The sequence below is a fragment of the Diabrotica virgifera genome, chromosome 3, assembly GCF_917563875.1.
Source record: "Diabrotica virgifera virgifera chromosome 3, PGI_DIABVI_V3a".
NCBI classification, from domain to species: Eukaryota; Metazoa; Arthropoda; class Insecta; order Coleoptera; family Chrysomelidae; genus Diabrotica; species Diabrotica virgifera.
In genome coordinates this window covers 200,105,654-200,622,073 of record NC_065445.1, presented here as the reverse complement: position 1 = coordinate 200,622,073, position 516,420 = coordinate 200,105,654, and the positions used below count along the sequence as shown (strand labels likewise).

At 33.5% G+C, this 516,420-nt stretch overlaps 3 protein-coding genes and 7 non-coding genes across 11 annotated transcripts; 5 read left to right on the top strand and 5 right to left on the bottom strand.

Annotated features, from left to right (window-relative positions):
• Nucleotides 1-49,170: 49,170 nt before the first annotated feature.
• LOC114336085 (uncharacterized) lies at nucleotides 49,171-361,176 on the top strand. Of its 2 annotated transcripts, none has more exons than XM_050647154.1 (7): nucleotides 49,171-49,521; nucleotides 189,356-190,322; nucleotides 346,138-346,321; nucleotides 351,582-351,782; nucleotides 357,483-358,031; nucleotides 358,444-358,861; nucleotides 360,786-361,176. In XM_050647154.1, exons 2-7 carry the CDS (start codon nucleotides 189,369-189,371, stop codon nucleotides 361,126-361,128), a joined length of 2,649 nt encoding a protein of 882 aa, XP_050503111.1. In that variant the 5' UTR covers nucleotides 49,171-49,521; nucleotides 189,356-189,368; the 3' UTR covers nucleotides 361,129-361,176. The 2 variants fall into 2 exon arrangements, with proteins under 2 accessions (XP_050503111.1, XP_050503110.1); XM_050647153.1 differs by lacking the exon at nucleotides 49,171-49,521 and adding an exon at nucleotides 157,537-157,589.
• On the top strand, nucleotides 286,250-286,321 carry Trnat-ugu (transfer RNA threonine (anticodon UGU)). The gene has a single exon. It is a non-coding gene; the product is annotated as a tRNA-Thr (tRNA).
• On the bottom strand, nucleotides 286,535-286,606 carry Trnat-ugu (transfer RNA threonine (anticodon UGU)). The gene has a single exon. It is a non-coding gene; the product is annotated as a tRNA-Thr (tRNA).
• On the bottom strand, nucleotides 287,058-287,129 carry Trnat-ugu (transfer RNA threonine (anticodon UGU)). The gene has a single exon. It is a non-coding gene; the product is annotated as a tRNA-Thr (tRNA).
• Nucleotides 288,727-288,798, top strand: Trnat-ugu (transfer RNA threonine (anticodon UGU)). The gene has a single exon. It is a non-coding gene; the product is annotated as a tRNA-Thr (tRNA).
• Nucleotides 290,160-290,231, bottom strand: Trnat-ugu (transfer RNA threonine (anticodon UGU)). Its single transcript has one exon. It is a non-coding gene; the product is annotated as a tRNA-Thr (tRNA).
• On the bottom strand, nucleotides 291,002-291,073 carry Trnat-ugu (transfer RNA threonine (anticodon UGU)). The gene has a single exon. It is a non-coding gene; the product is annotated as a tRNA-Thr (tRNA).
• Nucleotides 306,515-306,586, bottom strand: Trnat-ugu (transfer RNA threonine (anticodon UGU)). The gene has a single exon. It is a non-coding gene; the product is annotated as a tRNA-Thr (tRNA).
• Nucleotides 361,177-379,096: 17,920 nt separating the features above from the next.
• On the top strand, nucleotides 379,097-434,367 carry LOC126882293 (odorant receptor 49b-like). The gene is made up of 7 exons (XM_050647156.1): nucleotides 379,097-379,498; nucleotides 393,715-394,141; nucleotides 401,484-401,859; nucleotides 401,919-402,018; nucleotides 418,032-418,136; nucleotides 420,213-420,368; nucleotides 434,222-434,367. Exons 1-7 carry the CDS (start codon nucleotides 379,484-379,486, stop codon nucleotides 434,279-434,281), a joined length of 1,239 nt encoding a protein of 412 aa, XP_050503113.1. The 5' UTR covers nucleotides 379,097-379,483; the 3' UTR covers nucleotides 434,282-434,367.
• A 3,595-nt stretch (nucleotides 434,368-437,962) lies between these two features.
• LOC126882297 (uncharacterized protein F58A4.6) lies at nucleotides 437,963-443,640 on the top strand. Its single transcript, XM_050647161.1, has 2 exons — nucleotides 437,963-438,428; nucleotides 443,341-443,640. The coding sequence occupies exons 1-2, from the start codon at nucleotides 438,065-438,067 to the stop codon at nucleotides 443,634-443,636; spliced, it is 660 nt and encodes a 219-aa protein (XP_050503118.1). The 5' UTR covers nucleotides 437,963-438,064; the 3' UTR covers nucleotides 443,637-443,640.
• Nucleotides 443,641-516,420: the final 72,780 nt, after the last annotated feature.

Here is a 516,420-nt window from a genome sequence, read left to right as displayed (position 1 = left end):
CACTGTCTGTTTGAATTGGTGTAGCTGGAGAAGTAGCGGATGTAGGTGTAGTGGACGGAATAGAAAGGCTCAGATATATTGTATGATTGAGTGCCTGTTTGAGTAGCTGATGAAGCAGTCTGCATCTGTGTAGCGAATGAAGTGAATGTTACAGGTTTTATGTCTGAACACTCTGCTCTGTAGAGAATAGTATTTATGTCAAATTTAGAGTTGATTTTCACCGATTTGCTGTTAAGGTTCCGCGTACTGCTTTTCTTTGTTGGCTTGAGTTATAGGCGTACGTGCATTGCATTAGTTTTAACTACAGTTTCTGTATCTATTTTCACTTCTATTTCAGTCTATTCATCGTGTTTTTTATTTGTTTTTTAAATCAATAAATGTAGCTCATCCCATAGCAATCCCATAATACTCGTTACTTACGAAATAGCTCAATTAAATGAGTAGTCAGTTCTTTCGACAATTTCATCGCGTAAATAACCCTACGTGAACAGAGCAAAGAAAAATCTAGCACAATCACTCCAGAATGAACAAGGCGATATGACTCCAACGGTTGCTGCTCGCGTAGGTACTATGCCAGAGAAATGTTTCAATAACATGTTTTTAGGTGTAGATCAGTCGCGGTGCGGTTTTATAACTTTCTTTGATATTTACCGACATCTGTTGGATAACATAAAACATGCTATATAATCAGAAAAATGTTATACAACACTGTGTTTTAAAACTTGTTTATTTAAAATTTTGTAACAAGTTACAAAACTTTGTTATTTAACATGTTTTGTTACATAGTCTGGACCCGGCTTAACGGTAACTTCTTATAGGTAATACACTACAATTTCTGAATATTTTTTCTGAAATCTATCGAATGGTACCAAACACGACCCCACGGGGGTGGGGGGGGGGGTTACTTTAAAATCTTAAATAGGAACTCCTTTTTTTTTATTTCAGATTTGGATTCTTTGCGTAAAAATAAGCAACTTTTATTCGAAACGTTTTTTCTAATTACGGATAGGTGGCGCTATAATCGGAGAAAACGGGTGTTGGAAATGGAAAATTAAATTAAAATATGGAAAGTCCCCACTAAAATGGAAAATTTTACTTAACTTTTTTGGTTTTAGAACCTAATAATCACAACCCAAAAGGTCCCCAAAGCGCTCGAGTGACTGCACATTTAGCATACTTTGCTCCCCTACTATATATGTATTATAAATAATATGCGAAGTAATTATTAACCCAAACAACCATAATTCAACTTTTATTTACTAATAAAGAACTGGACGAAAGTGTCACATCAGCTTTTATGAAACACAGGAATATTTACATAAAAAGGTAAGTGATCTGCTTGAAATCGATATTCCCAAAATCATCTAAAAATTGTTTATACTTGAGTACTTTGAGACTCTTGTATGAAATGTGAATACCGAAATACGATTAGGAATCTCCATTATGTAATTTTTAAATAATACATAATTCTTAGGAAATGAAAGGTATTATACAAATGTGTTAAAAAATACTACCTACTGAAATTTTTTGATGGCAATAAATGATGAATTGGTTTATCGAATTTATTTTTAAGGTGATACAGTAGCGATCAACAGGTAGCCAAAACGCGTTCCAAGATTGAGGCTGTAATTTTGAATATTTTTTCGAGATATTTGGCACACGTATTTGTAATATAATAAAGAATGGCGGTACAGAGCCCAATTTGAAAAATATATTAATATGTGGAAATTACTCTGTAAATAAATACAATATTAAAAAAACGTGTCTGTACCGCCATTAAGAAGAACAAAAAAATACACTTTCTTCAAATAAACTTTTTTATCAGATGCCTAGATTTTGTGTCATTTTGGAACTACTAATGAAATAAAAAATTTTAGTAGTTCCAAAATGACACAAAATCTAGGCATCGGATAAAAAAGTTTATTTGAAGAAAATGTATTTTTTGTTCTTCTTAGTGGCGGTACAGGCTCGTTTTTTTAATATTGTATTTAATTACAGAGTAATTTCCACATATTAATATATTTTTTAAATTGGGCTCTGAACCGCCATTCTTTATTATATTACGAATACGTGTGCCACATATCTCGAAAAAATATTCAAAATTACAGCCGCAATCTTGGAACGCGTTTTCGCTACCTGTTGATCGCTACTGTTTCCTCTTAAGTAAAATATGTCATTTGGATATTTTTTTAAACTCGATAGATCCTAGGGACATGTCGGTAGATCGGTAGGATCATCACTTTTGGGAGTTTTGGGAATATCCCAATTGACAACGCAATATACACCGACGCCGTCTACAACGAGCGACGAATCAGAGATGCCAGATTGGGGTACTTTCGCCCATTTTTAGGGTAATTTGAAAGCACATGGGAAAATTTTTATAGGTTGAATTGGTTGGGGAATTTTTCGGGAGGAAAATTGAGCAAACTGAATTGCAATATAAATGTATTGTTATGATCTGCTTTTTATTAATTATATATTAATTATTATTTATCTGATTAATTATTTAATTGTCGCAAATCATACATAAAAATGAATAAAAAATCTCAGGGTGCCTTTTTATACTATAAAAAAAATCTAAATTATCTCACGTTATACTTATCTTCTCTCGTGGGTTCAGTATCTCTTAGTTGATCCTAATCGGGATAAAATAGGGAAAAGAAATAAAGCAAAATATTAAAATAAACATAAGAATTGTCTTTTATTTGTCAAAATCAATACTCTAAACTCTATCAAATCTAAAACCTGTGGACACAGATGTCTGAATGAAATCTTTACCACTTAAATTTATTATAGTTAAAAAAAAAAAACAATTTATCGGTTTGTTCCCGATGACTTTGGTAAAACAAACTAAACAAAACAAATTTATGTATTCGCAAGATTAGCTATACTTCCTATTTACTTTTAGAAATATTGGAATTTTAATTCATATGCCTTTTACTCAAAATTTTAGTTTCCGAACATAAAAATATCTTTCACATAAGTTGACTGACCTTTTGCTTCACTCACTCTGATGTCTTCTCGTGACCCAAAACAGCTCTCCCTCGTTGACTATGTTAAAGGCTACTCATCAAAGCCCTCTCCGTTCTCCAGCTTCAAAACTATCAGCATACCAGCACCAATTCTCCAACAAGCCGGGCCTCTTTTGACACGTACTCGATTCAAACAAAACTCCAAAAATTCTCTGCTCTCCTTCTCACAATAATACAGAATCAAAGAGGTATTTCGTCTCAATTTGATCTGTCTCTCGTTCCACTTTTCAACACTATTCTCCACTATCAAACAGCCACTGGTATCTGCTAACTATCTATCCACTAAAACGTCGAACCGGTCCTCAGCGATGCCAAAAACATAATGACTTCCCCTTCAAACTCTCTTAATCATTCAAACTACTTTTCCCCTTCCACGTTGCCAAGAATCTGAAACATCGACTTTTCCATTCGACAAACAAAACAGTCACCCTCAAAACCATTCCGACCATCCTAATTACCTTCTGAGAACTATACAACATTTACTCGTGTTGAAACAAAGATACTAAAATTCCAAACTTTCTCCTAAAACCACTTTTCTAGAAATTGATAATTACCTCTACCCTAAACAATCTTTTTCCATTTTAAATCAAAATACATCGTTATTTTCACTTTAATTATTCACAAAAGTCTTTAATGGTTCATCGGAAAGCTCATTAAAAAAAGAAATCCACTTACATCCAAACTAAATTCTAATAACTATTTACAGATCAATATACAGGGTGTATCAAATTTATGTGCCCGCGTTATTAAAAAAAAAATTAATTTAATTTTTATTTTGCCTTTGATTGATAAAATTGAAAACACAATATTATGTAACACATAACATTATATTAACATTATAACCTATCGAGTATTTGCTTCTGATTAAAAAAACCGAAAAATGGTTTTTGGAACAACCGCCAGTTATAACCGCCAGGTTAAACCGTAAGTAAAAAACCGGTATAACCGAAAACCGGTTTTTTGTTCAACAACCGCCATCCCTACCTTGGTTGTTACAAATACAGTTCGCTGGAATAAGTTTTACCCCCCTTATTAACTTATTTATTTTTAGCACATAAGAAGAACGCTCGGATAGGTCGATTTTTAAAATAATCATAGTATATTATAGCGTAAATGTTTCGAACTTTACGCTATCCCTCTTCTTCAGGTGACAGGCACAACTTTGATTTTTTTAAATAGGAAAGTAAGTACATCATGTGACACCTCATTTAAAGGCTTTTTTCTACAACCGTGTTAAAAATGCAATTTTTAGAACTCCATACGTGCGTTAAAAATTCTACTTTAAGGCAGGGCCGGTTTTAGGGTTCTGAGCGCCCCTGGCAAAATAAAATTTGGCGCCCCTTCATATAAGAATATACAAATTTACTGCAAATATAAAAAAAATAGGAAAAAATCAAAATTTTACCATAAAGAACTATGTAAAAATATATTTATTTAAAAAATAGTAGGATAGTTATTACTTACAACTTATCCAACATAGGGCATAGCATAGCGAGCACATTTTAAGTTCCAGCGACGAAGAAGCGAGGTAAAAGATAAATGCACATTATCAACAACCAGTAAAAAATGTGTATAAATAACTATTTAGATGGAAAATAAGCCACAATTAAATTGAAAAAAATAATTTTATTATCGTTTCGACGCCCAAATCGGGTGTCGTTGTCAAAATACTACTAAATTAAACAAAAATGTTGTTGCTTAGTAAAAAATTCGTCTAATAATTTATTTAATCTGACTCATTTATATCATTTAGTGTGTATAAATCTTCTACAAGACCAAAAAACATGTTGATTGTGCGCAAGATATAGCTGCATCCCCAATAACTAAATTGAGGGAGTGGCATCCACTTAGCATAAAATAACATGCGGATATTCTTTGCAAACGCGAGCTTGTACATCTTTATTTTTTCTCTTCCTTTTAGAGCCGTTGTGATATCCTTGGCCTTACAATCATCTATGCAAATTCAAATAAAATCATTCTTTATTTTTTTTTATTATCTCATGAGCTTTTTATTATCTCTATGACTCGATACCTATAGAACCAAGCTATGGTTTTAGGTATCGAGTTACTAGGACAAACAATATGCTGCATACTAAAATTAAACCCGGTACTGTGGGATAAGAACATCAGTATAAAAACAAAAAGAAGAATATAATATAACACCATGACAAAAAGTATTCTGAATAATGGGTGTGAAAATTGAATAAAAAATACGAAAACCAAATGCAAAATAAGAGCAACAGAGATCGAATACCTAAGTAGAAGCTGTAGAAGGGATAGAATAAATAACATAGAGATTAAGAAAATAATGGTAATGAATTCAAGGGATAATAGACAACATAGAACAAAAGAGATTAACCTGGTACGGACATGGCAGAAGAGCAGACCAAAATCGTTGATAAACAGAATAACAGATTGGAGCCCGATAGGAAGAAGGAAGAGAGACAGACCCCAAAAATCTTTTAGAGATAAAATGGACGAAGCAATATTAGAAAAGAAACCTGCAGGACTGGAAAAACAGAAAGAACTGAAAATAACGGTCAAGTGAAATAATACAGGAAAAACTATGGAAATCCAGGGTGGTCAAGAAAAAACAGGATGTTTCTAAATAAATGCAACAAACTTTAAAGGGTAATTCTATATGAAAAAATAATGACAGTTTGCTCTATAAGCGTATGTCAGCAAATACTTCGTTTCCGAGATATGGGGTGTTGACATTTTTCTTACAAACTGACGATTTCTTTATTGTTCTAAAACCGGTTCAGATATGCAAATGAAATTTGATGTGTTTTAAGAGGTAATTATTGCGCATTTTTTGACATAAAATTAATAATTTTATATCTACTGTTGAAATGGTGTGAATTTTTTTAAAGAAAAACATAGTACGCCACTGAGATATTTCAAATAACAAATCATTTTGGAATTACTCGTTCAATTTATGATATATACAAAAATCTATCATTCCTTTTTTTCATACGTCGTTCGTGCCGTTTTTATGCAAAAAGTGAAACATCTTAACGCGTACAAAGTATTCGAAATAAATTTCTATATATTCATATTATGAAAAAGAACTTGTCAATTCTAATTCATATAGATATACCTGGTTTGTTTTTTTTTATTTCAAATTACACACCCACGGACACACGACAATGTTGATAAAGCAAAGTTTACAGAACAGGAAGACAAAACTATCTAACCATTGAGGCTATAATGACAAGTAGCAGTATAATAATATCACTGACTATTCATAAATTTGTTGATACTTCGTAAATCTGATCTTCGTGTATTTTAAGTATGTATGTATAACATTGTAATACCATAAAAGTGATAGGTATTACCTGACAAAAATGACCTTTAAAAGCCATAACAGTTTTTAGGTTGCATTATTTTTATTAGAGAATTTTTGTGAGCTAGAAATAGTTTTCTTATTGTTACAATTATTTAATATTAATTGTCTTAGGAGTAATCTTAGCCCAAAGATAATCTATAAAGTCCAAAAAAATAGTGAATGTAAAAAATATTATATTTTTTTTTGTTTAGCTAATGCCTCGACAACTAATGGCCATTGGCATGGTAGGTACGGTAATTTTGAACAGTTAGGTACCTACCTAGTGTCATGTGTAAGTAGTGTGGGTGTTGAGTAAGTGGCTTGTTACTTTGCAATGTCGACGTCATTGTCTTTGCAAAGAGACGCTAATTGTATCCGAACGTCTGCGGTCCCTCCGGTGAGAACCGATCCGGAGGACAGAAACTATATTCATTTATTAATTTATAATAAATGAAAAATTTCCGACCCTGGTGAGATTCGAACCCACAACCTTTCGGATTTTTTCGATCCAAAGGCAGGCGCTCTTACCACTGAGCCACGGAGGGGGGTAAATATTATATTTATATATCAGCGTCTCTCAAAATTTGGCGCCCCCAAATTCTGGCGCCCCGGGCGGTCGCCCGGCTCGCCCGCCCCTTTATCCGGCGCTGCTTTAAGGCACTAGTGCTTTAAAATTTTTATGGCACTGCAATTCGTATTGATCGTATAGGCAATTTTGATGTAATGTCAAAAAAATATAAAAATGGAATGTCAGTCAAGTTCAAGTAAAAGTTTTTGTAGATATTGTCCTGTAATTACGTTTGTAGAAAAAATATTGCTTGATATGCGTGTTAAAAAGTGCATTTTTAAGGCACTCATGTGAATTGCAGAACTCGCTGTCGCTCATTCTGCAAACTTTCACATGCGTGCCTTAAACGTGTACTTTTAACACTTATATCATAAATAACTATTGAAATACTGATTACAAAAATTTATAGTATTTTAAGCCTTTCTGAGAGCATATGCGCAAAAATTTCGCTCGAATTATTTTTAAATGCGTTCATTTTTTTCGAATACTGAAAAAACCTTAAGTATTTTTAAAAAATTTAAACGCAGAAAGAAATATTACTGTATTATCCATGGTCGAAAGTCCTTGAGAACTTCTATAATATTTATTTTAATAAGTCACAGGGGTGAAAAAAAATAGTCTGATTTTTAATTTTAAATATATATTACAAAAGAAACTTTTTGTTCATTATAAGGGACTTTCTGCCCTCGGGAATAATGTAGTCTTCTATTTTGCGTTTAAATATTTTAAAAATACCTATTAGTTATCTCAGGATTCGAAAAAAATAAATGCGTTTAAAAAGAACTCGACCGAAATTTTGCGCCTACGCTCTCAAAAAGGATTAAAGTATTAAACATTTTTGTACTGTTTAAATTTATGCGACGATTGACGATCCACTGTTTTAAAGATTGGTTGAACAGATGTTGCCAGTTGTATGGTCCTCACTATGTGTATCGTAAGTTATTCAACAGGGCATAGAATATACATGGTTAGAAAATATACGCCAAAGTCAGCGCCTCTATGCGGAAAATCTCTGAACTAAAAATTGATGTGGACCATACAAAGTGAGGTCCCACTTTTTTTTGTAAAAAAACAGTGTTTGCTATCAGTACATGTCTACGAAAAAGTCTTACATTGATTGACTAAGTGAGGTCCGTATACTGGACCTCACTTTGTACAGGACCTCACTTCAACCGCAGTTTCTTTTGATATGTGGCTCACTTCATACGCTGGGAGTAAATATATATATATATATATATATATATATATATATATATATATATATATATATATATATATATATATATATATATATGAAAGGAAACGGCAATTGCATTTTATTTCACTTCGACCACCACCGATATTCTACACGACGTGTTTCGAGCTCATGTCAAGCTCTCGTCAGGAACATCTAGGTGGATGGTCGAGGTGTAAGAAAATGCTTTTGGCCTTTCTGGTAATAATAAAATAACCAGACTTCAGTACACTTGGTACGACATCTATATTAATTAAACGAAAAGATTTCTCTGGTATACAGAAGAAATCTTTTCCGTAGCGGACGCGAAAATGTAAATTTCAAAGTCTTCATAAAAGACGATGAACGACAAAAGACACCTCTTTGTGTCACAGATTTGTCTACAAAGCCACGTTATTCGCTACACATTCGTCAATAACGGAGAAGAACCGTGATATGAAAGGAAACGGCAATTGCATTTTATTTCACTTCGACCACCACCGATATTCTACACGACGTGTTTCGAGCTCATGTCAAGCTCTCGTCAGGAACATCTAGGTGGATGGTCGAGGTGTAAGAAAATGCTTTTGGCCTTTCTGGTAATAATAAAATAACCAGACTTCAGTACACTTGGTACGACATCTATATTAATTAAACGAAAAGATTTCTCTGGTATACAGAAGAAATCTTTTCCGTAGCGGACGCGAAAATGTAAATTTCAAAGTCTTCATAAAAGACGATGAACGACAAAAGACACCTCTTTGTGTCACAGATTTGTCTACAAAGCCACGTTATTCGCTACACATTCGTCAATAACGGAGAAGAACCGTGATATGAAAGGAAACGGCAATTGCATTTTATTTCACTTCGACCACCACCGATATTCTACACGACGTGTTTCGAGCTCATGTCAAGCTCTCGTCAGGAACATCTAGGTGGATGGTCGAGGTGTAAGAAAATGCTTTTGGCCTTTCTGGTAATAATAAAATAACCAGACTTCAGTACACTTGGTACGACATCTATATTAATTAAACGAAAAGATTTCTCTGGTATACAGAAGAAATCTTTTCCGTAGCGGACGCGAAAATGTAAATTTCAAAGTCTTCATAAAAGACGATGAACGACAAAAGACACCTCTTTGTGTCACAGATTTGTCTACAAAGCCACGTTATTCGCTACACATTCGTCAATAACGGAGAAGAACCGTGATATGAAAGGAAACGGCAATTGCATTTTATTTCACTTCGACCACCACCGATATTCTACACGACGTGTTTCGAGCTCATGTCAAGCTCTCGTCAGGAACATCTAGGTGGATGGTCGAGGTGTAAGAAAATGCTTTTGGCCTTTCTGGTAATAATAAAATAACCAGACTTCAGTACACTTGGTACGACATCTATATTAATTAAACGAAAAGATTTCTCTGGTATACAGAAGAAATCTTTTCCGTAGCGGACGCGAAAATGTAAATTTCAAAGTCTTCATAAAAGACGATGAACGACAAAAGACACCTCTTTGTGTCACAGATTTGTCTACAAAGCCACGTTATTCGCTACACATTCGTCAATAACGGAGAAGAACCGTGATATGAAAGGAAACGGCAATTGCATTTTATTTCACTTCGACCACCACCGATATTCTACACGACGTGTTTCGAGCTCATGTCAAGCTCTCGTCAGGAACATCTAGGTGGATGGTCGAGGTGTAAGAAAATGCTTTTGGCCTTTCTGGTAATAATAAAATAACCAGACTTCAGTACACTTGGTACGACATCTATATTAATTAAACGAAAAGATTTCTCTGGTATACAGAAGAAATCTTTTCCGTAGCGGACGCGAAAATGTAAATTTCAAAGTCTTCATAAAAGACGATGAACGACAAAAGACACCTCTTTGTGTCACAGATTTGTCTACAAAGCCACGTTATTCGCTACACATTCGTCAATAACGGAGAAGAACCGTGATATGAAAGGAAACGGCAATTGCATTTTATTTCACTTCGACCACCACCGATATTCTACACGACGTGTTTCGAGCTCATGTCAAGCTCTCGTCAGGAACATCTAGGTGGATGGTCGAGGTGTAAGAAAATGCTTTTGGCCTTTCTGGTAATAATAAAATACACGTCGAAACACGTCGTGTAGAATATCGGTGGTGGTCGAAGTGAAATAAAATGCAATTGCCGTTTCCTTTCATATCACGGTTCTTCTCCGTTATTGACGAATGTGTAGCGAATAACGTGGCTTTGTAGACAAATCTGTGACACAAAGAGGTGTCTTTTGTCGTTCATCGTCTTTTATGAAGACTTTGAAATTTACATTTTCGCGTCCGCTACGGAAAAGATTTCTTCTGTATACCAGAGAAATCTTTTCGTTTAATTAATATAGATGTCGTACCAAGTGTACTGAAGTCTGGTTATTTTATTATTACCAGAAAGGCCAAAAGCATTTTCTTACACCTCGACCATCCACCTAGATGTTCCTGACGAGAGCTTGACATGAGCTCGAAACACGTCGTGTAGAATATCGGTGGTGGTCGAAGTGAAATAAAATGCAATTGCCGTTTCCTTTCATATCACGGTTCTTCTCCGTTATTGACGAATGTGTAGCGAATAACGTGGCTTTGTAGACAAATCTGTGACACAAAGAGGTGTCTTTTGTCGTTCATCGTCTTTTATGAAGACTTTGAAATTTACATTTTCGCGTCCGCTACGGAAAAGATTTCTTCTGTATACCAGAGAAATCTTTTCGTTTAATTAATATAGATGTCGTACCAAGTGTACTGAAGTCTGGTTATTTTATTATTACCAGAAAGGCCAAAAGCATTTTCTTACACCTCGACCATCCACCTAGATGTTCCTGACGAGAGCTTGACATGAGTTCGAAACACGTCGTGTAGAATATCGGTGGTGGTCGAAGTGAAATAAAATGCAATTGCCGTTTCCTTTCATATCACGGTTCTTCTCCGTTATTGACGAATGTGTAGCGAATAACGTGGCTTTGTAGACAAATCTGTGACACAAAGAGGTGTCTTTTGTCGTTCATCGTCTTTTATGAAGACTTTGAAATTTACATTTTCGCGTCCGCTACGGAAAAGATTTCTTCTGTATACCAGAGAAATCTTTTCGTTTAATTAATATAGATGTCGTACCAAGTGTACTGAAGTCTGGTTATTTTATTATTACCAGAAAGGCCAAAAGCATTTTCTTACACCTCGACCATCCACCTAGATGTTTCTGACGAGAGCTTGACATGAGCTCGAAACACGTCGTGTAGAATATCGGTGGTGGTCGAAGTGAAATAAAATGCAATTGCCGTTTCCTTTCATATCACGGTTCTTCTCCGTTATTGACGAATGTGTAGCGAATAACGTGGCTTTGTAGACAAATCTGTGACACAAAGAGGTGTCTTTTGTCGTTCATCGTCTTTTATCAAGACTTTGAAATTTACATTTTCGCGTCCGCTACGGAAAAGATTTCTTCTGTATACCAGAGAAATCTTTTCGTTTAATTAATATATATATATATATATATATATATTGTTATATTTCTATTTGATATGAAAATTAAATTTTGATAATTATAAACAGAATTCAATTTAATATAAAATATTTTCAATTTTCTCAACCACGGGCATATAAATTTAGAACAACCTGTATACAACAAATTGTTATATGTAATTTTAAGAAGTGATTAGAAGAAGCTTACGAAACTCGGGATAATGCGCCGAGAATAAACAAAGTGAATGGCGCGTACCATTATCGTTGTTCGCGGAAGGTTCGATCATTAGCCTATGCTAAATAAGACTCAGTTGAAATAGATAATAGGTCATTATCGTTGTTCGCGGAAGGTTCGATCATTAGCCTATGCTAAATAAGACTCAGTTGAAGTAGATAATAGGTCATTAAATTTTGTAAATAGTAGAAAGTAATTTTAGAATGGGAATTAACTATTTTTTTTTGAAATCCATTAAGCATATTTAGAAAGATTAAAAATTGGTTTTGAGGAATACTGCGAATGAGAGTTGGTGGTGGAAGGTTGATTTGTGAATCTGGAAGGGATATTTAGAAAGTAGGGGAATGAATGAAAAATAGAGAGCAGAATGTTTTGAGCTGTCGAGAAGTGAAGTCCAGTAGTAGACGGTAGTGTACGGAGAGTGAGAAAGCCGGTGTAGTTCCGTGAGTGTGGAGATCTATCGTGGAACGAGAGGTAGGCCAGGTTGAGAGTAAAGAACCTCCTTGAGCCAAGAGTGTCCCGGTAGCTGATTGCAGTTTCGAAAAAGGTAGAACACAGCATCACGACAGAAGCAGGAACGAGAGCTATACGAGCTAATCTTCAAAGGAGAACATTACTGAAAGCCAGGACGAGGTTTTGATCGCAGCCAAGGATAGCAGGAAACGGGTCTTGTGTGAAGACATTCTCAGTTCACCAGAAAAAGGTCAGTCTCATTTGTTTGGACATGAATGTATGGGTTTTTCGTATTAAATACCACATTATAAATTGAAGAACATAATCAATAATATCAGAAAAGCTTCATCAAACTTAAATAGAATTGTTGCTAATAAATCCTAATAGTTAAATGTTAATAAAAACTTTCAATTGGAAACCAAAAGGAAATAAGATTCCCATTTGTAAATGTTATGTTTAAGAATAATAAGCTCTAGCACATATTAAGCAGTGATTGCCATTTAAATAAAATAAACAATATTTTGATTATAATTGTAACCCATATGTGTGTATTATTTTACTCTTTTCTTTCCTATCCCGATTAGGAACCATTGAGAAATACTGAGAAGCCACGTAAGTAAGTAATTCATTTTATAATTCGCCCTGAGATTGAAAACATATTGATATGTGATCTGGTTAATTAATTAAATTATTATTAATGCATTGATTAAATTAAATGACAAATAAGAATATTATCTCATATCAATAATCAAGATCACATCAACTGTCGTCCAACGTGGAAAGCATTGAAAAGTATTTCTAGTGGCAAATTTGAAGGATAGAAAGAGTAAAGCCGGTATTTGAAAATTTATATGCCTGTGGTAAAAAGTGAGATAATTACATTTGATAACATAAAATTTTAGATCTCTTTAGGTACAAATTTTACATAACTGATTTAATATTTTATTTTTACGATATTTACATTTGATATATTTATTGACAATTTATAATATTTGGGTGAGAAAAAGTCGTCTTGGTAACATACTAGTAAAATTTCATATTTGGCGGGGACAGTACTTCTTGAAAACAAATGTCTGTGACAAGAAGCCAAAGCAAAGACAATAAAAAACAAAAAGAACATTCAAATCAAGAGGATAATTCAGACCAAGAAGATATTTTAGACACAACAATCATGGAAACAGGAAAAAAAGAATTGTCAGAATTAGAAAAGATATTACAACTTATGCAACTCCAGTCACAAAAAATGGATGAAGCAAAACGAACAATGGATAAAAATCAGGAAGAAACATCAAAGAAAATGGATGAATCAAATCAAAAAATGGATGAAACATCAAAGAAAATGGATAAAGTGGATCAAAAAATGGATGAAACACAACAAAAAATGGATGAAACACAACAAAAACTGGATGACAATCAAAGAGAAACAAAACAAGCAATGGATGAAGCATCAAAGAAAATGGATAAAGTGGATCAAAAAATGGATGAAACACAACAAAAAATGAAACAAGCAATAGAAGAGAACAACAAGAAAATGGAGGAACGCATAGGAAAGTATGAAAAGGAAGTAAAAGGATGTTTGACAATAATCAAGAACGATATGGGACAACAAGAGACAGAGATTAAAGAAATCAAAAGCAAAATAAAGAAAATAACGAACTGCCAGAAAAAGGAAACAGAAAGTTTGGAAAACAAGTTGCAAAACGCTATTCAAGCAGACATAGAAGAAGTGGAAAGAAAGATTGCGGAAATCAATACTCAACAAAATGTCGGAGAAAGAAGAGAAATGGTTATACATAGCACAGATGACGTGAAGATAAGGTTTGGCGGGGACGTAAGAAGATTACACCCAGTGCCGTTCATAAATAGCCTGAAAAAGAAAATACAACACATCGGAAATTTCGAAACAGCAAAAGAAACTATCAGAAACCATCTCAAATATGAAGCAAGCCTATGGTTCGATAGTAAAGAAGAAGAATTCGGCAATTGGCAACAATTTGAACAAAAATTTTTGAATTATTTCTGGGGAAAAGTCCAACAATTGGAAATTAACAAGGAATTGCAAAATGGGAAATACAATGATAGGATGGGTGTATCAGAAAGGACATATGCTTTGCAAATTTACAATAATGCAAAACATTTACAATATAATTACTCATCGGAACAATTAGTCGAACTGATTGCAAGACATTTTGAGGAAACGCTGGAAGACCATATCACATTGCAAAATTACAAAGACATAGATAGTTTGTGCCAATTCCTACAAATAAGAGAATCGCGTCTAAGAGAAAGAAAATCAAGAAGGTCGCGAGAAGATTACAGGCCCCGAGAAACACAAGATTACAGAGATAGAAATCAAAATAGGAGGGACTATACAAGACGAGATTTTAATCCCAGAAGGGAAAACGAAAATAGAGACAACGGAAGAGGAAATTATGAACAAAGAAATAGGCAATGGAATAAGGACAGAAATCGAGAATACCAGAATAGAAACACCACACGCTCAAATCAAGAAAACAGAAATAATGGTAGACAAAATGAACAGGGATATCGAGAAAACCGAAACAGATCCGACAGACCAAGAGAAAATAGAAGAGAAGTAAATAATACCCAGACAGATGAATATGACGGAGAGAGACATTATGACGAAAATATAAACAACGATGAGCAACCGGCGTCTTTTCACGACGGCGCTCACTAAAAACCAAAAATCAAACAGGAATCTTTTGTCACCCCAAGGAGTTTATTAAATTGGCAGGAAACAACGAAAAGAAAAATGGAGTTAATTTAAAATTTGTGGATGGATTTATCAACGAGAAACCAATTAAAATTATGATAGACACTGGATCTGAAATAACATTGGTCAATAGAAAACTAATAGAAGAAGTTAACTTAACAAATTTAATTTACAAAATACCTAGGGTAAATTTAGTGGGCGCAAACAAACGGACATTGGCAACTATAAATGAAGGCATACGAGTAATGGTACGACTGGGTAAGAATACGTATGCACTACAATGTGTAATAATGCCAAACATGTCACATGACATGATAGTAGGAGTTGACGAATTGGCAGAAAAACATGTAGTGATAGATTTTAAAAATAATACGATGAAACTAACAGAAGAAAAAGAAAAAGAACAGGACAAGGAACATGAGAAACAAAATACGGACGAATCAGGTAAAGAACAAACAGTGGAAATGAATTTGGCAGCGAAGCAAGGACAAAGAAAAAAAAGGAGAAAAGGTCAGAAAAAGATAAAAGAAAATGAAACCTGTGGCTCCTCAAAAGAAGAGTTGAGCCCAGAAGAAGAAAATTTGAGAGTATCAGAAACAAAGGAAACCTGGGATTCCTCAAAAGAAGAGACGAGCTCAGGAGAAGAAGAAATAAAGCTAAAAAATGAAAGTGAAAAGAATATGATTGAAACAGTGGTATTTGAAGAGGAGGTATATGCAAACGAGGATGCAGAATGCACGGTAAACATGTGTGAAGAATCTGAGAAAAAAGACAGAAAATTGATATGTGGAGAAGGGAAAGAAAAAGAATTGCGGTTGATGTTAAGAAACTACGAAAATTTGATCAATGAGGAAAACAGAGTGGCTAAAAAGTACGAACATTCATTTGAGGTGAAAAACTTGGGAAATTTTCGATCAAAGACTTACCCGATTCCATACAAGTATCGACAAGAGGTGAAAGAAGAAATAAATAAAATGTTGGAAGATCAAATCATCGAAAGATGTGATTCACCGTATGTTAACCCGATTGTGATAGTAAAGAAAAGCAATGGAGAATTGAGATTATGTTTAGATGCCAGGAATATCAACCAGCACACTGTATCACAATATGAATCACCTCTAAACATCGAGGCCATTTTTGGAAGAATCACCGGGTCACACATATTTTCTAAAATTGACTTAAAACACAGTTTTTGGTTGATACCGTTAGCTGAAAAGTGTAGAAACTACACCGCTTTTTCTATTGATGGTATTGTCTACCGGTTTAAGGTAGTGCCATTTGGATTGCAGAGTGCTTGTGCTGCCCTCGTCCGAGCTCTACATACCATTTTGAATCGCCATGAAGATTTCATAGTTCATTATATCGATGATTTATTAATTTTTTCACAAGATACTCAGAGTCATCTGGAACACATAGAAATAATTCTGAAAGAATTGGACACAGCGGGATTGAAATTAAACATTGAAAAATGTAAATTTTTTCAAAAAGAAGTCATTTATTTGGGTTTTCAATTGGATACCAAAACAGTAAGATTAGCCGAAGACAGAGTCAAGCTCATAGATGAATACCCAAGACCAACGAATTTGAAAACATTGAGAGGTTTTCTTGGCACGATAAATTATTCTAAAAAGCTGATTCCCGATTTGAGCCAAAAGGAAATCCCTCTGATAAAATTGCTTAAAAAAGGAATAAAATGGAATTGGAAAGAAGAACAGGAGGAAGCTTTCGAAACATTAAAACGAGAATTCGCAAAAGGAACGAAAATATACCACCCCATTTACAATTTACCTTTTATACTCCGAACTGATGCGTCCATACAAAAATTTGCAGGAGTTCTGTCTCAAATACAAAACGACCAAGAAGTACCGATATGTTTTATATCTCGAGTGACTAAAACACATGAGAGAAAATATAGTGTTACAGAATTGGAGTTTGCCAGTGTACTATATTGCGTAAACAAATTGAGGTTTTACTTATTGGGAGCAAAATTCACAATCGAAACAGACCATGCAGCTTTAGTACATATCATGAAGAATAGATTAGTAAATAATAGAATACATAGAGGCATTCTATTATTACAGGAGTATGATTTTGAGTTCCGATATATAAAAGGGAAAGACAACATAATAGCCGACGCTCTAACACGGGATGAGGACACCGGAAAAAAGGAAACAATTACTCTACAGGTGGGACTAAATAGATTAATACAAGAAGAAGGGATATATTCGTTAAATGAGATAAGGACAAACCAGGAAGACCTAGAGGAAAGACAAAAAAGAAGAGCGGAAGTAGAAAATAACATATATTTCAAGAGAATAGACGGAAAGGAACTATATTTAGTGACACAGACATTGGCCGAAAAGATAATAAAGAAATTACATGAGGACAATGGGCATATCGGTAGCAGAAAAGTTTAGCTCGTTTTTAGGGAAAATTACATCAGCCGACAGGATTACCGCATTGCAAAGGAAATTACCCAGAAGTGCGATGTATGTCAAAAATATAAGAGTCGGAATTTCAAAAACGAAAATGTTGCCAAAAATATTGAAGCCCGAAACAAACTAGACATTGTAGCAATAGATATGTTAAGCGATCTAATTATGACCACTAAAAGGAACAAACATATTCTGGTAATGGTGGATGTGTTTTCAAAATACGTAAAATTATATAGTTGCCGCACCACAAAGGGGGAAAAAATATTAAGAAAAATCGACAATTTTATAGCCATAGTAGGAACACCAAAAAAGATTCTACTGGACAATGCAACGTATTTCCGAAATGCTCGTTTCAAGGGACAACTTCGAGAACGAGGAATAGAGACAAATTTTGTCAGCATCAGGCATCCACAGAGTAATCCTTCGGAACGATTCATACAGGAAGTGACGAAATTTCTTCGCATTGCAACAGATGGTCAACATCGCCACTGGGACAGGAAAATGGCGGAAATAGAAAGGTATCTAAATACAATTCCGAGCACAGTAACAAAAGAGACCCCAGAATACATCATGAAGGGTGTACTGCCGATAAGGCCATGGGAAGACCAAGAGCCAAAAGAATATCAACAGGTGATTGAAACCGTACAGAGAAGATTACGGCGAAGCAACGAAAAATATATCCAAAGACAGGAACAAAATAGAAAAAGAAGACCAGTGACTTTCCAAAAGGGTGAAAAAGTACTCGTGAGGGCATTACGAGTATCAAATCTTCCTGGGGGCATTTGCGCAAAGTTGATGCCTGTTTTCGAAGGCCCGTACATCGTGAATAATGAAAATGGGATAAATAGTTATGAGTTGAGGCACAGGAACTCGGAAAAGATCCGAGGAATTTATAATATTCACGATGTATACAAATATCACGAATAAAAGACAGAATTACATGAAGTAGATAGTAAGTTAGGGTATAAGACGTAGATTAAAGTAAGGAAATATACAGGGAGTTGGTTTTGCCTCGAGAAAATTTATTTAAAAATGCAGATAAATTTTATCGAATACAAGGCGGGGATTTGTTATATTTCTATTTGATATGAAAATTAAATTTTGATAATTATAAACAGAATTCAATTTAATATAAAATATTTTCAATTTTCTCAACCACGGGCATATAAATTTAGAACAACCTGTATACAACAAATTGTTATATGTAATTTTAAGAAGTGATTAGAAGAAGCTTACGAAACTCGGGACAATGCGCCGAGAATAAACAAAGTGAATGGCGCGTACCATTATCGTTGTTCGCGGAAGGTTCGATCATTAGCCTATGCTAAATAAGACTCAGTTGAAATAGATAATAGGTCATTATCGTTGTTCGCGGAAGGTTCGATCATTAGCCTATGCTAAATAAGACTCAGTTGAAATAGATAATAGGTCATTATCGTTGTTCGCGGAAGGTTCGATCATTAGCCTATGCTAAATAAGACTCAGTTGAAGTAGATAATAGGTCATTAAATTTTGTAAATAGTAGAAAGTAATTTTAGAATGGGAATTAACTATTTTTTTTTTGAAATCCATTAAGCATATTTAGAAAGATTAAAAATTGGTTTTGAGGAATACTGCGAATGAGAGTTGGTGGTGGAAGGTTGATTTGTGAATCTGGAAGGGATATTTAGAAAGTAGGGGATTGAATGAAAAATAGAGAGCAGAATGTTTTGAGCTGTCGAGAAGTGAAGTCCAGTAGTAGACGGTAGTGTACGGAGAGTGAGAAAGCCGGTGTAGTTCCGTGAGTGTGGAGATCTATCGTGGAACGAGAGGTAGGCCAGGTTGAGAGTAAAGAACCTCCTTGAGCCAAGAGTGTCCCGGTAGCTGATTGCAGTTTCGAAAAAGGTAGAACACAGCATCACGACAGAAGCAGGAACGAGAGCTATACGAGCTAATCTTCAAAGGAGAACATTACTGAAAGCCAGGACGAATAGTGACGAAAGCCGTTATTGACGAATGTGTAGCGAATAACGTGGCTTTGTAGACAAATCTGTGACACAAAGAGGTGTCTTTTGTCGTTCATCGTCTTTTATCAAGACTTTGAAATTTACATTTTCGCGTCCGCTACGGAAAAGATTTCTTCTGTATACCAGAGAAATCTTTTCGTTTAATTAATATATATATATATATATATATATATATATATATATATATATATATATATATATATATATATATATATATATATATTGTTATATTTCTATTTGATATGAAAATTAAATTTTGATAATTATAAACAGAATTCAATTTAATATAAAATATTTTCAATTTTCTCAACCACGGGCATATAAATTTAGAACAACCTGTATACAACAAATTGTTATATGTAATTTTAAGAAGTGATTAGAAGAAGCTTACGAAACTCGGGATAATGCGCCGAGAATAAACAAAGTGAATGGCGCGTACCATTATCGTTGTTCGCGGAAGGTTCGATCATTAGCCTATGCTAAATAAGACTCAGTTGAAATAGATAATAGGTCATTATCGTTGTTCGCGGAAGGTTCGATCATTAGCCTATGCTAAATAAGACTCAGTTGAAGTAGATAATAGGTCATTAAATTTTGTAAATAGTAGAAAGTAATTTTAGAATGGGAATTAACTATTTTTTTTTGAAATCCATTAAGCATATTTAGAAAGATTAAAAATTGGTTTTGAGGAATACTGCGAATGAGAGTTGGTGGTGGAAGGTTGATTTGTGAATCTGGAAGGGATATTTAGAAAGTAGGGGAATGAATGAAAAATAGAGAGCAGAATGTTTTGAGCTGTCGAGAAGTGAAGTCCAGTAGTAGACGGTAGTGTACGGAGAGTGAGAAAGCCGGTGTAGTTCCGTGAGTGTGGAGATCTATCGTGGAACGAGAGGTAGGCCAGGTTGAGAGTAAAGAACCTCCTTGAGCCAAGAGTGTCCCGGTAGCTGATTGCAGTTTCGAAAAAGGTAGAACACAGCATCACGACAGAAGCAGGAACGAGAGCTATACGAGCTAATCTTCAAAGGAGAACATTACTGAAAGCCAGGACGAGGTTTTGATCGCAGCCAAGGATAGCAGGAAACGGGTCTTGTGTGAAGACATTCTCAGTTCACCAGAAAAAGGTCAGTCTCATTTGTTTGGACATGAATGTATGGGTTTTTCGTATTAAATACCACATTATAAATTGAAGAACATAATCAATAATATCAGAAAAGCTTCATCAAACTTAAATAGAATTGTTGCTAATAAATCCTAATAGTTAAATGTTAATAAAAACTTTCAATTGGAAACCAAAAGGAAATAAGATTCCCATTTGTAAATGTTATGTTTAAGAATAATAAGCTCTAGCACATATTAAGCAGTGATTGCCATTTAAATAAAATAAACAATATTTTGATTATAATTGTAACCCATATGTGTGTATTATTTTACTCTTTTCTTTCCTATCCCGATTAGGAACCATTGAGAAATACTGAGAAGCCACGTAAGTAAGTAATTCATTTTATAATTCGCCCTGAGATTGGAAACATATTGATATGTGATCTGGTTAATTAATTAAATTATTATTAATGCATTGATTAAATTAAATGACAAATAAGAATATTATCTCATATCAATAATCAAGATCACATCAATATATATATATATATATATATATATATATATATATATATATATATATATATATATATATATATATATATAATGTATTTAATTCAAAATACATTTTACTGTTGCCGGTAATCAGAAAAAATGTTTATTTCTCAAATCAACAGTGCTCTTTGCTTAAATTCAATGTTCAAGCCAGCTCCTACCGGCCACCTGCCTCTTGAAAGTTTGGACATTTAAGTTAAGCGAAGGGCAATATTTATTTGTGAAATAAACATTTTTTTTATTTACTGACAGCAACAAAATGTATTTTAAGTTAAATAAATTACAAAAATTCTTCTTCTTGCGTCAATTAATTTAATTCAAAAATAATTTTTTTGGCCACCTTGGTGAATTGAGAATTCTAACGAATTCTACTACTGAATAGACACCCTTTCAAATAAGCTATTACACGACCCCTATTCCCATTAAAAAAAGCATCGATTAGGTTATCACGCCCATATGGATGACATCACTAGTATCAAATATATTATATTAAAGTAGGGGAAGGACGGGGAAGATGACGCAGCGTCTAAGATGACTACGGTGACCATATGTACTTATTTAAGTAGGACAGTACTTATTTTTAAATATTGTCCTAATGTACTTTAAAACCTTTCTAAGGACACGCGAATGTACTTATTTTTTCTAAAAAATGAATATTTTTATCTTTTACTACTTTTAAACAAATTTCTTTGTATACTGTTCCAGGTATTTCAGCTTTTGTGTCTTGATGGTTTCCAATATTTCCATTCTTTTGTTGACTCTTCTCATGACTTCGTTGTTTGTTACAGGCTCGGTCCATGCTATCTTCAGGTACCTTTACCCACAATTCAAATGCTTCCAACTTTTTAGTAGTCGACGCGTTAATTGACCATGCTTCTATCCCGTAAAGCAGAGTCGAGAAATATAACACCTTGCCAGCCTCTCAAATCTTAATTATTTCAGTTCTCTTGCACAAAGTACCTTTCTCATTTTATTGAACTTGGTTCTTGCCTTCTCTATTCGAACTGTGATTTCTTTGGAGTAATCGTTTGTGTGATTAATTATTGCGCCAAGATAGTTGTAGTTTTCAACTTGTTCTAAAGTTTTACCTTTAATTGTCAGGCTTTTATCATTATTTTGGGTTTTTGATATCCTCATAAATTTAGTTTTCTTGATGTTTATTGATAATCCATATTGTTCTCCATACTCAACTATCTTGTTCATTAGCTTTTGGAGGTCTTGGAGGTTGTCCGCTATTATGATAGTGTCGTCCGCATATCTAATGTTGTTAATTGGCGTTCCATTTAGGTACCTTTATTCCTGCTGTTTCTCCCTCAAGAACTTTTTTCATAATTTCTTCAGAGTATGCATTTAATAGTAGTAGTGACAATACACACCCCTGTCGCACTCCTTTTAATTTCGAACTCTTCTGATGTGTGTTCGTTAATGCGTATGTGTGCCTGCTGTTTATAATATAGATTTGTTATAATTCAAAGGTCATTGTATTGTAACTGTTTTGCTTTTGAGGACGTCCATTAGCTCTTTGTGGCGGACTTTATCGAAAGCCTTGTTGTAATCTATGAAACAGACGTACATATCCTGGTTCACATCCAAGCATCTCTGGATTAGTAGTGTAAATCCAAAGTGGGTTTCTTCAATATCCATATCAAGTGTTTGGTAGTTTATGAATGATCTTTAAAAACATTTTAAGTGTGTGAAACATTAGGCTTATGGTGCGGTGGTCGTACACAAAACTTCAGTGCACAAGTGAAACATTTTTACACAAAATGTGTAACCTACCTAGAAAACTGGAGTACAAATTTTCATGAATTTAAACTATTCAAAAGCATAGATCTAAAGCGGGCTCCACACTCTCGGCGAAGTTACTTCGCCAAAGTTGACCGAAGTCCGAAGTACCCTCTCTACACATTCCTTCTACTTCGCGAGGAAGTGTGATACCGACAAAGATCCCTTTGACCAGACCGACAGAGAATGGAAGTAGAACGAAGTGAGGCAAAGTTACACAAGGTGGCCGTCTACACTCTCGTACTTGTTGAACCTCGATCGACTTCGGCGAGAGTGTGGAGCTCGCATAAGAAGTGAAATAACATGGAACGATATTTGTTATTCTCTCGAAGCTTTTAAATTGTATACCAAGGCAACCATGTTAAACGAAGATCAACTCTTTGACGAACTGGGAATTTTGAAAGACGTGGCTACAAGTGAAAAAATTGCTGAGTGGAACAGTGAAGAAAAAAATAGTCAGGATCGATGGCTTAAAGTTTTTAAATGTGTAGATCTATTCAAACTGAAAAACTTACAAATATTATGCGAATTTATTTATTGTCTTCCGGGTACTAGTGCGGCTATCGAGCGTTTATTTTCTGTAATAAATAATTATTATTGGACGTCGGAAAAGTCACAAATGTCCATATCCACTCTCAAGGCAGCGATGCTGGTGTGCGAAAGTTTTGATGAGAATTGTATGAAATGTTTCATTTACTTCAGTCGAAGCCTGACCTTCTTAAATTAATTTTAAATTCAGAAAAGTATGAATAATGCAAAAAACCGGAAGAAGTTGAGGCTATTCCAGGTCCATCATCTAAAAACTCTTAATTACAGGCTTGTAACTTTTTCAAAGTTAAAGTAATGTGTCGTTTAGTTTAATTGATATAATTTTTTATGTTTAGCTACATAGTTTATTTATTTTTAATGCCAAAAAGTTATATTTGCCCAATAACAAGATAAATTTTGCGTTTTTAATACATTTTTGTTTTTTGTACTTTTTTTTCTTTCAAAAGATATGGTCACCGTAAAGATGACGCACCTCTGTATTTTATCAAGTACTTCACTAAATTCAGTTTTTATACCCGTGGCGCCCTCCTTTAGAAACTACTATTACTTTAAAACTTCATCGGTCAGCTTTCGTACTGTTTAGTATCTGTGAGGCAGAGTAACGCGATACACGTTGATTTCTTGTTATTTTTGACACTGCGAATATTAATGGTAAGTTGTTTAAAAATGGTTCCATTGGATTTTCTTCATATTCATGGGAGTAGGTGATATTTATTTTCAGTTAGCGAGGATTTATCTGTTAAATATTTGATGATGGATAATTTTGATAACCATTTTTTGTAGGTTATGCTGAACAGGCTAAGTTGACGCAGACTGCGTCATCTTTGCTGTTATAGTGCGTCATCTTTGCCTTTTCAGTTCATTACCTTAAATAACAATGGAGTATAGAATATTTATTATTTAGTGTCTATTTTGCATTTTGAGGCATCTTTTTCTTTTTTAGAAATGGGAAAATATATACGAAAAACACAGAGAGGATCATTTTCTGCAGCAGCTCTTAATGCAGCATTGAATGCAATTTGTAGAGATGGTCGTAAAATTCGGGAAGTGGCAAGGGCATTTTCAATACCAGAAGCTACATTGAGGAGAAAACTTAAGGTTAAAAATTTATTAAAGGTAGTCAAATCAGAGTCTCTTGGTAGAGCCCCATTGTTTTCGGCACATCATGAAAAGGAGATACTAGATCATGTTCTCAAGCTGGCCAATTTATTTTTTGGTATCACTTGCATAGAGCTGAGAACCATGGCATTTGCTTATGCAGAACGCAATGAAATTAAACACAATTTTAATAAGAATAAACAAATGGCTGGAAAAGACTGGTATCTAGGATTTATAAAACGAAATCCTCAAATTTCCTTGAGAAAGCCAGAAGCTACAAGCATTAATAGAATAACAGCCTTCAATAAAATAGAAGTAGACCGCTTTTTTAAAAATTTGGAAACAGTGCAAGAAAAATATAAATTTCTGCCAGATCGCATTTACAATGTTGATGAAACCGGTATATCTACGGTTCCTAAAGAATCATGTAAAAGACTTAGACCCAAAGGAGTAAAGCAGTTTGGAATCATTTCTTCGTGGGAACGAGGGAAGAATATCACGGTAATAATGGCGTTCAGTGCCTCCGGTAACTACATACCTCCATTATTTATATTTCCCAGGAAGAGGATGAGCCCACAGCTTCAGAAAAATGGACCAAGCGGTGCGATTTACAACTGCACGGATAATGGATGGAGTAATACGTCTATGTTTTTATTATGGCTGAAGCATTTCCAAAAAAAAGTCCTGTCTAGTCCAGATAATCCCGTGCTGTTAGTATTAGATAATCACTCGAGCCATATTTCACTGGATATTTATAATTACTGCAAAGAGAATGGGATTATAATGGTTAGTATTCCACCCCACACATCCCACAAATTACAACCTCTTGATGTGTCATTTTTTTCTGCATTAAAATATGCGTATGGTCGCCATTGCAATTCCTTTCTAAAATCTAAGATCAGCAACTCAGAGTTTGAAGATAAAATTACTCCATATGATGTCGCCGAGTTTTTTAAGTTAGCATATGATCAGGTGGCAAATATTGATAAGGCCGTTTCTGGTTTCGGAACGTGCGGAATTTTTCCGTTAAACTCTGATAAGTTCACAGAAGATGACTTTTTTCCTGCTGATAATTTAAACAATGATAGCTTGGATAGAGATGTTTCTCCTGAACCTGCACCTCAGGGAACACCTCCACTAATAACAACACCATCTATAAGAGAACCAGAATTACCACGTCCATCAACCAGCCGACAGTCTCCTGAAAGTCGTCACACAACCCCCACAAAACAAAATGAAATAACCAAACGTCCACATATTTCTCTTTCACTTATTTCTCCAGTTCCTTCGCCCAATAAAAAAATTAAAAGAAAATATGGACGACAAAAGCAACATTCTGAAATTCTAACAAGCACCCCTTTAAAAGAATTCTTAGAAGAAAAAGAGAATAAAAAAAAGAAAAACTGGCGAAGTCGGAAGAAGGAAAGAAAAAAGTAACCAGACAAGTATTGGTTAATGATGCAGGATTAAAACTAAATAAAAGTAAAGGGAAAGCCAAAGTACAAAAAATAATCAAACAAAAAATAAACAAAAAAATCTTGGAGGATAGCGATACTGAAGAAAGCGATTTTGATGAAGAAGGTCTTTGCAATGACGATGAGTTGGATGACATAATCAACGAGGGAGGTGAAACTGATATCTGCATATTATGTGGAGACTTCGGCAAAATGACGGAAACATGGTTCAGATGCACAAGTTGTGGACAATGGGTGCATAAAGAATGCAGTGGAGCCAAAAGTCCCGAAAACTACATTTGTGACTTTTGTTAATATGTTAAAAAAGCTTTGTTTACATTTTCTTACTTTCAGTATTAAAAAATAAATTTTCTTTTCATATCACTTGCGCTTTTAATATAGATACCTACATGCGCCATCTTCACCATCACTGTGCGTCATCTTTCCCTCGGTGGAAGGTAAGATGGCGCAAAAGCGTTTTTTTTTAAAGCCGCATAAAAAATACTTCCTTTTATTGAATTTAAAAATAATACTAGAAATTGGTTATAGAAATGTCCAAATTACAGGCTCGTAGCATTCAAAGTTAGGTTAAATATTTTTTACCCTTAAATAAAATGTATTTTGCTTAGGTGCGTCATCTTCGACGTCCTTCCCCTATTGTAATTTAAAAATAAAAATCGACCTGTTTCGGCATTTCCTTAAAATCTAATAACTACTGCCAAATATCAAAGCTTACTCTTTTCTTTGGCCCATCCTGTATATCTAACATTACTTATTGTAAATTAAGAATAAATAAATAATTTTCATTATATCCAATATTTAAATTTATTAATTAAAATTTACCCGTTATTAATAATTTTAAATACCTTGTTATTTCCAAAATTTGTTAAATCCAGATCACGTGATTTTGATTAGCACTTTCAAAGGCTCCTAAGATTTTTGTACATCTTTATAAAGATTGACACTAAAATTTGTGAAACATCAGACCTCTTTCTAAGGTTGTATATTAACTTACTCCGTGGCGTTACAGCCCTTCATGGGTTTTAGCCGTCTCGACAACATGCCGACTCTTCTCTTGAGCAACCTCTATCCAATTCACCACTTCCATAGCTTTCAGGTCTCCTAATATTTTGCCATAGGAGTCGAGGGCGTCCGCGTGGTATTCTTCCAGTTGGGACTTCCTCCTATACCATACCAGCCTTACAGTTCTTTGGTCAGAATGTCTTTTGAGGTGTTGTTCATTGGAGTCTTCTGTAAATTAACTACTTGTTTTTAATTAAAAATGTTTGATTTCTGAATTTTGGAAATAAGCTCAAGTTATTTTGGAAGTAAGCTTCAATTACGGTTCTATCTAGTTTTTGCAATTATTGAAGTGTATAAGAATAAACTTCGTTATAGGGTCTGATATATTTGTTTGACTGATTGCTTCTTACATCTTTTGTTTATAATAAACCTTGTTCCAAATATAGAATATACTAGATTTTCTTTTTAAAATGTTAGTAATATATTCCTTTTGTTATATTCTCAGTTGTTATGATAAATTACTAACGTACTTTTGACCCACCTACTTCCATTATAGTCCAGGTTATGAGTCCAGATTTATAACTAATCTTCTGGTTACACCTTCTAGTTCTAATAAAGTTTTATTTTCAATATTGTTAATATTGAAAGTGAAACTTTCGTTCGTAATTAGCAGATGCCCCACGGCATCCATGGCTGGCGGCCTGAATTTTAGTTGTTCAGAGAGAATCAAATATGCGCTCTCTGAGGAAACCCCAATAAGGGTAGAAACTGGTTAGAGTGCTTTTGGCGCTCTCTGAACTAACTAAAGTAAGACGACTCTTGTTTCGGTTTAGACTATGGGTACATAATTCGCAAATATTTTACGTGTATCCCTACTTTTTCTGTCTTTACACGGCAAATTACGTGTAGTAAAATTCACACTGGTATTGATATGTAAACATTACTAGAATGTCATTCTACTTGAAAATGTCATCATTAATTTAAAGAGATGGGTTTTGAATGTTCTTGGATAACTGTTATTTTTATAATTGGAAATTATTAATTCAGTTAATAAATGTGATAATTTTTTCACTAACTATGTATTCAGTGATTGTAATAATTTATTTGTACAACAAAGACTAATACTCAATCGAGAAAAGATGAAAAGTGTTAAAGTGATTTTTTAATAATATATTGTTATGGAACGCTTACAATTTTGAACATCTTTAACAACAAAATACTTGGATCACAGAATATATTATCCTGATGTATTCTCTGCTTGGATCTTCCACAAATAATACACAATAAATAACTTTTTATTAAGTTCACGTCTTAAATCAATTATTTATCAAATACACTATATTTCAATAATAGTTAATCAATAACTCAACATATTCCCGATGCAATGTCAAATATTTAAAATTGTCACTGATTGTCAGTGTCTGACTGACAATATATGCTGACAATATTATATTCGGCTGAGTGCGTTGTAAGACAAAGATAGATTTGGAAAATATTACCACGGCATTGTGTTTATTTTTTTCGAATCCTGAAAAAACCAATAAATATTTTTGAAAAATTTAAACGCAGAATGAAAGACTAAATTATTACCGAGGGCCGAAAGTCCCTTTAGTCCAGAAAGCCACTGCGCATCCGCTAGGAAAAATATTCTAATTCGGATATTTTGCACAATCTTACTCAAAAAGGACTCCTTTTAACAAATTTTCATGTTGCCAGGACCAACAGGTGGTCAAAAATTTTTTAAACGTTTTTTTTTTGTTTTTATCCTAAAATTATTTTTTTACATGGAAAAAACTTTTTTTAGGTTTTTTGGATCATTCGAAACAGAAAAGGTCTTTAGTGACTTTTCTCTAAAAATTATAGTTTTTGACATATAAGCGATTAAAAACTGAAAAATTGCGGAATCGGCCATTTTTAACCCTCAAAAACTATGTGAAAAACTGAAAATTTGAATGTTGCCAAGGTAGGTAGATATTCTTTAAACATCGATTGATGAAATCCCGAAGAGTTTTTTGCAATATAATATTCAAAACTCCTTTGTTTTTTAATTGCTAATCAATGTGCGCGACACAATTTTCCACCGACAGTATGGTGCAAATGAAAGGAATAAATTCGTTATTTCGTAAACCGGTGACTTTAAGAAAAAATCCCGAAACGGTCGATTTTTATTTTTAAGTTATGATATTGTGGCATATATGGTATACTAGTGACGTCATCCATCTGGACGTGATGACGTAATCGATGATTTTTTTAAATGAGAATAGGGGTCATGTGCCAGTTCATTTGAAAGGTTCTTCAATTCTCTATTCAGTAATATAAACATTTACATAATTATTTATACAGGGTGTCCAAAAAATTTTTATTAAATTAAATTATTTGACAAAAAAAGAAGTAGAAGGACACCCTGTATAAATAATTATGTAAATGTTTACATTACTGAATAGAGAATTGAAGAACCTTTCAAATGAGCTACCACACGACCCCTATTCTCATTTAAAAAAATCATCGATTACGTCATCACGCCCAGACCGATGACGTCACTAGTATACCATATATGCCGCAATATCATAACTTAAAAATAAAAATCGACCTGTTTCGGGATTTTTCCTTAAAGTCGCCAGTTTACGAAATAACGAATTTATTCCTTTCATTTGCACCACACTGTCGGTGGAAAATAGTGTCGCGCACGCTTGATTAGCAATTAAAAAACAAAGGAGTTTTGAATATTGTATTGCAAGAAACTCTTCAGGATTTCATCAATCGATGTTTAAAGAATATCTACCTACCTTGGCAACATTCAAATTTTCAGTTTTTCACATAGTTTTTGAGGGTTAAAAATGGCCGATTTCGCAATTTTTCAATTTTAATCGCTTATATGTCAAAAACTATCATTTTTAGAGAAAAGTTACTAAAGACCTTTTCTGTTTGGAATGATCCAAAAAACCTAAAAAAACTTTTTTCCATGCAAAAATAATAATTTTAGGAAAAAAACAAAAAAAAACGTTTAAAAAATTTTTGACCACCTTTTGGTCCTGGCAACATGCAAATTTGTTAAAAGGAGTCCTTTTTGAGTAAGATTGTGCAAAAAATCCGAATTAGAATATTTTTACTAGCGGATGCGCAGTGGCTTTCTGGACTACTTAGAATAAATAAAAAGTTTATTTTGAATAATATATTTGAAATTAAAAAGCACACTAAATTTTCTCTTAGTTTTTCACCCCTGTAACTTATTAAAATAAACATTATAGAAGTTCTTAGGGACTTTCGGCCCTCGCTAATAACGTGGTCTTTCATTCTGCGTTTAAATTTTTCAAAAATACTTATTAGTTTTCTCAGGATTCGAAAAAAATGAATCCCCATTTGAATAACATTGCAGCCAAAAATACGTACCGATCCTCTTAACAGCAAAATGATTATTTACTATTTTTATTAGTTCTACTCCAATTCTAAGTGTTGGGAACTAATATTTGTTGGAATTTTACCATGCTGGACAGGCGTGTAGTGAGATGCAACCTGATAGATCTCCCTCGGATTTCTTAGCTCCGGCAATTCGTTGGCTTACAAATTTTAGAAGCCACGAAGGGTGTAACCAGAAGATTAGTTCTAATAAAGTTTTATTTTCAATATTGAAAGTGAAACTTTCGTTCGTATTTAGCAAATGCCGCCACGGCATCCATGTCATCATGATCTTTCGTTTGTGGACCGAGGCTGGCGGCCTGAATTTTAGTTGTTCAGAGGGAATTAAATATTCGCTCTCTGAGGAAACCCCAATAAGGATAGAAACTAGTTAGAGTGCTTTTGGCGCTCTCTGAACTAACTAAAGAAAGACGGCTCTTGTTTCGGTTCACAGCGAAATTATTATTTATTATTTAAAGATTTAATTTCAATATTCTGAAGAGTAATAATAAGCAGGAAAAGGCAAAACGAATGGGACAATTCCCAAAAAGCAAGAAGGCTATATGATTTCGTGCCGAACCTAGATGCAATACCAGCACACTTCAAACCGAAGCAGGGACTAATTCATTTCCTAACGGGACACGGCCCGTATCCTACATGCCTGCACAGGTTCAATCTGAAGGAAGATGTGCTCTGCGAGTGTGGAGAAATCGGCACTCCGGAGCACACGCTCTTCCAATGTGAAGCCCACGAAAACAGTGAGGAGCAGAGGGAGATGAGAAGAACCCTAGAGGGAAAGGACATAAGAGAAATCATAGAGAATGAAGAGGATTTTAACGTGCTAAATGAGTTAGCACACAGGACCTCAAGGAAGCAGCTGGAATTGTATAATAATAGAAGAAGAAACAGAGCGGGGGGACAACCTGGATGAATTCGAGCAGAGTAGAGGTGGAATTGAGGTTGAAAATCAAAATAACAAAGAATAATAAAGTAGTGCACGAGACTTAAGAGTAAGAATATCTAAAGATTAACTTGATGTTACATAAATAAAATTAAAAAATAGAAGTGGAACCTGGGTGTGTGATGAACTCTGAAAACTCCTTTGGCTAAGGGCCTAAGGCTCACCGAAGGGTTGAACGAGAGAAATCACACATCTAAAGGTCGGCTGATCTAAACCAAAAGAAAGATAGGATTAGAAATAGGAGAGCTGTGGTTGCAGGCCTTGCCTGGGGATGAGGAGGAGCAACTCACGGTCTGGGTGAGGACTGGAAGCACAGAATTAGAACGTAAGGATAGGTATAATGATAGACTAGGTTTAACGATAGGTTAAGAAGAGTAAAACTGGGGTGCCGGCAGGCTCCGCCCGGGGATGAGGAGCAGCGCCTCACGTTCTGGGTGGAGGCTGCTAGCACACACAAGACAAAGAATTGTCAAACTCTTTAGGCTAAGTTCAAAGGCCGGAAGAAAGTGAAAGAAAGTCTAAAAAAGAACTGTGTAAAAATTGAAAAAATTGGAACTTCTTTCATTTCTAATAGATTAAGGCCATTTAGTTTTAAGTGAGTAGGTAATAGTTAGAATTAGGGAAAAAATGTTAGTAGGTAGTAGGAAAAAAATGTAATCCCTTCAGGAAACAACGACCTGGATTTGTCACTAGAGGCCAGGTCAAAAGGTAGAGACTTAATGAAAAAAAAAAAAAACAAAAAAATTCTGAAGAGTAATCGGGGTTATTTTAATTTATATCGTTGTTTATAATCGTTAATATTATGCACGTCCATTAGACTTTTAAGCCGCCACGTAGAACTATAATTCACTGTTTATAGCTCTACCTAAGAACACAACAGCAAAAACTTGTGCTGATTATAGAACCATCAGTTTGTTAAACCACTTATTGAAAATTTTTCTGAAGGTAATAAATGGTCGTATCTACAATAAATGCGAGGAATACCTGAATGACACACAGTTTGGTTTCCGTAAAGGGTTTGGAACGAAAGAGGCACTGTTTGGAATGAACGTACTTGCTCAAAAATGTCGAGATATATCTGTAGACATATACTGTTGTTTTATTGACTTCCAAAAGGCATTTGATCGTGTTAAGCATTCTATATTGATCGAATCTCTAAAAGACATTGGCTTGGACGGCAGAGATGTTCGAATAATTGCAAATTTATATTGGAATCAAACAACATCAGTTTTAGTAGATGGTGTGGAATCACAGGCTCTTAATATTAAAAGAGGAGCACGGCAGGGATGCCTCTTGTCACCGCTGGTTTTCAACGTTTACTCCGAAAGAATTTTCAGAAAAGCACTTTCTGAAAAACAAGAAGGAATACTTGTGAACGGTAAAGTCATCAATAATTTGCGATATGCGGACGATACAGTACTCCTAGCTTTTAGTCAAGAAGATCTGCAAACACTACTTGATAGTGTCGTTGAGAGTTGTAGGGAGGCAAGTCTGGATCTGAACATACGGAAAACCAAAATACTCATAATAAGTAAACAACAGCATATAAAACTTAATAAAACCGTCTATATATGTAAATAATACCAAACTTAGCAAGTTGATAAAATCGTTTACCTTGGACAGCAATTAAATTATAACGCAGAAAATCACGGCGAAATTAGATCTAGGATAGGGCCAAGGGCGGATCCAGTGCCGATTTTCGGGAGGGGCCATGAACTTTTGTGGGGAGGGGTATCAGGGGGTCTGGGTGTAATTTTTAAAATTTAGGGTTACAATGGTGAGTTTTAAGGCAATTTTCACACACTTTTGAGTGCCATAAAGACATTGAAAACTTATCGTTATTAAAGTATTATTAAAGTCAGTACCGATTTCCAACACATTTCTTCGGATCCAAGTGCAGTTCTTTCAACAATCTTAATACTATTTCCCAATGTTTCTCCTGACAGGCCTTGTTCTTCCCCTATTTCTTGATTTTCACTAATTATTTTTATGTTCTCATAAGCGTCAATGAACGTGACAAAGTCTTCACGAATGTTGTCATTGTATATGTAGGTATCTCAAATTTAGAGAAAGCTGTTCCACGTGGGATACGTCGTCGGTCGATTCGCCAAATACGACAGAGTAATAATTTGTACTTTGAACCTGATTCATTATTTGTTCAATTATCTCTTCACTACAAGAAGTTATCAATTAATTTTGACTAGTGCTACTATGTATGTTGCTCAGGAAGATGCTATGGATAGGTGTTGTATATTTTAAATGATGTGTGATGCGATTTTAAACCTTAACAATTCCCCTCATTCTTAGGTCCCTCATCTTCGTCCAGAAGCAGAAGGCCATCATCACAATGGCCTGTTAGAGGAATATTTTGTCGATCTAAGAAGACTATAGACTCTACTATTGGTCGTAGTATTTCTCTATTTTCTTGTATCTATTTAGACCTGTAAGAGTCTATCTGGTTAATGACTGACTTTTACGGGTTACTGTAACTTTGTAGAAAATCCAGCCCAACCTGAACGCACTCCTTGTGGTATGACGTTTTTCATGGGTTTGTATGGCCCCGTTTTTGCCAATGAGTTTGGCGAAAGGTGTTAAAGGTTTCGTGACAAGACTCGGGTTTATTGTGACCATATTTTTCATTAGAAAAATAAAACTTGCAAAACAATCCCTTTTGAATGTGCGAAAGTACCAATCAACTCCTTTGTTCTAAGTGCTAGCGACCCAAGTAACGCTTCATTTCCTTTATATTTTTTATGTGTACAGAATATGGAAATTGATACGATTTTGATGGCTGCCAAGGTCGTTCTAACAATTGGCACTTTATCAACATTTTGATTTACAAAAGCTTCCGTTAGCAAACATTTTGAAGCTTCCGTTACTACTTTTGTTCAATTCTAGTCCAGAAAACATATTTATTCCCTGTTTTGTATATTATACATATGTTTTTAAAACTAAAAACATTTGAACTGCAAATATTTAAATTTCTAAGATAAAAAGGGTTCAAGGCAGGTTTTGTTTATATTCGATTCAGAGTTGGACTACCATCTCCATATAGCAACTATTTCAGCATCCTTATGCATCATCAGTGAAGTTTATGCAGTCACAACTCTGAAGGGAATATAAACATTCTGCCTCTTTTAAGGCAAACCATCGCGATGCAATGAACCCACCTTTTGAGACGCAATCTAGCGACATCTCTCGTATTACGAGGAAAACAACGAAAAGCCCCAGATACAAAGTTTACTACTTTTTAAACAATTAGAATAATTGAAATAAAAATATAATAAACAATATTTTAAATCTAAGACTTTTCGTTAATAAACTGCTTTCTGACTGCATCCCATATCTCCGGATTTTACAATATATAATCACGTAGAGACGACGAAAATAGGAGAAAGCAAATAGAGGACACTTAGGCCACGCATTTACCTTCTCTTCGTCTAGGAAAAGGACCGAAAGACAGTTTCTAAATACTCAAAAACTGAGTAAAATGAAAAAGATAAAAAAGGGTTCAAGGCAGGTTTTGTTTATATTCGATTCAGAGTTGGACTACCATCTCCATATAGCAACTATTTCAGCATCCTTATGCATCATCAGTGAAGTTTATGCAGTCACAACTCTGAAGGGAATATAAACATTCTGCCTCTTTTAAGGCAAACCATCGCGATGCAATGAACCCACCTTTTGAGACGCAATCTAGCGACATCTCTCGTATTACGAGGAAAACAACGAAAAGCCCCAACGAAAAAATTTAAATTTCTATTTTTTTAAATTCTCGGGAGGGGCCATGGCCCCCATGACCCCCTCCCTGGATCCGCCCTTGGATAGAGCAGGCTAGAGCCGCTTTTAGAAGGACGTCCAAGGTGTTATGTAACAGAGACCTAAAATTGGCATTGAGGATCCGCCTACTTCGCTGCTACGTGTTCGCGGTCTTACTTTATGGTGTCGAGTCCTGGACTGTGAATAAAATCGATCTAAATCGCCTTGAGGTTTTCGAAATGTGGTGCTATAGAAGAATTTTAAAAGTTTCCTGGGTGGAGAAGATTCGAAACTCCACAATACTAGAACGTCTCAGCAAGACTACTGAGATCATAGAAAGCATCAAGCAGAGAAAGCTGGAGTATTTCGGACATGTAATGAGAGGTCCCAAATAAAGGTTGCTACAAAATATCATGCAAGGAAAAATAGCAGGCAAACGCAGTCCAGGACGAAGAACCTCATGGTTGAAGAACTTGCGAGATTAGCATGGTGTTGATACAAGCATGCTATTTAGGGTGGCACTGAATAAAATTAAGATACTGGAAAATAATGTGCCGTTTTGACCAAAATTAAGATAGGTATGATGGTAACCAACGTTCTGAAAGAACACGGTACATGAAGAAGAAGTAGAACTATAGGATGTAGGTATCTCTTTTGCACTATATTTTATGATTGGCGTATTTAATAGATAAGTACGTTGGTAATTTTTAATTGAATAAATAAATAATTTATTTAAAAAACTTTGTTACTAATAAATTAAACAATTTTAATAATTGTCAAGTATTTGTTGGGAATTTTTCGCGTAGGTACGTATAAAATGTAAGCGTGACAGACACGCACCATATAGTGCGAAGTGCGGCAGCGTGCTGTGTGGCGGCTTGAAAGTCGATTGGACGTGCATAATTAACAATTAAAAAAAAAAGAGTGTGTAGTGTGTGTAGATGTGTACTTTGTACGCACGTAACAAGTTATACTTCTATTATTATGATTTCAACGAAATAAATATATTTTAAATAGTTTAATTGTATTTTTATTAAAATATTAAACTAATTTTAGTACTAAAAATAATACCAAAAATGAAAAAAAAGTAAGACAAAGAAAAAATATATGAGGTGTTCGCAAGCGGTCACCCATCCAAACCGCAGTCGATACTGCTTGAATGCGGTTATCGGGTGCCAACCAATGTACTCAGTGTGCTATGGCCGTAAAATTGATACGAAAATGAATTATTTTGACAGATTGTACAAATAATATTAAGATTGCTTTTTAATCTTCTTTTCTTATTTTAATACTAATTATCATATTCCCAATGAAGACAAATCCAAATACACAAACTATAATAAATACCTATATTTACTAAATACACCAATGAATTTTTTACACGTCATATAATATACATGTTCATATATAAACCCCGATAACTCTTTATAATCTTGAAATTGAATGTTTAAACTTCAATTTAGACACTTTATATAACCTCAAAAATAATAATCTAGAGCAGCGGTTCTCAATCTGTGGTACATGTACCACTGGTGGTACATATCATTATTTGCGGTGGTACACAAAAAAATTAAAATAGTAGTACCTAGTAAGTCTTGGTAATACAATCTAAAAATATAGGTGGTACCAAAAATAGTAAAAGGAACTGTAGGTGGTACATGACTCAAAAAGTTTGAGAACCACTGATCTAGAGGAAAGTAACCAAATATGGAATAGTGTCCTAATAAAGAATTCCTTGATTTCTCCGAAAATATAAGTTGAAAGAGCAATTACAAGACCATCCTCTACTTCAGTCGCTCTCTTTATTATCGTAGTCACACCTCTGTGTCAGATGCGCAAACGATACGTGTCTGACAGGCACGTTTTGTTTTATCGTCTCGCAGAAAATTTCAAAGGTAAATATATTCAACGAGTATTATTGGTTATTATGCATGAATACAGACTTGTTATGCTGTTGCGTATATCAATAGTACCTTTATTTTGATATTTTATGAGCTTCTGTAATTAAAACATTACGACTTAAAAAAATGTTGATACTAGTTTGAACTAATGTACAAATCCAAATATGGACAGTCGTTGGTGCTTAATTATGGAATAGTGGATTAAGTGTAAGTGGGCTCATTATGATTGTGCTGGTCCAGAGTTTCGTACATGGATCTGAGATGTCTGCAAGTGAATTAAGCTACCTCTTTCATTTTTCACAATTTTCTTATTTACATTTATTTGATCTCAAATGTTTATGTCTATTAATGTTATTGATGTGTTGGTTTATTATATTCCATATATGGGTACCTATTCCATATTTGGTTGCTCATTTGGGATTTTGTTTTTTTGTTCGATTTTTTTGTTAAGATATTTAATAGAAGGCTTTTAATTACTACATAAAAATGTATGACTGATGTGTCATAACATTACATTGTATTATTTTAAATCCCCAAAACAAAATGGTATTCCATAATTGGAGACTTTCCTCTACATATAGGTTTTGAAGCTTCAAACAAAAAACGTAAAACTATGTTTTCTGGAGCAAAAAAAAAATGAGTTTTGGAATTTGTTTCAAAAATTTCGACCGGCACCGTTCTGATTTGTTTAAAGTCGACATTTTTGAACAGGAATCAGCAAAACAAGTGATTCAGAAACATTTTTCCCATCGGAGAGACCTCACAACCTGGACTATACTTCCATTAGTACATTACAAATCCTTCACTTTTTGTAACCGCTGTCTGCCAGCTATAAACTAATAAATTCACGTAGAATAAACTTTTCTTGGTATTTAAATTTTTTATCCGGTAAACGTGTTTGAATGTCGATCTGTCGCGTAAATGCTAAAACGTGATCTAAGGCGTGTTGTCGGTGTTTCCGCGGAAAATAATATCCTCGGTTCGTGGCGAAATGTAAAATATCGCACCATGTGAAATTTTGTTTAATTAGAAGTAGTTTATGGACCGTGAATGTGAATTCGTGGAGAGTGTTTCGTTTCCAGTTCTGGGAGCATTTGCGGGACCGATTGATTTCAGAAAATTATTTCTCACTAAAGCCAATGTTCGATGTTGGATGTTAATGAGTATGTTTTATCGACCAAGCCTTTTAAACTCATTAATGCTTGAGGATTAAATTTCAAATTACGATTATTCATAGTCTTCATTGTTACATTTCTTATTTTTTTAAGAGTCAGAAATAAAAACCACATATGTAATATATAAAATAAAAAATGAACTCTTTTTAACGTAACAGTTTTCAGATCTGAAGCAATTTTTAAAGTAGGTACAATATTTTAATACACGCACATTTTGAACAAACGCCACATGGCTAGTACCACGTAGACGTACTTAAATGGTTCATTTAGTAAAGCAGTACTACCTTCGACACTCGTGCGTCGTCAGCACCCTTATTATGAGACACCTTGATGACACCCTCATGCCGACACACGGTCGGCGTGGGCATTGAACGAGTCAACGAGTATCTTGTTGTAAAAACAGCAATTCAAATTAATCATTCAAATCAATAATTATATTTGGTTCCCGTTTCTTAAAAATATTATTTTTAAATATATTGTGATAAGCTGTATTTTCATGATGAAGATTTTAGTTCTCAATTGTCTACGCGTTGTGTTAGGTTAGGTAGATGAAAAAACATAATGTTTCCCACTTAACACGAATGCCTAGTCTCTCACAAAAACTAAGGGTAAAACACGTGTGAACAGTAGTAGTACTGGTGTCCTAATGCATCTAGCCAAATTAGTTAAATTAAGGTTCTCTCTACTTTGGCAAACAAATGTGTGTCGTTCATCTCGCGAACGAATGGTACTCTGTGCGTTAGCTTAACCCCGGGCGCAATTCACCCCAGCATAAATGGACAATTTATTCGTTGCAATTCGCCCAAGTTCTTTGTTTTAATTTGGCAAAGCTCAAATGGAAAGCAGGTCACACCATCTGACAAGCAGATGAAGGATGGAACAAGCAGATGATCTACTAGCGACAATGGCAACTCTCACTTATGGGCAACTATTTTGTTACGGCTAAAGATATGCAGTCTAAAATTTTTGAGGGTTATCAGATATGACGAAAATTCATCGAATGATTTTCAGTAAACTCAAATCTTCACTTTTAAGCAACAGCTTCAAGTGAAGGAGCTGATAAAAATAACAACGTACGCATACCTATCTGGGCAGCATTATAACTGATAGTAGAATATACTAGGAAATAAAAAATAGAGGAAATAAATCTACACAATTATACTACACAATTAATACAACAATAATTCTAGAACACAAAGATGTAAAAATGGAACCAAAGAGAAAAAATTCACAATACGATAACAGAACCAATAATAGAAACTGGTGAATCCAGAAAGAAACATGAATAAAAAATCAGCTTAATCGAAATAAACCATTTGATAAAAATGTGCAGAAAAACAAAATGGGACACGATAAGAAATGAAGATATATAGACAAATAAGAAACCTATTATTGAGTACATTTATTTAACAGAAGCAAATGTCCTGCTTCGTTAAAAAAATGGAATGAAACCAGAAAAAATTACAGAACAGATGATAAAATTGGGAAGTAAGAAGGAAATAGACATATCAGATCTAAGAAATAGGAAGAACAAAAATGGCCTAAAATAGAAATGCCTTGGAAAAAAATGGGAAGAATCGAAATCGCAATCCGACGCTGAGGGGTGGGGTGGAGACAAGATGGATATGAGAAGAATAACAAGATTTAATTTTGGAGATTATAACTGCGTTCCCTGCCATTGTTGATCAAAACAGTGGAAACTATTGTTTAAAAATGGCGGATGCGCATTCGCTCGTCACATTCATTATGAAAAGGTATATTGGTACTATCTCAAATATTAAGTCGCAAACTTGAATACCTGGGCCATATAATGCGTAATGAACAACGATACGATCTATTTTGGATCATATTTCAAGGTAAGGTTAATGGAAGGAAGGGTCCAGGAAAAAGAAGAATATCCTGGCTTTGTATCCTATAAAAATATTTTTTAACTTTACCATTACTTAACTTTTTAGGGCACCAGTCAGACAGTAGTTATGTTAGTGTACAACGTCCATAATGGATACGCATCATAAAAGAATATGTAGGTAAAAACCATACACAATAATCTCTATAACCCTACTAGAAGAGATTGCAAGTTATACTTAAAAAACGGAAGATAGATTATTGGGGTAATCTGAAAACCCTTAGAATTATTATCATTCTTTCATTTTGTAATTTCTACATATAATTGATAAGTTTTATTCATGTTATAGTACATTTTTTCACGGTTCTTGCTGTAAATTTGAAAAAACCGCTTGGGTTGATATGAAATTTGGCATACGCAGAGCTAACATGTCAAAGAAAAAAATTGATATTGCACCGATAGTAGGGGAGGTAAGTATGCTAAATTTGCATTTACTCGAGAGTTATGGAGACCTATTGGATTGTGATTATTAGGTCCTAAAACCAAAAAAAGTTAAGTAAAGTTTTCCATTTTAGTGGGGACTTTTTTAATTTAATTTTCCATTTCCAACAATCGTTTTTTCCGATTATAGCGCCATCTATCCATAATTCAAAAAAATGTCTCGAATAAAAGTTGCTTATTTTTACGTAAATAATCCAAATCTGTAATAAAAAGTTGGGGCTCCTATTTAAGATTTTAAAGTAACCCCCCATCCAACTTCCGTGGGGGTTCTTGTTTCATACCATTCGATAGATTTTCCAAAAATATTGAATAAGTGTATTTTGCAGTTTTTCGATCTGATCTCCATTTCGCGAAACATCGCGGGATTCGTATGTAAAATTTTAAATTTACTTACCACCCCTCTCCGTGGGGGGTCGTGTTTGGTATCATTCGATAGATTTTTGGAAATATTAAACACGTATTTTTTAGTTTTTCGATCTGAGGTTCATTTTGCAAAATATTCGCCTATTTTTTTTGTGAAACTTTTTGACTCGCCCCGCTTAAATCGTGAGATTTTTTAAATATACACTCTTTTGCATGTACTTAACTTACTTTATCTTATTCTGACAATTTCGAGTTTTTCTAAGGATAGATTTTTTTTCGGGCCCCCGTTAACGAACTCCCCTGTATTAACCCCTTCGGTACGGTGATGCAACCGTGTGCATCATGCTTGACTGTCCGCTCAGTACGGTGATGCACACGGATGCATCATGAGGTTTCGTTTGCCATACTCGGCGGTGCCACATTTGCATCATATTTCAGGTATTTTTGTTCCGCCCGAATTACCTTATTCAAATCTAAAAGTGGGTAATGTCCAGAAGGAGATTAGATTTAGTTAATTTGATTGGTGATAAGGTTGTTTGGACTGATGGGATGGACTGATGGGTTGTTTGGACTGATGTTTGGTTGTTTTGGACTGATGGGATTGTGTGGGAGGTGAAGTTACTGTGCTGCTGTTTACAACTTACCTTACTATCCATTGCAAGATAATTCGGATTAAATTTTTTTCAGATTAGGAGACTGGGACGATATCAAGCACAAAATAATCTGGGGAATTCCATCCGAATTATCTTGTTTATCTTTTTTAATAATTTTTGTTTAAAATAGTATTTTATGGATAAAATTTAATTGAACTCACATACTGTGTACAATAATAAATTTAATAAAAATAGTTTTACATATTTCTAAAATTAGTGTTATTATTACATTAACTTTAATTAGTTTTAGTGTGATACTGTATTTTAACCGACCGCGCGAAGCGGCTCGGTAAACGCTCGAATCCGTATATAGGAGCCGACTTGCCGAATGACGGTCCGACACGAAGGGGTTAAGAGCCAATATATGGTAGAGGTACATCTGCAGGGTATCAGGTTTCTGACTCGCTCGAGTATCTGCAAAAATCCCCGCTTGAGCTCCCCTGCCACGATGTGTGCTTTTTACACCTTTTCGGAGGTGAAAAATTATACGTCCAAAATAAGTCCGGAAATGGATAAACTTACTAATTTTAACCAACTTTTATTCGTTATTTGCGTTGAGTTATTTGCGAGTGAATATGTTCATTTTTCAACAAAATAACCCCGTTTTTAGACGGTTTTTCGCAAATAACTCAAAAAGTAATTATTTTGTCGACTATTTCACTAGACTATTTTTAACTGATAAAACGTCATAGCAACGCCAAGTTTCCTACTGACAAAACCATAGACATAAAAACAATATACCAGGCTAGGGATATGCCACTCAATGCATCGGAGTGTAATACCAATATCAAGTACGGTGGTCTAGCTATCTTTGTCTGTCGTACGAGTGTGAGCGTATCTACCAAGAGGTGGTAGTAATGGAAGGACACAGACACAGAGGCGGCGGCCATCATATGCTAGAGAGAGAAAGCTAAGCGTCGGTAGAGAGAGAGATAGATAGACCACCTACCCGAACTGCTCCGCGTTACGCTATTTTCCGGACCTTGCCTAATCTATCTGTTATTATCTCTATGGACAAAACTCCTCCTGCCCCACCTCCTGCCGTGCTTTCTCAGCGACAAAATTATGACAGGTCCGTCACGAAGGTGTCTGGTAATTCTATAACCCTCTTATCTATGATTCTATTGCTGTCAGTTTGACAAACTCATTGAGGCGTAATCAATTTTGGACAGATATATTGAAATTGAATCCAGACGAAAAATCAAGATTTGGATGCCAGTCAGGTGAAGAAATAAAAAAATTGGTTGCGGAAAATGTCCCATTAAACACGCAGAAGTCCAGAAGCTCTATTTGGACCCAATTTTCGGAGTTTCTACAAGTGACAAATTTTTAGCTTGAAATATGTACTATTGTCCTTTTCATGAGCATTTTTCAGTGCGTAACAAATGATAGGAAAAAGGGTAAGTCCGTGATAATACACATTTATGACATAATTTATTCTAACATGATATTTTAGGTAAATCTGACAGTTGTCACATTTTATTTTCAATTTGGAATAAAAACAAATCAAATGTGTTTCTTGCATTTATAAAATGGTATTTTCTTTGATTTGTATAGTCTTATAAATTATACAGATTATATTTGTAATATTATTATCTAATTAAAAAAAATATTTTTTTTATTATGGCGCCATCTATAGACAACTAGAATAACTAGAATAAATTTTGTAAATGTCTGTAATCACGGACGTGCCTTTTTTCTGTCACATACAATTTAATGCGTTAGAAAGAAATCGAAAAACTGTGACGCACTGAAACTAGCAAAAATTCTCGAGGATTAGGCCTTTAACATGAAAAAAGGCAACGGCGAAAACTAGAAAGAGTCGTCTGTAAAGTCATTGTGGAATACTACAGCAAAAATGGCACAAGAAAAATATTTTACGGAGTACGGCATAAAAATCGACCCTTTCTCAGACATATCTTTCAAATGAGCAAGATTGGCCAGAGATACCAAGCGGAGGCAGCTTCAAAGTATTCAAGAAAAAAGAAAACTAAGTTCAAAAGCATTATCCACCGAAAAACTATTAAAAATCATCCAAAACTACGACGAGGAAACCCCCGATGGAGCACAAAAAAAGTATTTTCACCTTTGCTCATTTGAACTTATTTGGAGAGGCAATGAGGCCGTAAACTGCAAGATTCACTTTTTCCAGAAGGAATTTGATGTTATGGGAGAATTTACGGGCCGAATTGAATACAACAGCATTTTTTCCAAAACAAATCAAGGCTGTTCGAAAAGTTTGGCAAGCAGCAAATGGCTGGTAAGAAATTCATCTAACGAAAATTTATGCCCAGTTAGATTATTTTTGAATTTAATGGAAAAAAGGGGACCAAAGATTTTATCAGACAGACTCTTCCTTACCGTTCACTCCAACTGGAAGGATGGATCTTGGTTCAAAAACTGTCCACTTGGAATCATCACCTTATCTAAGTGGACAAAAATGTCAGCTGGAAAAATTGGAATAGACAAAAAAAAACATAAAATAACAAATCATTCTCATCGATCTTCAGCTGTGTTAGCCTTGTTCAAGCAAGGTGTTTCTAAACAGGAGTTAATTAAATTAACGGGTCACTCAACGGCAAGCTCTCTAAAACCATATTTGCAGCTGGATTCCAGTCACCACCAGAAGTAGATCGAAAATTTCAGAACAACAAAAATGAAGCAGGACCTTCGAGTTCCCAAATGCTACAGGTCAATAATACACACAATCATGCTTTGGTAGAAAAGAATAGGAAAACGACTATAGCTTATAATAAGTGTACATACATTTAATATTGTTAACAAATAAATAAAGATTATGTTTCGTTGATATCATGAATTAATTGTATCGTGAAATAGTCTTGTCGTAATCATTCGAGAGAAAATTATTCACCGGCAAAATTTTCTTCTGGTTTTATTAAAGTTTGTTGCCTTTTGTCAATTTTCGCTTATGAAATTTTGACAAAATCACTCGACTGACGTCTCTTGATTTAACTGTCAAAATTTAATTTGCAAAAATTGCTAAGCAACAAACTTTCATACAAGTCAAAAATATTGCCGGCAAAATTTTCTCTTTTATGATATTATATACGGAAGAAACATACAAAACGGCAAAAATATTGTAAAAAAGTGAAAAAAATGGTGTATGTATTAGGTCTCTAAACCAAACAGAAGCAGAGTTATAGCTAATGAAAAATAGGTTCGCATTCGTCAAATTCCAAATCGAATATTTTAACGTGAAATTACAAAAAAATGAAGCACTTTTCGTGGAAAACTCATTACAACTTTTTTAAAGATATTAAAAAAGCTTTATTTAAAAAATTTTTAGCATCAAAAGTAAACAATTTGGGCTAAAAATAAAGTAGGTCCCTTTTGTTTTGGTAAAGAAATTTGGAAAAATCCACCCCTAAATAGCAACTTAAAAGAAATTAATCATTACCGCTTCACAGGTTGCTTTAAGTCGACTTTACACTACATGATTTATCACGTGATTTATCATATGATTTTGACCATGACGAGCCGCATGACAATGCTTATGACAAAACACAATGCTTATGACACAATCATATGACAAATCACACAGTGTAAACATGTAAATTTCACTCCATGACCAAATCATGTGACAAATCACATGATAAATCATGTAATGTACAGTCGACTTTACTTATGTTGTATTTATATGATTTGTAAGTTTCATAGATTAATATGAAACCCAAAAGATATGCCCAAATTCTCAAATTTTAAAAAAGTCGGCTTTGCTTTTCTTGATATCTTGTATTTTTTTGTATTTCTGTAAGCCAAAGATTTGGTGTTTCTAATTTTGCATACACTCGTGATTAGTGACTCGTTCAAGCCCTTTCAAAAATAAGAACTTTGAACCGATCAAAGTTACAGATCATATAAACAACACATTTACCAGTAAAGCAACTAGTGAAGTGGTAACGATTAAGTTCATTTGAGATGCTAATTAGTGGATGCACTTAAATATTATAATGATATGGCGTCACGACCAATGAGGGCGCGTTTTGAGCTGGCTGATATAATTTGAATTTTCTCTCGATTTAGTCGTGTTTAGGGGCCAAACGAAAGACAAAAACAACTTTTTTTCTCTTTGATACAGGGTGTTTCATTGGGAAAGTAACATACGTTAACTGTGTAAAGATGACACTTAGGCGGTCTCAAAAATATCATACTTAATGGGTCTTACTTCAATAATAACAAAGATACTGGGTGTTTTATCTATTTTGCCATTTTCTTGTTTGGTTCATAATTTTTTAAACACACTGTATATTTATTTGATATTTGGCACGCAAATATTCCTTAAGGTGTACAATCAATTAATTTATTTATAATTGTAAAAAATCCAGGTCCGGATTAAAAAATATTGCAAAAATCTTCCGACCCAAAAACAACACCCTGTACATTAAATTTTTTTAAAATAGATTTTGCATTTGAAAAGAGGATAAAACACTAAATTTAGTGGTAGACTTTGATTTTTTGGCAAAATGATTTTTCTGGTCAAATTTTGAATTTGAATTCTAAAATTATGCGAATTGTGAGAGCTCGAAGTAGAAAAAAAATTGAAATACGACTTACATCTTGTTAAACACACTGTGTATTTATTTTATATTAAACACCGAATATTCTTTAAAGTGTCCAATTAATTAATTTATTTACAATTATAAAAAATCCAGGGGCGGATTAAAAAATATTGGAAAAATGATCCGACCCAAAAAAGCACCCTGTACATTAAATTTTTTTAAAATGGATTTTGCATTTGAAAAGAGTATGAAAAACTAAATTTAGTGGTACACTTTTAATTTTCGGCAAAATGATTTTTCTGGTAAAATTTTGAATTTGAATTCTGAAATTATGTGAATTGCGAGAGCTCGAAGTAAAAAAAATTAAAATGTGACTTAATTTTAATTAATACCATTATTTAATCTAAATTGGTAAAATGTTAACATTTAAGTGTTTTTTATTATGGCGACAAATAATTCACAACAAATATTCACTTTTAATTAATGAATAATACATAAAGATTCCACAAAAAATACATAAGTTTAATTAACGGACTATCTTAAAAGTTAAAAAAAAAAACAAAAAAAAATTTGCTGAAAAATAACTTTTGGATATCTAAAATCCAAAGTTTATAACGAGGAAATAAATAGTAGGGAAGAACTTCTTGACCGGATTCCAGACTCCTTTTAAGAAATGAAGAATAACCCTGACGAGATTAGTAGTCAGTCAGACAAATAACAAAAAAAAAAGACTTTGTCTTTAACAAGGTGGTGGCCATTTTGAACAATTACTATAGTTTTGATAAGTTATTTTTAAGAAAAATTTTTCTGTTTTTTTTTAAATTTTTAAGATATTTCGTTGATTACATAAAGTTATGTATTTTTTGTGGACTCTTTATTATTTATTCGTTAATTAAGGTGAATATTTGTTATGAATGATTTGTCGCCATAATAAAAAAACACTGAAATGTTGACATTTTACCAATTTAGATTAAATAATGGTATTAATTAAAATTGAGTCAGATTTTAATTTTTGTACTTCGAGCTTTCGCAATTCACATAATTTAATAATTCAAAATCAAAATTTTACCAGAAAAATCATTTTGCCGAAAATTAAAAGTATACCACTAAATTTAGTTTTTAATCCTCTTTTCAAATGCAAAATCCATTTAAAAAAAATGTACAGGGTGTTTTTTGGGTCGGGGCATTTTTTCAATATGTTTTAATCCGGCCCTGGATTTTTTGTAATTATAAATAAATTAATTGACTGGACGCATTAAAGAATATTCGGTGTTAAATATAAAATAAATATACAGTGTGTTTAACAAGTTGTAAGTCGTATTTAAATTATTTTCTACTTCGAGCTCTCGCAATTCGCATAATTTCAGAATTCAAATTCATAACTTTACCAGAAAAATCATTTTGCCCAAAATTAAAAGTATACCCCTAAATTTAGTTATTTATACACTTTTCAAATGCAAAATATGTTTTAAAAAAATTTAATGTACACTTCGCGTCATATAAAACTGGTACACTTTTTTTCCCAATGTAAACCTGTGTTCAGACTGACAATTATTGTTCGTGAATCACTTCGTTGTTGCCATCACAGATAACGGAATTGCACTAAATCTAAATACAAAAAAATAACGATTAAAATGTATATTTCGAATTGTAATACATATATTTAAATTACACACTTGTTCACTGTAAAAGTTATTCATTTTGTATTAATTTCAAATTAAATTTTTAATTTTTCCAGTGTGTTTTATTTATTCTACACAACTTAATGCAGTTTTGTCCTACAATTTACGAGAAACCAATCACACCTCTCGATTTGACATTAAACATAATAATTTAAAGTCATGTCAAAATTTATTATCTATCATTATATTTGAATTGAAATATTTTTATAAATTATAATAAACACGAATCAATGTATGGATACTCAATTGAGATGACGGAAAATTACAATTGTTTTAGTTTTTAGTATATTAAAATATGCGGCCTGTCGCACAGCCCCGTTTTTACCTAGTTTGATATAATATTTTCGTTGAACTGGCAACGTTGCCCCAGAAATTGGAATGACACTTGTGACAAGATCAACTTACACAACTTGAAAAACACGATTATTGGTTATAAGAGTTGTACCAGTTTTTTTTGACGCGACGCCGACGTGTACAAGGTGTTGTTTTTGGGTCCGAATATTTTCCCAATATTTTTCAATCCGGACCTGGATTTTTTACAATTGTAAATAAATTAATTTATTGTACACCTTAAAGAATATTTGCGTGCCAAATATCAAATAAATATACAGTGTGGTTAAAAAATTATGAACCAAATAAGAAAACAGCAAAATAGATAAAACACCCAGTATCTTTGTTATTAATGAAGTAAGACCCATTAAGTATGATATTTTGACACCACCTAAGTGTCCTCTTTCTACAGTTAAGGTATGTTACTTTCCCAATGAAACACCCTGTATACATTTTAAATTACGTTCTGTTGTGATTTGTAGCATTTTTTTTTCGAATTTAAAATTTTATGCAAGTTCCCTATTATTATTAAAAACTATGAATTATGTCCAATTACACAAATATGCGACATGGGATATCTTTAAACGAATTGCCATGCTAAACTACAACTTTCCTTTTCATGTGACAATAATGAATGATGGAAGGTGGATGAAGAATATATTGCAAATAGCGACCGAGAACTATACACTGGGCAGATGATCTGAAAATAAATGCTTAAAACAAGGAGCTGACCACGACATCAATAGAAGCACCGGAAGAATGTGAAGACGAGGGAGAACATTTCGAGTCTACGTCCTGACTTTCAGATAATAATCTTCAAAAAAAAGATTCATGAAGAGGAAGTTGGTCCCGCTACTGCATTTTCCTCACGCCATCAACCTTTAACCTGACAAATATCTTCTGAGATGAACGCCTATGTCGCGAAATATAGAAAACCCTTTGTGCTTGTATGGTACGGCTTCAGCGGGCTTCATAACAGCGTTAGAACGTATAGCGTAACCTACATTTAGCAACATCAAAGAGTGTGAGTTGTGCAGTCAGTTGTTGGCCGATGAAAACAATCGCAATCGAGCGTGCATTGCTCGAATCGAGGCAGTCCGAGCAGCACAGCCTCCTTTGAAAAATGTGACCGCGTTTGTATTTCTTTTTTGAAATATCCAGTGACAGCTTTCGATTTTTCCGCGTGTGGCTATATTTTTTTGTGTGGGTACTAAATCGATGGCAGTAACCTAGATTTTTGGAGATCGGGTTCTTTTTTAGTTTTTTTTTGTTTTGGACGCGGTGTGTTAAGAGCGCGATACTATCACCTTGACGTTCTTTGGATATTCACCGCTTATGGGATTAACGTGTTGAATTTTAAAGAGACTGAAGGTATGTTGGCTTTTAAAGTTGATTTTTAGGTGCGCCTCTTGTCAAAGAACCTTTCTATAGAACCATGGTACATGTATATTAAACATTTAAATGAAACATTTACAAATGAATGAGGAACATAATGCTAATGCTATATTTAAGCATTTAGAGGAAACAACATTTATAATATTTAAAGTCATTTTGATTTTGATTGAAGCACAAATAAAAATATAATGTTTGAACCAGTTGAAATTATTGTTACTTACCTAATTGTTTAAAATTATCTTATAAAAGAAACTTATTAAGGTTCATGTCGTAATTCTTTTTTACCCATAATTTCACTTACTCAATCCATTATTTCTCTTTAATCCATTTTTATCATAAGTTGATTTTTATCTGTTATTAGCTTGTTTATTCGGTTCTTCAGTTATTTATTTCATATAAAATTACCCTTAAAAATACTTTTTAAGCCTAAAAACCATTGTCAAACTTTTCTGTTTAAACTGCAAGTTTTGAAAAGATAGATCCTGTCCAATTAAATCTCTCCTGTGCGGGTTGATTTGCTTCGAGTAATGAGTAACCAGTCATGTCCTTTATTTGGTCCAACTATCGTACTGGATATCTTCTTGATCTTTTGTCCGCTGCTTTGCCTTCAACTATCATATTTGTTCCATGCCTTCTCTTTTTCTAATTAAATGTCCAAAATACACTAAGCACCAAAATTAACGCACCACCTTAAAAATGGGACATTTTTGATGTCTTGTATTTCCTAAACCTGTTGTCCAATTTTAGTGATTTTTTTAATATGTTATAGCTTTATTGTTGAAGAATATCTCTGTAATAATATTGTTGCTAAACAGGTAAGTGTCATTGTATACCGGGTGTAACAATGATAGTGTGTTTTTCTTCAAAGTTTGGAACACACTGTGGAATATTCTGGCGTATATAAAATATTGAAATTAAAACTCAACTGTAGCCTTATGATTTTTTAACATTATGCTTTTTGATTCATTAGCTTATGTTGGATAATAAAAAAGTTAGGTACTTTAACAACTAGCCATGCTCTTCATCAATACAGGGTGTTTCTAAATAAGTGCAACAAACTTTAAGGGGTAATTCTGCATAAAAAAATAATGACCATTTGCTTTATAAACAATGTCCGCAAATGCTTCGTTCGCAAAATTATCCGGTCATATTACCCGTATACACACCAATGGTGAATATAATATTCTTAATTATATGCCAAAAAATGCGCAATAACTACCTCTTAAAACTTACCAAATTTCATTTGCATATCGCAACCGGTTTTAGAGCAATAAATAAATCGTCAGTTTCTAAGAAAAAATTCAACATCCCGTATCTAGGAAACGAAGCATTTGCGGACATATGTTTATAAAGCAAACGGTCATTATTTTTTCATGCAGAATTACTCCTTAAAGTTTGTCGCACTTATTTACAAACACCCTGTATTGATGAAGAACATTGCTAGTTGTTAAAGGACCTAACTTTTTTATTATCCAACATAAGCGAATGAATCAAAAAGCATAATGTTAAGAAAGCCTAAGGCTATAGTTGAGTTTTAATTTCAATATTTTATATTCGCCAGAATATTCCACAGGGTGTTCCAAACTTTGAGGAAAAAACACACTATCATTGTTACACACGGTATACAATGACACTTATCTGTTTAGCAACAATATTAATACATAGATATTCTTGAAGAAAAAAGCTATAACACATTAAAAAAATCACTAAAATCGGACAACAGGTTTAGGAAATACAAGACATCAAATATGTCCCATTTTTATGGTGGTGCGTTAATTTTGGTGCTTAGTGTAAAATCTTGGTGCTTAGTGTAAAATCTTGGTGCTTAGTTTTGGTTTGGTGCTTAGTTTTGGTGCTTAGTGCTTTTATCTCAATATGTTTTGGTTGATAGTCCGATCGATAAAACTATGTAAAAACTTATATACATATAAGTTTCAGTTTCAGTTAAGTAACTGTCACATTATTGACTTCTAGTGTCCCTTTGGTTTTTAATCAGTTTTCCAGGTCTTGTCCAGAAAAAAATTCGATGTACAGTAGGTATGTACCTAAGTTTAATATTTTTTTCTTTACTGCCCTGATGCTCCTGAGCAGGAGTATAAAGCGATCATGGGTTCATCTGATCCGATTTTCGTGGTAGATCAATCCCCATTTTCTCTGATTTTGGTTATTTCACATCCCGAAATGTTTTGTGGATTATCTTAATTTGTGTCGCACGCGAGATTTTCGCAAGGTTACATCTTCGCTCCAATTTTTTACAGAGTTTATACAAATACCAGCTCCCGATCACTCAGCAGCCATCTTGTAGTTGTAGAACACTCCTTTTCGCTGATGATAAGACCTTTTTTGTTGTAAACAAAAGTTCAACTATATTGAACCATCATCCTTGTTGTATTATCTTGGTTGAGGTTGGCGACCATCATAGCTAATTTGTCTGTGTTTTGGGCTATATGTACGAGGTTGTTTAGGATGGTGTTTGTCCAGTCCCTTATTAGCCACGATTTGTTTTTCCGATCCAAGTTTCGTTCTCGTCTATCTTCTCTTCAAAATCAGTTGTAGTTATTCATATTTGGCATGACGTTTGATGTGTCCAAGCTAGCATATTTTCCTTGTTTTAGTTACATTTGCCAGTAAATGAGAAGTGTTCAGTTTTTAGTACATATTTCTGAATTGATCTGAATGAGCGTTCATAAATAAAGCATCATTTCAAAAGCATATAGCTTTTTTATAGATATCTTTCTGTTTCAAAGTGTATGTTTCGCATTCGGAGAAGAGGCCATGCACGGCTATGCTGACAAATGTGGCAGTCCTTAAGAGAGCAAATGCTACCCGCGAGCTGCTTGATAACATCAAATATAGAAAGATGGCCTATTTTGGACACGTAGTAAGGGGAGACCGGTATAATATTCTTCAACTTATTGTGATGTTTCGCCATGTTAATCGCCAACGTCAAGGGGACTTGATAGGGCACGTTAAGAAGAAGAAGAGAAGCGACCAACTGTAAAATTTTAGTATTATGCGTCTTATATGGACCTCTAATTTCGGATGACATAGCTGTTTCCGGTTATTGATGAGTTCTGCCTTTCCGATCTCAGTTCGTATTTTAATTTCTTTTGAATGGTCTAATTGATAGTTGACTTCCTAGATATATGCAGTTATGCATATATTGAATGATATTATGATATACCTATGTGTGGTTTATTTCCTGTCACATTCTGACACTAGGTTTTGGCACGAGATGCGTAAGTGTAGGTATAGGAGCTCTTGTTTAATAATGATTCTGCTGATCTTGGCTCCCTCCAGCCTTTCTTTAAGGAATGATTTTACGGCAAATCCCGCAAAAATATTGAAAATAAATAAGAACTACGCACTCTCCTTATGCTAATATTATATAGTCGTTGTTTTCACCTTCTAACAAAACTGACTGTGATTCTAGTATCAGCTTTAGTATAATCTATACAGGGCGGAGAACTAACTACATATCTTTGAAACAAAAAGTACGCCATTCAGGAAACTTGGCATGTAAGTACAATGATACATAACGCATCTGACGCCATATTTTTTATTACTACCCTACTTCCGATTTCAACGGAAGTAACCTCAACTTATTTAATTTAAATGGGACACACTATATATTTTGCAGGTTTCCTAATTCATGCATATTAATTTTGGTAAAAAAAATGTTAAGGCGAGAATTAAATAACTTTATACGTAAAGAATAAGTAAAATTTAATACTAAGACCAATCAGAATAATATTAAAAAAAAACACTTCAAATGTTCAAAATGCTCGCCGTTTACCTTCTGACAATCTCCCTTGTGTCCTCCATGACACCATCGTTATACCTTAGTCTCACCCTGGACTTCTTTAGTGTGCGATCAGAATCATTCTTGACAGTGGTTCTACTCATCGTAGCCTACTCTACCTATTTTAGTTAGAAGAATAGAAGAAGAATATTAAATCTGCTACATATTTCTTTATATGTATTTCTTATTTAGCTCAAAATTATATCTCATGATGTTTGTCCAGATTTCTATCTCCAGATGCTGTTTTCACAGAGAGCATTAAACATTCTTCATAATATCTTCCGTTCGAAAATGAGTAGGTTTTGCAAATAATTTATGTTTCTGTTTAATATGCCAGGGCTGGTAGGATGACTATCTTATTGTTAGTTTGTTTTTTGGTTTATATTTCAATTCTGTGCTGTGGAAAATCAACTATTAAGACTGATGACTTTGACACTCTGAATTAGATCTATTTTTTATGGCCTTGTTTTTGCGTCTCATTTCGTCATATAGGGCAGGGGTCACCGATTGGCAGGGCCGCGGTCCGCATGCGGACCGTGGACAAGTTTTGTGCGGACCGCCATTAAATTCAGAATAAAGTGTTTGGTAATTTGTGAAAATGTTTGGCCATTAGATTGTGTACTATGTTTGCCTCAACTTATGTGTGCGAAGCCGTTTTATCAATAATGAACTTTATTATAAAATACGCATTTTCGAGGCTTGAAAACTCATATCTAAATTATTAGATTTCATGTTGCCAAGTACCTAAATTGAAGTTTATACATTCAATTTCAATTTTTTTATACGCAGTCGCGGTCTATTTCAATATAGACCGTTGTGTTTTAATTGTTAATTATACGCCTCCACTCGACTTTAAAGCCGCCGCGCGTCGCACTTTATGGTGCGTCTCTGGCGATACGTATTATAAGTACTTTTTCGAAAAATTCCTAACAAATACTTGACATTTATTAAAATTTTATAATTTATTATTAACATAGTTTTTTTAATAATTTATTTATTTATTCAATTAATTATTGTCAATGTGGTAATTACATAAGCTAATAAAAAAAACAACGGTCTAAATTGAAATAAGCCCCGAATACTCATCTGAACCTTGAAATTGAATGTTTATACTTCATTTTAGGCACTTGACAACCGCAGAAATAATAATTTACACATGAGTTTTCAAGCTTCGAAAATGCTTATTTTCGCATTTTCAGATATTAAATCGTTTAAAAATTGAAATCTATCAAGTTTTGAGAAAAATGACAAAACTTTTTTTGTTAGGATGACTCGAAAATGCTAAAAACATATTTTCGTGGACAGAAAAGTTGATGTTTTGGATATGTTAAAAAAAATTGTTAAACAATTTCTGGCCAAAAATTTTGCACGGCACCCTTCTGATTTTTTTATAGGAAATAATTTTTAACAAGAATCCGCAAAGAAACCGAATCAGAACAACCAGACACATGTAGCATTAAATCCGGACCCCGGAAGTGTCATAGGTTGTCGAAACGGAATCTCAGGGAATCTGATTGGTGACCCCTGATATAGAGTGTGTGAAATAAAGAGAGACGGTCGAATATTTCGCAAATAAACATCGGTTCAAAAACTAAAAAGCGCGTGTTCAATATTTTTTAAAAATCTACCGAATGACATCAAACACGACTCCCCACTCCAAGCTCTGGAGGTGGGATGGGGAGCAACTTTAAAATATTAAAGATATTTGGATTCTTTTATTGCAGATTTGGATTCCGTATACAAAAATAAATAAGTTTTATTCAAAATATTTTTTCGAATTATTGATAGATAGGTAATCTATAATCGTCAAAAACCAATTTAACCTTATACCGTAGGAAAATTATGGAAACTATCTATCTCGAGAAATACACTACTTAATGAAAAAAATGAAAAAAAAATTGTTTTTCATGACGTAAACACATGACCCCCACCCAAGACTTTGGGAGTGAGGTGGAGGATAACTTTGAAATCTTTAATAGGAACCCCCAATTGCAGATTCTGATTCTACAAAAAGTGCATTCATAAAATACTGAAGTCAGTACCATAAAAATTAGTTTACAGACTGGATTTTATTTGACACCAACTTCACGGACTTCGGACACTATTTGAAAAGAAGTTCAGGTAAAACTTGTTTACTTTTTCACGCAATGAAAAATGTGGTGTTCCATTTAAGATTTCAAAGTTGTTCCCCGCCCACTGGGGGAGTGCGATGTCTTGTTTGGTGATATTCAATATATTTTTAAAAAATAGTAGATTAACATGTGTTTTTTGATATATAATTTGGAAGAGTATTTTTCGAGATATTAGCCAGTTTCTATAATATTTACTTATAGTATGGCGATAAATCGTTTTCCAGTTATAGCGCTATCTATCAACAATGAGAAAAACTGTTCCTTGGAAAAGTTACTTATTTCTTTATGACGAATCCAAATCTGCAATAAAAAATTTGAATACTTAACTATTTAAAGTTGCTCCCTTCCCGCTCAGGTTTTGTGTCATTCGACATTCGATAGATTTTTTGAAAATTATTATTTTGCTATTTCTCGATCCGATGTTTAGTTCGGAAATATTTGACCGTCCCGCTTATTTTCATGCACCTTGTATACATATATAGTTTTTAATTCGGTGCCTATTAATCTGCATTCCTTTTTATAAATTTATTTAGCCTCTCCACAAACTTCAAAACTGTTTTAACAAGCTAAAGAGGTTCGGTTGAAGATAATAATTTGTTTCATCTATTCTTGCGAGATCTTGAGATGTGGGTATTATTATAATAGTTGCAAATTGATAGAAAGTAACTAATATATACGGGTGAAGCTAATTTCATACAAATTTAGCAACACGGTATATGGATAATAAATTTTAATGAAAAAATACATAATATAGAACGTTAATTGGAAAATAATATTTTACGAGAGAGACATTTACAAATATTGCCTTGTTATTATGGCTATAATTGAATAGTATTACAGTTAAGTTTACGAAAACCTAAAAAATAAAAGATTATTTATCGATAATGTGGGCTGAAAATTCAATAATTTATCAACAAACATAGATTTTTCTACAATAACTGAATAAAGAAGGCTTGTTTGCTTGCCACCAATAGCAATAATAATTCATGGTGCAATATTGTCTCTCTATATGTATTTAGTGCTAGGCTTCAGCTTGTTACGTTTTCAAATAGGCGAGCGGTTTACCCCTAAAAAGACACTTAGAAACTGAATAAAGTGACTAATTTTTTTTGCAATTCTAACGCACCAAGCATACAAAAAATTTATAATCTATAAACCTTCAAGTACTTCTTCTTTTAATGGCGCTACAACCCTTTGTGAGTCTTGGCCTGCTTAACCAACCCTGTCGGATACTTTCCTTCGCCACTGCCTGATGTTCATGGTTTTAAGATCCCCCTCTACGTCGTCAATCCATCTTTTACCTTCAAGTACACGTAAGAATATTTTGACAAGGATAGAAGTGATCCATTTAATGGTTTCTTAGCATTACATAGCTAAAATTTTTAAGCTTCTTTATAAAATTCAAAGAATTTCGGAAATACAAAAAATGTTGTACATACCTTGTTTTAGTGACTATATTCTTCTTCTTGTTTAAGTTCCATCTTCTATCGAAGGTTGGAAATTATCACGGCTATGCAGACCCTGTTGACTGCCGCTTTAAATAGTTCTGCGCTAGGGGAGACCGGGGCTAGTTGTTACAGTTTTTGGTTCAGGCTCTGTAACTCGAGACACTTTTTATTTTTTTAACCAAACTTTTTTCACATAATTAGTTGAAATGTAGGCTACCCATTCATATTTTTTTAAAATTGTAGATACGAGTGGTTAAAATGATACGATGGTTTAACCTTCGACAGGATTTGTGTGACAACATACCCCTAGATGGGGCATGTTGTCACAGTACCTGGGGCAAATTGTCACAGTATTAAAAAATAAAGTAAATTGTGAAACAAAACGTTTTTATTTAAAGAAGAACTTACAAACTTAGAAATAACTACATATCGTCCTCTGAGTCACAATTGTGGCACACATAACATTGATTTCCATTGGTGCAGCCTGTATGTGTCCATTGTTTGCATAATGTACGTTGGTCCAACTTTCTATAGAAGCACAATAAAGTTCTCCGCAAACAAGCCATATACAGTCTTATTTGTTCGATGAAATGTCTTCTTTTCTTTTGGTCCTACTTTTTTTTGGGTAGAAGGCAGATTCATTTTAACGCATTTCTTTTTTTTTGTTCTGTCTAGACTTTTCGTCCTGCAAAATTTCATCCTTGACTGGAATATCTGTTAGTATTGATGATTTGCGTTTTTTTTTACGTTGAATGCGGTTGGTCCTGTTCGCAACTTTTGGGAAAGGACAAACCGTTTCTACAGACAGCCCTGCTTTAAATCCTCCGGGTGGTGTCATTTTCTACTCTCATTTTTTTACCTATAGTACCTAAATCCGAGTGACCTAAAAATTGAAACGTGTAAAATTTTTCAACCCTTGATTTGTTCAAGTTCAAAACAGGGAGGATATACCTACCTGTTTTAAGAAAAGGAAATTATTAGTTTGAAAGGCTCTTAAAGGATTCTTACCTGCAAGGTTTCATTCGGATCTTAATTTTCTTGGATGTTGACAAATTGATTATTTGGTGTCTTTTGAATGGCTGCTTGTCTGTAGGTTTTCTAAATTATCTACCCCACGATCTTCGTTTCCTGTAAATATTAGTTCATTTTCCCTCCTAGGATGTCAGGTGTGCCCACTTCCGTTTCATTTGAGTTCTTTCGATCGGTAACGTAACTGGGGAGGAAGTCTTGTTCTGAGAATATATCCCTGTTAAAGGGATAAATACCAGTGATCTTAAATCCCGACATTACTTACTTGGAGTTAAGTATCATAGGCCGAGATGTTACCACAATACCAGGTATATCATATATAGTAATAGTTTTTACAGGGGTTTGACTCCATCCATGCTATGCAAGCAGAATAACAGCATTTAGGTTAGAAATTAAATTTTAATCCTGTAGATATTAAATCACTTTTTCACAAAAAGTTTACGTTTGACAAATTCATAAATGATTTACACTGTATTCTTTAGCAATTTAATATGATTTTAATACGGTCTAAAATCATTTTAACAGATTTAAATGCTGCGGGGCAAGTTGTCACAGTGACATCTTGAACCGTGCCTTGTGTAATTTGTGACAACTAGCCCCACATTACCTTCCGTAACTGAATGTCAAATCAAAAATAGTTCAATGAATAAATATATCAAAATATGCCTACGTATGTAATCTATAAGATTGACAGTACCCTTTAAAATATATTTTTATTACCTTGGTTTCACAAATTCACTCACAGCACGAGATGTTTGAAGATTAAAAATTTTACATGAGAAGCCTCAAAACACATTTATACAAATAAGAGAAATAATTACTGGTCGATCTCTGTAATATTTTGTGTGGAATTGGTGATGAATAATACTTTTCGCATGTAGATGGTACAGCGTGTTAACTTTACAAATAAGGTAGAAATCGACATTGTGACAACTTATCCCTGTGACAACTAGCCTCCGGTCTCCCCTACTGCATTCGAATCATTCGCTTAAGTTCTTAAGCCAGGATATTCTTCGTCCTCTCACATTTTGCTTTCCTCGGATTTGCCTTGCATAATAAGTTGTAATATTTTTGCCCTCTCATCGCATATCCTAAGTACTCAAGTTTTCGTCTTTTGATAGTTAATATTATTTTCGCTTCATTTCCTATCCTTCTAGTTTGACATTCTTTGAATCCATTATATTCGTAGGATACTTCTGTAACACCAAAATTCAAAGGCGAACAACTTATTCAGATGGACTTGTTTTAATGTCCACACTTCCAAGCCATAAAGAAGAGTAAAGAACACGTAAAACCAAAGCATCCTTAGGCGTAGTTCTAGCCTTATATCCCGACAACAAAGAAACTTTTTAAAGTTTAATGAATAATGCAGGTGCTATTTCAATACGTGTAGTAATTTTTTTGGTTTGGTCTAAATTTGATACTATCCATGTTCCTAAGTATTTGTAGTTATCTACACTCTCACTTACAGTGTCTTCAATAGTCAAATTGATGATATCATGTGCTGATTTAGTCATGGTTATGCATTTAGTTTTCTTTAAATTCATCTTCGGTCCGTACTCATGCCAGCGTTCATTAAGGCATTGCATACGTTCTGTAGATCATTGTTGTTATCCGTCATTATTCCTGTATCGTCTGCAAAACGTAAGTTGTTCAAAACTTCTCCATTGATAGATATACCTTCTATTGAATCCGAGAACGCTTCTTGAAATACCGCTTCACTGTATACATTGAAGAGTAGTGTGGACAGGACGCAACCCTGACGGAATCCTCTCTGTATTTTGATATTCTGGGTATTCTGGTTGTCAATTCTTACCTTGAGAGTTTGATTTCAATATAGATTAGATATAATTTTCATATCAGGACTGTCAATATTTTTGCTTTTTATTATATCTACAAGCTTTTTATGTTAAAACTTATCAAATGTCTTTTCAAAGTCTACAAAACATAATTACATGTCCTGATTCTAGTCCATAAATCTCTGGGACAGCACATTCAAGCCGAACAAAACATCTCTTCTTCTCCCCATTGTGCTCACCAGTGCGCACATTGCGCAACCATTTCTAAAGCCTACATGACTTTATACAATTTACTTAAATAAGATAAGAGGCTTATTTAATTTTTTTGTCTAGCCATAGTTATTTATTATTTTATTCAAATTTCTTCTTCTTCTCTTTCTGTAGATATGACCCTCTGTTTTTTCAGTGTGTGTGCCTCCAGTGAATTGTCGTTCCATAGTTTTCGTGGTCTTTCCACTGAGCTTCTTCCTATTGAAGAACCGCCCCTCGCTGTCCTTACTGCTCTATTTGTTGGCATTCGGCTTTTGTGGTCATTTCATTCTACTCTTCTGTTTCTTACCCAGATATTAATGTTCTTTACCTTGCATCCCTGACGTATATCTGTACTTCTAGCTCTTTACTATACAGGGTGATTGATTAGTGGGGTAAAGCTCAATAGCTCCGCTATAGTAATAGATAGCAATAAAAGTTAATAACAAAAATTTTAGCTACCTTTGAGCTTCACATTACAAAATTAGTTAGAATGTTACATTAGTTAGTTCGATAACACAGTGGCAGACCAAACTTATGTTTTTTTTTAAATAGAACACCCTATATTTTAATTTATATTCGAAACCCTGTTAACTTCTTCATCACAAAAATATAAGGGTTTTTTATGTTCTACAGGGTATTTACAAAGTTATTCTATCAAACAACCATAAGACCGGCTATGATGTACGGAACTGAATGTTGGGCAGTGAAAAAGAAAGAGGAACAACGAATGCATGTGGCAGAAATGAGAATACTTAGATGGATAAGTGGAGTGACAAAGAAGGATAAAATTAGAAATGAGTATATTAGGGGAAGTCTAGGTGTGGCACCAATTGATGCCAAAATGAGAGAGCATAGGTTAAGATGGTTTGGTCATGTTCAACGGCGAGACGTTAATCACCCAATACGAAGAATAGCTGAAGCGCAGATTCCTGGAAGGAGTAGGAGAGGAAGACCAAAGAAGACCTGGGGGGAGACGATAAGGCAGGACATGTTGGTAAAGGGGATTAACATTGATATGACCCAAGATAGAATTGTGTGGAGAAATGCAATAAGGGAAGCCGACCCCGCATAGGGATAAGGCAAAGAGATTGATGAGGGTATTTACAAAGTTATAACCAATTTTGTATGAAAATCGTAACAAGTTCAACTTTATGTATAAATAAAAATAAGCACAAGAGCAATGGTATATTCGTGCCTTATTTTTTATTTATTGTCAAATTTTCAAGAATTATTGACATTACTAATTTTGTTTATATCAATACAGGGTGATTCAAAACGCAAGTACATTATTTTCTCAGTCATGTTAAATGGAACACCCTGTATTTTATATCATTATTGAAAAGTAAGATTACCGTACTTTAATTTTTATATAACATTCCCTACGTCCAAATTTATTAGTTTTCGAGATATTTTAATTTTTCAGAGCAAATTATTTTAGGTGTCTAAATTTATCGAAATTTTAAGTAAGCCATGACTGAATTGACAATTGACGATTACTGATTATCAATCCGGTAATCAATGTAACAATGTAGCAAATAAAGAAATAAAAATAATTTATTAGTAATACATTTTACAAACAAAAAAAAAACACAACCACAACATGCAACATTTTTGAAACAATTAAAAACTAGTTTTTTATGTAAATGCAACAAATAAACAACGAAAATTAGTAATAAATTTTACAAAAAAACACACAAAAACACTAAATACAACATTTTGTGAAGACAATTAAACACTACTTTTGTATGTAAATGTAACAATGTAACAAATAACGAACAAAATATAATTTGTCGGTAATACATTTTGCAAAAAAAAACATGTTTGACAAAATTAGAAGCTACTTTTAATAACATATTTTCAATATTTAATTACATAAGGTGTTCAAAATTACCTCCTAACACATTTATGCACGCCGCACGCCTAAAAACGATCATTGAATGAGCTACTTAATCTACGAAGCATTTGTAAATTAACACATCGAAATACACTTTGTATTCTATTTTTAATCTCATCCCTTGTTGTTGGAGGTACTTTATAAACTTCATTATTAACGTAACCCCAAAAAAATCAGTCCAGTTTATTAAATTCTGGTGATTTGGGTGGCCACGCTACTGGTCTATTGAAAAAAGCAAATATCTCGAAAACTAATAAATTTAGACATAGGGAATGTTATCCAAAAATTAAAGTACGGTAATGGTACTTTTCATTAGTGATATAAAATACAGGGTGTTCCATTTAAAATTACTGAAAAAATAATGTACTTGCGTTTTGACTCACCCTGTATTTGATATAAAGAAAATTAGCAATATCAATAATTCTTGAAAATTTTGACAATACGTAAACAAACCACTGCTGTTTTGCTTATTTTTATTTATACAGGGAGTTGAACTTGTTACGATTTTCATATAAAATTGGTTATAACTTTGTAAATACCCTGTATAACATAACAAACCTTTATATTTTTGTGATGGAGAAGTTAACAGGATTTCGAATTTAAAAGAAAATATAGGGTGTTCCATTTAAAAAACCCTAAGTTTGGTCTGCCACTGTGCTATCGAACACCCTGTAACATTCTAACTAATTTTGTAATATGAAGCTCAAAGGTGGCTAAAATTTTTGTTATTAACTTTTATTGCTATCTATTACTATAGCGGATATATGGAGCTTTACCCCACTAATCCATCGCCCTGTAGAATGCACATCGATTTTTCGCCGGGTCGTCATCTCTGCTGTTTCTAGCATTCTTTTTGTCCTCTGTGTCAGGCATTTTTGCCGCCTATGTTATTACTGGTCTGATGATTGTTTTATAAAGTCTGCCTTTCATTTCTTTTCCGATATTTTTATTACTCCATATTGTTTCATTCAGGCAACCTGCGGCTCTGTTTGCTCTTGATATCCACTTGATCTTCCATTTCTGTTTCGAGCTTTCCATAGCTAATTAGATAATGTGATGCCTAGAAATTTAAACTCCACCACTTCTTCTATTATCTGACCCTCCAGCTATAACTTAAATCTTATTGGATTTTCTGTTATAACCAAGGCATTTGTCTTTTTTGGGAAATTAACATGTTAAATCTTCTGGTGGTAATAAGTAATGGGATGTTCCAATACGGACCAAGTTTCGAAATATAAGAAGTTGTGTGTACGGCGTATAAGGTATATGCTATGTTGGTTTATTTCTGCAGTAGTCCATGGTTAAATAAGCACCAACAGTCCAGCAGCTACTGGGCTCCATGGAACCAACACAGCCGGGAAAGGCAAAATTTATGTTGGCCCCATCGGACCAATGTGGACTGCTGAGGAAGCATCATTGTTGGTCCTACATTTACTTACGTATTTATTTGGAATTATAATTATGGAAAATAGTTACAATGGTATCCTGACTACACCGCAGATGCGCATTCAATGAATTTTATGCACATATTTGTACCTTTAGTTTCCAAATCTACGATGTACTTACTAGCTATAATTTTCCAGTCAACTCCTATCCTATCTATATTACTTTATAATATAATAAAAAAAACCGTTAAAGCAGATATCAACAAAAAATTCCCAAACAATCATCTTAAGTGCCTTTATTGCAACATACCAAAACTAATGCTTTTTAGATTATTAACATTGAGAAGAAATTACTCGTTAGCCACATTTTTATATATCGTGAAAGAGTTTAACGACTTTGAGGATATAGGCGCCACGAGTCTCGCAAGAACCAGATTTCTCTTCTTCACCAAATTCAAACGATTAACGATTTATGACAATGTTTTAAATTAACAGTTGTTCAAAAAATGTATTCCAGCGTGTTATGCAGCAATCAAACATAATACACTAAATGCTTTGTTTCAGAAAGATGATATGTTTTTAATATGTTATACTGTAAAACATCGTATCTATAGTTAAATATTATATTAAAAACAATGAGTGATTAAAACATATTAGTCATATGTCACAAAATCATATTTTTGATTTAAAAAAAATCATTTTATGTAATTACATTATCATCTTATTTCAATTAAGTTATTTCTATGGTATTTTGTTTTAAACTTTTCAGAATTATTGTTTGTTAGTGATTAATTCAGTTTTATTTTAATTATAGCAATTTATGTATAATAATAATATTTTATAGTCTCTCTTTGGTCACGCCCTTGGTCGAAGTGGAACAAGTACCTCTGCACCGGTACTATCTTCTTTGTTCTTGATGTGGTATCGCATGGTCCATTTCGTGAAATAATCCATGGCTACCACTATATACCTATTTATTTCCGTCATTGGTTTCTGGAAATAGACCTGCAATGTCGATTGCTACTTTTTCCATAGGACTACCATTACTACCAACATTGTACTGTTTCACGAGTACCCTCTTGTTACCTACTGATAACCAAATCAGATAAACACCAGAATAATAAGAATGGGATGGACGGCATTTGGAATACTTGCCGACACTATTAAAAACCAAAAAATACCTTGGAAATTATAATTAAATAATATTCTATCGCCAGATCTTAGGGCTCCCTCATTGGGATGATCAGCAGCATTATCAAGAAGAAGCACCTTTTGTGCAATTTGTCAAATATACGGTGATACTTGGCCGTATTGATATTACCGAATCCGTTAGGTACCACTTATTTTTCTACGCAAGTGAAGAAAATCGTCAAGTATCACCTTTTATTCGACAAGCTGTGGCAACTTTTCTTTCTTAAAATAAGACTCTACTTAAAGAATGAACTTTTTATGGATCACGTCTTGGAAGATGTTATAAGTTATCCAGGCAGCTTGATGGTTATAATAGTGATCTAGAAGATTCAGAGGTTTTATGTTTTTAAAATCGCGAGAAGTTTTAATTTTCGAATCACAGTGAGCTTGGCTGTCATGGTTGTATGATGTGCGGACACCAACGACATGTACTTTCAACAGGACGGTGCTATGATTTTACCACACACGTTGTATGTTTCATTTCAAATTCTGTACGAGCGATTTGAGGGCATGGTCATCTCACATGGAGGTGATGTGAACTGGGAACTGGCATATGTGAATCAGCCACAAACCACAACGGTTCTCAAAGCCAACACAACCCATGCCATTGGTTAAATTATGCCTGATTTATGCGCTACCGTCATGGAAAAAGAGACATTTCTGATGCGCGCCATTCAGTTTCAGCCAATTCGCTGAAACGAAGAGATAATTGATGATATCTTACACACATATTTTTGGTAGGGGAGCAAAGTATGCTAAATTTGCAGTCACTCGACTGCAATTAGGTCCTAAAACCAAAAAAGTTAAGTAAAAGTTTCCATTTTAATGGGGACTTTCCATATTTTAATTAAATTTTCCATTTCCAACAATCGTTTTTTCTGATTATAGCGCCATATATCCATAATTCGAAAAAATGTTTTGAATAAAAGTTGCTTATTTTTACGTAAAGAATCCAAATCTCCAATAAAAATTTGGGGGTCCCATTTAAGATTTTAAAGTAACCCTCCACCCCACCTCCATAGGGTGTCGTGTTTGGTACCATTGGATAGATTTTTCAAAAACATTTTGAAACTGTATTTTGCAGTTTTTGGATCTGATGTTCATTTTGCGAAATATCGCGGGGTTTTTATTTAAAATTTTAAATTTATCCCACACCCCTCTCCGTGGGGGTCATGCTAAGTACCATTCGATAGATTTTTGAAAACTATTGAAGACGCATTTTTTAGTTTTTCGACTGACGTTCATTTCGCGAAATATTCGCTTTTTTTTGTGAAACTTTTTGACTCACCCATTTCCTTACGCCTCGCTCAAATCGTCAGATATTTGAAATATACACTCTTTTGCATGTACTCAACTTACCTTATCTTAATCTGACAATTTCGAGTATTTTTAAGTATAGGTTTTTTTTCGGCCCCCCCTTAACGAACTTCTCTGTGTTAAAAGCCAATTTATGGCAGAGGTACATCTGCAGGGTACCAGGTTTCTCCCCATATGATAATCTGACGCGCTCCAGTAACTGCAAAAATCCCAGCTTGGGCTCCCCTACCATTTGTTTTATTTAAATTTAAAGATTGTGTGTGTGTTCTGTGTTTTATTGGCACTGGTTTTCACAACCAACTGGCCAGTCAGTTTCATAATGATTTTTTAGACTATAACTTATCACTAACTCAGGGGAGTAATGTGTAGTGTGTGTGTTGAGTAAGTGTCTTGTTACTTTGCAAAGTCGACGTCATTGTCTTTGCAAAAAGACGCTAATCGTATCCGAACGTCTGCGGTTCCTCTGGTGAGTACCGATCCCACAAGGTCAGAAACTATTTTCATTTATTAATTTATAGCAAACGAAAAATCTCTGACCCTGCTGAGATTCGAACTCACGACCATTTGGACCTTTCGATCCAAAGGTAGGCGCTCTTACCACTGAGCCACAGAGGCGCTTAATTAAAGACCCTATACTGGATTTTGAAAAACGTTAGAGGATTGGTGGAATTGTCAAAATATTAAACGAGTTCTCTATGAGACCCTTACTCAAAATACTGTTTATATAATAAAAATATTTATTCTCAACGAGATATGTGACCAGTTCTTTAGAAAAGAGATCAAATATTCGACCACAAAATAAAAATTCTTAAATATTTTTTTTATTATCATAGTACGAATTATATAACATACCGCTTAATGTTTTTATCGAATCATAGATTTCACACGGACGGATTTTCCAGAAGTAATTGTGTCTACTTTTATTCAATTTAATCAATAATGATTTTAAAATCTGTTACGAAACTAACATTGTAAATAATATATCGCAGATGGTTTGGATATTGATTGATAGTTGATAGGTTATTAATTTTAGCTCCACGTTCATCGCAGTATGTATAGTATTGCGAGGACCTGACTTCATGTTTTAATTTAACTATTCGAGTTGATTCATTTCTTTTATGGTCTTCATTAGGTCTACACATTTCCAATTACAATAATAATTCGATACAATAATAGTTTCTGAAGCATTTATTAGTAAATATTGTTCATTGTTTCTCAGTTCCATACTAAATATTAATTTTAGATAATAGTACTGTCGCCAGGCCGGGGGGTACAACGGCCTAATTTATTTAGATGGACTTGCTCAAGTTTTTTTATGTATTTTGACCCGCAGAACACGAATTTTTTGGGTAACAGTTGATCTGGATGTCGATAAGATTGTTATAAATAAAAAACTTGCACAATTACAAAAAAAAAAACGATTTTGCGCCAAACAAAACATGGGTCATTCTAAGCAAAAAATGTTCTTACAAGTTTTTTCTAAGATGCATAGTTTTCGAGATAAACGCGGTTGAACTTTCAAAAAATCGAAAAATTGCAATTTTTAAACCCCAATAACTTTTGATTAAAAAATAAAATAGTAATTCTTCTTACCTACAGCATTTGAAAGATCAAGTCAAATTATAACGGTTTTGATTATTTGCATTGCTAAAAATTAATTTTTTTATTGTTAAAAACAGCTATAAACAAGTAGTGTTTGAGAGTTTTGACGCGTACTCGTTCGATTTTAAATGAGAGATGCATTGAAATATCTCAAGCACTTTTTGTTTATAGCTTTGTTTAACAATAAAAAAAATAATTTTTAACAATGCAAATAATCAAAATCGGTATAATTTGACTTGAACTTTCAAATGCTGCAAGCAGAATTGCTATTTTATTTTTTAATCAAAAGTTATTCGGGTTCAAAAACTGCAATTTTTCGATTTTTGAAAGTTCCACCGCGTTTTTCTCAAAAACAATACATCCTACGAAAAAACTTGTTATACCATTTTTTACTTATTGGGGACCATGCAAGTTCGGAAGAGCGACACCTGGTTTCATAGCTCAGCAACATTTTTAGCACTTTTAAAAATATTGGTTAATTATATTAGTCCTGGTTACTGGATAATTGTCAAGACCAGAGGCAAAAAAAAAGAATAAGAAGAAAAAGTAAGATTGAGGTTATGTTATTAAAAGGTAAACATTGTATGTATGTAGTAAATAAAATTAATTATTAAAATTCAGTACTACAAGCAAAATATAATTAATTAAATTCACTTTAATAATTGCATATCATATCAATATTTTAGAGCAACATATATTATCTAACTTTTACAATTTATAACACAACATTTTATAACACAACAAATTATTTAAGAAATATGTTAAGAAAGTTGCAAAATTTCTCCGCTACTCACACACGATCGTTTCTCGTATCCCCTCCAAGTACTTGCACGCAGCGAATAGTACGGGATCCGATTATAGGTAGACCTACACCCATCTGCTTTCCGGATGAAACATTTTTTTATTAAATTTCATACATAGACAAATATTTCTAGCATGGGTTGCCTATCAAAATCGTGTCATAGCCATCCTTAAGGGCTTAAGGGGGGGGGGGGCTACGGGTTGAAATCAATATTCCAAGCACATTTTTTTTGAAAGTATGGTAGCATTATTTTATTTTTAAATTAAATAGGCATATTCAGTACAATTAATAGATTATTTAAGAAAAAATTCAAGGAAAAACATTGAAAAATAAGCCAACGGTGGCAAATTTTTAAAGACACCTCAAAAAACAATTAATTTTGCGGTGGACATCACAACTCCTCACCTCATTGGATCATGGTAAGCAAAAGATTCAAAAAGATTTTATTACCTTAAGAGTTTCTCGAGGTATCGCTGTCGAGTTTTGCAGTCGAGTTTGATCGAATTTTGACTTTTTGATATCACTCAGAAGTCAAAACAGCGAATTATTTTTGCAAAAAAGGGTGAAAATCAACATAATTATTATTGTTACATAAAAAATAAGCATAAAACAAAAAATATCTCGACAGCGTTACTTCAAGGAATGTCTAAAGAAAATATAGATATACAAAATTCAAGGTGGGCTGATCAAGTAGTTTTTGAGTTACAATATCTACAGCCTTTGAAAAAAGCAGTTTTGAGAAAAACGCGTTTAAAGTATTGTCAATTTTTATTCTCAATTTCTTTTTTGTCTGTCAAATCGTAAAGTGATGCACACCAGAATATGTTTTTGAATCGCGGAGTAATTTACAAAAGAAAATGAGAACAGTTGTTGACCGTTTCTCACTACGCTCAAGCGCGCTGGCGCGAACTTGCTGCAAAGCGAGTCGAAGGTAGGGTATGATCGACCTATATTCGGATCTTAGACATGACTAAAAAAATACAAGAAAATATTTTGTTTTGCAAAAATTCTCTTTTTTGTAATTTTGCAAGTTTTTTGTTTATAATAATCTTAACGACATCCGGACGAACTGTTACCCAAAAAATTCATGTTCTACGGATACATAAAAAAAACTTGGGTAAGTCCATCTAAGTAAAGGAGGCCGTTGTACCCCCACCCTCTGGCGAGAGCACTATAAGACGAAAAGCCCGGGAAAAATATTTCCTTGAGATTTTTTGGATAATAACTTTCATAAGAAATTTAGGAAAAAATTCAAAAAGATCCTAATTTACCTAAACACTCTTGTTTAACAAATTGTAAAAATCTATTTTTTTTTGGCCCCTAAAACTGATTTCAAATATATTTTTTTTACTTTTGTCATCCTTTGTTGTACATCCTTGTAATGATGTTAACTGCCTAACTTAAGATGACTATCTTTTTACCCAATTTGTATTTTATAATCATTTGGTATTTTACATCAACAGTATCATTATACACAACTAAAGTTTTCCGTGATCGGTACATTGACAGTCCGTGTTTGACATTATTCAAGAAGTTCCTATCAATTATCAATTCAGTAGCCATCTGAAGTCCGTCAATAATAGAGGTTCACCCTCTGGACATTGCAACCCACATGGGGCAGAATTATAGGTATGTTGTCTGAAGTTAAATCTGGGAAAATTTAAAACATCCTAACTTTAAAATATCACTATGTACTTACAATTTTTCTAAACATTAACTACTTTAAAGGGCATTCACCCTATTATATTGGTGGCTCAGGCATGTTATTTCGTAAGTATAACCATCATGTATTTTAACCTTTGTCAAAATTTAAAACAATGTTTGTCTTAAAAGGTTATACATATTTTAGGAATTTAAAACTTTATGATGGAATTCTTATTCCGAAAACGTTTGCTGTCTTGATGTAGCTCTTTTTAGGGATTTTTTTAAATACACCTTTTACAAATAAATTTAATATTTTTGTTTTTTTTTCAGTTTTAAATTGCTTATAACTTGAAAATGATCAACTTCAGAGAAAAATTACACAAGACTTTTTTCATTTCAAATGATCCAAAAAACCTAAAAGGCCGAAAAAATTTTTACAATTTGTTTAAAAAAATGGTTTAAATAAATTAGAACCACTTTTCACATAGGCGACCTCTTGAACCTTTTTCTGGGGTATCTCAAAAGGGATTATGCAAGTAATCTCATGGAAATGTTCTTCCGAATAAACCCGAGCTTTTCGCCTTATCTAGTACACTAAAAAAGATTACCGCATTATTTACAATGTACAGGAATGTTTGTAGGGAAACGAGTAATTATAAACAATTTCGTAAATACAAAGAGGCTTTTAAAATAGCAGAATAATTGTGCCTATTATAGTCTTATTATACACAGTGATGTGATGTAGACCAACCACAAATTAATTGATGATTAACCTTCACACATTTAGTCATCTAAACAGCGCTTTAACGATCATTAATGGACTGCAAAATAAACAGGATCATTTATGTCGCTTTTACATTTATAACACGATTATACAATATACGAAGATAAACTGAAGTATAATAAAATTAAACGTGATCGCATTTACACAACACATACCATGCTCAATCAGAAAATCACCAGACATCGCACTACAACTGGCTTAGGCCCGGCGAAAATTGAACCTAAGCGAGACAGAACCTGCGCCGGCGGGACGGGTGACCCGTGCATTTATTTTTCTAGCTGACCGCATATTAAACCCAACCTGACCCAACCGAGACGGGCAAAATCAGTGCGAACGTGTAACGGTTATTTTTATACCGGTTCTCATTGCTACTGAGTACAAATACTGATTACAAAATACTGATGTATCTATCTGATCCTTGTACTGAATTGAATAGATAACTTTAAATCGGCATTTCCGTACTTGTAACTCGGGCACCACACTCTCGGCGAAGTTACATCGCCAAAGTTGACCGAAGTCCGAAGTGCCTCTCTACACACTCGTTCTACTTCGCGAGGAACACATTCAAGCGGTGCGATACCGATAAAGATCCCTTTGACTCGGACGCGCCGGACCGACAGATTTCGGAAGTAGAACGAATTTAGACAAAGTTACACAAGGTGGCCGTCTACACTCTCGTACTTGCTGAACCTCGATCGACTTCGGCGAGAGTGTGGACGGCGTATTACACGTCCCTAGTAGTCGTAGCGGTATAACTTTCGAAAACATCGAATGTGATCATAAGCGGGTGCATAAAAAGAAATCTTACACTGAGTATTTTATTTCTGCACATAATCCCTACATATTTAAAACGGGGTCCCCACACTCTCGGCGAAGTTACTTCACCAAAGTTGACCGAAGTCCGAAGTACCCTCTCTACACACTCGTTCTACTTCGCGAGGAACACATTCAAGCGGTGCGATACCGACAAAGATCCCTTTGACTCTGACGCGCCGGACCGACAGATTTCGGAAGTAGAACAAATTTAGACAAAGTTACACAAGGTGGCCGTCTACACTCTCGTACTTGCTGAACCTCGATCGACTTCGGCGAGAGTGTGGACGGCGTATTACACGTCCCTAGTAGTCGTAGCGGTATAACTTTCGAAAACATCGAATGTGATCATAAGCGGGTGCATAAAAAGAAATCTTACACTGAGTATTTTATTTCTGCACATAATCCCTACATATTTAAAACGGGGTCCACACTCTCGGCGAAGTTACTTCACCAAAGTTGACCGAAGTCCGAAGTACCCTCTCTACACACTCGTTCTACTTCGCGAGGAAGTGCGATAATGACAAAGAGCGGTGCGATACCGACAAAGATCCCTTTGACCAGACCTACAGAGAATGGAAGTAGAACGAAGTAAGACAAAGTTACACAAGGTGACCGTCTACACTCTCGTACTTGTTGAACCTCGATCGACTTCGGAGAGAGTGAAGTGCAGGCTTAAAATAATCTCAGAGTTATTCAATAAACCCTCAGCTACTGTTCGGTCATATAAAATAACACTATCTGAATATTTCGTTTTTAATTTTTAAGCATACACAAAAATGTAATATTCCGACAAGTTGAATTTGAGGGTAATACGATATTTTTATTGATCACGGTTTTAAGTATGTAAATAACATGAATCAGTTTTCATTGATAATCTGTAGATTTAAGGAATTATATAAAAATTTTATACCTATAGAAATTAGTCTACTAGTAATAAAGTTATCAGAATTTAATGACAAAGACAAAGCAGTTTTCACTCGGGGTTTTGACTACGCTAATATTTTTATTTATCACAACACATTGTACTTAGGTACCATCCGTATTCATTTCATTTCCTATTTTCTCCCATACGTCGTCTTTCCACGAGTATATCCTGAACGAGTATAATTAGCTTCGATACGTCCATCTCGCAAATAAAAACAAGTAAAAATAAACATCTGGCAATGAGTCACGCGTCCCACGACCCAAGAAAACTGTACGCCGATGACAAACGTTTCCAAGTAAGACCTGCGAGCGCAAGCACTGATCGTAGATTGGGTTCAATTTGCGGTGTCTCACTTCTACGCGTGCTTTACAAAACTGTCCACGCATTTCGCCGGTGCAGGTTGTGTCTCGCTTAGGATCAATTTGCGCCGGGGCTTATCATATGGTGAGATTTTTGTTGCCAGTTTTACGCTCCCCATTACTTGGATGTAATTCCGTAGTGTTTATGGCACGCATGACATGGGGAGGACTAAGCGATGACTCGAAGCAAGTTAACATTAAGAACAACGACAATACTCATCAATCATCAACAACATCATACTGCCCATCCTGGCATATGCATCTTTCGCATGGGGACAAACATACAAGGCGAATACAAAAAAGATCACTAGAAATTGTCCACAATGGAGTAGGGGAGAGTTGGATAAAACGGGATACCTAGCCTAGAGACTAGAGACCCAACTAGTGCTGCTATCAATCGGACAACGACGAAAACTTGTTCTCAGTCGTCATTTTAACATTCTCAATTCGTAAAACCTCGATGCCATTATTTGATGAAAAGTTGTTGTGTTTAGAATTGTTTGACTCTATTTTTTTGGTACTTTGTACTTTTAAGTGCGTTGTTTTCTACATTATATTGCCTACATATCTAAACATATAATTCCGGTGACTATTATATTTAATTAACCACTCATTAACGAATATTCTCATGTGTAGTCTATCAAATTTTACTTTCACGTTTAGGCAGGAGCCATTTTTATTTTGAAAAATGTCCGAGTTGGACAAAACGGGACACTTATAAGTTGGATAAAATGGGATACAGTTTTTTATGTCCCGTTTTATCCACCCATTTATTTGTTGGCCTATTAATTTTTTAACTAGCGATAAAGCATACTCTCATACTGCAGAAACGAACAACATATTTTTATGTGACTTTTGTTCTGATATACGTACCTAGTCCTAAATAAAAGGTCTTATTTCCCATTTTGCAATAACACATAAAAAAGGCCTATTTTTAAGTTTCTGACTACTGAAGATATTGTTTTTTCAAAGGTAAATTTTGCTTTGCAGTCTTATATCTACTTAAATATACTTTTTAGATAATTTTATGCAAAAAAATTAAATATTGTGAACCTATCCCGTTTTATCCAACCGTGGTATGCTAAAACGGGATGTGCAGGACTTTATTAAATATTTCTTTTTACTATTTTCCAGTCATTAAAAATAGCTAAAAATATTTTTTTGTGTGCTTCAATAAATGTTATACCTATAAAAAATAATAATATGATAATTTCTGTAACATTTTTTCCGTAATAAAAATAAACAATAATGGTATCCGATTTTATCCAACTCTCCCCTACCTACCTACTACGAGAAACAGAGAACGTCCCTGGATACGTAGCGGAAAGGTTTTTTTTTTTTCGAGACATCCAACAGATCAGAATATTAGATCAGGTGGACAACAATGTAAGAACAAAATTGTCCGAACTAATTGACCATCTCAACCACGTTCTTGCGAAAAATCATACGGTATGGTGTATTTCGCCGTTAGAAACACAGAAGATCCATACAGAAACTGTTTGGCAATGACTAAGAAGAGATAGCTCTGCAACGCTCAATTAACTCCCACCCTCAGTCGATCCTCATCCTAAATTCCCTCAAATAATCATAAAAAGGCCTAGCTAGGCCATCTCTGGCCATCATGGGACCTCTTGGGGACTATAAGCCTTGGCAAGGTAAGTACGGACATGCTTGACAGCATCTCGTCCCAGTTCACGGGAACAAGATGGACGGGAGTATAAAAATAGATAGCTCATAAGAGAACTTAAAAATGAGTAGCTCTTCTGAGTCTATACATAATAATATAAACGGAATGAACAGAAGGCCAGTTCGGCCGCGGACTTTGACCCTGCCCCAAAATGACCCCAATCAGCTGACATCAAAACCTTCCTGAACAAAAATATTTTAGCAGTGTTAAATAATACGATTTGATATAATAAAACTAAAATCCTATGCATGTAATTTCACTAATCCAGTGGAAACTACGTTCTTCCAATCAATAACATAGTAAAATCCTAAAAGATATAAAATTTTATAATACGAATAATTATTAATGTAATAAAACTAAAATCCATAATAATATAATATACATTCCCATTGATAATAGGCCTGGATCCCGCGTACCAAAAAAAGTTGATTAATAGCAAGCTGAAAATTTGTTAATAGCTTAACGGTGTCTAGTCGGACAAACTTTGATGTAAGGGAACATTGGAACAGAGGAAGTTTTAACTGTGGAACAGTATAAAAATTTGGAACGTCAGATTACGAAAACATTCCGTGTATTTTGTCGGACAGAAGATCCAACTGATTTGTTACCCTTTCATTAAACTCTCATGCAAAAATCAGACTGCTTTTACTAACCAACAGGATTCCTACCATTTTACATGTTCTTCGTGTTCCACTCATTAAAATGCCCAGTTGGTGATAAACACCAGTCTGATTTTTGCATGAGAGTTTAGTGAAATGGTAACAAATCAATTGGAAGTTCTGTCCGACAAAATACATGGAACGTTTTCGTAGTCTGACGATCCAAATTTTTAACCTGTTCCACAATTAAAACTTCCCCTGTTCCAGTGTTCCCATACATCAAAGTTTGTCCGACTAGACACCATTAGGCTATAAAAAATATTCAGCATGCTATTAATTAACTTTTTATGGTACGCGGGATCCAGGTCTATTATAGCTTTAAGTGGTTTATGTGAAATAAGTGGGCAAATTAAAAAAACAGGAATAAAAGTTTAATATTTAGTTCATTATAGTCTCTGCCGAGATACGAACACTGACTTATCCAGAAGTTTTTGAAGTTTGTGTTGAACAAAAGGATATCATAACCTGATATTTTATAGATCAACACTGTTGACCCATTGTTTTGGATAAGGGAGGAAATTGGAAGAAAGACGTCAACATAAAAACAAAGACAAACAGATATACAAAAAAGTGGATAAACAAATAAAATACAAATTAAGCAAACGAAAATAGAATTGTTGATGGAATGATGCGCAAAAATAAAAGAATACCAGAAAAGATATGATAGTTTTAACACATACAAAAAATTTAAGAAATAACTCACAATACTAGAAAAAGGAAACTGGGAATAATCAAAGATACAAATGGGAAAGTAGTGTTGAATACTAACGAAAAATTAAAGAGATGGACAGAACATCAGTAAGTTGTTTAAAGACAATAGAACACAGAGAACCCACAGTAGAAGTAGAAGATGGTGCTGTTTTAAAGAATATTAAAAGAGAAAATTAAAATGGGCATTAAGACACAAAAAATAGCAAAGCAGTAGGTCCAGCAACGCTTAAAATGCATAAATGATGAAACCTTAGACATTATAGTAGACTTGTTTAATGCAATATACAAAACAGGACAAATTATTCTTGAATGGTGGTATAAATAAAAAACTGCAAGAAGGCATAGATGATAGGCAGCTTTGGTTCAGACATGGACTAGGAATCAGAAAGGCGTTCTTTGCTTTTAATGTGATAGCTCAAAAATACATGGATATGGATTATGTTTATTACGTTGGTTTTGAAAAAGCATGAAAAATTAGTCCAAACTCTAAAGACAAAAAACATAGGCAAAGGATCTTAAGAATAATAAATAATAACAAACTTTACTGGAATCAGATAGCACAATAATTTAATAGCACGAATCTAGGAGGAGGAGTTAGGCTGGGACGTATTATGCCTCCATTTTGAAGAAGCACTACCTACTACCTGAAAGTGAAGGAATAATAACAGAAGAAACTATGAACAACATAGTATATGAAGATGACCCCGTGATTATGACAAGCTCTGCGGAGCAACTCCAACTACTACTGAACAAGACAAGCAGTTTCTGTAAAAAATATGGACGAAAAAATGAATATACAGTAGAACCCGCTTATTAGAGTACCGGTTATAGGAATATCCCGGTTTATGGAATATAAATTCGAGGTCCCGAAACGTTTCCATTTACTCCTTAATAAATTTATCCGTTTATTGGAATAAGTATTAATAAAATAATACCGCTTATTAGAATATTTTTCAGGTCAACTAACAAATTTTTACCTACAATTTCCTAAAAATTTAAATTATGTCTTGTATTATGGTTTATCGCCAAGGGCCTCGACGGCCTGTAGTGCTGTTTTATATTAGGGTTGTCAGGTAAAAAATATTAGTTTGTTATGAGTACCAATTTAATCGGTCGCCGACAAATTCACCTTTTCACGTCATAAAATAATTTCCTTTGTGTACAAACTATACATATTGCCACCCACTTGCTTGTTATAAAATTTTTGAGAAACAATTCGCCCATCCTAATCGCTTGTAATGTTATAAGATAAGACGTTCTCTGAATGGCCAAAACAATGTAAATTTTTCTAATTTTTATAATTTATAGCAACAAGTGACTAGTACTTTATGTAACAAAAAACAAGCTACAATTACTGATTGCTTTTCAAGACTAAATAAGTAATTTTTGACAATAATATTTACATAATCTATATTTTGCATAAATTTTGTATTAATTACTGTATGCATCCACATAATATAGCTACTTAATGTAATTTGGTCTTTTTATAAATAAGTTACGCTAGGGTATTAGGTATTATGGACATAAAAAGACCTAAAACCATATGCACACATAATTAACATGGTATGTACTATTATTACGGCCAGCAACCAATGATCAGTTATTAGAATATCCCGGTTATAAGAATATTTTTGCTTGGCACGAAGGCTATTCCACTAAGCGGGTTAGACTGTAAAAAAGACTTAATATAAGATAATAGGTTTGTTCTAGCATTAGTTTTAAACGGTTTGAAACCATCAGCGAATAGTGGACCAGCGCGAGTAGAGGGGATAGCACTGGCGACTGTATTATGTTCTCTCACTGACCAACTGTTTGCTGACGGTTTCTGACTAGTTTGACTGTTTGCTAGAACAAACCTTTTATAATTGTTCCATTATATCTTTGCATGAAATCGTTCACGAATTACTTTTTATACTAGGTCTCTCTTTTACTCATAGAAACCACAATAAGTTAAACAAGGATAAACAATACGGCATGTCTTTGATACCTTGTTACTATGAATTTTGACGTATATCATTTTCAGTGACAATGTGCTAATGTCACTGTGAGATGTACCGATAGAAAGGATTGAAAAATATAAATATCTGGGAACGTGGGTTTCAGAAAATAATGATCAAACAACATAAATAAGGGCCAGGATAGAAATATTAAGAAATGCGTTTAAACATGAAAACAATTCTCTGTAATAAAATCCTTAGATTAGAACTCAGAGCTGTTACATGTTTTCGATACTACAATATGAACATATTGAAGCAAGGCATTGGACAAGCTGGACATTGGAGCAAGAACACATAAAAATAAGCTATAGTCATTTAAAATGTGGTATTACAGATGGATGCTTAGAGTAAGGCATGCAAGAAATATTGTGACAAATGTGCTAAGAATAAGTACGAAATAGTAAACACAATAAAAATAATGAAGTTACAATATCTGGGACACGTTAATGAAGTAACAGTGATGTGAAATGCTCAAGATTATTAATATAGGGCAAGATAAGAGGTAAAAGGAGTATAAGAAGCGGAGAGTGTCAGAATTGAAAAATTTAAGGGACTGGCTTAAATGTAGTTCAATAGACCTCTTCAGAGCAGCGGTAGATAGAGTAAAGATAGTGATGATGATATCCAACCTACGACTGGGAGACGGCACTTAAAAAGAAACGAATGGTATCCAAAGTAATCCAATATAATTCACTTATTAACGTAGCTGTATTTTATATACATGCTAAAATGTGTCTGTACTACCTGTATAATCTCACGCGTATCAAGTATCATGTTAATCGTACGTGTACGTGTATAAAACTCTTTAATACTCACTCAAAACATTCTTGCATTGCAATTTCTCAGATCTGCAAAAACTTAAGCTTACAATCTCTCACATTCAAAGGAAAACTATCATCTTACACAAAGTTTTCCGGCGTCCTTGTATTATGTGTCAAATCTTTAAATATATAAATAACAAACAGATTTCCTGTATAATGTTATTGTTTGGCAAGTAGACGCATTATGCATATTATTGCATTATATAATTGGATAATGGTGCAAATTCAAGAACGCGGGGATCTGGGTTTCTATTTATAATGCACGGCCTGCTTATTGAATTTGTTCAAGGCGAAATGAGACATTTGATATCGTTTAGTTTTATTACGGTGTTCTAACTCTAATTCACTGGATTTTCATACATACCGGTATGAAAATTCAACAGGGATACTATTTCCCTTAATTAAATAGGGAAAGCTTCTCCAAAAATTGCATAGCGAATAGAATAGAAATAATATGTTTTATTGTCAATAAAAATTTTACAAGTTTTTGAAATTTGGCATACGCATAGTTAACATGTCAAAGAAAAAAGGTGATATTATGCCGATGTGTGCTTTTGCCCTGGGGGTGAGTTTCACCCCTTCTCGGGGGTGAAAAACATACGTTTAAAATAAGTCCGGAATTCGATAAACAGACTAATTCTAAGCAACTTTTATTCTATAGAGTTTATTCCACTAAGTCAATACTTCGAGTTATTTGCGAGTGAAATTTTCATTTTTCAGCAAAAAACAAAACACGTTTTTCGACGATTTTTCGCAAATAATTCAAAAAGTAAGTATTTTATCAAAAAAACATTTGTAGAAAAAATATAGCCTGTAAAAAAGTAAAAAAAAAAATGGTGTATGTATACACTCACATAATATGTCTCTACACCTAGTAGAAGTAGAGTTATATCTAAAAAAAAATTGGGTTCATATTCGCCAAATTTCAAATAGAATATTTCAACGTAAAATAACAAAAAAATTAAGCACATTTTGGAGAAAACTTATTACAACTTTTTTAAAGTGTTTAAAAAAGCTTTATTTCTGTTTTTTTTTAAAAAAAGATTCTAGTATCAAGTGTAAACAAGTTACGCTCAAAATACAGTTGGTCCCTTTTGTTTTGGCAAAAAAAATCGGGAAAATCACAATCTAATTAGCAACTTAAATAAAATTAATCGTTATTGCTTTACAAGTTGCTTTACTTATGTATTATTTATAGACCAGGAAGGATCTGTTTTTAGGTGGATGTGAGAGCTGGCATTCGGATTTTTGCGGATAAAGTTAGGTGATAACTTCGTTAATAATAATAATTGATTTATCCTCCTTCTCAAATATGCCCGGAACATTAATAAAAAAAAAATAAAATATTTAAAAATTTCAAAAATTTTAACACCCTTGCTGCAAAATAGCAATAAATATAAAATAAGGGGGCAAAACTAGCCTGCCCTTATTCAATGTTTTTCCATCACTTAGGTTACACTTGGAACCTTCCTAATTCGCTTAGAAAATTTTTGTAATGTGCTAAAACCGTCCACCAAATTTCATTAAAATTGACTTACCCACTAGATTTTGCATAATAATTTTGCAATCTAAACTTTTTTTTTTAAATTAAAATTTTTTAAAATCTTGCACAACAAAAACTAGAACATACAAAGATTTGTCAATTTTTTTACATATAAAGAAGCACTCCACCTATCTAATGCACTTTACAGAATTGAAATCGGATTATTTAAGCAGCCTCAGCAATGTTTTAAATTTATAAACAATTTTTTTGCTTATAAACAAATTAGTGCTGTGTCCAGGAGGGGGTGCTACGGGCTCCTTTATTTAGATGGACTTACTCAAGCTTTTTATGTATTTTGACCCGTAGAACACGAATTTTTTGGGTAACAGTTGATTCGGATGTCGATAAGACTGTTATAAACAAAGAACTTGAGGAATTACATAACATCGATTTTTCGCAAAATAAAACATTTTTTTGCATTTCTTGGGTAATTCTAAGCAAAAGATGTTCTTATAAGTTTTTTCGTAGGATGCATAGTTTTCGAGATAAACGCGGTGGAACATTCAAAAAATCGAAAAATTGCAATTTTCGAACGAGAATAACTTTTGATTAAAAAATAAAATAGCAATTCTGCTGACAGCATTTGAAAGTTTAAGTCAAATTATACCGGTTTTAATTATTTGCATTGCTAAAAATTAATTTTTTTATTATTAAACAAAGCTATTTTTGTTTATAAGTCAAAAAATTGTTTATAAATTTAAAACATTGCTGAGGCCCCTTAAATAATCCGATTTTAATTCTGTAAAGTGTATTAGATAGGTAGAGCACCTCTTTATATGTAAAAAAAATTAGCCAACTTCTAAATGGTCCACTTTTTGTTCAGAAAGATATTAAAAAATTTGAACTTTTTTAAAAACATTTACATTGCAAATTTATTATGCAAAATCTATTACGTCGATTTTAATGAAATTTGGTAGACCATTTAAGTAAGTTATAAGAATTTTCTAAGCGAATTACTAAGGTTCTAAGTGCCACCAAAGTGGTTAAGAGACATTGAATAACAACATTCGCATTTTGCCCCCTTATTTTGTATTTATTGCTATATTGCAGAAACGGTAATAACTTAAGACGTTTTTGACCAGTCGTACATCATACAAAATTCAATTATCTTTATTTTATTTCTATACGACTTTGTTCCAAAATGAAACGTTTTAAAGTTATAAGCAAAGAAAGCAGAAAAAAATCGATGTTTTTCGAAATTTTTAAATATTTTAATTTTTTTATTAATGTTCCGGGCATATTTGAGAAGAAGCATAAGTCAATTATTATTAGTGAAGGTATCACCTAACTTTATCTGCAAAAATCCGAATGTCACCTCTCACATCCAAAAATACACGCTTTTTTACAAATTAGTCCTGGTTTATTATATGATCTGTAAATTTCATCGACGATGAGTAATTGTGACAAGAAATTAAATAGGTTTTAATTAAAAATTGTAAATTTGTAATTTAATCTTAAAATACTTGTAAAAATTTCTCATAACCGCTTTTCATTAAAGAGTTCCAAAGAATTTTCTTCTTCAAGTGGTCACTGACTTAATTAAAAGGCAATTTTCACAAATCATCATTAAAAAAATATTAATTACTTATTACAGGAGTTCCAGCTTTGCTTCTAACTACGCTTCCAAATACATACTCCCAGTTGTCATAGTTGTTATACACCATCAATTCTTCTAAAATAAGTTTTCTTGGATATAGCAGCTTCACTGGTCGTTTTTGAAGAACGAAATTATTTCGTCTTAAGTGGTATTCTCCCTGGTATTCTCCGATAATATTTTACTAATCTTTTCCTAATAATTTTTACTAAAGTATTACTTAAAGTATTTTATAGACTATAGAGCAACTCTAATACCTCTATAATTTTCGCACTCCATTTTGTCGCCTTTTGTATATCGGAAAAATAAGAGCCCTATTCCATTGTTTCGCCGTTTCCTTGCCAAATCTCAGCTGAGATACCACGTTCTCCCGTCTTTTTGTTATTTTTTAGGTCTTTTATTATTTATTTAACTTCATTCAAACTTGGTACCTCGCAGTCCCTCCTTCTTCTTTTTGACCTTTAATTCCTCCAATTTTGAACATATGCTTCCCCCAGTTTCCTCAATTCGGTTCTGTTTAGTGCTTTCTGATTCCAGTGCGTTCCTCCGATCTTTTTAATGTTGTCTCCCCATCTCATCTGGGGTCGTCCTCTTGCTCCCTTTCCTGTCGATGGCCTCCATTGTTGTATCGTGGTATTCCACCTATTGTCCGTTTGTGTAGCGTTATGACCTGCGAAGCTCCATTTTAGCCTAGCAGTTGTTTTGCTTTTTGTCTGTTAATTTTACTCCTAACATTGCTCTTTTATGGCTCTTTGTGTCTTCATTATTTTATCCATGTTTTCTTTGGTCAAAGTCCATGTTTGGCATGCGTATGTGAGAATTGGGAGTATGCACTGGTCAAACACTCTTGTTTTTAAGTATTGTTGTATTTTTTTATTCTTTAGGACCCATTTTAATTTCCCAAATCCTGCCCAGGCTAATCTGACCCTTCTTTTTACCTCCGCTCTTTGGTTTTCCTGATTTATTTTTATTATCTGTCCCAAATATATATAATCATTAACCGCTTCTATTGTGGTGTCGTTTAGTATTACGTTTCTATTATCTTGAGTGTTTGTCATTGTTTTTGTTTTGGCAAAATTCATTTTTAGACCTATTTGTTCGGATTCATTTGCTAGTTCGGTTAGCATGGATTGTAGCTCTTCAAAACTTGATGCTATTACTATTACATCGTCTGCATATCTTAGGTGGTTTAGTTTCTTTCCATTTATGTTTATTCCCATGTTTGTCCATTCCATTGTTTTGAAAACATCTTCCAGTGCTAATGTAAATAGTTTAGGAGAAATAACATCTCCCTGTCGCACTCCTCTGTTAATTGGTATGGGTTTTGTGGTTTCTTCCAATTGTACTGTCATTGTTGCTTTCTTATATATATTATGTATTAGCATTCTGTATCTGGAATCTATTCTACAGTTGTTTATAGCTTTTTCTATTGCCCACATTTCTACGCTGTCAAATGCTTTTTCGTAGTCAATGAACGCTAAGTGCAGATCTATATGGTATTCGTTAGCTTTCTCTATTAGTGTCCAAATTGTTAGAATATGGTCAGTGGTGCTCTATCCCTTTCGAAATCCTGCCTGCTCTACTGGTTGATACGAGTCTAATTTGTGTGTTAGCCTGTTGTTGATAATCCTCATGAATAGTTTATATGTTTGTGACAGCAGTGAGATGGGTTTGTGTCTGTATTACATCAAGGAGTCCCTCCTCGCCAATCCTCATTTCCCTCCAGTTTCTCTCGGTGGTTTTTATTTAAAAAGTCTTAGGAGTACTTCGCCCATCTGTTTAATTTTTCTGTAGTTTTTCCTAAAAATAAACCTTTGTTTCTGAATAAATAAACCTACTTTGTATTATTCTTTTTATTTTCTTTGGATTTCTTAACTTCTTGGTAGAAATGTTTAGGTACCTACCTCTTTGTTTTCTTTTACCTGTAACTTTCATTACCTACAGTAGGATGGTTCGAAAAAAACTTTTTTTTTATTTCAGATCGCTATAGTGCACAAAAGTTCCCATTGGTATAGACGTGAAAAAACCACTAATTATTATTTTTTTACTAATTGGTCTTCCGGTCGCGCAATGCCATCAAAGTTCGCAAAAATTGTAAAAAACCATAATTTTTTATGTTTTTTTTTAAGCAGGCCAGATGGTTTTAATTGCGTTGCTATACCATGAATTTACTACTAAAAGTATGTAAAATCAATTTATATTGATTATTATACATTTGCTTCATATCTTCCGGTCGCGCAACATAATACAGTAGAGCGTCGATTATCCGAACGTCGATCAACCGAACGACCGGTTATCCGAACTGCCGATTCCTGCGCCCCGCACTCGAGTACTGAGCAAGCGTTAATAATTAACGCTTAAAATATCTTCAATTTTCTTCAATTGTGTATCCAAAAATATGTTGTTGCAAAGACTGCACTTTTTTGTTTAACTGCTATTTGTCATTATCAAGGTATAAACAAATATACAGTTATATAAATATGGTTTTTATTCACTTGTGGATAAATATGTATGACAATCTCAATGTAGTTCGATTATCCGAACAAATCGGTTTTCCGAACGCCCATGTCCCCCAATTAGTTCGGATAATCGACGCTCTACTGTACTTACAAAATGTGTAAAATTAGTAGTTTTTGCAAAATATCAAAGTTTGACTGTTATAATTTAATTATACGACTTTTAGAGATGCTATAGTTTAATTCTATTACAATAATATTTAATATTCAAGCAAATAAGATACATTTTGATATTAAAGTGGAACTCGGTCGTGCAGCTTCGTCAAAAACAGCAAACTACCGAGACGCGAGGCGAAAGTGGCGAATGACAGCGAAGCGCGCGCAGCGACAAAATAAAGATACATGTGAGAATACCTCTACAATGGAATATTTGTCTTCTCCATTACAACGAACTGCCATTCCGCCACCTTTTCCAACACTTAGATGGAAATATAACAGGCCCAATAGGATATTCCAGACCAATTGGAAAGGCTCTATACCTGATTGTGAAAGACTACCAGTTATTGATTTTAATCCTATTGATTGTGAGATTCCAAAAGTTGACAAGCGTATTCTTAGCAAGGACCAATTGTACTTGCTTGAGATATCAGAATTCATCAAGTCAGAACATTGTTCAGAAGACTTTGTAGTACGCGATCCTGGTCCAATGTCACGTTCAAGATGGCTTACTACTGCAAACTGAGTTTTGTGTTTCTACATCAGTTTGTCCAGCCGTTCTTAAAATCTGAGAGAGATTATCACATTTATTCTCAAATGTTATATGCCTATGTGGTTTGTGCCATAAAAATAAACTAAAAATTCACAGATGGACCTAGACATGTTTACAAAATCATTGAATCTACAAGGTACTTACCAGAAGAGCTTCTTTAAGTTATTGATACCGTTTTACAACGGAATGCTTACTTTACCCATCCCGAAAATTTGCTTTTGGATATGGTAACTGATGAAAGAAACCATATCCGAGAGCTGGGCTTCAGACATATCATGAAGGCAAAGCAAGCAATATCTGAAAGTGACTATCAGAATCTTTAAACCACCAAACTTAAACTTTGAAGCTAAAGAGTATTACGAAATTATCAAATGGAACACCAGTACACTGACTACTCCTCCACTGTTAAGACCATTAACTAATGAAGAGATAAAACAGTATGTGAGCAATGAATGCAAGCCTGTTATGAGTATAGATGCTTTCCCATGCCATACACAGGCAGTTGAAGGATGCGTTAAGCTAGTAAGTGACCGAAGCTTCAAGTAAAGTATGTGGACACAGTTCCAGAGACGGCTATATTAGAACCACATTATTGCACCGCTCAGCGATGCCAACTTTGACATTGGGCCAGGATCACATACTACACGTTCTTCTGAACAATGTCCTAACTTGACGACTTCTGATATCTCAAGCAAGTACCATTGTTCCTTGCTAAGAATACGCTCGTCAACTTTTTGAATATTACAATCGATAGGATTAAAATCAACAACTGGTAGTCTTTCGCAATCAGGTAGGGCCTTTCCAATCGTTCCGGAGATCCTATTGGGCCTATTGTATGTATCCTTATTGAGCCTTGCCTCTTGGGAGTCTGTTGCCTTTGACCAAGCTGCACGACCGAATTCCACTTGAATATCAAAATTTATCTTATATGCTTGGATTTTAAATATATTATTCTATTGTAATAGAATTTAACTATGGCACCTCTAAAAGTTGTATGATTAAAATGTACTGAACAGTCAAACTTTGAAATTTTTTGTATTATTTTGCGCGACCGGATGATATGAAACAAATTTATAATAAGTGCATAATATATATATTGATTTTACATACTTTTAGTAGTTAATTCATGGTATAGGAACGCAATTAAAACCATCTGGCTTGCTTAAGAAAAATATGAAAAATGAAGGTTTTTCACAAGTTTTTCCTAACTTCGATGGCATTGCGTGACCGGAAGACAAATTAATAAAAAAGTAATAATTAGTGCTTTTTTCACGTATATACCAATGGCAAGTTTTGTGCACTATAGCGATCTGAAATAAGAAAAAAATTCGAACCACCCTAACCTATAGTATATTTTAGACCGTCATTGCAATATTTTTTAAGACGATTATCGATTATGAACATTCCATTTGTATATTCTTAGGAATTTAACACAGTTAACCACATAATAAAATTATGTGAAATCTATAAATTCTTAATTTTTAATCCTTTTTCTGTCAGTAACTATGCAACTGTCGCATGTATGAATTAAACATGAATTTAAATCTCCAATAAACACATGCTACCTTTACACAGGAAACTTCCTAATTTCGTATCTCACCGGCACAGTTTTGAATATTCATGCTCTATACGGTTACGTGCTCGATTGCGAAATTTTCCGGAATCGATTATTTTTGGGGACAGAGGACTCATATATTATTTGATAAGGTGGCTTGGTACCAATTGAACAGTCGATGGTATAATACGTTCGAATTAACACAAATGCGGGTAATACTAATAATACGATAAAAACTTTTGCCGTTTTTTTGTATAGTTCGACAATAGAAAGTAAAGTTAAAAAGTAAATATTTTATTATATAATTTCATTTTTTATTTATTACGGCATGAACTGATACAAAAAAGAAATGCTTGAAATACTCTTAAAGCTAGATCATATTATAGTCTAGGGGGATCTTTAGAAGAGCAGATCATAATGGACATTTTCCATAAGCGTCTACTTTTTTTGCTGGAATCACTTCAAGATGTAATTTGTATCAGTAATCACGATATGCACCAGTCGCAAACTTCATTTTTTATTTAACAAAATCTTGGAATTTTGCATGATCGTATAACCCAAATTATCGATATATTCCGAACTCCCACGACCCAATTTCACTCTCTGGGCTGTATATTTAACCTGCATATACCCTTATATGATACAACTTGCTCCAACTCGTTATGCAGGAAAATATCCAAGGAAAAAGAAGCATAGGGAAACGTGGAATACCATGGCTACGCAATCTGAGAGAATGGTACGGATGTACATCAAATGAACTTTTCAGAGCAGCCGTCTCCAAAGTCCGGATAGCTATGATGATTGTCGGCAATTTTTGTAGAAAAAATATTGTATGATATGCGTGTTAAAAAGTACATTTTTAAGGCACTCATGTGAATTGCAGAACTCGCTGTCGCTCATTCTGCAAACTTTCACATGCGTGCCTTAAACGTGTACTTTTAACAGGAGATGGCACTGGCACTTGACGAAGAAGATATACCTACCCTTATAAGTTTCAGTTTACCATTAGTATTTTTAAATGAATTTACTGTATCAGTTTTGTGTTCATGATTGACAGTGTTTAATAACAAAATAACTAAGATCATGTCATTTACAAGCAGACGTTCTTGCTTAAATTAACCAGCCATTTTTTGTTACATATTTGATGAATATATTTTCAAAGAAAGCAGAAAACCTGATTCAGACCTTGTGTAAAGAGCTTATTTGGCATATTTTGGTATTCACTTGGGACACCTGTTGTTGGGACACACTTGGGGTTTGAGGTAATATTCAATGGAAAAGTGAAGGTTCTAAAGCTTGAAGTACCATATATTCGAAGGGAACCAAGGATGACTGTTATTTTTGTGTTTTAAATACGTAGTGTCAGTAGTCTGCCTTGATTCCCAGCATATGATAAAGAAATATCGAAGCCTGATGAAGTTTGGTATTTGCAATTGGATAACGACAATTTTAAAACAAACAACAAGAATAGCATGAGAAATCTAGAGAAATTACTAGATTATAATAGGCCAACGTTTCTGTGTCTGATTGACTTGAAGAAAGCAGTTGACACAGTAGGACTCAAAGATTTAATCCACCTTCTGTATAATAGATCAGTTCCCCTAGGTGTCATAAGAATTATTGAAATCAACTACCAAAATAACAAAATGGAAGTCAGAATAGATGGACAACAATATAGACATACGTAGCGGAAAAACACAGGGGACTCATTGAGCTCTATGCCCTTCAAATTAATCATGGATGAAATTATCAAAAGTGTCAACAAAGGAAGAAAAATACTCTGTTACGTAGACGACGCAATATTGATAGACTACGATAAAAATATAGTTTGCAAAGGCTAGCCCACATATTTAATAATATAACAGGAAAATAATTTAATATGACAATCTCAACTCAGAAAACTAAAACAATAGTAATCAGCAAAGAACCAATCATATTATGTAAAATAGAAATTGATGACACCAGTATTGAGCAAGTAATGGAAATAAAATATCTTGAAATTACATCGTCCAGCTATGGAGACATCGACAAAGGAGTGAGGTCACGTACAAAAAGAAAATAGACTGACAGGACAGGATGCCTTAATAACACTATACAGCGAAACCGACACATATTAACACTGAGATGAAGTATGAAGTCAAGAATTTATAAAACCAGTTTAAGACAAGTATGACATATATAGACGAAATAGTAGACGAAAAAAAAAATTGTATACATTTTTATTTTATGACATATATATTATTATCAGAAATAAATATACAAACAATTTGAGCAAGGCATAAAGGCAAGCCACGCCTTTGGATTTCGCAACGACTACTAAGATGTTTATTAATATTATCCCCTGATCAGAAGTGATCCTTCTTAACTAGACTAATATTGTTACGGAGCTAGATGACCGCAACAGTATCATAATAAGGTAGTCGTTGTTCGTGACTCTTGGCAAATTTGTCGATGGTTTTACTTTAACAGTTTCTATTTCCAAATCGTTTCGGAATTGACTGTTCTTAAAGTACCAAGGCAATGTATAAATAACTTGCGATACGCTGATGACACGATCACGATCATTCTGGCAGATAATGCTGAAGCACTGCAACGCATAATGGACCGAGTAACGAAAGCCTGTAGAGAATTTGGAATGAAATTAAACACAAAGAAAACAAAAACGATGGCCATCAGTAAGCACCAATACAGAAGGGTGAAGGTCAATGTCGACGGAACAGATCTGGAAATAGTAACAAGAATAACGTACCTTGGAAGTAACCTTGATGAAACTTGGGACCACTCACTAGATATCGTAACACGTCTGGAAAAGGCACGTACAGTGTTTTATAAAATGCAAAAAGTTCTGTGCAATCGCCAGCTAGATATCTCATTGAGAACTAGAATACTTAAGTGCTATGTTTTCCCCACCTTGCTCTATGGTGTTGAAGCCTGGACAATGACAGAAGCCACACAGAAAAGAATCCATGCATTCGAACTCTGGTGATACCGTAAAATGCTCAGAATATCCTACATGAGCCATGCGACAAATGCGGAGTGTTGCGGAGAATGAACAAGGAAAGAGAGCTTATGCTGATAATAAAAGAACGGAAAACACAATATGTTGGTCACATCGTAAGAAATCAAAAGTATGAACTGCTACAACTTATAATCGAAGGCAAAACCAATAGCAAAAGAGGACCAGGAAGAAGACGCAATCTTGGCTTAAAAACCTACGACAATGGACGAAAATGATCTTCAGAGAACTATTTTCAGGGCGGCTGCAAATAAGATTAAATGGGCAAATGTAATGGCCAACGTTCTTAAGGATACGGCACCGTAAGAAGAAGAAAGTACCAAGAAGCGTTAATAATGCTTGGCTAGCGCCCCTTGTACAGTACCCCTGTAGCCTGGAAGCGAACAAAGATATAATAAATGTTATACAGGGTGTCCAGAAACTCTACCGATAGACGAAGACAGGAGATTCCTCAGATAATTATAAGACAATTTAACTAAATTCACCTAGTCCGAAAATGCTTCCTAAGGGAGCTAGAGCTCTTTGAAGATGGCGCCATGTAATTAGTTTTTCTTAAAAACCTCCAGAACGCTTCTATTTAGAAAAACGAAAATTTGTATGCATATTTACTTTCCAGAAATGAATCGACTCCATCCATTGCAAATTTCTAGTACCGGTCATAGGCGTCCGTTTTGGGTGGGGCAACGGTTATTTTATCGCATAACTTTTTTGTCTTCAACTTTTAAGCATTTTTCATAGTGGATTATTAAATTGTGAGGTATTCTAGTACTAAAAGGTACTCTTACTTTAAGTCGGTACGACACACCCTTTTCTAGAAAAATCGATTTGAAAGTTTTTAGTTTTGACAATTTGAAAAAAAAAATTGAAAAAAATAAAAAAAAACTATGCATTTTATCAAATTAAAGTAAGAGTAACTTTTAGTACTCGAATATATCATAATTGAATAATCTAGTGTCAAAAATACTTAAAAATTAAAGACAATAAAATTACCTATGCTATAAAATAACTGTTGACCTACCCAAAACGGACGCCTATGACCGGTACTAAAAATTCGCCATTAGTACTAGAATACCTCCCAATTTAATAATTCAGAGTCAAAAATGCCTAAAAGTTAAAGACAAAAAAGTTAGGCGATAAAATAACCGTTGCCCTACCCAAAACGGAGGCCTATGACCGGTACTAGAAACTCGCAATGGATGGAATCGATTTATTTTTGGAAAGTAAATAGGCATACCAATTTTCGTTTTTCTAAATAGAAGCGTTCTGGAGGTATATAAGAAAAACTAATTACATGACGCCATCTTCAAAGAGCTCTAGCTCCCTTAGGGAGCATTTTCGGACTAGGTGAATTGGGTTAAATTGTCTTAAAATTATCTAAGAAATCTCCTGTCTTCGTTTGTCGGTAGAGTTTCTGGACACCCTGTATATCCGCTTTGTGGATTACAAAAAATATATTAGTTTTAATGGGAAATAAGCCAATTTTACTTAATAAAATACCACAATTTTAATAAAATACCACAATTTAAAAATAAAATACCACAATTTTACCAAAAAAATGATTTTATTAACGTAAAATTGTGGCTTATTTCCCATTAAAAGTAATTTATTATAAAAATGTCACAAGAAAATAACTTCAGAACAAGATTACAAAAAAGTTTCGGAAAAAGTAAGTACGACCAAATCTTGACAATGTTAAAATAAAAACAAGGTAATAAATCAGACAAGAATCAGAAAATCTATATTATGACCAGACAAGGCACATAAAAATAGATAAGACAAAATCGGAAAACATCAAAATTAAACGAGTAGTACAGCAATGCTTTGCCGCCTTTGTCTTTAATTTGTGCGCTCAAACTATTATGCAATAGATACTTAAAAAAGGGAGAAAATGAAGTGGTAGTAAACGGAATATTTTTCTTCTTATACTTGTTGTAGATCTGTCGATCTGTTAATTCCGACGTTGAAGTATTTCTTGAGAGGTAGACTGCCAGCTATCTCTACATCTTTTTGGTGGTCTCCTTGGTGCACGCTTGCTAGCTGGTTTTCCTTCTAGCGCAATTCTTGGTAGTCTGTGCTCCTCCATTATTTTTCATGACTGAACCATTTTCTTCATCTTTGCCTACCCCATCTTACTACATCTTGCACGCCACATTGTTCCCTGATGATGTTGTTTCGTATTCTATCCCTTCTTGTCTTCCCTGCTATTGCTCTTAGTGTCTTAATTTCGGCTATTCGTAGCATGCTTTTGGTTTAATTGGTGTCTTCTCTTGATTCAATGCCATAGGTCATAACAGGTCTGATGCAAGTTTAATAAATTCTAACTTTGCTGTCCATTCTCATATATGGGTTATCCTAGACCACATCTCTCAAATATCCGGACATGACTGCGGCCTTCTTTGTCCTCATAGGTCTCTGGCTGGGTCATGATAACTTAATAAGTCTACACCTAGATATTTAAACTGGTTTAACTGTTCTATGGGTTTTCCCTCTACCACGAGCTTGCATCTAATTGGATCTTTCGCAATGGTAATGCATTTTGTTTTCTGCGTGGATATGTTCATGTTGATCGTCGACATGCTTGGTAGAATCCATAAAGTTTTCTTTGTAGGTCATCCTCATCCTCTGCAATCAGGGCTGCATCATCCGCATAGCATACTGTACTGATTCTACTGTGACCGAGTCTGTATCCTAGTTGTAGCGATTCCACGTCTTCTTTTATTTCGCGGATTATTGATTAATAATAGTCCGTTCTTTAACGGTAAAATATTGCAAAACCTCTAAATTTTAAAGAACCACTTGGATTGACATGAAATTTGGCATACACATAGCTAACAAGTCAAAGAAAAAAAGTGATATTGTGCCGATATGTGCTTTTGCCGTGGGGGTGCTTTTCACCCCCTCTTGGGGGTGAAAAAGTATTCGTCCAAAGTAAGTCCGGAAATTGATAAACTGACTAATTTTAAGTAACTTTTTTTCTATAGAGTTTTTTCACTAAGACAATACTTTTCAAGTTGTTTTCCAGTGAATATGTTCATTTTTTCAACAAAATAACCACACTTTTAGACGGTTTTTTGCAAATAACTCAAATAGTACGTATTTTGTCGAAAAAACATTCATAGCAAAAATATAGCTCGTAAAAAAATTTAAAAAATGGTGTATATATCACGTTACTATACCTATAGTATAGTCCATTCTTTAACGGTAAAATATTGCAAAACCTTTAAATTTTAAAGAACCGCTTGGATTGACATGAAATTTGGCATACACACAGCTAACAAGTCAAAGAAAAAAAGTGATATTGTGCCGATATGTGCTTTTGCCCTGGGGGTGGTTTTCACCCCCTCTTGGGGGTGAAAAAATATTCATCCAAAGAAAGTCAGGAAATGGATAAACTGGCTAAATATAAGTAACTTTTATTCTATTGAGTTTTTTCACTAAGTCAATATTTTTTGAGTTATTTGGCAGTGAATATGTTCCATTTTTTAAACAAAATAACTACGCTTTTAGACGGTTTTTCGCAAATAACTCAAATAGTAAGTATTTTGTCGAAAAAACATTCTTAGCAAAAATATAGCCTGTAAAAAATTTAAAAAATGGTGTATACATCACGTCTCTACACCTAGTAGAAGCAGAGTTGTAGCCAATGAAAAATAGGTTCATATTCGTCAAATTCCCAATGGAATACTTTAACGTGCAATAACTAAAAATGAAGCACATTTCGGGCAAAACTCATTAAAACTTATTTAAAGTATTTAGAAAAAGCTTCATTTTTGTTTTATAAAAAAAAATTCTAGCATCAAAACTAAACAAGTTACGCTCAAAATAAAGTTACTTCCTTTTTTTTTTGGTAAAAAAATCGGGAAAATCACCCCTTAATTAGTATCTCAAATGAACTTAATCGTTACGACTTCACAAGTTTCTTGACCCGTGTATGTATTGTTTATATGATCTGTAAGTTTCATCAGTTCAAAGTCCTTATTTTTGAAAGGGCTGTAGTTAAAAAGGGTTGAACGAGTCACTCATCACGAATGTATGCAAATTTAGAAACACCAAATCTCAATCAATTTTTGTCTAACAGAAAAACAAAAAATACATGATATTCAGAAAAGCAATGCTGACTTTTTTTGTTTCGAGATTTTTGGTATCTCTAACAATTTTTAAGTTATTTTGAAAAACAGCATATTTTTCAAAATTAAAATTTTTAAAAATTTTATTTTAAAACCAAATTTTTTCCAAAATAAGCACTTTGAATCGATGAAACTTACAGATCATATAAACACAACATAAGTAAAATAATTTGTGGAGCGGTAACGATTAATTTCATTATTTAAGTTGCTAATTAGGGGGTGGTCTTCCCGATTTTTTTTGCTAAAACAAAAGCGACCAACATTATTTTGAGCGTAACTTGCTTAAATTTAATGCTAGAATCTTTTTATAAAAACAGAATTAAAGCTTTTTTTAAACACTTTAAAAAGGTTATAATGGATTTTCCCCAAAAAGTGCTTAATTTTTTGGATATTTCACTTCGAAATATTCTACTTGAAATTTGGTGAATATGAATATATTGTTCATTGGCTATAACCCTGGTTTTACGAGGTTCAGAGACCTACCGCGTACACCATCTTTTTTACTTTTTTCCAGGCTATATTTTTGCTAAGAACGTTTTTTTCGACAAAATACTTACTTTTTGAGTTATTTGCGAAAAACCGTCTAAAAATTTTGTTGAAAAATGAACTTATTCACTCGCAAATAACTCGAAAAATGTTGACTTGGCGAAAAAGCTCTATAGAACAAAAGTTACTTAAAATTAGTCAGTTTATCCATTTCCCGACTTATTTTAGATTTATATTTTTTCACCCCCAAGAGGGGGTGAAAGTCACCCCCAGGGCAAAAGCACACGTCGGCACAATATCACTTTTTTTCTTTGACATGTAAGCTATGCGTGTGCCAAATTTCATGTCAATCCAAGCGTTTCTTTAAAATTTAAAGCAAAAACCGTGAAAGAATGGACTATAATATAATATCTTGGAAATATGTCGATGATACCGCTTTAATGGCCTGAAGAAAATGGTTCAAAACGTTTATAGAAATTGATTTCATTACCTACATCTTATATGTGCATGGATCATGGATAAAACCAAAAATATATTGTTTATTTATTTTAACTCATTTCTTAAGTATAATAAAGTGGGTCCCTATTTTTGTACAAGAGTGTAACAAGTCATTACCATTTAAACAAGAATCCAATGATCTTGAAAAGACAAAGTTGTTGAGACATTAAACAACTATTAACAGGCCCGAAATGTCCGCATAAATAGTCTACCTTCAACTTTTCGTGTTGGTACCAGCTGTGAATTTATAATGGATTAATCCTAGTGCAAAAAATCCTAACAATAGAATAATAATAGTAAGTTTATAGGTACGGCGATCCGAATTATTTCAAGGCTGACTTGACAGCGTTCCGCAGAGAAAAACAATTGCCAGCAGGATTCATACATCACTTGATTGTGATCATAATTTTAACGGAAGAATTTTTGAGTTGGCAACGCTCAAGTACTTTGACCGGGAAATAGAATAGTCAATTTGAATGAAAAACATGCGATGCATTGAGTGCATCGCTTGATACGAATAAATATAAGTTATTATTATTGTTTTGTTTGTGTTTTTTTTGTTGTGACATATTTGGTAGTAGCGGATGTCAGACATGTTGAGGATGTACGAAGGCTGGGCTCTTCCAAAAGAGAGAAAGCTAACACGCTTTGTATACGAGTAGCAAACAGCAGTTTCAAATTTGTTGAATTAATATAAGGTTTATATCACGTGATGATTTCCTGCAGTAATAAACTAAACACAGGAAATTATTGAATTATTTATGTTTTTGAGTCTTAAAATTTAGATTAGATGACATCTGGTTTTAGGATGTTCACATAATCAATCCTCACTCTACAGGGTGATTGATTAGTAGGGTAAAGCTCAATAGCTCCGCTATAGTAATAAATAGCAATAAAAGTTAATAACAAAAATTTTAGCCACCTTTGAGCTTCAAATTACAAAATTAGTTAGAACGTTATAGGGTGTTCGATAACACAGTGGCAGACCAAACTTATGTTTTTTTAAATGGAACACCCTATATTTTATTTTAAATTCGAAATCCCGCTAACTTCTCCATCACAAAAATATAAAGGTTTGTTATGTTATACAGGGTATTTACAAAGTTATAACCAATTTTATATGAAAATCGTAACAAGTTCAACTCCCTGTATAAATAAAAATAAGCAAAACAACAATGGTTTATTAATGCCATATTTTTTAACGTATTGTCCAAATTTTCAAGAATGGTCGATATCGCTAATTTTCTTTATATCAAATACAGGGTGAGTCAAAACGCAAGTACATTATTTTCTCAGTAATTTTAAATGGGACACCCTATATTTTATATCACTATTGAAAAGTACCATTACCGTACTTTAATTTTTAGATAACATTCCCTATGTCTAAATTTATTAATTTTCGAGATATTTTCATTTTTCAATGGACCAGTAGCGTGGTCACCCAAATCACCAGAATTTAATAAACTGAACTGATTTTTTTGGGGTTACGTTAATAATGAAGTTTATAAAATACCTCCAACAACAAGGGATGAGATGAAAAATAGAATACAAATTGTATTTCGATGTGTTAATTTACAAATGCTCCGTAGAGTAAGTAGCTCCTTCAATGATCGTTTTTAGGCGTACATAAATGTGTTAGAAGATAATTTCGAACACCTTATGTAATAATATTAAAAATATTTTATTAAAAGTATCTAATTTTTTCAAACATGTTTTTTTGCAAAATGTATTACTGATAAATTATGTTTCGTTCTTTATTTGTTACATTGTTACATTTACATACAAAAGTAGTGTTTAATTGTCTTCACAAAATATTGCATTTTGTGTTTGTGTGTTTTTTTGTAAAATTTATTGCTAATTTTCTTTGTTTATTTGTTGCATTTATATAAAGAGGTAGTTTTTAATTGTTTCAAAAATGTTGCATGTAGTGGTTGTGTTTTTGTTTGTAAAATGTATTACTAATAAATTATTTTTATTTCTTTATTTGCTAGAGTGTTACATTGATTACCGGATTGATAATCGGTAATCTTCAATTGTCAATTCAGTCATGGCTTACTTAAAATTTAGATAAATTTATACACCTAAAATAATTTGCTCTGAAAAATGAAAATATCTCGAAAACTAATAAATTTGGGCATAGGGAATGTTACATAAAAATTAAAGTACGTTAATGTTACTTTTCAATAGTGATATAAAATACAGGGTGTTCCATTTAACATTACATATAAAGAAAATTAGCAATATCAATAATTCTTAAAAATTTTGACAATAAATAAAAAAATATGGCATTAATAAACCATTACTGTTGTGCTTATTTTTATTTATACAGGGAGTTGAACTTGTTATGATTTTCATACAAAATTGGTTATAACTTTGTAAATATCCTGTATAACATTACAAACCTTTATATTTTTGTAATAGAGAAGTTAACAGGATTTCGAATATAAAATAAAATATAGGGTGTTCCATTTAAATAAACATAAGTTAGGTCTGCCACTGTGTTATCGAACGTAACATTCTAACTAATTTTGTAATGTGAAGCTCAAAGGTAGCTAAAATTTTTGTTATTAACTTTTATTGCTATCTATTACTATAGCGGAGCTATTGAGCTTTACCCTACTAATCAATCACCCTGTATAAAATAATTTATTGAAAAATAGTAAGAATTCAAATATTCATACATTGAAACATATATAAATTAACATAGAGACGGAATGCATACGGCTAAGCTTTTATTTACCTTTTCCACTCAATCGCAACATGAACTTTCGTGATATTTTTACTGTAAATTGTTTAACTTTCTTTCAAAATTATTTTAAACATGATTTTGAAAAACTATTAAACCGATCCTTAACGAATTTTAACACAGGTTTCGTCGTATTATAAAGATTTCCTAGACAGAACATGAAGGATGTATGTTTACAGGATGAAAATTTTAAAGGAGAAACTCCATGGTTTGTACCTTTTTTCACCAATTATTGCTATTAATTGGGTATTATTGGTATTTATAAACAGTAAACATTAAATTTTCAATTTCTAGCTAGTCAAATATTTAAATTAAAAAACGAAACTTTTTTTCTGTAAGTTTTTTTTGTATATTAAGTATATTAGTCCATGCGGCATCTGTTTTGAATTACATAATTTCCATCTCTTCCATAATGAAAAATAATCAGTATTTGGACTAACCTAATGCTGGGGCCACAGTAACGTGAACGGTGAACGTCTAACGTCCATTATCGTATTATTTAACACACCAAAAATGATGGAATAAACTGCGCGTTAAAGTGACTGGCCACACTTAGGTATTTTAGCTCGTAGTCAGCAGAAAACGCATTTTTAATCCAATAATTTCAAGATGTAAGTCGAAGCTGCTATATTTTATGAGTGCTAATTATTATTTTACGAATTTATTATTTTATAAACGGATCAAGCAAAAACCAAGACTAAAAGGAAGATGGTGGATGATAAAAATGCACAGAAAACGAACACGGCAATGACATTAAATGCAAACCAGCTTGTTTTATATACCTCATTCGTTCCCATGCCATATTTTAACGATTTTTTGATAGTTATTGAAATGGGTCACACAGTATCCCATAAGTGTGTCTTTTTTCTTTTTCCAATCTTCTACCGTCGCTGGAAAAGATTGCACAATTCGACGCCAAGCGTCACCATGAACACCACGATTTTTATGTGATTTTTGTCGAGGATCCCATAAACAACTTTCTGTTTCGAACACTGTTAAAAATTGAAGTATTTTCTCGTTACTTCCACTCCATTTTCGTAGAATAGTATCTATGTAACCTATTTTACAAAACAAATTACTCTGCTGTGCTGCAAGCTAGAAAGAACTTGTTGAAACAGTGCAAGTGTAGCCACAACAACGCGATAACTAACGGAGTAACTCCTTTGTAGTGTCGAAAGAAACCGACACCCGATCTATCCCCTAACGTTTAACGGCATTAATAATGGCATTAACAAATTAGCGCGCTAAGTCATGGCTACACCTAACGCGTTAGTCAAATAACACGTTAATTAACGGCATTAGACGTTACTGTGGCCCCAGCATAAGAACTTCAAAACGCAAAAAATATATAGGGTGTTCCATTTGAAATAAGAAAGTTCATTAGATTTACAGAAAAACGGAAACTTTAACAACAATGTAATTACCATTATATTATCGGCCGCAATGGAAAACCCTCACCCACCAAAATCTATTAAAACATTAAAGTTTGAAACTCGTATTCGTTCTTCTCGAGCCTTTGCTTCACTCGTTGTATGGGAGTAACATATTTTTCTCATGTTCCTGGGATTCTATCGTTTAGTCATTTATAAAAAGTATCTTTCTTTTTCTTTTATTATCTCTGCTAGTTCGTCACTGAATTTCTCCAAATATTTATTATTGTGTTGTTCAACGCCCCGTACTTCCTTTGCCGCTTTCTTTATTTTTTCCTTTAAGTGTTGAGACATTTCTGTTGGGTCAATTCTTCGCTCATCTGTAGGTATTATATTCTATAGCTTGTAAATGTACTTTACGAAACATGTTATTTGACGTTTAGACTTTTAGTTCGGAAATCGCTTTCAAATTTCAAATTATTCTAATTATTGAGGACATATGTTTCCTTTCGGCATGGTTGGGTCAAACACCTCTTTCGAACAATAAAATGAAACGATTTGTATGTAGGACGAAAATTATATCGTGAATAATAATACAATTATATAAATATTATAAAAGCTCAGTTTATTAATAATAAAATAACGATTTATATGTCTTCAGCGAGTTGTAAACAGTACTTAATGGCAAATTAACATTTGGCTGAAATGTTGTAAAATATACTGTTAAAACAACTTCATGCTCGACAAAGTTTGCCTAATGATTATTATCATATTGTTTTAAATATGTTTTAGTCTAGAAAGTGGTAATAATTAAGAATCATAAAGTTCTAGATATTCTATTATCTAATTATTTGGTACGTACCTATTAGATTGCCCCTCTTATGGAATTTTTTTTAAATATATTTAGACTTACGTTTTCAAATTAATAATTTAATAATATGACAGTTCATCAAAATATGATCACGGTTGGTATCTTCCATGAACGCTGAAGTATTGCTGAAAAAAAAGCACTGAGAACGTTGTGGAATAGAAGCTCTAAATGAGTAGGGCTTCTTCAGCATTCTAGATGAACAGATTTGGGAAGCGTGTAAGCTCGATAGGCAATGGCCGAAGGAAAATATTCTAGGAATAAATATTTAAAGTCATCAAATTTATTGCAGAACCCTTCCCTAAAGCTTAAAAATTTAAAGACATTTATGGGTTATAATCTCATGTTATTTTAACTAATTATGATCTACGAATTGAAATTTATGTGACAAAGAAGGCGAATTCAAAAGAGTTCAAACACAACCGAATCATTAGTCTTATGCTAGACAGTCTGAAAAACCTCTTAAGAATTATACAACATCAGAATACACTCCAAACTAGAACTAGACATTAGTACAAACAACTAGGCTTCCGTAAGGGTATCTATGGTCACAAGTGAAGTACAATTTGGTTTTAACGTTCTTATTAAAATATACTCCGATATTAGATAATCAAAACCTTTTCGTCTGCTTTATAGACTACAACAAAGCTTTCGATAGGGTTAAACATAATAATCTTTTATGTAGTATACCGATCTGATACAATCGAAGATCAGCAGTAAAAATTGGATATGAAATATCAAAAGAAGTTTAAATTATGAGGGGAATCATACAAAAATATATGTACAGTACCTATGTAAATCGTTCAGCTGTACATAGGGAATATACATTGAGAGAATTGTGGCAACTGCGATAACCTGTGTTAGTTGAAGCTTCTGTTCGAGTACGAGTTTTTGGTGCAATAGAGCTGTTAGAACGAATAGAATGAGTGAGTTTTGAAGCAAGGCTGTCCATAAATAAAATTTTTTTAAATATTGGGCGCGTTGACCAGATGCAAACGTTGGCAATCAGTTTGCGCTTTATGCTTTTGAACGACTTGCTAACGTCAAACATGTTTGGAAAGCGGTCGCCATTTTTGCAAGCATAAAATATTTAAGTTGAACTTTGCAAACTTGTTGAATATTGAAAAAATATGGCGGGAATTTAAATTGTATCTATTATAGAATATATTTATAAGGGTTTTATAATATAATATAACGGCTACTGAAGACATTCAGCTACGTTATTATCTATTAAATCCATTATATTGAGAAAATTTATTTTAGGTTACGTTCAACCAAGCAAGCAAAATGTCAAATTTTAACCCAAACAACCAACCGTTCAGTTCGCTGTCAACAAGTTTAAGAATCAAAGCGCAAACAGTTGTGAACGTGTTTGCATCTGGTGAACGCAGTCATTTTTTATTTAAAAACTAATTTCAAAACTAAACAGTTTTCCCATTCCCTTAGGCCAAAAATATTTAGCTACTGCAATAGACTGTCATATTTTGACGTTTATTTATGTCAGTCGAAATAATTTTGAGGTTAATGCCCCTTAATCCTAACAACCATATTGTCACCGAGAGAGCTTAGTTGCCACAATTATCTCAATATAATACAATGTATGTATTTATCAATCTAAATATATACAATGTATGTTCCTTATGTCCAGCTGAACGATTTACGTAGGTACTGTATATTATATTATTCTAGGAAGTTGTCGTTCTCTATTGTTTAACGTTTATTCTGAATAAGTCGTTCTGGAAGCTATTGAGTCAAAAATAAAAAGGATAAAAGTGAATGAAGTTTTAATTAACAATGTTGTGTGAGCTAGTGACACTGTAATGATACCCTGCAATAGATGAATTCAGTAGATCGTATTCTGAGTAAGTTCCGTATTTTCAAGGATAATAACATTGTTTGGACATACAAAAAATGCTGATAATATGAGGAGGTATTTGAGGAGGTCGAAAAAAGTATTTCAAAATATTTGTGTGTATTTTTCTAATGGGTCTGGAATTTGTATGATTAGTTGTCAATGGAATTCGTAATGTCCTCCTGTATACCCACATCTTAATGATGTGGGTATCGAATAAACAAAAATTAACTTCCTACATGTTGATGCGTCTGGGTAACTTTATTAGCTAAAAGTCACAGTACCTTTGCAAAATGTAACCTAAACTTTTTATCGTTGAATTATTTAATTTGACAATTTAAGCCTTTCTCTTAAATTTGGTGCTTTCAGAATTTATGAAGACCCAATAGTTTACGCATAAATACGTTGTAGATAAAAGCTTTCTGGGATAAACAATTTCAATTTTGCACTAACTATTACGTGAAATTTCTTAAAAAAATTTTAAATAAATATTTGTTATATTTTCCCTATTCTCACGCGAAATTGAACTTCTCGTGCATTTTTAAAAAAGTTAATCATAATTTCCAAAAAATCCAATGTTGAAGCAATTTTCGCAATATATAAGCAACAAATTAACTAACATAATTTTACAAACTCTCATTTCAAAGGATTTTCTATACTGTGTCAGTAAAATTGTCCCACTTTTCCTTGATTTACGGGTCTTCGCACCTTTAGTATTTAAAATCAAATAGCAATCTTACATTGTTTCTTCCCTTCTTCTTTAAGTGCCATCTCCGCGACGAAGGTTGGTATTCATGATGACTACTTTGACCTTCGAGGCAGTGGGTCTGAACAGTTGCCCTTGAGCTGCAACCAAACCATTCTCTCAGGTTCTTCAACCAGCCTACGCTCCTTCTTCTTCTTCTACGGCACTACAACCCAAATTGAGCCTTGGCCTCCTTTATTTTTTGCCTCCACCCTTGCTTGTCTGTGGCTGCTCTTCTCCATACACGGACTCCTAAAAGGCCTTGTGCGTCGCTGTTACTGTGTCTTCCCAGCGCTTTCTTGGCTTTCCAACCGGTCTCTTTCCCTGCATTCTAGCATTCAGTGCTCTTTTTGGTAGCCTATCCTCTCCCATTCTTATCACATGTCCGGCCCATTGCAAAGTTTTGTATTCTAATGAAGTCTGACAGGGGTGCTTCCTTATATAGTTGATAAAGTTGTTTGTTGTATCGACTTCTGAAGATTCCGTTTTCCCTCACAGGTCCTAGTATTCTCCTCAGTACTTTTCTTTGGAATGTATCGAGTTTGTTTTTGGATGTTTCTTTCAGGACCCAGGCTTCACTGCCATAGCATATTATTGGTCAAATTAAAGTTTTATAGATTCTCATCTTTGTATTTCGGTGGACACTTTTAGACCGAAATATATGGGAGAGGGCAAAATAAGCTCTGTTTGCCTGCGTTATCCTCTTCCGTATTTCTCCATCTTCTGATCCGTCGGCATATATTTCTACTCCCAGGTATGTAAACTTTCCAACCGTTTCAATGTCATCTTCATGTATAATGTTTTGTGGGACTATTTTCTTCTCGTCTGAGTCATTATTTTTGTTTTTTCTGTGTTAATTTTCAGACCTAGCATTTTTGTTTGTGTTTTTAACTCTGCGTATGTTTCCTGTGCTCCTGTTGATGTTATACTCACAATATTAATATCATCCGGCAGGTTGAACCGTTCGGTTGGTCAGTAGGTTTCCTCGTCCAGTTTGCATTTGCCTAACCGCATACTCCAGTGCCAGGTTAAACAATGTTGCGGCCAGCCAATCTCCCTGCTTTAGTCGCTGCGAAATTTTGAAAAAGTCTGTCCGGTGGTTTTGTATTCGTACACATGCCTGAGTTTCATCGTTGATTGAAATATTAATACGGGTATTAATATTTCAATCAACAAAATCCACAAGGAAAAGAAAAAGTTTTTCCTGTAGTTGGCTGTATACTATCAATCACAAAATTGGAAAAATCCTTTGTAAAAGGTATAAAATTTTTATTATAATCCCTTTAAAGGGCTACATCACAACAAAAAGTTTTCGATTTTTATAAAAAATCATCATCAGTTTTAGATAAAACTGGATGCTAGCTGAGCCATAAAGAAAAATATTCGGGTAAAAACCCTTTAAATATAACATAGATGCGTTAAAAGTGCATACTTTAATAAAATGCCTTATGATGGTCACATGGCAACTAGGTTAATGCCCTAAGGTAATGTAATGAATTTTCCAACACGTGGGATCCAAATTGAGTTGTTTACATTCCAATGACTTAATGATCTCAGTTGCCATTAAGTCATTGGAATGTAAACAGCTCAATTTGGATCCCACGTGTTGGGAAATTCATTACATTACCTTAGGGCATTATCCTAGTTGCCATGTGACCATCATAAGGCATTTTATTAAAGTATGCACTTTTAACGCATCTATGTTATATTTAAAGGGTTTTTACCCGAATATTTTTCTTTTGTGGCTTAGCTAGCATCCAGTTTATCTAACACTGATGATGATTTTTTATAAAAATCGAAAACGTTTTGTTGTGATGTAGCCCTTTAAAGGGATTTTAATAAAAATTTTATACCTTTTACAAATGATTTTTCCAATTTTATTTCAATCAACGGTTTCATCCATTGTGGCTTTAATGAGCTTATTTAGCTTGTGTGGTGTTGCCAATTCAGCCAATATATAGTATATAGTTTGTTTCTTTTGACTGCGTCGTATGCCTGTTTGAAGTCTACAAACACGTTGTGAACATCAATATCATGTTCCCATGATTTGCTCAAGATCTGTTTGACTGTAAATATTTTATCCATCATCATTTGATCTTCCCCGTCGGAAACCCGTCTGATACTCTCCAATAATATTTTCTGCTAGTGGTTGGAACCGCTGGTTTATAATATACGTGAGGACTTTATATGCAGTACATAGTAGAGAGATTCCACGGCAGCTTTTGCACTGGAGTTTGTCTCCTTTTTTATCCTACGCTCCTCCTACCCTCTATTTTTCCTTGAGTTATGAGTCTCAAGATGTTATATCTTTCGCCTCTCATCACATGTTCGAGATATTGCAACTTCCTTTCTTTTATTGTGTTTTCAATTTCCCTCTCTGTGCCTATTCCGATAAAATTCTATAAAATCGTTAACACTTTTCTAAATGTCCACATTTCAAACGCGTTAAGTCGATTTATTGCATTTCGGTTTAATGTCCATGATTTAGCTCCATAGTAAAGCAAACTGTGTACATAACATTTATTTAGTCTTATTTTGAGAGGCAATGTCAAATATTTGCTGCATAAAATCGTTTTTATTTTCATGAAGTTGGCACGTGCTTTTTCAATTCTCACTCCGATTTCTGCAGTATAATCATTATTTTCTGTGATTACCGTTCCATATTTTTTACTCTCTTAATTTTCTGGCCGCCTAGGGTAATATTTCGTTTGTATTGTTGTTCTTGCTAATTTTCATAAATTTGGGTTTTTTTGATGTTAAAAGAGAGTCCGTATTTACCACTGTATCTAAATATTTGGTTCATTGTTCTTTTTAAGTCTTCCAAGTTGTCGGCTATTATGACTATATCATCAGCATGCCTAATGTTATTAATTAAATTCCATTCAGTTTTATACCGACTGTCTCGTTTACCAAAGCTTCTTATCTTTTTTTTCAAAATAAGAATTAAACAATAACGGCGACAGTATGCATCTTTGCTTGACCCCTCTCTTTATCTCCATTTCTTCTGACACTTCTCTTCCAATTTTCACATTTGATCGTTGGTTGTAGTATAAATTTGATATCAATGTTAAATCGCTCATATCTAGATTCTTGCTTTTGAGTACTTCTATAAGTCGGTCATATTTTACCTTATCGAATACTTTGTTGTAGTTTATAAAGCATACATAAAGATCTCGGTTAACATCCAAGCATGTTTGGGTCAGCACATTACGAGAAAATAGTGCCTCTCTTGTGCCCACTCCATTTCGAAATCCAAACTGGGAATCTCCAGCTGAGCGTGTATTCTATTATGGATGATTTTTAGCAGAGTTTTTGGTATGTAACATTAGACTGATTATTTCATTCATAGGAGATTCTGACCAATAGAAAGCTACATAAATCTAAATTAAATCGATAATTTTTGATAATTTCCCGTCGTCAAGTATATTACGTCAGATGACCTTCGTTGCTACGAAAAAATACATTCAGTGACATTAATAACAATTAATGTTTTAAAAATTATAAATAGCCTAATAAATGACCGTTTTTGAGGGGCAACTCCGAATTGCATGAAAATTTGGATTTAGGTTCTACTTACCCTCCACTTCAAAGTTGAATTTGTGCCGTTGGTTGCTTTTACTAGGGGGGTGACATTTACCCCTTTCTGTAGGGGGAAGGGGGTGGGGGTGAAAAACGTGTGTTTAAAATAAGGCCGGAAATAGATAAATTGACTTATTTTAAGCACCTTTTGTTCTATAAAGTTTTTTATGTAAGACAATACTTTTCGAGTTATTCGCGACTTAAAATGTTGAAACTACGTTTTCAGACCGTTTTTCCCAAATAACTCAAAAAGTAAATATATTTTATCGAAAAAAATATTTTTAGCAAAAGTGTACCAGTAAAGTCTACAGACTGAGTAGAAGCAAAGTTGTAGCTCATGAAAAATACGTTCTTATTCGTCTAATTCCAAATCGAATAATTCAACGCGAAATCACCGAGGAAAGAAGCGTTTTTCGGGAAAACCTTTTTAACATTTTTAAAGTATCGAAAAAAAGCTTTTTATTTGTTTTTTACAAAAGTTTACAGCATCAAAAATAAACGAGGTACACTGAAAAAAAATTTGGCCCCTTTTTTTTGGTAAACAAATCGTGAAAACCTCCCTCTATTTAGCACCCTAAATGAAATTAATCGTTTGGCTTTACCATCTATTTTAACTGTATGGTATTGTTTATATGATCTGTAAATTTGATTGGTTTGAAGTGCTTATTTTTGAAAACATTTGGTTTTATAGCAAAAAAAAAATTTCTAAAAATTTCTGAAAAATTTCATTTTTTCAAAATAACTTAAAAAGTATTAGTGATTAGAAAAATCTTAAGGAGTAAAAAATGTAGGTTTTGCTATTATAAATATGCTAGTTTTATTTTGTTTCTCCGTAAGACAAAAATTGGTTAAGATATGGTTGTTCAAAATTTGCATACACTCGTGATTAGTGACCCATTCAAGTTTCTCAATTATAAGCCTTTCAAAAATAAACACTTTAAACCGGTGAGACTGACGTCAGTCTCACCGGTTTAAAGTGTTTATTTTTGCATGACAGATCATATAAAAAATAGATAGGTAAGTAAATTGTTTGTAAATCGGTAGCGATTAATTTCATTTGGGGAGCTAAACACGGCGAGATTTTCATGATTTTTTACAAAAAAAAAAGAGGGCCAACTATATTTTGAGCGTAATTCGCTTATTTTTAATGCTAAAACTTTTGTTAACAATTAAAACAAAGCTTTTTATGAACACTTTAAAAAAGTTTAAATTGACTTTTCCCGAAAAGTGCTTAATGTTTCGGTGATTTCACCTTGAAATATTCGATTTGGAATTAGACGAATAAGAACGTAGTTTTCATGAGCTACAACTTTGTTTTTATTTGATTGATATACTTTACTGATACACCATTTTTTTGGGTTTTTTATAAGCTACACTTTTGATATTTTTTCGATAAAATATTTACTTTTTGAGTTATTTGCGAAAAACCGTCTAAAAACGTAGTTTTTTTGTCGAAAAATCAACATTTTCAATGGCAAATAACTCAAAAAGTATTGACTTACGTAAAAAACTCTATAGAACAAAAGTTGCTTAAAATTAGTCAATTTATCCATTTCCGGTCTTATCTTGGACGTACGTTTTTTCACCCCTGAGCAGGGGTGACTGTTATCACCCAAGTAAAAGCAACTAACGGCACAATTTCAACTTTGAAGTGGAGGGTAAGTAGAACCTAAATCCAAATTTTCATGCAATTCGGAATTGCCCCTGAAAATTACACGGTATCGCCGAATTTCCCGTTCATTTACTGGGCTTTTGAGGAAAAAGTGATGACTTTCAACCGTCAAAATTATATTTATAACAACTGTGTGTTTAATTGTACTAATTTATACTTACATAAATAAATTGCAATAAAATTTTGGTGTTGACCAGTTTTATTCATGAAATAATCGCAACAAATTGCACTCGATCTCTAAAATTAATATAGAATTTTTGCCCTCGTGACACTTTGACATAATTTCACTCCCTTCTGCTCGTGAAATTAAAACTGTCAAAGTGCCACTCGGGAAAAATTCAATAATTTTAGAGCTCTTGTGCAATTACTAATGATAGTTCAATAATCACCATACTAAATTTACAATCAATATGCAGTAGAAATAAACAAACCAAGACACGTTAAATGCTACTAGGAGCACTACCGAATCATAATTTACAATTTATATACATTTATAATCACAAATCATGATTTTCACAATTTATACATTGTAAATTATGATTCGGAAGTGCTCCTAGTAGCATTTAACCTGTCTTGGTTTGTTTATTTCTACTGCATCTTGGATGTAAATTTAGTATACATTCTTTAGCATTTAATTTTTTGGTTAACAAATAAATTATAATAATCACTACACTATATTGTTTATAAGTAAAAAATAAGTTTTTGCATATCGTCGCTTTAATACTATAACTTGATAACTCGAAATAGTTCTGAGATAAACGGCTTTAAAGATTTTAAAGATATTTGTGCTGCTACCATGATGTTGGTAAATACGGAATTTACTCTGCAGCTCTAAAATACTGTTCCTCCTTAACTTTTTGGCTACTGATCTATTTAGGAATACGGTGCAAATTTGTTTTCCATCATGAAAAATAACATGAAAAATTAAAGTTATCAACTTTTAGCGCTACCATAATGTTAACATTTGGTAATGTCGCATGTCGTGCCAAGTGAACTTTTTAACAAAACTAATATTTTAAGCATTATTGCCAGATCTGCTAAAAATTCTAGAATTTTTGAATTAACATAAACCGAATAAACAGATAGCAATTACGTGGCAAGCTCAATGGTTTCAGAAAAACACGTGCTACAACTAGATAACTAGAGTTAGCTAGTTGTAGCATTCAGTTCATGTCATATTCACGATTATTTCGATTAAACAATAACTTAATAACTTATCTTGTCAAGTATTAGCACTGAATATTAGGGGTATTTGAGTTTTATCAACTTTCGTAAATAAATACTTAATCCGTTTGGAGCGAGTTATCAAGTTTTTACACAATATGGAGGATAATAAAATACATCTTGTGAACTAGTTATCTCAAAAACGTCAATTTTGGAGTTATCAAGTTATAGTAAGTATGTACTAAGGCGACGATATGTTGTTTATTATATGTTGTTATCACTAAATTTATCAAAAACGATTGTTAGATACCTATATCAAAGAGAGTTTTAGGAAAATCGTTACTTCCCTGGTTAACACTTTCCTTAAGAAGCTACGTATATTGAAAAAGTTACAGCATTGTATCATTAAAAGATTACTGTACAAAAATAGTTCGATGTATGCAATACATATGCATTTAATTTTTACTTTAGTTCAATTTTGATCAATTTTCCTCAATTCTACACAGATAATAATGTAATCCTATTATCACGGTACTTTTCCAAATCTACAGTTAGACGAGAAATCTACAAAATACGCACAATCATGAAGTTACCGTACACAAATCTCAATTGACTGGTTTTTCAGATCTATTAATTCGATATTATTCGTTCACAAGCATAAAATCTTTATTTAATATGGTGGATTTTTATTATAACGTTTGCAGCTTAGATATAGGATCAAAAAAAGAATCTAATCATCTCGGTCGATCGAAGGTTTCGGTTTATTTCAAGCAACAAATTAGTGATTTAAAGTTTTTATGTTTTTTGTGAAGTGGTAATATTCATTTGATGCTAGATCATTATCAAGGACTTGGATATAATGAAATATAAAACCTATGCATGATCTAGTATAACAAAAACTGTAAGGTCACATTACGTAAGATTAATAACATAATAATTTGTACAAATTACCTTTTTTTATTGCTCTGATTCACAAATCTTATATACAACACATATAGAAGTTAAATTAAGAAGAGACGGTAGAAATAAACACACACCTATCCAAAACTGATCAATCAATTATACAGTCGAACTGTATTCCGCATACTGGAATTTACGATTTTACTTGGGGGACGCTTTATCACATGAACAACAAGAATTCAGATCCGGAAAATCCTGCGTAGACGCCGTATTTGTACTGAGACAAACCACAGAAAAGGCCATTGAGTACAATAAACCAACATATCTATGTTTTATAGACCTGAGAAAGGCTTTCGATCGCATCCAAGTCGAAGACGTCTTACATTTACTGTATAGAAGAAACATACCCAGGGCCGCCGAGAGGGATGAGAGGGCCCCGGTAACAAGTGAAGAGCGGGCCCCCGCAAAAAGTAAACAGTCAAAAAAACTTGTTTAATTTTTATAAGGTATAAAATTATCAATTTTAATTAATAAGAAACATTCCAAATATAAATTTTATTAAATTTTGATTATACATATTTATAATAGGGAAAATTTAACGTGGGCAGGGTTTGGAACATTAAGATGGATACTAAAAAGCAGAAAGATTCAACAGTACCTAAAAACCCGTGTATTTGACCAGTGCATCCTTCCTGTTGTGACGTATGGCTTAGAAACATGGACATTAACAAAGGCCAACATAAACAAAATAGAAATAGCTCAGAGAGAAAAATGGAAAGATCCATGTTGGGAATAAAACTGCAAGATAGGAAATTAAACAAATGGATAAGAGAGAAAACCAAAGTAAAAAATATAACTGAACATATAACAGGGTTAAAGTGGAGATTTGCGGGCCACAATGCAAGACAGGAAGATAAAAGATGGAATGCTGAAATACAAAACTGGAGACCGTGGAAAGGAAAAAGAGGAAAAGGAAGACCTCAGATGCGATGGAAGGGCGATATTGTAAAATCTGCAGGAATTCACTGGAAAAGCGCAGCCCAGGACAGCCAGTTATGGAAAGATTTAGGGAAGGCCTATGTCCAAAGTTGGATAGAAATGGGCTAAAGAAGAAGGGAAATTTTTTATAATACAGGTGCTTTTCGAGTTTTCTGATTGCCAAAGAGGTCTATAATTTTCGAAAAATCTCATGATTTTACCAAATCATTATCAATGCATAAAGTTGCTAGGCCAGTTAACCGATCCTATTTCATTGTAGATTTTATAGCATTTTTAATGCGAGAAAGACAACAAAAAGATCTTTCCTCTTCAGCGAGTTAAATTGCTTAAACAATCTATGACAAGATTAAATATTTCGTCGGGCTCAAAATTATCAGTCGCTTCACTACTAGGCTTAGGCAAATCATCAAAAAATCTGCCAAGTTTCTTGTGCCGTTTTTAGAATAAAACAATAAAATAGCAAAAGTGAAGAGCAAAAAAAAACGGAAAAACTATGTCTTTGGTCTGGTCGACGCCGGGCCCCTTACATTGCAGGGCCTCAGTAAAATGTACCGGCTGTACCACCCTCTCGGCGGGCCTGAACATACCAATCAATATTGTACAAACCATCGAAAACATCTATTTTCATAATCTAATACAGGCAAAGATAAATGGAAAACTAACGCAGTTTATACCAGTACAAAGCGGAGTCAGTCAGGGTGACTCATTAAGCCCACTGCTCTTTAATATAATAATGGACGAAATAATGGAAGCAGTATGTAAAGGTCATGGTTACAAAATGGGGAACAAATAAATCCAAATATTATGTTTTGCAGACGACGCCGCATTAATGGCCGAGACAGAAGACGATCTCCAAAGATTAACACACATCTTCAATATAACAGCCAAGAAATACAATATGATAATATCAGCAGAAAAAACCAAATGTATGACAACATCTAAATACCCACTACGATGTAAAATCGAAATTGATGGGAAAATAATAAAGCAGGAAGCAATGTTTAGATATCTGGGAATAGATATAACTAGTTACGGAGATGTTGAAGAGGAAGAACGATAACAAAGGTTAAAAGCAAGTAAAGTGGCGGGATCTCTTAATGGCACAATCTGGAAGAACAAACACCTAAAACAAGACACAAAAGCAATAATCTCTACAGCAGCAATTAGACCTATATTGACATACACGGCGGAGACAAGACCTGACACATTTAAGACGAGACGACTACTAGAAACAACAAGATGAAAATACTCCGACGAATATCAGGGAAAAGTCTGTTGGATAGGGAGAGAAGCGAAAACATAAGAAGATCATGCAATGTAGAAGACATAAATGGATGGGTGACAAAACGGAAACAGGAGTGGAACGAACACATTAGTAGAATTGCAGAGGATCGTACGAATAGCACGAGATAAGTCACCAAATGGACGAATATTGGCAGACCAAGAAAAAGATGGTGCGATAACTTATTAGGAGGCTAATATAGAAAAAGAAACAGGCCTACACAAAAGAAGGAAGAAGAAGAAAAACTTGGGGGACAAGCCACAATTTAAGTTGTAAATTTTTATTGACGTTTCGATTTCCACTTCGGTTATTTTTTCGATAAAATATTTACTTTTACTTATTGACTTACAGAAAAAACTATAGATCAAAGTTGCTTAGAATTAATCAGTTTATCCATTTCTGGACTAATTCTAAACGCTCGTTTTTTCACCCCCGAGAAGGGGTGACTGTCACCTCCCAAGTAAAAGCAACCAACAGCACAATTTCAACTTTGAAGTGGAGTAGAACCTAAATCCAAATTTTGATGCAATTCGGAGTTAACCCTGAAAATTACACTCCTAAACGGTCATTTACTGGGCTACTATTAGATAGTATTTACTTATTTTAGTTAAAAATCAAATTACATTATCTGTGCATGCATACACTTAAGTATGAAATGTATGCAATATTTTCTTATTAAAATACATACAACAGAATTATTACTAATTATTGTAGAGTCAGCTCATTATGCAACCACTTATACGTTTCCTTCAGAAACATAGTCGGTACTTGAGACAGAACCTCTTTGGGGAGAACGACAGGATGTCAAGATGGTAGTAGAAGTTAGGTTAATAATATGGATTGTCGCTTGGAAATATAATTGTAATAAAGTGCTAAATAAAGATTGTCTCAATAATTCTACATGGTGGCAGCGAACTTGCAAATACTCCGAGGAATATTTGGCAAGTATAACCTTCTTCGAAGAGCAGAAATAGAGTTAAATAATTCCAGGGATGGCAGAGAATCAAGCAGGAAGCCATGTGCTTGCCAACATGGCAACAGTATCAGCTCCTTCTGAGTTTAATTTCTCCCTTCTAGGATCATGGAATCAGTGGAAAAAGAGGTTAGAAAGATATATGTCGGTTAGTAGTTTTATAAACAAACCAGAAGCTAAAAAAATTGATATGCTAGTGTATCTAATGGGGGCAGAAGCAGAGGAAATTATAACTCAATTTAATCTAACACCCGCACAGCAAGTATATAGTATTATTATCGAGAAGTTTGACGCTCATTTTATACCCCAAAAGAACGTAATATTTGAACGATTCAAGTTCAACACACGTAGTCAACAGCCAGGGGAGTCGGTGGATGCATATATCACTGCACTTCATAGCCTGGCAGAGCATTGTAGTTATGGGGCTCTAAAAGATGAGTTAATAAGAGACCGCATAGTAGTAGGAGTTTTAGATGTAAAAGTAAGTGAGAGGTTACAACTCCAAAAGAACCTAACATTAGGGGAAGCTGTATTAACAGTACGTCAAGCCGAGCTGCAGAATTCTCAAAACAGGATTCTTAGGCAAGAACGAGTACAAGAAGTAGCTACGGTCAATGCACACAGAGGTAACTACTGGTCACAATCACAAGCAGAACCAAATAAATATGGACAACAGAACACATGGGGGAAATCCAACAAAAACTACAAATGTACATACTGTAGTGTACCAAGCTGCAACAGCCGAGAAAGATGTCCAGCAAAAGATAGTCGTTGTCGATTATGTGGAAAGAAAGGACATTGGCAAGCTAGATGTAGATCCGGCAGGAATGTAAGAGTAGTTGAAGGTCAAAACTGTGCTGAAAGTGAGGTAGGAATAGAAAATGAAATGGAAAGCTTACAGGTAAATAACTTTGATTTTCATCTAGGACACATTTACACTAATGATAAAGATCAGTGGTTTGCAAAAGTTTTAGTTGACAATAAATATGTTATGCCTTTTCTTGTTGATACAGGTGCTGATGTAAGTTGTGTCTCTAGAAATATGTTGTCTGATTTCTACAAAAATAAAATGTATGTTTGCCAGGAGTCCATAGGGGGCCCTGATAATAAAAAACTAGAAATTGAGGGTAAAATTGATGTTAATTTGACTTATAATGACAATATGTGTTCAGAATCTTTATATGTTGTAAAAAATCTAAAGGTGCCTATCCTTGGTCGGCCTGGAATTATAAAATTAAAAATGCTTAATATTAATAAAAATAGTTCACGTTATATTAATAACTTAGTATCTAAAAATATAAATGCATTTGGGGCAGAATCAGAGACCGACAGTGCTAGCAAGTACTCATTAGAAACGATAGCTGAGTCATTTCAAGGAATATTTGATGATATTGGGGAATTTAAAACAGAAATGAAACTTGAGCTAAAATCTAATGTTCAGCCATTTGCTCAGTCAGTACCACGAGTAGTTCCATTACCACTCATGCCCAAGTTAAAAGTTGAGTTAGACCGTCTACTTCAGTTGGGTATAATAAAACCAATTGAAGAACATACCAGGTGGGTAAGTCCTATTGTTTGTGTACCAAAGGGTGACTCTGTTAGGTTGTGCGGAGATTACACAAAACTTAACCAAAGTGTATTAAGAGCTTATTTCCCACTTCCAAAAATAGAGCATACTTTGGCTCAACTGAAAAATTCAATAATATTTTCTAAGCTCGACACAACTAGTGGTTACTTCCAAATTAAACTGAAACCAGAAAGCCAATTGCTAACTACATTCATCACACCATTTGGTCGATACTTTTTTACACGTCTTCCCTTTGGAATTTCATGTTCTCCAGAATATTTTGCACTTAGGTTTTCTAAGATTCTTTCAGGTATGAAAGGGGTAGTCTTTTATATGGATGATATTTTAATCCATGCTAGTTCAGTCAAAGAACATGACGAAATTTTAAACCAAGTTCTAATAAAATTACACAGTGAAGGTATAACCCTTAATAAAAACAAATGTGTCATTGCTGCTAAGTCAGTCAAGTACTTGGGGCATATCATCACTACTTCTGGGGTTAAAATAGATCCTGAACGGGTCAGAGCAATTAGAGAATTCCCAGAACCAGAAAATAAAACAGAACTTTTAAGATTATTAGGTATGATTAATTTTGCGGGTAAATATATTAAAAACAAATCTGAAATTTTAGAACCTTTAACATCTCTTCTAAAAAAGGACTCAGTATTCTTATGGGGACCTGCTCAAATTCAAGCTCTAAATACTCTAAAAAAATGTTTAGAAAGTTCCCCAAATTTATCATATTTTGATGCGAACAAAACTATTGTTGTAAATTCAGACTCTAGTTGTTTTGGCATAGGAACTTGTCTGATGCAAGAAAATCTAGATAAATCTCGCGAAATAGTGGCATTTTCATCTCGATTATTAAGTCAAGTAGAGGGTCGATACGCGCAGATAGAAAAAGAAGCCCTGGCAATTACGTGGGCAGCTGAAAAGTTTGCTGATTATATAACAGGGGTCAAAGATTTGATTTTTGAAACAGACTCAAAACCCCTTGTTCAAATTTTACAGACGAAAAATGTGGATGAATTATCTCCTAGGTTGCAGCGGTTTCGGATGAGATTAATGCGTTACAATTATAAAGTAGTTTACATCCCAGGAAAACAGTTGGTTGTGTCAGACGCACTAAGTCGAAGTCCCATAAAAAATTCTGTACCTAGTAATGATGAGTTGACAGGTATTGAAGTCGAGGGGTATGTTAAATCGGTAATCCGTAATTTACCCATAAAAGATCGGTTTATAAAGCAAATAATCGAGGAACAAAGCAATGACCCTGTTTTACAAATAATAAAACAATATACGTTGACTTCATGGCCAGAAAAGTCTAAAATTCCTGTGCATGTTTTGCCATATTTTCAATTCAGATATGATATATCATTTTGTGAAAATTTGTTATTAAAAAGTTCTCGAATTATTATACCAGCAGCTTTACAACTTAAATGTCTAGAATATATTCACACAGGTCATCTGGGGGTAGTCAAGTGCAGGGACAGGGCTAAATCTACAGTGTGGTGGATCGGGCTGTCTTCTCAAATAGAAAAAATGATTAGAAATTGTCCCAATTGTGTGGAAAATCGTGAAAATATAAAAGAAACTTTTTACAAAGAAGAATCATGTACACGACCTTGGGAAAAGATAGCGCTAGATCTTTTTAAACTGGATAAATGGTTCTTGATTGTCGTGGACTACTACTCCAGATATTTTGAAATATTTGAGCTCAGTTCCATGACTGAAATTGTTATTATAAATCACTTGAAAGGTTTATTCTCTAGATATGGTATTCCCAATATTGTGCGTAGTGACAATGGACCACAATTTTCAACATTATTTAAGAAATTTGCTTCAAATTATAATTTTATTCATGTAACTAGTAGCCCATACTTTGCACAGAGCAATGGATTAGTTGAACGGGCAGTTAAGACTGCTAAAGAACTAATCAAAAAGAATAGTGAAGATATATTTTTAGCGCTCTTAGCCTATAGGGCTACACCTTTAAGGTGTGGACTTTCACCAGCAGAGCTGTTTTTCTCTAGAAAATTAAGAACTAATCTACCACAGTTGTCATTAAATTTGGAACAATCGGTTGTTAAGGGGGGAGTGTCATTAAGAGAAAGGGAAAATAAGGAAAAACAAGCAGATAATTATAATAGTAGACACCGAGCCAAGGATATTCAACCTTTATATGTGGGCGATTCTGTCTGGATTATTGATATTAGGCAATATGGAAAGGTAATTGAAATTTGTGAAGAACCACGCTCTTATGTTGTTCAAACTAATAGTGGTCAATTCAGACGTAACAGATGGCATTTGGTCCAGGCACCTTACTATACTCCTGATACCAGTAACCAGTTAGTTCCTAAGAAATTTGTTGACGGCAGCGACTTAGCAACTCCAGGCTTCTCCCACAAAGAAAAGGAGAATGAGAATATAAATAATTCCTCTGATACTTTAGAGACTATACATGGGAGTCAGAGTTGTGGAGTCGATGCTTCACCAAATAAAAGTGATGTCCAAAGTGAACACTTACCTGTACAGGAACCTGATCTGTTATTGAGGCCTAAAAGGAACATTAAAAAGCCAATTTACTTGTCCGACTATAGTTGTTAAGTTATGTATATTATGTTATGTTATGTATTCATTCTATATTTGCTGGGGTCCTGGAATTCTCATAGAGAGCTCTGTGGCTTACCTCATTTAAAAAGAGGAGAATGTAGAGTCAGCTCATTATGCAACCACTTATACGTTTCCTTCAGAAACATAGTCGGTACTTGAGACAGAACCTCTTTGGGGAGAACGACAGGATGTCAAGATGGTAGTAGAAGTTAGGTTAATAATATGGATTGTCGCTTGGAAATATAATTGTAATAAAGTGCTAAATAAAGATTGTCTCAATAATTCTACAATTATGACTTAAAAAATAATCGATAATCTTAGTATTTAATTTTGTTTTTAAATAAAATATTAGACTTGTTGCTCTACTAAACCAGAGCCTATTTTACTTCAATTCAATAATAGTAACTTTTTTAAATGTATTAATTATTTAATACTTAGTAATACCAGAAATTTAAATTTTTATTAACAATAAATAAAATTTATATTTAAACAATTAAACATTGTTTAATTGTTTCAATATAAATTTTTATATGAGTAAAAATTGAATAGTTATAGAGTACATTATTGGTACATTACAGATAATAAAACTTGACTAACGTGCCAATTGATGAAAAATAATATATTCAGGAGATCGCTCATGTTGAATAACTGTCCTATTGATATTTTTCAACAGTTTACAAACGTAACAATAAACACGGTTACATTTAGAACTGCACACTAACCACTCGCGAAGAATTTTTCCCAATTAGCTTTCGTTTTATAAAAATCGCACTTTGCAAATTTCTGGTTTTATTATTTTCCAATTGTGTCACTTACTAATTTTATCAATAATTTGATTCGGTCGATTATTGATGAAAATATTGTTAAAATACCAGATTTTTAAATGTTTTGCAAATATCCTATATCGCTAGGAAAAGAGTTACTGACATTGTCGTTTCCTATAGGACTGGCATTTTTGCTTTTTTTCGTTTCCACTGCCACTTAAATGTTTGTAACTCATGATAATAACGAAACGATTAGTTGAAAAATAAACGTTTAAAGAAATTTTCATTTTAATTTTACTCCCTCTGTGGCTCAGTGGTAAGAGCGCCTATCTTTGGATCGAAAGGTCCGAATGGTCATGAGTTCGAATCTCACCAGGGTAGAGAATTTTTCGTTTATTATAAATTAATAAATGAAAATAGTTTCTGTCCTTGTGGGATCGGTACTCACCGTAGGGACCGCAGACGTTCGGATACAATTAGCGTCTCTTTGCAAAGACAATGACGTCGACTTTGTAAAGTAACAAGGCATTTACTCAACACACACACTACAGATTACACTAGATACCTAATTGGAAAAATCCACTGTACCATCACCATGCCAATGGCCATTAGTTGTTGAGGCATTAGCTAAATAAAAAAAATTTCATTTTAATAAAACGACTAATGATTAATGAATAGATTAGTTGAACTTAAGAAGCAAAGGACTGAAAGCTAATACAAGCATGCAAGACCTTATCTTTGCAGAAATCGGCATCAAAATAAATATTAAATTTAGTGCATTTTGAATAAATATTATGCGTAGTATAATAGGTTAAAAGATAATAGTGAAGATACCTCTTGTTAATTCTATCTCTTGTTAATCCTTTGGAGTGGTGTCTAACAATTTTATTTATTGTTGAAAAATGAAAGAGTTTTGAAAATTTATTTTGTTATTGCAATAAAAAATGTTTTTTGGTGATCTTTCCGGGCCCCATTAAAATGCGGGCCCGAGGCAGGTGCCTCACGGCCTAGTGGTAAAATAGGCCCTGTACTAAACTATATTATTTAGAAAAACTGACATTGGATTGGCCCTCCAGGAAACTTATAATATTCCAAACTGATAAAACTTGCCGATTGGTTGGAATTTCCACAAAATCGCAAACATTTTTGTCTTCTGTTTCATCTGTGGCTACAATATTGAGTTCGGTGGTTTCATTGTTTGGCTGTGGACAGTGGCGGATCTAGACGGATCTAGAAATTAACCTTGGGAGGGGAAATTTGCCTTAAGGCAAATGAGACTTCCAATGAAGCAAGACAAGGGGGACTTCCAATGAAGCACCAACCAAAAGACATAAAAAGATAAGCCCAAACTACATAAAAGACATAAATAATATTTTATATGCATTAAGTTCCCTTAATATTCCTCACCAGCGTGTTTATAGGGTTGAATTTTTCAGTTTGTGGTTTAAGTTTCATGGCAGCTAATATATTTTTATATTTCAACAATTAATTTTTTCTTTAATTTTGGACCTAGTTAGGGGGGCGGGACCCCCTAAAAGAAAATGGAAATGTCATTATCTAAAAGTGAAGTAATATTTACTTTTATTATTCCCCAGGCGAGTAGGAAAAAACTTCCAGAATCTCGCACTAAACTCATAATCTGTCCCACGAATTCGGATTCTGGGGGGGGGGGACAAGATTATGACAAAGTAAACATACCAAACCTAGAAAACCCTTAAAACTTAACGTCGCTACATATAATGCTAGATCCCTGGCAACTGAAGAACGAATCATAAAGATGGAAGCAGAAATGTCCAAAATTAGATGGGATGTGATAGGCGTTAGCGAGGTAAAACAGAGAGGAGAAAGCCTGAAAAAGCTGAAATCAGGTCATTTATTCTATCAGGTCGGTAGTGAAACTGAAACAACGGGAGGCGTTGGCTTCTTTGTACATAGAAAGCATGAAAGCAACATCATATCAGTAAAAAGTTTCTCTAATAGAGTAGCTTCTTTAACCTTAAAACTAAATGAACGGTATGCCTTAAAAATCGTACAGGTATATGTCCCAACAAGTGGAAATGCGGACTACGAAGTAGAGGAATTCTACGATGACATTGTTTAGCCTTAAATGATACAACAACACACTATACTATAATATGCGGTGACTTAAACGCTAAAACGGAGAGAAGGGCAGACGATACAGAAACATCACTGGGAAAATTTGGTTTGGGAGATAGAAACGAACACGGTGAAACTTTACTTAGTTTCCTGCTGGAGAAAAATCTATTTAAAATGAATAGCTTCTTCTACAAAAAAGAACATCGTAGATGGACGTGTCAGAGCCAAAATGGAGAAACTAGGAACGAGATCAATTTTATAATCACCGACAAGAAGCCAATCTTTAAAGACGTTACAGTTCTGTTCTAAACCAGTTTTCAACAGGTAGCGACCACAGAATGGTAAAAGCTTCGATAGAAATAGACCTTGGGAAAAAGAGATACCGCATGATCAAAAAGAAGTCCACAACTACCTGGACCGAGCCTAAAAATATAAATGCATTTGAAGAACATATCAACAGCATTCTCGAAAGCGACAGGAATACAGACCTAAAATGTTAACACCCTTAATGACATTTTAATACAAGCTATAGAAGAGAGCCAGAAGATACACCGCCAAAAGACATCACATAACAAAAGAATAAGCCCCCAAACACAAGCATTAATGGAAGAGCGGAGAAAAATGCAAAGTAATAGAAGTAAAGAATACTATGAACTTAGAGAGATAAGTAAAAGAATACAAAAATCTATTAGGACGGACAACAGTCAGTATTAACAAAGTTATTCAAATTGTTTATAGTCCAAAAAAGACTCTACTTTAGTAAAATGTTTTCGGATGGATAGGAATGATTTTTTAATGATTTTTTTAAATCTGTTGAAAATATGACTACAGTGGAACCCCGAAAATCCGAACTAATTGGGGGGACAGCCTGTTCGGATTCCGAAAAGTTCGGATTATCCGAAATTTAGCCTAACTAGTAATTCAAAGCTTTCATTGTTGTTGATTTTGAGTCGCAAAACGTTCTCGCAAGAGTGTGGACAATAATTTTGGACTCAACTTGACTACGAGAGAACCAAAATAAGTTTATGTTTAACCTGTATAAGCACTACATATTGAAGTACGTATTTATTTTTAAGAAATTTTAAATGTCAAAGTCCTATTAATCCTACATTGTTCAATTTTCTGGTTTTACTCTGTATAATAAACATGTTTTTAAGTTTTTGTCTTGAATTTTTTAATTTTTTTCACTTTCCGTTGGTTCGGATTTGCCGAACGTTCGGATTAGCGGGGTTCGGATTTGCGGGGTTCTGCTGTATTTTTGTTTTATTTGGTTTCCACAGAATTGCTACATCATTATTATTTTCTGAACAATAACATTGCGAAAAAAAAGCTCTTTGGGGTAAACAAATTGAATAAAATTTAAACTAATTGACGAATCATCTAAAAAATTTTTGTGCATTATATGGACTGTTTGACTCAACTTTTCGTGCAATATGAAAATATTAAGGTCATTTTCACAGAAGATATAACAATTTTTTATTTTCGAAATTTTAGTTTTATTTTGTAATTTCCGAAGCAACAAATGATGGAACCAAAGTTCAAAAACTGCCCTCATAAACCTTGGATCATCTCCTAAAAGAAGAATACCATAAATAAGATATCTAATTACCCTATTTTTACCTGTAGCGATTTAAACGAAAAAACTGCCATTTTTGACCCTTATTTGTTAATAACTAAATTTCTCTTCCGAACTGTGACGGGCATTTTTGTATTTATAATGATTAGGTATGTAGTACCCAAAAAACTATTCGCAACCTGGCTGTTTCCCTGGCGTAGGAGGCTATTTATGTCAATACAGAGAATGTGTGCAAAATTTAATTAAAGTAAACAAACACATTATGTTCAAGCTTCACTGTGGAATTTTAATAAAGTTCTATCAAATAATACATCTTATTACTAGCCGTCTTTTCAGTTAGTGGTGGTGATAATTACCAAAGATAACCTATTTAGTCGTTCGTATTATGATTACCTACAAAGACCTAGTTTTTCATGCTTAACAAACAGTAAGATATCCGCTACACCGACAACCGACTAATTTTTCTGATAATTACAGACCATATCGCTTGTTGCAAATATAACCTGCTTATTGTGCTTATAGATTATAATTAACAACAATTAAAACGTAGTTGGCCCGATATGTTGTCGTATTGTTAACTACGGCATGTGCGGCGAATGTGAAAGTCAAATACAGTGTGTACTAATATTTAAAGGCACAATTTATTTCGAAAGTCACATTAGTTATTAAAAATATGAAATTTGTACCAAGTAGCTGCAATCAGTAGGTTCCAATAGAGAGAGCCAGGGATGTCAACTGCGGTGTGTATGCATGTTTCATTGATTTCGAGAAGACATTTGATAAAGTCACACATAAAAAAAGTAAGAACTAAAAAAGGATACCAAATGGGAGAAAAACAACTTAAAATATTCTGCTATGCAGACGATGCAATACTAATCTCTTAAAGTGAAGATGATTTACAACGTATGCTGCACCAATTCAACATAATCGCCAGAAAATTTAACATGTTAATTTCCTCACAAAAGATAAAATGGATGGTTATAACAGCAGATCCAATAAGATGTAAATTGGAGCTGGAAGGTCAGATAATAGAACAAGTGATGGAGTTTAAATACTTAGGCATCACACTATTTAGCTACAGAAGGCTCGAAACAGAAGTGGAAGATCAAGTGAATAGAGCAAACAGAGCCGCAGGTTACCCGAATGACACAATATGAAGAAATAAAAATATCGGAAAAGAAATGAAAGGCAGGATTTACAAAACAGTCATCAGACCAATAATGACATACGTGGCAGAAACACGACCCGACACAGATAGGACAAAAAGATTGCTCGAAACAGCGGAGATAAAAACCCTTCGAAAAATCGATGGTGAGACTCTATACGACAGAGCTAGAAATACAGATATACGACGGAGATGCAAGGTGTATAACATTAATAACTGGGCAAGAAACAGAATAGGATGGAATGACCACATGCCGAATTACAACAAATAGGATAGTCAAGACAGCGAGAGACGGTTTCCCAATACGAAGACGATCAGTGGGAAGACCACGAAAACGATGGAACGACAACTTACTAGAGGCACATTGAAAAAACAGACAGAGTCATGTCTATACAAAAAGAAGAAGAAGAAGAAGAGACACATGAAAAACTAATCGATATCTTAAAAACATCAGGATTCGATGGAAAGTATGTAAGACTGGTCTATAACTTATGTCTCCCAACAAAAAGCAACAGTTCGGTTTGAAAATGAACTGTCCGAAATCTTCACAGTCGGAAAAGGAGTTAGACAGGGTTGCATACTGTCACCAGCACTATTTAACATCTACTCTGAAAACATTTTTAGAGATGCCTTGGACGAATCAGAAGATGGAAACTTATAAACAATATTAGATAGGCAGACAATAAAGTATTGATGTCAGATAGTGCTCAGGGGCTCCAAAGGATGATGGATAATGTTGTAGAAACATGTAACAAATACGGCCTAAAACTAAATTGTAAGAAGACAAACATAATGATCGTTAGTAAGGACACCAACATAAACTCACACGGTGTAGCAGTGGCGGATCTATGGGGGGGGGGTAAAGTGGGAAATTCCCCCCTAACAGAATTAAACAAAAAAATTGTTGAAAAATAAAAATGGATTAGCTGACATAAAACTTAAACCACAGACAGACCAATTCAACCCAATTCTTCATTTTTTTTTTGTCTTTTGGTTAGTGTTTCATTGGAAATTCCCCCCAAAGCAAATTTCCCCTCCCAAGGCAAATTTCTAGATCCGCCACTGCGGTGTAGAAAGCTGGAGTCTTACAGAAGATGCCATAAAACGATTACAGGCGTTTGAAATGTGGTGCTACCGACGCATGTTGAGGGTCTCATTATATACACCACGCAACTAACGTAACTACTCTCCAGAGGTTAAGAAAAAACAAAGCAATTATTAACATGTAAAGAACAGAAAATGGGCTTACTTCGGCCACATTATGCGTAATAATAAATACCGATTTCTACAGTTGATTCTGCAAGGTAAGACTCATGGCAAGAGAGGCCCTGGACATAGAAGTATATCTTGGCTGGCCAATCTTAGGAAGTGGACTGGTCTAACGTCAACTGATCTATTTGAGCTGCTGTGAATAGAATAAGATGGGTCAACAAGATCGCCAACATCTCTAGAAGATAGGCAACTTTAGAAGAAGAAGAAGGTGGCAATTAAAAAAAATGTACATATTTACGTAGATTGACAGAAAATTTAGCGCAACTAGAACTAAAATTATGGAGAGTTACAGAAAGTATAAGATAAAATCCAAAGACATGATACCATTAAAATATTAGGTGGTTTAATAGTTAGGAAAAGAAATAACTTTCGTAAATATATTTGAGAAACATAGTTTGCGTACTGAAACCAGTCAAAAAGGAGTCAAAAGGGTTATACTATTTGAAGAGACAAATAATTATGTAGTTGTCAGTACTAATTTTCAGAGAAAAGATCTCCATAAAGGAACGTGGAAAATACCAATAACCAACTAAGCTAATCAAATTGACCACATCCTAATCTTAAAAAGGTGGACAACAGACAAACTAATATCCGAACGCTTCGTGGGCGAACTCGGACTCACATCACTATCTTGTGGGTGTAAGATTGCGACAGAAAATACAACAGTAGCAAAAGGGATAAATAATCAAATTAAAAAAATGCAATTTTGAAGGATTCAAAAACACAATGAAGAAACAAGAATGTTCAAAGATGAACATAGAAACAACAAATGCTCTCCAAATAAAACTTAACGGAACCAGAGAGGAAGAAACTGCAGAGGAGGAATGGAGACAATTAGAAACAATAATAACGGAATCTGCACAGGAAACTGTCGAAAACGTTAATGCAGAGCTGCAATAGAGCAGAAAATGCAAGCTAGCAGGGAAGTGGCAGGGAAATTTATAACGAGAAGATGCTTAATGGCCGAAACAACCGTTGCCGTATTACGTTTGATAATATGTATGGGCTAAAATGCCCTACATATCTACAATTATAACACACCATCCACGAATACCTACACTTCTGCATTTATTGATTGTTATGTGAATCTTAATTTTCAATAATGTAAAACACGAGCTAATGATAAAATATCGAAGTTGGAATTAGATGTCAAGGGTATAAGAGTTATCGCCAATCTGTATTGGAACCAGACAGCAACAATACGTCTTCAAAATTTGTCTTCAACAATTTACGTCTTCAATGTTGCTTAACTTAGATGTAGAAAAAGCCTTTACAGAAACAGTGGCACACTCTAATAGGTATGGTTATTAAAGTAAACGGCATATTTATTAACATCAGGTATGCCGATGAGACAGGGATAGTGGCAGATAACATCGAAAATCTTTAATGCCTTTTTAATGGTCCTAACTCTTGCAAGTGAAGCTTTGGATTTGAAAATAAATATCAAGAACACAAAAACAATTATTAAAGTTAGAAATAATTCCCAAGGGCGAAGATATAAAATATGTATTGGAGAAGAAATCGAACAAGTCAGGCAGTTTAAATTACCCAAGTTCTAAACTTGGGTTTCTAAAAAGATAGCGCAAAGCGCAGGCAGTCGATAGGTGTTATATCAGACAAAGATGTGGCAAAGATGTGACTTACAGTGAATATTGACCAATGACGTTCTTGATTTTGGCGTTACCGCCGTTACACTTCGATGCGCAGAGCGGCCGTACCTTACCTAGTCTATTCTTATTATATCTATGATTGGGACACTAAGACTGAAAGAAAGAGCAGAGTAGAACAAACCAGAAAAGCTTTCTTAAGGCTTCGTAAATTTCTGACTGATCGCAAGTTACATTAGAACCTGAGATACAAGATGCTAAAGTATTACGTTTGGCCTGTTCTCTTGTATGAAGTGTAGCTTGGACGTTAAGGGCCAGCTCCATTAATAAATCTGAAGTTTACGAAATGTGGTGCCTGCACCTAATGCTTAGAATATCATGGAATGCAAGCGGAAAGCCAGACGTAAAAATGTCAGGGCTGCGTTCGCAAAGGGACAGGAATTCACCGCTATATTGAATATCTAACATCTCACCTGACAAGACAATGTACGGTGGACGCCTACGCAGAAATGCACGGTTTGCATTGTTTTCGTCTTTTATTTTTTCCTGACTACCTGTCTCCTGTCTTGTCATGTCACTTCTGTCTGATAAATAGATTGTCATCTCCTATGCCCTTGTTGGTCTGTGTCCATTACACTGGCATTTTTTTTATGGCATAGACTTGGGTGTCATTTAGCCAGTCACAACTTTTTTGTTTTCTGTTCGTACATAAGGAAGGCAATGAGGTCCTTAGAGTTCCATAGCAAACTCTTCTACAACTCTCTACTCAGTTCAAAAGCTGGCCGCTATGGACTGTCCAAGTTGCTCGCCACATTTTCCATTATGTATCTTCTTCTTCTTTTTTCATATGTACATAATATACCAAATTATCAGGATTAATAAGTTTAGAGGTTAATTTTAGTTTCACAGATAAATTTCATTAAACAATCATATATGTTCTTGCTGTTCAGAGACAATAGATAGGATACATTGAAAGGTGGAAAAACATTACATTTTATTAAATCTTGGATTAAATTATATGTGCAATTACACTGGCAATAACCACACGTTCTTATCGAGCACTTAATCATGTTGCCATTTGAGCACTCTTAACAAATTTATCTTTTAACATTGATTTGAGTAATTAACATTTAACATTTAACATTGCCTAGAGTCGCTACTAACATCAAATTATCAACATGTAAATCATATTTCTCGATGCCATCTATTTTATAAGGTTGCTATTAGTTTCATCTACTAAGCAGAACGTAAGTATCATTTTTTTCCCACATTTTTCTTAGTCATACTTTCAACTAGTCATAATTTTAACCTTTTGCATTCATTCTAACGTGGAAATACTTCGTTCTAGGCACTGAAGATGATCTGATCTAGATCGAAAACGTATTGCGAATCCTTTTGGTTGACTTTTTATTAGTTTTTCAATAAACTTTTTATACCATTGTACAAACGAAGTTTTTACTTGTTCTGTATGATTTTTAATTATGGTATACAGCCAGCTACTGGGATTTTCCCATTGATTTTGTTTTATTTTTTATGTATTTAGTCCAGGCTGTATGCTCGCCCCCCATTAGGTAAATTATTCCGATTCGTTTCTTTTGCACAAACTTACTCAAAAAGAAATCCTTATAACAAATCCACAGAGTGCGAAGTGGTACCGCGGTCGGAAAATTGTAAACAATTTTTTTAACAAATTAAAAAAATCAATTTTTTAGATTCTTTGGGTCATTCTGAGCAAAAACGGTCTCTTGTAATTTTTCTCTAAAAATGATTATACGCGATTTAAAATTTGAAAAACGCGAAAGTGGCCATTTTCAACGCTTAATAACTCGGTTAAAAATTATTATTATAAAAGTCAGAAAGTGATGAAATCAAAGTTTAAATCCCTACAACATCTTGAAGACATTTCATTGTCATTATTTTATTACAAAGCTGTAATTTTTTAATTATTAACAATGACCGCTAAGCACATATTGAGGCGGCGCGGCGGCCGTCCAATGGCGCATCTCTCTGCAAATTTTCAATCGCGTATAACTTGACAACAATCAATTTTATAGAAAAATCACAAGAGACCTTTTTTGCTCAAGATGACCCCCAAGGAATCTAAAAAAAAAATTGTTCAAAATGAAAAAATTGATTTTTTAATTTTGTGTTAAAATGGTTAATAGACAAGGCGGAAACGGCGGGTTCGTTGGGAAAAATATTCCCATGAGATATTTTTGCATAATCACATTCGTGAGACATCCCAGAATAAGGTTCAAGAAGTCGCCCACGAGAAAAGTGGGCTAATTTTTTTTTTAACAATTTTTTTTTAATCAAATTGCAAAAATCAATATTTTTGGCCCGGACAAATTTTTATTAGGTTTTTTGGAACATTCTGGACAAAAAAGGTCTCTTATAATTTTTCTCTAAAGTTGATCTTTTTCGAGTTATAAGCAAGTTAAAATTTGAAAAACGCGAAAATGGCCATTTTTAAGACTTAATAACTCGGTCAAAAATTATTATTTTCAAAATCAGAAAGTGACTAAATCAAAGTTTAAAGTCACCCTTATATGATCCTGAAGAAATCTGTGTCATTAATTTACTACTAAGCTGTTATTTTTAATTAATAACAATGAGTGGATAGATCGTATTGACGCTGCTGTAAATGTGAGTGCGAGTAAGATGCACAATTGGACTACTGGAATGGCTTCTCTCTCGCACTCAGCATTTACAGCCCCGCACACGTGCATGGCGCTTATTATTATCACTTAAAAATAACAGCTTAGTAATAAAATAATGACAAAAATTTCTTCAGGATCTTGTAGGGGGGGCTTTAAACTTTGATTTAGTCATATATTGACTTTCATAATAATAACTTTAAGCGAGTTATTAAGCCTTGAAAATCGCCATTTTTCGTTTTTTTCAATTTTAAATTGCTTATAAGTCGAAAACGATTAACTTTAGAGAAAAATTATAAGAGACCTTTTTTGTCCAGAATAGTCCAAAAAATTAAAGAAAAAATTGTTCGGGCCAAAAATATTGATTCTTCCAATTTCATTAAAAAAAAAAATTGTTAAAAAAAAATTGGCCCACTTTTCACGTGGGCGACTTCTTGAACCTTATTCTGGGATGTCTCACGAATGTGATTATGCAAAAAAATCTCATGGGAATATTTTTCCCTTCGAACCCGCCGTTTTCGCCTTGTCTATAAACAATTTTCCGACCGCGGTATCGCCTCGCACCCTGTGGATTTGTTATAAGGACCTCTTTTTGAGTAAGTTTGTGCAAAAAAATGAATCGGAACAATTTACCTAACGCGGGCGAACATATAGCTTGGACTAATTTCAAATTTATCAACACCAATTCGTGTAAACTTATTTGTAACGTTACTTATCAGTCAGATTGTGAAAACAGTTCAAAAAAGTTTGACTCATGTTGTATATTTTTGCAAATTTTCGCACAATTCGTGCATTGGCACGTACAAATTAATTGGTCACACGATGAATAATTACCTATTGTTATTTTCATTTACATAAATACAAAGTTGAGGTCAATAACTATGTAGTTAGACGAACAAGTCCGATAAAAGCATGTGCTGGTTTTTCGTTGTTGAAAAATAATGTATTCTGGGTCTCGAAACTTTTATGCCTAAAGGCACCATTATGACCTTGGTTGTTTACTACACTAAGAGAGTGTAATAAACTAACATACATACAGTACAGATATTTAACTTAAATTCTTTTGTCTCGCAAATCTGGCAACTCATTTATATGTTAAACACAATCTATATAAAAATTCTTTATTATTTAGTATGTTGACATCATGGATTAAGGAACAAAGGATGCAGAAAAAATGGACGTAAAAAGTAAAACATTTGAACAAGAAAAAATATTAAAACGATTTAAAGTATTTGAAGAAAAAAAGACTTAAAAACTCAATATACCAAATCTGAAATTTGTCAGGAAAATTATCCAGAAATGGGAAGAAGATATCAATAATCTTGCAGTGCGTAAAAAAAACATTTTAACTTGGACTCGCTCATCATGTCCGATCACCTAAGCACTCATGTTAGAGATACTGGATTGTCTTCAACGTTTATCCAGGAGATCCTTATAATCTCTTACCAGTATAGATTTGGTAAGTAGGTTCTTTACTGCAAGTATTGCTGCTAAACTATCGGTGCATAATTTATTATTTTCGGTCCGCAGCCTTCGCTAATGATTTCATCGGTACAGGCAATTATTCTTCTTCTTTATAAGCAATTCTGCTTGTTTATTGGCGGCTTGATCCCTATAAAGAAGGTTGTCACTCCATCTTTTACACTGTCTTCCTATACTTCTTGTGCCAATTGGTGATTTATCTCTTGCTATTTTGACCACACGGGTCTCGCTTATTCTGCTTGAGTGGTTCTTCTTCTTGCAGTACCGTCTCCTATCAGAGGTTGGCTACCATCACAGCAATCTTAACTTTGTTGGCTGCAGCTCTGAACAACTGTATTGAACTGCACTCATACCACTCCCTTAAATTTTGCAACCAGGAAATCCTCCTACATCCCATATTTCTCTTTCCCGAGATTTTTCCTGGGATTATGAGTCTTAGCAAAGAGTACTTTTCTCCTCTCATTATGTGGCCTAGATATTCCAGTTTTTTCGTTTGTATGGTTTTTATGACTTCGCATTCCTTCCCCATCTTCAGCAAAACATCTTGATTTGTTGCTCTCTCTGTCCATGGTATTTTCCACATTCTCCTGTAGCACCACATTTCGAATGCCTCAATGTTTTTGATGTTTATCAAAAGCTTGAGTGGTTATTTCATTTTTATTTTTTATTTAGTGTCCTTCGTTTATACATTGTACCTTACATTTTCTTCTGTCTTCATTCCTCTTTCGATCTCTCAGCGTATTTCCTGTATTTCTCCTCAGTACACTCATCTCTACCGTTTCCAGTAGTATTTGTGTTGTCGCTGTGTCGGGTCTTGATTCTGATGCATAAGTCTTTGTCATTATTGGTCTTGCACTGGCTTTATAAATTCTTTACTTCATCTTAGTGTTAAGAAGTAGGTTTCGCTATCTAGTGTTATTAAGGCATCCTGTCAGCCTTTTTGTACTTGATTTCTCACTTCATTATCCAGGTCTCCTTAACTGGACAATGTAACTCCAAGGTATTTTATTTCCATTACTTGTTCAATACTGATGCCATCAGTTTCGAGTTTATATCTGATTGGTTCTTTGCTGATTACTATTGTTTTAGTTTTCTGAGATGAGATTGTCATATTAAATTCTTTTGCTCTTGTGGACAAGTATTTGCAGAGAATATTTAATTTGGTCTATCATAATTGCGTCGTCTACGTAACAAAGTATTTTTACTGCCTTGTTTCCTATTCTACATCCTCTTTATTGACACTTTTGATGATTTCATCTATGATTAAATTGAAGAGCATGGGCCTCAATGAGTCTGATTCCGCTGCCTAAATCTATAGGTTCTGTAAGTTGTCCATCTATTCTGACTTCCATTTTGTTGTTTTGGTAGATGTTTTTAAAAGATAGTTTTTTGTGATATTTAGGGGAATTTCTCTATTATACAGAACAGAAGATGGATTACATACTTGAGAATTCCGGGAAAAACTTTTCAAAAAGGATCGAACAAAAATCAGTAAATATTTCTAAACCACTTCCATCTAAATCTACTTCTGCTTTTTCTTCAGTACAATCTGAAATTTTTCCTTCTTCTAGTACTTCTGTTTCTTTTAGTGATTTTTCTAATTCAAAAGTACATTTCAATTCCGGTCCTTTATTAGATATTCATGATAATGATATTAGACCATATATTTCTGTTTCTATAGGTAATGAAACAATCTCTGCACTTCTTGATAGTAGTAGTAATGTCAGTATAATTGTTTCTCCTTCTCTATTTTTACTTAAAAAACTCAATTTAACTCTTAATTATGATGTTTCAATCCAACTCACTACTGCTGATGGAAACATTCAGAGTACTTTAGGATATCTTTGGTTACCTGTTACTCTATTGAATAAAACTCAATCACTTAAAGTGTTAGTAGTTCCTTCTATTTCACATAAAATGATATCAGGTATGGATTTTATTCAATCGTTTCAACTCTCTTTGGACTTCTCTGATTTTTCTTTTAAGGCAACAAATTTATCTACTTGTGTAGTTAATACTATCATTAGTTCTGAAAATCTTTCTGATATTCAGCATACCTCAAATCAATCCTGTTGTTAAACTTTTTAAAGAAATAGGTCCTACAGATTCTATTGGCAGAACTCATCTGTATACACATCATATAGATACTGGCAATGCTAAACCTATTAAACAGAGACAGTATCCATTATCTCCTGCTATGCAGAAGGTTTTAAATGCTGGAGTTGATAAGATGCTTAAACTCAAAGTAATGGAGCCCTTAACTATTAGTACACCGTGGTCTTCGCCATTGTAGCTGGTACCAAAGAAAGATGGTTCACATCGAGTTTGCTTTGATGGTAGGAAACTTAATTTAGTTACAGTTCCTGATAGTTATCCTATGCCTTTAATTGGCACAAATTTCTAAAGTAAGAGATGCTAAGTTCATATCTTCTATTGATCTTAAACAGGCTTTTGATCAAATTCCTTTAGATGAAGAATCCAAATTGGAAACTGCTTTTTCTGTGCAAAATAGAGGTTTATTTTGTTTTAATGTTTTACCTTTCGGTCTTAATAATAGCGCTCAAGCTATGTGTAGAGTCATGGACTCTGATATAGGTCCTTTGACGTTTGAAAGATGCAAATCTCACTGTCAATTTTGAGAAATGCCAGTTTTGCAGATTTTCATTGCAATTTCTTGGATTTCTAGTGGATGATCAAGGGTTAAGAACTGATCCTGGTAAGGTCCAGTCTATTTTGGAATATCCTGTACCCACAAATACAACCCAGATACGTAGGTTGATTGGCTTAATTGGTTATTACCGTAGGTTTTTAAACAATTTTGCTACTATTTGCAGTCCCATTTCTGACTTATTGAAAGGCAGAAAGAAAGGTCAACCTATTACTTGGACTCCTGAAGCTGATGAAGCTTTTCATAAAATTAAACAGGCTCTTACAACAGCTCCCGTTCTTGCAAGTCCTGATTTCTCCAAGCATTTCTATCTTGCTTGTGATGCAAGTGATACTGGTGTGGGTGGTGTTTTATTTCAAAAGGATGATGGATTAGAACATCCTATTGCTTACTTCAGCAAAACTTTAACAAGAGCTCAGCGAAAGTACACAACTAATGAGAAAGAATTGTTAGCAATTTTGCTTTCAATTGAAAAATTTAGATGCTATATTGAGGGTAGTGATGACTTTACTATGATTACAGATCACTCCTCATTGCAGTGGTTATAAAGCATGAAGAATCCTTCTTCTAGAATTGCTAGATGGATAATGAAACTGTCTTGTCACAAATTTACGGTGGTTCATCGTAGTGGATATCAGACACAGAAATGCTGGTCTATTATACTCTAATAATTTCTTAGTAATTTGATTTTTGACGAATATTGCATCTGTACACGATCTTTCCGTACTAAAACCCTGTTCATCTGATAAACTTATCCTGTGATTCATTATTTCTTTTAAAATTTATTATAAGTTTGAATGAGAGAAAGAATATTCAAAATAATTGAATAACAATTAATATAAAATTTGTTATTTCATTATTTCGAATACTTTTTCTTTCATACACCGACTATAATACTGTTCATAGACGCCATCCCTCACCAGCACCTTTAGAATATGTGCACTATTTATACCTCTGTAGCTTTCTGATTTCTGGCTGTTTTTTAATCTCCATTTTTAAATAGTAGAATTAGTTCGCTAGTTCTCCATTCTTCCGGTATTTAATGTGTTTAATAATTTTATTAATTAATGTTGTTAAAAAATGTTCTGTTATAGCTGTTCCACAAAATCAGTACTTTGTTTCAGATTCCGCTTTTACCTGCAGCTTTTCTGTTCTTCAGATTTTCAAGTGCTTTTCAAACTTCTTCATTTGTGGTCACTTCCGGCGTTTTCGGTTCTGGCGTCATTTTGTTCTTTGTATAGAGCTTTTTTAGATAGTCAGATCCACTCAAATATGTTTAGCTTCTATTAGTTCCTCCGTTCTTTGACCTCTTATGAAGCGCCAAATTTCCTTTTTACAGATAATTAATGCAAATATTTCAGTCTGGAACACTATAGACTATTGGTCTAGGATGTATGATTGACTAATTTTAATTGCATGTCATAGGACCTCTGATCTAGTTCCATTTACAGTGTTTGATCAATAGTCCAGTCGGGTTAGACGAATAACAGGCCTAACCTTGCATTAGGAGCTGCCCCAAATTTTATTTTTTTAATCTTTAGGGGCGGTCAATAGTAGTGTAAATTCAAAATCTTGACTGAATTTCGCCATTGCGTTAGCCGCCATCTTGATTTTAAACGAGAACTGTTTTTACTCAATATCTCCGCCATTTTCAACTTTTCGACAAAAAGTATAACAACCAAAATTGGTGAAAATGTCATTTTCTATCATTTCTATTTTTACAATTTTTTCGTGCCATCGATATTTTCCGAGTTATAGCGGAAAATAGTGACAGCTATATATAAATAGAGCATAATTATTGAATTATCTCGTTTATTGTCAGTTTTACGACAAAAATGTTCCTACAAAAAATAGAGAGAATTGAATTCTACACAATTTTAGTTTCTTTCATTTTTTTGCTAAAGTTAATATTTAAGGTAGTATGTATGCGATAATGGCGCGAGCGTAAGACCTGAATGATATTGTAGCAATTGTTTTTGTTCAATATCTACGCCATTTTCAACTTAAATTGTTCCAAATATGATTTCCTACAATTTATTTTTAACAATTTTTTTCATGCGGTTGATATGTTCCGAGTCAAGTGGGAAAATAGTAAAAAGTGGTGGGGGAGCATAATTACTGAATTGAATCTTTTTTCCGAGCTGCCCCAAATTTTATAATTCTATCCTTTAGGGGAGATCAATAGTAGTGTAAATTTAAAATCTCGACTGAATTCCGCGGTTGCATTAGCCGTCATATTGATTTTAAAGAAGAACCGTTGTTGCTTAATATCTCCACCATTTTCAACTTTTCGACAAAAACGGTAGGAACTAAAATTGTTGGAAATGCAATTTCCTACAATTTCTTTTCCACAATTTTTACTGCAATCAATATTCTCCGAGTTACAGAGGAAAATAGTGGAAGCGGGGGGGGGGGGGGAAGCATAATTATTGAATTGTCTAATTTATTAGTTTCATGTCAGCTAACATATTTTAATATTTCAACATTTATTTTTTAATTTTGGACCCCGTTAAGGGGAATTTTCCCATTCCCCCCTCTTAGACCCACCACTGGCTCTCTCGAAAAATTGTAGTAAATCGTAATTGCAACAATTTCAGTCCTTAAACTTTGTCGAAAAGTTGAAAATGGGGAAGATATTGAACAAAAACAATTGCTTTAAAATCAATCGGGTCTTACACTCGCGCCTTTACCGCATACGTACTACCTTAAATATTGATTTTATCAAAAAAATGAAACAGATTAAAATTATACAAAATTTAATTCTCTTCATTTTTGTATAGGTTAAAATTTGTTGTAAAAGTAATAATAAACGAGATAATTCACTAAATCCATAATTATGCTTTAACTGTCACTGTTTTTCCCCATAACTCGGAAAATATGGTCCGCACGAAAAGAATTATAATAAACGAAATTATAGAAAATCGCATTTTCAAGAATTTCAGTTTGTATATTTTTGTCGAAAAGTTGAAAATGGCGGAGATATTGAGCAAAAACGGTTCTCGTTTAAAATCAAGATGGCGGCTAACGCAACGGTCAAATTCAGTCGAGATTTTAAATTTATACTACTATTGACCCCCCCTAAAGATCAGAAAAATAATATTTGGGGCAGCTCCTAATGCAAGGTCAAATGGTATCCCGACTGGGCTACAATAAGTGAACTATATTACGACTTTCTCTTACTTCTACATATTTTCTTCTTCGTTGATACAACAATACAACAAATTCCAGCTTGTTATTAATCACAAAGTGTTTATATGTATATCGTTCGTTAATAATAATTATTAATGACAATAAATAGAGAAAAACCAGGAAAATAAACCACAGTAAGATGAAACGTTAATCAGTGAAAGTAAGATGATTAGAGTGACTTCGAGGTCACTTTCTTGCACTATGAAACATTCTTGATGAGAGAATGCGTTGCGACACTTATTATTTCAATTAAAGATAACATTTTTTAATCTCACGTATCGCTAGATCTGGGATCATTAACAGTTTCAAAATAATTACTGCTTTCGACGTGCTTTTTAAATGTTCGGAAAAGGATTTGTTGTTGTTGGTAATGAATGAGTATAGACATAATTCTCATACGTGTTTGTATAACTCGTTGTGATTTTTTAGCAAATTATATGCACATAGGTAATATTATTGATCAATACGGATTAAGTTTCAATATATCGTGGGAACATTTAGTGTTGACCTAAAAATGTATCGGTAAGGTCAAAACTGACTATAATACTAGCATAATCGCCATAATTGTCCTGCTCTATAATGATGATGAAATGTGGTATTGTTTCTGCGGCTTTTATCAATTTTGTATACCTAAATTGAATGTTACAGATTATGTTAAGATCAAAAAAATACTAGAGATCTTTAAAATACAAATAGAAAAGATGTTGTTACATGACAAATATATTAATAACTGAAAAAATATCTTATATTGGGCAATAATAAGGTGTGATAGATGATTGAAAGTTTTTGGAATCAAGGATAGCCTTGTTCTTCTTGAGGCACCATATCTAACTGGGACCTAGGCCGCTTTTTTATGTATCATCTTTATACAGGGTGTCCCGAAAAGATTGGTCATAAATTATACCACAGATTCTGGGGTCAAAAATAGGTTGATTAAACCTCACTTACCTATATACAATAGTGCGCACAAAAAAATTTGCAGCCCTTTAAAGTTACAAAATGAAAATCGATTTTTTTTAATATATCGAAAACTTCTAGAGGTTTTTTTATTGAAAATGGACATGAGGAATCTTTATGGTAGCAGCATCTTAAAAAAAATTATAGTGAAATTTGTGTACCCCATAAAAATTTTATGCGGGTTTTGTTCCCTTAAACCCCCCCCCCCCCAAACTTTTATGTAAGTACGTTCCATTTAAATTATTATTGTGGCACCATTAGTTAAACACAATATTTTTAAAACTTTTTTGCCTCTTAGTACTTTTTTCATAAGGCAGTGTTTATCGAGATATTTTGAATATTTGTCGAATCCACCACCTATTTGTATATGGTTAAGTATGATTATAGACACCTGTTAATAATCTGAAAATTTATTTATAACTTAAATTTTTTGGTATATTTTGAAAAAGAAGCCACATCTCGATAAAAGTTGATTTATCAAAAAAAGACTAAGAGACAAAAAAGTTTTAAAAACACTGTGTTTAACTAATGGTACCACAATAATAGTTTAATTTGAACGTACACAAACATTTGGGGGGTTTAAAGGAACAAAACCCCCATAAATTTTTTATGTAAATATAGTAAAAAAGTAATCATCTCGATAAAAACTGGCTTATCGAAAAAATACTAAGAGGCAAAAAAGTTTTAAAAACGTTGTGTTCAACTAATGTTACCACAATAATGAATTAATTGGAACGTACACAAAAGTTTGGGGGGTTCAAGGGAACAAAATCCCCATAAATTTTTTATGGGGTGGAAAAATTTCACTATAGTTTGGTTTTAAGGTGTGCCTGTCATAAGAATGATACATGCCCGTTTTCAATAAAAAATCTTTGAGAGTTTTCGACATTGAAAAAAATCGATTTTCATTTTGTAACTTCAAAGGGCTGTAAGTTTTTTTATGAGCACATTTGTACTAAGGTAAGTTAAGTTCAACCGAACTATTTTTGACCCCAGAATGTGTGGTATAATTTATGACCATTCTTTTCGGGACACCCTGTATATTTCAGTTGTCTCCATGTTGTTATAGTGTGTATTAAGTATCTTAATTTTTCTTTGTTTAGGCTGATTACCTTTTTCTTTTCAGCATTACATCTTAATCTGTTAGAATATTATCATTACATCATGGTCTAGGCACTGACGGATCCAGGGGGGTGTCATGGGGGTCATGACCCCCCCATAATTGTAAACCCACGTATCCTAAGGTTGGTAAGACTAAGTCACCTTGCATCAGAGATAGTTAATTAAATCACCCTCGAGACCCATGACCCCCCAAACAAAATTTCTGGATCCTCCACTGGGTCTAGGTATACCTAATCGTGCTTTTTCCTTCTGATTGTTTTTCTTCCGGTCATTTGTGTTATGTACACTGTACATTTCTAATTTCATCACTACTTATTGTGTCTATCACTGTTTTCCTGTTATTCTTCTTAGTACGTTTATGTAATTTATTTCTTCGTTTTGTGCTAGATTCAAGTCCTGCTTTTGCGGTTAACATCGTGATTGGACGGATTACAAATTTGTACATACCATTATCTCCAGGTGTTTGCTTTTCTATATTCTCTCGTTATGGCATATCTCTGTTCTGCTTTCTTTTGTCACTTGTTCCCCTAATTTTTCCTCAATATTTCTATCATTTGACAACCTAATTCCAAGGCACCTATTTAAAGTTTATTACTTTTTCTACCATTTCGTTTTAAATCTCAGGTTCGTACCCCATAGGCTCTTTAGATTCTTAGAAATTTTTGATTTTTGTGGACTTAAAGATCAGTGTCCGACTTATTTGCTTGTCACTGAAACTCTTCTTAAATCGTTAATATCATAAATCATAAACTGAATCAAATTCCTTTCTTGAGGCATTTCCAAGTACATATATCAATAGCAGTACTTTCTTTCATATTCCAGCACATTTTTTTGATTTTTGAGGCTCTCTCCAATATTTTCGTTTAGTTCTGCTCTTTACTTCAATGGTAAACTTAAGATGGCTTTAGTCTCACTTGCAGTTCTTACATTCGCGTATAACTGATTTTGTCCGTTTTTGTATGTTATAAGTCGACTTTCTCCCTTTTGCAAGAATGTGTTAGTAATCTCCATATTTAATATTGCTACCAATTCCAGCATATCATCTTCAGCTTATATTATCTCCAGCATATCTCTCCATATATCCTATCTTCAAATCACCTCCGATTATGTTAAAATCACTCTGCACGTTATCTCGTGCACATCATCTCGTGCACTCTGACGGAATAATAATATCTCGGTATGTCTCCTAATAATTGATCATAGAAATATTTTCCTTTATTTTCACCCAGACCCGTTTGAGGAGCATAAACACAATATTCAACATTTCTTAATCAAGTACAACATTAATTTACCTTCCATTATACAGTGCGCTTTATTCTCATTAGTTTTGGACCAGATAACAGCGAAACTACAGGGTAGCATTCCATGGTGCCTAATATATGCTGATGATATAGTGTTAATAGGAAATAGTAAAAGAGACTTAGAACAAAAACTGGAACAGTGGAGACAAGCTCTGGAGGAAAAATGTTTAAAACTTAGTAGGACAAAAACAGAGTATTTGGAATGTTCATTTAAAGATGGAGTTACTACAAATAAAATGGTATCTTTGGATGGTGAAATGATTGTGAAAAGCAATAGTTTTAAGTATTTACCTAGGATCGGTATTACACAGTAATGGAGAAATAGAATATGGAGATGCATGCAGTAGAATTAGGGCTGGATGGATGAAGTGGAAAAAAACGAGTGTTGTGTTGTGTGACAGAAAAATTCCAATGAAGCTAAAGGGAAAATTCTATAAAAAAGCCATAAGACCGGCTATGATGTACGGAACTGAATGTTGGGCAGTGAAAAAGAAAGAGCAACAACGAACACATGTGGCGGAAATGAGAATGCTTAAATGGATGAGTGGAGTGACAAAGAAGGATAAAATTAGAAATGAGTATATTAGGGGAAGTCTAGGTGTGGCACCAATTGATGCCAAAATGAGAGAGCTTAGGTTAAGATCGTTTGGTCATGTTCAACGTCGAGACGTTAATGACTCAATACGAAGAATAGCTGCAGTGCAGATTCCTGGAAGGAGTAGAAGAGGAAGACTAAGGAAGACCTGGGGGGAGACGATAAGGCAGGACATGTTGGTAAAGGGGATTAACATTAATATGACCCAAGATAGAATTGTGTGGAGAAATGCAATTAGGGAAGCCGACCCCGCGGCCCGCATAGGAATAAGGCAAAGAGAATGATGATACACAGTGCGCTGGAATAAGTGTTACCCCTCACTATTAACTTATTTATTTTTAGCGCATAAGCAAAACGGTCGGGCAGATCGATTTTTAAAACAATCGTAGTATATTCTGGCATCAATGTTTCGAATTTTACGTGAACCCTCTGCAGGTGACAGGCACAACTTTGATTTTTTTAATGAGAAAATACGTCATGTGATATACATCATTTAAAAGCTTTTGAGATACGGATTACAAAAATGTATAATACTTAAATCTTTCTTTAGAGCGTAAGCGCAAAATTTCGGTCGAATTATTTTTAAATGCATTAATTTTTGCGGATCCTAAGAAAACTAATAAGTATTTTTTTTAATTTAAACGCAGAATGAGAGATTACATTATTACCGAGGGCAGAAAGTCCCATAGAATAAACAAAAAGTTTCTTTTGAATTATATATCCTAAGTTAAAAATCACTCTCAATTGTCTATTTTTTTCACCCCTGTAACTTAACTGTAAAATAATCATTAAAGAAGTTCTCAGGGACTTAAGACCCTCGGTAATACCATAATCTTTCATTTTGCGTCTAAATTTTTAAAAAATACTTAGTAGTTTTCTCAGAATCCGCAAAAAATAAATGTATTGTAAAATAATTCGACCTGAAATTTTGCGCCTAAGCTCTCAAAAAGATTTATATTATACATTTTTGTAATCAGTATCTCAAAAGCTTTTAAATGAGGTGTCACGTGATGTACTTTCCCATTAAAAAAAAATCAAAGTTATGCCTGTCACCTAAAGAGGGATCACGTCAAGTTCGAAACATTGATACCAGAATATACTATGACCGTTTTAAAAATCGACCTGTCCGAGCGTTTTGCTTATGTGATAAAATAAATAAGTTAATAGGGAGGGGTAACATTTATTCCAGCGCACTGAATAAGCAGTTATATCAACTCCATTCCTAGTGTTATTTTTTCCTAAAGCGATATGTATTCTTCTTCTTCTCAGCGCATCTACCAAACTTTCAAGATTCCAAGACCCTGTCCTGATTTTTAACCTGTAATGGTGTTCCCTCTGAAATAGTTTTCACCCGGAAATCCGAACGGAATCTCTGTTTGCTACCCCAGGAGATGCAATCATTTCAGTATAATTTTTATTACACTGTTGTCTTTGTATCATCTTGGTCTGATAAGATTTTCTGACATTTGATGCCTGAATCCCCTTTCTATCACCATCATGCCCTGCACGATTTAGCCAACACACCATCAATGCAACCAAAGTGCAGTTAGTATTACCCCGTAACTGTTCACAGTTTTACGGTATAGGCCGGGATGCGAATTTACAAAGCCTATACCATTTCAGTCACGGCAGCGACTGAATTCGAGTAGGGTTTGTATGCAGAATATTAGTTACATATCCTATGCTATTTCGGTCCAGAAATTAACTGTATTAGTATTGGTGTAGGATTTGCAAACGAAATTTTTGGTTATTATTTAGCAAATGTCTCTACTGTTTCATTCATTTAAGTAAATCTAATCAAATATTTACTCAGTTTATTTATTTTTATGTTTATCTTAAACTTCATATATTTTTTGAAAACTATAATGAATAATGCATATTTGGATAATATTAAAAATTAAAAATAAATGAATAATTACTAATGTAAGAATATATACAGTCTGTCCCTGTAAGTTGGAACCATATGGAAAAATTTTTTATTATTGATTTTACGCAAAAAAGATATTCTTCATAAAAAGTTCTGAATGGTCTAAAACCGAAGATGCAATCATCTGATATTAAGTTTTATTAATAGTATATGAGAGATGTCAAAAAATATGAATTTCTGTTAAGAGTAAAGTAGGTATCTTTACACAGAGAGGGGCTAAATTTAGGAATAATTTCATTTTCTCTAAAATGGACGATTTGGGAGAAAAATCCCGAAATAGGTCGATTTTTATTTTTAAATTACAATTTTTTGGCATATATTAAATATATGAAATTTTCATACTAGTGACGTCATCCATCTAAGCGTGATAACGTAATCGATGATTTTGTTAAATGGGAATAGGGGTCATGTGGCACCTAATTTGAAAGGGTGTTCAATTCTATATTCAATAATATAAACAATATCATTATTTATACAGGGTGACCAAAATAATAATTTTTTAATTAAATTAATTGACGCAAAAATAAGAATGTATGCAATTTATTTAAATCAAAATACTTTCTATCGCTGTCAGAAAATAGAAAAAACTGTTTATTTGGCAAATAAACATTGGTTTTTGGCTTAAATTAAATGTTCAAACTGCCAAGAGGTATGTACGTGGGAGGCTGTTTGTGATTTAATTTAAGCAAGAAGAAATGTTTATTTGTGAAATAAACATTTTTTCTATTTATTGATAGCAATAAAATGTATTTTGAGTTAAATAAATTACATGCATTCTTATTTTTCCGTCAATTAATTTAATTAAAAAATTATTTTTTGGTCACCCTGTATAAATAATGATATTGTTTATATTACTGAATATAGAATTGAACACCCTTTCAAATGAGGTGCCACATGACCCCTATTCCCATTTAACAAAATCATCGATTACGTTATCACGCTTAGATGGATGACGTCACTAGTATGAAATATATGCCAAAAATTTGTAATTTAAAAATAAAAATCGACCTATTTCGGGATTTTTCTCCCAAATCATCCATTTTAGAGAAAATGAAATTATTCCTAAATTTAGCCCCTCTCTGTAAAGATACCTACTTTACTCTTAACAGAAATTCATATTTTCTGACATCTCTCATATACTATTAATAAAACTTAATATCAGATGATTGCATCTTCGGTTTTAGACCATTCAGAACTTTTTATGAAGAATATATTTTTTGCGTAAAATCAATAATAAAAAATTTTTCCATATGGTTCCAACTTAAAGGGACAGACTGTATATATTCTTACATTAGTAATTATTCATTTGTTTTTAATTTTTAATATTATCCAAATATGCATTATTCATTATAATTTTCAAAACATATCTGAATTTTATGATATACATAATAATAAATCCACTTAGTAAATATTTGATTAGTTTTACTTACATGACTGAAACTGTATAGATATTTGCTAAATAATAACCAAAAATTTCGTTTGCAAATTCTACACCAATACAGTTAATTTCTGGACCGAAATAGCATAGGATATGTAACTAATATTCTACATACAAACCCTACTCGAATTCAGTCGCTGCCGTGACTGAAATGGTATAGGTTTTGTAAATTCGCGGCCGGGATTCCTCCTCTATAGGAGTGCTCTATAATTCAATGTATTGTTGCCCGTATGCCACCACTAGGACGAACTACAAACAAACAAAAAGATTAGAACAAAATGAACTAAAAACTGAAAAATTTGAATAGAATAAAATTAAAATAAAAACTAGTTCATAAATCAAGGGAAACTAAGGTATTTAAAAAGAAAAAACTAAGTAATTGTGCCTTCTAAAAATAATTACAAAAAGTTTTTTTTAATTACCTATTTATCTTTTAATCTATTATATTGCAAGTTTCACTAATTTAATGGTCAGATTTAAACACCACGCATATGTATATCATTTTTACGATCTTACTAACAATAAGCAGAACAACTGTATTACGAAAATACCGCAACAGTACCACAATTTTTTTTTATAATTAAGAGCGAAAGTATGATTTGTTGTATTGAGTAATAGAATTAAATGCTAGTCCATTCACTCACGGCAAAATATTGAAAAACCTCCGACTTTTAAAGTACCTACCGCTTGAATTGACATGAAATTTGGCATACACACACATAGCTAACATGTCAAAGAAAAAAAAGTAACATTGTGCCTAGTAAAATAAGTCGGTAATTGGATAAACTGACCAATTCTAAACAACTTTTGTTCTAGAGAGTTTTTTCAAATGTTTTCAAGTCAATACTTTTCGAGTTATTTATGAGTGAATATGTTAATTTTTCAACAAAAAACCACATTTTTAGCCGGTTTTTCGCAAATAACGCAAAAGTAAGCATTTTATCAAAAACATATTCTTAGCAAAAATATTGATTAGGTATATAAAAAAGTGAAAAAATGGTGTATAATAAAGTATGTAGACCCAGTAGAAGCAGAGTTGTAGTGGAAAGTAGCTTCTTATTCGCCAAATTCTAAATCGACAATTTCAACGTGAAATAACCAAAAAATCGAGCACTTTTTGGAGAAAACTCATTACAACTTTTTTTAAAGAATTTAAAAAACCTTTATTTTTTTAAGTTTCTAACATCAAAAGTAAGTAAGTTACGCTTAAAATAATGTAGGTTCCTTTTTCTTGGTAAAAAAAATCGTGAAAATTACCCCCTCATTAGCCTCCCAAATGAAATTAATCGTTACCGCTTGAAAAGTTACTTTACTTATGTATCGTTGATATATGATCTGTAAGTTTCATTGGTTCAAAGTGCTTATTTCTGAAAAGGATGTAGTTAAAAGGGCTTAAACGAGTCACTAATCAGGCGTGTGTGCAAATTTTAAAAAGCCAGTTCAATTATCTAGCAATAATTATCTTTATCAATTTTTCTTACAATAAAAAACAAAATGTCCAACATATTCAAAAAACCAACGCCTACATTTTTGTACTCCATGTATCTAATATATAATTTATGATCTTTGTTATCACTAATATAATTTAAGATATTTTGAAAAAAAGATTCAAATTAAAAAAAGTGGTACCTCGATATACGAGCGCCCTAATATACGAGTGTTTTGATATACGAGCCACCGAGCCAGCGATGTTTTGATTTGAGATGAGAGCAAAATTTGAGATGAGAGCAAAATTTGAGATACGAGGAACCGCCTTTTAATAAAATTCATGCCTCTTTTTGACTACCTACTTCTACTTGTATTATAAAATAAAAGCATACAGTGGATCAACGAAAAAATAGTTTTGAAGAGAAGCCAGAATTAGAAGAGTTTGTCTCTACAAGAGATATAAAGGATATCTTGGGAATGTGGAAGAAAATTGCAGAGTTCGTGGATAAAAATCACCCCGAAAAAGTTACAACTGGTCGTGCATCGGAGTTGTTCAACGAAACATTCCTAACACATTTTCGCAATATTCTGAAAGGGAGGAAGAAACAGACCTATTTGGATAGATTTTTTAAACGAGCTGCAGATGAAAATGAGCAAAGTGTGACGAAAAAGGCGAAGACCACTGACGAAAATTAAGCGTTTCCGTAAGCACCTCACTTTTTCTTATGTTTTCACAGAATATGTATGTATTTTTTGTTACTTATAAAAAAATGTTTCTTCTTGTAAAAACATTTTTCTTATTTAAAAACACTTAACAAAAACAACTAAGGCGTTTTTTTGACTGGAACGGATTAATGACATTTCAGTTAATTTCAATGGGGAAAATTGCTTTGACATACGAGCAATTTGACATACGAGCAAGGTTACGGAACAAATTACCCTCGTATGTCGAGGTACCACTGTACTTTAAAACCAAATTTTTTCAACAATGTGCACCTTGAACCAATGAAACTTAAGTACATAATATATCATATAAAAAATACATAAGAAAAGCAACTTGTGAATAGATAACGATTAATTTTATTTGGGATGCTAATAGTAGATGCTAAGTAGAAGTTAATTTTTACGATTTTTTTTTATTTCTTACGACAATGATATATTTTGATATATATTTTTGATTAATATATTTTGAACATAACTTACTTGCTTTTGATGTTTTTTAGAAAGTTTTTTAAAAAACAAAAATAAAGCTTTTTTAAACAATTTAGAAAAAGTTGTGACAAAATTTTCCTAAAAAGTGCATCAGTTTTTGATTATTTCACGTTGAAATATTCGATTCGGAATTTGACGAATAAGAACCTACTTTTCATTAGCTACAATTCTGCTTCTACTGCGTCTACAGATTTGATATATACACCATTTTTTTACACGTTTTTATAAGCTATATTTTTGATACTGATATTTTTTTCGATAACATGCTTACTCCTTGAGTTTTTTCGTGTTTCTTTTTTGTTTAAAATGAACATATATGGCCTCGCAAATAACTTACGAAAAGTATTTTAGTGAAAAAAATCTATAGGACAAAAGTTGCTTAGAATTAGCCAGTTTATGCAACTCCGGAATTATTTTAAACATATGTTTTTTTTACCCCCAGGCAGGGGCGAAACTTACCCTCAGGGCAAAAGCACACATCGGCACAATATCACTTTTTTTCTTTGGCATATTAGCTATACGTATGCCAAATGTCATGCCAATCCAAGCGGTTCTTCAAAATTTACATCAAAACCGTGAGTAAATGGACTATTAGTAAGGATTCGTAAGTTTTTGTTTGTATCACGTATTCTACAGAAAGTTCACAATTCATTGAGTTTGTCCGTTATTTTGTTTTCATATAAACTAAGTTTACTTTCAGTAGTTGTTTACAATGTTGAAGATGAAGAAGAAAACAGTACTTTGGTTTTTTTAATTTTGATGAAACACTTGTTCAGCGTTATCATACAAATAGTATCTTATCAATAAACTGTTCAAATACAATTTATAATAATAATTTATATCTAATATAATTTATTATTATAATTTTCAAATTTTAAATAACGTTATTTATTTGACATTTTGGCTTCCAGATCGAACCTTTTTCAAAACAAATTATTATTAAAGAAACTATGTATGTTAGATTGTTGTGACATTGAAAATAAAACTAATTAACTCTTCCAGTCATATAACCTTATAGTTCCTTATTTAAATTTATACTAATTATTTGATATACTAATAAGTAACTAGGTATACCTTTTATATCGGGTGTGCCAAAAGAATATTTCGCAAAATTTACATCGGATCAAAAAACTGACTGTGTCGTCCAAATATTGCATATTGTTAAAAACCTCTAAATCAATAGTTAAGCATTAAACCCATGAACGCCCGGCACGGCACAGGACAGTCCAAATTGATTTGTATAGTTTTAAATGCAACGTAACCCATTATGAGCGGCCAGCTCGGCCCGGCATAGTCCAGCACGCAAACGGAACGGCCAAAATTCTCCGAGGAGAATAAAATCCGTTGAAGTCGAACGGCCTGAACGGCCAGTCGGCGCCAGTGCGTCATAATTGTTGGTAAATAGTAAGCATTGTTGATTTTTTAATTGAAAGCGCTTTGTTTGTTTTCAAACATGGAAATATAAAATTTGGTTTGAGACATTCGAAAATATTTGGGAAATTTTGGATCATCATATTCTCTTCTTTTTTTAATATTTCGTGAACCCAAAACCGATGTTTCCGTAGTAATTTTGCATTTTCGTCTGTTTCAATCTCAGCACAAATTTCACTAAGCAAGAAACCCATTATGAACGCCCGGCACGGCACAGCCCGGCACGGCACAGCACAGGCCGGCACGTCCAAAAACCCATTTGTAACGGCCGGCACGTCCAAAAACCCATTTGTAACGGCCGGCACGGCACGGCACCGAAAAAATGATCATATATTTTAAAAACTATCGTAAAATAAAAGTTTTTAAAAGACATAAACTACACAATTTTAAAGAATATGCATCATTAGTATGGTATAACTAGATCCAAACCCAGACATCCAAACTGAAAGTTATCCTCCAACACCAAATTGTTCTATATGGTCCACATAATGTTCAGAAAAAAGTCTCACCATTTTGAGCGTTGGGTTTGGGGGGAGAGGGGGGAGAAATCGGTAAATTCGTAGTTTTTTAAGTTTTTCGTCAATATTTCTAAAACTATGCGGTTTAGCATGAACAACCTTCTATACAAAAATGTTCTACATTAAATTTGAAACAAAAAAGGTCCTATGCATAATCCTTCTAAAATAAACGGTTCCAAAGTTACTGAGGTAATGTAGTATAATTGGTCCAAAAAAGGCCTAACCCAGACATTAAAAGTAAAAGTTTTCCTCCAACACCAAATTGTTCTATATGGTCCAGATATTGTTCAGTAAAAAGTTACACCATTTTGAGCGTCCGGTGTGGGGAGGGGGAGATGAGGGAGAAATCGGTAAATTAGTAAGTTTTTTATGTTTTTCATCAATATTTCTAAAAATATGCTTTAGCGTAAACAATGTTCTATACAAAAATGTTCTACATCAAATTTAAAACAAAAAAGGTCCTACACATAATTGTTATAAAATCAACGATTCCAGAGTTACGGAGGGTGAAAAGTGGAGATTTTCGATACTTTTTATATTTTTTGGGCAATTTATAATATTTTTACTGATTGAAAGAAATTTTCTTTAACAGGATTTGCTATTTCAGTGGCCGATGGTATGATAGTAATAAGCCCTTGAAGAAACGTCATCCTCACCACCCAAAATCATCATAAATTGCCCAAAAAATATAAAAAGTATTGAAAACTTCCACATTTCACCCTCCGTAACTCTGGAACTGTTGATTTTGTAACAATTATGGATAACCCCATTTTTGTTTTAAATTTTATGTAGAACGTTTTTGTATAGAACATTGTTTACGCTTAAACATAGTTTTAGAAATATTGACGAAAAACGTAAAGAAACTACTAATTTACCGACTTCTCCCCCATCTCTCCCCCAAACCGGACGCTCAAAATGATGTAACTTTTTACTGAAATATGTGGACTATATAGAACAATTTGGTGTTAAAGGAAAACTTTTACTTTGGATGTCTGGGTTAGGCCTTTTTTTGGATTAATTATACTATACTACCTCCGTAACTTTGGAACCGTTCATTTTAGAAGGATTATGTATCGGACCTTTTTTATTTTAAATTTAATGTAAAACATTCTTGTATAGAAGGTTGTTCATGCTAGACCTCATAGTTTTAGAAATATTGACGAAAAATGTAAAAAACTAAGAATTTACCGACTTCCCCCCCTCTCCCCCCCAAACCCGACGCTCAAAAAGGTGTGACTTTTTTCTGAACATTATATGGACCATATAGATTAATTTGGTGTTCGAGGATAACTTTCACTTTGGATGTCTGGGTTATGTCATTTTTTGAATCCATTCTATCATACTACATGTTAAAAAAACGAATTCATGGTTAAAAGATAATGTACGTATTGTACCCTCGGAGATCCGTGGAAAAAATTTACACCCAAAATAACAAAATTCAGCTTGGCAACACTGTGCGAATGTTGATAGTAACATATCCTTTTTAAGATAAGCACAACTGTAATTTAGTCCAAACAAATTAATATTTTTTTTGCCAACAAAAATGAGATTTTTCAACCAAATAATGTTTCAAATATGATGTGCAAAATAATTTTTAATTGGGTTCTGCTAATGGGCTTGCTTTTTTTGTCATTAAAGTAAAAAAACTAAATTTTACTCATTAAATCAATGTTATCCGGTTATCGTCTTAATTATTTTAACTGTACTAATATCCGTTGAGTAATTCTGAATGATGAATAGGTCGTTAAAACATTTCATCTGTAGCGGCTTCTGGAATATCTTAAAAATATCGAGATAAAATGCGCATATTCCACCAATCTTCGCTTCGACTATACCTGTCCATTGATCAAAATTTTCGGATATTTGTACCAGTGGCGTGCGGTGATATTTTGATATATATTTTTGATTCATATATTTTGAACATAACTTACTTGCTTTTGATGTTTTTTAGAAAGTTTTTTAAAAAACAAAAATAAAGCTTTTTTAAACAATTTAGAAAAAGTTGTGACTTTTTTCTGAACATTATATGGACCATATAGATTAATTTGGTGTTCGAGGATAACTTTCACTTTGGATGTCTGGGTTATGTCATTTTTTGAATCCATTCTATCATACTACATGTTAAAAAAACGAATTCATGGTTAAAAGATAATGTACGTACCTGTCCATTGATCAAAATTTTCGGATATTTGTACCAGTGGCGTGCGGTGACTTTTCTAAAGGGAAAGCGATTCAATAAGGATATAAAAATATTTTCTTAAGGGTCGAGGGTCGAGCCACTTCCCACCTGATAACACTCTGATGCGCTATAGGGGCTCTCTATCAGCAAAGTGCTTATGTGAGACTTCCTGGGTACAAGGAGTCACACACTAAATCCTAACCCGATCAATGCGTGAGGCACTCTATTGCCGCTATTTCTAGTGACTATAGTGACCTATCATTGATCTGTATTGCTTGCTCGGGCCTTAAGTCCTCGCTCCGGGCTTCGTTTCCTAAAGAAGAGATCTATTTAAATGTATTTTTTTAATTCCGAGGCATTTTCCACAACACACAACTTTCAACAATATGACACTTATTTATACTTGAGCTCTATTCTCCTATCAACTTCTGATAATTGTTGAATTCGGTCTTTTTCAATGGACTTATAAAGTCTGTCTTCGCTTGTTGAATTTCTTGTAAAACTTTTAATGCATTTTAATACTGAAAAACTTCGTTCAACTGATGCACTTGTGACTGGGATAGTTTGTAGTAATTCACACAACTTGGACACTTCACACAGGGACTTTTTTAAACCAGTAGTTATAAGAAAAACCCAGATTTCTGAGTATATCTTTATCACTAATGTGAGTTGTTTCATAAACAACACTTAACTTATAATGCAAAGCTGGAATATCAAAATATTTTCATTATTTAATCGTAGTGAAATAAATTCCTCTGTGGGAAATTTTGATGAATTATAATTAGAAATATTAAATAAGAATATATTATATAATTCTACAAATTTTAATTCGTTAAAATTTTGAAAGCGAAAATTCAATTCATTTTTTGTAGAATGTTATCAAAAGGTCTCTCTGTTGTCGACATTATCAATCTTCATTCTTTTTCTTTCATGTTCAAACCCCATATTTTCAGTTTTATCCCAAATATTTTTAAACTGCTCTCGTTTTTTAATTATCGTATTAAAGTCATCAATTTGTCTTATACAAAATGTAATGTCAATTGACTTCATCTGTAAAATGTCAAATAAAAGATCAGTAAAAGGAAAAATCTCTGCAAAAATTTAAATCGGAATATTCTTTAAGAGAATGTATGTACCTAAGCAGACTAAGCACCCCTTAGAAGCAGTAACAGTCAGAGCATCCCACTCTTGGAAGGCGATCGAACGATCGCTTCTGCAGGGTACTAAAATTCGCGCGACTAGTGGGTGCGGTCATTGAACCCTGACCAATTTTTATATGGGACAACTGCATGACATGCGGCGATTTTGAGATGCGCTTCTGTCAGGGGTGGACCGAATAGTTGAATTGTGTGCATAGTGCATATTGAGTTCCTTCCTATGCGATTAATTTTTAATATTTTTCAATGCCTATTGCCTATGTAATAATATGTAGATTACTGGGATTGGGGAAAATTTTTGATAATTAAATATTAGTTAACAATATATTTTGTTATATCGAAGTATATAATAGGGAAGCGGTGCTTCCCCCGCTTCCATGGACCGCACGCCTCTGATTTGTACCCATGTATTGTCCTTTTTCTTACTATCATGATAACTTGAGTCCGATGCATCATACAAAAATGGGTATTCTCTGACACTTTCAATGAAAAGTTCTTCCATATTATTTTATTTCAAAAGAAACAACGCGCTTTCAATTAAAAAATCAACAATATGTCTGCATACCAACAATTATGACGCACTGGCGCCGACTGGCCGTTCAGGCCGTTCGACTTCAACGGATTTTATTCTCCTCGGAGAATTTTGGCCGTTCCGTTTGCATGCTGGCTTGTGCCGGGCCAAGCCGGCCGCTCATAATGGGTTACGTTGCATTTAAAACTATACAAATGAATTTGGACTGTCCTGTGCCGGGCCGGGCTGTGCCGTGCCAGCCGTTCATAATGGGTTTCCTGCTGAAGTCTAACGGCCTGAACGGCCAGTCGGCGCCAGTGCGTCATAATTGTTGGTAATAGGCAGATATTGTTGATTTTTTAATTGAAAGCGCGTGTTTGTTTTGAAATATGGAAATATAAAATTTGGTTTTTGAGACATTCGAAAATATTTGAGAAATTTTGGATCATATTTATGCGGGAAAAGATGATGAAAATCGCCAAATTCTCTTCTTTTTTTAATATTTCGTGAACCCAAAACCGATGTTTCCGTCGTAATTTTGCATTTTCGTCTGTTTCAATCTCAGCACAAATTTCACTTACTCTTCTGACGAGGTCTCCATGGCAAATTATCATTTTTCCGGTGCCGCGCCGTGCCGGCCGTTACAAATGGGTTTTTGGACGTGCCAGCCTGTGCTGTGCCGTGCCGGGCGATCATAATGGGTTTCCTGCTTTAAGCAAGAAACCCATTATGAACGGTCGGCACGGCACAGCCCGGCCCGGCACAGGCCAGCACGCAAACGGAACGGCCAAAATTCTCCGAGGAGAATAAAATTCGTTGAAGTCGAACGGCCTTAACGGCCAGTCGGCGCCAGTACGTCAAAATTGTTGGTAATAAGCAGATATATTGTTGATTTTTTAATTGAAAGCGCGTTGTTTCTTTTGAAATAAAATAATATGGAAGAACTTTTCATTGAGAGTGTCAGAGAATACCCATTTTTGTATGATGCATTGGTCTCAAGTTATCATGATAGTAAGAAAAAGGACAATACATGGGTACAAATATCCGAAAATTTTGATAAATGGACAGGTACGTACATTATCTTTTAACCATGAATTCGTTTTTTAACATGATGCATATTCATTAAAATTGTGTAGTTTATGTCTTTTAAAAACTGTTATTTTACGATAGTTTTTAAAATATATGATCATTTTTCCGGTGCCGTGCCGTGCCGGCCGTTACAAATGGGTTTTTGGACGTGCCGGCCTGTGCTGTGCCGTGCCGGGCTGTGCCGTGCCGGGCTGTGCCGTGCCGGGCGTTCATAATGGGTTTCGTGCTTAATGGAAACCCATTATGAACGCCCTGCACGGCACAGGACAGTCCAAATTAATTTGTATAGTTTTAAATGCAACGTAACCTATTATGAGCGGCCAGCTCGGCCCGGCACAGTCCAGCACGCAAACGGAACGGCCAAAATTCTCCGAGGAGAATAAAATCCGTTGAAGTAGAACGGCCTGAACGGCCAGTCGGCGCCAGTGCGTCATAATAATTGTTGGTAGTAAGCAGATATATTGTAGATTTTTTAATTGAAAGCGCGTTCTTTGTTTTGAAATATGGAAATATAAAATTTGGTTTGAGGCATTCGAAAATATTTGAGAAATTTTGGATCATCTTTATGCGGGAAAATATGATGAAAATCGCCATATTCTCTTCTTTTTTTAATATTTTCGTGAACCCAAAACCGATGTTTCCGTAGTAATTTTGCATTTTCGTTTGTTTCAATCTCAGCACAAATTTCACTTACTATTATAACCTCTTCTTCTGACGAGGTCTCCATGGCAAATGATCATTTTTCCAGTGCCGTGCCGTGTCGGCCGTTACAAATGGGTTTTTGGACGTGCCGGCCTTTGCTGTGCCGTGCCGGGCTGTGCTGTGGCACATTTATTTAATTGTCATTGCCAATGCCAACTGTGGCATTTTTATTTAATTTTCGTCGAAAATGAAGATACACCACTTTCACCAAACGATGGCACTATAAGGACAATAAATGACGCTAATATTAAATTTGTAAAACAGTTCACAAACATGGGAGTACAGATAAGGATGGCAGTAAGGAGGAGGAAATACGGAGATGGATAATGAGCTAACAGAGAATACTTATTTTTGTCGCAGGTGTCTAATTCCAAGACATCCTAAAGAAGTAAAGGTCAAAATATATAAAACACTCATACAATACGCACATGTGACGCAGAAACCTGCATTATGACAAAAAAAAAAACAATAAATATAAACAAGAAAAAAAAAACAATCAAAGAACAGAAAAAACAATAGAACTTATTAATAATTTGAAACAAAGGTAATGAGAAGTATATTGAGATACATTTGCAACATTCGTATGTGGAAATTAAGGTTAACCGCTCACAAATCGCTCAAACGGTGTATTTATGTATTCGAATATCGAGGACGGATTGTCGCAATGATAGCCTATGACCTGTGATTCTTCTTCTTCGTTTTCTTTACTGGCTTTACAACTCTTTCACTATAGCCCTCCATCTTCTACGATATTGCGCTTCCATTTCCCATTGTTGTACTCCAATCCTAGATAAATCGGCTTCAACATCATCCTTCCATTTCTTTCTGGGACGACCTACAGATCTTCTATTATCTGGTCTCTCAAAAAACACTGTCTCTCTTTAACACTCTCTCTTATATAGGTACCATAATATGCAATCATGTCTTAAAAGAAAAGCCTTTAATCAGTGTGTTTTGTCTTTGTTGACTTGTGGAGCGAAAACGTTGAGGAGAACAGTGCAAAAGATCCATGCGGCTCAAAGGCGGATGGGGCTTGCTTTGTTGGGCGTTTCACTGCGAGACATCATCCCGGACACGCGCCAACTCGCAACTCTTAATGACAAACATTATCAAATTAAAATGTACACCGGCCAATTCGTAACTTTTCTACTACGTGAACCTGCCAACTCGAAACCTTCTACAGGTGAATTCGAAACCATGGATTCAATCTAATACCTCAGGTAGTTAGGTTAAAACGTAAGAAATAAATTTGAACAGTAACGGATTAAGCCAATACGGGGCCTATCCCAAATGTATAACTTTCATTAATGTTTATTGATAAACAAAGCTCCAATTATATTTTACTTCAACTCATTTTAAAGCTATTTCAATAAACTAATCGGTTCTTTTTTCAGTTTTTTTGTAAAATGTAACTTATAGACGAAAATTCTTAAAAGCGGCCTATTTTTCATTTAAATTGTCAATAAATAAATAAGTTGAGAAAAAATTGGTCAGATTTACATAAATTTTGTTATTCTATCCATATAGAAATTAAAAGAATTGTTAATGTAGTAGTTGCACTGAGTGTCATAAAAACCGTGTATTTTTACTCATTTCTTTGGGGTATTTCACGTAATATCGAGATAGAAGTTTTATTTTTACATAAGTTATTAACGTTTAACTGACTTAGGGCCGGTATTTCCAACCTCACTTAAGTCAAAGCTTACTTTAAGCCTTTGCTTAAGCTTAGATGCCTGTATTTCCACTTCAATTTGAGGCTTAAGCCTAGGCTTAAACCAAATAATTTTAAGCTCGCGCGGGAGTTGGTTTAAGCCTTTGCTTAAAATTTGTTTTCTGTTTTTTGAGGTTATTTCTCTAGATTATTAATTATACGCTCTGAGCTTCGCTGGTGGCGCTCCTAGCGGATTACTGGAATTATCTTTCACCGGTAATTTTTAAATTTATTATTTAATTGTTATCGCTTAACATTTACAACGCAAAAAATTAATCAAATTGTAATCGATTTTTTTAAGATTTTGCTAATCATTTTGACGTTCTATTGATAAAATATGAATTTCTTACTTCGGATACTTTCACAATTATCGTGTAGATGGCGCTAAGATTTTTAGATTAAATTATAATTACATATTACGGAACATTGAAAAAACTTAAATTCAGTATTTAAAACGTAAGTATATTTAAGGTAAAAATATATACCACAGCTGTGACCAACTAATATTTTTTATAATTAATGTTTTTAATTTTAATTTTACATTAATCACTTTGACATTTATGTCAAATTTCCGGTAAACGTTTACACTTGCCACAGACTTGCCACTACTGGCGCTCGAGAATTTGTAAATATCCCCTCTACGTACGAGCTCACAGCGGATAGAGTTGTTTTGAAAACCAACTTTTAAGTAATAACGTTATTATTGGATTATTAAATAATAATCTATGAATTTATTAATGTAATAACGATTATTAAAATTCTTACTACTTTTGGAAGGTGTAGGCACATGAAAATTGATTATTTCTACAATGCTTGGTAGGTATATTTATTTTACAAAAATAAACTTACATTCCAATTTGACATTTTAAGGAATATATCCAATAAACAAATTACAAAGACGGATCTATTGCTTATGCAAAATAAAAATAAAAATATAACCAGAGAAAATATAGACAATAAACTAAAAACACACGTACCATGTACACAAAATTAAGTGAAGTAAAAATAACATTGATACAGATAACGAGATAAAATTAAATGTCAACAGTAGTGGTTTTTACCTCAGAACAGTTAGCTCTGGCACTTTGACGTATTCAGAGGTACCAAACCAATTAACTTTACAGCTGAGCATCAGTTTAGTTAAAATTATGGAAATACGGCACTCAGCTTAAGCTTCTCCTTAACTTTTGACACAGGCTTAGCTAAGCAAAAGCTTAAGTAGCTATTGAAATACCGGCCCTTAATTTATAGTTTTATAAGCAACAATTAAGTATAGCAAGATATATAGAACCTTGTTTAAATTGTTTTACACGCACTATAATGCGGTTATCTTAAATTTTGTTTTAAATGCTTTTCTTATTACTGGTAGACAAAAAATAGCAAAATTGTGCATTTTTGACATCAAATTGTTGATAACCAACATAAGTGTTTTACCGTCGGTATAACAGGTTGCAGGTCCACTTTTTAGCACTTTCTTTAAGTGAAATTTAAAATTATTTACCACCAATAACTTACACCCACGTTCACTCATTACGAAATCTGTTACAATAATTTCAGCCATTTTCTTAAAATTTATTTGGTTTTCTCTAGTAACTCTTCCAAGAGACAATACATAAATGATGAATATCTTTTACACCACCTTCAAAGAGGGTAATTTATACAGGTACATACCTGGAATACCGGTATTAGATTACCAAAATTACTTAAAAAATGAAAACTACAAATTCACCGGTAGTTAGTGGGTTATCGAAAAATAACTGCGCGCTAGAGTTGCCAGTTGGCCTGTAATTAGGATGGAGGATTAAAATAGTTACGAATTCACCGTGACCCATCATCCCAAACCGTCAGCTACGACAAATATCAGGAGTGGCTGATATTGTAGAGAGAATAGCTGAAGTGAAAGTGAGTAGGTCACGTAGCTCGAATAACAGATAACAGATAAACACATCAGATACTGGTATGGAGACTAAGAAATGACGCCTACCGAGGCAGAGGTAGTCCATCAACACGTTGGACTGACGATTTAAAACGTTGCAAAAGGAATTGGATGCTGTAGATACAAGACCGAAACAGATAGAAAGGTATGAGGAGGATCTATGTCCAGTCATCCATATGATCTATGGAGCAGTGGACAAGCAAAAACTGAATGATGATGGATACGATAAAAATTACTTTTTTGGAATTTAATTTGTATAACATGATGCAAGACAACAAATAAATACGTGTCATACTATTTGGGCGTAGTAAGTGTTTGGTCGAATATTTTGGAATACTGCAATTTCAACTACAAGAGATAGAATTTTTCAATTTACTCTCGTATATATTTTGTTCTCGAGAGGACAGTTTCCCATAAACCCGAGACTAAAATAATAATTACCAGCACAATGGATTTTCTCGTTCAAATTCATCCAATAATTAACAATACTCTTTTAATACCTGTATTCCCACATTGTTGACGGGCTTCATAATGAATGAAGTTTCCCAAATGGTTAATTGTGAGCTTTTACTTTCTCTGGACTTTTGTTTATTGTTGCTTACACTAAATATTCAAAATATATTCTTGAAGAAGAGCTCAGTACGCTACCAGATGTGTTTGTTAGCCAGATGACACTAAGAGTGGCTTGTTGAAACATCAATGATATAATTATTATTAGTGATTATATCATTACGATCATGTTTCTTAATTATATTGATTTTGCATTATTTTGGAATTCTTTCGGACTAATGTCGGTGTTTTAACTAATAAAATAAACTAAAGTTATTGTGACTATTTTTATTGTGATTATTTTTTTATTAATTCTGTGAAAAGAGTGACATAAACATGGTAAAACGTAGCTGCTTGGAAATATTTTTGGAAAGGTACGTTTTTTGAAGATAATATTCCATATATGTAGTAATAAGTTTAGATTTGCTTATGATGTATTTTCTTCTCAAAACTAATATTAGAATCTTCTTCTTCTTCGTCTTCTTCCTCCGACTAAGATTACTCCTGTTTGTCTGACTCTTATTCTGTTTCAGTTGTTGTTGACTATACATTGTCTTTCCACCTTTTCGGCGGCCTTCCAACGGGTCTTCTGCTATACGGCTTGTTGTTTTTACAGATGTTCGCTAATCTATCTGGCTCCATTCGGTTTACATGTTCGTTCCAGTTTTTCTTTCTTGTTTTTATCCACCTGTTAATATTTTAAATTTTGCATCGTTCTCGTATACTTCTGTTGCTTTGTCTGTCTCTTAATGATATGCCCGCTATTGATCTTAATACTTTCATTTCGATATTGTTGATTTGTTGTTTCGTCTTTCTTGTATCGGTCCTTGTCTCCGCTGCATATGTTAGGATAGGTCTTACTGTTGTCTTGTATACTTTTATTTTGCTTTCCGTGGTCAGATATTTGTTTCTCCATATGATTTCTCGGAGGCAACCACTTACTCTTGCCGCTTTTGTTGCTTGTGTTGTGGTCTTTGTTCTTATATTCCTGTCACTAGTGAGATCTACTCCTAGGTAATTGAATTTCATTACTTGTTCTACAATTTTGCTGTCTATTCCTAGCTTGCATCTACGCGGCTCTTTACTTATCACTGTACATTTAGTTTTTTCTACTGATATTCTCATATTAAGTTTATTTGCTGTGATATTGAAAGTGTGAAGCTGCCTTTGTAGGTCATCCTCGTTATCAGAAATTAGTACTGCATCATCGGCATAGCATAGTATCGTACTTTTATGCGCTCCCATGTGGTATCCATGTCGTTTTCTTACTTCGTGAATTATTTGATTCATCACCATATTGAATTACAATGGGCTGAGCGAGTCTCCTTGGCGGATTCCTCCTTTTAGTTCTATGCATTATTTTTCTCCTGTTGACATTATAACTTTGGTCTTGTTGTTCTTGTTAATTTCATTAATTAGCCTTATTATTTGGTGGTCTATTTGTTCAGCTTGTAATAAATTTAAGATGTCATTTCGCCTCACTCTGTCAAAAGCACTTTTTAAATCTACAAAGCACATGTATTCTGGTTTTCCATATTCAATAGACTTTTCTACTATTTGTCTGATAATAAAAATTGCATGTATTGTGCTGCTGTTCTTCCGGAAGCCTTGTTGTTCATCTGCCATGTTCGCTTTTTCCTCGATTTTATCTTTTATGACTGCCGTCAACAATTTTAATGTGCTGTTCATCAGACTAATGCCTCTATAATTTTCAGGATTTTTCGAGTCTCCCTTTTTGAGTATCGGTAGCAGGAGACTTTCCTTCCATTCCGCTGGTACTACTCCGGTATTTATTATATCGACTATCGACAAATAATTTTAGGAACCATTTGAGTAGTGTTCCTCCTCCATATTTTAGCAGTTCATTATTTATCTTATCAGGACCAGGTGCTTTTCTATTTTTTAATTTTTTTATTCGATCTTGTAGATCTTACAATCGATAAATACTTTGGTTAACAATCTAAAGAACATTGGCAAGAGTTACAAGGAGAAGAAACTACTAATAAACAATATTCTGCACAACCAATTTTGCTGTTGCTTTACAGTCTAACTATTACCTTGAAGTGCTTATATTCACGTACATTTTCTTTTCGTATCATTAAATAGTGACTAAATTTTGTTCACTCTGTGACAACTTTTGAAACATTTGAAACAACCCTTTTAAAAGATTTTGTTAAACATCGTCATATCCACTGCAAGTATAATCTTCAGCATTATTTCTATTTTAAGAACTTTTCCTTCATGTATGCTTCACATCATCTTTTGGAATAACACAGATATGCATTAACCCCCTATTGAATGAATTTAAAATTTTTTATTGTAAGTTACAAAAAATACCCTTGTTTGTGTGTACCTACATAAATCATAATAATTAATGAAAAAAAAACTTACTTTTTTAAATGTCAATTTTAAAAAACTGTTCCCTGTGGGGAATATTATAGATATCCATAAACAATGTAATGCAAAAAATAATGACAGATTCACATCGAACCCCCTCGAACAAGGTTGTAAGTCATTTTTAGCGATTTTACAAAGAGGCAAAAAACGAAAACATGAATTTTTAAAAATTTGTAGAGAAATGATTAGACTCTTAACTACTGCGATATGATATTTATAACATAATACGGGATTACTGTGAGATGTACATACATATATGTTTTGTAATTTTATTAACTCTTGAAAATTTTGAGTTTGATTAAGATACAACCTTGAGATTAAACATGATTCTTCGTAGAAAAAGGTTGTAACTCGCCTAACAACCATTTTACACTTTCCGTGTTAATTATTTTTCCCGTTTTACTATTAAAAGGTTGTATGTTTTGAGTTATTGGCAATATAGATATTAGAAAATTAGTTTTTATGGTATACTTTAACAAAATATCAACTCACAGTTTTTACAATTTTAATTTGAAATTATAAATTTTACAATAATAATAATGTTATATCACTATGAAGAAAACATAGTAAATATTTAATTTTAATATAAAATTTTACCATTTTACTTTATTATTTTACTCTTTTACTATTAATGTCTCCTTCAAAATTAACATGTATGTCTTTAAATAGGTTAAAATATATCTAGATTTTGGTCCTGATTTATTTCAGTTACGGATTAAGGCTTGCCTGATGCTTTGGCATATCGTATCATGGTTATCCATTGCTTTGGAGCATATCTATACGACTTGATGTTTTTTCCGTTTTTCTATAAGGGCATGAATTGAATCACCCTTGTTTGTTAACGTGCTATTTCAAAAAATATATGTGTAATGTTAATATTAAAGATTTTCACTACATTAAGTACGTAGCAAAAACCATTCTAGATTTATTTTGTCCACCGCAATTATAAAAAGTAAAACTAAATCACTAAATCCTTTTTTTATTTTCATTTCGATAAATTGACTTATGAGATGCACCATATATTTGATTACTTTATAAATTAAACATACATGCAACAAAGTTGTAACTCATTTAAAAACCTTGTTAATCGTCAAGTATAAAGAAAGTAAATATTTAACATAGGAAATATCCAGTGTTACTGCCTTTTATCATTTTTCACGCTAAATATGGCACACGTAAGTTAAAGTACAACTTTTTTCAATGGAGTATTAGCCAAACTATTGAGAATTAAACTATGTCATTTATATTGACGTGTGCGCAATATTTTGCTGAATTCGCCTGTATTAACCCTGGAAGATCACACTTTTTTTTTTAATAAACTGCATACATGGGTATCAGATACCCAATGATTTTTTGTGAAGAAATAAAAAAGTAAATATTTTATGATTTCCAGAGACTCTCTAATCACTTAATGTTGTTCTGAAACTATTTCCTTGTGGCATTTTTATGATTAAATATTTAGATGGGAAATAAGCCACAATTAAACTGAAAAAATAATTTTATTAACGTTTCGAAGCCCAAATCGGGTTTCGTTGCCAATATAAATGAGTCAGATTAAATAAATTATTAGAAGAATTTTTTTACTTAGCAACAACATTTTTGTTTAATTTAGTAGTATTTTGTATTTTGACAATGAAACCCGATTTGGGCTTCGAAACGTTAATAAAATTATTTCTTCAATTTAATTGTGGCTTATTTCCCATCTAAATAGTTAATCTCTAACCACTATTGAATACATAAGAATAATTAAATCTAATCATTTTATTTTCTCTCTCTTAATAATTGTTGTAACACAAAAGAAAAAAATATTAAAAATACCTAAAAATAATTAACAAACATTTTCTAAAAAACCGGAAACATAATTCAAAATATTTTAATTTATTTTAACAACAAAATGGTCTTTCTAACTAAAATATAACACCTTTTGATTATAGAACTCATATTCATTCTTAGCCAGGTATTTCAGTTTCACTCATTTTAGTGACTACATTCATAAGGCAGTGTGGCTCTATGCTCCATGCATTATGCTTTATAGCAAGCCGAGCATGCACTCTTTGCTTTTCCATCTTTGCCTTTGCAAAAATAACACCTAGTTTGCTTTACTCAATTTGTGGGATGTTGTGTTGTTAGGTCATTAACTTGAACGCACATTTGATAGCAAACCTCACACATGGGTGCTACATACCCTAGCTTGTATTCAATCAATTTTCGTGATTGGAAATATTGCTCAAATGAGACCGCAACTACACACCCGTCCTTGGCAGACTAGAGACTGAATTTACATAAAGCAGCATTACCATTGAAATGAAGCTGCGCAAGCTACATGCAGTTAAGTGTCGCGATGGGTATCTCACACCCAAGTGTGAGCTTCCAGGGTTAAAATCTGAAAATAGATCTAACTTGAGTTACAACCTTACTCGATGGGGTGTCGATAAAAACTTTATTCTTTTAAAATTACACTGGATATAGTAGAGATATAGGAAAAAGGGCTGGCTTTTTAGCTTACAAAGATTTATAATGACTGACACTTTTATGTCACACGCTTGTAGGTAGGTTCTCCAAAACTTTTCAAAAGAAAACAGGACCTTCTAGGACCAATAACAAGAAAGTCGAGCTATTGCAGTGGGCAGTTCTCCACTTCACTTTGCATGGCGTTATTTCACGAGTACCATCACTTAAACGGGTATACCTTTTTACTCTTTTGCTGCATATGCCAGGGGCGGCTCGTAATAGTAGAAGGTGGTGAGGCACACTACACCTGAGAAATTATATTATGATGGTTAGCTTCTCTTTAATGGCCGAAAGGTCGATTTTGGGACGTCATACCGCTAAGACGAAGCTAGGACAAATAATCCCGGACAAAAAATCCCCACAAATTATCCCTGGACAATAAATCCCCAGACAAATAATCCCCGGACAAAAATCCTCACAAAAAATCCCCGAACAAATAATCTCCCCAAATTATTTAGACAAAATATCCCCACAAAAATTCCGGACAGAAAATCCTTAAGAGGCTACAGTAGCGAGCAACAGGTAGCAGCAAACGCGTTCCAATATTGCGGCTCTAATTTTGAATATTTTGTCGAGATATTTGGCACACATATTCGTAATATAATAAAGAATGGCGGTACAGAGCCCAATTTTAGAAATATGTTAGTACGTGGAAATTACTCTATAACTAAATAAAATATTGAAAAAAGGAGCCTGTACCGCCATTAAGAAGAAAAAAATAATAAACTTTCTTCAAATAAACTTTTTTATCGCATGCCTAGATTTTGTGTAATCTTGGAACTACTAAAATTTTTTATTTCTAACAAGAAATCGAACATATTATAACTAAATAACTAATTAGGCAACATAGAGAAATTATCAGTGTCATTTTGACAAACCTGCGTCAGATTTTCTCTAATTTGTTCTGTCATCTTTATTGATATCAGTCCAGTGCAGTAGTGTGTTAATTTAAGAATTCGTTATAGTTGTTTCATAGGAAAATAGTGTTTATTGATAGTTATTTATTATATTTTTGTTGTTGTTGTATAAGTTGTTGGCCTGTTTGAAATAATAGATTGTTGTTAATTGTGTTTTAGTTCAGTTCTATGTAGGTAGGTAAGTATATTTTACGTAAAAACATTTCGAATTCTAATGCGAGTATAAAGATTTAGGAGGATATTTTATTTTTAACATATTATCAATAGTTTAACGAAATGGGAAAAGTTAATCAAACGACAAATAAAGCGAATAATTCCAAGAAAAAGTCCATTAAAAGCCGTGCCAAAATTATGAGAACATCGAAATTGGAGCCACCACAAATTTTAACAATGTAAGTACCTATGAGAAGTAATCTACTGTTGTCATACATAAAAAAAGTGTGAAAAGTTGTTTCCCATGAAAATGAAATTCGTAATAAATCTATGTTTAGGTACAGAAATCCTGACTACAGTACAAATGCCAATTTTTTTTAGGTAGATATTCATAGTCCTGTCGCCAAGGGGGTACAACGGCCTCCTTTATTCAGATGGTCTTACCCAAGATTTTTTTATGTATCTTGACCCGTAGAACACGAATTTGTTGGGTAACAGTTGATCCGGATATCGATAAGATTGTTATAAACAAAGAACTTGAGGAATTACATAACAGCGATTTCTCGCAAAACAAAACAATTTTTTTTGTATTTTTTGGGTCATTCTAAGCAAAAACTGTTCTGACAAGTTTTTTCGTGGGATGCATAGTTTTCGAGATAAACGCGGTTGAACCTAAAATCGAAAAATTGCAATTTTTGAACCCGAAAAAATTTATTTTTGCTAAAGGTGAGACAGTAGCGATCAACAGGTAGCAAAAACGCGTTCCAAGATTGCGGCTGTAATTTTGAATATTTTTTCGAGATATTTGGCACACGTATTCGTAATAAAATAAAGAATGGCGGTACAGGGCCCAATTTGAAAAATATATTAATATGTGGAAATTACTCTGTAATTAAATACAATATTAAAAAAACGAGCCTGTACCGCCATTAAGAAGAACAAAAAAATACAATTTCTTCAAATAAACTTTTTTATCCGATGCCTAGATTTTGTGTAATTTTGGAACTACTAAAATTTTTTATTTCATTAGTAGTTCCAAAATGACACAAAATCTAGGCATCGGATAAAAAAATTGAAGAAAGTGTATTTTTATAAAAAGTGCAGGAGCTAACAATGCCGAGGAAGATCTATCAGGCTGCATCTCACTTCCCGCCTGTCCAGCACGGTAAAATTCCAACAAAGCTTAGTTCCGAATACTCAGATTACGAGTAGAACTAATTAAAATAATAAATAATCATTCCATGAAGTACGACTTAACCTGGTAGATTTCCCTCGGCCTTCTTAGCTCCGGCAATTCGTTGGCTTGCAAATTTTAGAAGCCACAAGCCACGATTGGTTTAATCAGAAGACTAGTTCTAAGTTTTATTTTATTTTTGATATTGTTAATATTAGAAGTAAAACTTTCGTTCGTCTTTAGCAGATACCGCCACGGCATTCATGCCATCATTTCGTTGTGAACCGATAACGGTAGCCCGAATTTTAGTAGTTCAAAGATAATGAAATATGTACCTCTGATGGGACCCTAAGAAGGGTTAAAGGGTGTTCTAGAGTGCCTTTGGCGCTCTATGAACTAAATAAAATAAGACTGCTCTCGTTTCGCTTCACAATGAAATTATTATTTATTATTATTTTTTCGTACAAATACCTATGTTAACATAAAATTTTCACCCATTTGGGTTTATTTTTATAAATATTTATTTACTAATAACAAAATTGTTTTCGGTTACTTCCATTTAGCGCGCCTATGAGTTAAATTGTCAATAATATTAATCTTACATAATGTCAAAGATTACCAATGTTGCCAAAGTTTATGATACTATCTCCCGAAGTTATATTTTATTGCTACCTGTTGATCGCTACTGTTTACTCTTAAGAAATATTTGCTGCCGATTAGTTCTCTAAAAGTTTTCCCGTGAATGCGATCAACTCAAATGCTTTCAGCCTCAGCGTATAGTGTATTCAGCTTTCAGTGTATAGAGCTATTTTGAATTCCAATTCCATATCGAAAACTTCAAATTTTACGTAACAAAAGAGTGTGAGTTTTTTCAAAAATCGTGGAAGATATCGGGGAAGGAGGTAAGGCTGTGAGATTATGTTCCAATATTATTTGCTTAAATCTTTTGCTCACTCTGATTTGAATAGCAATGTTAAAAACATTGCCATTGTCCAAAAAAAATTGGTGGGGATTTTTTGTCCGGGTATTATTTGCCGAACCCTCGCTAGGGCGTCTACAGAACGACGCCGTATTTATTTTAATGCTTGCAAACGATATTAAAATATTGAATAAAATTTTATTCGCAAAAGAATAACAACGAAAGTTCTAAGCCTCCAACAGGTTCACACTCATAGGAGCTGTTTTTTAGCTAAAAATAATTACTCTAATACCATATATCAAAACAATATGGATCAGATATTTCGTCCTTCCTTGGTCTCATCAGCGTTGTACAGCCATATTAAGCAAACTTTACATTACATACTACATGCCAACAACGGACAACTGATTCTGTTAATATTAATCATTTGCCAAAATGAAATTATTGTACGCAAACAATATACCCATAAACACGTGATAATTTCATTTTAGAACCAATCTTATATTGTAAATGTATTGAATATAGGGAAATACAAACAAGTAAGTAAGCAAATTACTGTTATATTATAAGATTGATTTTTATGTTAAGTAACCTAAGGGTTAAACTTCGTTTTTTTGGTATTTTATTTTGTGTTTTTTTATAAAAAGCGTGCTTATAAGAAAATAAATCATTATAAAAGAAAGCATGATTTCTAAATTTTTAATAATTTATTTATTTAATTGGCATTGATAAATGCCATACAGCCAGTACGACATTGATAAAATCTTCTAAACATAATCTAAACTAATATAAAACTATATCTAAAACTACTTTACAAAACTACAATACAAGCGTCCATAGCAAATAAGGGAAACAAGGTCACGTACTTAACTTTATAACTAAAAAACACATGTTGAGGCGTGCCTCAAGGATGGATGAATTTCGTTCCCAGAATTGTTGGTACATTTTTCAAATTTTGCCGCTTTTACCGTCCCATGATAATAAATGGTAGTATGCTAGACAAGGAGGTTTGAAGCAAGTCTCATCTGTAATGATTTGAGAAAGTTGGAATGAGATGCATGATGCATATAATACTGGCACGTGGAAGACGGATACAAAGATAAAGAGTCAGGGCCGTACCGATTTAAATTTTTTTCATAAAAATAAAGTTATTTAGGAAATTTTAAAAAGCTAAATTATATTTAAAAAACTGATTATGAAATAACGAAATAACGTACATAGTCGATTGATATACTGGTAAGGCACTGCCTCATAGGACAAGCCGCCACTGGCATATGCTATCTATAAGTTGGATCATAAAATTTAGATCATATTTTGAAATCTATTCAATCTTTTGCTCTTATTATTAATAAACCATTGAAATACGATTTTTAGAAAAAAGCTATCTTTTTTCCTATTATTTATAAAAGGTTATTTGGAAATTGTGCTTTTTCGCCAGCTTTTCATTGAACCTACTTACAAGTTGGTGGCACAAATAATGTCAAAGTTATTATCTTCTTCTTCTTCTTAGCCTTCTATCGTCCACGTTTGGACATAGGCCTCTCCCAACTCCTTCCATCGGTCTCTATCCTGAGCAACATATTTCCAATTCGTTCCGGCTACTCTTTTAATATCATCAAGTTTTAATATCAAGTTATTATAAATGTTTATAAGTTAAAAACTCATAAACAAATTGAATAGGTATTGTTGTTGTTTGTTTGGGTTTATATGACTAGGTACTCTATAATAGTTATTTATGATATAAGTGTTAAAAGTACACGTTTAAGGCACGCATGTGAAAGTTTGCAGAATGAGCGAAGCGAGTTCTGCAATTCACATGAGTGCCTTAAAAATGTACTTTTTAACACGCATATCATACAATATTTTTTCTACAAACGTAATTACAGGAGAATATCTACAAAAACTTTTACTTGAACTTGACTGACATTCCATTTTTATATTTTTTTGACATTACATCAAAATTGCCTATACGGTCAATACGAACTGCAGTGCCATAAAAACTTTAAAGCACTAGTGCCTTAAAGTAGCATTTTTAACGCTCGTATGGAGTGCTAAGAATTGCATTTTTAACACGGTTGTAGAAAAACTATTTTATCCATCTAATCTGTGTAAAATTTAACACACTTTAACAACTTTTTAACTGCCACAATTTTGAGTAGTTCATGCAAAAAACAAAGTTATTAGCATTTATAAATAACTACAAAAATAAGGTTTTTTTGCAATCATCTCGGTAGATTGTTTGTGTATTTTAATTTGGAAACTATCAACATTCAAAAAAAATATTATCTAGTTACAAGTTTTATTTGTACCATTTTTCTTTAAAATTTTTGTGTAAAATGTAAATACGAATATCTTTTTTACTTTTTAAGATTGTTTAAAAAAACAAAGCATATTCAGTATACTTATTCACTTATTTTTCATCAGCTACCCCTATATACCTTTTAAATCTTCAAATATCTATATAAGATTTTTAAGTGAAATCAATATTTTCCCAGTTAGACTGATATTAGATAGATGACTACAATCACAATAAAGATGCACTAGAAATAAACAAACCAAGACACGTTGAATGTTACGAGGACACTCCCAAATCATAATATAATTTACAATGCATATAGATTGTAAATCCCAAATCATGCTTAGCTATACAGGGTGTAACAAAAATACAGGTCATAAATTAAATCACATATTCTAGGACCAAAAATAGTTCGAACGAACCTAACTTACCTTAGTACAAATATGCACATAAAAAAAGTTACAGCCCTTTGCAGTTACAAAATGAAAATCGATTTTTTCCAATATATCGAAAACTATTAGAGATTTTTTATTCAAAATGGATATGTGGCATTCTCATGACAGGAGCATCTTAAAGAAAAATTATAGTGAAATTTGTGCACCCCATAAAAATTTTATGGGCGTTTTGTTCCCTTAAACCCCCCCAAACTTTTGTGTAAGTCTCAATTAAATTATTATTGTGGCACCATTAGTTAAATTCAATATTCTTAAAACTTTTTTGCCTCTTAGTATTTTTTCGATAAGGCAGTTTTTATCGAGTTGAGGACTATTTTTTAATATGTTTACATAAAAATTTTATGGGGGTTTTGTCCTTTAAACCCCCCAAATGTTGGTGTACGTTCCAATTAAAATACTACTGCGTTACCATTAGTTAAACACAGTGTTTTTAAAACTTTTTTGCCTCTTTGTATTTTTTCGAGAAAACACCTTTTATCGAGATGTGGCTTCTTTTTTAATATGGTTCAAAATATACCTAAAAATGTAAGTCATACATAAATGTTCATATTACATACTACTAAGTCTCCATAATCGTACTTAACCATATACAAATATGTGGTGGATTTGACAAATCTTCAAAATATCTCGATAAAAACTGACTTTTCGAAAAAGTACTAAGAGCCAAAAAAAGGTTTAAAAACAGTGTGTTTAACTAATGGTACTACAATAATAATTTAATTGGAACGTACACAAAAGTTTGGGGGGGTTTAAAAGAACAAAACCCCCATAAAATTTTTATGGGGTGGACAAATTTCACTATAATTTTTTCTTAAGATGCTACTGTCATAAGAATGCCACATGTTCATTTTCAATGAAAAATCTCTAATAATTTTCGATATATTAGAAATAATTTATTTTCATTTTGTAACTTCAAGGGACTATAACTTTTTTTATATGCACATTTGTACTAAGGTAAGTTAGGTTCAATCGAACTACTTTTTGTCTCAGAATATGTGATTAAATTTATGACCTGTATTTTTGTTACACCCTGAATAAAAAGTTTATACATTGTAAATCATAATTCATGTGTACTCTTCGTAACATTTTACGTGTATTGGTTTGTTTATTTCTAGTGGATTTTATTGTGATTTTAGTATAGATAACGAATTTTATTGTGAATTTTTTTATTCAAACATGAAATTTTACAAACACGCTGCATTGTTATAAAATGTTAAGGTAATTGTTAAACCTTCTCACTTAAAAATTTACATTCATCATACTAATAGAGTTCAATAAACTAAATCACTATCCGAAAATGTTTTATGTATTGGGAACTTTTTAATTTTAGATATGGAATCAAGTAAAAGCTGTCATTCTAGATTTAAAGTGGAACAAATTTTAAGTAGATTAAGTAGTAAAAATGAATGTGCTGGTTCTGTATGGCATTTTAAATAAGTTGAAAAAAAATCGACGAAAGAAATAAAGGCGTGTTTAGACAACCAAAATACTTTCGTTTATTTAAATTTTCTGGTCTCAATTATTTGGTTACTAATTTTTCCTGAACTTCCGGTATATATATTTTACATGGTTAAAAAATCAATAATTTTCAAACATATACTGTTCTTAATATACTATGATTTTTCAGGAATAGTCAAATTCATTTTAAAGCTGATGAACAGAAAAAAGTGTTTTGCACGTTAATAAAACTACTTAGTTATACATTAAAAAGATGAAAGTGGTTAGCTTATAGGTACACAGCAATACTGATGTCACGTTTTTCAACTATAATGGAATGTCCATTGTCGATCATATCTGTATAAATACATTACAGGGGAGATTCGATTATGAATGTTTTATTAGAGATTCGATAACTTCTGACCATTTGCCACTGGCCACTACTAATCAAAACTGACTTTATTACACCTCCACAACCAATGCTACATAAAGACCAGATTATTGTCAAGATAATCTTTGAATTGAGAACTTTTCCCAGATTTCATCGACCATAATCTTCCTAAGTTAGGTATTATGTCAACAATAAATCAAATTGACACACTGATGTAGAAAATTGAAAGTCTTTTTCAATAAGCTTCATCGCTAGCTGTTCCATTAGCGAAATATAATCCACATACTGCAATGTTTCTACCAAGAATTACCGCAAAAAAACGAGCCAAGCGCAGATTAATCAGAGAGTATAAAATATTACTAGATCCTCTTATGCCTATCTTGACACAGTGGGAAGAGAGTTTGGCCTAAACATAAACTGTTTAAAACAAAATACATGGTATTTAGCCGTTTGGCCCATCAAAATTTACGGTTATATGTTTAAATATCTAGGTTGCCATATTACTGAACAACTAGATCCAGATAAAGAGATAAAATGTAGACATTTTTAAAAATGAGGTCGTTCTTCTGTAATGATAAGTTGCAACTTCAACGTCAAAAGCGCATGATTAAATATTTGGTCAGTCCTCTTGTATGGTGTCAAAGCATGGACACTAAAAATATCCACCATTAATCGTTTGGAGGCCTTTGAAATGTGGCTGCACAGACGTACATTGAAAATACCATGGACGGCTATGCTGACAAATGTGGCAGTCCTTAAGGGAGCAAATGCTGCCCGCGAGCTGCTTGATAAAATCAAATATAGAGAGATGGCCTATTTTGGACACGTAGTAAGGGGAGACCGGTATAATATTCTTCAACCTATTATGATAAGTAAAATCGAAGGGCGCAGAGGAATTGGTAGAAAACAGGCCTCTTGGTTGAAGAATATCCAGGAGTGGACAGGGATAAACAAAGCAGAACAACTATTTAGAATAGCTCGAGACAGAGACAGTTTCGCCTTGTTAATCGCCAACGTCAAGGGGACTTGATAGGGCACGTTAAGAAGAAGAAGATCCTCTTATCCAAAAAAAAAATAATATAACCAACTCGTGGCATCAATCAGGCTGGAGGTTATCAAGAACAGTGGATGCAAGTCGGTCTGGACTACCGAGAAGGGAAAAAATTCTGGAATAAATTCAAAATCCTACCAAAATCTTCAAAAAACAACGCCATTCGCATCACAAAGTTAACGACATCATTCTCAATAATCTGATCTCAAACATCAACCAAAATTTCCAATACGGATTCAAAGCTGAACACTTCACACATACTGCATTGATTGAAATAACCACCTTCATATATCAATTCATTAACGAGCACTATAGATACACAATAGGCATTTTTCTAGATGAATTGAAGACCTTCGATTCAGACCCACTCAGGTCTGACCGAAAAACTTCACCTTGTTGGACTGCCAACCACTTTCATAAAAATTATACACTCCTATCTCTATCTCGATCAGACAATGGGATAATCAACATAGAGTTCAGTGGAGAGATTCAAGTATAGTCCTGAAAGAAACAGATAGTAAAAAAAATCAAAGAAGCGGCTCTAATTATGCTAAATGAAACCATTGTGTCACAAATTCCTCGGTAGAATGAAGTAGGATGTGGTTACCCATACTAAAAGAGGAAGTCAATAGGAAGAAAATACCACGATTAGTAAGTCAATAACATATCGAGTTCGTATCGAGTACATATTTTATATTTTGGTATTATTTATATATCTATGTATTATTAATATTACTTATAATTTAAAATAACATATGTACATGTACATACTAAGGTCAGAATTTGGTATTAGTTTTGAGAGTAAACCAAAGTAAGACCTAATAAAAGAAAAGAAAAGACTAAGTTTTTCAACCTAATAAAAATATTTGTAAATTAAATATTTTTAAAAGATTTTTAATTGAAAAACTTTATTGGCCCATTTCCTGGTGACAACCTCCAAGACTTCTACAATATGCAAGCCAAATGGATGCTGCAGTGAAGACTAAAGGGAAGGAATTCTACACTATGCAATTCACAACCCCCGTCTGCAGCGTGGTAAAGCTCCAACGGAAAATGGACCTAGTTACTCTATAGGAGTAATACTAATATAAAAATAAAAATGTATACGGGGGTTGTGAATTGCATAGTGTAGAATTCCTTCCCTTTAGTCTTCACTGCAGTATCCATTTGGCTTGCATATTGTAGAAGCCTTGGAGGTTGTCACCAGGAAATGGGCCAATAAAGTTTTTCAATTAAAAATCTTTTAAAAATATTTAATTTACAAATATTTTTATTAGGTTGAAAAACTTAGTCTTTTATTTAGCAGATGCCGCTAGGCACCTACTACCATCTCGTCAGTTGCGGTGGGAGATGGATATGTCGAAGATTTTTACCTGGGCCAGAGAAAAGCAGCCTATGCAGTCTCTGATGAACCTCTAACAAGAGGTGAAATCGTCGATAAGAGTGCTGGCTGCACTCTCTGATCTGAGTAAAAATTAAGACAGTTTTGGTTTCGCACCGCAACTGAATGAATAAAAATAGTATACATTTTTATTTTTATATTAGTATTACTCCTATAGAGTAACTAGGTCCATTTTCCGTTGGAGCTTTACCACGCTGCAGACGGGGGTTGTGAATTGCATAGTGTAGAATTCCTTCCCTTTAGTCTTCACTGCAGCATCCACTTGGCTTGCATATTGTAGAAGCCTTGGAGGTTGTCACCAGGAAATGGGCCAATAAAGTTTTTCAATTAAAAATCTTTTAAAAATATTTAATTTACAAATATTTTTATTAGGTTGAAAAACTTAGTCTTTTATTTAGCAGATGCCGCTAGGCACCTACTACCATCTCGTCAGTTGCGGTGGGAGATGGATATGTCGAAGATTTTTACCTGGGCCAGAGAAAAGCAGCCTATGCAGTCTCTGATGAACCTCTAACAAGAGGTGAAATCGTCGATAAGAGTGCTGGCTGCACTCTCTGATCTGAGTAAAAATTAAGACAGTTTTGGTTTCGCACCGCAACTGAATGAATAAAAATGGTATACATTTTTATTTTTATATTAGTATTACTCCTATAGAGTAACTAGGTCCATTTTCCGTTGGAGCTTTACCACGCTGCAGACGGGGGTTGTGAATTGCATAGTGTAGAATTCCTTCCCTTTAGTCTTCACTGCAGCATCCACTTGGCTTGCATATTGTAGAAGCCTTGGAGGTTGTCACCAGGAAATGGGCCAATAAAGTTTTTCAATTAAAAATCTTTTAAAAATATTTAATTTACAAATATTTTTATTAGGTTGAAAAACTTAGTCTTTTATTTAGCAGATGCCGCTAGGCACCTACTACCATCTCGTCAGTTGCGGTGGGAGATGGATATGTCGAAGATTTTTACCTGGGCCAGAGAAAAGCAGCCTATGCAGTCTCTGATGAACCTCTAACAAGAGGTGAAATCGTCGATAAGAGTGCTGGCTGCACTCTCTGATATGAGTAAAAATTAAGACAGTTTTGGTTTCGCACCGCAACTGAATGAATAAAAATGGTATACATTTTTATTTTTAAGACCTAATACTCACGATGTCGGGATAGTATCACGAGGTTTTTTTCTGGTTTTCCCTCGTGATTTACTATGGAATCTCTAACGCGAGATTTTTACTGTCACCTTGCATGTGGTTGTCTTTTTAAAGACAGATCACATGTTATAATTTTTTGTGACGGATATTCTTGAGTTGGGGTTATTTCATGTAATCGAATGAACTATCTTTCAGTAAAGTCGTCCCAGAAACGCAACTCATAAATATTGGCAATATCATTTTAAAGTCTTTAAATTTATTATAAAATGTATGTCTAAATTGCCGATATAAATGAGTAAGATTAAATAAATTATTAGAAGAATTTTTTACTAAGCAACAATACTTTTGTTTAATTCATTAATATTTTTTGTATTTTGACAACGGCATCCGATTTGGACGTCGAAACGTTAATAAAATCATTTTTTTACTCATTTTTATACAAAACTATTTCCCATTAAAACTAGTTAATTACAAACAATACTCGTCAAAGTCACAAATCAATTATCGGCATTATTCACTCCACAAGCTGGAGTCCCCTAGGGCTAAATTTTAGCTCCAATTTTATACAGAGTCTACATCAGTGACATCCCCCACCCCATAAGCAGGTTACATTCTCTCCTGCTATATGCTGACAATATGGGACGCTGAGACTCTCATATGTAGTTATTCGTTAGAGCACCAAATCAATTTCATAAAATCGTGAGGTGGTGCAATAAATGGAGAGTTACTCTCAACCGGTGGTTGAGTGGTTCGCTGGATTCACTCAATATGCTTTCGATGGGAGTTATCTGGAAGGCTCCAAGTGCAATTCTAATACCAGCCTTGTAGGTATATACTGTCTAGTTTTTTTTTTAGTAATGTTTCGAAGCAATTGGGTCTGATGTTGATCCATAATATAGTTTAAATCTAATTAATATTTTATAAAAACATGTACTCAACAGAGTTTCCTAATCTTATTATATCCCCAGTTACGGTTTGCTAAAGTTTTCATTGGGTTCAGTTTTTGTGACATGCTAAAATTGTTTGTTTTTCATATTCCCGCCACATTAGTTATTGGCCAACTTACATAACCCGGAACTTTACTGTTTGTTTAAAAGACATGGCGATATTATTATTTTGATCTTTCTGTCACGCTTATATTGAAGCAATGAAACAAAAAATAAAGAAACATACAAAATAACAAATTCTTGCTTAAGTGATGTTCCAATGACAAGTTAAAGCAGATAATTTAGTTTGATACCCAAGAGCATAATTTAATTAATTTGTTTTTCAAGATCAAAGAACACATTTATCATATTATATCATTTTACCACATATCATTTTACCATAAAATTAAAGTAGAATAGAAACATCCTCTTTTGCAACCCTGCTTCGATAAATTTGATCATCAGTAATTCTGTGTGCATAATTGATGAATATATTTATACAATTTTTAATAGGAGACCTCGACTTGCCATTTTTATACGAGTACTTAATTTAGGTAATTATCAAATGTGAAACTGCGTATAAATGTGTTCTTTGTTGACTAACACAACAAACAAAAGTTTTAACAAAACGTACAGTTAATCAAGGTTTTCACCTCCTCTTTCGTTAAACCTTCATTGGTTTTCATGAAAATTGGCAAGTGGTTAGAGGATACCTCATGAAACAAAAGTGATATGGTGCCAGCTTGCTATTTTACCCTGGATGCCACCACTTCTGGAGGTGAAGAAAGTGCTACTTTTCTACTTTTCCTCCCGAGAATGAAGTTTACGTCATTCAAGGTATAAATACTACCGCGTAGCGGAGGGCAGTAATCATTCAAGGGATGAAAAGGCACTTTACTCCCATGTTATACATATGATTTTTCCACCTTCCTCAAAAAACAAGTAATTTTTACATTTTAAAATAATTTATTTACGTAACTTACTAACAAAATTTATTAGAAGTAACGGTCAACTGTCAAATATAAGTCAAATTATTAATGAAAACTTTGTTAAATCAAAATAACAATTTACTGTTTTTTACCATTCTCCAAAATGCAGGGTGTTCTGTAAGTAAACGTTAATATGTATAGATATTTACGTAATAGAAAATAGAATATTGTATAGGACGTCAATAAGTTATTTCATCAATGACATACCATGACGTAACTCTTACTTTTACTCCCTAGGGAGGAAAAGTACTTTGTCTCCCTAGGGAGGAATACTCCCTAGGGAATACTCCCTAGGGAGGAGCAAAGTCGTACTTTGTCTCCCAAGGGAGACAAAGTACGACTTTGCTCCCTACAATCAAGTCAGGAAATGTATACTTTCCGTAAAAGTACCTGCAAAAATTTGTTATATCAAGTTATTAAAATAAATCAATTATTTTTGAGCTATTAAAATCAAATATTTTCATTTTTCGTAAATGCATGTTTTGAAGCGGTTTTTCGTAAATAACTTCAAAAATTAAAGTTTTTACAATTATTACATATTACCAAAATTGAAGCTAATAAAGATTGAATAAATTCCTTACTTGAAAAACCTTTTAGTATTAAGGTTTCTACATATTATCATGCACTCAGCGTTTTCAGCACGTAGCGTTTAGTTTCCGAAAAATATTGATTTTAATGGTTTTAAATATGAACAATTCACACTGTCCGGAATGTATCGTATCAGACACCTGTTTGTAAAATCAGGTTTTTCGGAGACTACGCTACGTGCCGGAAACGATGAGTGAATGATAATATGTAAAACCTTTTAGAAACCTTTAATTCAAACTGAATTATAGGTAATTGAATGTGAATGTATATTTTTTTCGGTCTCAAATCTTCAAGTATTCAAGTTTAAATAATTGTAAAACGATATATTTTATCACATATGCTTATTAGATTCTTGTCAAAGTATTCAGAAATGCCTAGCAGATGAGCTCCGGAAGAAATTGATATCGTCAAAACTAACCAAGTTATGATGAAAATAAGAGGACCCTTTCGAATTTTTTAGGAAAAATTGAAAAATAAAACATAAGCCATTTCCACAAAAATTAATATTTATAGTAATTCCTATTAGTCGAGGAAATGAAGCTGAAAAAATGGCAAAATCTCGCAATTTTTTCGTCCAGCATCGATTTGTACAACAATTTGGGATTAGGCTCATTTCACCCTCTAGTTCATTTTCTATATTGAGCCGTTGTACGCTTTTGGTTTTTTAAGGGTGAAAACTACCCCTAATTGTAAAAAATTATAAAATAACATTTTAAATTTTAATATTGTCAACATTTGTTTCTAATTAGTTACGTAATAAGTGTTTTATGCTTTAAGATATACTATCATAATATTTCAACCCTTAAAACTACCCTTCTTGGAGCTATATATAAAAAATCACTTATCCTAAAAGAATAATTTCGGCTTGCATCGATTTACTTAAAAATTTGGGATTAGGATCATCTCACCCTGTACTTCATATTCTATAACATGCTCAAGGGCGTCGATTATTTTTAGGGGTGTAAACTACCCTTATTGTCAAAAATTATGTAAAAACGTTGTAAACTTTAATATGGGTAAAATTTGGTTTTGATTCGCTAAAAATAATGATTGTTTTATGCTTTAGGATATAATATCATAATATTTCAACCCTTAAAAACCACTCTTAAGAACATTACAATTTTTATAAGTAGATAATTTAATAGATCTATACAGAAAAAAAGTAGAATTAATGAATAACAAAAACATTTATTTACACAAAAATACGTATTTACAAATATGTAGAAGTACTAATATAGATAGTTTTTAAGTCATCTTCCAGTATACGAACCAGATCTGTGGTATTATACATGCATTGAAAATGTTCTATAAGCGGACTATTCGAATATTTCAAAAAAAATTCGTTTTATAAACATAGCTCCTTCATTTTTGGCGATAAAAGTTTTTTCGAGATTTTTTAGGATTTTTGAAGAGCTTTAAGACTGTGTAAATTAAATTCCGTTAGATCCCTTACTTTTTAATTGGGGCGGGTTTAAAGGGTACAAATAAGGCGGTGTTTGCTCGTAAATAGAGGTTTTCAACAGCTATATCTCGCTTACTATTACCTGTAATGAAAATATATGTACAATATAATTTTAGCTATTAAATAGTAATAGTATATTAAGTATGGAGAACGGTAAGGGTTTTATACCGATCGAAGACAATTGTTTGGAGGAGGAGCGGAGCGACGACTCCAATTATTGTCTGAGATCGGTTACCCTTAACGTTCGACATGCTTATAACGTTTTTTGCACGATTGATACCATTATAAATTATAAAATTAAACATTTTCGTCATATTGACTAGTTTCATTCATTTTATCAAGATAGATACTTTGGTTGTTAGGGAGTAACTAGGGTGCATAACAACAATGGAGAATTGAGTTTTTATTTAGTTGTTAATTATTTTAAGTACAATTTTGATTATTATAAATTAAAATATGAGCGAAAGTGAATTTGAAGAAATTGAGTGGGCTTGGGAAGAAGGGTGTTCCGCCATTATTCCCGAAAAATTCAAAATCCGTTATCAAAATACCTACCAAAGTTTTAAAAAATGGTGCGAAGGCAAGAATTTAAGAATCGAAGAAAAGACTCTATTGGCATATTTCGTTCAAATACATATGCAGTTGAAAGCTCCTGGAAGCCTCTGGGCAGAATATTCAATGATTAAATCCACCGTTTTTCTTTATGATGGCATTGATATTTCCAAGTTTTCAACTTTGATCGCGTATTTGAAGAGAAAAAATGTTGGCTATGGGCCTAAGAAAGCGAGCATTTTTACACGGGAGCAATTTGAAAAATTTCTGATGGAAGCACCGGATGAAGAATTTCTAGTTCACAAGGTAATATAAGCTAGTTTAGGTAAAAAAAATACTCTAATGAAGATTTTTTCATAATTTGTAGGTCGCAATGATATTGGGAATATCTGGTGCCTGTAGAAGAGAAGAATTATATAATATTACTATGAATGGCATCCAACAAACCGATGGTTTAATGATTGTAAAAGTACCCAATACAAAAACGAACATCCAGCGTACTTTTACAGTCGTTAATAAACCAGCCTCCGGTAAGTGCTGGGTGGATCGAGTAGCTCAGTAAATGCCGGTGCCGGTCCCAAGCCCGGATAAAGGAGGAGGGTTGAGGCGATGGGCTAGCAACTCGTCCCTTGTCAAAAGAAATAATTGCTACAAATTTCGACAAAACGCCTCGGAATGCGGACGGATCAAAACAAAGACGACTAATGCAACGGAAAAGGAAAATGATATTGGCTACATGGAATGTGCAAGGACTTGTGCAAACCAAACAAGCAGAAGTATTCAAAGAATTAGCGGAAAGAAAAATAGATGTATGTGTTCTTACCGAAACCAAGAAAAAGGGAAAAGGAAATGAAGAGATAGGAGAGTATATACATATCTTCAGTGGAGTGAGCAAAGATAACAGAGCTAAGAGAGGAGTCTCTATTGCTATTCGAAAAAATCTTAAAAATAATATTAAATCGTGGACTGAAGTAAATGAACAACTGTTGATGCTGGAAATGACAAAGAATGGGCACAATATCGTAATTGTCGGAGTGTATGCCCCAAATGAAGATGCAGATCCAGAAAGTAAAGACGATTTCTACAAGATGAATGAAATAATCTCTCAAGTTAAAGATAACTGTGAAATCTTTGTACTAGGAGATTTAAACGGCAGAGTCGGTAGAGAAGAAAATAATAGAGTCGTAGGAAGATATGGGGAACAAATAACCAATGACAACGGAATGCGTCTTAGAGATTTTTGTGAAACAATGTCTCTCAAGATTATGAATGGATTTTTTCAACATAGAGACATCCACAAATTTACATGGATACAACCTACTAGGAATCTGCGCTCGATAATCGACTATGTAATTCAACGTCAAACTTCCCAGCTGAAAACCACTGACGTAAGGGTATACCGTGGATCAGAATGTGGATCCGATCATCGTTTACTTATGGCCAACGTGATAGTTAACTATCGCAAAAACAATAATACTCTGGTACAGAATATAAAAAAGGGACAAGAAGTAAGATCTCATAAATATAACCTAGAAAGCTTGAAAGAAGACTCAACGAAATTTCTATATAAATTACGACTGACCACAAAATTACAAAATGTGGGACGAGAAAATATAACAGCGGAAGAATTATACCAGCAAATTAAAAAATATATTCATGAGGCTGCAAGTGAAGCTTTGGGGTATAAATACAAACATGAAATAAAAAATACAGAATGGTGGTCGGAGAATATGCAAACGTTAGTAAACAAGAAGAAAACTGCTTATCAGAAATGGATGTCAACAAGAAAGGAGGAAGATCACAAGAGATATGCAGCATTAAATCGAGATGTAAAAAGAGAAGTAGTGAAAAGTAAAAATGAGATGTGGGACCGAAAATGCGCAGAAGTGGATAGGTATATGGGTGGAACAAGAGTTGGGCAAGCGTGGAAGGTAATAAAGTCTCTCCAGAGGGAAGGAAAGGAAAAATCTAACATAAAGTTAATAGATCTTAAACAGTGGAAACACCATTATGAGATTTGACTGACAGAAGATAGATGTAAATTCCAAGAGATCGAAATGGAAGAATTAGCCGAACATACACAAATAGTTGAGATAACAACCGGAGAGTTAAGCGAAGCCCTCAAAATATCTAAAAACGGTAAAGCAGCAGGACCTGGAGACATCCCAATTGAGTTGGTAAAGTACGGACCAAACATATTACATGAGATGTTGGTTCAACTATTTAATAAATGCTTAAAAGGACAAAATATCCCTGATGATTGGAATGTTGGATACATCAGCTCAGTATTCAAGAAAGGGGATAAACGCATATGCTCTAATTATAGAGGAATAACTGTTACCAGCTCAGTAGGGAGGTTGTACGGTCGAATAATAAAGAAAAGAATAGAATCAGAATACGAAGACATGGAAGAACAAAGTGGATTTCGTGCAGGAAGATCGTGCACTGATAATATATTCGTTCTGCAGCAGGTAATAGAAAACCGGAAGGCAAGGAATCTATCTACCCACCTATTGTTTGTAGATTTGGAGAAGGCATACGATACGGTACCTTTGAAAAAACTGTTTCAAACATTGACGAAGGTAGGTCTCAGTAGAGAGTATGTGGATGCTATCGCAAATATATACAAAAATGCAAGAAGTGTCGTTAAAGAAGGAAACTTTATATCTGAATCATTCCCTATATCAAAGGGGCTTAAACAAGGATGTTGTCTGTCTCCGACTTTATTTAAAATATATATTCAATCATCGCTAGAGCAGTGGAGGAAACAAGTATCCGGAATGGGAATAGACATAGGCAGTGGTAAATGTCTAACAACTTTGTTTTTTGCAGATGATATGATCAGGTAGTCGTAGCGAATGATGAGGAAGACATGGACTACATGTTTAGAAAACTAAAGAAAGAATATTAAAAATGGGACCTCAATATGAATATGTCAAAGACAGAGTATCTTAAAATAGGGGATGATGAAGAAGATCCAGAGTTAGAAATTAGAACCACGAAAAGATGTAATGAATATAAATATCTCGGATCTATAATATCTAAAGAAGGCACTACCAAAAGAGACATCGAAAAGAGAACGCAGCAGGGCAAAAAAAGCGGTAAACATTCTGAGCTCTCTACTGTGGTCTAAAGATATAAGGCAAGAAACGAAATTGACAATCTATCGTACCTTGGTAGAGCCTATTATGACTTATGGGGCAGAAGTTTGGCAGATGACAAAAAAAAGATACGAAAAGAATAGAAGTAGTAGAAATGGATTATCTAAGGTGAGCGTGTGGTATATCTAAAAAAGATCACATCAGGAATGAAGATATTAGAAGGAGGACATATACTGTATATTCCAGTGTAGATAAAATTGAAACTAGACAACTAGTGTGGTATGGTCACGTGAAACGAATGAATGAAGATATATGGCCAAAGAAAGCTTTAAATTACATACCACACCAAAGAAGAAGAAGGGGAAGACCTTCAGTTGCCTGGGAAGAAAATGTACGGCACATCATGAAAGATAGAGCCATCAAAGAAGACGAATGGATGGACAGAAAACGATTGCGGTCGAAATGCGAGAAGCGGCAGAGGCTGTAGGAACCTCGCTGATAGATAGATAGATAGATAGAGATAATAAACCAGACGATAAAATTCCATATTTAGAAATTCTGCAAAATAATTTAACAAATTGTACCATAAGTTTCAATATTAATAAATAATTCGTTAGTTTTCTTTATTCTTTCAAAAAATAAAGTAAAATTAAGAGATTTTTTAACTCGACGGTAAGTGAATTACTTACCGTCGAGTTGGAGTACTTACCGTCGAGTTGGATTACTTACCGTCGAGTTAAAAAATCTCTTAATTTTACTTTATTTTTTGAAAGAATAAAGAAAACTAACGAATTATTTATTAATATTGTTAATGAAATCCCACTTGTTTGGGCTGTGGTTTCACTTCTAACAGAAACTCCTGCAGAATCGCATACATTAGGAGTATTACTAGTATTAGAATAATTGCGGAACACCCGTCTTCCCAAGCCCGTTCAATTTCTTCAAATTCACTTTCGCTCGGTCTGGATCCCGCGTATGAAAAAAAAGTTGATTAATAGCAAGCTGAAAATTTGTTAATAGCTTAAGGGTGTCTAGTCGAATAAACTTTGATATATGGAAACACTGTAACAGGGGCAGTTTTAATTGTGGAACAGGTTAAAAATTTGGAACGGTCAGACCACGAAAACTGCACATTTATTTTGTCCGACAGAACAGACTTAAACTCTCCGAACAGAGATTAAACTCTCATGCAAAAATAAGACTGCTATTTATCACCTGTCATAATTCCTGTCATTTGACATATTCTACATGTTCCACTCATTAAAACGCCCATTTGGCGATAAATAGCAGTCTGATTTTTGCATGAGAGTTTAATCTCTGTTCGGAGAGTTTAAGTCTGTTCTGTCGGACAAAATACCTGTGCCGTTTTCGTGATCTGACCGTTCCAAATTTTTAACCTGTTCCACAATTAAAACTTCCCCTGTTCCAGTGTTCCCATATATCAAAGTTTGTCCGACTAGAAACCCTTAAGCTATTAACAAATTTTCAGCTTGCTATTAATCAACTTTTTTTTCATACGCGGGATCCAGACCTAATATTTTAATTTATAATAATCAAAATTGTACTTAAAATAATTGACAACTAAATAAAAACTCAATTCTCCATTGTTGTTATGCACCCTAGTTACAACCTAACAACCAAAGTATCTATCTTGATAAAATGAATTAAACTAGTCAATATGACGAAAATGTTTAATTTTATAATTTATAATGGTATCAATCGTGCAAAAAACGTTATAAGCATGTCGAACGTTAAGGGTAACCGATCTCAGACAATAATTGGAGTCGTCGCCCCGCTCCTCCTCCAAACAATTGTCTTCGATCGGTATGAAACCCTTACCGTTCTCCATACTTAATATACTATAATTTACTAATCTACCATTTTTTTCGTATCTCCAGCATTTTCGGAGATATTTTGAATTAAAAGGTGAAAAATACGAAATTGCAAAAAATCAATTTTTTTTAAACTCCAATTTTTCTAAAATTAGGCTCTTTAGATAGGTCAAACTTATTGGGTGTATTGACAATACAAATATACAAGGAATTACAGAACGGTAAAGACCAGTTTTTAATTAGGAGGGTAGTTAGGGGGTTATTTTCACCGAATTTTTCGTAGAGAAAAGCAGGTACCGACCTTTTTTTGATCATAAGTCGCTCCATTTTCACGTTATAAATTTTATATTATTATTCTTTGAAAGATTTAATTGTATACTTGAAAAAAGATAATTTAAGTTTTCTTAGAAAAATGCAAAGTTTTCCCGTTTTTTGGCTTTGAATATTTCAAATTATGCATTTGACGAAAAAAGCTAACCTTTAACATACCGTATCGCAGTTTGTATTAGTCTTAAAGATATTATAGTAAAAGAATTTAGTTTGTGTTACTAGAAGGTACAATTTTGATATCTGCAGTTTTTTTGATTAAATGCATATTGTTCGAGGTACTCTCAAAAAACTCTCTAAAAAAGTCGATTTTTTCGACGAAAAACTGTTACCTTCAAGCGCGAATAACTCGAAAAATATTAGTTTTACGAAGAAAATGTAAAAAACATTTTTTTCTTAGAATTAGTCTTTACATCGATTTACATGGTTAAAGTGTAATAAAAAAATTCCCACCCCTGAGGTGGGGTGGCAACCACCCCCAAGGTTTTAGCGTACAGCCGCATGATATAGAAAATGATCCTTGGACTATTTCCTACCTTCTGTGAAAATTTCAAGTAAATCCATGCTGGGCGAAAAAATTGCGAGCCAAAATGCTTCATTTCCTCGACTATATGACACTTTCTTTACTTTAGCATAACTAATGACCGCAAACATTTTGACCGTTTTAGAATGAATATTTTTGAAGAAAACAAAATGTGATTTAAAAAAAAACAGAATTTTTCAAATTTTCTTTAATTTCATCCTCCAAAAATACTCTATATATGTAAAATTTAACACAGAATAAAATTTAAATTATTTGTTTAACAAATATTTTACTGCTTTTTATATTGTTTTAGGATAAAAAATAACCGAGGTAGAAAGTTGAAAGCCCAAAATATTACTGAGAGAACTATGAAACCGGGGTCATTTAACCATTTACCTTGGAAAAAAATAAGAAATAGAAGAGATTAAATTAAATACGATGTAATTGAAATTATCTTTCAAGTGGTTTTAGGTTGAACCTGATATCATAAAAATTGACGGAGTTATTCTAAAAACAACAATACCATTTTTTTGGAAATAATTTTGGAGCATAAATTTTGAAAAAATTTTGGAGCATAAATTTTGATGCTATCAATTTCTGCAGGAGTTTAGTTGATAGATATTTCTGAGTACTTTGACAAGTATTTATTAAGTATGTAATGTTACAAAATGCATCGTTTTCCCGTTATTTAACCTTGAATAGGTACTTATATTTGAGTACCTACTCGCCGAAAAAAAAATATATATTCAATTACCTAAAACTCAATTTAAATTAATATTAAAAGATTTTTCAAGGGAGGAATTTGTTCAAATTTTTATTAGCCTCAATTTTGGTAATAACAACGTTTTTGTAAAAACTTATGCTTTTTGAGTTATTTATGAAAAATCGTTTTAAAAAATGCATTGCGTTTCAAGAAACAATAAAATATTTGATCTTTAATAACTCAAAGTATTAATTCATTTTAATTAGAATTTGTCCCTCTATCGATTTTCCATCGATTTTATTTTTAATAAATAATTTTTACCCACGAGATGGGGTGGCATCCACCCCCATGGTATAAGTGCAAGTTGGCACCATATCAATTTTGTTTCTTGAAGTATCCCCTAACTACTCACCAATTTTCATAAAAATATATATCGGATTTTTACGTACATTTACTGTTGTAATGAGTAAGCCTGTGTCTATAATTGATGAAGATATTCATAAAATTTTTAATACGAGACCTTGACTTGCAATTTTTATACGAGTACTTAATTCTTAATTTAGGTAATTATCAAATGTGAAACGGCGTATAAATATGTTCTTTGTTGTCTAACACAACAAACGAAAGTTTTACACAAAACCGTTAAGCTGAAATATTGCACATCTTTCTGTATAATTTATTCAAAAATCACGGCGTAGCGGTATTATAAAGAAATTATACGATTATTAATAATTTTGCATATTATTTTGGAATTCATTATTGTTACTCAATTTTGACAAGATTGGGTCATTGACGCCATACGCGAGCATTTAAACTTTGTTTTTCAAGAATGTGTATCCCCATATCTGTTAATTTAGCAAAAGGAATATTATTGCAAAACATTATTACCACAACGAAATTAATATAAATAAAAAAAACTTCTTTTTTGCACGATTGATCATTTTTGACTGTTTACTGTGACAGATTTTACGTCAGTAGGTGACATTTACTAGCAACTCGACGGTAAGTAATCCAACTCGACGGTAAGTACTCCAACACGACGGTAAGTAATTCACTTACCGTCGAGTTAAAAAATCTCTTAATTTTAATTTATTTTTTGAAAGAATAAAGAAAACTAACGAATTATTTATTATATTGAAACTTATGGTACAATTTGTTAAATTATTTAATGAAATCCCACTTGTTTGGGCTGTGGTTTCACTTCTAACAGAAACTCCTGCAGAATCGCATACATTAGTAGTATTACTAGTATTGCACAATATTTTTTCGGCAAAATCTATTTTATTTTGAAGAGAATCTTCTACATAGCTTTCTGCCACTGTCGATGAACGCCAACCTCCATGACGCTTTAATCCGAGGACATCAACACCTTTATTAGCCAAAAGCGTTGCTGATGTCCTCCTGAACGAATGGCCAGTATAGTTCTCGGGATTAGGAAAATTTAAGAATTTGGCAATTTGAGAAGGCCAACCCCCTATTGTCCCTTTCCCTATTACTTGAGCACAACATTTTCCTTTGGCGTATCTTTAGAACAAATGATTTGATTTTACTTGTAACGGACGAAGTTTTATAGACTTTTGCAGAATTTCTAAATATGGAATTTTATCGTCTGCTTTATTAACGACTGTAAAAATACGCTGGATGTTCGTTTTTGTATTGGGTACTTTTACAATCATTAAACCATCGGTTTGTTGGATGTCATTCATAGTAATATTATACAATTCTTCTCTTCTACAGGCACCAGATATTCCCAATATCATTGCGACCTACAAATTATGAAAAAATCTTCATTAGAGTATTTCTTTTACCTAAACTAGCTTATATTACCTTGTGAACTAGAAATTCTTCATCCGGTGCTTCCATCAGAAATTTTTCAAATTGCTCCCGTGTAAAAATGCTCGCTTTCTTGGGCCTATAGCCAACATTTTTTCTCTTCAAATACGCGATCAAAGTTGAAAACTTGGAAATATATATGCCATCATAAAGAAAAACGGTGGATTTAATCATTGAATATTCTGCCCAGAGGCTTTCAGGAGCTTTCAACTGCATATGTCTTTGAACGAAATATGCCAATAGAGTCTTTTCTTCGATTCTTAAATTCTTGCCTTCGCACCATTTTTTAAAACTTTGGTAGGTATTTTGATAACGGATTTTGGATTTTTCGGGAATAATTGCGGAACACCCTTCTTCCCAAGCCCGTTCAATTTCTTCAAATTCACTTTCGCTCATATTTTAATTTATAATAATCAAAATTGTACTTAAAATTATTGACAACTAAATAAAAACTCAATTCTCCATTGTTGCTATGCACCCTAGTTACTACCTAACAACCAAAGTATCTATCTTGATAAAATGAATGAAACTAGTCAATATGACGAAAATGTTTAATTTTATAATTTATAATGGTATCAATCGTGCAAAAAAACGTTATAAGCATGTCGAACGTTAAGGGTAACCGATCTCAGACAATAATTGGAGTCGTCGCTCCGCTCCTCCTCCAAACAATTGTCTTCGATCGGTATAAAACCCTTACCGTTCTCCGTACTTAATATACTATTTTTTTCTTCGTCCATTATAAAAAAAAATGTTGATTGTTCAATGGTAGACTTCCAATTTACATCTTATTGGTTCTTTACTGATTACTATTGCTCTAGTTTTCTGAGTTGAAGTCGTCATGTGACAACATTAAATAGACAAAAAATAATACCATATTACAATATTTGAGAAACAATTACATTACTCAGATAACCCTTAGGAAATTCGATATCAAATAATCCGAATGGGCAAGAACAAATAAAGTTATATTAGAGACTAATACATACTAAGATTTTAATTTAACTATTTATATACATATTCAATTGTACTGGAACTTCCATCGAAGCCTCTAATAGACAGAGAGGCAGCGCTGAAAAATCTATTAGACTTCACTAAAGCTAGATTTTTCACAGTTGATTACTGTGAGTGTGTAGAGAAACATACTGCGGTCGGTCAAGCGAAACGTAGAACAGGGGTTACTGAGAGGGTATCAAAGTTGCTTTCCTACGAAGGTAATTATTTCCATTTACTAAGGCTGAAAATCAGTACACACATTCTAAATTAAATATAAATAAAAGTTATTATAGTCGGTCAGCTGTATGACGGGACAGAGCCGGTCGGTCGGCCCCAATAGTCGATTGAGGAAATTAAGCATTTTGGCTCGCAATTTTTTCGTCCAGCATGGATTTACTTGAAATTTTCACAGAAGGTAGGGAATAGTCCAAGGATCATTTTCTATATCATGCCGCTATCATACGCTAAAACCTTGGAGGTGGGAATTTTTAATTACATTTTAACCATGTAATTCGATGGAAAAGTTGATTCTAAGAAAAAAATGATTTTACATTTTCTTCGTAAAACTAATATTTTTCGAGTTATTCGCGCTTGAAAATAACAGTTTTTCGACGAAAAAATCGACTTTTTTAGAGATTTTTTTGAGAATACCTCGAAAAATATGCACTTAATCAAAAAAACTGTAGATATCAAAATTGTATCTTCTAGTAACACAAACCAAATTCTTTTCCAATAATATCTTTAAGACCAATAAAAACCGAGGTACGGCATGTTAAAGGTTAGCTTTTTTCGTCAAATGCATAATTTGAAATATTCAAAGCCAAATAATGGGAAAAATTTGCATTTTTCGAGGAAAACTTAAAAAATATATTTTCAAGTATACAATTAGGCCTTTCAAAAAAATAATAAAAAGTTTCTAGCATGAAAATTAAGCGACTTTAATAAAAAAAATGTCGGTACCTGCTTTTCTCTACGAAAATATCAGTGAAAACAACCCCCTAACTACCTTCCTAATTCAAAATTGGTCTTCACCTTTCTGTAGTTCCTTTTATTTTTATATGATCAATACACTCAAGGAGTTTGACCTATTTAAAATGCCTACTTTTGGAAAAATATTATATCTCACTGTGTACTGATTTTCATCCTTAGTAAATGGATTTAATTACCTTCGTAGGAAATCAACTTTGATACCCTCCCAGTAATGAGACCCCTCAAAAATGATTTTGTAGGATTTTTAAAGAGCTATAAGACTGTGTAAATTAAATTCCGTAAGATGCCTTAGATTTTAATTGGGGCGGGTTTAAAGGGCTTGAATAAGCCCTTTGCTGGGGGTGTTTGCTGGGGAGTAAGGGGGTGTTTGCTGGTAAATAGAGGTTTTAAACAGCTATATCTGGCTAACTGTACACTGTAATGAAAATCTGTGACATCCAAACTCTAGATCATAAGGTATCACATCCAAACTGTAGATTGCATCTCTCGTCCAAATTGGACACCATTTTTACCAAATATTTGCCAACTGTAGTATTCATTCGCTCTACCATTCTATCCGACTGACGGTGATAGGCTGTAGTTCTTTTTTCCTACATGCCTAGTCAGTCTATCGTACTATGGAGCAAGCAAAGCTACAAAGGTGCTATCTTTTTTTATTGACAGAAAATAGAAACAATTATCCCTGTCAACTACATATGTATATACCACAAAATTTTGAGATACATTTTTGTAGATGCATAATATTCTATTAATATAATTAAAGAAAGGGCTTATTTAGTAGAATGGAGGGGCAAAAAATTTTAAAATCAATAAGAAAAATTTCCAGCAATCAAAAAATTGTTTTAATTTATTGTAATTTTATTGAATAATATGCTAGTTAAGCAGTAATGCGATTAGATAAAAAATCGATATAGAAGACGCGGTAAAAAATTTGTAACAAGAAAAAGTGTTTACAAAGGTAGAAAAATTCGAAATGAAATTCCTTACAATTTTGGAAATAGTTTTAAAAATATATAACATTTGCCTAGATGTGAACTTTAGAATTGTCTTTTAATATTATTTTTTGTTTCAGACTCATCCTTAAAATGATCCAGTACAGCACCGAACAACTGATCACCACTATCGCTCTTCCCACCATAACCATCTTACTTATCTGGACCGTCGTAATTTTCCATAAGAATCGTAAAAAGTGGGGCCCGTACGACATCCCCATCGTCTGCATTCTAGTTCTCTCGATTATCAGAAATCTCAGTATACTCTGCTATATTCTAATCAACACTTTAGCTGATCCCAGCCTCTTTGTTCTAGAATACTGCAGTGTGATTGTCTGGGTCTTCAATTCCATTCACACCTTCCAAGCTAGTTCTTTAACTACGATAGCCATAGTCGGTCTGTTCTCCGTAAAATTATACAGAAAGAATCAGAATGTTAGGTTATTCCTTACCCCCACTCATATAGTCTACCATCTCTTTTGTTTGACCACGCTCTGCGCATGCGTAGGGGTAGCAGCCATATTAGCTCAAACGGACAGAGAGACTCTGTTCAAATCTCTGCCACACTCTTTATTCGAATGCAAGTTTATGCCTTTTAACTTAGATATTAAATTCAACATCTTCATCTTAGTATTACACATCTTCCTATCTGTGATATCATTTACCAGCTTTGTTATAATCTGCTACAACTTCTATAAATGTAAGGATATTAACTTTGAATATATCAAAAAGTCCAATTCAGATCTAAGTGATTTAAGCTTAGGGAACACCCTTAATGATGATAACAAGAATTACTACGATACTTATACCATACAAAGGGGGCAAAATGCTGATGGCAATAATTTTTACCAGAACGAATATTGCGGAAATAGGGATATTAACTGGAATTCCGATTTGTCCACCACAGTGAGTTCTACTAACTCTAAGAGACCATGTTTGGAAAGAAGTCTTCGGGAAAGACAGGAGCTTGAACAAAATAGGACTGGTTTGGAGACTATCCATCCAGTTCTGATTGTCTGTTACCTCTTTTATCATTTGCCAATAATTGTAAGTATAATTTTTTAGTTTATTTTATAAAAAAAACTAGTGATTTTACCCGTCGCCATGTACGGGGGATACAACCAATTGCCCCCTACAGTCACTGAACTCAATTCTTTTTACTTTCTCCCGTTTTATCGTATCCCTCTCCAATTTTTCCTGACTTTCTCTAAACTTTTCTGACCCCTCCTATTTTTTTCTGAGTCCTTTCTATTTTTCTGGCACCCTTCAATTTCTTCTGACACCCTCCAATTTTTTCTGACTCCCTCAAGTTTTTTCTGACTCGTGACAAATGACGGCATGTGGTAAAGAGGGATAAATCGTTGGTATATAGGGATATTAAACTGCCCAATGTTATCGTAGGTACATGGCAACTATTTCGAAATAGCCGATTTTGTCACTTTCTATGACCTAATGTGATAAATATAATATAGAATGTATTCATTTTTTTTATTAGAAAAAGAAGTCGCATCCATCAAAAGGTTATTAGCGACGGAACAAAATATAAATAACAAAAGTAAACAACTACAGATTGTACAAAATGTGTATGGATCTTAGATAATAATTAACTATATTGTCATAATCAAGTATATTCAAATTGGAAATAAGCCACAATTTTACCTAAAAATGATTTTATTAACGTTTCGACGCCCAAGTCGTTTTAAAGTCGTCTACTTTAAAATGTATAATACATGTCTGAATTGCCGATATAAATGAGTCAGATTAAATAAATTATTAGAAGAATTTTTTACCAAGCAACAACATTTTTGTTTATTTAGTAACATTGTTTATTTTGTATTTTGACAACGACACCCGACTTGGGCGTCGAAACGTTAATAAAATCATTTTTAGGTAAAATTGTGGCTTATTTCCCATTTGAATATACTTGATTATAAAAATGCCACAAGAAAATAGCTTCAGAACAACATTATATTGTCATAGGAACAGTTTTGACCTAGAGCCTCTGGTAGAGCGTTTGGAATATTGTAGCGCTGTCTTTCTTGGTCATATTTACTACAACTTATTAAAAAGTGTTCGATTGTTAATCGAACGTTACACTGATCACATATAGGTGGATTATTCTTTGTGAAAAGGTAAGAGTGCATTAACCTGATATGTCCAAGACGTAAACGCGCAACCCTAATTTGTTCTCGTCTATTGCGCGACGATGGAATCCACTGAGACACATTATTTTTCATTTTATTCAGCTTAGAATTATTTTGAGACCACTTATTTCGCCACAAACACAACACTTTATTTTTAAAATAAGCTTTTAAGTCACTGGAAACACACTTGCCTATCGGCTCCGAAAAATCACTTAAAATTGCCTCTCGTGCAGTCCTGTCAGCTTTTTCATTTCCTGTTATTCCGACGTGTAAGGGAACCCATACAAATTGGACGCTTCTTCCATGTTCATGAGCTTGGGACAGCTGGTATTTTAGCAACTTTTCAAAAGGATGTTTCGGAAAAATGTGTTTAATGAGTTTGGAGAGCTAAGGGAATCTGTTATGATCAGGGGTTTTGTGAGAGTAAGCTCGTTAATAAGTTTCACAGCACGATATATGGTGTAGAGTTCAGCTGAATATGTGCTACATACTGGGGTTAAACGGAGAAGAAGATTGTTTTCTGAAGAAACGATTGCTATTGATACACCACCGTTTGCACGACTTGCATCTGTACGGTCTTTGCGGAAACAAGTGAAATATTTTGAATTGTACAACTGATCGGTCTTTAAGTTTGTCTCCTGTAGACTAATAATATCTGGAGAATATTCAGATAAAAGAAGCTGTAGCATACGGAGACGATGAAAAAATCCATCAATGTTCCATTGAAGTATCGAGTTGAATGTCGTTAACAGATTCGGAGTTAGATGATACTGAACAATTGTCTACAGAAGAGTCACTGTTTAAGTCAGAACTCTCTTTTCTTAAATGAATGTGTAGTTTCTTTTGAAGTTTTGTTAACTTGGTTTTTGTAGATCTATCATTTGTATATTGATAGCTGCTTTGTAAAAGATGGAGTAAACCAGCCATATCAGTTGTAAATTCTTTAACGACGCTAATAGTGTCGGGGGAGCCTTGGACATTATCAATCAGTAAGGATAATTGGTGGTAATTTGAAACGAATGGTGGGGTATCATTATCAATATAATTTTCAAGAGTTTCCCGTGTAGATGGGACTTTAGATGAGCGCGGTTTTTTTGGTTTAGAGGATTTGGGTTTTGCAAACAAATTTTGTGATGAAATTGCTGAGTCTGAAAGAGGCGTATCGATCTCACCAATACTGCGTTTGATGGAAGAACTTGCGTTTTCGCAAGTTCTATTAGAGTTTTCACTTAGATGCTGTGGCTTTATTACATTTGGAAGTACTGGAGCAGACTCATTGGTAGTGACAGAAGTCGAGTTTGAAGTTTTGGTTGTAAGATTGGTTGAAATGGTTGTTTCAGAAAATTGTGGTGATGTATCAGTTTTATTAGAGTTTTCTGCAGTTGCATCTAATGGAAGAGGTGCTGAGAGATTGGAGGATATTGCTTCCGAAGTTTGTGAAAACGGTATTGCCGCTGAATGAGGTTGATTGAAAGTGTTGCTATGATAAGGAGTATTAGTAATTTCTTGGTCATGGAGATTTGTATGTGTAGGTGATATGCTCGGATTTGATAATGGATAACTTGATGACTGCTGAGTGTTTGGTACTTTGTGTAATATACTTGTTGGAGCTGTTTGATTTGGTACTTCATTGTTTGAATAAATATGAGTTGATTCCGTTACTGAACTGTTATTGCATTGGGATGATATATGTCCTGTATTTTTGCAAATAAAGCAGGTGAGTGTACCTTGTGACAAAAATATGCGGTAAGGTGTTTGGTCGAAATTTATTAGAATAGAATCTGAAATTGATGATGTTATAGGGCTTATATAAACTTGTCTCCGAAAACTCAATATGTGACTATATTTGGGAAGAGTCGAGCTAATTTTCAGAAATGTTATTGAGAAAATAAGCTTTAAACCGATATTCTGTAATTCTTCAACTAATACTTGATAAGGAATTGACGGGCAGACACCAGACAAGACTAGTCTTTCTGCTGGAGAGACAAGTCTTCGTGTTGTTATAACTTCGCCTAATACTTCTATAGAGCCTTGTTGTGTCATGAAATTATCTACTACGGTTTCGTTTGCCAAATACATGCACATTCTATTATGAGATAATCTAGATAAAAAAAATAATATTTTTTGGGTTGATGATTGTGCCCAACGGAATTAAATAATCCTGCAGTTAAGCATTATCGATACAACTAAATACAATTGCTTGGCTCTTACTCGAAAAAGAATGTAAAGCGGCTGATGCATAACTGTTTGTGATATTCGAACGTTGATTTACTAGGCTCAGGGGCGTCATTTGATAGGGTCAGGGGGGCATTTGCCCCCCCCCCCCGACTCTGAAAATGACTTAAATTTGCAAAAAATAGATCAATTTTGTATTATGTTTGCATATAAATATATTGTATATATAATGCTTGCCCTTCCATCAAAATTTCAAATGACGCTCCTGACTGGACTGGTTAGATCGGAAGGTGTGTTTACATTGTGTGAAGTCATTTTAAGCTGCGGTGGCGAAAGGTTCACTCCGACTCTAGTAAGTGACAGACCAACCGCATGCTAGCTAACCTCACAAAATGATTGTACGGTGGTGTATATTTCTTATTTGACGTTTTCTTTTCACAATAATAAAATAATAATTACGTATAGATGACTTACGTAGTACCCACATAACAATGATGTTCGCATCATGTTCTAAGCATATCCTACCAACATTCGTCGAAGTATATCCTTTTTAGTATATGCGTAGTACAAGCATAGCATGTACCATAAAAAACATTCTAAATTTCATGTTCTTTGCATGTGCCTCAAAGAATATTCTTGCACCGAATATACTGAGCACATTCGGGTACGTAGTATCTCGGAATGTTCGTAAAAGTTTATTCTTAGAATATACCTTAATCGAATATTCTTAGTATATGCGTAAGTATATGCTTAACACATACTTGTATATACTTTTAAAATATCTTAAAAAGAATATACTGTATGCAACTATAGGAAGAAGAATAATGTTAACCTATAGATTATCAACTTCGCGTTAAGAATAATTAATAAAATGTATGTATTTTGGTAGGTACTACTGAACTATCTAATCCATTTTTTTTAAACCGTTTTAATTGTATGGTAAAAAGTTTAAAACTTAATTCTATTGAAGAAAAATGAGAAATTCTCGTTTCGTTTTCAGTTGAAATGAATATACCATTTTGATTTGAGTTTATACCATAAGTATTTTTACCTATAATTTTCGGGAATCCGGAAACGGCCATTTCTGACCCTTGCAGTGCATTTTATACCTGCACAAGGGAAGGGGGTAGGTAACAAAAGAGCAAAATATGAAAATAGTTTCCAGTACAGTTATGCATTTATGTCTACGCTGTTAGGTAGGACCAAGTATTTCTAGCTACAAGGACTAACACATTTTTAAGAACATAAAAAGCAGTTTGAAAATAATAAATTCATATTGGTACTTCAATATTTCCTAAATACCTAGTAAGTAAAAGTATGTATAATGTATATAGATACCTATAAATTTTAGTAATTTACATACATATTATATATATTTGGCTATTATATAATTATATAAGCAGCATTTTTATTTTGATGTGCACATAATAATACTAAATATATTACTTATATTTTATATATAGGCTACTTACCCATATAATATTTATTATACATAGGTACCTACCTATATAACTAACTATAAAGTTTATATATTTTATACTTACTTTTTACGTAATATTGTAGAATGTAATAACTACATTCTCATATGCAATTAGAATATGTAAATATAATATATTAGTAGAACCAAAGAATACTAACACACCCAGTGGGTGTGTTAGTATTCTTTGGTAGAACCTTAGGATGAGATTGGGTGATGTTGAAAACATACTTCTGAGAAATACAGCACATCCTTGGAATATTCTTCCCATATACTAAAAATGTGCGATAGTACATTCTAAGTATATACATAGAAGGTATACAGCACTTCATTGGAATATTCTTCCCATATACTAAAAATATGTGAGATAGTACATTCTAAGTATATAACTAGAAGGTATATAGCACTTCCTTGGAATATTCTTCCCATATACTAAAAATGTGCGATAGTACATTCTAAGTATATAAATAGAAGGTTTATAGCACCTCCTTAGAATCTTCTAAAAAGTATGTTCTTGGTATATACTGAAAAGAAGTGCGGTAGTACATTCTAAGTATATACATAGAACGTTTAAGTACTGTAATGTAGTATATACTCAGTATATGCTCTGCACATTCGCAATGGTAATTACGCATATTCTAAGTATATACTTTTTCTGAAAAGTATGTTCTATGAATCTACTAAGAACATGAAATAGTTATGTGGGTAGTATCTAGTAGATAAACACTTTAATTTTAAAAAACTATTTAATAAAACCACTTGTTTTTATTAAAAACTAGGAGTACAATATCAGTACAACTTAACCATACCTTGCCAGGACCGGTCTCCAATGTATTCATTATTTACATTATTATCTTAAATTTATGTTTAATTACTTAATATTAATTATTTATATTGTAAAAATAAAACTACTGGTTTTGTGACGAATAAAAGAAGATTACCTATTTTATTTTAGTCTATTTTATTCATCAACACTATTATCTTGGGTAACGATAAGAAGTTGTATTCGTTTTAACAGGCTATGTTAAAAATATGAAGTAAATGTGGAAGATATACACTGGTTACTTATTTCATTTTAATTTGATTGATTGTTTTAATCATTTATATGATTTAAAATAATTAAAGATAAAAAGTTAAGAGATTCAAAAAATAAAAAAAATTCTTGTTGGGATTCGAACTCATTCGCGGTCAACTGCAGTCTGCAGTTGCAGAATAGCTGCAGTTTTTAGTGACTTCAATCTAAAAAAGAGTTTATGATAACCTTATATGAAAATAACATTGCTGTTTTTAGTATTTTCTTTGCAATCTTATAAAATTTTCTCACCTTTTAGGTAAGCCTTCCTTGGATTTCTACAAATGTTTCAAAATCGAAATTAGCTAAATTGGTTCATTTATTCTGAAGCTGTTCTAAAAAAAAATAAAAAAAATAAAACAACGTTTATTAAACGTATTAAACGTATTTAATGTTTACATATCGACAAACTACGTGACTTGTCGCATTAGGCTTTTATAAGATTAGATATTTAACTGCAAGAAGAGTTTATATAATTTTTTTGGAACTTGTATGTTGTTTAATATCGTCTATTAAACACAATAGATTTTATTGCCTCGTGTAAATCACGCTAGTTTTCTTAAATATTTATATTGCATGCAGCCTACATTTATTTACTTGCCACATGTGGAGTTAAACTATACCCATTATTTGTTTTATTATATTTTTAACACGGCCATTTATAAAAGCACGTAACAGATCAGAGAGAGGGTAGTCAGTAGCAGTGTTCGCGCTGTACAAATCGAACGTATTCAGAGTAAGTTCGGGATTAGTTTCCAATGCGCAACGTAAACTTATCCTGGACATGCTCAGGATTTTTCGCTCCGCGAATCATATTTTCGGATTCGTAATGTAATGACGGGTTGCATACATTAAGGTTAGAGAAGGAAGCCTTTTGTTGTCCCTTTCTTATTTCGAAATCAATGTCAAAAAAATGCAAATGCAACAAATTTGTATGTCAACAAAGAGAAAGAGAATAAAAGCAACAGGCAAAGGATTAATTTTGTATTCATCAATGCCTTTCTTAGAAGTTGGAAATTTGATTAGCGTCTTTCTTTATTATTTCCACATTATTTTGATAATTTGGTATTTCCACGCCGAAATCCGGCTTACATTTTTGTAGAGGGTAAAAGATTGTTATGTATCACTTGGAAATGGCAGCTTGATATTTAGATATAAAAATTACCTTTAACTTCCTGGGGGTTGAACATTATCTGAAGGAAGGAATAATTTAGTAAAGCAATCATTTCCAATTTTGATATTATATGTATTGAATTTGATAGGTTGTGGCATTGTGTTGTGGTTTATTACACCACAAAAATAATGAAATATAACAAGACACAAGAAATAGTTTCAGAATAATTTTGATGTGTTGTTTATGTTTCATTAGATTCAATATGGTAGGGGAGCAAAGTATGCTAAATGTGCAGTCACTCGAGCGCTTTGGGGACCTATTGGGTTGTGGTTATTAGGTCCTAAAACCAAAAAAAGTTAAGTAAAATTTTCCATTTTAGCGGGCGCTTGCCATTTTTTAATTTCATTTTCCATTTCCATTAATCGTTTTTTCCGAATATAGCGCCATCTATCCATAATTCGAAAAAATGTTTCGAATAAAAGTTGCTTATTTTTATGCAGAAAATTCAAATCTTCAATAAAAAATGGGGGCACCCATTTAAGATTTTAAAGTAACCCCCCACCCCACCTCCGTGGGGGTCGCTTTTGGTACCATTCGATATATTTTTCAAAAATATTAAATAAGTGTATTTTGCAGTTTTTCGATCTGATGTTTATTTTACTAAATATCGCAGGATTTGTATTTAAAATTTAAAATTTACCCCCCACCCCTCTCTGCGAGGGGTCGCGTTTGGTATCTCTCGATAGATTTTTGAAAAATATTGAACGTGTAGTTTTTAATTTTTCGATCTGACTTTCATTTCGCGAAATATTCGCCTTTTTCTTGTGAAACTTTGTGACTCACCAATTCCCTTACGCCCCGCTCAAATCGTCAGATTTTTTAAATATACACTGTTTTGCATGTACTTAACTTACCTTATCTTAATCTGACAATTTCGAGTATTTTTAAGGATAGATTTTTTTTTTTCGGGCCCCCCTAAACGAACTCCCCTGTGTTAAGAGCCAATATATGGCAGAGGTACATCTGCAGGGTACCACGTTTCTCCCCATATGATAATCTGACGCGCTCGAGTAACTGCAAAAATCCCCGCTTGGGCTCCCCTACCAATAAGAGACTAATTTAACTCATAAATTAAACTGAAAAATAAACCACATGAATATGTAGGTACTTATAAGCTCATCTAGATAGAAGAAATTAAGTAAAAACAGAGTACAATTTATTGTAATACATACTACCGTAATAGATAATTATCGAATATCGAATGAAAATAATACTAGAAAAGGTACCAACTGATTTATAAACATACTAATGGAAATCATTGACAAACACAACTAAAAAAGCTTTAATATAAAAAATATTAAAATTTGTTTGAAGAATATTTAAATGATAACACGACAACACTTTACATAATTTTAAAACTTTAAAAACCAGAATCTACGTCTACAAGTTGTTTAACAAAACAATATTTTAGGTTAAGAATTGGAAGGAGTAAGAACAGAATGTCAAGTCAAGAAATTCTTCCCAAATATTTTGTGCGCCTGTGCGAACTTAAAATCCGAAACAAAATCCTCGAACGTCGAGAGCGTATCCCGGACACGTTCAGGATCTTTTTTCTGTACTGCGCGAACACCGAATTAAAAATCCGGAGGGTGTTCAGAGGGAAAGATTTTAACTCCGCGAACGCTCGATTTTGTAATGCGCAGGCGTTCTCCCTCTGGGTATACCCAGGATGTACAGCGCGATCAAAGCTAGTAAAAGCCAGAGGTCCTCACGCTTCAAGTCATTTAAACCGGTTTAGTGTTAATAAAACGGTCAATGTTGGGTTTGGTGGTTTTACTTGCATCCAGAACTTCATCTGGTTCCTGTATAACCATAACTTCATTTTGCTCCTGATCAGAGAATATATCCAGATAATTTTGTTATCCCATGGATTTTTTCAGAATTCCATGCTCAAGTACATATTATTACATTCTTGTTGGGTACACTCTTTTTTGTAGAAATCGATTATCGGTGGAATCCAAATCACAATTCTGTATATTTTATAATAGACTAAGTGCTTATATTTTGAAGTCGATATTCGAAGTTGATATTCGTGATATTCCTGATACCTTTTACTGTAAACTTTTCCTTGTAAAATAAACTGAAGCAGTATCGCTGTTTTGTCCTAACGTGACTGAGAAATTCCAGCTTGCGTGTTTTAATTCTGTTCAAAATTCCACACTCACTTTCCATTTTTCTAAGAATTTTGATGCCAGTCATTTGCTCAACCTAAGAAATTTTTTCATAAATTTCGAGCACCATATTCCAAATGCCTCCGGATTTTTCACTCATGATTGAGAAAATATCCAAGCCTCATTCTGTAAATAAGAACAGAACTCACATAAATCTTTCACCAAATTCAGGCATTTAGGTTTTAAAGACAGATGTCGACTGTTGAAGGTAATACCCACCCATAAAAATGTCACTTTTGCTTGACGCTGCTTTATTTCTATGATACATCTTGCGCTGGCAACATATTATAATATAGTTTCTTTAACTTATTCAAAGTGTCAATCCATTTAATCTTCACCATTATCCTTATTTGTTACTGCCACTTCCAGGTATTCAAATTGGTTAACCTCTTCAAAGCTGTATTCGTTGTTTTTATTTATTTTTATTTTATTTATTTGCTGTGCATTCTGTCATTTCTGATATTTATTCTTATCTTCATTTGTGTAGAGTTCAAAGTACTTGGCTCCTAATTTATTTTTCCAGCTCTATTTTTGATCTTGTCATATAGTTCAGAGAAATAAGGAAAAAAAATAGCCTGTTGGTGACACAACTCCCTCCAGGCCGAAACCAAATTTTTTGAGTAATATGGACATCTATAATAATAACCTATATATTTCCTGCAGCCGATTTTGATGATATACATAGTTATAAACAAATGAAGATCAAAAAACGGTAAATTTTCACTTTTTTCGTCTATTACTAAGAAAATAGGCATTTTAAACCAATTTGAGAGTAAGAAACTCATAAACGGTATTAAAAACTTCAATATGGCGTCTGCTTAATATGTCTATCCTTATTGGTTGCTTAAAAAATTGCAAAATAAATCATAAATTTTGAGTTTTTATAAATATTTATAACTTATGTAAAAATTAACTTAGAACCTTCTTATTAAACGGAATGCTGAGACTTATGGTGCTTAATTCATACCCTAAATTTCGAAGAAATTGGTCAAATAGTTTAAAAGTAATTTAATTTGTTTATCCCAAATTTATTTTTTTTGTAACATTGTAAGTCAGAAAATGATGAAGCTACAGTAATACTTTGGATAGTTTATGGAAGAAGGAAATTTACAGTATTAATTTAATTAAAAAAAAATTACAAAAAATAATTATAAATATTGCAAAATTATTTTGCAAAAACATGTGAATTAAATAAATGGGGGGGCTAACTTTGTCTCTAATTATCCTATGACAGTTGTTTTTCTTTCTAAATGTGTATAAAAATTCAGTCTTTCTAAATATGAAAAAATATTTTTTCTACAGGTAACGGTTAAAAAGTTATTCTAATTGTTTATAAGTAAGCAAAAAATCGACATGTTTTTTCAAAATAATTTTACACTGTTTAAAATTATTTTTTGTCATTTACTTTTAATAATGATAATAGTATAAATGTTCTTCTTTCATAAACTGTCCGAAGTATGATTGTAGCCTCATAATGTTCTGACTTGTAGTGTTGCAAAAAAAATGAATTTGGGATAAACAAATTAAATAACTTTTAAACTATTTGACCAATTGCTTTGAAATTTAAAATATAATTTAAGTACAGGAAGTATCAGCATTCCGTGTAATAAGAAGGTTCTAAGTTAATTTTTACATAAGTTATGAATATTTTTAAAAACTCAAAATTTATGATTTATTTTGCAATTTTCTAAGCAACCAATAGGGATGGACATATTCAGCGAACGCCATATTGAAGTTTTTTATACGATTTATGAGTTTCTTACACTCAAATTTGTTTAAAGTGCTTAACTTTTTGGTAATAGACGAAAAAAGCGAAAATTTAGCGTTTTTTGATCTTCATTTGTTTATAACTATGTATATCATCAAAATCGGCTGCAGGAAACATATAGGTTAATAATATAGATGTCCTTACTACTCAAAAAATTTGGTTTCGGCCTGGAGGGGGATGTGTCACGAGAAAAATCTTATTTCTCTGGACTAATACATAATTTTGTTTTTCTACAAACGTGTTAAAAATGCAACTTTTAGCACTCCATAGGAGCGTTAAAAATGGTATTTTAAAGCATTAATAGTTGATGTAATGACAAGAAAAATATAAAAATGGAATGTCAGTCAAGTTCAAGTAAAAGTTTTTGTAGGTATTGTCCTGTAATTGAGAATGAATAAATTATAATTGTTGATATGTAAGACGTTTGTAGGAAAAATATTGTATGGTATACCTACGTGTTAAAATTACATTTTTAAGGCACTCATGTGAATTGCAGAATTCGCTTCGCTCATTCTGCAAACCTTCACATGCGTGTCTTAAAATTGTATTTTTAACACTTATATCATAAATAACTATTAAATCTTTAGTAATAATTTTTATCTCTTTATACGTTTATATGTAGTGCGTTTTAATAACGCATTTAGCAATTACTAAAACGCGATGAAGGTTGTACATTAATTAAAAGTCACTATGCCCCTATTACCTCACGTGTAATATTCAAATTAGAGCACTAGTATTATGGATATTAAAACGTGATTGCTAATTAACATTCTATATGTATAAAAACTGTATAAGGAATTGAAATTGAGCAATTTTTTTTTGTTACGAAAATTTCTTAACCTCGACCTCTTCCCGCCTACAGATTTTAACACAATAGTTTACGAGATGTCGTTGATTTAATATTTATATTATTGTAATTGTTTGTAAATATTCGAAATATTATTTATTTGTTTACAAATAAGCAGGGCCGGTTCTAGGGTTTTGAACCGCACAAAACAAAATTTGGTGCCCTTTCATACAAGAATATACAAATTTACTGCAAATTAAAAAAAATAAACATAAAAGTAAATATGTTTCACAACAATAATTAAAGCTTATTTTTTCTACATTTTTGTATGTTTTCGGTCATATTTATATTTATTGCAATTTCATTTTCTATTGACAAAATTGCCAAGCTATTTAATCGTTCATTTGTCATCGTTTGTCTTAAATATTATGTTTAAGTTAGTTTCAATTTATGAAACTACGTTCCAAGTTACAACGGTTTTACCTAAGGAATTGTTAACAGTATCCTTACAGTTGTCCACATATTTGGCATAATTGTATATACAGGGTGATTGATTAGTGAGGTAAAGCTCCTTAGATCCGTTATAGTAATAGAGTGTGATAAAGGTTAATAACAAAAATTGTAGCCACCTTTGAGCTTCATATTACAAAATTCATTAGAATGTTACAGGGTGTTCGATAACATAGTGGCAGACCAAACTTATGATTTTTTTTTTAATGGAACACCTCTATTTTATTTTATATTCGAGATTCTGTTAACTTCTTCATCACAAAAATATAAAGATTTGGTATGTTATACAGGGTATTTACAAAGTTATAACCAATTTTATATGAGAATCGTAACAAGTTCATCTCACTGTATAAATAAAAATAAACACAACGGCAATGGTTTATTAATGCCATATTTTTTTATTTATTGTCAAACTTTTTAAAAATGAATGATATTCCTAATTTGCTTTATATATAATACAGGGTGAGTTAAAACGCAAGTACATTATTTTCTCAGTAATTTTAAATGGAACACCCTCTCTTTTATATCCATATTGAAAAGTACCATTACCGTACTTTAATTTGTATACAACGTTCCCTATGTCTAAATTTATTAGTTTTCGGGATATTTTCATTTGTCAATGGACCAGTAGCGTGGCCACCCAGATTACTAGAATTTAATAAACTGGACGGATTTTTTTGGGGTTACTTTAAGAATGAAGGTTATAAAATGCCTCCAACAACAAGAGATGAGATGAAAAATAGAGTACAAAGTGTATTTTGAAATGAACTTACAAATTACTGAGAAAATAATGTACGTACTTGCGTTTTGACTCACCCTGTATTCAATATAAAGAAAATTGGCAATATCAATCATTTATAAAAATTCTGACAATAAATAAAAAAATAAATACATTGCTTTTGTGCGTATTTTTATTTATACATTGAGTTGAATTTGTTACTATTTTCATATAAAATTGGTTATAACTTTGTAAATACCATGTATAAGTATAATATAACCTTATATATATTTTTGTAATGGAGAAGTTAAGAAGATTTCTAATATAAAATAAAATACAGGATGTTTAATTAAAAAAAACATAAGTTTGATCTGCCACTATGTTACCGAACACCCTGTAACATTCTAATTAATTTTGAAATGTGAAGCTCAAAGCTAGCTACAATTTTTGTTATTCACTTTTATTGCTATCTTTTACTATAACGGATCTACGGAGCTTTACCCCACTAATTAATCACCCTACAATATGTAGGTCGTCAATTTTTATAAAATTCAGAATCTGTAAAAGACGATTAACATTTTCAGAAATTACGTTTTTGAAAGATATAATTTCCCAAAATATAAATTTAAGAACCCCAGTTATTCAAAAAATCATCGGATTGTTCAAATCGTTCTACCAATGAAGTTGGTACTTAATTTGATCTACTACTTTGTTTAATGCATTTAATATGAAATGTTATTTTGCATCAATAACATCATCAATAGCTTTATAAACATATGTCTTTATACGGCGGAGGATGGTTTTTGTATACAGATCGGTTCATCACGCTGCGTCCGAAAACATAGGCCTCCCCTAATTTCTTCCAGTTCAGTAGGATTTGAGTTTCCTGCAGCTAATTCACAGCTAATTCTTTTGACGTGATCTGTCTAGGGTAGGTGTTCTACCTCTACTTCTTCTACCTGGTCGGTTATTGATCCCGCATTCTTAATTAACAGCGGCCAATATGCTAGAGAATGGACAGCCCACTTTTTCACAAACATTATGAAGTCCGGTACCATACCATAGGAACTCAAACGCTCGAAGGTCATTGTCATATTAAAACCAGGTATGCCAAATCGTAACAAGCCTAAGAACTAGAGACCAATAGCCCTACTATCGGTAACGTTTAAGCTACTAGAACGACTTATCTACAAAATAATTATTCCAAAGCTAATTGAAACAATAACTGTTAATCAGGTAGGTTTCCGACACAAAAGAAGCTGCGCAGATCAGGTTCTTTAACTTACCACATTTATTAAGGTAGGGTTCTAGAGAAAACTGCAGCCGCATTCATAGACTTAACAGCGGTCTACGATACAGTCTGGAGAGAAGATATGATATAAAAGCTCCTACGTACAATCCCTTGTAAATCCATTGCTCGAATAATCAACAACATGATGGGCGACCGAACCATTTACGTGGTCATGGGAACCGACATCAGCACCCCAAGGAAACAAAAGAATGGACTGCATCAGGGATCTGCCCTAGCTCCCCTTTTCTGTAGCCTGTACATAGCTGATATACCTACCAGAAACTAGATCGAGGAAGTTTGGCTACGCCGATGATGAGTCCTTACAACGAGATGTCAGTTACTTGAAGAAACAAAAGAAATCCTCACGGCGGACAGTATTTCTCTAAACGGAGGCTCCAACCAAACGCTATGAAAACAGATGTTTCCAGTTTCCCCTAATTAACAAGCTCACAAGAAGAATACTCAACATCCAATTCGAAAACATCACACTCGCCTACAATAAAACACCAAAGTACATTGGGATGACTTTTGACTGAACCCTATCCTTCAAGGATCATCTGACAAAACAGCGGAAAAACTTAAATCCAGAAACAACATCATCCAGAAGATGGGGAGCATCGGCGTCCACATTGCGATCATCTGTTCTGGGCCTCTTCTCAACCGCGGAATACTCCTCTCCAGCCTGGCTTAACAGCCCACATATACACAACGTGGATGGCCAATTGAACAATACAATGAGAATGATGGCTGGCGTTATCAAATCCACCCCTACACAATGGCTGTCAGTACTTAACCACATTCCACCACACAAACTACGGCGCATACACTTCCCAAGTTCCTGTGGAACATAGCAGATCTCGACTTATTTTTGCAAGGGAACACGAAAATTGGAATTACGCAGATTGAAGTAATGTTTTGTTTTCGGACGAGTCCAAGTTGTTCTTGAAATCACTAGATGATCGCGAAATAATCTGGAAAAGATAAGGATAACGATTTGTTCAATGCAATATTGCCGAGAGAATAACATATCTAGGAGGCTCAGTTATGGTTTGGGTTAGTTCTTGTGGATGGAGGTTCATAAGGAATAGGCTATATAATAACCATTTTAGATGAGCATGTGGTACCCTTTGCGCCATTCATTGGGTCTAATTATATTATTATATACCTTAAAAAGTGCCTCTCCAAATATCTGCTCTGAATACAGATTGAACAGTAACAGTGGTAAAATATACTCTTGAGGATAGAACTATTTTTAATCATTAACGGTTTCGCGGAATGGTGTTTAACTCGCCACATGCTGTCTTGAATAAAGGTAAGCAATTTTTCCTATATTATCCTTTCCATCTTCTTTTGCAGAGCCGCCGCTACCATGTGTACTAAGTGTGCATCGCACAGGTGCGGCCAACAATAGGGGTGGCCAAAAGGGCCACTGTTGATAATACTATTTTTAAAACGAAAATAAATTCAAATAATTAAATAGTAATGATTCAGATGATTCTGTAAACTATTATTGTTATTACCTGATAATACTAAAATGCGTTTCATTCATTATTTATAGTTCTTTTTTTTTTCATCCTAATCTGAACAAAAATATTAGAAAATATTATTTATTGTATGAACTGCCCTTTTGCAGGTAAAGTCATAAAGCAGTTCCGGGAATACTTTTTCATTCAAAGCGGCTGGCGGCTTTCGGACTTCTAGATATTTTTATAGATAGAATACCTCCACAGCTTCTCCTGCTCATCGTAAAACGCAACAAATTGGAGCAGATGTCCGCTCTCGTATAGCCAAGCTCTTATCCTGTCCCTGTGTGATAGTTAATACTCCCAACTATCATACGACACCCACCCCTACCCATCATACACGTCCTGATACTCAAACCTATACCCGAGGAGAAAACCTCTGAAACCAGTGGAGGAAACCACGGAAACAAACGGAAATGCATAGGGATGACGGCTATGTATCATCCTAATATACTGCCACCCCAACCTCAAGGTGTGATACCATCATGTCGAAGGGGGTAACATAGTTGGTTACAAGCGATACCTAGGGAAGATGGCGAACCCGAGCGGAAAACAGCCTTGGGAGGCAAGGGCGCACTGCCCCACTGAACCGATCAGCACGACCCAATATTTCGGAAGAAAAATGGAAAAAAAAAGAAAAAAAGTAACGTCGTAGAGAGGGGAGCGGGGGCGAAAGAGAAAACAAAAGAAGGAGGGAAAAGAAAAGGACGAAACTCGAGGGGAGAAAAGCTGTAGGCGAGAAGTGGAAGAAAAGGAATAAATCGGATCTTGAACCAGCGCAAACAAAAGCAATGGAAATGACAGAGAAGATAAGAGGGAAAAGAGGGATGGAAGAGAGAAACAGCAAACCAAGAGAGAGGAAGAAAGAAAGAGAACAGGAAGAGAAAAAGAGGGAGAAGAGAATAGACAGACATTTCATTTATTAAAAATTAATAGGTGAAATAGTTTCTATCCTTGTGGAATCGGTACTCACCGGAGGTACTGCAGACGTTTGGATACAATTAACATCTCTTTGGAAAGACAATGAAGTCGACTTTTCAAAGTAACAAGACATTTACTCAACACACACACACACACACACACTAGACATAACTGAGCTGATATAAGTACATGTAATTACGTGGCTAAAGGTTCAACACCAAGGCCAGAAAACAAACAAAAAAAGAATTGTCAAAAACATTGTTAAACATTGTCAACAAGTTTTCCGAAACGAAATCCCGAAAAGTCCGTTTTTAGTTTTTTATGTGTTTATGTTATCTACTCACAGTTTATTTTAATTAAATGGACGTTTAAATTAGGATATTAGGATACACATATAATGGACGTTCAAGTATTTATCTATTCACAAATTATTATTGTTATGCATCTTCTGCACGTTTCTTCAAATACTAGTATAAACATTTTTCTAAAGTGTTGAAATTGGAAGGGAGCGACAAATATTAAGTAGCACACGGGCGGCCAACACCTTAGCGGCGGACTTTTCTTTTGAGTCTCTAGTCGTGACTCCGGCAGGCCTTCTACTTCATCGTACAATATCTCACTTAAAAACTACTCAAAATATATGTTATAATATAGAAACTCGTATGTTCATTATTAATTTGAATTATCTGTTATATACATTATGATTCATAGATAGAGTTGTTCCATTTTATCTTTGCTCAAACGTTATGATTTATTTTCAAACGAGTTAAATCAAAACATTGATACGTACTGTCATTGTAATAATTAGGAAATGGCTATTATCGGTACTCGTATTTTATAAAGTTATATTGTACATTTATATTTAACTATATTATAATATATTTATATTAAGCCCGCACTTCACTCTCACCGAAGTCGATCGAGGTTCAACAAGTACGAGAGTGTAGACGGCCACCTTGTGTAACTTTGCCCCACTTCGTTCTACTTCCATTCTCTGTCGGTCTGGTCAAAGGGATCTTTGTCGGTATCGCACCGCTCTTTGTCGGTATCGCACTTTCTCGCGAAGTAGAACGAGTGTGTAGAGAGGGTACTTCGGACTTTGGTCAACTTTGGCGAAGTAACTTCGCCGAGAGTGTGGAGCCCGTTTTATAATAAAAGTACAGGTCAAATAAAAGCCCAGGTGAAGCAAACAGCATTAGATACGCCGATGATGCGGTGTTGATTGCGAATTCCGACTTGGGTCTACAACGACTCATCGACAAGACCAACTCGACCTGTGAGAAATTTGGTATGAAAAATAAACATTAAAAAACCAAAGTGATGTCAATCCGAAAAAACCTAAACGTACCTCAACATTGCACAATAAATGGGCACAATTTAGAACAGGTCAATAAATTTAAGTACTTGGGATGTTGGATCGATAGCAGCCTAAATCCTGATCTAGAAATAAGATCGAGAATGGAACAGGCCAGAAAATCTTTCGAAAAAATCAAAAAACTGCTTTGTAATTCTCGAAAAAAACTCAAAAATTCCACTAAGTTTATCCAAATGCTACGTCTGGTTGACTCTTCTCTATGCAGTTGCGACATAGACCCTTAAAACATCAACCGTAAATAAATTGGAGGCCTCTGAAATGTGGATCTACCGGAGAATCTTCAAAATTTCATGGACCTCAAACGAAAAAGTGCTGCATAGAATAGGCAAGAAAAGAGAACTTTTCAACACAGTGAAAGTTAGAAAAACATCATACCTAGGCCACATACTGAAAAATAATAAGTACCAATATGCTCAACTTATAGTGAAAGGAAAGATCGAGGGAAAGAGAGGACTAGGAAGGAAACGTCTATCGTGGCTCAGAAACATCCGACAATGGACAGGGCTAAATTTTGAACAAGCTAATAAGAACAGCTGAAAACAGAGAAGAGTTTGCAATAATTGTAGTAGCCAACCTCCATTGAGGAGACGGCGCTTTAAAAGGAAGAAGATAATATATTTAACACAATATGACATTATAAAATAAACACAATATACGTTATCAATTCCACTAAACAGAACAAATGCGCTAATGTCACTGAAAATGATAAACGTCAAAATTCAGAGTAAACAATATATCAAAGACCGTATTGTTTATCCTTGTTTAAGTTATTGTGGTTTCTACGGACAAGCGGTTTAATTTTGCGATTCTAGTTTCTGTGAGTAAAAAGGAGACCTAGTATAAAAAGTAACTCGTGAATAATTTCATGCATTGCCATGAACGAAGATAGAGTGAAAGGACTATACAGGGTGAGTCATGAGGAACTGTACATACTCTTACCTCGTATAGAGGCTCCTATGAGGAATAACAAATGACCAATAGTGTCTGCTCCCCTTGTTTAATAATATACAGGGCGAGTTTCGCATTTTGACAGAAATTTATATTCGTCATAATTTTTGAACGGTCAGATCGATGTGTCTCTTATTTTGGTCAATCGTTACACTATTACCATAGAAAAAAGTGTTGTGTGATTGGGTAGAATGCGATCTTACCCTTCCAAAAATATGTCACGTATTTCAGCACCTGGTTAATTGGAAGGATATTACAAATCTGGCCTCCACATAAGTGGTCTGTAGCTTCAACATGATAGGTGTGAAATTTTAAACGTTCTTGTTGTTGCTTGGATAGGAAGGGTAGCGTAATCTAGCCTCCATGCTAGGTACATCATAGCCTCCATACTGTACTTCCAATATTTAATATTATGTTATTCAAGTGGACAATAAAGGTAAAACACAAACAACTTTTGTTTCTTAATTATTTATTTATACAATAATGTGACATTTTACATAGAAATATGAGTATTTAATTTGGATTAAATAAATGTTTACTTGTTGAATTTTTTCACCATCTGCACACAACAGCTGAACGGAGCCATTAGACCGAACAACAAAACGCGAAATAAAGTGTGTATTTTAAAACTGTTGGATAAACAGTACCTACAATCAGAAAAACTTACCTTTAAAAAGGTACTCGATTACAAAATAACAAAAATATCAAAAAACACGACTGAATATCAGCTTTTGGTGACACAAACACATCACATAACCGACCATATAAAATATAAAATAACTGAACGACAACGAACGAACGAACACGAACACTGAACACAGATTCACAGATAGCGCAGGATTTGTCAAAAGTCATGTTTCACCAATCGCAATGCCGACATCAGCGCCTCTGACAAAATGGAAGGAAAATAAATACGATTACATATTTTTTATTAGAGTGCGCGGGGCACGACTATTACCACCTAATCAACTGATTTATTCAAACTAGAAAAAAATCAGGTCCGGCTTTAAAAAATTAGTTCGTTTGGGTCTTAGAAAAAATTTCACCCTGTATACGCTTTTTGAAAACTCTAATATGAATTTTACAAATTAGACAAATAGGCAAATAAAATGGCATATTTATTTTTTCCCACACGATTACTTAATTTTTTATAAAAAAATCAAATTTGACTACGAATTAAAAGTTTGGTAAAAAAAACCATAGATTTAAAAAAAATTAACTTTTATTACAAAAATTATTTTTTTAACAAATATTTGATTTATGTTACCACCCAATCAACTGATTTATTCAAACTAGAAAAAATCAGGTCCGGCTTTAAAAAATTGTTTCGTTTGGGTCTTAGAAAAAATTTCACCCTGTATACGCTTTTTGAAAACTTTAATATGATTTTTACAAATAAGACAAATAGGCAATTAAAATGGCATATTTATTTTTTCCCCACATGATTACTTAATTTTTTATAAAAAATATCAAATTTGACTATAAATAATAATTAAAAGTTTGGTAAAGTGAACTATAGATTTAAAAAAAATACTTTTATTACAAAAATTAACTTTTTCTACAACCACTATTCAAAGTGCACTTTTCTGCACGGTTTTATGTTAGCAAACTTGATATTTTCTCACAGTATAAGATATTTGACATTAGTGTGCAGAAAAGTGACGTTTCTGTGCCGCAAAGTGACGTTTCTGTGCCGCAAAGTTCTTTTCTGCACAGTTGACTACCTCATTCTGAGTAACGTTATATTCTGTTTACATCCGTGGACTACAGCATTCTGAGTAACGTTATATTCTGTTTACATCCGTGGTTAAACTTTAGACAAATATATAACCTATAATACAATTATTATATTTAACTATAGCATAGAAACTAAATTATGGATGTTACAACTGTTTTATTTTACAATTTTATTCTTATTAAACATTTTATAATTATCAAATAACCAATAAGGATTTAGCAACCTGTGCAAGAGACGTCGAATGAAGTAGGTTTTGTGTAAATCCGTGACTGCATAAATATAATGTCAATAATGTGTATACTACATTCGCTCTCGCGAGATTTTTTTTGAGACATTCGGAATAGGAAACGTACAACACAAAAATTCCTACCTCACACTATTAACTGCTAAAATCAACTCAAATCAACTTAATCTTTCATTAAAAAAAGAAGAATTATTAGAAATAGTGGGAGTGTCTACTAATCTCATAAAATTTTGTGAAGTTTATTTCTACAAAATATTTTTATTTTGTACAATAAATAATTTTCTCATTTGCTATCAATACATTATAATGGTTTAAATAAATAAATATTGATTGGCGTAAGGTTTATGTTATTTTTATGTCTGTTTACTATTAATAATATTGGATATGAGTAGGTGCGTTGGTTTTGTAGTAATTTCCAGTCACTTCTGACAACTGAATTTTTCAAAAAAGAAATTACTAACGTCAGTGTCAAAAAAAATCTCGCGAGAGCGAATGTAGTATAATAATTGTTTAAATTTAAACAAATTAAGGCAGTGCATTAATTTTTTAACTGATTTCTGTGCAATTTATTTAGGTATAAGGAATTTAAATTGATTAGTAGGTATTAATTAAATACAGTTTAAAATGTATCACATAGGTACCTATTATAATTAATCGTCGTTTGGAAATTGTGATTTTTATTTTTAGGAAAAACTGTGCTTGTAGAAAAAGTATAGTGTGTAACACGTGCAGAAAGGTGATTTCTCACTCGTTTGAATTGCGGCACTCACTTGCGCTCGTACCGCAACTTTTCAAACTCGTGAGAAATTAGTACCTTTCTGCACTTGTTGCACAATATACTATTTTTTGAACAAATATTTAATTTATGTTACCACCAATCAACTGATTTATTCAAACTAGAAAAAAATCAGGCCCGGATTTAAAAAATTATTTTGTTTTGGTATTAGAAAAAATTTCACCCTGTATACGCTTTTTGAAAACTCTAATATGAACTTTACAAATAAGACAAATAGGCAATTAAAATGGCATACTTATTTTTTCCCCACACGATTACTTAATTTTTTATTAAAAAATTAAATTTGTCAAAATCGGAATTTTAACCTAAAAATGAAAAAAAAATGAAATCACGGTTTAACTCGCTACAACGTTTCATTTTAAATTTTTATTTTCTGAAATTTTTACAGCACATATCTCTTATCATTGTGAAGATTATGACAATTGTTGTAGACTTTCAGTCTTCTTCTCGTAAAAGTTATGAATTTTTAAAAATAAAAGGTGCAGATTCGTGAATTGCAAAGTTAAATCGCAAAAATTAAGTGAAACAATTTAAAATTTATATACGTCTGTTTTAAATACGTCTGTTCAAATTTATTATGATCACGTCTATTTTAAATATAGAGTCCAAAGAGAAGTGCTATGGGGAGTTTTAGATCTAGACGTGTTATAGAAAAAAAAAATGGTGATACTTTTAATTTTAAGAAAAACGTTGTTTAATTTTTTTATTTTTATGGTAAAATTGCGATTTTGACAAATTTGATTTTTTAATAAAAAATTAAGTAATCGTTGGGGGGAAAAATGAATACGCCATTTTAATTGCCTATTTGTCTAATTTGTAAAATTCATATTAGAGTTTTCAAAAAGCGTATACAGGGTGAAATTTTTTCTAAGACCCAAACGAACTAAGTTTTTAAAGCCGGACCTCATTTTTTCTAGTTTGAATAACTCAGTTGATTGGGTGGTAACATAAATCGAATATTTGTTTAAAAAAATTAATTTTTGTAATAAAAGTTATTTTTTTTTAATCTATGGTTCACTTTAACAAATTTTTAATTTATAGTCAAATTTGATTTTTTTTATAAAAAATTAAGTAATCGTGTGGGGAAAAAAATAAATATGTCATTTTAATTGCCTATTTGTCTAATTTGTAAAATTAATATTAGAGTTTTCAAAAAACGTATACAGGGTGAAATTTTTTCTAAGACCCAAACGAACTAATTTTTTAAAGCCGGACCTGATTTTTTTTCTAGTTTGAACAAATCAGTTGATTAGGTGGTAATAGTGTAACAATTGACCAAAATAAGAGACACATCGATCTGACCGTTCAAAAATTATGACGAAAATAAATTTCTGTCAAAATGCGAAACTCGCCCTGTATATTATTAAACAATGGGAGCAGACACTTTTTAATGGTCATTTGTTATTCCCCATAGGGGCCTCTATACGAGGTAGGAGTATGTACAGTTCCTCATGACTCACCCTGTATAGAATATAGCACATATTGTGTTTTTTGGGTGGAAGTGGAGATCAGAAAATAGTAGTAAAAGTGCTAAGGATAACTTTAAATAATAAAAGGATGAAAGAGATATGGAGAGATTGCAAATATAGAGAATTAATAATTATTATAAAAGATTTCAATGTCAGATGTCCGGCTTTTGGCTGGTGATTTTACCACTATGCTCATAGGCGTAACCAGGATGATCCTAAGAGGGGGTTACAACTACTGGAAAGGGGGGGATTACAACTACTGGAAAGGGGGGGATTACAACTACTGGAAAGGGGGGGATTACAACTACTGGAAGTTCTCTGAGGGGTATGGTGTTAAGCGTATAGAGTTCAAAGTCCATCCCAATGGGGGTTATAACCCCCCACCCTCCCCCCTGGTTACGCCTATGACTATGCTGCTTTTAAATTGTTTATTAGTAGAACAATGAGTTTAATTTATTGCTCTTGAAAATTACTAATTTGTAATGCGTAATTATCATTAATGCATCTATGCTCGTATCTTCAAAAAGAATAGAGTTTCAACAAACGATATCTTGGGTAACTTTTCACTTTTGCAGATAAAAAAGTTATACAACATTGGTTCATATTCTTTCTTAGATCATAGATTAATTTTTAATCATTTCTTTTGTTGCATTTTGAATAACAACCTAGGGTATTAAGATTAGCCCCAATCCCCAATTTTTTTATCACGTGTACATTGGCAATTACTGTTTTATGTTACTCCTCCTGCCCTATTATGTAACATGCTTTTACGTCTTCGTACGGTTCACTTCTAATCATAGAAAACAGCCGAACATGCCTTACATAACGGAAAATTTCAGTCATGAATACCCATGAACAGAGCACATTTTCGTGTTTTTTCGCACCAAATTGGATAAGCCACCTAAACAATAAACACCTTCTTAAGTAAGTACATCAAATTAGCGTTAAAATGTGTTTTACTTAGATGTAATTCTAGACAATTGTCAATTGTGTTCAAGAACTTGCGTAACAGTTTTTTTAAACTGTTAATCGACAATGCGCTCCACTGTTCATGGGGAATGCGAATAATGGCCTGGTCGTTCTGTAAAACAGCTAATTTACGGTAAAAGGTTAATAATAATTAAAATATTTTCAATAATTTGGAAACAAATCTCACTGCGGCTGATTAAAAACATCATAGACCATAATGCATTTTAATGTAGGTACAATCTATTCTTTTATTATTTGAAAATATCATAGAAATTTCAATACATAAATTAACGAAAATTATTCTTTTAAAAGGCTCATTCATTTTACTTAAAGACAATTGGAACTTTTCTGAGCCTTTCTATGATGTTTAACCAACCTTCTCAGTTTACACTACACATAAATCACAATAAACACTGTAATATTTCTGATCGCTCGCTTCTGATTAGGTGGTCAATATCCTCCTGAGGTATCTAATTTCACGTCCTGATTAACTCTTTCCAAAGGGCTCCCTAAGTTTGAAGAGGGTGCTCTAAATTAAGAAGTCTCCGACGCTTTAAGTCCTACACTTGTTGAATTGGGGATACATTTGGGGATATCGGGGATCACGGCAAAAGATTGACTCCAGTCTGGTCAAAGAAATCTATGGTGACTCTAAGTGTGTCCTTGCATTATCCTGCTGAAAAATTGCTGGAATTTCTTTTACGTATCGCTGAGCTGTCATGTTGCTCCTGACGAATATTAGAGGTGACCTTAAACCCTAAACGATTGTACCTCACACCATAACCCCAATAGTGCGGTGTATGTGCCGTTCGACAAAATTTTCGTCTTATACTGTGTCGTCTTCTGACCCTATCTAGGCCATTATGCATCCCTAAACAGAATCGATATACATCAGTAAATGCCATTCCATTCCTGGTGCGAAGGCAATCGTTTTCTGCACCATTCAAGACGATTGCGTAGGTTTTCAGTTGTCTCTTCTAAGTCTCTTGCCGCCATTGCTTCGTCAATATCGTTGCGCCAACTTCTCCGTGGTCGTCCTCTCTTTCTTCTTTCAAAAGGGATCCATTCCAGTACTCTTCTAGGCCATATGTACTCTGACATTCTTTTAACATGTCCGAACCAGATTAATTGTTTTCTTTCTATGTCCTCATTGATATTTCGTTCCATTTTCATTTCGTTTCTTATTTGTTCAAACTGGAACATGAAGTAAAACCACTTCTATGTAAAAGGTATATTTACTAAAAATTTTAAAAATCCCAATGGATTGAATAAAATGTGTTCATCAGAACGTTTTCGAACCTATCGGTCCATCATCAGTGAATCTAAAATCAAATAAGCAATCCCACTATTAAAATTGAAAAGATGGTTGAAATTTTGAAAGTTACAAAAGTGTGGTTATAATTACTTACTTGAAATACTTGCAAAATAGCCCCAGAACCAAACAATGGTTGTGATTATAAATCAATCTACATTGTGTTATAATAATATTGTAAAGGCTAAACGCCGATGTTCAAAGATATAACCTCTGGGAACATGATGATGCTCTACCCGAGGACCCAATCAACCATCTTAGGTCAACGAGGACTACCAAGTGTCAAAGGTTTTAAGGGAATGCTTGATGTGACATTGAGAGCTAAGGAAGAGGGTAGTCGATTTTCAACAGAATTTAGAACAAAAGTCATGATCCAAATAAGAATGATATGGTAAAGATTTTAATATCTGAAAATGTCTGTTATTTAAAACTATTGTTTTTTTAAAAAATGTGTTTTACAAAATAAAAATTATTTTTAACTGTACCTACAAATTGACTATATAAAATAAAATTAAACTGATCAAATTAATCCTCACCTATAAACCTACAATTATTTATCTTCAATTTTACATATTCACCATTTTGTCACAAGAATTCTCTCAATTTTATAAATAATGTTTCATAATAATTACTTTCCTTTAATCATACATTTCCTACTATCAGATTGACTATATCTTAACTCCAATTTATTTATTTTTAACTTTTCACCTACATTCAAATAAAAAAAAAATTTCCCTTCTACATATACAACCACCAATACAATATTGGTATACATTATGTTGCTGACAGTAATTTCTTTGTATAATCCCAATACAGAAATTTAAAATAATTTTCTTCTATCTCACCACCTTCTTATTTACTTTTATTTCTATCATTACTACTAATCAGCTCATTTTTTTTCATCTGGATTAATTTGATCAGTTTAATTTTATTTTATATAGTCAATTTGTAGGTACAGTTAAAAATAATTTTTATTTTGTAAAACACATTTTTTAAAAAAACAATAGTTTTAAATAACAGACATTTTCAGATATTAAAATCTTTACCATATCATTCTTTTTTGGATCATGACTTTTGTTCTAAATTCTGTTGAAAATCGACTACCTTCTTCCTTAACTGTCAATGTCACATCAATCATTCCCTTAAAACCTTTGACACATCAATCATTCCCTTAAAACCTTTGACACTTGGTAGTCATCGTTGACCTAAGATGGTTGATTGGGTCCTCGGGTAGAGCATCACCATGTTCCCAGAGGTTATATCTTTGAACATCGGCGTTTAGCCTTTACAATATTATTATAGCACAATGTAGATTGATTTATAATCACAACCATTGTTTGGTTCTGGGGCTACTTTGCAAGTATTTCAAGTAAGTAATCATAACCACACTTTTGTAACTTTCAAAATTTCAACCATCTTTTCAATTTTAATAGTGCGATTGCTTATTTGATTTTAGATTCACTGATGATGGACCGATAGGTTCGAAAACGTTCTGATGAACACATTTTATTCAATCCATTGGGATTTTTAAAAATTTTAGTAAATATACCTTTTACATAGAAGTGGTTTTACTTCATGTTCCAGTTTGTTTAACTATAAGGTATACAGCCAACCCAGGGAACTACCCCTTTTAGTCTTATTTGTTCGTTTCTAATTCTCTCCAGTTTCGATCTACCGCAGCTTCGTCTCAGATAATCCATTTCTGTCATCATCAGTTTGTTTCTATTAGCTTTGGTGACGTCCCATACTTCCGAACCGTAAAGTGTAATACTTTGGACTATACTTCAGTAAATGTGTTTTTTGGTTTCTCGTCGAATTGTTTCTTGCCAGAGAAGAGAGTTTAAGGTGCGGGTCGCTGCTCTGCCTTTGTTTATTCTTTCCCTGATTTTATCTGCGCTATTTCTTTTCTTATTGAAAATGACCCCCAAATATTTGCAGGATTGCACGCCTTTGATTTTGTCGTCTTCCAAGACTAGGTCACATATTTCATCAGTTCCCAGTTCCCACTGAGAGAACTTCTATGAATCCTGTTGGCAATTTCCCGAAACAAAAGTCCGACTCCTCTTTCTATAGTAGGCCTTTCTTCAAAAGGCCTACTATCCACTCCTTATCAAACTCGCTCAGTTGATGGAAACTTGTCCGTCTTCGTACTACTAAATTATTAGGTTTGTTCCAACACGACTGAGAACCATCATGTAACGATCACGTTACTATATAACTAACGTTCCATGGGTTCCATGGGAACGAAATAATACGTTCCGTGGTACTGAGCAAGACGGTGATCATTACATGGACGGTTCTCAGTCGTGTTGGAACAAGTCTATTGTGGGTAAGTGACTTTCAAAAAATCAAGAACCGCCTCTAAGTTCGTGAAGTAAGGCTCCCTAGCCTTACATATTTGTGTATGCTGAAGATATCAGTGTTTAAATCAGAAGTTCCACAAATAGATATTGGAGCACTACAACAAAAGATAATAACCTATTTTCAACAACTACATGTTAATGAACCTTGTTTGTGCCGCAATGATGCACAAAGTAAATATGTACTGTTTATGTTGGCAAATCCTGTATTATCAAGTTAATTGAAAAAAAATTAAAATATTTTTAGGTTGATAATTTTTGAGACCAAAAAAATAGTAACAGGATCGAACCCATTGTAAATGGAACAAAATAGTTACAAGAAAAATAAAAAAAAATAATTTACGGATGATCTGAGGTCGAGAAGTGAAATTCATGGTCATGATCATGATTTCCAGCAAATTAAATAGCAAAGTTGTAGGCAATAAAAATATCTGTAATTTCTGTGTGTACACTCTTTTCACATAAAAAACTTGTTTTTTATTTTTACCTTACTTAAAAGAAAATTTTTCACAAAATTTGGTTAAAACTTACCTTCTATAAAAACTAGCGGTTTTCACTTCTTTGGTGATATAATCAAAATCCATAAAGACCTTAATAAAGACGAGTGGACTGAGACTATCACCTTGCTCAATTTCTGTTGAGACTGGTATCTTGTTGAACAGCTTATTGCTTGATCTTATGAAAGTGTTTCCGATGTTTAATTGTCGAATAATTTCAATTGTTTTTTTGTTTAGGTTTGTTTTCTTTAATAGATTCAGAATTTCGGCAAGCCTTACACCCTATCAAAGGATAGCGTAAGGCCAATGAAGCAGATGAAGGCAACTCTATTATACTCAATAGCTTTTTCGGTTATTTGCCTGACAATGAATATTCAATCTATGATTTCTTCGAATGGATCATTTTCGAATTCTTCTGGATTATAAAATAATTGCCTCATTTTTTAAAGACTATAGTTATACCTTATTTCTACCGTTCTGGTCTTTATCGTTTTATCTATCTTTTTAAATAGACTTAAAAAGGCAAACACATTGTAAAATATATCACTTGAGAAAGGCACTTTGCCGAAACAGCTGTAGTAATAAAATAGGTGTAATAAATTTTGTGGAAGTATAGAAAACAAACGTTTTTCAGTGTTTTATTGTGAGATAAAATGAACTTCCATCAAGTAACGGTCTAATCCATCAATTTTTTAAATAGAGTTTGTATTTCATTCAGTAATGTCTCACTAGCATATTTAAACAGGTCAATATTTATATTATCCTGTTCTGGTGCTTTTTAGGTTGGCCATTGTTAGTTCTATTTTCTCTCTTGGTATCGTCTGGTTTTCCTGCTATACTATCTCGCCACCAGAGTTGAGGTCGTCCACGGGGTCTTCTTCCAACTGGACTTCTTCAGACTGATACGGAACTTATTCTTATAGCACCCTCAATGTTCTTTCGTCCGAATGACTTCTGAGGTTTCCTGCCCATTAGAATCTTCTGGACTTTATTTCTTTTGTTATGTTAGCGTCTGGATATAGTTATTCGATCTCTTTGCTAGTTCTTATACTATACATATGCATTCTTCTTATACTATGCGTACAAAAAAAGATCGAGACTGCTGCTTCATCAAGCACAGGCCCAACGACTTTCCTTAGGATTTTTCTTTCCCAAACACGTAGTTTCTCTTCGTTTCCCTTTGTTATCGTCCACGTTTCGCTACCATACATCACTATGATCCTTTTATATTGCATGCAGTGTCCTGTTAGTTGTTTCGATTTTATAAGGTTTTGAAGGACATAAAGACATAAGACATATCGCACACCTAGTTCAATAGTGCCACAAGTGCAAAACACAATATTCTCGAGAAATGAGCAAAACGTTCTGTAGTAAATGCGTTATGCCCTGTAAATTATTTATTTTGAGAGTGACTGGCTTCAAAATTACAGTTTAGGTAGTAAATTATACACTTATTGGCTGGATCTTATTACAATTTATTAAAAAGTAAAACGTTATTATTGTTTTGATAGTTATGGCGATATTGCATTGTGAAGAAAGTCACAGAGTCAGAAAGTCACAAAGAATAAAACAATATTTAGGAGATACGGCGGCAATATAATGAAAAAATCAATTGATTTTTGCAGTTGTGGCCGTATTGAATTATACCGGTTGTATTGTGGCAGTGTATATTATCGCCACATCTCTCTTGATTTTTGCAGTTGTGGCCGTATTGAACGTATTGAATTACATCGGTTGTATTGTGGCAGTGTATATTATCGCCACATCTCCCAGTTATGGCCGTATTGCATTTTCAAAACCTCCAAAAACCCTACAGTGAAATACCGAAGTAACTTACTTTATACTTATCTAAAACAATATTTTAGTTCAGGCTGTATTGCATTAGATGGGCCATTATATAGGCAATATTTTACAGCCTTAACCCAAAATTATTCGAATTTTTTGCAGTTGTGGAACAATTGAACTAGGTGTGCGATATGTTGCTGGCTTGTATCCTATTGTTTATTTCTAGTGATCTGTTATTGTCTTGGGTTGTGCAAAGCTAAAGCCATTGATGGTGATGTTCTGTCCGATTTTATCATATATAAATATATTTAGTTTTGTTTTCATTGATTAGGAGCCCCATATTCTCTGCTTCTTTCTCGAACCTTTTCCTTTATTCTCAATCTGGTGTTTCCTATTAGATCGAAACCGTCTGCAAATGCCAATAGTAAGTTAATTCCTTCTCGATGAAATACTGTAGTTGGATTTTCTATTCTGGAAAATTTTGAATATTAATTTAAAAAAAAAAACTGTCTTAATTTCTGCTGTGCCGCACATGGTTTAATAATAAACCGACAAGCTCCAGATTTTATACTTATACGTTTGAGATAGTAAGAACTTTACCTACAAAAAATGTTAAAAGTGACAAAAAAAATCGAGACCATAAACTTATTTCCGGACACCTGTTTTACATATTAATTATAGTAAAGTGTAACATATTACTCATTTTCTCTATCATTAAGTGAATGTAAATCTAATACTAAACATCGTGTTATGATAAACGTAAATCAAATTTTGCGTTCGTTAATTAGGAAATTCATCGACCGTGACACTGGATATTATTTTTTTGGTATTTATGAAACTTATGCAGATCATAAACATTTTCTTCCTTAATTCATTACGAAATGTCTGCATGCACGCATTGTCTTCAGTGAAAGCTGGGAAAGTAAAATGCATTCCGGTAAGAATATTATTTTTACAACAATGGTTGATGGTTCAAAATTAAATTGAATGTAATTAAAATTATGCTAATTAGGACTGAAATTCATTAACGTTTATAATATTGAGTGCAAAAATAACAATGGAAAATCGTCAAAGGTTTAATATACGTACTCTTCGACCAGATTATAAACATTCGAGAAGACATTATGAATATAGACTTCTTTTCATTTTTCTGTATTATCTTTGTCCATTTGCGAATGACATCTTCTTCTTATTCTTTTTCTTTTTCTTTTTTTTTCTTCTTCTTCTTCTTCTTCTCCTTCTTCCTAGCATGATAGATCATGCTAGTAGGCCACTGCCTGTTCATTACCATCAAGTCTTCCCCGGAAGATGAGGTCCAGCATTCTCGCCATCGTTTTGGTGGTCTATCCAGGGCCGGTTTTAGGGTTTTGAGCGACCCGGGCAAAATAAAATTTGGAGCCCCTTCATACGAGAATATACAAATTTACTGCAAATATAAAAAATAAGGGAAAATGAAAATGTAGTATGTCAAAGTGTGTAAATAATTTTATTTCCTTAGCTGAGCGCTTTCGACATAAACGTCATCATCGGAGCTAATGCTAAAATAAAAAAAGAGATCTTGTAAGAACAAGAAGTACAAAACTCTTTTTTTACTTACGTCAAATACTAAAAAAGTACCGCTACATAGAGGTGTAAAAAAGTGCATCTTGGGAATGTACATTTGATTTTTAAATTTTGAATGCTAACTTAGTCCTCCGTACAACAGCAAACAGCAAAAAACAGAAAGAAACGGCCACATACACGTTGCACAAAAAACATATAAACTTTTTTCATGGTCCGGGTGTCGATATCACCCGTCCATCCTTGGCCTATCCTTGGTGATATCGACACCCGGACCATGAAAAAAGTTTATATGTTTTTTGTGCAACGTGTATGTGGCCGTTTCTTTCTGTTTTTTGCTGTTTGCTGTTGTACGGAGGACTAAGTTAGCATTCAAAATTTAAAAATCAAATGTACATTCCCAAGATGCACTTTTTTACACCTCTATGTAGCGGTACTTTTTTAGTATTTGACGTAAGTAAAAAAAGAGTTTTGTACTTCTTGTTCTTACAAGATCTCTTTTTTTATTTTAGCATTAGCTCCGATGATGACGTTTATGTCGAAAGCGCTCAGCTAAGGAAATAAAATTATTTACACACTTTGACATACTACATTTTCATTTTCCCTTATTCATTCAAGTGTGTACAAACTTATCAGTCTTTCAACTACAAATATAAAAAAAATAGCAAAAAAGGCAAAAAATCAAAATTTTGTCATAAAGAACTAAGTAAAAATATATTTATTTAAAAAATAGTACAATAGTTATTATTTATATCTTATCCAATATAGTGCATAGCATAACGAGCACATTTGTTGTTCAAGTAACGAAGGAGCGAGGTAATAGATAAATGCATATTGTCAACAAGCAGAAAAAATGTGTATAAACCTTCTACAATACCGAAAAAACATCTTGATTGTGCGCAAGTAGCGCAAGATATAGCTGCATCCCCAATTACTAAATTGAGGGAGTGGCATCCACTTAGCATAAAAGAGCACGAAGATATTCTTTGCAAACGCGAGATTGTACACATATCCTTGTCCTTACAACCATCTATGTAAATTCAAATAAAATCATTAATTAATTTTTTTTATTATCTCATGAGTAGGTCTATGACTCGATACCTAAAGAACCAAGCTATGGTTCTGGTATCGAGTGACTAGGACAAACAATAGACTACATACTAAAATGAAACCCGGTACTGTGGGATAAGAACATCAGTATAAAAACAAAGAGAAGAATATATAACACGACAAGAAGTATTCTGACTAATGGGTCTGAAAATTGAATAAAAAATACGAAAACCTAATGCAAAATAATAGCAACAGAGTTGGAATAGCTAAGGAGAAGCTGTAGAAGAGATAGAATAAATAACATAGAGATTAAGAAAATAATGGTATAGTGAAAATTGGTAAGTATGTAGAGGATACCTCAAGAAACAAAGGTGACATGGTGCCAACTTGCGCTTTTACCCTGGGGGGGGGGGATGCCACCCCTTCTCGGGGGTGGAAATTATTTTATTAAAAATAATACCACTAATCGATAGAGGGACAAATTATAAGTAAAATTTGTTATATAAAGTTATTCCCATAAATCAATAGTTTTTGAGTTATTAAAGATCAAAAGTTTTGATTTTTTCTGAAAAAATCCATGTTTTAAAGCAGTTTTTCATAAATAACTCAAAAACCATAAGTTTCTTCAAAAAAAATTGTTATTACCAAAATCGAAGATAATATAAAAATAAATGAGCTCCTTATTCGAAAAATCCTTTATTACATATACAAAGTGAGTTATATGCAATTGAATGTATATTTTTTTTCCGCGAGTACTCAAATCTTAGTATTCAAGCTTAAATAACAGGAAAACGATGCACTTTGTTAAATATAGATACTAAACATTTTAATAAAGTACTTAAAGGTAACTATCAAAAAGCTATATAAGAAGTCGATAGCATCAAAATCAAGCAAATTATGATGGAAATAAGAGGACCCTTTCAGATTTTTTAGGGAAGAATGAAAAATGAAACATACGTCCTTTCCACAAAAATTAAAATTTATAGTAACCCATTTAAAACTTTATTTATTTTAACATGAGTAATAACTTCAACAATTATGACCGGTTTAGAATGCATATTTTTGAAAAAAAGTACGATTAAAAAAAATTAGAATTTTTCAAATTTTCGTGAGTTTCATTTTCTTTTGATAATAACTCCAAAAATACTCGATATACTTAAAAATTGGTAGAGAACAGAATTTTAGTTTTAACTTTATTTAAGCTTCTTCTTTTTTTAATATTTTTACACGACAAAAAATAACCGAGGTAGAAACATTTAAAACCTAAATTTTACTGCAAGAACCATGTAACCGGGGCCCTTTCACCTTGTATTAAAAAAAAATAAAGGATTTAGAAAATTATGTTTAATTCAGTGGTATAGACCTTTTACTTAGCTTTGTAATGGTTTTTGGATAAATCTCATATTTCAAAAATTAACGGAGTTATTTTAAAAAAACCAATAACATTTTCTTTGAAAAAATTTTTTAGCGGAGGTTGTGGGAAGTCCAATTAGTCGTTTGTTGTAGGAGATACGAAAAAAGTTTATTTAGGTGAGATTGGGGCATAGATAATATCAGAATTTAAATACATTTCCAAATATACAGGGCCACCCATATTAACAGGGTGAAACAAAATTATCTTTTGTTTAATGGAACACCCTGTATATTTTTACATTTTTGGATTCTCCTCTATGTTTTATTTCTTAAAATATCAGGTTTTGTGATGTTATATGAAGTAGTTTAAAAGATAATTACGTTTTTTTTCAAATTTCATAGCAATATTCACCCCCCGTATAATTGTAGTGATTTGACATCAGAAAATCAATTTATGTTCAAGTGATTTTTAATATAGTCTATTATTGTTAAAAATTATTAATCTAGCAAAACGTTTAATTTTAGCTAATACAGGGTTGGTCGAAACTGAATGAGTGTTTTCTCAAAGTTTGAGAGTATGAGTTTTCTCAAACGGAGCAGCCTGTAATGCCTGTAATGAGCATTATAATGAAATGCTATTGTATGGTATTTTATTATTTCCCACCCTGCCAGTGAGAACTGAATTTATTTTTGAAATCCCTAACTTTATATCTTTAATTATTTTAAATATTGTAAACGATTAAAAAACAATCAAATTAAATTGAAATAAATAACCAGTGTATATCTTCCACATTTACTTCATATTTAACGTAGCCTGTACCATAACATTCCACAGATTATTATCCCTGTATAGCAACGACATACCATGAATGTGAATTCATACTTGAGAAATGTCCTATATCCAGTCTCAGAAAAAAAAGGGATTCCTCAAACATAATATATATGCAGACAAAATCAGCCAAAGTGATTTGCGATATCTAATGAAAGGTATGTTCCGTTTGTTTGTAGAATTATATTTAATTAGATTTGCTTTAATTACTAAAATAAATAAATTTTCGATTATATTTTATGTATTTGTGGAAAAGGAAACCTAGCATTAGCGGCCACATTTCTATAACGGCCAATTGTTTTCTATTTTTAGTGGCCGTTATTGACAGGTTTTACTGTACCAATAATATTTTATTAAATTATGAAACATTATTTAAATAAAAAATTTATAAACTTGATAAAAGAAGGTTTGCTTAGAATTTACTCCTCTATCTAATTATGGGGTTATTTTTAATAAAATAGTGTTCACCCATGAGAAGGGGTAACATCCACCCCAGGATAAAAGCGCAAGTTGGTACCACATCATTTTTGTTTCTTAAGGTATCCTATAACTACTTACCAATGTTCATGAAAATTGATGGATGTTAAACGAAATCAGGGGTGAAAACCTTCAGTGACTGCCTTTTTGGAAATATAAAGGAATAATTTTTTTCGTGATTGTCGATTTGCTAATATTCTGATTTTTGGTTGCTATAAGGTTTGAAAAATTAATAAAAATTATAAATCATGCACATAAATGTAAAAAAATATTTATTTTACTTAATTAAACGAGATTGCTTGAGCCAGAATGCTGAAATCGATATTTTTATCATTAAAAAAAAAGGTGGATTTCACCCTTAAAATGCAGAAAGCGCAACTTGGTGCCATATCACTTTTGTTTTATAAGGTATCCTCTAACTACTCAACAATTTTCATGAAAATCGATGAAGGTTCAAAGAAATCGTGGGTGAAAACATTCAGTGACTACACTTTCAGAAATATAGAAGAATAAGGTTTTCGTGATTTTCGACTTGTTAATTTTCGGATTTTTGGTTGCTATAAGGTTTGAAAAATAAAAAAAATATATAATTCATGCACATAAATATAAAAAAAAATATTTATTTTTCTTAATTAAACGAGATTACTTGCGCCATAATGCGGAAATCTGCATTTTGTACAATTTAAAAAGTAGGGGTGTATTGCACCCCTAAAATGCAAAAACGCAAGTTCATGCTAGATAACTTTTATTGCTTGAGGTATCCTCTAACTACTTACCGATTTTCATGAAAATCGATGAAGGTTCAACGAGATAGGAAGTGAAAACTTACAGTGACTGCACTTTCAGAAATCTAAAAAATAATTTTTAAAATAGGGGTGTATTTCACCCCTAAAATGTAAAAAGCGCAAGTTGGCACTATGTCACCTTTGTTCCTTGAGGTATCCTTTAACCACTCACCAATTTTTATGAAAATCGATGGAGGTTCAACCAAATCTGAGGTAATAACTCATATCCACCTTCATTGACTCCACTAGTAATGAATTTAAGAGATAATAGACTACATATAACAAAAGAGATTAACTTGGTAAGAATATGGCAGAAGAGCAGACCAAAATCGTTGGTTAAACAGAATAACAGATTGGAGCCCGATAGGAAGAGAGGCGAACCCCGAAGATCTTCCGAGATAAAATATTGACGAAGCAATACAAAAGAAATCTGCAGGAAGGGGATTGGCAAAACAGAAAGAACTGAAGAGAACGTTTGAGTGAAAGAATACAGTGTAAACTGTGGAAATCCTTATATACAGGGTGTTTCTAAATAAATGCGACAAACTTTAAGGGGTAATTCTATATGAAAAAATAATGACAGTTTGCTCCATAAACCTATGTCCGCAATTGCTTCGTTTCCGAGATAAGGGGTGTTGGAATTTTTCTTATAAACTGACGATTTATTTATTGCTCTTAAACCGGTTCAGATCTGCAAATGAAATTTGATGTGTTTTAAGAAGTAATTATTGCGCATTTCTTGACATAAAATTAAGAATTTTATATCTACTGTTGGCGCAAATACAGGTAATGGTCTGAATTTTTTTAAAGAAAAACATAATACGCCACTGAGATATTTCAAATAAAAATGATTTTGGAATTACTCGTTCAATTTGTGATACAAAAATCTATTCTTCTTTTTTTTCATACGTCGGTCGTGCCGCTTTTATGCAAAAAAGTGAAACATCTTAAAGCTTACAAAGTATTCGAAATAAATTTCTATATATTCATATGAAAAAGAACTTGTCATTTCTAATTCATACATACCCAGTTTGTTTTTTTTTATTTCAAATTACACACCCACAGAAACACGACCATGTTGATAATGCTAAGTTTACAGAACAGGAAGACAAAATATTTAACCATTGAGGCTATGATGACAAGCGCCAGTATAATAATATCACTGACTATTCATAAATTTGTTGATACTTCGTAAATCTGATCTTCGTGTATTAAGTATGTATGTATAACATTGTTACCATAAAAGTGATAGGTACCTGACAAAATGACCTAAAAGCCATAACAATTTTAAGGTTGCATTCATTATTTTTATTAGAGAATTTTTGTGAGCTAGGAATAGTTTTCTTATTGTTACAATTATTCAATATTAATTGTCTTAGGAGTAATCTTAGCCCAAAGATAATCTATAAAGTCTAAAAAATAATAAATGTAAAAAATATTATATTTATATATCGGCGTCTCCCAAAATTTGGCGCCCTTCAAAATTTGGCGGCCTGGGCGGTTGCCCGGCTCGCCCGCCCCTTTATCCAGCGCTGGGTCTACCATGTGGTCTTGTTTAACGAGTCTACTTATGTTAACGAGTCTGATGTCCTCCATTCTCTTTATATGTTTGTTCCAATATTCCACAGTTTTGTCTGATGTCTTCAGTTCTTATTACGTCACGTAGAGCTTTGCCTTGTATACTTCTTAGTGTCAACAAAGATCGGTGTCTTGAGACCATGTCTATGTCTCAAGTTTAGACCGTCCGAGACCGTTCGTCGCACAACATGGTCTCCAAGTGAATACGAGGATTTATATTTTCGACAATCTGGGCATTTATCAATATATTCAGAAACAAAACGGCGGCATAGGCCTGGAAAGAAGAATTTTTGAGAGATTCTTCTCAAAGTACGTCCAAGTCGTCCAATGCCATAGTGGCCATGAGTTGGCGCATCAAGATTTTTGCTAATAGTGGCTTTAGGATCATGTATTGGTACTACTAACTGAGTCTCTTTCTTGTCTTCTTCCCACGAGTAACGGTAGAGTTTGATATCTATTATATCATGTATAAAACCCTGAACATAGAGTTTAATGAAAACATTATTAATCAATATTTTTAAAGAACCGGACAGTGTGTGTAACTCCTGACCTTTTGTCAAGTTCATAAGTGAAATTCCAAAACTTTCTTCAACAACTACTGCATTGTTTTATATTTGATAAACAAGAGTAAATAATCCATAAGCCAAATTAAGACAGAAACATAATGCATGGGTTCCCACCAGTACAAGTAATTGTATAGAATTGAAATGAACAGCGAGATTTCTCTAAACCAGAGATGGCTAATTATTATTTTCAATTGGAAGCTTTGAATTATCTATGTACTTTCTAGTTATATCATGTTTAGTAAGAAATGTAATATTTTAAATTTAAAACTGTTGTTATCTGATGGGTGTTAGATGTTAGATTGATGATGCAGTTGATTAATCCGGATGACCAACTTACGCTACTTTACAGAATACAATCTTTGATTTTTATCGCAGAAAGTAAGTGATACAATAAATTCTGAAAAGAAGTAATAGCTCGATAAGGGGCTGTTCTTAGGCTCAATATTATTTGGTAGGCGAAACACTAAACGAATGTCAAATTCTCAAATTTAATTGTATTGTATTTCAATGTAATTTATTCTTTGGTTTTTGTACTGTTCAGCGAAAACATTTACCGCATCTTCAAATTTTTGCGACCATTTCCTATTTTCTCTATATTTGACAATTTTTTAACACGAATTTGAGTGGTATAGTTCCAAATCTTTCTTCTCCACTTCACAAATTTTTCAGAGCATAGAAAAAACTGTTTATATGTAGATGATACATTAATAACATACCAATTGTACCATTTAAACCACTCCGAATTGTATCATTTGAAACTATTAACTTAATTCTCAGTAAATTAAACTATTAATAAATATTTAAAGTTTAAACATGGAGAAGAATGCTTTTGTAGTTATGTGATGCAAGACCGTTTTGGCAGGATTCCGGATTCCTTATTCCTTAATAACACTATATGGCGAAACCGACATATTAACACTGAAATGAAGTCAAGAATTTATAAAGCCAGTGTAAGGCTAATAATGACATATGCATCAGAAACAAGACCCGATATAGCCACAACACAAAGACTACTGGAAACGACAGAGATGAGAGTACTGAGAAGAATTACAGGAAATACGATGTGAGATCGAAAGAGGAGTGACGACATTGGAAGACAATGTAACGTACAGTGTATAAACGAATGGACACTAAATATAAAAAAATAATGGAGGAATAACCACATAACCAGAATGGGAGAGACACGTGTGGTGAAAATAGTAAAAGATAAATCACCAATCGGTAGAAGAAGTATCGGCCGACCGCGCTAAAGATGGAGTGACAACCTTCCATAGAGGTATCAATCCGCAAATGAACAAGCAGAATTGCTTAAAAAGAGGAAGAAGAAGAAGAACAAGAAGAAGACCTTTTTGGAACAAACAGAGGGATGCGGCAGTTCATGGAATACAAGCATTAAATATGCAGAAGACAATGTTTGAAACGAAACGACGTGCAAAGACATACCAATTTGCTTGGTTATCTTCCAATATGAAGTTTAACAGCCAAGTCTATATTTCGTCCCTTACCGTAAAAACGTCTTACCCTTATGCGGCCATCAGAGCCACTTTAACAATACCCAGATTCATCACTGAGGCAGCCAAATTTCATTGGCCATTCCAGTTTTGCCGAGTAGTACATTCTTTCACGGTTTTGGCTGTAAATTTTAAAGAACCGCTTGGATTGACATGGTGTTTGGCATACGCATAGCTAACATGTCAAAGAAAAAAAGTGATATGGTGCCGATGTGTGCTTTTGCCCTAGGGGTGAGTTCCACCCCATCTCGGGGATGAAACAATATATTTCCAAGATAAGTCCCGAAATGGATAAACTGACTAATTTTAAGCAACTTTTGTTCTATACAGTTTTTTCATCAAATCAATACTTTTCGAGTTATTGGCAAGTGAATATGTTCCTTTTTCAACAAAATAATCACGTTTTTAGACGGTTTTTCGCAAATAACTCAAAACGTAGGCATTTTGTCGAAAAAAAAAATATTCTTATCAAAACTGCCTATAAAAAAGTAAAAAAAAAACGGTGTATATATTAGGTCTCTATACCTAGCAGAAGCAGAGTTATAGCTAATGAAAAATAGGTTCATATTCGAAAAATTCCAAATAAAATAATTCAATGTGAAATATCCAAATAATGAAGCATTCTTGGAGAAAACACATTACAACTTTTTTAAAGTGTTTAAAAAAAGCTTTATTTCTGTTTTTATAAAAAAAATTTCTAGCAGCAAATGTAAGCAAGTTACGCTCAAAATACAGTTGGTCCCTTTTGTTTTGGCAAAAAAGAATCAGGAAGATCACCCCCATTTAGCAACTTAAATCAAATTAATCGTTACCGCTTCACAATTTACTTTACTTATATTGTGATTATATATTCTGTAAGTTTTATCGATTCAAAGTGCTTATTTTTGAAAAAAAATTAGTTTTAAAGTGATATTTAAAAAAAATTAAATTTTGAAAAAAGTGCTTTTTTTCAAAATAACTTAAAAATTGTTAGAGATAACAAACTCTTAAATAATAAAAAAAGTCAGCTTTACTTTTCTGAATATTTTGTATTTTTTGTTTTTCTGTAAGACAAAAATTGGTTAAGATTCGGTGTTTCTAAATTTGCATACACTCGTAATAAGTGACTCGTTCAAGTCCTTTTAACTACAGCTCTTTCAAAAATAAGAACTTTGAACCGATAAAACTTACAGATCATATGATCAATACACACGCGAGTAAAAAACTTGTGAAGTAGTAACAATTAGGTTCATTTGGAATGCTAATTAGGGGGTGATTTTCCCGATTTCTTACCAAAAAAGGGACCAACTTTATTTTGAGCGTAGCTTGTTTACTTTTGATGCCAATTTTTTTTTTAAACAAACAAGCATTTCTTAAACACTTTAAAAAAGTTAAAATGAGTTTTGCCCAAAAAGTGCTTAGTTTTTTGGTTATGGCACGTTAAAATATTTGATTTGGAATTTGACGAATATGAACCTATTTTTCATTAGCTATAACTCTGCTTCTACTAGGTAAAGTGACCTAAACCATGTTTTTCAATTTTTTACGTGCTATATTTTTGATAAGATTTTTTTCGACCAAATACTTACTTTTTGAGTTATTTGCGAAAAACCATCTGAAAACGTGGTTATTTTGTAAAAAAATTAACATATTCACTCGCAAATAACTCGAAATGTATTAACTTGGTGAAAAACTTTCTAGAACAAAAGTTGCTTAGAATTAGTCATTTTACCCATTTCCGAACTTATTTGGAACATATATTTTTCACCCCCAAAAGGGGGTGAAACTCACCCCTAGGGCAAAAGCACACATCGGCACAATATCACTTTTTTCTTTGACTTGTTAGATATGTGTATGCCAAATTTCATGTCAATCCAATCGGTTCTTTAAAATTTAGAGGTTTTTGCAATATTTTACCTTTAAAGAACGTACTAGAGCTTTGCACCATTCTAAGAGTCGAGCCTTATGCTGTGGTGTCAAAGGTAACGCCGAAAACAGACGATAAGCTCTCAGTCCCATTCCAAGTAATATTTTATTAACTGTTCTTCTTGAGACTACACTTTCTATAGCTGGAACTAATTAATCTCTTATCTGATGTACACTGTCCCGTCTATTTTTGTGAGCAAGAAGTCTCTAAGATGACGAAAATCACTGCCTTGCGCTATTCTAGGACGTCCCAATCCTCCGTGACGCCAATAAGTCTTACTATTGGACCATCTCCTTAAAACTCTTAACACCGTTGATGGATTAGCTTCAACTCTTCGTGACATTTCCTATAAATCAAAACGGGCCTCTTTTATGCCTACAATGCGTCATTTTTCGACGTTGTCTCAATGACGAAATTGCCAAAGACCGCGAACTATTGTCATTTTAAATTTTTTAGGTAAATTTTAGTGTTTTGGGAAAATCAAAAACAATTCAAAATGATTAAAAATTACAAAAAAAACTAAACTTAAATACACACAAATAAACTTTTTATCTTTTTTGGTGTTTGCAAAAAAAAAGAAAAGCGTTCAGTTAAACTTGGTAGCAAGGTAAAAACTTTATCACATATATATTTTTAGATAAGACTTATAAAGAAATACTTTTGATCCAAATAAATAACCGGATATAAAGTGTTGCATTTTTTTGGTCATCAGTATACGAGTATTATTCAGATGGCGAAGAAAGTTGTTGATGCAAAGAGAAGCATACATTTTTCATATGTTTGAAATATTGTTTCATTGTTTTCCCCATACATTATATCCATCTTTAATTTCATTTATTGCATCACTCGATAAAATCTAAGTTAGTATCTTACACTTTGTAATTCTATCTTTGGCAAACCAGTCCACTTTCTTATTACCTATTATACCAGCATGTCATTTTGCCCATATAAATACCATTTACACTTTAGACAAATTATTTTTTAGATTAAATACATAAAATTATAGATTTGTGTGCACTGAAATCCGTGTTTTTAATTACATAATATATTGCAGATCTGAAGTCTGTTTTATCACAGCTTTTTTAATATTTTCCCCTTAACACTAGATAATTTTGAAATAATTATAGTATTGGTGGTAGACCTGGATCCCACGTACCAAAAAAAGTTGATTAATAGCAAGCTGAAAATTTGTTAATAGCAAGCTGAAAATTTGATAATAGCATAACGGTGTCTAGTCGGACAAATTTTGATGTATGGCAACACTGGAACAGGGGAAGCTTTAATTGTGGAACCGGTTAAAAATTTGGAACGTCAGTCTACGAAAACGTTCCATGTATTTTGTCGGACAGAACTTTCAATTTATTTGTTAGCATTTCATTAAACTCTGATGCAAAAATCAGACTGGCGTTTATCACCAACTGGGCATTTTAATGAGTGGAACACGAAGAACATGTCAAATGACGAAAATTATATTGGTAATAAATAGCAGTCCGATTTTTGCATCAGAATTTAATGAAACGGTAACAAATCAATTGGAAGTTCTGTCCAACAAAATACATAGGGCGTTTTCGTAATCTGACGTTTCAGATTATTAAACTGTTCCACAATTAAAACTTCCCCTGTTCCAGTGTTCCCGTACATCAAAGCTTCTCCGACTAGACACCGTTAAGCTATTAACAAATTTTCAGCTTGCCATTAGTTAACTTTTTTTGGTACGGGGGATCCAGGCTTATGATGGGTATTTTGCACAGACATAGCACATCCTACTACTGTTTAATTTTTGAAGATAAGCTTGTATAAGTTTTGTGATTTCTCAGAGTTGTGTTGTCTTTTTATTAAATTTTCACAGGATTCTTTCCAACAAACTGATTTGTATTGTAATTGTTACCAGAGTTGCCATCTTCCTGTAGTATCGATAAATACACCAGTTAATAGGGAAAAAAATCATCGATTTCACGTAAAAATGTTAAGCAGGGTTTTGAAGGTTTTAAGCGATAGATGAGGTATAAATGATGATAATTCCGTGAAGACGTACAGCTAATTTTTCTTCTTCTTTTTTTAAAACAGTTATAAAGAATGAAAAACTAAGTTTTTTTACTATAAAACGATTCTTATCCATTTTAGAGAAAAATGTTTCAAATAAATATTGTAGACCTTAAAAAGTTCTTCAATTTGGTGTGACACATATTGCAATATATAAACAATTGACCGAGATAATTGTAAAAAACTCTCATTTTTGCACTAATTTTTAAATGTTAATAACTGTATTTTTTGCACAACGATATTTAATTTAACTACTTTAAATTATGCCAATTAATGGGTTATTTTAGTGAGCTAAATTTCAACCAGATCGACCAAATAGTTTATAAGTTATTCAATTTGTTTATCCCAGACAACAATTGTTTAAACAACTGTTCTTGCCCTAACAGTGACTCTAGAGATATTTTACAAATCGCAATCGATTATTTGAGACTTTAATTTTAAGATGTATTGAAAATGTTTTAAGATTTTTATCAAAATTGTTGTTAAAAAAACCGCCTGAAAAAGACCCTACTTTTTAGGTTATAAACAATTAGAATAACTTTGACAATTTTTACGTTACACGCTCGTATGTAGGCTCACTGAAAAGCTGGTGAAAATATACACATTAAAATATTAAAGTGGATTTTATATGACTAATAGAAATCGAGTTAGAATTTTTTTTTTCAATAAATCATATTTCCATTTTTTATAAACATTAAGAGCTGAAAATTGAATAAGTTGTTTAAGAAAGTCTATATTTTACGATCCAGTTTATAGATTGCATATGCAGTAAAAAAAATAAAAAGTCATGACTCATTAAACTGATGGTACTCGTGAAACACCGCCAACAAATGTGAAGGTGAGAATAGCTTCGTTTTATTTTTTAGAATGGAATCCCAATTTGAAACATGTTGAAAAAATTTGCAGTTTAATTGCTATTACTTGCTTTAATTTTACAATAATTTCTCGTAAGAATTACTTATATTTTACTAATTAAAGAATATTATTTATATAAATATACAATAATATTAGCTCAGGCCCAGAAAATAAATTGGTTGAAAACACGATCTTATCCATAAAACAAAAAATATTTTTAGCAGTTAGTAAAAATAAAAAGCAATTGATTCAACTTTTATGTGCAGAGCTCAACAAATCTGGGTACCGAACTAAAGTAGCAGATGAAGATGCAGACATATTAATAGTGCAGACAGCTCTTCACGAACATACATATGAAACTAACAAGAGCATTGTAATAATTGGTAATGATACTGATATACTCATAATATTGACGCAACTCTCTGCTCCGGACAATAACATATATTTTGAAAAAAAAAGGCGCAAAAGGAAAATCTATCTATTATAGTAGTAATAGTTTTAAACATTATCATCTAAGAAAATACGTTGGGTTCTTATATATTTTTACTGAGTGTGATACAACTTCCTCTTTTTTAATCAAGGAAAATTCAAATTATTAACTGCATCGTCAGAAATTGTAGATCTGATAAATATTTTTTATGACGAGAATGCTAACAAGGAGGACATCATGAAAAACGGATGTGATATCATTGTTGCTTTGTATTCTGCTGCAATTGATGTTACATATAAAAAAAATAATAACATATTGGCATTAAATTAGTTACGTTTTTTACAATTTATAAGAAATACAGGGAAAAAATCTTTTAAATTGGAAAATTTGCCCCCAACAGAAGGTGCAGGTTATCAGCATGTACTTCGCGTTTAACACTGGTTAGGTAAAAAACTGGATGCTACCCAGTATGGATGGAAAAAAACTGATACGGGTTTTGAACCTATTTACACCTTAGATTGTTTGATATCTAAAGAGATATTAAAACAAATTACATGTAAATGTTCAACGGGTTGCAAAAGTACAAGATATGGCTGTAAAAAATATGGTATAAACTGTACGGATCTTTTTACAAACTGTGCAGTGGAAGAAGAGGAGAAAAAATGTTGTAATCGCGCTGCAGTGGTTCTTGACGATGTCGAGTCAGACTTTGTAGAGGATAAACTGTATCTTGCCGAGAAGCGATTTAGAAGTTACAGACGTTCACTAGAATAATCAAATTAAAATTCATAAACAATGTTTTACTTTTTTATTTTTATATTTAATTATATGAATTTATTAAAATATATATATTACTATCAAAACAAATATACGAATTTTATTCTAATTATTGAACTTAACATACATCATTAAATAATAGTGCAAACATATTACATATTTATACTTATTAGATGCCTATCTAAACAAATATTAATAGCTTCATTAAACTAAATAACATTTCATAGCAATTCAAAAACAAAATAAAACAAAAATTAGTTTTTTAAAAACTATTAAGGACTTTTAAATACTTTTTAATTATTTCAAATAAAAAAAAATAATGTATTGTACTAATTTATAATTATTTTATATTTATATAAAAAATATACTTTAATTAATAATTTAAATAATTTTTAAGGAATACTTGTAGAGTTCAATAACTTTTATAATAAAATTCAATTAATTGATTTTCATGGGATTTTCCAATTGTGCAAGGTGAAATTTACACAATTTTTAGTATTTTCTTGAGCTACTCCAGTTAAAAAAGAAGGTTGTGCATGCTATGGAAGGTGATAATATATTGCAGTTTTTTCCCAAAAAAGGAAGCGAAGCTTGAACAATTCCCACCTTCACTTTCGTTGGAGGTGTTTCACGAGTACCATCAGTTTAACAGGTCATAAGTTTTTATTATTTCACTGCATATGCAATCTATAAACTGGATCGTAAAATATAGATGTTTATAAACAATGCAAAATTTGATTTATAAAAAAAATACTAACTTGATTCCTATTTGTCATATAAAATTTTTTCTTTTTTAATATGTATTTTTTCACCAGCTTTTCAGTGAGCCTACATGCAAGCGTGTGACATAAAAACTGTCAAAGTTATTCAAATTGTTTATAACCTAGAAAGTAGGGTCTTTTTCAAACGAGTTTTTTAATAACAATTTTAATAAAATGTTAATTTTTTGTTAATGCATCTTAAAAGTAGACTCTCGGATAATTGATTGCGATTTGCTAAATATCTCTAGATTCACTGTTAGGGCAAGAACAGTTGTATAAACAATTGCTCTCTGGGATAAACAAATTGAATAACTTATAAACTATTTGGTCAATCTGGTTGAAATTTAGTGCACTTAAAGAAACCATTAAATGGCATAATTTAAAGTAGTTAAATTATATATCATTATGTAAAAAGTAAAGTTATTAATATTTAAAAATTAGTGCAAAAATGAGAGTTGCTTGCAATTATCTAGGTCAATTGTTTATGTATATTAATATGAGTACTATCAAATTCAAGAACTTTTTAAGATCTACAACACTTATTTAAAACATTTTTCTCTAAAATTTACAAGAAACGTTTTATAGTCAAAAAACTGAGTTTGTCATTCTTTGTACCTGTTTAAAAAAAAGAAGAAGAAAAATTAGCTGTACGTCTTCACGGAATTATCATCATTTATCTCTTATCTACCGTTTAGCACCTTCAAAACCCTGCTTAACATTTTTTCATGTTTTTTTCCCTATTAACTGGGGTAAAACCAGAGAGCCGATTTAAGAAACCTACATATATATTATATAGTCGATGTTTTGAGACCGCTCCCGTCTGGAAAAATTTCTGATTCGGTTTCTTTGTGGATTCCTATTCAAAAATGTCCCCTTTAAACAAATCTGAAGGGTGTCGGGCGGAATTTTTGGGAAGAAATGGTTTTAAACAGTTTTTTTAAACAAATACAAAAGATCACGTTTTTTTGCTTCGGAACATATATTTTTAAATTTTGAGGGTCATTCTAAACAAGAAAGGTATCCTGTATTTTTTTTCAAAAATTGATAGTTTTCGAGTTATAGGCGATTTAAAATCTGTAAAATGCGAAAATACGCATTTTCGAGGCTTAATAACTCATATTTAAATTAGTATTTTTAAGGTTGCCAGATAAAGTTTAAACATTCAGCTTCAATATTCTGAAGAGTGATTGCGTCTAACCTTAATTTAAACCGTTGTTTTTTAATTGTTAAGTTTGCATGTCCATCCGATTTTTTTGCCGGTGCGGCGCGCTAATTTTAGAAAATGTCACATACTTCCTTCTTCCACTTAGGGCTTCAATTGTGTCACTTCTTCCGGATGAGTGACATATTGTTAAATGTCCCAATTTTAACTGTGCCCCATATTTATCTATTTAAACTGACCCAATTAATGATCATAATAAGTCCATAAATCTAAAATAGTACACACGCTAAGTGGAACCTAATAATTATGAGATTATTATTTATCGATAACCCCTTTCTTCTATAACCTCTTCCATATTAATACACTTTTTACTCACTGTTCCCAGAATTAAAATCTGCGTGCAAATTTGTAACAGTTTACACTCAAGACAATGGCCGATTAATATTTATTGGCATTAAATGGACGGAACATGCAAAACGCCGTGATTAAAGATTAAATTATTAGTAGACCCACTCAAAATACCAAATAATTCATTCGCTGGCGAACCCAGATTCGATTTGTAAGGCACCAATATTAACAAAGGCACGAACACAGATGAAAGTTTCGTAAATGCAGAACCGGCGAAGAAATAGAGTTTGCAGTGATGGATTCAGACAGTTGATTTGAAAACGTAGAAAATTAAAAGCATACAGTGGATCCCAAACCCCTTTTTCAGCGCGTCATTAATTTTGACGTCATATAGGATTTTAAGAATATCGCAAATCATTATTTACATGAGATTTTAGTTAAATCTGACAGTTGTCAGAATATTTATATTTATGTTTATATAAACATCGATATTTATACAAATATTTGCCAGTATATTAATATTTAAAATATTTTAACGTAAAAATAAATAAATATAAAATGAAATTTCACTATACCTACAATGCCCGAATATACCAATGACATAAAATATTTATATTTACGTCGCTGAAAAATACTAACCTAGAAATTACAATTGTCATTTTACCATATGATTTGTAAAAATACTGTCACGATCGATTACTTTTGTGTCAAATTATCTTTATTCGCATCATTGATTGGTTATCTATTTAGAGTATTGTAATCGCCAACCAATTATACATCTATAAGTATAATATAAGTAATAGTATAATATAAGTCATCTTAATATGAAAATACATGTCAAGGAATACATAATTTTCTAAGTTCAATGTATAATAATCACAGATGTACGTTTTTTCTGCCACTTCCAACTTAATGCGTTAGAGAGAATTCGATAAATAATCTGTGACGCACTGAAAAAAAGAGTTTGGGATGATCTGTACTTATAATATAATCTACATACAAGTGAAACGGTCAACTTTTCAGCGAATAAAAAGTTATACAGTTGAGCCCAGGGTTCTTTACCCATGCGTCATTAATACCTGGAGAGATAAAACACATACTTTTTATCTAGCATCCTTATCTTCCACGGATGAAACTAAAGACAAACCAGATACCGCCTGTTATTAAGTAGAGACACATGTTATTTTTATAAACGCTTTAGAGTCAGTACATCGAAAAGAGATAGGTACAAAAAAGACGCTTGGGAATGTTTTCAGACTTTTAAGTACAATTTGTGACGTTTCTGGTTTGCTTATTTGTCACTATCAGTTTGTTGGATTTTTTGCTGTTTTTTTCCTGTTTTTGTATTTAGAAGTTATTTATATTAAACCGACAGCTATTTTCACAACTAATTTTATACTGGAGTTTGCAATTTTATGGTAAGTGTATTTTATTTTGATATCAATTTACATACAAAGTTAACCTCATTCAGAGTTGTTAAGGGATGGTTTTGTGTAAATTTCCGTAAGAGTGAAATAAATAACAAAAAGAAAATATTTAATTTTTAAATATTTATAAAAAACTCTACATGAAGTAAAACTTGATGTAAAAGGTATATTTAATGAAATTTTAAAAATCCCAATGGATTAAATAAAATTTCATTCAGAAGATTTTCGGACCTATCAGTCCATCATCAGTGAATTCATATATACTTGATAAATAGCCCCAGAACCAAACAATGGTTGTACTTATAATTCAATCTACATTATAGTGTTTTGAAATTGGAAAGGCTAAACGCCGATGTTAAAAAATTACCTCCGGGAACATGGTGAGACTCTGAACTGGTTTAGAGTTTCACCATGTCCCATGAATGCGCCTAAGTCACCTAGAACTCACCTAAGACCGAAAATGAAAATATTACAAATTTGTTACATTGTCAAGAAAAGGGTTAACATCAATAGATCAGTGTAAAGCAGGGGTGGGCAAAAGCCGGCCCGATCCGGCCCTTTTGCTTATTTTATCCGCCTCCATTGAGAAATCCCGTAGGCGCAATGCAGATATTTCACGTTGTAAAAGACAGAGAAGCGTTTAAAAAAGTTATCGCCAACCTTCGTTAGAAGACGGCATAAGAAAAAGAAGAAGGCGCAATGCTTTTTAAATGCATTCGTTTTTTTCGAATCCTGAGAAAACTAATAAGTATTTTTGAAAAATTTAAACGCAGAATGAAAGACTACGCTATTACCGAGGGTAAAAATTCCCTGAAAACCTCTATAATGTTTATCACAGAGGTAAAAAAAAAAATAGAAAATTTACCATGATTTTTAATTTCAAATATGTCATTCAAAGAAACTTTTTGTTTATTCTAAGGGACTTTCGGCCCTCGGTAATAATGTAATTTTTCAAAAATATTTATTAGTTTTCTCAGGATTCGAAAAAATTAATGTATTTAAAAAGCATTGGTCCGAAATTTTGCGCGTACGCTCTTAATATCTTTTATGCGATTTTGCTGAAATCAACAGTATTAGTATTCGTAGTGTTCGTATAATAATGAATATCTATCTTCTGCTTTTCTTGAAAGCGTCTGTGTGTTTAACCCTCATTGGGTCGTGGGGTATTATTTCTCGTCTACCAGGACCCCTTTTTCTTCGATTTTACCCTTCATAATCAGCTGCTGCAACAACTTACAACAACTTACTTACGTTATCATTTCTAAGTATGTGCCCTTTCTCCTTGCTGTCTTTCTCCTTTTAATGATGGTCAAAAGTTCTCTGTTCCTTTTCCATTTGCGCAACACCATTTCGTTCGTAATATGATCGATCCATGGTATTTTCACAATTCCCCTAAAAACCCACATCTCAAAAGTTTGCAGCTTTTTCATTAAGTCAGCATTAACAATCCAATAAAGAAGAATAGAGTGGACATAACATTTTTATTATTATCCCGGCTTTTTATAGCGTTCTCCGCCTTCCGGTTGTCAGTTTCCAGCTTCGTCCGTCGTTGTATTCGTCAGGGTGAAGGTTCCTTTCCGACATTGCCTTCTAAATGCCGCCTAGCCAGGATTGTTTCGGCGTTCCTTTCTTCCTTCTTTTCCTTGGCTTTCATTTTAAAATTTGTTTTTGCAGCCTGTCGTTGTCCATTGACGTCGTACATGACCATACCAGATCAGTTGCCTCCTTTGAATTTCGTCTATGATGGTTGACTTGACATAACATTTTACCATCCGATATCAGATTTGCAGATTGAATCTTTGGTTACTCAAATTTCTTCATCTTCAAAAAGGCTGCTCTTGATTACACTGCAGTCGAACCCGCTTATTAGAATACCGGTTATAGGAATATTTCGGTTAAAGGAATGAAATTTTGAGGTCCCGAAACGTTTCTACTAGCTACCAATGATCGGTAATTAGAATATCCCGGTTATAGGAATATTTTTACTTGGCACGAAGGCTATTGCAATAAGCGGGTTCGACTGTATTCTTGATCGAATTTCTAAAGTTTATTTTTTATCTGGATCCTTGTTATGGCTTAATATAATTTTACTGGGAACAAATTGTTCGCATGTACACACCAGAAAGACAATTTATTATTATTAACAGTCAAATGTCCTTCTCCAAATGCTTTTAAATGATACTTATAGTATTTTTGTCAAAAAAATTTCTTGGGCAGAGAAAAACCGCCACCAAAAACATTACCGTACATACTGGGTATAGTCCTCCGGCCCGGGAGACATTTTGAAAATTTCATTTTGGCCCGCGCTTAAAAGTATTTGCCCACCCCTGGTGTAAAGGGTACAAATATTTTGTAATAAATGTATCACAGGATGGCAAAACCGACAGAGGAATTAGAGAAAGATGTCATCATCATCATCATCATCATCTTCACCTAGCGGTTACCTTCCACTGCTGAATATAGGCATCCACTAAGTTTCTTCATGTCTCCGTGTCTGAACTACATCATCCAATTCCCGGCAGTTGTCTTTACATCATCACTCCAACGCGTTGGTGGTCGACTTCTGCATCATTTCTCCGCCCGCGGTTGCCATTCCAATAATCTTTTAGTCCACCTGTCGTTCGGTGACCTACTCATCTCTATTTCTTTTTTACTACATGTTCTGCGATGTCTTTAATTTTTGTTCTTTGCCTGATGGGATTATTTGGTATTCTGTTTCTTCTTGTCATTCCTAGCATGGCTCTATCGACGTCCCTCTGGGCCACTCTTAGATTTTCTGCTGACTTTTGCGGTAATGTTAGGGTCTCTGCTCCATATGTTATCACCGGCAATACGCACAAGAGACAGATGCACACTGTGAAAAATCAATATGTAGGGAATATAATAATGAACAGAAATTAGAACAGATTAATGAACAAAAATTAATGAACAGATTAATACTGTAGAAATGATTTTTTGGAGATCTTCCAAAAGAGACAATGGTTAACGACATTAAACCACCTAAGTCAGATGTTAAGATACTACGTCTAAAGTATCGAAGGAGGACCTAAACAAATACTGATGTAATTAGGGAAAAAGAGTAACCAAAAACCAGTATAAAAGGAATTATTATCCCTCTTTTTGAAGTATCGAGCGCTTGTGTGTTTCCTGGCAAAAAGTATAAGATGAGTGACTGGGTCAGTCAGCAAACGTTTCTAGACAATGCAAACTCCGAATATATAAACTCGCAGTAACATATACCTAATTGGACAGTAAATAAGAAATAAGAAGATAGTCTGGAAATATGGGAAATGAAAATATTGAGATGCGTGTTCGGAGGAAGAAAGACGAAAGACGAGTGGGAGAAGAACCAACAACGAATTAATGGCTTTGTACCAAGAACCTACCATCATCGGGTTCGTCAAGTCACAAAGGACCAGATAGTTGGGACATGTAGAAAGAAGGGTAACCGGTGAATTGCTCGAATGCAATTGCTCTAAATCAATTGCTCGAATTCAATTGCTCGAAAATCAATTGCTCGACATGAAAATTGCTCGAAATACAAATTTCTCGAATAAAAAAGAAAATTATATATCTAAAATATTTATTCACAATAATACAAAATATAGATATAAGAAAGATTCTTGAAATAGGACAAATTATGTGATATTTCACGTATATAATCGTATATTAATTTATGCTGAAAAAGTATTACAAATCTAAAATATCGTTAAACTTTAAAAATAATAAGAAAAATAACGGTTTTGATTTTCTCTCATTATAATTAGGGATTATAATAATTTCCAGGTACAGTAGAACCCCGATTATCCGTGCTCCTCGGGACCGGACGTTGGCACGGATAATTGAAAAGCACGGATAATCCGAACATTTATTTCATAATATAATACATATGTACGTATATCCATACATATATACCTACGATAAAAAGACAACAGAACAAATAAATCTTTCATTATGAGTCTCCCTCTCCGCGTATAGAGTTTCCGTCGAGTGATTACAGTGACGCTATATTGATAAAATCTCAAAAATGCAATTTAAGTAATACAAAATCATAGCACGGATAATCCGCAGCCCGGATAATCCGCACACGGATAATCGGGGTTCTACTGTATTAGGGAAAGATTAAAATCATTAAATACCCATTAACATGCTTACCCATTAACATGCTTACCCATTACCAATGTTTGTTTTTGGGTATGTATTTTATTATTTTGCATTGTTGTGAATAAAAAATATTTTAGATACAAAATTCTCTTTTTTTTTCGAGCAATTTGTATTTCGAGCAGTTTTCATGTCGAGTAATTGATTTTCGAGCAATTTATTTCGAGCAATTGCATTTGGGCAATTGACCTAGAACCAGAAAGAAGAGCAGCGAACAGAATGATTAAACTAACCAGAAAACTAATAGGTCCCAAAAGAAGAGGTGGACCCACAACGAGGTGGATTAATAAGTTGGAGTAAGACCTTAAACACGTGAAGATGAGGGACTGGAAAAGAAAATCACAAAACAGAAGTGAATAGAGAAATATTTTTCATCAAGTCCTTTAGAGTAGTTAAGAATTTTGTATACTTATAATTAGTTAATCTTACGATTGTGTTTTATGTTTTTAGCCCGATCAAAGAACAATCTGACCCCAAAAAAATAAAGGAAGCATGAAAATTTGGGAATAGGTAGTTGAAATTGTCTATTAATATATGGGAAAAAGTTTACAATTCTCCCCCCTCTCGAAGGTGAAAAATATACATTCAAAATAAGACCGGAATTGGATAAAATGACTAATTCTAAACAACTTTTGTTCTATAGAGTTTTTTCGCTAAGTCAATACTTTTCGAGTTATTTGCGAGTGAATATGTTCATTTTTAACAAAAACAAATGTATAAACATTCTCAATTTCTTTGCAACACGAAAATGCAGCAGCTGCATAATACTATGGTCAAATCTGAGAGCGCAGTAAGAGTCTATACCGGTTTCAGGGGTTGTTTCCCATCATCAGTAGTCCCATATCCTCCTCCCAGATTCTTCCACGTACCACACTTTGGGCCTCTCCGAATTGCAAAGAAAGAAATGTCACGGATGAACTAGGGCCATCTACCGAAAAACAAAGTAAGTTATCAATCGAAGTAGCACAGAAAACGACAATAAATATCGTCTCCATACTACCAGATTGACAACAGGTGGAATACTTTCTTTGGTTACACCTCCTGAGATTTTCAAAATTTATAAATCATACAGGATGCCGAGGAAATTAAGATAAGAGAATTTTAAATAATTCACAACTCATCTGCCCAGCGTGGTAAAGGCTCCAACAAGAAAGATTCCTTAATACTCAAACAAAAGAGTAAATGAATTAAAAATGTATAAACATTCTCAATTTTTTTGCAACACGAAAATTCAGCAGCTGCATAATACTATGGTCAAATCTGAGAGTGTAGGAAGAGTCTATACCGGTTTCGGGAGTTGTTTCCCCCTCGTCAGTAGTCCTATATCCTCCTCTCTCAGATTCTTCCACGTACCACACTTCCACTAAACTGATCAAAATTATCTAAAACATTACTTATGCTAATATAAAGAAGTTCTTGTAAGGATTACTATAAATTTTAATTTTTGTGGAAATGGCGTATGTTTTATTTTTCAATTTTTCCTAAAAAATTCGAAACGGTTCTTTTATTTTCATCATAACTTGCTTAATTTTGACGCTATTACCTTGTTCTGAAGCTCATTTGATAGGTATTCCGAAGTACTTTTACAAATGTTTAGAAGGAATATTTTATACATTGCATCGTTTTCCCGTTATTTAAGCTTGAATACTTAGATTTGAGTACTCGTCGAAAATATACACATTTAATTGCCAATAACTCACTTTGAACTAACATTAGTTTAGTTCTTTATGTGAGGAATGTATTCAATTTTTTATTATCTTCAATTTCAGTAATAATAACTATTTGTAAAAGCTTATAGGTTTTGATTTATACGTGAAAAACCGATTTAAAACATGCATTTTTTTACGAAAAAATAAAATTTTTGGTTTTTAATAATTCAAAAAGTGTTGATTTATTTTAATAACTTTATATAACAAATTTTGCTTATAATTTGTCCCTCTATCGACTTATGGTAGTAGTTTTAATAAAATAATTTTCACCCCCGAGAAGGGGTGGCATCCACCGCCAGGGTAAAAGCGCAAGTTGGCATCATGTCACCTTTGTTCCTTGAGGTATCCTCTAATTACTCACCAATTTTCACGAAAATCGATGGAGGTTCAACGAAATCGGTGGTAAAAACCTTCAGTGAATACACTATTAGAAATTTTTTTAAATGGTGAGGCGTCAATTTCAAGAAGTGTTGCTGGCTAAATGGGCGCAGTTCCCAAAGGCCATAAAAGAACAAAAAAAAAGCTTTTTTAAAAAACAAAAATAGACCTTTTTTTTAAACATTTTAAGAAAGTTGTAATGAATTTCCCCGAAAAGAGCTCCGTTTTTGGGTTATTTCAAATTGAAATATTCGATTTGGAATTTGACGAAGAAGAATCTACTTTTCATTAGCTACAACTCTGCTTCTATTAGGTGTACAGACCTCATGCATACACCTTTTTTTTCAGTTTTTTATAAGCTGTATTTATGCGAAGTTTTTTTTTCGCTAAAATACTTACTTTTGAGTTATCTGCGAAAAACCGTCCAAAGACATGTTTTTTTGTTAAAAATGAACATATTCACTCGCAAATAACACGAAAAGTATTAACTTAGTGAAAAAACTCTATAGAACAAAAGTTACTTAGAATTAGTCTTTCGCCCCCGATAAATATTTTTCACCCCGTATTTCCCAATTTTTGTAAAATGGAGAGGATGTAGAATTGTAAACTTTTTCGTATATAATAATAGACAATTTCAACTAGCTATTCCCTTTTCATCCTTCCTTTATTTTTTTTGGTTTTCGTAAAATTTTGTGTTCCCTGATCGGGCTATTTATAAAAATGCCCTAGGTTTTAACGGCCTGTATTGTGCGTTTAAATAAAGTAACACAATACAAATTTCAACATTTGAAATAGATCAGGGGTTCTCAATCTGTGGTACATGTACTACTGGTGGTACATATCATTATTTGGGGTGGTACACAAAACACAAAAACACAGCTAAAATCCAGCATATTTGCAGTTAGTTAGATTACTATGCTCCATAAGTATTTCAGTTAGGGGTACCAAGAATAATTTTAAAATAATTTGGCGGTACATGACTCAAAAACATTGAAAACCACTGAAATAGATAATATAAGAATATTAGGTGTATTACGGTCCTGGTAAAGAAAATTAAAATCGAGACTAGAAGTATGCAATCGCATTGTATAGACAATCCATAAGTAGGTCAAGCAAAGGTAGATTGACTCGATATTAAGATTTATAATACATATACAATATGACTGACTATAATTACAATCAGCTGAGGATCTAGATAAATATGTAGATAAATGGGTGAAAACGGAAGTGAAAACATACTAGAGGAAGTATCAATGTCTGTCTCTGAGTGGGTATGGCACAATTAGCATTGACAATGTCTTGTTGGTTCGTTTAATATGACGGCTGCTTGGAGAAGAAAATCGACTTGATTGCTTATTCACAGAAGCTACTTGCTTCTATCTTATCTGATTAAAATAATACATCATAAGAAACTTTCTCGATGGGTGGTTTATCACTGCAAATTGTCGATTAATTATTTATTCTATAGACGTAAATAAATAATACACAATTCTCGTATTTAAGAGCAAACAGTAGCGATCAACAGGTAGCAGTAAACGCGTTCCAAGATTGCGGCTCTAATTTTGAATATTTGGTCGAGATATTTGTCACACATATTCGTAATATAATAAAGGATGGGGGTACAGAGCCCAATTTCAGAAATTGTTAGTATGTGGAAATTACTCTATAACTAAATAAAATATTGAAAAAAGGAGCCTGTACCGCCATTAAGAAAGACAAAAAAATACACTTACTTCAAACAAACTTTTTTATCCCGTGCCTAGATTTTGTGTCACATTGAAACTACTAAAAATCGATTTTTTATAACAAGAAATCGAACGTCACTGACTTGGCAACATTTCGCGCCTATGTGTATAAAAATTATTGTTATTGATAGTATAAACGTCACTGTCAGTGTCGAATTACCCACGCACTGTTGCCTCACTTTTGAAAGTTCCCAGAACTTTCACAATCTTGGACCGCGTTTGTTGCTACCTGTTGATCGCTACTATGTGTGCTCTTAAAAGTCGTCTTAGTTTCAATGATCAAAGCTATTTTCAAATTACTGATATAGTCGGTTCGCTAAACTCAGACACAACTGGCTACTGATTTTAGTTATTAATTTTGCTAATTTGGCAAAATTGTCAAAAAAAATAATTACTAAATATTTAGGTAATAATTACTAAATAATTAGTAATTTGCCAATTTTGGCAAAATTGACAAAAAACAAATAAATTACCTACTAAAATCACTATAGCCAGTTGTGTCTGAGTTTAGCGAACCGACTATATAAAATAATTCCCGCAGATTTATTCTCTACAAATATAGTGGATCCCAAACCCTTTTTTCAGTGCGTCATTAATTTTAACGTCGTAATATAGGATTTTGAGAATGTCGCAAATCAATACATGACATTTTAGTTAAATCTGACAGTTGTCAGAACATTAATATTCATATTTATATAAACATCAATACTTATAAAAATATTTGTCATAAAAAATTTATATTTACGTCGCTGAAAAATACTAACCTAGAAATTACAATTTTCATTTTACCATATGATCGATTATTTTTGTGTCAAATTATCTTTACTCGCCTCATTGACTGGTTATCTATTTAGACTATTGTAATAGCCAACCAATTATACATCTATAGTATTTTTAGTACAAAAGCGATATTACGTAGGTCAAAATTTTTGACGTAAGAGAACTGTCAAAACATTAGAATGTGACTTTTCATTATTGCCATGTTTATTATAAACATGGCAATAATGAAAAGTCACATTCTAATGTTTTGACAGTTCTTTTACGTCAAAAATTTTGACCTACGTAATATTGCTTTTGTAGTAAAAATACTATATAAGTATAAATCGGTTTTAATAATATGCAAATACCCGTCAAGGAATACATAATTTTCTAAGTTCTACATAATAAAGTTCAATGTATATTAATCACAGAGGTACGTATTTTTCTGTCACTTCCAACTGTAATGCGTTAGAACAGTGTGGTCCAACCTTTTAGACGTTGCGGGCCGTATTATGTTTGAAATTATTATGAAGGGCCAGATAACTCGACTCGTTCAAAAAAAGTTTATTTAAAAAATAATATACATACAAACGAAATATTATTTATAAGTATTTTATTATGGTTTACAATTTACATGTTATGTTTAAAATTTAACATAAAATAAAAATCAATGGGATATTTGAGGCAAGGGTTTATCCTCTACTAACGTTTACACATCTATATCTATGCTAGTCGTAGTGAGTCTAATACACGCTTCCAGACAATCGTTTTCCATGCGATTACGTGTTTTAGATTTAATATGCTTCAAAGCAGAAAATGTACTTTCACATATATACGTACTACCAAACATTGAATATAGTTTCAACGCAAAGTTACGAAGTTTAGGAAAACGATCCTTGCAGACCAACTTCCAAAAGGTACTAATGTCTTCATTTTTCTTTGCTTGAAAAAACGAATCGGACTGTAGTTAGCACAGCTCTAATTGGTATTCTGCTGATTGGTTCTGGATGTTGACTCCCATTGGATTGTTAATAAGCTCAAGATCGGGTTTTAGTACATCAAATTCCGAAAACCTTTCATCGAATTCTCTTTTTATTTCTGTAAGAACTTTTGCAAACCTCGAAAAATCGACCAGGTTTCTTCTTAATTTATTTCGAAACACGAAGGAAAATGTGTGAAGTCGTTTATTTTCATGCAGTTCTCGAAAAGATCAAGTTTTTTGCGAGATGTCTCAATTTGACCAACCAACTGTGATACTGTCTTATTTTTCCCCTGGAGTTGTAGGTTTAATGTGTTCAAGTGAGAGGTAATGTCTGTTAGAAATGCCAGTTCATGAAAAAATGTTTTGTTCTTAAGCTTTGTTATAAATACGTCCGTGTTAATAACAATTTCCGTTTCAAAAAACAGTAAGTTCTCTTCTCTTAAAGAAAAAAATTTTTATAAGGCATTTACCTGCACTCAACCAGCGTATCTCTAAATGTATAACGTCCTTATATTCAGTATTTAATTCCTCCAAGAAAGAGATGATTTTCGGTGTCGCTGAGCTCTTTTTCCTCCTCTTAAGCTGTTTACTATCTTTCCGCAGAGAGTCTCGTGATGGATAATGCAATGAAACATAACACAGTTAACACCATTTTCCCGCAAAAGTCCAGCCAATCCCGTTATGCGTCCCGTCATTGCTTTTGCTCCATGCATCGGTACAAACGCAAGAGCACTTTTGAAAACCGCCTATATTTTTCACCACGTCACTAACTGCCTCAAATATATTTATACCTTTGGTCTCGTCTTCCATGTGGTGCAGTTTTAGAAGGTCCTCAGTTACACAAAAATCTTCACTGATGCAGCTAACAAAAATTAATAGCTGATTTTTGTCAGTAATATCTACAGATTCGTCCAGGGCTAAGTAGTAGTACAAATAATCACGAACTGTGTCGATCTTTTTTTTAAATACATGAGTATTCAGCTCATCAACTCTTCTAGATACAGTTTGATGGGAAACTGAAACAGATTCAAAAGTTTTGGTCATCTTTTCATCTCCAAAGGATCACGCCATTTTAATGGCACACCGCTTGATCATTTCTCCATCTCTAAATGTCTTTTTACTTTTGACAAGCTGTAAACATACTTCATATAATGCTGCTAAGATTGATGATTGAACAGCTAAGGTTGGACCACACTGCGTTAGAGCATTGGTTTTGAATGTTTTTGAGTCATGTACCACCAATTTATTTAAAAATTATTCTTGGTACCACCTAACTGAAATAACTATGGAGCTAGGTAATCTAACTAACTGCAAATATGCTGGATTTTGGCTGTGTTTTTGTGTTTTATGTACCACCTCAAATAATGAAATGTGCCAGCAGTGCTGCAGTGGCACAGGTACCGCAGATTGAGAACCCCTGCGTTAGAGAGAATTCGATAATCTGTGACGCACTGAAAAAAGGGTTTGGGACGATTTATACCTTTTTTTCTGTGAATTGTGCTTTAATTAATATGTTTGCATAGTAAATAAAAGAAATTATTAAAACAGTGGAAGACCAATCGCAATGTGACGGATTAAAGAATTCCGCGAAATTAAAATAAATCGACAGGCTGAATTATGATTGAATATATAAAAAAGTCTTGTGAGCAGTCGACTAAAATCCTTTCTTATTTGTTAAATAATATACAGGGTGGGCCAAAGAAAAGAGTCCACTTCAATATTTAGCAGTAGGTATTAGATTTTAAGGAAATGCCGAAACAGGTCGATCTTTATTTTTATATTGTAATTTTTTGGCATATTATATTTCATACTAATGACGTCATCTTTTCGAGCGTGATGACGTAATCGATGATTTTTTAAATGGAAATAGGGGCCTGTGGCAGCACATTTGAAATGGTGTTCAATTCTATATTCAGTAATATAAACATTAATATCATTACTTCTACAGGGTGACCAAAAAATAATATTTTTGAATCAAATTAATTGACGCAAAAGAAGAATGTATGTAATTTATTTAACTCAAAATACATTGTACTGCTGTCAGAAAATAGAAAAAATATTTACTTCACAAATAAACATTTCTTTTCGCTTAAATTAAATCACAAACAACATCCCATCTACTTCTTGGCAGTTTGAACATTTAATTTAAGCGAGAAGCAATGTTTATTTGACAAATTAACCTTTTTTTCTATTTTCTGACAGCAATATAATGTATTTTGAGTTAAATAAATTACATACATTCTTCTTTTTACGTCAATTAATTTAACTCAAAAATTATTTCTTGGCCACCCTATATAAATAATAAAATTAATGTTTATATTACTGAATAGAGAATTGAACACTACGGTGCATCGAAAAAGGCGAAAAAAAAATTTTTTTGCTATGGAAAATAATGTAATACCTCACAAAAGTTGTCCAATCAACTGTTAAGTATTTTGGTAAATTTTTTTCGAAATTGGAAAATATCTTCTGCCCCCCTCCCCCCAATACAATTAAAAATTTTGAAAAAATGTTAACAGACCAAAAAAATTTTTATTTCGAAAAGAAAATGTAATTGCTCACAAAAGTTGCCCAACACACTATTTAGTAGTTTAGTAAAATTGCGTTGAAATAAAAAATATTTTCTGCCCCCCACGGCAACTAATAATTAGAAAAAATACATTAATATGCGAATTTTTTTGTAAGGGAAATGTAATACCTTATATAACTGGAATAAATAAATTCGGTTTAAATTGGAAAATATTTTCTGGTTTCGCAAGGCAAATAACAAAATAGCCTTGTGAAACTTTCGCATTTAGTTTACTTAAGAAAAGTATACTAAAACATTCTTTTTATAACAAAATAGCCTAACTTATCCGTCTCCCTGACGTCACCCAAGTTCTTTAATACTAAAATAAATATAAAGCAAAGTACAAAATTAGGTATATAAATATTACAAAAAAATATGGTAAAAGCAATCTATTCGAAGATGTCTTCCGATTTAGCATTAAAGTGAGACATAGTTTTTCTGGAATTAAATTCGAGTTTTTATAAATCCATCCCTCGAACAAGCTCCACAAACTGCTAGAGAAGCTTGTGTCACAAGCTTGACACATCGTTCTACACATTGCTTGGGGCAATGATATTTCTCAATCTCAATGTTAAAAGGGTCTAAGTTAGGATTCTTAATAAAAGCTCGCAGATTGTCACTCGAAAATCTAGAGAATATAGGTGGTTCTGTAAGGTGTTATTCTTGTTAGTTAATTAACTCAAAGTAGTCGTTTGAATCAAAATTTTTATAGGAGAAAGTTTTTTGATTTGGTCACTGGCAAACTTCTTTTGATATCCAAGGGGTAGATCATTTGAATATCGCAGACATATAAACCACTGAAGCGGTTTTTAAGATGTTCTTCTAACAGCCGTATTACATCACCCTTAGCTCCAGTATTTACGACTGTTTCGTCACATGCAATAGCTGGATTTGATACTTTCTGATATACCAGAGAGCGGATACCCATATCCGAAATATTTGGACCCTGGCCCATGCACAAGTGTTATGTGTTCTTCCACGATCGATTGACCATAAAACTTGGTACTGTTTTTTACTTGAGCTAAAGTTTTGTCTTTGCGTCGGTAACTTTCTTCTTTTACCGTTGTTCTCTCTGATTATATTTGTTTTTGTTTTCCCTACCAATCGAGCTTATTACCATTTTTCTGGGACCTGTTTGATTTAATAGAAATTCGCGCTTATCCAGAGGCACTTTTTAAAATTTACTACAAAGACAATTAATCAGAGTGTCACATTTGCATGCTGCAAGATCGACACGTGTAGTTTTAGTTTTGTTCTTAAAGCATTGAATTTTATTTTTCTAAAATTCACTGTTTTGTCTGTTCTTAAATGGTTTCATAAGTTTCATATATTTGTCATGATAGGCTTTTAAAAGCTAATTCTTGTATGTTAAATTATTGGAATTAAAGCCTTTGTCCATATTTCCTCCAATTTAATTGCAACCTGTTCGGCAATACCAGAAAATTCTGGCTCTTTCTTACTGAGTTTTTTATCCTCTTGCAACCAAAAAACTTCATCGCTTGTTTGTATTTCGGTAAAACATTTTCAGGTATATTTGGTGGTTGCCCAAAAATGGGGCGGTCCACAGTACATCTTGATTTTATTCCCATGGTCCTGGTTTATCTATTTTAAAAATATTTAATTTACAAACAACAATAATAACAAAGTAAGGCAGGGCACCAAACATAAGTGAAAATTACACGCACGGATTCACGAAGCGTGACATTTCAAAGTGGGTGGGGAGACTAAGAAACAAATAAAACTTTAAATATCGTTTAAATTTGTAATTGAAAATATAAGTTTTCTTTAATTGATCTTAGATCGAGTTAGCACATATTTTATTCCAAATATTCCAAATATTATTACAAAAATCAGATATATAATAAAAGTCAAGGTCGTTGGGGGAGGGGGTAGGGGGGGGCAGAAAATTCGCTTAGAAAAAAAATTAAAAATACTAATATGCTGAAAAATAACACTAGCACAACTTTTTCACGCTATTAGATATAACATTTCCAACTTTTATTTTTTGAACACCTATTGAACACCCTTTCAAATGAGATACTACGCGACCTCAATTCCCATTTAAAAAAATCATCGATTACGTCATCACGCCCAGATGGATGTCGTCACTAGTATGAAATATAATATAAAAAAATTGCAAATTAAAAATAAAAATCGACCTGTATCAGCATTTTCTTAAAATTTCATAACTACTGCCAAATATCGAGGTGGACTCTTTTGTTTGGCCCACCCTGTATAATATAAAATAATATAAAAATTAAAAATAATTCAGAGTAGGATCTAAAAAATACAATGAACATTATTATATCACGCACACAGTTTGGATTCCGTGAAAATTTGGGTAGATATTAAACCTTATTTCTAATTCAGATTTTATTTCAAAGATACAGAGATGGTAAATGTGATGATACATATAATTATTATCCTAAGGAGTTTGATAGAATAAGTCATGTCGATAGTGAACGAATTTGATATAGATGATACATACCTTAGAATTATTAAAAACATATATGTACTACAATCTACAATCCAACTGCTTTTCGCTGTGTGCAAATACTTAGAGGGGATAAGAGAAACGATCGTGCGCGACTAGCGGAGAAATCGTGCAACTTTCTTAGTCAATTGAAAATTGAAATTGTTAAATAGGGCTTTTCATTCACAGTCATTTGTTTCGAGCTTCTGTCATGTGTCACATAATATTAATATATCTACGCCATACGTTATTGGTATATAACAATGATACAAACCAAAGACGTATGACGTAGATATATTAATATTATGTGACACATGATATTTTTTCTATTCTCATACTATAATATATCAATTATGATTTTACTACCTGTATCATATTAAACTTCATTATGATACAGATTTTCATCACGATACAGATTTTTAACCAATAGAATCGCGATATGGCATTCGTGATGAAGGTGGCACACGCGCAGTGGCCAATGGCGCGTCAAATACAAACGCTTTGACAGTTCTCAATATGTAAACAAACTGACAAACTACTGAATTTATTTGCGTTACAAAATTAATATATTTGAATATATTCTTTGTTGTGAATGATCATAGAAAAAATCGTGTATACAACTTGCATTTAGTTATTATTATGAAGCTCGTACTCGCTTCATAATGCCCATCATTAAATGCTCGCTACATAATATACGATTATTTTATTTTTAAAATTTTATTTACTACATACAATCATATACAATGTTTACCTTTTAATAACATAACCTCAATCTTCTTTTTCTTATTATTCTTTTTTTGGGCTATGGCCTTCACAATTATGTAGCAACCAGGACTAATATAATTGGCCAATATAATTAAAAGTACTACAAATGTTGCTGAGCTATGAAACTAGGTGTCCCAATAATAAAAATAGAAAACAAGCGAAGAAATAGGTAATATAGCGCAGTAAATGACAGTTTTGGATTGTAATTTTCAGGGTCAACTCGGAATTGCATGGAAATTTGGATTTAGGTTCTACTTACCCTCCACTTCAAAGTTGAACTTGTGCCGTTGGTTGCTTTTATTTAGGGGGTGACAATCACCCATTCTCGAGGGTGAAACTTATTTTATTAAATAAGTTTTTAAAATAAGTTCGGAAATGGATAAATTGACTAATTGTAAACAACTTTCGTTCTATAGATATTTTTAAGTAAGTTAATACTTTTTGAGTTATTTGCGACTGAAAATGTTTAATTTTCGACAAAACACACGTTTTCATGCGGTTTTCGCAAATAACTCAAAAAGTAAATATTCTATCAAAAAATATTGTTACCAAAAATGTAGATTAGATAAAAAAAATAAAAAAAATGGTGTATTATAGTACATTCTTTCACGGTTTTTGCTGTAAATTTTAAAGAACCACTTGGATTGATATGAAATTTGGCATACGCATAGCTAACATGTCAACGAAAAAAAGTGATATGGTGCCGATGTGTGCTTTTGTCCTGGGGGTGAGTTTCACCTTCACTCCAACTCGGGGGTGAAAAAATATATGTCCAAGATAAGTCCCGAAATGGATAAACTGGCCAATTTTAAGCAACTTTTGTTCTATAGAGTTTTTTCACCAAATCAATACTTTTCGAGTTATTTGCAAGTGAATATGTTCATTTTTCAACAAAATAACCACGTTAACAAATAACTCAAAACGTATGCATTTTGTCGAAAAAAATATTCTTAACAAAACTATAGCCTATAAAAAAAGTGAAAAAAACGGTGTATATATTAGGTCTCTTTACCACGGAAAAGCAGAGTTATAGCTAATGAAAAATAGGTTCATATTCGAAAAATTCCAAACAGAATAATTCAATGTGAAATATCCATATAATGAAGCATTCTTGGGGAAAACACATTACAACTTTTTCAAAGTGTTTAAAAAAAGCTTTATTTTTGTTTTTACAAAAAATATTTCTAGCATCAAATGTAAGCAAGTTACGCTCAAAATAAAGTTGGTCCCTTTTGTTTTGGCAAAAAAAAAATCAGGAAGATCACCCCCAAATTAGCAAATAAATGAAATTAATCGTTACCGCTTCACCAGTTACTTTGCTTATGTTGTGTTTATATGATCTGTAAGTTTCATCGATTCAAAGTGCTTATTTTTGAAAAAAATTGGTTTTAAAGTAAAATGTTTAAAAATTTTAATTTCAAATGTTTTTTTTCAAAATATCTTAAAAATTGTTAGAGATACCAAAAATCTTATACAATAAAAAAAGTCGGCTTTACTTCTGAATATTTTGTATTTTTTTGTTTTTCTGTAAGACAAAAGTTGGTTAAGATTCGGTGTTTCTAAATTTGCATACACTCGTGATAAGTGACTCAAGCCATTTTAACTACAGCTCTTTCAAAAATAAGGACTTTGAACCGATGAAACTTACAGATCGTATGATCAATACATAAAGTGCTTATTTTTGAAAAAAATTGGTTTTAAAGTAAAATGTTTAAAAATTTTAATTTCAAATGTTTTTTTTTCAAAATATCTTAAAAATTGTTAGAGATACCAAAAATCTTATACAATAAAAAAAGTCGGCTTTACTTCTGAATATTTTGTATTTTTTTGTTTTTCTGTAAGACAAAAGTTGGTTAAGATTCGGTGTTTCTAAATTTGCATACACTCGTGATAAGTGACTCAAGCCATTTTAACTACAGCTCTTTCAACAATAAGGACTTTGAACCGATGAAACTTACAGATCGTATGATCAATACATAAAGTGCTTATTTTTGAAAAAAATTGGTTTTATAGTAAAATGTTTAAAAATTTTAATTTCAAATGTTTTTTTTCAAAATATCTTAAAAATTGTTAGAGATACCAAAAATCTTATACAATAAAAAAAGTCGGCTTTACTTCTGAATATTTTGTATTTTTTTGTTTTTCTGTAAGACAAAAGTTGGTTAAGATTCGGTGTTTCTAAATTTGCATACACTCGTGATAAGTGACTCAAGCCATTTTAACTACAGCTCTTTCAAAAATAAGGACTTTGAACCGATGAAACTTACAGATCGTATGATCAGTACATAAGCGAGTGAAAAACTTGTGAAGTGGTAACAATTAAGTTCATTTGAAATGCTACTTAAGGGGTGATTTTCCCGATTTCTTACCAAAAAATAGGGACCAACTTTATTTTGAACGTAACTTGTTTACTTTTGATGCTAAAAAACTTTTTTATAAAACAAAAATAAGCATTTTTTAAACACTTTAAAAAATGAGTTTTCAAAAGTGTTTTCTCCAAAAAAGTGCTTCGTTTTTTGGTTATGGCACGTTAAAATATTCGATTTGGAATTTCACGAATATGAACCTATTTTTCATTAGCTATAGCTCTGCTTCTACTAGGTATAGTGACCTAATATACACCATATTTTTCACTTTTTTACGTGCTATATTTTTGATAGGAATTTTTTTTCGACCAAATAATTACTTTTTGAGTTATTTGCGAAAACCGTCTGAAAACGTGGTTATTTTGTAGAAAAATTAACCTATTCACTCGCAAATAACTCGAAATTAACTTGGTGAAAAAATTTTATAGAACAAAAGTTGCTTAGAATTAGTCATTTTATCCATTTTCGGACTTATTTAGAACATATATTTTTCACCCCCAAAAGGGGGCGAAACTCACCCCTAGGGCAAAAGCACACATCGGCACAAATCACTTTTTTTCTTTGACTTGTTAGCTATGTGTTTGCCAAATTTCATGTCAATCCAATCGGTTCTTTAAAATTTAGAGGTTTTGCAATATTTTACCTTTAAAGAACGTACTATTAGTGAAGTCTATAAATCCAGTAAAAGGAAACCGACAAGCGATGGAGCGTGTGCGTTGTGTGCGCCGAAAATTCTTGCATCTGATTTATGCGACAAACACGTCAACATGAGCACAATTTACCTCGAGCACCTAAATATTTGCGACGAACAGCTGGTTCGTCACAAATTTTTATCACTGAGGACGCGACTTAAACGAAACAATGGGTTTAGTCGAACATAAATTTCAAATAATCTATTCCCCGATATGTCTTGCCAAAGACTCGATTTGTTAATTCACATAAACGTAAACAATGTTTCCTACGTACATTATCAGTAGTAATTGCACAAGAGCTCTAAAATTCTATATTAATTTTAGAGATAGGGTGCAATTTGTTGCGATTATTTCATGAATAAAACTGTTCAAAACCAACATTTTATTGTAATTTATGTAAGTACAAATTAGTACAATTAAACACACAGCTGTTATAAATATGTATTTGACGGTTGAAAGTCATCACTTTTATAATTTTTAAAACATTTGTCACTAATGTCACAAAAATTATCGATTTAATTCAGATTTCTGTAGCTTTCTATTGGTCAGAATCTCCTATGAATGAAATAATCAGTAGTAATTGCATAAGAGCTCTGAAATTATTGAATTTTTCCAGAGTGACACTTTGACAGTTTTAATTTCACGAGCCGAAGGCGAGTGAAATTATGTCAAAGTGTCACGAGAGCAAAAATTCTATATTAATTTCAGATTATTTCATGAATAAAACTGTTCAAAACCAAAATTTTATTGTAATTTATTTATGTAAGTACCATTAAACACACAGTTTTTATAAATATTTGACGATTGAAAGTCATCACTTTTATAATTTTTAAAACATTATTTGTCATATAATGTCACTGAATGTATTTTTTCGTAGCAACGAAGGGCATCTGACGTAATATACTTAACGACGGGAGATTATCAAAAATTATCGATTTAATTCAGATTTCTGTAGGTTTTTATTGGTCAGAATCTCCTATGAATGAAATAATCTATAAAATAAACTGAAATTAGTAAAATACGACAAATAGGTAGGTATGTTTCTTAAATGTTTTGAAGTTAAATGGTCAATGGGAGGCGATACGACACTGCCTTAAACATTCTGTTTTGTTTCGATGTCTTAACGCGAACATGTAATGCTTCAGTAAAGCCGTATTGGGTTTTAAAGTTTTTTGTGATTGCGTTATTTGTATATGTGGGTGCTTTTACCAGCAATACAATAATGTTGCTATACTCGATAATAAATTTTTCGTACTTCCGGGCCTAAAGTGACAACTTCACTCCCTTGTGACAGGTACTAAAGTGTCACATTTAATCCCTCCGGGATTAAATATTGACGAAACTCCCGGAACGATTAAATCACAAACAAACGAATTTAAGGGATATTTTATTGAAAAATATAATTAATTAGAATGGTAATTAACGTTAATATTCAAATTAATATTGTGACAGTTCGTCATATTGACCAGTCTTTCAGCGCATTTTCAGTAGGTTGTCTCACATTTTTTAAGCGGCACCACTTTTTAAAAGCATCGTACTGCTGCTCGTATAGTTTTCTAGATTTCGGTGGTAACAATTCTTCACCTACTTCGGCTGCTCTTTTATCAATATCAGATACACCTTCTTCACTCATGATACCAATAATTATCAATAACAATGTTTCTTTACAATGACACTAGTAATGACAATGTTTCTAAATTATAACTGTCACAACGCAATGTTACTATGGCAACTTATTTTAAAGACAGTTTATTAAATGAGTTGAAGAGAGAAAAAACTGATTGAAATTATTGAAATAATTAATAAAATCATACCGGAAGTACGAAAAGTATCGTATATACCTTGCGACTGAAGTACATTTAATCCTTCAGGTAAATTATGGCCCTCCCTGCGGTCGGGCCATAAACTTTACCTTCAGGATTAAATGTACTACTTCAGTCCCGCGGTATATAATGTACTATTTAACACGTGCAATAAAGGCATAAGGCATTTGTGTATTGGACAAATTATAGTATTTAGATTAATTCTAATGTATGATACCAATATTCACTGTACATAAGATAGTAATAGTCTACAGTCCAGGAACCTAAGGAGTCAAAGGAAAAATAGCAAGCAAGAATTATGTTCAATTTTACTTCTGATGTACTTCTGTAATGAAAAATTATTCAATAAAAAGAATTGTACATTTTTAAGAAGGAACCAGAAGTTTATTAGAAAATGAACAATAAACAGAAAAAAAAATTGGACCATATAATTCGTAAATTAAAAATTTTGTTAAATACCTATGACTATATTTTTGAGCAGAAGACTGTTATGAAATGACTATATATGTTACAGTTCAAGTTGATTATTAGTTAACTATTCCTAGTTCGAGTTAACTCCAACTAAAACGAGTAGTAATAGTTGATTTGAAAAATTTAATTCAATTTTTACTAGTTGAAGTAGACTCTTCCTAACCCTTGTTAGTAAAAATAGATCGCGGGAAAAATAGAATCAACTCTTACTAGTTTCAGTTGACTATTCCTGGATCGATTCAGTAAATGTAGATTATACGAGTATAATCTCACGTATTTTTTTGATGAGTGTGCGTCTCTTTGTTTTGACCGTTTCAACTACTTATCACGATTTGAACATATTATTATCCGGTAGTGTACCCCTGGAGATCGCTGGGAAAATTTACACTCAAAATAACAAAATTCAGTTTGGCAATACTGTGTGAATGTTGATAGTAACATATCCCTTTTAAGATACACAGAACTGTAATTTAGTCTAGACAAATTAATATATTTTTTTGCCAAAAAAATGGGATTTTTCAACCAAATAATGTTTCAAATATGATGTGCAAAATAATTTTTAATTGAGTTCTGTTAATGAGCTTGCTTTTGTCTTAATTATTTTAACTGTCCTAATATCCGTCGACTAATTCTGAATGATTAAAGGGTTGTTAAAACATTTTTTCTGTAGCGGCTTCTGGAATGTCTTAAAAATATCGAATTTTATTGATAAAATGCACATATCCCACCGATCTTCGCTTCGATCATAACATTTAATTTCTAGAATCGGTTGTTTGTGAGAATCAACTCTTATTAAATTAATGGCATTGGGAAGAGTATACTTTTTCTAGTTGGAGTCTACTTTTACTAGTAAATGTTGAATTAAAATCTTCATTTTATATTTATAATCAACTTTTACTGAAACCAGCCGTTTGAGTTGACTCGAACTGGGAAAAGTCAACTCCAACTGGATAATCAACCTGAACTGTATATATACATACATCAAATAGGTACTAAAAAAATCCGAAAACCGTCTAACACAGCTATATCAAATGGCGAACCGATTTAGATACAGTTATTGATATTGAACCATAATAAAATCAGCATTTGACTATGAAAGCCAATATAATGAAGCGGCAGCCAAATAGAAATTAAAAAAAATAAAAGGCATAGGTTAGGTTTGTAGGCCTGGATCTCGCGTACCAAAAAAAAGTGAATTAGTAGCAAGCTGAAAGTTTGTTTAGCTTAACGGTGTCTAATCGGACAAACTTTGATGTACAGGGAACAAGGTTTTAATTGTGGAACAGGCTACAGGTTTCGAACGTCAGATTACGAAAACGTCTTATGTATTTTGTCGAACAGAACTTCCAATTGATTTGTTTCCCTTTTATTAAACTCTCATGCAAAAATCAGACTGCAATTTACCACCAATAAAATGCTCAACATATTTGTGGGACAAACATTTTTTCATATATTATAATATAACGTTTGCTGTTGAATAAACTTAAAAACAACCTGCTAGTTTTCACAATCATAAACTTGTCACGATAACACGTTCCACAATTAAAACTTCCCCTGGTCCAGTGTTCCCATACATCAAAGTTTGTCCGACTAGACACCATTGAGCTATTAACAAATTTTCAGCTTACTATTAATAAACTTTTTTTGGTACGTGGGCTCCAGGCCTATTAGACTCAATATAAGTTGGCGCTTAAATACCCTTCCACTCGACCTAACAGGTCTATTGCGACTAATCCTTAGGTTAAAACTATCCTTTCAGTCGAACCTTTTTAATTAAGTATTCATCTCACAATAATCATATTCTCTTCTAACTGTCCAACATTCAGTCCCTAAAGCGCGTGATACACACGCAATCTTTAAGTACGCGGGTTTAAAGATCGCGGACTTACTCGGCTCGCCGTCGGTGATACACGGCAGACTTAAAGTACGCGGTTTTAAAGATCGCGGTCGCCGTCGGTAGCAAAAAATTTAGAAACTGTCCTTGTGGTTAAATTTTTTATTTTCTGTATACCTAATTTTGCTGAAGTTTTGTGTTTTTTAGTAGAGTTTGATTAATTTTTGATCAGGTTTTGTTAAATAGAAGAATAATTTGATTTTTTATAAGTGTGGTAAGCTGTCAAAATCATGATGTGAAGTATAGCATTTGTTTTTGATCTATTTTAATTAATACAAGGTAGGCATAAACAAACAAAATATCATAGATAAGATGGTAATATTTTCATCAGAAGGATAAAACAGCCTATAAATAATTAGGTTTACTTAAAAACAAATAATCAAAATAATTTAGTATAGCTTAAAATAGTGTTTTACGGTTTTCTCAAAACTTATAAAATGTAACTTGTCTCCTTTCAACAATAAACGATTGAATTATTTCTAGGCAATTTGCTTAATTAGTGAAAATATAAGTGTAACTTTAAACGCAATAACATGATGGCTCGAGGCTCGGGGCTCGTGGCAGTGATACACGTACGGGTTACGAGTAAGATTTCAAACTTGTTGGATCGACGGCATACTTACTCGGCGGACTTAAAGTACGCGTACTTGCGATGATACACGCGCGAAAAAGGCCGCGAGCCATAAGTTCGCGTACTTACTCGCGTGTGTATCACCCCTTTTACATCATAGTTGGTCCCAAGTCTTCATCAATTGGTACTTCATCAATCCAACGGATTGGAACTTAAAACTATTATTTTTCACTATTATTTCAATATTCAGAGCCATCATTTTAATTTTAGTAATTCAATTTTTAACTGAACATACCAAATACTCTGTTCTTGTTTTTCTCCTCAAGAGTTTCTCTCCACTGTTACAGTTTTTGTTCTAAATCGTTTTTAGTATTTACTGCTAACACTAACTGTCTCATCATCATACATCGAGATAATATCTCGAGAAACTCTATCTAAATACATAATATGAGTGTTTCTTTATGTCTGTATTCTTCCTATATTTTCATAGTGTGACTTAGTTGTTTTATGGCCTTGTAGTTTGCACATTGTTGTGTATCTTCCTTGTTTTTGTAAACAGGTACTAATATACTGCTTCTACATTCATCTGGCCTTTCTACCACTTCCATAATTCTATAAAATAAACCTTTTAGCCAAGTTTTTCCTATCTCTTCTAAAGCTCTCCACACTTCCTCCTTAATATCATTTGGTCCAACCACTTTCTTGTTTATTTTAGTGACCATTTCTGTTACTATCTCCGTTAATGCAACTGGTTTTCTGTCCAATTCTCCATTGAATAAGCTATCAAAATAATTTTTCATCTCTTTTTGACATCCTTTTCGTGAACTAAGTAGTATTTTATTATTTTCATCTCGGATACGTGTAATCTGATTAAAATCATGTGCTTTCTTTGTTCTCTGTTCGACTGTTCTATTATAGGTATCTTTATTTTACCTTCCTTGATATTAAGTTAATCGTATAAATATTTATACGCTTCTGTTTTAGCATTTGCTACTGCTACTTGCGCTTCCTTTTTATCGATCTCATAGTTATGAAAATATGTGTCCGACCTACTGTTTTACCATCACCAGATCTTTTTATGCTTAAACTTCTTTCCTGAGATTTTTCCAAGTAATTTAATAGCAGTAACTCTAATAACACTGTTCATATTCCTCCAACTTTGATGAGGACTTCCTTTCATATTACAACACACTTTTCTACTATTTTTGATCTGAATAGATCTTTTTTGTCATCTTTTAACATCCACCACTTGATTTTTTGTGATCTCCAACTTCTTGAAAATTTCAAGATCTTGTCTTGATCTTCTCTTGATTTCAAGACAAGATCAAGACAAGAAGTAATTTTAGATTTCAAGACAAGACAAGAAATTTTATGTCAATACCAAGATTTCTTGTCAAGAAAACAAGAAATCTTGAAATATCTTGACTACCTAATAATAAAAACTAGATTTTATTTTAAATGACAAATTTAGCCCATTTTTAAATCGGAATTGATAAGCCATGAATTAAGACAGATAACACTTCTCATGGAGTCAACGCCTAGCTGATTTCTTGGCTTTGTGGCTTTGTTATTGTTAAAGTTGCTCTTGAAAATAGCCTTTCAGCAGGTACAGATGTTGCTGGTGTTCCGAGAAAATCCTTGGCCATTTTCGATAATGACGGGTAGATATTTTCGTGTCTTCTCCACCAATCAAGTATGTATATTCTCAGAATCTTCTGACCTAGGCTCATTTAAGTATTTTTCAATTTCATACTTCCAAGATTGTAAGTTATCATTATCAGCTTTCTTAAATAGGTAAGTAATATCTAAATCAAATTCGTTATCTTCTTTTTCAAATTAAGATACTGGCTCTGGTATTGGATTCTATAGATCATTCTGGGATTTATTAAAGTAGTTAGCTTTAAATATTTGTTCAAATTTTTGTACTGCCTCTGATTATAGAAGCTTTTCCCAAGATGAAAAGGAAAATGCCTCTACTTTATCATGGCGAGTCTTCAAAATAACAACAATATAGTATATCCAATTAGTTTTGTTATAGTGTTTCAGTATTTTGTCTCTAGCAGCTTGAATGCAGTAAATTAATTACTCATCGGTAGCGTCTCTATCAATTTTAATATTAAGTTCATGAGCCCATATTTCCAGTTTGTCCAAAAGTAAATTTACTCCAATTACCACCAATTAGAGTGTGCAATATTTTTCCGCTTCGAGAATTGAAGAAAGTGTTTTAAACCTTCTCAGATACTGACAAAATTTATTGATCAGAACTATTCTTTATCTAACATTTTCCAATTATTTAGATTTTGGTTGTCGTCACAAAATATAGTTTTAAGAATTTTTTACACTTAAGCCCCATGTTAGCATCTCGAAAGTTGAATGCCATCTTGTAGGCACATCTAGTTCTGGCATAGTCATCTTACAATTTATGGCCTCGCAAGCACTGTTAAGTTGAAGTTGCATTTACCCTGAGTTTTTGATTTTTCTTACAAGGTATTTAATTTTACTTACAGGAGAGTTAAAATCTAAAGTAGTAGCATTTATAGCATTTTCTACTTCAATCTCATCCTCCAAATAATCAAAATCCTTTTCGATGTCTAAACTGTTTCGATTTGGCTCAGCAATTTTTATGAAATCCTGAACAGCTAAGCTTAGAATATGTTCGAAACATACAAAATGCTTATTGTAAGCATGCAAATACACATCAATTTTGGGTTGGTCAGGAAACAAATGCAGATCAGGGACTCCCCCCAGTGGCAGTGGAGGCCGTGTTAGCACGCAACGCAATAAAAAGGTCGCCGTGGAATCATCCGACCGGGTAATCAAGAAATTTCAAGATCTTGAAATTTCTTGAGCCAAGACAAGATATAAGATGTCAAGAAAACGTCACGACAAGATTTTTTTAAATTTCTTGATTTTTTCTCAAGACAAGACAAGAAGTTGTTGTCAAGATAAGAATTGTTGTCTTGTCGAACTTACAGTCACCTATATTTTTTTTCTTATCCTGTAATAATCTATTTAGGTTTGATTTTGTCCACTTTTGTACGTAATAAGTTTACTTTCTCTCTTTTTTCGAAGAAGCTGACTTGGATTGACCCACATGTGCATTAAAACCATCTTCAGTTCTGACTCTCTTCTCTGACGGAATATTAGGTAGGTTCTCAATATGTCTCCTAATTGATCATAGAAAACTTTTCTTTCATTCTTACCTAGATCGATTCGAGGAGCGTTTATACACACAACATTCAATACCTAAGCCTTTTGTCCTTGCCACCTAGTCCCTTAAATGCCAAGCAATCTGTAATTTCCTTTTAAGCGCATCTACCAACTCCGTACTTTTACATGTAAGACTTCCAAGATCCAATATTTATGATTCAGATTTACCCATACGGCTCACACTCCCTCTAAGGGGAAAAATTTACTCATCACAGATACCTACGGTATCAAAAGGATTGAGCTCTGGTGGGACTCTTTCCGTGTTATCGAGCCCTAGGTGACTTGGTATGCAGGTGTATCTCCCAAAAATTTTCGGACACATCTGACCGTTGCGAGTAGTACAGCTTTCTGCATGGTCTTGTAAAGATGTTCATTTAGACCCAAGTTTTTATGCTTTCGAGGAGGTTCTTCGGAACGACTCCAGTGGTAGACATAATAATAGGTATCGTCTGGGTACTTTGCATTCTCCATTGTCTTCGTATTTGAATTTCCAGATCTCTGTACTTGGCGATCTTTTCAGTAAATTTACTACGTAGATTATTGTTGTTAGGTATCGCCACATCAATTAGTGTTGTTTGTATTGTTAATTTATTAACTAATACAAGATCTGGTCTATTATGTGCCACTGTTTGGTCTGTGAGCACAGTGCGGTCCCAGTATAGCTTGTAGTTGCCATCCTCAAGCATACTCTCAGGAACGTATTTATAATATGGAAGATGGTTGGAGAAGTCCCAGCTTGATAGCTATCTCTTGATGAAAAATTTTTCCCACTGCGTTATGCCGTTCCTTGTATTCAGTTGCAGCAAATGCCTGGCAGCCCCCTGTAAAATGTTGGATAGTTTCTTGGGTTTGATATCCATATCGGCATTTGTCGTTTTGGACCTGAGGGTCTTTGATGATATATTTCAGGTAATTTTTGGTTGGTATAACCTGATCCTGAATGGCCAGTAATGAACCCTCCGTTTCAGGGAACACCTTTCCTGATGTCAACCAATAGTTCGACGCTGTATTGTCGACATAGTCTTGGCTGACCTCATTGGGATGTCTTCCGTGCAGAGGTTTACCCATCCAGGTGCGCATTTTTTCGTCTTTAGTGAGGTGGTTTTTGCGCATTTCTGGTTCCCTCAGTTTGATCGGTGTTGTGTCATCTACTGCGCAAATAGCGCGATGTAGAGTAGATGTCTCAGCTTTCTTCTGAAAATAAGTTCTTAAATTAGCAATTTGTTTATCTAATTGCTCACATATATCCATAAGTCCTCTTTCTCCTAGATTCCGTGGTAATGTTGTTCTTTCTACTGCACTTTTAGGATGGTGTTTTTGTGCCTTTGTGAGATGTGTTCTTACTTTTCGCTGAAGATTCTCTATGTCCGTTTTTGTCCACTTAACAATGCCAAGCGAATAGCTAAGCGCGGAACATGCGTAGGTGTTTAGTGCATTAAACAAATTTCTACTGTTAAGGTGTGAACGAAGCAGCTGTTTTACCCTTCGTATAAACTCTGCAGTTATCTCAGTTTTCATTTGCTTATGGTCAATTTTCCGCGCTTGCTTTACTCTAAGATATTTATACATATCGTTTTCACCCATGGCCTCGATGTTCCGGCCATTTTGCATATCGAATCCTCCGGGCTGTACTTTTCCTCTGACTATATTTAAAACACGGCATTTGTCTAGTCCGAAGTGCATACTAATGTCATTTGAAAAGGATTCTACAGTTCTTAGCATCTAATCTAGTTGGTTTCGAGTGGAAGCCATTAATTTCAAATCATCCATATACAACAGATGATTAAGCTTCGCCACCACATTGTTATTATTTTTGATGGTAAAACCTGCGTCAGTGGAGTTCAATAGTTGAGAAAGTGGGTTCATAGCTAGACAGAACCATAGTGGACTTTTGGAGCAGTCGATGCGTGTGTGGCCGATTGCGATATTTTCAGTTTCGATGTTATTTTCACCAGGTATTTGACGGTGAATTCTAGTCTTCCACTCTGTCATTATATGCTGTAAAAAGGTCACTATATTATCATCGACTTTATATATTCTCAATATATCTATAAGCCATTCATGCGGCACTGAATCAAAGGCCTCCTTGTAATCAATGAAGGCAGTAAATAGGTTCCTCTTTTTGGCATATGCTTGATTAGAAATGACTGAGTCGATGATAAGTTGTTCTTTGCACCCCATGGAACCCTTAGCGCATCCTTTCTGTTGAGGCTCTATGATATTGTTCAGTGCACAGTGTTGGTAGATACGCCGGGCTACACAGGATGTGACCAATTTATACAAAGTTGGAAGACAAGTAATTGGGCGGTATTTGGCTGGATCTTGGGTGTTATTTTGTTCCTTCGGTATTAAATAAGTAGTTCCTTGAGTTATAAATAACGGTGTTTCCTGCGGATTAGAAATAACATTATTAATTAGTGTTGATAAGCAATCATGAACACTCCAAAACTTCTTAAGCCAGAAGTTTTGAACTCCGTCTGGTCCACGAGATTTCCAGTTATGAGGTTCTTTGATGATATTTGAGACTCCTTCAGTGGTGAAGGGTTCGTAGAGAGTAGTAGTGTAGTGTTGGCAGTTCTGTGTCGTATCTTCTGTCCATCCCGCATTGTTGTTAAGAGCAGCTGGTGTGGAAAGTTGATTTCCCCAAAACTCATGAATTTCTTCTTGGCGTGGTATTTCTTATCGAGATTTTCTACGATGGAATTGAGTTTTCGATAGAAGGCCTTCTCAGCAGTCTCAAAAAGGGCATTGTCGGATTTTCGGTTGTTACTTACTTTGTACCTTCTTAGTCGTCCTGAATAAACGGAGAGTTTTTGTTTTAATGTATCTAGGCACTGTTGGGCTGTGTTGTTTTCTGGATCATATCTTGAGTGTCTTGCAGTACTCAGTATTATTTCTTCAGCTCTCCTGATGACTTTTCTACTTCTTACACCTCGTATATATTCTGTGACTTGACCAATATCCCTACGCAGTAATTCAATCTTTCCGAGCAGTCTTTTTTCCCAGGGTGCAATTCTGTAACCACTCCTTCCGTTGTTAGTACCCCGTCGTGTTCTGATCTTAATGCCCATTACATTAGCAATTGCTGTTGCTGCACAGTAGATTAGCATGTGCAAATATTCTAATGTGTGGGCTTCTACGACATAAGTGGGTAGGACTTCAGTGTTCACAATTTGTAACAGTGCCCCTAGTTTCTTGCAAGAGTTTATTCGTGGTAGCGGTGGTCTGCTAAGTGCGTTTGTCCCATTAAACTCCTGTACCACACGTGCCATTTCGCTTACTAGGTTATCATGTAACTCGTTGTTTTCCTGTTCTGTATTATCAGGTTGGGTTTCTTGTATGGCAAGCTCAGGAATCTCCTCATGAGCTTCAATAGGGACTTGATCTTCATCGTTATGAATCTCCCGTTCGACTTCGCTTCTGATGGTATTGCGTCTAGTCACTGGGGTAACGTTGTTTCTTATTATTACCCGGTATTGTTCTGATACTCGTTGCTCCGATATCTGGGTACGTCCTGCAAAATTCGGCGTACAGCTGTTGTCGGTAGCCGATTGTTTCTTGACCGAGGTTTGTCACCTTGTAGAAGAAGCGCAAAATGTTTTCATTAATGGACACAGTCCATTTCATGCGCTGCCTCGGTCGCCGGCTTGAGTGAGCGCCGGCTGATGTTCCAGCGCAGCACCTTCGGCGGGTGGTGCTCTTGTTGTTGTTTGGCTCGCTTGTGGTTATGGTTGGGCTGTAGCTGATTGTATGACAGGGGCCCGCCTCCTCAACACCCTGCCACCGACGTCCCTCATGCTGTCACGTCCAGCGCCGGCTCCAGACGTGCCCTGGCGATCCCCAGGCAGCGATGATAAACATAAATTATTAATCTCCATTCTCATGGGTGTGCATTTTATACCTACTGCCAGGTGTCAGTTTTTGTTCCACGGCAAGTATCCCTGCTACTCTCTGGGTATTGGCGCTACGAACACCCAGAAAGCATCCCCAATTCGCAGGGGGCCGCGCCTGATAGAAGAACTGACAAAAAACTCCCACATGATTATAATTATTATGATTATGATTATAATGTTTATGATTAGGATAGGAGAAGCCATTATTGTCAAAATTCTCGAAGATAATAATGAAGTCAAAATAAATACTCAGTCTGACTAATTCTTCTTCAAGTGCCATCTCCGCGATATATGTCGGCAATCATCATAGCTATTCGGGCTTTGGAGACAGCTGCTCTGAAAAGTTCATATGATGTACATCCGTACCATTTTCTCAGGTTGCGCAGCCACGATATTTTGCGTCTCTCTATGCTTCTTTTTCCTTGAATCTTTCCCTGCAAAATGAGTTGGAGCAAGTTGCATCTCTCACCACGTGTAATATGTCCGAGATATTCCAATTTTCTGGTTTTGATTGTATTTAAGACTTCCATTTCTTTATTGATCTTTCTCAGAACCTCTTTGTTTGTAACGTGTTCTGTCCATGATATTTTCAGAATTCTTCTATACACCCACAACTCAAATGATTCCAGTTTTTTCATTGATGCCGCATTCAAGGTTCTAAAACAAAATCGAGAAAACGTAGGACCTAGCCAACCTTACTCTTACTTACTCTTACTCTGACTAATTGGTTCCTACCAAAACCAACAAATGAAAGAAAAAGGGGAAAACAGCTATAGCTTTTCCAGTGCCGGATTTATGGTACTTGCGGCCCTAGGCCAAATTACCCCGAGCGGGCCCCGATAACTTCACGAGTATGTAATTAAAGCATAAAGCACATAATATTAATACATAACTTTTATTTTAATTTTACTTTTTAAAATTGGTACAACATTGGTGCTACAAAAAGTACATTGGTAAATCACATTGAACATTTTGACAGGCGACATTTTGCGCCTCTACCCTTAATTGTTAAAATTAAATAGCATTTGTTTCATCCAGGGGAAAAGTAGATACAGGTGACAGCAAAAGACTAAAAAAAGCCTAGTTGAAAAGACATTATAAGTAAAAGAACAAGCAAAATAATATAAACTGTATAACAGTAATAGGCTACGGTACTGAAAAATAAAAATATTAAGAATACCACAAATAAACTTTTAGATCGTTAAATTGTCTCATTATTCTCTTATACTGAAAAACGTCAATGTCATGTTCTTAATTTGGATCAAGTTGGATTAGTGATTAACATTGACACTCACTCCACTCCATACTCATAATAAATCTCATATCTAAACTCTAAACACAGCTTTTCTAGCTTTTTTTGCTGCAAAATCTTTAATCAAATCGTTAAAGGGATGGGTACGTAGTTTCGGCTCTAGTGCTATTTAAATGCGATTAATTTTTTTCAAATCCTGAGAAAACGAATATTTGAAAAATCTAAACGCAGAATGAAAGATTACGTTCTTACCGAGAGCCGAAAGTTCCTGAAAACTTCTGTAATGTTTATTTTAATAAGTTACAGGGGTGAAAAACTAAGAGAAAATGTAGTGTGATTTTTAATTTCAAATATCTCGTTCAAAAGAAACTCTTTATTTATTCTAAGGTACTTTCTACCCTCGATAATAATTTAGTCTTTTATTCTGCGTTTAAATTTTTTAAAAATATTTATTAGTTTTTTCAGGATTTGAAAAAATGGACGCCATGTTCGTGGTGATATTTTCCAAATCGAACATTCGCTATCTTTGTCATACAACGCACCGAGTCAAATAGAATATGATGACAAGACAGTGACAATTTTAAATATTTGACATGGCATCGGGAATACTTTAAGTTGTTGATTAAATACCTAATATTGGTAGCGTCAGTGTATTTGATAAATAATTGATTCAAGACGTGAACTTAATAAAAAGTGAATTGTTTGTTATTGATGGACGATCCAAGCAGAGAATTGACAAGGATATATTCTGTGATCCAAGTATTTTGTTGTTAAATATGTTCAAAATTGTAAGCGTTCCATAGTAACAATATATTATTAAAAAATCACTTTAACACTTTTTCTCTTTTCTCGATGGAGTATTAGTTTTTGTTGTAGTATATAAATTATTACAATCACTGAATACATAATTAGTGAAAAAATAATCTTATTTATTAACTGAATTAATAATTTGCAATTATACAAGTAACAGTTATCCAAGAACATTCAAAAGCCATCTCTTTAAAGTTAATCATGATATTATCAAGTAATGTTTACATATCCATACCAGTGAGAATTTTACTACACGTAATTTGCCGTGTAAAGACAGAATAGCCGTAAAAATAGGGATAACCGTAAAATATTTGCGTATTATGTACCGATGGCCTTAAAGTCTAAATCCTGAAAAAGCTCTTAGTATTTGAAACAAAACTAACCAAACTAGACAATCAAGAATCTTCGACAATTTTTGATTATTTTCAACACGCTAAATGATCTTTCTCCAGATGCATTAGATGTTATCATGCATAGTAGAATGCGCAAAGCCGTGTCCATATTCGGACACGGATTTTTTACACATTTTTTTTACCAAAAAAGTTTTTTTACAAAAAGCTGCGGCACTAGGCCGCGGCCTAGTCGGCCTAGTGGTAAATCCGGCACTGAGCTTTTCTCGTACAACCTACAGTATCTATACCATGAACGAGAAAATATAAATTATTTGGTAAAAATTTTAGGTTAAATACGGTCCTGTTCATTTCATATAGTTTTCTTAAGCCTGCTTGTTCTCGATATGGGGATTAAATCACTGGCTGTTACAAAATACGAAACATAGATATATGGCTTGAAATCGTTTATAGAAACCGAGAAACCGATACCGATAGACACTTTCATTGGGTGGTATGTGATTAGTGAAAACACGAGATTTTTTTCTTTTTTGATCGGAGATTTATGTCAGTGAGATTAACTTGATTGATAAAAGTGAATCGTGTCTTGAGAAACACAACACTAAGTATTGTGTTTCATTCATTAAAATGCTAAATCTAGTTGATTGAATCTGGTTAATCTTAAGAGAGAAAACAGAATGTGTTCGTTTAAATCATTAACGATGATTTGACAACGAAGTTTGACACATACACTGCTTTTTAATTTTAATTATCTTTAACAAGAAAGAGTTGGACATGAAACGAATGGAATCTAAATAGAAAAAAAGGATGGAATAACCACATAAGCAAAATGGGGAGAACTATGGGGAGAAATAACCAGAAACAAAATAGCAAGAAATAATTCACCAATCTTTAGAAAAAGTATTGGCCGACCGCGCAAAAAATGGAGTGACAACCTTCCATAGAGGTATCAATTCGCCATTAAACAAGCAGAATTGTTTATAACGAGGAAGAAGAAGAAGCAGAAGAAGAAAAAGAAGAAGAAGAAAAAGATAACGTTTACGTTCTTTTTTTTATTAACTTCATTGAGCACAGCAATCTGCCCATTGGGCATTAAACATTTGTTTTGGTAAAAAATACAGACAAGTAGAGAGTTCCACTAAGATTAAAATTTTATTAGTCTGAATACACTTGATTACGTCTAATTATTCAAGTCGGACGACAGTTGTCGTTTTAAGCAAGAATCATAAATATTATCATGCCCGCACCGTTCCGGCACGTAGCGTAGTCTTCAAAAAACCTGATTTTACAAAGAGTTGTCTGATACTATACGCTCCGGACAGTATGAATTGTTCATATTTAAAACCATTAAAATCAATATTTTTCGGAAACAAAACGCTACGTGCCGGAACGGTGCGGGCATGATAATATGATTCTTGCTTTAGTCTACTCACTTCAAAGACGTCATCCACACTTAATTGTCTGACAAACGCATCTCATCTAGCACTCTCTCACAGTATTTTACAAAATGTTTTTATGGCTTCTTTCACGGATTCTAGGGGGATGTCGTGTTGAATCACCTCGTTGGATGCATAGTATGGCGCATTGAGTATGGCACGCAGCACCTTATTTTGGAATCTCTGTAAGATGTTTGTATTGTAGTTGGAGACGCTAGCAGTGCCCCATAGCTGAATTACATAAGTCCATATGGGCTTGAGGATGGACTTGTAGAGTAACATTTTGTTATCCAAAGATATTTTTGAATTGCGTCCAATGAGCAAATACATATTTCTCAATTTAAGTCCAAGCTATTTTCGTTTGTTGAAAATATGTTTTTTCCAAGGTAGACGGATCCAAGATTTTTAGTAGATATAGGTAGGTACTGTTTTCAAAGATATTCCACTGACTGTTTATATTCTGATTTTTTCTGTTATCACCTCTTAGTTTTTCGTAAAGTTTCATTTATACTTGTTTCTATGTTTAGTTTAACTTTTTTGTGTATTAATTCTGAAATGTCTGCATTTCGTTCCTTTGGGACTTCTTTGCTTTTTTGGGAGTTAACCCAAATTTTGCAACTATAAGGGTAAGAACAGAACAAGTAGGTCGATGTAGAGGTGTAGGTGTCGGTCGCAGTCGATGTCGACATCCATGTAAAACAAACACATTGTAATGAATGGAAGCGAACAGAGCAGGTAAGTCGCGGTAGAGGTTTAGCGCGATGCCATCCAGGAGGATTACATCGATGCTTTTGAAAATAAAATGAGTTTGTTTCACATGGATGTCTACTGCGCGGCCTACAAGGATGCTTCTCTGTAATTGTTCCGTTCGAAGCCAAATTGTCATTACCTGCGCTATCTGAGTTGATACTTTTTATATAATCCCTTTTTTGTATTCAGTTTATTTTTGAATTTCTTCAAATTTCATTAAACTACTTCACTTGATAGTGGTTCTAGCTCGACTGACAGCGCAGGTGACTTCCTTGCTATGTGCTGTCGACATCGACCGCGACTTAACTAGTGGCATCCGCCACGGCCTACACCTCTACCTCGACCTACTTGTTCTGTTGTTACCCTTAGGTTGTGATCAGAAGCTATGTCAGCGCCTGGATATATCTTAACGGATCTTGTACAGTTTCTAAATCTTTTTACGATCATAATATAGTCTATTTGGTTCCTTATAATTTCTTCTTTTCTGTTTTGGGTGGACTTCCAGGTGTAGTCTTCTAGGTGGTAGTTTGAAAGAAGTATTTGTTACTACCATTTCCTTGTACAAATTTGATTAACCGCTTTCCTGTTTCATTGCGTTCGCTAGTTTCATGATCACCAATCAAGTCTTCGCATTTCCTGGCTATTTTGGCATTAAAATCCCCCATATGATAAGGATTTTATGTTTTTTACATCCTCTAATATTTGGTTATACAATTCTTCAATCCCCTTTCTTCACTTTCAGAAATTGGCGCATAAACACCCTAATCTGATCTTTTTGGCTACGATATCAAGATAAGAGAGAATGAATGAAACCGAGCATTCAAAACGTATACTTTTATAGCATAATTTAAAAAATAAGTGAAGAAAAGTACAGTCGAACCCGCTTATTGGAATAGCCTTCGTGCCAAGCAAAAGTATTCCTTTAACCGGGATATCCTAACAACCGGTTATTGGTGGGTAGTAGTAGTATTCTAATAAGTAAGTTCGACTATGACATTAATTAGGAGTGCGAAACTAGTAAGCAGGGCATTTAATAAGGAGTAAAGGGAACTGATGGTAGAATAGGTCCAGGGCCATAATGAGGTGGTGGAAGGAAGTCAACTATAATGATAAGTAGAAAAAATTTCAAATAAGTCTGAAATTTATTCAACTCTCTGGTCCAGTATTTCCTCGATTCGATATTCACATTGCCTACAAACAAGTTAAATTGACTTAAGTCACTTTACAAAATTTACTGTGTTTAAGATAATGTATTATTCTTGAATATAAACTCAAGAAGCCAAAAATCTTACTATAGTCGGTTCGCTAAACTCAGACACAACTGGCTAGTGATTTTAGTAGGTAATTTTTTTGTTTGTTGCCAATTTTGCCAAAATTTGCAAAATTACTAACTATTTAGTAATTATTAACTATTTAGTAATTATTTTTTTGCCAATTTTACGAAATTGGCAAAGTTACTTACTAAAATCACTAGCCAGTTGTGTCTGAGTTTAGCGAACCGACTATACTAACTACTAATGTAGCTACTAAACTAAAAAAGAAGAATCTTATTTAAAAGAATAAGAAAAAACATCTTAAAGAAATATATTAGCTGAAATGTTCTGAATACTGCAATATTCAGAGACGACTGTATTTTTCTTGTAGATAGCAATGAATTACTTAAAAACTTAATAGAGACAAAAATATTAGATAAAGTCTAAAAGTAAATACAAAGAAAACTAAATTTATGACCATTGCAAAGAATCTGTACGTAGGAGGAAACTTCTACATAGAAATATCAATAATAACATTGGACAGAGTTATTAATTGTAAATATCTGCCTTCCTGCGTAGATAAAAACAGTGATCAGATTAGAAAAATGGGAGTAGGAGTTGAAATAGTAAGATAAATATTTACATAAATGAAAAGGATCTGTACTAAAAGTGAGAAGTAGCTAAAAATATTTAATTTAAATCCAGACAAAAAATCTGAGAGCATTAACTCTTCTCGTGTAATAAGTATTTGGCAAGTATGTACTACCTAAAATTTTTAAAATACTACTGTTGACAAGGTTGATACAGTAGGAAAAATGAAAGAATACCCATGAACGAACATATAAAACACGCTGTATTTTCCTGTCAGCGTGTCATACAAAAAATTGGCCAGCGTAAGTACATGTAATAATTATTATTACATGTACTTGCGCTGGGCAATTTTCTTTGTGACACGGTGACAGGAAAATACAGCGTGTTTATATGTTTGTTCATGGGTATTCTTTCATTTTTCCGACTGTACCTATCTTTGAAGAGCTTAAAATAATACCCACCCACACATTAGTTCGTATTCAAATATCATCAATCTACTGGTTATCAGAATCATAATTTTTCGTATAGCATCTGTTTGGTGTTTGGTGTATTTGTTCCTATAAGCCTAGGTCACACGGGCGATAATTTACGACGCCGTAAGCAGTGGCGGCTCGTGATTTTTACAATAGGGGAGGCTATACCTAACTGTAAAATATCTAGACAAATTTGAACTAGCAAAAAAATGCGCCAAAAAATGTAATTTAGGGCCCCATTTTTTATTTGCATTTCATAATATCATAATTCATAATTTCATGATATCATATCATTTTAAAAATAGTTAGTCTAATTGTAAAAGTTTAATACCAAAGTTTGTGTCGTTTATTTGTTAACAATTCCATCTTTGTAAGTAGATATGCATATCAAAATAAATACAGATTTGAAGTTTTACAGTCCATACAGGATGAAGCTTCACATTTTTTAAGATACTCAACTGAATTTTTTTAATTCTAAACGCGGCCTACTATGAATTCAAAAACACGATAAATTACCGATATTTTGCTTTGCGTTACAGATATCGGAAAAAGTTATTTGAATAAGTTGTTCCAAATATTAGTTTAACCCCACACACCAAATTTCATAACAAAATTCACACTTTTAGCTTTTTCATTATTTTGAGTCAGGACCCTAAAAAACTCGTTGTCCCGAGATGCACGCAACGGAGCCGAGAAGGCTACTTTGCCTCTTCTTTGCCTCCCTTGGTATATCTCCGGGCAGCGTGTGATGGCACCGTAGATGCCACTGTCAGGAGACGCACGCCTGCTGCGCTGCGCGGTGCATCAGCTACGGAGGCTGTTCCGCTTCTCGGCTCCGTTTATGTTCATGCATCTCGGGATAACCCAGGGTCCTGCCTACAATAATAATAAAGAAACTGAGACGCAGTCATGCGTTCTAATGATAATGCTCAGTGCGTATGGACATTTAGTGATAATATGGAATTTACATGTTGTATAATAGTGAGAGTGCTTGTTGTTTTCGCGATTCACGATAAACAAACAGTGTAGAGTGTGTAAAAAATGTATGGGGAGGCTAAGCCTCCCTTGCCTCCTCTGACGAGCCGCCACTGGCCGTAAGAGCAGTAAACCTGACGAGGCATTGGTTGACTAACTCCTATTTCATCTACAATTGGTGGAGGAGTTATAGTCTGGGCACATTATCGGACAACAGGCCATTTTTGGGAAAAGTCATTTACCAGCAATCGAATCTTATGATTGTATATATTAATAATATAGGTATGCAAAGTCCACAGATAGTGTGCTACTTTTTTATAAACAAAATGGCGCACGAAAATCGTGTTTTTTTTTTTAATTTTTGCTGTATAACCGTAAAGATTTTAACTTTACACCAAAAACACTCAAATAAAAATTTACCGTAATTAAATTCTGCATAGAGACATGTTTTGTCTGATTTACTTCGACGAAAATTTTCCCCTGAGAATGCCGGTTTTTCCAACAAAATCTTTAATTTTCAACTAAAATTTTAGATAAGTAATCGTTTATTAATAATTAAATAACTTGGTAGCATAAAAGCTCTTTTAATATAGATTATAATTCCAGAAGCCGATGGAAATGAATGAACAGTTTAGCAACAATTGAATTGTTAATTAGAAATTTACGTTCGTTATAATAACCACAAAAATTTGATACATTAGAATAACTATGATCTTTGTATAAAAAGACACTGTACCTATCTAATCTACTCTACAGAATTGAAATTGGACTATTTAAGCGGCATCAGGAATATTTTAAAATTATTAAAAATTTTTTGCCTTATAAACAAATAGAATATCTCAGGAAATATTAAATTAAATCACGAAAACGGTATTGGAAAAAAAGCGGCAGGACATTTCTTTTAAAAGAAAAAACGTTTAATTGTGATGAGTGGTTCCTGAGATACAACCGGTCAAAGTTGACCAGAATTTGCGGCAAAGATATAAACAATAGGATCATAATTTTTGAACCATCACCTTTTTATTTTTATCCTCTTTCTTCACACCAATTTTCATATCTTTAAAATAATGATAACATATATTATTATAATAAAAACTATCGATATTACGAGTGAAAATTGCCAAAAACAGCAAAATTCGAATCAAAAATTAGGTTGAAGGAAATGTAATCTCAAAGTTCAAAATCGGTATACGTTAAAAAAAAGCATTTTCCCGGCTTCCCATGGATCAGTTTTGTTCATTCCTTTTTTGTTCCCAAGTAACTAGAGTAGAGCCATCTAACTAACGCATTATTAAATGTCAAAGTTGCTTTTGTTTTGTTATAATAAATTAATTTATTCATTATAACAAAATTTTTAATTTGTTTAAATCAAGATTGTTTAAATAAGTATACAGCTTTCAAATGAGAATATGTATTTGTGTTTTTAACGTTAAAAGGTACACTTCTAGTAAGTTTATCTAAAAAAAGTCTACAACTGAAAAAATATGTAGTTTTCTTTTCGTATAAATAAATTAATCTATTATAACAAAACAAAAGCAAGTTTGACATTTAATAATGCGTTAGTTAAATGGCTCTACTAGAGTTACTTGGGGACAAAAAAAAAGAATAAAGAAAATTGCTCCATGGGAAGCCGAGAAAATGCATTTTTTTAACATATACCGATTTTGAACTTTGAGATTACATTTTCTCCAACCTGATTTTTGATTGGAATTTTGCTATTTTTGGCAATTTTCACTCGTAATATCGATAGTTTTTATTATAATATATGTTGTGATTATTTTCTGTGTGTATTTCTAAATTAGTGTGAAGAAAGAGGATAAAAATAAAAAGATGATGGTTCGAAAATTACGATCTTATTTTTTATATTATTGCCGTAAATGCTGGTCAACTTTAACCGGTTGTATCCCAGGAATAGCGTTACCAGGTGTCCCGATTTGCGCGGGACGTCCCGATTTTCAGGGGTCTGGGGACGCGTACCGATTTGTACGTGATCGGGACACTAAATGTCCCGATTTTCACCCACGAAAACCAATTTCAGGAGGACTTGAAGTGAATTTTATAACTATGTTATAAGAACAAGGAACTCCTAAAAGCGGCAAAATCGAATGAAAAATATAATTTTAATAAAAAATAAATAATTCACTTAATCTACGATTTGTTTTTGTAATTTCGTCTGATTATTATTATTATGTAGGATTAAAAAATACAGATTATAGAAACACCTTGTAGTCCAGTAAATGAACGGTAAATACGGCGATACCGTGTAATTTTCAGGATCAACTCCGAATTGCATAAAAATTTGGACGGCTTGTGCCGTTTGTTGCTTTTACTCGGGGGTGACAGTCACCCCTAGTTGGGGGTGAAAAACCGCGCGTTTAAAATAAGTCAGGAGATAGATAAATTGACTAATTCTAAGAAATTTTAGTTCTATACAATTTTAACTTAGTTAATACTTTTCGAGTTATTTACGATTGAAAATGTTTATTTTTCGACAAAAAAATCACGTTTTCAGGCGATTTTCACAAATAACTCAAAAGTAAGTATTTGATTTAAAAAAATATTGTTAGCAAAAATGTAGCATAATATAAAAAAATTAAAAAAATTTTGAACTCATAAAGTCTATAGACCCAGCAAAAGCAAAGTTGTAGCTCATGAAAAATACGTTTTTATTCGTCAAATTCCAAATCAAATATTTCAACGTGAAATAACCAAGAAATAAAACACTTTTCAGGAAAAACCAATTAAAACATTTTTATTAAAGCTTTATTTTTACGTTTTAAAAAAGTTTCTAGCATCAAAACTAAGCGAGTTATGCTCAAAATCAAGTTTACTCCATTTTTTTGGTAAATCGTGAAAATCTCCCCCTACTTAGCCCCCAAATGAAATTAGTCGTTACCGCTTTACAAACAATTTATTTTACTTATGTATTTTTTACATGATTGAAAGGGCCTGAACGAGTCACTAATCACGAGTGTATGCAAAATATGAACAGCCATATTTCAACCAATTTTTGTCTTACAGAAAAACAAAATGAATCTATCATATTTATAAAAGCAAGACCTACCTACTTTTTATTCCTTGAGATTTTTAGTATCCCTAATACTTTTTAAGTTATTTTGAAAAAAGGGCATTTTCCAATATTTTAGGAAAATTTGTTTTGCTATAAAATCAAATTTTTTCAAAACTAAGCACTCCCAACTGGTAAACCTTACAGATCGTATCAACAATACACATATAAAGTAAATGGTAAAGCGGTAACGATTAATTTTATTTACGGTGCTAAATAGGGGGAGATTTTCACGATTTTTTTACGAAAAAAAGGAACCAACTTTATTTTTAGCGTAACTGGCTTAGTTTTAATGCTAGAGACTTTTAAATAAAACAAAATTAAATATGTTTTAAACACTTTAAAAATTTTTAATAGGTTTTGCCCGAAAATTGCTTAATTTTTTGGTTATTTCAAGTTGAAAAATTCGATTTGGAATTTGACGAATAGGAACGTATTTTTGATGAGCTACAACTTTGCTTTTACTAGTTTTATAGACTTTCTGAACATTAACCATTTTTTTTTGCTTTTTTTAAAGCTACATTTTTGCTAAGAATATTATTTTCGATACAATTACTCGAAAAGTATTGACTAAGTTTAAAAATTATATAGAACAAAAGTTTTTTAGAGTTGATCCATTTTGGGACTTACTTTAAACGCACGTTTTTTTTTTACCCTCGATAAGGGGTAACTGTAACTGTCACCCCCCAAGTAAAAGCAACCAACGGTACAAGTTCAACTTTGAAGTAGACAGTAAGTAGAACCTAAAACCAGATTTTCATGCAATTCGGAGTTGACTCTGAAAATTACACTCCAAAACGGTAATTTACTGGGCTATTGTTCATTTGTCCCGATCTACAACCCTAAATCCCGATTTGTTTTTGCTTATGTACCGATTAAAAACAAATCGGACCTGGCAACACTACCCAGGAATCACTCATCACAATTAAACGTTTTTTCTTTTAAAGAAGCGTCCTGCCGCTTTTTTTCCATTACCGTTTTTATAATTTAATTTAATTTAATATTTCCCGAGATATACTATTTGTTTATAAGCCAAAAAGTTGTTTATAATTTTAAAATATCCTTGAGGCCAACTAAATTGTCCAATTTCAATTTTTTAAAATACATTCGATAGGCATAGTGTCTTTTTATACAAAAATCTTAGTTATTCTTATGTATCATAATTATTGTGGTTATTATAGCGACCGTAAATTTTTGATTAACAATTCAATTGTTGCTAAACTGTTCATTCAATTTACATTGGCTTCTGGAATTATAATCTATACAAAAAGGGCTTTTATACTACCAAGTTATTTAATTATTGATAAACAATTACCTATCTAAAATTTTAGTTGAAAATTAAAGATTTTGTTGGGAAACCCGACATTTTCCGGGGAAAATTTTCGTCGAAGTAAATCGGGAAAAATATGTCTCTATGCAGAATTTAATTACGGTGAATTTTTATTTGGGTGTTTTTGGTAAAAAGTTAAAATCTTTGGAGTTATAGAGCAAAAATTGAAAAAAACACGATTTTCGGGCACCATTTTGTTTATAAAAAAAGTAGCACACTATCTGCGGACTTTGCATACTTATATTATTAATATATACAATTATAAGATTCGATTCCAGCAATAAAATTGCTGGTAAATAACTTTTCCTAATTTTGCTAATTAACCCAGAGTATTATGAGTTTACTGCTCTTACGGCGCCGTAAATTATGGCCCGTGTGGCCTTTCGCTAAAGTTGTGCTCACAACGAGACGCCGACCCTCGCTCTATGGTATCCCTCGTACTGCTCGTACCATATTATCGATCGCCGGATGCGTTATTTTAAATGCGAGCGTTCACCAAAATGAAGAGTATAATACTAAGCTCTAGGCTAGGATACGATGCGATGGTCTCCGTAGTGAACGCACCCTAAGAGATTCGCTCTCTTGAGGAAATGTCAAGCATACCACGTCCTATTCTTCTTTGGGCTACAAGTATCGTGTTTAGGTTCGACTTTCTTTTTATTAACTTTGTTTTTCAAAACAGAGTAAACGATGAAAATGATGGTTACATACCTACATACATTCAATATACCTATCCAACTGAGCATTCCGAAAGAATGTGTTAAGGCCACAATTGTATTATAATTAATTAAACAAAATTCAAACATTCACCAGTCATAAGAACTCTTCTAAAACCGTATGATATAGTTACAAGTTGTATAAGTCCTGCACCTCCAAACAGTTGAAAACGTGAATGACAGGTTCCGAATCACGAAAGTCAAAGAGGTGCAGGGAAATCCCCAGAAATGGCAGGAATATAATAATTGTTTTAATATAAAAAACCGCTTGATTAACTATAGGGTCAGTTAGAGGCAATAAATATCAAGAAGATCGCCTGTAAATAGTGAAATAAACTACAGTGGAACCTCGATAACTCGGATTAATCGGGACCGCGGCCGATCCGGGTTATCGAAAATCCGGGTTAGCCGGAGAATATAGTAAAAATTAATAAATAACCTCCATTACAATTACAAAAACATGAAACACATATGCACAGTACACATCTAAATTACGTATAGTTGTATAGAGTGTAGAGTTTTGTTCATTTCTTGGTAAAAAACTCAGTCATACTGTAGAGATGTACCGACACCATAATATGGTAGGTCTGGATCCTGCGTACAAAAAAAAATTGATAAATAGCAAGCTGAAAATTTGTTATTAGCTTAAGGGTGTCTAGTCGGACACACATTAATATATGGGAACACTGGAACAGGGGAAGTTTTAACTGTGGAACAGGTTAAAAATTTGGAACGGTCAGACCACGAAAACGGCACATGTATTTTTTCCGACAGAACAGACTTAAACTCTCCGAACAGAGATTAAACTCTCATGCAAAAATCAGACTGCTATTTATCACCAAATTGGCGTTTTAATGAGTGGAACATGTAGAATATGTCAAATGACAGGAATTATGACAGGTGATAAATAGCAGTCTGATTTTTGCATGAGAGTTTAATCTCTGTTCGGAGAGTTTATGTCTGTTCTGTCGGACAAAACAAATGTGCCATTTTCGCGTTCTGACCGTTCCAAATTTTTGACCTGTTCCACAATTAAAACTGCCCCTGTTCCAGTGTTCTCATATATCAAAGTTTATCCGACTAGACACCCTTAAGCTATTAATAAATTTTTAGCTTGCTATTAATCAACTTTTTTTTCATACGCGGGATCCAGACCTATGGTAGCATAATATCATATTATGATGCTGCAATAAATTTATTTTAAAGATTCGTCTTTATCAATCCTACCTAATGTTTCTTTTCCATTGTCACTGCAACATTTTTACGTTTTGTTACCATTAGGTAGACAAAGCAAACACAATCTGAAGCACGATTACATTACAGAACGGAAGTGATTAATAGGCTGTACTACACACAATACAAGAATTTTTAAATAGTCACGTCTTTTTTAAACAATGCTAAGACAGTTTGACATAAATAAAGAAAAAGGAATACAGACAGGTGTCTGTTCTTTCCGATAAGCTGAGACGGTCGCTCTGGCTGCCGCCGTGTGCATGAATCATTTTTACTATTGTACTTATGTGTTCAAATTACACAAATACACATTATCTCTGAAATATTATTTGGCCTACATACATTTTTATTTGATAAAATTGTTAAATTGTTTATTTGTTAAATTTTTGTCTGATGAAAATCGGTCCGGGTTAGCCGGACTTCCGGGTTATCGGGGGCCGACTTATCGGGGTTCAACTGTATTTGTAAATAATTCGAACCCAGTGTTTTAATTCTTGCTACAATACCAAGTTAAAAAAATATATTTTTTAAATGTCTGCATATTTTATTTTATCTAACAATAAAACACTCAAGTGATCACTTTCAAGTGATCACTTTCAAGTGATCACTCACTTTCTCAAGTGATTTCTCATCACTTGAGAAAGGCACTCTGCCGAAACAGCTGTAGTCACTTAGTTATAATAAATTTTGTGGAAGTATAGAAAACAAACGTTTTCAGTGTTTTATTGTTAGATAAAATGAACTTCCATCAAGTAACGGTCGAATCCATCAAATATTTTATTTTTATTAAATTTCTTAGTCTTTATTTTTTTAAGCTATCATTTTGTCCATTAGTACTTTTTTGCGCAATACAAGATATTTAACCAAATATTGCCGGTGCGGAATAAAAAAGACTTAACTACAAAAAGCCAAATTTCTCAGGAGAGCAAAAAAACGATTTTTAAATATTTAAAATAGGGATTAAATGAGGAGTAATCGTCCATGAGCATCGGTATGGCGTTTATTGTTACAAGGATGGCTTTTATTTTTATCCCTAATGGTTCGAATTTCATTATTTTAATTTAATCCCCCCATTTCAACCCTTTTTACAGTTGCGTCATTTTTCATGTAATAATTTTTAAATGTTTAAAATAGTGATTAAATAAAGACTAACAGTCCGGAGCATCGATATGGCGTTTATCGTTACAATTATGGCTTTTAGTTTCATCCCCGTTGGTTCGAATTTAATTATCTCAATTTAATCCCCCTATTTTCAACCCTATCTACAGTTGCGTCATTCTTGATCTGAAATTTTTTTTGTACAAAAAAACTATTTTTAATATTTATTATGCCGTTTATTCTTACAGCGATGATTCTTATCTTCATCCCTATTGGTCCGAATTTCATTATCTTAATTTAGTCCCCCGATTTTCAACTCTATTTATAGTAGCGTCATTATTCATCTGAAACAAGGTATAAAATGCTGCGTATTTCAGTAACGACGCAACTAGTACCCTGTAGTAGCTCAGCACATAGTTAAAGTTCGGTCGCTTTTGTATTATTTGTACACAGTATTGTAGAAGTTAATTACGCAATAAACAGGAATTGACAAAATTTGCAGTTACGTCATTCTTATTCCGGACCGGCGATATCACAGCCTCTTTAGCTCAGTGGCAGAGCACTGGTCTTGTAAACCAGGGGTCGTGAGTTCAATCCTCACAGGAGGCAAAAATTTTTCGTTAAAATGTGTTCGGAACTATCTTCAACTATCTTGCATTGTCCTGTCCTACATTTAATACTATCCATAACGTTAACATTTTCTTATTCCAGTACCCATGAAATAACTACGAATATTGCCATGGGAAAAATATAACTACAGAATTCTCAAATTTCTTTATAGATATTATTTTCTAACTGAAATAAAAAACATGTAATTGCATTTGCCTCCTGTGAGGATTGAACTCACGACCCCTGGTTTACAAGACCAGTGCTCTGCCACTGAGCTAAAGAGGCGATGTTTCTGGCTCAGCAAAACGATTCTGGCTCTTGAATGGTTTTTACCATAAGCAAGGTTGTTAGATTTTCTTGGACTTCTTCATGCCCTAACACCCATTTTGCAGATATTTTATAACCTCGTATTACTACATATTTTATGGAAAACCTTACAGACGTTTAGAAGTTTTAATTTGGTAAGAGGATTCATAACCATGAGTAAACCATGTTTGATCTTATATAGATTACTTGTTCCCTAGATGGTATGATGGTGTTTATTCTTTTACCTAAAAGATGAGTTTCTCACGTATGGTGCCAGTTACATTTGACAACTATTTAAAACATTTAAAAAACTATACATATATTTTAGTACCTTGATAGGCACTAACAACTACAAAGATACCACGGAAAAAGTATAGAATGACAAAGTTTATAGGTATTTCCGAACTGAAATAAAAAATGTAATTGGGTTTGCCTCCTGTGAGGATTGAACTCACGACCCCTGGTTTACAAGACCAGTGCTCTGCCACTGAGCTAAAGAGGCGATGTTTGACGAGGGAAACGTGTTCTTCTTCTTCTTACAATATACAATAATAGTCGAAACACTGCTTGCTTCTAGTAAGTCTTTGGCACACTTTATTATTACTTAGTTTCTAAACTTTGGTGCATCCGACAACAGGAGTAAGTACCTTCAAAAATTTGTCAGACAATATTACCAGTTAATTGTAAATATTTTTATCAAACAATCCCTTAAAAATCAGCTGTGAGGGTGTAAATGTTATGACTCTTTATCACCCCCCTATGGACTCATAAATAATTTTTTGTAGGATTGTTTGATAAACAATTTATTGGTAATATTGTCCGAAAATTTTTTAAGGGTACTCCAGTAGTTGGACGCACCAAAGTTTAGAAATCTCTATATTTACGAAATGCCCCCCTCCCGAAAATTTTCCGTATTAGAAAAGTTTTTTGACTCGACATGCATAACTGAATAAAAAACTCTCCACACTAAGAAATTTTTTTTAAAGTGTGGGCCCAAGGTCTGCAACATTTCGTCATGAGCCCTTTGTGCTAAACCGTATCCTCTCATTAACATTCACCATTCACCAAGAGTTAAATGCTTTTATAAAAGCCCGATGTTTTTACATGGAGTTTATTTCTGAATTGCTGAATACTTATTTTGCTGATGTATACCGGCCTTATAATCAGTAAGCATTTTACATTCACATAAAACATCTGTGGCGGTTTCTACTTCCAAATCTTCTTAAATCTATGTTCCAAATCGAATTTTATGCATCGTGGTTCATTCTCCCACCTCTGTTAGAGAATTGTTTTATTAGTTATCGGTTTCCAGTCTTCTAACAGCTTCTTCAGCTCTCATGTAGGATTGTGATTACATATGTAGTTACACCTGTAGAGCTCTTAATTTGTTAATAAAACTCCTAGTTAACTCACTCTTTAATCACTTTTGAATTGTATTCCTAGTAGCAAATTCGTGATGCACCAGAATGATTCTGGATCTTCAAACGATCTTTACCTTGGAAATGAAGTTGTTAGTTGGATTTGGATTTCTTGGGATCCTTTATGCTCCAAACACCCATTTTATAGATTTTTTTAATCTCGCGCTCGTGTCAGAGCCTATGTTAGGAAAATCCTTAAAGATTTTTACAAGTTTTGAGATGGTAAGTGATTTTATAACCATCAGTGAAGCATGTTTTATCTTCGTTAAAATATAGGAGATAACTTGTTCCCTAGATTGTATGATGGTGTTTATTCTTTCATTTAAAAGATAAATTTCTCACGTATTATATGGTATTGTGCGTAAACATGTTTAATACATGTGAGAAAAATAGTAGAGGGATACGCCGAAAATATAATTTGGCTATAACAATAAGGCTTCAAAAAATAAAATGGACCATGCATAGACGCCATTCAACAAAAAAAGTTAACGCATTTTCAACCAAAATTATGGTTAATTCGCGTTAAAGATAATAAATAACAACAAAAAAACACCACGAAAAGAAAAATTTAAATTTTTACATATTGCGTTAAAAATATTCGTATTCTTTAACATTACTAAAATTATTGTTGTCCATTGTTACTTTCATTGTGCAAGAAAAACTGTTTAAATGTCTGCCATAGCCTCTCTAGCTCAGTGGCAGAGCACTAGTCTTGTAAACCAGGGGTCGTGAGTTCAATCCTCACAGGAGGCAAAATATTTTTCGTCAGAAAGTGTTTGGAACTGTATTACATTACTGGTCCGGACAAATAATCCCCGGACAAATAATTCCGGACAAAAATCCCCACAAATTATCCCTGGACAAAAAATCCCCGCACAAAAAATCCCCACAAAAAATCCCCACAAATAATCCCCAAGGAATATTTGCTGCCGAATAGTTCTCAGTTTTCCCGAAATTTTACCAAATTTCGAATTCCATGCTGAAAACTTCAAAATTTACATGACAAAAGAGTGTGATATTTCTCAAAAATCGTGGAAGATATGGGGAATGAGCTAAGGCCGCGTTCTCTTGACAGGTGCTTGATAACGCACGGTTTGATAACGCCCGATTACAACTACATACATTTTACTTAATGTTCACATGCTAACGCGCGTTTTAGGTCAATAAAACGCGCGTTGGCATGTGAACAGTCTCAAGTAAAATGTATCTAGCTGTAATCGCGCGTTATCAAAACGCGCGTTAAGCGCCGGTTATGAGAACGGGGCCTTAGCTCATTTGCCAGATCTTCCAAGATTTTTGAAAAAACTCACTCTTTTGTCATGTAGGTACATTTTGAAGTTTTCAGCATGGAATTGGAATTCTAAATTTGATAAAATTTCGGGAAAACTTTTAGAGAACTATTCGGCAGCAAATATTTCTTGGGGATTTTTTATCCGGGATTTTTTGTGGGGGATTTTTGTCCGGGGATTATTTGACCGGGGATTTTTTGTCCGTGGATTTTTTGTCCGGGGATAATTTGTGGGAATTTTTTGTCCGGGATTATTTGTCCGGGGATTATTTGTTCTAGCTTCATTACATTATCCTCTTCTGTTGATTTTTTAACCAAGAGGAGTAAACTAAAAAGACAGATTCACACCCAAGAAAGTTACTAGAAAAGTCACCAAATTCATCTTCTTTTTTCGTTGATATCACCTTTCGATGATAATCCATACATATATTATACTAACACATCGCTAAAGAGTTCTAAAACAACTGTTTTTATATAAAAGTAGACTAAAAATCTAAAAATTAAAGGAATAATGCAGAAAAAACAAAAAATCGCCGATATACTTAATTAACCTATAAACTGGCAGAAGTGCCAAAATTTCATAAATGTCATTAGTGTCAAAATTTAATAACAGTAAAGTAAACTTGCCTGCGGTTGGACCAATTAGAAACAATCATTATGGCGCGGTAAATTTGAATCACTTCTCTTGGTTAAAAAACAAACAATAGTGCCTATTAATATAATACTTACGAAGATAACCATAGAAAAGTACAAATGTCGAACGCCAAAATTTCTTAAAATTTGTTTATAGATATTTCCTAACTGAAATAAAAAATGTAATTGCGTTTGCCTCCTGTGAGGATTGAACTCACGACCCCTGGTTTACAAGACCAGTGCTCTGCCACTGAGCTAAAGAGGCGATGTGTGCCGATGCAAACGTGTTCTTCTTCTTCTTACAATATACAATAGTCGAAAACTAGCATTTTTGGTCATGAACCATTACAAACCCTGTCCTGTCATTAACATTCACCAAGAAGTCCAATGCTTTTATAAAAGCCAGAATTTTTTTTACATGAAGTTTAATGATCTCTGCTTGCGTACTTGCTCAATACTTATTTTGCTTATGTATACTGGCCTTATATCACTAAACATTTCACATTCATAAAGGACATGCATGGCGGTTTCTGCTTTCAAATCGAATTTTATGCATCACGGTTCATTCATCCTAATCCTACTCATTCATCCTACTCATCCCATCTCATTCATCCTACCTCCGTTATAGAATTGTTTTATCAGTTAACAGTTTCCAGTCTTCTAACAACTTCTTTAGTTCTCATCTAATAAGACTCATTAAACTAGGGCAATTTTACTTTTTTCAATGTACTTATGATTTTCTTCATATGAGTATACATCTGCAGAGGTCTGGATCTGAATTTTTCTGGATCTTCAAAGATATTTATAATACCTTGTAAGCGAGATTGTTACTTTGTTAGATAGATTTGGATTTCTTGAGCTCCTTCATGACCTAACACCCATTTTACAGATATTTTTTAATCTCGTGTCACAACCTGAATTAAAAATAATGACAAAACATTTTTTATTATATATACTTTGACACGCTTTGACTATCTTTTAATGTTTTGTTCTACATAAAAAAATTAAAAAATAAAAAAAAGTTAGAATTTCGCTTGCCTCCTGTGAGGATTGAACTCACGACCCCTGGTTTACAAGACCAGTGCTCTGCCACTGAGCTAAAGAGGCGATGGTTGCCGTGAGAAAAGTTTTGGATGGACGCTACTGATAAAAATAGTTTTTTGTCTATTTGTTTTTGTTTGCCCATTACTATTTAATCATATTATATTAAAATTCTGTAATTAAAAATTATTACTTGTTTATTAATAAAAATATATATAATTATTAAAATATGCTCTAAATATTATAATTATTAAGAATATTTACCATGTACCTATGTACAGATTGTACCGATATTATATTTATTTTTGAACAATTTTTTCTTCCTTTCTTCGGTTTTCTCGGTTGGTGAATTAGTTATATGTATAGGAGCTTACTATACACCTTAATAAAAATACCTACCTAGTTAGAAAATGTTCTCTTCGTGGCATCTCGTTTTTTTTTCATGTGGTTCTGCGTTCTTGTGGCATTTATGTGGCAATCAATTTCACATGTAAATCATTTTCAAAATACGAATTATTTTTTGTTACTTTTCAATACAAAATATCTTCTAAAAATTTAATTTTATCTGCCTCATTCATAAGGACAATTCAGAATGTATTAGGTATAATTATAAGATAAGCTGAATGCTCGAATGTATGAATTTTAAGTAGGTACAATGGTACAAATAAAAGACAGATGTGGAGCACAGTTATTATTAAATTTTGCCGCCGAGTAATACTTCCGTTCGTAGAGCATCTTCAGAGACATTTCGTCAAAAAAATCAAGCTATCCAGCATATCCCGAAATGTCGTGGACATTTACTTAAAAATTATACAAATAACATATACCCAGTGGCGAAGCGTTCATGTAACCACTGTTACCATTGGTAACAGTTACAAATCTTGCAAATAAATATTTTATGACTACTACGAAATAATTCCATTTATATTTTTTACCAACAGAAATACTTGTTAATAGTACCTAATTCAGTAAATAGTCAACTGGACGCACGAAAATATTGGCGAGATATGTGAATAATGTGAATCCATGACACATTATCATATGCCTTTACCAATACTGGCACTGGTAACGGTAACGCAGGAGAAACCTCGCTGTCGCTACTGAAAATTTTGAAGGACCGACGGGTCTAGAGACGGCGCGCGGGCACGCTGTGCATATCAGTATTGTAACCGTTTTGAAGATTGGTAACGTTGGTTTAGTACCTATTACAGATTACAGTGTGCGTGCATTTAAACATGGAAGAGTGTTGCTACGTATTGCGTAATTGATCAACTACTTGAAAAGTCGTTCTACTTGTATATTTTTTTATATATTATTTTAAAGAAAAAAATAATATTATTGAAAATGGAAGAATTAAAATATAAAGAATAGTTTTCAAAATCTGTTCTTTTTCCTACTTGTTCATGTTTTATGTTAATTTTATGGTAGAATAATATGTTTAGTTTGTTTATTATTTATTGTTATACCTCTTACATATACATAATTACATACATATAATTTGGGAATAGTGATTTGTTTAATTTTATCCCACAGGATTGAAAACAAAAACTTATATTTGGGAGGTTCAAAATATTTTTTTAAATAAGATTTTTTTACATCTGGTTTTGGTAACACTTTAGAAAAGGTCACGCGTCGCCACTGCATATACCAGACAAAGGACAGTTTAAAATAATTATTCGGTGGCAGTGGCGTAGCCAGGAATTGGCTTTGGGGGGGCCACCGGGGGGTCTGGGGGTATGGAATACCCCACAGGCAAAAGGGGGGTCCGGAAAATTTTTGAAAATTAGACCTTGAAATAAGCGTTTGGGACTCATTTAAGCATCAAAATCTTAGGTTACAAATAACTTTATTATAGTTTTCAATTCCTCTCGAAAAGGAAACATCAACGACATTTTATTTTGTTGATTAAAACTTTAGGAAAGATGTAAAGTTGTATGTTAATGATCCTTGAGTCATAATTTGATTGATGCTCTGTCATACTGTATACTCTACCACTTTCTTATTGAAAAATACTCATATTTTAACAGATCAAAACCCATAAATATTACAAGTAATGTTCATAGAAAGGTTTCAAAACTCAATACAATTTTTTATCCGTTCATAACATTTATTATGTGCACAAAATTAGCAAGTTTACTTTCAATGCAATCCTGAATTGGTAATACATATGAAGATGTGCCCTACTAATAGAACTGCAACCTTCTTGGAGTTCTTGTGTATTGGCAGATGATTTCTTCTGTCTTCACTTGCAAATCTCGATGTATGGATAAGAGTGCAAGGGAAGTGAGCCTTTCTTCACCTATTGAATTTATTAAATAGGTCTTCAGTCTTTTCAGTGTTGAAAATGATCTGGAAAATTAAAAAAAGCTGGAATCTTTTGAACTTTAAAGTGAGGTAATGAGTAATTTTACTGACAAGCTGTCTAGTATTATTAAAAATTGTTACAACTTCAATAAATTACAATGAAGAAAACATATTACTAGAACAACTAAAAAGAACGATATTAACTATTTATAGTTCAAAGTAAACTCATCAAAGTTTATAGGAAATATTGTATAATAATTTACCTTTCAACTGATGCTGTTGTGACAGGGAGGACTGCCAATATACCAAGCAGAATCTTCATGTTAGGAAAAGCATCATCTTCGTCCTTCAAAGCCTTTAGCACTGAAGTAGCAGTTTTAGGCGTAACCTGGGCAATCTTCCAGTGGCTTTTCCATAACTCCCACTCCGCATTCAAGATGTCCCGGTTTGTGTGGACCAAATCGGATTGGTAAAAATCCAAGGCAGGCTCCAGATCAGTGAACTGCCTTTGTTGGATATTGCAAGGAAATACACTGTCTAGGCCAATTAACACATCTTTGTGGCTGGTGAATCTTTCGGTCAGTGAAGCTGATATTTCGTCAATATACGGGTAAAATATAGATCTCCTGTAATACTCCTCTGGGTTGTTGGCTTCTACGTTCGATCTAAATCTTTGTGTGCCTACGACTCTCGGTGTTTTTGGTTTGATACCAAGTTTCTCTCCCATACCTTCAGCTCTTCTATACAGTTGTAAGAACTCTTTGTCGCCTTCTTTTCTCATTTCGGAAAATCTTTGTTGTACCAACTCAATCTTGAGCATAGCTGAACTCAAGTCGATCGACTCTTTTTGCAAATACTTGGATACTATGTATGTCAAAGACATCATTTTGTTCATAATGGTCAAAGTTATTATGAAGTCAAATTTGCACAAGCATGCATGGAAACTGGATGCTTTTGATCCGTGCTCATCGCCCCATTCAATGACTTTTTCTAAAGCACCAACAATGCACTCAAACGATTCTTGGAATACGCTGACAGCATCATGCCTCTCTACCCATCGTGTCTCTGAGGCGCTGTGGAGTGTGCTGTTGTCTTTGCCTGCAGCGGACAGGGCATCTCTCAGGACTTTAGTGCGCTTTGCAGACGCACGAAAAAAGCTACACTTCGGAAATTGTTGACAAACAGTTCCGAACACACGGGATTTTGCTGGCGTCACTGAGGCATAAGTTCAGGCAATGTGACGAGCAGTGGGTGTACACAGCTTTGGGGTATTCTTTTTTGATCAGAGCCTGTACTCCTGTAAAAGCTCCGCGCATTGCTGAAGCACCGTCGTATCCTTGGCCTCTTATATTGTTCAAATCCAATCCAAACTTCTTAAGCTGACTTTTAATTGTTTCTGCAAGCCCAGCTCCAGTCCAATCAAATACTGGAACAAACGTGATAAAATCTTCTCTAAGTTCCAGAATGGTACTGTCAACATATCGAAAACAAAGTGAAAACTGCTCTACCCTCGAAATGTCTGTGGTTTCGTCTGCAAGGACAGAAAAGAATTTAGCTTGGTTTACTCTTTTCAAAATTGATTCTTGCATTTGATTACCGATCAATTCTAACAGTTCATTTTGCACTGTAGGACTGTAATACATGGCATTTCCTGCTGAAGACTCAATGTGTTCTGCAAGTACAGCGTCTCCATGAGCAGCTCAATATCTCAATAAAGCTCTGAAATTTCCATCGTTTGAATTAGGTTCTTCAATCATAATGCGGCCAGAATCTCTGTGTCCACGGAATGACAATTCTTGTCGTCCAAGAAAAACTGCATTTTCTACCATACATTTTAAAACTAACCTGTTTTTTTCAATGTCTTTCTTATCCTTAATAATCATCTGTTCACTAACGTCCGGCATTTTCCCGTCAAAGATTTTAAAAAATTCGTCTCTTGATGTGCACGAATGGGCATGGTACTTGCTTTTTTTGTGCTTTTCAAAAACCTCAATAGCATCTTTCCAGTTTCTAAAAGGTTTTGTTACCAAGCTCTGTGGCTGTTCGTGTGAACTCTTTCCAACGGCAGAAGGAGAAAAAATTACACAAGCCTTACAAAATGCGCCATTCAGTTTGCCTGAATAAGCTAACCAAGAGTACCTCTGTATCCATTTATTTTGAAATAAACGCTTCTTGACCTCTATGTGTTGAATATAGCCTATGAATGTGTTAGAAGGCTCCCATGTTCTTCTTAGTACCGTTTCTTTGTCTATGTTAGAAAGAGACGTATTATTCATACCAACAAAGTGCCCAATATCATTTTTCGGATACAACTCATCATTTTGTAGTGTTGAAATTGTTGGAAGGTTCTAAAAAGAAAAAAAAAATTAGGGCCTAAGCCTAAAAAAAGTAAAGGTACCGTAGAGGATGGACGTCCAGTTACCGTACATGCGTTGGGTGACAGGCAGTGTCGTCATGCCATCTGTTTCACTCCACGGCTTGGTCCGAATTACATCGTATCATTAGCGGCGCCGTGGTCCAGGCAGTAAGGCGAGCGCTTAGAAAATATAAAGTCCCGGGATCGAATCCCACTCTGATCTGATTTTTTTGCTCCCAAATTATATAAAAATTTGGTGTTATTTTTATTTTATAATTATTTTTGTGCTAGGCCTAGTGCTAGTTATATTCATAATAGGTTAAGTTACGTTGGGTAAGGTTAGTTTAGATTTTGCTGGTTAAAATAATCAGTTTTTAGAATTGTGAACCTATTGACGTCACTGCCAGACACCCAATGCGCGTACGGTTACCGTGCGTCTATCCCCTGCGTTTAGATTTACCAAACTGGTAGTGTAAAATGTATTCTTAGACTTAAAAAATAAATTATTTGTCAAGTTGTACAAACTTTATACTAAATTAGGCGTCAGCAAAACGAGGAAACCTTACGGGAAATAGTTGGTCCAACAAAAACAGACGTAGTCTTAATAGATAAATAATGTTTACAATTAGACCCAATTTCAATAACAAAGTAAAATATTTAAATATAGGCTATATTTAATTTACTCCTCCGTCCGTACTCAATCTCGGTTTTTTAGAAATGCGTCCATTTTATTTATTTAATATGAATATAAATTATCATCACAGTTCACAGCAAGCATTAGACTGAACACTAAAACACTTCACCATGTAGGCCTATGAATAATTACGTTTTCAACTGTCAATACCCGTAAAACTTAGTTTTTATGATTTCTACAATGTTTAAAATTTTATAAATTTCGGGGGGGGGGGCGGCTAGTGTTGCCAGGTCCGATTTATTTTTAATCGGTACATAAGCAAAAACAAATCGGGATTTAGGGTTGTAGATCGGGACAAATAAACAACAATAGCCCAGTAAATGACCGTTTTGGAGAGTAATTTTCAGAGTCAACTCCGAATTGCATGAAAATCTAGTTTTAGGTTCTACTTACTGTCTACTTCAAAGTTGAACTTGTACCGTTGGTTGCTTTTACTTGGGGGGTAACCCCTTCTCGGGGGTAAAAAAACGCGCTTTTAAAGTAAGTCCCAAAATGGATCAACTGACTAACTCTATAAAATTTTTGTTCTATATAATTTTTAAACTAAGTCAATACTTTTCAAGTAATTTTATCGAAAAAAATATTCTTAGCAAAAATGTAGCTCTTAAAAAAGCAAAAAAAATTGTTTGTTCAGAAAGTCTATAAAACCAGTAAACGCAAAGTTGTAGCTCATCAAAAATACGTTCTTGTTCGTCAAATTCCAAATCGAATTTTTCAACTTGAAATAACCAAAAAATTAAGCAAAAACTTTTTAAAGTGTTATAAAAAGCTTTAATTTTGTTTTATATAAAAGTCTCTAGCATTAAAACTAAGCGAGTACGCTCAAAATAAAATTGGCTCCTTTTTTGGTAAAAAGAAAATCGTGAAAATCTCCCCCTATTAAGCACCGTAAATAAAATTAAACGTTACCGCTTTACCATTTACTTTATATGTGTATTGTTTATACGATCAGAAGGGTTTACTGGTTATGAGTGCTTGGTTTTGAAAAAAAAATGGTTTTATAATAAAAAAAAAATTTCCTAAAATATTCGAAAATGCCCTTTTTTCAAAATAACTTAAAAAGTATTAGGGATACTAAAAATCTCAAGGAGTAAAAAGTAGGTAGGTTTTACTTTTATAAATATGATATGATTCATTTTGTTTTCCTATTAGACCAAAATTGGTTCAAATATGGCTGTTCATATTTTGCATACACTCGTGATTAGTGACTCGTTCAGGCCCTTTCAATCATGAAAAAATACATAAGTAAATTAAATTGTTTGTAAAGTGGTAACGATTAATTTCATTTGGGTGCTAAGTAGGGTGAGATTTTCACGATTTTTTTACCAAAAAAAAAAGGAGTCAACTTGGTTTTGAGCATAACCCTCTTAGTTTTGATGCAAGATACTTTTTTAAAACATAAAAATAAAGCTTTAATAAAAAAGTTTTAATTGGGTTTTCCCGAAAAGTGCTTCATTTCTTGGTTATTTCACGTTGAAATATTTGATTTGGAATTTGACGAATAAGAATGTATTTTTCATGAGCTACAACTTTGCATTTGCTGGGTCTATAGACTTTACGAGTTCACAATTTTTTTAATTTTTTTATATTATGCTACGTTTTTGCTAAGAATATTTTTTTCAATCAAATATTTACTTTTTGAGTTATTTGTGAAAATCGCCTGAAAACGTGATTTTTTGTCGAAAAATAAACATTTTCAATCGTAAATAACTCGAAAAGTATTAACTAAGTTAAAATTCTATAGAACTAAAATTGCTTAGAATTAGTCAATTTATCCGTTTTCCGTTTTTCACCCCCCAAGTAGGGGGTGACTGTCACCTCCCGAGTAAAAACAAGCAACGGCATAAGCCGTCCAAATTTTTATGCAATTCGGAATTGATCCTGAAAATTACACGGTATCGCCGTATTTCCAGTTCATTTACTGGACTACAAGGTGTTTCTATAATCTGTATTTAATCCTACATAATAATAATAATCAGACGAAATTACAAAAAAAAATCGTAGATTAAGTAAATTATTTATTTTTTATTAAAATTATATTTTTCATTCGATTTTGCCGCTTTTTTGAGTGAACTGTTTTTATAACATAGTTATAAAATTCATTGTAAGTCCTCCTGAAATTGGTTTTCGTGGGTGAAAATCGGGACATTTAGTGTCCCGATCAGGTACAAATCGGTACGCGTCTCCAGACCCCTTAAAATCGGGACGTCCCGCGCAAATCGGGACACCTGGTAACGCTAGGCGGCCCCCTTGGGCCCCTTCCCTGGCTACGCCACTGTTCGGTGGCTATATTATTGGACAATTGGACATGTCAGGTGATGGTGATAGAATGATTCATAATTCTATCAATTTATCTTCCATTATCGATTCTATCGCCGCAATTGATTTTTATGGTAATGAAGATTTTTACGAGAGCCTGCAATAAAATATGAAGATTTCTATGTTGCCCTCCGCCCCACCCCCAGAGGGAAGAGTGAGGAGTCGTGTTTGACGTTTGATGTCATTCGATAGTTGAGAAATTTAACAACAGTTTTTTGATTTTTCATTTAACGGTGTATTTCTCAAGATATTAAACCATTTCCGGAATTTTATTAGGGTCCTATCAGGATAATTCGTATTTTTCGATTATAGAGCCATCTATTATCAATTCAAAAAAATATTTCATGGTTTCGAATATTATTACGATTTGACCTCATCAAAACAAGAGTTTTGCGTATTTCTTTTAACATATTATATTTACTGTATTTTTTATTTAGATACATTTGATATCCACTCGTACATTTATACCTGATGTTGAACTTACATCTCCAAATTTCTTCCTTCTTCGATAACAAATTGTTGGCATGGATTTGTTCTTTTTTGCAACTGAATGTACTATTATGAAATTATTTCTTCTTCCTCTTCTTCTAGTTTCATGACCGTTATCGATCGTTGGATATCATGTTGGCTAGGTATGTACCATATCACTATCATCGTGACTTTAGTGAGTCAGTTCTAATTCCCGTACCATTGCCTTAAATTTTTCAGCCATGATGTTCATCTTCTATCAGGACTCAGGACCAACTTTATCTAGAATAAGACATATATCATTGTTACAGTAGTAGGTAACTATTTATTAATAAAATTTGAATTTAAAAAAAGTCAAAGTTTTTTTTATTATATGAAAAAACAGAAACTAATGTAAATTGCCCTATTATGCCCGTCGTATAGGGTAAAATGGGGTACCAAATTGAAACCAAGAAAAGCCTATTGACAAAATTAGCATACAAGTACTACTTCATCATCCTCATCTTCTACACCTGCACATGCATTTTTAGCCCATTTAAGGAGACTGGATCAGCTTATCCATCCTTCTGTGGAACTTGAATAAAAGTTTCCGCAGAACCAGTCAGTGTCACTATCTTCGCCTTTTGAATCTGACTCTACTTTGTTAGTTTTATTCAATTGCGATTTCTTACTCGTCTGTGACTCGTAAAAGGGTAAAGACTACCAATAGGTATGGTAAAAAGGGTAGCCCATTTTACCCTACCTATTGGTACCACATTTTGCCCAAAGAGCAGATTTTGAGATTATGACCTGTTTAAATTATTTCAAGTTTTTATTTTTTAACATAATGACAAACAAATACTCTAGAACACATTCACTGTTAGTTGGAGGTAATGATATTAAATAATAAATTGTTTTAGTAATACTAACAATGGATTATTTTTCGGCCAATATTATAACTTGGTTAACTAAAAACGCACATGTACTCTTCACAACAATCGACTCACAGTTAATTATATCTGCTTTATGACAGAAGGCGTAAACAGGCGTCTATTAATATAATTTCATTAACATCGTATAGATGGAGCGAGTGATATTGAAAAAACGGGGGTACCCCGTTTTAGACAGCTACCCCGTTTTGCCGCCTTTCCCTAACACTTTATTGTACTAGTGTATTTAAGAAGAATTTTACTTTACCTGCCGAGATTAATCGGAATTGAATGTAAGTGGTCGATGGCAGTAATCGATTATTTTTTGAGTTAACTTACAATTTATTTACTTTAATTATTAAAAATATTGTACAAAATTTACGACACTGTTAATTAAATTGATGTCGAAAAGTGAAATTCTGTAGTATTTTGCAATTATATTTATAAAAAATAAATCAACACTTTACTGATTTAGAGTTATTCAATATTGATAAAATTGATTAAAAATCGAAAGCGGCCATCATGCAGAAGTCACCTGTCATCACTGTCATGAAATTTTTATTACGTCTAAAATTTAAAAAATTCCTAAGTTGTAAATTGTAAGTAAGTATTAAACCAATATCAAATTGCTGGCGATAAAATTTTGTTATCACCACGTCAGTAAAGACTCTTTATTGAACTCGTCTGTTATTTGCCTCGCTCGCTAAGCTCGCTCTGCTCATAATATCAGACTCGTTCGATAAAGAGTAACTTTACTGACTTGGTACATAATAACTATTATCGCCAACCGTCAATAAAGTCATTCATTATTGTACTCATTTGACGCCATTTGCGGCAGTAAAGTAACACTTTATTGTACTGAAAGAAGAATTTTACTTTACCTGCCGCGATTAATCAAATTAACTGAGATTGAATGTAAGCGGTCGATGGTAGTAATCAATTATTTATTTGAGTGAACTTAAAATTTATTTACATTATTTATTAAAAATATTGTACAAAATTTACGTTATTATTAATTAAATGTATGTCAGAAAGTGAAATTCCGTAGTATTTCGCAATTATATTCATAAAATATAAATCGAAACTTTACAGATTTAGTAATTAGGTACTTATTCAATATTGATTACCTGAACAACTATCGATTAAACATCGAAATCGGCCATCATGTAAAAGCATTCTGTCATCGTCATTACTGTCATACGAAATTTTTATTTCGTCTACAATTGATAAAATTCTTAAATCTTTTAAATTTTGTATTAATGCAAATATATTATGAAATTGTGTTTTTGTTAATTCGATTATATAAAGTATACGACGGTGACAGATGTTAATGATAATTTGTTAGCAAATATATTTATTTAGATTTTCTACTATTCATCAAGGGAAAAGCAACTGCGCTACGGAAGGCTACACTTCATAAACAATAACGTAACTATTATCGGTATTTTTAATTTTTGGTATTTTATTTTAAGTGTTAAAATTTGTTTAATATTTAACTAAAAATACGATTAAATTGTTTAAAATATATTTATTTCGTTAAAATTATAATAATAGAAGTATAACGACTTACGTGCGTAACAAGTACACACAGTCTTTTTTCATTAGAATGTAATTAAGTAAGTGTTAACGTTTTTTATGATCGGCGATAAAATTTTGTATGGACCACGTCAGTAAAGACTCTTTATCGAACCCGTCTGTTATTCGCCTCGCTCGCTAACGCTCGCTCTGCTCATGATATCAGACTCGTTCGATAAAGAGTAACTTTACTGACTTGGTACATAAATAACTATTATTCGAAAGATTTTTTAAAATTGTTAATAGATGGCGCTATTGTCGAAAACTTTTGATAAAACTAATAAAACTTTTATCCAAAACTAATTTACTTGTACTTCTCACGTAGAATCCGGACATGCAATAAAAATACCTAATTTTTTCCATTTAAGATTTCAAGTAGGTAATGAGCTTGACACAGAAAGATTGAGGATCCTAGAGGAAAAAATCATTAGGAGATTAACAGACCTACTAACCGTAGATAATAATGAATTTAGAAAACTGATGAACTACGAAGTAAAAGAACTTTTGAACGGAGAAAACATCGTCAGATTTATCAGGGCACAGATAATCAGATGGATGGGACATGACATATAACATATACAACGGAGAAATCCAGAAGCAGTTAATTATCAAGAAAATCACAAAATGGAGACGAGTATCAGGCAGACCACGAGGAAGACCGAAAACGAGATGGGACAACCAAATAATTGCGGACCTTAAGAAGATGGGAGTTATAGAATGGACAACCATAAGCAAAAACAGGAACGAATGGAGAAATATTGTAGAAGTCACACAACCACGTAAATTTAAAATGTTAATGCGGACTGATTCCCCATGACAAATGAATCGGTACAGCCCAAAGAGGGCGACAATCACTCCCCTAAGAGTGTAGATGCCATGATGATGATGATTTATAATTTCAAAGTTGCCCCCAGCACTTTGGTACGTGGGTGCAGTGGAGTTTAGAGGCATTTGGTAAATTTTTGAAAAATAATAAAAACGTGGTTTTGATTTTTCATTTAGAAGTGTAGGTATTTCTCGAGATATTAGATAGTTTCCATTATTTTCCTAGGCCTAGGATACCAGAATAAATCGTATTTCTGTACCGTTGAGGTAAACAGTCGTATATCCATAATGTATACATTTGCAAGACAGACTTGTCAATCAACTATAAAAAATGTTGGACTTACATTACGTTGAATTCAACATTATTGGTATATTATACTACCTAAATGGAAATCTATTACTGGATATTATTATTGTTGAGAAATTATTTACTTGGTGTACGATATTGGGAGTTACGACTTTTTATCTCTATGTCTTTAAACAGGTAATATGCAAAATAAAAATTGTAAGTGATTACAAAATATTATATTTTGTAATCACTTACAATTTTGAAACGCTTTAATAAAAATGTGAATTTTTTTTTTGGTGATGCATTTAAAATTTGTACGCATAGCAGGTAACTGAGCAGGGAATTGTAATTGAGTCCTCGCTGATCTTGATACATTTAAACTCCAAATAGGTACATATGGTGACTGAGGTTTAGCATACAATATTTCGAAATTTTTGAAATCCGATACTTCCATTTCAACCACAGACACCACAGTTGCTGCCAATCCCAAAGCGTAACGATTTCCATAGTTGCTTATTTTTTTAACGTCCTTTCAATTTGGTCTGTCTCCATGTGGGTATGCCTTCTATACAAAAATTTGTGGTCTATTGTTTTCAAATTTAGACATATTTTTAGTTGCCATAGGTAACTGAACATCAGCATTATATAACGATTTTGACTGGGACAATTGTCCGACCAAATAATTAAATGTTCTACCATAGCATGTGCAAGAATAATTTCACTCCACTTCAAGAATTCTGAAGTAATTTCATGTCCACACCCCTTCCTGTTTTCGATTCGTCCCACAGCATGCAGTAATCCTTGTTTGTGGTGGAATCCTAAATTGCCAGGTTTGGTGTCCATAACTTTCAAAATTAAAAGCTTTGATTATTCGTCAGGTAACGGGTTGGAAGACATTTTTGTATGTCAACTATAATCACTTTGGTTTTATCAACTGATAATTTACTTGATATTTTGTGATTTTTCTTTTCACTATACTTACCTCATGTCAGCGTCGTGAAGATGATCTTCATATTTCTGACGAACAGCAGCTGGTGTCTCATCTTGGCCACCTTTTTTGAGTTGTTGATTAAATTTATCGCAGTCACCGCAGTAACACGGGATAACACCCTCAAAATGTCATTTAATGTAAAAATGAAGTTACGATTGTTTAGCACTACCGCATACCAAAGCATACTATCGTAATACACACGTATCTATGGATATACTACTGTTTACCTCAACTACTGACTAATGGAGTTGCTATTGTTTCTAAACGCCTTATCTAGGCAACTAATAATGCTGGATGTACGATTTTTTGCCACCATATGCTATGAAAATCTGACAACAAAAGCGTGGTATTAACTCCATTTCGGCAAAAATTTGAGTTACGACTGTTTACCTCAACGGTACAGATATATAAATTAGTTTCCGAAAAGAGACACTTCAAATTCGTTACTGAAACTAATTGAGTGTAGATAAAATTTTTATTAAGTAGTATATCAATGGACTGCCGGAATGATACATCTCTTTCGCACTCACCATTGAGGGCCGCCTAATACGCGCATAGTGCACATTGATAATGTGCACACTGTGTAAGTATATGTTCTAATCCCGGAGGATTTGTGATTACGGACAGACAGACAGACGGAAGAACAGGCAGGCATGAAACCGGAAATATATATTTGTTCTCGTCTTTCTAAGGCGCGTCAAATAATATATCTCTTGTACTATTTCGGCGAATGTAAAACAGTATTTCCGGTTGAAACACTGGAACCGAAAGTCCGGGGTCTAATTTGTTGTGTTTACGAACGGACAGACAGGCATGGATAATTCAAGGTTTTCACATTTTAACCTTCGGATGACCAAGCGGGGGAAATTGTGACCCCAGCGTATGTTTTTCTTTAATAAATTCAAAAGTATTTTAAATTTTTAACTCATTATTTTTTTATTTGACTTTAATATCATTCTAGATATCCTCATATTTTGAAATAAAAACAATTCGCTATATTTTACGAATAAAAAATATATTCTGAAGTTGATGTTTAGTAAAATACCGTCTATTATGTGTAATTCCAAGTAGTTTTACGCTAATAACGTCGATTTTGCAAAGTAACAAGACACTTACTCAACATACACACTACACATGACACTAATACTTATGTTGTGACTGGCTGAATGACATTAAGTCAATGCCATAAAAAAACTTCATTTTTGAAGTTATACTTCTTTACCGGCGATAGAGGGTGAATTTTTATATGGTAAAACCTAACGACCGGGCGCATGCGCATTATAACTTTGTTCTGATTGGATGTTCAAATGACATGTCAAAAATTATTCGATATGGCGGCTGTGGCACAGCTGTAGTTAGATTATTTATGGTTGTTGCGTTTTAAAATTTGTGTGAAAAGAAACAACAAACAAAAGTTAGTTAATAGTTATACTGCCTTTTTAAATAGTTTTCATATACCTATATTTTTGGACTTTTGGACTATTTTGGACAAGGAAAACTCATTCTAATTTGGTAAGTAGTTTTTATTATGATCATATTGTAATTATACATTTGGATTAGGTTGAAATACATACATTTATTTTCTCAAGAATGCGGATTTTAGAGAGAAATCCCAAATTAGGTTCGATTTTTATTTTTAAATTATGATTTTTTGGCGTAGATTTATTTATCTAGTAGGTATGTAATGCTTTGATTTACATACTTAATTTGATTACCAACAAAAGTTCTACCAATCTTCATCTAATATATTGTTTTCTTACTGTTTTGTTATATTTTTATATTTTCTTCCACAAAATTTAAACTACATAATTTAATTTTCAAAACAACTGTCAAACAGTAAAACGTTCAGTTACTGTATTTTTCCACATGATAAATAATGTGAGATTGGACGAGTGAGTCTACGCTTCGATTACGAATTAAAGCGCCACGAAATTCACGGGTTCAATTCCCGATGCAAGTTTTATTTTTTTATTTTTTTATGCATGTTATGATTGTAAGTATATTTGTTATATAATTTTTTTTTCAGAAAATGCGTATTTAAAATTTTTGCCAACAATTATTATCGTTCAGAAATCATTTTTTCTTTGTGGCATTTTTCAATGTGTTTGTGTGCGTTTTATTCTTTTATTTTTTTAAATTTTTGGTATTGTCTTAAAAATCACATAATATGTAGTAGAAGTATAACTTCTTACGTGCGTACAAAGTACACACACATTCTTGTTTTGTTAATTGTCATTTTTGACATTTTTGACCTGGGGTCATTTTTCCCCCCTTGGTCATCCGTGTAACAAAAAAAGGTTAGTCATCGGAAGGTTAAAATGGTGAAAACAATAATCTACCTCAATAATGAGAATTTTTTACTTTCTATTAACAAAAATGATTTCGTAAAATTATTACATACACTAAGTAGTCGTGAAGAATTAAATTAAAATATCCTATTTAAAAATAACTTGAACACTCTGTATACTGCAAAAATGCATCCTTTCTCTGCCGAAGAATTGATGTTCGAAAATATATTCCAAAACGGATATGGAAACAAAGAAACAAAGGATGGAATCGATCACATTCCTTACAAAATTTACAGTATAAAATATACAATGCATTAAATCTAACTGTGGGAAATAGCCGTCTCGGTGATATTTCACGTTTCGAGTAATGCAACAGTTAGAAGACTTAAAATGTTAAGGTAAATGGCTATTACTCAGTCTAAAAGAATGTGTTAACGGTAATAGTTGCGATAATCGCATAAAAAAATAAAAAAAAAATTATTGTCGACTTTGCCTCCTGTGAGGATTGAACTCACGACCCCTGGTTTACAAGACCAGTGCTCTGCCACTGAGCTAAAGAGGCGATGAAAAATTTTGCTACTAATAGCTATATACACTAAAATCGATTTTTATATTATTTTTAAGATAGCTTTTTAGTTAATATTAAAACAATTTTTTTACTAATGCAGGCAGTAAATAAAAGTGTTTTAAGTTAATAAAATTTAGATTTGATTTAAAATAATACCTACAGCAAGAATAATTATTATTGTTCAACGTGAAAGGATATTAAATTTAAATGAAGCTAAAATGCGGGAAGAACCTTAGCGAATTTAAGTTTAATTTTTATAACTTATTTGTGCCTATTGTGTTAAATAATTAATAAATAATGTTCAATCTATGCATATTATAACCTATAGCCCGATCAGGGAACACAAAATTTTACAAAAACCTCCAAAAAAATAAAGGAAGGATGAACATTTGGGAATAGGTAGTTGATATTGTCTATTATTAAGAAAAAGTTTGCAATTCTACATCCCCTCCACTTTACAAAAATTGGAAAATACGGGGTGAAAAATATTTTCTCGGGGGTGAAAAAATATACGTTCAAAATAAGTCCGGAATTGGATAAAATGACCAATTTTAAGCAACTTTTGTTCTATAGAGTTTTTTTACTAAGTCAATAATTTTCGAGTTATTTGAGAGTGAATATGTTCATTTTTAACAAAAAAAAAACATGTTTTGGACGGTTTTTCGGAGATAACTCAAAAAGTAAGTATTTTAGCGAAAAAAATATTCTTAGCAAAAATATACCTAGCTTATAAAAAACTGAAAAAAAATGGTGTATGCATGAGGTCTGTTGACCCAGAAAGGCAGATTTGTAGCTAATGAAAAGTAGGTTCAGGTTCTTCTTCTTCAAATTCCAAATCGAATATTTCAATGTGAAATAACCAAAAAACGGAGCACTTTTCGGGGAAAATTCATTACAACTGTTTAAAGTGTTTAGAAAAAGGTTTATTTTTGTTTAAAAAAAAAACTTCTAACATTAAAAGTAAGTGAGTTAGGTACGCTTAAAAAATTATTGGTGCCAGGTGGTATTTTTTGGTATAAAAATAGCGAAAATCACCCCCTAATTAACTTCTCAAATAAAATTAATCGTTACCGCTTCACAAGTTACTTTACTTATGTATTGTTTATATTATCTAAAAGTTTCATTGATTCAAAGTGCTCAGGTTTAAAAAAATTGGGTTTAAAATAAAACATTTTTTTTTTAATTTTGAAAAAAAATGGAATTGTTTGTGGAATTAATTTAAAAATTATTAGTAATACCAAAAATCTAAAAGAGTAATAAAATGTACGTTTTGCTTTTCTGAATATTTCTGATTTTTTGTTTTCTTGTTAGACAAAAATTGGTTATGCTATGAGGCTATGGCTGTTCAAAATTTGCCTAAACTCGGGATTAGTTACTCGTTCAGGCCATTTTAACTACAGCTTTTTCAAAAATATGCACTTTGAACCAATGAAACTTACAGATCATATAAATAATACATAGAAAAAGTAACTTGTGAAGTGGTAATAATAAAATTTATTTGTGATGCTAATTAGGGGGTGATTTTCGCGATTTTTTTACCAAAAAATAAAAGGGAATATTTTGAGCGTAACTCACTTACTTTTAATGTTACAAGTTTTTTTTTAAAACAAAAATAAACCTTTTTCTAAACACTTTAGTAGTTATTTATGATATAAGTGTTAAAAGTACACGTTTAAGGTACGCATGTGAAAGTTTGCAGAATGAGCGATAGCGAATTCTGCAATTCACATGAGTGCCTTAAAAATGTACTTTTTAACACGCATATCATACAATATTTTTTCTACAAACGTAATTACAGGACAATAACTACAAAAACTTTTACTTGAACTTGACTGACATTCCATTTTTATATTTTTTTGACATTACATCAAAATGGCCTATACGGTCAATACGAACTGCAGTGCCTTAAATTTTTTTAAAGCACTAGTGCCTTAAAGTAGCATTTTTAACACGGTTGTAGAAAAAAAAAAAGTTAAAATGAATTTTCCCCGAAAAGTGCTCCGTTTTTGGGTTATTGCACATTGAAATATTCGATTTGGAATTTGACGCAGAAGAACCTACTTTTCATTAGCTGCAACTCTGCTTCTTCTGGGTCTACAGACCTCATGTATACACAATTTTTTTCAATTTTTTATAAGCTATATTTTGGCTAAGAAAAGATTTTTCGCTAAAATACTTATTTTTGAGTGATCTCCGCAAAACCGTCCAAAAACACGTTTTATTTTGTTAAACATGAAAATATTCACTCGCAAATAACTCGAAAAGTATTGACATTTTATCTAATTCCGGTCTTATTTAGAATGTATATTTTTCACCTTAGAGAGGGGGGTATTTCCATTTTTGTAAAATGGAGGGGATGTAGAATTGTAAACTTTTTCTTATATACTAATAGACAATTTCAACTACCTATTTCCAAATTTTCATCCTTCCTTTATTTTTTTTGGGTCAGATTGTTCTTTGATCGGGCTACTAGTCCATGTTGAATTGTGAGACCGCTCCCGTATGAAAATATTTCTGATTCGGTAATGGCGCACCCGAATTTTCCACTAGAGGAGGGGGGGGGTGTTGGCTTGGGCACCCATTTTTTTTGTATTGTTTGTGAAAGACAAGTTACATTTTCCTACTGTTCTTTATATATTTTTATATGCCCTGGGGTGGGGGGGTTTAAAACCTCCAAACCCCGGGTGCGCCACTGTGATTCGGTTTCTTTGCGGATCCCTGTTCAAAAATACCCCCTAAACAAGTTAGAAGGGTGCCGAGCGAAATTTTTGAACAATTTATTTAAACATATTCAAAATATCACCTTTTTTTGCTCTGGAAAATTTTTTATTAGGTTTTTGGGACTTTTTTTAAACAAAAGATTTCTTCATTTTTCACAAAGGTACATAGATAGTTTTCTAGTTATAAGCCATTTAAAATCTGAACAATGCGAAAATACGCATTTTCAAGGCTTGAAAAAACTCTATATGTAAATTAATAATTTTCAGGTTGCCAAGTGCCTAAACTGAAGTTTAAACATTTAATTTCAAGATTGTGACGAGTAATCGGGGCTTATTTCAATATAAACCGTTGTTTTTTTTATTGTTAATTATGCGCGTCAACTCGAATTTTAAGCCGCCGCCGTCACACTATATGGTACATCTCTGTCACATTTATACATATTAGGTATCCGTAGGTACTTATGTGAAAAATTCTCAGCAAATACATACTTGACGTTTATTAAATTTTATTAGAGCGTAGACGCAAAATTTCTGGACAATGCTTTTTAAATGCATTCATTATTTTTTTTCTTCGAATCTTAAGAAACCAAAAATAGTTGTAGTAGTGTTTTTGAAAAATTTAAATGCAGAATGAATTATTACATTATTACCGAGGGCTGAAAGTTCGTAAAATGTTTATTTTAATAAGTTACACGGGTGAAAAAGGGGGAAAATTTAGTATGATTTTTTATTTCAAATATCTCATTCAAAAGAAACTTTGTTGATTCTAAGGGAATTTCATTCTGCGTTTAAATTTTTCAAAAATATTTATTAGATTTTTCAGGTTCGAAAAAAATGAATGCATTGGCCCGAAATTTTGCGCCTATGTTCTTTTAACATAGTAATTATTAATACTTTATTTTAGATATACATATGTATTTTTATTATTTATTTATTTATTCAATTAATTCAAAAAGTCCAGTGGACGCGCATAATTAACAATTAAAAACTATCTATATTGAAATAAGCCCCAATTACTCATCAAAATCTTGAAATTGAATTTTTAACTTCAATGTTCAGATATTAAACCGCTTTATAACTCAAAAACTATGAAGTTTTTAGAAAAATTACAAAAGAGCTTTTTTGTTTAGAAACACCCAAAAAAACCTAAAACATATATTTTCGGGTGCGAATGAAATTGTTTAATCAATTTCTACCCAAAGATTTCGCCCGGCACCCTTCAGATTTTTTTAAACGGGGCATTTTTGAAAAGGAATCCGCAAAGAAACCGAATAAGATATTGTTTCATAGGAGAGCGGCCTCACAACATGGAATATAATATATGCAAGTTACGTGAACGATGCTCTATCATAAAATATGGAAATGAAATGGATGTGGTCGTTGCAATTCCCTAAGAGAAGGATCATTCTTCATGCAAAGTAAACTGTCACTAAAGCAGATGATTATTATAATTCACGGATTTACGCATAACTTCCCACAAATTGAAATCCAAAACGAAGCTTCACTCGGTGTCTCAAATACAACTACAGAACTACATAACATACTATTGTCGACTGATGCAATTTCTGTCGAGAAGTTTGCACCAGATAAGTAATTTGGAACAGTACCATGTGGAAATCGGAGGATTCGATGAGAACGGTGAACAAATCAAGGTGGAATTCAAGACAAGTCCTAGTTCTAACTAGATAGTGCAATTGCAGGATCCAGCATCCAGCTGGATCCAGCGATTTTTTTTACATGATGGACCCAGAAAACCATGCTGGATCCAGCAGCGCGGATCCGCAAACGTGTCAAATTTGAAATAGGTTACTTAATGTCTTCATTAGCCTCTTTATTCAAAGCCGTGAGTCTGCAGCTTGCCATTCTATCACGCTAGCAGTATCTCAGTATGCTGGAAAGTTTCTACAACCTAAAAGTTTGCATAGATCAAGCGTTGATAGACATTGATACTGAGATAATATTCTCTGCTGACGAGTGGTCAATATCAATGAGTTGATAGCCACTCTTTAACCGGTGAAACTGGCTGTAGAAGCTCTTTGCAGAAGAGAGTCCATTTTGATAACGGCCGACACAACCATAAAATTTGTCTTAGACAAACTAAGTAGCCAGGAATCTAGCTTTAGTGCCAATCCATCGGAAGCATTACGCAACAGAATCGCGGAACGGCGCCTCTCTGAAATTACAGGTACATTAGTGTACTTACAAAATCCAAAAAAGTATGACGAAGGACTAAACAATCCTGGTTTTCTCCCCATGCCAAAAAAGAATGCAATGCGACAAGAGATGAAAAATTTGTTGAGTCGTATAAATAAACAAGTGATTGTGGAACCAGTGCAAGAGGACATAATGAAAGAAGATGGGTCACCTAATCCGGAGCTTGAACTTGAGATTGAATTGAATCGAAAAAGAGAAAACTTTTATAACCAAAGAAAAACTGGTTTTGTAAAAGATTACGAAAATATTTTGGAAAAGGAAATGGCCGTTTATGAGACAGAAGAAGTGAAAGGCGATCATTTGTCAATGGTCTACGACTATTTGATGACCTTAAAACCGACCAGCATAGAGGCCGAAAGGACTTTCTCCGCAACCGGTTATATGTACAGTTCTGTACGCATTAGGTTAGACGATAGATAGAATATGTTCTTTAAGGTCTTCCAAAAACTAAATAATTCACGGTTCTGTTTAGAAACTCAGAATACAGACAAAAAAAAAACATTAAAATCGTGTTTTTATTTGGATTCCATATTTTGCTGGATCCGTGCTGGATCCAGCTGGATTTAGGCCAATCTTGTAAAAATCCAGCTGGATTGAAAATGCTGCTGATTGCAATCACTAGTTCTAGCACAGGAAGTAGGTACCATCGAGGTGCTTATAGGCCCGGAAAATTGGTTTTTAAAGGTGTGCAGAGGAGTAGTGGGAAGTTATTCGTAACACTAGTGACCAGCGGCAGCAAGAAGCAAAGAAACACTTTTGAGCATTATATTCACGTAGGTTATGGTTACAAGTATATATCCAGGGAATACAGTAGGTATGTTAATCTCAAATGCGTATGGTAATTTATAATTGCCGTTATTTTATAGTTTATTTGGTGGATACAAATTTTGCATTGAAGACTGTTACCTAAATATATTATTTCATATATCGTGGTTTTCGTTTAATAAATTGCTGTTTCTGATTAAATGCTTCTTTTCCAAAATTGTATGCATTTTTAGCATTTTCTTATAACAGTGCATAAATTCAATGAGTGTTGAGTAGGTTATGTCTTAGCAAAAATTGAGGTTGACATACTTGGCCATGGTGTTGCAGGCAATAGCCATGCTTTGGCTGAACAGATCTAAGGGCGTCCCTTGAGTCCCTTCTTGAGGGTGTTGCCGGATTGCTTGTGGTGTTGTGTTGTTTTCTTTCTTCTATCGTGTGTGAATTCCTTGTTTACAATGGGTAGTCATTTTTTGTTAAAACCTTTGTTAGCAGGTTTTCTTCTTTCTGAAATGCATTTTCATTGGAATAGGTGTTTTGGGCTCTATCATATAATGACTTAATGATTCCATTTTAAATGTTTACGTTTTTATTTGAGTGTAAATTTAAATAACCGTTGGTGCGGGTTGGCTTTCTGAAAATTTGATGTACCATAGGGCATAAAACACCCACCCTCAGATCTTTTCAGTCTAAGCATGACTGTTGCCTACAACACCATAGCCAAGTATGTCAACCTCAATTTTTAATTAGACATAACCTCATCAACACCTTGGCGGTTATACACTCTTTTAAGACAATTTATTTTCTTCTTCTTTCTCATAATCCTTACTGCCCTTCAGGGCGTTGGATGACAATTTATTTAACAATCTTTTTTGAAAACTGGATTTCTGGAGTGGAGATCGAAACACCAAATTTTTAGGTAAAAATGTAATTTTCATATAAACAACTGTAGCTACCCCCATATAAACACAATATTTAACTCAGTCATGCTAAAAAAAACAGTACGCCAGGGAAATTAGACAAAAATATACCATGTTCGGGACACTTGAGCAGCCAGGTTGCAAGTGGGTTTTTTGGCTACTATATACCTAATACATTATAAATACAAAAATGCCCGTCACAGTTTGGAGAAATTTAGTTATTAACAAATAAGGAGTCAAAAATGGGAGTTTTTTCGTTTAAATCGCTACAGGTAAAAATAGAGTGATTAAATATCTTATTTATAATATTTTTCTTTTAGTAGACGAGCCAAGGTTTAAAATACCGCTTTTTGAATTTTGGACCGATCATTAATTTGTTGCTTCGGATATTGTAAAATAAAAGTAAAAGTTCGAAAATAAAAAATTTGCTATAACTTTTGCGAAAATGAATTTAAGAATATTGCAAGAAAGTTGAGTTAAACAGTCCACACAATGCACAAAAAATTTTACGACGATTCGTCAATTAGTTTAAATTTTATTCAATTTGTTTATCCCAAAGAGCTTTTTTTTCGCAATGTTATTGTTCAGAATATAATAATTTTATAGCAATTCTGTGGAAAAAACATGAAAGAAGAATAGTCATATTTTCAACGCATTTAAAAAAATCATTAAAAAGTCATTTTTATCACCCCGAAAACATTTTACTAAAATAGATTCATTTTAGGCTTATAATGGTAGGGGAGCAAAGTATGCTAAATGTGCAGTCACTCGAGCGCTTTGGGGACCTATTGGGTTGTGATTATTAGGTCCTAAAACTAAAAAAAGTTAAGTAAAATTTTCCATTTTAGCGGGCGCTTGCCATTTTTTAATTTAATTTTCCATTTCCATTAATCGTTTTTTCCGAATATGGCGCCATCTATCCATAATTCGAAAAAATGTTTCGAATAAAAGTTGCTTATTTTTATGCAGAGAATTCAAATCCGCAATAAAAAATGGGGGCTCCCATTTAAGATTTTAAAGTAACCCCCCACCCCACCTCCGTGGGTGGTCGCGTTTGGTACCATTCGATATATTTTTCAAAAATATTAAATAAGTGTATTTTACAGTTTTTCGATCTGATTGTTTATTTTGCTAAATATCGCGGGATTTGTATTTAAAATTTAAAATTTACCCCCACCCCTCTCTGCGAGGGGTCGTGTTTGGTATCTATCGATAGATTTTTGAAAAATATTGAACGTGAAGTTTTTACTTTTTCGATCTGACGTTCATTTCGCGAAATATTCGCCTTTTTCTTGTGAAAGTTTGTGACTCACCAATTCCCAACAGTCCACACAATGCACAAAAAATTTTACGACGATTCGTCAATTAGTTTAAATTTTATTCAATTTGTTTATCCCAAAGAGCTTTTTTTCGCAATGTTATTGTTCAGAATATAATAATTTTATAGCAATTCTGTGGAAAAAACATGAAAGAAGAATAGTCATATTTTCAACGCATTTAAAAAAATCATTAAAAAGTCATTTTTATCACCCCGAAAACATTTTACTAAAATAGATTCATTTTAGGCTTATAAATAATTTGAATAACTTTGTTATATTGACTGTTATGTATATGTAATTAATATGTAGGCGAAAATTCAATAGAATTTGAAAAACTGGTATTTTTATACGAATTTTCAAAAAAAACTTTTTGCCTAGGTTAATTACGGTCAAAGTTAGCCACTTTTTTTTAATTGACGGCTACTTTGTTTATAACAATTAAGCAACCTAACTAGAGCCATTTTGAAGTTGAAGGTATATAGTTTATGTGTAAAAGTTTCAGTAAACTTTGAACCTCAATAGAGTGGTTAATAAAGTTTTAAAAATGGCGTCCTAACGGAACGGATTCGTGCTCGGTGGAGGGGAATTATTAAAATCCGTGCACTCAAAAAATGAAACTGATTCTTCAAACATATGCTACGATTAATAATATCGCCGGAGCTTGTTGATGGATTTTAGATCATAATTTTTTTAATTTGTATGTACTCAAAGTCTTTTAGAGTACGTTATGTACGCACATCCCCACCTAACATTACAAAATGTTAGGTGGGGGGAACTCCATCACTCAGGGATATGAAAAATAGATTACGACCGATTCTAAAACCTACCGAATATACATATATATATATATATATATATATATATATATATATATATATATATATATATATATGAAGAGGGCGAAACACATTTCTAAGAACTGGTGTTTGGATCTTTGATTGTATTCAAAAAAAAAATTTTTTTCCCAGCCGGAAATGGTGGATGTGTGAATTGTTCGTAAGGGGATTTTTCCACATTCTCTATTTCATCTGTTTGTTTTATATATATATATATATATATATATATATATATATATATATATATATATATATATATATATATATATATGTCAAACGATGACTACCGGGACTTTTTTTAAGGTGTATATACAGACGCAAAATCTTGAGTACATTACTATTTTCTACACGGTACACTATATACTTTTTAAAAAACTGTAATATTTTTGAGTTTCTCATATATTGATGAGTTCCGGTACATTTTAATTTTTCTCAGGTAACGTATTTAGTTAATTATTTATGTCAAACGATGACTACCGGGACTTCTTTTAAGGTATCTATCCAGACCCAAAATCTTGAGTACATTACTGTTTTCTACACGGAACACTATATACTTTTAAAAAACGGTAATATGTTTGAGTTTCTCATATATTGATGAGTTCCGGTACATTTGAATTTTTTTCTGGTAACGTATTTAGTTAATTATATGTCAAACGATGACTACCGAGACTTCTTTTAAGGTGTCTATACAGACCAAAATCTTGAGTCCATTACTATTTTCTACACGGTACACTATATATTTTTTAAAAACAGTATACAGTGTATAAAGAAACAGTATATTCTACACTTTGAAATATTGCGATTTAAGCCAACTTACTTTAATAAAAATGTATGTTGATATGTATTAAGAATTATACAGGATGTTGTGCAATTTTAAATTTTTTTTACTACAACTTTCATGAATGTGGACATTTATGTATAAAAATTTATGACTGGAGGCGTCTGAGTATGTGCAACTATAATTTGATACATACGTTGATGTAGCTTATATAGGCCGCCACATATGCCACGTATACGGGATAAATTTGGTCTTAACATTTTGCTTTTCAAGTTATCGCTATTTGTGTGAAAAAACTTGTTAATAACTTCAAAACTCAACAGTTTTCGAGCTAATTGCATTTTTCAAATCAGCCATGCGGGTTACCTCGTAATTTGAATGGTGAGAACTATTTACATTTTTTACAAAATGATTTTATTGATTTGTTGGTAGAATTGCCATTAAACTTAAGGCAAAATTTGTGGTTCATGCAAGATGATGCACCCCCACATTATACGAGGGCAGTGAAAACATACCTAAATACCGAATTTCCTGAACGCTGGATTGGTCGTGGTGTATAGTGGTATATAGGGAGCAAAGAAATAACGTGTTTACAAGAATCCCATATACATTCGCAAACCAACTTTATTCGCAAACCAACTTTGGGAAGAAACAGATAATACAGCAGTTTGTTTTGAACCAACGATGCTATTTAATATGAGACGATCTTTTATGCAACGTATTGATACCTAAATACATTGAAGAAATTGGTGGATATATCGAACACTTACTTTGAAAAAAAGTTTAATGTTATTCACTTTAACTAATTCTTACTTTGGTTTATAAATAAAATGTATTTTATTATGACTTTAATTTAATATAAAACGTAAAATGTTTGATATCAAATCCTATAAAACGTTATTAAATATCCTACTGATGTATGTAAAAAATATTAGCGTATACTATTTTTATCGTCAATCTTTTGGAAACTATCAATTTAGTCAAAAGTACTCGTATTCACAAGTATTATTGTTTTTGTTTTTTTCCTTTGTTGCCTGCAGTAACTGCATTTAAGCCGAGTTATGCAGCTGATCTGAAAAATACGATTAACTCGAAAACTGTTAAGTTTTGAAGTTATTAACAAGTATACAAGTACATTTTTATACATAAATATCCACATTCATTAAAGTTATAGCGAAAAATAAAATTTTAAATTGCAATTTCAACACCCTGTATCTTTCTTAATATTAACATTATAATATTTTAAAGTGTAGAATCTACTGTTTATTTTTGTACAATTACTTAAGGACAACCCTGTATACAGACCTAAAATCTTGAGTACATTACTATTTTCTACAGAGTACCCTATAAACCTTTTAACAAACTGTAATATTTTTGAGTTTCTCATATATTGGTGAGTTCCGCTACATTTTAATTTTTTTCAGGTAACTTATTTAGTTAATTAGTATTAAGGTGTAAATACAGACCCAAAATCTCTTACTATGTCCTGTTTGGTAGGTACACTATATACTTTTGAAAAAACTGTAATATTTTTGATTTTCTCGTATATTGATGAGTTCCGGTACATTTGAATTTTTTTCAGGTAACGTATTTAGTTAATTATATGTCAAACGATGACTACCGGGACTTCTTTTAAGGTGTCTATACTAGTACAGATCAAAATCTTGAGTACATTACTATTTTCTACACGGTACACTATATACTTTTTAAAAATCAGTATATAGTGTATAAAGAAACAGTAGACTCTACACTTTAAAATATTGCGATTTAAGCCAACTTGCTTTAATAAAATGTTGATATTAAGAATTATACAGGGTGTTGAAATTGCAATTTTAAATTTTTTTGCTATAACTTTCATGAATGTGGACATTTACATATAAAAATTTATGACTGGAGGCTTCTGAGTATGTGCAATTATAATTTGATACATATATTGATGTAGCTTATATAGGCCGCCACATATGACACGTATATGGCATAAATTTTGGGCTTAACTTTTTTGTTTTTCAAGTTATCGCTATTTGTGTGGAAAAAAGGTAAACTTGTTAATAACTTTAAAACTCAACAGTTTTCGAGCTAATCGCATTTTTCAAATCAGCCATGCCAGTTACCCTGTAATTTGAATGGCGAGAACTATTTACATTTTTTTCAAAATGACCTTTTTAATTTGTTGGAAGAATTGTCATTAAACTTAAGGCAACATTTGTGGTTCATGCAAGATGATACACCCCCACATTATACGAGGGCAGTGAGAACATACCCAAATACCGAATTTCCTGACCGCTGGATTGGTCGTGGTAGTCATTTTCGTTGGCCACGACGTAGCCCAGAATTTAATCCGCTCGATTTTGGTGTATGGTGGTGTATAGGGAGTAATGAAACAACGTGTTTACAAAAATCCCATAAACACTCGCAACCAACTTTTTAGGAACAAATAAATAATACAGCAGTTTATTTTGGTAACGTATTTAGTTAATTAGTATTAAGGTATAAATAGAGATCTTACTATTTTCTGTTTGGTAGGTACACTATATACTTTAAAAAAAACGGTAATATTTTTGATTTTCTCATATATTGATGAGTTCCGGTACATTTTAATTTTTTTCTGGTAACGTATTTAGTTAATTAGTATTACAGTGTAAATACAGACCCAAAATCTTGACTACATTACTACTTTCTACACGGTAGACTATATACTTTAAAACAAAACGTAATATTTTTGAGTTTCTCATATATTGATGAGTTTCGGTACATTTTAATTTTTTTGAGGTAGGTAACATATTTAGTTAATTAGTATTAAGGTGTAAATACAGACCCAAAATCTTAAGTACATTACAATTTTCTACACGGTACACTATATACTTTTACAAAAACGGTAATATTTTTGAGTTTCTCATATATTGATGAGTTCCGGTACATTTAAAACTTTTTTCAGGTAACGTATTTAGTAAATTAGTATTAAGGTGTAAATAGAGACCCAAAATTTTGAGTACATTACTACCTTCTACACGGGACACTACATACTTAAAAGAAAAACGTAATATTTTTAGTTTCTCATATATTGGTGAGTTTCGGTACATTTTAATTTTTTTGAGGTAGGTAACATATTTAGTTAATTAGTAATAAGGTGGAAATAGAGACCCAAAATCTTGAGTACATTACTACTTTCTACACGGTACACTATATACTTTAAAACAAAACGTAATATTTTTGAGTTTCTCATATATTGATGAGTTCCGGTACATTTTAAACTTTTTTCAGGTACCGTATTTAGTTAATTAGTAATAAGGTGGAAATAGAGACCCAAAATATTGAGTACATTACTACTTTCTACACGGTACACTATATACTTTAAAACAAAACGTAATATTTTTGAGTTTCTCATATATTGATGAGTTCCGGTACATTTTAAACTTTTTTCAGGTAACGTATTTAGTTAATTAGTATTAAGGTGTAAATAGAGACCCAAAATTTTTAGTACATTAATACTTTATACACGGGACACTACACAGTTAAAAGAAAAACGTAATATTTTTGAGTTTCTTATATATTGATGAGTTTCGGTACATTTTAATTTTTTTGAGGTAGGTAACATATTTAGTTAATTAGTATTAAGGTGTAAATACAGACCCAAAATCTTGAGTACATTACTATTTTCTACACGGTACACTATATACTTTTACAAAAACAGTAATATTTTTGAGTTTCTCATATATTGATGAGTTCCGGTACATTTTAAACTTTTTTCAGGTAACGTATTTAGTTAATTAGTATTAAGGTGTAAATAGAGACCCAAAATTTTGGGTACATTAATACTTTCTACACGGGACACTACATACTTAAAAGAAAAACGTAATATTTTTTTTTTGTTGAAAAATGAACATATGCAGTCGCAAATAGCTCGAAAAGTATTGACTTGATTTATTTGTAGATGAATAAAAGAGAACAAAAGTTCCTTAGAATTAGTCGAAAACATGTCAATCCAAAATCCAGGCGGTTCTTTAAAATTTGAAAGTTTTGTAAAATTCTATCGTGAGTGAATGGACTGTACAGGGTAGCCATCTAGTGCTTTTTCAGCAAAAATTTTGTTTGGCCGATTGACCTAATATCTAATTGCACACTCTGCAAACAGTTTATAAGTAGGACGTTTAGTCTGTACAAAAACAATTGAGTGGCTGTCCGTAACAACAGTGGATATGCTATTCGTATTATATTGTTATCACCTTTTAGGCGACATATTCTATGTTTAAAAGTTTAAATGCGATATTATTTTACTTTCGGCATCACACAACACAGGAAGATTATTTTATGAATGGAGCTATTCTCAAAATCTAGACAGTTACAATTAATTTCGGAGCGAAGGCGTCGCGTCGTCTGATATTAGGAAAGAATGGAATATTTTATTTTTACATTGTAATAATTTATTATGACCTCTGACTACGTATCCAATAAATAAGTGTTCTTATATGAATATTTTAATTCGCTATGTATGTTTACCGTATTATTCATAATGCGGATAAATCCAATTTTCAAAATTTTTGTTACATATTTTTTTGTATCTCATACAGTGGCGTAGCTAGCCGTATGGGGGGCCACAGGGGCCCCATATCAAAGTGTCGCGGGGCCCTTTTCCACGACTGATATGGGATAGTGCTAAAAAAATGTTCAACAAAAGCAGCAAAAACGCGTGTATAGAATAGAATAGAAATATACTTTATTGTCACTAAAAATTTTACAATTTTATGGACAAAGCGTAGGTACAAAGAGTAGGAAAAAAACAACAACAAATACAGTTTACTGAAATTACACAAATCGTCAATATTATTACAAAATAAAAGATAATGAAATAAAACAAAACAATACAGGATGTTTCATTAATAATTGAAAATATTATAACTGTAGATTTCTGGGCTTAAAATATTACGGTTTAACCTAAATCACCTACTCCGAAAAGGCTTCCTAAGGGAGCTGGAGCTCTAGTTTTTTTTAAATACTTCTAGAACACATCTATTTAGAAAAACTAAAACTGGTACGGCTATTTATCTTCCAGAGATAAATCTATTTCACAAATTGCGAGTTTCTAGTACCGGTCATATGCATCCTCTTTGGGTAGGGCAACGGTTATTTTATTAAAAAATACTGAAATTAAAACCCAACTATAGTCTGATGTTTTCTTAACATTGTGTTTTTGATTCATTCGCTTATGTTGTATAACAAAAAAGTTAGGTATTTTAACAACTAGCCAAATTTTTCATTAATACAGGGTGTTTTTAAATAAGTATGGCAAACTTTAAGGGGTAATTCTAAACAAACGAGTCATGTTACGTATGCACGCCAAAGGTGAATATTAAATTCTTAATTGCTTGTCAAAAAAAAAACACATAAAACTTACACTTTCGATAGCGAATAAATCGAAAACTATCAATTTTATCAAAAAAATGTATAGAACACTTTTTGCTTCGAATGAACGTTTTTACCAACTTTTGCGATTAAAGTTTAATAAAAAAATTTCCACCCCCGAGATAGGGTGGCAACCACCCCCATGGTAAAAGCGCCTCTCGGCATGATATAGATTTTGATCCATGGATTGTCCACTACTTATTCTCAAATTTTCAAACAAATCGATCCATTCTGTAAAAATTGCGAGGTTTATCCATATGCGATCCATCTTTTATGAACATAGTATCAAAAAGGAACATGAGCTGTTTGTAAGCCTTCAGTATCAATTAAAGTAGCGTAGATTATAGGTTTAGTTAGAGTATGGTTATCGTATATGTTCATTATAGGGTGGAGCGCTGTTATATGGAGAAAAATGAAATAACAATTTTCACAAACGTGGTGTGCGGGATCGATGCTACTGTGGGAAAGGATTCGAAAAGTTAATTGTCATTTTTTATATTTTCACTCTAACATTTGCCCCAACGTGATTTTAATTTTGAAATTTGAAAAAATTTTTTTTTGCATTTTTACATACGCGGGGTGCGGTATCAATCAATCCGCTTCTAGGATATGAATCGAAAACTTCAATAACATTTCTTTCTATTTCTACTGAAATTGATCTATTTTGAATTTTGGGACAACCCCGACCCAACAGTGCAACCAAACAATTATAACCTGTCACAGGAGTCGACCTTCACCCTCCCACTCAATTTCAATAATTCTAAATACACGATTGGTAGTTTGATCGTGAAGGGACCAAAAAAATTGAGATGAATTTACTTAGATTACACCAACAAAAGCAACGTGAAGAACAAATTGTCTTGCAAATAGAGGTGGAATCCATTCCTAGTATTTCTAGATTGCCTATAATTTCAAAGATACGATCGAATGTTCAACAGCCAGATTGAGGACTTCCAATCGCAATCGATTATTTCCACTTCTTCACTCACAATGGCTGACGTCATATTTCCGGTTGTTACCAGAACATTAGATCGTTATGGGGTTTCAGATCGTGCTGGAGTTGCAATAATTTCTGCAGCTTTTTACGACATTGGTCTCATTGCTGAAAATGATTCATCACGAGTTATAGACAGAAGTAGAGTTCGACGAGCTCCTTCTAACGCTAGGGCTACATGACAGATGAACCTACAATTTTTGGTGCTGATATCATCGGAATATTTTACGATGGTAGAAAAAATAAAACGTTGATACACGAAGATGGTCGTAGAAGAGTCACTCAGGAGGAGCATATTACAATATTGAAAGAACAAGACTCTGAATACCTAGGCCATATTTCGTTGAAAATTGCTGACGCCAAAACGATTTGCAACTCTGTTCTGACATTCCTTCCTTCCAATTCTATCGATGCAAATCAAATGATGGCTGTTCGTTGTGATGGGACTGCCGTTAATACAGGAAACAAATGTGGCCCTATTGGTTTATTGGAAACCAGGTTTCAACGTCCACTCCAATGACCCATATGCCAACTACACGTAAATGAACTGATATTGCGTCATCTTTTTCAACATCTAAATGACAATAGAAGTGGACCAAAAGGTTTTACAGGTCCCATTGGCAAGGCAGTTACTAACTGTGAAGTATGTATAGTGGAACCTCGAGTATCCGTCTCTCCATTAACCGTCACCTACGTAAGTTGTATTGACTACATAAGCAAAAATTGGGTCATGAAGTCATTTTGTTTGAGCATTGCGATAAGCCAAACGAAATTCGCTGAAATGTACATTGCGGTAACGAATAAAGTTATGGCTGGATCAACTGTTTTGTTTTCGTTGACTAAAGATGACATAAACGAATCGTTAATTTGTGATAAGGACGCAAACGGCTATCGATTGCTGACAGATGATGAAATCATTGAAATGGCAAAAGTGGAGGACGAAACAGATTCAGAAGCTGACACAGACTCACAATTTGATGGTGGCGATGTCGATGATGTTATTGCAACTGACTGAACTGACAAAGATTTGCGTAAAGAAGCTAGAAAAGCTGCATCACACATGCAACAATTCATCGACTGGTATTCTTGACAAGAAGCCAATAAAGTAGATTGCATGATCTTACGAGGATTAAGAAAAATGTGAAGCATCAGTAAAACAAAAATTTCAGAATATTTTAAACCAAATTGATTCGTTTGTATGAACAAAAATTCCTCTTGTCTTGTAAAACAAAAGATATATACAGGGTGTAACAAAAATACAGGTCATAAATTAAATCACATATTTGGGACCAAAAATAGTTCAATTGAACCTAACTTACCTTAGTACAAATATGCACACAAAAAAAGTTACAGCCCTTTGAAGTTACAAAATGAAAATCGATTTTTTCCGATATATCGAAAACTATTAGAGATTTTTTTATGAAAATGGACATGTGTCATTTTTATGGCATGAACATCTTAAAAAAAATTATAGTGAAATTTGTGAAGCCCATAAAAATTTTATGAGGGTTTTGTTCTCTTAAACCCCCCAAACTTTCATGTACGTTCCAATTAAATTATTATTGTAGTACCATTAGTTAAACACAATGTTTCTAAAACTTTTTTGCCTCTTAGTACTTTTTGGATAAACCGGTTTTAATCGAGAGGCGGCTTCTTTTTTAATATGTTTACATAAAAATTTTATGGGGGGTTTGTGCCTTTAAACCCCCCAAATGTTTGTGTACGTTCCAATTAAACTCTTATTGTTGTACCATTAGTAAAAACACAGTGTTTTTAAACTTTTTGCCTCTTAGTATTTTTCAGATAAGGCACCTTTTATCGAGATGTGCTTCTTTATTAATATGGTTCAAAGTATACCTCAAACTGTAATTTATAAATAAATTTTCATATTATTATAAGTCTCTAAAATCGTACTGAACTGTACACAAATATGTGGTGCATTTGACAAAATATTCAAAATATCTCAAAAAACTAACTTTTCGAAAAAGTACTGAGAGGCGAAAAAGTTTTAAAAACATTGTGTTTAACTAATTGTGCCACAATGATAATTTAATTGGAACGTAAACAAAAGTTTGGGGGGGGGGGTTTAAGCGAACAAAACCCCCATAAAATTTTTATGGGGTGCACAAATTTCAATATAATTTTTTTTCAATATGTTACTATCATAAGAATTTCACATGTCCGTTTTCATTAAGAAACCTCAAACAGTTTTCGATATATTTAAAAAAGTCGATTTTTATTTTGTAACTTCAAAGGGCTGTAACTTTTTTTAGGTGCACATTTGTACTAAGGTAAGTTAGGTTCAATAGAACTATTTTTGGTCCCAGAATATGTGATTTAATTTATGACCTGTATTTTTGTTACACCCTGTATATTATAAATAAAGTTTGAGAGTTGTCTATCAATTTTCAATTTTTTTAATGTTCTGTTAACCGTCTTTTCTATTATCCGTCATACTCTTGGTCCGGTGCCCTGACGGGTAATCGAGGTTCCCCTTATTCCCAATTGTTCCGTTTGATGAAATTAAATGTACATTGTCCGATATTATCACATCGACACAGGAATTAAGCACCGACAGTATATCAATAGTGGACATTGTGATGAAAATTTTGCGAAAAAAATCCTGGTAAACTAGTTCACTCAAGCTAGATGGTTGACAATGGCTAACCGGATGAGATTACTTATATGTCTCAAGCCAAACTCTGTCAGAAAACCTAATTAGACTAATCACAGTTGTTATTTTAACGTTCTATGCTCCTATGTGGTTCAGGATCAAGACCGGGCCAATTTGTATTTTTGGTGCCAAACATTTTTATATGATACGATAAAACTATAGCGCTATTTGCCAAACCACTGGAAGAATGTTATTAACCCAGTCATGCAGAGAAATGGATTCTTTGTACATTCAGAAAATCTACTACTAGAAATGTTAGCCGACAACAGACAGTAGGCTACCTACGTCTGAGAACTTGCACTCTGCAGAATATTGAAGATTATAGAGACACCAGACATCGGAGCCTTACTTTTTTTTCCAAGAACCTACTTTAATTATGGATGCTGATGATTAAATCGATATTATAGATTGGAAAAACAAGATAGAACCTCCACCTACGAAGAATTTAAGTATCGAAATGATGTCTCAGGCCATCATAGAGCCACTGATTGTAGAAAATGAAATCCTAAGAAATATTGGAAAAATTCCGTGTCACACATAATCCACTGGAAGGTGTCTCAAATTAGTTACAGAAGCAAGTGCTGGCATCTGTGTACCACAAAGGAGAGACGGATTCATTAAGAATAAGCTCAAATCATGCCTTTTGATGTCTAAATTTGATACTAAGAAAGATTATCGTTCACAATGAGTTTTTATATTATTCTTCAATTTGTAAGCATATTTTTTTTATTTTGTATTGACTATTTTTCTTTTATTTCTTCATATTGTAGTCCTAATAGCTTAAATAAATGAATAAAAACATCATCGTGTACTCTAGTTGACTCTATTGAATTATTTTTAGAAAACATTTTCTTTATAAAATTCCAAAATTTCAGTCACAATGGGGCACTCTTCAGAGTGAAAATAAGAAAAAATGTCACATCTAAGTTTTTCATTCGAAAATGGAAGACGCATCAATTCCGCAACCCGCGAAAAAGAAATCCGAAAAAAATAAATTTAAGCTCCACCCTAATGTTCATTAAAAATAAGTAAATGGTATTCACAATATAGGTATTATCAAGTTTATCTTCTTCTCGTCTAGCTTCAAATAAAGTCGTCTCAGTTAAAACGAAACTTGAAACATGTAACTGTCAAAGATGCTAGAAGTCGAAATTATAATTTTTAGTATTGGGTATAAAGGAGAACTTTAAAATGTGAACAGAAAATGAATTTTTTTCTTACAGTTATAACTTACATGAGCTCATAAAAATAAGTATCCTACTAGATTAATGACTATTTTTTCGAGATGCTTAAAACTGTACCGGAAGCAGGCATTATACATAAATTGATTTCCGGGACAGTCCTTGAAGTCATCATTAGACGTATAGGAATGCCGGCCAGACCCGGAATTCAGTAAATGTCCCTGAAGTCATCGTTAGGTCGCTTAGAATGTCCCGGGACTCATCGCTTGATATATATATATATATATATATATATATATATATATATATATATATATATATATATATATATATATATATATATATATATATATATATATATATTTTCATAAAAATCGGTCAAGCTGTCTCGGAGGAGTATGGAAACTAACACTGTGACAGGAGAATTTTATAGATGTACATATATCGATGGCTATTAACAAATAGGGGTTGGTGATAGAAGAGTGAAAATTAAGGGTTGTACGTATTTTTTAATTCTACATCATATAAAATTAAGGTAGATAATTTTGTCCAAAAAAATTTAAAAAATGTCAGGGGGCAACGCCCTTATAACTTATGGGTATAAAAAATAGTTAAAAACCTATTCTACGTCCTATAGAATATACGTGTAAAATTTTATAAAAATCGGCCAAGCCGTTTCGGAGTAGTATGGTAACTAAGACTGTTACAGAAGAATTTGATGTACATAGAAGTAATTGTGAATTAAATAATCAAAGTGGCTAACTTTGACTCTAATTAACCTAGGCAAAAAGTTTTTTCCGAAAATTCGTGTAAAAATACCAGCTTTTGAAATCCTCAAGTAGATTTACTCTATAGTCAATATTAGCAAAGCTATTCAAATTGTTTATAAGCCAAAAATGACTCTATTTTACTAAGGTGTTTTAGGAGTGATAAAAACGACTTTTTAATGATTTTTTTCAATACTTTGAAAACATAACTATTCTTTTTGCATAATTTTCTGAACAATAACATTGCGAAAAACCAAGCTCTTTGCGATAAAACAAATTGAATAAAATTTAAACTAATTGACGAATCATCTTAAAGTTGTTTGTGCATTATGCGGAATGTTTGACGCAACTTTTTATGCAATATTAAAGTCTCAAGGGCATTTTCGCAAAAGTTATAGCACATTTTTTATTTTTGAAATTTTAGTCTTATTTTGCAATTTCCGAAGCAAAAAATGATCGGACCAAAATTTAAAAAGTGCCATTTTAAACCTTGGCTCATCTACTAAAAGGAAAAGATTATAAATAAGATATTTAATTACCCTATTTTTACCTGAAGCGCTTTAAACGAACAAACTGCTCTTTTTGACACTTATTTGTTAATAACTAGGTTTCTCGTCCGAACTGTGACGATCATTTTTGTATTTATAATGTATTAGGTATATAGTATCCAAAAAATCCATTTGCAACCTGGCTGCTCAAGTGCCCCGACAAAAACTTTATTTCTCTGAACTACAGTTTCAGAACCTCATCTACAAAATACATGCGTGTTTGTTTCGTATTTCTAAACAAACGCAATATATTCATGGACAAAAATGATTAATAGCTTTATTGTGGCAATAAACAATTAAAGCTAGTAAGGCATGGGTACCGGATTATCGATAACACAACACATTAATCTTAGAATTAGCAAAACATTATTGGAGGTAGCGGTACCGCGTGAACTTACAAACCATATAGAACGAGTTCAGCGAGAGATAAAAACCGGGTCAAAGATTTCATTTACCCACTTGGAGCTATTCATACCACTATAATATTAGAATAATATTTTCTTCTTGAATTCGTAGATTAGATGGATTATTTTTCATTTAAGACGGTCAGAATCAAATTATGTATAATAAAAAACGGATTCGAGTTTTGTAGTTTTTTATCGATCGCATACTTTACACACTACGACATAAATAATTATCCCAGAAAAAAGAGCCAAAAAGCACTTGAAAATCTAAAAATTACTGGACGCTATTTTTTAACTGGACTATCTGGGGAAGTCGATAGAAAATGCATACTATCTCGTGGGTATTGAAATTTTTACTGCTTCTTGGTTTTTTACTAACATTTAAACAAATAAAGCGTCTTTTCTCGTTTATTTCAATATTGTGAAAAATTTACACATTGTATAATATGGTATAACTAGACGACTAGACCCAAACCCAGACATCAAAAGTGAAAGTTATCCTCCAACACCGAAATATTCTATATCAGGGGTGAGCAAACTTTTTTTAGTAAGGGCCACAAAATGTTTTTGGACTATTACCGAGGGCCGCAATATTTATTATACCTTAACATGTTTTCGAATTTTTAACTTTTTACTAATTTTGTGGGGGGTGGGTTAAAATCATCATTTCAAGCATCTTTTTTTTTTTAATTTTGTTTGAAACTATGTAATTATTTTACAATATACCCATTGACATAATAAAAGCAGACACCGAGCAGTCAGTAGAGATGCTACATACACTTTTGAATAAAATATGGACGGACGAAGAATTGCCAAAGGAGTGGAAAGAGGGATTGATTATAAAAATACCCAAAAAAGGAGACCTGAGCAAATGCAACAATTGGCGTGCAATAACACTACTAAGTGCCACATCCAAAGTGCTGACCAAAATCATTTTGGAAAGATTGAAGCCGGAACTAGATAAAAAACTGAGAAACAACCAAGCAGGCTTCCGTTCCAACCATTCCACTATTGATCACATTTGCACCCTTAGAATTATCTTGGAACAAACAAATGAATGGAATAAAGATATATATGTGAGTTTTATCGACTTCGAAAAGGCCTTTGACCGTGTAAATAGGGCACAGATGTGGAAAATCCTTAGATTATATGGGATACCACAAAAAATCATAAACTTTATTAAACTCTTCTACGAAGGATACAAAGGCAAACTAGAACATTCAGGTGAAGTAACAGAAGAAATATCCATAGAAAGTGGAGTCAAACAGGGTTGTGTACTATCCCCTACCCTATTTCTTATTATGATAGATTGGGTAATGAGGAAAGTAATCGACGATCGAACAGGCATCAGGTGGAACCTTTTCAAACAGCTAGAAGATCTCGAATTTGCAGATGACATCTGCCTTATAACTGAACACCGAAATCATATGCAAGCAAAAATTGACAAATTGGCACAGTACTCCGACACGATCGGACTTCGAATAAACACAGAAAAAACTAAACTTCTAAAAAATAATAACCATCCAAATAATAAAATAATGATAAACGGTAAAGTAGTAGAAGAGGTAGACAAGTTCACATATCTGGGATCTGTCATGGAAAGGAGCGGGGGGTGTAAAAAGGATATACAGACGAGAATAACAAAGGCGCAACACGCATTCAACGCTTTAAATAAAATTTGGCAAACAAACGAAATATCGGAAACAACAAAAATTAAAATATTTAACAGTTGCATTAAAAGTATACTGCTCTATGGAGCAGAAACATGGAAACAGGACGAAAATACAACTAAAAAACTACAAACATTTGTAAACAAATCTCTAAGAAAAATCCTGAAAATATACTGGCCAAATAAAATAACTAATACAGAACTATGGGAAAGGACAAAGCAAACTAACGTATCTACTACAGTCAAGGAAAAAAAATGGAAATGGATCGGCCACACTTTAAGGAAAGACCAAAGCAGCATAGCAAGACAAGCACTTGAATACCAACCAGAGGGGAAAAGAAAGAGGGGCAGACCAGACAACAGCTGGAAAAGAACAACAACGAGAGAACACAAAAAAATTGGACTAAGATGGGGCGAAGTCAAAAAGAGAGCAAAAGATAGAAGAGAGTGGAGGGAATTAGTTCACAATTTATCCAGAGAATAAAAACAAAAGAAGATGCGCTGTCCCGGCCAGACAGCAATCTTACACTTTTGGCCAAGAAACGCATAAGCGCCCAATACTCCACAAGGAGGGATGGAACGAGAGAGATGTAATTATTTTTAAATTAATTAAACATATTCAGTACAATTAAAAGGGAATCCAAAAAAATTAAGAACAAATATGTATTGAAAAATAAGCCAATCATAAATTTTTACCGACACGAAAAGATTATACGTTAAAATAAAATAAATTATTTTTGTCGGACAAAAAAGGGCGCGATCGTAGAGTCCGACACCCACAAGATGTCACTCTAGCGCGGTAGTTTTGGTATTACAAAACTCTTAATTTTCAAGTGAAAGTACTTATATTTAATTAATAAAGATTGTCGATCTCTTGTCCGACAAACTTACAGCCTCGTTTCGTTAGTCCGACAACGTAAATATGTTAGTGACGCGGGACGCGGAAACGCGTCCAACCTGCACTCTGAAATTTTCCAGAAAGTGGTAGACTCGCTCAAACGAACCAGTTAAAATCATTTTTAGGACTTCTGTAATAATCTTGCAAAAATGACGATGTACTGTGGACTATTCATAAATTTTAAACTTATTTTCTACTACAATATTTAATGATTTTAATGAGGGTAATAATACTAATAATTGGACTAATTCTTTCTTTTTTATATGATCAATGGATAGTTTGAGTTTCATTACAAAAGTTCTATTTTGCGCTGAAAAGGTAGTGAAATAAATTAAGCAAATTTGTAACAGTGTTTAATTTCTAAAAATACAGTTATTTCCTCCCCTAATTCACAGCATCTTTCAAGAGCCTTTTCTAAACCTAACCATCGAATATGATTGTCGATTGTGGTATAAGACATCAGTATCTTCTGTTTCTAACTCTTTCAAAAATGCTTAGAATGCACGATAACTTAATCCTATTGATAATGAATACATAAAATTAACAATATTAGTTATAATTAAAATGACGTTGTCTACTTACAAAACATTTTTGCACAATACCTGCTGAAGGATTATGCAGTGAAGAATAATAAATCATGTTCTGGAAACTGTTTTCTCAACCACGTAACTGGAACTGGAAACCGCTCTGGAAACTGTTTCTGGAACGTAATCTCTAAGTTTCCTCAACCATTTGCTCCTCTTAAATTTGGTGCTCCGTCAGTTACTAGGTGGTTACGGGTTAATTTAAAATTTTCCACACAGTTCCTGACTACTTAGTAATTAGTACTTAATGTCATTTCCATTTTTCGCAATTTCATGGATTTCATTGAGGGAGCCGATAAATCTCTGTGCCAAAAACCCAAATAATTGCCCGCGTTATGTTGAAAAGTTGCAGAAAAATCACCCACAGCGAAAGTGTTAATTACTTAATAGCTTCACTATCTATCTATATTTAATTATAAATATTACCAATAAAAAAAAATCTTTAAATAAAAATAATTCATTTTTCCGCGGGCCGCAAAAAATGTCTAAAGGGCCGCATGCGGCCCGCGGGCCGCTCTTTGCTCACCACTGTTCTAAATGGTCCACATAATGTTCAGAAAAAAGTCACACCATTTTGAGCGTCGAGTTTGGAGAGGAGAGGGGGAAGAAATCGGTAAATTAGTAGTTTTTTAAGTTTGTCGTCAATATTTGTAAAAGTATGCGGTTTAGCATGAACAACATTCTATTCCAAAATGTTCTACATTAAATTTGAAATAAAAAAGGTCCTATGCATAATCCTTCTAAAATGAACGGTTCCAAAGTTACGGAGGTAGTATAGTATAATTGGTCCAAAAAAAAGGCCTAACCCAAACATCCAAAGTAAAAATTTTCCTCCAACACCAAATTGTTCTATATGGTACACATTTTGTTCAGTAAAAAGTTATACCATTTTGAGCGTCCGGTTTGGGGGCGGGGGGAGATGGGGGAGAAGTCGATAAATTAGTAGTTTTTTTACCGTTTTTCGTCAATATTTCTAAAACTATGCTTTAGCGTAAACAATGTTCTATACAAAAATGTTCTACATAAAATTTAAAACAAAAGAGGTCCTATAAATAATTGCTATAAAATCAACGGTTCCAGAGTTACGGAGGGTGAAAAGTGGAGGTTTTCGATACTTTTTATATTTATTGGGCAATTTATAATATTATTACTGATGAAATAAATTTTCTTTAACAGGATTGTGTTTTGTAAATAAAATTTGCTATTTCAGTGGCCGATTTTGTGTTAGTGATAAGCCCTTGAAGAAACGTCAACCTCACCACCCAAAATCTGCATCAATTGCCCAAAAAATATAAAAAGTATCGAAAACCTCCACTTTTCACCCTCCGTAACTCTGGAACCGTTGATTTTATAACAATTATGTATACGACCTTTTTTGTTTTAAATTTTATATAGAATATTTTTGTATAGAACATTGTTTACGCTAAAGCATAATTTTAGAAATATTGACAAAAAATTTAAAAAAACTACTAATTTACCGACTTCTCTCGAAAATGGTGTAACTTCTTACTGAACAATATGTGGACCATATAGAACAATTTGGTGTTGCAAGAAAACTTTTACTTTGGATGTCTGCGGGTTAGGACTTCTTTTGGACCAATTATACTATACTACCTCGGTAACTTTGGAACCGTTCATTTTAGAAAAATTATGCATTGGACCTTTTTTATTTAAAATTTAATGTAGAACAGTTTTGTATATAAGGTTGTTCATGCTAAACCGCGTAGTTTTAGAAATATTGACGAAAAACTTAAAAAAACTACGATTTTATTAATTTCTCCCCCCTCTCCCCCCAAACCTGACGCTCAAAATGGTGTGACTTTTTTCTGAACATTATGTGGACCATATAGAACAATTTTGTGTTGGAGGATAACTTTCACTTTGAATGTCTGGGTTATGCCATTTTTTGGATCAATTGTATCCTACTAGTAGGAGAAAACTTTCAACATACGACTTTCTTGAAAATACTTATTCTTTAAAATGAGATTATCTAAATTAAAAAATGTATACAAACTAATTGCAGATTAAATTAGAAAGTAGGCATTGTTTCAGTTATTTATAATTAATAAAATAAACAATAAAACTAGTTAAAATACATTTTAAAATAAGAGTTTTTATGTAGTTACTGTATGTGCCTAAGATGGGCCCGATCAGCCAAGTAGTTTTTAAGCAATTCTATTATTTGTTTTTCCCATTTGAGGGAACAAAGTCGTTTTATATAAGTCAAATTATAAACAATAGAAAAAAATTGCTTATATTCGGGTTTAATTTGCAATACCTTTTTTGTTTATAAACATTTTTTTAATTTATAAAATTTAATTTTTTTAGAAAATAGTCTGTTGAACGTTTTTATCTACAAATGCTACAATTTCCACAATATTGAAATGAACGAAAAAGACGCTTTTTTACAATGTTTCGATATCTTACACACAAAATTTCGATACCAACAAGATGGTACGGTTTTTCTATTGACTTCCCATCGATATTTCAGTTAAAAACTGCCTGCCAGTAATCTGTCGATTTTTAAATGTTTCGTTTCCTCGGGTAGGTATACATATTGGGAAATTAAAAATTAAGAATATCTAACAAGACTACGTAATTGTTTATACTTTAAACTAATTTACAGCAGTCATAACATTTTAGTTTATTATACAAATTCCTCCATTAACCTAAAAACTAGTCTTTGTTTTTATGATACATATTCTATTCCACCGTTTATAGAAACAATATACATATATTCCTTTCATGGTTATATCTATAGCTATTACGAAACCACTGGATCATTTAAAACCGACGATCTCTTTAGCTTTATGATTATTATACTAGATACTAAGTCTCCTATTAGACGTGTTTCATAACATCCCGGCGTGAAAAGATATAAATGCACTCGTAATTGGAATTAAAATGCTAAGGATGTGATTTCATAAAAAATATATATGTATGTGCATGAAGGAAGCAAAAATGATAATTACCTATCGCAACACGGCCGAGTATCACGAGTCTTCTATTACTGTAATAGACAAGACGAAGACGGCGGGATCGTTGGAAAAAATATTCGCAAGAGATTTTTTGCATAATCACATTTGTAATACACCCCAGAATAAGGTTGAAGAAGTCGCCCACGCGAAAAGTGGTCCAAATTTTTTTTAACAATTTTTTTTAATCAAATTGCAAAAATTATTATTTTTGCTCCGAAAATTTTTTTTTTTAGGTTTTTTAGACCATTCTGGACAAAAAAGGTTTCTTATAATTTTTCTTTAGAGTTGATGTTTTTCGAGTTATAAGCAATTTAAAATTTGAAAAACGCGAAAATGGCCATTTTTAAGACTTAATAACTTCTTCTTCTTCGCGCGACTAGGATTACTCCTGTTTGTCTGCCTCTTATTCTGTTTCAGTTGTTGTTGACTGTACATTGTCTTTCCACCTTTTCGGCGGCCTTCCAACGGGTCTTCTGCTATACGGCTTGTTGTTTTTACAGATGTTCGCTAATCTATCTGGTTCCATTCGGTTTACATGTTCGTTCCAGTTTTTCTTTCTTGTTTTATCCACGACTTAATAATTCGTTAAAAATTATTATTATGAAAGTCAGAAAGTGACTAAATCAATACATGATCCTGAAGAAATTTGTGTCATTAATGTATTATCAAGCTGTTATTTTTAATTATTAACAATAAGCCGTAAGATCGTATTGACGCGGCTGTAAATGTGAGTGCGAGTAAGATGCTCCATTCGACTGCCGGAATGGCATCTCTCTCGCACTCACCATAGACGGCCGCCTAATACGTGCAGGCGCTCATTATTATTACTTAAAAAAAGCAGCTTAGTAATAAAATAATGACAAAAATTTCTTCAGCATCTTGTAGGGGGGGCTTTATAAACTTTGATTTAGTCACTTTCTGACTTTCGTAATAATAACTTTTAATCAATTTATTAAGCCTTGAAAATCTCCTTTTTTCATTTTTTTCAATTTTAAATTGTTTATAACCCGAAAACTATCAACTTTAGAGAAAAATTACAAGAGACCTTTTTTGTCCAGAATCTCATGGGAATATTTTTTCTAACGAACCCGCCGTTTTCGCCTTGTCTATAAGGGATATTGATTTTCAAATGAAACTAAATGAAAAATTAAGTAACAAGTATTATGAATTGGGTACTTTTAGGAAAATTCACTAGTTTTCTATGAGCCGAATTTCTATTATCGTACATTATTATTACTAGGTCTGGATCCCGTGTACCAAAAAAAAAGTTGATTAATAGCAAGCTGAAAATTTGTTAATAGCTTAACGGTGTCTAGTCGAACAATCTTTGAGGTATTGAAACACAGGAGCAGGGGAAGTTTTAATTGTGGAACGTGATTTTAATTGTGGAACGTGTCATCCTGAAAAGTTAATGATTGTGAAAACGAACAGGTTGTTTTTAATTTTATTCAATAGCAAACTTTATATAATATATGGAAAAATGTTTGTCCGACAAATACCTATATTGGGCATTTTAATAAGTCCGACACATAGAGCATGTCAAGTGACAGAGTTTAATGAAAGGGTAACAAATCAATTGGAAGTTCTGTCCGACAAAATACAAGTGACGTTTTCGTAGTCTGACATTCGAAACTTGTAACCTGTTCCACAGTTAAAACTTCCCCTGTTCCAGTGTTCTCATATATCAAAGTTTGTCCGACTAGACACCGCTATAAGCTATTAACAAGCTTTTAGCTTGCTATTAATATAATAAACTTTTTTTCGTACGCGGGATCCAGGCCTATACATTATTGTTGATTATATTGTACTATCATACGTTATTATTATTGTCTAACAATAAAACACTGAAAACGTTTGTTTTCTATACTTCCACAAAATTTATTAGAACTATGTGACTACAGCTGTTTCGGCAGAGTGCCTTTCTCAAGTGATTTCGTTTACTATGTGTTTGCATTTTTAAAGTCTTTAACTGAAGAGATTTAGGAGTGGGGAGCTGTTTGTCTCGAGTTGGTCATTCAGAATTATATCTGTATTTTTTAATTTATTAATTTCCATAGATTCTAATAAAGATAGCTTAAGGCCTTTATTTTGAATATGCAAAATTTGAAACTCTTCATTAAAAGAATGATTATGATCTAGAAGGTGGAGTGCTTTACAACCATCTGCCTTTACAACTTAAATCTGCAACATCTTTCCCAAAATTCCGTAAACTGACAAAAGTCTATCTATCTAAAAGACCATATTATTCAATAGAAGAATTTCTTAATGAATAACTAAGAAAATTGGGTTTCATACGCAGTAGCTTAAACTGTCAATTCCTAATGTTGTATTTTATTTGTAATGTATATAAATTTTGCAATTAATTGTTTTTGTCTTCGGTTTTATATCTTATTTACTGTATATTGACGATTTATCTAATTTTATTAAATTGTAATTGTTATTTGTTATTTGTTGTTGATATTATTTTTCTTTTGACTGTATGTATGCTTTGTCCATAAAATTGTAAAAATTTTCAGTGACAATAAAGCATATTTCTATTCTATTTTATTGTATATAGAAGTGTCTGTTTTTCTATTGTTAAAAGCCCTTTTGTGTTCTGCTACCCGTTTGTCAAAGGTTCGGCCAGTTTGACCGATGTAAGTTTTCGGACAGTCACCACAAGTTAGTTTGTAGACACCACTCTGTAGTTGTTTTCTCTTTCGGCTCTTATTGTTCTTAATAGATTTGCTTAAGTTGTTGTTAGTTCTGAAAGCTGGTGTTATTCCTTTCTTTTTTATGTATCTGGCTATTTGTGTTGTTATATTGCCGGTATATGTGATATAGCAGAAGGTACTGGGTTTTTTCTGTGGTGGTGGATAGACTAATTGCAGTGCTTTCTTATGGAGTTTTTGGTTTAAAATTTTATTAATTGTTTGTTCGTTATAGCCATTGTTTACTGCTATTTGTTTAATGATGTTCAGTTCTAATTCGAAGATATTTTTTGACATGGGAATTTCTGTCAGTCTATGTAGCATTCTATGGTAGGCTGCTAATTTGTGTTGTGTCGGATGGGATGATAAATTGTGTATAGTTGTGTCAGTATGGGTAGGTTTATGATATACGGAGAACTCATGTTTGTTATGCAGTCTGGTAATTGTTACATCTAGAAAGTTTATGGACTTATTCTGTTCTGTTTCTATTGTAAACTCAATATTACTATGAAGTGAATTAATGTAGTATAAAGCATACTAGTATATCATCCACGTATCCCCACCAATATAAGAACTGTTTAAATACAGGATCTTGAGAGAAATAGTTGTTTCAAGCTGGTTCATAAATATATCTGGTAGCAATGGGTTTAGTTAGAGGATTACCCATAACAAGTCCTGCACTGTTGTTTGTGTATATTTGATTATTGAATTCAAAATAGTCTGGATTTATGCAAATTTCAAGAAGGTGTAAAATTTCAGATGCAATGATCGTTTTTGTACTATTATGGTCTAAAAAATTTTTAACTAGAACAAAAGTTTCTCACAATAAAACACTGAAAAACGTTTGTTTTCTATACTTCCACAAAATTTATTACAACTATGTTATTTCTACAGCTGTTTCGGCAAAGTGCCTTTCTCAAGTGATATATTTTACAATGTGTTTGCCTTTTTAAGTCTTTAACTGAAGAGGTTGAGGAGTGGGGAGCTGTTTGCCTCGAGTTAGTCATTCAGAATTATATCTGTATTTTTCAATTTATTAATTTCCATTGATTCTAAAAGTGATAGCTTAAGGCCTTTATTTTGAATATATAGAATTTGAAACTCTTCATTGAAAGAATGATTATGATCTAGAAGGTGAAGTGCGTATGTAGAAGTGTCTGTTTTTCTATTGTTGAAAGCCCTTTTGTGTTCTGCTATCCGTTTGTCAAAAGTTTTCGGACAGTCACCATAAGTTAGTTTGTACACACCACTCTGTAGTTGCTTTCTCTTTCGGCTTTTATTGTTTTTAATATGTTTGCTTAAGTTGTTGTTAGTTCTGAAAGCTGGTGTTATTCCTTTCTTTTTTATGTATCTGGCTATTTTTGTTGTTATTTTGCCAGTATATGTGAGAGAGCAGAAGGTACTGGGTTCTTTCTGTGGTGGTGGATACACTAATTTCAAGGCTTTCTTATGGAGTTCTTATGGAGTCTCTCACATATACTGGCAAAATAACAACAAAAATAGCCAGATACATAAAAAAGAAAGGAATAACACCAGCTTTCAGAACTAACAACAACTTAAGCAAACATATTAAAAACAATAAAAGCCGAAAGAGAAAGCAACTACAGAGTGGTGTGTACAAACTAACTTCTGGTGACTGTCCGAAAACTTACATCGGTCAAACTGACAGAACTTTTGACAAACGGATAGCAGAACACAAAAGGGCTTTCAACAATAGAAAAACAGACACTTCTACATACGCACTTCACCTTCTAGATCATAATCATTCTTTCAATGAAGAGTTTCAAATTCTACATATTCAAAATAAAGGCCTTAAGCTATCACTTTTAGAATCAATGGAAATTAATAAATTGAAAAATACAGATATAATTCTGAATGACCAACTCGAGACAAACAGCTCCCCACTCCTCAACCTCTTCACTTAAAGACTTAAAAAGGCAAACACATTGTAAAATATATCACTTGAGAAAGGCACTTTGCCGAAACAGCTGTAGTAATAACATAGTTGTAATAAATTTTGTGGAAGTATAGAAAACAAACGTTTTTCAGTGTTTTATTGTGAGATAAAATGAACTTCCATCAAGTAACGGTCGAATCCATCAATTATACAAAAGTTTCTGTAGGAGGAATACTAGGAAAAAGATTTTTTACGTCAAATGAAATTAGTCTGGAGTTGTTGGGCAATTGAAAATGTTTTATTTTATTAACAAATTGTAGTGTATTTTTTACGGTGAATTTACGTGAAAATTTAGTGTATTCTGTAACAATTAATAAAATTTTAAACCAAAAACTCCATAAGAAAGCCCAGAAATTAGTCTATCCACCACCACAGAAAGAACCCAGTAACTTCTGCTCTATCATATATACCGGCAAGATAACAACATAAATAGCTGGATACATAAAAAAGAAAGGAATAACACCAGGTTTCAGAACTAACAACAACTTAAGCAAATATATTAAGAACAGTAAGGGCCGAAAGAGAAAACCACTACAGAATGGTGTCTACAAACTAACTTGTGGTGTTTGTCTGAAAACTTACATCGGTCAAACTGGCAGAGCCTTTGACAAACGGATAGCAGAACACAAAAGGGCTTTCAACAATAGAAAAACAGACGCTTCTACATACTCATTCCACCTTCTAGATTATAATCATTCTTTTAATGAAGAGTTTCAAATTTTGCATCAAAATAAAGGCCTTAAGCTGTCTTTATTAGAATCTATGGAAATCAATAAATTAAAAAATACAGATATAGTTCTGAATGACCAACTTGAGACAAACAGCTCCCCACTCCTCAACCTCTTCAGTTAAAGACTTTAAAAAGGCAAACACATAGTAAACGAAATCACTTGAGAAAGGCACTCTACTGAAACCGCTGTAGCCACATAGTTATAATAAATTGTGTGTAAGTATAGAAAACAAACGTTTTCAGTGTTTTATTGTTAGATAAAATGAACTTCCATCAAGTAACAGTCGAATCCATCAATTATTATTATTATTGTGCTCAGAAGAGATGTTTAAAGAGGCACTAGAAAACACCAATGAAGGCATATTAATTAACGGAACAGTGCTGAATAATGTCAGGTATGAAGACGATACAATATTCCTTGCGAAAAGCAGAGAAGAGATGCAAATGTTGGTTGATCGCATTACGCAGTACTGCAAGAGGTATGGAATGGCTCTGAACACAAAAAAAAAACACAAAAATTATTATTCTCAGTAAGAATAAGATTAAAGCCGAAACAAACTACATTAAAGGAAAATCTTTAGAGAAAATACCCAGATACAATTCTGTATGCCAGAGGTAAAGGGCACTATGTCACAAATTTGTAATTTTACAGGAGAAGCGTTTTAAGTTCATTTTTGTGTTTCTTTGTTCACAGGATGTATGTTAATACACATTATGTCACGATCCCTTGTCTAATTTATTCTTCAGATTATTAACTTTCAAAATTGTATTATTTAAAACACATATTGTGATACTAAACTTGATTTATTTTTAATAAAAAAAAATTAAAACACAATGTAGTGGACATAGTGCTGCTGTTTACCTCTTCAAGATCTTTTGGGTCATGGTACTAGATGTTTACTAAAACTGCATTATACAATGTTAAACTTTAATTTGTTTCTCCCTAATCCTCATGACAAACATTACAGGGTAAAGTGTAATACTTTACCCTGCTTGTTTAATACTGGATTTATTTTGTAACTTCTTTAAAGTTATAGGGTTTCATGTCCACATGGTGCCCTCTGTTTCTAAACAAAATGTGACATGATACTTTTTCTTCTTCTTTGAGTGCCTCAACTATCGGAGATTGAATATCATTAGGGCGATTCTAATTTTATTTACTGCTGTTTTGAACAATTCGTTAGTGGTACAGCCAAACCACTCTCTCAAATTTCTCATCCAGGACATTCTTCTACGGCCTGGATTTCTTCGTCCTTGGATTTTTCCTTGCATTATATTTTGTAGGAATGTGTACTTTTGTCCCCTCATCAGGTGGCCTAAGTATTCAAGTTTTCTCTTTTTTATATTCAGTAGAACTTCTGGCTCGTTATTTATTCTGCGTATTACTTCTTCATTTGTAATTTTATCCACCCAACTTATTCTTAGTATACGGCGGTAGCACCATATGTCAAAGCTTTCAAGATTTTTAATATTCCTCTGTTTAAGAGTCCATGACTCAACACCGTAGAGCAAAGTACTGAATACATAGCATTTTAACATTCTAGTTCGTAGATGAATACTAATATCACGATTACAAAATAATTTTTTCATTTTTATAAAAGTAGACCTGGCAATTTCAATACGTCTTTTTATCTCGTGATTTTGGTCACCTGTTTCATTGATAAGGGTTCCCAAGTATTTGTATTCGTTTACTTTTTCAAGTTGGGTACCGTTTATTGTGATACTAGTGTCATTTATTGGATTCTTACTGAAGGTCATATATTTGGTTTTTTTGACGTTCATCCTTATGCCGTAGTTATTACATATCTTATTCATACTTTCAACTAGATGTTGTAGATCTTGCGCTGTTCTTGCCATTATCACAGTATCGTCAGCATATCGAATGTTATTGATAACTTCTCCATTGACTATTATCCCTTCGTTTGCATATGAGAGAGCTTCTTGGCATATTTGTTCGCTGTAGATATTAAACAAGAGCGGTGACAATATACAACCCTGTCGTACCCCTCTACGTATTTCTATTTCGTCCGATGTTTGGTCTTCTATTTTTATATTAGCTCGCTGATTCCAGTACAGATTTAATATTATTTGTATGTCTCTGGTGTCAATGTTCTTACTCTCCAGGATTTCTTTGAGTTTACTGTGGCGAACTTTTTCAAAGGCCTTTTCAAAGTCTATAAAGCAGGCGTGTACCTCTTGGTTAACATCTAGGCATCTCTGTGTTAGAACGTTCAAGGCAAAGAGAGCATCCCTTGTACCTAATCCTTTTCTGAATCCCATCTGTGTATCGTTAATATCGATGTCTAGTTTTTGATAGATTCGGTTGTGGATGACTCTAAGAAATATTTTAAGCAGGTGACTCATCAAGGAGATTGTTCGATGATCTGAACATTGCATTGCCTTAGTTTTCTTCGGTATGGTGACAAACGTAGACAGCAACCATTCTTGCGGTATTATACCAGTACTGTATATTGTATTGAATATATGCAATATTATGGTTACGGATTTATCATTCAAAAGCTTCAGCAGTTATGTAGGGATTTCATCAGGTCCGTTTGCTTTTCCATTTTTAGCGTTTCTTTTTGCGTATTCTACTTCTTCTTTCAATATGTCTGGCCCAGTTGCATTGATTATCTGAGTTAAGTTGTTTCTATCATCTTCAAATAATTCATTCAGGTATTCTGTCCATCTTTTTATTTTATTCTCTAGATCTACAATAAGATTTCCATCTTTGTCTTTAAGTTTACCTATTTGGCATTTCTTTATGCTTCCTGTTATCTCTTTTACTTTTTTGTGCATATTGAACGCATCGTACTTTTTCTCATAGGTTTCCATTTCTTCACACTGTTCTTTAATCCACGCCTTTTTGTCTTCTTTTATTCTCTTTTTTATGTGTTTGTTTATTTCTTTGTATTTGTCTAGGTAATTCTTCATCTTTCTTCTTTGTTCCATCAAGTCTAGTATGTCCTGTGTCATCCACCCCTTGTTCTTTGTTGTCGTTTTTGTCAGATGTTTCTTTCCTGCTGTTTGTATAGCTGTATTTATGTACTTTAATTTTTGGTTAACGTTATCTGTATCGTTAATTTGTTGTTGCACTGAACTGAGGTTTTCATTTATTTCTTCTCCTGTTTCTTGTCGTATATTTTTGTTTCTAAGTTTATCTAAATCTAGTGTCTTTCTGTGTGGTCTGCTAATCTTTTTTGGTCTCGCCTCTATCACAGTAACTACCGGGTTATGATCTGAGCCTATATCAGCTCCTGGGTACGTCTTAGTACATTTAACAGCATTACGATACCTCCTTGCTATCAGAATGTAGTCTATTTGATTTCTCACTATTTTTTCTTTGGTATGTTGTGGAGATGTCCATGTATATAATCGCCGAGGAGGTAATTTGAAAAGGGGGTTTGTTATTACGAAGTCTTCGCTCTGGAAAAATTGAATCAATCGATCTCCTCTGTCGTTTCTGTTTCCAAGTCCATAGTTTTCTACATGTTCTCCTACCTTACCTTGACCGACCTTGGCATTAAGATCGCCCATTATTATGTTAATGTGTTGCTTTTTTATTGCTTTCAGCATTTCTTCTAAGTCGTTGTAGAATTGTTCTATTTCATCGTCATCTTTATCTGCTGTTGGTGCATAGACTTGAATAAGATTTATCAAGTTATATCTTTCTTTAATTTGTACTAATATTAAGCGTTCTGAGTAAGGAGTACAGGTAATCAGAGAATTTTTCCATTTCTTTGAAATGATGATTCCAACTCCGTACCGATGGGTGTTGTTGTCGATTCCGGAGTAATAAAATACGCCATCATTTCGTGTTGAACATTTCCCAGATCCTGGCCATTGTGTATCGCTGATTCCTAAAACATCGATGTTTAGTCTATTCATTTCTTGTTCAACATTATCCAGTTTTCCTGCAGAGAACAAACTTCTCACATTCCACGTTGCAACTGTTAAAGTTGTTGGTTTCTGAATTTTTGTACAAGGATTTTGCAGGTTTACGACCGAGTGAGCCTTGTAGTCTTGTGCTTTTCTCTCTCTGCCGGATCTTGGTATCCGATTCCCATGATCAGTAGAGTTTCCACTATTTTTGGTGTACACCGTAATGACTTAACTAGGGGTACTCTATGAGTCTTTAATGCAGTGGTTCCCCATGATACGCATGATACTTTCATGGTATCATGGTATCATGGTATGCACGATACTTTTTATAAAGTGCTTATCTTTGTTATTTTATAACGCAGGACATATTAGTGCTTTATACCTCTGTGTGGAGAATTAAAAGTTCATTATAACTGCAGTATAATCCCAATATTGACAAAAATGGACATAATGCCCTTTACCTCCGGCATACAGAATTATTATTTGTATTCTGTATCCGCCTTGAATTAAACCGACGCATCGAGATGGCGCTTTCAATAATATAAGATGAAAACAGTGTTATGAAATTGAAAACTGGGAATAGAAATTAAAGCTAGAGTGTTGAGATGTTACGTATTTTCTGTCCTTTTATATCGAGTTTAAGCCTGGACAATTACGGAAGCAACTGAAAAAATACTTGCCAGATTTGGAATGTGGTGTTATCGAAGAAAGTGAAGGAAAGAAAAATGAGCTATGTAAGTTATCAATCGAAGTAGCACAGAAAACGGCAATATAAAATATCGTTCCCATACCACCAGACTGACAACAGGTGGAATACTCTCTTTGGTTACAACCTCCCGAGATTTTCAAAAATTATAAATCATACAGGATGCTGAGGAAATTAGGATGAGAGAATTTTAAATAATTCATAACCCATCTGCTCAGCGTGGGAAAAGTTCCAACAAGAAAGATTCCTCAGTACTCAACAAAACAGTAAATTAATTAAAATGTATAAACATTTTCAATTTCTTTGCAACACGAAAATGCAGCAACTGTATAATACTCTGGTTAAATCGGAGAGTGCAGGAAGAGTCTATACCGGTTTCGGAGATTTTTTCCTCCTCATCAGTAGTCCCATATCCTCTTCTCTCCGATTTCCCCAGGCATCACACTTTGGGCCTTTCCGAATTGCAAAGAACGAAATGTCACTGATGTACTAGAGCCATCTACCGAAAAACAAAGTAGGTAAGTTATCAATCGAAGTAGCACAGAAAACGACAATAAAATATCGTTCCCATACCACCAGATTGACAAAAGTTGGAATACTTTCTTTGGTTACAAACTCCCGAGATTTTCAAAAATTATAAATCATACAGGATACCGAGGAAATTAAGATGAGAGAATTTTAAATAATTCACAACCCATCTGATCATTCAGGGAAAGATCCAAGGTAAACGTCGCCTTGGTAGAAGAAGAACATAATGGCTGAAAATATAAAATAATAGTGTGGAAAATCAACTATACCATTATTCAAAGCTGCTGTCAATACAGTCGCGATATCAAATATGGTGGCCAACATGATATTCAACAATTTTTAACTGTCATGGAACTAGAAGAAAATGTATATTATTATTATTATTAGAATATTATTAAAGCTCCTCTGCCATTAGTAGAATGATGCCACTCAATATAATAATCTGTATTGGAAATTTTTTAATAGTTAACACAAAAGCAAATATTCTAGCTCCATCTTTGTATTTTATTTAGATAAGGTCTCAGAGGAAAATGCATACACTTGAGTCCAGAATTCTTTAACCGTGCGTCATTAATACCTGGCGAGATAAAGCACATACTTTTTATTTAGGATCATTCTCTTCCACGCCTGAAACTAATTACAAACCATCTACTGCCTGTTATTAAGTAAAAATACATGTTATTTTTATGGACGCTCTAGAAGTACATTCAAAATAGAGATAGGTATCAAAAAAGACGATTGGAGATATTTTAACATTTTAAGTACCAATTGTGATAATTCTGGTTTGTTTACTTTTGTGGCTGTCAGTCTGTTGAATTTTTTGCTATTATTTTGTCGAATTTTTGCATTTTGAAGTTTTTTTATACTATACAAACAATTGTTTTCACAACTAATTTTATATTGGAGTTTGAAATTTTATGGTAAGTGTATTTTATTTTGGGATTAATTTTTACAACGTACAAAGCTAACCTTATTGACACAGTTACGGAATGCTTGTGGTAAGTTTCCGCCAAAGTGAATAAAATAACAAAAATTGTTTATTTATTTATTAATCAAGGGCATTAAAATAATTTATTAAGCTACTTCAAATGTAGCTGTAATTATGCACCAAAATTTTAAAACAAAACTTACAATTGACATTATATTTATTTGATATCGTCAAATTTTATACTATAACCCGTGATCAGTGTAGTACCCACTTTCTGTCACTTGCTGTTGCGTTTAGTAAATTTCCGACTTATTTTGTGTGCTTTAAATGATGACGCACGGGTAAATAACCCTGGACTCAACCTTTTTTTTGTACTAAGAATAATATTTATTGTCGAAAATTTTATTTTTAGGAGCAAATTTTAACAAAAACAAAAATATCCAAATTTTTTAAATAACAGTAATCTCTTTATTTACAGGTGCTGTGCATATATCCTAACCTGATCTACCCATGGCCTGTGTCGGGAATAGCATTATGGTTAGGACTCATACAAGATGTGTTAATTCCAGTTGGTTTAGGAATTGTGGACTCTAGATTCTGTAAATGGGTATCAAGTGTGTACCGATGTTCTGGATCTAATGTTGAAGATAAGTTACCTCACGGTACGTATAACTTACATAACTTACTTACTTAATTAAAGAAAATTACAATTTAGTATATATTCATCATCATTATCCTACGTCTAAAGTGATAGCCAGGAAAGGGCCCAAAATCCCAGTAGCTACAGACCTATTTCCCTGTTGTGTCACTTATTCAAAATATATGAGAAACTCATCATGGCCAGAAAAAAAAATATCGACAAGCACCTCATCCCACAAGAAATATCCAAACCCGGCAAATTTTACACCGGTCAAGTCGTCTCACTAACAGAACACATTGAAGAGGTCTTTGAAAACAAAAGTTATAACAGGTTCTGCTTTCGTAGATCTGACAGCAGCCCATGATAAAGTAAGGCACAAGACATTGCTCCACAAATTGTACGACACTCTCAATAACTACCATTTAGGTAAGGTAGTATTTAGGTAAGACCGTTAGCAATTAGGTAAGGTAGAGGGAATAAGTTTTGATAAGAGGCGAGTAGGTGAGTTAGATTGTATGAGACACACTGTGGAAAAGAAGCTCAAAAAACCAATGTTGGGAACAAAAAAAGGGGAAAACGGGGAAAGGATGGGCCTCCTTTGCTTACAGTCTGTCGATAAATGAAGGTAAAGTGCTTCGAAAGTGATGTCGACCTTGCAGCGGCCATTCCGCTTTCGGAGCGCTGGATGACAGAGGAGGGTCTGGTTTAGCAGGTAGGCATTCGGCGTAGCTCGGCGACGAGAGAGCGTTTTAAAGTACCTCGGGAACTATCGCTGGGGCTACGAAGAATGAATCCTGCACTAAGGTCAGTCAGGCGGCGTTCTGTACCGAGATGTCTTTTGAGCATTACAGACCCCCCTCTTTAAAAATGAAAAAAAGGTAATAGGTCTGGATCCCGCGTATGAAAAAAAAGTTTATTAATAGCAAGCTGAAAATTTGTTAATAGCTTAAGGGTGTCCAGTCAGACAAACTTTGATATATGGGAACACTGGAACAGGGGAAGTTTTAATTGTGGAACAGGTTAAAAATTTGGAACAGTCAGACCACGAAAACGGCACATGTATTTTGTCCGACAGAACAGACTTACACTCTTCGAATAGAGATTAAACTCTCATGCAAAAATCAGGCTGCTATTTATCAGCAAATGGGTGTTTTAATGAGTGGAACATGTAGAATATGTCAAATGACAGGAATTATGACAGGTGATAAATAGCAGTCAGATTTTTGCATGAGAGTTTAATCTCTGTTCGGAGAGTTTAAGTCTGTTCTGTCGGACAAAATAAGTGTGCCGTTTTCGTGGTGTGACCGTTCCAAATTTTTAACCTGTTCCACAATTAAAACTGCCCCTGTTCCAGTGTTCCCATATATCAAAGTTTATCCGACTAGACACCCTTAAGCTATTAACACATTTTCAGCTTGCTATTAATCAACTTTTTTTTCATACGCGGGATCCAGACCTATAAGGTTCTATATTCCTTACTACAAAACAGACGTTTTTCCATCATGCTGGAGGGCAAAGTAAGTAAATGGAGAGTTCAAAAGAGCGGCCTCCCACAAGGAAGTGTTTACAAATGACCAACCCACGCCGACTGAAACCAAGTACTTCCTCTACACCGATGATCTCGCAATATGTGCTCAAGGAAAAAGTTTTGAAGAGGTGGAAGGGAAACTCGAAACTCCATCAAAAACAATGACTGCGTATTACCTGCAGATTTCCCTAAGACCCAATCCTTCTCAGGCCAAGTGTGCGCCTTCTACCTTCACGGTAAGAAGCTAAATGAAAACTCTAAATTGCGTGGAATGGTAGTAGATTATAACACAGAGATCAACCTAAATATGACTTGTCGTTTACCTACAAATAACATTGCATAAAAAACGAGAGGGAAAGGTAACAATTAGAAACAACATACTCGCAGAAAGCTAACGGGAAATAAATGGGGTGCATGTCTTGGCGTGTTAAGAACAACTCTATTTTCAACAGCTTCAATATGTGTAACACGTTTGGGGCAGATCTGCCCATACAAAACAAAGTTGATACTGCGCTGAATGTGAGACATGCAGGATAGTGACGGGGTGAATAGGATACTCTGATCAAAAATATCGAATTTTTACTGTTAGGCGAAGCAATAAAGCACTAAAATCGGCTTAAATCGGCTTAACTCCGAAAAACAAACAAGACGGATCTTAATAATTTTTTTGCATTCGATTCGTGAATGCGCCAGGAAACTTTGTGACCCCGAGCCATGATATAATATTGAAAAACTGCATACAAAAAATGCATTCTTAAAGTGCATCTCAAACAGACAATAAAAAAAATTCAGAACTGGGAGGTTTTTGGGATCGCTGAAAACGAATATGACGTCGAAAGTAATTTCCGGAGTACCTGGTGCCCAGGGTACCTAATGTTTATCTCGTCTTGTGGAGTTTTCGGCAAATTCATTAAAAAATTAGTCAAAAATAATTACCCGGGGTTTCTTGGGGTTGCTAACGACTAATATGACATCGTAAGTGATTTTCGGGGTACCTGGTAACCAGGGTACTTACTATTTACCTTGTCTTGTGGAGTTTTCGGGAAAAAATTTATTACTCGGGGGTTTTTTTGTCGCCGACGACGAATATGACATCGGGAGTGAACTACGGAGTACCTGGTACCCAGGGTACCTACTGTTTACCTTTTTTTCTGGAGTTTTCGGCAAATTATTAAAAAATTAGTCAAAATTCATTACTCGGGAGGTTTTTGGGATCTTTTTCGTCGAATATGACATCGAAAATGATCTCCGGAGTACCTGGTGCCCAGGGTACCTACTGTTTACCTCGTCTTCTGGAGTTTTCGGCAAATTCGTTAAAAAATTAGTCAAAAATCGTTAGTCACCAGATAAAAAGTAGGTACCGTGGGCACCAGGTACTTCGGAGATCACTTCCGATGTCATATTTGTCGTCAGAGACCCCAAAAACCCCGCGAGTGATGAATTTTGGCTAATTTTTTAATGAATTTGCCGAATACTCCAGAAGAAGTAGGTACCCTGAGCACCAGGTATTCCAGAGATCACTTCTGATTACCCCGAGTAATTATTTTTGACTAATTTTTTTGCCGAAAATTCCACAAGACGAGGTAAACAGTAGGTACCCGGAGCACCAGGTACTTCGGAAATCACTTCCGATATCATATTCGTCGTTAGCGACCCCAAAAACTCCCGAGTAATGATTTTTGACTAATTTTTTAATAAATTTGTAGAAAACCCCACAAGACGAGGTAAACAGTAGGTACTCTGGGCACAAGGTGCTCGCGGAGATCACTTTCGACGTCATATTAGTTTTCAGCAAACCCCAAAAACCCCTCGAGTAATGCTGGGGCCACAGTAACGTCTAATGTCGTTAATTAACGCATTATTTGCCATCTCTGTAATGCAAATAATGCATTAATTAACGGCATTAAACGATACTGTGGCCCCATCATAACAAAATTGAACTCATTTCCGCCGATAATTGACGAGTTAGTTCTGAATTTTTTTTATTGTCTGTTTGAGATGCATATTAAGAATGCATTTTTTGTATGCAGTTTTTCAATATTATATCATGGCTGGGGGTCACAAAGTTTCCGGGCGCATTCACGAATCGAATGCAAAAAGAATTATTAAGATGCGTCTTGTCTTTTTTTCGGAGGTTCAGTGCTTTATTGCTTAGACTATGTCAAGTTTATATAAATTTTATTTAAAAAACTATTATCGCGCGCGTAACTGACATTCAAAATCGCCGGCGCTTCAAGCGACATAATGGTTCATTCTACACAAAAAATGCTAAAACATTTTTGTTAAATCTCTTTAAGAGGGCCGAGATATCTGTTATCGGCCGTGTTTAAATATCTCTGTTCAGGTTCCATCATTTCTGTGGAGGTTTTTCATTTTTGCATGATTGGCCATTTTCATTGTATCTACATTGAGCTACTCGATAAATTCCTTATTTCTGAAAGTCTAATAAGTCAGGAAATAAAATTCGAAATTATTATTTATCCTCTGAGCTTTTTAAGTTAAAAAAATAAAGCATAACAGAGTGGCGAAATTCTCGACAAGGGAAATCTAAATTGCATTTCACGTCCTGTCATTCACCGTGATAATAATTTTAGCGAACTATTTCCTTTAATATCTACCAAAGGTGAGTAAAGTATAAACTAAAAGAAAAGAAAAGATGGTTCAGATTTGATTACAGTACAGAGCCTCTACTATGTGCTTATATACGTATTTCGGAATAACCCTTTCCCGAATTTTATTTCATGACTTATTAGAGTTTTGATTTATTTTATAGATGGTGCTGGTAGCATCTTTGGTAATTATTTTGATAATTACCCGAAAAGGATGAAAGGATTTGATTTCAGTTCAGTGCCTCTACCCAGGTGCTCCGATCAGGAAACGGTTATTCCGAAATAAGTATAAGCACACAGTAGAGGCTCTGTACTGTAATCAAATCTGAACCATCTATTCTTTTCTTTTAGTTTATACTTTATTCACCTTTGGTGGATATTAAAGAAAATAGTTCACTAAAATTATTATCACGGTGAATGACAGGACGTGAAATGCAATTTAGATTTCCCTTGTCGAGTATTTCGCCACTCTGTTATGCTTTATTTTTCCAACTTAAAAAGCTCAGAGGATAAATAATTTCGAATTTTATTTCCTGACTTATTAGACTTTTGATTCATAGATGGTGCTAGTAGCATCTTTGGTAATTATTTTGATAATTAACCAGAAAGGATGAAAGGATTTGATTTCAGTTCAGTGCCTCTACCCAGGTGCTCCAATGAGGAAACGGTTATTCCGAAATACGTATAAGCACATAGTAGAGGCTTTGTACTGTAATCAAATCTGAACCATCTTTTCTTTCCTTTTCCTTATTTCTGATCTCTATTTCGGTATACACGTTCACTTTCCAACAAGTATTGAGTGTATTCTATATCCTCTGTGCTGTTAATAAAATTGTATTCTTATAGATAGAATGTTTGTATTTTTCATTAGCTCATACGACATTCGAGCTGTTATGTTTTAACATGTCATTTTTTTATTTTCGCTTTTCTTCTGTATATGCGTTTCTCCAGTTTCCTTAAATTTCTGTACTTACCAATATTTCTCCAACTTTTTCGTTATTGTATCTTAATTGCTTCTATCTTTTCTTATGTTATTTTTTTGCATTTTATTCTGTTATCGTTTATTCAGGTGTCATTTATTATATCACTCTATTATCAATCATCTTTAAATCAGTGAGGAACTAATACATACACTTTTATTTTAGTTGGACTTGTTGGCAAGTTTCGACCATTTGGCATCGCCAGTCAACCTCAGAGTTTGGAACTACCGAACACTGAACGAAGTGTACCTGTTTTTCAAGCTGTTGAACATAGATTCCCTATCACCAATGGCTCTCTGTATACCAGCATCGACGGAAGATTACCAGTTATCCATAATTACAGACGAAATAAGGACACCAGAAGATGTAAATTAAGCTAAATATTCTATTTATTCATTTTAAACTTATCCTTAGTTACGGGTTCTGTAACATTGAAAGATTTATAGAAGCCAGTTCAGTTATCTTATTCATGGCTGTTTAGTTGTGTATAGTAAACAAACATTAATTATGATAAAATTGGTGTTCTTTCCACAATATTCTTACTAGTACAGTTTCTTTAATCCGGTATAAATGACCCCACCGACTCAGCTTTTCCCTGTTCCACAAACTCTAATGTGGATTAAATTTTCAGTTCGTCCTCTATATCTGTGTTCCTTATTCTATCCATTTTGATATCACCTTTACCTCTTCTTAAAAACTTAAACATAAAAAAGGTTTATAATATAAAATGGTTTCAAAACTTTTATTCTTGTATTCCGTGATAATATGTCTTTTTGGTCCAGAGAAATAAATTTTTTGTCGGGACACTTGAGCAGCCAGGTTGCAAATGGGTTTTTTGGGTACTATATACCTAATACATTATAAATACAAAAATTCCTGTCACAGCTCAGATGAGAATTTTAGTTATTAACAAATAAGCGTCAAAAATTGCAGTTTTTTAGTTTAAATCGCTACAGGTAAAAATAGGGTTACTAAATATCTTACTTAGATTATTCATCTTTTAGTAGATGAGCAAAGGTTTAAAATGGCAGTTTTTTAAATTTTGTTCCGATCATTTGTTGCTTCGATAATTGCAAAATAAGACTAAAATTTTGAAAATAAAAAAATTGCTATAACTTTTGCGAAAATTAACTTAGGACTTTGATGTTGCATGAAAAGTTGAGACAACCAGTACATATCATGCACAAAAAATTTCAAGACGATTCGTCAATTAGTTTAAATTTTATTCGATTTGTTTATCAAAAAGAGCTTTTTTGCAATGTTATTGTTCAGAAAATAATAATGATACAGCAATTCTGTGGAAAGCACATGAAAGAAGAACACTTATATTTTCCAAGCATTTAAAAAAATCTAAGTCATTTTTATCATTCCGAAAACATTTTACTAAAGTAAAGTCATTTTTGGCTTAAAAACAATTTGAAAAACTTTGTTAATATTGACTGTAGAGTAAATCTACTTTGGGATTTCAAAAGCTGATATTTTTACACGAATTTTCAAAAAAAAAACTTTTTGCCTAGGTTAATTGCGGTCAAAGTTAGCCACGTTTGTTATTTAATTCACAGTTACTTCTATATACATAAAATTCTCCTGTAACAGTGTTAGTTACCATACTCCTCCGAAACGGCTTAACCGATTTTTATGAAATTTTACACGTATATTCTGTAGGACTGAGAATAGGTTTTAATCTATTTTTCATGCCCATAAATTCTAAGGGGGGTTGCCCCCTTGACATTTTTTTTATTTTTTTTTTGACAAAATTGTCTACCTTAATTGTCTATGGTGTAGAATTAAAAATACATACAACCCTTAATTTTCACCCTTCTATCACCAACCCCTATTTTTTAATAGCCATCTATATATTTGCATCAAAAAATTCTCCTGTCACTGTGTTAGTTGCCATACTTTTCCGAGACAGCTTGACCGATTGACTGAATTTGTATATATGTATATTTGGTAGGTCTTAGAATCAGTCGTAATCTATTTTTCTAATCCCTGAGTGAGAAGGGGGGTTCCCCCTAACATTTTGTAATGTTAGGTGGGGATATGAGTACATAACGTACTCTACAAGACTACTAGTACATATAAATTTAAAAAATTATGATCAAAATCCATCAAAAAGCTCCGGAGATATTAATTGTAGCATATTATGTTTGAAGAATCAATTTCATTTTTTGAGTGCACGGATTTTATTAATTATTCCCCTCCACCGACCCCGAATCGATTTCGTTAGGACGTAATTTTTAAAGCTTTATTAACCACTTTATTGAAGTTCAAAATTTAGTCAAACTTTACACATCAACTATATACCTTGAACTTTAAAATGGCGCTAGTTAGGTTGCTTAATTGTTATAAACAAAGTAGCTGTGAATTAAATAAAAAAAAGTGGCTAACTTTGACCCTGATTAACCTAGACGAAATGGTTTTTTTTAAATTCGTGTAAAAATACCAGCTTTTCGAATCCCAAAGCAGTTTTAGTCTAGAGTCAATATTAACAAAGTTATTCAAATTGTTTATAAGCCAAAAATGACCCTACTTTAGAAAAATGTTTTCGGAATGATAAAAATGACTTTTTTTAACTGCTTTGAAAATATAACTATTCTTCTTTTACACGGTTTCCACAGAATTGCTATATCATTATTATTTTCTGAACAATAACATTGCAAAAAAAAGCTCTTTAGGATAAACAAATTGAATAATATTTAAACTAATTGATGAATCGTCTTAAAATTTTTTTTGCATTATATGGACTGTTTGACTCAACTTTTCATGTGTCTTAAGGTCATTTTCGCAAAAGTTATAGCATTTTTTTTATTTTCGATATTTTAATTTTATTTTGAAATTTCCGAAGCAACAAAGTATCGGACTAAAATTCAAAAACTGCCATTTTAAACCTTTGCTCATCTACTAAAAGAAGGACACTATAAATAACATATTTATTTACCTGTAGCGATTTAAACAAAAAAAACTGCCATTTTTGACGCTTATTTGTTAATAACTAAAATTCTCGTCCGAACTGTGACGGGCATTTTTGTATTTATAATGTATTAGGTATATAGTATGTATATGTATAGTACCCAAAAAACCCATTTGCAACCTGGCTGCTCAAGTTTCCCGAACATGGTATATTTTTGCCTTATTTCCCTGGCGTATTTCTGCATATATAATTTTTTTGTTCTATATATGATACTGTCTGAAAATTAGATTAGTGAGATGTTATGTGTTCTCTACTCTTTTGTATGGTGTCGAAGGTTGCACTTTACTAGGTTGTACAAGGATACACCTCGAAAGAAACCGGAAGCCTTTGAAATCTGGGTGTTTTGGAGAATCTTACGAATAAGTTGGGTGAATAGAGTTCGTAACGAAGTCATTTTGCATCGGATGGGAAAAGTTACGGACGTCAGAACAGTTAAAAATCGCTAACTTGAATATTTTGGACATATTATGCGACACCCAGAGAGATATATATAATATACTCCATTTAATAATACAAGGCAAGGTAGACGGAAGAAAGGGCCAGGTCGAAGAAGAACGTCATGGCATAGAAACCTAACAGACTTGTTTAACAGATTCTCTGCATCCCTTTTCCGAACTGCTGTCAACAAAATTACTATAGCCAACGCTTGATAATAGAGCACGGTACATGAAGAAGAAGAATATATGATACAGTTGTAGCGTTTTCTCTACTCTGCTACGATTTCTGCTTCTAGAGATTCTGTTTCTTCTATTATTACTAAGTATGTAAAAATTCTAACTTGTTCTATTTTTGTTCCTTCAAGTTCTATATTAAGTAGTTCTCTTTTTTCTCCCATTAGCAAACCTTTTGTTTTGTTGATATTTATCTTCATTCTGTTTTCAGTAAATATTTCTTTACATATTTCCAAATTATTCTGAACAAATACTGCTTCTGAGATGTCTACTAAGTATTTACATATTTCTATACCTTATATTTAGTTTTTATTCTTTATTTTGTATTTCTTAATAATTTCGTCCATGAATATTAAAAATGGTGTTAAACTAAGAAGTACTCTTCTCACTTTTTTTTTAATTGCCATATTTCCAGACTCCAGTAAGAGCATAAAAAGGTACCCATTGAATTCAGGCAGGAAGCGGTGGGGAAAATCTTTTTAAACACATCTAATGTTACGGAGCAAGACACCCTGGCAACTTCTGGCCATATATGATACTACATATAGGCTACAAGACTCCAAGGTAGTGCCGGATTAGCCATATTCCTGCTAAAATCTTAACCACCGCTCCAGAGTAGTGGTCTAACAACTCAACGAAAAATTAAAATCCATACATTAAATTAGAATAAAATAGCTACATTATATTAAGGAAAACACACAACTAGCCATACCTATCAATACAAATCAGAAAAAATTAGATCAAAAAATGCCTATTACCAAAATAAAATAAAATAAAAAATATTCCCGTGAGGCAATAACCTAATTTTGGTACTTATCGTTTCCTGGCTATCGAGAAAATAAGAGAAACGTTCAATTTTCTTTTCGTTCCCCATGATCCTTCTTCTTCATCAGCCCATCAATTTCCTCTTCTGTCCTCCTGATTATTGAAAGTTGTCCAGTTTCTTGAACGTACATTTCCACCAAGTCGGAAGATCGGAAATACGTTCCTTCGTCCACCTTGCCTTTCCGCTATCAGTCGCCCATTCCCTCTGCCACGTCTCTATCATTCTCTCTCTTTCTTTTTCATCTAGGTATATTTCCATCAATCCTCCTCGCATATATTCTTCCTCCCTCTTTACATAACAAGACGATCGGTATCACCGCTCCAATAACATACAAAGCCTCATTTGATGCTATCCTATAGGCACAGGCACTAGATACCCTGATGAGCATTCACCTTTGCGAAGTCTCCAATAGCTTGCGTACATCGCAGTGTTCAGTACGCTACATCACTCGGGGCAGCGTAGGTTACCACCGACTGGAAAACTCCATCTAACACCCTTATTTTTGAGCTACCTGGGCCTCCAATGTTCGACATAAGCCGTTTTGGACGTATACTCCCTAACCTCAGTCCTTCCGACAGTCAAGAGAAGATTTGTCCCGGCTCCCCTTGATAACTACCACCTCAGTTTTCTGAGGTGCTAGGTGTAGATCGTTCTCTCTGATCCACCTACTAGTACTAATACTACGCAGCTGTGTTAGCCGCAGTAACCATGTAGGTTTTCTGACTGGTCTTTGCAACCAGTGCGAGATCATCAGCATAAGCTACAAGAGTGTATCCCCTCGGCATATGTAGCCTCAACACCCCATCGTACAGGACATTCCACAGGGTGGGACCTAGTACCGAACCCTGCAGAACACCTTGAGACAACCTGATACTGGTATATTTTTCCCTTATGAACCTGTCAGTAAAGTATCTGTCAGACACGTTGACCAAGTACTCACTGACGCCCAAATATCTTAGTCTGGACATGATTTTCTCATGATGGTGTGTTAAAGGCATTCTTGACGTCTAGCAAGATAGGAACCACCCATTGCTTTATATCCTGCGTGACTAAAGAGGTCATTTCTGAGACCACATCTATGGTGGACCTTTTAGTCCTCAAACCATACCGGCGGTTGCTCAGCGCATTATTTTCTTCCAGCTCTCGCTCAAAGCAACCTTTCACAAGCTATTTGTATAAATTTAACTTCATACTTTATTGAAGATTTTTTCTAGCTCAAGAAATGCGTATACCCACTATCTTTTTCTCTTATAGCGCTTATTGTGTTTTATCTATTTTAAAAGTAAATATATGATCCTCTATACTTTTTCTACTTCTAAATCCACTTTGTGCTTCGTCTAATGTGTGTTCTCTCATTATTCTTAATCGTTCGTTTATTATTTTTTCCAAGAGTTTCATACATGTACATAGCAAAGTCAATCCTCGTTAGTTATTAGATTCTCTCATATCTCCTTTTTTATGTATGCATACTATTAGTGACCTTTCCAATCTTCCGAGTTAATTTTATTTACTTTGAGGTAATCGTTGAGTTGTTGAAAATTATTAAAATCATATACGTACTATTACTGGTATATTTAAATTAATTTACATTTTAGGTGCCAAACTTGAAAAACATCAAGCCAATGTAGCCTTCCATACATCTCTATTAAGCCACCGTCACGATCTAATCGAACATCCGCAAAAATTTCCATCGTGTAGCAACTGTGAAGCGGATCTTTGTCCGAGCCATTCCAATCTGCACCATCTCAGTACTAGCTACATCAACAAACAGCTTAATCAACTGAGCCAATTTAAACCTGCTCAGCTGAATCAGTCGCCGTTCAAGCAAACTCAGTTTGGTCAGAGCAATCAATTAACTGCAATTCAGAACAGTCCTCTATTTGGGCAGAATCATTTAAATCTTTTGCAGCTGAATTTATTGGGTCAGAAACCGCAATTAGATAGGATTAGTCATAGCCACGAGTCTTTACATACTGTTCCAGAGGTTGAAAACACACAAACATTCTTTGGAGACGCCGAAATGAAGATAAATATGGGATCTAGCAGTCAGGCAGTTAAGAGTTCTAGAAATTTGATTCGTTTGCATAAAATGAGACTGAGTAGGAGTGAAGATAGTTTAAACGATTTACAAATTAAGGAAATTGGTGAGTACTTAACAATTACTACAGGACGACATTCTTAATATATTTTGTTCATATATTAATGGCTTTGGTTACGACCAACTATCCAAACTTTGTCAGATTTTTAAAAGTATCAACACTGTGGTACAACATATGCATAATCAATTTAATAATGTACGTTAGTGAGCTAATTTTACTTACACCGTTTGATATTGGACCAATTTCATTCAGTCAAAAGTATTTCTATATAAATAAGAGGGATTAGTTCCTCAGAGTTTCATGGCAAACTCGTATGCAGCTCTTTACTTACTTCGAAAGCTACGTTACATTGAAATATCCAAATGCCCCACCCTATTTGTGTCATACAAGTTCATATATTTTTATATTCACAAAATGTCTCTAAAATTCAAATTACTACACAGTTTTTCTATTTTAGATAATATGTTCCAACTTAGTTCGCCAAAAGACCAAAGATCCGAACCAAATCAACGATCCCCATCCATCCGCCAAAAATCAATAATCTCCCAAATACAGGTCGAAGACATTCCCAGAACTGATATCTATAGTTCCGACGACGAATACGTTACAGATATAAACGATAACTTTGACTCCATGAGTTCAAAGAGTTGTTATTCTATCACCACAGAAGCTAACTGCGACTTTGATTTTTTTCAAAGCAATCATCAGAAACCGACCAAGGACCTGACGGTAAAAGAAGACGACGAAAAGGAGTATTTTATTATAAATAATGTTAACAATAGACCTGTTATTACTTCGTACAAACCGGGTACTGAAAAGGATAGTCCTAAAAGTGATTTGAAGAATTTTAGAATAACGAGATCAAATTCAAAAAGGTAAAGTAATAATATTAATCTGATAAATTAATTGAATCAGTCTGATTTAAGTCAGTCTAATCAGTCTTCTTTAAGTGCAGTCTCTCAATCGGAGGTTGGAGATCACAATCACTATCTTTACTATATCTAGCTCTGCCCTTAATTCTGAAAAGTTATATTGAACTGCATTTAAACCAGTCCCTTAAATTTTTCAACCATGACACTTTCCTTCTTCATATACTCTTGTCTCCTCTTATTTTTCACTGTATTATCAGTCATAGCATTACATATCGTTATCCCCTCATTATGTGTCCCAGATATGCCAATACACCGCACTTTCTTATTTTTATTGTGTTTATTATTTCGTATTCTTTGTCCATTTTCAGCAATATTTCTATGTTCGTCTTTTTCTGTATCCGTGCTATTCTTAACATCTTTCTGTAGCACCACATTTCAAATGACTAGCTTATTTATTGTGTTCTTGCTTACTCTTGCTCTAAGTCCATATTGCAATATCGAAAACACGTAGCATCTCAAAACTCTTACTCTCAGTTCTAAGCCTTATTTCAGATAATTGTTTTCATTTTTCCAAATGCATTTTTGCTAATTTTATTCTGGACCTTATTCCTATTAGTATTATTTACTAAAATATTAGTTAATTAATTAAAACTATGACGTTGACACACCATAGTTTTAACCAATTATCCAATTATGTAATTCAAAAGGATTTGCAAATTCCTGGATGCAGGATGCTAATCTTTGATTTACATAGGTGACATTATGACAGTATCACTTGCATGCGTAGCAATCGTAGTATTATTTGTAGTAGAGATGTGAGCTGTGTACAGTAAATATAGGTTTGAACCGAGTACACTACCTTGAGGGACTCCTGCCGAGATAGTGTATAGGGAAGTGCAAGCTTGGGCATGATTAACTAAGAAAGATCTATCTGTTATATGTGACTCTAGGATTTTAGCTATAGGATGAGGTAGCTGTGACTTGATTTCGAAAATCATGTCAGACCTTGTCAAAGAGCTGCGAAATGTCTAAGAAAGGCAGCTGTACTGAAGCCCTTATTTTTAAGGGCATCCAGTAGCAATTGACTGCAGAGAAGAATATGGACTATCTTTGAACATAAAGAAAACTAAATTTATGGTAATATCGAAATCAACACGAAATGTCCAAAATTTATATTTACACAATGAAATTATCGATCGAGTTAGCAAATACAAATATTTAGGCACTTTTGTAAATGAAGACAACGATAGCTCAGCAGAAATCAAAATAAGAATAGAAAAAGCCAGATCCATATTCACTAAAATGAAGAGAGTGTTCTGTGGAAGAGATTTGAGCCTTGAAATGAAACTTCGCTTGATGAGATGTTACGTACTTTCTGTGCTGTTCTACGGAATGGAGTCATGGACGCTGAAAAATATTGATATCAAAAAATTGGAGGCATTTGAACTGTGGATGTATCGCAGAATCTTGAGAATATCATGGACGGAGAGAGCCACAAACGTCGAGGTCTTGAGAAGAATGAATAAAGAAAAGGAAGTCATATTTACAATCAAAAAACGAAAACTGCAATACTTGGGACACATTACAAGGGCGAAAGATATGAACTGCTTCGAATAATTATGCAGGGGAAGATAGCAGGAAAAAGATCCATAGGAAGAAGACGAAACTCCTGGCTAAAGAATCTACGGGAATGGTATAGCTGTAGCAACAACGAATTGTTTCGGTCAGCAGTTTCGAAAATACGTATAGCCCTGATGATCGCCAACCTTCGGAACGAAGATGGCACTTGAAGAAGAAGAAGTAGCAATTACATAGAGTAGTCAAAACAGCTAGAGACGCCCTTTAAAGCAAGCAGTTACTTATATTTTGTATATATTTCTAGTAAGTTTATTGTTCTTAAAATGTACACTTGATTTATCTTTTACAGATCCTTAGAAAACTTCCAAGCATACATAGAGGTAGAAGAGAATCTGAAAAATAACAACAAATTCAGCTTCCAACGATCCAACTCGTACATGACTCTAGAAGATCGCTGCAAGATTCGCTGCAACGAAAAGCAATTTAGAAATAGTTGTAAAGAATCTGACTGCTCCCAATTTCACGTCTATCGACAAAAAGTCAAATCCGAAGAATATCTTCCGAATACGACAACTGTGTATATCCAAGACACTTCTGGTTGTTTTGATAAGACTTGTAACGAGAAATGCAGTGATAAGTGTGTGCATAGTATACCAGATCTTAAAAAAGTGTTTATTTCTGAATATATTTAAGTATAATTACCTGACATTGTATATAATATATTAATTATTTTTAATAAACTCTGGAGTTTTATTTGTAATATCCAACTAGGGCAGACCCTATAAAGGCAGAATAGGAGAGTTTTGTATGGTCTCAATGTAGTAACCAATGATCATAATACAAGAATAAAAAAATAATCGTTGGGAACGTTTTTCGAAAGAAATGGAAAATGATTTCTATGATTTGCTAAAGGAAATATGGCGCTTTATAAGAGGTCAAATAAAGGGGGTAAAAGAACTAATAGAACCAAAAAACAGAAAAGGATACACGAATTGACTATCTAAGAAAGCTCTAGGCAGAAGAAGAATAAATGACGCTTAACCGGACACACCAGAAAATATCACAAGTAAAGAAGTTAATATAAATAGATACACAGGAAGTTCAGAAAACGCCTGAAAAGCTGAGCAACAGGAAAGCTGCAGGTCGAGACGGAATGCCAAACTAAGTATTGTGGAGATGCAATAACAGTACAATTAACGGTGTCGCGAAAAAAGGTCGCCAACAATTGGTCGAGCGAAAAAATGTCGCGCACATTTGAGCGCGTATCAAAAGGTCGCCGGCGAAAAAACAGCGCCGACGAAATAAGGTCGCGTGCAATTGATCGCGCGAAAAAAGATCGCGTCATGTTTTACATTATTAAAACCATTCAATTGGTTTTCAAAAAGGTTCTAAAGAAATTCTATTTGCATACTTTAACTTTATGCATTATGAGCCGATTAGTCTTGGAATTCCATCTAATTACTTTTTAATGTATTTTGGATGTATAAGAAGATGGGAAAAATAACGTATATCTAAATACTTTTTAATGTATTTTGGATGTGTAGGAAGATGGGAAATATAGGAGAATGGGAAATTATTTCATATGGTATTTTCAGGTTATTCAAGTGAATATACTTGAAAATTGAACAATTTTTAACATGAAGAAAGTATTTTTTTTTTGTTCTACGTGAATAATTTTAATATATGGATCTAAATTCAGAAAGGTACTTTCCTTCACACTTTTTACAGGCTTAGGACTGTCAGCAAAAAACTGGCGTGTTTAAAAGTGTTTGCTCTTCCTAATCGGATATCGTTAAAAATGTACAGTAATAATAGTTCTATTTACAGTATATATTACATACAAACGAATACCAGGTACCAGTTTACCTATTTTTGGTATTTTCAGAGACCGGTAATTAGCATAATTGGTTCTTAGTAGAAAGTCGTTATGCAGATTAGTGAAGAATAAGTAGTTTAGATAAGGGCACCTTATTGTGTAGGTATTTATTAGGAATTCCATGAAGTCATTACGATAAGACATTATTGGAAATGCTAAAATAAATATTGTACAAAAGTTCTTTGTCTAATTGTGCGTTATTCACTAATGTGGTAATTATTATTCCATATTCGTGAAACGTACTTTTATTACTTTTTAATGTATTTTGGATGTATAAGAAGATGGGAAAAATATCGTATATCTCATTATTCATTAGCTTGTCGATTTGTCAAGATGGTCTTAACTTACGTAAAGAGTCAAAAAGGTGCCAATATGTTGGTGTATAATGGATATATCCATAGAAAGGAAAAAACGATTGATCAAAAGACAATTTGGAAGTGCGCTCAGTACAATAAGCATAAATGTACCGGGAGAGTTCACACAGTGGGAGATGAAGTAGTGAAAAGTACAAGTCACAACCACGTTGCCGATGCGTCAATATTAGAAGCAAAAAAGGCTTGTAACAGAATGAAAGAACTGGCTCATCAAGTTGAACTAACAACACAAGGAATCATAGCTACCGTTTCACAAGAAGTGTCTGTGGGTGCAACTGGGCAGCTACCTTCTATTTCATCCCTAAAGCGAACTATTCAGAACACACGCCAAAGAGTGGAAGCTATTCCGGCAAATCCAAGAAGCTTAACAGAGCTTATTATTCCGGAAGAATACACCAGAAACAATAACGGCGAACCGTTTCTTTTATTTGACAGTGGTCCAAACGAACAGAGAATTTTAATATTTTCCACTGAAAGAAATTTAACTTTGATGGCGAGCTGTGAACACTGGTATGCCGATGGAACATTCACATGTACTCCTCTATTGTTTGGTCAGCTGTATACAATACATGGCGTACAGTATAGCAACGTTATTCCAACTGTTTTTGCTCTACTTCCTAATAAAACTCAGGCAACATACACTCGACTCTTCCATGAATTAAAAACGTTACGACCAGGTTTACGTCCTACAACAATAATGGTGGATTATGAAAAAGCAGCAATTAATGCTTTACAACAAGAGTTTCCTGAAGTCAGAATCCGTGGATGTTTCTTTCATTTCACACAATGTTTGTGGAGAAACATGCAAGGTACAGGACTGCAACAAGTTTATACAGAAGACGCGAATTTTGCTCTACATCTGCGACAATTGGCAGCCCTAGCCTTCGTACCTGAAATAGATGTTGTTGCAACATTCGGAGAGCTACTGGACAGCGAGTTTTACACTCAAAATGAAAATTTACTAACACCTTTAATAAACTACTTTGAGGATGTATGGATAGGCAGATTGGATCGACGACAACAAAGAAGACCGCCAATGTTTCCAAGGAATCTTTGGAATTGCTTCGAATTTATAGAGGAAGATCTACCGCGTACTAATAATGCTGTCGAAGGTTGGCACAACAGCTTCTCCTCGATATTAAATGCAGCACACCCAAATCTATGGAAGTTTATTACGGGGCTAAAGAAAGAAGAGAGTTTAAATCGATTAAAAGTGGAGCAATACATAGCTGGAAACCAACAACCTCAAAAAAAATTTATAAAGATACAGCGCGGCGAATAAAAACGATTTGTTTGCAATACGGGAACCGGCCAAATCTAGAATATTTAAGAGGAATTGCCCAAAATTTTCAACTGCAAGTATAAAAAACTAAAAAACAATTAAAAAAAAATTTAAAAAAACAAAAAAAAAATAAAAATTAAAAAAACACAAAAAAATAAAAATAAAAAAAAATAATAAAAATTAGAAAAAAATTAAAAAATTAAAATTAAAAAAACTTTTAAACACGCCAGTTACTAACTGCCAGTCCTAAGCCTGGATAAAGTGTGAAGGAAAGTTAAAGTATGCAAATCTGTTATTAATATAAATGTATTCTTTAACTATGATATCTTCAATAAGTACTCACCAGTGACAATGTATTAATGAAATTGTGCCTGTTATATAATTTTTAACCACAATATCATTATTTTATTTGGGAAATTTTATTTTAATAAAGATGGTAGCCCTTAACCTACCCTATCTATATGTAGTATATACCCTGTAAAATATATTAAGCTTATATTAAAACTTACTCTTAAATAACCAAGGGTAAATTTTGCGACACTGCCAAGTCGTGAAATAATACCTCTAGGTACTTTCCCTACAACATTTACAGTTAAAATTACCTTAATTCGACCATTAAATTGGTCGAACATTTTACATGATCAATTTCAAATAGGATTATTTACTTCCAATTATTTTCCTATTATTTAAAGTGGAAAATAAAACTAAAGTCATTTAGAAGTCAATATTGGGTTGACGAAATATTTTTTACCAATAGGTTAAAATGACTAATAAGAAAATATTTAACTGTTTGGGTCATTATTTAACAGCAATCCTTTAGTTCTATTGCATCATCTAAATCTGACCTAAGCCTGGATTAAGTATGAAGGAAAGTTAAAGTATGCAAATGAAAACATATTTTCTGACGCGATCTTTTTTCGCGCGATCAATTGCACGCGACCTTATTTCGTCGGCGCTGTTTTTTCGCCGGCGACCTTTTGATACGCGCTCAAATGTGCGCGACATTTTTTCGCTCGACCAATTGTTGGCGACCTTTTTTCGTAGATCCACAATTAACAACATTCGTTAACAATAGAGAGATTTTGCACCTCTTAAGATAACCGCTGATTTTGGCTCCGCTATGGTTAACTTTATTAAGCATAACGATTACGGCAACGTTAAAAAGCAGAGTTTTTGCAGCCTGTCAAGTAGGTTTTTCGTGTCATCGTTATCGTTATTTAAACATAACCTCACTTTACAACGTTATTGTAATTTTAAGCATATACTTGAACAGTTTTTGATATTTTAATTTATAGGTAATCAAAATTAGAATCTATGTAAATGTAATTTTACTGATTTTTTTCATTCTGGCAACAAAGCAATTTAACCATTACTATAACGATAAGCACTACTTTAAACGTCCGTAAATTACGGAATCCCTTATGTTTAATAACGATAACGGATCATATATTCGCTACTGCGCAGACGTCGTATAACGATAACCCTAACGGAATTGCAAAATAAGAGGTGCAAAATCTCTCTAATATTAGTACGTTCTTTAACGGTAAAATATTGCAAAACCTCTAAATTTTAAAGAACCGCTTGGATTGACATGAAATTTGGCATACACATAGCTAACAGGTCAAAGAAAAAAGTGTTATTGTGCCGATGTGTGCTTTGGCCCTGGGGGTGAGTTTCACCCCATTTTGGGGGTGAAAAAATATACGTCCAAAATAAGTCCGGAAAGCGATAAACTGACTAATTCTAAGCAACTTTTGTTCTATAGAGTTTTTTTACCAAGTCAATACTTTTCGAGTTATTTGCGAGTGAATATGTTTATTTTTCAACAAAATAACCACGTTTTAGACGGTTTTTCGCAAATTACTCAAAAAGTAAGTATTTGATCCAAAAAATATTGTCAAAAAAATATATCTTGTAAAAAACTGAAAAAAATGGTGTATACACTAGGTCTCTATACTTAGCAGAAGCAGAGTTATAGCTAATGAAAAATAGGTTCATATTCGTCAAATTCCAAATCGAATATTTTAATTTAAAATAACCAAATAATGAAGCACTTTTTGGGGAAAACTCATTACAACTTTTATAAAGTTTTTAAAAAAAGCTTTCTTTTGTTTTATAAAAAAATATTTCTATCATCAAAAATAACCAAGTTACGCTCAAAATAAAGTTGGTCCCTTTTCTTTTGGTAAAAAAATCGAGAAAATCAACCCCTAATTAGCATCTCAAATGAACGTAATCGTTATTACCACTTGACAAGTTTCTTTACTCCTGTATGTATTGTTTATATGATCTGTAAGTTTCATTGGTTTTAAGTCCTTATTTTCGAGAGGGTTGTAGTTAAAATGGCTTTAAAGATTCACTAATCACAAGTGTATTCAAATTTAGATATACCAAATCTTAACCAATTTTTGTCTTACACAGTAAAACAAAAAAATACAAAATATTCAGAAAAGCAAGTCCACTTTTTTTATTGTTTCAGATTTTTGGTATCTCTAACAATTTTTAAGTTATTTTGAAAAAATGCATTTTCTCCAAGATTAAAAATTTTCAAAATTTTATTTCAAAGCCATTTTTTCAAAACTGAGCACTTTGAACCGATGAAACTTACAGATCATATAAACACAACATAGTTAAAGTAACTTGTGAAGCGATAATGATTAATATCATTTAAGTTGCTATTTAGGGGTTGATCTTCCCGATTTTTTTGCCAAAACAAAAGGGACCAACTTTTTTTGAGCGTAACTTGTTTATTTTTGATGTCAGAAATGTTTTTTTGTAAAACAAAAAGTTTGTAAAAAAGTTTTAATGAGTTTTCCCCAAAAAGTGCTTAATTTTTTGGTTATTTCAAGTTAAAATATTCGATTTGTAATTTGACGAATATGAACCTATTTTTTATTAACTATAACTCTGCTTCTGCTAAGTATAGAGACCTAATATATACACCATTTTTTTCACTTTTTTACAGGCTATATTTTTGTTAAAAATGATTTTTTCGTCAAAATACTTACTGTTTAAGTTATTTGCGAAAAACTGTCTAAAAACGTGGTTATTTTATTGAAAACGAACAAGTTCACTCGCAAATAACTCGAAAAGTATTGACTTGGCGGCGAAAAAACTCTAAAGAACAAAAGTTGCTTAGAATTAGTCAGTTTATCGATTTTCGGACTTATTTCGGACATATATTTTTTTACCCACGAGAGGGGGTGAAACTCACCCCCAAGACAAAAGCACACATCTGCACAATATCACTTTTCTTCGTTAACATGTTAGCTATGCGTATGCCAAATTCATGTTAATCCAAGCGGTTCTTTAAAATTTACAGTAAAAACCGTGAAAGAATGTACTATATTATAAAACAATAAAATAACGAATGGACTAAATGTACTATTCAAAAAAGAAGATAAAACACCAAAAAACTACAGAAGCATAAATTTGTTAAATACTACCCAAAAACTAACAATAAAATTCTATAAGAACTAGATAATGAATCACAGAATAAAGCCGGATTTAATGTTAGGATGGGGATGTGGACGACACGGCTGTCTTACGGGACACGTTGAAGAATCGTCCGATATGATAAGCGTTGGCTAGTTTATCATACAACGGAACGGGGCGACACCGTGAAGTGCCGGGGACATGCGCTATCTATTCTACAGCACGTATCGTGCACGCCAAGTCCTAACATAAATCAGCCTTAAGTTTAACAGATGAACAAGGAACAACAGGGTTTTCGTACTCGAAGATCGTGTCCAGATGCAATATTCGTCATAAAGCAAATTACTGAGAAATCACTAGAGCATAATAGGCCACCAGTTTTGTGTCTGATTGACTTAAAGAAAGCTTTTTACAGAGTAAAACAACAGAAAAGCTGCAAGTAAAGACATGGAATACCAAACGAATTACTAAAGTATCGTGGAAAAGCAACGACGGAAGAATTAACAACACTAATTAACAAAATTATAAAACATATACATAAACATGAAATTTGGTAGATTTTAAGAGGTAGGGGAAAGGTAGGTAAAGTGGAATGGGTGGGTAAAGCGGAATAAGCTTAAAATTTAATTTCAAAATTGGCGGTTTTTGTTGTAACTCCTACCACAATATACCTTTTGACATTTGGCAATATTTACTTCAATATGGCGCACTTTCATTGATATGTTCATGTGAGTTAAACAAGATCTTTGTTTTTTAACAAAAAGTTGTAATATTTGGTGACTAAGACGAAATTTCTTATCAGCAACAGGTAAGTTTTTCTAACCGTATTTATTATCTATTGTATAAAATGGTTATTTGTGGACATAAATACTCTTTCTTTAACTTATTAGCACGTTTGGTTAGTAGCTATCGTGTTTGTACAGAAAAAATGTTGATGCGGGTAAAGTGGAATGAAACGTATGCGGGTAAAGCGGAATGACGTTCCACTTTACCTCCTAAAAGTTTAACAATGTTATTAAGTGACAACATTTTTTTAGCATGCCTAATTTTTACAAACGAAAGACTTCGCAGCAGAGTTGGGACGAGAAGGCAATGGCTGAGGCTCTAACTGCATGTCAAGGTGGTTTATCAATTCATTCTTCTGCAAAACAATATAACAGTCCATCGACAACTCTTTTTAGAAGATTAAAGCGACCACCAGAAGAACGTTTAGTGAAGCAACTTGGACGATTCCGTTGCGTGTTCACGGTAGATCAAGAGAGGATGTTGGTAGACTATATTCTTAAAATGGAAGAACGCCTGTTTGGGCTAACTATTTCTGACTTAAAATATCTTACCTACGAGTTTGCCATACGAAATAACATTGAACATAGATTCAATAATGAGAAGAAAGAAGCTGGTAAAGTATGGTTGCTTGGTTTCATGAAACGGCACCCAGTTCTTTCACTTCGACTTCCAGAAAAAACGTCAGCAGCGCGAGCGTCAGCATTTAACGCAGTTAGTGTCGGAAAGTTCTTTGATTTATTGGAAGACTTATACCAAAAACACAACTACAAACCTAACCGCATCTATAATTGTGACGAAATCGGAATCTCTACCGTGCCAAATAAGCCTTCAAAGATTATTTCAAAAAAGGGGAAAAAGCAAGTAGGAGTTTTATCATCAGCTGAAAGAGGTACGCTTACAACTGCAGAAATTTGCTTCAACGCTGCAGGGGAATACATCCCTCCTGCTCTTATTTTTCCACGGGTGAGACATCACTTGACATTCGACATTTGAGTTCCTCTGAATACCAAAATTTTCACGCATGCTTCTGGATGGATGCAGACCGAAATCTTTACGGCTTGGTTTCACCATTTTATTAAATTTGCGAAGCCTACCTCCGAGGACAGGGTTTTACTAATTTTAGATGGCCATTCAACCCACATAAAAAACATTGAAGTCTTAGAGCTTGCTAAGAAAAACTTTGTAGACATCCTGGTGCTACCACCACATTGCACACATCGACTTCAGCCACTGGACGTATCATTTATGTATCCCATGTCGACCTTCTATGAACAGGCAGTGCGAGTTTGGCTGCGAACCCACCCGGGGAAAGTTGTGACGATTCATGATGTCGGTCCTCTCTTCGGAGAAGCTTACTTGAAGGCAGCTAGTATGGCAACAGCTATCTCAGGATTTAAGAAGACGGGTATTTGGCCGTTTGAGAGACCTGATCCAAACGTTTTCGTGGCTGCAGATACAACTGATCGTCCTGGGCCTCTACTCGCTACATCTAACCTGCCATCAGCGTCCACTCCAGTGTCAAATGACATTCTCCTCCATAAGACTATTGTTAGTCCTGCGGATATTTTACCTATCCCACGGGTCGCTTCAAATATCGAAAATCCAACGAAGAAAAGGGCTCGATCAGGAAAAACTGTAGTAGCAACTTCTACCCCTTTTATTGAAGAGTTAAAGAATTTGAAGGCTCCGACCCCAAAAAATCCAACCAAGAAAGTTACGAAGCAACTATTTCAAAGCGACAGCGAAGAAGAAGATGATGCAAACATCAGCATTTATAGTGACAGCGGTTCAGAGTTGGTCCTACCAGTTCAAATTCCTACCATAAAAACAGAAGATATTAAGGAAGGGATATATGTAGCTGTAGAGTACAACGGACAAACATTTCCCGGTTTAGTAATTTCAAAATCAGGTGAATCAGCGTCTGTAAAGTGTATGGAAAGGACGCAAAAATATTTCAAATGGCCTAATAAAGATGATGTATTAGATTACAACATTAAGGACATTAAAATGATTATTAATGAACCAAAACAGTTAAGACGAGGGTTTTTCAATGTTCCTGAGCTCTGTTTATATGCTTAGTTGAATAAATAATATTAATTCATTTTAAGTTTTTGTATTCCGCTTTACCTCCAATATGGCGGGTAAAGTGGAATATTACACCACTTTTACTTTTGACGTTTTTCTCCGAAGTGGTGATATATTAGTTTAATTTCTTAACAGTACTACGTAGGGCTATAACGTAAGTGGCTTCTTCCATAAACTCAAACTTTTAAGACGAATACTTCTACCGGGATACAAGCTTGAATCGGTAATTATTCCACTTTACCTACCTTTCCCCTAGTTATTGCGCATTTTTGGACATACAATTAAGAATTTTATATTCACCATTGGCGTGCATACCTATGGGATGTATCTAAAATGTGTTTACCCGTACCTATGCACGCCAATGGTGAAGATAAAATTCTTAATTGTATGTCAAAAAATGCGCAATAACTACCTCTTAAAATCTACCAAATTTTATTTACATATCTTAACCGGTTTTAGAGCAATAAATAAATCGTCGGTTTGTAAGAAAAAATTCAACATCCCGTATCTCGGAAACGAAGCATTTGTGGACATATGTTTATAAAGCAAACGTTCATTATATTTTTATGCAGAATTGCCCCTGAAAGTTTGTCGCACTTATTTAGAAAAAATCCTGTATTGATGAATAGCATGGCTAGTTCTTAAAGTACCTAACTTTTTTATTATCCCATATAAGCAAATTAATTAAAAAGCAAAATGTTAAGAAAGCCTAAGGCTACAGTTGAATTTTAATTTCAATGTATTAAATACACTAGAATATTCCACAGGGGGTTCCAAACTTTGAGGAAAAAACACACTATCATTGTTACACCCGGTATACAATGACACTTACCTGTTTAGCAATTGTATTATTACATCGATATTCCTGAAGAATAAGGCTATAATATACTAAAAAAATTACTAAAATCGGACAACAGGTTTAGGAAATACGAGACATTAAAAATGTCCCATTTTTAAGGTGGTGCGTTAATTTTTATGCTTAGTGTAGGGGAGGAGGGGGCACTTTTGAACGTTTTTTCTTTTTAAGTGTATTATGACTTACTTAGCCAAAAGTTATTTATTTTAGGTATCGCAAACAACTTTAGCACATCTATTATTTTAGCACATATCAAACTTGCCAAAAAATTATCTGAACATACAAAAAATTAACTTTACATATCATAAGAAAAATGTTCCGAAGGGGCCCCTAATAGGGGGTAGCTTTGAACTAAGAAGGGCCGCATTTGAACGACCTAAAAATACTTTGAAATCAAACCAAAAAACACAGTATATTATTGAAAGGACACCATAAAATATACAAACTTGAAAAAAACACAATAAATACCTACCTAGGTATAGGCATTAAAACAAGAAACTATTAAATTTTAATTTACATTGTTATTATCGTGTTCTGCTAGTGCTATAAGTTGAATTGTTTATAGGATGTAATTTTAAAACGACATCTTCAATGGGGACTATCGAAATATCCTCCGTTTCTGGAAAGTGAAAAGTTGAATTTGTCCTTTTACCCTTAATTCTTTTCAAAAACTTGACTTCAAACTCAGAATCCAAAGCAAATATTTCAGTGATCTGTCCCACATAATAATTACACAGCTTTTTTGTAACAAACTTCACTAAAATATAGTCATTCTGTTCATATTTTGCAATTTCTGTGAAGTCCTCCCATTCATCTGAACTGGCATAAACTATGTCTTCATCGGATTCCGAAGTTTCACTCTGTGGTAACACCGCAGTCTTTTTAGTAGTAGGAGTAGTCTTCCAAATGTTTCTTTTCATCTTATTTGCTTGCAGCCTCTGTTGTTTCTGTTCTCTTGCTAGTGTTTTTTCTTCAATTTTGTTTTTTTCTGGTGTTTCTGTTAAAACTCTGGATTTAACCTTTTTTCGAGCTCTAATATTTTTTCTCGGGGCAGCCTTTGGGAAAGGTCGTACAATTTCAGGTGTTACTGGGGTTGATGTAGATGGAACAACTTCAATTTCAGGTGCTACTGAGGTTGATGTAGATGGAACAACTTCAATTTCAGGTGCTACTGGGGTTGATGTAGGTAGAACAGCTTGTGTTGAGTTGTTTACATTATTTCCTGGTGGTGGCCGGTCAGTAACAAAAGCACAGTGAAAATCGTCATCCGAAAATAAAAGACGGTTTAGGGGCCAAGTGCCAGTTTTTCTAAAATCTTCAACTATATTTTTCATGACAAATGAAGAAGTGTATGCAGTGTTTGTAAGAGCTGCTAAGTCATGTATGGTAATTGCTCGAGCAGGATGCATTATCATCCATTCGTTCATAGCAACTGCAAGTTTTGATTTAAACGGCGAATGAACTGCTACATCTAGCGGTTGAAGGCGATGTGAGGTGTGGGGTGGAAAAGTAACTAATACTATTTCATTTTCACGTGCAAACAATATGGCTTCAAGAGAGCAATGACTTTCGTGATTGTCCATCAATATTAAGATTGGAGATTCAGAAGAACAGTGTGTATAACGTTTAATGTGCTTAAGAACCTTGAGAAACAGTTCCTTGGTCATCCATCCAGAGCTTGGCGAATTAGCTGAACCCAGGCTTCCCAATGGAGCTCCATTCAACATTGTATCATGAAAACGGGCTCTTGGAAATATGTACACCGGAGGCACAGCATTTCCTAAAGCATTAGTTATTCCACACATGGTGATCAGGGTGCCTCTCTCTGCTGAAACTATCTGCCCAACTTGTTTGATTCCCTTTTGCGTTACAATGTTTGGAGCTTGCAGGACAGTACTGATACCAGTTTCATCCAAGTTATAGATCTTGTCAGGTGAGAAATTGTGGGTTGAGAGAGCACGTTCATAATTGTCAAAAAATGTCTCAACATTTTCTTTTGTAAAGCTAGTAGCTCGGCTAAGGCTGGTGTTTTCGGGTTTCCTCAATGCCAAATTTTGGTGCCTGTTTTTAAAACATTGCAGTCAGTCTATACCAGCAATTTTATGGGCATCCCATTTACTGATGCACATAGGTTTGTTCAATCTTTTTGCATAATCGTAAGCCAAAATTCTGATTTGAGTGTATGTTAAACTGTAATTTATGTTTGAAGACTTTAATATATAACTAACTAAGAGGTCTTCTTCGGTTTTGTTGAAAACTTGACCAGTAGAATACAAACTTGAATAATTCGACAGATCATTATAAACTACACCATTTTGTTCTGCCCTTTCTCGTTCCTGTTTCCTTTTTATTCTATAAAATAGTGTCGTATGTTTAATTCCATAGGTTGCAGCAGCTGTGCGAAGTTTCATGCCACCCTCCACTGCTTGTATGGCATTTTTAATATCATCTTCAGTTGGAGGCCCTTCTGCACGTTTTCTTTTGTATGTACGTACCATCTCAGTTCCTAAAAATCCACATTTAGCATTAATTTTAATTCTTCCTAATTGAGATTGCAGTAATGGGGCACCTTTGAACAAAGTTCAAAAGTGCCCCATTCATGTTGTTCAAATGTGCCCCGCAATGGCAAATTTCAAATTTATGTAAGTTAAAAATGAAGTGTTAGAATTTCGAGGTTAAATATCGAACACATACCTTGGAAAACACTTGACAATTGCAGGACAGCAGCAACACCACCCAGTTCCGAATATTTTGTTTGTATTATCCTTACAACCAAAATTGCACACAGATGTGTTTAAATGCCGAAAATCTTACTTTCGCTGTTACGTTTGTAAACACAACAACAATCACTCATGCAACTTTACACTAGTAGTATAGGATGTAGCCAACACCATATAACAAAAATTACTCTTATTGTGGTGCTTATAAGCTGGAAATTTGAATTGTTCAAATCCACCCCACGTTCAGAAGTGCCCCTCCTCCATGCGAACTGGTCATTAAAGCTTATTTTTCAAAGAATACAACACACACAGCACTACAGTGGCATTATTGACAGCAGCATTAAAACTAAACGGTTTTAAGTACAAGTAACCTTGCTTTTATGTAGGATATATGCTCTTGGAAAGGTATAAAATAAAACCATTTGATCTTAACAATTCACTGTCGATAGACTAAATATGGTCCAAGAGCTGTGAGACATTTTTAAATAGGTATTTTAGGCAACCTGAAAATTTTTCAGGTGACTCTTCCATGATAGCCTAATACAAAAATGCCGGTCTGGCTAAAGGGTAGCGGTTATTTTCCCCAAAAATCCCCCCCAAATTTAAACAAAAGGGTAAAAATTGTTATTACAAAAAATATCATTGACGTGACTTTAAAGAAAATTTAAATATTTAAATATAAAAAAATAAAGAGGCCATGCGATTTGAGGGCGATTTTAACTCTGCAAGATACTTGCATGGGCGCTCCAGGATTATTTTCAGGGGATGCATCTGAACTTCAGAAGATTTCATCTTAATCTGTACATACTATTAACGAATATAAAATATACAACTATACATGCATCTTCTTCTTTAAGTTCCATCTTCTATCGAAGGTTGGAAATCATTATGGCAATGCGGACCCTGTTGACTGCCGCTCTAAATATCTCTGCACTACTGCATTCGAACCATTCCCGTAAGTTCTTAAGCCAGGATGTTCTTCGTCTTCCCACATTTCGCTTTCCTCGGATTTTGCCTTGCATAATAAGTTGTAATAATGAGTATTTTTTCCCTCTCATCACATGTCCCAAGTACTCAAGTTTTCGTCTTTTGATAGTTAGTATTATTTCCGGTTGATTTCCTATCCTTCTAGTTACTTCCACGTTCGACATTCTTTGAATCCATGATATTCGTAGGATTCTTCTGTAACACCAAAATTCAAAGGCGGCCAACTTATTCAAATGGACTTGTTTCAACGTCCACGCTTCCAAGCCATAAAGAAGAGTAGAGAACACGTAACATCGAAGCATCCTTAGGCGTAGTTCTAACCTTATATCCCGACAACAAAGAAACTTTTTAAGTTTAATGAATGATGCACGTGCTATTTCAATACGTGTCTTAATTTCTTTGGTTTGGTCTACATTTGATGTTATCCATGTTCCTAAGTATTTGTAGTTATCCACACTCTCAATCACAGTATCTTCAATAGTTAATTGGATGTTTACGTGTGCTGATTTAGTTATGATCATGCATTTAGTTTTCTTTAAATTCATCTTCAGTCCGTACTCATGACAGCGTTCATTAAGGCGTTCCATTACGTTCTGTAAATCATTGTTATTATCTGTTATTATTACTGTATCGTCTGCAAAACGTAAGTTGTTCAAAACTTCTCCATTGATAGATATACCTTCTATTGAATTTGAGAGCGCTTCTTGAAATACCGCTTCACTGTAGACATTGAAAAGTAGTGGAGACAGCACGCAACCCTGACGGACTCCTCTCTGTATTTTGATATCTTGGGTGTCTTGGTTGTCACATGCATAGCTATATACAATTGTACATTCCTTCCGGACAGGGAGGTGCAATTGTTATTTTGACAGGGTATTTTTTAATATTAAAAATAAATGTTGTTCTGAAGCTATTTATTATAATAAAAGTATTAAGCATTGGTTATATAAGTAAGAATACGTAGCAACTCAATCAATTAATCACTAATTAATTTTTCATTAATTCTAAATACATATTACAACTATTTACAGATCAGGTAGAAGAATCTGAGTTTCGAGGGGAGTCTGACGAAGAAGAAGAGAATGTATATTTACTTTAGCTCATTTTTCTTTCCTTCATAGTGTTGAGTATTTCTTTTGTTTTTCATCTTTTTTAATGTTTCCGTGTTTGTTACGTATTGTGTCTATGATATTTTTTACATTATTCGATAACACCACATCTCAACAATGGCAAGTCTTTCTTCAGATGCGCCCGTGATTGTTTAGGCTTCGACTGTGTGTAAAAGGACAGAGAATACGTAGCAACTCAATTAATTAATCACGGATTAATTTTTAATTAATTCTAAATACATATTACAACTATTTACAGATCATGTAGAAGAGGAATCTGAGTCTCGAGGGGAGTCTGACGAAGAAGAAGAGAATGAACGTTTAAGCTCAGATGAGGAGTTTGAAGAAAAAGTACAAGATTCGGACACAGAATTAATTTAGTTTATAGTTTTATACTTTTCTACCTATATATTTATAATAATAAATTTGTCTTTTTCTATCATATTTGAAAAATCTATTGTATAGTACGTATTATTTTCCTTTAATTAAGAAAAATTACGTAAAAAACTATAATATCTATAATAATTACTCTAACGTTTCGAGGCACAACAACATGGATATCGCCAGGTCACGTGATTTTCTCGAGCGAACGGACTCGCTCAGCTACAACAGAGGACGCAAACAGCTATCGGTATACGCTCTTTCTTACACTGCTGCTTACCTATAGCGGTTTCATTTATATGCACGCGTAATTTATTTGATCACATGGCAATTGGATAATTTCACCAAAAAAAACCTGTCTTTTTAGAATATTTATTTTTAAAATTAAAAAATACCCTGTCAAAATACCAATTGCACCTCCCTGTCCGGAAGGAATGTACATAGCAATGCATGTATAGTTGTATATTTTATACTCGTTAATAGTATGTACAGACTCAGATGAAATCTTCTGAAGTTCAGATGCACCCACTGAAAATAATCCTGGGGCGCCCATAAAGTATCTTGCAGAGTTAAAATCGCCCTCAAATCGCCTGGTCTGTTTATTTTCTTTATATTTGAATATTTAAATTTAGTTTCAAGTCATATCAATGATATTTTTTGTAATAACAATTGTTACCCTTTTTTTAACTTTGGGGGGGATTTTTGGGGAAAATAACCGCTACCCTCCAGCCAGACCGGCATTTTTGTATTAGGCTACCATAGAAGAGTCACCTAAAAAATTTTCAGGTTGCCTAAAATACCTACTCAAAAATGTCTCACAGCTCTTATACTAATAGTTTTCAGCCATATTGCTTTCTGGAGATGCTGAAAGCCATGATAGATTACAATATAAGGCTTACACAAAAATTATAAATAAGCGACTTAAAGACATAAATTCGATTTATTTTAACATTAAAACATTAAAATTGTAGATAAAATTATTTTTATTTCAAATTAGTATTTTTCTGATTTAAATTGTTTTATTATTTTTTTTTTAATCGCTAAAAGTCAGAAATTTTAGGGTACGTGAGTTATTAAGACCTATTTTTGTTAACATTATCAATAAAGTTGGGTGCACAAGTGTTTTTCTACCTTGACAGTCCGAAATAACCAAGTACTTTTTATTATTTTATGGTTACAAATACGTATCTACCTACCATAACACATGTAAAAATTTGTTGGCCTATATGGAGTATATAGGTTTAAAGAATCATTTAATATGGTAAATAGTCTTTAAAAGTCTCCATTTAAGAAACCTTTTTAAGTTTGCTATAAAACTGCCTGCACTTAAAGTGTCTTTTAACATGGTTTTAAAAGCACCTTCACATCAACTTTAAAACCAGTTGCTTAAGAAAACAAAGTTTTAAAAAGGTTTTTATTTTTGGTTTTATTGACCTCTTTCAGTGTGGGCCCTTCTATGCTGAAAGCGTTTTATTGCAACCTTAAGGTTTACTTAAAAACCAATTGGTTTTAATTTTAGTTTCATTCTACAGTTTTAAAGCATCCTTGAAAGACTTAATAAACCCGTTCGGTGCTACTATGATTCGAGCAGTTTTTCTATAGACTTTAGTACGAAAAACATCAGACCTATCAGCCTCAGGTACTTGGCTTTTTCATATCCGTTTTACCGGGTTTGGGTATAAAATCCACCCAAATTAGCCTACATACTGTTGGTATGTACCCCAATCCTAAGCTATCTTGCAGCATCATACATAATTTTTCATACAGGTCATTTCCCTTCTGAAAAAGTATTGGATAAATCCTGTCCGGACCCTGTGATTTATATGGCTCAAATGAGTTTATTTCCTATTTGATTTTGTCTTGTTTCACCACTTCTTTTGCCACACGCTAGTTTTCTTTAGAACCGTAAGTCATAGTATCCAGTTCAGTCTGCTAGTTCAGTCTGCTGCCATGTTTCTAGTAGTATCAGTTTTGTTTTATACTCAAGAAAGTGCACCCTAAAAAGTTCTTTCAGGATTACTGCACCATTCTGAGTATATTCACCTAACTCCTTTTAGAGCAAGGGACTACTTCTTTGAGGGTCCTATGAGAGAAATATTATATGTGGAGTCTTGATATTTCTTAGTCTGTTTTGTCTCCTCGCAATACCTTTTCCACGATTTTTGTTTTGTCTACTCAGTTGCTCCTTTTGACTCACTTTCTCACTTACTTTCGTTGATGGGGTTATTTATTGCTTGTTATTTCAAAACAGATAGGTTGATGGTCTGAATAAGACACAGAGTTGTGGCCAGTGTTATGACAGTTACTTCCTTTTGTTACCAACAAAAGTTGGTTTGTTCCCTACGTTTAGTATGACTAAATCATGTTCCAAAACAAACTGTAGTAATGACTCACTTCTTTCATTGGTGTATACTGTCCCAGATCAATTGGTGCGCATGCGCATTACAGCTGGTGGTTAATAAAAGGTCATTTTTCCCGCAATATCTCATGAGCTGTTCCAATACCATTGATGGTGGTTTTTCGGAATCATCTTATGGGAAGTATGCTGTTCTTTGTAGTTTCTTCCCCTAAGATCTTTATCTTTACGGCAGTGAAGTCATATTGATATGTGGTTTTACTTAATGCAGGTCGCAGATCGGCGATAGGTAAGATGCCCCCTCCAACAATGCCCGGTAGACTTCTTATTTTGTCCTTTTAAACCAAGGGCTCTTTTATCAAAGCAATCGAACCTTCGCATTCTACCCTGCCTTCGAGCCATCGCGGCATTTGATGGTAGGTATGAAAGAATGCCTTTCTAAGTCTGTAATACGTATGAGATGAGCTTGTATTCATATATTCTTAATAAATTATTTTCGTGAAATATAACGATCCCGGATATATAAAAACTAAAATTGAAGAACTACTAACTAAGAACAAACAGAACTTATACTACAAACAAATATAAAACTTGTAGAAAGAGGTTAGTTCTGTTAATTACTTTCTAAAAAAGTAATGTGTGAATCTTCCACGGAAAACGTTTGCATTATTTAAGAATGTTGGCACGCGACAAAGAAACTTTGCAACTTTAGGAACTGATTTATTATTAATAATAAAAGGTAATAACGACAACATTTTAAGAGTCGAACTGCAACCAGTCTTTTTCAGCTACTGTCTGGAATGGCGAGGAAATCAGTAAGTATAATAGATATTTATATAGATAAGTTAATATAGATTTAAGATTCCACTTAAAATGATAGAAGCTTGTTTGGAGCTTGTAGATTTAGTATTTGCGATAAATAATAATTATTATGTTTTTTTGCTTTTGGTTTCATGTTTAAATTTTTAGTTGTTTTATAGTTCTGCTCAATGTGTGGGCATTTTTGGTAGTTTTTTTTATTGTATTCCAATATTTAAGATTTTAAAACTTCATATTAAATCCTCCTTTTTGTATTTTTTTTAACCACAAAGGGTTATTAGCAGAGTCAGGCAAATATGCAATAGTGCATATGCATATGCATTTGCATATTTTTGTAGTTTCTTTTGAATTTTGCATATACCGGTATATTTAAAAATAAAGGGCATATAATAGGTTTTCAAAGCGAATTTATTTATTTATTTATTCATGGTTAAAATACCTTCGTACCTGATATTTCTGTGTGGATCAAGGCATCCAGAATTTTTCATTGATATGGGAAAATTATTATGCTCAGCATGCAGTAAGTAAATACAAAGTAAACCTAAATATTTTAAATTACATAAAAATAATCAGAAAACCAAAAAATATACATTTTTAATTTAAAATGCTTTAAATAACCCCCGATCTAAAAATTATTTAGTTTACTGTAGGATTTTTTTGCAGATTCAATGCGAAAAAAAATTCCAAATAGTCCAGCATTGCAAAACTGCTTTACATACCGGTCAAAAAAATAAATTAGAATCGGGAGAAAAAAAGCAAGATTCGATATCTAGGTGCTTACAATCAACTAGTGAGCAAGTGACATTTAACAATGATTTGTTCGAAGCATTGTTAAGCTAAAATATATCTTTGTCCAAATTATCAAACGAAAATTTGCGAATGTTTCTTGGAAAATACTGCAAATGGAATATTCCAAGTGAAAGAAGCTTAAAAAGAAACGAGGTCTATTCTGTAGGTATATTCTGCAGTACTGAGTAAAACAAAATTAGATATAGGAGACAATTATTTTTTTTTGTATGTGTGGATGAAACAATTGATTCTTCTGGACGTTACATCGCACATTTATTAATCGGATCTCTTAAAAATGAGCAAGCTTATAAATCGCATTTAATTGCTTCCAAGCAGTTGAATAAAATCAACGCACTAGGTAACAGTTTTAAGGTTTTTGCAAGACAGTTTAGCAATTTTTTTCTTCCTTTAGCTGTTCCCAACGAAAATTTTTATTTTTCTTTCAGATGCTGCACCTTACATGGTTAGAGCAGGAAGCAATTTGAAAATTTTTTATCCACGTTTAGTACATACAACTTGCCTATGAACAAAATATGAACAAAATATTTCTTAAGGCACCTATAAGGTATCAGTTTTATAAAGAACATTTGCCGAAACTTCCTCTTCCACCAAAACCTATTGTTACTGGATAAGAACTTGATTAGAGGCTGCAATGTTTTATGCAGAAATTTTTGCTGAATTGAAGCCAGTAGATTCTTCCGAACCACTTATACTTTTCAAAGAATTGGTGAAAAATAAAATAGTACCACAGCAACTTTCATACTTAAAATATTATGTACATACATGCATATTTGACACAAGTAATACATGCCTATACATGCATATTTGACATAAATAAATGTATATACATGCATATTTGACACAAATAATATGCATATATATGCGCATATATCTTCCTTTTCAGCCTGCATATTTGCCTGACTTTGGTTATTAGCATTGAACTGTATTTACATCAAATTACAAAGTTAATCTTAAATTTGGTTAATTATGTAGTCCTATGGCAGGTACATACAAAATTAAAAGTCTTAAAAGAATTATTTTCACTTCAACACTGTTAGCTCACTATCACATACATAACACATCGGAGAAGGATTCTTCTTTTATAAAATCATTGGTGATCTTCGTATGTCCAAGTCGCAGCCTAAATATGATTACTTGGTCTCTTCTCTTAGTAGGGAGTTTCGACGGAAACACACTTAGTTTGATTTTTCTTAGCGTAGAGTTTGAATTATTATAATTTATTTGCAATTTTGTCATGATTGTTCTATTAAATGTCAGCAGAGGTGTCGCTGCTCTGATCAGTAGAGATGTAGGTAAAATATTGTTTTCTATTTTTTTTTAACTAGTACAGCGACTTTTAAGACACTTGGGAGTTAGTGCTGGATGGATTTCAGTTTAAAAAATGAGTAGTCCTTCGATATCTTCTGCGTACGTTTTAGCAATGCTGCGAGGATCGACAGAGCCGTGTGCATTCTCGAAGAAATTAATTAATTCTTCCTGGGTTAAGTATGCGTTATCAGAATTATCTTGAAAGAAAGAACTAGTGCAATTAATAAGATCTTCTGCTAAATTCTTATTATCTTTAGGTGCAGTTTTTGGTTTCTTAGATTTACGTAGAGGTTCTAAATAGGTTCTGGTCTACTGTGACCGAAGGAGTCGTTATTTCTGATACCGTCCGTTTGGACGATTGAGTGTCAGAGGATGACGGAGGTTGATTTTGATTGAGATTATTAATTTCAGCGTTATCTGGCTGGATAGGTGTTTGTGTAGGATTTGAATCTAATGAAGTAATATTGGTTGTTTCCTTCGATTGTGAACTAGTTGATTGTAGTGAAGATTGTGAAGAATGGATAATTTGTTGACTATCTGTTACATTGGGGTGATAATTTTTGATACAATTTGATTGAGAAGTAGGCGGTGAATTTTTGATAGATATTTGTGTGTTTGTATTATTTGTGCACTGAGAGGCTAAATGACCTTGTTGTTTGCAAATGTAGCATGATTGTTTTTCAAATGAAAAATAAATTCGGTAATTGATCTGTGCATGATTAATTATAATAGACTCAGGAATTTTTTGTAGACTTTTAGGAGCAATGAAAGTATATCGTCGGAAATTCAAGATATGCTTAAATAAAGAGTTAGTTGCTCCTATTCTTACAAAATCCATTGCAGTTATTTGATGAATGCCAATATTTTGTAGCTCAGTCTCTATAATACTGTGTAGTATTGTTAGGCAGACATTAGAAATTATCAGTCTTTCGTTTGGTGTGACTAACTTCCTAGCTTGGATACGTTCCTGATTGATTACTATTGTTCCATTATCTGTCCCTAAAAATTCTGCGACTGTTTCTTCAGGAGTAAAATAGATGCTAAAACGCTCATTTACAATCGTGGAAATGGCGAGAATTTTATTAGGATCGACTGTAGTAGCTATGGCATTTAAATAATCTTCAATTTTAGTATTTGGAAGTGAATTGAACAAAATGGCTTGTTTATTGCTTGGGATTTTTTTGTTAGATTGGTTCACAGCAGTAGAATATAATCTTGATGTTTTTGATGGAGGAGTAATGAGAATTATCGAGTCCAAAAGTTCATTCCCCTGGATCTTCCTGCATATTGAGTGTATGTTACCTGACTACGACACTGCTACTTGAACAGCTTCATTAGTAATTAAACATATTAAATAACTTTGTACTGGTATTTATGGCCGTTGTTTGCAATTTTTTTGGTTAGGTAATAATAAAAAGATGGTCTAACTTACAATCCGATCCCAAAATTGTACATTATGTAATACACTATTACACCAAATTTGATATTTTTCTAATAAGTAAAAACAACTAAATTTGGATAAAAACTACGAACTGATCGGAACATTGTTTACCTACTCGTTAAGAAACCAGTTTCGAATCCTTAAATCTTCCTTCCTTGCCTAATCAAGTCTTTATTTGGATTTGCAAATAGTAATTCATGCTCTTATCTATTTATTTCTCCCAACATTTTAAAGATTAAATTGCATATATTCTCCTTGTGTTCTTCTTCTGCTCCTCTTCTACTTCTTTAACAAAAATTTTATTAACTTATAAATATTTCAAATTGTCGATCGTCTCAAATACTTAAAAGCTTATATTAAATATCATTTACATTTTTTGTTTGCTTTTGGGACAAGTCATGTAATTTTTGTGGACAGAAAAATGAAAATAAAGTAGTAAATGTTAAAAAATATATAAGTTTGGTGAGCCTGAAAAAACAATGAAATGACCCTCAATCCCCAGTAGGGGTTAAATTACCTGCGGGTGCAAAAAATCTCCTGCTTGATCTGAAAAGTTATTAAATATATACACTTCATAGAATGCAATGCTTTCAAAAATACTGGTATGGGTATAGCTGTTTATTTTGATCATAGTCTTACATGAAATACTCGTACTGAAAACCACACAGAAAGCTACTATGTCCTTGGGCAGATGTAGAAGAATGTTAAGTATCTAAGAATTGGAGGTTTAAACTCAAAAGGACTATATAGATATTATACACAAGGGTTATTAGACCAATGACAACCTATGGGTCGGTGACGTGGTAGACAAAGACGCAGCAAGTGAAATCAATAAGGCTGCTAGGTAATACACAAAGGCTAGCTTGCCAGTGTATTACGGGGATCATAAAAACAACTCCTACAGCATCGTTTTAAGTCCTGCTGAATCTACCACCGCTTCATATCTCTATACAGGGCGAAGCCAGATCAGTGATGCACAGATCGAAAGCTAATCGAGTAGCTAAAAACAGATATTGTGATGGGGCAACCTATCGATGCAACAGCTATGAAATATAGCTTTGACAATAAGTTCAAAATTAATATACCAGGGAGGGAAGACTGTTAGGAAGGTGTATTCCTACATGATGGCTCAAAACCATCGGAAAGTGTGGGAGCCGGCATAGTGACAAATCAAGGGATACATTTCCCGGTGTCTATCTAAGGATGTCACAGATTTCCAGGCAATCCATTACTGAGTGAAAGAAATAGAAGGACAGGAAAGAACTTTGCTGAAGGATTCTGCAGGCAGCGCTTAAGCACTCAATTCTATATAGGTTAATTCTAAGCTAGTATGGGATTTTGCGAGTGCCCTAATATAAACTAGGAGACCGTAACAATGTTACGGTAGCCTGGGTACCGATGCACGAGGACACGAAAGTGATAAGGGCAATGAAAAAACAAATCAAATGGCCAAATAAGACTCAGCAATACCATTTAGTTGGACCAGAACCCTTCTGCGGCGTTACAAATGTAGTAACAAGAACGGCTATAAGAAAGTGGATACCTCACAAATCTTGGGAATAGTGGATGAATTCACCAGTACCAATTCAGGTGAATCGAACTCACGCTATCATTACACAACATTCTCCAAAATTTATGGCAGACCTATTAAGCAAAGACAGGAACACAGTCAAAGCCATAGTAGGTCTGTTAACAGGGCACTGTAAGCTGAATATGCACGTGAAGCTGATGGGATTGTCAGATGATGAACTGTTTAGATTCTGTTACCTGGTAGAAGAAACAGCAGAGCACATTCTATGTCAGTGTGACAGTCTGGCAAATGTGCGGTTCTTTGAATTAGGAGAAGAAAATCCACCTGCAAAGAGCTACATGGAAGGTTTAGTCTGGAAGCTATTAGACATTTTAAAAAGTTGGTCAAACCGGCAAACAGGTGTATGTTCTCAAAGAAATTGAAAATTGTTTAATTAATTAATTTTAAAAAGTGTCATTCTAGAGAATATAATCTAGGACTAGAGGACCACAATAGACCTGAAAAGGTCGCACTGGAATAGGCCAAAAGGCCACCTCTTTGAATATATCTATCTAGCTGTACCTTTGTATGTTTTCTGTTTATAGATAGTTTTTGACCAGAGTAGTGAGTTCAGTGCGTCCATTATGTTTTCCCTTTTATAATAATTCGTTATTCGATTTTTGTTTCAGTGCGTCCATTTCTTTCTATTTTTGTCCCCAAATAGATACAGCGGTACCTCTACATACGAGGGTAATTCGTTCCATAACCTTGCTCGTATGTCAAATTGCTCATATGTCAAAGCAATTTTCCCCATTGAAATTAACTGAAATGTCATTAATCCGTTCCAGTCCCAAAAAAACACCTTAGTTGTTTTTGTTAAGTGTTTTTAAATAAGAAAAATATGAAGCGCTTAATTTTCGTCAGTGGTCTTCGCTTTTTTCGGCACACTTTGCTCATTTTCATCTGCAGCTCGTTTAAAAAAACTGTCCAAAGAGGTTTGTTTCTTCCTCCCTTTCATAAATCGCTCATGCCTTCTCACATATGATGCTTTGTGTTAAGGTTCCTCCTTGAAGCTGCTTCCTTCACCCACACCATCATTAGTTTCTCCATCTTTTCATGGAGAGAGGTTCGGACCTTGGAAATTATTGTAACGCCCTTAGCTGGCATTATACCCTTTATCAACTCCTTCAAGTTATAAGTAGGTAGTCGAAAAGAGGCATGAATTTTAATAAAAAGCGGTTCCTCGTATCTCAAATTTTGCACTCGTCTCAAAGCAAAACATCGCTCGCTCGCCGGCTCGTATCTCAAAACACTCGTATATTAGGGCGCTCGTATATCGAGGTACTACTTATACATATTCGGAACATGATGAAATTGTGAATTGGCGAGACAATATCACTTAGAAATTTTATATTCCAACAAGACGGAGTAACTTTAGACTACTCGGGTAAAAGTGACAATAATTACCCAAAGCACAGACATGAAGTCGACATACTTCATTTTTATTTCTACGAAAAATTCAATTTCTTGAATAACAAGAAATGATAATTTTTATTGAAGACTGTAATGCTAAACTAGGATGTGGATAGGCGTTTGAAGGAGTTATGAGACAGTTCTAACTACTTTTATCAAAAATAATCTTTTTTTTTTTTTTTTTCTTCCTTATTGGCTTTGGATTACTTGATCCATTCAGCCACGATAGATAATAAATTACTGTTTGCTACAATATTCCAAATATAATACATTGCATTACATAATACATTAGGTACATGTGCGCACATATAATACTTATGCACGCACATACATACATACATATGTAGAAGTGGAAACATTTAATTGACCAGTAGGTATACTCCTCATTCATGGCCCTAACCAACTTAAATTAATTTACAAATAATTAAATCGACAAAAAAAAACTACATGCTAATACTAAATACTAATACTAAATGCTAATAAATATATGTTTTTTTTTTACACAGCGATAAGGCTTCAACCCGGATCAACCCCGCGGAGGTTTACACCCTCTTTGTGTTTTTAATTTTTTTTTCTCTTTTTTATTTTTTTTTTATAATTTGTTATACTTTTTTTTATTTATTTGTTTATTTTTTTTTTTTTTTTTTTTAATATTTAATTTTTTTTTATACATTTTTTTTGTATACATATTTTTTTGTATAATTTTTTTTTTTTTTTTTTTTTTTAATTTTTTCAATATAAACTTTTATTAAAAATAATCAATATGGGCAAGCAATATACTTAGTCCAGGAAAACAAGGTTTTTCTCAGGACTTTAAATAATCCGGGTATCTGACAACTTTTTTAGTTATTTTAGACCTATATAAAGAAAACCTACCTGTTTCCTGCTAGAGTTCGAAGCAGCTTTTTAATTGTTAACAATTTATCAAAAATTTCTTCTTCTTGTAGTACTGGCCGCTTTAGCGACTACGGAGGTTAGCGACTACGCTGCCAAATCTGTTTCTGTCCAATGCAAGTCTAAACTAAGGCCGATCCAGTCTCTGATATCTGCCTTGAAATTTGGCGCCTACCGGAACCTCAATCTGTACCTATTCTCCCTAGAACATTTTCGTTGGTGGTGTGGGTTGCTTAAGGTATTGTTCGAGTATTCTTCTATTAAGCCAGAGTTCAAAGGCTTCTAACTTATTTATCAGCATTATGTTGAACATCCAGGCCTCCGTTCCACACAAAAGTATTGACCATACATAGGTCAATATTATGTATTTGACATAGTATCATATTCTGTACACTCAGTGTGCAATCATGAACACGATCACTCAAAGTGGGTATAAACCTCAAACAAGTCTATGTAATGATGAAAGTGAGCAAATAATCAGTGACCAACAGAAAGTTACAGAAATCTGGAAGCATTATTTTCAGACGCTACTTGGAACACAAGTAGACATGGAAGATGAAATGGGTATGAACTACGTAGAAGCTCCAACTATAGAGGAAGTTCTCGAAGCTATTAAGGCCCAGAAAAACAATAGAGCTCCTGGAGTTGACCAAATACCAGCAGAACTGTATAAGGTAGGTGGCGACCACCTAGCAAGTCACATCCACGCGCTCATCAAAGACATATGGCAAGAAGAGAAAATACCCGACGACTGGAAGAAAAGTATAGTATGCCCGATCTATAAAAAAGGAGACAAACTCCAGTGCAAAAACTACCGTGGAATCTCTCTACTATTTACAGCATATAAAGTCCTCACGTATATTATAAACCAGCGGCTCCAACCACTAGCAAAAAATATTATTGGAGAGTATCAGACGGGCTTCCGACGGGGAAGATCGACACTGGATCAAATATTTACAGTCAAACCGATCTTGAGCAAATCATGGGAACACGATATTGATGTTCACAACGTGTTTGTAGACTTCAAACAGGCATACAACTCAGTCAAAAGGAACAAACTATATACTATATATTGGCTGAATTGGCAAAACCACACAAGCTAATAAGACTCACTAAAGCCACAATGAATGAAACTCAGGCATGTGTACGAATACAAAACCACCGGACAGACTTTTTAAAAATTTCGCAGGGACTAAAGCAGGGCTGGCCCCAACATTGTTTAACCTGGCACTAAAGTATGCGGTTAGGCAAATGCAAACTGGACGAGGAAACCTACCGACCAACCGAACGGTTCAACTGGCCGCTTATGCCGATGATATTAATATTATGAGTAGAACATCAACAGTAGCACAGAAACATACGCAGAGTTAAAAACAAAAACAAAAATGCTAGGTCTGGAAATTAATACAGAAAAAACAAAAATAATGACTCAGACGAGAAGAAATATAGTCCCACAAAACATTATACGTGAAGATGACATTGAAACGGTTGGAAAGTTTACATACCTGGGAGTAGAAATATATGCCGACGGATAAGAAGACGGAGAAATACGGAAGAGAATAACGCAGGCAAACAGAGCTTATTTTGCCCTCTCCCATATATTTCGGTCTAAAAGTGTCCACCGAAATACAAAGATGAGAATCTATAAAATTTTAATTCGACCAATAACATGCTATGGCAGAGTACTGAGGAGAAAACTAGGACGTGTGAGGGAAAACGAAATCTTCAGAAGTCGATACAACAACGAACTTTATCAACTTTATAAGGAAGCACCCCTGTCAGGCTTCATTAAAATGCAAAGATTGCAATGGACCGGACATGTGATAAGAACGGGAGAGGATAGACTACCAAAAATAGCCCTGAATGCTAGAATGCAGGGAAAGAGACCGGTTGGAAAGCCAAGAAAGCGCTGGGAAGACACAGTAAACAACGACGCACAAGCCCTTTTCGGAGTCCGTGTATGGAGAATAGCAGCCACAGACAAGCAAGTGTGGAGACAAAAAATAAAGGAGGCCAAGGCTCAATTTGGGCTGTAGTGCCGTAGAAGAAGAAGAAAAGACAATATCACTTAGAAATTGTATATTCCAACAAGACGGAGTAACTTTAGACTACTCGGATAAAAGTGACAATAATTACCCAGAGCACAGACATGAAGTCGACATACTTCACTTTTTATTTCTACGAAAAATGCATTTTCTTGAATAACAAGAAATAATAATTTTTATTGAAGACTGTAATGCTAAGCTAGGATGTGGATAGGCGTTTGAAGGAGTTATGAGACAGTTCTAAATACTTTTATCAAAAATAATCAATATGGGCAAACAATATACTTAGTCCAGGAAAACAAGGTTTTTCTCAGGATTTTAAATAATCCGGGTATCTGACAACTTTTTAGTTATTGTAGACCTATAGAAAGAAAACCTACCTGTTTCCTGCCAGAGTTCGGAACCGCTTTTTAATTGTTAACAATTTATCAAAAATTTCTTCTTCTTGTAGTAATGTCTCCTTTAGTAGAGGTTAGCGACTACGCTGGCAAATCTGTTTCTGCCCAATGCGGATCTAAACTAAGGCCGATCCAGTCTATGATATCTGCCATGAAACTTGGCGCCTACCGGAACCCCGATCTGTACCTATTCTCCCTAGAACATTTTCTTTGGTGGTGTGGGTTGATTAAGGTATTGTTCGAGTATTCTTCTATTAAGCCAGAGTTCAAAGGCTTCTAACTTATTTATCAGCGTTATGTTGAACATCCAGGCCTACGTTCCATACAAAAGTATTGACCATACATAGGTCAATATTATGTATTTGACTTGACATAGACACAACGCAAAAGTCTAAGGATATTTTAATAATTTGACAATACCAATGACAGAAATTTCATGACCATATAAATTTGCTTGTACTATAATTGTTGATACAGACACTCACTTCTTATCAAAAAAAAAATTGTAAAACTGATAGCAATACGTGTTTTAGAATGTTTTTTTATAAGGGACAAAAAAATCGACATTTTATGTTTTGTTTATTTTTAATTTTAGTCACTTTATACCATTCTTGCTTAATAGGTGAGTTAAAGATATTGTCTTTTTACCATGCAACGACAACATTTAACGTTGGACGAGATGAATAGAGCCGTGGGCCTCCTTCAAGCTGGTATGCGACAAACTCAAGTTGCTGACCAGCTGGGTGTCTCCCAAAGCGTCGTAAGTCGTTTGTCGGTTTAGAGACACTGGGAGTCCAGCCGAGCAACATCCAGGACGTGGTCGCTCTAAAACCGTCGCTCAAGACCGATATTTAATTTTAAATGCCAGAAGGCTGCCAACAGTCACAGCACCCGAGCTGGTTAATGAATTACAGCTTGCACATAATGTAACAATTAGCCACAGTACTGTGAGGAATCGTCTCCATGAAGCCAATCTTCGTATTCGGCGACCACTGAGATGTCCACCTCTATCTAGAGGCAATCGCGCTTCAAGATTAACCTGGTGTCAAGAGTTTCAGAATTGGACTGACAATGACTGGACCACAGTTTTGTTTAGTGTCGAGTCTAGATATGGATTTCATCCAGATTCTCGTCGGACAAGAGTTTGGAGACGACCCGGAAATGGAGAACGATTACGACATCTTCAAGAAGTGTATGCATACAGAGGTGGTACATTAATGCTATGGAGCGGAATCATGATTGACGGAAGAACTGACCCCATTTTCCCACGTGGCTTTCTCAGAAGTCAGCAATATTTGGACACTATTCTTGAACCTGTTGTGCGCCCGTTTGCTGCTGCTGTTGGAGAAAATTTTTGCTTTAGGCATGATAACGCTCGACCACATGTTGTGCATATTGTAACAAACTGGTTGGATAACGAGGGTATTGATGTATTGCCGTGGCCAGCACAATCACCGGACTTGAATCCCATTGAGCATGTATGGGACATGCTCCAACGAAGAATTACTCCACATATGGGCAATAACTACAATGAGTTTCAATTAAAAGAGCTTCTGAGAGAACAGTGGACACAACTACCTCAAGCAGACATTAACAATGTGATTCGGAGCATGAACAGTAGATGTAGAGCTGTGATAAACCAACGTGGTGGCCATACTTTATTTCAAGTTTATATTTCGTATTTTTGACATTTTATGGTGGTATGTGAAACATGGGTGATTTGCAATATATTTTTTTTCTCCAATTTTCTGTTTTTTTTTTGCAATTTATGGTTTTTGACATATTAAACAACAATTTAAACTACAAATTTTGTATTACTTTTTTTAAGTTGATTACAGATAAACAAAATACGTCTATTTATAAAAATATCCCTAGACTTTTGCGTTGTGTGTAGTATCATATTCTGTACACTCAGTGTGCAATCATGAACACGATCACTCAATTAGGGACGAAATTGCATAATTTGTATACAAATTTAGTTTGTGCATTATACATTTAACTTAACAAATGCGCTGCGAATGTTCTGTTCATTGAATTAATTTCTCAGACAAGTTTCTTCTTCTTCTTCTTCTGGTTCCTATTCGTTTCGGATGTTGGAAATCATATTGGCAGTCATAACCTTGCTCGTTGCGGCTCGAAACAGTTCCGTTGAGGTTTTGTTAAACCATGTTTTCAAATACCGCAGCCATGATATTCTCATTCTACCGAGTCCACGCTTACCTTTGACAGAAAAGCTTAGTTAAAATTAACCAGATATAAGGAAAAAAGCTGGCGTTTCAGCCTATTCCTACACCAAAAGCAAGCATTATTCAGAACTAGACTAGATGTTTCTCCGGATCTACGTATTGAACTGTCAGCCCCAAAGCCTATATTCATAGTCTAAGAGCTGGGAGCGGATTTTGTGCGTGATAAGTAATATGGAAAAACTATACGGGGATATGTTGAATTAGTTGTGTACACGACTTTCACCAACGGCCGGAAACCAGAGTTGGGGCCGAGGATAGTTATAAGGGGTCAAAGTCGCGGTTTTTATTATTTTTTTTATGATGCTCATGATCGAGATAGTTCACCAAAATTTGGGAACAAGTAGGTCATGACGTACCTAAGTAAAATCTCTAGGGGCTCAACGCTGCGTGGCCGACAAAGGTGTGGGGGTAGGGGTGAATATAAAAAAATATAAGGGGTTTTTTGCGACGTTCGTGATTGAGATAGTGCACCAAAATTTGGGTATAAGTATACCATGACATAAATAATTAAAATCCCCAGAGCCGGAAACCAGAGTGGGGAAGGAAGGTAATTATAAGGGGTCAAAATTCCGTTTTTTATTATTTTTTTTTGTGACGCTCATGATCGAGATAGCGCGCCAAAATTTGGGAATAAGTAGGTCATGACGTAACTAAGTAAAATCTCCAGGAGTGGAACGCTGCGTAGCCGACAAAGGGGTGGGGCAGGGGTGAATATAAAAAAATGTAAGGGGTTTTTTGCGACGTTCGTGAATGAGATAGTGCACCAAAATTTGGGAATAAGTAGACCATGACATAACTAAGTAATATCCCCAGAGGCGGTAACCAGAGTGGCGGACGAGGGTAGTTATAAGGGATAAAAGTCGCGGTTTTTTTATTTTTTTTTTGTGGCGCTCATGATGGAGATAGTGCACCAAAATTTGGGAGTAAGTAGGTTATGACGTAACTAAGTAAAATCTTCAGGGGCGGAACGCTGCGTGGGATACAAAGGGGTGGTAGGCAGGGGTAAGTATAAAAATATATGGGGTTTTTTTGCCATCCGTGATCGAGATAGTGCACCAAAATGTGGAAATAAGTAGATCATGACATTACTAAATAAAATCTCCAGGGGCGGAACGCTGCGTGGTAGACAAATGTTGTGCCAGGCCACAAAAAAAATAATACACATTGCGACTTTGCCCCTTAAAACTACCCTCATCCCCAACTCTGGTTTCCGTCTCTGGGGATTTTACTTAGCTAAGTCATGGTTTACTTATTCCCAAATTTTGGTGCACTATCTCAATCTAGCACGTCGCAGAAAACCCCTTATATTTTTTATATTCACACCTACCCCCAACCCTTTATCGGCCACGCAGCGTTCTACCCCTGGAGATTGTACTTAGTTACCTCATGACCTACTTATTCCCAAATTTTGGTGCACTCTCTTCACGAACGTCGCAAAAAAACCCTTTATATTTTTTGTATTCACCCCTGCCCCACCCCTTTGTCGGCCACGTAGCGTCCCACCCCTGGAGATTTTACTTAGTTAATTCATGACCTACTTATTCTCAAATTTTGGTGCACTCTCTCGATCATGAGTGTCACAAAAAAAAAATAATAAAAACGTCGACTTTGACCCCTCTTAACTACCCTCATCCCCAACTCTGGTTTCCGGCTCTGGGGATTTTACTTAGTAATGTCATGATCTACTTATTCCCAAATTTTGGTCCACTATCTCAATCACGAACGTCGCAAAAAACCCTTTATATTTTTTATATTCACCCCTACCCCCACCCCTTTGTTAGCCACGCAGCGTGCTACCCCTGGAGATTTTACTTAGTTACGTCATGACCTACTTATTCCCAAATTTTGGTGCACTATCTCGATCATGTGCGTCATAAAAAAAATAATAAAATCCGCGACTTTGACCCCTTATAACTACCCTCGGCCCCAACTCTGGTTTCCGGTCGTTGGTGAAAGTGATGTACACAACTAATTCAACATATCCCCGTATAGTTTTTCCATATTACTTATCACGCACAAAATCCGCTTCTATCTCTCCGACTATCAGCAACATTATAAAAAAATTAAACATTTTTATTTATTTTTAGATATTCCCAAAATGCGAACATATGAAATTGAGCATGTACGCCAATGCCGTATTTGGCATTTGGCCCTTCATTTTCGAAGATTACCCGACTCTAAAAAAGATCTACGATGTGTACTGTAAAATTACTCTCACTTACTACTTCCTCTTCATAGTATCGGGCTGGATTAAATTCTTCCAGCTGTTCCAAGAAGTCCCCATACCCGCTACAGAGATCATGGGGAACATTTCTATCACCTTCATTTACAGCGTCACTATTTGGAGAGCTCGGGCAATAAGGGGACCTCGAATGATGAATATCATAAAGAATGTTATAGATTGGGAGAAAAAGATTATGGAGAGTGAAGATCAACCACTTATAGATATATTTAATAACTATGCGTGGCAAAATAGAATAATCAGTCAAGTTTTTATTATAACGGTGATAATTGGTAAGTATTAGGTAGTTTTTGTTCCTATTGAATGTAGGGGAAGTACGGGAGAGTTGACCCACTTTTTGATAAAAATTTATTGTATTTTCTTATAAATGAGACCTACTGATTCAATTAAAATATCTATTAAAATAAACTCATTTTGCAGCTTAAAACACAGATTAAATTAAATTATAAAGAAACCCCGTTATTGCTCTTCCTATTTTACAAAACTTCAACATATTCTTAAACATTCCGTAATTGACATAATTATTAAAAATTTTCAAAAAAAATTAACACTTAACGTTTCTTTGCGCTTTGTGATTCAAAAGAGGGATTTTTGACAGGCATGTCCGCTGTGATATAAATCTCTTCTTTGTGCTGTTATTCCTGTATGATGTTTAGAAGGTCCCTGAAATACCCTTTCCATTCTTCAGTTAGTTCTTTATCGTCAATTATCAATATGGCCTTGATTGTCTGTCAGTGTAGGGATAGAATTGGTTCCATGTCCTCTTTTTTCAGTGGAAATTGCTTCATAGAATTCTCATGAGCCTGGTTTGGGTCTCTCTCTCTCTCTCCATAGCTTCATATTTTTGTTCATAGTTTATTTTCATTGTGCGTATTATTTTCTTGTTTCTATTCAGCAGTCATCGTATTTCTTTTTGCTTTTGTCTGTTTGTAGTTGTATCCATTTCTTCCTTACTGTTTGTCTTTTTTCTAGCTGTTTGCGACATTCCTCGTCATACCATGTTTTTGCCCTCTTCTGCCTACTCCTTCCAAAGATCTTGTCGGCTGTCTTGGTTATTATTTCGACAGTCGTTTACCGCAGCTCTTCTATATCATTTTAAACTGTTTCAGAGTTCAAGGTTTGTTCAAGTTGTTCTATATATTTTTGTTGTTTCTCTGTATTCTGCATTTCGTCCATGTTCCATTGTGGGTTCATTGTTGTATTATTGTATTTGTGGCTAGATATTCTGAATTTGACTTTTGCTGTGACTAAGTAATGATCTGTGTCTCCGTCTATTCCTCTGAGGCTTCTTACGTCTATGATATTGTTCCCATGTCGGGCATCTACAATGATGTGGTAAATTGGGTTTCGCGTAATATGGTCGTTTGAGACCCAGGTTTGCTTATGAATGCCTTTATGCAAAAAAATAGTTGACTTTATTAGCATATTATTAGCTGCTGCAGTTTCTGTGAGTGTTAAGCCATTATCGTTGGATATATTGAGGAGGCTGTGTTTACCTATTGTGGGGTATAGGCTAGGCTCTTTTCCTATTTTAGCATTAAAATCTCCGCAGAGTATGCGCATATTTTGTTTGGGCATCGTATCTATCACTCTTTCTAGGGCGTCGTAGGTAAATAAATGATGTGGTAAATTGGGTTTCGCGTAATATGGTCGTTTGAGACCCAGGTTTGCTTATGAATGCCTTTATGCAAAAAAATAGTTGACTTTATTAGCATATTATTAGCTGCTGCAGTTTCTGTGAGTGTTAAGCCATTATCGTTGGATATATTGAGGAGGCTGTGTTTACCTATTGTGGGGTATAGGCTAGGCTCTTTTCCTATTTTAGCATTAAAATCTCCGCAGAGTATGCGCATATTTTGTTTGGGCATCGTATCTATCACTCTTTCTAGGGCGTCGTAGAAGTCATCCTTGATATCTTCATCCTTCTCTTCCGTTGGTGCATGCGCTGAGATGATCGAATTGTTATATCGTTCTCCCTTCAATCTGATGTAGCATATCCTTTCGTTTATAGGTTTGAAATTTAGTATATTCTGTACTAGGCCGTCTCTTATCACAAAGCCCGTTCCAAATTCATGTATTCCGTTTTTATTACCGCTGAAGAAGATGGTGGATTTACTTATTTTAATATTTCCATCGTCTGGCCATCTTATTTCTTGGACTGTTGTTAGATCCATTCTTATGTTTTTCAGTTGTTTTTTGTGTATATCCGTTCGGTTTTGAGGCAAAGTTGCATTTTTCATAACTAGCTTCTTTTTCCGAGGGTGGGTAGTTAACCCTCCGCTCAACCCTCCTTATTTTTTCCGGGCTTGGGACCGGCTGCAGTAAGGTGAATTCCGAGCTACTCAGTCCACCCGTTCCTCACCCTACCCCAAGCAGAGTTATATTTTTTTCAGATTGGCAAACAAAACAATACCAACGAACATTAACGTCCGATTTTCCCCAAAATTATTAGTATTGGAATTCTCTTGGAAAGTTCTTTTCTTTGTCATCTTTTCGTTTTGTATTTTGTTTAGTTTTTATTTTTTTTTCATTAGTGTCTTCTTAAGCCTTCTTATAGTTTTATTAGTATCATTTTCATTTTCTGATTTAGTCTTGCTATTCTCAAAAACTCTACTTAATATTCATCTTTTGTTTTCGTTTTCGTTAGAGATGGAAACTTGACTGGTGACAAGAGACAAGTATTTAGATTTACTAAATAATCAAATTATTCCTGCACTTTAGCAGAATCGCCGCAGTTACCACAATTTATTTGTTATACTGCTTCGCTAGTATTAACAGCAGGTTAGATTTTTTTAATGCGAATTTTCCAAATCGAAGGATTGGACGTAGAAGTCGAAGATTCAAAGAGTGGCCTGCTCACTGCTCGTTCTCCGAACCTTAATCCGTTAGATTTTTTCTTTGGGGTTATCTAAAATCACGTGTTTACATTAGACATTTTTATTAAAATACAAACAAACGATAAAAATGTTTGCGGGATTTAAAACAAATATTTTCGGGATATTTTCCGAGTTAGGCGGAAAAGAGTGGAAGCGGAGGGGAAGCTTAATTATTTGGATTGTCTCACTTATTATTAACTTTACGACATAATTGTACATAAACAAAAATAAAGAGAATTATATTTTATACAGTTTTTGAAACTTCCAATGAAACATCAACCAAACTAAGTACTTACATAAAAGAATAAAAATAATAACTTATATGCATTAAGTTCACTTAATTTTATTAACTAGGGGGTTTTATTGGTTGAATTTGCCTATCGATATTTTAAGTTTCATGTCAGCTAATATATTTTTAAATTTCAACAATTTTTTTTTAATTTTGGACCCTGTTGGGGGGAATTTTGCCATTCCCTCCCTCGTAGACCCGCCACTGATTCTCTCGAAAAATTGTAGTAAATCGTTATTGCAACAATTTCAGTTCTTACACTTTTTGTCGAAAAGTTGAAAATGGCGGAAATATTGAACAAAAACCATTGCTATAAAGTCAATCAGGTCTTACTCTCGCACTTTACCGCATACTTACCTTACTACCTTTAATATTGATTTTATCAAAAAAATGAAAGAAATCAAAATTGCACAAAATCTAATTCTCTTCATTTTTAGATAGGTACATATTTGCCGTAAAACTAATAATAAACGAGATAATTCAATAATTCAATAATTATGCTCTAACTGTCACTATTTTCTTCCAATAACTTGGAAAATATCGAACACACGAAAAAATTATAATAAAAGAAAGTATAGAGAATCAAACAATTTTCAACAATTTTAGTTCTTATACTTTTTGTCGACAAGTTGAAAATGGCGGAGATATTGAGCAAAAATGGTTCTCGTTTAAAATCAAGGTGGCGGTTAATGCAACAGCGGAATTCAGTCGAGATTCTAAATTTACACTACTATTAACCCCTTCTAAATATTAGAAAAATAAAATTTGGGGCAGCTCCTAATTCAAGGTTAGACCTGATATTCGTCTAACCCGACTGGACTATTACTGTTGTGGTTTAAAAGAGTAACTACAATGTACTTTATTTCATAATAAAGAAATGACTCTTTGAATACATCTGTTATGGGTTAAAATTACGTACCTACAGTAAAGAAAGAGAAAAAATGTATAGTGTGAAATAGGAATGGTCACAAGCTCGAGCTGAGCTCGGCTTGGCTCGAGGCTCGGCTCGTTTGACGAGCTGAGCATCGAGCTCAAACCGGTTTGTTTCTTGCGAACCGAGCTTCGAGCCGAATCAAATTATTTTTTTCGAGCCCAGCCAAGCTGCATTTGAAACGAGCCTAGCTTCCTTAACGAGCTTGTCAATAGTTTAGCTATCGTAATATATCAATATACTTTCTAAGCGATACAAATATTTTCTTGGCTTCCTTTAAATCAGGATATTTTACAAAAATGACAATATTTCAGAACGAACACTAATTATATATTATCACAGTTTTTAAACAAAAATTAGACAAACTGTGAATGAAACATTTTTAATTTCAGCTACTTGTGCGATAATTTAAACAATTTAGGATGCTAATATTGAAGAAGAAACAGGCTTTAAAGCCTACATACAAGAAGGAAGAAGAAGAAATTACTTGTTTATTAACCTAAAAGAAAAAGATCTCAAAATATCTCGTGTTGTCTTCTAACGATAATATGACAGATAGCCCGATCAAAGAACAATCTGACCCAAAAAAATAAGGGAAGGATGAAAATTTGGAAATAGGTAGTTGAAATTGTCTATTATTATATAAGAAAAAGTTTACAATTCTACACCCCCTCCATTTTACAAAAATGAAGGGGAATATCCCATTCTTGGGGGTGAAAAATATACATTCAAAATAAGTGCGGAATTTGATAAAATGACTAATTCTAAGCAAGTTTTGTTCTATAGAGATTTTTCACTAAGCCATTACTTTTCGAGTTCGAATATGTTCATTTTTAACAAAGAAAATCATGTTTTTGGACAGTTTTTCGCAAATAACTCAAAAAGTATTTTGTCGAAAAAAATATTCTTAGCAAAAATATAGCTTATAAAAAAGTGAAAAAAATGGTTCCACATACATTAGTTCCACATACATTAAGTCTGTAGACCCAGTAGAAGCAGAGTTGTAGCTAATGAAAAGTAGGTTCTTCCTCGTCAAATTTCAAATGGAATATTTCAACGTGAAATAACCAAAAAACGAAACACTTTTCGGGGAAAACTCATTACATATTTTTTAAAGTGTTTTAAAAAAGGTTTATCTTTGCTTTTTAAAAACACTTTAACATTAAAAGTAAGTGAGTTATGTCCAAAATATTGTTGGTCCCTTTTAATTTTTGGTAAAAATAATCGCGAAAATCCCCCCCTAATTAGCATCCAAATAAAATTAATCGTTACCGCTTCACAAGTTAGTTTACTTGTGTATTGTTTATATGATCTATAAGTTTCATTGGTTCAAAGTGCTCATATTTTAAAAAACTTGGTTTTAAAATAAAATTTTATTTTATTTGGAAAAAAAATCACTTTGGAAATAAAATCATTTTTTATTTGAAAATAACACTTTAAAAAAGTTGTAATGAGTTTTCCCCGAAAAGTGCTCCGCTTTTTGGTTATTTTGTTGAAATATTTGATTTGGAATTTGACGAAAAAGAACCTACTTTTCATTAGATACAACTCTGCTTCTACTGGGTCTAGAGGCCTTATGCATACACTATTTTTTCACTTTTTCATAAGCTATTATAGTTTTGCTAAGAATATTTTTTTCGATAAAATACGTACTTTTTGAGTTACTTGCGAAAAACCGTTCAAAAACATGCTTTTCTTTGTTAAAAATGAACATATTCACTCGCAAATAACTCAGAAAGTATTGACTTAGTGAAAAACTCTATAGAACAAAAGTTGCTTATAATTAGTCATTTTGTCCAATTCCGGGCTTATTTTGAATGCATATTTTTCACCCCGGGAAGGGGGTATTCCCCTCCATTTTATTCAAATGGAGGGGGTGCAGAATTGTAAACTTTTTCTTATATAATAATAGACAATTTCAACTACCTATTCCCAAATTTTCATCCTTCCTTTATTTTTTTGAGGTTTTCGTAAAGTTTTGTGTTCTTTGATCTGGCTAAGAGTAGCTATATGTGAAAAGATTTTAGTGTACATATTTCTTATTATTTTTTTATGTCATACCGGTTTAATATTGTGTATTTATTATTTAGTTACGAACCACATAAAGTATATGTCTCCAAAGTATGGCAGTAGTACGGTCTCATTTACGCATTCAGTATTATTTTCTGCCATCCATTGTTGAAATTTAGCGTATTCCTTGTCGAACGTTTATTTGGAGTTTTTCTGCCTTTTTTGACAATGTCACATAGAAAAACTTTGTTTACGTTAATAAAAAATTGCTTAGCAGCGTCACTTTCCTAGCAACGGTACTAAATGCCTGCTGCGATACAATATTACTTCTAATTAATATAAAATAAAATTAAAACTTTAATTGATGCAATGAACCGGTATGACATAAAGTTTCGTATGCACCACGTGCCTTATTAGATGTTTATACCGTCGGGCGACATATAAACGCACGGGCCAGGGTATAAACATACACTGTGTCCGTAAAGTATGGAACAAATTATTTTTTAGCTAAACAGAGCATTTTAAGAAATAATCCTGAAACATGTCGATTTTTGATTTTAATTCGCCGTATTTTAAAATAATATTCTAATATACAGGGTGAATTACTTTCGAGTAATGACGTCACCGTCATTTTTTTTAAATGGAACACCCCCATTTGGTCTCAATTTTTGGATTACACTAGCTGAGTAGATTTCAAAAATGTATCACATGTTGATTCAAATTGGTACAGGGTGGACAAAAATACAATAGTTTTGTGTGTACTCATAATAATAAATTTTAATTAATTTTTGATATTAAATTAAAATATTAAATTAAACAATATCAAAAATTAATTAAAATCAAAAACTAATTAAAATATCAAAAATACAATAAGTATTTTTGATAATATTGTTAATTTAACTAACGCGTTACTTTATGAACACACACAAAGCTATTGTATTTTTGTCCACCCTGTACCAATTTGAATCAACATGTGATACATTTTTGGAACCAGCTCAGCTAGAGTAATCCGAAAATTGAAACAAAATGGGGGTGTTCCATTTATAAAAAATGACGGTGACGTCATTACTCGAAAGTAATTTACCCTGTATATTAGAAATCAAAAATCGACGTGTTTCAGGATTATTTCTTAAAATTCTCTGTTTAGCTAAAAAAGAATTTGTTCCATACTTTACGGACACAGTGTATATTTAATGCCCTTGATACATAAATAACTATTATATTTGACTATTGACTTGATTGGCTAAGTAAAAAAAAATACTACGAATGTTACATTTTAGTGCATTATTATGTTTTTGAGCTCGGCTGGGCTCGGCTCGAACTATGCGAGCCACAATCTCAATCTGCAGCAAAAGGTCGGCTTGGCTCGAGTTCATTCTTAGTGTGGAAGTTTACTTTAAATGTTGTGATAGGCCCCTAAATATGTTTTGAATACTTAATGATGATAATTTATTACTATACGTAATTGTTTTACAGCCTTTAGATTACTATGGCATTATCTTTTGTAGTAACCAACTTATTTTTCGTTCATCCCCTCGGCTTGGATCCCAGACCAAGGTATGATCCTGTTACAAATGAAACAGTATACATAAAACCGCTTCCGCTCTCGTCATGGTTTCCATTTGATGACCAAAAGCATTACCTAAGAGCTTATATGTTCCACATCCTAGACGCTTACGTAGGTGCTTCCTTCGTCAATAACACAGATTTATTCTCGTTTGGAATCATCACATTCCCACTGGGACAGACTGTTATCCTAAACTATATCTTATCCCATTTTGAAGACTACGTGGTTAAGATACAAGAACAACTTGGTGTGGAGAGGGATGAAGCTAGCTTCATCACCTTGAGAGAGTGTATTCTGAAACACAAGGATATCATATCGTAAGTTGAAGAAGATTTGTGACTAAGTCCATACTTAAAGACATTTTTTTCTTTTTTAGATACATTAAAGCGTTTAACAAAGAAATGAATATAGTAATTCTTCTAGATTTTCTTCAAAGTTCTCTGCAACTAGCAGCTATAGCGTTGCAACTGATATTTGTACGTGAAAATTGATCAAATATTGCTTAATGACCCAGAAAACGAAACCAAAAAAACACTTTAAAAATCGAAACTATTTTTTAACACGGAGAAGTCAATCGAGAAGTCGTATGATCTCGCGGGTATTGAAATTGATACTGCGCTGCGTCTGGTACTCCAAGGAAATATGCAAGAAATGGACCATGTTCGAGACACTGAAATATCTAGGGAACTTTTTTGGTTATTGTAGACTTATAGGATGAAAACTTACCTGTTTCCTGATTATTAACAATTTAGTGCAAAAAACGCGATATTTTCGATTTTTTGCTGTCCATTAAAATGCTAAATAGTTGACATAAAAAATTACAAAATTAATTTTTTTAAAACATTGAAAAAACTTCAAAATGCCGATTTTTGAAAGTTAAAACGTTAATTTGTTGCTCACAAACTGCAAAATAAGTAAAAAATCGTTATTTGTTAATACCTTCTACCAAAACTAACTTATAACTTTAGTGTTTTACTTAAAGTTGGCAATTGGGTTGCTTAACAAAACCTCAAAATTTGAGACAGATTCATTAATTAGTTTAAAAGTTATTCTATTTGTTTATCCCAGAGACCTTTGTTTTGCGATAACATATAAGACAGAAAATAATGAAGATAGTGCAATTCTGCCTATGCCAAATGAAAGTAGAAGAGTGATACTATCGAAATGTATTAAAAAAGATAAAAAATTATCTAGTATAGTAAAAAATCCTAATGAAAAATTTTTGAAATTTTGTAGTTTATAAATATTTAGAATGATTTTAAAAATATTTAGTCCAGAGAAATAAGATTTTTCTCGTGACACATCCCCCTCCAGGCCGAAACCAAAGGGTACCCCCCGTTAAGATAGGCAAAATGCCCTCACATCCAGAATTCAACTTTTTTAATTTTTTTACGTTCTATGCAATTAAAAAATGAGATAACGCGGATTTTTAGCTCGCCATCCCCCTTACCCCTCCCCCCACAGCCAAAAACGTAAATTTTTAGATTTAATTTTTTTTAGTTGGGTTACAATTGATATAAAAATTTCAAAAAATTCACACGTATAGCTGAGACTTTTACAAAATATGTCTATTTTTTATGGACCCATAGGTAGAGTGTACATAACCTCAATTTTTTTTTAAACTTTTTTAAAGCTTATAACTTTTTGTTGGAGGGGGCTACAGGTCCAATTTTTTTTGCATTTTGTGTAATTTATCAAAAGCTATCTCTGTGATTTTTTTCAGATTTTTCCGTCAGGTGCGCCATCTTGAAAAATTAAAAAAACTGTTTTTTTAGGGGGTTTTTGGGGATTTTCTCCGTTTTATAGACTGCAACATAGGTCAACTCAAGGTTTTGTTAATAGATTATGTATAATTTAAAATAACTGAGTATATTATGGTATTCAAAAATTGGGCGAAACACTTTTAAACCCCCCAAAAACCATGTTTTTTTTAAGTTTTGTAAGGGTTTTTGCGGGTCTAATTATATTTTTTGAGGTGGATAGAGCCTGAATATTTATTTTTTATTTTTTTACGTTCTATATGATTTTAAAAAATTGGGACTCACTGCAATTTTAGCCCACTTCCCCTATTCCCCTCCCCCACCTCCTTTTCATCTCCTTTTTTAAGTTGGTTTGCAAATAAGTTATAAATGTTGTTCTGAAGCTATTTCTTTGTGGAATTTTTGTAATTAACTATTCTAAATGGGAAATAAGCCACAATTTAACTAAAAAATGATTTTATTTTCTATCTGTAATGCGAAAGAGATAATTCGATAATCTGTTGACGCACTGAAAAAAGGGTTTGGGACTATCTATATAAATAAGTCAGATTAAATTAAATTAGAAGATTTTTTTACCAAGCAACAACATTTTTGTTTAATTTATTAATATTTTGTATTTTGACAACGACGTACGTGGTGGACGTCGAAACGTTAATAAAATCATTTTTTTAGTTAAATTGTGGCTTATTTCCCATTTAGAATAGTTAATAATTTATTAAATTATAAATTACAAAAAATTCACACGCACATTGAGGCTTTTACAGAACATCTATTTTTATGGAACCAAAGGTCGAGTGTACAACATATTATAACCTCATTTTTTTTGTTTTTTAATAGGTACGTATAACTTTTTTTAGTGATGGCTGCATGTCTAATTTTTTTGTGTTTTGTGTATTTTATCAAAAACTATATTTCTGACTTTTTTCAGATTTTTCCGTAAGGTGCGCCATCTTTAAAAATCCGCAAAACTGGTTTTTTCGGTGGTTTTTAGGGATTTTCTCCATTTTATAGACTTTAAAATAGATTAACTCAAGGTTTTTTATAAGTTATGTAGGTATAATTTGAAATAACTGAGTTTTTGGGGATATTCAAAAATTGTGCAAAACACCTCTAAAACCCCCCAAAAACTATGTTTTTAAAGGTTTTTGAGCGGTTACTCATACAGGCCTGGATACTGTGTATCAAAAACAAGTTTATTAATAGCAAACTGAAAATTTGTTCCTAGCTTAACAGTGTCTAGTCGGACAAACTTTGATGTACCGGAACACTGAAAAAGGGGAAGTTTTAATTGTTGAACAGGTTACAAGTTTCGAACGTCAGATTACGAAAACGTCCCATGTATTTTGTCGGACAGAACATCCAATTGATTTGTTAGCCTTTCATTAAACTCTCATGCAAAAATCAAACCACTATTTACCACCAAAATAATTCCTGTAATTTAACATGCGGACTTACTAAAATGCCCAACATATTTGTCGGACAACATTTTTTCCTATATTATATAAAGTTTGCTATTGAATAAACTTAAAAACAACCTCCCTACCACATCACTGGCTTGTACCATCTACATAACCTATATTTCTGCCTATACTGTCATTTTGCTTCACATTTACTGCCACGTAAAACACCATAAAAAGAATAAGGAAATTATTACCAAAGAATATATAACTCCATATACTCGTAGAGTATTCGGAGAGTATATTCGTTGGTATTACACTTTACAGTTCTAAAGTCTTCATCGCTGTCTTCGTCTATTACAGGTACCTATAGGTATAACATCTGTATTGTCAAAGAGTTTTGTAAGATATTCTGCTGGCTTGATGATTTTTGTAAAATATCTTCCATGCGATAAATATTATATTATGGCAGCTACATGCGTACAACAGCTTATGGTTATGTTGCCGTTTGCGCAACTTGCATCTACAACAGTATCTATCGTTTAATGTTTTGTTTTCCAAACCATCTAAGTTGGGCTCATAATAATGCAAATAGTCCACGCTGTATGCTTGTCCCGTTAGGTAAATTATTCCGATTCATTTTTGTGCACAAACTTACTCAAAAACAGGTCCTTATAACAAATCTACAAGGTGCCAGGCAGTACCGCGGTCGCAAAATTGCTTAAACAATTTTTTAAACGAATTTAAAAAATGAATTTTTTTACATCGGACAAATTTATTTTAGATTCTTTGGATCAACCTGAGCAAAAAAGGTCTCTTGTGATTTTTCTATAAAATTGACTGTTGTCGAGTTACATTTAATTTAAAATTTGAAAAACGCGAAAATGGCCATGTTCAAGGCTTAATACCTCGATTATTATTATGAAAGTCATAAAGTGACCAACTCAAAATTTAAAGCCCTCCCCCCTGCAATAGCCTGAAGAAATTTTTGACCCTGCTTTATTACTAACTATTATTTTAATTAAAAATGAGCGCTAAACACGTATTTAAGCGGCCGTCCGCGAGAGAGATGTACAATTTATTGGACGTTATAAAAAAATATCGATTGGAAGTCAAAAATACGTTTTAAAAAAATAAAAAAGGAATTTTGAGGTTATATGTATTGTACACCCGACCAACGGGTCTATAAAAAATAGATAGGTTTTGTAGAAGCCTCATAATTTTTTTAAATTAATTGCAACTTAATTAAACAAAAAAAAAACTGAAAAAATGACGTTTTTGTGGGGGCAATGGGAGGGGGTGGTGGGTGGGGTGGTGGTGCTAAAATACTCAGTTATTTCAAATTATACATAGTCCATTAACAAAACCTTGAGTTGACCCATGTTGCAGTCTATAAAATGGAGAAAATCCCCAAAAACCCCCTAAAAAAACAGTTTTCCTGATTTTTCAAGATGGCGCACCTGACGGAAAAATCTGAAAAAAATCACAGAGATAGCTTTTGATAAATTACACAAAATGCAAAAAAAATTGGACATGTAGCCCCTCCAAAAAAAAGTTATAAGCTTTAAAAAAGTTAAAAAAAAATTGAGGTTATGTACACTCTACCTATGGGTCCATAAAAAATAGACATATTTTGTAAAAGTCTCAGCTATACGTGTGAATTTTTTGAAATTTTTATATCAATTGTAGCCCAACTAAAAAAAATTAAATCTAAAAATTTACGTTTTTGGCTGTGGGGGGAGGGGTAAGGGGGATGGCGAGCTAAAAATCCGCGTTATCTCATTTTTTAGTTTCATAGAACGTAAAAAAATTTAAAAAATTGACTTCTGGGAGTGAGGGCATTTTGCATATCTTAACGGGGGGTACCCTTTTTTGAGTAGTATGGACATATATATTAATAACCTATATGTTTCCTGCAGCCGATTTTGATGATATACATTGTTATAAACAAATGAAGATCAAAAAACGGTAAATTTTCGCTTTTTCGTCTATAACCAAAAAGTTAAGTATTTTAAACAAATTTTAGAGTGAGAAACTCATAAATCGTATAAAAAACTTCAATATGGCGTTCGCTGAATATCTCTATCCTTATTGGTTGCTTAGAAAATTGCAAAATAAATCATAAATTTTGAGTTTTTATAAATATTCATAACTTATGTAAAAATTAACTTAGAACCTTCTTATTAAACGAATTGCCGAGACTTCTGGTGCTTAAATTATATTTTAAATTTCAAAGCAATTGGTCAAATAGTTTAAAAGTTATTTAATTTGTTTTTCCCAAATTCATTTTTTTTGCAACACTATAAGTCAGAAAATTATGAGGTTACAGTAAGACTTCTGACAGTTTATGGAAGAATAACATTTATACTATTGACCTAATTAAAAAAAATGACAAAAAGTAATTTTAAACAGTGTAAAATTATTTTGCAAAAACACGTCGATTTTTTGCTTACTTATAAAGTAATTAGAATAACATTTTAACCGTTACCAGTAGAAAAATTATTTTTTCATATTTGGAAAGACTGAATTTTTAGACATATTTAGAAAGAAAAACAGTTGTGCTAGAACAATTAGGGACGAAGTAAGCCCCCCTTTTTTTAATTCACATGTTTTTGCAAAATAATTTTGCAGTATTTAGAATTATTTTTTGTCATTTTTTTTAATTAAATTAATAGTAGAAATCTTTTTCTCTCATAAACTATCCAAAGTATTACTGTAGCTTCATCATTTTCTGACTTATAGCGTTGCAAAAAAAATTAATTTGGGATAAACAAATTAAATACCTTTTAAACTATTTGACCAATTCCTTTGAAATTTAGGATATGATTTAAGCACCAGAAGTCTCAGCATTCCGTGTAATAAGAACGTTTTAAGTTAATTTTTACATAAGTTATGAATATTTATAAAAACTCAAAATTTATGATTTATTTTGCAATTTTCAACTTAACTTTTTGGTTATAGATGAAAAAACGAAAATTTACCGTTTTTTGATCTTCATTTGTTTATAACTATGTATATCATCAAAATTGGCTGCAGGAAACATATATGTTATTATTATAGATGTCCATATACTACTCAAAAAATTTGGTTTCGGCCTGGAGGGGGTTGTGTCACTAACAGGATATTTTTTTCCCTTATTTCTCTGAACTAATTGTCCGTAGAAAAAATCTTTTTACATATTTGAAAAGCAGGTATTTTACACGAATTTTAAAAAATGTAGTTCAAATGGTGACTATTCGTGGTAAGTGAAGGGGGAGCTGGGAGCCGACAAATGCACGAGTTCAAAAACTAAAACAGCAACTTAAAACTACATTATCATTTTCGATATCTCAGGATCTACTCAATGGATTTTGATCTTTCTTTTTTAATTTGTATGTACTTTTTGTGTATATTACAAAAAATATGTAATTTGTCTAGACATTTTAATTATTAATAAATAGTCTAATTTGTTTAACCAATTTGTGAAAAAATAATTTTCCCCAAAAATCCATTTTTTTAATCATACTATCATTATTAATCATAGAAAAAGTTAGGGTGTACTTAAATAAATAAATTATCTTTAATAAATAATTATTTAATAAAGATAATTTTTTTATTAAAATGTGCAGGGATATTCACTATATTTTGACCCCCCTGTAAACTGCCATATTTACAAAATTAGAAAAAAATGTATAATACAGTTACACGATTTTTTATGTAGATAGTTTTCGAAAATTATAGTAGAAAACAAAGAAGGTGCAAACAAAATAGCCGCAGATGTTATCTTTGTTAATTAAATTATATTAGGTATAATGTTAATTTAAATGTTAATTTAAATATCTAGTATCTTGCTTATTCTTCCAGATAGGCCCATCAAACTCAATATGGATTTCCATATTATATTCGTCACAGAACGTTCTGTTCAAGTGTGTAACCATATACAGGGTGTTCCATTTAAATTAACAAAGTGATATAACATCTGCGGCCATTTTGTTTGCACCTTCTTTATTTTTCTACTATCATTTTCGAAAACTACATATAATAAAAACTATATATAATAAAAAATCGTGTAACTTTTGTATTTTACATTTTTTTCTGGTTCTGTAAATAAAGCAGTTTACAGGTGGGTCAAATATAGTCAACAACCCTGTATTTTAACTTTTTCTCTAATTATTATTGATACTATTATTAAACAAATAGATTTTTGGAAAAAAATTATTTTTTTCAAGAATTGTTTAAACAAATTAGACTGTTTACTAATAAATAAATTTATAAACAGATTTCATATTTGTAATATACGTAGAAATTACAAACAAATAAAAAAAAGAGAGATCAAAATTTATTGAGTAGATCTGGAAATACAGAAAATTCTATTAGTTTGATATTGCCTTTTCGGTATTTAAATTCAGTGGATTTGTAGGTTCCCCCTAGTAGCAATTTGAACTACATTTTTGAAAATTCGTAGAGGGTCTTGTGAAGGTACAATGTTTGTGCAAATTTTCTAACAAAAAATACAAATCCCATTCTTTAAAATGGCATCAATGAGATTACTTTATTATTATAAACAAATTAACTGTGAATTAAAAGAACACATGGCAAACTTTGGCCCAAATGAACCTAGGCTAAATTGTTTTATTTGAAAATTCGTGTTAAAATACTATCTTTTCGAATGTATAAAAAGATTTTTTCTACGAGCAATATTTTTTAAGTTATTCTAAATGTTTATAAACTACAAAATTTCAAAAAGTTGGCATTCGGATTTTTGACTATATTAATTAATTTTATATCTTTTTTTCATACATTTTATTAATCGCTCTTTTACTTTCATTTGGCATACGCAGAATTGCCCTATCTTCATTATTATCTGCTGGTCAGAGGAGGCAAGGGAGGCTTAGCCTCCCATAAATTTTTTACATGTGCTACACTGTTTTGTTTACTTTGCTATTTTGCTTCGCGTTAGAGATATCGGAAAAAGTTATTTGAACAAGTTATTCCAAATAATATTCTAACCCCACATACCAAATTTCATCACAAAATTCGCACTTTTAGTTTTTTCATTATTTGTAGTCAGGATCCTAAAATCGCAGAGGAGGCTGCTGGCCGGAAAATCTCACTTGCTAATGCTCCGCGCAGCCCAGCAGCGTTTAAGCATGGACCCGTGTTGAGCTGCCCCCCCCCCCACTTGCAAAATTAAAAAACAAATAGCCCTGATTTATGAGCTATTTATGAGCTCTCATATTCCACAAACTAAAAATTTTGAGCTCGTTCCACTGAGCAGGAATTTAATATTATAGTGGGGGGGCTGAGCCAGCCCCCCACTACTTAAAAATAGGAATATTGAATCGATTTTTGCGGCAGAATTACGAGCTATTTATGAGCTCTTGAAATGATATAGTTTCGATTTTTGAGCTCATCCCCTTCACCCCAAACAACCCTTTAATTGATTTAACTTAAGAGAAAAATGCTGAGAAAACTTAAAATATATCGTATTGCGGATATAATTCCTGTAGTTTATTTCGATTATTGAGCTACAACCCCTTCGTAAGAAAACTACCCCATCTTCCCGGCTTAAGAGAGACTTAAAATGCGTTAAATTAATTATTTGTCGATTACATATCATGTAATAATTTATGAGCTTCCAAATTACGCGCATTTAGATCAGTAAATTGCAATTTATTTTGTATAGTGCAGTCACTGAAGGTAAAAATCAACGATTATCTTCAATTTCGGTGAACCTTCATCGATTTTCACGAAAATTGGTCAGTGGTTAGAGGATAGATCAAAAAACAAAGGTGACATGGTGCCACCTTGCGCCCTTACCCTGAGGGTGGATACCGCCCCTTCTCGGGGGTGAAAATTATTTTATAAAAAATAACTGCACAAATCAATAAAAGGACAAAGTTTAAGCAACATTTGTTATATAAAGTTATTAAAATAAGTCAATACTTTTTAAGTTATTAAAAATCAAAGATTTTAATTATTCGTGAAAAAATGCATGTTTTGAAGCGGTTTATCGTAAATAACTGAAAAACTGTAAGTTTTTACAAAAAAGTTAATAGTAGTTTAATTCGTATAGCTTATATTCTAAGAATAAACTCTTAAATCACGCGCATTTCGACTATTGAGCTACAACTCCTTCGCAAGAAAACCATCCCATATTCCCGGCTTAAGAGAGAGTTGTACTTAATAGTTATTTATGATATAAGTGTTAAAAGTACAATTCTAAGGCACGCATGTGAAAGTTTGCAAAATGAGCGAAGCGAATTCTGCAATTCACATAAGTGTCTTAAAAATGTACTTTTTAACACGTATATCATACAATATTTTTTCTGCAAAAGTTATAAATTTATAAAATACAGTATTTTGTTAATTGCTGAAACCATGAAACCTATGACCCGTAAAAGGTAGAATTGGTTGTCTACACTCGAGGGGAATGTCTAAAAATTCTTAGCGAAAATATTATACCTTTACATGAACTTATTTTTTCTACATACGTGTTAAAAATGCTATAATACAGTTTAAATTAAATTTAAAAAAACCTTTTAAACCACCTTTTTCAAATTGCGCAAGTTGTAGTATTAATATTAATGTTAATAAATGATAAATGAAATATAAATATTTTGACGTTTCACAATTTGACAATTCACTTTTAACTGCAGTGCCTTAAGAATTTTAAAGCACTAGTGCCTTAACGCTCCTATGGAGTGCTAAAAATTGCATTTTTAACACGGTTGTAGAAAAAATAATTTAAATTAATTATTTGGACTACATATTGTTTAATAATTTATGAGGTCGCAAAATACACGCATCTCAATTATTGAATTGCAATTTTATTTCTATAGTGCAGTTATTGAAGGTAAAAATCAACTATGACCTTCGATTTCGGTAAATCTCCATTCATTTTCACGAAAATTGGTGAGCGTATAGATAGAGGATACCTCAATTACCAATAACAACTTGCACTTTTAGCCTGGGGTATATGTCACCCCTTCTCGGGGGTTAAAATTACTTTATTAAAAATAACCCCACAAATCGAGAGAGGGACAAATTATAAGCAAAATTTTGTTATATAATGTTATTAAAATAAATGAATACTTTTTGAGTTATTAAAGATCAAATATTTTAATTTTTGTGAAAGAAAATGCATGTTTTAAAGCGATTTTTCATAAATAACTCAAAAACTGTAAGTTTTTACAAAAAAATTTTTGGAAAATTTACGGAAAAATTTTTGGAGTATAAATTTTGATGCTACCCACTTTTTCTGGAGCTCATTTGATAGGTATTTCTAAGTACTGAATACTTGTTTGTAAAAACTTTTTTTACAGTTTTTGAGTTATTTATGAAAAATCGCTTTAAAACAAGCATTTTCTTTCACAATAATTAAAATTTTTGATCTTTAATAACTCAAAAAGTATTGATTTATTTTAATAACATTATATAACAAATTTTGCTTAGAATTTGTCCCTCTCTCGATTTGTGGGGTTATTTTTAATAAAGTAATTTTAACCCCCGAGAAGGGGTGACATATATCCCAGGCTAAAACCGCAAGTTGTAATTGTTAATTTTGTTTTTTGAGGTATCCTCTATCCGCTCACCAATTTTTGTGAAAATGAATTAAGATTTACCGAAATCGAAGGTCATAGTTGATTTTTACCTTCAGTGACTGCACTATAAAAAGAAAATTGCAATTCAATAATTGAGATGCGTATATTTTGCGAGCTCATAAATTATTAAACGATATGTAGTCGCCAAATAATTAATTTAAATTATTTTAAGTACAACTCTCTCTTAAGCCGGGAATATGGGATGGTTTTCTTGCGAAGGAGTTGTAGCTCAATAGTCGAAATGCGCGTGATTTAAGAGTTTATTCTTAGAATATAAGCTATACGAATTAAACTACTATTAACTTTTTTGTAAAAACTTACAGTTTTTCAGTGATTTACGAAAAACCGCTTCAAAACATGCATTTTTTTCACGAATAAATAAATTCTTTGATCTTTAATAACTTAAAAAGTATTGACTTATTTTAATAACTTTACACAACAAATGTTGCTTGTAATTTGTCCTTTTATTGATTTGTGCAGTTATTTTTTATAAAATAATTTTCACCCCCGAAAAGGGGCGGTATCCACCCTCAGGGTAAAGGCGCAAGGTGGCACCATGTCACCTTTGTTTCTTGAGGTATCCTCTAACCACTGACCAATTTTCGTGAAAATCGATGAAGGTTCACCGAAATTGAAGGTAATCGTTGATTTTTACCTTCAGTGACTGCACTATACAAAATAAATTGCAATTTACTGATCTAAATGCGCGTAATTTGGGAGCTCATAACTTATTAAATGATATGTAGTCACCAAATAATTAATTTAAGGCATTTTAAGTACAACTCTCTCTTAAGCCGGGAAGATGGGGTAGTTTTCTTGCGAAGGGGTTGTAGCTCAATAATCGAAATGCACGTGAATTAATAGTTTGTTCTTAGAATATATAAGCTATAGGAATTATATCCGCAATACGATATATTATAAGTTTTCTCAGAATTTTTCTCTTAAGTTAAATCAATTAAAGGGTTGTTTGGAGGTGAAGGGGATGAGCTAAAAAATCGAAACTATATCATTTCAAGAGCTCATAAATAGCTCGTAATTCTGCCGCAAAAATCTATTCAATATTCCTATTTTTAAGTAGTGGGGGGGCTGACTCAATATTAAATTCCTGCTCAGTGGAACGAGCTCAAAATTTTTAATTTGCGGAATATGAGAGCTCATAGATAGCTCATAAATCAGGGCTATTTATTTTTTAATTTTTGGAAGGTGGGGGGGGGGGGGGCAGCTCAACACGGGTTAAGCCTGGTAGTTTAAGGAGACCCGGTCTCCTTAGAGCTGCATTATCGCTTAACGCACACGCTGCCCGGAGATTGGGCAAGGGCGGCTAATCGGCCAGCAGCCTCCTCTGCGATTTTAGGATCCTGACTACAAATAATGAAAAAACTAAAAGTGCGAAATTTGTGATGAAATTTGGTATGTGGGATTAGAATAATATTTGGAACAACTTGTTCAAATAACTTTTTCCGATATCTGTAATGCAAAGCAAAATATCGGTAATTTCACTGGCGAAGCGTCCATGTAACCACTGTTACCATTGGTAACAGTTAAAAATCTTGCAAATAAATATTTTATGACGATGAATAATTCTATTTACCAATATTTTTACCAATAGAAATATATTATTATAATATGTGGTAATAGTACCTAACTCAGTAAATAGCCAACTACTCGTAGACACGAAAATATTGGCGAGTTTATGTGACTCAGTTGCACTTTATTATACTCTGTTACCAGACTCATTTCTGGTTACAATGGTTATATACCCACGCTGGCGCTCGGGACCGGCTAGTGACTGAAAATTTTGAAGAAGCGACGGCATAAGCGCGCTGTATATCAGTAGCGCTGTTACCAGATTTAAAATTGGTGACAGTACCTATAGAAAGTGTGCGTGCAGTTAACCATGGATGAGTGTCGCTTCTTAATCGATCAACTACTTGAAAAGTAATTCTCCTTGTATAATTTTGAAGAAAAAAATGAGATTAAAAATGAAAGACCTATTTTAAACAATTTAAAAAAGGAATCAACAAAAGTAGTTCGATATTTTAAATTTAGTTGGTACAATGAAAATCCTTGGTTAGGTTGTTGCAAGAAAGTGGGTTAGGTGCGAGTGGTTAGGTGGTTTTTACAGAAAAATGGGTGGACCAGGTTCACGATTTAAATAGTGTTAGATTTTTTAAAAAGGAGACATGAAATTTCTCCGTTACCTACATGTAAGATGTATACCCAATTTGATTCAGTTTGGCAAAACAAAAATCAAAAGTTCTCTTAACCAAGCTTTTAAAGCAAATATTGCTAAACATAATGAGTTTGTTAAAAAAATAGATAGGTATATCATTAGCACACTTATACTGTATTTTTTTGGGCCAAACAAGAACTAGCGTTTCGTGGTCATTTTGAGTGCGACGACTCTGACAATCCAGGCAATTACAGGGAATTGTTAACATTAATTATTGCCAAAAAGATCAAAAATTTTGTCAACATCTAGAAACATCTGTTTTTTCGAGAGTTTCAAATGATATACAAAATGATATTATTGAAGATATGTATAATATACATTTAGCCATATCTTCATTTTTTTAAATAAATTTTTTTGCATCTGGTAATGGTAACACTTCAGAAAAAGTCACGCGTCACCACTGGGTAATTTACTGTGTTTTTGGATTCGCAGTAGGCCGCTTTTAGAATTAAAAAAATTCACTTGAATATCTTCAAAAATGTGGAACCTTCAACACGAATGGACTGCAAAACTTCAAATCTGTATTTATTTTGATATGCATGTCTACATACATACTTACAGAGATAGAATTATTAACAAATAAACGACACAAACTTTGGCAATACACTTTTACAATTAGATTAACTATTTTTAAAATGATATGATATTATGAAATTGTGAATTATGATGATATTTTAAAATGTAAATAAAAAATGGTCAAAAAAATGGGGCCTTAAATTAGATTTTTTTGGCGGATTTTTTTTGCTAGTGCAAATTTGTCTAGATATTTTACAATTAGATATAGCTTTCCCTATTGTAAAAATCACGAGCCGCCACTGCTTATATGTTATTGCAAAACAAAGGTCTCTGGGAAAAACAAATATAATAACTTTTAAACTAATTAATGGATCGGTCTCAAATTTTGAGGGTTTGTTAAGTACCCCAATATCCAACTTTAGGTGAAACCCTAAAGTTCTAAGTTTAGTAAAAGTTACTATCGATTTTCAGTAATTTTGCAATTTGCGAAGCAACAAATTGACTTTTTAACATTCAAAAATCGGCATTTTGATGCTTTCTCAATGTTCTAAAAAATCAAATTTTGTAATTTTATGTCAACTATTTAGCTTTTTACTAGGATGCAAAAAATCGAAAAAATCGCGTTTTTTGCACTAAATTGTTAATAATTAAAAAACGGCTCCGAACTCTAGGCAGGAAGCAAGTAGGTTTTCTTCCTCTGGGTCTACAATAAGTAAAAAAAGGATATTTCAATGTCCTGAGAAAAGCCTTATTTCTCTGGACTATTGGATTTCTATTACCATTTAAGCAAAAAAAGCGACTTTTTCATTTATTTCAATATTGTGTAAAAACTACGCATTGCAGATGAAAACGTTCAACAAACGATGTTCTTGTCGTCTGTTTATAAAACTGTTAAAAATATTTGCTCTCTAAAACAAGATTTTATAAATTAAAAAATCTCTATTGCAATAACCGTTATTGCAAGTTAAATCCGAAAGTAATAATTTTTTTTGAATTGTTTATAATTATTAAAATAAAAAATAAAAATATTTAAAACACAATGTGAATTTTTATGCAGTTACTATGTATATGTGAAAAAGATGGGCCCAATCGGTCGAGTAGTTTTTTGACATATTATCAATTTGTTTCCCCATTTAAGAAAAAAATTCAAATGGCTTTACAGGTACTTTGTCAATATTTAAGAAGGGCTTTTTGATCTCATTACCTTTGCAAGGGCTCCAATTTTGATGATTTTCTATTGACTTCCTCCAGATATTCCAGTTGAAAATAACGACCAGTAATTTTTAGATTTTTAAATGCTTAGTTTCCTGGGGTATAATATTAGTCTAAGTGCTGGGAGCGAATTTTGTGCGTGATAAGTAATATGGAAAAACTATACGGGGATATGTTGAACTAGTTGTGTATATGACTTTCCCCAACGGCCGGAAACCAGAGTAGGTGACGAGGGTAGTTATAAGGGGTCAAAGTCGCGGTTTTTATTATTTTCTCTTGTGACGCTCATGATCGAGATAGTGCACCAAAATTTGGGAATAAGCAGGTCATGACGTAACTAAGTAAAACCTCCAGGGGTGGAACGCTACGTGGCCAACAAAGGGTGGGGCAGGGGTGAATATAAAAAATATAAGGGGTTTTTTGCGACGTTCATGATTGAGATAGTGCACCAAAATTTGGGAATAAGTAGACCATGACATAACTAAGTAAAATCCCCAAAGGCGGAAACCAGAGTGGGGGACGAGGGTAGTTATAAGGGGTAAAAGTCGCGGTTTTTATTTTTTTTTTGTAACGCTCATGATGGAGATACTGCACCAAAATTTGGGATTAAGTAGGTCATGACGTAACTAAGTAAAATCTCCAGGGGCGGAACAATGCTTGGGGTACAAAGGGGTGGTAGGCTGCGGCAGAGGTGAGTATAAAAATATAAGGGTTTTTTGCCGTTCGTGATGGAGATAATGCACCAAAATTTGGGAATAAGTAATAAGTAGATCATGACATTACTAAGTAAAATCTCCAGGGGCAGAACGCTGCGTGGGGGACAAATGTTGTGCTGCGTCACAAAAAAATAATACAAACTGCGTCTTTGGCCCCTTAAAACTACCCTCATCCCCAACTCTGGTTTCCTCCCCTAGAGATTTTGCTTAGTTACGTCATGATCTACTTATTCCCAAATTTGGGTTCACTATCTCGAACACGAACGTCACAAAAAATCCCTTATAATTTTTATATTCACCCCTGCCCTTACCCCTTTGTCGGCAACGCAGCGTTCCGCCCCTGGAGATTTTACTTAGTTACGTCATGACCTACTTATTACCAACTTTTGGTGCAGTATCTCGATCATGAGCGTCACAAAAAAAAAATAATAAAAACCGCGACTTTTACCCCTTATAACTACCCTCGTCCCCCACTCTGGTTTCCGCCTTTGGGGATTTTACTTAGTTATGTCATGGTCTACTTATTCCCAAATTTTGGTGCGCTATCTCAATCATGAACGTCGCAAAAACCCCTTATATTTTTTATATTCACCCCTGCCCCACCCTTTGTTGGCCACGTAGCGTTCCACCCTTGGAGGTTTTACTTAGTTACGTCATGACCTACTTATTCCCAAATTTTGGTGCACTATCTCGATCATGAGCGTCACAAAAAAAAATAATAAAATCCGCGACTTGACCCCTTATAATAAATACCCTCGTCCCCCACTCTGGTTTCCGGCTCTGGAGATTTTACTTAGTTATGTCATGGTCTACTTATTCCCAGATTTTTGTGCACTATCTCAATCACGAACGTCGCAAAAAACCCTTTATATTTTTTATATTCACCCCTGCCCCACCCCTTTCTCTGCCACGCAGCGTTCCAACCTCAGAGATTTTACTTAACTACGTCATGACCTACTTATTCCCAAATTTTGGTGCACTATCTCTCGATTTTCCATATTACTTATCACGCACAAAATCCACTTCTATCTCTCCGACTATATGTATAACTAAAGATATTTTTCTGTTTTAGTTTGAAGTTAATCTTTTCAATTTCGTTTTCTCCATTATGTTTGTAATCTGCATGTTGACTAGACTTTTGGGATATTATTGGTATGCGAATGAGATTATTATTGAGGTAAGTGATTTATGTAAATTAAACACTTAATATAGAGTTGGTCACTTCATAGACTTCGAAAAAGCATTTGATAGAGTAAGACACGATTTACTATTAGAGCGATTGCAAGAAGGCGGTTTAGATGGGGAAGACATCAAACTACTAAAGAATGTATACTGGAACCAAAACGCCAGAATTAATATCTTATCGACATCCGGACCAACTGTTAGCCAAAGTAGTGTTCTACGGCTCAAAATACGTAAAAAATGGGTAAATCCATCTAAATAAAGGAGGCCGTTGTACTCCCCTGGCGACAATACTATTAGACAAGGATGTGTTTTGTCACCCCTGCTATTTAATATTTATTCAGAATTTCTGAAAATTGTAAAAAACGTATGAAAATGTTCTGAAAAACGTATTGAAAAGGCCAGAATTTTTTAACAGTCTTAGAAAGATTGTCTGCAACCTGCAACTTATCTTTAAATACCAATATACCTATACATAAGCATTATTAGATGCTACATCTTTAGTGTCCTTCACTATGAAGTAGAAAGGTGGAATCTTACAGAATATGTCATAAAACGCTTAGAGGCATTTGAAATGTAGTACTACCGACATTATTAAGGGTCTCATACAATACGTAAATCGTTCAGCTGGACATAGGGGACATACACTGTATATATTTAGATACATAAATACATACATTTTATTATATTGAGATAATTGTGGCAACTAAGCTCTGCCGATGACAATATGGTTATTAGCGTTAAGTGGCATTAACCTCAAAATTGACAACTCATTTCGACTGACACAAATAAACGTCAAAATATTACAATGTAATAGCTAAATATTTTTGGCATAAGGGAATGGGAAAACTGTTTAGTTTTGAAATTAGTTTTTAAATACAAAATATTTTAAAAATTAAAGTAAAATTATTAACTCATTAATCATCAACTTTGTTTCTGATTTTTTTATGAACAGCCTTGCTTCAAAAATCACTCATTCTATACGGCTTTTCATTCACAGTCATTTGGTTCGAGCTTCTGTCATGTGTCACATAATATTAATATATCTACGTCGTACGTTATTGATATAACCAATGATACAAACCAAAGACGTATGACGTAGATATATTAATATTATGTGACACATGACAGAAGCTCGAAACAAATGACAATCGATGAAAAGCCCTATTCGTTCTAACAGCTCTATTGCACCAAAAACTCGTACTCGAACAGAAGCTTCAACTAACACAGATTAGCGCAGTTGCCACAGTTCTCTCAATGTCTATTCCCTATGTCCAGCTGAACGATTTACGTACTGTATATGGGCCATTCCATGAACATACGCCTGTTTTGGATTACTTCGACAACGAATATTTTACTGTGCAACATAAGAAGTACGAAAGTAAATGGCGCTAATAATTATTCCAATAAACAACAATGTAATTTGCATTTTACTTTCGTTCTTCTTATTTTGCCCAGTAAAATATTCGTTGTCGAAGTAATCCAAAACAGGCGTATGTTCGTGGAATAGGGTATAAATATTATACACCACACAATTAAGGTAACTTTTCTCCAGAGCAGAGGCTAAGAAAAGACAAATAAATTATTAATGCCGTAAAGGACAGAAAATTGGCTTACTTCGATTACATTATGCGTAATAATAAAAAATACCGACTTCTATAGTTGATTCTACAAGGCAAGATTGGGAGCAAGAGTGACCCTGGACACAGACGTAGATAGGTATATTCTGGCTGGCCAATCTTAGGAAATAGAGTGGATGGCGGTCTAACGTCAACTGGTCTATTTCGAGATGCTGCATGCTGTGAAGAGTTAGATAGGAGATAGGTCAATGTGATCGCCAACATCGGTATAAAAGATATACAATTTAAGAAGAAGATGATGAACTTGGATACAAACTCATAACAATCATAACTAAAATAAAATTAATACAATATTCAAAACTTTTAAAAATTCAATATATTCAACCTAACCTAAAACTGTTTAACTCAAACTCAAATATTTATGTTGTTTCGTTTCCTTCATGTTTTATTTATGAAATGCCATAATATTATTAAAGCTAAACTTTTTTCAGACATCTAATATACCACTAGCAATTTGGTCTAGCAAATGGTATGAGGAACCGAAGAAAACTCAAGATATGATGATGATTATGATGCTAAAGTGTTCAAGGCCTTTGACACTCAATATTGGACCATTTAATACCATGTCAATAAATACTTTAATCGGAGTGAGTATTGTTTATACTTTTTAGGATTAACATAGAAATGATCATTTCCTGTACCTGCTCGTTAAGGTGCTGTTTTCTTTCGAAGGTTGGCGATCATTATGGCTATCCGTATTCTGCTTACAGATGCTCTAAAAAACTGCTTATACGAGCAATTAAACTACTATCTGAAATTGTGCAGCCATGATATCGTCGCCTTTCAACGTTACAGTTCGTTCTTGACCGTCAATGTGTTCACATGTTTGTTTGTTTTGTAAAGGACGTTCGACTTGCTCAAGTGTGTTGTAGTTGTTATTTTCTTATTGTTTTTGGAGTTATTGTGTAACGAAACAGTAAGTCGTATCAGATTTGTTTAATTATTTTATGTTTATTTATCCACGATCCAATTAAATATCGTAAACTTAACCTTGACATCATAACCATGAGTTACCATTGTGATAATTGTTTAAAAGAGTTCATTGAAGGTGACAAATATAATAAGTTACCTACGTTGTTATGGGGAATGTAGGCGAAATTTTTGTATGAAATGCTCTGGATTAAATAAATCAACCACAAAACTCTATTAGACCCAAAAAATACCTTTTAAGATTTTTCTGTACATTATGTGATTCGCCAAGCCTCTGATATTTAAATTAAAAAATAACCAATTTATCAAAAAATCAGTTACCACAAGAGAACTTTGATGCTTTAATTCAACTAACTAAAAAACTAACTGATAATTTGCCTGTTTTCATCGAGATATACGATTTATTAACCAAAAAGGACGGCAATCTTACAAAAAAAATTGACGAGATCCATAAATGCTGAATCCTCAATATCTTCTAAAATCTGTAAGGCAGATGGTTTTTTTCGGCTGTTCCGGTGAGACTATTAAGGTCCAAGTTCAAGACTGAAATTCATCCGAGATAAAGTTGGGATTAGAAAGACTCTCTGCAAACATCAGTGAAATATCTAATCAAATGAGTAATTTTTCTAACAAACTACCTGCTGTACTATTGAAAAAAGAGGTACCGAACAAAAAGATAGTGTATGTCACTTCAAGTAGGTACCCAAACTGAAGACCATCAACATTTCGAAACCAGTTCAGAACAAAAGTCAAAAATTTTAGAAGATAACTGTCACTTTGTTGTTATTAGCAACTTAGCCCAAGTACACACCCCTATACAAAAATTTCACTACATTAAAGAGAAGCTAGGTATAATGGATTATATTAGATGTTATGCTCTCCTTAAAGATGCTAACACAGCAACTGGTGCCTCGTTCAAAATAGGTATAAAATTTAAAACATCTATTGACATCTAATAAGGAAATTTGGCCACCTGGTGTAAACACTAAATGGTCTACAGAATCCTTATACTCCATACCAACGACTTCATCTGAGGAAAATATGAATCTGAAGCACATCAGAAACCCGGTTAGCTTGGAAAATTCAATTACCATTCTAAGCAACAACAAAAATGAAGTTGAAAGCACAAATACAGACAAGCAGGTTATCACAATTTGCAAATCTAAAGATCTATAAATTTGAATTCTTTAACACCACCAAAAGTTAGACTAACCAATAACTCGAACAGTCGATATCTTCTAGCAAGATTAAGAAAATTGGATATCTTAAAAGCAATTAAACTACACCTTGCTTTTCTACACGACCAACCTGCTTCAGTATTTTATGATGGATGTTCCAACACCAGCGTTAAACTCTTTTTGGCTTCCGAAGGACTACCTACTAAGGCTGAAGAACTACGAAAAATTCTTCTAGAATTTATCGATGCCAATGGAATTGGTTCAGCTGAGGTGGAAACTGATCTTGCTGCTTTTAGGTCCTTTTTCACTTCGGAAAGAATTATACACCTGCAAAAATCAAGGAAATGTCACCGAAATTATTATTCCACTGGCTCTCCAAAGCGAAATTTTTAAACAACACGACGTGTTCTGATGGACTAGAAACTTTAAATTATTTTAGTGATGAAAACTTTAGCATGGTTCTAATTAATATTCGTTCTATAAGAAATAAAACTCATGAATTATTTTTGTTTCTAAAGGAATTACGATTTCCTCCGATTGTTGCGGTTACAGAGTACTGGCTGGAAGTCAACGAGCCTCTTTTTCTAGAAAAATGAAAAATATAGCACAATTGCTAGGTATTATCGTCCAAGTTCAGCTCATGGAAGCACCCTAATTCTTTCTACAAATAATGATTTTTCTCTGGTAACAAAATATGACTTTTTGTTAAGTGAAGCCTTTTTTGACTTTTCCTTAATTTATAATAAGAATCTTAATCTTTACATTATTTGCATTTGTAGATCCCCTGACTCAAGCATGGAACTATTTTTTCAGAACCTGCTAAATTTGTTAGATGAACTGACTCAAGCAGAAAAATTATGTGCGGGACTTCAACATTAATTTTGCTACTGCTTGTGCTACCCAAGTGTCCTTGGCCAACATATTTGAATCGTATGGTCTCTCAATGCACGTTAATTCTCCTAAAAGGATTACAAAAACTACATCTACCATAATTGATTGTATTGTCTCAGATTTCTCACTCCTTGACGTCTGCTCTACAGTTATTAATGCGGGACCATCTGATCATGAAGCAGTGTATACGAAGTTTAACATCTTCAGCAAACCCTCCTGGAAAACCCGACGTTTAGGAAGGATTTTTTCCGATCAGAAAAAATCCACTTCTGAGTGGCTTTTCCTTCTATGGACGTGCACTATAATTTCAGTGTTTTCTGTATCTTTAATAAGGCATTTCCGTTAATTACAATTTTGCCAAAACATCGCAAACACTGGGTTACGAAAGGTATCCGCATATCAGCCAAGAATATGCGTTCACTACTATGCATCAAGAAATTTACTACCAACGTTTCTATCACGAAGTACAAGGCAACGTATCTAAAACTTATCAAATCGGCTAAAAAAAGCCTACTATCAAAATCGTCTGGAAACTTCTAAAAGTGCTTCAAAAGAAACTTGGTCCATAATAAACGATCTTCGAAATAATTCACACAGCTCAATCATTTTTCCTTCCAAACACTGAAAGTCTAACGAATACTTCGTTAATGTGAGTAAAAATATAACATCAACTATTTTGCCGCAACAAGATCCAATTTCCTATGTTCCTAGTTCAAGAAAGGTATCGAATTCATTCTTTTTAAGACCAGTCGATGACTCTGAATTGATCCAAACAATTAATAGTATCAAAACCAAATCTTCCTGTAGTACTGATGGATATCCTCGTCCCACTAATTAATGATTCCTTCGAAAAAGGTAAATTTCCAGAGTGCCTAAAGACACCCATTATTATTCCTCTTCATAAGGGTGGTGAAAATCTAATGCTTGCAACTATAGACCAATTGCCTTACTACCGGTACTCTCCAAAATTATTGAAGACTCATTAAAACTCGACTTATGTCCTTTCTCGTTGATAACAAACATTTTATCACAAAATCAGTTGGCTTTTAACTAATAAATGTACCACTGATGCCATTTCTGTATTACCAAGCACTAAACAATAATCTTTATACTGCCACTGTTTTCTGTGACTATGCCAAAGCTTTTAATTGTGTAAATCACGATATTTTAATAAAAAACTCAATTTCTGCGGAATTCTAGGCATTTCTTTGAATTGGTTCCAATTCTACTTGGATAATAGGAAACAACTGGTTAGAGCAAAATGGTATTCAAGTCTCAAAAATATTATATGTTGGTGTACCACAAGGTTCAGTATTGGGTCCTCTACTTTTGCTTATCTCTATAAATGACATCACTAATTTAAAAATCGATGGAAAAATTTTTCTTTTTGCTGATGATACCAGTATCATTTGGAGCAACTTAACTATTACAACTCTTCATGCAACTATAACTTCGGATCTACTGACGATAAAGACCTGGTCTAACTCTAATTTACTCTCTTTTAATGTGGATAAGACAGTAGCATTATCCTATAAAGGAGCTCTTCAACATTTGCCTCTTAATAACAGCCAGGTCAGTACCGTTGATTCTGTAAAATTTCTTGGTATTTTTTTAGACAGCAACCTTAAACGGTCCCTTCATACCGATTCGTTGCTATGCAATAAGATCTGTTTCAAGGGAAATCAATTTAGTATATTCTAAAATAACTTATTTTTCGTTGTTCGAGTATCACCTTCGATTTGGTCTTCCTTTTTGGGGTTCTAGTGCAGCTGCTCAATCTGATGTTATTTTTAAATTGCAATAAAGAGCAATAAGATACCTGTTTGGCCTCAGAAGAACTACACCATGCAGAAGTTACTTCAGAGATCACAGAATTTTAACACTTCCATTTTTGTATATTTTAGAAACGGTTTGCTTAATTCGTGAACACCTTCATGTCTTTCCAGCAAGGCCTAATCTTCTCTACTCTACCAAAAATTCAACCTTTGATATTTATTTATCGATCCATTGAGATAGTAAAGAATTCTATATTATATTCGGCAAAAAAACTGTACAACCATCTCCCATTAGAACTTAAATCTGCAACATGTTTCCCAAAGTTCCGTAAAATGACAAAAGCCTCCCTATCTAAAAGTACAATAATATACAATAGAATTCCTAATGAATAACTAAGACAATTGTGTTTCATATGCAGCAGCTTAAACTTATTAGTTCCTAATGTACCTATTTTATTTGTTGTATGTTCAATTTGCAATTTATTTAAATTTTGCAATATATTGATTTTGTTTTTGCTTTACCTACTTTAATACTTTTATGTACTGTATATTGACGATTTAGGTATTTAATTTTAGTAAATTGTATTTGTTACTGATCTTTTTTGACTGTATGTAGGTAAGCTTTGTCCACAAAATTTTAAAATTTTCAGTGACTAATAAAGCATATTTCGATTCTATTCTATTCTATTACGCTTTTCTAAAATATTTTTCAGCATAATATTCTGCAGAAGCTGGTATTTTGTTCCTCATGGCATGATAAAGGTATTGTTTGCAGTTTTTGTATTTATATTATTTCATTATTCTATTATTTATAAAGACTTTTTGGTCTTGTGAGTTATGTGCAGTTTCAATTCTAGTTGTTCTTTTGCAAAATCATTATTCTCATTTATTAAAGTTCCAAGATATTTTTATTTATATGCCTACACGGCCGATTTTTTGGCCATCAATAATAAATTGGGCATTATTATTTGGTTTCTTGGTAAATATTAGAAACTTGGTTTTATCCAAGTTCATATTAAGCCATAATATAAACTTGCCGACTAAACTTTTTAGACTATTATCTGCAAATGTTCAGTATTTTTTTATTTTCTGTCATTAAAACAGTGTCATCAACATACTGTGACGCCTCACAACCCGGCCTAATTATTCTCGATGCTTCCCGGGGTTACGAGTAAAGGCCAGACCTTCCACGGCGATTCGAGGCGACCGCTGTCAGAGTATTTAAGAACAGGAATTCGAGCACAGGCCAGTCAGTCAATGAACGAGCCGCGACGCGTGATATAATTGTATTCGAGTCGGATTTAATGAAATGTATATATTAGTTATCGAAGTTATTATGTTTAGTTAATTAAATCATAAATTTCAGTTGTAAATAAATTAGATGTGTTAGTTGGTGTTATTTGTAATTATTAAAATAAATAAGTGATGTAAATAAAATAATATAAGTAAGTCTTCCTTTATTTAAATTAAACTTAGTGCCTAAAGATATAAATAAATAAAATAGTAGAGTCAATCGCGTAACAAAATGGTGCAGAAGTGAGGATACTTGAAATAAATATCAACGTAAATTTTCGGTTTAAATACAGTGTGGAACCTTTAAAAATAAATTAATATAAATCGTAATAAATAAAGTGTGTGATCATGTCTACCTTGTGTAAGCTAAAAATTGCAGACCTGAGACTTGAATTGGAAGAAAGAGACCTGAGTTCTACTGGGAAAAAGGCTGATCTAGTTGAACGTCTGAAGAACGCACTAAAAGAAGAGGGTCATGATCCAGAAACTTACGTGTTTGAAGACAAGCATGCTGCTTTAATTTCGTCAATAACATCGTTAGAGAGCAAAGTTTCTAGTGAAATCTCCCAAGTTTCGACAGACATTACATCGTTAGAGAGCAAAGTTTCTAGTGAAATCTCTTAAGTTTCGACAGACATTACATCGTTAGAGAGCAAAGTTTCTAGTGAAATCTCCCAAGTTTCCTCGGATGTTTTGAAAGTTTCGACAGACATTACGTCGTTAGAGAACAAAGTTTCTAGTGAAATCTCCCAAGTTTCCTCGGATGTTTTGAAAGTTTCGACAGACATTGCATCGTTAGAGAAGAAAGTTTCGGGTGATATTTCATCCCTTGAAAGCAAAATGACTAACGAGATCTCTGCTAACATCTCTAAGGTCACTTCGAATTTCGACGACAAGATATCGTCCATAAAATCTACTTTTCAAGAAAAGATCAAGGAAATAGAAAAGAAACTGGAGGAAACTGAAAAAGTGGACAAAGTGGTGGAACCCATCTTAACAGATATTAAAGATGATGAAACCAAATACAAATTGGAGCCACGGTCGATAGTTGAAGGGAGTGTAGGTCATGCTCGTGTTAAGGTGCCAAATTTTGAAGGAAAGTCATCATGGAACAACTGCATGAAACAGTTCGAATCTGCGGCCAGAGCGAACGGATGGTCCGAAAAAGAAAAAGCTGTAAACCTCACTATTGCTCTTCGAGGCGACGCTTTGGATGTCCTCCAGACCATAGCCGTAGAGGAGACAGATGACTTCGAGCAGCTGAAGAAGAGACTGAATATGCGATACGGGCACGAACATTTAGAGCATGTCTATCAGTCGCAGTTTAAAAATCGAAGACAAAAGAAAGATGAAGCTCTTCAAGAATACGAGGTCGATATTGCCAGGTTGGTACGATATGCATATCCAACAGCTCCCGAAGACATGATGGAAAAGTTGGCTGTTCAAACATTTATTGATGGCCTGCGTGATCATGAAATGCAAAGAACACTGCGATTAGCTCGTCACAAGACGCTGGTCGATGTCTTATCTGCCGCTCTCGAATACGAATCAGCTACCCAGGCCTCTGGTGGGTACAGTAAAGTGAGGACTGTGAAAGAGGAACAGGATGAGGACAAACTTGACCAGCTTGTTAATATGATGAAAAACATTGCATCCAAGAAAACGAAGACCATAAGGTACTGGAACTGTGGTGAAATGGGACACGTACGGAGTTCATGTAAATACCCTAGGTACAACAACAATCAAGAGACTCACCAGCAGGAAAACTAGAACGGGTCGGCCTTAGGGGGGCAGCTTCGACCCGCAACTTTTCCAAAGACCCTCTCATACTAATAGCTTCTTTGAAATGTCGTGAAGATAGTGTATATGTGGATGGAGAAATAAATGGTAAAAAGTATACATTGTTGGTGGATACCGGAGCGACCAGAACCATTATACGACCGTCAGTTATAAACAGCCGTAAGAAACTCTTACCAACGAGGTTGCGACTGCGGACTGCCACAGGTGAAAATGCCAACACCCACGGAGAAATCCAGATACAATTAGGGATTGGAGCAGAAAAGTTCGTCCATACTGTCATAGTTGCAGACATCGAAGAAGATGTTATATTAGGAATGGACATAATGAATTTGTATAGATTTCAATTGGATTTTAAGAATAGGGTAATCAAAGTTGGCAACGAGGAGGTATTTCTTAATCCACATGATGACAGCACTGTGCTAGCAGCCATTAAAGAAGATACAGTTGTGCCTGCGAGGAGTGAAACGATCATCGTAGCGCGGCTACAGGGAATTGTAGAAGAAGGAACACCTGTTATGATGGAGCCATGGAACCACGACGAGGAGGTTGGCCGAGGAATCATAATTGGAAAGGAATTGGTTACTTCTGCTAAAGAAATTCCCGTGAGATTGATTAATGTCAATGACTACCCGGTGACCATCAAGAAGGAGACAAAAGTAGGAACTTGTATACCCGTGACGTCCATAATCCGTCAGACGACAACACCAGATAATTCCAACGACAAGTTCGACCAAATGGTTGCAGTTGCAGGCCAGTCTCTGAACCAAGTGGAAAAAAGGAAATTAAGGGAATTTCTTCGGCAATATCGTGACATATTCGTACCGAAAGGAGGAAAGACAGGAAGAACGACAGTTGTCAAACACAAAATTGACACTGGTACCGCTAGACCAATTCGTCAAACAGCTCGACGATTACCACAGGCGAAGAGAGAGGAAGCTGAAAGGATTGTTCAAGAAATGAAGAAAGACGGAGTGATAGAAACTTCTACGAGCCCATGGGTCTCTCCGGTGGTCCTGGTCAAGAAGAAATATGAAACTACGAGGTTCTGTCTGGACTACCGTTTGTTGAACAATGTTACCAAGAAAGATAGTTATCCTCTGCCTCGGATCGACGACACGTTGGACACATTGGCTGGAAGTAAATTGTTTTCTACGTTGGACTTAAAGTCTGGATATTGGCAGGTAGAAATGGATCCAGTGGACAAAGAGAAGACTGCCTTTACGACAGGATCTGGATTATGGGAATTCAACGTTATGCCGTTTGGACTCTGTAATGCTCCTGCGACATTTGAGAGGCTTATGGAAAATGTGTTGAGAGGGTTATCTTGGAAAACGTGCCTGGTGTATTTAGACGACATAATCGTTTTGGAGGAGACGTTTGAAGACCACCTGAAGAATTTAGAAGACGTTTTTAATCGACTTAAATCTGCCCAGTTAATGTTAAACCCCAAGAAATGCCAGCTATTTCAAAGTAAAGTCAATTATTTAGGTCATATAGTCAGCAAAGAAGGAGTGGCCGTGGATAAAGGAAAAATCGATTCCATTAAGGAATGGCCTGAACCAACTGATAAACATCAAGTGAGAAGTTTTCTGGGACTATGTACATACTACCGGAGATTCATTAAGAAGTTTGCAGATATTTCTAAGCCATTAACGCGACTTACAGAGGAAGCAAGGGATTATTGCTGGAATGGAGACTGCCAAACGGCCTTTGAAACTTTGAAGAGGCATTTAATTACAGCGCCAATATTAGGATATCCACTACCAGAAGGAGAGTTCATCTTAGATACGGATGCAAGTAATGTGGGAATTGGAGGAGTGCTGTCGCAGATCCAAGGAGGACAGGAACGAGTCCTTGGATATTTTAGTAAAGTGCTTTCAAAACCTGAACGAAATTATTGCGTCACGAGAAGAGAACTTCTAGCAGTAGTAAAATCAGTGGAACACTTCTATCAATATCTCTACGGAAGGAAGTTTCTAATCCGAACCGACCATGCCGCCCTTAAATGGTTAATGCAGTTTAAGAATCCAGAGGGTCAGATAGCCAGATGGATTGAACGACTTCAAGAATATGATTTCAAGATCGAGCATCGGGCCGGAGTTAGCCACAGAAACGCTGATTCTCTATCTAGAAGACCGTGTCCAGCAGAAGGTTCCCATTGCAACAAAACAGAGTCGAAGGAAGCAGCAGTACTAAGAACAACAGTGGTCAACGACGAGTGGACGCCTACCAAGATCAAGGAAGAACAAGAAAAAGATCCAGTTTTACAGAAGATTCGAAAATGGAAAGAAGAAAATCGTCGACCGTCTTGGCAAGAAATATCAAACCTAAGCTCAGTAGTTAAGACGTATTGGGCCCAGTGGGACTCATTTATCTTGGAAGACAGCTTGCTTAAACGAGTAATAGAAAATGATGATGGTTCAGTGAGGAGAAAACAGTTGGTGATTCCAAAAAGCAGAGTAGCCGAAGTACTTCGTCAGTTACACGACAGTCCATCAGGAGGGCATTTTGGTGTAAAGAAGACCCTTCAGAGAATTCGGGAACGATTTTATTGGATGAATAGTTCCGACGATGTGAAGGACTGGTGTAAGAAATGTACTACCTGTGCTACAAGTAACGGACCCTACCGGAAAAGGAAGGCTCCTCTGAGACAGTACAATGTTGGAAGTCCGTTTGAAAGAACAGCTTTGGATATTGCCGGGCCATTTCCAGAAAGTGACAATGGATGCAAATACATGTTGGTGGTAATGGATTATTTCACGAAATGGGTTGAGATCTACGCAATTCCAGACCAGAAGGCCGCCACTATTGCAGATGTGTTAATCAAAGACTACATCAGCCGATTCGGAGTGCCTCTGGAGATCCATAGTGACCAAGGAAGGAACTTTGAGAGCGATCTATTTCAAGGAGTCTGTGATAAACTAGGCATGAAGAAGACAAGAACCACGGCCTATCACCCGCAATCGGATGGAATGGTGGAGCGTATGAATAGGACAGTCGGCAAGTATTTGACAAAGATGGTGTCCAATCATCAACGAGACTGGGACCAGTACCTTCCGTTCTTCGCAATGGCCTATAGATCTGCTGTTAATGAATCAACTGGCCAAACACCAGCAAAAGTCCTATTTGGACGTGAGATGCGTCTACCCTGTGATCTAGAGTTTGGATGTCGACCTGGAGAAGATGTTGCTGGTGAGGATTACGTGAATGAATTAAGAAGAAGAATGGACGATATACATGAGTTGGTCCGTTCTAATCTTCAGATCGCTAGCGACCGAATGAAGAAACGATACGATACCCAAGCCGAGAAGGGATGTTTCAGGGAGAACGACAAAGTCTGGCTTTATAATCCAAAGAAGCGAACAGGTTGTTCTCCCAAGTTGCAGCAGTTCTGGGAAGGTCCGTATCTCATTGTCAAGAAAATTAATGACGTTATCTACCGAATAAGCAAGATTCCTAGGGGAAAGCCGATGATAGTCCACCATAACCGGTTGGCGCCGTACGAGGGAGACCACGACGTAGATGAAGAAGTGGAAGTCAACCAAATTCGAGGAATACCTGACCTTACCTTTGAAGAGTTCATGGGTGCCTACGGAGGTACCGGTAAAGCAAGACATGGTGTTACCACTGAAGAAAAGCGAGATCTTCTCGCACTTCCCGATGACTATTCGCTGGCCCATACCATCCCGGCCAGTATCAAAGACGCACGAGGGTTGGCATCCGCCTTCCGAAGGAAGTTTGGTCGAGTTGCAGAACTTCAATGCCAACTGCCAGCTCCTGGCAAAGCATTGAAACTCCAAGATGCATCACGTTACCTATTCTATCTGGTAACAAAAGACACTGTCCGTGACCAACCTACCTACCAAGATGTATGGGATGCATTAATTCAATTGAGAGAGCACGTGTTGGAGTCCGACGAGCAAAAGTTAGCCATGCCAAAGTTAGAATGCAGCCAATTAGACTGGAGAGTTATCCGAAATATGGTAGAAGAAATTTTCCAAGACACCGAGGTCCAGGTGTTAGTCTGTTGCAATCCGCATAGTTACTGGTGCGGAGAGAAGACCGTCCCCTGTCACTTTTATACAACTGGGAGTTGTAAAAGAGGGTCCAGTTGCAGATACCAGCATCCAGTTCCAGTCCCGACAAGGTTCCAGGAGGAACCATCTTTTAAGGAGGGGGCAATGTGACGCCTCACAACCCGGCCTAATTATTCTCGATGCTTCCCGGGGTTACGAGTAAAGGCCAGACCTTCCACGGCGATTCGAGGCGACCGCTGTCAGAGTATTTAAGAACAGGAATTCGAGCACAGGCCAGTCAGTCAATGAACGAGCCGCGACGCGTGATATAATTGTATTCGAGTCGGATTTAATGAAATGTATATATTAGTTATCGAAGTTATTATGTTTAGTTAATTAAATCATAAATTTCAGTTGTAAATAAATTAGATGTGTTAGTTGGTGTTATTTGTAATTATTAAAATAAATAAGTGATGTAAATAAAATAATATAAGTAAGTCTTCCTTTATTTAAATTAAACTTAGTGCCTAAAGATATAAATAAATAAAATAGTAGAGTCAATCGCGTAACAATACCTCAAGTTAATGGATTCCGTTTACTACAATGACTACAACGCTATCTGTTTTTTATTTCTAGTATCTCTTGTACCTAACTTCCGAGTACAAGTTAAATAGCGATGGAGAGAGAATGCAACTATCCGTTTTTAATTTTTTTGTTCTCCCATTGTGTCTTATATATTTTTATGTACCTACATAATATAACATTATAACATTATAACATTATAACATTATAACACTATCTAGTTTTATATTATTCTTATATCTCGCACAGGGACCCGGACCGTACCGCTAAAAACAGAAAACCGAACCGAAATGGACCAGAACCGAAACTGAACCCTTATTTGATATTAAATATAATTTTTGGAACCGAACCGTAACACTTAATTTTTCAAACGGTTTTATCGTTTTTTTCGGTTTTGTTGTTTATAATATTGTTATTTTTGTTTTTGTTAAAGTTAATGCAAACAATTTTGCAGTGTTTTCTACGTATGTTAATAAATAAAAACTACATTTCAAGATGTTTCATTATTTTTAAAATCAACTCAAAAACCATAAAAAACTATGTTATAATAATTTCTTCTTTTAATTCTGGTCAACAAATGTTTCTGAAGTTGTTGAGGAAAATAAAAATTTTTGTATTTCAGAATATTGTCGAATATTTTATTTAACTAAATTCATGCCTTTTTAGCAAATTCTAAAATAATAAAATTATTCTATCCATTGTTATAAATTATAACTTCTGCACCTGATCAGTGGTCACTAATAATATTATTGATAATCGGTGACAAATCTTTGGAGTTGGTTGTGATGAAATGAATTGAGCCATATTGGTAGCGAAGCCCAAGCGGGGATTTTTGCAGTTACTCGGGGGCGTCAGAAAATCACATGGGGAGAAACTTTGTACTCTGTAAATGTACCCTTACCATATATTGGATCTTAATACAGGGGAGTTCGTTAAGGGGGTCCGAAAAAAAAAGATCTACCGTTAGAAAAACTCGAAATTGTTATATTAAGATAAGGTATGTTAAGTACATGCAGAACAGTGTACTTATATTTCAAAAATCTGACGGATTGAGCTTGGGCGTAAGGCAATGGGTGAGTCACAAAGCTTCACAAGAAAAAAGCGAATATTTCGATTAATTAACGACTAAAAATTACGTATTCAATATTTTTCAAAAATCTATCGAATAATACCAAACACGACCCCCCACGAAGAGGAGTGGGGGGGGGGTAAATTTTAAATAGGAACCCCGCGATATTTCGCCAAATGAACATCAGATTGAAAAAGTGCAAAATACACGTACTCAATATATTTGAAAAATCCATCAAATGACACTAAACACGACCCCCACGTAGGTGGGGTGGGGGGTTACTTTAAAATCTTAACTAGAAGCCTTCAGTTTCTTATTGCAGATTTGGATTCCTTACTTAAAAATTAGTAACTTTTATTGGAGATATTTTTTTCCAATTATGGATAGATGGCGCTATAATAAAAAAAACGATTCTTGGAAATGGAAAATTAAATTAAAAAATGTAAAGTCCCCACTTAAATGGAAAACTTTACTTATTTCTGATTTTAGGACCCAATTTTCACAACCCAATAGGTCCCCATAACGCTCGAGTAACTGCAAATTTAGTATACTTTCCTCCCATACTATATATCTTGCATAACAAATTTTATATACTTAGAGAAATTACACCATATTTTTACTTTTTTTATCAGACTGTGAAATTGAAAAATTTGTAGGAACTGAAAAAAACCGTTTGGACCAAAAAAATTTGTCAGAACCGAATCGAAATATTTTAACAAAACCGGAACCGGACCGGACCTAAAATTTTGAATTTTACTAGAACCAGAACCGGACCGGAACCTTTTATTTCATTTCGGTCCGGGTCCCTGATCGCATGTATATTAAATTTGCTTTTGTTTCAAAATTCCTGTATTTAAAATAAGTTAAATAAATTGTTTTTTATGATTACATGTATACTTTTTGCAGATCATTAAAGCTACATATTCTTACATGATGGTGGTCTACAAGGGTCAGCAATCAAAATAATTTTGTAATGGAATCGCCAAGATGTTGAAACGAATTAAGTTCCTAACTCTCTGTAAAAATAAAGAAAGAGACCAGTAAAATATGAATTCAAAGCATAGTTTTATTTTCAATGTTTCAATGCAACCACGAGGCCACGATCCCCAGCATAATATTCCATAGATTTTTTAACATTGAATATTGATTGCAATTTGTCCTAACACAGACTGTAAGCAATATACAGATACAGGGTAGCGAAAGAGTATGGCAACACGGTAATTTCTCGGAACCGCTAGAACGATTTTTATAGATTTTGGAGGGTAAGTGTGTTCTAATCAGAGACATGTAAAGAAAATATATGATGAAAAGAGACATGTTCTAATGCCGTAAATATTATAGTGGTAATTACATTGTTGCCAAATCTTTTGCTGTTTTTCTGGACATCTAATGAACTTTCTTATTTTAAATGGAACACTCTGTATATTTTTTGCGTTCTGAAGTCCTTAATAAATACTGATTATTTTTCATGTTATATTCCCTATACCTAATGCCCATAATTTCGGAGTTATTGCTACATTTATTAAAACAAAAATTTTTACAAATTATAAAAATCAATTTTTTCGGCCTGGGTAGATATTTTTTAGGTGCTTTGGATCATTGGGAACAAAAAATATCTTTTATAATTTTCCTCTAAAATTAATCGTTTTCGAGTTATAAACAATTTAAAACTAAAAAAAGGCGAAAAATGACGATTTTCTAGGTTCAAAAACGCTGTGTCTAGGTACACGCTAGCGTGTACGCAAATAAAAAAGTTAGGTACACGCGAATTAAACTTCAACAAACCAGTGACGTCCTTATTTAGCGTGCGCAGTGACTGTATATTTTGGTACACGCTATTTTGATATGTTTATATAGTGTGTGATATAAAAATATGTGTTATTAAGGGAAGGGGATGGGAAGCAGAATTATTCAGATCTTTCAAACTTAACTGTAATAAATCAATGTATAAAAGTATATTCAGGTTAGCAAAATAAATATTTAGTTGACATGACATGTACAAAATACTGTTAAAATAATTTTTATACGTAAGTTAAATTACCTACACCACTTTATAAACCAATGCTGTTGTGTTTATTTCTATTTAGGTATACAGGGAGTTGAACTTATTACGATTTTCATAGAAAATTGGTTATACCTAACTTTGTAAATACCCTGTATAACAATAAATCTTTATATTTTTGTGATGGGGACGTTAAGAAGATTTCGAACATAAAATAAAATATAGGGTGTTCTATTTAAAAAAGCATAAGTTTGGTCTGCCACAATGTTATCGAACGCCCTGTAACATTCTAATTAATTTTGTAATAATAAGCTCAAAGTTTGCTACAATTTTTGTTACTAACTTTTATTGCTATAATATCTATTACTATAGCGGATCTACTGAGCTTTATCACACTAATCAATCGCCCTGTATATTTTATCTTAATACCTCTGCTACCCTTAATCACGATTTTTTTGTCTTTTACATACTGTTTTAAAATGTTGTTAAACTGATTAAAAGAACTAAATAATTGTCCGCACTCCATAGTTAATTTAAAAACAAACACCAAACAAATAAAAAATCTCTTTACTAATCAATCTTAAAATGTAAGACCGCTTTACAGCTTGCAAGAAAACTTGCTGCAATTCCTTGCATACAAGACTTTCATGCAAGTCTATTGCATGGTCTTTTACAGCTTGCAACCCGGCTTGCATGCAATTTGAAAGTTTTACCCTTAACCTAACTTATAAACTTTTGTTTTTTTTTAATTACTTTATTGCTGTTTATTTAACTTGGTAAATTTCGAAATGCCAAGACTATCAGAAATAACCAAATATAAAAGGAAAAAGGCGGTAGCAGCAACTTTAAGTATTATTATTGCTGCAGCCAGCGTTTTAGTCACTAATTTAGAACGCCGAGATCGGAGATGGTGAGTAAGATCTAGTTGAACAAGAAGAGGGGTAATAATGTATCTCCAACAGAAGAATTTATCCAAGTAGATGATGAAAATGACTCTAATTTTCTAGGAATGAATGTACATTTTAATAAATCCTTGGGAAAAATTGAACAATTACAAAGAAATCTATATTTCGAAATACTATTTCTGCGAAACACAAATTAATTATTATCCTAAGGTACTTAGCTAGAGGAGAGAGAGCTTCCGTAGCTTAATATACAATTATTTACAATAATTATAGAATCTCAGAAAGTGCCATTTCATTATTCATTCATTTCCATCGTTGATATATTTCACAAACAGAAAACAGCTGATCGGCATGTATTCGTGAATCCGTGTCGTCAATGACATTTGATATTGTGGAAAAATCAAATTCCCCTAAGACCGCTTTACAGCTTGCAAGAAAACTTGCTGCAATACTCTTGCATGCAAGACTTTCATGCAAGTCAATTGCATGGTCTTTTACAGCTTGCAACCCGGCTTGCATGCAATTTGAAATTTTACCCTTAACCTAACTTATAAACTTTTGTTTTTTTTTAATTACTTTATTGCTGTTTATTTAACTTGGTAAATTTCGAAATGCCAAGACTATCAGAAATAACCAAATATAAAAGGAAAAAGGCGGTAGCAGCAACTTTAAGTATTATTATTACTGCAGCCAGCCTTTTAGTCACTAATTTAGAACACCGAGATCGGAGCTGGTGAGTAAGATCTTAGTTGAACAAGAAGAGGGGTAATAATGTATCTCCAACAGAATTTATCCAAGTAGATGATGAAAATGACTCTAATTTTCTAGGAATGAATGTACATTTTAATAAACCCTTGGGAAAAATTGAACAATTACAAAGAAATCTATATTTCGAAATACTATTTCTGCGAAACACAAATTAATTATTATCCTAAGGTACTTAGCTAGAGGAGAGAGAGCTTCCGTAGCTTAATATACAATTTACAATAATTATAGAATCTCAGAAAGTGCCATTTCATTATTCATTCATTTCCATCGTTGATATATTTCACAAACAGAAAACAGCTGATCGGCATGTATTCGTGAATCCGTGTCGTCAATGACATTTGATATTGTGGAAAAATCAAATTCCCCTAGACTTGCATGAAAACTTGCAGAAAAAATGGCACCAAACCGATTATCGCGCAATTGCAAGAAGTTGCATGCAATAGTCAACTGACGACATACTGCGCATGCCTTTAGGCAACTTTCTTGCGTCTTGCATGTAGAATTGCAAGCTGTAAAGCGCTCTTTAGACTTGCATGAAAACTTGCAGAAAAAATGGCACCAAACCGATTATCGCTCAATTGCAAGAAGTTGCATGCAATAATCAACTGACGACATACTGCGCATGCCTTAAGGCAACTTTCTTGCGTCTTGCAGGTAGAATTGCAAGTTGTAAAGCGCCCTTTACACAACGCGATTAGATAAATTCTAAACTCACTCTGACACTCGCGGTATTCTCAAGTTAGCGTGTATGCAGAAAACCAGATCAGTAACAGTGCACGCTAAATAGTGACGTCACTGACTTGATGACGTTTCGCGTGTACCTAACTTTTTTATTTGCGTACACGTTAGCGTGTACCTAGACACAGCGGTTCAAAAACACAAGCTGATGATTGACAGTTTTGCCTCCCGAACGTCAAAGTCTGGAAATGCCCTATTCCATCAAATGTCAACAACTGTCAACAATTAAAACAACATAACCTAACTATTATATTGGTTTATTTAATTTTAAAATTACTTTGTTATTTTGTAATTTACTTATTTAAACACATTTACCACTGCCTTAATGTATAGATAATGAAAAAACTATACATAATTCTTACTGATGGAATCTACTGTTATGGTAGATATGTGATTAAAAGAAATAATGTTAAAGAATTTAAGTCAATTTCGAATGGAACTGAAATACTGCAATTAGACAGCACCTTTTGGCATTATTTATTCAAGGAATTAGTTATTAGCTGTTTATATAGGCAATGTTTTATTCTACATTGGACTTTAGGAGATAATAATGGTATAGTTATCAAACTTCAACCAACTAGTTATGATTTGATTGACTATAATTGGAATGAAAGGATCTACCTCTTGGTGCGAGAAAGATGTGAACTAGATCATGCACTATCTTGGTTGTCAACATTAGGAGGTGCTTTTTCTGCTTTAGGTGAGTATTTAAATTGAACAGACGCTCCTGGAGGTCTACCTTTTATTTATTATACTACTTAATACGTTGATGGACCAGATGTCTAATTTCCATTGATGTAATGTGACACAACGTCTACAGACGACATTTTTAAAATAACAAGTTGTGACAAAAATCGGTGAAAATATCATATTACATAACTACAGTAGAACCCTGCTTATCCGAACATTCGGCAGTGAAAAAAATTTCAAAATTCAACACAAAAACATGTTTATTATAGAGGGTAAAACCAGAAAATTGAACAATGTAGGATAAATAGGACTTTGGCATTTTAAAATTTCTTAACAATGAATACATACTTTATATGTATTGCTTATGTAAGTTAAACATAAACTTACTTCGATTTTCTTGTAGTTAACTTGAATCCAAAATATTGTCCACACTCTTGCAAGAACGTTTTGCAACTCAAAATCAAAGACAACGAAAGCTTTGAACTATCAGTTAGGCTAATTTTCAGATAATCCGAACTTTTCGGAATCCGAACAGGCTGTCCTCCTAATTAGTTCGGATTTTCGGGGTTCTACTGTACATATTTATGAGCATATGAAATGCGACAGGACGCCCATGCCTTTTACAATCAGTTCACCATCCAAAGATACCATTTTATTTGTAGTAACTCCATCTTTAAATGAACATTCCAAATACTCTGTCTTTGTCCTACTAAGTTTTAAACCTTTTTCCTCCAGAGCTTATGTCCACTGTTCCAGTTTTTGTTCTAAGTCTCTTTCACTATTTCCTACTAACATGACATCATCAGCATACATTAACCACCATGGAATGTTACCTTGTAGTTTCGCTGTTATCTGGTCCAAAACTAATGAGAATAAATACGGAGTAAGCACCGAGCCTTGGTGCAATCCTACTTTCACATGAAATGTATTAGTCTCTCCCACACCTGTCCTAACACTAGTCGTTACTCCCTCATACATATCCCTCACAATCTTTACATATGCACCAGGGACTCCTTTCTTATTGAGTGCCCATCACAGAATCTCTCGAGGAACTCTATCATATGCTTTCTCAAGATCAATGAATACCATATGAGCGTTTGTGACGCCATATCATAATATTTGTAATGACAATTCTAATTATGACAATATAAAAATATATACCAGTTTGTTTAGATTGGAGTTTAATACATTTTTTGAAGAGATAGTATGGAATTGTGCGTGTGTGTGTTTACTATGAGAATAAACCAATCATAATAATAAAGATTTATGTTTATAATGAGTAAGTTATTATACTGCCCTTTAGAAAAACCCTCTTCAGTCATTTTAAAAAAGTTGTCTTAACAAATACACTCAAATATTTTAAAATAACTACTGCACAGCAACAATCATGATTATTTTACAAATAAACGAATATCAAATGTAATGAATTACAAATTATAATGATCTGACGTCACAACCAGTGAGGGCGCGTTTTTTGGCTGGCTGCTATAATTTGAATTTTCTCTCGACTTTAGGGGCCAAACGGAACACAAGAACAACTTTTTTATGTTTGATACATGTTGTAAATCATGTTCTGTTGCAGGCGCGGATCTAGAAATTCATAATAGGGGGGGGGGCAGACTTACCTCAAATACAGTGATGCCACAGCTACCGGTTTTTCGGTAGATATACCGAATACCTGTCAAATCTACCGATCTACCTAATTCTCCTTTTTTTTTCTACCGAAAAATCAAAATTTATAATTTTCAATTTAATCTGCCGATTTTTTTTCTACTGAAAAATCAAAATTATTAGAAAAATTTTTTTAGCGGATAGATTTGGCAACAGAGTTTAGTCAGTTTTCAAGAATTCTTGAATTGCTTTTACTAGCTTGTGACACAATGTGCGAACCAGCAGATACGGATTTACTGATATCAATTTTATGACCAGTCCTTTGTCCTTTATATTATGATTTTGGGAGTAAAATATATCTACCTGAAGCTGAATAGTGAATACTGAAGGATTGTGGCTCATTTTGATATAGAAGATAATTCCAAACTAAAAATAGTATTTATATTAAAATCTTAAAACAGGAGAAATTTATTTTGCACCTTTTTAACTTACAGTATTTCGACATAACTAAAGAACATTAAAAAATTTTCTCATTCTCAATTGCTTCAATATCCGACATTGTTTTGTTTTTAAACGATTATAAAGTGTAAAAAATCCTGTTTTTGCCTATAAAACATTGCCAAACTTATTTATGCAGTAATTTATAAATGTTAATAACTTATAACTATTATTTATTATAACAAAAATTTTTAACTTGTTTTAATGGCGAATGGATTTAGTGTCCGCAGTCATATAAACCCAAATAAACAACAACAACTTGTTTTAACAATGATACATCTATCAAGTAAGAATATTTGTATTTTGAGTATACGTGGTGCACGTGTGGTAAGTTTTTTTAAAAAGTCTATAACAGGAAAAAATATGCAGTTTTATTTTATTATAAATAAATTAATTCCTTATAACAAAACTAAAGCATCCTTGATATTTAGTATTCGCGGTGTGCAAGTACTTGGAAAGGGAAACGAGAAACGACCGTGCGCGAGTCGCGGAGAAATATTGCATCTATCTTAAATAATTCATATTGTCAATTAAAATTGTCAAATTGACGTATATTTCATACCTTCTGTCATTGACGCAGAAAAATTATATATTGCTCCACAATATTGATATGATATGCAATTATTATATAAAGGTAAATTTAATTAATTGTATTTTGCTTGCAGTACTGCATTTTAATAACTGATTTTATTTACTACATACAATTGTTTACGTTTGCTAAACATAACCTGCATCTTATTTTTTCTTCTTATTATTTTTTTGGACTATGGTCTTGACAATTATCCAGCAACCAGGACTAATATAATTGGCCAATATAATTAAAACTGCGAATAAAAGTACAGAGCGTAGAAATAGAGGTCGCTTTGCCGAACTTGCACGGTCCCAATTGCGTTAGTTAGACGGCTTGACTCGAGTTACTTGGATTAAAAAAAAAGAATGTGTGTTTACTTTGTACGCACGTAAGAAGTTATACTTCTATTATATGATTTAAACGAAATTAATATACTTTTTATTTATATTTTGTTTAAATATTAAACTAATTTATACTTACTACTTCTCAAACATTTTTATTAGAACAGTGCCAAAAATTAAAATAATAAAATAATAAAACACACACAAACACATTAAACAAGCCACAAATGATGTCTGAACATTAATTGTCGAAAATTTGTTTAACTAAATACGTATTTTCTGAAAATACAATTATATAATAAATATACTTACAATCATAAAATGTATTAAAAAAAACAAAAAAGAAAGTTTCTATTGGGACTCGAACGAGCGCTGATATGAGCGGTTGGTATTGGAATTCACTCGCCTTCTCCGCTTAGCCACGGACACTATGTGTCATTATTTACGAAGATCGACTAACTAAACGGATTAAACTTGTGATATTTTGATATTTTGAAAATTAATCAAATTATTTTAATTTTGAATTGAAATGATTTAGAATTGAAAAAATACAACAAAACATAGAGTAAAACAACAATATATTAGGTGAATATTGATAGAAATTTTGATGGTAATCAAATTATATAAATAAAAGTATTACATACTATGTATTTTGGCAGATCAAATAGGTAGGTTTATACCCATGATACATTAACAATTATTACGTACCTGTTGCTTTTAAAAACTATTTAAAAGTCACTACAATATTATAAACTTTTTTGTTTCTGTCCTCACAACAATAAAACTAATATATTATACATTTGTTTACCTTTACCTTTACCTCCAAACCACAACTGCCATATCGGATAATTTTTGACATGTCATTTGAACCTCCAATCAGAACAAAGTTATAATGCGCATGCGCCGGGCTCATAGGTTTTAACATATAAAAAAATCACCCTCTATCGCCGGTAAAGAAGTATAACTTCAAAAATGAAGAAAATTGCTCTATAATACCTAAAAACCCGAGAAAATACATTTTTTAAGTTATACCGATTTCGAACTTTGAATGATTTTTATGATGAATGGTGATTATTGATCATTATAATGAATCTGATGAATGTAGTTTGTTTTTGAATACTGGTACCTAAAGTATCATTTTTTTGCAATGTGATAGCAAAAGAAGCAAAAATGAAATCTACCGAAATTTGACCGAAAGAATCTCTACCGAAAAAATAGGAGCAGTCTCTCGAAATTTTGTCCAAGACCTGTGGCAACACTGCTCAAATATTATATTGTCCAGATTTAGCCATATGACTCACACTTACTCTAAAGATAAAATACACTATATAATCCCAGATACCTACGGTATCAAAAGGATTGATAGACAATTCACGACTATTAATCTCACTGGTGGTTCTTTACCATAAAGATAACCTTTCTACCCTCAATGGGTAGGTACGCATGGATTATCCAGTAAAATACAAATTTTTATATCTTTATTGTAACGCTAATTTGAAACGTGACTTTCCATGAGATAAGGTTTATGCCCAGGGTAATTTTAAAATATCATTTTTGTTATTGCAGATACTGCAGATTATTTTTCAGAGAAGGGTGTTTTATTAGATTTTATGGCTTCTTTCAATTCTTTCAAAGCGGTTGTCGTGTAATTTAGTGTTGTACTGATGGCTTAAAGTTTAGAGTAATTAAAAAATACTTATAGACTAAATACCATAGAGGGGTCCATGGACCCGTTGACCCCCCTGTATCCGTGCCTGTCTGTTGTGATTTATAGCATTTTTTTCGAATTTAAAATTTTATGCAAGTTCCCTATTTGTTTATATTATATTATTTCTGATAATTTCAACAAATGTGGTTCTTGTATATACAATTTAATACAATAATTATATTTTGTATTATAGGTGATTATTTTGCAAATTGTGCAGAAACAGCAGGAAAAATATCCTTTCATCAACTAAAGTTGGCCCTAAGGTTAGGAGATCCTAGTATTGCATCCAGATGTCGACTGTATCTAAGTTTAAGCTTCATTCAGAAAAAAAGATATAAATTAGCAAGGAGAATTATAGAAACAGAATACCAAATAGCTAAGAAGACTAGTATAGTGGATCCTAGACTTATTAACATGTGCAGAGGTATTTGGTCAAAGTTACAATATGAACATTTGGTTTATAAAAACAGAAAGAAAGATATTGTTTAGTATATGAGTTTGATTATTTGAGAACTCCACAAACATATTGCAAACATTACAATTTTTGTGAAAGTATTCTTATTGTACAATGATGTAAATGACAAACTATTGTTGACTACATCTGTAATTGAATTTGAATCAGTCATTTTGATAAGCGGTCACCTCCACATTTTTAAATTTTACAGGAGAGGTAAAAAACTTTTAATCTTCAAGACTATCTGAAAAATAACTTTTTATTTATTGTTTGGTTTTAAAATTTACTATACAAGCTGGTGAATATTGTAAAAATATGTTTTTTAAATTTTAAAAGCGATTCAAAGCCAACAGGCAAGACACCAATAGGAAGGCCCTTTAAAAGGTGTCGAGATAGCTGGCAGTCAACATCACAGCTACGAATACAAGCTCTTCTTCTTCTCCAAAAAAAGAAGAAGAAGAGATTTTAAAAGACCTAAAACCGAAATTTTTGAAATGGAGATGACTTGTTTGTAAAATGCATGTGTACTAAAAGAAATAAAAAAATATAAAAAAAAAATTTTAAGAAACGCTTTTCTTTACTTACGAGTGACTAAAATTAAAAATATTATAAAAAAAATCAACTAAAACGCAAAAAATAAAAAAAATTGAAAAAATCTAACATTCGTCAAAGAAAAGCATGGCGCGTCTTCATCGAATAAACGGTTTTCGCCCCACGCTTTTCTTTAACGAATGTGTTAGATTTTTTCAATTTTTTTTATTTTTTGCGTTTTAGTTGATTTTTTTTATAATATTTTTAATTTTAGTCACTCGTAAGTAAAGAAAAGCGTTTCTTAAAAAATTTTTTTTATATTTTTTTATTTTTTACTTTTTAGTCTTACACTTTTCAAACATTAAAATATATATGTTTCTTAAAATATGTATAAAACATATGATGTACTAACATGAAAAGTAGTCGGAATCAGCAAAAAATTTGAAACTTTATTGTTTATTTATGAAGCATAACGTAAACAATTAACGTAAAAAGTGAAATTATGTATAGTTCATATCATTAGCTACAACACGTAAAAGTTTCAAGTTTTTACATTGTAAAAAACAAGAGAATTTAAGCATTTTCATTAAAATCGTTTTTTTTTATTTAAACAATAATTAATAAACATAAAAAAAATGTTTATTGATTATTCGTGTATTGTTCCCGCGAATACATATGTCTGCAAATTTTCATTCATTTGCATTGGAGAAAAAGCACTCAAATTAACGTTTGACGCAAACTATTGAACTAAATAAAAGCATTTAAAAATAGTCATTATGATATGAATATCGTTGATTACAAACATTAAACGGCTAAACTAAATTTAGAAAAAGTAAAAACATTTAAAGTAAAGATGGATAGATTTACTTTACGTTTCTTCGGAACTGGTAGTGTGCCATTCACAGATGTTGTGAATGGGTTATCTGTACGATAAGATCTGTAAGAGATGGCTCCGTTTCAAACTGAACGGTTTGCGGGGTATGCTGTGCTTACGGTAATACAGTATGCGCATGCGTCAAAATAAAGAGTACTGAAATATTTATGATATTCTTTATATACACTGCGCGTCAGAGAAAACGGGTACCCCAAAAAATGAGTCATTTTTGATGTCTCGTATCTCCTAAACCTGTTGTCCGATTTAAGTAATTTTTTAATACGTTATAACTTTATTCTTTAACAATATCGCTGTACTAATATTGTTGATAAACAGGTAAATTTTTATTGTACGAATCAAACTGTGATTTTTTCTCAAAGTTTGCAACACCCTGTGAAATACTCTAGCATTTATAAAATACCGAAATTAAAACCCAACTATAGCCTCAGGTTTTATTAATATTCTGTTTTTTTATTCATTCGCTTATGTTGGATAATACAAAAGTTAGGTACTTTAACAGCTAGCCATGTTCTTCATCAGTACAGCGTGTTTCTAAATAAGTTCGACAAACTTTAAGGGGTAATTATACATTAAAAACTAATGACCATTTGCTTTATAAACATATGTTCACAAATTATTCGTTTCCGAGATACGAGATGTTAAATTTTTTCTTACAAACTAACGATTTATTTATTGTCCTAAAACCGGTTGAGATATGCAAATGAAATTTGGTAGGTTTAAAGAGTAGTTTATAGTTATTGCGCATTTTTTGACATGCAATTAAGAATTTTATATTCACCATTGGCGCGCATACTGCTAGTATGACCGATCATATTACCCGTATGCACGCCAATGGTGAATATAAAATTCTTCTGTTTATCAACAATATTAATACAGCGATATTGTTAAAGAATAAGGCTTATAATATATTAAAAAAATTACTTAAATCGGACAACAGCTTTAGGAGATACGAGACATCAAAAATGAGCCATTTTTTGGGTGTCCGTTTTCTCTGACGCGCAGTGTATTTAGTATACATGATATAGCCTTATAAACATTATTCGTGATGACGTTCCCGATAAAACAGATGTTAAAGATGCTCTCTGGCACGAAAAAATCTTTAATTCTAGTCCGTAATTTCGGAATGTCAAGCGATGGATCTACCTACCTTTTTCGCTTTCCGGTGACACCATTGTAATATATCTGCTTGTTCCAACTGCGTCGCTTCACCAGAAACAAAATTAGAGAACTATAGGTTCTTCCAAGTTGTGCGTTACCTTTTTCGCTTTCCGGTGACACAATTGTAATATCTGCTTGTTTCAACTGCGTTGCTTCACCAGAAAGTTAGAAAACTATAGGTTTTCCAAGTTGTGCGTTAACTTTTCCGCTTTGTGGTGACCCAATTATTATAATATATCTGCTTGTTCCAACTCCGTTGCTTCACCAGAAACGAAGTTAGAAAACTATAGGCTCTTCCAAGTTGTGCGTTACCTTTTTCGCTTTCCGGTGACATAATTATTATATATTATCTGCTTGTTCCAACTCTGTTGGTTCACCAGAAGCGAAGTTAGAAAACTATAGGATCTTCCAAGTTGTGCGTTACCTTTTTCGCTTTCCGGTGGGCCAATTATTATATATCTGCTTGTTCCAACTCCGTTGCTCCACCAGAAGCGAAGTTAGAAAACTATAGGCTCTTCCAAGTTGTGTGTTACCTTTTTCGCTTTCCGGTGACAATTATAATATTATATCTGCTTGTTCCAACTACGTTGCTTCACCAGAAACAAAGTTATTTTTTATGAATGTTTTTTTTATATTGATAACGATTTTGGAAGTGAAAGTCGAAACGTCAAATAAACTTGATTTCAAACTCGAATTGTGGCTTATGCCCAAATAAAATAGTAAATCTTATTTTGTATTTCATTGTTGCGTCGGTAAGAAGGCAACAATGAAATGACCTTTTTTACATTGGTCCGCATGTATATTTTTTATTTCAGCTTCTATTTCCCGTCAGATATCGGCTTTAAATTGTTTTTTAAATGGTCCTTAGTTGAGGATCCCACAATAATGACTTTCCACGGTAAACATCAATAAGTTTGATATTTTCTTCCGAACTAACAAATATTCAACTCAGGTGCGCCAAAACCAACAAACCACTCGCAAACCCGTCCAAATACGTATTGCGAACCATCAAAGTGTTTGTTGAAAAACCGACAGAAGTTAGATCGTGGTGCGCCTTGTGCGAGCCGTTTGTGCGCCACTTGAAAACACGTACTAATCTAACACGCAAATATTTGTGACGAACAGCTAGAACGCACGAAAAATTTACCAATGCGGACGCGGCATAACAAACATGCTGCGAGCGAGCGGCTCGCCCACCGAGCGGAGCGCATATGTATACGTGCCTTAACATTAACACAACATTCACATACGTTGTATCCACGTTCGGAAACTACTCAATACGTTTCGGCGCATGACGTACACAAATTTGAGCCATACGCATTTCAGTACTGTTTATTTTGCCGCATACCTTAATATTGAAAGTTGACCCGTTTTCATATGGAATAGTAGACGTGTATACGTGTATTAAATATACCTAAATTCGTCAGAAAGTGGAAACAAAGAATATTCGCGGTGTGCAAGTACTTGGAAGGGAATTAAGAAACGATCGTGCGCGAATAGCGGAGAAATATTGCAACTTTCTTAAATAATTCATATTGTCAATTGAAATTGTCAAATTGACGTACATTTCATATCTACTGTCATTGAAGAAGAAAAACTATATGTTGCTTCACAATATTAATATGATATGCAATTATTATATAAAGGTAAACTTAATGAATTGCATTTTGCTTGCAGTACAGCATTTTAATAACTAATTTTATTTACTACATACAATTGTTTACGTTTTAATAACATAACCTTAATCTTATTTTTTCTTTTTATTATTTTTTGGTCTATGGCCTTGACAATTATCCAATAACCAGGACTAATATAATTGGCCAATATAATTAAAAGTGCGAATAAAGTTGCAGAGCGTAGAAATAGGTGTCGCTTTGCTGAACTTGCACGGTCCCAATAGAGTGACTAGAAGGGTACGGCCCTGTAACGTTTTAGCATAGGATTTTGCGTTCCAATGAGTAGATGCTATGGAGGTGCATAGATCTGACAACGTCCGTAGTCACCGTCATCTCACCACGCACCGCCCGCTCTGCGGCCGTAACATCCCTCGTCAACAAGCCTGCTTATAAACGTCTGTTTCATATAAAAGCTTCTTCTATGGGCTATATATTAGTTGGTGGAAATATAAAAAAAGTGGAGATGCCCCCTATTAACAATGACCGATTTAAGTGATGTAATTGCTTTGTCATCCTCATTTTTTGCAATTAAAGGGGTTAGTGCAAAAAGTGATGTCACATGTTTATGTTTCTCATGGTCTTATAGAGTGAGGACGTCTGAGTTGGAATAAATTCATTTTCTCGAGAATAGGCGACTCTGAAGATAAATCCCGAAACAGGTCGATTTTTATATTTAAATTATAATTTTATGACATATATATCATACTAGTTACGTCATCCATCTGGGCGTGATGACGTAATCGATGATTTTTTTAATGAGAATTGGGGTCGTGTGATAGCTCATTCGAAAATGTATTAAATTCTCTATTCACTAATATAAACATTAATATAATTTATTATACAGGGTGCCCAAAAATTTTTTTTAATTAAAGAGACAAAAGAAGAAATTATGTAGAGTTCACCATTTCACTCAATTATAGAAAAATATGGACTTATTTTTTGCACTGACCCCTTCAATTCTTCCACCTTATTATATAGGGTGTCCCAAAAGTAGCGGAACGGTCGAATATTTGACGAACTAAACATCGGATCGAAAAACTGAAAAATAGGTGTTCAATCATTTTTAAAAATCTATCCAACTACATCAAATATGATCCCCCACTCCATTCTCTAGAGGTGGGGTGGGGGGTAACTTTGAAATCTTTAATGGAAACCCCAAGTTTTTATTTCAGATTTGGATTCCTTATGTAAAAGTAAGCAACTTTTATTCGAGACATTTTTTCGAATTACGGACAGATGGCGCTATAATCGGAAAAAACACTTTATCGCAGTACCATAGGTAAATTATAGAAACGGTCTATATCTAATATCTCGAGAAATACACTTCCAAATGAAAAACCAAAAAACATGTACCTACTATTTTTTTAAAACCTATCGAATAACGCTAAACACGACCCTCCATCTCACCCCCTAGAGGTGGGGTGTGGGTAACTTTAAAATCTTAAATAGCAACCTCCATTTTTTATTGCAGATTTGAATTCGTCTTGAAAAATCAAGCAATGTTTATTCGAAACATTTTTTAGAATGGTTAATAGATGGCGCTAATAAATAGTATTTTTCCAATTATAGCGCCATCTATCAAGAACTCTAAAACATGTTTTGAATAAATGTTGCTTAATTTTTCATGACGAATGCAAATCTGCAATAAAAAATGGAGGTTGCTATTTAAGATTTTAAAGTTACCCCCCACCCCACCTCTAGGGGGTGAGGTGGAGGGTCATGTTTAGCGTTAGTCGATAAGTTTTTGAAAAGTATTAACACATATTTTTTGGTTTTTCATTTGAAAGTGCATTTCTCGAGATATTAGACCGTTTCTATAATTTACCTATGGTATCACGATAAATTGTTTTTTCCGATTATAGCGCCATCTATCCGTAATTTGAAAAAATGTGTCCAATAAAAGTTACTAACTTTTACATAAGGAACCCAAATCTGAAATAAAAACTCATGGTTTCCATTTAAGATTTCAAAGTTACCCCCCACCTCACCTCTAGGGAATGGAGTGGGGGATTTTGACGTCGTTGGATAGATTTTTAAAAATTATTGAAAACGTATTTTTCAGTTTTTCGATCCGATGTTTAGTTCGCGAAATATTCGACCATTCCGCTACTTTTGGGACACGTTGTATATTGGATTATTGGATATCTCTGCAGAGTTAGGGTTCTATATATTTTCATGCAATAAAGTACTTAGATATTCTATCATTGTATGTAAGTAGGTCTAAAGTACTAATTGTGTTTTTTCTTTGGTATAATCCCTGTATTTTACATGAGATTTTCTTAGTACCTAAAGATACACTTTCATAACATAATATTTTTCTATCTGCCTTAAATATCTATAGATTTTTTTATTTATCTTTAATATGTTTTCAAACACTTTTGATTATACCTATATATTTTGAAAATTGTTATATGATATGTCAACTATACTATTTGAATGTTCTATTTACTTTTTCAAATTACAGTGGAACCTCGATAAGTCGGATTAATCGGGACCGCGGCCGATCCGGGTTATAAAAAATCCGGGTTAGCCGGAGAATATGGTAAAAATTAATAAAATACGGTACTCTTACAGATAAACTTAATTATAATTTAAAATAAAAATAAAAAGGAAAAGATTCCTCTCATTGGCTGTATACCATAATAAAAAACTTACTAATGAAGTAAAAACCTCACGTGTAGGTAGATGGTATATAATTTATTAAAAATTTTTTTTCTAAAATGATCCAAAATGGATAAAATCACACAAACGTTTTCGGACCAATCAGTCCATCATCAGGTGGTAGAAACTTTAGATCCAAAGTAGTTGGAACTAGCTACATATTTAGGTCAAAAGACCTTAATATTATAATAATTATGCCATTTCGGCTACAAAAATGTCGTCAGTAAGTCGATGTCACAAGAAATTAAAATGCAGCGGTATTACAGAGTGGTCTTCATCTTGGCTTCAAACTGACAGACTCCGCTGCATTTTAATTTCTTGTGACATCGAAAAAAAAACTTACTAATAAGTAAAACCTCACGTGTAGGTAGATGGTATATATATTAAACATTTTTTTTCTAAAATGATCCAAAATGGATAAAATCACACAAACGTTTTCGGACCAATCAGTCCATCATCAGGTGGTAGAAACTTTAGATCCAAAGTAGTTGGAACTAGCTACATATTTAGGTCAAAAGACCTTAATATTATAATAATTATGCCATTTCGGCTACAAAAATGTCGTCAGTAAGTCGATGTCACAAGAAATTAAAATGCAGCGGTATTACAGAGTGGTCTTCATCTTGGCTTCAAACTGACAGACTCCGCTGCATTTTAATTTCTTGTGACATCGAAAAAAAAAACTTACTAATAAGTAAAACCTCACGTGTAGGTAGATGGTATATATATTAAACATTTTTTTTCTAAAATGATCCAAAATGGATAAAATCACACAAACGTTTTCGGACCAATCAGTCCATCATCAGGTGGTAGAAACTTTAGATCCAAAGTAGTTGGAACTAGCTACATATTTAGGTCAAAAGACCTTAATATTATAATAATTATGCCATTTCGGCTACAAAAATGTCGTCAGTAAGTCGATGTCACAAGAAATTAAAATGCAGCGGTATTACAGAGTGGTCTTCATCTTGGCTTCAAACTGACAGACTCCGCTGCATTTTAATTTCTTGTGACATCGAAAAAAAAAACTTACTAATAAGTAAAACCTCACGTGTAGGTAGATGGTATATATATTAAACATTTTTTTTCTAAAATGATCCAAAATGGATAAAATCACACAAACGTTTTCGGACCAATCAGTCCATCATCAGGTGGTAGAAACTTTAGATCCAAAGTAGTTGGAACTAGCTACATATTTAGGTCAAAAGACCTTAATATTATAATAATTATGCCATTTCGGCTACAAAAATGTCGACAATAAGTCGATGTCACAAGAAATTAAAATGCAGCGGTATTACAGAGTGGTCTTCATCTTGGCTTCAAACTGACAGACTCCGCTGCATTTTAATTTCTTGTGACATCGAAAAAAAAAACTTACTAATAAGTAAAACCTCACGTGTAGGTAGATGGTATATATATTAAACATTTTTTTTCTAAAATGATCCAAAATGGATAAAATCACACAAACGTTTTCGGACCAATCAGTCCATCATCAGGTGGTAGAAACTTTAGATCCAAAGTAGTTGGAACTAGCTACATATTTAGGTCAAAAGACCTTAATATTATAATAATTATGCCATTTCGGCTACAAAAATGTCGACAATAAGTCGATGTCACAAGAAATTAAAATGCAGCGGTATTACAGAGTGGTCTTCATCTTGGCTTCAAACTGACAGACTCGAAAGTCTGTCATTAATTATAATGATATAATAAATTTAAAATTAATTATAATTGCCAAAAAATGAAATACTTATGTCCAGTACATCTAAATTACGTACAGTTGTATACATTATTGTTTATTTCTTGGTAAAAAAACTCAGTCAAAGTGAAAACATTTTTATTTCCTCTGATGAAAATCGATCCGGGTTAGCCGGACTTCCGGGATATCGGAGGCCGACTTATCGGGGTTCCACTGTACATACAAAAAGCTGCAAAAACAGTAGGTATAATTTTCATTACTGACCCATCAAATTTAGAGCTTCTAAGGTGTTACAATTTACAATAATGCATCATGTATTAAATCTCATTATATATCCATGACTATTTCACTAGACTGTTTTTAACTGATAAAACGGCATAGCAACGCATCGTTTCCTACTGACAAAACTCCTTAGCGACGTGATTTCTCAGCGACAAAATTATGACAGATCCGTCACGAAAGTGTCTGGTAATAACAAATAAATAAAGATTATATTTCGTTGATATGGTGCATTAATTGTCTCGTGAAATAGTCTTGTCGAATATCATTCGAGAGAAAATTATTTACCGGCAAAATTTTCTTCTGGTTTCATACAAGTTCGTTGCCTTTTGGTAATTTTCGCTTATGAAATTTTGACAAAATCACTCGACTGACGTCTCGTGATTTAAGTCAAAATTTAATTCGCAAAAATTGCCAGGCAACAAACTTTCATACCAGTCGAAAATATTGCTGGCAAAATTTTCTCTCTTGTGATATATACGAAAATATAAACTATTAATTTTATTAATGGGTTATATCAGCGCGTACTCAAAACGGAAAACGCGTTCCAACGTTGCAGCTTTAATTTTGAACATTTTGTTGCTTGTTGGAGATATTTGGCACACATATTCGTAATATAGTAAATAATTGCGATACAGGGCCCAATTTGAGAGGTATTTTAGAATGTGGAAATTATTTTATAAGTAAATAAAATATTACAAGAACGGACCTGTACCGCCATTAAGAAGAACAAAATAGTACACTTTCTTCAAATAAACTTTTTAATCCCATGCCTAGATTTTGTGTCACATTGGAACTACTAAAATTGATTAAATAACCCGTGTTGAGCTGCCCCCCCCCCCCACTTGCAAAAATTAAAAAACAAATAGCCCTGATTTATGAGCTATTTATGAGCTCTCATATTCCGCAAACTAAAAATTTTGAGCTCGTTCCACTGAGCAGGAATTTAATACCCTAGTGGGGGGGCTGAGTCAGCCCCCCCCCACTACTTAAAAATAGGAATATTGAATCGGTTTTTGCGGCAGAATTACGAGCTATTTATGAGCTCTTGAAATTATATAGTTTCGATTTTTGAGCTCATCCCCTTCACCCCCAAACAACCCTTTAATTGATTTAACTTAAGAGAAAGATGCTGAGAAAACTTAAAATATATCGTATTGCGGATATAATTCATATAGCTTATATACTCTAAGAATAAACTATTAAATCAAGAGTATTTCGATTATTAAGCTACAGCCCCTTCGCAAGAAAACCACCCTATCTTCCCGGCTTAAGAGAAAGTTGTACTTAAAATGCATTAAACTAATTATTTGGCGACTACATATCATTTAATAATTTATAAGCTTCCAAATTACGCGCATTTAGATCAGTAGATTGCAATTTATTTTGTATAGTGCAGTCACTGAAGGTAAAAATCAACGATTACCTTCAATTTCGGTGAACCTTCATCGATTTTCACGAAAATTGGTCAGTAGTTAGAGGATACGTCAAGAAACAAAGGTGACATGGTACCACCTTGCGCCTTTACCCTGAGGGTGGATACCGCCCCTTCTCGGGGGTGAAAATTATTTTATAAAAAATAAATGCACAAATCAATAAAAGAACAAATTAAAAGCAAAATTTATTATATAAAGTTAATAAAATAAGTCAATACTTCTTAAGTTATTAAAGATCAAAGATTTTAATTATTTGTGAAAAAAATGCATGTTTTGAAAAGGTTTTTTGTAAATCACTGAAAAACTTTAAGTTTTTACAAAAAAGTTAATAGTAGTTTAATTCGTATAGCTTATGTTCTAAGAATAAACTCTTAAATCACGCGTCTTTCGATTATAGAGCTACAACCCCTTCGCAAGAAAACGACCCCATATTCCCGGCTTAAGAGAGAGTTGTTCTTAAAATAATTTAAATTAATTATTTGGCGACTACATATCGTTTAATAATTTATGAGCTTGCAAAATATACGCATCTCAATTATTGAATTGCCATTTTCTTTCTATAGTGCAGTCACTGAAGGTAAAAATCAACTAGTACCTTCGATTTCGGTAAATCTCCATTTATTTTCAGGAATTGACAATAACAACTTGGGGTTTTAGCCTGGGGTATATGTCACCCCTTCTAGGGAGTGAAAATTACTTTATTAAAAATAACCCCACAAATCGAGAGAGGGACAAATTGTAAGCAAAATTTGTTATATAATGTGATTAAAATAAATCAATACTTTTTGAGTTATTAAAGATCAAATATTTTAATTTTTGGAAAGAAAATGCATGCTTTAGAGCGATTTTTCATAAATGACTCAAAAACTGTAAGTTTTTACAAAAAAGTTTTCATCACTAAAATTGAAGCTAATAAAAAATATAATAGATTGCTTACTTGAAAAACCCTTTAATGTTAATTTAAAGTAAGTTATTGGTAATTAAATGTATATTTTTTTCCGCGACTGTTAAAATCTAAGGGTTCAAGCTTAAATAACGGGAAAGAGATGCATTTTATAACACTTAGGTACTAAATACTTGTCAAAGTACTTAGAAATACCTATGAAAAAAAATAAGATGCAGAAAAAGTTGATAGTATCAAAATCCGCTCACCAATTTTCGTGAAAATGATTTACCGAAATCGAAGGTACTAGTTGATTTTTACCTTCAGTGACTGCACTATAGAAAGAAAAGGCAATTCAATAATTGAGATTCGTATATTTTGCAAGCTCATAAATTATTAAACGATATGTAGTCGCCAAATAATTAATTTAAATTATTTTAAGAACAACTCTCTCTTAAGCCGGGAATATGGGGTCGTTTTCTTGCGAAGGGGTTGTAGCTCTATAATCGAAAGACGCGTGATTTAAGAGTTTATTCTTAGAATATAAGCTATACGAATTAAACTACTATTAACTTTTTTGTGAAAACTTAAAGTTTTTCAGTGATTTACAAAAAACCTTTTCAAAACATGCATTTTTTTCACAAATAATTAAAATCTTTGATCTTTAATAACTTAAAAAGTATTGACTTATTTTATTAACTTTATATAATAAATTTTGCTTTTAATTTGTTCTTTTATTGATTTGTGCATTTATTTTTTATAAAATAATTTTCACCCCCGAGAAGGGGCGGTATCCACCCTCAGGGTAAAAGCGCAAGGTGGTACCATGTCACCTTTGTTTCTTGACGTATCCTCTAACCACTGACCAATTTTCGTGAAAATCGATGAAGATTCACCGAAATTGAAGGTAATCGTTGATTTTTACCTTCAGTGACTGCACTATACAAAATAAATTGCAATTTACTGATCTAAATGCGCGTAATTTGGAAGCTTATAAATTATTAAATGATATGTAGTCGCCAAATAATTAATTTAACGCATTTTAAATACAACTTTCTCTTAAGCCGGGAAGATAGGGTGGTTTTCTGGCGAAGGGGTTGTAGCTCAATAATCGAAATGCTCTTGATTTAATAGTTTATTCTTAGAGTATATAATCTATAGGAATTATATTCGCAATACGATATATTTTAAGTTTTCTCAGCATCTTTCTCTTAAGTTAAATCAATTAAAGGGTTGTTTGGGGGTGAAGGGGATGAGCTCAAAAATCGAAACTATATAATTTCAAGAGCTCATAAATAGCTCGTAATTCTGCCGCAAAAACCGATTCAATATTCCTATTTTTAAGTAGTGGGGGGGGGGCTGACTCAGCTAGGGTATTAAATTCCTGCTCAGCGGAACGAGCTCAAAATTTTTAGTTTGCGGAATATGAGAGCTCATAAATAGCTCATAAATCAGGGCTATTTGTTTTTTAATTTTTGCAAGTGGGGGGGGGCAGCTCAACACGGGTGATTAAATAATAACAAGAAATCGAAAATATTGTAACTAATAACTGATTATGCAACATAGAGAAGTAGTCACTGTCATTTTGACAAACCTCCGTCGGTTATCATAAGTGTCTTCTTCTTCTTATATTAGGCCTCTTGGCCTGTTCTTAAACGATTTTGAGCTTGTATTCGTAGCTGTGATGTTGACTGCCAGCTATCTTGCCACCTTTTAAAGGGCCTTCCTATTGGTCTCTTGTCTGTTAGCTTCGAATCCCTGGCTATACGGGCTATTCTCTCGCTGTCCATTCTCGTCACATGCTGATTCCACTCTCGTCGTCTCTGTCTTCTCCACCGGTATCATAAGTTGTAATAGCACGATTCTCTTATCTGTTCTGTTATCTATATCGATATCTGTTGCGTGCAGTAGTGTATTATTTTCTAAGATATTGGAATTCGTTAGTGTTGATCCATAGGGAAGTAGTATTTGGTTATAATTAATTTATTATATTTTTGTGTAATAGAACTCAGTTGTCGGACTATTTGAAAAAATAGATTATTATTGTGAGTTTTGTAGAATATATTTTACGGAAAAATATTTCGAATTCTAATGCAGGTATAGAAAGTTTTAGGAGGATTTTTATTCTAAAAATATCATCAATAGTTTAAAATTTACATAAAAAACCAAAATACACGCTTTTAATAAAATGTTCACCTATTTTGGTTTATTTTCAGAAATATTTATATACTTACAATAAAAATTTTTTCTATTACTTCCATTTAGCGCCTATGAATATAAATGTCACAATATTGAGCCTTCATTAGTTATAGCCTAAGAGCTAGTGAAGCCTCCGACTAACGGTCTTCCTGTAAGGCTAGAAATTTGTATGGTGATAATTCATAGCATACCAAGACTAAAAACCATGACCTGGCAGGCATCAGCCGTGCACGTGTGTCTACCAAGTGAATCGAAAAGTGCTTAGTTTAGAAATGTGTACAATGACAGGCCATTCTGAAGAGCATAAGACCTTGCCAGGCGAGGGGAAAGATTATGGGTTTTTCCTAAAATCATTTTTTTTTCATCGAACCAAACTTTTTTAGGTTTTTTGAATCATTCCAAACAGAAAAAGGCTTTAGTGATTTTTCTCTTAGGTTAATAGTTTTTGTTATATAAGCGATTAAAAATTTTGAAAATTTTTAACCCTAAATCGGACATTTAACTAAAAATTTCAATGTTGCCAAGGTAGGTAGATATTCTTTAAACATTGTATACAAATTTCTAGCCTTACAGAAAGACCGTTAGTCGGAGGGTTCACTAGCTCTTAGGCTATTAGTGTCAAATAATGCCGACGCACTATTGTCAAAGTTTCGCAGAACTTTTGAAAAAGTGTGTGCTACTATCTCCCGAAGTAATATTAATGACGCGCTGATGTGGACTATTAAATGAACTATTGCAGTTGAGTCTGCATTGTGTATTCTGAATGATTTTTGTACTGTTGTATACTTTAGAATTCACTGCAAATACAATACTTTCCTAACATCATTAGATATTTAAATAAGTACTTTTACAAATCTTTACATTTTAAATTAAACAATAATGGAAACCATTAATCGCGATGTCATTAAATATGTTTGTAAGGAAACTCATAATATCAAAAATAATGTACATAAAAGATGTGATGTAATTGTTAAATAAATTATTATATTTCTAGAAATACCTAGTTTTTTTTTTATTTCTACTACTCTAGACACGATTGGGAAAAATGTTGAGGGTGAATTTTTATAAAAACGACAGTAGGAACTAGGCGCACACAGACAGTATGAAGTTAGTGGCTAAATCTTTTAAAGTTACATATCAGTGCAAATAAGCAGTGTGAAAAATGTATTGGTGTTTTTATTAATTCCATTATACAGTACGTAAATCGTTGAGCTGGACATATACACGAGCGGGACACCCTCAAAAAAGCGCTTAGTTTTCGAGATACTGACCACGGAGGGGTGAATGGCTAATTTTATTCATACTTTATATTTTCGAGGGGGCTGAAAACGAAAATGAAGTTTATTTTGAATTTTATTTGGGGGAACATTGTCAAAATCGCAATTTTAACCTAAAAATAAAAAAAAATGAAATCACGTTTTTTTTTGCGTTTACCTCGCTACAGCTCTGTTCCATTTTAATATTTTTTTCTGAAATTTTTACAGTATATAGCTCTAACATTTCTGAAGACAACGGTACCTGTTTAAAGCTTTTATTATTATCCTGATAAAGGTTATGAATTTTTCAAAGGAAAAGATGCGGATTTCTGCATTGCAAAGTTTAATCGCAAAAGTTGTGTGACGAAGTTTAAAAATTAGCTTCCTAATTACGTTTATGTTAAAGTAGATAGTACAAAGAAGTTTTCTGTAAGTTTTAGATCAAAATGTTTTATAGAAAAAAAATAGTGCAACTTTTAATGTCGACATCAGAAATCCCCAATATAACGCTTATTTTTCGAGATACTGACAATGGGTGGTGAATGGCTAATTTTGATCTTAGATTATGTTTTTGACCGTGACAAAAACGAAAATGAAATTTATTTTAAGTTTTAGGTGGGGGAATATTGTCAAAATTGCAATTGTACCCTAAAAATAAAAAAAAATGAAATCACGTTTTTTTGCGTTTAGCTGGCTACAACTCTGGTCCGTTTTAATATTTTTTCTAAAGTTTGTACACTATAGTATATCGCTCAAATTTTTGAAGACAATGGTTTCTGCTTTAAGCTTTTAGTCTTATTCTAGTAAATGTTATGAATCTTTTAAAGTACAAGGTGCAGATTCATGAATTGCAAAGTCTTGTTGTTGATGACGAACATTTTTTGTCACCCAAAAAGAATTTTCCGATTATTTTACGAAATATAATGAATTAGGAAATACCTCGACAAACAAGTAATTGGTCCTAGGTTTTCACCCAAAGTAATCGAAAGTAGAACTGGAAGCCGATATTTGAACTCTTCGTGTAACTTTGCGTCGATTGATAATACGATTTTACTAATTTTGAGTCATCTTTATTTACATGCATATCATATTTTGGGTGACTTTAAAGCAGTACTTACGGTTGTAACTCTAAACCGAAGTCCGATGTCAAATTTCTCATCTTTAGTACCATCCATGGGTTATAAGCTTTCATTCGACACCTCATTTGTCATTCTATCTGTATTAGTAACTGAGGAGTTGTATTCGCGGTCGGACGGACAGACAGTCATGAAACCAGAAGTATATATTTGTTCTCGTCTTGCGAATTCGTGTCGAATAATATATCACTTGTGCTATTGCGGTGACTTTAAAAGAGTACTTCCGGTCGCATTTCTAAAACCGGAAGTCCTAGGTCAAATTTCTCACCTTTAGTACCATACTTGTATTATGAACTTTCAGTCGACACCTCATTTGTGATTCTACCTGGTATAGTGATGGAGGAGTTACATTTGCGGTCTGACGAACAGACAGCCTAGGTCAAATTTCTCACCTTGAGTACCATCCATGGATTATAAGCTTTCATTTGACACCTCATTTGCCATTCTACCTGGTATAGTGACAGAAAGAGTTATATTCGCGGTCGGACGGACAGACAGCATATTAAGTCACACCAAGTCGTTAAAATTTTCACCAACTTGTTCACATTTTTTCAAAATTGGTGAAAACAACAAATTATATTTTGTATCGTTGTATCAATATAAGCCAAAAAAAGAATAATTAGTGAATGTCACGCCACTATAATATATTTTATTATTGGTCTTTCAATGCTAAAATCAGGATAAAAAGGTATTTTATCCATGGTTTTAATCAATATAATTCTCACCATTACTTTGTGTTGTATTTGCAACCTTTTGTAAATCAAAAATAATTCCACGATATAAGGCCCGGTCTTTTCACCTCCGAATAAATATGCTCACTGGCAGTTAGCTATCTGGAGGATAAATATTTATTCGCCAGATAAAATGTACCCGTCTTTTCACGTCAATTTATGTTCCAGTTATTATATATTGGTATTATATATATATATATATATATATATATATATATATATATATATATATATATATATATATATATATATGTACAAATATATATATATATCAAGCAGTGATTCTTGAGGATGCAGTCTATTTTGGCCCACAAGACAAAGAAAACTCTTTGACTTACTGTCAAGCTTTCGAATTTATTTTAATTCTTTTTCAAGACATCTGTTGACAAAAATATACAAATATAAAAATTATGTAGGTACTTACAATTTTCTTAATTACTTACTAGTCATGAGATTACATTGAAAAAATTTGAAACTTTACCAAAAGGACAATTATGCACATAGGTATGAAAAATTATTTTTAAAAACTTCAGTTATGTTGTCATGTTTGAAATATGTCATGAAATATGTAAAGTGTATACACTTTATATAGGAGGAAAGTAAAACTAGTAACAACATATTTTTTATTTTTTATTAGATTTTATTAGATTGATCTATGAAAAAAAAATTAATAACATCAAACCCAATTAGTCCAGTCATTTTTTAAAGCATGTATATAAATTTTAATGTTGGATTATATGATAGAAAATCAGATTATGATGTACTAATTTTCTTGTTGATATGCTAATATGTAACAATAAATGTTACTTAATTTGTCTATATCTGATTTTCTATTTATACATTTTTTATTTTTCTGTATATGTGTCATTTCTTTTTTCATAAAATTTTTTTTTCATAGATCAATCTAATAAAATCTAATAAAAAATAAAAAATATGTTGTTACTAGTTTTACTTTCCTCCTATATAAAGTGTATACACTTTACATATTTCAAACATGACAACATAACTGAAGTTTTTAAAAATAATTTTTCATACCTATGTGCATAATTGTCCTTTTGGTAAAGTTTCAAATTTTTTCAATGTAATCTCATGACTAGTAAGTAATTAAGAAAATTGTAAGTACCTACATAATTTTTATATTTGTATATTTTTGTCAACAGATGTCTTGAAAAAGAATTAAAATAAATTCGAAAGCTTGACAGTAAGTCAAAGAGTTTTCTTTGTCTTGTGGGCCAAAATAGACTGCATCCTCAAGAATCACTGCTTGATATTTGAATATACAGTCAAGAATACCATAATCTTATATATATATATATATATATATATATATATATATATATATATATATATATATATATATATATATATATTATATAGTTACAGTTATATATATATATTATATATTGGTATGTATATTGGTGGAACATGACTTTTGACAAATCCTGCGCTATCTGTGAATCTGTGTTCAGTGTTCGTGTTCGTTCGTGCGTTGTCGTTCAGTTATTTTATATGGTCGGTTATGTGATGTGTTTGTGTCACCATAAAAACCTGATATTCAGTCGTGTTTTTTGATATTTTTGTTATTTTGTAATCGGGTACCTTTTTAAAGGTAAGTTTTTCTGATTGTAGGTTTTGTTTATCCAACAGTTTTAAAATACACACTTTATTTCGCGTTTTGTTGTTAGTTCTAATGGCTCCGTTCAGCTGTTGTGTGCAGACGGTGAAAAAATTCAACAAGTAAACATTTATTTAATCCAAATTAAATACTCATATTTTCTATGTAAAATGTCACATTATTGTATAAATAAATAATTAAGAAACAAAAGTTGTTTGTTTTACCTTTATTGTCCACTTGAATAAAATAATATTAAATATTGGAAGTACCGTATGGAGGCTATGATGTACCTAGCATGGAGGCTAGATTACGCTACCCTTCCTATCCAATCAACAACAAGAACGTTTAAAATTTCACACCTATCATGTCGAAGCTACAGACCACTTATGTGCATAGATAAATAATATATTGGCTGTGAGTTTCGACGGTAGCGCTATCTCGCGGTTTGAAACTTATACTTTTCTGATAAAATTTATGTATGTGAAATATACAAAACGAGAAAAATAGATACTTATCTAGAAAGACACAAATTATGAACTGAAATATTATTGTTACCTGATTACTAAACGAATACACAGAATTAATAGTAAAATTAATTATGTTTTTTTATTTTATTCATTATAATTATAATATTTAATATATAAGTTCGTGAGACTGGATGACTGCTTACGCAAGAGACCATTGAGAAAAAGAATAAGTTTATATGAATTATTTAACATTTTAAAGGTTACCTCTGTTTATTTTTGTGTGCTTACTGCTTTGATTATTAAAATTTGCAATTTGTATGAATTGTAATTTGTTTGAATTCTATCAAAATGGATATTAAACATTATACTGGATTCAGTCTTATTTCCCATGATATCCAATTTCAATCAGCAACACCAAAAAAGGAAAGGATTTAGTTGATACAGGACATGTACGCAATGTTTCCGAATATAATAACTGCATCCAGTACTGTTATATTCAATATTTTTACATGAATCAATACAACAGCTGCAATATCTTGTTTTCTTTTTTGAAAAATCCATATTAACCGCCATTTCAGTTTGTGAAGTTTATCAAATGCACAAAACAAAACTGCCAACTGCCACTAACACAGCGTTGCCACATTTTATTTATAAAATCTACTGTAAGTTTAGCTTACTAAAATCTACTTATCAAAAACTAAAATATACTATAAAACTTTATTAATATATTTGTATATAATTTATGACTTTTTATAATAAAAATAACAGCTGACTAACTAGAAATTTTTTTTATTTAGCTAATGCCTCGACAACTAATGGGCATTGGCATGGTGATGGTACAGTGGATTTTACCAATTAGGTAGCTAGTGTTAAGTCGACTTTACATTACATGATTTATCATGTGATTTGTCATATGATTTGGTCATGGAGTAAAATTTACATGTTTACAATGTGTGATTTGTCATATGATTTTGCCATAAGCATTGTGTTTTATCATAAGCATTGTCATGCGGCTCGTCATGGGCAAAATCATATGATAAATCACGTGATAAATCATGTAGTGTAAAGTAGACTTTATGTGTAGTGTGTGTGTTGAGTAAGTGTTTTGTTACTTTGGAAAGTCGATGTCATTGTCTTTGCAGAGACGCTAATTGTATCCGAACGTCTGCGGTCCCTCCGGTGGGTACCGATCCCCCAAGGATAGAAACTATTTTCATTTATTAATTTATAATAAACGAAAAATTCTCTACCCTGGTGAAATTCAAACTCACGACCATTCGGACCTTTCGATCCAAAAGTAGGCGCTCTTACTACTGAGCCACAGAGGGAGTTTAACTAGAAATTAATATGACTGTTTGTAAACAAAAACCAAACTTTTTTATATTTTAACTGGGGAACAAAATGACCAACTATAATTAATTTTTATCAGTTTCATATTTAATATTTATATATAATATTTTGTCATCCACTGATTTTAACATCTGCATATCTGGATCACATTCTTCAAACAATTATTTCGCATTTTACATTAGAAACACGCAAACACAACATTTGTTGTTTTGCAAAGTTACATATATTATAATTAGGCCCGGTCTTTTCACCTCCGAATAAATATTTATTAGGAAGTTTATCCGGCAGATTACATGTAAATCTGTCAAATAACCTCCGAATAACTTTTATTCGGTGGTGAAAAGACCGGGCCTTAGATATTTTAGTTTTCCATCGTTAGCTTCTAACAGGCTCACCGACCACCGAATACCAGAACTCTTCAATAACACCTGAAATAGGTACTGATTGCACTGCTACTTGAAATCTGCAAGTTTGTTACACCAGAATCCAGTTTCATTTCTGTTTAATATTCATCATCTACGTCCTGGGGCTAGATTCCGTGCACTGTAGATATCTACACTTCGCTTTCTATCGATGTCAATTGTCGTGAAAATATTTGAATTTTTAGTTTTAATTGAATTATTTTCTAGTTTTGCTAGTTCATGCTGAAGTGACACTTGTAAAACAAGAAAATATTTGAATTAAAACTAAAAATTCAAATATATTGACATTGATAGAAAGCGGTCGGCGGTAGGTTTGTTCCAACATGAACTTTTGGACGGCCCAAAAACCGTCACGAAACTGCTTGTACCGTTTGTTGTGCGCATGTTCGTAATTGTATCGCCCAGTTATCGTCCCATGACGGTAATCATATATTTGTCATTTTTGTTGGTGACAGCTTGTGTGCTTTTAGTCGATCAAAGGCTCAAAAAATTTAAAGAATTAAATCCTAGTGCTCAAGTCAGTCCAACCAGCACATTATGCATTTGCCCGATTACTGAAATGATCATCACGAAACCGTCACCGAAAGATCACAATTCTTGTTGGAACAGTGGGAAGGACGATCCGATGACGATCATATTTTTGTTGGAACGGATTTTCTTTACTGCGCAGGATCGTTACCGTTTCCTGACAGTTCTCGGTCATGTTGGAACAAACCTGGTGTTAGCGATTGTACACAGAATCCCACCCCTGAATCTTATTTTCGGTAATGACATTGGGAAATTGTAACAAAATGTCTAAAAATTAATTTAGAAATGGGGTAAATACTATTAAAAAGCAAATTTTATTTTAGTCATAAGAAAATGTTGAAATATACCAAAAATCTACTAAAAAATATTGCCTACTAGAATTTTTTAAAAAATATCAAAAATCTACCAAAAAAGTAGAAATCTACTAAATGTGGCAACGTTGCACTAACAGCTGTGGCGAAAACCGTCAAATCCCCCCTCTCCTCTACCCATGGCGCGCCATTTAAATTTATCAGATAAATGCACAAAACTGCCACTAACAGCGCTGGAGAAAGCTGTCAAATCCCCTCTACCCATCGGCTCATGGCCAATAGTATTACCAGATAGATAGGCAACTCACTGTAAAAATTTGGTTCCTTACGCCATTTGCGAGCGATGTGTTAACTAATCACCATTTGGCGGAAAATTCAAATGGACAAGCATTACTTTTACCCGTTTAGCGCCTCTTGCGGCCAATTTCGTTACTAATTAAAATATCTTGCTATTTTACAAGAAATAATCTCACCTATATTATTAAAATAAAATACCAAAACTTACTAAGCTTGTTAAAGTATTTTATTTAAATAATATCTAAGTAATACTCATAAATTATTCGGAATTCTCAAGTTGCAAAATATGTTATTTTTGCTGTCAAATTTAGTAAGGAAAAGGGATATAAAAAGGTTAGACAATTTTTTTCTAAATATAGGTATGTGTATTTATTTGTTGTTTCAGATAAAACAGTTATAAACTAATTACTATTTACCTATGCATTTTCTAACTTTTCTATGATTTGTACACAACAATAATAAACCATATTTATTTCTTTTTATTAACACAACACCAAAGTTCTTTCGCAACTAAAACAAAACTACACACTACACTTTATAAACGAAGGATAAGGAACCAACTGAAATAAAAAATTACTAAAAATCGTTACAGATAATACAATAAAAACTGTAAACTAATAGAAAATTATTTGTATTTGCACTAACTCTAACTGTCATTACTTTTGAAGTAATGACCATAGATAAATAATATATAGTATTACCAGATAGATAGGCAACTCACTGTAAAAATTTGGTTCCTTACGCCATTTGCGAGCGATGTGTTAACTAATCACCATTTGGCGGAAAATTCAAATGGACAAGCATTAATTTTACCCGTTTAGCGCCTCTTGCGGCCAATTTCGTTACTAATTAAAATATCTTGCTATTTTACAAGAAATAATCTCACCTATATTATTAAAATAAAATACCAAAACTTACTAAGCTTGTTAAAGTATTTTATTTAAATAATATCTAAGTAATACTCATAAATTATTCGGAATTCTCAAGTTGCAAAATATGTTATTTTTGCTGTCAAATTTAGTAAGGAAAAGGGATATAAAAAGGTTAGACAATTTTTTTCTAAATATAGGTATGTGTATTTATTTGTTGTTTCAGATAAAACAGTTATAAACTAATTACTATTTACCTATGCATTTTCTAACTTTTCTATGATTTGTACACAACAATAATAAACCATATTTATTTCTTTTTATTAACACAACACCAAAGTTCTTTCGCAACTAAAACAAAACTACACACTACACTTTATAAACGAAGGATAAGGAACCAACTGAAATAAAAAATTACTAAAAATCGTTACAGATAATACAATAAAAACTGTAAACTAATAGAAAATTATTTGTATTTGCACTAACTCTAACTGTCATTACTTTTGAAGTAATGACCATAGAAAAAAGTGTTGTCTGATTTGGTAGAATGCGATCTTACCCTTCAAAAAATATGTCACGTATTTCAGCACCTGGGAAATTGGAAGGATACTACAAATCAGAGGTGGAATTACGAACACTCGATACGAATCGTATCCGCCATATTTTACCATAGCGCCTTACGGTAAAACATGGCAGATATGATTCGTATCGAGTGTTCGTAATCCCTATGCTGGCCTCCACATAAGTGGTCTGTAGCTTCGACATGATAGGTGTGAAATTTTAAACGTTCTTGCTGTTGATTGTATAGGAAAGGTAGCGTTATCTAGCCTCCACGCTAGGTACACCATAGCCTCCATACGGTACTTCCAATATTTAATATTATTTTATTAAAGTGGCCAATAAAGGTAAAACACAAACAACTTTTGTTTCTTAATTATTTATTTATACAATAATGTGACATTTTACATAGAAATATTAGTATTTAATTTCGATTAAATATATGTTTACTTGTTGAATTTATCGGCTGCACACAACAGCTGATCGGCCATTAGACCCAACAACAAAACGCGAAATAAAATGTGTATTTTAAAACTGTTGGATAAACAGTACCTACAATCAGAAAAACTTACCTTTAAAAAGGTACTCGATTATGAAATAACAAAAATATCAAAAAACACGACTGAATATCAGCTTTTTATGGTGGCACAAACACAAACACCAAACACATCACATCATAACCGACCATATAAAATAAGTGAACGACAACGAACGAACGAACACGAACACAGATTACAGATTCACAGATAGCGCACGATTTGTCAAAAGTCATGTTCCACCAATCACAATGCCGACATCAGCGCCTCTGACTAAACGGAAGGAAAATAAATACGATTACATGTTTTTTATTAGAGTTAGCGGGGCATGGTAATGACATCTGTGATGACATCATTTTGACAAATAATTGACATCGTCGAGTTAAGCCTAGTTTGATTATTTTATTTGTGACATTTAGGTATGGTGTTTTAACATAAATGATTGGTTAACGTCTTCGTGAGCGAGAAAGGCTGTCGTTTCTCTTTATTTAGCTGAGCGGTGTGGAAGTGGTGGGGGAAATTCCCCAATTTTTCCATATGAGATTCCGGGGCATGACTTATGTGGAGGCCAGATTTGTAATATCCTTCCAATTAACCAGGTGCTGAAATACGTGACATATTTTTGGAAGGGTAAGATCGCATTCTACCCAATCACACAACACTTTTTTCTATGATTCACATAATCAAGATAATTTTATTTCCATTTTGGAAGAGAAGGGAATGTAAGTAAATCAAAGAATTAAAATTCAAAAATAAAAAGTCATAAGGTTTAGAAATACATTTCCATATTTTAATCAGACAACAATATTGTTTTAGAAAGAAAACATTGATTATGGTGAAAAAGTTTACTGGAGAGCTTGAACAAGAGGTAAATCAATTTTAAATAATTAGTGGAAAACTGTTGATTTGTATGTAAAGAAGACAAAGACAAGTTTAAATAAAGACAAGCTAGCTAATGAAACAGATGTAGTGGTAATTTTGTTTACATAATTATTATATGTACCTACATACATGATTATTAATATCTATTAACTGTTCAATGCTGTAAAAATTTGTTAATGTGGGGAAAACTTTTATTTAAATTCAATACTATATTTCTGTAGTGGTATGGCAAAACTTGATATTATGTCTGATTTTAGCCAGAATGAGATTATTTGCTTGATATGCTATTTAGTAACATTTCTTCAATTTGGTAGAGTTTGGTAGCTATGTGTATGATGAAGGTAAAACTCCCCTTGGTTCCACATATCTTTTGTATAAAAGATATGTCACCTTTTAACTTACAGTAGAACCCTGATTATCTGGGTGGGGATTATCCGTGCTATGATTTTCTATTACTCAAGTTGCATTTTTGAGCTTTTATCAAAATAGCGTCATCGTAAATCACTTGACGGAAACTCTATGACGAAAGAGAGACTCACAATGAAGTATTTATTTTTTCTGTTATCTTTTTGTGGTAGGTACATATGTGTATGTGTATACATATATATTATACATAAGAAATACATGTTCGGATTATCCCTGCTTTTTAATCAGTGCCACCTTCGGTCCTGAGGAGCACGGATAATCGGGGTTCTACTGTATTAGGTAGGCCAGAACGGGTTGGCAAAACATGATTCAAACTTTCAAAATGCTCTTCTGAAAAATTAGGCTAGATGTACATATCAATCATTGTCAAAACACTACAGATTTATAATCCATCTAACTGGTATATTGAATAGTAAACTAGGGATAAACCAACTATGTATATCAAAACAGAATATTTTTAAAGATTGGATAATTTACATGGTAAATTGAAGAATCCCAATAACAAGAATAAAACCTAACTTTAATATTTGTTAGTAGATACCTTTCACTTTTCTAAATAAAAAATTAGTTACAGATATGACAAACATCTAGAAGATGGAATCCTGCGTTCTTAAAGAAAAAAGCTAGTTCCTGAAGTAAGCTACCAATAATAAACTAGAGAATGTATTACAAGAAAGAACAACGCTAATATTCAACATCACTCAATTGCTTCAGATAGAAAAAGAGGAGGGAAGGGTACAACACAAGCGTGCCAGAGAAAATGAAAGGGCAGAAGCGAGACACAAAAATTTCATTGATTTATTAAATTTAAAAATTAAATTATACAAAGGACAATTAAATAAAGAATAAAAAAATGATACATGTATATTATTGATCCTTCTATTTCCCCATAAAGCTTGTTACTGACCAGGAGGTATACTATAATAGATATATTACATCTTACATCTCATATTGCTCACTATAATAATGAGTGAGCCTGCATAAACGGAACCATAATATACATTATAGTTCCGTGTATGCAGCTTCACTCATTACTATAATAGTGAGATATATTTTAGTATAGCTCCCCGTGCGTGACAAGCTTAACACAAAAATTTTTATAAGGTTATCAAACATCTTAACTGCAGTAAATTCAATAATTTAGCTTATTCCTGGTCTATACTTAGCAATTCATTTTCAAAATTGTCTTCATTTTCATCTCTCTCTATGTTATATATATATATATATATATATATATATATATATATATATATATATATATAATATATATATATATATATTGATACATGTATCCATGTGACTTCCAAAGTATATACTCGTAATACGTTATCACTTCATATATACCGTTATGACTTCTGATTTCGGAAGTCACAACGTTTTGCCTATATTTTTACGAATTTGGCTACTAGATGGTATTAGAAGGCTTATATTAAAAATTTCGCTGGAAGTCATATCGTATCTAACATACTCATAAGATCAGATTTTAGTTCGACGGTATATCACCAGCGCTAGTGTCGCTCCCGTACTATTATACAGGTTATATACACAACGCGTAGCGTCTTCCGTATACCACACCGCTCGATGCGACTTCCGTTTTTTGGCAACCCTGTGTAAAGGTTTCCAGACATTCATTTGTTGTGGATTCGCGGTCCTAATCGTACTTAGTATTTTGTGTATGAAACATGAATAACTTCATACTTTTGTGTTAACATTAATAATAGCTTTCTTTTAAATCTGCTTTACTTTTAAAGTTAGCCTTAAATGAAGCTAATTATATCTCTATAAATATATATTATCTGTTTTTATTTTAGTCTATAATATTTACTTACCTATTTATTTATAGAAATTCATTTTTCTCGTGTTTTTGTTTACTTCCTTTTTTATAATGAACTTCTAATTCAATCTACACTCACCGGCACGAAAAATGGGCAACCAAAAAATTGGTAATTTTTGATGTCTCGTATCTCCTAAACCTGTTGTCCGATTTAAGTAATTTTTTAATATGTTATAGCCTTATTTTTTAACAATATCGCTATAATAATATTGTTGATAGGCATGTAAATTTTATTATATACCAAGTGTACCCATCAAACTGGGTTTTTTTTCTCAATTTTCACAACACCCTGTGGAATATTCTAGCCTTTATAAAATATTGAAATTAAAACCCAACTATAGCCCCAGGTTTTCTTAACATTCTGTTTTTTTTTATTTATTCGCTTACGTTGGATAATAAAAAAGTTATGGACTTCAACAACTGGCCATGTTCTTTATCAATACAGGGTGTTTCTAAATAAGTGCGACTGACTTTAAGGGGTAATTCTGCATGGAAAAATAATGATTGTTTGGCAAAAGAATTTTATTTTTGCAGTCATTATTTTTTCATGCAGAGTTACCCCTTCAAGTTTGTCGCATTTATTTAGAAACACCATGTATCGATAAAGAATATGGCTAGCTGTTAAAGTAACTAACTTTTTTATTATCCAACATAAGCGAATGAATAAAAAAACAGAATGTTAAGAAAACCTGGGGCTATAGCTAGGTTTTAATTTCAATATTGTATAAAGGCTAGAATATTCCACAGGCTGTTGTGGAAATTGAGAAAAAAACCCAGTTTGATTGGTACGCCTGGTATTCGGTATATAATGATAGCTTACATGTCTAGAAATAATATTATTACAGCGATATTGTTAAAGAATAAGGCCATAATATATTAAAAAAATACTTAAATCGGACAATAGGTTTAGAAGATACGAGCCATCAAAATGACCCATTTTTTGGGGTGCCCGTTTTTCGTGCCGGTGAGTATATCTATTAAATAATCTAAATTAATTTTAAAAATCTTATTAAAAGCTTAAGAGGATCGGTACGTATTTTCGGCTGCAATGCTATTCAAATGGGGATTCATTTTTTCGAATCCTGAGAAAACTAATAAGTATTTTTGAAAAATTTAAACGCAGAATGGAAGATTACGTTATTAGCGAGGGCCGAAAGTCCCTGAGAACTTCTATAATGTCTATTTTAATAAGTTACAGGGGTGAAAAACTAAGAGAAAATTTAGTGTGATATTTAATTTCAAATATCTCATTCAAAATAAACTTTTTATTTATTCTAAGGGACTTTCGGCCCTCGGTAATAATTTAGTCTTTCATTCTGCGTTTAAATTTTTCAAAAATATTTATTGGTTTTTTCAGGATTCGAAAAAAATGAACACAATGCCGTGGAAATATTTTCCAAATCTATCTTTGTCTTACAACGCACTCAGCTGAATATAATATTGTCAGCATATATTGTCAGTCAGACACTGACAATCAGTGACAATTTTAAATATTTGACATTGCATCGATAATATTTTGAGTTATTGATTAAATATTATTGATATATAGTGTATTTGATTCATAATTGATTTAAGACGTGAACTTAATAAAAAGTTATTTATTGTGTATGATTTGTGGAAGATCCAAGCAGAGAATACATCAGGATAATATATTCTGTGATCCAAGTATTTTGTTAAAGATGTTCAAAATTGTAAGCGTTCCATAATATATTATTAAAAAATCACTTTAACACTTTTCCTCTTTTCTCGATTGAGTATTAGTTTTTGTTGAACAAATAAATTATTACAATCACTGAACACATAGTTAGTGAAAAAATTATCACATTTATTAACTGAATTAATAATTTGCAATTATAAAAATAACAGTTATCCAAGAACATTCAAAAGCCATCTCTTTAAATTAATGATGACATTTTCAAGTAGAATGGCATTCTAGTAATGTTTACATATCCATACCAGTGTGAATTTTACTCCACGTAATTTGCCGTGTAAAGACAGATAAAGTAGGGATACACGTAAAATATTTGCGAATTATGTACCCATAGCCTTAAGGTGATACAGTAGCGATCAACAGGTAGCCAAAACGCGTTCCAAAATTGCGGCTGTAATTTTGAATATTTTTTCGACGTATTTGGCACACGTATTCGTAATATAATAAAGAATGGCGGTACAGAGCCCAATTTGGGAAATATGTTAGTATTTGGAAATTACTCTATAATTAAATACAATATTAAAAAAACGAGCCCGTACCGCCATTAAGAAGAAAAAAATACACTTTCTTTAAATAAACTTTTTTATCCGATGCCTAGATCTTGTGTCATTTTGGAACTACTAATGGAATAAATAAAATTTAGTAGTTCCAAAATGACACAAAATCTAGGCATCGGATAAAAAAGTTTATTTTCTTTTTCTTCTTAATTTCGGTACAGGCTCGTTTTTTTAATATTGTGTTTAATTACAGAGTAATTTCCACATATTAATATATTTTTCAAATTGGGGTCTGTACCGCCATTCTTTATTATATTACGAATACGTGTGCCAAATATTTCGAAAAAATATTCAAGATTACAGCCGCAATCTTGGAACGCGTTTTCGCTACCTGTTAATCGCTACTGTTTCCTCATAAATACAAGAAATGTAGGTAAATTTCTCATTTAATGAAATTTCCGAAAATTGTGTATTTTTTGGACCCAAGTAGGCTGAAAAATAGATTTTATAGTTATTGTTATTTCGAAAGTAATAAAACGTGTAAAAATATACAAAAAAATTGAATGTAATTAAATACACGATAAAATGAATCAAGAGCGATAAAAAGTTTAAAGTAATAAATTCTAGTAATAATATAAAATACAGTAAACTCTCTCTTAAGGGGATAGGCGCAAAATCTCTGTCCAATGCTATTTAAATACATTTATTTTTTTCGAATCCTGAGAAAACTAATAAATATTTTTTAAAACATACACCCAGAATGAAAGATTATTACGGAGGACCGAAAGTCCCTTAGAATAAACAAAAAGTTTCTTTTGAATGAAATATTCGAAATTAAAAATCACACTAACTTTTCTCTTGTTTTTTCATCCCATTATCTTTATTAAAATGAACATATATTAGGTATATAAGTTACTAAAATAAACATTATATAAGTTTTCAGGGACTTTCTGCCCTCGTTAATAATGTAAGCTTCCATTCTGCGTTTAAATTTTTCAAAAATACTTATTAGTTTTCTCAGAATTCGAAAAAAATTAATGCATTTAATTAGCACTGGACCAAGATTTTGCGCCTATCCCCAACGAACACCTCTATTCGGACGGTATTTAAAACAAAATTCATTTGCCGATATATTGAGCCTGTACTCTTCCGGACAATCCCTTAAAATGATGTGTACCTAAATGAAAAAAATACATAGGTATTTTTTCCAAATATTTTAGAATACAAAACTACAATATTTAAATTTTATTATTTCAAATTAACACAGAGATGACAACGAGTGATATTTGATAACTCTTTACCTTATCAGCAGTAGGTAATAAAAATCTGGTTCTTAGTGTGGGATCCGTCATTAAAATATTTTGTGTGTCGGTCATTAAAAGAAATGTGATACCGTAACTCGTTGCTCTAATAATACTTTAACATTGATATTATGTATGTTGTGACTAAAAATGTTAACGGAATGTCTGCTTGATTGAACATAATATAACATATCCAATAAAAATTTTATTTTCTTTTAAAAATGTTTGGGATTGAAGGGTGACTTTGACTGTATGATAAAACAATAATTATACAAACAAAACAGTTATAATTATCAAGATTTATGCTATAAACTCATGGAGAAATACATTAAATTAATAGAGATCGGGAAATATGCACTTAAAAAAAACCTTAAATTATGCAAAAAACAGTTGAATTGAAATATGCACTAAAATATTATGCTTTTATGCATTTATAAAAAACGCAATAATAATAATTATTGGTGTATTGAAAGTAGGTATTCCAGGTTGTATCTTAGTCGATAGGAAAAATATTGTGATTCGTTTTTTACGATCTTACGGAGATAGTATAGTTCATTAACGGTTTTTGCTTCAAATTTTAAAGAACGGATTGACGTGAAATTTAGCTTACACATAGGTAACATGTAAAAGAAAAAAAGTGAAAAGAAAACTTTGCCCTGGGGGTTGAGTTTCTCCTCTTCTCGGAGGGGAAAATATACGTTCAAAATAAGTTCGGAAATGGATACACACACTAATTCTAAGCAACTTCTGTTATACGCTGTGAGCTCGTACGTAGAGGGGATATTTATAAATTCGCGAGCGCCAGTAGTGACAAGTCTGTAAACGTTTACCGGAAATTTGACATAAATGTCAAAGTGATTAATTTAAAATTAAAATTAAAAACATTAATTATAAAAAATATTAGTTGGTCAAAGCTGTGGTATATATTTTTACCTTAAATATACTTACGTTTTAAATACTGAACTTACGTTTTTTTAATGTTCCTTAATATGTAATTATAAATTCTTCTATTAATCTTAGCGCCATCTACACGATAATTGTGAAAGCATCCGAAGTAAGAAATTAATATTTCATCAATAGAACGTCAAAATGATTAGCAAAATCTTAAAAAAATCTATTACAGTTTAGTTACTTTTTAGCGTTGTAAATATTAAGCGATAACAGTTAAATAATAAATTTAAAAATTACCGGTGAAAGTTGAACTAGTAATCCTCCAGGAGCGACACCAGCGAAGCTCAGAGCGTATATAGAATTTTTCACTAAGTTAATACTTTTTGAGTTATTTGCTAGTCAATATGTCAATTTTTCAACAAAAAACACTTTTATACGGTTTTTTGCCAATAACTCAAAAAGTAAGTAGGTATGTTATCGGGAAAAACATTAAAAATATAGCTTATAAAGTAACAAAATTGATGTACGTATAACTTTTTAGAATCAGTAGAGGCAAAGTTGTAGCTAATGTAAAACAGGAAACAGGTTCATATTCGTCAAATTTAAAAATGAATAATTTCACGTGAAATAACCAAAAAATGATAGCAACTAAAAAATGATGCACTGTTCTGAGAAAACTTATTACAACTTTTTATTACAAGTTTTAAAAAAATCTTTTTTATGTTTTATAAAAAAGTTTCTAGCGTTAAAATTAAGAAAGATACTTTCAAAATAAAGTAGGTCCTATTTTTCTTAAAAAACTCCGAAAATCACCCCTTAATTCGGGCTAAGTAAAGGGCTAATTTTTGAAAAAATTGGGTTTTAAAGTAAAATTGTTTAAATTTTGAAAGAGATGCTTTTTTTTTTCAAAATGACATAAAATTTATTAGTGCTACCAAAAATTACGAAGAGTAAAAAAGTAGGTTTTGCTTTTCTGAATATTTAGGATTATGTTTTTTTCTTTGAGACAAATATTGGTTAAGATATAGCTGTTCAAAATTGGCATACACAGTTGGTTAGTGACTAGTTCAATCCCTTTCAATTACATCCCCTTCAAAAATAAGCACTTTGAACCAATGAAGCTTACATATCATATTTATAAACAATACATACACGAGTAAATCAACTTGTGAAGTGGTGACGATAAATTTTATTTGCTAAGTTCCTTAATTTAATGCTAAAAACTTTTTAACCTTTTTTTAAACACTACAAAAAAGTTGTAATGAGTGTTCCCCAAAAAGTGCTTTAGTTTTTGACACTTTACGTTGGAATATTCAATTTGAAATTTGACGTGTATGAACCTATTTGTCATTAGTTACAGTTACAACTCTTCTTTTACTGGGTCTAGGGATCTCATACATAAGTAGACCATTTTTTCACTTTTTTTATGGGCTATATTTTTCTTAAGAATGTTTTTTTCGATAAAATACTTACTTTTTGAGTTAATTGCAAAAAAAAATCGTTAAAATGTGTTTTTTTTGTTGAAAAATTCACAAAAAAGAACAATAGTTCCTTAGAATTAGTCAGTTAATCCATTTCCGGACTTATTTTGAACGTATATTTTTTCATCCCTAGACGAGGTGAAAGTCACCCCCATGGCAAAAGAAAACATGGCCACAATATCAATTTTCTTCTTTGATACCTATGTGTATACCAAATTTCATGTCAATCTTAAGTGGTTTTTTAAAATTTATGGGTTTTGCAATATTTTACCGTCAGCGAACGGACTAATAGAAGAGGATCCGATATAAGGCCGATCTGCATCGATCTATTTAATGGATAACAATAATTATTGGATATGTAATTTAGTATGTTAACAATTATAAAAAACAAGGGGTGCATGATCTAATTTTCTTCTGACTATAATCAATTAATAATTAATAAATGACTTTTATGTACTCGATCTATGTCATATTATGTATAAATTTTTAGACGAAATACGAATAAAAATGGTATACATTTTTATTTTATAAATTTTTAGTTTGTGAAAACTCTCATTATAGATAGCAGTGCTTTAAAGTAAGCATGAAGTAACAATGTATTTTAAATGGGATTTACTTTTTTTCACTGGTTTTGACACACTTTCATATAATCAAATATTCTTTCTTAACTGTCGCTTTGTCATGGTGATGACATAATGAGCAATAAATTACAAAAAAAATTTGACAGTTTTGTGGTTTGAAAGAAATTAGAATTTTTTTATGTCAAAGTTCTAAAAATTGTAGAATAGAAATGAATTCCAGTGACGAAGAGTTACAGTATTTTTATTTGTTTATCGTAGATAAAATATTGTATGAAATTGTGCGTGAAGTACTTTTTGCGAACTTACGCGATGTATAGCACTCGCTCCGTTTCATAAATAACTATTTTCATATATTAAAAAAAAATGTTTCGACCCGGGTAGATATTATTCCAGATTTTCAGATTTGGGCACAGAGTTGGATTGTTGGGGCATATATGGAGAGCAGGTAGCGCAACAACTATAAACTCAATTTTACAATGGAAACCCGGAGTTAGAAGGAGACGCGGAGGAACTAGAATAAATGGTTACAGGAATTAAAGGAAGATTTATATAGGGCAGGAATTAGAGACTAGCAGAAAAAGAAAGAGGATAGAAAGAAATGGAGAAGCATAGTCAATATTATCGAGTAGCAGACTGGAAAAAATCTGCTCGAAAAAGATGGATCTAGATAGCTTTTTAGCGGCTAATCCCCACCTGGAGTGTTTAGCCATTTAATTTTTTTATTACATATTATTATTGGTACATCAAAAATTAAAAGGACTGTGCCTGTAATAAAATCTAAAATATTAAAATTTTCTATAAGTTCAAATTTATTTATTAACATTTTTGATATAATTTTCATAAATAAATGACTTACTATTAACACTTTTTTAATTAATTCCAATAAATCCATTTCACAGCAATAATAATATATTAGTATTTTTGTAAAATAAATATCAATCATATTATCATAAATAACACAGGTTTACAAAAAAAAACTAAATTTCGGACAATTTGACGAAAACATATGACAAGGGGGTTTTTGGAGTGGCTGATCACAAATCCGGGGTCTGCTCACCTCTATCGCGTCAGGTAAAGGTCATTTCAAGGTCAAATCAAGATAAATCGGCAGTCGTTCTGAAAAAGTATATTAGGGGGTTCTTGAGGTCGCTGAAGACGAACCCGGAGTCCGCTGACCTCTATCACGTCTAGTTTAACGTCATTTTAAGGTCAAATCAACATAAATCGACACAATCGCTCTGAAAGTATAGGGAGTTTTGGGGTCGCTGATCATGAAAACTGCGGTCCGTTGAGCTCTACCACGTCGTGTAAAGGTCATTTCAAGTTCAAATCAGGAGTTAACAAAATTGACTTGACCTTGAAATGGCCTTTACCTGACGTGGTTGAGCTCAACGGGCCCCAGTTTTGTGATCAGGGACCCCAGTTTTGTGATCAGGGACCCCAAAAACACCCTAATATACTTTTTCACAGCGATTGTGTTAATTTATCTTGATTTGACCTCGAAATGACCTTCAGCTAGACGTGATAGAGGTCAGCGGATCCTGGATTCGTTATAAGCGACCCCAAAAACCTCCTAATATACTTTTTCAGAGCGACTGTCGATTTATCTTGATTTGTCCTTGAAATGACCTTTACCTGACGTGATAGAGGTTAGCGGACCCCGGATTCGTAACCAGCGACCCCAAAAACCCCCCTAGTCATATGGTTTCGTCAAATAGTCCGAAATGTATTTTTTTGTAAACCTGTATAATCAAAAGAATATCAATCTTTTAATTTAAATAGACAACTTTAAAACACAGACAACTGTATTCACAGTAAAAGTTTCAAAAGATCACACATTACGCTCAAAATAGGAGGTAAATCTAGCAGACGAGTCGTTGTGACTTCCAAAATATGGCAACACCGCTGGAAGTGACAACGCGCCTTGAACTACCCTATATATGGAAGCAATAACGTATGCTGTAAGCTGCGGTATATACGTATATATATACAAAATTTATTTTGGTAAATCCTTTCCCCTCAATAGGTAGACCCATTTTATAAGCCCCCCTTTTACGAAATACACAATTTTTAAAAAATAATTCCTAGTAGAAAAGGTGGAAGTCGGACAGTCTCTTCTGTATACCGGAAGTCACAACTTAACATGCATCAATATATATATATATATATATATATATATATATATATATATATATATATATATATATATATATATATATATATATTGCTTCAGTGTAAGAGGACAATTGAATCAATTTAATTGTTTTGTTTTCTGCCATATACAAAAAGGGATGTATTTGTGCACTCATTAAAAATGGTTTCAGGGGACGATCAGAATCTCCAAATAACAACCCATTGCTATGATCTGAATTTAAACAGCAATAATACAGAATTATTTATATTTGGCACAAAAAATATTAGTAAGAAGGTACCTATTTAAAACATATTCAGGGAGTATTACGAAATTGTCAGAATATAAAATCAGTTTTCCTCATATTCTATAGATTTATTGAAAATTTTGAGAATTTCATGATACACCCAGTATGTTTTGGATACTTAACTGTGCAGCTTTTTTTTTCAAGGTAGGTATCTACTGTTTTTGAGAACCATGTGCATACATAATTCTAGTTACTACCTATACCAATACCTTTCATTTTGGAATCGTAAAATATTTGGCAATTCAAAGAAACCATTCTTTTAAAAATGAGAAAAATAAACAATTTTTTAACAAAACTAGAGGTAAAACTTTTACCAATTTCATGTTTCACAGATTATTCTGGTGGGTAACTTTAAGATAGGTACTTATGCAAGATGGGATAAAAAACTATTCTATTTTTATTTTTTACAACTAGTTTTCCTTTGTAAATGAATATAGTTGGGTAAGTGTAGGTATACAATAATACATACCTATTATAATTTTCTCAAAGTATAACCCATCTTTAATTTTATATCTAATAACTCAAAAAATTACAGTAGGTATGTATAAATAAAAACAAAATAACAAAAAATTTGTGATTGAGAATTTTTAGAAAGAACAAAATTTTACTTTTGCAATAAATTCAATCAGACCTACAAGATTTTAGGTTATATTTTTAGTTTCGTGGGAACCAAAAACCATGAAATATACAAAAAGCAAAGTTTATCCTCCAAATAACTTTTTATTCGGTACTTTATTCGGCAGTTAAATATTTGACATATAATGTCAATTTATCTGCCGGATAACTTTATTCCAGAGTGAAAAGACGCTACTTTTTTTATCTGTCAGATAAACTTCCTATTAACTTTTATTCGGAGGTGAAAAGACCGGGCCTAAGAATGTCAACAAAAGCCGGCCCTGCATGCAACCTTTTTCTCAGTGCAACTACAATTTTATTGATACACGCCAGAAATGTGTGAGACTTTTCTCAGTGTACTCGTGTGTCCTCTTGCCAACTCCATACTAAAATTAAGTACATAGTGATAGTAAGTACACGTTTGTCTCACCGCAGCAAAATCTCAAAGGAACCGTGACGTCACATAGACACTGACAACTGAAAACAAAATACTAAAAGAACAGTGACGTCACTTCTAAAGTGACATAACAAAGTGACAACTGACAAATTCGTCCGTCATACTTATTGGCGAGGAACCGCAAAGTGGGCGACGCCTGGTGGCAAATTTGAAAAGCATCAACTCAAGGAAAACATTGACTTTGCCATTAACTTGTGTACATATTTGCGGTCAGTTTATGTTGTAATTAACAATAATTTCGACTTAAAAAAACTATTGCAGTGTTCCTCAGTATTCATTCCTATTATACTCTACGTAATGACCTAAATTAACCAATGCCAAATCACACATTTTGTTAATTTAACGTTTGTATTAAATGTAGTATTTTTTAATGTTTAAGCGACTGCAAAATTAAATAAATAAATAAAATGTAGTATATATTCTGTACATAGAATGTACATTGTTATGAAAAATATCCCGACCACTTCGTAATTTCCAGAACACGATTATTATAAAATAAATTCACCTACTTAGTTTCCAAGTTTCCAATTTTTATTTAATTAAAAATTGTTATCTGTTGCTGTAAAATAAACTGTAGTGCACCTATTAATTAAATTAAAAACAAAATTAGAAATCCTAAGATAGATTAATAATTTTTAGAACGCTGTGTGATTATCGGGGGCCAGATTTTTTTATGAAAAAAAGGTAAAAACAAATCAGTAGTTAGCATCAAATTTTAATGAATGCATACAGATTAAACATAATTTTGAGTCGTCTTTAACTTATAAGATGTCTTAGTTGCAAAACTTAGTGGTTACTTTGGCAAAACACTCCTGTAAATGATTTTAATTTAACGTTTTAGAACTGTGAATTCAAATGACAAAATGAATTGTTTTCCTAGCGTTGTCGTCCATCTTTGAAATTTTGAGCGCCCTCTGTTGGAATTTAATTTTGCGAACCTTATAAAAATATACAAAAATAATATTATTTATGAATAAAAAACTGATTTTATTTTATAATCCAATAGAATTACGAGCTTCCAGGATCTGGTTATAATATTATAATTGAATCGGTCATTTCGAAAATAATACATGTCACAATTATATAAATTTTTCAGGAAACAAAAATTGTTCCATTAATACCTAGTTGAGTAATTTGAGGTAATATTTTATATTTAAAATTAAAGTATTATGGGTTATAAATGCATGTTTCTGAAAGACAAAAAAACAATAAAAATAAGAAAATTAAGAAAATGTCTTTATTTTCAGCAAGAAACAGTCAAAATACATAGAAACTTATATATTATCTAGGTACCTATAATAATATTATAAAATATTAACAATTGTATCGAACCGTCTATAATGTTCTAAGGTCCTACTAAGAAATAAGAAAAGTCAATTACCTTAAATCTACGACTTCCGAAGTCTCAGCAAACACACGAACTGGTTGACGTCCTCTGCGATGGCGATGAGACACCACCTCTAGTATCCGCCACTGTCTTACTGCTCCCGGGTCCCAGCTAATCCGCCATTTAGTGTTCCAAGTCTACACTCTAGACGACAACTTCGGACATAGTTAGTACGGTATTACGCGAATTCGTATTTTTTCCCGCAGATCACTAGTAGTTCCGATCGCACCCCTTTCCACAAGGAATTAATCCGTAACAAAAAAAAAATTTCCCTTCGTTCGCTTACACACACGCCGAAAAAAAAAACATTCCAATCGTCTTTTATTTTGACCGTTCTTCGCAGCGCACTCCCCAAAAGAACAAAAATAACACTGCTGTAAAATCCTCAAATCTGTTTTTCTCTCGTCTCTTAGAAGTTTCAACACCCAACAAACAAAACCATAAATCCCTTTTACTATCCTCCAAAATGCACCTGCTCCTATCGCGTGTCATAAACAATTCCATTATCAGCCGCCGACGAAAAACATATCGAATTACACGGAAAGAATTTGTTACCGCGACGAACAACAGTCGAACAACAGTCACCCGGCTGACGGCCATAAAACCAGGGACGTTACATCACTCCCCTCCACATAAAAAGATTGCCCCAAGGGTAATCCTTTTCAATCCTCTACACGATATCTAAGGGGTTTTCGCCTCTCTCGCTGAGGCCGGCCTCCTCTTGATAACCTAGGTTCCTCCACGGTTGCTTCGTTAATTACGTCTAGGATTTCCTCGTCGCCCGAACTTTCCCCTACTTCTGCCGCTACCATCTGCTCTTCTTCACTGTTGGTGTCCGTAAGCTGCTGTAAGTCCTGCAGTTCTTCACTGAGACCGGAGTCATCTGTCCAGAACTCACTTTCGTTAACTCCATCGGAGGTTGGAGTGTATCGCTGTGGAGGCCTTCTCGTTCTTGGGGTTATCATTCTCGATTCGTCCGGAACGTCTCCAATATCTGCCGTACCCCCTAAGTCATCGTCGTCAACCTCTGGCTCTCTTGCATAACCCCATACAATCTCTCCTTCCTCGTCGCTTCCCTCGTCGTCGGTCACCCTGGGTCTCTCCTCTACTCCATCTTCTATTATTCGCGGAAGGGATAACGTAGGTTTTGCTTGGTTGCCGATTAGTTCTTCCGATACGTCTGGATCTTCCCAGGCTTTATAATATTTTAGCCGATCTATGTGGTAAGTTTGGGTCTTACCGTCGCCCTTATCTACCACGTAGTTCACAGCCCCGCGTTTTTCTATGATTTTGTATGGCCCACTCCATGGTTTGAAAAACTTCTTACTGACTCCGCTGGGCACGATCGGATTTTGAATATATACATAATCACCCTCCTTTAAATTTCTCTCGTGCCTTCCCCGATTCATTCTCTCGGCATTAGTTTGTTCTAGTTTCCGCGCTTGTTCTGCTGCTAATATATAAGCCTCGTCCAGTCGCCTTCGCAGTTCCGCTGGGTAGCTTAACTCTCCTCGGTCATCTATTCTCGGTCCCACGTCACAGTCAAAAGGAATATGTACTTCCCTCCCAAAGGTTAACCAATTTGGGGTGAAGCCCGTAGCATTATGTTTCGCACTCCGGTAAGCCATTAGCGCCAGTCCTATATGTTCGTCCCAGTCCCGTGCCTTACTGTTCACATAATGCTTCACCATTCCAATAAGTGTTCGGTGCAATCGCTCCACCCGTCCATTTACTTGGGGCCGATACGCCGTGGTTTGAATCTTCTTGATTCCCAATAGTCTACAAACTTCTTTCATTAGCTCCGAAACAAAATTTGTCCCTTGATCCGTCAGTAACCGCTCCGGCGCTCCATGCCGAAGGACGACCTCGTTCACAAAAACACGCGCCACAGTTTCGGCCGATAAGTCTTTTATGGGTATCGCCTCAGCATATCGCGTAAAGTGGTCTACGTACGTCAAGAGATATTTATTACCTCTCTGCGTTTGTGGCAAAGGACCCACTATATCCATTCCTACCATTTCGAGAGGTCTAGACGTATGGTATGGTTCACAAATGGGCACCCTATTTACACTTTTCGTCCGTCCACATTCTCTACAGTCCTCAACATGCTTTCTTACGTCCTTTTGCATGGTTTCCCAGTAAAACTGCGACTCCGCCCGCTGAAGTGACCGCTGTACCCCACAATGTCCCGCACTCGGTTCATCATGTGGCCGCTTCAACACCCGATTTCTCATTTTTACGGGTACTACGACTCGCCACCTACCGCCCGTCACTTTGTATAGTACGCCGTCCAAATCCTTTCGATATTCCTCGCTACCACTGTTGACATAGCGCTGGCACTCGTTATCGGACTCTTGAGTTCTTTTGATCCACTCCCGATCTATTGAGTAATCTTCATCGCGCCTAACATTTGCTACGGCTCTACTTAAAGCGTCCGCGTTTACGTGTCTCTTTCCCGGCTTATACACTACCTCATACTCGTACTCGGCCAGTTTCATTTGCCATCTCGCTAGTCTAGACGACGGATCTTTCACCTGCAACGTCCAACGTAACGGCGCATGATCGGTGATTACGCTAAACCTCCGCCCGTATAAGTAGCACCTAAACTGACCGATTCCCCAAACCATCGCTAAAAGTTCCTTCTCCGTTACCGAGTAGTTTCTTTCCGCCGTGTTGAGTTGCCTTGAAGCGTAGGCTATCGGATGCTCTTCTCCTCCAAGTCGCTGTGACAAAACCGCACCTAAAGCTAGTCCCGACGCATCAGTCGCTAGGATGAATGGCAGTTCAAAATCTGGATAGCGCAATACGGGGTGTTTCGACAAACTCTCTCTTAGTCGGTCGAACGCTTCCACTCTAGTTGGGGTCCACTCAAACGTAGTTTCCACTCTTATTAGTTCCGTTAGCGGCTTAGCTATTTCCGCATACCCTTTTATGAACCGCCGATAATATCCCGTCAACCCCAGAAAGGCGCGTACTTCTCGCACCGTCTTCGGCCGCGGATATGTGCGTATTGCTACAACCTTCTGTGGGTCAGGTTTTACACCTGCGCTGGTGACTAAATGACCCAAATATATCAGTTCACTCATCATGAACTGACATTTCTTAAGGTTCGCTTTAACACCTACTTCACGTAGCCGCTGTAAAACATTTCGCAACCGCCTATTGTGTTCCGTCTCATCCGCTGCAAAGATCACTACGTCGTCCAAGTAAACATAGCACTCCGTCCCCTTTATTCCCATTAGTACCGCGTCAATGAATCTCTGGAACGTCGCTGGTGCTCCTGACAGTCCAAACGCCATCCGGTTATATTCATAGTGTCCATCAATCGTATTGAACCCAGTCTTCTCTCGGTCCTCTGGTCTGATCTCAATCTGATGGTACCCGCTGGCTAGATCAATGGTCGTGTACCACTGGCATTTTCCCAACCGATCCAATGTTTCATTTATGTTGGGAAGGGGATAGGTGTCCGCCCTTGTCACCGCGTTCAACCCCCTAAAATCAGTACAAAACCTGTACTTTGCCTCCTCCCCCTCCAGAGCCTTTTTCTTTACCAACACCACTGGTGCTGCCCATGGTGAAGTCGACGGTGCAATTATACCCTTGTCCAGAAGATCCTGTATTTGCCGTCTCATCTCGTCCTGCAAGCGGAAAGGCACTCTATAAGCCGGTTTAGCTATCGGGGCAGCATCCCCCGTGATGATCTTATGTTGCACCTGATTAGTACATGAGAATTCCCCCTCCGTCTCTGCATCCATCACATCGCGGTATTCAAGCAATATCTCCCCTATATTTTTTTCCTGCCCAACTGACAAGTGGGCCAACTTCTCGTGAATTTCCTCTGTGAAGTCGGACCCTTGAGATTCAACTCTCACCTGTCTCACCAACTTGGTATTATCTCGAGTGATTATTGCCGTCTTTCCTACGACTCTTCCCGAACTTAGCTCCACGGATTCCTGGTTACAATTTATGAACTTCACCCATACGTTATCTCCCATTCGCGTTGCCATCACTCGGTTCACTCTAACACCTGATGGTAGGTGTCCAAACTGCTCGACAATTATTTCCTCTGGTTGGTTCGGTCCTCTAATTTTGGCTTTTAGTATAGTTTCGCTCCAGGCTGGCAGGTGGGCCCTACTTTTTAGTACCACTTCAGCTGGCTCCCAATTTTTCTGACAGACTCCGCCGCAAATTGCTCTTATTCGCCGATCCTTTGGTGCCCGCTGAATCTCGCAATCTATTACTTTAAAATACTCTCCTTCATCCATATGATCTCCCTGAATCTGAGTCCTCTGCAAACACACAAATTCGTCTTCCTTGCTCCTTCCATTTTCCTTTGTTTCTTTGAAATATTCCCGTACAAACTCGACATGTTTCTTCTGGTTCTCTCTATGCTCTTCACTTTGGTGCGAAATAATGGGGATATTGTCCTCCTCTGCCTCAAGTAACTTAACACGATTCTTCAATTCTATTCCACCACGTATCCCACTTTCATCAGCTGTACGCTTTATCGTCTTCTTTCGTTCCCTATTCGTTTTGCTTTTGCTCTCTGTACACTGCCGTGCATTTTGTTCCATCACTCCTTTGATTACTTCCCAATATTTATCCCGCATTACATATTCTGTCAACGCTTGCCTCTCACAGCATCTCTTGTCGGGTTGCAAGACCTCTCGAATCCTTTCTGCTAACTTAATCTTTCCCTTAAGGTTAAAATGGAATCCCTGCTTGGTATAATCGCTTCTCCTTGTGCCGCTGTATATATCGACCAGATCTACATTCATATGTATCTGCATCACCATTAACAAGTCCAAATTATGTTGACGGATGTCTTCTACAACAGTAGAACCTGACACTACGTCGAATCGTTTTGGTAGATTACAGAGAATAATCTTAGGTTTTTCTGTCTTCACAAATAACCTCGCTCTTGCATCATTTGCTTGCTCTTGTTGTTTCCGCCGAATATCGTTGGTGCCCGTTAACAAAACGAGGCAATCATTAGTTCCAAGTGTACTCGTCCGTTGCTGTACCCCATTAATAATATCTACAGTACCATGACCTGGCCAAACCATTTCCTCGATTTCCCATTCATCTCCAATCCATCGCTGAAGAAGTGGTTTCAGGAAGCGTCCATGACTATCCGCTGCGATCACTAATGTTCGTCGAGCAGAAGTTTCCTTACGGTTAACCCCCCTACCGTCATTTCCTAGCTTTTTCATTGTTGTCTCCACATGATACTCCTTGATTTCGTTTCGCTGTAAATCAAATGTTACTTTTCTCCTTTTACCTCCCAGTATCTCGTGAGTGACTTTCCGTATAACAGGTATCATGGCCTCCTTCGTCCGCAATTCATTTCTATTAACGTCGATCACCAGTCCAAGTCGTTTCATCAGATCGAGTCCCAATATACCTTCAGCTCCACAGTCCACATCGACTACCCATACCTCATGTATGGCTGCGGTATCACCGATGGTTACGTTTAGCTTCTGCTTACCCTGGATGCGCTGACATACCCCCGTCACCCCCGTAATGGTCTCGCTTCGGCCGGTGATAACTGGTACACCCTCCACAGCTTCTCGCAGTAAGGTTACATCAGCTCCCGTATCCACTAAAACTTTTCTATTAGCCCCTTGAAAATCGGCGGTAATTATCAAGGATGTTACTCCCCCTGCGGTTACGGTCGCTTTCCCAATATATCCCCCTCCAGTTTTCTGGGCCATCTCCAAGCTAGGGGAACCTGGAGGGCCACCTAGTTTGAGGAAACGCTACGGCTTTCAGCCCGTCTTCCGGCTAGGCTCGCATAATCTTCCACCCCCCTGTCTGACTTATCTGATTCCCATGGCCGTTGTCGCCGCGAAAATGGGCCCCTCCTCGCGGATGTTCCAGTATTTTGGCACTGTCTCCACACGTGACCGCCATATCCACAATTATCGCATATGGTCTGTGGACATGTGTTTATAAAGTGCCCCGGTCGCCCACACTGAAAGCATTCTTCGTTGCTCGCCCTTTTCCCCACCCGTGTTCCTTCTTCCGGTTTCCAACGTGACTCTCCACTCTTCTGGTTGCCCAGATGTATCGTGCACTCCCGTGTCCAGTGACCAACCTGTCCACACCTCCTACATGGGGTGTACGGTACTCTGCGCAGTGATCTCTGCCGCTCTCCTTGCACTTCTCCAGCCGGATTCGCCCTATCATGCCATTTACTCCCGCCCGCTACTATAGCATCTGCGCGGTTCATCTTTACAAATCCTTCCTTCTTCTCAACTTCGATCCGCCGAATTCCTCTTCGCTCGCTGCTATTGCTTACTACCGTCGCAAAGCTCTCCTCAGAACCGCTGCTGTTTGCTTCTTCTTCCTCTAGTTCCTTCCTCACCTTCCTTACTCTTTTCCGGTCACCTTCCTCTCCTATGTCCTTCAACATATCCAATACCACCGTCAGGGTATTTACTCCCTTCCTAGCCTTCACCACACGTCGTACCTCGCTATTTAAACCCTCCATGAATACTCCCAAGATCATCTCCTCTCGAATCTCATTCGCTACTTGCTTTTCCTCTTCTTTCTCATATTCTTTCACAACATAGCGCGCCGCTGTTCTACACCTATCAGCGAATCTCCGATAATTTTCCCCCTTCTTCCGTCGGATGTTCATTAGTTTCGCCATTTCCTCCACTCTGTCTTTTTTCACCCCAAACCGCTGCAATAGCAGCCCTTTTATCTCCTTCCATGTCCATCCCTCTTGCTTCTGACTCGTCGCATTTCGCAAAAATTCTGCCGACTCGCCAATCATTCTTCGTCTCACCAAATCAGCTGTGTTCTGCTCAGTCCACCCATTAATTTGCTGCAACATCTCTACTCTCTCAACAAACTCCTCTACACTCATCTCTCCTTCGCTACCACACCATTCTTTCACCTCTCTGGCACCTATCATTTCCACCCTCCTATTTCCGGCCATTCTCAGTTCTTCCATTTCCTTCCTCAAATAGTTCAGTTCGTTTTGTGCGACCCTCTGTCTCTCATCTTGTAACTTGCATACTTCCTCTCTCGCCTTTTCTAACTCTTGTTTCAACCTATCTACCTCGTCACCAACTTCCGCCATGGTTTTTAGAGACAAAACAAAACCCCAGTCTTACACCCGTCGGCACCGTGCCTTTCGCTTGGTTCTCGTCACACCTATACCCCGAGTAGACAGCCCAATGTCCACGACAACTAATAACTAATCTATCCCACCGCTGCCACCATTGTATCGAACCGTCTATAATGTTCTAAGGTCCTACTAAGAAATAAGAAAAGTCAATTACCTTAAATCTACGACTTCCGAAGTCTCAGCAAACACACGAACTGGTTGACGTCCTCTGCGATGGCGATGAGACACCACCTCTAGTATCCGCCACTGTCTTACTGCTCCCGGGTCCCAGCTAATCCGCCATTTAGTGTTCCAAGTCTACACTCTAGACGACAACTTCGGACATAGTTAGTACGGTATTACGCGAATTCGTATTTTTTCCCGCAGATCACTAGTAGTTCCGATCGCACCCCTTTCCACAAGGAATTAATCCGTAACAAAAAAAAATTTCCCTTCGTTCGCTTACACACACGCCGAAAAAAAAACATTCCAATCGTCTTTTATTTTGACCGTTCTTCGCAGCGCACTCCCCAAAAGAACAAAAATAACACTGCTGTAAAATCCTCAAATCTGTTTTTCTCTCGTCTCTTAGAAGTTTCAACACCCAACAAACAAAACCATAAATCCCTTTTACTATCCTCCAAAATGCACCTGCTCCTATCGCGTGTCATAAACAATTCCATTATCAGCCGCCGACGAAAAACATATCGAATTACACGGAAAGAATTTGTTACCGCGACGAACAACAGTCGAACAACAGTCACCCGGCTGACGGCCATAAAACCAGGGACGTTACAACAATGTATGTCCTTATCCATATCAATGTTAGTGAATTTAAAACATAAATTTTATATGTTTTAAATTCATTGTTATGGATAACGACAATCATTGTTTTTCGAACTAACCGAAAACATACAGACCTGCCATACAATATTTTAAACAGTAACTTGCATTATTTTCGTGCGGAATGGTTTATTTCAATTTTAAAATTATTGTGGTGTCAAAAGTAATTTTACTCCAAATATGGACTTATATAATAATATTATGTTGTTTTTGAAATGACCTATTCAATTATAATTAGCATGGATGCCTACATCCTTTATTAATATGGATTTTATTGAAGAATTAATGTCATCAATAATTTTTAAGATTACAAGCTCATTTTAGGCAAATGTTGAAATAAAACATAGGTTACGAAAATATCTGTATTATCTCAAATTTACATAAACAGAGTTAAATAACAAAAAAAAATAAACAAAATTTACGCCTACAAAGATTAATATTTTAGAAATTGACTTTTTTCATTATCGAAAGTAGGTATTTATAACCTAATAAAAAAAGAAAATACGTAATAAAAAATAAATAATAATAACAGTCAAATTTTTAAAGTAAATTCTTTCATGACTATAACATACACAGCTGAATTAATAGCCACTAAAATACTCATTTATCTAATATATTTTAAAGTTTATAATTTATAGTGGCTCTTTAAATAAAATTAGTGCCATAAATCTTAAATGAAAATTTAATTACATTAAGTTATAATAAATAAAATTAAAGAACTTCAGCAACACGGAAAATCTGTTAAGTTGGCATGGATTAAAAGCCACTGTGTAATAACTGGAAATTAAATAGTAGATGAATTGGCAAAAAATGCGATGACACAAGAAGTGTTAACACATTATCTTTGTATGTCTAGAGATATAGAATCAGATATATTCAAAGAGCTTAAGAAAGGTATATTTATGAGAACGTAAATAAAGAAAACGATTACAGAGTAATCAGAAACTACATAAGAGATAAACCTTATGGCAAGAACTATATACTAAATGAGATTTAACCCCAGTATTATTTTTATATTTAAAATTAATCTATTTAGCTAATAGTAAACAAAGTGTTTGTGGTCAGTTGGATAACCTACAACACAAAATTTTGGACTGTTCTCTTATATCTAATAATGTTGCTATGTTTTTAAATCCACTGTATTCTTTGACTGATGTCCACCATCCCATTAATTTAAACTATTTATTAACATTAGAAAACAATGAGTTGTGATACCGACTATTGTATAAACATGTTTTAGATATTAAACTAAATTGTAGTGGTAAATATAGAGTAAGTATTCCTTTGTAAATTGATGCAATATAAAAAAAAGCGAAAAAATAGGTATCATAATAAAAAAATGAGGAACTTGGACAGTCTATAGCAAAATAGCTCTCAAATTAAGTAGAGCTGCAGAAGAATTTGCTGTGGAACTCTGAGGATATCAATTCAAAAAAGCACCCAATACGAACAAAATAATTATAAATAATAGATATATCAAAAAAATACAAAAAGGCTTATTTATTACAGATTAATATTAGTGGTATTAGTTTTAGGATAAGATTGTATACGAAAAAATGACTATAATAAGTAAAAATTGTAAAATCGGAGAATGGATTTAGTGTCCGCAATCATATAGACCCAAACAAACATTTTAAAAATACTTATATAGCAACCAGGATTTTGTGATATACAGTTGAGTCCGCGAGTCTTTACCTGTGCGTCATCACTTAAAGCATACGAAATAAGTTGGAAATCTATTTCACGCAACAACAACTGACAGAAAGTGGCTACTGTTCCGATTACGGGTTTTATTATAAAATTTGACGTTATCAAATATATAGAATGTCAAATGTAAGTTTTGCTTCAAAATTTTTGCGCAGAATTACAGCTACATTTGAAGTAGCTTAATAAATTCTTTTATTATTATTGATTATTAAATAAATAAACAATTTATAAAAAAATCCAGTACCTAACATATTTTATTTTTGTTATTTTATTCACATTGACGGAAATCTAAACACAGTCATTTCTTTACTGTGTGAATGACGTTAGCTTTGTATGTTTTAAATATTAATTGCCTAAATATAATTATTTACCTTAAAATTTCAAAGCCCAATATAAAATTAGTTGTGAAAACAACTGTTTGTGTAATATAAAGAAACTTCAAAACGCAAAAATTCGACAAAAACCTCAAAAAGTTCAACTGACTGACAGCCACAAAATTAAACAAATCAGAAACGTCAAACAAATTGTGCTTAAAATATGAAAACATACCGAATCGTCTTTTTTTGTACCTATCTCTTTTCAATGCACTGAGTCTAGATGGTTCATAAAAATAACATGTGTTGTTACTTAATAACAAACGGCAGCTGGTTTGTCATGAGTTTCATGCATGGAAGAGAATGATGCTAGATAAAAAGTATGTGTTTTATCTCGCCAGGTATTAATGACGCACGGGTAAAGACTCGCGGACTCAACTGTATTGTTTGCAGATTGTTTGTCCGCTATAACTTTTCCCATGCGTCATGATCATTTTCAAACCAATTAAATCAAAACAAAGTGACAAGTAAGCCGAAATGTCCTATGTCATTTTAAGTGTTCATTTGAAAAATATATCATCCATTTTAACCCTCTAGCCTAGCAGGCAAGCCCGTCTAAGGGTAGTTTAATTTCTAGCCATTTTTATGCCTGCAGCATGCAAACCCGCCTTTTGATTTATACCTGTAAGTGTACTGTTACGCGATTGACTCTACTATTTTATTTATTTATATCTTTAGGCACTAAGTTTAATTTAAATAAAGGAAGACTTACTTATATTATTTTATTTACATCACTTATTTATTTTAATAATTACAAATAACACCAACTAACACATCTAATTTATTTACAACTCAAATTTATGATTTAATTAACTAAACATAATAATTTCGATAACTAATATATACATTTCATTAAATCTGATTCGAATAAATTATATTCCTGTTAAATCTGAATTAATTCCTGTTCTTAAATACTCTGACAGCGGTCGCCTCGAATCGCCGTGGAAGGTCTGGCCTTTACTCGTAACCCCGGGAAGAATCGAGAATAATTAGGCCGGGTTGTGAGGCTTCACATTGCCCCCTCCTTAAAAGATGGTTCCTCCTGGAACCTTGTCGGGACTGGAACTGGATGCTGGTATCTGCAACTGGACCCTCTTTTACAACTCCCAGTTGTATAAAAGTGACAGGGGACGGTCTTCTCTCCGCACCAGTAACTATGCGGATTGCAACAGACTAACACCTGGACCTCGGTGTCTTGGAAAATTTCTTCTACCATATTTCGGATAACTCTCCAGTCTAATTGGCTGCATTCTAACTTTGGCATGGCTAACTTTTGCACGTCGGACTCCAACACGTGCTCTCTCAATTGAATTAATGCATCCCATACATCTTGGTAGGTAGGTTGGTCACGGACAGTGTCTTTTGTTACCAGATAGAATAGGTAACGTGATGCATCTTGGAGTTTCAATGCTTTGCCAGGAGCTGGCAGTTGGCATTGAAGTTCTGCAACTCGACCAAACTTCCTTCGGAAGGCGGATGCCAACCCTCGTGCGTCTTTGATACTGGCCGGGATGGTATGGGCCAGCGAATAGTCATCGGGAAGTGCGAGAAGATCTCGCTTTTCTTCAGTGGTAACACCATGTCTTGCTTTACCGGTACCTCCGTAGGCACCCATGAACTCTTCAAAGGTAAGGTCAGGTATTCCTCGAATTTGGTTGACTTCCACTTCTTCATCTACGTCGTGGTCTCCCTCGTACGGCGCCAACCGGTTATGGTGGACTATCATCGGCTTTCCCCTAGGAATCTTGCTTATTCGGTAGATAACGTCATTGATTTTCTTGACAATGAGGTACGGACCCTCCCAGAACTGCTGCAACTTGGGAGAACAACCTGTTCGCTTCTTTGGATTATAAAGCCAGACTTTGTCGTTCTCCTTAAAACATCCCTTCTCGGCTTGGGTATCGTATCGTTTCTTCATGCGGTCGCTAGCGATCTGAAGGTTAGACCGGACCAACTCATGTATATCGTCCATTCTTCTTCGTAATTCATTCACGTAATCCTCACCAGCAACATCTTCTCCAGGTCGACATCCAAACTCTAGATCACAGGGTAGACGCATCTCACGTCCAAATAGGACTTTCGCTGGTGTTTGGCCAGTTGATTCATTAACAGCAGATCTATAGGCCATTGCGAAGAACGGAAGGTACTGGTCCCAGTCTCGTTGATGATTGGACACCATCTTTGTCAAATACTTGCCGACTGTCCTATTCATACGCTCCACCATTCCATCCGATTGCGGGTGATAGGCCGTGGTCCTTGTCTTCTTCATGCCTAGTTTATCACAGATTCCTTGAAATAGATCGCTTTCAAAGTTCCTTCCTTGGTCACTATGGATCTCCAGAGGTACTCCAAATCGGCTGATGCAGTCTTTGATTAACACATCTGCAATAGTGGCGGCCTTCTGGTCTGGAATTGCGTAGATCTCCACCCACTTCGTGAAGTAATCCATTATCACCAACATGTATTTGCATCCATTGTCACTTTCTGGAAATGGCCCGGCAATATCCAAAGCTATTCTTTCAAACGGACTTCCAACATTGTACTGTCTCATAGGAGCCTTTCTTTTCCGGTAGGGCCCGTTACTTGTAGCACAGGTAGTACATTTCTTACACCAGTCCTTCACATCGTCGGAACTATTCATCCAATAAAATCGTTCCCGAATTCTCTGAAGGGTCTTCTTTACACCAAAATGCCCTCCTGATGGACTGTCGTGTAACTGACGAAGTACTTCGGCTACTCTGCTCTTTGGAATCACCAACTGTGTTCTTCTCACCGAACCATCATCATTTTCTATTACTCGTTTAAGCAAGCTGTCTTCCAAGATAAATGAGTCCCACTGGGCCCAATACGTCTTAACTACTGAGCCTAGGCTTGATATTTCTTGCCAAGATGGTCGACGATTTTCTTCTTTCCATTTTCGAATCTTCTGTAAAACTGGATCTTTTTCTGGTTCTTCCTTGATCTTGGTAGGCGTCCACTCGTCGTTGACCACTGTTGTTCTTAGTACTGCTGCTTCCTTTGACTCTGTTTTGTTGCAATGGGAACATTCTGCTGGACACGGTCTTCTAGATAGAGAATCAGCGTTCCTGTGGCTAACTCCGGCCCGATGCTCGATCTGGAAATCATATTCTTGAAGTCGTTCAATCCATCTGGCTATCTGACCCTCTGGATTCTTAAACTGCATTAACCATTTAAGGGCGGCATGGTCGGTTCGGATTAGAAACTTCCTTCCGTAGAGGTATTGATAGAAGTGTTCCACTGATTTTACTACTGCTAGAAGTTCTCTTCTCGTGACGCAATAATTTCGTTCAGGTTTTGAAAGCACTTTACTAAAATATCCAAGGACTCGTTCCTGTCCTCCTTGGATCTGCGACAGCACTCCTCCAATTCCCACATTACTTGCATCCGTATCTAAGATGAACTCTCCTTCTGGCAGTAGATACCCTAATATTGGCGCTGTAATTAAATGCCTCTTCAAAGTTTCAAAGGCCGTTTGGCAGTCTCCATCCCAGCAATAATCCCTTGCTTCCTCTGTAAGTCGCGTTAATGGCTTAGCAATATCTGCAAACTTCTTAATGAATCTCCGGTAGTATGTACATAGTCCCAGAAAACTTCTCACTTGATGTTTATCAGTTGGTTCAGGCCATTCCTTAATGGAATCGATTTTTCCTTTGTCCACGGCCACTCTTTCTTTGCTGACTATATGGCCTAGATAATTGACTTTACTTTGAAATAGCTGGCATTTCTTGGGGTTTAACATTAACTGGGCAGCTTTAAGTCGATTAAAAACGTCTTCTAAATTCTTCAGGTGGTCTTCAAACGTCTCCCCCAAAACGATTATGTCGTCTAAATACACCAGGCACGTCTTCCAAGATAACCCTCTCAACACATTTTCCATAAGCCTCTCAAATGTCGCAGGAGCATTACAGAGTCCGAACGGCATAACGTTGAATTCCCATAATCCAGATCCTGTCGTAAAGGCCGTCTTCTCCTTGTCCACTGGATCCATTTCTACCTGCCAATATCCAGACTTCAAGTCCAACGTAGAAAACAATTTATTTCCAGCCAGTGTGTCCAACGTGTCGTCGATCCGAGGCAGAGGATAACTATCTTTCTTGGTAACATTGTTCAACAAACGGTAGTCCACACAGAATCTCGTAGTTCCATCTTTCTTCTTGACCAGGACCACCGGAGAGACCCATGGGCTCGTAGAAGACTCTATCACCCCGTCTTTCTTCATTTCTTGAACAATCCTTTCAGCTTCCTCTCTCTTTGCCTGTGGTAATCGTCGAGCTGTTTGACGAATTGGCCTAGCGGTACCAGTGTCAATTTTATGTTTGACAACTGTCGTTCTTCCTGTCTTTCCTCCTTTCGGTACGAATATATCACGATATTGCCTAAGAAATTCCCTTAATTTTCTTTTTTCCATTTGATTTAGAGACTGGCCTGCAACTGCAACCATTTGGTCGAACTTGTTGTTGGAATTATCTGATGTTGTCGTCTGACGGATTATGGACGTCACGGGTACACAAGTTCCTACTTTTGTCTCCTTCTTGATGGTCACTGGGTAGTCATTGACATTAATCAATCTCACGGGAATTTCTTTAGCAGAAGTAACCAATTCCTTTCCAATTATGATTCCTCGGCCAACCTCCTCGTCGTGGTTCCATGGCTCCATCATAACAGGTGTTCCTTCTTCTACAATTCCCTGTAGCCGCGCTACGATGATCGTTTCACTCCTCGCAGGCACAACTGTATCTTCTTTAATGGCTGCTAGCACAGTGCTGTCATCATGTGGATGAAGAAATACCTCCTCGTTGCCAACTTTGATTACCCTATTCTTAAAATCCAATTGAAATCCATGCAAATTCATTACGTCCATTCCTAATATAACATCTTCTTCGATGTCTGCAACTATGACAGTATGGACGAACTTTTCTGCTCCAATCCCTAATTGTATCTGGATTTCTCCATGGGTGTTGGCGTTTTCACCTGTGGCAGTCCGCATTCGCAACCTCGTTGGTAAGAGTTTCTTACGGCTGTTTAAAACTGACGGTCATATAATGGTCCTGGTCGCTCCGGTATCCACCAACAATGTATACTTTTTACCATTTATTTCTCCATCCACATATACACTATCTTCACGACATTTCAAAGAAGCTATTAGTATGAGAGGGTCTTTGGAAAAGTTGCGGGTCGAAGCTGCCCCCCTAAGGCCGACCCGTTCTAGTTTTCCTGCTGGTGAGTCTCTTGATTGTTATTGTACCTAGGGTACTTACATGAACTCCGTACGTGTCCCATTTCCCCACAGTTCCAGCACCTTATGGTATTCGTTTTCTTGGATGCAATGTCTTTCATCATATTAACAAGCTGGTCAAGTTTGTCCTCATCCTGTTCCTCTTGCACAGTCCTCACTTTACTGTACCCGCCAGAGGCCTGGGTAGCTGATTCGTATTCGAGGGCGGCAGACAAGACATCGACCAGCGTCTTGTGACGAGCTAATCGCAGTGTTCTTTGCATTTCATGATCACGAAGGCCATCAATAAATGTTTGAACAGCCAACTTTTCCATCATGTCTTCGGGAGCTGTTGGATATGCATATCGTACCAACCTGGCAATATCGACCTCGTATTCTTGAAGAGCTTCATCTTTCTTTTGTCTTCGATTTTTAAACTGCGACTGATAGACATGCTCTAAATGTTCGTGCCCGTATCGCATATTCAGTCTCTTTTTAAGCTGCTCGAAGTCATCTGTCTCCTCTACGGCTATGGTCTGGAGGACATCCAAAGCGTCGCCTCGAAGAGCAATAGTGAGGTTTACAGCTTTTTCTTTTTCGGACCATCCGTTCGCTCTGGCCGCCGATTCGAACTGTTTCATGTAGTTGTTCCATGATGACTTTCCGTCGAAATTTGGCACCTTAACACGGGCATGACCTACACTCCCTTCAACCATCGACCGTGGCTCCAGTTTGTATTTGGTTTCATCATCTTTGATGTCTGTTAAGATGGGTTCCATCCCTTTGTCTACTTTTTCCGTTTCCTCCATTTTCTTTTCTATTTCCTTGATCTTTTCTTCAAAAGTAGATTTTATGGACGATATCTTGTCGTCAAAATCCGAAGTGACCCTAGAGATCTCGTTAGTCATTTTGCTGTCAAGGGATGAAATATCACCCGAAACTTTCTTCTCTAATGATGCAATGTCTGTCGAAACTTTCAAAACATCCGAGGAAACTTGGGAAATTTCACTAGAAACCTTTTTCTCTAACGATGTAATGTCTGTCGAAACTTGGAAGATTTCACTAGAAACTTTGTTCTCTAACGATGTAATGTCTGTCGAAACTTTGTTCTCTAACGATGTAATGTCTGTTGATACTTGGGAGATTTCACTAGAAACTTTGTTCTCTAACGATGTAATGTCTGTCGATACTTTGTTCTCTAACGATGTAATGTCTGTCGATACTTTGTTCTCTAACGATGTAATGTCTGTCGAAACCTTCGAAATCGACGAGATCACAGCAGCATGCTTGTCTTCAAACAAATAGGTTTCTGGATCTTGGCCCTCTTCTTGAAGAGCGTTTTTTAGACGTTCGACTAGATCAGCCTTTTTTCCAGTAGAACTCAGGTCCCTTTCTTCCAATTCAAGTCTCAGGTCTGCAATTTTTAGCTTACACAAGGTAGACATGATCACACACTTTATTTATTACGATTTATATTAATTTATTTTTAAAGGTTCCACACTGTATTTAAACCGAAAATTTACGTTGATATTTATTTCAAGTATCCCACTTCTGACACCATTTTGTTACGCGATTGACTCTACTATTTTATTTATTTATATCTTTAGGCACTAAGTTTAATTTAAATAAAGGAAGACTTACTTATATTATTTTATTTACATCACTTATTTATTTTAATAATTACAAATAACACCAACTAACACATCTAATTTATTTACAACTCAAATTTATGATTTAATTAACTAAACATAATAACTTCGATAACTAATATATACATTTCATTAAATCTGATTCGAATACAATTATATCACGCGTCGCTGCTCGTTCATTGACTGACTGGCCTGTGCTGTGCTCGAATTCCTGTTCTTAAATACTCTGACAGCGGTCGCCTCGAATCGCCGTGGAAGGTCTGGCCTTTACTCGTAACCCCGAGAAGCATCGAGAATAATTAGGCCGGGTTGTGAGGCGTCACAGTACCTTAGTACACTAACATTTGGTTAGCGCTAATTGATTGACTCCTTTGAGTCAAAACCTATCAAGCTTTAAATTTTTCCATTGAAAATAAAATTGGCCTGGTAGAGGGTTAAGGGTAAACCAATTCAGGAAGAAAATACAGATTTGGAAATACTATTTGAAGCCGAGGCAAAAATTAAAACGGACTTTTTAGCATGCCAAATTACCACAAAAAACAAAGCGGGCCGTCGAAATTCTAGTGTTACTAGAGAATTGCAACAAATAAAGCAGCAGTTACTGGACTCACTCAAAAATTCAAAACAACAATTGTACCAAGTTGAGGTGGTGAACAAAAGGTATTGCACCAATAAAACCCAGTCAGGCTTTAAAAGCCTTTTCATGTCAAATTATATATAAACAAACTCAATTTCATTTAATAAAAAAATGTTACCTCAAAGGTAACTTTATGTAAAAATAAGAAATTAAAGAAATCTAAAAAGCCATAAAATAACTTTATTATGTCAATTCAAATATACAGAACCAGAGTTAAATAACAAAAATAAAATAAACACAATTTACACCTTACAAACATCAATATTATTTTAGATATAGACTCTTTCATTAACCAAAGTACAGTTGAGTCCGCGAGTCTTTACCCGTGCGTCATCACTTAAAGCAAACAAAATAAGTCGGAAATCTATTTCACGCAACAACAACTGACAGAAAGTGGCTACTGTTCCGATTACGGGTTTTATTATAAAATTTGACGTTATCAAATATATAGAATGTCAAATGTAAGTTTTGCTTCAAAATTCCCATATAGCACACAACGTCCGATGGACGTCCATAGAACGTACATTTAATGTCCAAACGTCCATGGACCAAAACTGGACGTACTATGTACGTCCATTACGCGACGTCCATTGGACGTTTAATTTCAACGTACAGCTGCCCACATAACAATTTCATGTTCTTAGTAGATTCATAGAACATACTTTTCAGAAAAAGTATATACTTAGAATATGCGTAATTACCATTGCGAATGTGCAGAGCATATACTGAGTATATACTACATTACAGTACTTAAACGTTCTATGTATATACTTAGAATGTACTACCGCACTTCTTTTCAGTATATACCAAGAACATACTTTTTAGAAGATTCTAAGGAGGTGCTATAAACCTTCTATTTATATACTTAGAATGTACTATCGCACATATTTTTAGTATATGGGAAGAATATTCCAAGGAAGTGCTATATACCTTCTAGTTATATACTTAGAATGTACTATCGCACATATTTTTAGTATATCGGAAGAATATTCCAAGGAAGTGCTATATACCTTCTATGTATATACTTAGAATGTACTATCGCACATATTTTTAGTATATGGGAAGAATATTCCAAGGATGTGCTATATTTCTCAGAAGTATGTTTTCAACATCACCCAATCTCATCCTAGGTTCTACTAATATATTATATTTACATATTCTAATTGCATATGAGAATGTAGTTATTACATTCTATAATATACGTAAAAAGTAAGTATAAAATATATAAACTTTAGTTAGTTATATAGGTACCTATGTATAATAAATATTATATGGGTAAGTAAAGTAGCCTATATATAAAATATAAGTAATATATTTAATTATTATGTGCACATCAAAATAAAAATGCTGCTTATATAATTATATAATAGCCAAATATATATAATATGTATGTAAATTACTAAAATTTATAGGTATCTATATACATTATACATACTTTTACTTACTAGGTAGTTAGGAAATATTGAAGTACCAATATGAATTTATTATTTTCAAGCTGCTTTTTATGTTCTTAAAAATGTTTTAATCCTTGTAGCTAGAAATACTTCGTCTTAACTCGCTTCGTCCTAAACTGTACTGAAAACTATTTTCATATTTTGCCCTTTTGTTACCTATCCCCTTCCCTTGTGCAGGTATAAAATATGCAATGCAAGGGTCAGAATGACAATGAATTGCCGTTTCCGAATTCCCGAAAATTATAGGTATATGGTATAAACTCAAATCAAAATTTCAATTGAAAACGAAACGAGAATTTCTCATTTTTCTTCAATAGAATTAAGTTTTAAACTTTTTTACCATACAATTAAAACGGTTTAAAAAAAATTAATTAGATAGTTCAGTAGTACCTACCAAAATACCTAAGTTTTATTAATTATTCTTAACGCGAAGTTGATAATCTATAGTCTAACATTATTCTTCTTCCTATAGGTACATACAGTATATTCTTTTTAAGATATTTTAAAAGTATATACAAGTATGTGTTAAGCATATACTTTTGCATATACTTACGCATATACTAAGAATATTCGATTAGGGTATATTCTAAGAATAAACTTTTACGAACATTCTGAGATACTATATACGTACACGAATGTGCTCAGTATATTCGGTGCAAGAATATTCTTTGAAGCACATGCAAAGAACATGAAATTTAGAATGTTTTTTATGGTACATGCTATGCTTGTACTACGCATATACTAAAAAGGATATACTTCGACGAATGTTGGTAGGATATGCTTAGAACATGATGCGAACATCATTGTTATGTGGGTGGTTCCAAAAAAAAACTGATACGACTCTTAAAGCGTATTTTGTAGAAAATTGAGCAGTGTATTTTCTTCTTCTTCTTCTTTTTGTTTTTGGTCTCGCTGAAAGGCAATTACCAGCACGATTTATATATAGGCGATCTTGATGTAGTCTGGCTCTAAGCCATATCAAAATCTCTGACTATGTTCTTGTAAAAAGCTTTTGATGAGGTGTGATATAGTGAATATGAGTTTAATTATATTTAATTTTTTATATTTTTAAGGATAAACTTATTATTTACATACTGTCACTGTCATTGCCAAATCTTATAATTTGTCAGATAGCTAACTTCAACCTCAAAAAATGGCTGTTTGTTTGTTTATTTTATTATTTGTCTGTCATAATAAATATAATATAATGTCAGACCAATCATACACTGCTCAAAATGATCAAATCTTACTAAGAGTCGTATCAGTTTTTTTAGGAACCAGCTGTACATTGGACATCCATTTGTGGTCCATGGAGATTTTACACAAAACGCGACTATTATTATGAGTAATTATATATAGCTTCTTGTTTTAATCAAAGCAATATTATTAGTAGAATACAAGAAGCTTCTAATAAATGTAGTCACATATTTTTTCATCATCGAATTAGAACACTGAACCACTAAAATTATTTTAATTAAACCTATAATATTAGATGATGATAAAACGATGGTAAACTTTTTCAGAATAACGGAGCTACATCGCGCATCGGTAATTATAGAACTTACAATAATTAGACACTAACAATTTAAATCTTAAATGTGCATTTTGTAACTGTTAAATTTCGCGCCAAACTAAATGAGAATCTTCTTGACAACGTTGTCGCTCTTCAGGCTATCGGTCGTAAAAGGTATATTAGACAGGTACTTTTAGGGGATTATCGCTGTTAATTGTTGTGGAATACTGAAGGAGGATTTATTTATGATAATTCACAGAATGGCAAACTCGCTTGCTACTGACTGACTCTAAGTTCTAAGAAATAATAATGTTTAGAATTTGGAAAGAACAGAACCATGCCACAGAATAAAGAACAATCAGAAGGCCCACTCTCTTTGGCGGGAGAAGTACGCGCAACTCGTTTGCGTCTGAGGAATCGGCCATTTGTTGAGAGGAAGCAGTGCTGTTCAGTGGAATTTCACCTCGTGTGCATTGGAAAGTTCAGTGGTAGCGTGTATTGTGTATTCACTGTTATTAATTTGTGTTTGTTGTTATTGTGGAGTTATCGTGTGCTATACATAAATAAATATATTATATAAGTACATATATTATTAATAATATAATATAATTATTATTAATATTTATATTTTTAATAATAATTACAAATTGTTTATCTAATTTTAGGCAAAATGGGCAAGTCACATCTAGTATGTGCAGCAATAAATTGCGACAGCAAAGCATATAATTGCAATTTGCCTTTTTTCGGTTTTCCGAAAGACAAGGAATACTGAATATAATGCAGATGGCAATTTAAGTTGAATTATCAAATAATTATTATTAGATTGAAGTTTACTGCTGTAATTCTTAAATTTGTTTTAAATATATATTTCAACTTCGAAGATCTGAATACTATATACTAAAATCACAATAAAGATCCACTAGAAATAAACCAACCAAAATACATTGAATGTTACAAGGAGCACTCCCAAAACATGATTTACAATGTACATACATTGTAAATCCCAAATAATGATTCGGGAGTGCTCCTCGTAACATTCAACGTGTCTTGGTTTGTTTATTTCTAGTTCATTTTTATTGTGATTTTATTATAATTGTTAATTTTCTCACTTTTCTGGATCCATAGAAAAAGTAAAAAACTTTCATTACATTTCAAACGGGTCTTTTTACAATTTTTAACAGCACATAATATGCGTCCACCCCTTTTTTCCACTTATATTCACTTTACTTCTAAAATAGTAAAAAAACTTGCAATAGGGCTTTTCAACGATTCTCATTTATTTCGAGCTTCTGTCAAGTGTCTTATGCCCAATAAATGACCGCTTGGGAGTGCAATTTCCAGGGGCAACTCCGAATTGCATGAAAATTTGGATTTAGGTTCTACTTACCCTCCACTTCAAAGTTGAATTTGTACCGTTGGTTGCTTTTACTTAGGGGGTGACATTTACCCCTTCTCGGGGAGTGAAAAACGCGTGTTTAAAATAAGTCCGGAAATGGATAAATTGACTTATTTTAAGCACATTTCGTTCTATAAAGTTTTTTTACGTAAGTCAATACTTTTCGAGTTATTCGTGATTTAAAATGTTGATTTTTCGACAAAAAAAACTACGTTTTCAAACCGTTTTTCCCAAATAACTCAAAAAGTAAATATTATATCGAAAAAAATATTTTTAGCAAAAATGTAGCCTATAAAAAAACGAAAAAAATGGTGTACCAGTAAAGTCTACAAATTGAGTAGAAGCAAAGTTATAGCTCATGAAAAATACGTTCTTATTCGTCTAATTTCAAATCGAATAATTCAACGAGAAATCACCGAAGAAAGAAGCGTTTTTCGGGAAAACCTTATTAACATTTTTTAAGTATCGAAAAAAAGCTTATTATTTGTTTTTTACAAAAGTTAACAGCATCAAAAATAAACGAGTTACACTGAAAAAAAAGTTGGCCCCATTTTTTTGTAAAAACATCGTGAAAACCTCCCTCTATTTAGCACCCTAAATGAAATTAATCGTTTGGCTTTACCATCTATTTTAACTGTGTGTGTATTGTTTATATGATCTGTAAGTTTGATTGGTTTGAAGTGCTTATTTTTGAAAACATTTGGTTTTATATTAAAAAAAATTTCTAAAAATTTTTGAAAAATTTCATTTTTTCAAAATAACTTAAAAAGTATTAGTGATAAGAAAAATCTTAAAGAGTAAAAAAATGTAGGTTTTGCTATTATAAATATGATAGTTTCATTTTGTTTCTCCGTAAGACAAAAATTGGTTAAGATATGGCTGTTCAAAATTTGCATACACTCGTGATTAGTGACCCATTCCAGCTTTCTCAATTATAACCCTTTCAAAAATAAACACTTTAAACCGGTGAGACTGACAGATCATATAAAAAATAGATAGGTAAGTAAATTGTTTGTAAAGCGGTAGCGAATAATTTCATTTGGGGAGCTAAACACGGCGAGATTTTCATGATTTTTTACAAAAAAAAAGAGGACCAACTTTATTTTGAGCGTAACTCGCTTATTTTTAATGCTAAAACTTTTGTTAACAATTAAAACAAAGCTTTTTATAAACATTTTTAAACAAGTTTAAATGGGGTTTTCCCGAAAAGTGCTAAATTTTTTGGTGATTAAAAACTCTATAGCACAAAAGTTGCTTAAAATCAGTCAATTTATCCATTTCCTGTCTTATCTTGAACATGTTTTTTCACCCCCTAGAAGGGGTGACTGTCACCCCCCAAGTTAAAGCAACCAACGGCACAATTTCAACTTTGAAGTGGAGAGAACCTAAATCCAAATTTTCATGCAATTCGGAGTTGCGCCTGAAAATTACACGGTATCGCCGAATTTCCCGTTCATTTAATGGGCTATTTGTATTTATTTATTACCTAATTATGTGAAAATTTAAAATTAAAATAAACAATTTATGAATGTCATTTGTCATTTTTATTTATACTAATTTTCCACTCAATTAATAAATTCAATTATCAGTTGTTTATTAACGGGATAACAAAATGTTTTATTGTATTATTTATTATATTTTAATTCAGTACATTTCAATTATATGTTTATCCAGGAATAGAAAAATTAACCAAAATTGATTCAAATTAAATTTGTTTACGGCAACCATAGACATAATAATATACAATATTTCATGTCCTACTTTTACTTGAAGAATACACATGAAATTATTTCAAATTTACTAAATTAAGGTCTGAATATTTAAATTACGGTTCTGTCGTAGCTTGTCACAAATTTCTCAATCCGAACCTGTGCTTTTCCTCAATACAAATGGCGGGCGCGTACTCGCAAACATCAAAGGCGGCATCCGAGAGTGGGCCTTCTGCTTGTTTTCTATTCTGTGACCATGCACTGTTATCCTTAATGGCAATTACGGTTCATTCTCTTTAATTCTTGACTAAACTGGAAAGGTGGCGCCACTAAAGACTTTTCCAAATGCGCATGTCATCGCATCTGCAGAATCTGCAACAGCGTTGCCACATTTAGTAGATTTCTACTTTTTTGGTAGATTTTTGATATTGTTTAGAAAATTCTAGTATATAGACTTATAGACAATATTTTTTAGTAAATTTTTGGTATATTTCAACATTTTGTTATGACTTAAATAAAATTTGCTTTTTATAGTATTTACCCCATTTCTAAATTAGTTTTCAGATATTTTGTTACAATTTCCCAATGTCATTACCGAAAATAAGATTCAGGACGTAGATGATGAATTTACAGAGAAATGAAACTGGATTCTGGTTCAGTTTCAACAAACTTGCAGATTTCAAGTAGCAGTGCAAGCAGTATATAAGGTGTTATTGAAGAGTTATGGCATTCGGTGAGCCTAAGAAGCTAACGATGGAAAACTAAAATATCTAAGCATATGTAACTTTGCAAAACAAAAAATGTTGTGTGTACGTGTTTCCAATGTAAAATGCGAAAGAATTGTGTGAAGAATTTGATCTTGACATGCAGAAATCAGTGGATGACAAAATATTATATACAAATATTAAATATGAAACTGATAAAAATTAATTATAGTTTTTTCTCAGTTAAAATCTAAAAAAGTTTGGTTTTTTTACAAATATTCATAGTATATTAATTTCTAGTTAGTCAGCTGTTGTTTTTATTATAAAAAGTCCTAAATTATATACAAATACGTTAATAAAGTTTTATAGTATATTTTAGTTTTTGATTTAGTAGATTTTAGCTAAACTTCAGACTTTAAGGCTGTATGACACTATGCATTTTCTTGTATCATTTCTAATATCGTTTCTGATATGTCAAAAAAATGTATAGTGTCATACACAGATACAAGAAACGATATCAGAAACGATACAAGAATTTGTGTCAGGCACAGATTCTTGTACAATAACTGCGCCAATTTCTGCGCAAAGAGCAAAAACGTAAAACCTGCTGATAAAACTTCTAAATCTCATAATGGCGGCTGAAAATGAGATCATATGATTTATGTCTTGATAAATTTATTTGTGTTTTGTAGGTATTATTTATAAATATTTTATTGATACTTAATATACCGTTTGGTATGGACTACTGTTCTACTAATAACCATATATTTAGAATAACTTTGGGTTTCATATTGCATAATTTTTTAATAGAGGAAAATACAATAGTTCCAATTTGGATCAAACTGAAGATAATTATAATGCAAATATTTTAGCACAAATATCAAAACAAAATAAAAAACACAAATAATCAACAGTCAACGTAAAAATTCTAGTTATTATAACATTAAAATATTTGTTTTTAAAAGTTTATAAATTTTATAAAATCCTTAAAATCAGCTGTAGACGCAGTACTACCATACCAATGTAAGGTGACAGGGTAACAAACAAAATTTCGACCAATCACGTGCCGAATTTCATACAGTTTTCGATACAAGAACTTGCATAGTGTCATACAGGGCACAAATGTACATACAAGAAATGATACAAGAAAATGTATACAAGAAACGAAATCAGAAACGATATTAGAAATGATACAAGAAAATGCATAGTGTCATACAGCCTTAACAGTAGATTTTCTAAATAAAATGTGGCAACGCTGTGCAGAAATGTCATTTTATTTTGTCTCTGGTGACATCGTTGTTTGTTTACATACGCGTTTGGAATTATTTTCTTAAATTGTTTTTTTACTTTTTACTTATAGATTAGCTATATATAACAAACACTTTTGTTCTCTTACTATAAAGTAAAATATTCAGTTTGTGTGCAAATTTTTGAATCAATGGTGTTTAAATGCTGTGTACCAAACAGGACTGAGAAGTAAGGAATATTCTTTTGGGTTACTTTGCATCCATGTAATTTAAAAATTTTGTGTTAATTTCGGCGCTGCCTTAATGTCAGGATTGATGTGTTTATAAACTCGGCAATGTTACAAAAAGATACTGGAAATATTTTAATTTTATTATGAGCTTTAATTTTGGTACTTTCCTGTAAATTGTGCCGTTAATTTTTTAAATAAATATTTTAATTTTTGAATTTTGTTTTTCTACCTTTCCTATTGTATGAACTATATTTATAATTGCAGTAAAAGACTGCATAATGTAATGCAAATTACAAAAAATAATCGCTAATGTAAGAAACAATTGTCGATTATTTTTATAATTTGCATTATGTTATAGAATTCTGTTTTACTACAATAATTAGCAACAAAGCTTATTTGAACGTTTAAAATTCCCGCCATTGTCCATTTAGTTCATGACTAAACCGGACAGAGGGCGCTGTATACATTGCAATTTTACGTATTAAAGAGTTGCCTACCTATTCTACTTTATAACTTTATCTATGAACAGAACAGAAATAAACCTCTTGAATGTGCATGCTTGATGGGGAGCCATTATCTGAATTTTGTCTTTATTAAGTTATTACATACAATATAATAATACTGTGATATCTTTGTGTTTGCTGTTTATCGTGCAAGTGCAGTCGTGCATTAATGAAGTTCCTATAATAAAGTTATAATAAAGAGAAATAAAAAAGGTATTTTGTGTAATATTTTAAAGTATACCTAAGTTTAGTATTATAGGAACTATTTCCTATACCTAAAGGCTTTTTGCTATATATGTATTCAAAAAATTATGGACACTAGATTGCTTTCTGAAAAGTGCCCTACAAAAATGACTATAAGACGTACATTGAATGTACATCAGATGTGCATTGAATGTACATAAGATGTACACTGAAAGCTTCAACAACGTACACTGTACGTTTGTAGCGGACGTTCTATGGACGTCCAATTTTGTGAACTCTGGACGTCCATCGGATGTCCATTGTACCTTAGCGGGAGGTCCATTGGACGTTCCAATGTACACAGATGTACGTCCATTGGATGTCCATAAAACGTACTTGTGCTATCTGGGTTTTTGCGCAGAATTACAGCTACATTTGAAGTAGCTAACTAAATTCTTTTATTATTATTGATTAATAAATAAATAAACAATTTATAAAAAAATCCAATAACATATTTTATTTTTGTTATTTTATTCACTTTGACGGAAATCTAAACACAGTCATTTCTTTACTGTGTGAATGCCGTTAGCTTTGTATGTTTTAAATATTAATTGAGTGTCTTGTTACTTTGCAAAGTCGACGTCATTGTCTTTGCAAAGAGACGCTAATTGTATCCGAACGTCTGCGGTCCCTCCGGTGAGTACCGATCCCACAAGGACACTTACTCAACACACACACACATACTACACATTACACCTGAGTTAGTGATAAGATATACAATTACGTGGCTAAAGGTTCTAGTTCTAAACCAAGGCCAGAATCAGAGAGAAAAAAAAATTAATTGCCTAAATATAATTATTTACCTTAAAATTTCAAAGCCCAATATAAAATTAGTTGTGAAAACAACTGTTTGTGTAATATAAAGAAACTTCAAAACGCAAAAATTCGACAAAAACCGCAAAAAGTTCAACTGACTAATAGGTCTGGATCCCGCGTATGAAAAAAAAGTTGATTAATAGCAAGCTGAAAATTTGTTAATAGCTTAAGGGTGTCTAGTCGAATAAACTTTGATATGTGTGAACACTGGAACAGGGGAAGTTTTAATTGTGGAACAGGTTAAAAATTTGGAACGGTCACAGCACGAAAACGGCACATTTATTTTATCCGACAGAACAGACTTAAACTCTTCGAACAGAGATTAAACTCTCATGCAAAAATCAGACTGCTACTTTTCACCAAATGGGCGTTTTAATGAGTGGAACATGTAGAATATGTCAAATGACAGGAATTATGACAGGTAATAAATAGCAGTCTGATTTTTTCATGAGAGTTTAATCTCTGTTCGGAGAGTTTAAGTCTATTCTGTCGGACAAAATAAATGTGCCGTTTTCGTGCTGTGACCGTTCCAAATTTTTAACCTGTTCCACAATTAAAACTGCCCCTGTTTCAATGTTCCCATATATCAAAGTTTATTAAGCTATTAACAAATTTTCAGCTTGCTATTAATCAACTTTTTTTTCATACGCGGGATCCAGACCTATAACAGCCACAAAATTAAACAAATCAGAAACGTCAAACAAATTGTGCTTAAAATATGAAAACATACCGAATCGTCTTTTTTGTACCTATCTCTTTTCAATGCACTGAGTCTAGATGGTTCATAAAAATAACATGTGTTGTTACTTAATAACAAACGGCAGCTGGTTTGTCATGAGTTTCATGCATGGAAGAGAATGATGCTAGATAAAAAGTATGTGTTTTATCTCGCCAGGTATTAATGACGCACGGGTAAAGACTCGCGGACTCAACTGTAGGTATATGTATAACGTAATTAGACTAAAACAGAGTATATATACCTAAACACTTTTTAAATTCACACATTCACCACAAGTGTTCATTTTATTAAAAAGTTAAAAGCAAAAACAACAAAGGTATAACCCGTATAACCTCGAAAATAAAATGTAAACAAACCTACCACTACGAACAAACAGCTGATTCGTGACGTCACGCATACGTCACGGTTCTTTTGAGTTTTTGCTGCAGTGAGACAAACGTCATAGTACAGTATTTCTCATGATCATCTTTCAGTGCGTCACAGTTTTTCGATTTCTTTCTAACGCATTAAATTGTATGTGACAGAAAAAAAGGCACGTCGGTGATTACATTTCGTCGGTGACATTTTTATAACATTTATTCTAGTTATTCTAGTTGTCGATAGATGGCGCCATAATAAAAAAATCATTTTTTTAAATTAGATAATAATATTACAAATATAATCTGTATAATTTATAAGACTATACAAATCAAAGAAAATACCATTTTATAAATGCAAGAAACACTTTTGATTTGTTTTTATTCCAAATTGAAAATAAAATGTGACAACTGTCAGATTTAACTAAAATGTCATAAATGTGTATTATCACCGACTGAAGGCCGCGTCTCACCATCAAATAATTTGATCAAACAGTTTGAGCAAACTCCGGAAGTACGTCAAAGTGACGTCACAATTGCAGTTTTTTTGAAATTCTAAAAATCTGTGCTCTCACTATCAGTCTAGTTTGATCAAATTTTTTGTATTGAGTTGTCTAACTTGTTTGTACTTTATTTAAAATTAAAATTTTTCATTATTATCCACAATGAACACTCAGGATGTGACGTCACTAACTGTCACTTTCAGTTTGCTCAAACCAGTTTGATCAAATTGTTTGATGGTGGGACGCGGCCTTTACCCTTTTTCCTATCATTTGTTACGCACTGAAAAATTATCATGAGAAATACTGTACTTACATGTACATGCTAAAAAGGCTGTATGACACTATTGTCCTTTTCATGAGCATTTTTCAGTGCGTAACAAATTATAGGAAAAAGGGTAAGTCCGTGATAATACACATTTATAACATTTATTCTAACATGACATTTTAGTTAAATCTGACAGTTGTCACATTTTATTTTCAATTTGGAATAAAAACAAATCAAATGTGTTTCTTGCATTTATAAAATTGTATTTTTTTGATTTGTATAGTCTTATAAATTATACAGGTTATATTCGTAATATTATCTGATTAAAAAAAAATTATTTTTTTTATTATGGCGCCATCTATCGACAACTAGAATAACTAGAATAAATGTTGCAAATGTCTTTATTCACGGACGTGCCTTTTTTTCTGTCACATACAATTTAATGCGTTAGAAAGAAATCGAAAAACTGTGACGCACTGAAAGATGATCATGAGAAAAAGAATATACATTTTCTTGTATCATTTCTAACAAGAATAAAAAACCGCTAAACGCCGTAAAAATGACGCATAAAATATTCCAGCTACAAAAGATCTGATATGAATGTTACGTGGCGCGAAAATGGATTTTCATTTGATGCAAAACAAAATTTTGTTTTATTTTAAAATATTTTTCCATAATATTTGCTAAATTTGAAGTAAACGCGCCACAAAAGAGTAACTTTGATACAGTTTGAATTTTGAAACTCTTTTGTGGCGCGTTTACTTCAAATTTAGCAAATATTATGGAAAAATATTTTAAAATAAAACTAAAATTTTGTTTTGCATCAAATGAAAATCCATTTTCGCGCCACGTAACATTCACATCAGATCTTTTGTAGCTGGAATATTTTATGCGCCACTCATTTTTACGGCGTTTAGCGGTTTTTTATTCTTGTATCAGGAGTTTTTCAAAGTTATTTATAAATTAAATGTATGAAGTTAAATACAATGTTCCTCTATTACACGTCAAGCTTTATAAATTGTCACCTTTGTTGCATTATCTCCCAAATGATCTAGTGTCCATCGAATGTACACTAGATTTTTTTCTATTCGAAATAGATTGAAAAAAATATATTGAGATGGCGGTAAATGAAGTCGGATTGCCAGTTGCCAGATCAAATTTAGCGTCGTAACCACTACAACTACATAAACCATTTGGGGAATAACCGTTAATTGGATTATACTTTTGTATCTTAATAACTTCTAAACGGCTTAACCGATTTTGATCAGTAAACATGAGTTTGAAACGTATTAACCAGTAGTATCTGATGGATCTAAGGTCAAGTATGATAACTGAAGCTATTACAGGAATTATAGAGCTTTCGAAACCGTTTTTCCCACAGGAAATAGATTTTATCATATTTATGAAGCCTATAACCTAAAAATTCGAATTTTCCCGGATATGAGGAAAACATCGTTAGATTCGTCTTGAGTCCTTCTACAAACGCTAAGTTATTGGCGCAATTCGTACGTTGAAATGTTGAGTAATTGTCGAAAAACCAAAATTTTCAAAGTTTAGTTTTTCAGTTTTTCGGCTATACTGAGCAGTGTATATGTCTGATCCTGACGGCTTAGACACCATTTGAAAGCTTAAGTCAACACTATTGATTTGATGTATTTGCGGTTCTCCTGGCTCTTCGTGATCCGAATATATATATACCCCCAAAAATTATGCCGTTTTGTACCTACCAAGTCCTATAGCTGGCTTATGGGTGGTCAAAAGTAACAAACTACACCGGTTCTAAATCGGCCCTGACCCCTCTTTAAACACAGAGAAAAATATCAAATCGGTGTAACTTTCAAACACACATACATACATATCCACAAACATTTTCCCTTTTTTAAATAAAAATTTAGTCACATTTCTAAGCTCTATAACTTTTGAATGGTATAACCGATTTTCAAAATTAGACATGCATTGGAAAGGTAATGATCAGTTCTATTAAAAGCCGCAAAGGTTGGACAAATTTTTAAACTTTTTTGGGAGCTTTGGTGACGAGAACGAAAAAGAGGCCCTAAATAGGAAGGGCCGTAAAATCTACACCCTTGGACCAAAATCGATGGTTGACATATAAATGGGTGAGTCTTTTCTGAACTTTAAGATGGGATTTGGCCCAATTTTCAATTCAGTCAGATTTAGAAAATCGAAAATTTTGTGTATATATAGTGTCGCGTGTAGGGTGGTGTGGGTGTGCGCCACTGGCGAGAACTGCCGCTCTCTGGTAATGTTCAAAATTAGACATGCGTTGGAAAGGTAATGATCAGTACTGTTAGAAGCCGCAAAAGTCGGACTTAAATTTTCGAAGTTTTTTTGGGGACCATAACGAAAAGCAGACCCTAAATAGGAAGGGCCGTAAAATCGACACCCTTGGACCAAAATGGATGGTTGACATATGAATGGGTGAGTCTTTTTCTGAACTTGAAGATGGGAGTTGGCAAAATTTTCAATTCAGTCAGATTTAGAAAATTAAAAATTTCGTATATACAGTGCGTCCATAAAGTAACGCATAAATTCATTATTTCGTAAACCGGCGACATTAAGGAAAAATGCCGAAACAGGTCGATTTTTATTTTTAAATTCCGATTTTTTGGCATATATATTATACTAGTGACGTCATCCACCTGGGCGTGATGACGTAATCGATGATTTTTTTAATGAGAATAGGGGTCATGTGATAGCTCATTTGAAAGGGTATTCAATTCTCTATTCACTAATATAAACAATAACATAATTATTTATACAAGGTGTTCAAAAAAACATTTTTTTAATTAAAATAATTGAGACAAAAAGAAGAATGTATGTAATTTACTTAATTCAAAATACGTTTTACTGTTGTCAGAAAACAGGAAAAAATGTTTATTTGACAAATAAATATTGTTTTTCACTTAAATTCAATGTTAAAGCTGCCACCCACCTGTGTCTTGGCAGTTTGAACATTTCGTTTAAGAGAAAATCAATGTTTATTTGTCAAAATTTTTTTGTCTCTGACAGTAGTAAAATGTATTTTGAATTAAATAAATTACATAATATATTCTTCTTTTTGTCTCACTTATTTTAATTAAAAAAATGTTTTTTGCACACCCTGTATAAATAATTATATTAATGTTTATATTATTGGATAGAGAATTGAATACCCTTTCAAATGAGCTATCACATGACCCCTATTCTCATTTAAAAAAATCATCGATTACGTCATCACGCCCAGATGGATGACGTCACTAGTATGATATATATGCCAAAAAATCGTAATTTAAAAACAAAAATCGACCTGTTTCGGGATTTTTCCTTAGAGTCGCCGGTTTACGAAATAACGAATTTATGCGTTACTTTATGGACGCACTGTATAATAGTGTCGCGTGTAGGGGGTGTATTTCTGCGCCACTGGCGAGAACTGCCGTTATCTGGTAATCTTTCCGATATAAAACTAACAGCTTCGATAACTAATAAATCGAAAACTATTAATTTTATCAAAAAAATGTATAATGAACATTTTTTGCTTATAATTAATATTTTTACCAGCATTTGCAGTCAAAATATAAAAAAAATTTCCACCCTCGAGATGAGGTGGCAACCACCCCATGGTAAAAGCTCCTTTCGGCATCATATAGATTTTGATTCTTGGACTATCCACTACTTATTGTCAATTTTTTAAGCAAATCTATCCATTCTGTAAAAATTGCGAAGTGAAAAATTTCAGTTCCTGGACTAATTATTCTTTTGGAGCTCTATAACTTCTGAACGGCTTACCTGATGTTGATCACTAAACATGAATTTGAAACGTATTGACAAGTAGTATCTGATGCATCCAAGATCGAGTATGATAACTGAACGTATTACAGGAATTATTGAGCTTGAAAAACCGTTTTTTCCCATAAGAAATAGATTTGATCATACTTATGAAGCTTATAACTTAAAAATTCGAATTTTCCCAGATATAAGGTATACACCGTTAGACGCGCCCTGAGTCCTTCTACAAACGCTCAGTTATTGGCGAAATTCGTAGGTTGAAATTTTGAGTAATTGTCGAAAAACCAAAATTTTCAAAGTTTAATTTTTCAGTTTTTTGGCTATGGTGAGCAGTGCGTATGTCTCGGCTTGATCGCTTAGGCGCCATTTGAAAGCTTAACTCAACCCTATTAATTTGGTGTATTTGCGGTTTTCCTGTCTTTCCTTGAACCTAAGATATATACGCCCAAAAAATATGCTATTTTGTATTTACCTAGTCCTCTAGCTAACTTACGGGTAGTCAGAAGTCAAAAATTAGAGCGGTTCTGAATCGGCCATCACACCCTCTTGAAACACAGAAAAAAAATTCAGATCGGTTTAACTTTTCCACACACATACATACATATCCACAAACATTTTCCATTTTTTAAATAAAAATTGAGTCATATTTCTGAGCTCGATAACTTTTGAATGGTATAACAGATTTTCAAAATTAAACATGCGTTGGAAAGGTAATGATCTATGCTATCAGAAGCCGTAAAGGGCGGGCTTAAATTTTTGAAATTTTTGGGAGTTTTGGGAACGAGAACGAAAAACAGGCTTTAAATGGGAAGGGCCGTAAAATCCACACCCTTGGACCAAAATGGAGAAGTAACATATGGATGGATGAGTATTTTCCTAAACTTTAAGATGGGATTTGGTCCAATTTTCAATTCAGTCAGGTTTAGAAAATCGAAAATTTCGTGTATATATAGTGTCGCTTGTAGGGGTGTTGTGCGCCACTGGTGAGAACTGCCGTTCTCTGTGGATATCGTTTCTGATATGTCAAAAAAATGCATAGTGTCATACACAGATACAAGAAACGATATCAGAAACGATACAAGAATTTGAGTCAGACACAGATTCTTGTACAAGAACTGCGCCAATTTCTGCGCAAAGAGCAAAAACGTGAAACCTGCTGGTAAAACATCTAAAATGTCATGTCATAATTACTTACTCATAATGGCGGCTGAAGGCCGCGTCTCACCATCAAATAATTTGATCAAACAGTTTGAGCAAAACGTACTTGAGGAAGTACGTCAAAGTGACGTCACAATTGCAGTTTTTTTGAAATTCTAAAAATCTGTGCTCTCACTATCAGTCTAGTTTGATCAAATTTTTTGTTTTAAGGTGTCTAACTTGTTTGTACTTGATTTAAAATTAAAATTTTTCATTATTATCCACAATGAACACTCAGGATGTGACGTCACTAACTGTCACTTTCAGTTTGCTCAAACCAGTTTGATCAAATTATTTGATGGTGGGACGCGGCCTTGAAATGAAAATGGGATAATGTATTGATGAATTTATTTGTGTTTTTGTAGGTATTATTTATAAATCTTTTATTGATACTTAATATACCGTTTGGTATGGACTACTGTTCTACTAATAACCATATATTTAGCTCCTAGTAAAGTTCAAACTTTAAGGCCCCGTCTCACCATCAAATAATTGACAGTTATTTGATCAAACTTGACAGTTAGTGACACAAAGTGACAGTTAGTATGTATAGTTTGTGTCACTAGTCAAGTTTGACTGTCAAGTTTGATCAAATAACTGT

What these genes read in the sequence shown, in the direction of transcription:
- LOC114336085 (XM_050647153.1), top strand. Translation starts at nt 157,552, where the DNA reads ATGGTAAAACGTAGCTGCTTGGAAATATTTTTGGAAAG. An exon ending in TTTATCATTTGCCAATAATT is followed by an intron (nt 190,323 to 346,137) that starts GTAAGTATAATT and finishes CTTTATTTACAG; the next exon opens with GTGCTGTGCATATATCCTAA. An exon ending in AAATAAGGACACCAGAAGAT is followed by an intron (nt 351,783 to 357,482) that starts GTAAATTAAGCT and finishes TTTACATTTTAG; the next exon opens with GTGCCAAACTTGAAAAACAT.
- LOC126882293 (XM_050647156.1), top strand. An exon ending in TATTATAACGGTGATAATTG is followed by an intron (nt 394,142 to 401,483) that starts GTAAGTATTAGG and finishes TATCTTTTGTAG; the next exon opens with TAACCAACTTATTTTTCGTT. An exon ending in CGAATGAGATTATTATTGAG is followed by an intron (nt 418,137 to 420,212) that starts GTAAGTGATTTA and finishes AACTTTTTTCAG; the next exon opens with ACATCTAATATACCACTAGC.
- LOC126882297 (XM_050647161.1), top strand. Translation starts at nt 438,065, where the DNA reads ATGAAAAAACTATACATAATTCTTACTGATGGAATCTACTGTTATGGT. An exon ending in AGGTGCTTTTTCTGCTTTAG is followed by an intron (nt 438,429 to 443,340) that starts GTGAGTATTTAA and finishes TTTGTATTATAG; the next exon opens with GTGATTATTTTGCAAATTGT.